At 44.1% G+C, this 576,716-nt stretch overlaps 1 protein-coding gene and 2 long non-coding RNA genes across 8 annotated transcripts; 2 read left to right on the top strand and 1 right to left on the bottom strand.

The window, feature by feature from the left end:
• The first annotated feature begins 233,250 nt into the window (after positions 1-233,250).
• Positions 233,251-506,603, top strand: RUNX1 (RUNX family transcription factor 1). 6 transcript variants are annotated; one of them, XM_061424372.1, is made up of 9 exons: positions 233,258-233,475; positions 233,617-233,733; positions 401,544-401,582; positions 407,451-407,704; positions 414,196-414,352; positions 434,352-434,456; positions 461,027-461,218; positions 495,302-495,463; positions 501,697-506,603. In XM_061424372.1, exons 2-9 carry the CDS (start codon positions 233,676-233,678, stop codon positions 502,170-502,172), a joined length of 1,443 nt encoding a protein of 480 aa, XP_061280356.1. In that variant the 5' UTR covers positions 233,258-233,475; positions 233,617-233,675; the 3' UTR covers positions 502,173-506,603. The 6 variants fall into 6 exon arrangements, with proteins under 6 accessions (XP_061280386.1, XP_061280397.1, XP_061280356.1 ...); XM_061424402.1 differs by lacking the exon at positions 495,302-495,463 and having other exon boundaries at positions 233,251-233,475; XM_061424413.1 differs by lacking the exon at positions 461,027-461,218 and having other exon boundaries at positions 233,256-233,475.
• Positions 278,725-304,196, bottom strand: LOC133251683 (uncharacterized). The gene is made up of 2 exons (XR_009737733.1): positions 303,643-304,196; positions 278,725-282,707 (listed from the first exon to the last, which is right to left on the bottom strand). It is a non-coding gene; the product is annotated as an uncharacterized LOC133251683 (long non-coding RNA).
• LOC133251678 (uncharacterized) lies at positions 414,359-428,949 on the top strand. Its single transcript, XR_009737732.1, has 2 exons — positions 414,359-425,477; positions 425,688-428,949. It is a non-coding gene; the product is annotated as an uncharacterized LOC133251678 (long non-coding RNA).
• Positions 506,604-576,716: the final 70,113 nt, after the last annotated feature.

Below are 576,716 nucleotides of genomic sequence, written 5' to 3'. Positions count from 1 at the left end.
CTGTTTTGCTTTTAATGACTCATGTGATTGGATTGGACCTGTCAGGATCATCCAGCATCCACTCCCCATCTTTTGGTCTTTAACTTCATCATAGCCCCAAAGTCCTTTTTGCCATGTTTAAGGATTGTGTGTGTGTGTGTGTGTGTGTGTGTGTAGAGAGAGAGAGAGAGAGATTGGAATATGGAAATATTTGAGGTGTCATTGTTCTGCTTGCCACAAGAGATAACAGCCTTGGTCAAATCTCCAAGAATAACCACAAAACATTCAGGGAAGTGGCTGGAAAAACCCTGGAAAACCATTTTGTCCAATCATTTGGCGGTGCTATTTACATCGAGGCGCTTCCCAGATGGCTCAAGTGGTAAAGAATCTACCTGCTGATGCAGGAGTACCAAGAGACCCAGGTTCGATCCCTGGGATGGGAAGATTCCCTGGAGGAGAGCATGGCAACCTACTCCAGTATTCTTGCTGGGATAATTTCATGAACAGGGGAGTTTAGAGGGCTCCTTGGGGTTGCAAAGAGTGAGTCACAACTGAAGCAACTGAGCATGCGCACACCAGGAATGGAGCCTGTTCGAGTGGTGTGAACCTAGCAGGGCTATCAGAGATATTAACAGAAACAGTAATTCAAAGAGAACTTTTTTTAAGCTTCAATTTAGACTTTGTAGCTTTCAAAATGAACCTTTTTTTGTTACTCTAATTAGAATTTTAAAACTCTAATAAGGCTGAGTACATCATGCAAAATGCCAGGCTAGATGAAGCACAAGCTAGAATTAAGATTTCGGGGAGAAATATTAATCGGGCAGAAAGTGAAGAGGAATTAAAGAGACTCTTGATGAAGGTGAAAGAGGAGAGTGAAAAAGCTGGCTTAAAATTCATCAATCAGAAAACTAAGATCATGGCATCCAGTCCCATCACTTCATGGCAAATAGATGGGGAAACAATGTAAACAGTGTCAGACTTTATTTTGTTGGTCTCAAGAATCACTGCAGATAATGGCTGCAGCCATGAAATTAAAAGACGCTTACTTCTTGGAAGAAAAGCTATGACAAACCTGGCAGCATATTAAAAAGCAGAGACATTACTTTGCCAACAAAGGTCCATCTAGTCAAAGCTATGGTTTTTCCAGGGGTCATGTATGGATGTGAGAGCTGGACCATAAAGAAAACTGAGCACAAAAGAATTGATGCTTTTGAACAGTGATGTTGGAGAAGACTCTTGAGTGTCCCTTGGACTGCAAGGAGATCAAACCAGTCAATCCTAAAGGAAATCAACCCTGAATATTCATTGGAAGGACGATGCTGAAGCTGAAGCTCCAATACTTTGGCCACCTGATGTGAAGAACTGACTCACTGGAAAAGACCCTGAAGCTGGGAAAGATTGAAGGCAGGAGGAGAAGGGGACGACAGAGGATGAGATGGTTGGATGGCATCACAGACTCAATGAACATGAGTTTGAGCAAACTCTGGGAGATGGTAACGGACAGGGAAGCCTGGAGTGTTGCAGTCCATGGGGTTGCAGAGTCAGACATGACTGAGAGACTGAGCAGCAACAAGTCCTGCCTTATGGATAGGAATGATAGATTTAATCAGGTGCAATCCAGAGCACTAGTTCTCAAACTATGTTCCCAGAAAGTGCTTCAGAATTTCATATTTAATTCCATTTTTATGTAAAAGTATTTCAAACACAAATTCTACAACAAACATGAGCACTCAGATATGTAGTCTATTTAGTTTTGATACACTTATTATTACTTTACCTTGTGATATTCACTGATTTGACCTCAAAACAAATTGTCTCCAGACATCTTGGTTTAGTGGGAAAGGATCCTTATCTCTACAAAGCAGATTATCAATTTTTTTTTTCCAAAAGAGAGAAAGAGAGATGATCTGTCTTGGCTATTTCTGTGTCAGGAGTCAAAATTTTTTTTCCATATTGCTCAGTAAAACAATATCAAAAAAAAAAAAAAAAAAAGGAAGCACTCAAGTATTTATCATATATCAAGCACTGTTGTAAACATGTTACTTATGCACAAATATCAACTTGTATGAACTTTGCAATAATCCTAAGAGAAAAATTCCATTTTACAGATGAGGAAAACAAGGTACGAGGAGATTTAGTGGTTTTCCTGAGATCAGATATTTGATAAATAGCAGAAAGTATGAGGTTCTACTTGTGCTTTTAACCATAGCACTGCTAATATTTACTTATTATTCTGATTTTTCAAGGCAGCCTGCATCATTCTCACAAATTGACCTTGCAGGGAGTAGATACTGCTGTTTAGGATTGGAGGAGGATGAGGAATTGTTCTTGTTTTTCCTGAGTGAAGTGAGAGATAAGAACAGGAATCAGACCTACAACAATGAAAGTGTTGCATCATTCATTACTGACGGACAAAAACGAGGTTGAAGAAGGAAGCTGAAGCGTGTGCTATAACTTAATACTGTAACCCAGTATTGGATTCTTAACACTGAACCCTGGAATCGGATTCACCCACTTATCAGAGAAAACATGGGGCCAGCCAGGGGCAGGCCTTCCTTTTGGGGCTAAAGTTGTTGACAAGGCAGAGAGCAGGCAGATTCCAAAGTCTAGACAGGATGAGGCTCCATCACACCTGTCCAGATCCATCTCCTTTGTCTCCCAACCTCACCCACTGAACATTAAGAGAGTGGAAGAGATGCTCTGAAGGGAGCCTTAGAGATATCTGTCTATAATAAAATAAGTGGAAGGGGAAGAAGAGTCTTCCAAACAATTACAAAGCAGAACTCAGTAAGTACAATTTGAATACTAAAACCGCACTTGGGTATATACACACAGACTTCTAGATGACATTTTTGTTTGAAAGAAAAACATGTTTAACACATGTGTAAACCATTCTTCTGAAAAGGTGGAAATAAGTTATATCCTATTTAAAATGCTCAGTTTAGCTTTCCCAAAGATTATTCAGAAATTTTAAAAGAACCTGGTTCTTTCTGGTAAACATAACTACTCTGACTGATTCAATGCGTCAACCGTAGAGTTTGACTTTTTTCCTGACTGTTTTTCAGCCCGTCGTATTGTCTCTGTTCCCAGGGCCAAGCAGTAACTGACACATATCTACGTTCTTAATAAATATTGGGATTACAGATGACAGATGAAAAGGATCGCTTAGTGTCAGAAAATTTCTTAAGTAAAAGACTAGGTTTTCCCATTCTTTGAGACTGAACAACAGTCAGGGGTTGTGAAACTCAGCCATCTCTGAGAATCACTGGGGCTGCTTTGTAATGAGTAAGGAAATCTAAGGCCCAACCCAGACTCATCAAATAATCAGAATTATGAATCTATAATTTCAAATACTCCTAAAAATCAAAGGAAAAGAGGTAAATTTGGATGCAAAATATAAAGACAAAATTAAATGCTTTTTAAAAAGAAAAAATTTCTACATATAATTGTCAATGACATGGTTTCAGAATTGGCTTGACATTTGAAAGACTACATGGTAATAGAATAGCATTCTATTATTAAGGGGAAATAAGCATCCTAAAACATTATTTCCTAAATTTCATAGTTATTCTACTAAATTTCCATTTTTTTAATGTGTGACTGTATTTTTTCTTACCTGTGACAAATCTTCAATACTATGCAAATAAAATGGTCTGGAAAAAATTAAAAATAAATACTTTTTAAAAAGTTTTTAGATTTAAAAAATCTCTAAGATTAAAGTAGCCTAAAGCTGTTCATGAAAACCTTTGTGTTCTAAAGAGAACAAAAACAACAAAGGCAAACAAAATTTCAGTCCCAGGGGCTGTGTCAGAGACAGGGTCCTCTGCAGATAGCCAGCTGTGAATTTCCACCTCCATCCATCCAAGCTCGGAGTAGTTAGTCTGAAGAAATAGTGCATATGTGCATGCTAAGTCACTTCAGTCGTGTCTGACTCCTTGTGATGCCATGGACCATAGCTTGCAGGCTCCTCTGTCCGTGGGATTCTCCAGGCAAGAATACTGGAGTGGGTTGCCGTGCCCTCCTCCAGGGGATCTTCCTAACCCAGGGATTGGACCCTTGTCTTAGAGCTCCTGAATTGGCAGGTGGGTTCTTTACCACTAGCGCCACCTGGAAAACCCACTGAGGGTAGAGGACCACAGTCAAATGCAAGTCAGAAAACGGCAACTGCAGCTGATTCTCTTGCCAAGCTTCCCCCAGCAAAGTCCTGTTTTTAGAGGCCACTCAGATTCCTCTCCAAAACTCTTAGTAATTAAAACATTGATTATCTGTTCTTGGATAACCAGTCACATCCTAGGGGATACAGACAGAGATTTTAGTCATTCATATTGGTATCCTGAGTGGAGGTTCCCAGGGTGGAGGAAACGAGCTGAGCACTGGGAATTCCAAGATGTAGTCCTGTTTCTTCCAGATCTCAGAATACAGTGAATAACTTTTATCCAACCGGGGAAGAAAAAGATAAGGACTTGAAAACAGAATACTTACAAAGCCACATGTAGATATATTTGTGACAACTATGCAATGGATTCTTCGGTTAACATCAAGAAGGAAAGGGATATTTCATTCACCAAAACTTTCTGTAACTATCCCATGTGAATTACGAGTTAGTGGAACATTAGTGCAGGGACTCTAGTGACTCAGATGGTCAATGATCTGCCTTCAGCACAGACCGGGGTTCAATCACTTGTTTGGGAAGATGGGCAACCCACTCCGTTATTCTTGCCTGGAGAATCCCATGGACAGAGGAGCCTGGAGAGCTACAGTCCATGGGGTCACAAAGAGTCGGACATGACTGAGCTATTAACACTCACTCAGAACATTAGAACACAAAGTAATTATTTGAAGAATAATTACTGCCCTTGAATTATTGTCTTTTGATGAATCAGAAGGTATATGTGCTTCTAAGTCATCAGTAAGACAATCATAGTGTTACAGCAGTGAAGCTCTGACAAGTTATTAATTAGTTAACAGATCAATCTAATTAATTAGTGTATTAATCTAATTAACAGACTGACAAAACAGATTTTATCAGCATGTGATCTATAGTTTGCATAGTCTGAATGATGCTAAAGCTGAAACTCCAGTACTTTGGCCACCTCATGCAAAGAGTTGACTCATTGGAAAAGACTGATGCTGGGAGGGATTGGGGTCAGGAGGAAAAGGCGACGACAGAGGATGAGATGGCTGGATGGCATCACTGACTCGATGGACGTGAGTTTTGAACTCCGGGAGATGGTGATGGACAGGGAGGCCTGGCGTGCTGCGATTCATGGGGTGGCAAAGAGTCGGACACGACTGAGCGACTGAACTGAACTGAACCATATGCTATTGGACAGGTTGCATAAAATATTTTTTTTTACTTATTTTTTTAATATAATTTTTTTTAATTTTATTTTTAAACTTTACAATATTGTATTAGTTTTGCCAAATATCGAAATGAATCTGCCACAGGTATACCTGTGTTCCCCATCCTGAACCCTCCTCCCTCCTCCCTCCCATACCCTCCCTCTGGGTCGTCCCAGTGCACCAGCCCCAAGCATCCAGTATCGTGCATCGAACCTGGACTGGCGACTCATTTCATACATGATATTATATATGTTTCACTGCTATTTTCCCAAATCTCCCTACCCTCTCCCTCTCCCACAGAGTCCATAAGACTGATCTATACATCAGTGTCTCTTTTGCTGTCTCGTACACAGGGTTATTGTTACCATCTTTCTAAATTCCATATATATCTGTTAGTATACTGTATTGGTGTTTTTCTTTCTGGCTTACTTCACTCTGTCATAAAATATTTTAAACGAATGCATTCATTAGGAAATTGAATCATAGCTCCAAGAAGTATGACAAGGCAAGGGATGAATTTCAGATGAACCTGGCAAATAATAGGAAGGATTGAGAAGGAAGAAGGATGTTTAGAGAATCACGGGGGAGCAGTCCCTTGGTACTGATCTTATTTTCTGTGTCCCAAACATCGGTCTTTCAGTGTGAATGACTCACTTGTATTCTGAGCAAACCACCAACAAGCTTTTGGGGATGGATGATTTGTATATTGGGCACACCAGGTGAGCCCACTGATGACATGTGGAAAGATAGAAAGAATCCTTAGATTTTTTGGTAAATTATTTTTGGCTCATGTAAATTTAGAGGCAGAAAATCTTGCTCAACTCATACCGAGGTAAACCAGTCAAAATCTTATGTGTCATTGGAGTGGCAATACACCCTGAGTCAGCTAATTATGGCATTTTGTTGCAACAAGTAGCACACTCAGACTAAATTTGGTAAGGTAGGAGCTACCCACATGTTTTCACCCAAACTGAGAACTAGAGTCTATTTATCTCAAAATGAAAATGTCTTTACTGGTTTTTTTTTTTTTCAGATTGCAAAAAAAAAAAAAAAGTGTAACTTATAAAATCCCAAATGATACATACATAGAGTGTACAGAAGACAACTTCTCCTGAAATAGTGCTACTTAGAGATGAGCACAGTAAAACATTGGGGAAACATGTGTCTAGGTCAATACATCTCTGCTGCTGCTGCTGCTAAGTCGCTTCAGTCATGTCTGACTCCGTGCGACCCCGTAGACGGCAGGCCACCAGGCTCCCCCATCCCTGGGATTCTCCAGGCAAGAACACTGGAGTGGGTTGCCATTTCCTCCTCCAATGCATGAAAGTGAAAAGTCAAAGTGAAGTCGCTCAGTCGTGTCTGACTCCTAGCGACCCCATGGACTGCAGCCTACCAGGCTCGTCCATCCATGGGATTTTCCAGGCAAGAGTACTGGAGTGGGATGCCATTGCCTTCTCCAGGCATGTACAACTTGAAGTAAATGGATTTATATAGTTCGTTAACTTACTTTGTTACTTAACAATATTTTGGTAATTTTTCCACATTAATAGGTGCACATTTACATTACAGTTTTTGATAACTTCTTAGTATTCCATTTTATGGCTATACCAAAATTTTATTGCCTATTCTTCAATTATTAGCTATGTAGTTGTCAATAGTACTAGCTATGTGTTAATAATCATTCATATTTATTTATCTATTTCTGAGTGTATCTGTTTATCTTCTTAGGAACAATTCTTAAAAGCAGACATGTACGTTTTTAAGGCTATTGCCAAGTTTCCTTCCTCTAGCAGAGTCTTTGAAATTTACTCCTCCACTCTCTGTGGTTGAAAACAAATGAATGTGATATCTAATCATCAGATACCGCCCACTTAACTTGAATCTTATTTTAACAAACTGAGGATTGTTTAATGCCAGCCTTCATGAAACTAAGGAGGTGCTGTGTTGAAAATAACTGAATCTGAACCCTGGAAAGAGATGTATGTATCTCCCACCATCTATAGCAGCCCAAGGGCGGGCAGCAGTTCTCCCTCTGTTGTGCAACATATCCTTGTAGCTTATTGTATACATAAGAGTTTGGATCTCTTAATCTTATTATAGAAGTAATAAAAACATTCTAGAATTAGGTAGCAGTGATAGTTACACAACATTGTGAATAGATAAAAATCACTGAATTGGACACTTTTAAGGGGTGAATTTATTACATGTGAATCATATTTCAATAAGAAAAAAAAAAAAAAACTTAAAAAAAACGTCCGAGAAGTAGCTGATATTCTTTTCCTAGGAAAATCTTTTTGAGTGCTTGTATTCATTCTTTGTTGGAGAAGGGAGTGGCAACCCACCCCAGTATCTTTGCCTGGAGAATTCCATGGACAGAGGAGCCTGGCAGGCTATAGTCTACGGGGTCACAAAGAATCAGACACGACTGAACAGCTAACACACACAGACATTTAACTCTTCTTAAATTTTTATATTTCAACTGAAGTATAGCTGGTGTACAACATTATATGTTACATCCCTGGGTCAGGAAGATGCCCTAGAGTAGGAAATGACACTTCACTCCAGTATTTTTGTTCGGAAAGTTCCATGGGTAGCGGTGCCTGGTGGGCTACAGTTCATGGGGTTGCAAAGAACTGGACATGACTGAGCAACTGAGTACATAAGTTAGAGTTGTAAAATAGAGTGATTCACCATTTGCCAAGGTCATATTTCTTTTATAGGTATTAATAAAACATTGGCTGTTTTCCCTGTGTGGTACAATATATCCTTGTAGCTCATTTTCTACACAATCTTTTCTCACTCTGAATTCCCTCCCTCATTTGTCCCTTCCCCCGTCCCTGTCCCCGCTGGTAACCCTTCTTTTCCTTCTGTTCTTTCTGCTGGAAAAAGGAACGAGCGGCAGAAGGCTTCCGCTGCCCCTGTGATGGGCAGGGGCAGTTTGGGCCTTTTGCTAAGTCATGGTACAGAATGGCAAAGCCTCCCTTCTGCCCAGGGTCTGACGTTTAACCCCTGTGATCCCGCCCCGTTGGAGACCTCTATGGCACACTGCACATTTATTTTATCAGTCCGATTTCAAGGAAGCTTGACCGCATTATTCCCTCGCCCAGGACTGTCGATTTTGCGCTGTCATAAACGGCAGGACGGCTAAGAGGAAAGCCGTGACTGTGACTGGGGCCTAATCCCTCCCATAAGCAGCTGAGCACCAGAGCCACAATTGAATAGTCAGCAGCGGAGTTGTGGAGGCCTGGCTTCTAAATCACAAGGCAAAAAAACAATCCCTATTGGCAGCTGAAGAGACAGCCCCTCCGGGGACCAATTACTCTATTTTGTGCTGTCCATACTATAGCAGACCCCTGCCAGTGCCCCCGGGAGCCGCTCTGCTGGGCTTCCTATCCGAGGCCAGGCTCCCGCTCCCGACACAAGTTGCTCTTCATGTCAAAACTGCTGCTAATGACACAATTAAGTAGCTGGGGACTACAGAGAAGCTCTTAATTAGGTAAACACGGCTCTCCGAGAAATGATCGCTCGGCTTTAGGCTAGCCATTGCTGTCAGATTGCTGGAATATGCGTGCTCTGTGGATAAATGAAGCAGCATTTTAAAGACCCAATATCTCCCTAACTATTTCTTCTTATTTAGCAGTGGAGGATCCTTAGCATTTTATTAGACATAGTGCGGGTTGCTCCCTTTTAGGTCTGCAAAAAGGAAAAGAATTGCATGAGGAAGGAAGACTCACTTAACCTTCTTCCAGGGACCAAACAATTTAACTGGGCATAACCATCTTTCCAGTGGGCCCCAACCTTTTTGGCCTCAGGGACCACGCAAATTTTCCACCAACTGGAAGGCGGGCATGGTTTGGGGATGATTCAAGCCCATTACACCTATTGTGCACTTTATTTCTATTGTTATTACATCAGCTCCACCTCAGATCACCAGGCATTAGATCTAGATTAATTTCTTGTTCACAACTGCCCTGTTCCTCTTGCCCTCACTATGAATCATAGGCTTGAATGTTTTTTTCCTAATCATTCTTTTTATGTTGTTTGTGTGTGTGTGCTCAGTTCTCAGTCATGTCCTACTCTTTGCAGCCACAGGAACTGTAGCCCGCTAGGCTTCTCTGTCCATGGAAATTTCTAGGCAAGAATACTAGAGTGGATTGCCATGCCCTTCTCCAGGGCATCTTCTTGACCCAGGGATCAAACCCGCATCTCTTGCATTTCCTGCATTGGCAGGAGGATTCTTTACCACTGATCCACTTGGGAAGCCCCTTAGGTTGTTTTTAATATCAGATTATATTTAAGGGCTGTTGAAGATAGGCGACAAATAATATTTTCACCATCTCTTGGCTCTTTCTCTGAGGTCCATTTTAACCAGGAAGCTAGAAGAGCCACAATCCTTCCACAGACCTGAGCATGATTTGCAAACTAGTACTCACACTCCCTTCCTCTCATAGTGTTTGGATTTGAGTGTTGTTTTATATATTTTTAAATTTGGAAACCACTTATCTCACCCTAAGAATCATTGTCAATGCTTTTGAAGGGCTCCATGACTCTCTCATGTTTTCTGTCCTTGATAAACAAAACTTTATCAAGTTAATTTGCTTGATTAAGTTACAAAGTTCAGTTAATTTGCTTTCTGTGTTACACCATGATAAACTAAAGCTGTTTTCTTTCAACTGTTTATTGACCCAGTTATTTATTATTGCCAAATATTTCTTGTTATGTAATAATAGTTCTAGAAACAATACACATGTCCATTTTTATCATTTTTTACCATCTTAATTCATTCATATATCAGATTGTGTGTATGTTAGTCACTCAGTCATGCGACCCCATGGATTGTAGCCCACAGGCTCTGTTGCCCATGGGCTTTGCCAAGCAAAAATACTGGAGTGAGCTGCCATTCCCTTCTCCAGGGGATCTTCCCAACCTAGGAATCGAATCCGGGTCTCCTGCACTGCAGGCGGGTTCCTTACTGACTGAGCCACCAGGGAAGCTCAGATTGGGTACATTTATTCTAAAATGGAAACTTTTTAATATTCATTTGTTTATTTAGCTACCTCTGGTCATAGTTGTGGCATGCATGATCTCCTTTGCATCAGGCAGGATCTTGCATTGGAGGGCACAGACTCTCCAGTTGCAGCAAAAGGGCTTCAGAGCACATGGGCTTCCGCCATTGTGGTGTACTGGCTTTGTTGCTCTTTGCCATGTAAGAGTCTTAGTTCCCCAACCAGGGATCAAGCCCACATCCCCTGCCTTGCAAGGTGGATTCTTAACTCTGGACCACCAGGGAAGTCCCTAAATGAAAGTTTAGCTGGTTGTATGGAATGTGTGGAAAAGTCAACGCAATTCAGTGGCATGTGGATAGAAAATGATGCAGTGAAGACCATATTCAGTGGTGAAAATGTCAGAGTGCCCATTTCATCATGGTTCTTCATGTATCATTCTCAGTTGCTCACAGTGACTTTATCCTTAGTGTTGGTTCTTTGTACTTTTACTGACCTGATCGTATATCTAGAAAGTTAAGATCATTGTTGGATAAGGGGAGAGCAACCTGCCTTTCCATTGCTTCCCACTGGTCTGTGAACCTCATTCTGTAGATGCTAAGTCACTTCAGTCGTGTCTGCCTCTAGTCTGGGCTGCAGAGTCCTCACTCCACATTCCCTCTAATATCCTTGCCATTTGGCCAGCTCTATAGATCCTCTTCCCCACTGTCACCACCTTCCACAGCCACCTTATTAGTGGCTGAAGCACAATTTTCTTTCCTATAACCCAGATGACTCCACTGATATCCAACTTTATTCACAGTCACCAACTAGTTCAGCCACCATCTCTGACATTTATGCTCTTTGTCCCAAATGGGGCCTCCAGTATCTTCCCCATTTCTGCTTCACTTCATTTTTCCCACTCACAGCTCCTAAGCCTGTTCCAGCTGATGTTCTGTGGTCAGACACTTCAACTTTGCTCTCACGCTCAACCCAGAACCTCAAGGCTCCTTTGACCTACTCTTGAGCCTGCCCAGCCAACCACAACCCAGCTCACTTCCAAAGTCCCTTTTCAGTTCTTGATTTTAGACTTCAGTGAAGACTGTCACAGGCATTTGTAGACCTCACCCTTGCATTGTGCAATCTGGGGTCCAGTCCATAAAACTTTCATTCCTTTAAGCTACAGAACTTACGTGTATTTCCAAGAAGTTTCAGATTGCCTTTTCTCTTTGGAAATCTAATTTTAATATTACCTCTTGCCTTTTACTCATTTAGCAAAGGTTTTTGCTAAGGAGATAAGGAGAGGGTTTTCTGACCCTCTCCTACATGTTCTGAAAGAGTATGCAGATGCTGAAGATCCTAGAATAAAGAAAGCAGACACTGAACTTGCCCTCAAAGAATGTGGTGGTGGTGCTAGAAGCTTGTGGAGAGGATCCATAGGCATGTAGAGTTTTCTGAGACAGTGACGGGAGAGGGCATAAAGAAAGGGAGACAATGGGACTTGGGGCCAGGACCCCTTCTTTCTTTGATGAAATGGGTAGCGTCCACTGTGAGCTTCCTTAGCTAATTTCCTCTGAATGTCAAAGAATTTCCCTCTCTCTGATTCCATCTTTAACTCCATTTCTGCCTCAGAGGAAATGCTGCTCATTCTTCATGATGTCAGCCTTTCTATCTGCCCCTTTCATTCCACCCTTTCCCCGCTACTCAGGCGCCCCACCATGTAAATCGTCATTCTTAAGAGAATAGCGAATCTCTCTTTTCCCACTGGCTTCTTTACTTTTGCCCTCAAAACTAAACAGACAACCTGGTTATGATTAACCCTGCTGCTCACCTTTATGGCTTTCTCTAGTAAGTATCTAGAAAGAATCTGTCTCCAGCTCCTTGCCCCATCTACATCTTTTTCCCTAGACTTTTGGAAAAACATGAATCATTTCAAATATACAAAAAGGGATAAAAAGGGCATAATGAAGTATATCTTATTGACTAGTCAATAAAATTAATAATAGCAGTACAATACTGACTCTTGTGCATACTATCCAATAAAGTATTTGAAATTAAACATCGCCCAAGCCCCTTAATATCATTCTCCTCCTAGCCTCATGGAAAGAACCATGCTCTGGATTTAACATTTCTCATTCCCATGCATTTATTTATAGCTTTTTCACAAGTTTTTCTAAAACACAGTGGAGTATGAATATGCACATAAACTCCAAATAAATGGCACTATACCTATGTACCATTCTTTAATTTTTTTTTTCTCATCTAAAACTTTGTGTTTGGAGATATATCCAAGTTGGTACATATATTTTGCTTCTCAATTATATTGCATTGTTTTTGCGTATCTGTCCTCTAATACTTCCTTGCTTCTTGGAAGAAAAGCTCGCTCCTTGGAAGAAAAGCTATGACAAACCTAGACAGCATATTAAAAAGCAGAGACAGTACTTTGCAGCAAAGGTCCATCTAGTCAAAGCTATGGTTTTTCCATTAATCACACATGGATGTGAGAGTTGGACCATAATAAAAGCTGAGCCCCGAAGAACTGATGCTTTTGAACTGTGGTGTTGGAGAAGACTCTTGAGAGTTTCTTGGACTGCAAGGAGATCAAACCAGTCCATCCTAAAGGAAATCAGCCCTGAATATTCACTGGAAGGACTGATGCTGAAGCTGAAGCTCCAATCCTTTGGCCACATGATGCAAAGAGTTGACTCATTAGAAAAGACCCTGATGCTGGGAAAGATTGAAGGCAGGAGGAGAAGGGGACGACAGAGGACAAGATAGTTGGATGGCATCACCGACTCAATGGAAATGAGTTTGAGCAAGCTCCGGGAGATGGTGAAGGACAGAAAAGCCTGGTGTGCTGCAGTCAATAGGGTTGCAAGAGTAAGAAGTCAAGAGTTGGACATGACTGAACGACTGAACAACAGTAACTTCTAACACAAAAATTGATATAAATAACATGGATTCCATTTATAATCCAGTCTCCTGGTGTTAAAAATTTTGGTGCTTTTTATATGTTTACAGTTTTTGGCCAAAGATATTCCTGTTTGTGCATTCTCATGCAAGAATTCCTCTAGAGTAGAAACTTGGAGTGAAATTTCTGAGTTGTTTGAATGAACGAATGGAAACAACATTATCGTTGCCATCTTCATTACACATCACCTTGGAAACATGGAGCCCATTTTATGCTCGTAAAAAAAAATGAGGCAAAAAGAAGTAACATGTCATGATGGCATAATTACAGCATGACACAAAACACAAATCTTGATTTCAAACCTCTGTGCAGGAACTGCTATAGGTGATCATCATAGGCAGGCTGAAACATCCTGAAGCCCAAAAGTTAGTCTTCAAAATTCCAGTTTCCAGCGAAGGTATTTTACATTTGAAAACATTGCTCGGGCATTAGATTTTTACATGTCTTTTCTCATTTCTCTGTCTTTTTAATTTAAAAAACCAGAGCAGTCTTTTCTTGTTGATCTAACCAAGACAAGCTTGGCCAAATAATTCCAGGAGGCATCTGTGACTCTCATGACTGAGGTCTAAGTTGGTCTAAATTAACCTGCTGTGGCAGCCTGCAAATTCCTTTCCTACCCTGAGCAGTTTTTTCCTCTGCTCAAGGATGGTAACTAACAACTGTGCGATGGTTCTGAAACTGAAGCCACAATTGCAGGGCTTAAATTTAGGCCGCAGCCTTGTGTTGCCAATTTAGAGAAGATGTGGTTAAACCAACAGTCACTTAGGTTGCTGACATTTCTGCTGTTTTGAATTAAAAATAAAAGTCACTTTTTCTTCTCTAACAAAATTAATTTTGCCCTTGACATAGGAATTAAATGACACATTCATCAAGATATTTCTCATCCACAAAATAAATCGAACATCTCAACCCAGAAGCCTCATGGGATAGTAATTTGCCAATATTTAGTACTTATTCTATTTCAGTGTTTCCAGTAAATAGAAAGAAACCTTTTCTAAGTTTTAAATTTGCTTTTTGTGACATCATTGTATATCCAGCATTAATAGATGATAGTTTCTGCATAAACTGGTGACACCCTTATCATAGAAGGAAGGTTAAAACACATTGTGATAACTGGGTGGGTGGAAGATTTCCTATGGAAAATAAGCAGCATAGATTTGCTTCTTTCTTGCCTATGAATATGTATTAAACCAATGGCCATATGAAGATATGAGCAGAAATGTTGGTACATCCGTAGACAAAGGTATTGCGTTTTCTTGTCCACAGCGGAGTAGACAGATGTGTTGTTCCACCATAGTCCTCTTGAGCCTGTCTTTCTTCTTTCCATTATGGCAGATGACCCAAATAGTTACAACTTTTGAATTATTAAGTGCAGATATAGCAAAACCTGTTGAAGACCTTAATTACCAATGAAAAATAATTAAATTGGTTGGGCCTAAGAGTGGTAGGATAAATACACACATCACTTGGTTTTCTGTTTATGCGTTTTATAAAAAGTAGGTGACATAGAAAAATACTTATTCAAACTTTCAACAGCAAACTTTCCTTAGAAGCTTAGGTCAACAGGAGTGTATTTTTTAAAGACCTAGACTTGAATGACTAAAAATAAGAGAGATGAATTTAACAAAAAGACAAATAGGGGTAAGTAATATTTCAGTTTTAGTGGTCTACAGAAGCCTTGAAAAATTAAATTAAAAGGACACAAACTAGTTAAGGGATGTTCTGATTAAATCATTGAGAAAGACTTAGTTCCCTTTAATGAAAAACATCATTATTTTTTAAGAGCTGACTGTCTGTAGAAGGATTAACAAGTTTAAACCAAAGAGTATAAACAGGTCATTCTCTGACTATCACTGAGCCACCTTGAGCAGCAATACCGTGCAAACCCGTGTCTTAAATAGACCTACCTTGGTGGGAAATGTATTTGGTTGGGAGAATAACTGATGCCTTGGTGTTCATTATTCAGTTCATGTCATTCCCTTCATCACTGCTAAAGAAGGGTCTTAAAGCAATGGCCCTTTGAAGTGGTCTTTTCTCCAGACTTAAAACTATTGACTTGACCTAGTTAAGCTGTTCAAGAAAATGCCTCAGAAACCCTACACACATAAGGAGCCCTGACACCACGTCTTGACCACTTCCTAACTCAGAAAATTACATGCTGATTATCAGTGCTGTCTCTTCTTGTGGGCTCTATTTTTAAAAGATTAACGGCTCTGGTTGGAATCTAATTTCCTTTTAGAATTAATGCTGCAAAATTAATGGGCCAGCTGGTCACGTTTCAAGGGGTAAATAAATGGCTATGCTTGTTACGGTTGGGGTCACTTTTATGACTCCTCAGTGACTCACAAACCCTGGATGTGCACAAGGGTCGAGACTTGTGGGCAGAGATGCCACCAACTATAGTGAGGGTGCCCAGCAGGGGACACTGGGGAGCATCTTCGTCACCTTTCTTCCAATCTATCCAATTGTCTGATTTTTCCAGGAATCACTAGTGTTGAAGTTGCCGCAGGAAGTAAGCACCCAAGTCTCTGTGAATCCTTTCCCTTCTTCCTCAAGACGCACATGCACACACTTATACACCCAACCCACTGTAAGTCGCATTAGGGCGGGGGCTGTGTTTCCCAAATCTAGCTCAATGCTTAGCACATGGTGTGTGTTCACTGCACACCTATGGAAGAAAGGAAGGAGGTCCTTCTGACTTTCATTCTGACTTTCGTTTCCCTTCTACCAGTGCAGTCCTGAGGGTGGTCTTGAGTCATGCATGTGTGCCAGGGGTGGAATAACCCACCAGCAAAGATCAGTGAGCTGTTCTTTGTGCATGCTCATGCTGGCTGGGACACAAACCGATGTCCACACTCACACCTTCATAAGCATGGTTATCCAGAAGCGTTTTCTACAAACAGGACACACACTGATCTCCTACACATGAAAGGACCATCCTCATCTGAAACCTCCATGACCCTCCATATGCTCAGCCGCTCAGTCATGTCCGACTCTTTGCAATCCCACGGGCTGTAGCCCACCAGGCTCCTCTGTCCACGGGATTCTCCAGGCAAGAATACTGTAGGGGGTAGCCATTCCCTTCTCCAAGGGATCTTCCAGACCTGGGGATCAAACCCGGGTCTCCTGCACTGCAGGCACATTCTTCACCATCTGAGCCACAAAGGGACCCTCTATCCTGACGTATTTCTCATGACCCTTGCACTTTCCCACGACCTCTGACTTTCCTCATGATGTGGTCACAGACCCTTGAAGGTATAGTGTCTTTGAAACTCTTTTTTTTTTACAAAATAGTTTTCAGTGATAATCATATAATAATCTATAATAACCATGATTTTCCTGACTCATCTTTAGTTTTAAACCAAATAATATTTTAAAGTAAATTAATTTGGGTTCTGCTGCTACTGCTAAGTCACTTCAGTCATGTCCGACCCTGTGCGACCCCATAGACGGCAGCCCACCAGGCTCCCCCATCCCTGGGATTCTCCAGGCAAGAACACTGGAGTGGGTTGCCATTTCCTTCTCCAATGCATGAAAGTGAAACGTGAAAGTGAAGTCCCTCAGTCGTGTCCGACTCTTAGTGACCCCATGGACTGCAGCCTACCAGGCTCCCCTGTCCATGGGATTTTCCAGGCAAGAGTACTGGAGTGGGGTTCTAAAAAATACTATTCAAATTCTATGAAATAGTACATGCAGGAAGTAAAATTTGCACTTACGGAGTAAAATCATTCTGTTTCGCAGTTTACACACTGCTTCATTATCTTAGGTTTTAAATGTGATGGACACACAGAACAAAATAATTGTAGTAACTCAGGTTTTGTTCCTTCTTCTTTACAATCAGTGTTACCATCTCTCATTTTGAATCTGCTCCTTAGAGGTGAGACTATTATAAGGTTTGGAGAGGAGAACAGAGCCCAAGCAGAGACAAACTTACTCTCAAAACAAATGCAAATAGCTTAGTCCTCAGGCTAGACTATACATAGCCTAGAAGTTGTAGAATTAACTTCCCTGTAGAATACAATGTTTATTGTTGTTGCTGTTGCTATTCAGTCGTTAAGCCTTGTGACCCCATGGACTGCAGCATGCCAGGCTTCCCTGTCCTTCACTACTTCCTGGAGTTTTCTCAGACTCATGTCCATTGAGTCAGTGATGCCATCCAACCATCTCAATCTCTGCTGCACTCTTCTCCTTTTGCCGTCAATCTTTCCCAGCGTCAGGGTCTTTTCCAATGATTCAGCCCTTTGCATCAGGTGGCCAAAATATTGGAGCTTCAGCTTCAACATCAGTCCTTCCAATGAATATTCAGGACTGATTCCCTTTAGGATGAACATTTTGGATCTCCTTGCAGTCTAAGGGAGTCTCAAGAGTCTTCTCCAACACCACAGTTCAAAAGCATCAGTTCTTCTGAACTCACCCTTCCTTATGGTCCAACTGTCACATCCATACATGACTACTAGAAAAACCATAGCTTTGACTATACAGACCTTTGTCGACAAAGTGATGTCTTTGCTTTCTAAGATGCTGTCTAGGTTGGTCATAGCTTTTGTTCCAAGGAGCAAGCGTCTTTTAATTTTATGGCTGCAGTTACTGTCTGCAGTGACTTTGGACTGCGGAAAATAAAATCTGTCACTGCTTCCACTTTTTCCCCCTCTATTTGCCATGAAGTGATGGGACCATATGCCATGATCTTAGTTTTTTGAATGTTGAGTTTTAAGCCTGCTTTTTCTCTCTCCTCTTTCACCCTCCTCAAGAGGCTCTTTTGTTCCTCTTCACTTTCTGCCATTAGAGTGGTAGCATCTGCATATCTGAGCTCGTTGACATTTCTCCCTGCAGTTTTGATTCCAGAGTCATCCAGCCCAATATGATGTACTCTGTGTATAAGTTAAATAAGCAGGGTGACAATATTCAGCCTTGTCATACTCCTTTCTCAATTTTGAGTCAGTCCATTGTTTCATGTCCAGTTCTAACTGTTGCTTCTTGACCCACATACAGGTTTCTTAGGAGATGGGTAAATGGTCTGGTATTCCTATCTCTTTAAGAATTTTCTACAGTTTGTTGTGATCCATACAGTCAAAGGTTTTGGCGTGGTCAATGAAGCAGAACTAGATGTTTTTTTCCTGGAATTCCCTTGCTTTCTCTATGATTCAGTGAATATTGGCAGTTGGTCTCTTGTTCCTTTGCCTTTTTTAAACCCAGTTTGTACATCTGGAAGTTCTCGGTTCATGTATTGCTGAAGCCTAGCTTGAAGGACAAGTAATAAAAATGCGTTAAGTGAAGTTGACATGTATAGCATCAAAACTCAATAGTAACTGCAACTGTTGTTCATAACTTAAACCAGAGGTTGGCAAACTTTTTCTGTAAGGGCCAGTTAGCAAATATTTTATTCTTTGCAGCCATCTGGTTTCCGTCACATCTACATAATTCTGCCTTTATAGCGTGAAAGCAAGGGGCCATAGATAATACGTAAATGAATGAGCATGGCTGAGTTCCAATAAACCTTTATTTACAAAACCAGGCAGTCAACTGGATTTAGCCCACAGGCTATAATTTGCCAAACCCTGACTTAAATCAACAAAAGACTTTCTTGGAAGGTGGAGCATTTTATCATTGACTTTGTTCAGAATGGCTCTTAGTCAGTTTTATTATTTTTTAAAATTCTCTATGGAAAATGCAGCCCCTTATTGCCAAATCTGGGTTGCACCCCACTGCCCACCCTTGGGCCATTATTGTTTACTTCTAACTTAAAGGCAAAATCGATGTCCAGTTCTTCTTGGTGGCCCTGGAATCTACCACAGGGCCTTGTGTTGATATTATTTGCTTAATAATTGTTTCTGAAATACAGTTGGCCCTTGAACAGTGAGGGGATGAATCTACATATAACTTATAGTTGGCAATTCTTATCCATGGTTCCTCCATAGCCTTGAATTAAACCAACCATGGGCCGTGAAGTACTGTAGTATTTACTACTGAAAAATATCCATGTACGGTGGACCCAACACAGTTCAAACTTACATTGTTTAAGGTCAATTGTAGATTGATCTTAACTATACCTTAGATTTAAACCTAGACTTACATGCTAATTACTCTCATACAAATTAGTGTGTTCCTAGCAAGATTTTTAAAAAAATAAAATATATATATGCATCAAGTATATTTATACTTTTCTTTCTACCATTAAACAGGCTTCTCCCAGCATTCCTCAGAACACAGGTCTGTAAATTCTTACAACTGTTTATTTATATACTTAGGAGTAGTTTGTTTCAATAAATGGATTTGAAATGTCATTTCTTTTTTCATCTGCTGCTTCTACTTCATCTTATGCTGAGTCGTCATCTCCCAACCCATTTCTTTCCTGTTTTATTTGCAAACCTAATCATTTGAGAATTTCTGCTACTGCTGCTGCTGCAAGCGTTTCATACCCAACCTTTGTTGTTTCGTCCTTACCTTGCCCACAGCCTGGCTTGCTGAGGCCAGAGCTTGCCCATCCTTCCGTCTTATAATCTTTGCCAACTGTCTCAAAGCCTCTGCCATGGCAGGTGAAGAGAACAGGTGTCACTGAATCACCTTTTCTCCATCACCCAGGTCCCAGCACACGGGCAGGTGCTGCATCTCCTACAGACACCTGTTGGCTTTGCCATCAGCTTGTTTTGCAAAATTTCCAGGGTGATATCTCCCCTTGGTCTGAAATCTCGGATTTTCTGAAGACAACTTTCTTTTGCCTGATTGTGTTTCCCCTCTTCCAATAGCTTCTTGTGCAGTGGGAATGGTGATGCCCTTTGGTTCTATTTATTTATTTTTGCCACGAGGGGTAGCCTGTAGGATCTTAGAGATCTTAGTTCCCGACCAGGGATTGAACCCATGCCTTTGGCAGTTGAGTCCTAACCAATAGACTACCAGGGAAGTCCCTCCCTTGGCCTTTGTTTTCCTGACTCCAGGTAGTGTGTCAGTTAGAAGCAGAGCCAGCACGGTGGAATCGGATGCCAGAGTCTCCTTATGAGCTGTATCCCCTTGAGAAAACGTCCTTTGTAAGCCTCACTTTATCTTCTCTTTAAAGTGAAGACAGTATCACCATTTCATAGAATTGATGTGGAGGTTCCATAAAGTGACAGATGCACAGCAGCTAAACTAGACTCAGGCTCCAGCTGGAGCTCCGCATGTGGTACTGAATGTTATTTTAGGGCCTCCACGTCTGGTTGCACAGTTAGGGTGCTACACAAAAATGCACACTCAGCTTGGAGGGGAGCAAGCAGGAGCTGAAAGGGCTTGCTGCCATTTGTCCTCTCAGAGTACTCTTTATGTTTGAATGTGTCTTCCTAAATGTCTGTTTTTGTTTCAACTCATCAGCCAGGAAGGTGATCAGTTCAGTTCAGTTGCTCAGACGTGTCCGACTCTTTGCAACCCCATGAATCGCAGCACGCCAGGCCTCCCTGTCCATCACCAACTCCTGGAGTTCACTCAGACTTATGTCCATTGAGTTGGTGATGCCATCCAGCCATCTCATCCTCTGTATTCACCTTCTCCTCCCACCTTCAATCTTTTCCATTCTTTGCCTCAGGTGGCCAACGTATTGGAGTTTCAGCTTCAATATCAGTCCAGTGAATATTGGACTATATTCCAATGAATATTCAGGACTGATTTCCTTTAGGGTGGACTGGTTGGATCTCCTTCCAGTCTAAGGGACTCTCAAGAGTCTTCTCCAACACCACAGTTCAAAAGCATTCATTCTTTGGTGCTCAGCTTTCTTTATAGTCCAACTCTCACATCCATACATGACTACTGGAAAAACCACAGCCTTGACTAGACAGACCTTTGCTCGTAAAGTAATGTCTCTGCTTTTTATTTTTTTATTTTATTTAATTTTTATTTTATGTCTCTGCTTTTTAATATGCTGTCTAGGTTGGTCACAGGTTTTCTTCCAAGGAGCAAGCATCTTTTAATTTCATGGCTGCAGTCACCATCCGCAGAGATTTTGGAGCCCAAGAAAACAAAGTTTGTCACTGTTTCCACTGTTTCCCCATCTAGAGGAAGGTGATGAGGTGTTCATTATACCTTGTGGGTCTTTCACCTCTGAGAGTGCTCACAGGCTGCTCTTCCTTCCCCTCTCCCTAGGCTTCTTTTGGAAGGATTTACCTTCTCTAGGGGGAACCCAAACCCTACACTAGGGCCTTGCATGGCAGTTCACATCTCCATCTCTGCTGGGCAGAGAGGAGCTCTTATTGTTCAGTGCAAGCAGGTTGGAACTATTGACTACGCCAGCTCTGTGCTGGGGAGGGGACCCTGATGCCTTTCCAGGGCTCACTGCTGAGTAGAGGAGTGAAATGTGTAAAGCAACCATGGCCATGGAAAGGGGAGGGTTGGGAAGGTTTAGGGGGGTAGGGGTGTGACTCCCAGGATTCTCAGGGCACCGGATCTTCCCAGTCTAGAGCTGGACACACCAGGCCAGGGGAAGCCATAACTGTGCCAAATCTTAAAAGATGAAGACTTGTCCAGGTATAGACAAAGGCTTTCCAAGATGAAGGAGTTCAGGGTAGAAATTCAACTTTGTATTAGCAGGGTTGTACACCTTGTCAAAGAACAGGCGTCTTGAAGTGAGAACTTTTGAACCTTCACATGCTCAATTTCTCAAGCTTCCTTGTCATCGGTGCCCCCAGGAAGTTGGCAGGAGGGTGCTGTCTGGCCTCCAAGAGGTGAGGGCAGGGGGCCCTGAGACCTGCCCCACTTGGCTGAGGATAAATGAGTTCCCGGACACTTCTCAGGCCTTGCGTGACCCTAGGCCTGGCCTCAGCCAGGCTGTAACCAGATCCCCGTGGGCACTTACAGAGGAGCCAAAACCCTATTCCCAGAAGAAGTGATGCCAGTACCCAAGGGGCAGCCTCTCTCCCTTCCCAACCTTTGACCCAGTTCACCCAGGAAAACAGCACAACTGAGATCAAGCTGCCCTGGGCTTTCTTCAAGAGCTGGGGTGGAGAAGTTATTATGTTGACACTTAAAGATTGTTTTCTTCCCTGAAAAGGAAGCCCAGGGGTTGTGTCCTTGAGACTTTGCATCACTGTATCACCAGCCAGGTACGCAGAATCACATCACCTTATTCCAGTGGGTCCTCTTTCCCCTCACTAAACTCTCTTCTTGCTCCTCTGGGGCTGTGGGAAAAAGAAAGGGGTGGGGAGCTCCAGCCTTCCTCTGTGCCCCTGATCAGTCATGTCTGACTCTTTACAGCCCCATGGACTGTAGCCCACCAGGCTCCTCTCTCCAGGGGATTTTCCAGGAAGAATACTAGAGGGGGTTACCATTTCCTACTTTTGGAGATCTTCCCAACCCAGGGATTGAACCCATATCTCTTTCATCTCCTGCATTGACAGATGGATTCTTTACCACTGAGCCACCTGAGAAGTCCCTGTCTGGGAGAAATCAAATCTCTTGGTACCCCATTCAGATACTTTCATGGTTTCCAGTAGAGCTTCTGACATAGACAACTCACCGTGGTGGGAGTCCTAGGGTGGGGGGAAGAATGTGATCTTCTTGTCTGGAGCCCCAAAACGGGTGGGTCTCTGCTCTGCTCTCACCAGCTATGCAAACTTGGGTGAGTTTGTAAGTTTTTCTGATTGCCATCGTCCTCATTTGTAAGACAAGATCAAGTCATTTCCTACCCCACAGAGCCATGGTGAGTAGCCCACGAGATTGCACATGTGTGATATTTAGCATTCTACCTAGAACACAACAAGCTCCCCAAACAAGTTGTTTATTTCTTCCTTAAAATTTTTATTGACATTTGAAGTTCTGAAAGTAGTACTTGCTCCAAGAAAAAAAAACAAAACATAAAAATACTGGATTGTGAACAAAAAGAAAAGAAGAGAAGAAAGAAGGGAGGGAGGAAGGAAGGAAAGGAAAAAAGAAAGAGGAGAAGAAAGTCTCTCCTCATTCTCTCTCCCAATACATGAAAATCATTCAAAGCTGGTATATCTCTTTCTAGTCCATTATTTATGAACATATAACCTTAAATGGGGAAACAATGGAAACAGTGACAGATTTTATTTTTGAGGGCTCCAAAATCACTGCAGATGGTAACTGCAGCCATGAAATTAAAAGACACTTGCTCCTTGGAAGAAAAATTATGACCAACCTAGACAGCATATTAAAAAGCAGAGACATTACTTTGCCAACAAAGGTCCATCTAGTCAAAGCTTTGGTTTTTCCAGTAGTCGTGTATGGACGTGAGAGTTGAACTATAAAGAAAGCTGAGAGCCGAAGAATTGATGCTTTTGAACTGTGATGTTGGAGAAGACACTTGAGAGTGACTTGGACTGCAAGGAGATCCAGCCAGTCCATCCTAAAGGAAATCAGTCCTGAATATTTATTGGAAGGACTGATGTTGAAGCAGAACTCCAATACTTGGGCCACCTGATTCAAAGAACTGACTCATTTGAAAAGACCCTGATGCTGGGAATGATTGAGGGCAGGAGGAGAAGGGGACGACAGAAGATGAGGTGGTTGGATAGCATCACCGATGGAATGGACATGAGTTTGAGTAAGCTCCAGGAGTTGATGATGGACAGGGAAGCCTGGTGTGCTGCAGTCCATGGGGTCAGAAAGAGTCGAACATGACTGAACGACTAAACTAAGCTGAAGCTCAAATATATTTTATGTATATCAATTCACTTCAGTTCAGTCACTCAGTTGTGAGCGAGAGTCGGTGATGCCATCCAGCCATCTCATCCTCTGTCGTCCCCTTCTCCTCCTGCCCCAATCCCTCCCAGTACCAGGGTCTTTTCCAGTGAGTCAACTCTTTGCATGAGGTGACCAAAGTATTGGAGTTTCAACCTCAGCATCAGTCCTTCTGATGAACACCCAGGACTGGTCACCTTTAGGACAGACTGGTTGGATCTCCTTGCAGTCCAAGGGACTCTCGAGAGTCTTCTCCAACACCACAGTTCAAAAGCATCAATTCTTAGGCGCTCAGCCTTCTTCACAGTCCAACTCTCACATCCATACATAACCACTGGAAAAACCATAGCCTTGACTAGACGGATCTTTGCTGGCAAAGTAATGTCTCTGCATTTTAATATGCTGTCTAGGTTGGTCATAACTTTACTTCCAAGGAGTAAGCGTCTTTTAATTTCATGGCTGCAGTCACCCTTTTATTTTTACTTTTTATTTGGTATCCTAACATATGGATACCGAGGGGGAGGTGGGTGGATGAACTGGGAGATTGGGATTGATGTGTATATACCACTGATACTATGTTGCTCCGCTGTGTCTGACTCTTTGTGACCCCATGGACTGTAACCCTCCAGGCTCCCTTGTCCATGGGATTTTTCAGGCAAGAATACTATAGTGGGTTGCCATTTCCTCCTTCAGTAGACCTTCCCAATCCAGGGATCAAATCCACGGCTCCTATTTTCTTGCATTGCAGGTGAATTCTTCACCTGCTGAGCCACTGGGGAAGCCCATGAACATATAATCTTAAACATATATTATGTATATATGTACTTTTACTTTTTGCAAAAAAAAAGAAACCATAGAAACCCAATATACAAACTATCCAGTAATTTGCTTTTTCTGCTTTATGCATGGTAGAGATAGATTCACAGTAGTACACAGAAGTCTATCTCTTTGTCTCTATTAACTGAATAATACTCTACTATATAACTAGATCACCACTTAACCAATGCATTGCCCATTGACTGACAGACGAGTTGTTGCTAATCGCTTACTTTTATAAATAATGCTAAGATAAGCATCATTGAGTGGACCTCTCTGTATTCATCTGGATGTATCTCTTTATGATAAACTCCTAGAGGAAGCATCGCTGGGTCAAAAAATTGGCATATTTCGCATCTTAGAGAAACTGCTAAATTTTGCTTTCCAAAACACTGAGTTGTTTTCACATCAAACAACAATGTATCAGAGGACATTTCCCTCATGGCGTGAAATGGGACACCCAAATTTTCTATTTCTTTTTATCTTTGGAACTATCACACAGATGCACCACACTGAAAGACTATTTACTTCCTGGTCCCACCAAACAATTTTTGATGTGCAAACTTCTATAGTCATAGACCATCCAGATGTGTTTACTTTTATTGCTCAACAAGATGACAAGGAGCTACTCCAGTCAGGTAAACTCTCACTTTTACAGAAGGCAATAAAGAAGGAAGAATGGGACTTCTTGGGCTTGTCAACTAGATGTTTCTTTTGTGAAGGTCACATCTGATCTTCAGTGCCAGAATTTCTCTTTTAAATCATCACCCAATTCTTGGAAGCATTTTGCTTCCAAAAGGACCCTGCCTGCTTTGCAATGGCAAAAAAAAAAAAAAAAAAAAAAAAGGAGGGGGCAGGATTTATGGTTACCAGATCAGTTTCAGGCCAACTTCTGAGTAGAGTCTTTATCTAAGTTTGGACAATGCAGTTACCTTTCCAGAACTTGATAACTGATGGATTCTCTAGCCTATGGATTGTCCCCGGAAGAATGTACAGAATTGGATTATCTACCCAAGGGACTGTGACAAATTCAACTCCTTTCCATGGCATTTCCTTATAGCTCAGAAGACATTTTTTCTTGATGTTACAACTTTCAGGGATTTCTAACTATATTAATCATGACCAACTTCACCGAGAAAGTGCGAGAATGAAGGGTGGGGATGAGAGTTGTCAATGTGTGAATTATCTGTACCCTCGTAGCAAAGCCAGGGTCAAGTCTTGATCAACAGCAGATGGGACAGAGACCTGCCATTTCACTGATGTGAAAGAAAGCCCTGATTCTTAGTCCTGCTTCCTCCCTTGACTTAGCTGTGTGACCTGAGGCAAATTACTTCATCTTTCTGAGTTTCAGGGTTTTTTTCCTATGCAATGTGGGCATAAGTCTTTGCATAACTCATACTGTGATGATGAAGAGACATTCCAAAATGGGTATAAAAATGTGCTGTCTACTGGGAAATATATCAACATGAAAGGTATGGTTAATATTTGGCTTTAAAAATCTAGTCTTCATTTTATGGTGTCTGATTTTCTTGGCATTCACCACACTTAAGAAACCAATAATAAAGCCATGCTGTCAAGAGTACAATTAAGGACAGGTTGGAAAACTGCCCAGTTCCCGAGCATTTGATCTCAGTGGAGCGCAGCACGTTTGAAAAGGCTGGCAAAGCAGGAGCCAGATTTCTGGGGAAGTCCCTCCTTGTGGTCCTATCCGTCTGACCCCTCGCACCTGCCCTCCTTCTCCCCATCCCTCAACAATTTGCTCTGCTTTGTCCCCTCCAAACTGAAGGGTCTCTGATCCCAAGACCAAGGTTTGTCCTGGGGAGGGTAGAGTCAAGGCAGACTCTACTTTCATTTCTCTCTTTCCCAGACACCTAACTCACTCATGCAAGTGAAGTCTTAGAGAAGTCTTGAAGGAGGAGAGTCAGAGGTCTGTGGTTTAGGCAGATAGGCGAGAAGGGGAGGGCTGCTTATCAGAATGTTGGATCTTTCTTGACTCTGACTGGGGGTCTACCTTGCCCCACTCCCCATCCTTCCAGAAGCTAGTAGGGAGGGCTCTCCTGGACACACTGTGACACTAAGTGAACACACTTAGTTCACCGGCTACCTTGGTCCTGGACTCCCACGGAGGTTGTATGGCTTTTATCCTCTGGTCAAATCCTGAGCCACTGAAGGAACAAACCAGAAAGGGAGACACAGTTCTGCAAATAAGTCAGCAGCTCTCAGATTCCTATCCCATCTAGAGAACTAACCCATCCTACAAAAACCAGGGTACCCATCTCCAGGTCTGCCACATCCCAGCAACCAGATAAGCTCTCCTGGAGAGGGAGGCTCAATGAGAGGTCACCCGAGAGTGGCCACCCCCTCTGCAGGGACCTGGCCACAGGCTCGCTGTCCCTGCAGCCCCTGCCTGTGGATCCAGCTGTGAGAGTCTCAGGCCCGCTCTCCCACTCCTGAGGCCCACAGAGACAGCAAGAAGTTCTGGTTAGTTCTGAAATAAAAGGACCTAGGTCAGAGTTCCGCCAGAAACAGGGCACACAGCCAGGGGGGCACAGGGTCGGGGAGGTGACACAGTCGGAGTAAACAAAAGGACTTTTCAGAAATGCTCTCTGAAACCCCTCAGGCGCCTCTCTCTTCCTGGAAGGTGGAAACAGCCGTCTAGAGGGGTCCCCAAAAGCCCAGCCCAGCCTCCGAGTCCCGCCTGACATGCCTGTCGCTTTGCCTGTCGCTTTCCCCTCTGCTGAAGGCAGATGACTTCTGTTGTCCAGTGCTTCTTCCGTTGCAGTGTCCTATTTTTTATGAACTCACACTCTTGTGACCTGCTGTGTGTGCCCAGTCGCTCAGTCATGTCTGACTCTTTGTGTCCCCGTGGACTGTAGCCCACCAGGCTCTTCTGTCCATGGGATTCTCCAGGCAAGAATACTGGAGTGGGTTGCCATTTCCACCTCCAGGGGATCTTCCCCACCCAGGGATCGAACCCACGTCTCCTGCATTAGCGGGTGGATTCTCTACCACTGCACCAGCTGGGAAGCCCTGACAGCGTGTGTGAAGTGATTTAAAATATTTCATCTGATATTCTCTCTAGAATTCTCAGATGGTGGCGTGAAAGCATTGTGGAATGTTTGCTTGTAAAGGACGTGTGCTGTGTGGTGTATGGTGTGTTTGTCTGTGTGTATGATGTGTGTGTATGGTGTGAGTGCATGTTGTGTATCCAGAGTGGTGTGTATAGGTGTGTTTGTATGTTGCGTTATGTGTTTTGGGTAGTGTGTGTGCATGTGTGATATGTGTAATATATGGTGTGTGTTGTATGGAGTGTGTGTGTAAGGTACGTGTGGGTGATGTATAGTGTGTGCTGTGTTAGACATGATGTGGTATGTGCAATACGTGAGCGTGTGATGTGTGTGTGGTGTGATATGTATAAGTGTGTAGTATGTGTTGCGTTATATGAGTTTTGTGTGTGCTATGTGTAGTATATGGTGTGTGTGGTGTGTGTGAGTGTGTGGTGTGTGCATGGGCATGCACAGATGTACATATCTTCTCAGGCACACGCGTGCTTGTGAACACCTGTCCTCTACACTGAGCAGTGGGCTGGGAACAGAGCTAAGGAAACACACAGGCCTCACAAATGCAAAACAAAAGATGTAAAACTCACATTAGTTCACTCCTCAGAGGACCGTTCATAAAGGATTCAAATACTCAGAACACGTCTTGTCTTGGCACACTCACAGGAGGACATCTGTAGGAAAACCAGGATTGCCTGGCCCATGATGCGTCGTTTCTTTATTCACTTGATGTGCATTTGCAGAATTGCTCCTATGGGCACCTTCCCCTGTGCCTGCACTGCTGGCTACACGGTGAAGAACCACATCGATGGGGACCCTGCCTTCAAGGAGGGTGCAGTCCAGGGGAGAGAAAGCCCCTGACAGTGCAGCCTGGGAAGTGCTCTGACAGAGGAAGCACAGGGAACTCTTTACCCACCTCTGCTGTGTTCCCCTTCCCGGGTTCCCCTCCACCGGACGGCAAGACTCCCTCTCACCACCCAGAGCTTCCAGCCCCCAGCCTCAAATCGGGCCTAGCGCTGGGATGCCTTGAGGAACCCTCAGAGAGAAAAGCCATGCTAGACTGCAGGGAAAGCTGCAGGGAAAGCCTTAGAAGCTGGCCACAAACTGGGCTCGAGCTTCTTTTAGACCACAGCGAAGAAGGAAACACAAGAGACCACGTGACCCAGCGATGTCCAGAAATACTCCGACAGATTGCATCATCAAATGGTAGCCTTTCTCCTGCCATTCATCTGCTACCTAATTATGGATGTCAAGAGCTTCTAGAGAGTGCTGGTTCTCTAACTGCCAAGCTCTCTCCTTTTCCCTCTTGAATCTCATCTTCCCCACTTTTGCAGAAATGAAGACATGCTAAGAACATTTTTGAAATTTTTATTCAAAATGTATTGTTATCTATAGTAACCAAGGTGTATTTGGAGGCAATATTTAAGCCTTTATGTTAAGAAATGGTTTAGGCATACCAAAGAATACATGTGCATGTACGTTACATTCAAGGTATAAAAATAAGGGCTTCGCAGGTGGCATTACGGTAAAGAACCTGCCTGCCAGTGCAGGAGACATAAGAGACATGGGTTCGATCCCTGGGTTGGGAAGCTCCCCTAGAGGAGGGCACAACATCCCACTCCAGTATTCTTGCCTGGAGAATCCCATGGACAGAGGAGCCTGGCGGGCTGTGGTCCATAAAGTTGCAAAGAGTTGAACACAACTAAGCACTCATGCACACATACATATAAAACAAGCATTTGTGTACTCACCTCAGAGCTCCAGGAACGTAAAAATACATGGAAACTCCCTTTGCTTTCTTTTTAATTAGCAAATGAAACTAAGTGTTTATTATTGCCTGTTTTTTTCTGCAGATATTCTCAGGTTTGTGCCAATTTTGAGTATTTAAACCTTTGCAACTGGCTCTCTGATGAATGAATAAACCTGTAAAAGCAACTGTGTTTGTGATGCCCACGTATTTTCCTTGCTCATTAATCCTTCATCTGTGTCTGACCATCTTCTGAGGTCATTTTCTTCCTTGCGGAGTGTATCCTCTAAAGAAGTTCCAGGGGGGAAGATCTGCTAATAGATTCTCTCATTCATTGCTGTTGGCCTGAAAAATATCTTTATTTTGCTGAAAGACATTTCCACTGGGTACACAGCTTTGGGGTGAGTTGCTTTCTCCCAGCCCTCTGAATTTGTTTTTATTTTCAATTTAAAATTTACCTATTTTTCTAATTAATGGATAATTGCTTTACAGAACTTTGCTGGTTCCTGTCAAACATCAACATGAATCAGCCCTAAGTATACATATGACCTGTGACTGCTCTTCATTTTACCTCCTACTGTTCCCATTGCAGAAGCAACTTCCTGTCTAATTGTGACTCCTTTTAGGTCATTTCTCTTTTCTCTCCTCTACTTTTCAAATCAGCTCCTTTATCCTAGGTTTTCAGCTGTTTCAGTACAATAAATATGCAATAAATCAGTACAATTTATCTTAATTGCAATTCATCAAAATTGCTAAATTTAGAAATTCACAAGTTTCATGAATACAAGAATATTGACCACCACCTGCTCAATATTACATGAATAACCCTGTATACATTTTATCATATCTTTCCACAAGACCAGCTGAATGTGGGTTAAGTTATACACCTTCTCATTTTATGTACATTTCCGACATTGTTTTCCTTGTTTCCACTTCTGTACTAAAGTCAGCAAAACTTCCCAAGATTCACTTGCTTTTCTCCATTTCTCTGCTCAGCTTTTCTAATGGAACTTCTCTGGTGGAATTTCACCAATGGAATTTGTCTAATCTGCCTTTAGTCCCTGCACTGAGTTTCAAATTTTATTCATTTTAGATTTATTTCTGGACAATGCATTGTTGCTTTTCAAATATGACTCATCAGTTTCATACTGTCTTTTTTTTTCGTGTTTTCAACTTATCCTTTTCTTATTTTAAACAAATGTGCTAAGTTGCTTCAGTCGTGTCCAACTCTGTGCAACCCTAGGAACCACAGCTCACCAGACTCCTCTGCCCACGGGATTCTCCAACAAGAATACTGGAGTGAGTTTCCATGCCCTCCTCCAGGGGATCTTTCCTATTTTAAACATAGTTACTTTATATTTTTATCTAGTGAGTTCAATATCTGATGTGCTTTGGCTTTATTCTGCTATATATTATTTCTGCAGACCCTTGTTCATTGTTCCTTGTTTACATATGTACTCTATGATCTTTTTTTAACTCAGGAATTTTGGAACTTTCTTTGAATCATTCTTGAGAAGAGTAAAGGTCCCAAGTGCCTGGGGCCACCACCAATCTGGCACCAGAAAGTCACCCTCTCAGTTTGATGTTTTGCAGACCACCTGCCTGCTAGGAATAATATCTGAAACCCATGTGCAGTTGGTAAGTTCTCAGAGAACACTTCTTTCCTCTTACCAGAATCAACACTGACACTAGATAACGTCCCTGGTCACTTATATTTTGTGGAAGGATATACTTTGGTTCATCCTTTCACGGAGGGCATGAGCCTTTGAAGATCAGTTTTCACGTGGGTTCACCTAACCCATCAGCTCACTGCCAAGTTAAATCCAAAGCTCTAGCCTCCCAGAATAGCAGGGCAACTTGGTCTACTGACAGCTTTAGTGCTCACCTCTCTGTATTTGTGCTCTTGCTTTGCTTTATTGTCCTCTGGTCAATTCTCCAAGCCCTGCACTTAAGAAGCATTTAATACTTGATCCAACATCATAACATGGTTTGAAGAGAGCAGCTTTTAGGATTTGTTGGGGTCCATATTGCCAAAGAAGCCTACCTGCCCCTTCACGAGCCTTTCTAATTGGCAGTCAATGTATGAAAATGACTTCAGTGTATGGAATAGTCTATGTTATTCCAGGGTATTGAAGAACTGAAGGGAAAATATCTTGGGAAAAGAACTGGTATTTACAGAGCATCTGCCACAGGCCACTGTTAGAAAATGGAATCCTCACCCAATGCTTTGAAGGAGATGCTTTTCTTCTCACAGGAAGCCCAGCTCGGTGTTCTGTGATGACCTAGAGGGAAGCGATGGGAGTGGAGTGGGAGAAAAGACTTAAGAGGGAGGGAATACATGGACACCCATAGCTGATTCACTCTGTTGTACAGCAGAAACTAAGACAACAGTGGAAAGCAATTATACTCCAATAATTCTTTTAAAAATCAAAGGGGAAAAAAAAAAGAAACCCATCCACAGTTACCCAGGGGCATTGCTGAGTCAGAACCCTTTTATTTGCTGCTTTATAGATTCAGTTGTTTTTCACAGCTCTTCTCCAACCATGGAAGAGTTTTTCTCTGGTGCTTAGAAGGTTATCCAGGGTTTTCTAAAATAGCAAAGACCAAAACCTCTCTTTAATCAACTGATGCCAGACAACCTCATGCAAAATCTAGAATTTTAGCCAATTTTTGAAAAACTGTTTTATCAACATGTTTATAACTTAGAGAATATATACATGCGTATAGGTACATATATGTACATGTGCATATACACGTATGTACGTATAAAGAAGGCTGAGCACTGAAAAACTGATGCTTTTTGATTTGTGGTGCTAGAGAAGACTCTTGAGAGTCCCTTGGACAACAAGGAGGTCAAACCAATCAATCCTAAAGGAAATCAATGGAAGAACTGATGCTGAAGCTGAAGCTCCAATACTTTGGCTGACTGATGTGAAGAGCCAACTCATTAGAAAAGACCCCAATGATGGGAAAGATTGAAGGAAAAAGGAGAAGGGGGCAACAGAAGACAAGATGGTTGGATGGCATCCCTGACTCAGCGGCCATGAGTTTGAGCAAACTCTTGAGAGTTGGTGATGGACAGGGAAGCCTGGCATCCTGCAGTCCTTGGGGTCGCAAAGAGTCAGACACAACTTAGCAACTGAACAACAATGTATATTATATTTATATGTGTGTGTGTGTATACACCCTTTAAAAATAATGAATAAGCCCTTTAAATAACTTTGAGACACGATTCTTGCACATCTTCACACGCTTCACAAGTCCCAGCACGGTGTCCTAACATCGTTGATATTTATTAAATACCTCTTGGATGGACACTTACCATTAGCCCTTACTGCAGAACCTAACTGCAGCCGTAGACATTAATGGCATGGTTAATTCAAAGTGTGGAAGTCTTTCAGCCTTACAAAGGCACATACCTCTAAGATTAGGGTTTGAACATTCCAGTCCACCCCGTGATGCTCTCAGCCTCATTTCTGCTCCCTGAGTCAGTGTGCATCCCCGCCTCCTACTTGGTCATTTATTTTAGCACCTCGCACCCTCCCCTGGTGTGTGGGGCAGTTTGAGTGCAGATTTCAGTGACTCTGAAGTCAGTGAACTCGATTTCTGTCTCTCGGGTGGCATCGCTGGTCTCGGGGAGCAGGCTTGTGCCCTGGTGTCCCCTTTTCCCAGCATAGGTACCTTCCCCTGAGAGCAATGATGTCCCTGGGATCCCCTCTGCTGGGCTGTTGTTATTCAAGCCCCTGTCATCCTGCAGATCTGTGATGCTTCCTGAAACATTATCATATTTTCTATTAAAGATCTCTTTAGGTTTGTTAATAGCCTATTTTCATCTGCTCACTTGAGGAGGACATCTTGCTTCTCTTCACTCGGTCAAGTCACCTGGTCTCATCCAAGATGAATCATATCCAGCTTCCATGAGTGCTTTTGAGAAAGTCCATCTCTTTCCCTAGCAAGCTTATCTTTGGAAAGAGGTTGCTGTTTAAAAAGTGAACCCCGTGTGGAGGCTCCAGCTTTCCTTCGCTAGTCTAGAGAGGCAAGAAAGCAAATAACGCTTTCAATCTCACTTTAGTAGAAGCCTAAGACTGCCTGTTTGAACTGGGAAATGTTTGTTTTTGAGTGCATGGCTCCTGGCAGGTTGGCGTCAAAAGGCTCTATGTATAGGGAAGGAGGTGGAGACAGGTTAATTGCCTTGAGAGAAACAGCTTGTAACATTAGCCTCTTTCCGTCCACCTTTCCTCCAGCAGTAGGGAGAGCTCAACTCAGAAACGGGAGTGCTTGAAAGCTTGCAAGCCTTCATCTGACTGCACATTCATGTTCTAAAGAGATTGGTCTCTTGTTTTGAATACCAAGGAGTAGTTTTTCTTAGAGCCTGTCCAAGCTCATTAAAAGATTAAAAGACAAACAATAAAGAATACATATGTATTTAACCTTCTTTTCTAGGATTTTGCTCCTAAATGTAGTGTCAAAAACCAACAGATTTAGTATTTCAGAATATTAAATCTTCTCCAAAATGTAAAATGTTTCTTAATTACAAGAAAAGTTAAACTTGTATTCTCTGAACAACAGGCAGTTTCAATAAGCTCAGATTAAAAATATAAAACATTATTTTCAAATCAGTTTTTGAGACGACTGAGAAACATCTTTCTAAATTGAAAATATTAAATGAATGCTATATATCTTCAATTAAGTGGCCAAAACCCGTGAATGCACTCTAAATAAATTCACGTTTATTATGATGAGTGAAATTAGATTTCTACTTTGGGAGGAAGAAAAGCTCAATTTTTCCAAATTTCCAGATATGATTTTAGAAAGGTAGAAGAAAACCAAGACACGTTAGGATGAAAGAATTGCCTCATCCAATTTTGTGCACTTTTCTTGACAAAAAGGCCACCATTTGCCCCTCACTTCTCAACCCCACCCTCTTCATATTAGCATCCTGGCTTGAAATTCTACTCATTCATGTTTTTTTTTTTTTAATTTTATTTTTAAACTTTACATAATTGTATTAGTTTTGCCAAATATCAAAATGAATCCACCACAGGTATACATGTGTTCCCCATCCTGAACCCTCCTCCCTCCTCCCTCCCCATACCATCCCTCTGGGTCGTCCCAGTGCACTAGCCCCAAGCATCCAGTATCGTGCATCGAACCTGGACTGGCATCTCGTTTCATATATGATATTTTACATGTTTCAATGCCATTCTCCCAAATCTTCCCACCCTCTCCCTCTCCCACAGAGTCCATAAGATTGTTCTATACATCAGTGTCTCTTTTGCTGTCTCGTACACAGGGTTATTGTTACCATCTTTCTAAATTCCATATATATGCATTAGTATACTGTATTGGTGTTTTTCTTTCTGGCTTACTTCACTCTGTATAATAGGCTCCAGTTTCATCCACCTCATTAGAACTGATTCAAATGTATTCTTTTTAATGGCTGAGTAATACTCCATTGTGTATATGTACCACCGCTTTCTTATCCATTCATCTGCTGATGGACATCTAGGTTGCTTCCATGTCCTGGCTATTATAAACAGTGCTGTGATGAACATTGGGGTACACGTGTCTCTTTCAATTCTGGTTTCCTCAGTGTGTATGCCCAGCAGTGGGATTGCTGGATCATAAGGCAGTTCTATTTCCAGTTTTTTAAGGAATCTCCACAGTGTTCTCCATAGTGGCTGTACTAGTTTGCATTCCCACCAACAGCGTAAGAGGGTTCCCTTTTCTCTACACCCTCTCCAGCATTTATTATTTGTAGACTTTTGGATCGCAGCCATTCTGACTGGTGTGAAATGGTACCTCATAGTGGTTTTGATTTGCATTTCTCTGATAATGAGTGATGTTGAGCATCTTTTCATGTGTTTGTTAGCCATCTGTATGTCTTCTTTGGAGAAATGTCTATTTAGTTCTTTGGCCCATTTTTTAAATTGGAGGCTAATTACTTTACAATATTGTGGTGGTTTTCTTGAAGGTGAATTGCAACTTTCATTTCTAGGCATCCTTTCCCATTCATTCCAGTTCAGACTGATCCTTCGTTGGCCTCTGAAGACACTTTCTGCTCTGGTTACTTGTATGGCTTCAGTTCCTTCATCAAACACAAGCCCCAGTGAGGTTCCTGGCTCTGTGCTGGGTCTTGGGGATGAGGCAGTGAACATGACCCATCCCTGATATCCAACAGGAGGAGGTAATTTAAATACAAGATGAGTTCACCACAGGGGCAAGTTCAGAGCATACCGGGAACCAAGCGCTGAACTTGGCTGGGGAAGCAATGAGAGGCACAGTCAGAGAAACAGCTCAGGACCTCGGAGCCCTGTAGCTCAGCTGCCCTGGGCCTCCTTTCTTCACCTGCAAAGAGCAATTGTTTCAAAAGTGTGTGAGGATTAAAGGAGGCAACCTATGTAGAACGTCTCTCCCAGTGGCCAGCACTTGGGCACATTCAATGCATCCCTTCTGGGAACCTCTGTTCTATGGAGCATCGACACCCAAAGAGGCTGAAGGATGACCAGCAACTCCTCAAACCAAAAGTTTTAGACATAAGATAAGCTTGGTTCACATTAAGGAACTTCTGCTGTAGACTATGTTAAAAAGTCAGCACAATACCCCAAAGCCTAAATAAGTCTACTCATGGAATGCACGTTTGCCATTTCTATTTCCACCCATTCAAGAGCTAACATCTGCCACGTCTTTCCAGAGGTGCATATATCGCTTAAATTCTATCCATTCAGCTCATTTCTCAAAAAATCTTTGAAACTGAACTGAAACATAAATAGATCCCTCTGTACACATACCACGGTTCCCGTCGGGGAAGTTATTTTTGCAGAGAACTTTTTGGTTAAGTGATAATGTGGCACCTGGCACCGAACCCAACAGACACTTCTGTTAAAGTAGGGTATAAAATAGTGATCATTTAAAGACGTTTATTTGCTATTTGGAAGTCGTCAGCTTCTGGTTTGGGAATATTTAGTAATTTTTATTTTGCACACAAATGCAGGGGGAGGGGGGAGGGATACTTTTCAAATCCAGGCATGACAAACATCTCTGTTTGTCAGGGGGGACACAAAGCTGACCCTCCCCAGCCCCCACAGTAGGGATGGGGTGGGTTTGTAGTAGGCAGAAGGGCTGGCAGACAAGCACCGGAACATCCCTAAGTCCCTAGGCCTGATAGAAGCAGAGGTTTCCCTCTTGGATCAGCTGCCATCAACCTGCCCGCTTCTCCATAATTTTCGGTTCCTGGGGTCCATTCATCCTCATTCTACAGTTCTAGCTTCATGAATAGAGGACCAGAAACCTCAAGGTTTGGATATAAAATAAATAGAATTTAAAAATCATTGCTGTACAGCAGAAGCTAACACATTTCAAATCAACTATGCTCTGATAAAAATTAATTTTTTTAAAAAAGAGACAGGCATAAAGACAGAAAATTGATGCTGATTGCAACAACAAGTAAACACAATGAATTGCATTGACAAGAAGTCCTTGTGCAGAGATAAAAGTGCAGAAAGACCTTAAGGCGCAAAAAGAACTTCATAGAATTTAGTTTGTGAGAAGCATCATTTTTTATGACATAATATATTATGCTTAAAGGCAAATAGAATAATTTTAATATCAGTCTCCAAAAGAGATCTTTCTATACTTAAGTATCAGGAGACCTCACCTGGAAATATTTTGTTTTTTCATTATTTTTATTGTTTACTATAAAGCAAATGCCAAAGCTACTTGAAAGGAATTAAAAAAAAACTAATATGTGCAATTTTCATAAAAAGTGTTTTAATAAAAATTATTTGAAGCAATTTTGAATTTTTTTACATATCTAATTGAATGTGGGACCCTTCCAAAGATTTTTTTTTAACTAAGACTAGTACTACCCTTCATGTACCATCCATCTTTTTCACAAAATCTTTAGCCATTTGCAGAGTTCCAGTCTACCCTCCAACAACCAAGGTTCAGGATATTGTATATATTTCTTTAAATTGCAACACACTCTCCAAAGCCATCAATGTAGAAGCTTATTCTTATGTAAAGAAAAAAAAAAAAAAAGGCCAAATTGGGGGGAAAAAAAAAACACATTGAAACCAAAACTAACTTAAATTTTACTCCTATTTGAATGTTTCTCTTTCCCTAAATTCAAAGTGTTTTTTGCTAGTTAATTTCCTTCCGGAGTGACTGGAAGAGTAGGTCTATTGAACAAGGAAAAGCAAACACATGCAGAAACATAAACAATGCCTCCCAATGAAAGAAGAATTAAAATTCTGGTTCATTGCATGTGTGTAGAATATCCCAAGAGAATATCAGCCGGTGCTCCCTAATGAAATAATCAATTCCAAAGCTGTAAGAGTTTTCTAGATACAACTTGAAGGGCCTCCCTAGGCTTTACACACAACTCTGCCCTCACCCTGGAATACTTTCCATCTCTTGTCTGTCTGTCTGTTTTATTCAGAGATTCATTCTTCAAATGTTACATCTGTCATTTATTCTTTCATAGACACTTTCTCAATCCCCTTAGAAGAATGAATCACTTCCTTACTCCTTTGTACTCTTATAAAAGCATCTCTTAGGGCACATGTCTGATGTTTTCTTATTAATTCTTTCCATATCTGTATCTCATTGCAGACTGAAGTTCCTATACTCTTCTTTATGTTTACAATGTTGCGCATAATAACAGAGGCATGGTGAGTGTCTCACAGATGTTTCTTGAAATGAATTGTAGTGACCTTGAACTTACATTGCTATACAGTTCATTTTCTTTCTGTTAACTCTTCCTTAGATTGAACCCAATTCTCCCTCCCTTTAACTTCTACTTACTGCTCCTATTTCACCCTTTTGAGGCAACACAGAATAAGTCTATCTCTTCCTTCAAACAAGGCCTCATGAGAATTTCCCCCTTAGGGAAACATCCTTCAGTCTTTACACACATGCCACATTTCTAGAACTCCTCATCCATGCGTGGATATGTCCACTCTTGTCTCACTGTCTCCACAGATATGGTGGTCAGGACAAGAGCCCAGAGGACAGACATAGCCTGACTGGCAAGTACCACACAGCATCATCACACACTACAGCAAACTGAAATTCTATCGGGGTCGTTTTAACACCTAACCCTCCACCACCGATTCCAACAAACCTCAGTATACTCCACGTCAGAAAGAAACTGGCGCTAACCCGGTGCAAACTGGGCTTCGCTGGTGATTCAGACGGCAAAGATTCCGCTTGCAATGAAGGAGACCCAGGTTCGATCCCTGGGTCAGGAAGAAGCTCTGGAGAAGGGAATGGTTACCTGCTCCTGGAGAATTCTATGGACAGAGGAGCCCAACAGACTACAGTCCATGGGGTCACAAAGAGTCAGACACGACTGAGCGACTAACACTTTCTTTAACTTTTTTTTTTTTTCAAATTGGCATTTATGTTATTATAATCTCTCATTTGCACATGATAACAATTTGATTACATTTTTGTAAATGATCTTAAATAATTCTCCAGATATGGGGAAAGACCATCTGGCTATTGACATAGAGGGATGTCTCTCTGACCTTGTGAATTATCCAATTGTGGGTCATCATGTGAGCAAAATTGATAAATACCTTGAGGATAGATAAACAAGGTGATTGGTCAGACTTGAGGCTGGATATTCTCCATTAGAAACAGTCTGGAGCAGATCTGCCTATTGTTAAGATGTGGAGATATGTCCTACACCAACCAGCAAAAAGCTGCTTCCTTCAGTCCCCGGTGTCTATGACAAGGATCCTTCAGGAAATTGTTCAAGCTCTGTGTCCAGTAGCCAATCCAGCTGGATAATGCTCTGGCCTCAGTCATCCGTCCATGGGATTCTCCAGGCAAGAATACTGGCATGGGTAGCCATTCCCTTCTCCAGAGGATCTGCCCCACCCAGGGATTGAACCCAGATCTCCTGCATTGCAGGCAGATTCTTTTACCATCTGAACCACCAGGGATGCCCTGTTAAATCTTACCAGTTGTTAAATATTTTGACCACTCTCTTCCCCCTGAACTGAAAGGGATATTTCACCAATGGCCTCCAAGTACACAAATGACTGTTTCAGTGAATCAGAGCAGTGAGTCTCCAAATCCACAGGGAAGAAGGCAAAAGGAGCTTCGTTCAGCCACAGCAAGGACTTGGTGTGGACTCCAAGGTATGGGGGTGACCTTGGGAGTAACCTTGGATGTGCCTGTTCTCCAACTGACCAGCCTTGTAAGCTAGATGGGTCCCCACAGGCACTGAGGATAAAAGCCCAGGTCTGCCTCATCACAGCTCTGTATGGTTCCTTTGGGGTCTAAGATCCCCTAGGCTGAAAGCCAGAAGAGAAGAGGCTTGTGTGGGAGGAACTGTTCTCTAATATTAGTCTCTCCAGGCTTATAAGAACTGAAACAAATGATCGTTTACTGGTATCTTGCACCAAACCCGCCTGGAGAAGAGAAACTATCAGATGTTTCAACTCAACAGCTGCGCATCAAAAATAGTAGTCTTTTAGACACTGGGAGCTGCGACATGAATGCCAGAAGCAGATCCAGGATGCTGGGGGTTCTGATGTTTCTTGTTCCTGGAATGAAAGGAAGCAGCATTGCTGTCACAGGTTCAATTCAATGCACTTGTGATTGCAATCACACTACTTTACGTGTTGTGTGTGTGTGTGTGTGTACGCATGCTTGTGCATAAGCACTCATTTGAACACAGGCAAACAATGGTTACGGAAAGTATATGCTAAAAAGCTAGCTTATCATATTCCAAAAATCTCTTAACGGATCCATAAGTCTCATTTTCTTCTAAATCAACCCATCAGGAAACTCACAAAAGGCAAAGAGCTGTGTCTACAGACCAGGGCATTGTGTGCACCATCTAGGCTTTCTCCCGTGTATTCTACCACAGAATACACAGAATGTGGTCGGTTCTTTAGGAAGCAGGATTTCCATATAGACTGCAGTAGGTGTCATCAAGCTGGTAAGGCATCAGTTAGCACCAGGATGGATATATTCGTTGTTCTACAGCCAGCATCTATTCTGATGGTACAGCATCTAGACTGTACAGATTGATAAATATTTTGAATATTGTTCCCAGTTATCACGGGCTTGTAATTGAGAAATAGTACCGCAAGCATAGGGGCTTCTCCAGCAGCTCAGTGGCAAAGAATCCACCTACAATGTAGGAGACACAGGTGATGCAGGTTCCATCCCTGGGTTGGGAAGATCCCCTGGAGAAGAGCGTGGCAACCCACTCCAGTCTGCTTGCCTGGAGAATCCCATGGACAGAGGAGCCTGGCGGGCTACAGTCCATGTGGGTCACAAAGAGTCAGACACGACTGAAGCAACTTAGCACACACACACACACACACACACACACACACACACACACCATGAACTTAAGAAAAAAATGGCAATGTGAGCTCTGCTTTGAAAAACAGAGCAGCTTTCTGGAGTGACTGGCTGCTCAGTAGACATTATATTCTTCTGTTCACTGACGGTAGTTGTGTAATGTTCTACTGTGTGTTTTGAATCTGGAAATTCATCGACTCTGGTCTAATATTTTGGGACATTTATAATTTATTTAGTTATGTTGTTGTTCAGTCACTAAGTTGTGTCTGACTCCTTGTGACCCCACTGACTGCAGCATGCCAGGCTTTCCTGTCCTTCACTGCCTCTGGAGTTTGCTCAAGTTCATGTCCATTGAGTCGGTGATTCTATTGAAGCTTCTCATCTTCTGCTACCTCCTTCTCCTTTTGCCTTCAATCTTTACAAGCAGCAGGGTCTTTTCCAATGAGGTGGCTGTTTGAATCAGGTGGCCAAAGTATTGGAGTGAGTATTCCAGTGAGTATTCAGGGTTGATTTCCTTTAGGATTAGCTGATTTAGCTATGTTTAAGATGTTTAAGTGCTTCCCTTATAGCTCACTTGGTAAAGAATCTGCCAGCAATGCAGGAGACCCCAGTTCGATTCCTGGGTCAGGAAGATCCCCTGGAGAAGGGATAGGCTACCAACTCCAATATACTTGGTTTTCCCTTGTGGCTCAGCTGGTAAAGAATCTGCCTGCAATGTGGGAGACCTGGATTTGATACCTGGGTTGGGAAGATCTCTTGGGGAAGGGAAAGGTTACCCACTCCAGTATTCTGGCCTGGAGAATTCCATGGACTACAGTCCACAGGGTCACAAAGAGTCAGACATGACTGAATGACTTTCACTTCACTTCACAAGATGTTTAAAAATCTTTATTTAGCATTAGTAAAATGCATTATTGCTATTAAATTTATATTATAAAAGGTCTTCAGTAAAAATAGCTTTGGAACTATTTAAGTCCTTTTCCTCCAGCTTGAATAATTATTTTTAATGCAGTTCTTGATAATAAAGAGTTCTCTTTGAATCCCAACAGTGAGTAACAGAGAAAAGTTAATAACAATATCTTAAGGAAATGAAAAAGTCAGAGAGTAAGCAGTCCAGAGCTGGTATGGTGGTTAGCTCCCTAAAATACTCAGAGACCCAAACTCCTTCCAGCTCTGCACTTAAAGGACAGCCTTGTTCCTCAAGGTCCTATATGGCTGCCAAATCTCCAGCCATCTTACCTTCATTCCAGGTATCAGAATAAAGGAAAAGGGGGAAAAGAGCATTATAGACTATATAGATCTTAATGACCCAGATAATCAGGATGGTATGATCACTCATACCATCTAGAGCCAGGCATCTTGGAGTGTGAAGTCAAGTGGGCTTTAGGAAGCATTACTGTGAACAAAGCTAGCAGAGGTAATGGAATTCCAGTTGAAGTATTTCAAATCCTAAAAGATGATGTTATTAAAGTGCTGCACTCAATATGCCAGCAAATTTGGAAAACTCAGCAGTGGCCACAGGATGGGAAAAATCAGTTTTCCTTCCAATTCCAAAGTAAGGCAGTGCAAAGAATGTTCAAACTACCCTACAATTGCACTCATTTCACATGCTAGCCAAGTAATGCTCAAAATTCTCCAAGCTAGACTTCAAGAGTATGTGGACCGAGAATGTCCAGATGTTCAAATTGGATTTAGAAAAGGCAGAGGAACCAGAGATAAAATTGCCAACATCCATAGGATCATAGAAAAAGCAAGAGAATTCCAGAAAAAAAATCCACTTCTGCTTCATTGACTGTGCTAAAACCTCTGACTCTGTGGATCATAACAAACTGTGGAAAGTTCTTTAAGAGATGGGAATACCAGATCACTTTACTCACATCCTGAGAAAACTGTATGCATGTCAAGTAGCAACAGCTAGAACTGGACATGAAACAATAGACTGGTTCAAAATCAGGAAAGGAGTACGCACTCCTTTCAACAGGAGGCTGTATGTTGTCATTCTGCTTATTTAACTTATATGCAGAGTACATCATGAGAAATACCAGGCTAGATGAAGCATAAGCTGGAATCAAGATTGTTGGGAGAAATATCAATAACCTCAGAAATGCAGGTGACACCACCCTTATGGCAGAAAGCAAAGAGGAACTAAAGAGCCTCTTGATGAAAGTGAAAGAGGAGAGTGAAAAAGCTGGCTTGAAACTCAACATGCAAACAATGAAGATCATGGCATCCAGTCCCATCACTTCACAGCAAATAAATGGGGAAACAATGGAAACAGTGACAGACTTTATTTTCTTGGGCTCTAAAATCATTGCAGATGGTGACTGCAGACATGAAATTAAAAGATGCTTGCTCCTTGGAAGAAAAGCTATGACAAAGCTAGACAGCATATTAAAATGTGGAGATATTACTTTGCTGACAAAGGTCCGTCTAGTCAAAGCTATGGTTTTTCTCAGTAGCCATGTATGGATGTGAGAGTTGGACCATAAAGCAAGCTGAGTGCCAAAGAATTGATACTTGTGAACTGTGATGTTGGAGAAGACTCTTGAAAGTCCTTTGGGCAGCAAGGAGATCAAACCAGTCAATCCTAAAGAAAGTCAACCCTGAATATTCATTGGAAGAACTGATACTGAAGGTGAAGCTCCAATACTTTGGGCACCTGATGGGAAGAACTGACTCATTGGAAAAGACCCTGATGCTGGGAAAGATTGAAGGCAGGAGCAGAAGGGGATGACAGAAGATGAAATGGTTGGATGGCATCACCGACTTAACGGACATGAGTTTGAGCAAGTTCCAGGAGATGGTGAAGGACGGAGAAGCCTGGAGTGCTAAAGTCTGTGGGGTCACGAAGAGTTGGACACAACTGAGTGACTGAACAATAACAAAGATCATTCTGTCATTCAAGGTGGATTGCCATAGGTTGTCATAGAACACACAGTTAGCACGTAGTAGGTAGTCTTATGACTTTGACTATATACTTATAACCTGGATTTTACAAAGAGAATGGAGTAAAAGGGGGCAATATTTAGCTTATATTTTATTGGTCAGAACTTATCCAAAACCTGATCACATCTGACTGCAAAGGATGTTAGGAAAGGTGTTTTTTTTTTTCTAATGACCGTGGACTCAATAAAAAGTCAGAACTTCTATTTCTATGGAAGAAGAGTAGACTACATATTTGGAGACAGCTAATCATTTCTACAGCAAATCCATTTCTTTAGAGAAAAAAAGTGATTATATCCTATTCACTTCTGCACTGATACTCACTTGGCTATTCTTATCCTACTCAGGTCTATTGACTTCTCAGTTGGAAGGAGGGTATTCATAAGTTTGAGTCCCCTGCATGGTTTTATAACTTCATTCTTTCAATGGATATTGACAGAACACCTGTTATGGGATGAGACCTCTACTAGAGTTCATGGATAGTAAGATGTCCATCATTGGCCCTGCTGTCGTGGAGCTGTCAGTCACACAGAGAAAACCAGTACTGAACAAGTGTATATAATAGAATGTTTACTCTGGGAAGCATGGTGCAAGGAGACCGCAGTCAGCGTGAAATGACTAGGGCCTGAATGACCAAGAGGCACTGATAGAGTGTTCTATGGAAAGGGAGGGCATGTCCCAGGGCCTGAAAATTAGAGAGAACATCAGATTTTTGAGGACCTGGATGATTTTCAACATCTCTGGAGCATTAGGGGAGGGGAGAATGTTGAGAGACAAGGTTGGTAAGAGGCAGGGACCCCAATATGAAGACTCACTCAGCCATATCAGACTTCATAGTGTTCTTATGGGCATTGGGCAGCCATTGAAAGGGAGACATTGTGATTGCTGTCTAAAAGCCATACCTAGCATCTATTGAGTTTTGACTTTGTGCTTGACATTGTGATAAGTGTACTTCATGCATCATCTCAGTAAATATTCACAATAAGCTCTAGGAAAGTATTAGTCACTCAGTCGTGTCCAATTCTTTGTGACCCCATGACTATAGCCTGCCAGGCTCCTATGTCCATGAGATTATCCAGGTAAGAATACCAGACTGGGTAGACATTTCCTTCTCCAGGGGATCTTCCTAATCCTGGGATTGAACCTAGGTCTCCTGCATTGCAAGCAGATTCTTTATCACCTGAGCTACCAGGGAAGCCTGGATACTATTTCATTGTCCCCACTCCATAAGTGAGAAACATGAAGCCTACAGCATGGAAGAAACTCGCTCAGAGTCACTCAGTTAATAAGGGGCTGTGCCAAGGTCAAGGCAGAAATAGTCTGAAGCCATACTCAGTCCATAGCCTAGACTCCATGAAAACTAAATGAAACTAGATGGATGTCAAGGCTGGAGGCTAACTATCAGGAGGGACTAGGTGGACAGTCACATTTTCTAAGGCTACAACCTTAGCTTCTACTGTAAATCGTTTTGGAAGTCCTACCTCCAAACTTGCATCACAGTGCTGGTTTGTGACAGTTGGACCTTTCCTGTAGACTCCACTTGTTCATTTTTAAATGGGGCTTGTTGTCTCCACTCTACCAATCAAGCAACACTCCTGTCTGCCTCTGTAGACCCGAGTTTTCTGACCTGTGGGTCACGGGGAGCTCTGACAGATTCTGAGAGCATATGGCACTCCTAACATCAGCCCCTCTTAGGCTGAGCATGTATGGTACCTAATAATCTAGAAAAGAGGGAATATGGGAAGGGGAAGGAGCCCTAATGCCGATACTTTTGTAAAAATCCTCTCTGCTCTTGTTTTAGGGTTAATTTGTTCCCTGGGCACAGTTAACGACTATAGTGGGTCAAATGTAATGACCCTCAGGATCAGTTGGCTCCGTGGATCAATACGAACTGGTTTTCTTTGCTGCAGTAGAAACTACAGCAGGGCTGACTCTTGATGCATAGACCGAGTTAAAACTCTGGGGGCGCCCTCTGCGTGCAGCCTCCACTCTGTTGGCTACTGTGCGGATAGCTAAGCCAGCACCAGGCAGCGTGGTGTCAAGATGCCAAATCCTGTTGTTACTATTTCTGACAGCAGCAGTAACTTACCACCAAACGTTGGAATCAAAGGGCCAGGAAGGCCCATGCTCTCATCCACATCTGGTACTGCTGCTAAAACCAGCTCTGTTTTGTCTGCATTGACAGCATACTGAAAATATCCAAGCCTCCACAAAACAGAAAATCTGACAAGTAAAAATACCTCAGTAATGTACAAAGAGTTGAGGTAATGGGTTTATTCATTGTAAAAGCAGCTGGTTTTCCTTGTTAATGTTTGTTTGGTTTAAAACAAGGGAAGATCCCTGTTGCCAAAGGAACGGATGGAATACACTGTAGTTTCTTCTCTTTGAGCCCTCTCACTTCTAATGGAGGCAAATTGTCAGTGAGTCTGCCAAGAGCCCTAATCTTCTTTGTCTGGATAATGTGTTAGATGGAGTTTAAAAATCTGGGATACAGCCTTTATCACATGCTTGTCTTTGTGGGAGGACCAACCCTCCACCTTCCTGACATGAATTTTATGATGGAAAAATAAAAGCTCAGAATTTATCCTGATGGAATTACTGTTTTATGCAGAATGCTGTCTTTTTTCTAGATGGAATCAGAATCATATTTTTAAATTCATAAGATGTTCACTGAACCATAAATTATTCTCAGTGAGAGTGTAGTGTTGACACTTATCTATACTACTGCATGAATCGAGAATCTGTTCTGTGGTGGGGAGGAGAAAAGAGAGTATCAATTTGGTTTTTACCACAAAACTAGTAAGAAATGAGACATTCAGTGACTTGTGTCTTTTACTTTGTGAGTTTTGTATAAGCCACAAACACACAACTATTCCCATGAAAATGCATGGTGCAATTTGAGATCTAAAGATGGAACAGAACTAAAGGGGGTTTGTGATGTCATCATTGGTGTTTTGTTTTTGGTGATGCATGTTCTTGAGGAAAAGAATAGGTAAAGAGAGATGTACAACAGAAAAGAACAAATATGACTCCATATTAGATCTGTTTCTTTAACTTTCATATTGTATTGTTTTTTATATTAATACAAGTTAATCACTAAAGGGATATTGCCTAATAGCTTAATAATGGCCCATCTCTGATATCTTCCCACGCCATAACTTTAAGTTAAGTGCCTTTGTTATGAACATTAACAAGCAGCACTATTTACAGTAGCCAGGACATAGCAGCAACCTAGATGTCCACTGATACATGAATGGATAAAGAGGTTGTGGTACATATATACAATGGAATATTACTCAGCCATAAAAAAGAAGGAATGTGAGTCCAATGAACTGAGGTAGATGGGCTTAGAGCCTGTTATACAGAGTGAAGTAAGTCAGAAAGAGAAAAACAAATACCATATATTAACGCATATATATGGAATCTAGAAAATCAGTACAGATGATTCTATTTGCAGGGCAGGAATAGAAATGCAGACGTAGAGAATGGACTTGTGGGCAAAGTGGGAGAAAGAAAGGGTGGAATGAATTGCCAGAGTTACATCAAATATATATACTGCTGCTGCTGCTGCTGCTGCTGCTAAGTCGCTTCAGTCGTGTCCGACTCTGTGCGACCCCATAGACGGCAGCCCACCAGGCTCCTCTGTCCCATATATATATACTGCTGCTGCTGCTGCTAAGTCGCTTCAGTCGTGCCCGACCCTGTGCGACCCCATAGTCGGCAGCCCACCAGGCTCCCCCGTCCCTGGGATTCTCCAGGCAAGAACACTGGAGTGGGTTGCCATTTCCTTCTCCAATGCATGAAAGTGAAAGTGAAGTTGTTCAGTCATGTCCAACTCTTAGCGACCCCATGGACTGCAGCCTACCAGGCTCCTCCATCCATGGGCTTTTCCAGGCAAGAGTACTGGAGTGGGGTGTCATTGCCTTCTCCGATATATAGACTAGCATGTGTAAAATAGCTGGTGGGAAGCTGCTGTATAGCACAAGGAGCTCATCTTGGTGCTCTGTGATGACCGAGGGGGTGGGTTGGAGTGGGGAGAGAGGCTCAAGACGGAAGAGATATGTATATAGTTATGGTTGATTCCTCTTGTTGTACACCAGAAACCAACACAGACTGTAAAAGAGCTATCCCTCAATTAAAAATAAATAAATAAATAAAAATAAGCACAAAGCTTGACATAAGGGGGAAAAAATAAATTAAATGCCTTTGTTTAGCTCACAGGAAACATCCTGAACACGTAAAAGTGGCTAATGCGGAAGAAGAAATTAACACATCCCCTTCAGAGTCTTGACTAGAACCAGGAAATATTTGCAACAACTCATCACCTTTCTCACTCTACTTTGTCATCTCTGTCTGTTTGCTCTATGAAAGAAACTAGCTTTCAAACTAGTTTGAACGTTTGGAATTTGGACTAGTTTCAGTAGCAGTCTTCAGCTCTCAAGGTACTCAGTTGAACTTGTTGCAATACCTAGGCTTAAGGGGCATCCCTTGTAGCTCAGTTGGTACAGAATCTGCCTGCAATGCAGGAATCTGCCTTCAAGGCAGGAGACCTGGGTTCAATCTGTGAGTCTGGAAGATCCCCTGGAGAAGGAATGCCATTGAAGACTGCTATTGAAACTAGCCCAAAATCCAAACTTGGGGGCATTGGATTTTTGGGACAAAGGCGATGGCACCCCACTCCAGTACTCTTGCCTGGAAAATCTCATGGATGGAGGAGCCTGGTAGGCTGCAGTCCATGAGGTCGCTAAGAGTTGGACACGACTGAGCGACTTCACTTTCACTTTTCATTTTCATGCATTGGAGAAGGAAATGGCAACCCACTCCAGTGTTCTTGCCTGGAGAATCCCAGGGACGGGGGAGCCTGGTGGGCTGCCATCTATGGGGTCGCACAGGGTCGGGCATGACTGAAGCGACTTAGCAGCAGCAGCAGCAGTATATATATATGGGACAGAGGAGCCTGGTGGGCTGCTGTCTTTGGGGTCGCACAGAGTCGGACACGACTGAAGCGACTTAGCAGCAACAGCAGTCCACCATCTTCTCAGTCTGCTGGCTTTCCCAATCAAACCCCTATTCTTTGCCCCAGTGACTCATCTCTCAACTGATTGGCCTGTTGTGCAGAGAGCAGTAGGAGCTTGGACTTGGTAACGGATGCAGTGAATACAAAGAAGAGAAGGGTCCCAAAGGCCCCAAAGCAGCAGAGATGGATCCCCCAGGATGAGGATTTCGTGATCTGGACAGCTTTTCCAAATACAACACAACTTCATTTCTCATCTACATTTCCCATATTTCCCGGAACGTGGGCTGTTTACGGAGTCAGGAGAATTTTTGCTTTGACATGAAGTAATCCTGTCCTTTGGGAGCCCCCAAAATTTAGCCAAGGTTTAAGAGAGTTCCAGAAACCACATTTTTGGTCCACTGTGGGTTTGTTTGCTTTCCTGTTGTGGGTGCTTATGTTGGAGGAAATAACAACACTGCTAGCACTTTTAAAGTTTTACTGTATGGGAATGTTTTTTTTTTTTTTCCCCTTATAAAATCAGTAGTGTTGTGAAAATCATGAAACTGCTTCAAAATGTTCTCTACTGACATCAAAATCAGCCTGGCTCAAAATGTTATGGCATTTAAAATTAATTACACATCAGCAATGTATTTCAAGATTATCTGGGACTGAAGAAAATAAGAATCGAAAAAGAACAAAACAAAAACCCTGAGATAATTCTGCAAAAAGGATCACTTTTATTAATTCACCCATTTTTATTCAAATCATCTACTCCTAGGTGGTGGTGGTGGTGGTGGCTTAGTTGCTCAGTCATGTCCTACTCTTGCGATCCCGTGGACTGTAGCCTGCCAGGCTCCTCTGTCCATGGGATTTTCCAGGTAAGAATACCGGAGTGGGTTGTCAGTTCCTTCTCCAAGGATCTACTTGACTCATGAATCAAACCCAGGTCTCCTACATCGAAGGCAGATTCCTGCTTTGCAGGTGGATTCTTTACGTATTGAGCTACAAGGGAAGCCCCTTAAGCCTAGGTAGTGCAACAATTTCTACTGAGTACCTTTATAGCTGAACCCTGCTTGGACTGAGTAAATATATTACCAACTTCTGTGCCAGCAGTTCTACAGCCTGTACAAGGTTCCGGAGAGTTCCAGAAGGCTCCTGATCTCCAGGTTGGGGAAGGAGGTCCATGGTAGAAGTAGATACAGACCTGGTCCCATAGAGGTCCAGTGAATGCATTCTTCCTCTGAGACAGAAATTAGTAATGGTTCTTCTCACATCTGGTGGCTCAGACGGTAAAGAATCTGAAAGTCAATGCAGATCTGGGTTCGATCTCTGGGTTCAGAAGACCCCCCCCACCCCCAGCCCTGGAGAAGGAAATAGTTACCCACTCCAGTATTGTTACTTGGAGAATTCCATGGATAGAGAAGCTTGGCAGGTCCCTGGGGTCTCAAAGAGTCAACACCACTGAGTAATTAACACTTTCACATCTCACAAGGTAACAGGCCAAGTCAATTAGCTAAATAGAAGCAAGCCATCAGGGGAAAGGGGTAGCTCTATCAGCAATGCCCTGAGGGTCCTGGAGAGACTTGCTAACTGCAGATGTGAATGGCTAAGCAAGCGGGAGACTGGAAAAGTGACCCTTGAGCAGATGCTCTGGGTTTCCAGGCTGTGAGATGGGAGATGATCGTGGAGATGTGCTGAGTGGGAGGTGACCATGGACAGGGGCCTGGGTATGGACCCCTGCTGGCAGAGTCTCCTCGCAGGTCCCCCTGCCCTGTTCCTGGGAGGTGAGGTGCCAACTGCAGAGTTGGGCGTGAAGCCGCACACAGGTGCAGCCCTCCCCTCCGAGGCTACAGTCAGACAGGAAGACAGGCTCACAGATGCTTAACCACAGCCCACGGATCCAGAGCACTCTGGGTGATCAGAGTGAGGCCCTAGAGGGCTCACCTCTCATTCGGGACATGTTATTTGGGTGGCGGAGCGCTTTATACACTGTTCTCCTTTTCAGTCATGGCACCACACAGGGGATGAGTTATTTCACTCATGGGGAAAAGAAAAAAAAGTACGTATGTTCACACATGTGAGTGCATTGTGGTATGAGTACCAACAGCCACTACACAGAACAACATAGGCATTCTTGTGAGCATTTTATGTTTCTCTTGAGGTTTCTAGGGGCCAGGACTCCTCGCTTTCTTTGCCTCTGTATCCCTAAAGCCTAACATTAAAAATGGAAGCACAGAAGAGAGAGTGGGGACCGGGGGAGAGAGGAAATGCAGGAGGGCCACTGGGCACAGCTGCTCCTGCCTCTGCAGGCACTGGTCAGTCTGAGCGTTTGTTCACAATCTCACGATGACCCTTTTCCATCTTTCCTTCTCCCCAGTTCCTGGAATTGCCAGTGCCTTAGCTGAGGTAGATAAATGCAGGCAGAGATGATCATTCATACTTTCCCAACAGCTCCAAATTAGATGTGGCTGAGTTTCCTGGTATCTCCCTCCTCTTACGCCCGCCAGTGTGGACACTGGTTCTCAGCCCACACATGAGGCAGTGGAGCCCTCCCCTGGTGGGGGCCCCACCTCTTCTGTGTCCCCAAGGCTCTTGGAAAGCCAGGTGTGGGTATGAATTTCCAGCAAGGCCAGGGAAGCAAGAAAGAGAGCAACCGAGATGTTGAGATTAAAAATAGGATAAACAGGAACTGAAAGGTCTGGGTTTCTATTTCTTTTCTGGTTCACTTTGTTTTCACATTTCCCCCAGCGAACTATGGTAGTCAGAAGTTCTCTCAATGAAGCAGTCAGTTGTCATCTGGGATAAGAAAATAAGATTTCTCGGACGCCCCTATGTCAAATTCCCCACGCCCTCCTCCTGAGAACCTGTTCATTCATAGCACTTAGGAGAATAATCTGCTGGACGGAAAAAGTATCAGCTTGAGGCTTTGCTCAGAAAACCCTTCAAGCTTTTCCTTTCAATATCCTTGATGGTCTCAAATTGACAATGCCATAGATGTAAGAATATCTAGAACACACAGCCAGCAAGCCTCACGCGTTGAGTTCTCACTATATATAAGGGTCAGCCCTAGCTGGGCAGCTGCGGAATAAACAAGCACAGCAGCGGCCCTGCCTAGTGACGACCAGGTTTCCACATCCAGGCACCCACATCTCCCATGTCACTTCCCTAGAATCTTTTTCAGACCAACCCAAGAGAAGAGGTTGGACTTCCCAGATTGCACAGTGGTAAGGAATCTGCCTGCCAGGGCAGGAGACGCAGATTCAATCCCTGACTCTGGAAGATCCTCTGGGGGTAAAACATGGCAAGCTACTCCACTTCTCTTGCCCGGAGAACCCCATGGACAGAGGAGCCTGGCAGGCTATAGTTCCTGGAGTCGCAAAGAGTCAGACACAACTTAGCCACCAAACTACAGCAAGAGAAGAGGTTTGCAAGCCTGTGTGTGTGGATCCCTGCAATCGACAGCCAGACCCTCATTCATCACAACTCTGCTTCCTAAAAGTATAACTCCAGGCATGTAAAATGCCTTATAAATCAAAAGACCCCAGAGCTCCACTAGCTCGAAACAGTAGACGGTGGGAGGCGCCTGTGTTGTCTGAATGAAACGCCCACTCAGCCAGCTGCAGGCTATCTAAAGCAAACATCCCCCTGTCATGGCCACTTGCCCAGAAACGAGCAGCTGAGCTAGCCTCCCAGGGCGGGAAGGAAGGGCCGACGGCTCTGAGCAGAGGGGCCCACCGATGGATGGATGGATGGATGGTGGAGGCGGGGAGATCTCAGGCCCTGTGTCCCGGTGCCGCCAATCAAAGTGGATGCTACAGTAATGACTGATACGCAACACGGACCGTCTAACTGCTAAGTCGATGTTTATTATATTCTTTGGAGCAGAGACTCTTCTGAACTTCCTGTGATCAAAAACGCTTGTTAATCGTTCTTATTTAAAGCCAGATCTCCCAACATACAACTTTGTTACACATGGACTGAATTAAAAGCAGGAGATTGTTTTTGTCTCCAGAACTCAGCTAATGCCAAAACAAATGTACATTAAAATACTAGCCTTTTTTTTTCTCTCTTTTATCTATTCCTCCCCCCACGCCCCCCACCCCCATCCCCCGCCCCCTCTACAGGAGGCAGTGAAACATAGGAAAGAAAAATGAAGATGCTGGAATAAGAAGCTCAGGGCGACTGGCAGGGAATTTCAGTTCTGTCTAGGTGGAAGTGCTAGGTTACAGTAGGAGTCATTAAATTGTTGTGTTCCCTTTACCTTTTTCCCCACTGGTTTTCTGGGTGCAGCTTTACAATATGTGTCAATGGCTGGGAAAGGTCTCTTCAGAGTGGCTATTTTCTTGCTTAAATTAAATGTTTTTGATGTATTTCCTCTAGATACCCCACTTCTTGCACAAAAATATTCAGAATGTGTTTTTGATTAAAGAGTACCCTAGAAAAGCTCATGCATCTTGAAGGGTTGCCAGATAAAATATAGGTTATTCAGCTAAAATTTAAATTTGAGATTTTTTTTTTTGATGTCCAGGTAAACTATGAATAATGAAATGTCACACAGGGTATAGATATACTAAGATGTCATCCATGTTGACCTGAAATTCAAATTTGAATGTCCTGTATTTTTATTTGTAAAATTTGGCAAGCCAGCTCATTCGACCACAGGGTCCTCTGAGCATGTACAGAGGTCAAACGTGTGCATGCTCTGTCGTGTCCAGCTGTTGGTAACCCCATGTGCGTAGCCTGCCAGGCTCCTCTGTCCATGGGATTCTCCAGGCAAGAATACTAGAGAAGCTTGCCATTTACTTCTCCAGTGGCTCTTCCCAATCCAGGGATCAAACCCACATTTCCTGTGTCTCCTTACATTGACAGGCTATTTCTTAACCAGTGAGCCACCTGGGAAGTCCCCTGAATACGTTCTAGATAGTAATTATTCTAAACACTGGGACAGCTGTTTCATTTCTATATTGCTACTCATAACAGTTACCTAGAAATGGTTGAGTCATCTAATCTAATATTGCCAATTGTCATCAGGTCATATGGCAAGTCGCAATGAGAATATGGAGACTATTCCAACATGTTTCCTAATAAGCTCAAGCCCTTTAGACTTGAAGGGGGAAAAAAAGAATTTTAGCCGAAGTGGTAAAGGCACTGGGTAATTAATTAGAATGCCTTGAGTGTGGAAGAGGGTGGTGATGCTTCTGCGTTTGAAGCTGAGTCAAAGCCAGGAGTGCCTGCTATTTGCAGGATATTTTTAATAGAAGATTTTTTTCCTTAATTAGTTCCAAATTTGCCATTTTCTGGAAGTAAAGAACTGAAGAGTATATAGGCAGTCTAGGACTTCTGACCTTCCTTTCAAATCTCAAGTGCCAAAGTCAACGGAGCCTGATCTGAGTTTGAAAACATTCCCAGGTTCTGCACACAAGGTCTAAAATTAAACTTAATTATCATCGCTTCACGATGCTCTGTTAGAGGAAAGTCTGTGAGTCAACAGGAGGCGTCCTGTTCAACCTATGCTCATCACCTTCAAAGTGGTCCAGTCAAGAAAGGCTAGTGATGCCACCACCCACGTGTGGACGAGGACAGTGCGTATGTGACCCCATAGCTTCACTTTAGACACACGTTTGCTCAAACATCAAAAGCAACAGGACGATTTTCTTGACTTACTATTGGAGGTACCTTTTTTGTATTTTAAAAACATCCTTCCTCATACTACCGGAGACCCTGCTGCTTGTTCACTCAAAACACCTCATGGGAAACTCTGAGAAAAGCTTTATTTAGAAGCAAATGAGCCTGTGAGTCATGCAACTTTTTGCTTGTGTTTTTCTTCTTCAGTTCTCTGGCTCCCATAAACATTTATATGAAGACAGGATATTTTACTGCGTTTCAAAAGTCCATCTGCCACAGCTGGTTCTTCCCTACCTGAAGTCATCAACTTTCATGAAAAGAAAATATCTGGTTTTCTTTCAAATGCTGAGAAAGACAAAAATAGAAGAAAAAAAAAAAGAAAGAAAAATGACCCTTGAGCAGACTTACCTCTCCACCGAGCGTTTCTCAGCATCCCTCTATAAAGCTTGCTTAACGCTGGAATCAGCCCAGTGTTGGGAGGTACAGTTTTATAAGATGAACATTATTCCAAGGCAAAGAAATCACCAAAGATGATGTCCCTTTCATGGAAACATCATTTCTTTTCTTTTGGAAGAGACTGAGGAGAGTGACAGGCTATGCAAAAAGCACAGATTGATTTCCTGATCACATTTTCCTTTTAAGTTTTTCAGATGCTTCATTTCAGCTTGAAAGTAGCCGCTTGCTAAGAGTAACACATTCTCCAGGTCTAGGGATCCTGCTCTGATTTTGTGTATTCCTTCTTGGCTCCAGGGTAGGTTTGTGGGTTCTTAGATATTTCATTAAAAGACAGATTTTTTTTGTGATCTAAAATATTACTTCTTTTGTATCAGCTTCAGTCCTCTTTAACAGCAGTTTTGCCAGTATTTCCTTGTTTAAAAATAAAACCAAACAATAACAAAAATTCTTTATTGTTGTTTTTCCTCCAGCACAGAATTAAACGCTTGCTTTTCAGATACTTTGCTTTCATGTTCTGATTACTCCTTTTCTCCAGTGCATACACAGGTGCTGTTGAATTTCCCCTGGATATTGCTTAGTCACTAAGAACTAGGTTTAAAGGTTACTTTCTCAACTATATCAATACCAAACAGATGTTAGTGGCAATACCTTGTTTCAGATGTAGAGAATAGACCATACACATCCTTGTACATCATTCACTGAGTCTACATCCTGAATCTAGAAAGAAAAAGAAGACAGGTGGTGCTGTGATGGAAAATAGATGCTCCAGAGCCAGGTCACATGGATTCAGATCTCAGCTCCATCACTTACGAGCTGTGCGAGCTTCAGAAATTGATCTAATTGCTTGGAACTTCAGTTTTTCCACCTGTAAAATGGGGATAAAAGTGGTACCTCCCACTTCACTTGGTTGTCATGAACATTAAAGAAACTGGCTTTGGTACTCAGAAGAGTTATTTGTCCCATAGTAGGTGCTGTGAAATATTGCTGTTGTTATTATTGAAAGGTTAGGACTATGGGGAGATACTCAAAGGGCTGGACATGGAAATTTTGGACATTGTGAATGATAAAATGAAAGAACGAATAGTATTAAAATGTATTTGTTGGAGAAATAGTTTCTGAGCACTTACTCTGTGTTGGGAACTGCGCTAGGTGCAAGGATATAAAAATCCAAAGTTACAGCAGGTGCCCTAAAGTAGTTTAGTATCGGGAGAAAGTTGAAGGAGAGCAAGGCCACTGAAATCAGAAAGCTCTGAGCTTGAGTCCAGCTCCATCAATAGAAATGGCCTTAGCAAATGACTTCTCTCACTTGTAAAATAGAGATACTATCACCCCATTAGGTTGCTGTGAATAAAAATATGGAATAAAGAGTATGTACATGGTGAAAGTTAAAGTGTTAGCCACTCAGCCGTGTCCGACTCTTTGACCCCGTGGACTGTAGCCCACTAGGCTCCTCTGTCCATGGAATTCTCCAGGCAAGAACACTGGATTGGGTAGCCATTCCCTTCTCCAAGAGATTTTCCCTACCCAGGGGTCAAACCTTGGTCTTCTGCATTGCAGGCAGATTATTTTTACCCTCTGAGCCACCAGAGAAAGTCCCTGTACATGGTGAGGCTCAATAAATAAGTGATGATGCATATTATACACGAACATGTTAGCATCTGTAGCTACGTATTTAGAGAGGGAAAGAAGATGATGGTACAAGATTACAGTCACACTGGTAGGTTTGGCCCAGGTGAGGTTGGAGGTCATATTCTGCCTGGAGAAGTCTAGTCAGGGGCTGGAGGGTGGCAGAGACAAGGACAACTGGGTCTACTTTTGCAGGAGAGCAGACATGTCCTAGGGAGGCACCAGTACTCACAGAGGCTTAGGAACCAGAGGGACCAGTGGGTCTGGGAGAGACCATGGGTTTAGTGTTGTGAAACAAAATGCAAGGTGGGGAGGTGGTGGGACTGATGACGCCCAGAGAGGCAGGGACTAGCTCATGTCTTTGTCAAAATATCAGTGTCTCAATTAGATTTCCCTGATCCCCATATTTAACTAATCCCTTCCCCATCATTTCCTAGAATCCTGCTTGGCTTTGTTGTTCTCAAAGTCATCTTCTATACCTTTTCCACAAGTCATCTTCCAAATATCCATATCCATATGTGTGTGTGTCTCTCTCTCACACAGACGCACCACACAAGACTTATTTTGTCTATATCTGTCTCTCCTTGTTAGAATGAAAATTCCATGAGAGCATGAACATTGTATCTCCAGCACCTAGATTGATAATGCTCAATAAACGGTCAATAAATAAAAGGAATGAGGGTAGTGAATGCATAGCTTTCTCTGATGGGCAAAAATGTGTGTTTGCCCTTCGGCCAGAGAAACCTTGAGAGTTCTAAGCAAGGTGCAATGCGGTCATATTTTCCTTTTGGAAAGAATAACCGTGATTATCATTGAGGGTGGACTGTTGAGAATTTCTTCCAGCAATCTGAGCTGGCTGGACCAGATCCAGACTCCAGGAGGGGAGAAGCTGGGGACAAGCAGAGAGGCTTGGAAGGCACAGCGGGCAGAAGCAGATGACAGGTAACAAGGGATGAAAGGAAGAGTGAACAAGTAAGGTCTCCTCAGGTGTCTGCCTTGAGCAAATGAGCTTTATTCACTGAGATGGTAAAAGAATATGTCAGTGAATTAAATAAAAGTAATAATAATATTCTCACTCCAAGAAGGATCAAGGATATCAGAGCTGCTCAGCGTTGATGACTGATTGCTTGAAAACAAAGAAAGAAATGAGCTGGTTAAATCCTATTATTATTAAACCCATAGTTTCCTGTTTGTGTTTCAAGCTGAAAGCACAAGCTGGAATCAACATTGCCAGGAGAACGATCAATAACCTCAGATATGCAGATGACACCACCCTTATGGCAGAAAGCAAAGAAGAACTAAAGAACCTCTTGACGAAAGTGAAAGAGGAGAGTGAAAAAGCTGGCTTAAAGCTCCACATTTAGAAAACTAAGATCATGGCATCTGGTCCCATTACTTCAAGGCAAATAAATGGGGAAATAATGACAGACTTTCTTTTCTTGGGCTCCAAAATCACTGTGGATGGTGACTGCAGCCATGAAATTAAAAGATGCTTGCTCCTTGGAAGAAAAGCTATGACAAACCTAGACAGCATATTAAAAAGCAGAGACATTTCTTTGCTGACTAATGTCTGTATAGTCAAAGCTATGGTTTTTCCAGTAGTCATGAGTGGATATGAGAGGTAGACCATAAATAAAGCTGAGCACTGAAGAATCAATGCTTTTGAATTGTGTTGTTGGAGAAGACTGTTAGAGTCCCTTGGACTGCAAGATCATATCAGTCAGTTTTAAAGGAGATCAATCCTGAATATTCACTGAAGAGACTGATGCTGAGGCTTCAATACTTTGGCCACCTTATGCAAAGAGCTGACTCATTGGAAAAGACCCTGACGCTGGGAAAGATTGAAGGCAAGAGAAGGGAATGACAGAGGATAAGATGGTTTGATGGCATCACCGATTCAATGGACATGGGTTTGAGTAAGCTCCAGGAGGTGGTGAAGAATAGGGAAGCCTAGCATGCTGTAGTTCATGGGGTCGCAAAGAGTCGGACATGACTGAGCGCCTGAACAAAATAGCTTCCTGAATTCCTTGTGGTCTCAGAAAGATGAGACTTGAGAAAATGTCTTTCTTAATAGCAATGGGAAAAATTCAGCAATGGATACCTGTAAAGAGCCAGTGACATCCTAAAAGACAATATTTCACTTGATAATATTGTTATTTACTTTAACGAATTTGCTTTGCATGCACAAAGCTTTCCTCCACAGCTATGAGCACAGTATTCAGTCTCTATTGATTGGCAGCCATGACACAAACTGAAGAATCAGTGAAGCAATGTGATAAAATCCAAAGAGTTTCCATCAGAACTTTTCTCTGAATGCCCTTCTTGGAGGCAGAGGTGGCATACAGGTGTTGTCAAACACTCATGATGATCCAGCCACACAGCTTCCATGGGTAAATCTATGGTGACATTATCATCACCCAGTCCTGGTTTGAACTAAATTCCTGGCCAGGTTGCTGAGTTACTTCTACTTTCTGAAGAGGGGTAGGATCCCAGGAGGCCATGTGTTCGGTGTGGTTGAATGTAGCCCTTCAGTGATCTTCTGAACCCTGAGATTAATTAATTCTAGTCAATGATACAGCAGTGATCCACCCCAGGCGAGCCCGACCGACACCACTGGGATGAGTCTCGTGTATTGTTCTGTCTCCTGGTGGCTGGGGCATCCTAGGAACCAGCCGGTATCTAGAGCAAAGGGGCCTTCTCCACTTTAGGGGAGAACGGATGTTTCAACCATTAGTTCTCTCACCCATAAAATGAGGATGAGAGCATTGTGTTGAGAAAGTTAAATGGAATAAGACCATCCAGCTTAGCATGATACCTGAATGGGCAGGTTGCACAATCAGTGGTTACCAAGGTTGTGGTCCTGATGGTGTTCCATCTTATCTCTACTTCAGAGATGCTGAAACATATGCAGATTCTAAAGGGAGATATGTAGAAACAGGTTCATAAGTGAGGAAAGTGGACAAAACGAAAAACCGCTTTGCTGAATACAAAGATAAATTGAATTTCCTGAAAGGACTTGGTCATTATTCAAAACTGACACCTTTAACTGAATATAAATTTCTGAATTTATATAAATAACTAAATATAAATTTGCTTATAAATGACACATATAAGCCAATTAAGCATTTTTAGGACTTAGTATCTACTATTATTGTTAATATTTGGAAAATGGTGCTTTGTTAGAACTGGTATCTTTCCAACTTCTAAGTTGTATTTTTTGAAGTTTACTGTATTTCTAAATATAATTTTTATACACACAAAAAAAGATTTTTGCAAAAAAACACATCTTTAATTTTGCAGTGGAAATGAATGAAATATCTGGTCATCTTTTTCAGAAGCTCACCTATGCAAAATTTGAGAAGTTCCAAATTTAGTGGGAGATTTCACTAAAAGACTTATCAACATCTAGTATTTCTTTGCTCTTTCTCTCAAGTCAACTTTGCTAAGACTCAATACTTTTAAAGTATTTTTAAAGCTTTTAAAAGTCTATGTTTTGTTTAAGTTATTAATTTACAACTTCCAAGGTACATTTTTCCTCCCAGAAACTCCTTGGGTTGTTTTCTTATGTGTCACTTCTCTTTTCCTTTGTATTATCATGTACCTTTTATAACTCAACCCCAAATCATGCGTCAAACATTGGCTATATATTATGTACTGTCACACCATGTAAATCCAGAATTCACTGTGGTCAGAACAGTACTTTATTCCTCTCCTTTCCTCCTTTCTCCAGTTCCCCATGGAATCCAGAAGAATGATGTGTGCCAGAAATTTTCAAATGGAGATCAAGCTGTTGGAAGACGCTCTTCTCCTCTTATTTCATTCCATTTGAATCTATGACGGTTGAAGTTTTCCACGTTCTTAAACTGACTCAACAAATGTCCCCTGGGGTATTTCCATCCTCTAACCATTAGTTCACTTTCTTTGCTTATTCATTTCCAGTTGCTTCGTGAGCTGAGCCAGGGTATCAGAGATTACTGACTCAGTGCTATTTCAGGAATCCCCAGCATTTTCCCTGTGCTGACTCACCTCACAGTTTTCTGTGCTCACCTGTTGGGCGCATGGCTGTGGCTGAGCACATGTGGCTCTGGGTGGTCAGAAGGCTCCTGAGACTTACATCCAATTGCAAAACTATGATCTGAACAAAGTTCTTTTGCCTGTTTTTCCTTTGGCATCATCTTTCCCTTAAGTGAGTTCCTTGAGAATAAGAGAGGGCTTTGTCTTAGTCATCGTTGAATCACCAGTGACTACCCATAGTACCTGGGGCACAGTAAAACATCTGTGCTCAAGAAATATTTATTGAATGATGGAATAATGTAATCTCAAGAAATCTTAAAGGCAGTTCATTTTGTGGATTCCTATGATTGTAAATATGGAAAAAATATTTTGAGATTTAAGTCAATATTTGAGAATGTATTTAAAAGTACTTAGAGGAGGGGATAAATTAGGAGTTTTGGATTAACAGATACACACTACTATATACTGAACAGGTAGTTAACAAGGATTTACTATATAGCACAGGAAACTATACTCAATATGTTCTAATGATCTAAAAGGAAAAAGGATCTGAAAAATAGATATATATGTATGTATAACTGAATCACTTTGTGGTACACCTGAAACTAACACAACATTGTAAATCAACTATATTTTAATCTTTTTTTAAAAAGTATTTCAATTCTGGGGATTTCCTATAAAGGATGAGTATGACCAGAAAGTCATAAAATACCCAAAAAAGAGTTAAACCTAGGATTTCCACACCATGGAGCCTGGTGAGCTTTCTCAAGTCCATCTTTCTTATGCCCCTCTTATTTATTCCTGCTTTTAGCACTAAATCCAACTCTTTTGTTCATTCTAACATCTTTCTCCAAATATAAGACATGAGTCCCATGAAATAAGAGTACGTGTGTATCAGGAGCCCCCAAGACCATTCCCAGAGGAGATGATTCACCAGAAAGACCCATGAGAGTCAGTGTGTAGTCATACTTGTGGCTATAACATATTACAGGGAAAGGATACCCAGAAAAATCAGCAAAGGGAAAAGATGAAAGAAGTAAAGTCCAGAGGAAACCAGGCACAAATGTCTACAAGTCTTCTCCACTGTAGTCACACAGACAGGCATAGTACCTCCATCAAACTGCGACAACACACGTGACCTGTTGTTTACCAAGGAAGATGGTTAGAGACTCAGGGCTTTTACTGGGAGTTCATCACACAGGTACTTTTTCCCCAACACCTAATAAAATTCCAGACTCTCCAAAGGGAAAGCATAAATCACATTGTGTGTGTAAATAGGTTAGGCACAGTAAACTATTCTTATAAGTTAGAGAATGGTGAAAACACTACAGAAATGCAAGCTTCCAGATGTCAGCCAAGGGCCAACCTTGCAGGAAGGCCTTTCTAAATCCTTTCTAGGTCAGGGATATTGCTTCTTTTCTGCACACATGTGTACACCAAATTCATCCTCTTTCCCAGTTTTGGAACACTGCACCCTCGTGGTGCCTGTTCTGTATGTAAATTTGAATCCCAGGGATGGCTGCTGTCTATGGGGTTGTGCAGAGTCGGACACGACTGAAGCAACTTAGCAGCAGGAGCAGCAGCAGCAATAGAGGAAAAGACTAAAGCTGTCCAAGACACCCTGTATCAGACACTTGAAAGCATAAGTGTGGCTAAGATAACCCAGGAGTGACTTCTGGGCAATAGCATCTCACTCATTGGTAAACAGAAGAAATGGTGCCTAATAAAGAAATGGGAAAGGTGGAAGGAGAACCAGGAGAGTGCAAGATCATGGAAGCAAAGGAAATAAAGAGCTTTGTGAATATGAACTTGCAGAACTTCCTCAGAATCTCAGTGAGAAGCTCCAGGCTCCTCAGGGTGCCTCACAGAGCCCTCCATCTGCTCTGGGTGGACTTCTCCAATCTCTTCTTCACTCTTCCCTAATTAGCAAAGCCAGAGCTTCAGAAAGCCTGGAAATTAAGGGCTGAACTTTTTATTAGAATTTTCAGTAAGAAGATTACTGGTTACTCACTGAGAGAGCTACTGCAGTACAGCATGATGAGAGGAGCCAGACTGCAGAGGACCAAGGAAGGAATGGATGGTAAAGGAGGAAAGGGCGTATTGGAAATACATGCTGATTGAAGATGCAGAGACAAGATCGGAGTAGACAGAACAAGTTGGTGGCTAGATGAAAGCCCAATCCAGGAAGAAGTGCTTAAATTGGGAAAATCTCAAGCCCATTAGTAGTCTGAATCCAGTAAGTCCCTTCCTTATGAACCTTCAAGTTAGAAACTTCCAAAAATACGAATGTGTGTTCCATCAACATCAGGTGTAACTGAAATTTCAGCTTGTGCTCCATCTCCTGGGCTTCCCTCACAGCTCAGTTGGTAAAGAATTTGCCTGCAGTGCAGGAGACCCCAGTTCAATTCCTTGGTCGGGAAGATCCCCTGGAGAAGAGATAGGCTACCCACTCCAGTATCCTTGGGCTTCTCTTGTGGCTCAGCTGGTAAAGAATCCGCCTGCAATGTGGGAGACTTGGGTTCAATCCTGGGTTGGGAAGATCCCCTGGAGAAGCGAAAGGCTACCCACTCCAGTATTCTGGCCTGGAGAATTCCATGGCCTTGTATAGTCCATGGGGTTGCAAAGAGTTGGACACGACTGAGCAACTTTAACTTTCACTCCATCTCCTATTGCTGATGGTCCTTCAGCTCTGCTGTCTCCTACCTCCTCTCCCTCCTCCAGTCAATAACTTTTCCTGTTTGTTCACTTGATGCCAGCCCCTGTATGCCAGCTGTTACACTACACTACTGACTTTTCAAAGTGCTGTGCTGGAAGATTGAAAATGTTCTCCTTATTTTTTGTGTTTGTGTTTATGCATTATTTGTGTGCAAAGTATTATAACCTAATACAGTACAGTCATTTATAACTGATTATGTCAGTTGTGTCCTTAGGACATTGTTGAACTTGCGAATGCACCCTTGGCACGGAATTTGTTTGTATGCAGGGGACTTACTCCACAAGATTCAACTGAGAGGACTTCAGAGATACAGGAGAGAATAAGAATGATGAATGAAAAGGACATGAGGGGAGAGGTAAGAGATGCCAATAAAGTTATAACTTGTGAACTTCAACAAGAAAAATAAGCCCCATGATTTGAAAAGGGAATCATAAATATCATAGTTGGTACACATGGATATATTTGCAATAAGGCTATGGAATAAACTGTCTATTCATCTCAATTTTTCTATTAAAGTGGCAAGTTTGGCTACCAAACTTGAGGCATCTGTATGAGAAATGATTCTTAAGAAAAGGGATGAAGGTTTTTAATGGACATTAGAAAGTATCAAAAAATGTCTTGCCAAACAATAAGTAGAACTGATTCATGATTGAAGATCTAATTGAGACATGAGATCATACATGCTCTTTGAAATCTTCCACCTCCACCTCCAGGTCCAAGAAGGTGGCTAGAAGTGTTGATTCAATATTGTAGTTTTGTTTTGGGAGGCTAGAGGGTAAGGAAACTGAGAGTACTAGTGACGTTAATGACTGGAGACAAGGGAGGGAAAATCAGGAGAAACTGATTCTGAAAGAAAGTGAAGGCGTGGGAAGTCTAAAGAGCAGAGAGCAGAGAGTGAAGAAGCAGTGATAAAATCCGACAAACTGGAGATTTTAGAGTGTATTATTGTGTTGAAGAATTCAAGGATGGAGAGATTCTATGATTTAACCTTGAGAGTACCTGAAAAGGAGTAGAGATGAAGGTCATCATAGATGTGGAAGTTAAGAAGTACAGAACAAGGAAAGCATAAGGATCCAAAATCACTGAAAAGAATGGTGGATCCGTGAGTTTAAAGGAAATAGGGAACTTTTTCTAGGCGCCCAATTCTTCAATGGATGCATAGGGTTGGCTTAGGAAATAGCAGGCAACTAAGAACAAGAAGAAGTAGAAAAGGATAATGGAGGAGAATTTAGCCTCAATGTAACAATGATCATGGCATCTGGTCCCATCACTTCATGGCAAATAGATGGGGAAACAGTGGAAACAGTGGCTGACTTTATTTTTCTGGGCTTCAAAGTCACTGCAGATGGTGATTGCAGCCATGAAATTAAAAGACGCTTACTCCTTGGAAGGAAAGTTATGACCAACGTAGATAGCATATTCAAAAGCAGAGACATTACTTTGCCAACAAAGGTCCGTTTAGTCAAGGTTTCCAAATTCAGACTTAAATTGAAGAAAGTAGGGAAAACCACTAGACCATTCAGGTACGACCTAAATCAAATCCCTTATGATTATACAGTGGAAGTGAGAAATAGATTTAAGGGCCTAGATCTGATAGATAGAGTGCCTGATGAACTATGGAATGAGGTTCGTGACATTGTACAGGAGACAGGGATCAAGACCATCCCCGTGGAAAAGAAATGCACAAAAGCAAAATGGTTGTCTGGGGAGGCCTTACAAATAGCTGTGAAAAGAAGAGAAGCGAAAAGCAAAGGAGAAAAGGAAAGATATAAGCATCTGAATGCAGAGTTCCAAAGAATAGCAAGAAGAGATAAGAAAGCCTTCCTCAGTGATCAATGCAAAGAAATAGAGGAAAACAACAGAATGGGAAAGACTAGAGATCTCTTCAAGAAAATTAGAGATACCAAGAGAACATTTCATGCAAAGATGGGCTCGATAAAGGACAGAAATGGTATGGACCTAAAAGAAGCAGAAGATATTAAGAAGAGATGGCAAGAATACACAGAAGAACTGTACAGAAAAGATCTTCACGACCCAGATAATCACGATGGTGTGATCACTGACCTAGAGCCAGACATCCTCGAATGTGAAGTCAAGTGGGCCTTGGAAAGCATCACTACAAACAAAGCTAGTGGAGGTGATGGAATTCCAGTTGAGCTATTCCAAATCCTGAAAGATGATGCTGTGAAAGTGCTGCACTCAATATGCCAGCAAATTTGGAAAACTCAGCACTGGCCACAGGACTGGAAAAGTTCAGTTTTCATTCCAATCCCAAAGAAAGGCAATGCCAAAGAATGCTCGAACTACCGCACAATTGCACTCATCTCACACGCTAGTAAAGTAATTCTAAAAATTCTCCAAGCCAGGCTTCAGCAATATGTGAACCGTGAACTTCCTGATGTTCAAGCTGGTTTTAGAAAAGGCAGAGGAACCAGAGACCAAATTGCCAACATCCGCTGCATCATGGAAAAAGCAAGAGAGTTCCACAAAAACATCTATTTCTGCTTTATTGACTATGCCAAAGCCTTTGACTGTGTGGATCACAATAAACTGTGGAAAATTCCGAAAGAGATGGAAATACCAGACCACCTGACCTGCCTCTTGAGAAATTTGTATGCAGGTCAGGAAGCAACAGTTAGAACTGGACATGGAACATCAGACTGGTTCCAAATAGGAAAAGGAGTATGTCAAGGCTGTATACTGTCACCCTGTTTATTTAACTTCTATGCATAGTACATCATGAGAAACGCTGGGCTGGAAGAAGCACAAGCTGGAATCAAGATTGCCAGGAGAATTATCAATAACCTCAGATATGCAGATGACACCACCCTTATGGCAGAAAGTGAAGAGGAACTAAAAAGCCTCTTGATGACAGTGAAAGTGGAGAGTGAAAAAGTTGGCTTAAAGCTCAACATTCACAAAACGAAGATCATGGCATCTGGTCCCATCACTTCATGGGAAATAGATGGGGAAACAGTGGAAATAGTGTCAGACTTTATTTTTTGGGCTCCAAAATGACTGCAGATGGTGACTGCAGCCATGAAATTAAAAGATGCTTACTCCTTGGAAGGAAAGTTATGACCAACGTAGATAGCATATTCAAAAGCAGAGACATTACTTTGCCAACAAAGGTCCATCTAATCAAGGCTATGGTTTTTCCTGTGGTCATGTATGAATGTGAGAGTTGGACTGTGAAGAAGGCTGAGGGCCAAAGAATTGATGCTTTTGAACTGTGGTGTTGGAGAAGACTCTTGAGAGTCCCTTGGACTGCAAGGAGATCCAACCAGTCTATTCTGAAGGAGATCAGCCCTGGGATTTCTTTGGAAGGAATAATGCTAAAGCTGAAACTCCAATACTTTGGCCACCTCATGCGAAGAGTTGACTCATTGGAAAGGACTCTGATGCTGGGAGGGATTTGGGGGCAAGAGGAGAAGGGGACAACAGAGGATGAGATGGCTGGACGGCATCACTGACTCCATGGACGTGAGTCTGAGTGAACTCCGGGAGTTGGTGATGGACAGGGAGGCCTGGCGTGCTGCGATTCATGGGGTCGCAAAGAGTTGGACACGACTAAGCCACTGATCTGATCTGATCTGATCTGATGGTTTTTCCAGTGGTCATGTATGGATGTGAGAATTAGACTATAAAGAAAGCTGAGCGCCGAAGAATTGATGCTTTTGAACTGTGGTGTTGGAGAAGACTCTTGAGAGTCCCTTGGACTGCAAGGAGATCCAACCAGTCCATCCTAAAGGAGATCAGTCCTGGGTGTTCATTGGAAAGACTGATGTTGAAGCTGAAATTCCAATACTTTGGCCACCTGATGTGAATAGTTACTCGTTGGAAAAGACCCTGATGCTGGGAAAGATTGAGGGCAGGAGGAGAAGGGGACGACAGAGGATGAGATGGTTGGATGGCATCACTGACTTGATGGACATGGGTTTGGGTGGACTCCGGGAGTTGGTGATGGACAGGGAGGCCTGGCATACTTCGGTTCCTGGGGTCGCAAAGAGTTGGACACAACTGAGCAACTGAACTGAAGCAATGATATTCTGAGGGTATTGGGATAATGGTTTAGGAGCCTCAGTGAGAAGTGAAAAGAATGTTTAACCCCATCTCTGACACCTACCATCTGAGGCACCACTGATGCTGAGGCAGAAGCTCCAATACTTTGGCCACCTGATGTGAACAGCCAACTCACTGGGAAAAAAAACCTGATGCTGGGAAAGATTGAGGGAAAGAGGAGAAGGGGATGGCAGAGGGTGAGATGGTTGGATGGCATCAGCAACTTAATGGGCATGAGTCTGGGCAGGAGATAGTGAAGGACAGGAAGCTGGGTGTGCTGCAGTCCTTAGGGTCACAAAGAATCGGACAGGACTTGGTGACAGAACAACTCCTGATAGCTACATCTTTGAAAATAATCAGCATTCTCTCTAGGAGCTGCAAAGGAGTGGTATAATGTTCAAAGAGAAAATAAACCACTCAACTAAATTGAAGTCTTATTTTACCCTTGAAATCCTTATCATTGTCTTCATTATCATATGAATGAACCATCTATAGATATCATGACCTCTCTTTAGCAGGTTTTGTAATTATGTCAGAAGCTTTCAACAACAATCGGTGTATATTTGTATTCAAGCCAACAAGGTATAGACAAGCTTACATTTATGAGATCTATTTATTTTTTAAGAATGAATCAAAAGATTCCTTTATCTAACGCTGCCAATTAATTTCAAAGAAGTTTTCAAGACTGGATTTTAGTAAAAACATACATTTCATGAAGGTTTGCCTAAGACTGTAAGTAATTGTCATGGTTTTGAGACGAGTAGTTTAGTGTGTTGGTAATTTTATTCTGGAAAAAAATTTCAGATACTATAAATAGCATAAAGTCTGTTGTTAGCAATAGCAATCTAATAAATATTAAAATCTGCTTGTCATGTAAGATTAATGAGTGATTATTTAGGACTGAACACATGTTAAAACTATTTGGCCACAAAGTAGCCCATTAAAATAGTGATGATATAAAACCAGATATAATCCAGAAGCATTTCAAACATGGAAATACTTAATATGTCCATCATTTTAAAGTTCTTATTCAATATTCATAATTCAAAATCCTCATGTTTTATGCAAAAATCAGCAATTTGGCAAATTCTATATGAGAGAACTAAATAGTTTCTGTCCCAAAATTATTCCCTGAAATATTTTTTTAAAGTGTTATTCTAGAAAAGCAGTGATTAGTATAAGAAATGTAGTAACTGACAGGTATTTTCCTCCTGAAAGCATTATTATTTCTGTTGAACATATGGAGCCATTGAGAAACTATTTCAGTCTTTCTAGAAGCTGTATGATACAGTTGTAAGAGATAATAAAAATAATCATAGTCACTAAAATCTTTTGCATTTATTATGTCCCTGGCATGATAAATGGCTTTATTTGGATTATTTAATTATGAATAAAAAGACTCCCATAAGACAAATACTATTTTTTTTCCATTTTTAAAATGAAGTAACTGAAGCTGAGAAGGTTGAGAAAACTTACTCACAAAGCTGTTGAAGGTCAGGCTGGGATTTGAACCCACGTCTGACTCTATTCTATACACCTGTCCATCTACATGAGCCCAGAAGTCTAACTGCCATGGACAGACCCTCATGCAAGGGGAGCTGCCAGACCTGCTCACCCTCCCTCTCTTTCAAGTCCATTACCCACAAACTCAAGCTGCAGGTCAACCTTCCTTGAAAGGCAGAGAGCATGAGGACATTTCTAATTCATTAATGGATTATTTTGGGGGTGGCATATTGTTAGTGATTGGTTTGTGTTTCTAAACATCAGCAATGTTAACAGTTGAAAGAAACTTAGAGTTCTGGAGCTCAGCTTCTCAGTTGATGCAGGGATCTCTTTTCCTTTCCTGGCCCTTCTTACACTTTCAGAGACCAGCTTTGGATTAAATATAGTTTCATGATAATGAAACTAGAGTGTGATAATTTCTTTCTTCAATATTTTGCTTCGTGTCCTCACTACTGATTTCTGACTTGGTCCCTTTGAGCCTTCCAGATCCTGATGCTCTTAGTTCCTTGGAACTGTTGCATTTAGTGAGCATTGAGACCATTGCTGTGGATCTATAGGCACAAGAGACTGTGAAAGGCAGAAAATTTTTTAATTGGAGCCTGTCTCAGTTAAGACACTTCACGTGCTTGTTGAGACACATTTTAAGACATTCAGAGATATGTGGGTTGAGTCAGTTTGGGGGCTCATTGATATCATCACAGACTAGGGCTCTTTCTCTTTGTCTGGTGACAGAATGGATGCAGCTATTCCAGTCATCACTACAGCAACATCTGACCATAAAAGAGGAGCATGTCCTCCTGGATAGTGCTTTGTAATTATGAAGTAAAACCTTTCTCATAAGTCCTGCAGATGCCTTCCCCTCAAATCTTAGCCTATAATTTATCCTCATGATCTAGCTATAAATCTAATATCTGATATTTTCAGGTACTCTAGAGGGGGCGAGGTCTGTGAGCAGCAGGAGTGTGGAGGGAGGAGAGAGTTGAATATAGCAACTTAGCTTGCTACTCTGATAGCTGTCCCATGCGTATACAGCCAGGAACAGAAACAAGAACTTCACGAGCACTCATATTTCCTCAGTTCAGTTGAGCTCAGTTCAGTCGCTCCGTCGTGTCCGACTCTTTGCGACCCCATGGACTGCAGCACGCCAGGCCTCCCTGTCCATCACCAGCACCCAGAGTTTACTCAAACTCCTATTTCCTAAGCCACTATTTTTAAGGCAAATAAGCAAACACTGGGCTCTAGTTTAAATGGATTAGATCTGGACAAATGAATGTATTGATGTAACTGGGCAGTCTCAGTGAATTTTAACTGAGAGATGGACCAAACTAAAAAAATATCCAGAGCAGTCAAATGTTTCTCATATTTGACAAAAGCAACTGGCACTAGGTCAGTTGCCTTTACTACCAGTAAGGTTTCTTTTCTTTACTGTCTGTCTGTCAGACTCCAGGAGTAATCCTAATAAGGCTACCACCTTACCCCCCTTCCTATAGGCCAGCTGGTCCATGATTGTCTGGTCAAAGTCTCACCTGACATAGATGAATATATCAGCAATGTTGTTAGGCTCTCCCGAACCAAACAAAATAAAAGAATCCCCCATGAGGTTAAAAACTCAGCCTAGAACATCTTTCTGTGAACTAGAACTTCATTTGACCTTTACCAGGTCGAGATAAGCATCAGCAGCCTGGAGACAATGACTCATTTCTAAATAAGCAAGGATAATTTTCACACCTGTCCTTGAAAAACTTTGCCCTGGGAATTTAGAGTCTCAGCGAAATGACAATCTGTCTAAGTCTTCGGAGGAAACAAGGTCACAATTATAGGATGACCCTGAAAGAAGGGGAGCTGCACATTATGGCTGGACTCCACAGCTACCATTGCTGGCAAGAATGTTCATGTGAACCCTCAAACACCCTCCTGATGGTAGATGACACTACCTTGAACTTTAAAAATGAAATTTTACCTGAAATATCAACATTAAGTCTATCTATCAGTCCATCCATCCATCCATCTATCTATCTATCTATCTGTCTACCTATCTGCCATCTATTATCTATCTATCAACCTATAATCTATCTAATCTATACATCTTTATAGATAGCTATATCACAACAGCTATTTGCAAAGTGTATCATACTTACAAAATATTTAACACCCAAGCTGAAAGGTATGGATAAATGTTTAAACATCTCTTTTGTCTATATTTTTACTGCTGATTTGTCTTTTGGAAAGTGTGAATGATCCCTTTTAAAGTAGTTTGGGTATTTGAAGATAGACAGCTTAGCAATCCGGAGAAGGCAATGGCACCCCACTCCAGTACTCTTGCCTAGAAAATCCCATGGATGGAGGAGCTTGGTAAGCTGCAGTCCATGGGATCGCTGAGAGTTGGACATGACTGAACTACTTCACTTTCACTTTTCACTTTCATGCATTGGAGAAGGAAATGGCAACCCACTCCAGTGTTCTTGCCTGGAGAATCCCAGGGACAGGGAAGCCTGGTGGGCTGCCGTCTATGGGGTCGCACAGAGTCGGACACGACTGAAGCGACTTAGCAGCAGCAGCTTAGCAATCTTGGGTTAATCATCAAACATCTGTTCAAACTCAAGGATGAAACAGAATTTGTGTTTGTGAGCAATTTTCCTGAAGCCACTTGAATTCCTTTTTTTTTTGGTAGTCTCTTTCACTATTAGCAAACATTTAGATGTATTCCAGCTTATGAAAATTTCAACTGTGAAATTAACCTATCCCCAGTCCCCTTTGAGTAAGACCAGGTGCTTCATGCATTTTCCTCCTACCCACAGCAAGAGTCCCTTAGGAGAGACGGGAGGAAGTAAGATTTTTGACATTTGTGTTGTGAAAAAGTGTCAATAGACAATTCAAAAATGACCAGAGGCATGCTACTAAAACCCATTGAAAATGATCTAATAAACCCTAACTTTTTACATGTAATACAAGATTCATCTCCCTCTCTTGCTTAAAACAAAAGCTCCCCCCTTTCTCCTATTTAAACAACAGCTATCAGAGATTTCATGATTGTCCCATTGGACACAGTTCAAACAATACAGGCAGGAAAGAATGCACAGCTGTCAAGGAACCAGCCCAGTCAGAAGTGCCCCCAGACAAATCGCCGTACATCATCGGCTGTTTTTAATTAACAGCAGACTCTGAGCTGTTTTTTCTCCACTTCCACCGCCCCCCCACCCCCCAACTTCGGTAACTTTAAACAAAGTGATTTGTAATGTTCTGTCTTATATAGCATCTACCCTAGTGGAAACGGAGGATGTTCATGGAAATAGCTGAGCCAAAGTTCAAAGCAGATTACAGCATCTAAAGGATACCTTGAGATTTTTATCTTGGCCCTTGAAGAAGAATGAGTTAAGTTCAGTCATTCTTACTCCTGAAAGGCTGAATCGCCTGTGACATGGAGTTACATGGTTATTATTGTACTGGATTGTTATGAATGCTGATCTAATTTTAAGGACATTTTTATCCTGTCGTTAATGAAAAAACATATTCTGCTGCAAACAGCCACAGTCAAGAGAGATCTATAGAGATTTATTTAAGGGAAGACTTCCTTTAGTGAATAAAGACCTTGAAAAGGCTACCCACTCCAGTATTGTGGCCTGGAAAATTCCATGGACCGTATAGTCCATGGGGTTGCAAAGAGTTGGACATGACTGAGCGACTTTCACTCACATCCATCAAGGAAAGAATTCCCTCAGTGACAAATACTATGGGAGTCACTCAATAACACAAATATTATTGATGGAAGATACCGTAGAGGTCACAGTCTGACCTTTGTATTATATAGATGAGAAGACTTGATTGCTCTATATTAATATGTGTAGAATAAATGAATAAGACCAGTGCTCAGAGACAGAACTTTCCCTGAAGTCCCAGACCTGGTTGAGAATGCCACAGGTTGCATGCGTATGATTCCTATGGAGGAAGGGGGCTTAAAGTGATTAGAAAATACTTAACATATAGACAGAGAAGATTGTGTTAAGAATGAAGCATATTTACGCAATAAAATTGCAAGCTTAGCTTTCAGTGCCATAGTGACCAATGAGATGATTGAGAAAAGTAGAGTTAGAAAGTGGGTCGGATGGTAAAGAGTCTGCCTGTAATGCAGGAGACCTAGGTTTGATCCCTGGGTCAGGAAGATCCCCTGGAAAAGGGAATGGCTACCCACTCCAGTATTCTTGCCTGGAGAATTTCTTGGACAGAGGAGCCTGATGGGCTACAGTCCATGGGGTCGAAAAGAGTCAAACACAACGGAGCCACTAACAGTCACTTTCTTTCACTTTCACTCCCCAGTTACCTTAAGTAACTTGGACCATTTCATTTAATGCACTTCATTCATGAATTAAACACTGTTCAGCCTAACTATTTTCAAATTCATGGACAGAGTACAATAAAGTGGCCAAGATCACGAGCTCTTAAGCCAGTCTGCCTGGATCAAATCCTAGACCTACTACTTACTCTCTGAGTAAATTCAGATGAATTATCTAGCTCTCTGTGCCTTGGTTTCCCCATCTGAAATGTAGGGGCAAAACTATGACCTCCCTTCTAGAGTGGTGAGAATTAATGTTATTATACGGGAGGCTTAGAACAGTACCCAGTAAGTTCTATAGACGCACTACCTATCATAAAACTGACCTTCATGCTTCCTAATCAGCTTTCCAAAAGTATGATGCCAAAGATCCAAGGCACAATTTGTGACCATGTTATTGCTCTATAAATTATTTGGGGTGCAATATTTTTGTGGTGGTTTTTGATGTCTTTTGAGAAAGAGGAGGCTTAGAGATAGACCTTTAAGGTCAATAAAACACACCAGTATTTTTTGATGAAGTTTTCAAGAACAACAGCATGCACGTCTACGAAGTATGACCTGGTGCCATTTTCAAGAGCAGAGTGGGGACTGAAAAGAGCATTTCCAGCTGTAAGGTGGCATTTGGAATCCTTGTGTAAACCTGACTCCACCATGAGATGACTGAAGAAAACAAGATCACAGAGAAGAGGCAGTATATATCCAAATCACCTTCCAGTTTAAATAACTTCTCACTTCTTCAAGACAGCTTTAAAAAGGGTATTCTGGCAAATCACATCATTTGCTAGAGAGCTAGCAGTCAGTATCTTACAGTGTATCAAGCTTTGAAGCATTACCAGGGATTGGTAAAAAATGGCCTGTGAGTCAAATCTGGTCCATGCCTTGTTTCTTTTTTTTTTTAATTAATTTTTATTGGAGTACAGTTGCTTTACAATGTTGTGTTAGTTTCTACCGTACAGCAAAGTGAATCAGCGATATGTATACATATATCCCCTCTTTTTCGGATTTCCTTTCCTTTTAGGTCGCCACAGAGATTGAGTAGAGTTCCCTGTGCTACACAATAGGTTCTCATTAGTTGTCTATTTTATACACAGCATCCATTTTGAACTGTTTTTTTTCTCCCCACATATTTAAAGAGTTATAAAAATAACAAAATATGCAAAAGAGGTTGTCTGTAGCCCACAGAGACTAAAATAGTTCCTGGTTCTTTAGAAAAAGTGTGTTGACCATTGAATTAGGCTATAACAAAATATACTTAACATACAAACCTCATGGAGCATAAATTATCCTTTTCTGGTTCAGAAGCCACTTCTAATGTGTAATATTCCAGGTTCAAGATTATGACCCTCAGTTATGATTGTCCTCTACTTTGGTTATAAATGTTAATTCCAAAATCAGATTACCTTGGATGGAATTAAGGCTCTACCACTTACCAAGTGTGTAATCTTTTTCAAGTTACTTAATCTTCCTAAACCTTGGTTTCCTCATCTGTAAGAAATAAACATGGTAATAGCTGCCTCATAGAGCTGATGTGAGGATCAAAGGAGATAACGCATACAGGGTGCTTTGCATGCGAGGGAACGTTCATTAAATGTGCCTGTGATGTGAGTTGCTGCTATCAGGCCTCCTAACAAAAAGCATCTGGTTCTTTGAGTTCCCTAGTTATTTACATTGTTGCATGAATGGAAACTGACAACACCTTCATCCTGGTTGGATGATCTATCAGTTTCCCGACTCTAATTTCTAGTGTATCCATTATAATACATCAGATTTAGAGGTGCAACATGTGGCTGTCACACATGACAGGCGTTTGAATGAGGAGCATGATCCCTGCCAAAATCTACACACACAATTACATCCTCCTGCCATGACTCCATTTAGCTCTGACGGCTGCACATGAAATACACACATTCCTCTTTCTTCTAGGATCCCTAGAGCCCTAAGAATCCACCTGCAATGCAGGAGGCCTGGGTTCCAAGCCCTGGGTCAGGAAGATCCCCTAGAGGAGGGCACGGCAACCCACTCCAGTACTGTTACCTGGAGAATCCATGGACAGAGGAGCCTGGTGGGCTGCAGTCCATAGGGTCGAAAAGAGTCAGACACGACTGAGAGACTAAGCACATAGAGCCCTGCTGCTGCTGCTGCGTCACTTCAGTCGTGTTCGACTCTGTGCGACCCCAGAGATGGCAGCCCACCAGGCTCCCCCGTCCCTGGGATTCTCCAGGCAAGAACATTGGAGTGGGTTGCCATTTCTTTCTCCAATGCATGAAAGTGAAAAGTGAAAGGCAAGTCACTCAGTCGTGTCCGATTCTTCGTGACCCCATGGACTGCAGCCTACCAGGCTCCTCCGTCCATGGGATTTTCCAGAAAAGAGTACTGGAGTGGGGTGTCATTGCCTTCTCCACATAGAGCCCTAGGGTGGCCTTAAGATCGTTGTCTTGTTTCTAAGAATCAGGTGAGTTGTGGTGGTCATTTCACAGATATTTTATCAAATCATCAATTTGTGTATATTAAATATAGCCCGGTTTGTGTGACTACAATTCATAAGCAGGGCTATTGGCAAAAAGTGCTCCTTTAATTCAGATGCTAGAATGGAAGGCATGTGAATATACTATACCATGAGTGAAAAATGAACTTTCATTTTTAGGAAGTTCTCGGAGAAGGTGATGGCACCCCACTCCAATACTTTTGCCTGGAAAATCCCATGGACGGAGGAGCCTGGTAGGCTGCAGTCCGTGGGGTCGCTAAGAGTCGGACACGACTGAGCGACTTCACTTTCACTTTTCACTTTCATGCACTGGAGAAGGAAATGGCAACCTATTCCAGTGTTCTTGCCTGGAGAATCCCAGGGACAGGGAAGCCTGGTGGGCTGCCGTCTATGGGGTCACACAGAGTCGGACATGACTGAAGCGACTTAGCAGCAGCAGCAGAATTGGGGGATTTTGTGTTATTACAATACAACCTTACAAAGCCAGATTCATGCAATAACGTAATAGGAAAAATCTATTTCTGTAGAGCTCTCTGATATATCTAGTTTATTCAAGTGAGGATTATCACTTGCCCATTTCTAACTACAATTTTTTTTTTTTTTTTTGCAATTTGTGATTCCAAGTCACGAGGTAGATTAAGAAAAGGCAAATTTTCAAGTTTTCAATTGTACTGAAAAGTGTTTATTCATGTTTGAATATTCTAACATGCTTTCATCTACATTTCTTTAAGGGTCAAAAAAGTCTGAATTTTCCTTTAGGCCTACATGACAAGTATTTCCTTTTAACACTTCAATAAAAAATATACAGAAATTTTCCATAGCTCCAAAAGGCTGAAGAGCAAGACAAAATTTCCACTAAATATTGCAAGTTGGCCTCCCAGATGGAGCACGCAGTCGTGGTGAGAAAAGTAGTTCTCTTTTACAAGGTTTGGAAGCCCATTAAAATTTCTCCATCTCCCCAAACATTCTCTGACCAAGGGCAAAAATGTCCCACACTATTGAAAAAAAAAAAACCGCTGCCTGTGACTTAGAGAAATATTAGAACCAACTATTTGAGCCTCATGCATCTTCAAGGACAACATCAAAGGACTTTTATACTTTTATACTTGGGAGAAGATGAAGTAACATTCCCTCATCTTGGTTTATCAAACATAACTGATGAGTTCAGTTCAGTCTCTCAGTCGTGTCCGACTCTTTGTAGCCCCATGGACTGCAGCACGCCAGGCTTCCCTGTCCATCACCAACTCCCAGAGCTTACTCAAACTCATGTCCATTGAGTCGGTGATGCCATGCAACCGTCTCATCCTCTATTTCTACCACGCAACATTAGTTAGCATGCAAAATCTGAATGGGAAATTGCTTTCAAAAAATTTCTGGTTAACCAAGAATTGTCATTTGTCATTTTTTCACCTTTGAGAACTGGCAGTCCCATGCTCTGATAACGAACAGAGGCTTTCTTAAGAGTTTGTTTCCCAATTTCTTTCTTAGCAAAATTCTCCACTAGTAGCATTTTCCTTCCTGCGGTCCCCAGAGGATGTGATGGGGGTGGGGAGTTGTTGCACATTACAAGCTGTTTAGTATGGTCCACAGCTGTAGTAAAATGCTTATTTTCCGCTTTAAGGAAGTCGCTTCAGCTTGCAACACTGCCTTATTACGGCCATTAAGAGATTTCGCTTTTGTGAATGGAATAAGTTAATAAAACAGGTCCAAATGGGTTCCGTTATTAGAAGCAACTCTCCAAACTCTACATGGAAAGCACTATTCTTGGAGATGCCTGATGGGCTGATCTCCATACATTTCATCAAATGTGTGTATCAGCATTTTACTGTTGTTTTCCTGAGAGTAGTCTTCCGTGACCCAGGAGTGGCGTACTCCCTAATCCTCATCTCCTCTATTTCATCCTTCAGCCAGGATTACAGATATGAGAAGCAATTAAGAGTGGTGGAAATATAAAATAATATTCTTTAATAATCAGGGCTGTTGTCATATAAAGAGTAGTGTAACTGGAAAGAGATTGGAGAAGGAAATGGCAACCCACTCCAGTGTTCTTGCCTGGAGAATCCCATGGACGAGAAGCCTGGTAGGCTGCAGTTCATAGGGTCGCACAGAGTCGGACATGACTGAAGCGACTTAGCAGCAGCAGCAGCACTGGAAAAGAGCTGGAAAGAGCGTTTCAAGGAACTCTGGGGTCCCTACTGTTCCATCTGTCTCATGGTGATTATTGTTAACTCATGTTTTTTGTTCATCTCCATACCCCCCAGTACGGGGATATAACCTCCTCACCCCTCTCTCCCCAGCAGGATTATTCCCAAGAAATGTCTAGGCACTGTGGTCAGTTTTCTGCTCTTCCCACTGCAGTGTCCTCCTCCACTGTCTTCTGAGAGCTCAACCAGAACAAGTTTTCATCCCAACATTAGCTGTGATCATTTTCTCCTTTCCCAACTGTAAGCCAGTCCAACAGGCTGGGCCAACAGTAAAGACTTTCTCATTCATCTTCTTTTGTTTCTTTTGGGTCTCTTTCAACCACCTGCTAGAGATTTCACATCTTTTTAAACGTATGTGATTCTCATGATGACTCCAAAGGTATGTGTTACTATTGCCATTGTTTTGCAGAGATAAGGAAGCTGAGGTTCACAGAGTTGAAGCATTTGTGTAAAGGTCATACGGGCAGGCAGAGGAGCAGCTGGAGGATTCCAAACCCATTGTAATATGTTCATTAAACACCTACATTCCACAAGGCACTCTCTGCAATGTTATTAGTCTATTAGTAAACCCAGATGTTGGCAGATGGAGGCATCCTGTTGATAGTCTCTCCAAAAACAGAGTCAATATGTCAAACTGTCAAAGAATAAAACTGTAGGCATTTCTGTAAAAGTTGAAAATTTGAAGGGCTCTGGTTTTTAACCATGTTCAGAAGTATCTGAAAGTGTAAGTCCACAATTCTCTCCATTCCGTGTTGCAGAATCTAGCATTTGCCCATTGCCCATGCATGGTTCACACCTCTAGACCATCTGTGACATGAATTTAGTGGTTTGAGGACAAAGGAATGGGGTGGATCTGCTAGGTGTAGCGATTGAATCAACCTTTAGCCTCAAAGTGATTTTTTTTTTTTTTTTTTTTTAGAAATAGCCTCTTCAAAATCATGCATTTCTTGCAATCTTGTGACCCTCAGATATCTTTCCGTGTTATCTCTTATTCATCCCCCTTTGTTTGTTTGTTGTTTGGTCACTAAGTTGTGTCTGACTAGGGACCAGCTTTTCTAACCAGATTTAGTTTGTCTTATCCTATGGGGCATACTTCAATTCTTAAAAGCAATATTTAATAATCGGATGGTGTGATGCCACTTGTATTAAAATATTCTCAACTGTATGAGAAGCCCTGGGGTCTTTCTTTTCATTTTTTTTCCAAGAATTTTTTAAAAGTTATTTTAATTTTTAATGATGTATAGTTGATTTACTATGTTGTATTGGTTTCAAGTTTATAGCAAAGTGATTCAGATATATACATATCCTGGAGGAGGAATTGGCAACCCATTCCAGCATTTTTGCCTGGGAAATCCCATGGACAGAGGAACCTCGTGGGCTATAATCCATGGGATGGCAGAGTCAGACATGACTAAAGTGACTGAGCATATACCTATATATATACATACATCTGCTGCTGCTGCTGCTAAGTCACTTCAGTCGTGTCTGACTCTGTGCAACCCCACAGACGGAAGCCCACCAGGCTTCTCCATCCCTGGGATTTCCCAGGCAAGAGTACTGGAGTGGGGTGCCATCGCCTTCTCTGATATACATACATATGTATATACATATATAGTATGTATATATATATATATAGACACATACTTTCCCTTATAGAGTATTACAAAATACTGAGGATACATTCCTGTGTCATACAATTTTGTTGGTTACCTAGTTTGTATACAGCAATAACAGAAACTTTAAAATATACAAAAACAATTGGAAGGATTGCACAGAAAATACCCACACCCACTTTTTAGCTGGATGTGATACATATGACGCATTTTAAAGCAAGTTGCTGGGCACTGATATACTTCATCTGTAAATATTTCCTTATGCATATCATTAGCGAGAGCTCAATATTTGCTTATATACATTTATTTAGAAAACAGTTCCTACAGTGAAATGCATAAATCTAAAACTTTTGACAAATGCACACAGGTATGTAATGCAACCCTTATCAAGATGGAGAATAAGACCATCACCCGATAGGTTCTCTCACACCCTTTCTCAGTCAATCCCCACCCCCTCAGAGGCAACCAGTTATTCTTTTTACTTTTAATTATGTATAAAATGAGCTTCCACGGTGGCTCACATGATAAAGAATCTGCCTGTTATTCAGGAGGCCCAGGTTTGATCCCTGGCTTGGGAAGATTCCCTGGAGCAAGGAAAAGCAACCTCCTCCAGTACTCTTGCGTGAGAAATCCCATGGACAGAGGAGTCTGGTGGGCTACGGTCCATGAGGTTGCAAAGAGTCAGACACAGCTAAGCACGTGGTACACACCCATTCCAGTATTCTTGCCTGCAGAATTCCTTGGATAGAGGGGCCTGGGGGACCATAGTCCACGGAGTTGCAAAGAGTCGAACACAACTGAGCGACTAACACATGCATGAAATGACATTTTGCAAAAGACACTGATTCAGGATTTATATCTATACCACTGTTGGTATTCGCTAACAAGTCATCTGTGACTACCGAGAGTACAGATACTCATAAGGAGGAATAACCACACACTTGCTGCTTTTCACAATTATCTCCATTTGCCCTTTCTTTAACCAAGTTTTTTTTTTTTTCCCCCACCCTTGGCCAAAGGTTCATCCACCTCTCTGTGATTTCCAAACCTGCACAAACAAACTTCAAGGAAGTTGAGACTGGCACTCTGTGCTGCCCAGTTTGGCATTCACAGCTTCCGCTTTGCAATTGAAGTTCCATTGACTTTGGACATGGTCTAGTTACGGGGCGCTGAGTATGTCCTGTGCGCTAGGATCACTTGTGACATGCTGACACTGGAGATTTTTCTGTGCTTACTCAAGGGGTTTCTTGGCACCACTGGGCATTGCTCATTCGACACGGGGTACCGTAGAGTGATGGGACCATCTGTTCCAGCTATACAGCACAATGCTCAATTCAGGGCCAATCGTTAGTCAGATGGCACATGGCTCTGACTAAGCTGATTCTGTGTGTGTGTCACAGGATGCCATGAAGTGGAGTGACCTTTTACAGCATGAGCTGGTACATTCCATTGTTGGATTTTTTTTGCTTCAGGCCTCTGCCAAAGTAAAGCTGTAGGAGGAAGAAAGGAAAATCCATAACGGAGTCCTCCCAGCTCGGTGGAAAAGAGAGCTGGCAGAAAAGCCCCAAACATGGATGCAAGCTGTACATGTGCCATTGAGATGTCCTTGGGCAAAAGCATGAAATAGGGAGAACGCTAATAACATCTCTATGATTTGCTTCAAAAGAGGTTGTAAACATTCCTTCAGTGAATAGACAAATCCTTTGAAAACTAAAATGCCTAACACAAAACAAGGTGTTCTCAGAATTCTCTGGATCCTTTGGAGCTATGTTGGCCCCGGAGATGCGCCACAGACTGAAAAGGGTAAACACGGGCTCAAAGTCTTCATTGCGTCTTCCAGAGCATGGGCCAAGGACAACATAACAGAGGTATAAATAACATGATGGAGGTAAAAATGCTCACTAATAGTTCTTGATGCTTACCATTAGACTCCTAGCAGCAAAAAAGATGCCTGCCTGCCTGCTGTGTTGCTTCAGTCGTGTCTGACTCTTAGCTACCCTTGGACTGTAACCTGCCTGGCTTTTGTGTCCGTGGGATTATCCAGGCAAGAATACTGGAGTGTGTTGTCATAGTCTCCTCCAGGAAATCTTCCCAACCCAAGGATCCAACCCACATCTCCTGCATTGCAGGCTCTTTACCAATGAGCCACTGGGGAAGCCCACAGGAAAAAGATGACCTGCCATTCAATTGTGGAAACCGGGGAGAATTTAATGAGGGTAACTGTTTACAGACATGCAGTGGTCATGTATGGATGTGAGAGTTGGACTGTGAAGAAGGCTGAGCACCGAAGAATTGATGCTTTTGAACTGTGGTGTTGGAGAAGACTCTTGAGAGTCCCTTGCAACCAGTCCATTCTGAAGATCAGCCCTGGGATTTCTTTGGAAGGAATGATGCTAAAGCTGAAACTCCAGTACTTTGGCCACCTCATGCGAAGAGTTGACTCACTGGAAAAGACCCTGATGCTGGGAGGGATTGGGGGCAAGAGGAGAAGGGGACGACAGAGGATGAGATGGCTGGATGGCATCACTGACTCCATGGACGTGAGTCTGAGTGAACTCCGGGAGTTGGTGATGGACAGGGAGGCCTGGCGTGCTGTGATTCATGGGGTGGCAAAGAGTCAGACACGACTGAGCGACTGAACTGAACTGGACTGAACTGAGCTTGGGAAGCTCATACGGAACAGTGAGGCACCCAGACCCTAGCACCTCGAAGTCAGAGGAAGCAAGGCAAAGAGGGTCTGAGACTGCAGCTGCAGAAGAAGGACCATCCAGCTGGAGCTGTGGCCACACAGCCCAGTCCCCAGAGGAGCTACAGCAAGGTGGGAAGTGGGGGACAAAAAAGTATTTTGCCCTTTCTCTCCCCTCCTCCTGCAGTCTCCTGCCAGAGGGCAAGACAGCCCAAGGAGCACAGTCATGCCCCACAGAGGTCCCCCCCAGGGGCAGGAAGCAGGGCGGAGGATTGGGGAGCATGCCTGGGGTTATAAGGGGAGCATATGGTGAATATCCAGCATCCTTATCAGAGCCTTATCCTATAGGGGGCGGGCAGCCATTCTGACATCCTGAGAAAACAGCCTTCTGGGACCATTCGCAAAGTCTAATTGGACCAATAGGCCCAGCAAGTCAACTACAGTCCACATCTCATCAGGGAACCTGATGAGAGTTGCCTAAGATCAATATAAAGATCTCCTTTATGGTTCTGAGTGCTTTGTTCTAGAATGCATGAAGGGGCTTCCCTGGCGGCTCAGCGGTAAAGACTCCGCCTGCAGTGCAGGAGGCAGGGCTTTGATCCCTGGATCGGGAAGATGCCCCAGAGGAGGGCATGGCAATCCACTTCAGTATTCTTACCTGGAGACTCCCCATGGACAGAGGAGCCTGGAGGGCTACAGTAGAGGGGGTCACAAAGAGTCAGACATGACCTAGCAACTAAACAACAGCAGTGAATTACATGAAAAATCCAGAAGAAATGTAAATCTGCTGACGCTTCGATTTTAGGTCTATAAGATCCATTTTTCTGGGAGATAGTGGAGGACAGAGGAGTCTGGTGTGCTGCAGTCCCTGGGCTCACAAAGAGTTGGAGATGACTTAGTGACTGAACAGCAACAACAAGACCTATTTTAAATTTTGGAGCTCCAGAACTGCAAGATGATTTCAATACTCTGTGATCATTTGTCACAGCACCAAAAGGGAAACAGCACAGCATACACTGAAGGCCTGTGAACATGGCTGTCCATAGAGTCATTCATGGCTTAGTTTGATGCCAGGTGGACTGGTTAGGGAGGTCAGTCAGTGCCAGACCCAGGGCATTGAGTGGCAGACAACAGATGACAGTTACACAATATCAAGGCATGATTTACCCTAAGTGTCCAAATTTAGAAGTATGCCCTGTAGACTTTCATATCTTTGCAATCACCATGAAAGTGAAAAGTGAAAGTCACTCAGTTGTGTCCAGCTCTTTTCGACCTCATGGGCTCTAGTGCACCAGGCTTCTCTGTCCATGAATTTCTCCAGGCAACAATATCGGAGTGGTTAACCGTTCCCTCCTCCAGGGGATCTTCCCAACCCAGGGATCAAACTCAGGTCTCCCACACTGCAGGCTGATTCTCTACTGTCTGAGCCACCAGGGAAGCCCATAGTCTGTGACTGCTTGCCAACTACAGAGCAATGTTGCCTTCCAACTGAAGTGGACATAAAATTACACCTAGGAGGGAAGACCTACTAAAAGCACCAACAGCCAATCAGAGCCTGCAGAACTGGTCATTTCACCGGGAACGTGGTCCACAGAGCCCGTGGGTCCATCACACCATTGTGTTCCTCACAAGCCCAGAAGGAGACAGGGCTGTAACCTGCTTAGAAGGTTCCAGCAAAATGGTTCTCAGCCGATACAGCCAAGCATGTTGCACAGTCTTACTTACTAATGAGAGGCCAAGAGAATGCTCTGAGAATAATTTATTGGAAAAAAAAAATCCTTACAGCAGAATTCTGAATACTCTCCTAGTAGTGGTTTTTTCAAATATTTGCAGTCTAGCAGCCTTTTCTGAATAAATGGTGGCTTCGACTTCCTATGACTGCTGTGACAAAGGACCACAAGCTTGGTGTCTAAGAACAAAATAAATTTACAGTTTTCTCGAAGTTCTGGAAGCAGGAAGTCCAAACTCAAGGTGTCGGTAGCACAGTACGCTCTCTGAAAGCTCCCTTGACAGAGCACTGCTTGCCTCTTCCAGCTTCTGGTTTCTTGGTTTGTGGCAGCATCGCTATCATCTCTGGCTCCGCCTTTGCGTGGCCATCTTCCCTGTGTGCCTTCACTTCGTTCATCCTCTGTATGTGTCTGTCTCTGTACCCCTTCACCTCTTGTACTGGGGCCCATGTTCACGGCTAATGATGTGAACTAGATTAGAACTGCAAAGACCCTTGTTTTAGTCTGGTTGAGCAGCTGTAGTAACACATCATAGACTGAATCACTCAAGCCACAGAAATGAACTCTCTTTCAGTTCTAGAGGCTGAGAAGTCCAAGATCAAGGTGTCAGCTGGTTTGGTATCTGGTGGAAGCTTTCTTCTTGGCTTACAGATAGTCACTTTCTTACTATGTCTTCACTGGGCTGAGAAACAGAACTGGAGAACTTTTCATATAAGACCATGCAGATCAGGAAGCAACAGTTAGAACTGGACATGGAACAACAGACTGTTTCCAAATAGGAAAAGGAGTACATTAAGGCTGTATATTGTCACCCTGCTTATTTAATTTATATGCAGTGTACATCATGAGAAACGCTGGGATGGATGAAGCACAAGCTGGAATCAAGATTCCTGGGAGGAATATCAATAACCTCAGATATGCAGATGACACCACCCTTATGGTAGAAAGTGAAGAAGAACTAAAGAGCTTTTTGATGAAAGTGAAAGTGAAGAGTGAAAAAGTTGGCTTAAAGCTCAACATTCAGAAAACAAAGATCATGGCATCCAGTCCCATCACTTCATGGCAAATAGATGGGGAAACAGTGGAAACAGTGGCTGACTTTATTTTTGAGGGCTTCAAAACCACTGCAGCCATGAAATTAAAAGATGCTTACTCATTGGAAGGAAAGTTATGACCAACCTAGACAGCATATTAAAAAGAAGAGACATTACTTTGCCAACAAAGGTCCGTCTAGTCAAGGCTATGGTTTTTCCAGTAGTCATGTATGGATGTGAGAGTTGGACTATAAAGATACCTGAGGGCCGAAGAATTGATGCTTTTGAATTGTGGTGTTGGAGAAGACTCTTAAAAGTCCCTTGGACTGCAAGGAGATCCAACCAGTCTATCCTAAAGGAGATCAGTCCTGGGTGTTCATTGGAAGGACTGATGTTGAAGCTGAAACTCCAGTACTTTGGCCACCTGATGTGAAGAGCTGACTCAGAAAAGACCCCGATGCTGGGAAAGACTGAAAGCAGGAGGAGAAGGGACAACAGAGGATGAGATGGTTGGATGGCATCATTGACTCGATGGACATGAGTTTGAGTAAACTCCGGGAGTTGGTGATGGACAGTGAAGCCTGGCGTGCTGCAGTCCATGGGATTGCAAAGAGTCGGACATGACTGAACCACTGGACAACAACTTCCTAAAGACCTTATATCCAGATATAGCCACATTGAGGGATAGCTCAATATATAGATCTGTGCATGGAGGGGCACAATTCAGTCCCAGCAACCTTCTTTCCATTTAAGGTCATATTTAAAGGCCCTGGGGGTTAAGATTTCAGCATATCTTTCTGAAGGGACACAATTCCACCTACAAAAAAAGGCAATGGCGGGAAGGTTCCAGTAAGTGTACCTGAAGTTGGCTTTGCCCCTAGATAGTGTCTAGAGGACTCACCTTTCCAGGGGAGCCCCAATGAGAACAGAGATACTAATGCTGACCTCTTGGGGGGTCCTGACAACTAGAGGAAGCTTAGAGCAGAAAGGCAGCTGTGGCTGGGATGTGCTGGGGAGAGACAGAGATGCTCCCAGCCACATCTGCACTCACAGGCCAGGACAGACCCCACACACCCAAGGCTGCAGCAGCCCATGGCTTCGGCAGGGAGGGCGCATCTTCCCATGTGGGCTCAAGCTGCTGCCTCTGGCCTGAGGCGCTGGGGGCTTTCACACCTCCTTCTTCTACTGTTCAGATACCTTCCACATGTCCCGTCCATGGGGGCTTAATCATTTCCTTCTTTTTCACTACACTGATTGGTTACGTATGCCCATTCTGGAGTTAGTGGGGGGTCTACACTCTCTGAGGTGCTCAACACACTATAGCCCGTCTTAGCCAGCTTGGCAAGGCCAGGGACCTGGCAGTCAGATGTGGGCAGAACCCTTTAGGCTCAGGGAAGCTGGAATGCCTTTCTGCTCCCTGGGAAGGAAATGCCCTCAGCAGGGAACCCTATGCTTCACTAATGATGGAACTGTGACCTGACTAGGAAACAGAAAGATCTGCTTTTCAATCTTCACATTGATATGATGCAAGGGAAGTTGCTTAAGCTCCAGAGCCTCACCTTTCTCATCTGTAAAAATGAGGCTATTACCAGTGCCTACCACAGAGGGTGTTTGTAAGGATCGAACAAGATGGTGAATTTCAAATGCGTGGTGTGTGAAACTATCACAACACTGTGAATCAGCTCTCAGTTCAGTTCAGTTCAGTCACTCAGTCGTGTCCAACTCTTTGTGACCCCATGGACTGCAGTATGCCAGGCCTCCCTGTCCATTACCAACTCCCAGAGTTGACTCAAACTCATGTCCATTGAATCAATGATGCCATCAAACCATCTCATTTTCTGTTGTCCCCTTCTCCTCCTGCCTTCAATCTTTCCCAGCATCAGGGTATTTTCCAATGAGTCAGCTCTTTGCATCAAGTGGCCCAAGTATTGGAGTTTCAGCTTCAACCTCAGCCCTTCCGATGAATATTCAGAATTGATTTCATTTAGGATGGACTGGTTGGATCTCCTTGCATCCAAGGGACTCTAAAGAGTTTTCTCCAACACCACAGTTCAAAAGCATCAATTCTTCAGCACTTAGGTTTCTTTAGAGTCCAGCTCTCACATTCATACATGACCACTGGAAAAACCATAGCCTTTGACTAGACGGATCTTTGTTGGCAAAGTAATGTCTCTGCTTTTTAATATGCTGTCTAGGTTGGTCACAGCTTTTCTTCCAAGGAGCAAGCATCTTTTAATTTCATGGCTGCAATCACCATATGCAGTGATTTTGGAGCCCCCCAAAATAAAGTCTGCCATTTTACAGCTATACTCCAATATAAAAGAAAAAGTTTAAAAAAATGTACAAGATAATAGCATTTTTGAAAATATAATATTACAGATGTTTTTAATATAAAGTTTTAAGTTAAACATATGATATAATTTATAATTACATGGTGGCTCAATGGTAAAGAATGTGCCTGCCAATGCAGGAGCTGCAAGAGACTCGGGTTTGATCCTTGCATCAGGAGGATCCCCTGGAGAAGGAAATGACAATCCATCCCAGTAGTCTTGCCTGGAAAATCCCATGGACAGAGGAGTCTGGTGGGGCTACAGTTCTGGTGGGTTGCAGAGTCAGACAGGACTGAGCATACACACACACATGACATAATTTATGTAAGCAGAGATCTTTTATGAACATTATGACCAAAATTATTACAATCTCACGTTAGTTACTGTCACCCTTAAAAATTATAATTGTGATTATCTTGATTAAATATTTCTATAGAAAAAAATAATAAATAAAATACGTTGTGTATTGTGCTGGGTCCTGATTGTTAATACATTGCTCCATCATTCATGATAATTGTCTTGTTCCGCACACATGCCTAGTAATATGTGCGCACCCAGCAATGCATCCAGGAAAGAGAAGCAAGGCCAGGGGGTATGCACGATCCACCAGTCCATCGTGTTTGAAGCTCATCTGCACAACTGCTGCCAGCTTTGTTATCCCTGACCCTAACCTGCCCCAAACCCTAACTGATTTAGTGGTGAGACGGCAACATCAGATCTTTATGTGTGCGTGCTAAGTCACTTCAGTTGCATCCAACTCTATGTGACCCCATGGACTGTAGCCTGCCAGGCTCCTCTGTCCATGGGGTTCTCCAGGCAGGAATACTGGAATGGGTTGCCATGCTCTCTGCCAGGAGATCTTCCCAACCCAGGGATCGGACCCAGTCTCTTATGTCTCCTGCATTGGCAGGCGGGTTCTTTACCACTAGTGCCACCTGGAAAGCCCTCAGATCTTTGGGGCATGTCAATTTCCCTTGCCACCCAGGCAGCCCCATCCTGAGTTGATTTAGGGAATGTCTTTAATGTGGCCTCCAGGATCTCTAAACCCTTTACAGAGCGGATTTACTCAAGTTGCTGCTCTCAAGCCTCTTTTAACTCCAAGCTCGAATTTTATTTGTTTCCCTGGAGCTGCCAACTGAGCTGTGATTGGGAAGGAAGCATTTACTGAAGTGAGCCACAAATGGTGTAAAAGGATAAATCTGTGATAGTTTATGTGTGTGATACTGCTGATCCCAGGGCTACTAGAAGGCAGAACACAGCAGTCACCTAGTACTTCATTATACAGCTGGGATCATGGTTACGGACATGGCATTCTGTTACCAGAAGGGTTAATATCACTTCTATTGCAGAAGAAAGCTTGTCTGTCCAAAACAGGTAGGTATCTTTATTTGCTTTTAATAGGTAAGAAACCGATACTCATGGAGTTTGAATGACATTGAATTGAAAAATGGGACTTTGAACACCCCATCCACCAGCCTTTTTGATGTTGTTCAATTGCCAAGTGGTTTCCACCTCTTTGTGACCCCATGGACTGCAGCACATCAGGCTCCTCTGTCCTTCACTCTCTCCCAGAGTTTGCTCAGACTCATGTCCATTGAGTCAGTGATGCCATCCAACCATCTCATCCTCTGCCACCCCCTTTTCCTTTTGCCTTCAATCTTTCCCAGCATCAGGGTCTTTTCCCATGAGTTCACATCAGGTCATTATATAATTTTGTAAAGTTCACCATTTTATCTGGACTTCTGTTTGTTGGACTGGTGAATACAGTATATATTTGCCAAGGTCACTGCCATGAAGAAATAAAGAAGCATCTATAACCACAGTGCTTGGTACATGGTAGATGATCTTACTTTAGGCAGTAAGAAGTGAGGCAGCAGAACAGTTATCCAATAAGGACCTCGGTGCTTCGCAATCCCAGGTTCTCGATGGGAGTTGACAAGTTTGTTCTATGAGCCACATAGCAGGTATTTTCATCTTTGTGACCCATTTGGACTCTGGTGCAACTACTCAGATCTGCTATTGTACCATGTGAGCAGCCATAGACATCATTCAAATGAATGATCATGACTGTGTTCCAATAAAACTTTATTAATGAAAACAGACACTGGCTTTCGTGGTGGCCCAGTGGTTAAGAATCCACCTTGCAATGCAGGGGTTGTGGGTTCAAGGTCAAGCAGCTAAGATCCCACATATCTTGGAGAAACTGAGCCTGTGTGCTGAGACTACTGAGCTCACATGCCACAACCAGGTACCTTGCACACCACGATGGAAGATTTCACACAAACTGTGAGGATCCAACACAACCAAATAAATAAATAACAGACAGCAGGCCTGGTCTGGCCCATAACCCATGTGACAATCCCTGACCTAGAATAAGAAGTTGAATATAGCATGATAAGTAACAAGATCTAGTAGATAAACTCCCATTCATCCTTTAACACTTTAGTCTCAATCTTCCCTCTTCTGTGAAACTTCCTCCCTGATGATGCTAAGCAGACTCGTGGCTCCTGTGACCTCTGCACCCTTGGGTGCATCACGTGACAGCCACCTTCCCACTGGGGGGAGAATGATGGCACCATTCCCCAGTGGTCTGAGAGGCCTTTGGCGTCGCTGGCTATGTCTCTCCATTTTTCTCAAATATTTAAAAAGTGAACAACAATATGTCTCATTTCCCCCAAAGGATAAAAAAAGTAGTGAAAGGGCTTAAACTGAAGTTGGGGAAACTTAGACTAATGAGTGGTTCTCAGCTGGGGAAACATTTTTAATGATGGGAGTTACTTTGGGGTGTCAAGATGGGAGGAGGGGTTCTATTTACATCCATTGAGTAAAGACCAGAGATGTTGCTAAATATCCTACTATGCTCAGGACAGTCTCTCACAAGAGAGAATCGTCAGGTCCCCCAAGTCAATAATATTGACGTTGAGACACCCTATACTGGCAAAAGGCAGTGTCTAAGTCATGTGCTATTTCTGCTTTATTGACTATGCCAAAGCCTTTGACTGTGTGGATCACAATAAACTGTGGGAAATTCTGAAAGAGATGGGAACACCAGACCATCTGACCTGCCTCCTGAGAAATCTGGATGCAGGTCAGGAAGCAACAGTTAGAACTGGACATGGAACAACAGACTGTTTCCAAATAGGAAAAGGAGTACATCAAGGCTGTATATTGTCACCCTGCTTATTTAACTTCTATGCAGAGTACATCATGAGAAACGCTGGACTGGAAGAAGCACAAACTGGAATCAAGATTGCCGGGAGAAATATCAATAACCTCAGATATGCAGATGACACCACCCTTATGGCAGAAAGTGAAGAGGAACTAAAAAGCTTCTTGATGAAAGTGAAAGAGGAGAGTGAAAAAGTTGGCTTAAAGCTCAACATTCAGAAAACAAAGATCATGGCATCTGGTCCCATCACTTCATGGGAAATGGATGGGGAAACAGTGTCAGACTTTATTTTTGGGGGTTCCAAAATGACTGCAGATGGTGACTGTAGCCATGAAATTAAAAGACGCTTACTCCTTGGGAGGAAAGTTATGACCAACCTAGATAGCATATTGAAAAGCAGAGACATTACTTTGCCAACAAAGGTTCGTCTAGTCAAGGCTATGGTTTTTCCTGTGGTCATGTATGGATGTGAGTTGGACTGTGAAGAAGGCTGAGTGCCGAAGAATTGATGCTTTTGAACCGTGGTGTTGGAGAAGACTCTTGAGAGTCCCTTGGACTGCAAGGAGATCCAACCAGTCCATTCTAAAGGAGATCAGCCCTGGGTGTTCTTTGGAAGGACTGATGCTAAAGCTGAAACTCCAGTACTTTGGCCACCTCATGCGAAGAGTTGATTCATTGGAAAAGACTCTGATGCTGGGAGGGATTGGAGACAGGAGGAAAAGGGGACGACAGAGGATGAGATGGCTGGATGGCATCACTGACTCTATGGACGTGAGTCTGAGTGAACTCTGGGAGTTGGTGATAGACAGGGAGGCCTGGCGTGTTGCGATTCATGGGGTCACAAAGAGTCAGACACGACTGAGCGACTGAACTGAAACTGCAGTCGTGTGCACCGCACTTTACGATTTATACTATGTTACTCATCTGTCCCCCCACCAAAGGAGAGTGGGAAGAATCAGATGAGATGACATGTATAAAAGGAATCTGCATAAATCATTACATTTGTGCAAAAGTAAAGTCTTCTGTCAGTGAACCAATCCCAGCGTGTTGACACCATGCAGGCTAATTCTGGAACATTTTCAGTTTATCCCACCTGAATCTCCCCCTTCAGTCTGAGCCTTTTTCCCATCACTGTCTTCTCAGCAGGAATAGGAGTGCCTTTGGCCACCTTTCAAATGCAGGGGAACTGGGAAGCCGCGCCTAGGTCTGCTTTCTGCAGGCAAAATTATCAAATTCCTTTTAGCTCTTTCTCTAGGTCCTATTTTTGAAGCCTTTAATTATTTCAGTTTTCACAAAGATCCCCCTGTGGATTTCTCCTAGTTTACCACACACCTCCCACGATAGTCTTCACCTAAAAGGGTTTTCAGCGAATCTTCCCCTTGGACAGAATTACCCCATGGTTTTTGCAAGCCATTCCGGCTTTCATCTTAGATACATTTATGCTTATACCTTTGGTGATAGTCTGTCTTCCTGCTGAGTTTGGCCCTCTTTTCTCTTTCCTGTGACTGAGTGAAGTTAAAAAAAAGAAAACCCCAGGGGCTGCTGTTTGGGGAACTGCTCGAAACAGCTACACCTAAGTTGACAAGGGGTACAATTCCTTGTTAGGTGTTTGCTCACTTAGGGAGACTGGGTGGGACAAAACTGGTGCTTTCTTTTCACTGAATCATGCTTTGAATTGAATTATGTCCCCTGAAGAGATATACTGAAGTCCCAATTCCCCATAAAGAATGGAACCATAGTTGGAGATAGAGTCTTTACAGAGCTAAACAAGGTAGAATGAAGTCATTATGGTGGGTCCTAATCCAATAGGAAGCTTCCCAGGTAGCTCAGTGGTAAAGAATCTGCCTCTCAATGCAAGAGACTAGGGTTCGATCCCTGTGTAGGGAAGATTCCTTGGAGGAGGAAATGGCAACCCACTCCAGTATTCTTGCCTGGGAAACCCCATGGACAGAGAGCCTGGTGGCTACATGGCATTGCAAAGAGTCAGACACAACTGAGCACGCACGAACAAACTAATCAATAGGACTTGTATCCTTATAGAAAGGGGAAACTGGACATAGACACACACATGGAGGAAAGGCCATGGAAAGATGGAGAGGGAGAAGATGCCATCTCCAAGTTAGGGACTAAGGCTGTGATGTGGATCACAACAAACTTCGGAAAATTCTTAAAGAGATGGGAACACCAGACCACCTGACCTGCCTCCTGAGAAATCTGTATGCAGGTCAGGAAGCAACAGTTAGAACTGGACATGGAACAACAGACTGGCTGCAAATAAGGAAAGCAGTATGTCAAGATTGTGTACTGTCACCCTGCTTATTTAATTTATATGCAGAGTACATCATGAGAAACGCTGGGCTGGATGAAGCGCAAGCTGGAATCAAGATTGCCGGGAGAAATATCAATAACCTCAGATATGTAGATGACACCACCCTTATGGCAGAAAACGAAGAAGAACTAAAGAGCCTCTTGATGAAAGTGAAAGAGGAGAGCGAATAAGTTGGCTTAAAACTAACTCAACATTCAGAAAACTAAGATCATGGCATCCAGTCCCATCACTTCATGGCAAATAAATGGGGAAACAATTGAAATAGTGAGAGACTTTTTTTTTTTTTTTTTTTTTGAGCTCCAAAATTACTGCAGATGGTGACTGCAGCCATGAAATTAAAAGATGCTTGTTCCTTGGAAGAAAAGTTATGCCCAACCTAGGTAGCTTATTAAAAAGCAGAGACATTACTTTGCCAACAAAGGTCAGTCTAATGAAAGCTTTGTTTTTTCCAGTAGTCATGTATGGATGTGAGAGTTGGACTATAAAGAAAGCTGAGTGCTGAAGAATTGATGCTTTTGAACTGTGGTGTTGGAGAAGACTCTTGAGAGTCCCTTGGACTGCAAGGAGATCCAACCAGTCCATCCTAAAGGAAATCAACCTTGAATATTCATTGGAAGGACTGATGCTGAAGCTGAAACTCCAATACTTTGGCCACCTGATGCGACGAACTGGCTTATTGGAAAAAAAAAACCCTGATGCTGGAAAAGATTGAGGGCAGGAGGAGAATGGGACAACAGAGGATGAGATGGTTGGATGGCATCACTGACTCAATGGACATGAGTTTGAGCAAGCTCCAGGAGTTGGTGATGGACAGGGAAGCCTGGCATGCTGCAATCCATGGGATCACAAAAGTCGGACACGGCTGAGGGACTGAACTGAACTGAAGTTGACAGGCTGGAACTGGTTCTCCTCTGGAGCCTTCAGAGGGATCATGGCCCTGCTGACACCTTGACTGTGGACTTGACCTCAAAGCTGTGAGATGATGTATTACTCAGTTTGTGGGACTTTGTAACAGCAGCCTTAAGACACGATCTGCTGTAGCTTCTGCCACTCATGCAGTTGCTGGAATTCACGATCATTTCAGAACATCTCTGCCAAGGATTGTTTAACAGCATTTCTCTATGTAACTGGTCACCAGTGGCTCACATTTTCCTACTACACATATGCACACCCCTATCCCAGAGGCTACCTTCAGCGATGCTGATGGCTTCCTGCATCTCCTGGCTAAGAGCATCCTCCTACCATGGGCATACACAACCACATACAAAATAGGCTGATGCGCCAGGAAGTTCCCAGAGTGACTGTCAACCAAGGAGAGGCAACAGTGGTGAATAAATAACCTTGATAGGATCACTTAGAGTTGAGTTCAACACAACTTTTCAAAAGGTCCCCAGCAGCTTGAGCTCAGGTTGCCCATAATGGAACCTACTAATTAAGATATCTCGTCTTGGCTTTGTGTCCTCCATTTTCTCACTTCCCCAGTCTTTCACCATGCAAATAAAATGTTGTTGCTGCTGTTCAGTGGCTAAGTCATGTGGCTAAGTCGTGGCTAAGTCCATGGACTGCAGCACACCAGGCTTCCTTGTCCTTCACTGTCTCCCGGAATTTGCTCAGATTCCTGTCCACTGAATTGGTGATGCTCTCTAACCATCTCATCCTCTGCTGCCCTCTTCTCTTTTTGCCTTCAATTTTTCCCAGCATCAGGGTCTTGTCCAGTGAATTGGCTCTTTGCATCTGGTGGCCAAATTATTGGAGCTTTGGCTTCAGCATCAGTCCTTGGCCCAGATAAAATTCTTGGCCCAAACCCTTGCGTTGGAATCTGCTTTAAAGAAACTTCACCCTAGGTCACGCTGCTTCGGAAATATGAATAACTGGAGTCTGAGTGCTAGCACCATCCCCGAGGCTCAGAATCAAAGGAGAGAGGAAAGAGGTACTAGGAGTCCAAGAAAAGACTTACTGTCCCATCAACTGGGGGCAAGGTCAAGAGTCAAAGCCAAGACCTGAAGAGGCACAGGATAAGATTCAGAGGTCCCAGCCAGAGCCACAGCAGAGAATGAATGGTCCAGGGTGGCTGTAATCCAGGCAGGTGGCCATTCCCACGTTCACTTGGAACCATCCACAGGCCAGACACCGGGCTGAGAGCTAGAAACACAGAAGGAAATAAGACACGTTACTTGAACTCAAGGAGCTCACTTTCTTGTGGGGATACCCAGGTGTAAAACAAATGTGACTTAAGTGCCATGAGATAAATCCTAAGTATTTGGGACCCTGGGGGAGAGAATGGAAGCCTTATATAATGTGCTAAGGCATTTGAATATCTCACTTGCAGGTGATAAGTGGGGCAGGGTTCATGACCATGTGATCTGGACCATCAAACAATATTTTGTGCTTAGAAAGCCCCCAACTTCAGCAAATACTCATCTGTCAGCTTCTTGTTGTTCAATCTACAAGTCGTGTCTGACTCTTTGTGACTCCATGGACTGCAGCACACCAGGCCTCCCTGTCCCTCAATGTCTACCTAAGTTCCCCCAAGTTCATGTTCATTGCATTGGTGATGCCATCCAAACATCTCATCCTCTGTTGCCCCCTTCTTCTCCTGCCTTCAATCTTGCCCAGCATGAGGGTCTTTTCCAATGATAAATGTAAATGCATGTTCATAGCAGCATTCATGTAAATGCGTGTTCATTTACAGGGTCTTTTCTAATGCTCTTCTCATCAGCTGGCCAAAATATTGGAGCTTCGGCTTCAGCATCAGTCCTTCCAATGCATATTCAGGATTGATTTCCTTTAGGATTGACTGGTTTGATCTGCATCTTGAGACTGTTAAAAACTTTTAAACAAGGGGTCTTGATTTTGCACTGGGTCCCCCAAATTATGTGTCCTGTCCTGACAGTAAGGAGCCTAGAAATGCATACCATAGAGAATGGTTTTAACCCAGGTCTAATGGTGTATGAGTTGGAGATTCTAATGAGGGAAGTAGGCTGATGGGAAACCAATGGTAGGTGCTTCACTGGGGGAATTTTTTTTTTTTTTGCATTGGGGGGATTTTGAGGAGCTCACTGGGCAATCAGAACCTCTCTTTCCAGTTAGGCATGTTAATGCTTCATTCATTCATTCATCCACCATGTTTAAACTGTTTCAAATCCTTCAATATATTGATACATGACACAGCAGTAAACAGTATCATAAAGTAAGCTGTATGTCCTTGTGGCGTGATTGTCTAAAGAATTCAGTCAATGCTTTCCGTACAACAAAAGATTATGAAGCATTTTTCCACCCTCGAGTATAATTCTTTCAAGTTCCCTATGAGGACAGTATTGCTTTCTTTGTTTCACAGATTAAACCTGAAGCTCAAGGACGTTCCAGTTCATGCAGGATAAATCCAGTCTTACTAAGAGTTCTGAGCCCAGACTCCCTCCAGGCCCTCCTGTCCAAGGGCTTCTTCCACCTCTCATCCACAGCCTCCCTGAGTCATCTCTCACTCTCGTGTCTTTTGTGGAAGTGTCTCTGAAAGTCAGGGTTTCTTAAAGCAGTCACTATTTTGCAGACAGTGGACAATATTTGGGGGCAGTTTTTTAATCTCCTCCTTGATGGTACTTTAGTTTTGTAAAGTATTTCTGAATCTCTGCAAGGGAGCTCAGCATTTCCTACAACTTAGGTTTAAATAGCAGTGGGTCGCTAGAGTCGGACACGACTGAGCGACTTCACTTTCACTTTTCACTTTCATGCATTGGAGAAGGAAATGGCAACCCACTCCAGTGTTCTTGCCTGGAGAATCCCAGGGACGGGAAGCCTCGTGGGCTGCCGTCTATGGGGTCGCACAGAGTCGGACAGGACTAAAGCGACGCAGCAGCAGCAGCAGCAGCATTGGCTTTTCAGGGCTTTCCCTGGTGGCTCAGATGGTAAAGAATCTGTCTGCAAGTCAGGAGACCTGAGTTCGATCCCTGCATCAGGAAGGTCCCCTGGAAAACAGAATGGCTACCCACTCCAGTATTCTTGCTCAAGAAATCCCATGGACAAAGAAGCCTGGCAGGCTACAGTTCACGGGGTCACAAAGAGTCAGACACGACTGAGCACACACACACGAAATCATACAGTGTGTGATCTTTTGTGTCTGGCTTCTTTCACTTAACATAATGTTTTTGAAGTAGATCCATGTTGTATCCGTAGCATGTATCTGTATTTCATTCTTTCTTGGGGGGGTGGGGGGGTAGATAATATTCCATTGTCTGTAGATATCACCATTTGTTTATTTATCCATCTATTGATGGACATTTGGGCTATTTTTACCTGTTGGCTATTATAAATAGTGCTGCTATGAACATGCATTTACAAGTATTTGTTAGAATACCTGTTTTTAATTTTTTTTTGTTATATACATCAGCATGGAATTGCTGAATCATGTGGTAATTTTAACTTTTTGCTAACCCTCCAAATTGTTTTCCATAGCAGCTGTATCATTTTACATTTCCTCCAGCAATGCCTGTACATTATCTTATGTAGCCCATGATACTGATTTGATGAGGTCAGGTTATTTTATAAAGAAAAATCCTGAGATTCAAAGACTTAAAATCACTTGTCCATCTCAGTGTTAGAATTTGATTCCATATCTTTGAAAATCCCATTTCTTTCCATTGTTTAAACTTAACTTCTCAGGTCTTTAGTGTCAGTGACTCAGACAGCAAAGAATCTTCCTGCAATGCAGGAGACCTGGGTTCAGTCCCTGAGTCAGGGAGATCCCCTGAAGAGGGAAATAGCAACCCACTCTAGTATTCTTGCCTGGAGAATTCCATGGACAGAGGGGCCTGGGGGGCTACAGTCCATGGGGTCACAAAGAGTTGGACACGACTGAGTGACTAACATTTTGGAGAGAAAAACTGCAAGTCTATAGTGTATGAACTGGTCCAGATACTGATTAAAAATTATGGGAAAATCCCAGCTCAGAATACCAGACATTTAACATTCTGTTAACACACATATATGTTTATTTTGTAAACTTATCATCTAAAATGATACCCAACCCATAGTACATGCTCAGAAAATATTTGAATGAATGAGTCTTGTGCATTCACCTGGGACCTTTTGTGTCTCTGGCAGCTAGCAACCCATATACTGCCTTTTCTTTAGCATCCTACTTTGCCCTGTAGTTCAGCCAGGAGAAAAAGAGACCAGATCCTGCAGATGTGATGGAACTCCAATGGTGACAGAATGACCCCCTGACCCTTTAAACTGAAAATATGCCCTCATCAAATATGTCAGTATCCTTCTTCAAGTTGGGTGGCCATACCTTTCTCAATGTAATTTACTATTGTCTGATTATTTAATCTACAAACAGATATATTGCTGATGTATTTTAACCAGCATGTTTGTCTTATTTATGAATTAGTTTTCCTCTTTCACAGTTTTGATGTTCTCTTGCCAAGAAGTAACCAGAACTAATTTCAAATAATGAATATCTTTTGTAGTTAATAAAAGGCTTCCCAGATCAATAAGGTTAATAAGTGATACAGTCACTTGGGCATGTTAATAAGTTAAAAAAAAAAAAAAAGAAAGAAAAAGAGGCTGAGCCAACTGAAAAGCTGGAACTGAAAATAGATTATAGCATTTTGCCCTGAGGCTTTGGCAGCAATTGAAACAAAGTGTTTTGAAACAGAGCAAATTGGCATTTCTTTGACTTCTAATGTTCAGTCTCTCCAAGCAGGACACCTGGTTCAACTACACAAAACAGCCATTCAGAATTATAGTCTGGGCTTTTGTTATGCAAAAGGTAAATGAGGGTAGCAGGAATTCTTCCAGGAAAAGCTGTTTTTACTTTTTCCCTGGGGAGAACTCTCATCAAAAAACTAAAAAAAAAAAAAAAAAAAAAATGAGAGAGTAAGAAAAAAGAAAAGCCAAAACTGCTGTTGACAGGAAATCAGGAGTCCTGAAGATGAGTGCGTTCTGAAATTATTTTCCAGAAGACTATTTATTTCACACAACGCTATGAAGTGTTTCCACCATCAGTGAATTAATGGAACTCCCAGAGTTCCCTATTCAGGAACACAAAGTTGTCAGAGAACATTTTGAAGAGTTTCTGGCTGACTCTCCTTCCCCAACTAAGGAAGTCTTCAGAGACTTACTTTGGTTTGAGTTGAATCTATGTTCTCATAGAAACAATTTGACCAACACTAATTGGTTGACTCATCAGAAGAGAATCTTGGTCCCTTATGGGGGCTTTTCTGGTGGCTCAGCCTGTAAAGAATCTGCCTGCAATGCAGGAGATCTGGGTTCAACCCCTGGGTCAGAAAGATCCTCTGGAGAAGCTACTCTAGTATTCTTGCCTGGAGAATCTCCTGGCAGGCTGCAGTCCATGGGGTCACAAAGAGTTGGACACGACTGAGTGACTCACAATTGGACTCTTATGACAACAACCCTGTGAATGTGCACACACTTATATGCAAATAAGTGGTTTATTTGACGCAATGCAAACAGTGTTGGAAATTGCACTTGAATTTGAGGTTGCTGGTCAACCTGTACAGCCCATTATTATAAAAACCTAAAGTCCAGAATAAAAGGAGAATGAAGCGAAGGTCATTTCACTAAAGCAAGCCCATCAGAGACACATGGCATTTACCTCCATGACTTTTAACCCTCTGACTCCATTGACTTTCTCTCATTATGTTGGGCGGGTGCTGTGGACTCATGGAACCAAGCAGCTCCCAAATTTAAAGGGAAGAGCTTTCGTTTGATGAGTATTGAGAGAGTGAGGGGATCACACATCCAGCAGGGGACCTCTGGAACCTTCTCTTACTCTCAGGACAGGTCTCCATTCCCTCCTTAGCTCCTTTGACAGTGATTCATTGAGTGTCCACTGTGTGCTGGCCCTTACTTTGGGGATGGGATACACAGCAAGAAAGGGGACAAAGCCCATGCTATCATAGCGGTCACCTCCGCACAAGGAGGACATACGAAGAGAGGTCAGTAGTACTTCGACTGCCCATGAGTGGAAGTTCTATGAAGAAGATTAGAGAAAGTCTTGGGAAGGGGCAAGCCCTGCAAACCAACAGGAGAGAGACGAGAAGGAGGATTGAATGCAAGTGTCCTAAGAGGACTAGGGTGTGTCTGGGAAAGCCATGACTGTACAGGAGAAGGGTGACCAAGAGGAATACCAGAAAGGTGGACAGCGTAGACAGGGCCAGAGCTTGGGGGCCTGGAGGGCCTCTCCAGTTCAGTACTCTTCACCTTTGGGGCTGCAGAGCTCTTTATCATGGTGGAAGGAGGGAGGTCAGAGCCTACGCACACCAGGATGTTTAACTTATCCCCAGGCTTTACTCAGCAGATGCTGTTAGCACCTCCAAAAGTTGTGACTACCCTAAAGTTCCCAGACATTGCCAAAGGTTCCAGCACTGGGCGGGGTGTGTGGTGTGTGTGTGTGTGTGTGGGTGTGGGTTTGGGTGTGGGTGCATGCAAAATCGCTCCTGTAGGTTATGCGAAGAATAAGTCTTGGCATATATACACTACCTACTCCAGTATTTTTGCCTAGAGAATTCCATGGACTGAGATGTCTGGCAGGCTACAGTCCATGGAGTCACAAAGAGTTGGACAGACTGAGCAACTTTCACTTTTTCACTATATACACCATCATGTGTAAAAGAGATAGTTAGGGGAAAGCTACAGCATTTAGCTAGGGAGCTCAGCTCAGTGTTCTGTGGAGACCTAGAGAGGTGGGATGGGAGGTGTGGTGGGGGGCGGGGTTCAAGAGGAAGAGGATATGTGTACATACAGCTGATTCATGTGGTTGTACAGCAGAAACTAAAACATTATAAAACAATTATATCCCAATTTTTAAAAAATGAAGAAGTTCAGTTTAGTTCAGTCACTCAGTCATGTCCAAGTCTTTGTGACCCCATGGACTGCAGCACATCAGGCTTCCCTGTCCATCACCAATTCCTAGAGCTTGTTCAAACTCATGTTCATTGAGTTGGTGATGCTATCCAACCATCTCATCCTCTGTCGTCCCCTTCTCCTTCTGCCTTCAATCTTTCCCAGCATCAGGGTCTTTTCTAATAAGTCAGCTCTTCACATTAGGTGGCCAAAGTATTGGAGCTTCAGCATTGGTCCTTCCAATGAATATTTAGGATTGATTTCCTGTTTGATCTCCTTTCAGCCCAAGGGACTCTCAAGAGACTTCTCCAGCACCACAGTTCAAAAGCATCAGTTCTTCTTTGGCGTTCAACTTTCTTTATGGTCCAACTCTCACATCCATACATGACTACTGGAAAAACCATAGCTTTGACTAGATGGACCTTTGTCCACAAAGTAACATCTCTGCTTTTTAACATATGTTCTTGGTTTGTCATAGCTTTCCTTTCAAGAAGCAAGTGTCTTAATTTCATGGCTGCAGTCACCATATGCAGTGATTTTGGAGCCCCCAAAAATAAAGTCTGTCACTGTTTCCATTGTTTCCCCATCTATTTGCCAGGAAGTGATGGGACCGAATGCCATGATCTTCATTTTTTGGTTGAGTTTTAAGCCAGCTTTTTCACTCTCCTCTTTCACTTTCATCAAGAGGCTCTTTAGTTCTTCTTCATTTTCTGCCATAAGGGTGGTGTCATCTGCATATCTGAGATTATTGATATTTTTCCTGGTGATCTTGATTCTAGCTTGTACTTCATCCAATTTGGCATTTCTCATGATGTACTCTGCATATAAATTAAATAAGCAGGGTGACAATATACAGCCTTGATGTACTCCTTTTCCTACTTGCAACCAGTCTGTAGTTCCATGTTCTAAGTGTTCTTGACCTACATACAGATTTCTCAGGAGGCAGGTCACGTGGTTTGGTATTCCTGTCTCTTGAAGAATTTTCCACAGTTTGTTGTGATCCACACACTCAAAGCCTTCAGCATAGTTAAGGAAGCAGAAGTAGATGCTTTTCTGGAATTTTCTTGCTTTTTCTATGATCCAATGGATATTGGCAATTCGATCTCTGGTTCCTCTGCCTTTTCTAAATCCAGCTTGAACATCTGGAAGTTCTTGGTTCACCTACTGTTGAAGCCTGGCTTGGAGAATTTTGAGCATTTGCTAGTGTGTAACATCTCACACTCTAGCAAAAAAAAAATAATAATAATAAATATTAGTAATGATCCTCGATAGTGATAGTGTTAGTCACTCAGTTGTGTCCAACTCTTTGCGACCCCATGAACTATATAGCCCACCAGGCTCCTCAGTCCATGGAATTCTCCTAGCAAGAATACTGGAGTGGGTTGCCATTTCCTTCTCCAGGGGATCTTCCTGGCCCAGGGATCCAATCCAGGTCTCCCGCATTGCAAGCAAAGTCTGTACCGTCTGAGCCACTGGACTTTACTCTAAATGTGATGGAAATCTGTTGGAGGATTTTAAGCTTGAGAGTAATTCAAAGTAAATTTCATTCTAAAGGGACCTCTGGATGGTGGGCAGCAGGAACTTTGGTGGCTCAGAAAGAGGTGAGAGCAGGGGCAGAAGTGCTTTCGTGGGACATCTGTCCTAGGAAGGGAGAGTGCCTCATACTCATGAGTGTCCCCAAGCATCTGACCATGGCAAGAACTGACCTTCTTAGCTGCCAAGCACCAACTCCAAAGTTGCTGAGTCAGCAGTGGTAGTGACCAGAGAAAGTAGCTTCTTAGGGGAAAGGCATCTGGAAAAGGCAGTTTCTTAGTGGCCTAAGAGCCCAGTGATATGAGGCAGAGGCTTTGGGTTGGTTCAGGCACAACCCAGTGGATTCATACTTATGGTACCTGGGTGTGTGTCCCCTCTCTTGCTCAACTATGTCATAGCCTCAGGGGGTACTCACTGGAAAAGACCCTGATGCTGGGGAATATGGAGGGCAAGAGGAAAAGGGAGTGACAAAGGATGAGATGGTTGGATGGCATCATCGACTCAGTGGACATGAGTTTGTGTCCAGGCTCCTCTGTCCATGGAATTCTCCAGGCAAGAATACTGGAGTGGTTTGCCATTTCCTTCTCCAGGGTGATTTGCTCTATAACTCTGAAATACTGGGTATTTTCAAGTTCATCCCATGTCACCATTTCCCACCACAGCTTCTGAACTGTGTCCTCTACAAATTCATCTGCTGAAGCCTCACACTCAATGCGATTGTATGAATAGGCAACACATTTAAAGAGGCAATTAAGGTTAAATGAAGTCCCAAGAATGGGGGCCTATTCCAACAGGGCTGATGCTTTTATAAGAAGAGGAAAAGGTACCAAGAGGGTCCATGCACAGAGAAAAGGGTATGCAAGGCCAGAACTAGAAGGCGGTCGTCTGCACACCAAACAGAGACCTCATCAGAGACCAGATCTGATGGCACCTTGATGTTGGACTCCAGCCTTCAGAATGGAGAGGAAATAAACTTCTGCTGTTCACGCCCCCTGGTCTGTGGCATATGCTTGTGAGCCACAGTAGACTACTGCAAGCCCTCCTCCCCCAGATGTCATCCTTATGTGGATAATGCCACTGCCCCTCTGGGACATTCATCTGTGATCTCAGTCTCGGTGGCTGCTTTGGAAATCCTTACTGAGATCCTCTCCACCCACCCCCCAAGCCTGTGTCTGCCTCATATGGTGCTTCCAGATTCTCCAAAGGAGCCTCTGACTCCTGTCCTTCGTTTCACTTCCCTGACTCATCTTTCTTGGCTCCACTCTTTCACGTTAGTGCTCCCCGGGGTTTTGTACTCAAAGCTCTTCACATCTCAAGTCTAGACACCCGCCTAGGAAGGCGCGTTTGTTCCCAGAGCTTTAACTATCACTTCCATGCACATGACTCATGCATTCATTTTCCCAGACTCTCAATATCGCTCACGAGCTCCAGAACTTTGCTTTCTGCCCCTAACTTGACCTTTCCCCAGTGAAGGATATCACCCCCACACCTCTCACCTAAGCCAGAAAGACACCTTTGGCTCTTTACTCTTTTTCTTCAGACGGTTCACAGGGTCTTTTGGACACCACTGTCTTCCTTCAATGTGTCATCTCCTGAGTCAGTTTTCTAGTGCTTACATTTGACAGTGCTATCTTCCTACTTGAAAGTTATTAACACTGCTATATAAAAAGTGGAAAATGAATAAGAACCTACTTTATAGCCCAAGGAACTTTTTTCAATACTCTCTAATGACCTACATGGGAATAGAAACTAAAAAAACAGATATACCTATACATACAACTGACTTGCTTTGCTGTACAGCAGGAACTAGAAAAACACTGTAAATCAAATATAGTCCAGTAAAAAAATTAAATTAAAAGGTTATTAACAGCTTTCAATTAACCTGTTGAGAAATCCTAAGTCCAGTTTCCATAGCATGGTGCCTTTCCAGTAACATCTTCTCCCCTTTTCCCATCCAGATAACTATGTTCCGGGCCTACAGACACCAATTATGCTCCCTAAAATCTGAGTTCCTTTACCTCTTTTGCTTCATCTGACTGTAATGGCTCCACCAGCAATCCAGTCTTTCATTATCAACTCTTCTCCTTTGTCCCTTCTCTACTATGCAAACCATACTCTTTTTTGAAAATTTTAGTTTAATTGGAGGATAATTGTTTACAATATTGTGCTGGTTTCTGCCATCTATTGACATGAATCAGCCTCTGCCATAGGTAAACATATGTACACTCCCTCTTAAAACTCCATCTGAACTCCCTCCCCATCCCACCCCTTTTTGTTGTCACAGAGCACCAACCATATTCCATTGTGTGTATGTAACACAACTTCTTTATCCACTCATCTGTCAATGGACATCTAGGTTGCTTCCAGGTCCTAGCTATTGTAAACAGTGAGGCAATGAACGTTGGAGCACATGTGCCTTTTTAAATTACAGTTCTTCAGGGTATACAACCCAGCAGTGGGAATGCTGGGCCATATGGTAGTTTTATCCCTAATTTTTTAAGAACTCTCCATACTGTTCTCCATAGTGACTGTATCCATTTGCATTCCCACCAACAGTGAAAGAGGGTTCCCTTTTCTCCACACTCTCTCCAGCATTTATTGTTTGTAGACTTTTTGATGATGGCCATTCTGAAAGGTGTGAGTTGATACCTCATTGTAGTTTTGATCTGCATTTCTCTAATAACGAGTGATACTGAGCATTCTTTCACGTGTTTATTAGCCATCTCTATGCCTTCTTTGGGAGAAGGCAATGGCACCCCACTCCAGTACTCTTGCCTGGAAAATCCGACAGATGGAGGAGCCTGGTAGGTTGCAGTCCATGGGGTCACTAGGAGTTAGACAGGACTGAGCGACTTCACATTCACTTTTCACTTTCATGAATTGGAGAAGGAAATGGCAACCCACTCCAGTGTTCTTGCCTGGAGAATCCCAGGGACAGGGGAGCCTGGTGGGCTGCCGTCTATGGGGTTGCACAGAGTCCGACACGACTAAAGTGACTTAGCAGACTTAGCATGCCTTCTTTGGAGAAATGTCTGTGTAAGTGTTCTGCCCAATTTTTGACTGAGTTGTTTTTTGGTATTGAGCTTCATGAGCTCCTTGGATATTTTGGAGATTAGGTGTTTGCCAGTTGTTTCATTTACTATTATTTTCTCCCATTCTGAGGATTGTCTTTTCACCTTGATTATAGTTTCCTTCATTGTGCAAAAGCTTTTAAGTTTAATTAGGTCTCATTTGTTTATTTTAGTTTTTATTTCCATTACTCTAAGAGGTGGGTCATAGAGGGTCTTGCTGTGGTTTATGTCAAAGTGTTCTGCCTATGTTTTCCTTTAAGAATTTTATAGTTTCTGGCCTTATGTTTAGGTCTTTAGTTCATTTTGAGTTTATTTTTGTGCGTGGGGTTAGGAAGTGTTTTAATTTCATTCTTTTACACATAGCTGTCCAGTTTTCCCAGTACCACTTATTGAAGAGACTGTCTTATCTCCACGGTATATTTTTGCCTCCTTTGTCAAAGATAACGTACCCATAGGTGTGTGGATTTTTCTCAGGGCTTTCTATCTTTTTCCATTGTCTATATTTCTACTTTTGTGCCAGTACCATACTGTCTTGATAACTAGCTCGGTAATAGTCTGAAGTAAGGAAGGTTGATTCCTCCAGCTCCATTCTTCTTTTTCAAGATTGCTTTGACTATCCAGGGTCTTTAGTGTTTCCATACAAATTGTGAAATTATTTGTTCTAGTTCTGTGAAAAATACCAGTGGTAGTTTAATAAGGTTTGCATTGCATCTATATATTACTTGACGTAGTATAGTCATTTTCACAATACTGAGTCTTCTAATCCAAGAACATGGTATATCTCTGCATCTCTGTGTGTTGTCTTTAATTTCTTTCATCATTGTCTTATAGTTTTCTGCATACAGCTCTTTTGCCTCTTTAGGTAAGTTTATTCTGAAGTATTTTATTCTTTTTGTTGAAATTGGTGAATAGGATTGTTTCCTAAATTTCTCTTTCTGATTTTTCACTCTTACAGACTGAATCTATCCCTTCACTCACAAAGCCATCTTCTCTTGTGCAGGCAGAGTCCCCAGCTCCATGTTATATGTGCCTAAAGCCTTTTGCCTGCTTGTCTGTCTTGCTCAATTAAGCTTTTTCACCATTGCAACCATGCCATAGCTATCCTTGAAGCTCTGGGATTATTCTTGACATCCAATTTGGTCTCTGAAAAACACTAGCTGAATGAAGGAACTATGAATAAATATCTTCTGTGATTATCTCTGATGGAAAGCTCTTTCTAATTTTGCCATTCCTAAAACTCTGAGATCGTAGTAAGGCTCGTGTTTGGAATGCAACAACAGAGGGCATAATTCTTTCAATTGAACTAGATTCAAAGGAACACTTAGGGGAGTAGAAACAAGAAGATACACATTTCCAGAGAAACTGTGTGCCTCAGGTCCAAAATAACTTGGGAAATGGCTGAGTGAGAGGAAAAACAAAAATAAAATAGTATCACCAGTGTCATGGAAGATTATTACAGATTGTCTATACAGAAAATACAGATGTTTCCTGACACCAAATAAGCTCTGAAGGGGATCAGGGACACAGGCACTCAGTATTATATCAAGGTTTTACTCTGTCCAATGCAATTGAAATATAAAGATAGTTATCAAAATGGTTTTTAAAAATAATAGGAATAGTAACTATTATGCTTCTTTATTAACTCATAAAATATCAAGATGAATGGTTTTAATTTCAGAGTAGTGATGAGCATACACAATATTTTGATATATTTGTAACAATTATAATGCAGTGTGAAAATATCTGTGATTTATATTGGTGAGAAAATCGTAAGTATTTCATGATTAAAGGAAACACTCTATTTGAGTGAGATATTAGAAAAGTAAAGATGTATTATAACCTAGGTCACAAAGAAAGCTCTTGAGATGCAGAGAGACTAGTTTGCTTTGACTTCTTCCTGGATAAATAACCCTTGAGAAGCTACCTTTAGAAGGACATCAGTAAATAGCCAGTGGACTCTTTGATTTTCAGGGTAGACAATACTAGATTCCTAGAGAGACTGCAGAGATTTGAAAGACACAGGGATGGTGATTCCCATAACATTCCCATTCAACTTGCTGATTTGGCCTGTGCCAAAGGCAGATGGATCTTGGACGATGACAATGGATTATTGTAAGCTTCACCAGGTGGTGACTCCAATACAGCTGCAATGCCAGCTGTGGTTTCATTGTTTAAGAAACTAACAGATAACCTGGTACCTAGTATGCATCTGTTAATCTGAAAAATGCTTTTTTTCTTGAAATATATTTATAAAGGCCAGTAGAAACAGTTTTTTTTAAGCTGGCAAAGCCGGCAATACACTTCTACTATCTTACCTCAAAGGGTGCATCAACTCTCCAACCCCATGTCATCATTTAGTTTGCAGAGAGCTGGATTGCTTTTCTAGTCTATAAGGTATTTATTATACTGGTCATTATGTAGGCAGCATTACGCTGATCGGACTTAGTGAACAAGAAGCAGCAACTACTCTGGACTTACTGGTAAGACAGTTGTTTGTCAGTGTATGGGAAATAATCCAACAAGAACTCAGGGTCCTTCTACTTCAGTGAAATTTCTAGGCATCTAGTGGGGCAAATCTGGAGGGCTTCCCTTGTGGCTCAGCTGATAAAGAATCTGCCTGCAATGTGGGAGACCTGGGTTCAATCCCTGGGTTGGGAAGATCCCTTGGAGAAGGGTAAGGCTACCCACTCCAGTATTCTAGCCTGGTGAATTCCATGGACTGTATAGTCCATGGGGTTGCAAAGAGTCGGGCCTGACTGAGCAATTTTCAGTCACAGTGGGGCAAGTCAGATTGATATATTCCTTCTAAGCAAAGGATAAATCAAGTCCATGGAATTCTCCAGGCCAGAATACTGGAGTGGGTAGCCTTTCCCTTCTCCAGGAGACCTTCCCAAGCCAGGGATCAAACCCAGGTCTCCCACGTTGCAGGTGGATTCTTTACCAGCTGAGCCACAAGGGAAGTGCAAGAATACTGGAGTGGGTAGCCTTATCCCTCCTCCAGGGGATCTTCCCAACCCAGGAATTGAACCAGAGTCTCTTGCATTGCAGGTGGATTCTTTACCAACTGAGCTATCAGGGAAGCCAGGGCCTTAGCAGAGACCGAATGCTTAACCATGAGCCACTAAGTTACCACATGACCACAAACCATAAAGTTGGTCATGCACAGCAATGCTCTGTTGTCACATGGAAGTGATACTTAGGTGAGCAGGACTGAGCAGGCCCTGAAGGCATAAATAAGGTACACAAAGAAATGACTCGAATGCCCATGGTGCCCCCGCCTCCTGCTACTCTGCATTCTCTCTCCCAGCCATACCTGTGACTCAAGAGGAGATCCCTGTAATCCTATTGACCAAGTAAGAAAAGACTAGGGCCTGGTTTACAGATGGTTCTGCATGATATGCAGGCATCACTTGCAAGTGGACAGCTGCAGCGTTGCAGACCTTGGGGACATCCCTGAAGAAGGACAAGAGTGAGGGCAAGCCTTCCAATGGGTAGAACTTTGAGCCCTGCCCTTGGCTGCGCTTTGCTTGGAAGGGAAATGGCCAGGTATGTGATTATGTATGTTTCAGGCACTGGGGCCACTGGTCTGTCAGGAGAGTCCAGAAGAGCATGTGATTGGAAAACTGGTGACAAGGAAATCTGGGGGAGAGGATGTGGACAGACCCCTCAGAATGGGGAAAAAAAAGTGGAGATATTTGTGTCCCATGTGAATGCTCACCAAAAGGATATCTCAGCAGACAGGGGGTTCAGTAGTCAAGTAAATAGGATGGCCTGTTCTGTGGGCACCAGTCAGCTGCTTTCCCCGGTCACTGCCATCACAGCCCAAAGGGCTCGTGAACAGAGAAGCCGTGGTGGCTGGGTTGGAGGTAATTCACAGGCTCAGCCACAGGGACTTTCAGTCACCAAGGTCCACATGGTCATGCCCGCCCCGAGTGCCCAGTCTACCAGACACCAAGGCCCCCGACATGGCACCATTACCAGGAATGACCACCAGCCACCTGGTGGCAGGCTGATGACGTTAGATCCTGACCGCACAGAGGCATAGCACTTTCTTCTTACTGGATAGACACTCTGAATACGCACTTGCTTACCCTACATGCAATGTTCTTGCCAAAACTACCACTCCTGGACATACAGAATGCCTTGGTATTCCACACATTGCTTCTGACCCAGGCTCTCACTTCACAGTAAATGAAGTGCAGTAACGGATCCATCTCATGGAAGTCACTGGAATTCTAAATGTATTTCTCCACCATCCTGAAGCAACTGGCTTGATAGAACAGCGAAATGGTCTTTTGAAGACTCAGTAGTGTCAGCTAGGCATTGATACCTGGTGAGGCTGGGGTAAGGTTTTCCAGAAGGCTCTATATGCTCTGAATCAGCATGCAATATATGGTGCTGTTTCTCCCAGATCCAAGACTCCCAGGTCCAGGAATCAGTGATGGAAAGGGGAGTGGTACCACCCACTACTTCCCTTAGTGACCCACTAGCAAAACTTTTGCTTCCTGTTCCCATGACCTTAAGCTCTGTCGGTCCAGAGGTCTCCGCTCCAAAGGGCACAGCGCTTCCACCCGGAGACGCAACCGTGATTCCATTGAACTGAGAGTTAAGTTAAGACAGCCACTAGGCCCCTTTGGGTTCCTCATTCTTCTGAATAAACAGGCCAAGAAGGGAGTTACTGTGCTGGCCAGGGTGATCGATTCTGACTTTCAAAGGGAAAACTGACTTCACCTGGGCCTCCAGCTTCCTGACTGAAGATCTCGGGACGTTTTAGCATCCATAATTGCCTGAGCTAATTCCTTATAGTAAATCTTCCTATAATATAGGTACACACTTAGTATTGATTCTGTTTTCTCTAGAGAATCTAGTTAATCCCAAAATAGTTATCAAACTAGTTTTTTTTAATTATAATAGAATCAGTTATGCTTCATTATCAACACATTAAAGAATAAGACCTGTACTTGCCTGGTGGCGCAGTGGATAAGAATCTGCCAGTGCAGTGATGGGGGTTTGATCCCTGGTCCAGGAAGAGTCACAGGCCTCAGAGCAACTAAGCCCATAAGCCACAACTACTGAAGCCTAGAGCCTGTGCTCCTCGACGAGAGGAAACCTCAGTGAGAAGCCACCACAAGAAGAGTAGCCCCTGTGCATCAAGGAAGACCGGAAACAGCCGAAAACAATTTTTTGACTAATTAACTAATTAAACAGCAAAAAAGAATAAGACCTATTGCCAAGCTGAATAACTAGAATTTCAAGGCAGTGATGAGCTTACACAATATTGTAATACATTTGCAATAACTATAATGTGGTTTAAAAATATCTGTGATTTCTATTGATGAGAAAATTATGTCCTTCTTTTAATTACTGCCATTTGTTCTCTATATTTGTGATTGAAGAAAATGCCACATTTGAGTTAGAGATTAGAAACACATAAAGATGAATTTTTGTCGTAACCAATCTCATAAGGATCCTCACTCTCTCAGGGTCCCTAGAGACCAAGAAAAGAAACTCTGAGATAAAAACAACCATCCCTTTATGCCTTCCTAGAATAAACTATGCTTTGAGAAACTACCTTTAAAGGGACACAGTAACACTTACTGGACTCTGATTCTCAGGATAACCAAACACCAAACATCTGAAAAATATGTGCGCCATAGACAGGGAAACTGAGGTAGACTTTGGTTTTAAAAAAAAGAGACTGGCACAGAGAGAGAGTGAAGTCTCCTTTTCCATGTATGATTGGCTTTGGGGACAAAAATCTAAATCTCTTCCACAAATTATTTTAGCCCCTCTGGGTCCCCAGCATAGTACTTCCATGTAACAGACATTCAATGTTACTGAACAATATTACTTATTAAAGATCATTGATGGATGCATTGATGAACTTACAAGAGTATCACTTAAAGTTGCAGAGAGAGAGCGGACTCACACAAGTTGTTATATTATTTGCTTTTTTCCAGTGGTCATGTATGGATGTGAGAGTTGGACCATAAAGAAGGCTGAGCCTGAAGAATTGATGCTTTTGAACTGTGGTGTTGGAGAAGGCTCTTGAGAGTCCCTTGGACTGCAAAGAGATCAAACCAGTCATCCTAAAGGAAATCAACGCTGAATATTCATTGGAATGACTGATGTTGACGTGAAACTCCAATACTTTGGCCACCTGATGTGAACAGCTGATTCATTACAAAAGACCCTGATGCTGGAAAAGATTGAAGGCAAGAGAAGAAGGGGATGACAAAGGATGAGAAGGTTGGATGGCATCACCGACTCAATGGACATGAGTCTGAGCAAACTCCAGGAGTTGGTGATGGACAGGGAAACCTGGCGTGCTGCAGTCCTTGGGGTCTCAAAGAATTGCACACAACTGAGCGACTGAACAACAGCAAAGCGTCCTCTTCCCTCCCCTCTCATGTCGTCTGAGAGGCATTCCCAGGCTCTTCCCTTAGAGCAGCTGGCTCTGGCCGCTGTCTGGCATCACCATCCAGAAGCCAGGTGGTCTTATGCCTCATTCCCTCCATGCCAAGGGCAAAGAGGGCAAGATGAATACATCCAGACCACTTGATGTTCCCGCTGTTTCCATGCATGAAAACAAGGCTACTTCCCATCAGGAGCTCTGCCCTCCTTGGTTAATGTATCCTTTCCTAATCTGCTCAAGGAGAGCGCAGTGCCCCCTCATTAGACAAGATGGGCCACTTCAGACAACCATATTTTGTGTTAATGAATTCACACATGAATTAATTAATGAATTACTTATAATGTGAGCCCCAAGGAGAAACAGAAAACACAAAGAGAGAAACAAATACGTATCCAATTCTACAGCCCAGATATGCATAGTACTAATGTTTTAGCATATTTGATTCAAGATTTTATTAGCTTTTGAATAGTTTCTTACCCCTTACCCCCTGCCTTGGGCATTTTTGTCAAGGAGCACGGAAAGGGGGATTGTATACACTTGTGGTGATTCTAGCATATGCTATCTTGTTTCTTTTCCCCATCATTTAATATAGTAGCTTGTTATTATATTTATATAAATTGTATGTGTATAATTTATATGTATATAATAAGAGTAAATTCATGTTTATAATAAAAATAAATTTGATAAAAGAACATATACATAAAAGTCTAACCCTAATACACATATGCTTTTATTTATCAATACTCTTTCAATGGTCACATATTTGCTAATCCGTTAAACATATTAATGACATAGTCACACTGTTGCACCTTTTCTCTGTCACAGATAAGGTTCCCACAAACATGTCTTTCTACCCATCTTTTCCTTTACTTAGTCTTTGGGTTGATTTCCTAGATGTGCAAATCATGCATCAAAAAATAAAACTGCTTAAGGCTCTTAATAGAAATGGTGACCAAAGTGCTTTCAATATGGTCTTTCATTTTAAGTTTTAGTATATTAGTGGCTTCATTACCTAATTCAGGAGAAATCCCTAAAATCCCAATTTTTTTTTCTTTCGTGCCCAATAATCTGGAACTTTCTCAGTGCTAGCGTGTGAGGAGTAGGGTCACACAGCACAGCACTGAGGTCAAAAGCACCAGCTTGGAGTTAAACACGTGTTCAAACCCAGCTCCGTCCCCTCCCTGCTGGACAAACTTGGCCAGTTATTCAACTCCTCTGTTCCTGAATTAACTTATTTTAAAAGTGGGGATAAACAACAATACTTACCAAATAGCAATACTTACAACACATGGATGCTATGAGGATTAAATGAGCTACTGAGTGTTAAGTGGTTTAACATATAGCATGACTTCAAAATTAGTTTTATTGTCAGTAACTGAGAACATAGTTTACAATAACTGTGGCCTTGTAAATAGTAATATATTTGAGGCAAAATTTGCTTCCTACTATTTGCTTTCTACTTGTCCTACCTTTTTTGATAATCATTTTCTCTCTGTTCTTGCATTATTTTGGTTTCATGGAGTATTTCCACTTTGTCTTGTTTTCACCTCTCAGCGTGGGGGGTTACTGTTCCTTCATAGCTGACCTAGAGATCCCTGAGACCTGCTTGACTCACAGACTGAGCTGTCACTTCATTCAAACATGAAAGAACTGCTTTCCCTTCCTTTCAACTTATTTGCTTTTGTTGTCATTTATTTTAATCACATGCATATTCATATTCTATTCAAATATTATTATTATAGATTTGAACAATCTACATTCATTTCAGTTTACAGACATAAATGCCTTTTCTTGTTCATCCTTTCTGTATCTCTAAGATCCCATCTGGGATCATTCACGTTCCTTCTGCAGAACGGTTTTTATATTTCCTGCCCTATACTGAAAGTGAAAGTCACTCAGTCATGTCTGACTCTTTGCGACTCCATGGACTATACAGTCCATGGAATTCTCCAGGCCAGAATACTGGAGTGGGTAGCCTTTCCCTTCTCCAGGGGATCTTCCCAACCCAGGGATCAAACCCAGGTCTCCCACAGTGCAGGCAGATTCTTTATCAGCTGAGCCATGAGGGAAGCCCTGTAATATTGCTCTAGTATGTGCATAGTATAAAATATGTCCTATATAAAATAAATATGCCCTGTATAAAACAGTATAAACTATGACCTGTAATATTGCTCTAGTAAGTACAAGCTTACTAGTGACAAATCCTCTCTGCTGTTTGCTTTTCTGAAAATCTCTTCATTCTTAAAGAATTTTTTCCACCCAGTGTAGATGTCTAGATTGGGAATTAGTTTTCAGTATTATGAAAATTTTTCTTTTATTACATTCTGGTTCTATTATCTATTTTACTTTATTATTGATTTTATTATCTCTACTTTCTATTTTATTTTATGTTACTTTATTAATTTATTTTTATCTTTGTTAAAATTTCTTAATTTTACTTCATTTATTTCATTTTTTCATTTCATATTTCATTTACTTCACATTTTACTTTTACTATTTTTCTTTATGTTTTAAATTTTATGTTATTTTATTATAGTTTATATTTTATTTGTGTGTTTATTTTGAAATTTCACTATTTTATTTTATTATGTTGATTTACTTTATTTTTTCAGTGACAGCGGTAATCCACTATACCTCTTCTGAAATCAATATGTCTTTCTTTCTCTGGTCATTTTTAAGATTTCTCCTTTTGTTTGATTTTCATCCATTATTTATGATCCTATTTTCTCCGGATTTATTCTGCTTTCTGAGTCTATACTAGTTTGGGAATTTGTCAATCACTGCTTCTATGTCCACACCATTCTCTTTCTTTTATTCTTCTGGAAGGAATCTCATTACATGTATGATAAATCTTATTGTATTTCCTTTGTCTCTTATCCTTTCTTCATATTTTTAATTCATTTTTTATATGACTTTTTCTGGATATTTACTTTAAATCTATCTTTCAAATCCCTTACTCTCTCTATCCTTTAATAAGCTTCACTGTTTCTAATTTCGGTGATTGCACTTTTCAATTCTAAAATTTCCCTTTGATTAACCTGACAGTTCCCAATTATTTATCACAATTCTTTATCTTTTATTGTATCTCATTGACAACTTATTTGTACTCTGTTATTTTAAATTCTGTTGTTGGTAACTCTAATCTGGAGCCCTATGGGGTCTGTTTTTTATCTTTTTTCTTATTCTCTTCTATATCTTCATATTTTTGATGGACTACTTGGTGTATATAACGGATTAGAACATTTACAGAAGGCCATAACTTACTGGGGAACTGATTTATGGCCAGAATCACCAGCATGCTATTGGAATGTGATCTGTGTGTGTGTGTGTGTGTGTGTGTGTGTGCTCAGTTGTGTCCGACTCTTTATGACCCCATGGACAGCCTGCCAGGTTCCCCAGTCCATAGAATTTTCCAGGCAAGAATACTGGAACGGGTTGCCGTTTCTTCCTTTAGGGGATTTTCACAACCCAGGGATTGAACTTGCATCTCCTGTATCGGCCAGCAGATTCTTTATCACTTGAGTCCTCTTAGCGGGTCAAGAATCCACCTACCAATGCAGGAGACACAGGAGAGTCAGGTTCGATCCCTGGGTTGGGAAAATTCAGTGGAGGAGGCAATGGCAACTCACTCCAGGCAATACTTCAGGCAAGTATTTCTTGGCTGAAAAATCCCATGGTCAGAGGAGCCTGGTGGGCTATAGTTCAAAGGGTCGCAAAGAGTCAGCCACAACAGCAATTAAGCACAGCATGCTATTGGTCAGCATCAACTTCAAGAATTGAGATGATCCTAAGACATGCTTCCAGTCCCACAGGGCTGTGCTATTTCCCACTTAACAGGCTCTTAGGATATGGGCTTGGGTGTTTCAAACCAAAGCATGAGAGGTTTTCTAAGCCCTGCTTTGTGGGGGGCCCTGAACTTCTGTTATTCTCACGCTCACCATGTGAGGTTGGCAAAAGATCAGCACATTTTGTATTTTCAAGTTCTGAGCTCCCTCTTTCAGAATGCCACTCACTTTTAGAATAAAAATGATCCCAAATGCTGGGATCATCTCTCGGTATTTCTGTCTCCTTTTGGATCTTGGCCTTGGATTTCTTCATTGCACTGACAACTCTCCAAAGATTTCAGTTACTCCAATTAGACGGTGTGCATGTGTGTATGTGCGGGGGTGGGTTTGTTTTATCTAACTTTCTCTTTGTCTTCAGCAGTTGTTTTTGTTTAATCAGTAAGTCTTGTCTGACTCTTTTGCGACAGCAAGGACTGCAGCCTGCCAGGTTCCTCTGTCCATGGAATTTTCCAGGCAAGAATACTGGAATTGCCATTTCCTTCTCTAGGGGATCTTCTTGATCCAGGGATTGAACCCACATCTTCTCCATTACAGCCAGATTCTTTACCACTGAACCACCTGGGATTGTCTTCAGCAGAGAGCTGATCCAAATTATTTGGATCACCTAGTCTACTATGTCAAGAAGTAGAAGTCCAAAGTTTCTTTTTTCAAAAGTGTGACCTTCTGAATTATTATTATGAAAAGAGACCCAGAAAAAGATATTTAATTCAGAATTCCCTAACTAATTTTACTACTGATGCCTTTGTTTTTGTGAAGCAGCCCATAGAACAAATGTTCCACGGCATCTCAACTTACAAAAGGCTTAGATTTCAAAAGGCTGTCCCTAAGAACTTTGCCTTGTAAGTTCAAAGTGATGTTCAACAAGGAGCCATTGTATTCACGTTTATGCAAAGTTAAGTTACAAGAGAAGAATTCCGTTTGATGATTTTGTTGTGACTCATCCCACTCCACGTAACAACTGTCATTCTTTCACCACTTTCTTTTGTTTTAATTATTTCTACTTTTATTTTAATTGTAATTGTACACGCAGAGAAAAAGGCACTTTGGGACAGGTATGTAAAGCCATTTTTAAACATATTTTATTTGAAATAATACATTCATCCATGCATGTGTGCTCAGTAATGTCAGACTCTTTGTGACTCCATGGATTGTATAGCCCACCAGTCTCCTCTGTCCATGGGATTTTCCAGGCAAGCAGACTGGAGTGGGTAGCCCTTTCTGCCTCCAGGGGATCTTCCTGAAACAGGGATCGAACCTTTGTCTCCTGTGTCTCCTGCATTGGCAGGCAGATTTTTTTTTTTTTTTAACCACTGAGCCACCTGGGAAGCCCTACCTTCATCTAGCTCTCCCCAGTGACGACATTTCATACAACTAACATAAAATACCAAGACCCAGAAGTTGACACCAAGTACTGACATTGATACAGTACTATCAAGTGACCTGCAAATCTTAATTAGTTTCACCACTTTTTAACACGCATTCATTTGTGTGTGTATGTAAATATGTAACTCTATACAATACTCTCTAGTGTAGAGATTCATGTAACTGCCAAACACAAGGAAGATACAAAACTGTTTTATCATCCCAAAGAAACTCCCTATTGCTACTCTTTTACAGCCATACCCACGATCCTTGTCTACTGGAAACAACCTATCTATTCTCAATTTCTATAATGTTGTTCTTTCAAGAATGGTGAATTGTACACAAAAGATCTTAATGACCCAGATAATCATGATGGTGTAATCATTCACCTAGAGCCAGACATCCTGGAATTCGAACTCAAGTGGGCCTTAGGAAGCATCACTATGAACAAAGCTAGTAGAGGTGATGGAATTTCAGTTGAGCTATTTCAAATCCTAAAAGATGATGCTGCGAAAGTGCTGCACTCAATATGCCAGCAAATTTGGAAAACTTAGCAGTAGCCACAGGACTGGAAAAGGTCAGTTTTCATTCCAATCTCAAAGAAAGGCAATGCCAAAGAATGCTCAAACTACCACACAATTGTAGTCATCTCACACACTAGCAAAATAATGCTCAAAATTCTCCAAGCCAGGCTTCAACAGTACATAAACCATGAACTTCCAGATGTTCAAGCTAGATTTAGAAAAGGCAGAGGAACCAGAGATTAAAATGCCAACATCTGCTGGATAATTGAAAAAGCAAGAGAGTTCCACAAAAATATCTATTTCTGCTTTATTGACTATGCCAAAGCCTTTGACTGAGTGTATCATAATAAACTGTGCAAAATTCTGAAAGAGATGGGAATACCAGACCACCTAACCTGCCTCTTGGGAAATCTGTATGCAGGTCAGGAAGCAACAGTTAGAACTGGACATGGAACAATAGACTGGTTCCAAATAGGAAAAGGAGTACGTCAAGGCTGTATATCGTCACCCTGCTTATTTAACTTATATGCAGAGTACATCATAAGAAATGCTGGACTGGAAGAAGCACAACCTGGAATCAAGATTGCCAGGAGAAATATCAATAACCTCAGATATGCGGATGACACCACCCTTATGACAGAAAGTGAAGAACTAAAGAGCCTCTTGATGAAAGTGAAAGAGGAGAGTGAAAAAGTTGGCTTAAAATGATATTCAGAAAACTAAGATCATGGCATCTGGTGCCATCACTTCATGGCAAATAGATGAAACAGTGACAGACTTTATCTTTCTGTCTTTATCTTTCTATCTTTCTCCAAAATCACTGCAAATGATGACTGCATCCATGAAACTAAAGGACGCTTGCTCCTTGGAAGAAAAGTTATGACCAACCTAGACAGCATATTAAAAAGCAGAGATATTACTTTGCCAACAAAGGTCCATCTAGTCAAAGCTATGGTTTTTCCAGTAGTCATGTGTGGATGTGAGAGTTGGACTATAAAGAAAGTTGAGCACTGAAGAATTGATGCTTTTGAAATGTGGTCTTGGAGAAGACTCTTGAGAATCACTTGGACTTCAAGGAGATCCAACTAGTCCATCCCAAAGGAAATCAGTCCTGAATATTCATTGGACGGACTGATGCTGAAACTGAAACTCTAATACTTTGGTCACCTGATGCGAAGAACTGACTCATAGGAAAAGACCCTGATGCTGGGAAAGATTGAAGGCAGGAGGAGAAGGGGATGACAGAGGATGAGATGGTTGGATGACATTACGGACTCAATGGACATGAGTTTGAGTAAGCTCCAGGAGTTGGTGATGGACAGGGAAGCCTGGCGTGCTGCAGTCCATGGGGTCACAAAGAGTTGAACATGGCTGAGAGGCTGAACTGAACTGAACCAAACTGAAGAATGTTGTAGAAATGGAATCAAACAGCTTGTAACTTTTAAAAAAATTTTTATTTGTTTGAAAGAAAGTATTGGTTGCTCAGTCGTGTCTGACTCTTTCCGATTGCATGAGCTGTAGTCTACTGGGATCCTCTGTCCATGGGATTTTCCAGGCAAGAGTACTGGAGTGGGGTGCCATTGCCTTCTCCGTGAGCCACCAGGGAAGCTTATAAATATTTACTTATTTCTTTTTTGGCTGTGCTTTGTGCTGGCTTTCTCTCATTGTGACCAGTGGGAGGTACTCTTTGTTGCGATATGTGGGCTTCTTACTGCAGTGGCTTCTCTAGTTAAGAATCACAGGCTCTGGACACATGGGCTTCAGTGGTTCCAGCTCACGGGCTGTAGATTGCTGACTCAGTAGCTGTGGTGCATGGGCTTAGTCGCACCCAAGCATGTGGAACCTTCCCGGACCAGGGATTGAACCCATGTCCCCTGCACTGGCAGGCAGATTTTCATCCCACTGAGCCACCAGCGAAGTCCAATAAGTAACTTTTTGAGGTTTACTTTTTTCACTAAGCACAATATCCTTGAGGGGTCTACCCAGTAATCACATTTTTACTTGACTCAACATCGATGCTCTGTTACTATTTCCTTTGCCTGTTTTGTTTTTTTTTTTTTTTTTTACGAAGAAGACAAGAAACTGTCTAAAAGTCATGAGTGAATTAATGACAAAATTCTTGACCGTCTAGTTCAGACTTACATATAACAGACCTTGTTTCTCCTAAGACCAATCCTTCTTGCTTCCTGACTGGTTTGGAACAACAGGTCAGCTGAAGGTCATGATGGATAAACAAATCCACTGAGTGTTTAATCAGAAGTTTGTTGTATGAAAATCAAATTGTTCTTGACTTTGCCTGCAGCAACTGCTGCATGATCCCACTAAGTACAAACTACAGAGTGGGTCACTTGGAAATCATTCACATACTTATTGTTGAAAGAATGTCTAAATAGAATTTCTAATGCCTGAGTAGAATTTCTAAACTCTTAGCTCAAGAGTTGTTGACTTCAAAAACAAGAAATGAATGCAGTGACTGTGTCTACGACATTTCCTAGTTTTCTTCTTTATCTTCTCTCATCTTTGGGGGTTTGCCTAAAAGGTCACCAAGTTTAGGAATGAAACTAATAAGTATTCCACAGCTTTCTGCAGTGGTGGAGAATGTTTCTGGCAAGGGCAAGAATATTTCATGAAGGAAGTCCAAGAGCAGACATTAGCAATCTGAGGTTTGTACCATCCCATAAGAACTCTTGAAGTATCTTTTCTAGAGTACCGATTAAGTGTGTGCAGGCATGCTAAGTTGCTTCATTACTGTCCAACTCTTTGCAATCCCATGGACTGTAGCCTGCCAGGCTCCTCTGTCCATGGGATTCTCCAGGCAAGAATACTGGAGTGCCCTCCTCCAGGGGATCTTCTCAACCTAGCAATCGAACTCGCTTCTCTTATGTCTCATGCATTGGCAGGTGGGTTCTTTACCTCTAGCTCCACCTGGGAAACCCATTGTTGTTGCTCAGCTTCTCAGTCGTGTCCAACTCTCTGTGACCCCATGGACTACAGCAAACCAGGTCTCCCTGTCCATCACCAACTCCTGGACCTTGCTCAAACTCATGTCCATGAGTCGGTGATGCCATCCAACCAGCTCATCCTCTGTCATCCCCTTCTCCTCCTGCCTTCAATCTTTCCCAGCAGCAGGGTCTTTTCCAATGAGTCAGCTCTTCACATCAGGTGGCCCAAGTATTGGAGCTTCAGCTTCAGCATCAGTCTTTCCAATGAATATTCAGAATTGATGTCCTTTAGGATGGACTGGTTGGGTGTCCTTGCAGTCCAAGGGACTTTCAAGAGCCTTCTCCAACCCACAGTTCAAAAGCATCAATTCTTCTGCGCTCAGCTTTCCTTGTAGTACAACTCTCACATCTGTGCATGACTACGGGAAAAACTATGGCTTTGACTATATAGGCATTTGTCAGCAAAGTAATGTCTCTGCTTTTTAATATGCTGTTTGCTGCTGCTGCTGCTGCTAAGTCACTTCAGTCATGTCCGATTCTGTGTGACCCCATAGATGGCAGCCCACCAGGCTCCCCCATCCCTGGGATTCTCCAGTGAAGAACACTGGAGTGGGTTGCCATTTCCTTCTCCAGTGCATGAAAATGAAGTCACTCAGTCATGTCCGACTGTAGCCCACCAGGCTCCTCCATCCAGGTTTGTCAAAACTTTTCTTCCAAGGAGCAAATGTCTTTTAATTTCATGGCTGCCATCACCATCTTCAGTGATTTTGGAACCCAAGAAAATAAAGACTGTCATTGTTTCCACTGTTTCCCCATCTATTTGCCATGAAGTGATAGGAGAAGTTGCCATGATCTTAGTTTTTTGAATGTTGGGTTTTAAGCCAGCTTTTTCACTTTCCTCTTTTATGTTCATCAAGAGGCTCTTTAGTTCCTCTTCACTTTCTGCCATAAGGGTGGTATCATATGCATAGCTGAGGTTATTGATGTTTCTCCTGGCAGTCTTGATTCCAGCTTGTGCTTCATCCAGCCCAGGGTTTCCCATGAGGTACTCTGCATATAAGTTAAATAAGTGGGGTGGTGATATACAGCCTTGACATACTCCTTTCCCCATTTGGAACCAGTCCATTGTTCCATGTCTGGTTCTAGCTGTTGCTCTTTGACCTGCATACAGATTTCTCAGGAGGCAGGTAAGGTGATCTTTTATTCCCATCTCTTGAAGAATTTTCCACAGTTTGTTGTGATCCACACAGTGAAAGGCTTTAGTGTAGTCAACGAAGCAGAAGTAGATATTTTTCAGTGATCCAACAGATGTTGGCAATTTGATTTCTGGTTCCTCTGCCATTTCTAAAACCAGCTTGTACATCTGGAAGTTCTCAATTCACAAACTATTGAAGCTCGCTTGGAGAATTTTGAGCATAATTCTGCTAGTGTGTGAGATGAGTGCAATTGTGAGGTAATTTGAGCATTCTTTGGCATTGCCTTTCTTTGGGATTGGAATGAAAATTGACCTTTTCCAGTCCTGTGGCCACCGCTGAGTTTTCCAAATTTGCTGGCATATTGAGTGCAGCACTTTCACAGCATAATCTTTTAGGATTTGAAATAGCTCAACTGGAATTCCATCACCTCTACTAGCTTTGTTCATAGTGATGTTTCCTAAGGCTCACTTGACTTCATACTCTAGGATGTCTGGCTCTAGGTGAGCGATTACACCATTGTGGTTATCTAGATCATGAAGATCTTTTTTGTATAGCTCTTCTGTGTATTCTTGCCACCTCTTCTTTATAGCTTCTGCTTCTTTTAGGTCCATACCATTTCTGTCCTTTATTGAGCCCATCTTTGCATGAAATGCTCCCTTGGTATCTCTACTTTTCTTGAAGAGACCTCTAGTCTTTCCCATTCTATTGTTTTCCTCTATCTCTTTGCATTGTTCACTTCAGAAGGCTTTCTTATCTCTCTTTGCTATTCTATGGACCTCTGCATTCATATGGCTATGTCTTTCCTTTTCACCTTTTGCCTTTTACTTCTCTTCTTTGATCAGCTATTCATAAGGCTTCCTCAGACAACCATTTTGCCTGAAGCCCATACTGACTACTGCTACTAAGTCACTTCAGTCGTGTCCGACTCTGTGGGACCCCAGAGATGGCAGCCCACCAGGCTCCCCCATCCCTGGGATCCTCCAGGCAAGAACACTGGAGTAGGTTGCCATTTCCTTCTCCAATGTATGAAAGTGAAAAGTGAAAGTGAAGTTGCTCAGTCATGTCTGACTCTTCGCAACCCCATGGACTGCAGCCTACCAGGCTCCTCCATCCATGGGATTTTCCAGGCAAGAGTACTGGAATGGGGTGCCATAGCCTTCTCCATACTTACTGCTAAGGGACCTAATATATCTCTGCAATCACGTTTTTTCAAATTACCTCCCAAGGCCATCCAGTGTAGATCAAGGAAGCTTTTCATGCCAATCCCTACCATCTGCTGAGTTTCTTAGTATGAGGTGCAGGAGAACATCCAAGGTCCAGGAGGCTTTATTAAGCTCCACTTGAGTGCTGGTTAGTCTAAGTGTAGAGACACTTGGAATGGGTAGAGTTTGGGGATGATAAGGGTAGTGCATCACTGCACAGTATCTTATATGACTGACTTCCTCTTGATCAAATCTCCCAGTGGAGTTATGTTGTTTAGGAGAGTATGAAACACTCTATTTGGCATAGCAAATGTAGCCAACTAATTTTAACCTAAGGAACCACAGCCAGGATTGGAAAAAAAAAAAAAAAAAGCACTTACTCAGGCACATTCCCTCCAAAACCACCTTTGTATACATCTTTAAAAATGGGTTGGATACTGATGCTGGGGTCAAACTTTAATTAGCGATCTCTCCTATAGATACAAGGCTGATCTTGTATTTCAGAAAATTAACTCATGTAATTTATTCACATCTGTAATAACAGGTGAGCTGTTCTCCCTTTAAAATTCACTGAGTCCTTTTCCTCTGATGTTTTATCATCATAACAGCATTTTTAAAATGTTGGCTCACAGGCGATTTGCCTTGTAAGGTATTTTTATCAGTTTTAAACATGGTAAACATTATAGTAGCTTAGAGCAGATTTGGAAGTTGGAAGGTGCTTATCTAAACAGAGGAAGACTTTGAAGACCTTGCCATTCTTCCATTAGTGCTTAATGATGGGTTTTTCCATCAAATGGGGGAGACCTGTAAGCTTCCTAAGCAAGAAGACTCTACTACTAAGAAAAAGAAGTCCTCCCTAACCCTACCAACTTGTAGCTTGGAGAACTGAGACCATTTAAGATGTGGAAACTTTAAGTTGCAGAAAATAGACTGAAATGTTGGATATTGAGGATAATGTACCCTTGGCCAAAGGTAATATCCTTTTTCTAGGAAAAGAGCTTTAACAAAACTTATTTAAAAAAAATAAAATAAAAACAAGGGGTATATTGGGCACCAAATACCTCTTAAACAAGTAACATTTGGGTGAGTTAACTATAAAGGTACCCGCTGTGTATTAAATTTTCCTCTAAATAAGAAACTCATGGGTATGAAAAAATAAGGTGGAAAATTCACAGCTTTTTTCCTCACACTATAGGTTAGAGGCCACCCACCCAGTTTGGGGTCCTGCACCTTTCATATTTGAAGCAGATCAAAGAATTTGTAAACCAAAATCTAACAACCTTGGCATATTTTTATAACCCAAAAGGGGGAAAATGTCTTGCAGTTTCCATTACACAGAGAAAAGTGATTAATTATATCGAGAGGGAGAAACTTACAATATTCAAAGAAACCATATTGAGTGCATATATTCCTCCTCATTTTATACTGGTGTAAAAGTCAAGGCTCTATGGCAATGTATGGAAGTCCCATGGGAAATGAACATTTCCAATAATCTATTATTGAAGTTTATAATTTATAGAACTCTGACTTTCCAAAGGTAAAAAAAAACCTCTAAAGGTAAATCAGTGTTGTTATTTACACCAAATGATCATCCGTGTATTTCTGAAAGACCATGAGATAAAATATAAAACATTGCATTAAAAGACCATCAACAATGAGTCTATTTTGCAAAAACCCCACCCATCTAACAATGCAATAATTTTATCAACTTTTCCCTTGGAATATGCCTTCCAAAGATGGGGCTGTCCTGACTTGTAGAAATAATAAACAATCTTGAGAGATTAAAATAAATGACTTCAGGCTTCTTTTAATTTTCTGCAAACCTTTTGTGAGAATAAAAGAATCACTATCCTTAAATAACTGGAGAATTACATCATTGATCAACTATGTCCTCAGTGGATAAGAGCTCAAGGTGAGACATGGTGTATGTGAAAGAAATTGCTTCTTTGGTGAAAACCCCTCAGCAATTAAACACTTCAGACAAAGGGCCTTCTCTCTCTATCCTTTCACCATCCTCCCCCACCCTTCCCCACCCCAGTGGGGAAAAAGATCAGAAGTTTGGATGTGGGAATGTGACATAGTTCTGGTTATACTTTTTCCTCTCTCTAAGGTTAATCATGAAAACATTATGAGTTGTGGGTTGGAAGTGGTTTTACAGAAAATGTTTTCAAGCATTACAAATGTTGAAGATTTTGAGAAAACCATACTGTATTGAATTGAAATTTCATTCAAGTGACATCTTTTTTTCTTGTCTTTCTATGAGTTTTGGTTCATCTTGGAGATACTTCCAGCCTTGGTATTATGGTGAGATTCTTGCAAATCACCAGAGTCACCATTATGATGGAAAAGAAACCAGACTTTTAAAGGAATCTTCTGTTTGTGAAAGTGGAAGTCGCTCAGTAGTTTCTGACTCTTTGCGACCTCATAGACTATACAGTCCATGGAATTCTCCAGGCCAGAATACTAGAGTGGGGAGCCTTTCCCTTCTCCAGGGGATCTTCCCAACCCAGAGACTGAACCCAGATCTCCCACACCACAAGCAGATTCTTTACCAGCCGAGCCACAAGGGAAGCCCATCTTCTGTTCATTGGCTAATATCTTCATGGGCATCAGAGGTCGGGGGGCCTAAACAGCTTTTCTCTGAAGAGTGAGATGTGCGACGCAACCAATCAACAGGATTCTTTAAGGTTTGCTTTGAGAAAAAAGTATTTAAATTTGTGCTTATAATTTATTAAATATATCAGTTTGGGGGTTGATAAGACTACTTGCAAGTCTTTATCCTTCTGTTAACTAGCTTGGAAATGATAATTATGGTGGTGATGATGATGGCGATGATAGTAATAGTGGCTGAAAGTGAGAACCGACTATGCCTCAGTTCCCTTTCCAAGCATTGTATGTGCAAATTCCAAGTTAAATTAGTCAATGATCATCTGAGATAAATACAATTATTCCCACAAAATAACAGGTCATAAAATGTTACAGTATGTGTTTATGGTCACATAACCAAAAAGGGATACAGTAGAGAAGGGAGTCTAGATATCTCTTGAGTCTTTACTCATTCTGTGATGGTCTTCCTCATTAGCAATGCTTTGCAGCTATTATAAGGCTTTTGTGCCAAATCTTCCCATCCAAAAAGCAAGAAACATTCAGACTCTACCAGCTCTCCCAAAGGGAATAGTCCATCTTCACTTATTTAATCAGTTAAGCCTGGACTGACCTGTGTCCTTCCCGAAAATCCTGTGTTGAAGATTTAATGCCCATGTAACTGTAACTCAGGGATGGGGTCTATAAGGAGGAAATTAAGATTGTTAGGTCATAAGGGTGGGGTCCTCATCCTACAGGATGAGTGTCTTACAGGAGACACCACAGTGTATCCTCCTCTCTGTTTCACTCTATCTGTCTCTCTGCCATGTGAGGACATAGTGAGAAGAACAGCTTTGTAAGCCAAGAAGAAAGCCTCATCAGGAACCAGATCTGCTAGCACCTTGACCTTGAACTTTCCAGCCTCCAGAACTTTGAGAAATAAATTTCTATGGTTTCAGTCACATAGCCTGTGGGCTTTGTTATGGCAGCCTAAGCAGACTAATCAATTGTCTATTAAAAAAAAAAAGAAAGAATAAAGATAAGAAAAGAATAAAAATGAAGCAAAAGAAGAAATCAAGTCATGCATAAACACATAGATTGTTAGAAAAATGACTCTTGAAGTCCACTGTCCACTGCAGTCAGTTGGCAACAGACCAAAGACCATGATTGAAATCAAATTTAATCAACTTTGCTATTTAAAAGATTTGGTTGATTTTTGTAAAGTAATTAGCTTCCAATTAAAATAAATAAATTAACTTTAAAAGAAAAAAAAAGATTTGGTTGAAAAAGGACTAGAGGGTTCATCTTTGTGTTTTTTTGGACATAGCTATAGTTTGGTAATCTAAGGTGGTAATACAGTCGAATGAGTTCAAAGTTTTCAATAAGCATTCTATTCAGTGTTTTATTCCCAAACCATCATAATTCCATAGAAGTATTTCAGGACGTGGCATTTGGATTAGCTTCCCTGGTGGCTCAGTGGTAAAGAACCTGCCTGCCAATGCAGGAGACTTGGGTTCAATCCCTGGATGAGGAAGATCCCCTGGAGAAGGAAATGGCAACCCACTCCAGTATTCTTGCCTGGGAAATCTCATGGACAGAGAAGCCTGGCGGACTACAGACCACAGGGTCACAAAGGGTCAGGCACGACTAAGCTGCCAAACATCAAAAGTTGGATTAGCACGTGTTTTTCCAAAGCATCCAGAGAAAATATACACAGTATTTTAATTGTCCATATTCAGAAACTCAGTTTGTGTTTTCATCTTTCTGGGTTAAAAAGGTATTTCAGAAAGAAAGGGTCTGGAACTGCGCATTAACCATGGACAGTTGTGCTTCCAGCAACCCTGCCTGGGATCTGAGGCTGCTGCCAAGCAGGCTCTCTGCCAGGGAGGACAGGATTGTAAATCTGGAGAGAGAAATTCAGAGAGGAAAACCTGTTTTTGCTTAATTAAAATAAATTTGGGGAAATAGACAGACAAGGGGAAATTCACTGCTTAATAGGATCACTAAGTCTCATCCTTTACCCCAAATGACTTGTCAAACTGCCGCAGGAATCCTCGTGTGAAAACTTGTCAGGAATCCTGACCAGTGAATCAAACCATGCGCTCTCATCAGACTTTCTCATCAAAAGTCATGAAGGATGTTTTGGAATCCAGGTGTGATTTCCAGACACAGAAGGAAGTGAAGGTGTTTACAAAGGCAGAACTGTCAGTGATTTGGGGACTGTCTCTGCTTTTTTCCTGAAATGGAGAACAGAGCACAAAGACTACAATGTTAGGAAGGAAATTTCAAAAGTTGTAACATGCAAAAATGCATCCGGTATTTAGGTGAGAGTTTCGGGGCATGCTTAGGGGTTCTGCTGGAGAGATGGGAGCCAAGTATATGGAGGGCACAACCTCTTAATTCACTTGCTTTTTTCAGGCTCCGCCAGCTTCTACAGATGCCGCATGACAGGTGAGAAATTACCGAGGATGCTTGCCCTAGGGGGAGTTAGGACTCAGTTCAGTTCAGTTCAGTCGCTCAGTCGTATCCGACTCTTTGCAACCCCATGAATCGCAGCACGCCAGGCCTCCCTGTCCATCACCAACTCCCGAAGTTCACCCAGACTCACGTCCATCAAGTCAGTGATGCCATCCAGCCATCTCATCCTCTGTCGTCCCCTTCTCCTCCTGCCCCCAATCCCTCCCAGCATCAGGGTCTTTTCCAATGAGTCAACTCTTCGCATGAGGTGGCCAAGTACTGGAGTTTCAGCTTTAGCATCATTCCTTCCAAAGAAATCCCAGGGCGGATCTCCTTCAGAATGCACTGGTTGGATCTCCTTGCAGTCCAAGGGACTCTCAAGAGTCTTCTCCAACACCACAGTTCAAAAGCATCAATTCTTCAGCACTCTGCTTTCTTCACAGTCCAACTCTCACATCCATACATGACCACAGGAAAAACCATAGTCTTGACTAGATGGACCTTTGTTGGCAAAGTAATGTCTCTGCTTTTCAATATGCTATCTAGGTTGGTCATAACTTTCCTTCCAAGGAGTAAGCGTCTTTTAATTTCATGGCTGCAGTCACCATCTGTAGTGATTTTGGAGCCCCAAAAAATAAAGTCTGACACTGTTTCTGCTGTTTCCCCATCTATTTCCCATGAAGTGATGGGACCGGATGCCATGATCTTCGTTTTCTGAATGTTGAGCATTAAACCAACTTTTTCACTCTCCTCTTTCACTTTCATCAAGAGGCTTTTTAGTTCCTCTTCACTTTCTGCCATAAGGGTGGTGTCATCTGCATATCTGAGGTTATTGATATTTCTCCCAGCAATCTTGATTCCAGCTTGTGTTTCTTCCAGTCCAGCATTTCTCATGATGTACTCTGCATACAAGTTAAATAAGCAGAGTGCATATATACAGCCTTGATGTAACCTGTAGCTAGGACTACAGGTGTGTTAAAGCCACCATAAAGAGCCTTCCGTTCCATGCATGCCAAAACATACAATTCTGACATTTCTAAGAAAAGTGTGTTTTATTCCTACACACCTTCCAGGCTGTGGTTCATACCTTTGGACACGTGGCAACTTCTTGCCCAGCACCATCACTAACTAAAACCAGCCACTTGTAGGCTTCACCTAAACCAAAGCTTTTTCTGGGAAACTTCCTTCTAAAGACCCTCTAGACTTCATGTGTTACCAGGACTCTTCTCTTGGTAAGCTAATACCATCAACACAAGACTCTTTGAAAGATATCATTACTTAGCCTTACCAAAGCTATGTAAAAATTATTGATGTTGAAACTTTCAAGGTGAATGTTTTAAAAAAAATGTACTCCCTTTGAAAATTGATTCATAAGCTGCATTTTTTTTTATCTGGGAGCCAAAATAACTAAATCATTCTAGATTCAAATCTAATATCTATACTGACTCCATACAGGATGTTTGCTGCTATTTCCGTAAAACAAAAAGTAAATTTTTGTTTATTCAATTTTCATGTCCAGTCTAAGGTATTGTGGTCATACAGGGAGATACTGTCTGTGACCCAGCCCTGTTCTTGAACTTCTTGGCTTTAGCTCTTATTCTGCAGTAAATGCCTATGATTGACATTCTACAGAATCACTTTACAATTTTAAGCGCCATTTCCTTGGTACTGGAAACAGATGCCAGTTAACACATGGGATATTTCTAGTAGAAATGACTTTGTTGGTTTTTTGTTTTATGAACATGATAGATAGGTACTCTAAAGAAATATAGAAGAAGGAACCTTAAAATGTTTCTGTGTCAATAAAAACATTTGCATATATTGTGCAATATAATTTTTAATAGTTGTATATTATTCCATCATATGGGTCTATCAAGATTTATTTCACCAGTTCTCTATTGATGGATACTTTGGATTATTGCCAAATGTCTGATGTCCTAAGAAACCCTATGATGGAAAATATCCTTATATGTACATCTTACTACACTTTTCTCCTAGGACAATTTGTTTAAAATAGAATTATCAGGTCAAAGAGTGTGCACATACTTTAAGACTTTTTCCAAACTGCTCTGCAGAAAGGTTATGCCAATTTACGTCATCAACAGCCATCACATCCTCACCAGTAACAGATATTATCAATCATTTAATGATCCTTAATTTGGTAAGTGGATATCAGTGTTCACTAACATTTTCATTTATAGGAACAACTTTAATGATTAAGGTGATCCAAGCCATTATTACGCTTTGATCGGATATTTAAATCTCCTGTTGTGTACTTTTCTATTCCCAAGTTTTCCTCATTGTTCTATTGGATTACTCATCTTACTGATTTCAAAACCTTCCTATAACCCTTCGTCACCTATGCTGCAGGTATTTTTGCAAGTTAATGTTTGTCTTTTAACTATCTTCACCACCGATAGGTGGTGGTGATGGAGGCTGTACAGAAAATTTTGATTTCTGAATAGACAAATGTTTTATGAAATCCCAAGTTTTCCATTTTCGATATGTTTTTCTTCAACTGCTATAACTAAAATCTTTTTGTATTTTAAACAAAAAATTTGCTTTCAGGTATTATGGGCATCCATATAATGCATGAATGATGAGAGGCAGGGTCAGAAAACTGGGATTCAGTGTCCAGCCTTCTATTGTCACCAATCAGTGAGCAGCTTTGGACTCTGTTTTCCCAAGTGTGAGGTTAGTCTCTTCAAGCCCCTTCATTTTACTTGCACGACAACATACTTGGTTTTCAACCTTGGCTGCCCCTGTCATCACCTGGGGAGAGGTTAGCACACCTGACACTCAGGACATATCCCAAACCATGTAAATCAAAATCTCTAGGGTGGGGACCTGACATCCCATTTTTCTAAGCTTCCTGGTACTTCCAATGTGCAGCCAAGCTTGAGACCACAGATCTGGATGCATATGTACTAAGTCACTTCAGTCGTGTCCAATTCTTTGTGACCCTATGAACTGTAGCCCACCAGGCTCCTCTGTCCATGGGATTCTCCAGGCATGAATACTGGAGTGGGTTGCCACACCATCCTCTAGAGGATCTTCCCGACCCAGGAATTGAACCTGAGTCTCCTGTGGCTCCTGCACTGCAGGTGGATTCTTTACCGCTGAGCCACCAGGAAGCTCACAGATCTGGACAGATGCTGTGTTTTCCAAACTTGCCTAATGATTTCTTTAATGGTTTACCAGGCTCCGACTTGGGATTATTTCTACTAGAAATGACTTTTTCTTTTGTATTATGAATATGATGGATAGATACGCTAAAGAAATATTGAAGAAGAAACCTTAAAAGTAGGGTTTAGTGGCTATAGTAAGTCTGCCTTGGCTCCCAAGAATCAGTGTGATTAGCAAGTTTTTCCACAATTCTTCTTTTTAATAACATTCAGTTATTCTAACAATCTTTCTGGATAGTCTCTTTGCAGAGATGTTATTTCAAAGCTGAAGTTATCAGTGAAGACTTAAATTATATCCTGGAAATGAGCACTCTGACACTTGTCCATTTGTTTGATGCCATCACAGATGATTAATGTTGTGTGAGACATTGGCGATTTTCCATTCCAAAGCCCTAAAAAACCTGAGCGAAGGCACACAAAGTCATTCAGATATTGAGTGAAAAAACCAGAGGTAGGACTCAGGCACCCGGGGCCCTGATCTCACCTCCTGTTGCCTCAGTCTCTTCATCTGTGAAATGGGGGCGAGAGTGTCTCTGTACCTGCTTTGAGGAGTGTTCTGAAGGCGGGTGAGGTAATGTCTGTGGGACTCGGCAGTGACGTAGATGAAAGGCACTGTAATGAGTACAAAGTACTATTTTTCATATTACACTTTAAAGCTCTGTAAATGTTGAAAGGCCTTTTTTATATAAACATGCAGAAACAACAGTAAAAAGGAAGGACCCCCTTTATTCCACTTTTTATATTCCTGGATTCCTTTTACCCATTAACTTTTCTTCAGTGTTGCCTCAACAGTGCATTTCCCCGGTTGGGAGCCAGAGGAGAGTGTGGAGATGACAAAGCCATATTCTAAACCACCTTTGCCTATTTCACCTACCATGCCACTGGGCACCCTGATTTAACAATGCTGATCAGAACGTGTGCTAAAATGCTTACCTGCCTGAGGATTTGCTGTGTGTCCACCTACCCCACAGAACCGTGGGCTGCCATGAGGACTGCACCAGGTCCAATGGATGTCTCATATTCCCCAGAGCCTAGGATGCTGTGTACCCTGGGGATTTATTTTTTAAAGAAATAAATGTGTGAGTTGTGAATTAAAGATCTTGGTCAAAATGCAAGGCTAATCACTGAGTGAAGCCAACAAGGTCACTTTTATAAGCACAAAATAGTTTGTACTTGAGATTTGCACCCTTTCCTCCAGGAACTTCAGGTTTTTCTGGGCATATTATTATTTTTCCATTCCCAACTCTATCTACTTCTACCTTGCAAAATGTATGTGATGCCAGCGTTAATACTAGTCACTGCGGTATACAGGAGGTAAGGACTGGAGGCTGGAGTACTCAGTGTTTTTAGTTGTTTTGACTAAATTTTAAATTTTAGCCAAAATATCCCCTTTTTCTTAAGAGTTAATATTAATAAGAAGAACTGTACAAAAAAGATCTTCACAACCAAGATAATCACGATGGTATGATCACTCACCTAGAGCCAGACATCCTGGAATGTGAAGTCAAGTGGGCCTTAGGAACCATCACTATGAACAAAGCTAGTGGAGGTGATGGAATTCCAGTTGAGCTATTTCAAATCCTGAAAGATGATGCTGTGAAAGTGCTGCACTCAATATGCCAGCAAATTTGGAAAACTCAGCAGTGGCCACAGGACTGGAAAAGGTCAGTTTTCATTCCAATCCCAAAGAACAGCAATGCCAAAGAATGCTCAAACTACTGCACAATTACACTCATCTCACACGCTAGTAAGGTAATGCTCAAAATTCTCCAAGCCAGGCTTCAGCAATACGTGAACCGTGAAATTCCTGATGTTCAAGCTGGTTTTAGAAAAGGCAGAGGAACCAGAGATCAAATTGCTAACATCCACTGGATCATGGAAAAAGCAAGAGAGTTCCAGAAAAACATCTATTTCTGCTTTTTTGACTATGCCAAAGCCTTTGACTGTGTGAATCACAATAAAATGTGGGAAATTCTTCAAGAGATGGGAATACCAGACCACCTGACCTGCCTCTTGAGAAACCTATATGCAGGTCAGGAAGCAGCAGTTAGAACTGGACATGGAACAACACACTGGTTCCAAATAGGAGAAGAAGTACATCAAGGCTGTATATTGTCACCCTGCTTATTTAACTTCTATGCAGAGTACATCATGAGAAACGCTGGGCTGGAAGAAGCACAAGCTAGAATCAAGATTGCCGGGAGAAATATGAGTAACCTCAGATATGCAGAAGACACCACCCTTATGGCAGAAAGTGAAGAGGAACTCAAAAGCCTCTTGATGAAAGAGAAAGAGGAGAGTGAAAAAGTTGGTTTAATGCTCAACATTCAGAAAACGAAGATCATGGCATCCGGTCCCATCACTTCATGGGAAATAGATGGGGAAACAGTGGACACAGTGTCAGACTTTATTTTTTGGGGTTCCAAAATCACTACAGATGGTGACTGCAGCCATGAAATTAAAAGATGCTTACTCCTTGGAAGGAAAGTTATGATCAAACTAGATAGCATATTGAAAAGCAGAGACATTACTTTGCCAACAAAGGTCCATCTAGTCAAGGCTATGGTTTTTCCACTGGTCACATATGGATGTGAGAGTTGGACTGTGAAGAAGGCTGAGCACCGAAGAATTGATGCTTTTGAACTGTGGTGTTGGAGAAGACTCTTGAGAGTCCCTTGGACTGCAAGGAGATCCAACCAGTCCATTCTGAAGGAGATCAGCCCTGGGTGTTCTTTGGAAGGAATGATGCTACAGCTGAAACTCCAGTACTTTGGCCACCTCATGCGAAGAGTTGACTCATTGGAAAAGACTCTGATGCTGGGAGGGATTGGGGGCAGGAGGAGAAGGGGATGACAGAGGATGAGATGGCTGGATGGCATCACCGACTCAATGGATGTGTTTGAGTGAACTCCGGGAGTTGGTGATGGACAGGGAGGCCTGGTGTGCTGCGATTCATGGGGTCGCAAAGAGTCAGACACGACTGAGCGACTGAACTGAACTTAACTGAATATTAATAATAGATAATATACATTCTGTCATTCATCATCACTAAAACTCTGGGAAGTAGATATGATTAGCCCCTTTTTGAAGATCAGCAGTCAAGGCTGAGAGAGGTTAAGTAACTAACACAAAGTCATATAGCTGAGACTCGACTCAAGTCAGGTCAGGTTCCCAAGTCACTTCTTTCTGAGATATCACACTGTCTTCTGGCCCCATGAACTTAAGAGGACGTTCTTCTAGATCATTTCTTTAGTTATAAATAAAAAATCTTCTTGAATGCAAAGTGCCTTGATGTTTTTGCAGGGGGCTGATGGTCAAAACATTTAACAGCTCACAGGCACAGACCAACCAGTAGACATAAATGCTGCCCGTAAAACCACCAGTTCTCTGCACAGGTTTCCCAGATAAAATACAGGACCTCAAGGTAACTTTGAATTTCAGATAAAGAACAAGTCATTTTTCACTATAAGCAATACTTGGAACAAACATACACCAAAAAAAAAAAAAAAGGTTATGTATGGAGCTGAAACACCTGGTCTTTCAGCATGACCTCACACACATAACAAGCACAGGACACTCAGCAGTTCACCCAACCTTCATTAGTGAACTTTCAGTTCACTAGTCTTGGCGGCTGGTTTCCGGGGACAATGTAAGAGTTGGTTTAATGGAACAGTGTCAACGTTGTTCTTAAAAAGGAGTTGTTTCAGTGTCAAAGCTGGAGCCATCACGATTGGGGCAGAATCTCACCTCTAACCTCCACCTTGACCTGTATGCTACTGTGATCCCTGTGTACTCTGTTCTGATTTCAGTTTTATGATGGATAAATTTGCAGCCCTATTTAAACTGCCCTCTTTGCTGAAGGGCAAAGCAATGAAAGTCTGAAAAATAAAGCAATAGCATTTTAAAAATATATTTTAACTTCAAAACTAATCCTGCTCTATGATTATCAAAGCATTATTTGTATCCAATACTAATAGAATATTAACTTTTAATAATAAATACCTATGAAAACCATCAAATGCTCAATGAAAAAGACGGGTTAAATAAATCTGATGCTACTTTTTCCTGTCTTGTGGGCCTGTAGCTGGTTTTTCTTTTCTTCATCCATATCTCCATTTTGAAATGTGCTGTGTGAGCTTGAATTACTTTTCTAATCAGAAAAAATAAAAAGAAATGACTTTTAAGGTTTCATCATGACCCAAGAACTGGACAATCTAGATCAAGATCAGACAGACAGAAGATGAGGGGCAATAAGGTTAAAAATGAACCTTCTTCATGAGGGAACAGTTTTATTCATGGAAAAACGTGGCAGTTAAATTCAGAGTGAAAATGGCAGTGATGGCTCACTATACAATGGAAATAATCAGTCAACCCACCCAATGTTTTGTCTACATGACATAAATAACTGTTTGAGCTTTTTTTTTTTTTCCACTCCATCGGCCAATTTAAGAGTCCTGCAAACAGAAGATTTGATTACTGTTTCCAAAACTCCAGTTTAGTGCAGAGTGTAGCTTAACACTGACTGAGAATATTCTCGAACCCCGAGGGGTCATGGTCCCACAGGAGCACACAGGCCACCTCCTTCACCGTCCCTCCTAAGTAGCTCGTGCGCTTGCAGGGCAGACCCAGGAGATAAAACGCTCGTGTGTTTTCCTTCTGACAGCCAGGGCGTGTTGTCTCCCCCTGGAGAACATTTGTTTATAAAGGAGTAAGAGTTTTTAATATATATGCAAAGGATGATAATGAAATGTGTCTGGCCAGAACATAGTCAGGCGAGATTTCATCTAGTTTCAACAGCGCCGTGTGCCAGGGCTGAAGCCATTTTTACCGTAACTCACATTTTCAGGCCTGTGAAGTTGCCGCCCACACAGGAAATGACTTGGAACAGGTGGTCCTCAGAGCTTGCTGGTCTTGTCTGGCTCCTGGGTAATGCTTGTGGGCTACTGAGTCACTGACTAATTATGAGCCCGAACAAAAGGCTCTCAGATAAGCTTGAAGTCAAGACGAGGGAGAAGGCAAGGTGTAGCCAGGGACTGTCTGAGCGTGCTGTGCTGGCTGTCCAAACGGAGTTGATGAATGAGGTTCCTTGGGAAACAATGCCCCCTCGGTCTGGGCTCCTCTCCACTCCCCAGGCACCTAGTGGCATTGGGACAAGAAAGAGCAGGTGAGGCAAGAAGCCGTTGCTCATCTCATATTCTAACGGCTGTAAATGCATCAGAAAACATCCTTCTTGGAGTCACTGCTCTCAGCAACAGGAAAGATCATTTCTCCACCACCTGAGCTATCAAGCCCATCCATGGATGTGTGTGCGGGGCATGTGGGTGCTTTCGTCTCTTTAATCTCTTCCTAGACTGGGAAGAGGTGACGTAACACTTCTCATTCCCCGGGTGAAGAAACTGAGACTTTGGCAGCCCACGTGCTTGGCTCTTGTCCTCAAAAAGACGATGGTGTCAGAGATGGAACAGTATCTGTGTAGAAAAGAGATTCTCACGTCCTGACTGCCAGTACCAGGAATGTGACCTTATTTGGAGATGGGGTCATTGCAGAGGTAATTAATTAAGATGAGGTCATAATGGATGTGGTTGGGGCCCTAATCCAATACTATTCATGGACAGAAGTCCACGTGAAGAGACAGAGACACAGGAAGAAACTCACATGAAATGGAGGAGTGAGGTGATAGAGCTACAAGCCAAGGGATGCTGAGCTGCTGCTGCTGCTGCTAAGTCGCTTCAGTCATGTCCAACTCTGTGCGACCCCATAGATGGCAACCCACCAGGCTCCGCCGTCCCTGGGATTCTCCAGGCAAGAACACTGGAGTGGGTTGCCATTTCCTTCTCCAATGCATGAAAGTGAAAAGTGAAAGTGAAGTCGCTCAGTTGTGTCCGACTCTTCATGGCCTCATGGATTGAAGTAACCAGCAGAAGCTCGAAGAGGCTGGAAGTCTTTCCCTACACGGTTCAAAGCAGGGCACGGTCCTACTGAGCCTTTATTAATAATTACAAACTTCCAGTCCCCATAACTAAGAGACAATGAATTTCTATTGATTTCAGCCACCCAGTTTACGATACTTCATTAAGGCAGGGCAGGGAAACCCTGTGTTGGGAAGATCCCCTGGAGTAGGAAGTGGCAACCCACTCTTGTATTTTTGCCAGGAAGAAAATTCCACAGAGAGAGGAGCCTGGCAAGGCTATAATATCCATAGGATCGCAGAGTCAGACACGACTGAGTAACTGAGCTCGTGCCTGTGCACACTCACATGCACACACACACACACACACACACAGGAAATCCATGTGGGTGGGAACTGGGATTTATTGAGAGGCTATTTTGTGTCATTCGGTCTAAGTTTCACCATCCCCAGTGAATCCATACATCGTATTGAGCCTGCAGATTTGGAGAGGGAGTCCTTGAATTCTTCCAAGAGTAATTTTCCTTTCACCTGGATATGTAAGCCTCGATGGCATCACTTTAAAAAACTCTATCAGCTGAATACTAGAAGTAATTGCTAGTTTGATGACAAGTGACTCAAATGAAAATACTGCAGGTGGATAAAATGAGATCAAGAAGAGGGAAGGAGAGTAAGTGGCTGTTAAGAAGTGGAAAAGTGAGAAGTTTCTAGAAGGCTCAGCGTGCACACCCTCAGGTCCTCACTTCAGAAGAAAGACCCCTGGTGAGAGAGAGAAGGCTCTTGCTTACCACAGACCTGTAATTTCCAGATGGCAAATGTAAAGGGAGTGATGGAGTTGAAAAATTGCCATTAGGTATATTTAATTTTTTCCATTATATACAAAAATATAAATAAGGAGAATGTAAAAAAATAAAAAGGAAAAGGACCCCAAGTGAGAGCTCCCACCAACTGTCCAGTTAGAGGGAGGGTGTCTGGAAGATCACCACCTTCACTTTCGACACCAAATACAGGTTCAGGCGTTCTGAAAGCACCCTCAGTTTCAATAATTCACTAGAAAGACATGCAGAGCTCGCTGGAACCTGTTATCCTCCACTTGCGTTTGTTCAAGGCAAAGAACACTGCCCTCAGGACAGTTATCCTCCTGGGAGTAAAGGGGGATGTACACAGAGCATTGCCAGCCAGCAAGTCACAGAGCCTCAGGGTCCAGGCTTTCCTGGGGTCCATCATGCAGATGGGGTTGAGGGGCAGAGCTGACACCAGGAGACCGAGCCCCCATTCTAAAGCAAGCGGCTCTGTCTCACAGTCCCCACCCGAAGTCGTCTGGCCCAAGGCCCGGAGGCAAACAAAGACACTACTATCAGGCCTGACATACCAAGGGCTTAGCGATTACCTCCCAGAAACTGAGTGCAGAGTCCGCATCTCTCTTCCGGCAATTTTATATCTTCAGTACCCCCTCAACTGGACTGCAAGGAAATCAAACCAGTCAGTCCTAAAGGAAATCAACCCTGAATATTCCTTGGAAGAACTGATGCTGAAGCTGAAGCTCCAATACTTTGGCCACCTGATGACGAAGCACCGACTCATTGGAAAAGACCCTGCTGCTGGGAAAGACTGAAGGCGGGAGGAGAAGGGGGTGCCAGAGGATGAGATGGTTTAATAGCATCGCTGACTCAGTGGACATGAATTTCAGCAAACTCTGGGAGACAGTGGAGGACAGAGGAGCTTGGGGTGCTGCAGTCCATGAGGTTGCAGAGTCAGACACGCCTTAGCGATTGAACATCAACACCCCCTAAATTAGACCCAGACCTCCATTTCTTCATCTACCCCCACCCCAGGGAAACGCTGCTGCACTCCCAACTCCGAGCAAGCTTTCCTCCCTGTCGACCCTCCGGACGGGAAGACACAGGGCCATCCCTCCCTCCCACGGCTCCATTGTGGGCTGAAGGCAGATGTTGCTCTGAGCCTTCTCACAGGCCCGGGTCTTTTGTGCAGCTGGGTTCTGGGGATCCTCAGTCTGCTGTGCTTACAGGGCCTGTGTGCCTGGGAATGAGACAGAGCTGAGCGCTGGAAGGAAGGCTCAATCAATCAACAGGGATAGGGTGTGGGGCAGTGGGCCACGGGGCTAGGAGAGGAAGAAAACCCTGCAGCGCCGGGGGTCCCCAAGGTCAAGGTCAGAGTCTGCCATTCTCTGTGGGTGTCCTGTGCCAGACATACAGGGAAGACAAGGTGTTCCCTCAGCTCAGACCGGTGGTGTGCGGTGGAAAGAAAGTGAAAGTGGGAGTCGTGTCTGACTCAGCGACCCCATGGACTGCAGCCCGCCAGGCTCCTCTGTCCATGGGATTCTCCAGGCAAGAATACTGGAGTGGGTTGCCATGCCCTTCTCCAGGGGATCATCGTGACCCAGGAATTGAATCTGGGTCTCCCGCATTGCTGGCAGATTCTTCACCGTCTGAGCCACAAATTTTCATTTTCATCATAATTTCGTTTTACTCCAAAATACATATGCGTGTGACCCTTTTCAGAAGCTGAACCAAATTAACCAAAAGGAGCAGCAAGAAGAGGTGCTGCTGACTATATTCTTCCTTCTGCTTCTAGCATCGGCCTCTCCCACTTTTTGGGAAGTTCAGGGTGTCTTTAGAAAACAATCACCTCTCCTTTGCTCACCAGCGCTTTCATGCTTCTGTCTAATCTCTTAAAATTCCTCACCAAACGGCATTTTGTTATTTCCACATTTTCATTTAGCACGCCAACCTTTGTTGAGCATTTGAAACATTTTTACGATTTGGACAAAAATTACAGAGTGAGGAACCAAGTTGCCTGTGCGAAGGCCCATCCCAGCTGCTGCCTTAATGTAGGTCTTCTGTCCCCTCCACATTTTTGATGTAAAATATGCCACAGGAGAAAGGGACGATTTTAAAAGGCAAAGGAGAAAAGAAATGAAAAGAAAACAGAAAATTCGTGTAATCATTTACAGCCTATTTGAACTTTTTTCCATGATTTTACGGGCTTGAGAAAGTCATTGCATGGTAAATGACTGAAATGAAGAGACTGGGGAGGGGGGTATCTAGAAGTCTATGAACAGATACCTGCAACTGACAATGAAATTAAAGTTATAAAAATCATTTCCATGGATGCAGGAGACCTACAGGATGGAGGAAGTGTGTTTCAAATCTTGAGTTTTGACCCATCATTTGAAATTCATTTTCTCTAACTTTTCCATAAGCCATGCCAAAGAAAATAAAGGAGCCAGCTCTTGCCCCATCACGGGGCTCCCCCCTCGCCCACCAGGCCCACAAGGTTTCCCGTAGCACCATGTGGCAACTCAGAGTCTCGAGGACTCAGATAAATACAGAGCAAGTCATCCTGAAGTCTGGTTTTCATTGACCAGAGCAGAAATTAGCATCACCTTAGGGCAGATTCTGCATTGTATTCCATAATGCATTAGGAGCCCCTTTTCTGATTCTGTTTTGTATCCTGGCTTGATAGCACAGTTTCTCTTAACTTCAAAGGTTATTCTCTGCCCGAGTAACTCCTCCAAGTTTAGGGGGTAAAAAACAAAAAAAAAATGAACCTTTATCCTAAATAGGAATTTACCTCCCAAACCAAGGAGGGATCCAAAAAGGAAAAAAAAAGAAAAAGTCCTTGATAATGAAGTAAAATAAAATAAAACCTTAACAAGACCTTAGATGAGAACATGCTTCCTTTGATTTAGAAAAATCCAGATTTGGCCACGTCCTTAGATGGGGATTAATTGTCAGCATCCTGACACCAGCCACTGCAAATACTTGAAACGAGCTGTGATCTGTTGCTTCTAATCCATTAGGGGCATTAGTGGGGCTCAGGCTTTGCATGGCGTGCTTGTGCTTTTCCAGTTTTCCACGGATCCTTTATCATATATTAATATCATACGTAATGTCAACATTTGGAAACGGTTTGTGACTGACGGGGCTGAAAAGACATATTTCTCCATCAGCCTGTTTCTATAATAGAAGTCATTCTTCTTTAAGACTCAGACCACCATATGCTTCCACTTTTTTTTTTTTTTCCTGTTTTTATCAGGAGACCTCAGCACATTGGATTTCAGTATAAATTTCAAATATATTAAGACAGTTCCAAAAAATTCAAGCCAGCACAGCGCAGGCTCCTCTTGGCACCCCCTCATGAGGATTTATTGAGGCCTCAGAAGCCTCTCATCTATGCTCGGGGTCAGCCCTAATAATAGTAATAGCTGATGTTTATTGAGTGTTTACTATACGCCGGGCTCTGTGCTAAGTGTTTTATGTGTGTTGAGATAGTTAGTCCTTCCAAGAACTCTATGAAGGACAGATGAGAAAAGTGTAGCACTGAGATTTGTTAAAGAAATTGCCCCAAGGCACAGAGCTGGTGCAAGAAGCCAGCCATCCAACGTTCAAACATAAGTGCTGCTGTTTCACCATATTGGCCTATATTGACTAGTGCCTGCTCACAACACACACTCACAGAGACACAACCACACAAGTCCCAACAGCCCTTCTTTAGGAGCTCTCAGTTCTACCAATAAGGAAACAGTTCCTTTTTTTAATCTCCTCTCTCTATTCAGTCCTTCAGTCATATCTGACTCTTTGCAACCCCATGGACTGTAGCCTCCTCTGTCCATGGGATTCTCCAGGCAAGAATACTGGAGTGGGTTGCCATTTCCTTCTCCAGGGGATCTTCCCAACCCAGGGATCGAACCCAGGTCTCCTGCTTTGCAGGCATACTCCTTATCATCTGAGCCACCAGGGAAGTCAAAGCTATGGGTTTTCCAGTAATTATGTATTAATGTCAGAATTGGACCATAATGAAGGCTGAGCACCAAAGAATTGATGCTTTTGAACTGTGGTGCTAGAGAAGACTCTTGAGAGCCCCTTGGACCACAAGGAGATCAAACCAGTTGATCCTAAAGGAAATCAACACAGAATATTCGTTGGAAAGGCTGATCTTGAAGATGAAGCTCCAATACTTTGGCCATGTAATTCAAAGAGCCAACTCATTGGAAAAGACCTTGATGCTGGGAAAGATTGGCAGAAGGAGAAAGGAGCGACAGAAGATGAGATGGTTAGATAGTATCACCAACTCAATGGGCATGAAGTAGAGCAAACTCTGGGAGACAGTGGAGGACAGAGGAGCCTGATGGGCTATAGCCCATGGAGTTGCAAAGAATCACATACAACTTAGCCACTGAAAAACAGCACTTCACTCTAAGGCCTCATGGAGGGTGGGAGGGTGCAAGTCCCTGCCCTGAACTGGGAGCCATCATAACAAAATGCATTTGACCCAAGACTAATTTCTTCCCAGGGCCACCCATCCATGTGATAGAGAAATAATCCAAAGCAATATATATTTAGTAAGCACATATTTACAATACTTATATCATTATGATGAGTAATCACACAGATTCTTGCCTTCAAACCCCTTTGCACACACCCACTTCCATCAACATACACACGTACACACCCACTTCCACCAACACTCACACACGCACACACACAATTTAAAAGTTTGGTATTATGGACTCACGAGCTTTGTGGAGTGTTGAGGGATCATGCAGAGAAAAGGACTCTGTGTATTTCACAAGAGATGAGGACAAATCACAGGAGATCTTCCAGACTGTGAAGGAGAGATAGAGGTGGGCTGCAGGGATGGAAGAGGGGCGTGTCTAAGCTGGAGACTGACAGCCATTCACTCTTTCCACAGAGCACCATCCCTCCATTCTGCCTCTTTAGGGGACCCCGCTAAGGACTGACCTTACTCCCCCATCTCTCACAGTCCACACTGCATCTCTTCCAGATGTGGAAATTTGAAGGTGACAGTTGAGAGGGGCAGGCAGTTAGACCAGGTACTAAGTAGGAAAAGCAACGATCTGCAGTCTCAGACAATTTCCCCCCAGGGATGCTGCTTAAAAAGTAAATGCCCTGAAACTCTAGGAACACATGTATACCTGTGGTGGATTCATTTTGATATTTGGCAAAACTAATACAATTATGTAAAGTTTAAAAATTAAATAAAATTTAAAAAAAATAAAAATAAAATCAAAAAAAAAAAGTAAATGCCCTGAAACTCTAATGCAGAATAGACACACTGCAGTACCAGGTTGCAAGAGCAATGAAAAGAGACCAAAACTCATGTAAGTCATGGAAAACCTGAAGATAACTTCTGTGTGGTCCTGAGAGATGGGGTGGGGGCGTGAGCAGTGTTTGGAGGGGTGCTGCTTGTGACTGAGGAGGGGGGCGGCCTGACACCCTCTCTGGCAATAATTCCTGTCTCAGTGACACCGTGTCCTGGGAAACCCATTTGTCTTGGACACACCAGGAGTTTGGTCAACTGTCATCTATCAGTCACCAAGATCTACAGGCCCCGCCTCTTATGACATTCTCTGATCCCCATTCTCACTCCCTCACTCTGCCACCACCACCAGGGAAGGCTTCCAAAGTTCCCTTTCCTAAGTGATACAGCAGAAGACCTAACCCAAAGAGGAATTCCAGAAGAACATCTTATCTGTGGAGGGAACATTTTAAAGAAATGGGGGGAACATAAGAGCGTGAAGTATCTCTGTGAAGCTAAAGAAGTGAATTGGCTTGTCTATAGTCGATCTCATTTGCCTGGATTTGGAGGTTGTCATTCCCTGGTGGCTCAGATGGTAAAGAATCAGCCTGCAATGTGGGAGACCTGGGTTCGATCCCTGGGCTGGAAAGAACCCCTGGAGGAGGGCATGGCAATCCACTCCAATATTCTTGCCTAGAGGATCCCATGGACAGATGAGCCTGGTGGGCTATTGTCCATGGGGTCACAAAGAGTCGGACATGACTAAGCAACTGAGCACATAAGGAATTATGATTTCGTTCTTGATGCAAAGGTATGTTGGCACCCCAGTGGGTAGAAAACAGAGCTTCCCCTGGCCAGAAGGGCCATTTCTGGCTTCAGTTCCCAGGGAATGATGACAGCTTACAACGAACAATGTCGGATTCATGATCTCCAAAGAAGATTTAGCTTTGAGACCAGGGACCAGGCTTGATCACTCAAGAGCTTTTGTGTAGCAGAGTTTTATTAAAGTAAGAAAAGCGACAGAGAAAGCTTCTGACATAGACATCAGAAGGGGGACGGAGAATGCCTCCCTAGCTAGTCTTATCAAGGCCTTATATACTTTTTTCAGACGCACTCCCACAACATACATTTTTTTTTCTTTTTCTTTTCTTTTATTTTTTAACTTTACAATATTGTATTGGTTTTGCCATATATCAAAATGAATCCACCATAGGTATACATGTGTTCCCCATCCTGAACCCTCCTCCACAATATACATTTTAAATTGATAAGATTAGAATGAACAATAGAAAGATCTTACCAGACCCACCCAAAGAAAGCTGAGCATCAAAGAACTGATGCTTTTGAACTGTGGTGTTGGAGAAGACTCTTGAGAGTGCCTTGGACTTGCAAGGAGATCCAACCAGTCCATCCTAAAGGATATCAGTCCTGAATAATCATTGGAAGGACTGATGTTGAATCTGAAACGCCAATACTTTAGCCACCTGATGGGAAGAGCTGACTCATTGGAAAAGACCCTGATGCTGGAAAAGATTGAAGGCAGGAGGAGAAGGGGATGACAGAGGATGAGATGGTTGGAGGGCATCACCAACTCAACGGACATGCATTTGAGTAAACTCTGGGAGTTGGTAATGGACAGGGAGGCCTGGTGAGCTGCAGTCCATGGGGTCGCAGAGAATCAGACCTGTTTGAGCAACTGAACTGAACTGACCAGACCCACTCCCATAATATAAATTTTAAGATGACAGGATTAGTCAGAAGGTTCTTGTTAAGGAGAAGCATGTCCTCGAGCAAGATATATTGCTATATTGACTAAGACAAAGCAATGTAGAAAAGAAGGTTTATCCTTTTCTCTTTGAGAGCCCCAGACCCCTTTCTGCTTCTAGAGGGCTCCAGAACCCTTTCTCCTCCTTGGGAACCCTGGGCTTCTTATCAAGCTACCTAGGAACTGACTCTCTCAATGACATGGAGGCAGATAGAAGGCAGGCTCCATGGAAGTGGGAGATGGTGCCATCTCTCTTACACGGAATGGTGTCTAGGGGAACCACATGGGGGTAAATCCCTTCCTGTGCTGCAGTGTAAGGACACAGTAGGTGAACTCTGAGACAGGAAAGTAGCAAACGAGCTGGAGGTTTGCTGGGCTTCAGGCACAGGGATTGGACCCTGTCACTCACGTTCCCGCTGTTTGTGACATTCTGTTTCTCTTTTTCTTATCTAGTCTCACAGCCGTTAGTAAAGCCATCTTGAGTATTGCAAATTTATCTTCAGAATAGTTCAGCGGGGTACCAGCAGGATCTTGGGTCAACAAAGACAAGGCAGAAACAATCAGGAACTTTCCCATCACCAACCCCAGGCCAAGTAGCTGCAAAATTGCAATAGCCAGATCTCCCCAAAAAGGAGAGTCTTGGTTTGGAGTCTAACTGTGTGATTCTGCATTTAATTTTTCACTAAAGAAATTATTTCCTTTTATGTTTTGCCAAATGCTGCCCAGTTTCTGGATAACATATCTTCGGATATGTATTTCCTCTGTGGCAGGTATTTGACAAATTGGCTTACCTTTGACAAATTGGCTTACCTTAAGCCACTGCATTTGGAAAAGGACTTGGGAAGATCGTTCACTAAGGCAGATGTGGGTCACCTGTTTATGGCTCATCCATCTCCCCTTTCTGAGGACAGCCAGCAGCCCTTGGTAGCCTGACCCGCTGCTGTCTGTAACTACATTGAGCCAGACTTCTGATCTTGGCCAGAGCCAATAATGACAGACCCCCTTGAATGAGAATAACTTGAGAATGGACAATGCAAAGGCTCACTCAAGAAATCATGGCATCCGGTCCCATCACTTCATGGCAAATAAACAGGGTAACAATGGAAACAGTTATAGACTTTATTTTAGGGGACTCCAAAATCACTGCAGACCGTGACTGGGGCCATGACATTAAAAGACGTTTGCTCCTTGGAAGAAAAGTTATGACTGACTTAGCTTATTAAAACACAGAGACATTACTTTGCCAACAAAGGTCTGTCTAGTCAAAGCTATGTTTTTTCCAGTAGTCATGTATGGATGTGAGAGTTGAACTATAAAGAAAGCTGAGTGCCAAAGAATTGATGCTTTTAAACTGTGGTGTTGGAGAAGACTCTAGAGACTCCCTTGGACTACAAGGAGATCCAACCAGTCCATCCTAAAGGAGATCAGTCTTGAATATTCATTGGGAGGACTGATGGTGCAACTGAAACTCCAATACTTTGGCCACCTGATGCAAAAAGCTGACTCTTTGGAAAAGACCCTGATGCTGGGAAAGATTGAAGGCAGGAGGATAAGGAGATGACAGAGGATGAGATGGTTGGATGGCATCACTGATTCAATGGACATGAGTTTGAGTAAGCTCCGGGAGTTGGTGATGGACAGGGAAGCCTGGCGTGCTGCAGTCCATGGGGTCACAAAGGATTGGACATGACTGGGCGACTGAACTGAATTGAACCAAGCTGTCTGGTTTGCATGGACTTTGCCCATGTTGAGGCCTGCCCTCCTTCCACTTCCCAACTAGGCACCCACAACATAATCACTAGTGTCATGCTTAGCCCATGATTCAAGGGGATGAAAAGTGAAAAAGTCAAACATATGACTTGGATTTTGTTACTTGGACCTCTAGAGGTTTGATATCATGAGGGTGAAGACACTGGTATCTCTAAGGCATACAATTATTTTGTGCTTTGTCTTATAAGCATTGGGCTTCCCAGATTGTGTTAGTGGTAAAGAACCCATCTACCAATGCAGGAGACATAAGAGATGTGGGTTTGACCCTGGGTCAGGAAGATTCCCTGGAGGAGAGCATGGCAACCCACTCCAGTACTTTTGTCTGGAGAATCCCATGGACAGAGGAGCCTGGTGGACTACATTCCATAGGGTCACACGGAGTCAGACGCAACTGAAGCGGCTTTAGCACAGGGGCACATAAGCATCTTCAAACTTTATCTCAAAGAATAGTCTCACAATTTGTGTCTTGTACCTCTGGAGCCATTGAGTGTTCCAGAACAATCTGAATGGACCTCCTGATAGAACCACAAGGTGCTACCTTATGCAGAAGAATCAACAAAGCTCCAACTTTCTCCAGGTCTCTTTTTCCCTGCCTTGTTAAGGAACCCTAACTGATATCTTGAGACAAAGTTTCAAGAAGAGTTTGGAATTCCTTGGCCAATACATATGTAGAAGTGCCATAGCTTCGGTTCACTGCCCTGTTTTCCTTGGAAGCCTGGAGACCTGAGACCATCAGTCCTGCTGGTGTGAAGACCAAGAGGACATTTTTCCTTTGTAGATCAGTACAGATCAGAGCATTGACCAGAGCCTCTTCTAGCATTTGGAGAAGTTTTCATCATTCTGCCATAAATTCAGGGCACCAATCTTGAGCTGCAGGGAATCTTGGTGAATGCCATTTCAAGTGTAGATAGCACTCCTTGCTTGTACTGTCAGGGTTCCTGTGAAAATGTCAAGACTGGAATTAAATCATTCCAGAAGGATTTGAGTTGAACATTTTGTCCAGGGGTACTTTACACCTTGAAGACTTGTTCAACTCTTCAACTGGAAGTTTGATAAATTGGAAGGTTTGATAGGTTTTCTCTAGGAAAGAAACATAACAAAAAATTGTTTCATCTAATTAGACCAAAAAAAAAAAAAAAGAAGATTACCATCAATAATGATAAATCTTTCTGAAATTTTAGAAATCAGACTTTAGCCTCTCCAGCTGTTCATTTTCCCAGCCCTCTTAAGATTTATACCCATAGTTTTATTGTAATCATTAATCTAGATGATCTAAGATTATGTTATTGCCTTAAAGGCTAACGTGATGAAAAGATCAGGACATTTAATGAAGTGCAAAATTCATCCCACTTAAGAAAAGCAAGGCTTTGCTCCCAGGAGAAAGCCAGACAGAAAACGAGGCGTTTTTCATGAAAGTTATTTGTTTTTGTTTAAAATTCTGGATGGCAGGATAAATCTGTGTCATTTTCACACAATAAATAGCAACAAGTGGCAATGAAGCAATTGAATTCCTTGGCACCGGGCCTCTTGCTCCAGCTGAATACCTCCCCCACTTAATGAGATCCATCAGTAAAAGGTTACTTACATTAGCAAGTGGCTCAGCTGGTAAAGAATCTGCCTGCAAGGCAGGAGCCCTGGGTGTGATCCCTGGGTTGGGAAGATCCCCTGGAGAAGGGAAAGGCTACCCACTCCAGTATTCTGGCCTGGAGAATTCCATGGACCATATAGGCCATGGGGTCGCAAAGTGTTGGACACAACTGAGTGACTTTGATATACATAGGTAGAGAATTTTAAGAGCCACCCCCAATACAACTTCCAGGAAGTAAAACACCTATTAAGAACGGAGAAGCTCAGATCCACCATGATTCCAGCTCAACTTATTTTCATCATAAGTTTACATTTTACCTGCATCTAAAATTATGGTTATTTTTTAAAATATCATTTTTTCCTTTCTAAAATCATGTATTTCTTTTTTATTGTGTTCAGATATACAGAACATAAAATTTACCATTTTAACCATGTTTAGGGGTTAGGTGGAGTTAAGTCCATTCACACATTCCTTTCTTGTCTTCATGATAAAGATTTGGCTAAGTGTTAAGAAAGGAAATAGGATGGATGATACAGAAGACTCCAGTCACAGGCTACATCACCACGGGTGACAGATGACCCATGGAGAGAGAGGAGATGGCACAGAAGGTGCTCAAGAAGGAGTTGTTCTTTTCATTGTTTTTTTAGAATGACTTCAATTACATTTTAAAAAATGCATCAAAAGAGAGAAATACATTAACATCAGTAGCAGCTCTTTCATGCATTGGAGAAGGAAATGGCAACCCACTCCAGTGTTCTTGCCTGGAGAATCCCAGGGATTGGGGAGCCTGGTGGGCTGCCGTCTATGGGGTCGCACAGAGTCGGACACGACTGAAACCACTTAGCAGCAGCAGCAGCTACCTCAAGGTGGCATGCAAATAGATGGTTTTCAATTTTGTCACTATGGAAGTCCCTCATTACTGATACCAATATCAATAAGTAATATTTCAATAATAAAAAGCAGTAGTTTGATATATATTCTTACATTTGAAAAACAGATTGAATGATTAGTAAATTCTTCTTCCCACTCTATAGATACGAGAAACATGCAGAGAAAATAAATGGATTATTCACAGTGCCTGTAATCGGCAGAACTAGCATTAAAGTTCACTTTTCCTGACAGTTATTCTTTTAAAATGAAGCCAATTAAGAATATTAGATGGACCCTCCCGAGGCCCTGAAATTCAACATTTTCTATGAATTAGCACCCAATGTTCTCTGCAAATAAATGCACACACTACTTTCACAACCCACTGTTGCTTTAATAGTTCTATTTACTCATTCTTACATCTTTTCAGACATGCCAGTGTTTTTTCATCTTTCTCATTTATTAGCTCACGGAAGGCAAGATTTAGGCTGTGTTCACACTCATGAGTGTCAAAAGTAGAAACAACTGACTAATCTCTAAAACTCTGCAGGCTTGGAAAAACCACAATGGTGTGTTTCTTGCAATCACCATGGACAACTAAGCTGAGGTTAGGAAAGATGGTCACAAAGAAAGGGAGTTGGGTGGGCTCTGCCTGCCTGTCTAGCTATAAACATGGACTGGAGAAGAGGAGCCTGAGAATTAATTTTTGTCCATTTCCCCAGGAGCAAATTGAGAAGAGAATCTCAGTTAACCCTCGCTTGGTGTTAACAATATTGAAAGTCCACGTGGACTGAGACAGCATTTGGAAACACTGCATGAGGTTTGAGTTAAAGAAAAGTCGGAAATGAAGACTTGCTGGTACCAAGTGAAAAATGACAATGCATGCCAGTTTCCAGAGAGTAACTGATGCTGAAACATGTCACTTCACTCTTAAAGCACGAATGTTTCACAGCAGATGTCTTTACAGGAAGGGACCCACCCAGCGTGGCGGAAGGAGCCCACAAGTAAGAACCACCAGTCCTGTGATCAGGGCTGGCCTCAGACACAGATCGGTGGAAGCTCGGACAAGGATGTAAATTCAGCGGCTCTCAACTCCTCTTAAAAGAAAACCACGTGGGCAGTGAAGGTCAACCCCAGCTCCTAGCATTGTGGTGTAAATCACAAAGGAAAAACCAGCTCCATGTCTTGTGCATATTGGTATCAGCCTAAGGACTTCCTGATTGAAAACCTTCTTGCCAAGTTCATAAGGATGAGAGAGGTACCAGGGGTCATTTGTGATTTCGTGCCCAGAGCTGTCCCTTTTCAACAAAGACCCTGATATTCACGAGTGTCCTGAGCGCTATGAATCTCAGTGGGAAGTAAGAACTTGCAGCTGTCTTAAATCACCTATCTGACTCTATGCCATTCTCTATTCCATATTCACTTTCTAGATATCCAGTTTAATCAAGCCAAAACTAGCAGTAAAAGTCATCACACACAATCAAGGGTCCAGTGTTCAACTTGGTCAACCAAATCTACCTTGTACCTTTACAATAAGTAGAATCACAGCAGAAAACCTCATGGAAGGGGGAAAAAAAAAAGTTCAGCAAGGAAACACAAAACTTTTCTTATTCTGGCATGCTTTAGTGAGACAGTTGGTGAAATGTGTAACTACCTCTATGCATATTAAAGACTACTTCATAAAGACTACTTCCCTTGTGCATGTTTATCCTTTAGCAGACATTAAAAAAAAGTCTCAGCTTGTTTCATTTTCTCTCATTTTTAATATTTTAGATACAAGATGCAGTGGCATTGCCATGTTTGGGGTGCAGAGATGTGATCTGTGGGCCTTTTGATAACTTGCCCTGTGCAAGACACGGTAGCTCTCTACTGCGTTGAGGTAGTTCACACCCCCTCTGTTGTAAATCCGCACTCTGATGACCTGCAATTTTTGTAATGTTTGGGAAGCAAAACATTGCTTAAGGGTACACAGATGCAAAGAGTAGTAAATGAGACAGAGATCTGATGTACAACATAACATAGACAACAATATTGTACTATAATGATACAGTGTGATAGAGGCGATAAATATGGCTACAATGGCAATTGCATTACAATATATAAATGTATCAAATTAACATGTGGTACACCTTAAAGGTGCACAGTGCTATATGTTGAATATATTCAATAAAATTAAAAAAAATAATTTTGGCAGATGTTTTTATATCCCTAAAGGAAAGTATCCTCTCCATGTTACGCCAGGGCTGCCTTACCCATGAAACAGCCCAACCAGCATCCCTCTTCATGTTAGTCCCTGCAAAGAAGATGTGACTGACCCTAAATCTCACAGCCCTGGCCATCTGGGATCAGTGAGGAAAGAACAACAGAGGCTAAGAACTTAGTTTTCTCCCATTCTGTCTCTGTCTCTCTCACCTTCCCAGTTTCAATTTTATGAGGCTGAATTTTGGAAGATGGAAAATAAAAGTTTATTTATTTTGAGACATGAAGGGAAGCAGGTGTCACCAAGAGTCCTTGGTGTTACAAATAACATCTCACTTAACTCTCGTTATTTCTCTGAGATGAGTGTCCTTTTATTGTGTCCACTTTACAGATGAGAAAACTGAGGCACAGAGAGATCAAGTGGATTGCCAAAAACCAACTCAGCCAGCAAAGTGGTAGAGGGAGGTTACTAATACCCAGGCAGGGTAGCTGGAAAGCAGATGCTCTTTGCCACCAAGGTCTGTTCCCTGCAGGAGAGCCTGTGCACAAAGAGGAGAGGATGTTTGGAGGCCAAGAGAAAGCCCCTGAAATGGGTCTTCTGTGCGAGTTTCCACATGTTCCCTCTCTGGGTTTTCAAGGGTCTGTGCCTTTGCTTCATTACCCTCCCTTTTAGCTTTTCCTAATGGGTCCTCAGATGACACCCCATATTTTAGCATGGCCCCCAACCCTGAGTCTTTCTTGCCCGAGGTGGGGGCTACATCCTCACGCTCTTCTCCCTCCATTGAGTTTGGTGGATCTTGGTAAGAAGCACCCCCAGACCCAGCCTTCGAATACAACCTCCTCATCAGCAGTGGGCTCCTGCCAGTCACCTCCCTTTTCCTGCCTGTTGGGCCAAGCCTGCAGCCCTCGGCGGTGGCTCCCAGGCTCTGTGTTGCCCCCAGCCCAGTTCCCACCGCTCTAAAACCTCCCCACCTACACACACTCGGCTCCCCCTCTAAGCTCTCTTCCTCCAATCTTTGCCGTCCCAGTCTACAATCCTCCACACTCCTGGCTGTGGGCACATGTGTGTGTGTGTGTGCTTGTGCGTGCTCAGTCACTTCAGTTGTGTCTAACTCTTTGCAACCTTTTGGACCATAGCCCACCACACTCCTCTATCCATGGAGATTCTTTAGGCAAGAATACTGCCATGGGTTCCCACGCCCTCCTCCAGGGTATCTTAGGTCTCCTGCATTGGCAGGTGGGTTCTTTACCACTAGCACCACCTGGGAAGCCAGTGTGAGTGTGTGTGTGTGTGTGTGTGTGTGTGTGTGTACACATAAATACATATACATGGTTGACTGATATTGGGCATGTAGGATTTTATCAGCACCCTTGACCTCTACCCTGGTGGCTCAGACAGTAAAGAATCCACCTACAATGCAAGGAGAAAGTAGGGAAAACCACTAGACCATTCAGGTATGACCTAAATCAAATTCCTTATTATTAAACAGAGATCACTCATCTAGAGCCAGACATCCTGGAATGTGAAGTCAAGTGGGCCTTAGAAAGCATCACTACGAACAAAGCTAGTGGAGGTGATGGAATTCCAGTTGAGGTATTTCAAATCCTGAAAGATGATGCTGTGAAAGTGCTGTACTCAATATGCCAGCAAATTTGGAAAACTCAGCAGTGGCCACAGGACTGGAAAAGGTCAGTTTTCATTCCAATCCCAAAGAAAGGCAATGCCAAAGAAAGCTCAAACTACCACACAATTGCACTCATCTCATACGCTAGTAAAGTAATGCTCAAAATTCTCCAAGCCAGGCTTCAGCAATATGTGAACCATGAACTTCCAGATGTTCAAGCTGGTTTTAGAAAAGGCAGAGGAACCAGAGATCAAATTGCCAACATCTACTGGATCATGGAAAAAGCAAGAGAGTTCCAGAAAAACATCTATTTCTGCTTTATTGACTATGCCAAAGCCTTTGACTGTGCGGATCACAATCAACTGTGGAAAATTTCTGAAAGACATGGGAATACCAGACCACCTGACCTGCCTCTTGAGAAACCTATATGCAGGTCAGGAAGAAACAGTTAGAACTGGACATGGAACATCAGACTGGTTCCAAATAGGAAAAGGAGTACGTCAAGGCTGTATATGTCACCCTGCTTAGTTAACTTCTATGCAGAGTACATCATGAGAAACGCTGGGCTGGAAGACGCACAAGCTGGAATCAAGATTGCCAGGAGAAATATCAATAACCTCAGATATGCAGATGACACCACCCTTATGGCAGAAAGTGAAGAGGAACTAAAAAGCCTCTTGATGAAAGTGAAAGTGGAGAGTGAAAAAGTTGGCTTAAAGCTCAACATTCAGAAAACGAAGATCATGGCATCTGGTCCCATCACTTCATGGGAAATAAATGGGGAAACAGTGGAAACAGTGTCAGACTTTATTTTTGGGCTCCAAAATGACTGCAGATGGTGACTGCAGCCATGAAATTAAAAGATGCTTACTCTTTGGAAGAAAATTATGACCAATCTAGATAGCATATTGAAAAGCAGAGACATTACTTTGCCAACAAAGGTCCATCTAGTCAAGGCTATGGTTTTTCCTGTGGTCATGTATGGATGTGAGAGTTGGACTGTGAAGAAAGCTGAGCACCGAAGAATTGATGCTTTTGAACTGTGGTGTTGGAGAAGACTCTTGAGAGTCCCTTGGACTGCAAGGAGATCCAACCAGTCCATTCTGAAGGAGATCAGAGCTGGGATTTCTTTGGAAGGACTGATGCTAAAGCTGAAACTCCAATACTTTGGCCACCTCATGCGAAGAGTTGACTCATTGGAAAAGACTCTGATGCTGGGAGGGATTGGGGGCAGGAGGAGAAGGGGACAACAGAAGATGAGATGGCTGGATGGCATTACCGACTTGATGGACGTGAGTTTGAGTGAACTCTGGGAGTTGGTGATGGACAGGGAGGCCTTGCGTGCTGCAATTCATGGGGTCGCAAAGAGTTGGACACTACTGAGCGACTGAACTGAGCTGAACTGACAATGCAAGGACCTGGGTTCGATCCCTGGGTTGGGAAGATACCCTAGAGAAGGAAATAGAAACCCACTCCAGTATTCCTACCTGGAGATTCCCCACGGATAGAGGAGCCTGGCGGGCTTCAGTCCAGAGGGTTGCAAAGAGTTGGACATGACTGAGCAACTAAGCACCTGATCTCTACCCACTAGATGCCAGTAGCCCCCTCTCTACAATACAATGCCCCCAAATGTCTCCAGACATTGCAAAATCATTTTGAGAACCTCTGGGCTGGATGTGGACCTCAATTCTGCCATAACGCATCTGAGCCCTTCCCCTGCCCCCTGCACCACTTGTCTTGCTCCCTCTCCCCCTTGGACCCAATTGTCCATGAATAGGTGTCCCTAGTGACCACAGCCCCACACTCCAGTCCTGAGTCCTATTTGATCCCCCATGTCTTCAATCTACCCCCTGATTGGGAAACCAACACTGCCCAGTTTCCAAGTTGACAAGGCCCTAGGCCTCCTTGGATACTGGATCTGTCCTCTCTCCAAGCATCTCTGGAGTCCTGCTTCAAAGCACATGCACTTCTCCTAGCCCCTGAGTGCAGTGTCATTCCTGGTCCCAATTCTACCTTGAGAGAGTCACTCTTTTTCCTGAGCTAGGGTGTGAGTGCAAGCATGCTCAGTCATGTCCACCTCTTTGCAAATCTACAGACTGTAGCCCGCCAGGCTCCTCTGTCTATGGGATTCTCCAACCAAGAATACTGGAGTGGGTTGCCATGTCTTCCTCAAGGAAATCTTCCTGACCCAGAGAGCAAACCTGAGTCTCTTGCAGTCGTAGGTGGATTCTTTACCACTTGGACCACCTGGGTAGAACCATGCATTCAGGGACAAACTAGGAAAGCTGTACCATGGCCTTTAGTTTTGGCACCAAAATTGCCAGGAGCACCTAAGGGAGACTAGGTAAATGACTCCACCACTCAGCTTCTGAGACCATGAATCTGAGGGGAACGCCAGTGTGGGGCGGCCAACCAGATGGTGACAACAGTCACCAAACCTCATCAAACCACAGAACGGCTGATAACGTACTTCTTAAGGGTCAGGGAAGAATTTAAGCCATGCATTTTCTAATGTGAATCATTTGGATCCGATGGTGTACATCTGCTGCACACAGTTTTTAATTCAAATCAAATACGTAGAAGTACATTCCAATAACTAAGTCATGGTCTTCCATATTGTCAAGGTCTACTATGGGGTGATCCCAAGAGAGAAAGCCAGCCCAGGGGACCTAGACTCTAGACGACACGTGGTAACAGCACCTTCGGGTGTGTGGGCTCCGTGGCTTCTGCCAGTGGAGACACATTTGTATGTTAGATGATGTGATGGCTAATTTTATATCTCAACTTGGACCAGGCACTGAGGTGCCCAGACATTGGGCCAAGCATTATTCTGGGTGTGTCTGTGAGAATCTTTCTGGGTGAGATGAGCATTTGCATTGGTAGGTTGAAGGAAGCATATTGCCCTCCCTTATGTGAATGGCCATCATCTAATCTGCCATAAACCAAATTCTTGAGTTCTCCCTTAAATTCATGTGCTGGAGTCATGATCTTCAGTGTGATGATATTAGAAGGGGGAGCCCTTGGAGGTGATTCATTCATGAGGATGTAGACCCTGTGATGGAATTAGTGCCCTTATCAAAGAAACCATAGAGATCTCATTTGTCCCTCCACCACCTGAGGACACAGCAAGATGATAACTGTCTAAGAACTTCCGCTTCACTGACTATGCTAAAGCCTTTGATTGTGTGGATCACAACAAACTGGAAAATTCTTAAAGACATGAGAATACCAGATCACCTTGCCTGCCTCCTGAGAATTCTTTACACAGGTCAAGAAGCAACAGTTAGAACTAGAAATGAAACAACGGACTGGTTCCAAATTGGGAAAGGAGTATGTCAAGGCTGTATATTATCACCCTGCTTATTTAACTTATATGCAGAGTACATCATGTGAAATGCTGAGTTGGATGGACACAGGCTGGAATCAAGATTGCTGGGAGAAATATCAATAACTTCAGATATGCAGATGACACCACTCTTATGGCAGAAAGCAAAGAGGAACCAAAGAGCCTCTTGGTGATGGAGGAGAGTGAAAAAGTTGGCTTAAAACTCAACATTCAAAAAATGAAGATCATGACATCTGGTCCAATTATTTCATGGCAAATAGATGGGGAAACAATGGAAACAGTGACTGATTTTATTTTCAAGGGCTCCAAAATCACTGCAGGTGGTGACTGCAGCCATAAAATTAAAAAATATTTGATCCTTGGAAGGAAAGTTATGACAAACCTAGGCAACATATTAAAAAGCAAAGATATTACTTTGCACATGAAGATGCAGGTCCATATGGTCAAAATTATAGTTTTTCCAGTAGTCATGTATGGATTAGAGAGTTGGACCATTAAGAAGACTGAGCACCAAAGAATTGAAGCTTTCAAATTGTGGTGCTGGAGAGGACTCTTGAGAGTCTCTTGGACTACAGGGAGATCAAGCCAGTGAATCCTAAAGGATATCAACCCTGAATATTCACTGGAAGTACTGTTGCCGAAGCTGAAGCTCCAGTGCTTTGCCTACCTGATTCGAAGAGCCAACTTACTGAAAAAGACCCTCATGCTGGGAAAGAGTGAAGGCAAACCAAGAAGAGGGTGGCAGAGGATGAGATGGTTAGATAGCATCACCAACTCAATGGACATGAGGTTGAGCAAACTCCAGGAGACAGTGAAGGACAGGAAAGCCTGGAGTGCCACAGTCAATGGGGTTGCAAACAATCAGACACGACTTAGCAACTGAACAACAACGACAACATATATGTGTATATCTGGGATCAGGTTATATATCCTACTAGTGTGCATATTGGAGAAGGCAATGGCACCCCACTCCAGTACTCTTGCCTGGAAAATCTCATGGACAGAAGAGCCTGGTGGGCTGCTGTCCATGGGGTCGCTAAAAGTTGGACACAACTGAGCAACTTCACTTTCACTTTTCACTTTCATGCATTGGAGAAGGAAATGGCAGCCCACTCCAGTGTTCTTGCCTGGAGAATCCCAAGGACAGGGGAGCCTGGTGGGCTGCCGTCTATGGGGTCGCACAGAGTCAGATATGACTGAAGAGACTTAGCAGCAGCAGTGTGTATATGCTTCTTTTATTTTTAGTTAAGCTATGTCATGGACATCTTTGCATGTTTTTAGGTATACACATTATCACAACAACTTTCACCATGATTGTATGATAAGCAGTGCCTGGTCTGAGCCCTCAATGTTAGCGCCCAGGTTATCAAGTTTCCCACGAGACAATGTCTACTATTCCCCCTCCAAAGCGGTAGCCTAAGCTGCTCAGAACGTTTTCATACACACATTTTCTCCCATCTTCGACAGGACAGGATAAACTCCTAGAAGTAGAATTATGGGGTTAAAGATGATAGAGGTCTTTGAGATGTGCTACCAAATTGCTGTCCAGGAGTTTATACCAACCAGAAGCCCCTCCAGCACCACGTTCGCTCTTCTGTCCTCATTGTGAGGGCAGTAAATGTCTGTCTTCATGCATTAAAAGGTGGTCCCCCAGCTGTGCATTTACCAGTTTGGAACCAATTAGGGGTATTTTACTCAGAATTTCTTTTTTTTTTTCCCCTGAGAGATCTGTGCCTTCCTTCATCTTGCAGTTTTGGCAGCTATGATCATCTTTTCAGCCAACTTGGGCTGAAGAGGCAAGCAAATGAGATACGCTGATAAAGCAAGCGTTCTTGCCATATTTTCTCTGTTCAAGTACAACTGCCCATAGAGTCAGCCCTAACTTTCCTTGCTTAGAGTGTTTACGTAAGTTCCCAGAACAGCTACCTTAACTTTTGTGATCCCTATTTTTTTTTAATTCAACTTAAAGCTGATTTGCAATGTTGTGTTAGTTTAAGTGCATAGTAAGGTGATTCAATTTTATACACATATATAATACATATTCTTTTTCAGATTCTTTCCCCTTACAGTTTATTACAAAATATTGAGCACTGTTCCCTGGCTATACAGTCAGTCCCTGTTGATTATTTGTTTTATGGTAGCAACTTATCAGCAGAGCGTATATGTTTATCGCAAACTCTTCATTTATCCCTCCCCCTCCCCTTTCCCCTTTGGTAATCCTAAATTTGCTTTCTATGTCTCTGGGTCTGTTTTGTTAATAACTTCATTTGTATCATTCTTTTAGATTCCGCATATAAGCAATATCTTATGATGTTTGCCTTGCTCTTTCTGACTTACTTCACTTAGTATGATCGTCTCTAGGTGCATCAATGTTGCTGCAGATGGCATCCTTTCATTCTGTTTTATGACTGAATAGTATTTCATTGTACAAATATATGATCCCTATTTTTCTAAAGCATGGATTTGCTGATAATAACTATAAAGTGAGTTCTTATCATCCTTCACAGGGGAGCATGGAGAAGTTAGAACATGAATGTTGGAAGCAGGCCATATCTTTGTGACCCAAAACTGTCCCACAACAGTGGGTGACTCGTCTAGTCCCACCTGAGCCCATCTTTCCTCATCTTAAAATGGGGTGAGTGTCTAACCACCCAGAGACTAGGAGAATGATCCTCATCTCACACAACAGCCAGGATTCAGTAAGATTAGGATATGACAGCATTGACAAATATGTCATTCATTAGTATTAAATTTGCAATGATGTAATTAAACAGAGTAGAGTCATAGAACACTGTATGGTTTGCTAAGGCTGCCAGAACAAGGTACCACAGGCTGGGAGGCTGAAACAACAGAAGTGTACAGGGTCACGGATCTGAAGGCCAGATGTCAGAAATCAAGGTGTCGTCAACAGCACTGGTTCCTTCTAAGGCCAGTATCCTTGGCTTGCAGATGACGGTTTGTTCTCTGCATCTTCACATGCTATTCCTTCTTTGCATTTCTTTGTGTCCAAATATCCTCTTTTCACAGGGACATGAGTCATACTGGATTAGGATCCAGCTTCATGTTCTCATGAAAGATCTCTGTAAAGATCCTATCTTCAGAGATGATCACATTCTGAAGTTTCAGGGGTTAGGATTTCAACGTATGAGTTTTGAGGGGACATAATTCAGCCAACAACCATCTCTATAGCTGGAAAAGAAACCTAGAGATTCTCCACTGTAATAATCTTGAATCCACCATAATAACTGGAGGACGGATTCAGAAGGGTGACATGCTCCACCAGGGACCCCAAGGAGAGCGGTAGCAAATACAAGAATCAATCTTCCTAGATGATAAAATGAATTATTAACTCACTTCCTCAGATTTAAGTTCACTTTTATTTCCTTGCACACTAGAGTTCACAAAGTTTTTAAACACAGATTCAAATTTTTCTCAGGGAATGAAGGTGAGAAGGCTGAGCTCATGCCCTTCCTCACACACAGATCGCCAACAATCAGAGAAGGGAAGGAGGTTCACAGCAGCTCAGGAGAGGAGAAAATCATTTCTAGCTCAGATGATAGTGTCACATGACTGTGTTTAAACTCCAATGTGTGAAAGTTCTGCATCTAAATATTAATACAAAAATCTGCACTTAGGTCATGATTGGGAAGCTATTGTTCAGTCACTCAGTCGTGTCCAGCTCTTTGCGACCCCATGGACTGCAGCACTCCAGGCTTCCCTGTCCTTCACCATCTCCTGCAGATTGTTCACACTCAAGTCCATTGAGTTGATGATGTCATCCAATCATCTCATCCTCTGTTGCCCCCTTCTCCTCCTGCCTTCAATCTTTCCCAGCATCATGGTCTTTTCCAGTGAGTCGACTCTGCGTCAGGTGGCCAAAGTATTGGCACCTCATCTTCAGCATCAGTCCTTCCAATGAATATTCAGGGTTGATTTCCCTTTAGGATGGACTGGTTGGATCTCCTTGCAGTCAAGAGTCTTCTCCAACACCATAGTTCAAAAGCATCGATAATTTGGCGCTCAGCCTTTTTTTATGGACAAACTCTCACATCCATACATAACTACTGAAAAAACCATAGCTTTGACTATAGGGATTGGGAGGTAGAAAGTTAAATTTTATAGTATTAATAGATCATGTTCTACATGGCAGATATGCATTCAGTGTTTTCAGATAACATATTTCAATTCTATGTATGTGCATTTTAAATCAGTTAACTTCTTAAAATAATTTTATCTATGCATTTATTTATTGCACTGGGTCTTCCTAGCCGCCCGTGGGCTTTTCTCTAGTTGTGGTGAGTGGGGGCTACTCTCTAATTGTGGTGCCCCGGCTCCTCACTGTAGTGGTTTCTCTCGCTGTGGAGCCCTGGCTCTAGAGCACAGGCTCAGTAGTTGTGGCTCATGGGCTTAGTTGCTCAGAAGAATGTGAGACCTTCCTGGACCAGGGATCCAACTAACCCATGTCTCCAGCATTGGCAGGTGTATTCTTTACCACTGAGCCACCAGGGAAGCCCCTAAATTGGTTAACATTTTGAATTATCTTCCTCAAGGCCTATGTCCACCCACAGGAAAGCTAACGGCTGTCCCTTCATTTCAAAGAGTGGAAGAGTGGGTAAATTATCCCCCAGACTGCACGCCAAAAATTGGGCAACCCCGTCAAGTTTTCAGATTCCTTTGTCTAAAATGCAGTCTTTGTATGTGAAAAATGGGGATAATCGGCCCTGTGTTCTTTTATCTTCTACTAAGGTGGTGCTGGAGAAGTCTCTTGAGAGTCCCTTGGACTGCAAGGAGATCCAACCAGTCCATCCTAAAGGAAATCAGTCCTGAATATTCATTGGAAGGACTGATGCTGAAACTGAAGCTCCAATGCTTTGGCCACCTGATGCCAAGAGCTGACTCATCGGAAAAGACTCTGATGCTGGGAAAGATTGAGGGTAGGCAGAGAAGGGGGTGACAGAAGATGAGATGGTTGGAAGGCATCATCAACTCAATGGACATGAGTTTGAGCAAACTCAGGGAGATATGTGCTCCCTTCAGCAGCACATATACTAAAAACGTTCTGGGAGATGGTGAAGGACAGAGAAGCCTGGCATGCTGCAGTCCATGGGGTCGCAAAGAGTCAGACATGGCTTAGCAACTGAACAGTAAGGACATAAGGCTACTAAGGCCTCTGAGTCAACTCGAGAATTTCTGACAAACAAGGCCAGTAAAATGAGTTAGGTCACCATGTACTGCTTCCTCCAGATCAAGTCTCAAGGAAAACTTTGTAGAAAGTTCAGTGTGGATGAAACATTCAGGAAGAGAACAAGAGGTCAAAAAGAAAAAAAAAAGAAGGAAATGGAGTTACATAGACCATTTCTCGGTGCTAATATAAAATCTACAATATGTTTTAAATGAAAGACTTGGAAAGTTTTTCCTTCAACTTCATATAAGCTGTCATGATGGGGATTTGAGAACGAAATAGATGAGGAACTAATTTACCAACCTTGACTTTCTGGAAATGAATGTGCTGGTTTCCAAGTGTGCAGACTCTCCAGCCAGGTTACCAGAATCCAAGGGATGACTTCAGCTTCCAACATCGTCCTTACTCCTTCCAACTGGAGGCCAACCAAGTCAGTGAGTAACAGAAAGACCCAGAGTGTACATTTCATCACAGCCACTCAGGTAGATGGGGATAGGGCCTTAGGCATGGTCACAGAATGATGTCCAAATACAGTCAAGACAAGAACGCGGCAGTTCCCCCCGTTGTTTCTCAGGCACTTTTGATGTTCATCCCCCAAACAAAAGCACCACATCATCCAGAAACCTTCCAGTCCCTGTGGCATGTGCTGCGTATCTTCCTAAAGAGCTGCTCTTGCCAGGCATTTGTTGAAGCTGGAAATACACTTCCCACTTTGGGCTGATGAATGGGTATGGGGGACTGGAGATGGAGGTTACAAATAAAGGAAAGAGAAGTTTGGCTTCATTGGTGCCCACATCTCTCCATAGCTTGGTTGAAAGGTGTGAAAGTGTTAGTCACTCAGTTCTGTCCACTTTTTGTGACCTCATGGGCTATAGCCTGCCAGGCTCCTTTGTCCATGGACGTCTCCAGGCAAGAATACTGAAGTGGGTAGCCATTAGCTTCTTCAGGGGGATCTTTCTGACCCAGGGATCGAACCCGGGTCTCCTGCATTGCAGGCAGATTCTTTATGGTCTGAGCCACCAGGGAAGCCCATAGCTTGGTTATTACTCACCTTTTCCAAATCACCCTTTACTCACTCAATGTCAAGTTCACAGAGTCTCTTGTATTCCAGAGTCTGGGTTGCTCTTATCCTTGCACATGGATTCTCTTGTGCTTGTAATTGTAGTTTCCAGGAAGTATTGAATCCATCACTGCATACGTTGCTCATATATTATGCCTCTTTTTTAAGTTCAGTCCCTTGTCTCTCATTATATATAGCTTCCCAACTTGTCTCCTTATATAATAGACCCTGGAAGACCCACTTCTCTTTCCTTTGTTATTTTAATTCAGATTTTTATTAGGTATCAACCAGAAAGCTGTTGATATCCATAGAAGAAGTGTATACCCCTGGTGAAGGATGGGTCTGTGACCCAGAACTGGCCACAAGATGTGAAGAGTTGCCTGCTGGGCACTTCTGAGAAAAATATTTTGATCCCTGGATTATGATGAGTTGAATTGTCTCCCTCAAAAATTTATATTCAAGTCCTAACATCAGTATGTGTGAATGTGACCTCATTTGGAGATACAGTCTTTGCGGATTATCAAGTTAAGATGAGGTTACTTTAGGTCAGAGAGGGTCCTAAATCCAGTGATGGGTGCCTTTATAAAGAGAAAGGAGAGGGGGATTCTGACATACAGACACAGAGGAGAGACCCTCAGGGAAGAAGGGCACGTGACGACAGAGGCAGAGATTGGAGTGAGGTAGCTACAAGCGAAGGAGTGCTGAGGATTGCTGTCAACCTCCAGAAGTTAGGAAGAGGGAAGAAGGCACGCTCTCCAGAGCCTTCAGAGAGAGCATGGCTTTACCAAAGCCTTGTTTTCAGACTTCTCTGAACTGTAAGAGAGCACATTGCTGTTATTTTAAGCCACCAGTTTGTGGCACTCTCTTAGGGCAGCCCTGGCAAATTAACAGACCGATTAAAGGTGAGAGCAACACAAGGAGAAGTTTCCCTTTGCCCTAATTACACCCTTGATTTCTGCTCTCATTTGAGGTTATGATATGTGAAGCTGGCAGTCACATTGTGGCTGTGAAGCTTAAAGCCCATAATGTGTGCTAAGCGGGGCAGAGCAAAGCAACAGAAAGAGTTGGAGTCCTTTGTAGGTATAATGATGGTTTCCCTGGTGGCTCAGCAGGTAAAGAATCTGCCTGCAATGCAGGAGACACAGGTTCCATCCCTGGGAAGGGAAGATCCTCTGGAGGAGGATGAACATCTGACCCCAACCAGCACAGCTTGAGCTATGTGACAAACACAACCTCGCTTTTATCAGCTCCTTTGAGAAGTATCCTGATTGTAGCTGAAAGCATTCCTGATATAACACCACTAGTGTCTCCCCACTAAATCTAACTTCCACATTGCTCTAACTCAACTACAGATCTGATCAAAAACTTCTCAACCGTCTTTCCAATAATGCCCAAACTCCACATCCTGTCATTCAGATCCTGCCATGATAAGGTCCAGCCTTATCTACTATTCCATGAACTGGTTCCAACATAATTCTGGACACAAAGCTTATACTTCATTTCATTACTAATTCTCCCTGCCTCCACTTTCTCAACTCATCCAATTCCACCTCCATTTCATTATCAATTTTCTTTCTAAGGAGCTCTTCATATTAGTACTCTACTGAGTTCAGTTCTCTTTTTACTGCTACTTGTTTGGAAGATAGATATTCAATTTTTATACTTTCTTTTTTAAATTCCAAACTAATTAGAATTTTTAATAGCAATTACTTTTTAAAATATTAATCAATATTTCCTCCTCCTCCTGAATAATTAAGAGAAAATCAATATTGCTCTAATTCTTATCACCCTACATCCTGTCTTGTATATTATGGTTTTCCTGTACTGAGTTTTAATTCTTCAGTGTTCTTTATGCTGTAAGTCATCATAATTACACTTGTTGGTCTATGCAGTCAAAGTATGTTTGATTTTATTCCCACAGTTCTCAGTTTCTCTTTGCTAACATTCCTTAGCACATCTGAGATCCAAGATATTGCTTTTATGTTGATGTTCTATTTTTCTGAAGTACAGTCTGCCCTTGAACAACATAGGTCTGAATTGAAGAGGTCCATTTATACACAGATTTTTTTCTCAGTAAATATATTGGAAAAAAATGTTGGAGATGTACAGAAATTTGAAAAACCTCGTGGGTGAATCACATAGCCTAGAAATATTAAGAAATTAAGAAAAATTAGGTATACTGGGAATGCATAAGATACCTGTCTATCTTTACATAGGCATAAGATGAGGGATACTGCATATAAAATTAATAATGTGTTAGTTTTCTTATTATTTTATAACTTCATCTTAAAAAATGCATTCTTGTATAGAGCATGCATGTGTGTTAAGTCACTTCAATTGTTTCCTGACTCTGTGCAATCCTATGGACTGTAGCCTGCCAGGCTCCTCTGTCCATGGGATTATCCAGGCAATACTGGAGTGGGTTGTCATGCCCTCCTCCAAAGGACTTTCCCAACCCACAGATGGAACCTGTGTTTCTCATCCTGCCTAGGCAGTCAGGTTCTTTACCGCTAGTGCCATATGGGAGGCCCTCTCAGTACATGAGTACCTGTAAATAAATATAAACTTCTTTTTCACACTGTATTTTCATGTTTTATTCCTAGTGTTAGTAATAATATAACATTTATTGTGTTTTGTATCATATAAAACAACATTGATATAGGTACTGACAGAATTTTTCTTCTAGACAATGTAAAGAGCTTATGGTATCAATAAATACAGTTCAGTACTGGAAATGTATTTTCTCTTCCTTATGATTTTATAATAATATTTTCTTTTCTCTAGTTTACTGTAAGAACACAGTATAAATAATGTCCAAAATTATATTGATTGTTTATGTTATCAGCATGGCTTCGGGTCAACAACACGTTGTGCTAAAATGGCACCCCACTCCAGTACTCTTGCCTGGAAAATCCCATGGACTGAGGAGCCTGGTAGGCTATAGTCCATGGTATCGAAAAGAGCTGGACGTGACTAAGCAACTTCAGTTTCAGTTTCAGTTCTAGTCCATAGGCAGAGAAGGCAATAGCACCCCACTCCAGTACTCTTGCCTGGAAAATCCCATGGACTGAGGAGCCTGGAAGGCTGCAATCCATGGGGTCACTGAGGGTCGGACACTGAGCGACTTCACTTTCACTTTTCACTTTCATGCATTGGAGAAGGAAATGGCAACCCGCTCTAGTGTTCTTGCCTGGAGAATCCCAGGGATGGGGGAGCCTAGTGGGATGCCGTCTATGGGGTCGCACAGAGTCGGACACGACTGAAGCGACTTAGCAGCAGCATGTCACTTCAGTTGTGTCTGACTCTTTGTGACCCCATGGACTGAAGCCCGCCAGGCTCCTCTGTCCATGGGATTTTTCAGGCAAGAATACCAGAGCGGGTTGCCTTGCCCTCCTCCAGGGGATCTTCTCAACCCAGATATCAAAACCACATCTTTAACATCTTCTGCATTGGCAGACAGGTTCTTTACTACTAGTGACTTCTGGGAAGTCCAACAATAGACTATTAATGGTTAAGCTCTGGAAGAGTCAAAAATTATATGTAGATTTTTGACTGCATGGGGTTGATGATCATAACACCTGCTGGTCAAGTGTCAATCGTATATCTTTTAAAACCTGTTTATGTGAGGCTTCCTTAGAAGTAAGACTCCTTGTATCTTGTATGAAAATGTGCTTACCCTCATTCTTGAAAGATAGTTTAGCTGGGTAAAGTTCTGTTTGAATTTATTTCCCTGTCTTTGGATATTCATTATTGTTGAGAATTCTGCTGTTGATCTGATTACTGCTTGTTGAAATAACTGCCTTCTCTCTATGGCAACTTTGAAATATTTGGGTCAAAGTTTCATTTTGAAGTTCTATACGATCACTGTAATGTTGCCTACATACCAATTTCCTTTTTTTAATTCCACTTGCTCTTTAAATCTAAGAATCCTATCTTTCATGATGTCTGAAAAATCATCAGCCTTGATATCTTCAACATTTCTTTTCTCTCAAGTATTTCCTTGAGATTTTGATGAGTCCTTATTTCAATTTCCCTTTCACATTTTCCATTTTCTCTCTGTGGGCAGAATTCCACATTTCTTCAAATCTATATTCTAATTTGCTATTTTGACATTAACTGCTCCAGGAAAGTAGGAACAATGTCTCTCTTCTTTCTTCTGTGCTGTGCATGGAACCTAGGAGGGGTCCCCAACCATCTCTTGACTTAATAAATTAATTTCACATTTTGTAAGACACTGAGGTTTAGTAATACCAGATACTTGCCCAACAGTACCCATCAAGTGCAAACTGCAGTGAGTTTGCCCTGACCTGTCTGACTCCAAAGTCTTTGAATGAATTAATGAGTCAGGAAACACAGTGAAGAAAACTTGGTCCAGAGACTGAAAACAAAAGTCCTGACACTTCTCCACACCTTTCCCTGATTATCAAAATGGAAGATTTATCTCAGAGTTTATCTCTCTGTCTCCAGTCTCAACATTTGCATATTTAGTCCCTCAAAATAGCTCTATAAATGTCTCCAGGACATCTATGGGAAGCACTATAGAATTACTCTCAAACATTTATGACTGGATGACAAGAAGTGGTGGAATTTTATATCTTCATTCACTTTAACAGTTTCTTTTTTTCTTTTTCTTTTTTGGATACTGACTGTACTGGGCATGCTGGCAACTTGGAGAGTCACAAAGAAATTGTGATGGCACCCATCTTTGCAGAGCTAAAAGTGCAAAGTGGAATACTCCATCTGCTTCAAATTAGGAATCTAATATACCAGAATTAAAATGTCCTACAGAACTTTAAGGCCCCTTCTAGATAGTGAAAAGGCCATGTGTATATTGACACTTTAAAAGGGATAAGCAAAAAATGGAAGAAACAAACTGCGTGTTTTAGTCTGCTTGATTTTTTCTTTTTGCTTTTTAAAAATTGATTTTCAACCATTTTTTAAAATTGAAGTATAGTTAATTTACTAGATTGTGTTTATTTCAGGTGTAAAGCAAAGTGATTCCATTACATATATGTGTGTGCGTGTGTGTGTGTGAGGCTATATATGTATATATTTCCATTATAGGTTTTTACAATATATTGAATATAGTTCCCTGTGTTGTACAATAAGTCCTTGTTATTTATGTATTTTACATATAGTAGTGTGCATGCTAAGTCGCTTCAGTCGTATCTGACTCTGTGCGACCCCATAGACGGCAGCCCACCAGGCTCTGCCGTCCCTGGGATTCTCCAGGCAAGAACACTGGAGTGGGTTGCCATTTCCTTCTCCAATGCATGAAAGTGAAAAGTGAAAGTGAAGTCGCTCAGTTGTGTCCAACTTTTAGCGACCCCATGGATTGCAGCCCACCCGCCTCCTCCATCCATGGGATTTTCCAGGAAAGAGTACTGGAGTGGGGTGCCATTGCCTTTTCCAAGTAGTGTGTATATGTTAATTCCAAACTCCTGGTGTATCTCTCCCCCTACCTTCACTATCCCCTTGGTAACCATGTTTTCCATGTCTGTGAGTCTATCTCTGTTTCATAAATAAGTTTATTTGCACAATTTTTTTAGATTCTACATATGTTTGGGTGGGGGGCTTCCCTGGTGGCTCAGATAGTAAAAAATCTGCCCACAACGCAGGAGACTGGGGTTCAATCCCTGGGTCAGGATCTTTGCAACCCAGGCTCGTCTGTCCATGGAATTCCCCAGGCAAGAATACTGGAGTGGGTAACCATTTCCTTCTCCAGGGGATCTTCCCCACCCAGGGATCAAACCTGGGTCCCCCGCATGGTAAGAAAATTCTTTACCACCACCAAGGAAGCCCCAAAGTGAAAGCATTAGTCTCTCAATTGTGTCTGACTCTTCGTGATCCCATGCATGGTAGCCCCCTAGGCTCCTCTGTCCATAGAATTCTCCAGATAAGTGATATTATATGACATTTGTCTTTCTCTGATTTAATATTTATTTTCTATTAAAGTATAGTTGATTTACAATATTATATGAGTTTCAGCCACACATCGTAGTGATTCACTGTTTTTAAAAGCTGTACTCCATTTAGAGACACTATAAAACACTGACTACATCCCTGTGCCATACGCTACATCTTTGTATCTTACACATTTTATACCTAGTGGTTTATTCCTCTTACTTTCTCCCTGTAGCATCCCACTAGACATAACACACCTCTGAGAGGCTTGCTATAGGTTTTTTCAAAAGCCTCGGCTGCTGCCCCTTGCCTGGCCCACTAGGCAGGGTTGGGCTGGCTCCAGGCAGTGGCAATCTAGGGACAGGCGCCTTTCTGCTGTGCTGACAACACTGGGAACGGCTTGGAGAGCCACGAGCCACACTAATCACTGCTAGTTGGTCTGGGGATGGTTTCTTCCCTGGCAAATAATTCAGGGTTCAAAGAACCAACATGTTGAAAACTCCAAGGAAAGCTTTTAATATGTGCAAACGATGCTGATGATAACAGCCCTTTTTTTTTCTCAGAAGACCACTTAGAAAAGCATTGTCCACATTTGCACAAGGCTGCTGAGGTCTTATCTTGCACTCCCCATGTGATCCCACTTATCTGCCAGCAATTACTCCACTGAAGGCTATGCTCAAGTCCAACTCAGTACAGATGACCAACAAATGAGGATCAGGTGGCAGAAAAGAACTTTTTCTCTCCCATATGTATCCTCCACAGAATTGCATATTTCAATTTACAGCAGTAAGAAAAGTATCTTTCTAAAATCATCACAGTTGGGTTTGTATTGAGATTTTTAGTGTCCTCGGGTATCAAAAATAGCATGAGGATCCTGTTTGCAGGAGCAGCTGAAGTTATGAGATGAGATATCACAGATTCCTTTGAAAACTGGGACCATGTAATCTGAATAGTCATGATCATCTGACTAACCTATGGCTGAGTTAGTTTTTCAAGAGAAATTAAGTACAAACTGGTAATATAAAATAAATAAGATACAAAGATATAGTGTAGTGCACAGGGACTGTAGCCAGTATTTTATAATAACTTTAAATGGAGTATAATCCATTTCCCAATCTATGCATTTGATCAACTGGTGTCAATAGCCAATAAATGAAGATGTCCACTGAGTTTATCCTATAGGGTAAGGAGGAAGGATTGGATTTGCAGTATTAAGTTAAAGGACTGGTGTTGATCTAAGTAAGATAATGGACTTCTGTACACACACAGACACACATGGACACGTAGACATACACAGAGACACACACATATACACAGACACATACACTTTTAGGTACATGTAAATGTCTTACATTTACACACATAGATCAGACATACATACACATGTACAATAATGGAGATCTTTATACAGAAACCCCAGTGAGTGATTAAAAGCATTGACTTTGAAGCTAGACTGACCAGATTTGTAACCCAATTCTTCTCTTAAGAGGTACATGACCTTTAAATATTCAACTGTATAGGAGGAGAATAATAGTCTGTACCCTAAAAGGGTTCAAAATCAGCCTGTATGTGTAAGGGACTAGAAGAGTGGCTAGCACTCAGGGAGTATTACATAAGTGCTTAGTAAATAGAAGACTCTCTTTATTAGAAGGAGGATGTGGTCTCCTTGTCTCTGTCTGGGCACCCGTGAGACTGGCTAACTCAGACATTCCATCACCAAAGGTCAAGAGAGAAGTTAGATGATGGTTGGTGATCAGTAGTCCCTGTCGTTCCTGCATTTGGGGGCTGATTTTTATTTGTGTGAATATTTGGTTATCATTTCTAGACAGCAGTGTCCATGGGCCCAGGGATAGTTTGAGACTGTCTCACAATTTTGTTCTCATTTATAGCATGTTGCTTGGCACATAGTAGGTGCTTAATAAATACTTGTTGACTGAATGGTAACTGTTACTTCTACTCCTAGTATAACTACTAATATAATTATTATCAGACTTTGGTTTTGGAATTATAATAAAATATGAATTCTTGGTTAGAAATTGTATCTTATGAAGATAAGTCCAAACAGTTTAAATAAATACACTTATTTAAACTTGGACTTTAAATAAATAAATAGTAATGAAAATCAATGTTGTTCTATACAAAATGAAATGGGAGTTAAATATTTTTAAGTCAAAACTAAAAAAATTAAAGAAGAAAAATAATCAAGGCTTTGTTCTACAAAAAGAGCTCAGTTCAGTTCAGTTGCTCAGTTATGTCCAACTCTTTGCATCCCCATGGACTGCAGCTTGCCAGGCTTCCCTGTCCATCACCAACTCCCAGAGCTTGCTCAAACTCATGTCCATCAAGTCGGTGATGCCATCCAACAATCTCATCCTCTTTTGTCCCCTTCTCCTCCTGCCTTCAATCTTTTTCCAGTATCAGGGTCTTTTCCAATGAGTCAGTTCTTTCCAACAGTTTGCCAAAGTATTGGAGTTTCAGCTTCAGCATCAGCCCTTCCAATGAACATTCAGGACTAACTTCTTTTAGGACTGAGTGGTTTGATCTCCTTACAGTCAAGGGACTCTCAAGAGTCTTCTCCAACACCACAGTTCAAAAGCATCAGTTCTTTGGCACTCAGCTTTCTTTATGGTCCAACTCTCACAACCATACATGACTACTGGAAAAACTTTGACTAGATGGATCTTTGTTGGCAAAGTAATGTTTCTGCTTTTTAATATGCTGCCCAGCTTTGTCAGAGCCTTTAAGGAGCAAGTATCCTTTAATTTCATGGCTGCCGTTACCATCTTCAGTGATTTTGGAACCCAAGATAATAAAGTCTGTCACTGTTTCCTTTGTTTCCCCATCTATTTGCCATGATGGGACTGGATGCCATGATCTTAGTTTTTTGAATGTTGAGTTTTAAGCCAGCTTTTTCACTCTCCTCTTTCACTTTCATCAAGAGGCTCTTCAGTTCCTCTTCACTTTCTGCCATAAGGGTGGTATCATCTGCATATCTGAGGTTATTGATGTTTCTCCTGGCAATCTTGATTCTAGCTTGTGCTTCACCCAGCTCGGCATTTCACAAGATGTACTCCTGTACATCTTGTACAAGATAATGTACAGCCTTGACATACTCCTTTCCCAATTTGGAACCAGTCCTTTGTTTCATGTCTGCTGCTGCTGCTGCTGCTGCTAAGTCACTTCAGTCGTGTCTGACTCTGTGTGACCCCATAGAAGTCAGCCCACCAGGCTCTCCCGCCCCTGGGATTTTCCAGGCAAGAACACTGGAGTGGGTTGCCATTTCCTTCTCCAATGCATGAAAGTGAAAAGTGAAAGTGAAGTCGCTTAGTCGTGTCCAACTCTTAGCGACCCCATGGACTGCAGCCCACCAGGTTCCTCCATCCATGGGATTCTCCAGGCAAGAGTACTGGAGTGGGGTGCCATTGCCTTCTCCATTGTTCCATGTTTGGTTCTAACTATTGCTTCCTGACCTGCATACAGATTTCTCAGGAGGCTGGTAAGGTGATCTGGTATTCCTATCTCTTTAAGAATTTTCCACAGTTTGCTGTGATCCACATAATCAAAGGCTTTGGCATAGTCAATATAATTTGAAATAGCTCAACTGGAATTATTGAGTAGTGATGCTTCCTAAGGCCCACTTGACTTCACATTCCAGGATGTCTGGCTCTAGGTGAGTGATCACACCATCCTGGTTATCTGGGCAACAAGAGTAACATCAAATATATACTGGGAAAATTTATGTGAAAACAGGGAAAATAATATCATATAATAATATGACTGAGAGAGTAATAATTTCAAGAATCATTTGCCAGAAGCCTCGAATTAGTGCTTATGTTCACATCCCAATTGGGTAGGCATAAAGTATAGTTTAACAAATAAAAGGTAAAATGGATTTGAGCAAGGGAAGATAAGCATCACTACTTGCCATCCCCAGGATGTAAAGAAGCAGACCCTTGACTGTCTGAAGACACTGTAGTTTATGAGATGTCTGTTCAAGAGAAATCAGTTTCAATGTTAAGCCAGTCAGGGTCATGAACACCTGAGATGAAATGTGTGACTGGGATGATGGGATCATGCAGGACAGAGTTTGGTTGAAGATTAAAGGAAAGAAGCAGAGTGGGAATACGCTGAGACCACCCACCCAGATGGCGGAAGCGATGATGTTTTCCAGGCATGGATCAAACAACAGACACAGATGCAGTGAGAGGAGTTGGGTGATGGCAGAGGGAGGGGACGGGGTAGGAGGAACCGTGGGGGACATCTGCTAGAAATCGACTTGCCAGAAGGGGAAGCAACGCAGAGCTGCTTCTTTGGGTCTCTTCTAACCAACACGGAAGTGGAGGGGCCCTGGGAAAAAAAAAAAAAAGCAGGTTACTCCAGAGACAGCCAACAATGAGTGAGCTGGGTATTGTCAGATGGACGGCCTGGTTTCAAGAAGGCAGGGTTCTAAAAGTTGAGAGCAAAGACTAGTGGGACTCTAAACCTTGATGTAATAGCAGGTTGCTTTTAAAAGAATAAAAATCTCTTGTTAATAGCATAATCCTGCCCAGGAAAAAATGAGGAAGCAGTTAAAGAGGAGACCAAACAAGAAATTGTTTGTAAAGTCAGATGTAAAAACATTTGTTTAAAAAAAATGAATATCAATGAGAGTAAGGAATAGTGTCAAGAAGTCTTTTGTTTTGAAGAGGTTTGAAAAAAATATGCTAAGTTTAAAATGAGGGTCAATAAAAAGAACAAGGACAGGGTAGACCTTCTGGAAGGGCAGCTGGTAATATAAACAGACAACAGAGAAGAAGGTTAACAAATTAGTTCAATTAAACAAGCATTTACTGTTTTCTATGTAAAAAGCCACTACCAGGAGCTCACAGACCGGAAAAAGAAAGTATACAAATCACTAGATTATACATCAGGATGGTAAGTTTCCATAGTGTTAGGGCTTCAGTTAGGAAATACTACACCAAGGAGAGGAATGGAAAGGTGGGTTCTAAAGGACGCTGGTAGGGACTGTGAGTTGGGAAATGCTAATACTTTAAGGGAAAGCAGAGGAGGAGGAATCTGAAGAAGACAGTGAAAAGAAATGGTCAGAAAACTACAGAGAACCCGAACAGGGCTATCAGAGCAATCTGGACTGGAGAGAATTTCCAACCACAAAGTCCCAACAGAGACTGAATGATATGAAACGGTAGTGCCCACTGGTGGGAAGGTCCTAGTGATTTAAGCACACTTTTGGTGGCATGGTAGGACAGAAGCAAGGTCCCTAGAAGGTCTGTGAGATGACACAGAGGGTGCCACTCTTTCCAAAAGTTTGCCTGTTACGACAGTAAAAAAAGAAAGTGTTCACCATAGGAAGATATAAGATCAAAGATGAATTTATGCTTCATACTCATTTTAAATTTTTGTCTGTTTATACATGGGGGAACACTTCAACATAACCACGTGTTCAGAGAGAAGAGAAAGTAGGACAAAAGTCACTGGAAATTGAAGATAGAGAGGAGGTAATTGATAAAGAAAGACCCTGGAGGAAGCAGATAGGGTGTAGGAGTTGAAGGCCGTGTGAGGACATTAACTGTAAGATGAGGACATCAGCTTCTCCATGGAAATTTTGGGGCCCTAAAAGCAGATCCACTTACCCTCACTGCTTGCGGCAGAACACAAAGGTATTATATCTTTTGGTCTCCATTTTTAGAGAATTAAGAAAGATGGCATCCTCTAAGAGGGGGAAGGGAGACGGTCCCAGGGTATGTAAAGACTGGAGGGAAGTAGCAGTCTCCTCTTTGGAGAATGAAAGAGAGAACTAGGGATTCGTGGAAAGAGAATTTGGTAGAGTTGAGATCCCAACTCAAGCTGGAGACTATGGATGTATAGGACCTCAATCTACATGGTATCCAAGTTTTACCAGTAGTCCAGGTGCATAAAAGTAGATGGTCACATGGATCCAGGGGTGGGGCCTGTCAAGCAAGTGTATTGGAGGGATAGGAATACCTAGAAATGGAAGATGAAGACAAGAGAGGGGTTGAAGTGGCGGGTCATGAGATCTAGGTTGCTTAGTGCTCAAATTGAGACTAGTAAGAGATGAAGAGCCAACAGATCAGCCCAGAGACAAAAGAACAAATGCAGTAAGTATATAGCAGTATGAAAGAAAAAATAATACAATATTGTGGGCAGAGGAAGGGAGGAATGGGTGTAAGTCTTTGCAGAAGAAAGAATTGCAGGTTATAAGAGGATCCAGGGCACAGCCCTGGAAGTGTGTCTGGAGTGAGGGAAGGTGAAAATCAATGACACTGAGAATGTCAAGAAAAGAGTTAAATGGAAAAAAAAAAAAACCACAAAACTCATTGCTATGTTGGTTTGCTGTTATACAAGGGAACAACTTAAGCATGTTTCTGTGCTTAGGAGAAGGATCTGGAAGAGAGGGAGATGGAAGCAGGCAGCTGAGAGGGGAGATGGTCTAGTGGTCAAGGTCTGCAGGAGATGAGAGAGTGCGAACCAGAGCCCAGCTGCTGGGACTGGCTGCAAAGAGCTGAAAGAAGGGCCAGGAGTTAAAGGTGAGTCTGTGCACACGATACATTCCTCTAGGCCTGTGAGGCAAGAATTAAGGGGCTGGTTGTCCTCAGAGGCCAGGCCATCTGCTATGATAGAAGAAGTTAGTCAGGCAAAGGCATGGAGAAAGGAGGTGAAGGTTTGGAATAGCCACACTAGCTTCCTGGTGTGACTGGTCCAAGAATCTTAGTGATTTTCTCCATCTGTGTGCTGCCTCCCAGGCTTGAGAACAGAGAAAATCCGTGAAGGAGGGATAGTTGGCATTCTGTCAGGTCTGGATGACAAGAAGACAGAGTGAACGGGGATTACCAGTGGAGTGAAAAGTTTGGCTTAAAGCTCAACATTCAGAAAACCAAGATCATGGCGTCCGGTCCCATCACTTCATGGCAAATAGATGGGGAAACAGTGGAAACAGTGGCTGACTTTGTTTTTGGGGGGCTCCAAAATCACTGCAGATGGTGACTGCAGCCATGAAATTAAAAGACGCTTACTCCTTGGAAGAAACGTTATGACCAACCTAGATAGCATATTCAAAAGCAGAGACATTAATTACTTTGCCAACAAAGGTCCATCTAGTCAAGGCTATGGTTTTTGCAGTGGTCAGGTATGGATGTGAGAGTTGGACTAAAGAAAGCTGAGCACTGAAAAATTGATGCTTTTGAACTGTGGTGTTGGAGAAGACTCTTGAGAGTCCCTTGGACTGCAAGGAGATCCAACAAGTCCATCCTAAGGGAGATCAGTCCTGGGTGTTCATTGGAAGGACTGATGTTGAAACTGAAACTCCAATACTTTGGCCACCTCATGCGAAGAACTGACTCATTTGAAAAGACCCTGATGCAGAGAAAGATTGAAGGCATGAGGAGAAGGGTATGACAGAGGATGAGATGGTTGGATGGCATCACCGACTCAATGGACATGAGTTTAAGTAAACTCCAGGAGTCGGTGATGGACAGGGAGGCCAGGTGTGCTGTGGTTCATGGGGTCGCAAAGAGTCAGACACGACTGAGTGACTGAACTGAACTGAACTGACAACCATTTCCAGTAAACCAAGGAGCTTGAACTAGAGAAGGAGAGAAGTCAAGTCTGATAGATCCTAATGGTGGAAGGAAAATGGAGGAACCAAGGTCTGGAGGGACTTTAGGAAATTGAGAGTGAGAAGATTGAGCATAATACTTTGAGGGAGTATAAAGTACAATGGGGAGCTGTGGCTTAATGGGATTTGTTTGGACTTGACGGGAAGCATCTGTGAATCAATACTGAGATGAAATATCTGTGATAAGAGGTGACTTCATTGCACTCGAACCAAGACATGGTGAGCATCTTTCTCTTACTTAGCAAAGCTAGAGGACTGGATGAACACTTGGTTCCACATCAACTCCGAGAATCTGTGTGAAACTCCAGCCAACATACACTGAAGCACATAAACATATTTTGTATCAATTTACACATAACTCATTGACCCCTTGGGGACATGTGGCATAATTCTTTTCATGCTCTGCATGCTATCCATGTATGTGATGCTCTTTTAGACACAAATTGTGTTTGGAGGAAAGGAGGAGCTAGTCTACATCATCTGCTCTTAAGATTTAAGACGTAGAGATTAAAGGGCATTGATGTGATCTCATTAAATTCTCCACAATATTTCTGGGGCATGCCCTTTGCTAGGTCCAGAGACTCAAAGATGAGGGCTGCCCATGTACTAAGGAATTTGGCTTTTATGTTATGTGGTTGTGGCCAAACTGTGTTGCCTTCTGTGTAAGAATCCAACTTTTGATTAGTTCTGTTCTTGTGACACCTGATAAAATTTAAAATGTCAACTATGTGCCTAGGCAGCATTTGTTATGGTGAAAGGGAGCCTGGTGCAGCTCACATCTGGACTGAGAGGAACCATCAATGAACCCAGTTAGGGTGCCCCATAACTCTTGAGCCTGGTAACTCTTATAATTAGCCATGGCCTTTAAGGAGAGCCTGGCAGCTCCACCTCTGCAGTTGTTACAAGATATCCTGCATCAGGAAGATCCCCTGGAGAAGGAAATGGCAACCCACTCTAATATACTTGCCTGGGAAATCCCATGGAGAGAAGAGCCTGGCCGGCTACAGTCCACAGTATTGTGAAAGAGTTGGACACGACTGAGCAACTAATACTTTCATGCTGGTGAACTTTGAGAGTAGGAGGCTTTGAAACTAGGGCAGCTTCCCTACGTGTACAATGTGGATCCATCTCGCTGCTGCGTAGACAACTATCATAAGAATGCTTACGAGTATTGGACATTTGTTGGCAAACTGTAATTCCCACCCCACATCCTCTGAATAAGTGGATGTCAAGGGTATCCTATGATAACTTGTGAGTCTGAGGATTTAGTTGAACCTAAGGAAGAACTCTTGATGGGTGTTGCAATGGGTAACAAAAACCCAAAAGAAGCAGTTAAGTGAAACAGTAAAACAGAAAAGTCTAATCATATTATTCAGAATTATTTTTATTGTACCTATGGGGAAGAATTTTCCAGAACATGGAATTTCTAGATTAAAGCATTTTTAGATGACTGCATAAAGTTCTCGAAAAAATTTTTCCTCAAAATAAAACTTGGAGGGTGGCGATCACAACATGTAGATGTGTAAGGGTTGAGAAGGTTCATATGACTAATGGAAACAGTAGAGCAAGCCACAGACAGTTGGGAAATTATCTCCTTGGTCCAAAAGACGAGCTGAATTGGGACACTATGCCCGGGTTCACCTCACACTTCCACTACAGCTGGATAGTAGCCAGCAGAGAACCGAGTTCAGATGCTAATCTCTTATTTCTTTTTTTCACCACAACATCTCTACGTGAAAAGTATAGCAAACTGAAAGGAACGGCGTTTACTGACTCAACAAGTGTGTGCTAAGAGTCCTCTGTGCCAGACTGTGGGCCAGTCTTGAACAAAACTGACTATCTGGTGAGGGAGACAGATATACAAACACTTAATTACACTCAATGTGCTAAGTGCTTGTAAGAAATATGCCTGGATTCTTAGAAGAACCCAGGAGAAGGACCCATTGATTTCGTTTGGGTGGACTTTCCAGAAAAAAAATAACCTAAAGACTGAATTTTTAGGAGTTTAAGTAGGATTTTCTAGGCAGAAAAGAGTGTGTGTGGGGGTGGGTTGTGTGGGTGTGTAAAGGGTGAATGGAGATATAGGGAGGAAGATGCTGAATAAAGCAAGAGTAGTAAAGAAGTTCCACATCTCATACACATCAAGTGCCCGATGCTCAGAGCACTGAAGCTCTTCGTGATGTTTCTGCCAGCATCAGGATCCCTGCACTCTGAAGAGGCAAAGACTATTCTAACCTCCTTCTGGAAGAACCACTGGCTGCCTGAGGCCTCATTTCAGACTGCATTCTCCACCAGGTGGACCTTGATGTTTCTGATGCTGTCATCACCAAGCAGTCTTCTACTGAGTGACCCAAATCCCATGTACTTGGCTTCGAGCTGCTATTTGGTGATAAAATCCACAAGCAGCAAATGGCCCCTGCCTTCATGGAACCAACTCACAGTCTAGGAGAGGGGGGATGAGCATGTAGTCAAGTAACAGTGGGAAATACACTAAAAATACAAGTACCTCTGGTCAGAGGAGGTGAGCAGATTAGTGATCCCTCAGTTTATCTAGAGTCAGATTAAGAGCCTTTTATTTATTCTTTTATTGTGGAGTCAATAAAAGATTTCAGACAGTGTGAAATAGCAATAGAGAGGCACTGTAAATGTTTTAAGATGGCATGTCTAACACCAATGCTGTTTCAGCCAGGATGCAGTGAGAAAAAATAGAGCCCACCACCAGGTAGTTTTAATAGGGGGATTTAGCTACAAAGACTTTGAAAGAGGTGAACATTCCAAGTGATGACAGGGCTACCCAGAGATGAGCAAAAAGAAGGGTTGAAGGAAGAAAGGGAAGCAGTGGAGTTGCCAGAGCTAGGAGCCACAGTCACAGGGGAGATGCAGCCACTGCTAGAATTGCCACAGAATTTAGAGAGAGGGAGAAATATCCCTCATTTCTCAGCCAGAATCCTCACCTCCAAAGAGAATTAAAAACATTCATATTTCTGTACCCCTAGGAAACCATAATTGATAAAGACACATGTACCCCAATGTTCATTGCAGCACTATTTAGAGTAGCTAGGACATGGAAGCAAACTAGATGTCCATTGACTGATGAATGGATAAAGAACTGTGGTACATATATATAATGGAATACTATTCAGCCTTGAAAAGGAACACATTTGAGTCAGTTCTAATGAAGTGGATAAATCTAGAGCCTATTGTACAGAGTGAAGTAGGCCAGAAAGAGAAAAACAAATATATATCAACACATATATATGGAATCTAGAAAGATGGTACTGATGGTCCTGTTTGCAGAACAGCTTGGAGATGCAGACATATAGAACAGACTTGTGGAAACAGTTGGGGGAAGGAGAGGAAGGGACGAATTGAAAGAGTAGCATGGAAACATATATGTTACCGTATGTAAAATAGATAGCCAGTGGGAGTTTGCTGTGTGACTCAGGGAGCTCAAACCCAGTGCTCTGTGATGACCTAGAGGGGTGGGGTGGGGTGGGGTGGGGTGGGGTGGGAGGTGAGAAGGAGGTTCGAGAGGGAGGGGGCATATGTATGCCTGTGGCTAATTCATGTTGATATATGGCAGAAACCAACACAATATTGCAAAGCAATTCTCTTCCAATTAAAACTAAATATATTTTTAAAAGAAATGCAAAAATCTTTCACACTTAAGATACTACAATGAAAACAGAAAGACATGCTACACAGATTGCCTGAATGTATTTGCAAATCACATATGTAATAAAAGACTTGAAACCAAAATATATAACAAACTCATGAAAGTTATAACTTGAATACTAAAAGCTCAGTTTAAAACTGGGCAAGAGATTTAAATAGACATTTCACCAAAGCTGATACACAAATGATTAACAAGTACATAAAAAAGATGCTCGACATCATTAGAGAAATGCAAAACAAAGCCACAATAAAATAACATCCACTAGGATGCTTGTAATAAAAAAGAAAGACAAATACAAATGTAAGCAAAAAGAAACTGTAATCCTCATGTTTGATGGTAGGAATGTAAATTAGACTCTCCAATTTTCAAACAGTTTGGCATTTTCTTATTTTTATTGGAGTATAGCAAATTGACAATGTGATAGTTTCAGATGGACAACAAAGGGACTCAGCCATATATATACATGTATCCATTCTCCCCTGAAGCAAACCATAACCTTACCAAATGACCCAGCATCATTACTAGTTACTAAGGGAGATGAAAATATTTGCCAACACCAAGACTTGTTCATAAATGTTCATAGCAGCATTATTCGTAACAGCCAAGAACTGGAAACAATACAAATGTTCATCAGCTAGTGAATGGACAAACTGCGGTACATACATTCAAGAAAATACTATTCAACAGTAAAAAATACTCCCAAACTACTGATACCTGCAACAACATGGATATATCTCACAAGCACTAAACAAAGTGGGAGAATACATTTGCTGAATTATTTCATTTACATGAAATTATAAAAAAGGCAAAACTATGGGAAGAGAGATCACACTAGTGGTTTCCAAGGGCTGGGGTATCTGGAGAGGAACTGGTTGCAAAGAAGCAAGATGGGGCAAAAGGAGACTGCTGAGTCTGATGAAAGTGAAAGTGTTAGTTGCTCAGTCGTGTCTGACTCTTTGCAACCCCATGGACTGTAGCCCGCCAAGCTGTTCCATCCATGGGATTTTCCAGACAAGAATACTGGAGTGGGTTGCCATTTCCTTTTCCAGGGTATCTTCCCAACCCAGGGATCAACCCGGGTTTCCCTCATTGTAGGAAGACTCTTACCATCTGAGTTACCAGGGAAGCCACAATCTAGTTTGTGGTGGTGATTGCAGTTTTTTGGGGCAAAACTCATTAAATTGCACACTGAAAAAATGGTGAATTTCAATAATACATTTGAATTATACATCAACACACCTGACCTTTAAAAAATGAGAAACATTAGACTAGTGTCAGGGAGAACACAGCCAACAGGGAAGAGCAGTGAAGAAAGGGAAAGGAGTTGATGAGGGGAAACCTGCTTAAGAAAAAGGAACATGATAGAGACAAGCTTCCTGGAAGTCAGACAGTAAAGAATTATAGAGAAGGCGGAATGATAAAATGCAAGACCAGTCATGACAATGGAACTCAAAGTAGCCTCTTTGTAGAGACAAATACTAGGATAAAGAAGAAGGTTCTGGTAAGTCTTCCATGAATAAGAAGAAAGGGATGCACACAATCACTCACTCATTCATTCACTAATGTTCATTCCTTCATGCATGATGCATGCATGCTTTGTATGTTCATTTTGTACTAGCTGTGGGCAGTGGTCAAGACAAAGGAGAAGACAGAGTTGAATTACCCTCTAGCAGCAGACTTCTGCATGCAAAGCCCAACTTCAGACTGAGTCCGAACTTTACTCAGTAGCTTCTTCCTCCCAAATTTGTTTCAAAATGTTGAACAGAGGTAACTTCATCCCCAGGAAGTGAGGCCATTTCTCAATTTAGCATGAATCTTTATTAGCCTAGACCAATTATGAGAATTCTAATCCCCTTCACCAGTGATCAACAAGAGATGGGAACATGCCTTTGTTCTTCACCTTGAGACACAAGGAGAAATACACTGGAGGACCTTCATGTTCTGAATCAAAACACAGCTTCTTGAGGAGAATACTTTTTGCGTTAATACCTTCCTTCTGCTTGGCTAACTGGAACAATATTGCATCATCTGGAGCTATAGCAGCCATCTTATGACCATGAGATGATAGGTCTGAAGACAAAAAGCCAACTGGCCAAAGTTCTCAGTGAAGGCAGGAGAGAAAGAATCTGAGTCCTTGAGGACACAAACCATCTGCTACACCAAAGAAATAATCATCTACCTCCAAATGTTATGAAAGATAATAAAGTGACTGTATTTCTGAGCCACCATTCATTTCTTTCTGTTCCTTGCCATCACAATTCAGATAACACCAGTTCCAGTGAGATGTTTCAGAGTAAGGACTTAGCAATGATCTACATGGTTGTACATGTAACCCTCATTCCTAGGGCTTATCAGAGAAGTGGTGAGAAGACAGGAAATCTCAAGAATGTGGAGGAAGGAAAGACCCCTCTGGGCTGTAGGGAATGATCCCATCTCTGGGCTGGGAAGTAGTAGGGAAAAGGAGGTTTACAGAGATGGAATATAAGATCAATTCTAGTCTCTGGAGCCAATGAGTGATGATGAGAATCAGAGATTAGAGACAGGAAGAACTCATTGGGGAGGGAGGGAGCTAAAGGAGGTCCAACCAGTCAAAGTGTTTTTCTCACCCATGGAGAATGAACTCAGAGTATCTCAGCAATGATCCCAGAGTACCCCAACTCGTTCATTCTGTGTTCATCAAGTCAGTGGATTCAAGGAAGATATGTGATTAACTGTCACATCATTTCCTAGCCCAGCCCATTAAAGTGTAGGCAAAGGGCAATGAAATGGAGAGAGAGAGGAAATTATGAGTTCAGATCTGTGCCGTCAAGGCACTTTGAGGGTAGTCACCAGGATCAGGCATTTGATAGTCTGAGGGGTCTTCGCTGACTCTCTTGGATTTCAGTGCAGAGTTGAAGTTGCCTTCACATGATCCTTTTCCTCCAGCTACTACACAAAATGTTCACAGTGCAACTCTGCAAGTAATTTCCCAGAGAAACAGGACTAGAAGGGAAGCAGGGATATGTTAGAAGATTATCAGTTTTGGTTTCATAAAAGAGTGGAAATTTTAAGAAACAGATGTGTTCTCTTGAGACTGCATTTTCAATAGCTTGTTCTATATTTCTTTCATATCATGTTTTTTTTTTTTTTTTATCAATAACAACTAAGGTACAATGACTATCCACCTTCAGTTTCTTGGCTTATAGTTTGGTTCTGGAAATTGAAGCCCAATCTTGCCTCTATCCAGCTCTCCAGCCGTGTCAGCTTGACTTTGTCCCATTACACAACTCTTTTTATTAGTGTTCTTTCTCTGCCAGGCCTGACCCGAAACTGATGATCCTAAGCTTTCTAAATCCAATTCAAGACAGAGAGGAAGAAGATGAAGTTAGTGGGAAATACCAGCATCAATGTCACAATATTTTCTTCTCAGCCCTGGTCTGTACTTTCCTAGATATGTGATAACCGACAAGTAGGTTAATGCCCCCTGCATCACAGTTTTCTCATCTCTTAACAGGAAGTAGAGTCAGTCTTTCCAGTCCTACTTTACAGAGTTATTGTGAGAACAGATCAACATTGAATTGCCTCATTTTTTTTCTTAATGTAAGGGGCAAAATTAAACTGAGACCATGTGCTTTGAGCACTAATGTGTCATGGAATTGTAAAGAATTAGCATTATTAGTTACTGTTGTCATTGTTATTATTTAGTATATAAAGTACATAATAAATATTGTACAGAAAGTACATAACAAGTATTGTACAGAAAATACATAATAAATATTTTTATTTAGTACAGAAACCTGCAATGAAAAAGCATTTCAAAAAATTGATGACATTGTTCAAACAAAAGTTTTTCTTTAAAGCCCCTAAATTAATCTTTTCTAGTTTCTATATTTATACTCAACAAAGAGACAAATCAAAATAAAGATATAAACGTATCAGAAGTATTTTTTCTTACTTTACAGCTTACCACATTCTGACAGGTTATTCCACTGAATGTGCTTTTCTGTGTTTTTTTCTTTTCTTTCTTTTTTTTTTTTTTTTTTGCTATTCATCTATTTTCCAAGAGACTGTACTAATTCAGACTGTGTAACTTCTTTTTTTGCACTGATACATATTGTCTCAGTAACTGTAGCTTTATAATAAGTTTTGAAATCTAACCATGTAAGCCCACTATTTTTGTTCTTCTTGAATATAAAACTTGGCTAATCTTGAACTTTTGTATTTCTACATACATTTTAATGTCAACTTGTCAATGTCTACATATCTAAATACAAATTTGCTGTGATTTTCATTTAGATTATATCAAACTAAAAGTTCAACTTGGGGTGAATTGTCTTTTTTTTGTGATAGTGAGACTTCTACTTCCTGAACATCATCTGTTGTTTTGTATTTACTTTCATTTGTTTATGTTCATTTTAATTTATCACAAACCACTTGTTTATAGTCTTCTCCCTGCTCTAGTCTGGCTATTATCTGCCAACATATTCCCAATAACTAAACTGTCCTTCAGCTGTATAATGAATGTCAGAATCTCTTCAATTAGTGTCCTTTTCTACAAGATATTAGACCCTCAGATCAAGTTCATTTTAGTAACTCTTTACTCAGAGTTACACTCTGGGTGTGTGCACACACATGTGCACAAGCGTGTACACAGGCCAACATAATCCAGCTTTTCTTGGTTCTTGATGGTAGTACTGGTCTGTTTCAAGCTGTCCTTTCAGAGTAACTGGCTGAAGCCCTGCTCTAAAGATTAAAAAAACAAAAACTCAAATAACCTTTCCATTAAATACTTTTTCCTTTCCCTTTAGGAGATCCCGGATGAAGGGATTTGGAGACAATCTTGAAATTACCACATTTCTCAATAGAATTCCATGACACTGATAAAGCAATGACACATGTCAGACATAAAATGTTCTCTGGTTTTAAAGTTCTACCATATATTAGACTATGAATTCTTACATTACTGTAAATGTGGTAGTCATCAGTGCCGGTTTCCAAATATTCTAATTCTTCCTCCTTCTCAGCAATTCCAGCTTCTGGAGGATTGCCCATCCTGGCTCCTCTGTGGTGGGATATGACTAGCTCTGGCCAATATGCTGTGAATATATGTGTATATCACTTTCTGGCTAGAGAAATTCCTCAACCTAGTGAGACCCTGCTGCTAAATCACTTCAGTTGTGTCCGACTCTATGCAACCCCATAGACGGCAGCCCACCAGGCTCCCCCGTCCCTGGGATTCTCCAGGCAAGAACACTGGAGTGGGTTGCCATTTTATAGAGCTCTTGTTTTCTTCTTCCACAGTGACCATAAATGTTCTGGTGTGTCCCAAAGTGAAAATGATGACAACATGGAACAGAGCCCTTACACCAGCCTCATGGGATGAAAGTGCATAGTCAGCCAGTCAGCTATGTCTGATTCTTTGCAACCCTATGGATTGTAGACCGCCAGGCAAGAATACTGCAGTGGATTGCCATTTCCTCCTCCAGTGGATGAACATCTTGGGTGATAAATTAACTTTGCTTTAAATCACTGATTTGTGGGATTATTTGTTACTGCAGCATAACCCAGACTATGCTGACTGATACATTAAGGAAGGAAAAAAAAAAGTATATATTTATCTACAGTCCCATTTCATGGATAAAATTAAAAATGACTCAAATTCTTGTCCAGAAAAATCCTTCTAAATGTTAAGAATGTCCTATTTATTTCTCCTGGCCTTTTACCTTGTATGGTTTATACAAACTATTCAATACAGAAGATATTTGAAAAATGTTTGACATGACTGGATAGATGACCAAATTAATCCCTTTGAATGAGTCCATATACAAGAAGACAAGAAGGCAAGATATTATGATCTTATTGATTTGGAATTAGATAAATATGAACTCAAGCCCTGATTTTATCACTAATGTGCAACCCTGAGCAAGTTTCTGAATTTCCCTAACTCTCTGCTTCCTGAACAGTAAAATGAGAAAAATAATATCAACCTCTTGGGGTTATTCCAAGAATTAAATGAGATAACATATGTTACCTCATTAGTGTAGTTTCTGGAATTAAGACTCAAAAATGGAAGCTATCATTATTATTACCCTTCAAACATCATCAAAAAAAAAGAAAGAAAAATATAGGAAGCAATGTAGATAAGAATGTCAATATTTTAGAAGTTACTCATATATTCCCTCCAGACTTACATCAAAGTCCAAAAAAATAAATCTAGAAGACAAAGCAAGGCTAGCCTGTAGGAAGATAAATCAAAATCTAAAATAATTAAATTCCTTAATCCATTCAAGGTACTATGAAATTAAAATATAAAGTGTTGGTGAATAAGATGGCGGAGGAGTAGGTGGACGTGTACATCTCTCTCCACCACTCGGAATACACCTTCAGACTCAGAAGGTCATGCAGAACACCAGCTAAGAGCGGACAGGACTACCTGCCCAGAGGAAAAGAATATAGCGAACCAAGTAAAACTCAGTAAGATGAAGGAACTAGGGGGAAAAACAGGAGTGTTAGTAGGACTGGACCTGACCTCGGTGGGAATAAAATCACAATTGAAACTCAGGGGTGGCTAAGGAAGAAGACCCAAAACCTTCCCGCCAGCTTTACAAGATACGGATTAAATCCACATGATCAACTAGGCAGACTCTGCGTCTATGGAATATATAAAAGGTCATTGAGAGCTCCCACAAAAGAAAACGCGCTAGTTCTGATAGCTGTGGGCATTGGAGGCAAGAACACACAGGAGTAGGACCAGGTTAGAATCTGAGCCGTCCCCACAGTAGGTCAAGAGATCAGCACAGTGTTGGAGGGCATCCTAGGGAGGTGAGGTGAACTGTGATTCCCAGTGAGGGAAAGGACTCTGACAGCAGTGACTTAAGAAAAACATTTATTATTCTTATGTTTTGACTTGTTCTGTTGATTCTTTTGGATTTCCCCCCCGCCCCCGCCCACCACCCCTCTGTTGTAGTTGTCGATTTTATTGGTACTATGAAATCTAATTAAGCTTTTGAGATTTTTTTTCCTCATTCGCATTTTTTTATTCTTGTTATAAACCTCTGCCTCTATGTTGGGCTTTTGCAGTTCTGTGGAGTTTCCTTTTTTTTCTTTTCTCTTTTTTAATTTTTTAAACCTATTATTATTTTTTCTACATTTATTCCTTTGTTTGCTTTTCCTATTGTTCTTTTCCCCTTGCAGTTAATCTTTAATGTATATAAATCTTCTTCCTCTACCTCTATTTAACTTTGCATATCTATTCTTCCTTTATTTTCTTTCTTTCCTTTCCTCTCAATGTATTTGTTACTTTTATTTTCATAGCTTAATTCCCCAACTGGCACCTTGCTCTAGCTTTGTTTTCCAGTTTGTGCTTTAGTTAGTCCTGGTCTGGTAGATATAATTTTTGGTTTCCTTTGCTCATCTGAATGATCTATTATAATTTATTTTTGTTGGACTGTTTGATTATGAAAGATGATTGCTTCCTGGAAGAAAAGTTATGACCAATTTAGACAGCTTATTAAAAACCAGAGACATTACTTTACCAACAAAGGTCCATCTAGTCAAAGCTATAGTTTTCCCAGTAATCATGTATGGATGTGAGAGTTGGACTATAAAGAAAGCTGAGTGCTGAAGAATTGATGCTTTTGAACTGTGGTATTAGAGAAGACTTTTGAGAGTCCCTTGGAAAGCAAGGAGACCCAACCAGTCCATCCTAAAGGAAATCAGTCCTGGGTGTTCATTGAAAGGACTGATGCTGAAGCTGAAACTCCAGTACTTTGGGCACCTGATGCAAAGAGCCAATTCATTGGAAAAGACATGATGCTGGGAAAGATTGAAGACGAGAGGAGAAGGGGATGACAGAGGATGAGATGATTGGATGGCATCACTGACTCAATGGACATGAGTTTGAGTAAACTCTGGGAGTTGGTGATGAACGAAGAGGCTTGGTGTGCTGCAGTCCATGGGGTCACAAAGAATTGGACATAACTGAGTGACTGAACTGAACTGAACTGATGGGTGTATATACATATGTGTATATTCAGTAACACTTTTTATTGTTGCTATAAACCTCTGCCTCTACATTGGGTTTTGCCATTCTGTGGAGTTTTCCTTTTTTCTTTCTTCTCCCTTTTTTCTTTCTTCTTCCTTTTTTTCTTTCTTTACTCTTTTTTATAATTTTAATTAAAAAATCTATTGTATTTTTTCTACATTTATTCCTTTGTTTGCCTTTCCTACTGTTCTTTTCCCCTTGCAGTTAATTTTTAATGCATATAAATCTTCTTCATCTACCTATATTTAAATTTGTGTATCTGTTCTTTCATTCTTTCCTTTCCTTTCCTCTCAACCTATTTGTTAATTTTGTTTTCATTGCTTTATTCCCCACTTGGCACCTTGCTTTAGTTTTGTTTTCCACTTTGTGCTTTAGTTAGTTTTGTTCTTAACTGATAAATATAATTTTTGATTTACTTTATTCACTAGGACAATCTACTGCACTTTATTTTTGTTGGACTGTTTTCACTTTGCTCATGGGTGAATATGTATATGTGTATATTCCAATATTTTAATTATTATTTGCCTGATTTTGTAACTGCAATTTGTCTGGGGTTCATCTTTGGTTTCTCATTTTTAGATATTTGTTTTAATTTCACTTAATGCCACAACAAACCACTTGTGGAATCTTCATTCCTGACCAGAGATCAAGCCCCGAGCCTTTGGAGTGGGAGCACTGACTCCAAGACCCTAGACTACCAGAGAACTAACCATGCTGCTGCTAAGTCACTTCAGTCGTGTCTGACTCTATGCGACCCCATAGACAGCAGAGATTCTCCAGGCAAGAACACTGGAGTGGGTTGCCATTTCCTTCTCCAATGTATGAAAGTGAAAAGTGAAAGTGAAGTCGCTCAGTTGTGTCTGACTCTCAGTGACCCCATGGACTGCAGCCTACCAGGCTCCTCCATCCATGGGATTTTCCAGGCAAGAGTACTGGAATGGGGTGCCATTGCCTTCTCTGAGAGAACTAACCATAGAGAGTATCAAATAGTGAAAACTCACACAATGGAAACCAGCTGAATACAAGACCCAGCATCACCCAACTACCAGTATGCCTCATCTAAACAGCAAACAAAACAAAAATACAAACCCAATCATCAGCAAACAAGATTACCACTTCACTCAGCCTTGCCCATCAGAGGAAAAACAAACAAACAAAAACTCAGCACAAATCTCACCCAATAGGAAGCTTACACAAACCACTGGACCAAGCTTAGGAGGGCAGAAGCCAAAGGGAAGAAAGAATTCAACCCTGAAGCCTGGGAAAAGGAGACATCAAACACAATTAGTTAAAAAAAAATAATGAAAAGGCAAAGAAATACTACACAAATGAAGGAACAAACCAGAAACACAGAAGTCCAAATAAATGAAGAGGAAATAGGCAAGCTACCTGAAAACGAATTCAGAATAATGATAGTAAAGATGTTAAAAAAAAAATCTTGAACACAAAATGGAGAAAATACAAGGATCAATTAACAAAGACCTAGAAGAACTAAAGAATAAACATACAGAGACAAACAACATAATTACTGAAATTAAAAATACTCTAGAAGGAATCAAGAGCAGAATAGCTGAAGTAGAAGAATGAATCAATGAGCTGGAAGATAAAATGATGGGAATAACTTCTGAAGAGCAGAATAAAGTAAAAAGAATGAAAAGAACTGAGGATAGTCTCAGAGAGCTCTGGGACAATATCAAATGCACCAACATTCGAATTATAGGGGTCCCAGAAGAAAAGAAAAAGAAAGGGTATGAGAAAATTTTTAAAGAGATTATAGCTGAAAATTTCCCCAACATGCAAAAGGAAATAGTCAATCAAGTCCAAGAGGCACAAAGGGTCCCATACAGGATAAACCCAAGGAGAAACATGCCGAGACACATACTAATCAAACTAACAAAGACTAAACACAAATAAAGAATATTAAAAGCAACAAGGGAAAAGAAAGAAGTAACATACAATGGAAACCCCATATGCTTAACAGCTGATCTTTCAGCAGAAACTCTGCAGGTCAGAAGGAAATGGCAGGATATATTTAAAGCATTGAAAGGGAAAAATCTACAATCAAGATTACAGTACCCAGCAAGGATCTCATTCAAAATTGATGGAGAAATAAATTTTTCAGCAAAAGCTTCTTTCAGCAAAAGAAGCAAAAGTTAAGAGAATTCAGCACCACCAAACCAGCTATACAACAAATGTTAAAAGGATGTGTTTAGTCAAGAAATAAAATAGAAGAAAAAAGATCTACAAAATCAACCCCAAACTATTAAGAAAATGGCTATAGGAACATATGTATCAATAATTACTTTAAATGTAAATGGATTAAATGCTCCAACCAAAAGACACAGACTGGCTGAATGGATACAAAAACAAGACCCATATATATGCTGTCTGCAAGAAACCCACTTCAGACCTCAAGATACCTATAGACTGAAAGTGAGAGGATGGAAAAATATATTCCATGCAAATGGGAATCAAAAGAAAACTGAGGTAGCAATCCTCATATCAGACAAAATAGACCTTAAAATAAAGAAGTTAAGAAGAGATAAGGAAGGACACTACATAATGATCAAGGGATCAATCCAAGAGGAAGATATACAATTGCAAATATCTATGTACCCAATATAGGAGCACCTTAATGCATAAGACAAACACTAACAGACATAAAAGGAGAAATTGACATTAACGCAATAATGGTAGGAGACTTTAACACCCCACTCACAGCAGAGGACAGATCATCAAAACAGAAAATTAATAAGGAAACACAGGTCTTAAATGATACATTAGATGAGACAGATCTCATTGATATTTTCAGGACATTCCATCCAAATACAGAAGAATACATCTTCTTCTCAAGTGCACATGGAACATTCTCCAGGATAGACCACATCTTGGCTCACAAATCAAACCTCAGGAAATTTAAGAAAATTGAAATCATATCAAGCATCTTCTCTGAGCACAATGGTATGAGACCAGATATCAATTACAAGGAAAAAAAAAACTGTAAGAAACACAAACACATGGATATTAAACAATACATTTATAAATAACAAAGAGGTTACTGAAGAAATCAAAAAGGAAATCAAAAAAATTCTAGAAACAAATGACAACGAAAGGATGACAACTCAAAACCTATGGGATGCAGCACAAGCAGCTCTAAGAGGAAAGTTTATAGCAATATAATCCTACCTCAAGAAATAAGAAAATCATCAAATAGACAACCTAACTTTACACCTAAAACAACTGGAAGAAAAAGAACAAAACATCTCCAGAATTAGAAGGAAAGAAATCATAAGGATCAGAGCAGAAAGAAATGAAAAAGAAATGAAAGAAACAATAGTAAAGATTAATAAAACTAAAAGCTGGTTCCTTGAGAAGATAAACAAAATTGACAAGACTTTAGCTAGACTCATCAAGAAAAAAAGAGAGAAGAATCAAATCAACAAAATTAGAGATGAAAAAGGAGAGGTTGCAACAGACAGTGCAGAAATACAGAGGATAATATGAGACTATTATGAACAACTATATGGCAATAAAATGGATAGCCTGAAAGTAATGGAAGATTCTTAGGAAAGTTCAGTCTTCCAAGACCAGGAAGAAATAGAAATTATGAATAACACAATCAATTACAAGCACTGAAATTGAAGCTGTGATCAAAAATCTCCCAAAAAACAAAATCCCAGGACCAGATGGCTTCACAGGAGAATTCTATCAAACATTTAGAGAAAAGTTAATGCCTATCCTTTTAAAACTCTTTCAAAATAGTAAAGTTGCAGGATATAAAATCAACACACAGAAATCCCTTGCATTCCTATACACTAATAATAAGAAAATAGAAAGAGAAATTAAGGAAACAATTCCATTCACCATTGCAACGAAAAGAATAAAATACTTAGGAATATATCTACATAAAGAAACTAAAGACCTATATATAGAAAACTATAAAACACTGGTGAAAGAAATCAAAGAGGACACTAATAGATGGAGAAATATACCATGTTCATGGATTGGAAGAATCAATATAGTGAAAATGAGTATACTACCCAAAGCAATCTATAGATTCAGTGCAATCCCTATCAAGCTACCAACAGTATTTTTCACAGAGCTAGAACAAGTAATTTCACAATTTGTATGGAAATACAAAAAATCTCAAATAGCCAAATCAATCTTGAGAAAGAAAAATGGAACTGGAGGAATCAGCCTGCCTGACTTCAAGCTCTACTACAAAGCCGCAGTCATCAAGACAGTATGGTACTGGCACAGAGACAGAAATATAGATCAATGGAACAAAATAGAAAGCCCAGAGATAAATCCATGCACCTATGAACACCTCATCTTTGACAAAGGAGGCAAGAATATACAATGGAGAAAAGACAATCTCTTTAACAAGTGGTGCTGGGAAAACTGGTCAACCACTTGTAAAAGAATTAAACTAGAACACTTTCTAACATCATACACAAAAATAAACTCAAAATGAATTAAAGATCTAAATGTAAGACCAGAAACTATAAAACTCCTAGAGGTGAACATAGGCAAAACACTCTGACATATATCACAGCAGGATCCTCTATGACCCACCTCCCAGAATATTGGAAATAAAAGCAAAAATAAACAAATGGGACCTAATTAAAATTAAAAAGCTTCTGCACAACAAAAGAAACTATAAGCAAGGTGAAAAGACAGCCTTCAGAATGGGAGAAAATAATAGCAAATGAAGCAACTGAGAAACAACTAATCTCAAAAATATACAAGCAACTCCTGCAGCTCAATTCCAGAAAAATAAACGACCCAATCAAAAAATGGGCCAAAGAACTAAATAGACATTCTCCAAAGAATACATACAGATGGCTAACAAACACATGAAAAGATGCTCAGCATCACTCATTATCAGAGAAATGCAAATCAAAACCACAATGAGGTACCATTGCAGTCAGAATGGTTGCAATCCAAAAGTCTAGAAGCAATAAATGCTGGAGAGGGAGTGGAGAAAAGGGAACCCTCTTACACTGTTGGTGGGAATGCAAACTAGTACAGCCACTATGGAGAACAGTGTGGAGATTCCTTAGAAAACTGGAAATAGACCTGCCATATGACCCAGCAATCCCACTGCTGGGCATACACACTGAGGAAACCAGAATTGAAAGAGATACGTGTACCCCAATGTTCATCACAGCACTGTTTATAATAGCAGGGACATGGAAGCAACCTAGATGTCCATCAGCAGACGAATGGATAAGAAAGCTGTGGTACATATACACAATGCAGTATTACTCAGCCATTAAAAAGAATATACTTGAATCAGTTCTAATGAGGTGGATGAAACTGGAACCTATTACACAGAGTGAAGTAAGCCAGGAAGAAAAACACCAATACAGTATACTAATGCATATATATGGAATTTAGAAAGACGGTAACAATAACCCTGTATGTGAGAAAACAAAAGAGACACAGATGTATAGAACAGTCTTTTGGACTCTGTGGGAGAGGGAGAGAGTGGGATGATTTGGGAGAATGGCATTGAAACATGTATAATATCATATAAGAAATGAATCGCCAGTCCAGGTTCGATGCAGGATACAGGATGCTTGGGGCTGGTGCACTGGCATGACCTAGAGGGATGGTACGGGGAGGGAGGTAGGAGGGGGATTCAGGATGGGGAACACATGTACACCCGTGGCAGATTCATGTTGATGTATGGCAAAACCAACACAATATTGTAAAGTAAAAAAAAAAAAAAAAAAAGAAATCTTAATAAAAAGCCCTTTTCTCATGGCTGCCTTAAAAAAAAAAAAAGACAGAAAAAAAAATTGCAGAGGAAGGAACACTTCCAAACTCATTCTACAAGGCCACCATCAACCTGATACCAATACCAGACAAAGACAACACAAAAAAAGAAAACTACAGGCCAATATCAAACACTGACGAAAATAGATGCAAAAATTCTCAACAAAATTTTAGCAAACAGAATTCAGCAACACATCAAAAAGCTCATACACCATGATCAAGTTGTGTTTATTCCAGGAATGCAAGGATTCTTCAATATATGCAAATCAATCAATGTGATACACTATATTAACAAATTGAAAGATTAAAAAGCATATGATAATCTAAATAGATGCAGAAAAAGCCTTTGACAAAATTCAGCACCTATTTATGATCAAAACTCTTCAAAAAATGGGCACAGAAGGAACCTACCTCAACATAGTAAAGGCCATATATGATAAGCCAAAGCAAACATTATTCTCAATGGTAAAAACTGAAAGCATTCCCCCTAAGATCAGGAACAAGACAAGGGTGTCCACTTTCACCACTATTATTCAACACAGTTCTGGAAGTCTTAGCTACAGCAATCAGAGAAGAAAAAGAAATAAAAGGAATCCAGATAGGAAAAGTGGAGAAGGCAACGGCCCCCCACTCCAGTACTCTTTCCTGGAAAATCCCATGGATGGAGGAGCCTGGTAGGCTGCAGTCCATGGGGTCGCTAAGAGTTGGACACAACTGAGCAGCTTCACTTTCCCTTTTCATTTTCATGCATTGGAGAAGGAAATGGTAACCCACTCCAGTGTTCTTGCCTGGAGAATCCCAGGGATGAGGGAGCCTGGTGGGCTGCCGTCTATGGAGTCACACAGAGTTGGACACAACTGAAGCAACTTAGCAGCAGCAGCAGCAGAGAGAAAAAGAAGAAGTAAAGCTCTCACTGTTTGCAGATGACATGATACAGTACATAGAAAAACCTAAAGATACTATCAGAAAATTACTAGAGCTAATCAGTAAATTTAGCAAAGTTGCAGGATACAAAATCAATACACAGAAATCACTTGCATTTCTATATACTGAAAATGAAAAATCAGAAAGAGAAGTTAAGGAATCAACCCCATACCATTGCAACAAAAAGAATTAAATATCTAGGAATAAACTTACCTAAGAAGACAAAAGAACTGTACACAGAAAATTATAAGACACTAATGAAAGAAATCAAAGACAACATAAATAGATGGAGAGATATGCCATGTTCCTGGGTAGGAAGCATCAATATTGTGAAAATGTCTATACTACCAAATGCAATCTACAGATTCAATGCAACCCCTATCAAATCACCGATGGCATTTTTCATAGAACTAGAACAAAAAATTTCACAATTCATATGGAAACACAAAAGATCCCAAATAATCAAAGCAGTCTTGAGAAAGAATAGAGCTGGAGGAATCAACCTTCCTGACTTCAGATTACACTACAAAGCTACAGTCATCAAGACCGTATGGTACTGGCACAAAAACAGAAATATAGACCAATGGAACAAGATAGAAAGCCCAGAAACAAACCCATGCACATATGGGTACCTTATTTTTGACAAAGAGGCAAGAATATACAATGCGGCAAAGGCAGCCTCTTCAATAAATGGAGATGGGAAAACTGGACAGCTACATGTAAAAGAATTAAATTAGAACACTTCCTAACACCATACACAAAGATAAACTCAAAATGGATTAAAGACCTAAATGTAAGACCAGAGACTATAAAACTCTTAGAGGAAAACAGGCAGAACTCTCAATCAAAGCAAGATCCTCTATGACCCACTTCCTAGAGTAATGGAAATAACAACAAAAGTAAACAAGTGAGACCTGATTAAACTTAAAAGCTTTTGCACAGCAAAGGAAACTATAAGCAAGGTGAAAAGACAATCCTCAGAATGGGACAAAATAATAGCAAATGAAACAACTGACAAAGGGTTAATTTCCAAAATATACAAGAAGCTCATACAACTCAATGCCAGAAAAACAAACAACCCAATCAAAAAGTGGGAAAAAGACTTAGACAGTTCTCCAAAGAAAACATACAAATACATGAAAAGATGCTCAACATTGCTCATTATTAGAGAAATACAAATCAGAACTACAATGAGATATCACCCCACACTGGTCAGAATGGCCATCATCAAAAAGTCTACAAACAATAAATGCTGGAGAGCATGTGGAGAAAATGGAACACTCTTGCACTGTTGGTGGGAATGTAAATTGATACAGCCACTATGATAGATGGTATGGAGATTCCTTAAAAAACTGGGAGCAAAACCACTATATGACCCAGCAATCCTACTCCTAGGCCTATAGCCTGAGGAAACCAAAATTGAAAAGAAACATGAATCCCATTGTTCATTGCAGCACTATTTGCAATAGCTAGAACATGGAAGCAACTTAGATGTCCATCGACAGATGAATAGATAAAGAACCTGTGGTACATATACACAATGGAATATTAGTTATAAAAAGGAATGCATTTGGGTCAGTCCTAATGAGGTAGATGAGTCTAGAATCTATTATACAGAGTGAAGTATGTCAGAAAGAGAAAGCTAAATATCGCATTCTAACACACATATACGGAATCTAGAAAATGGTACTGAGGAATTTATTTACAAGGCAGCAAGGGAGAAACAGACAGAGAATAGACTTATGGGCATGTGGGGAGTGGAGGAGAGGGTGAGATGTATGGAAAGAGTTACATGGAAACTTACGTTCAGTTCAGTTCAGTTCAGCCGTGTCCTACTCTTTGTGACCCCATGGATAGCCAACAGGAATTCGCTGTATGGCTCAGGAAACTCAAACAGGGCCTCCGTATCAATCTAGAGGGGTGGGATAGGGCAGGATGTGGGAGGGAGGTTCAAAAGGGAAGGGATATATGTATATGTATACCTATGGCTGATTCATGTTGATGTTTGGCATAAAACAACAAAATTCTGTAAAGCAATTATCCTTCAATAAAAAATAAATTAAAAAATATAAAGTGTTAATGTGTGTGTATATATTGTATGTGTGAGACATATTTAGAATTTGACATTTAAGATGCATGGGTAGATAAACAGTAGCCAGTAGACAGTAACTAGATACTGAATACAAGGGTCATACTCATAGAAACTGGCAAAGATCTCTTGAATAGAGTCACTGTGGTGCAAATGGGAAAGGATTCTAGGAAGGCAATGATTATTACTTGGACATGAAGTCATTAAAAGGAAAACATTCATAACCTGGAAAAACATATGTCATTTATTCATGCCAGTGATGGTATGAAATTTTTAAGGATTCATCTTAAAGACACCATGTAGTGTAAGTAAACACTCCTGACAGCTAGTGTTAACAAAAGTTTTTTTAGAAAAAGAACTTTTTGGCTCTAAACATGGAGCTGATGAAATGGTGATGCAATCTTCATATCCGAAGGCTTGCGTGGGCTGGGAGTCCAGGATGGCACACTCACAAAGCTCACTGTTGATGCTGGCGGTCATCTGGGAGCACGTGTAGGGCTGTTCACTGGGTCTATACATGGCTTCAGCGTGGTGGCTGGCCCTAGAGGCCAAGGCAGCAGGTGTCACTGCTCGTAAAGGCTAGGTCCAGGACTGCCTTAGCATCACTTTTGCAAAGTCGCATTGGTCAAAGAAGCTTCAGGCCACCTCGTCATCAAGTGGAGAAGCAATATGCCTGCCTCTTGATGGGGAGGTGCCAAAGAATGTGCACCATCTATTTTGCCGCACTCCAGTACACAGAAGGCACTACATATATAAATATCTTTTTAACAAGTGGACGATTAGTTGGCTGCCTTAATCTGTTTCTGTTATACATATTTTCTCTTCCTTTACCTCAGAATATATTGATTTTCCATATGTTCCAAAATTTTAAATTCTTCCCTTCCTTTGTATCTTCCTTCCTTTTCCTCCTTATCAATTTCTTTCTAAATCATTCTTCCTTCATTTACCTCCCTGCCCTCCCTCCACCACACACACACACACACACACACACATACATATACTTCGCCCATGATGGGGACTAGTTATAAAAGATGGAGACTTATCCATGCAGTTTCTGTAGATGCTTCTGGAAGTCATATGTTTGCAAGTTGGCAATGTCCCCTTTGAAATTTGGGAGAGGAAAGAAGGAAAACAGCAGACACACATATTTCTTCATTGTACAAATTTGTGGTCGCAAGTCTACACTTTGCAAAATATGATTTTCCCTCTTTTTCAAATTAAAAAAAAACTGAAAGGATCTGTAAATCACAGAAGCATCGTTGAGCAACATCTTGATGGTTTAAGTGTAAATGGATAAGAAACATATGGATTCCATTGCGCACAAGCACACACATTGGAAATGAGTGGGGAAAGCAGCTGGCAAAATGTGTTTCTGGTTTGGTAGAATCTGGACCACTCGGGAGGTGTGGTTCAGGACATCAGCAACCCAAATGCCAACTACAAGTTGAGTTCATTTCCTCCTGCTGCCAAGGCAGAGCAGGGGTTTCATTCATGTTCAAACGCACTTCACCTAGACTTTTTTTTTTTTCTCCACATTATAAACTTGGCAAAATTTGAAGATTCCTTCCATTTTGGGTTACATGAGCTCTATGTCCTAGCATGAGGAAAGTAATCTAATACAAAATGACATAAAGTTTGGGAAAAGTGACAATTTGATCTCATGTTCACTTTAATATGGAAAGGTTGAATAACATTTGATTACAATTCATTCCAATTTTCATCTTCTCAATGAAGGGCAAGGGGCTGCCAAAGAGAGGTAACCTGGGACCATTTCAGCATCTGGTGTGGAGGGGGAGGAGTTGGGAAGGGGTTCTGCTGAGGGTATGCACAGTCCTGCAAAGATTTAAGGACGGAGCACTTTTCACGCTGACACGATCATCTGTTCCTTTGACGATAAGTTAATTCACAGCTTAAAAAAAAAGCACGTTACTCTGACTTAGACATCAAACATTTGAGAAACGAAGATAGTACCTGATTCTAATCTCAAGAATTAAGGCTGGGGAGGGGAGCGGAAAGGCTGGTAGAAAGATAATCAGAGATGAGATGATAAACTACTTGTAAGGCTGTTAAATTCCATCCCCACGTGAGATAACAAATTTGAAAGTATATTTCTGCCTGATGAGCCACCCCAGCCCCAACAGTGGTCTGTAAAGGTATCTGTAAATACGTCAACCACTGGTTGACTTGTCCTCTTGTCAGTACTTTGTGCTGTCCACCCCCTCTCATGCCCTAACTGGCCATTGTCACATCTCATTGGGATGCTTCAACCACCCAGACCCGGACCCCCACCTCCAATCCACTTGCACACAGCAGTCAGAGCTCTCTTCTCAAAGGGGATCTGATCACTCCAGCCCCCAGCTCAGCACCCTTCAGTGGCTCCTCAATGCTCTGAAGCTAAGCTGTGACTTCTACAGCATTTCAGAGGAGGAGCAGAATGGTCGGTCCCCATGCTCACTCACCCCTGTAACCTCATCATGTCTCCAGGACTATGAGTCTCACATTCTTTTCCTCTTAATGATTTTTTTTTCAGGTTCTCAAACTTCTTATGCTTTTCTTTCACTGTTTCATCTCTGCTTGTGTTTTCTCTCCTTCTTTTACCTTCCTCACCTCTCTTGACTCGCATCTATTGTCCTCCAAGTCAGGAGAAAATCTTCCCAATCCCCACAGCAGTCAATCAAGACCCCTCAAGGTATTCTCGTGATGCCTCCAGATGTTATAACCCCTGCCTAGTTTGACCTAGATTGATGGGTCAATGGTAAACTCTGGCAGCAGAGGCCACAGCTGGCCTGACCGCAATGCCTGACACTTACTAGGTGTTCAGGAGTACTGAAGAACATGTTGGAATCTCAAGTCCACATGCTTCAGTGTGTAAATGTGATAGTTAATTTATGTGTCAACTTGACTAGGCTACAGTGCAATGTCATTGAGTCAAACACCAGTCGTTGTTCTGTTACTCAGTCATGTCAGACTCTTTGTGACCCCATGGACTGTAGCACGCCAGGCTTCCCTGTCCTTCCCCATCTCCAAGAGTTTACTCAAACTCATGTCCATTCAATTGGTAATGCCAACCAACCATCTCATCCTCTATCACCCCCTTCTCCTCCTGCCCTCAATCTTTCCCAGAATCAGAGTCTTTTCCAAAGAGTCAGCTCTTCACATGAGGTGGCCAAAGTATTGGAGTTTTGGCTTCAGCATCAGTCCTTCCAGTGAATATTCAGAGTTGATTTCCTTTAGGATGGACTGGTTTGGTCTCCTTGTTGTGTCGAGAGTGTTCTCCTGTACCACAATTTGAAAGCATCAATTCTTTGGTAGATGTAGTTGGAGAGGTATTGTCTTAGAAGTGATTAACAAGCAGATTATCCTCTATAATGTACATGAGCCCCATTCAACAAGCTGATCTTAGGAGCTAAAACTGAGGTTCCCCAAAGACAAAGGAGCTCTTAAGACTACAGCATAGAAACACTGCCTGAGTTTCTGGCCTGCTGACCTGTGGAATGAGAGGACTTAAGACAATCACCTCAACTTTGACCTGAATTTCCAGTCTGGTGGCCTGCCCTGATTCCAGACACACCAGGTTCACAATCCCATAAGTTAATTCCTTAAAATAAACCTTCCTTCTCTAACAGTTCTGTTTTTCTGAAGAACCATGACTAATACAGTAAGGAAAGTACAACTTCGATTTCTATTTTGACTCTCCTTGCAGTCACTGGGTCCAGACACTCATCTTCTCCAATTCAGTAGCATCCTGTTGGCCAAAGGCAAAGTTCTAGGCTCTGCTGTGTCCACTCAGGGTAGGAAAGTAGGCCTTGGGTCTTTGGTAATCTTCTGTCTCTAGGCTTGAAGCTGATGAAGTGATCATCACCCCACCTGGTCAAACATTTCCTTTGCCACTCGGGTGGGTGGTGCCTTCAGGCATGGCTTCCTCTTTTTCAACTGTCTCCATGCCTCCCTGGGGTGCACAGACGTGATTTTACTGAATCTAGAACTTGGGAGCTCAGAGACAGCCAGAGATCTGTCTGCCTGGGTAACCCAAATAACTCTTCGGCTCTGAGCATTTCCTTCCTTGCCAGAGCTGTGTCCAGGGAAGAAGTCCCTATCGAGGGCTCAGCAGCTCTCTCTCAGGGACACATCAGCATTTAAGTTTTGGCACTGGAGAGGGATTAATGGTGGCTCCAAAAATGTACCTCCATGAGCTAACTCCCAGAATCATGAACATAAGTTTACTTGGAAAAACTATTTTCCCAGGTTGCGCTAGTGATAAAGAACCCTCCTGCCAATGCAGGAGATGTAAAAGATGTGAGTTCGATTCCTGGACTGGGGAGATTGCCTGAAGGAGGGCATGGCAACCCACTCCAGTATTCTTGCTGGGAGAATCTCATAGACAGAGGAGCCTGGAGGGCTACAGTTCATAGTATAGCATAGAGCCAGACAAGACTGAAGTGACTTAGCACATACACAATAATTAAGGATCTCCAGATGAGATCATCCTGGATTATCCAGGCCCTGAATCCAATTACAAGTCTTCTTAAAAGAGCTCAAAGAGGAAAAGACATAGGGCAACTTCCCTGGTGGTCCAATGGTTAAGAATCTGCCTCGCAATGCAGCAAACATGGGTTAGATCCCTGGTTAGGGAACTAAGATCCCACATGCTGCAACCAAGACTCAACACCAGCCAAATAAATAATTTTTTAAAAAAGTGGAAAAGATACAGATGAGAAGAAGGCACAGACATGAGAAGGCCATGTAAGATGGAGGCAGAGACTGGAATGGATTAGTCATGAGCTGAGGGACACCTAGAGCTGCCAGAGGCTGGGAGAAGCAGGATGCATCTTCCCATAGGACTATCAGAGGGAATATGGCTCCATCAGTACCTTGATTTCAGATTCCCAGCCCCCAGAAGAGGAAGGAGAGGACATTTCTATTGTTATAACCCACTCTGTCTGTGGTACATGGTTATAGAAGACACAGGAAGCTTTACCCACTAATCTCCTTCACTTTGTGGAGAGATTTTGTAGTCAAGGCAAGGTGGGTAATAGACTCTTCTTGTTTGTTGTTGCTTTTAGTCACTAAGTCTTGTCTGACTCTTTGCACCCCCTGGACTGTAGCCTGCGAGGCTCCTCTGTCCATGGGATTTCCCAAGCAAGAATACTGGAGTGGGTTGCCATTTCCTACCACAGGCGATCTTCCCCACCCAGGGATCAAACCCGAGTTTGATCTGTTTCAACTGATTTTGATTACCCTGCATTGGCAGGCAGATTCTTTACCACTGAGCCACCAGAAAAGCCCAGGCCATTCTTACTCATCATCAGGTTTTTTGGATCTCATGTACGTGCTAAGAATCATTTCCATTCCCCACTGGGAGTAAGCTCCTGGAACTAAGAACGTCAGTGAGAAACTAGTTGACTAAGCCTGGCCGGGGTGGGGGCGAGTGAGACAGGCAAACAGTATTACATCAGGGAAATCACTTTCAAGTGATCTCTTCTGAGAACTTTTAGGAACACAATTTTTTTTTTTTTTTCTGAAATTGTCCTGAATTCTCACTTAGAGGGTAAACACCCAGTTCAACAGACACGTGACTTGGGGATTAATTCTAAATGCCACTTTCTTAACATGGAAACCTATCGCCCCTATCTCTATTCCTAGTTTTGTTCTTCATGAGCATACAACCTTCATTGCTAGGCTCTCCTAGTGTGTAAACATGACTGCCTTTTGACCCCCAAAATTCCCATTAACCAGCAAAAAATTTCTGCAGTGATAGGTCTTTAGCCCAGAGGTTGTTCTTGGTCATTATTTGTCAGTATCTCCATCTGGAGATACTCTCTGTTCCATGGACTTGTCTGGCTTTTTTTTGCAAATAGCAGAAAACCTGCCACACCTCAAGCATATTTAGGGCTCTAAATTTTAATGTGTTGACCCAGGGACCTTTCGTGAGAATAGAATAATAAATTGTATATCACTGTTATTGCAGAATGATTTGAACATAGGCTTACCTTCAGGCAATCCTGGGTCCAACTTTGCCCTAATAAATGTGTGTGACTTGTAGCTAGTTATTTAAATCCTTGGTATCTTAGTTTACTTATCTGTGAATTACAGACAGTAACATCTAGCTTATAAGACAATTGTGAAGTGTAATAGTCATAATGTGAAAAAGAATTAGCATTAATTGTGTCATCTTTGCTCTGTTTGCTATTTCTCATTCATACCTAAATGGATTCTTTATCAACCATGATGGAAAACTAGGTAGTTGTTAAAAATTATTCTTCGTAAGAGTGTTTAATAATGTGAGGAAGGCCTGGGTCATATTACTGACTCAAAAAGGTTATTAGGCCATAAAGATGATATGATCTCCACTGGTACTGGAAAGTATACCAGAACCTCAAAAAATTCTGACATTAGAAATTATACAAAAATAGAAGCATACACACCACAACTTTCAGTTCAGTCACTCAGTTGTGTCCGACTCTTTGCGACCCCGTGAACCGCAGCACGCTGGGCCTCTCTGTCTATCACCAACTCCTGGACTCCACCCAAACCACGTCCATTGAGTCAGTGATGCCATCCAACCATCTCATCCTCTGTCATCCCCTTCTCCTCCTGCCCCCAATCCCTCCCAGCATCAGAGTCTTTTCCAATGAGTCAGCTCTTCTCATCAGGTGGCCAAAGTATCAGAGTTTCAGCTTCAGCATCAGTCCTTCCAATGAATACTCAAGACTGATTTCCTTTAAGATAAATTGGTTGAATCTCCTTGTAGTCCAAGGGACTCTCAAGAGTCTTCTCCAACACCACAGTTCAAAAGTATCAATTCTTCTGTGCTCAGCTTTATTTATAGTCCAACTCTCACATCCATACAACACCACTGGAAAAATCATAGCCTTGACTAGACGGACCTTTGTCGGCAAAGTAATGTCTCTGCTTTTGAATATGCTATCTAGGTTGATCATAACTTTCCTTCCAAGGAGTAAGTGTCTTTTAATTTCATGGCTGCAATCACCATCTGCAGTGATTTTGGAGCCCAGAAAAATAAAGTCAGCCACTGTTTCCTAATCTATTTGCCATGAAGTGATGGCAAATAGAATAACAGGCAAATTTGGCCTTGGAATACGGAATGAAGCAGGGCAAAGACTAATAGAGTTTTGCCAATAAAATGCACTGGTCATAGCAAGCACCCTCTTCCAACAACACAAGAGAAGACTCCACACATGGAAATCACCAGATGGTCAACACTGAAATCAAATTGATTATATTCTTTGCAGCCAAAGATGGAGAAGCTCTATACAGTCAGCAAAAACAAGACCAGGAGCTGACTGTGGCTCAGACCATGAACTCCTTATTGCCAAATTCAGACTTAAATTGAAGAAAGTAGGGAAAACCACTAGACCATTCAGGTATGACCTAAATCAAATCCCTTATGATTATACAGTGGAAGTGAGAAATAGATTTAAGGGCCTAGATCTGATAGATAAAGTGCCTGATGACCTATGGAATGAGGTTCGTGACATTGTACAGGAGACAGGGATCAAGACCATCCCCATGGAAAAGAAATGCAAAAAAGCAAAATGGCTGTCTGGGGAGGGCTTACAAATAGCTGTGAAAAGAAGAGAAGTGAAAAGCAAAGGAGAAAAGGAAAGATATAAGCATCTGAATGCAGAGTTCCAAAGAATAGCAAGAAGAGATAAGAAAGCCTTCCTCAGCAACCAATGCAAAGAAATAGAAGAAAACAATAGAATGGGAAAGACTAGAGATCTCTTCAAGAAAATTAGAGATACCAAGGGAACACATCATGCAAAGATGGGCTCAATAAAGGACAGAAATGGTATGGACCTAACAGAAGCAGAAGATATCAAGAAGAGATGGCAAGAACACACAGAAGAACTCTACAAAAAAGAGCTTCACATCCCAGATAATCATGATGGTGTGATCACTGACCTAGAGCCAGACATCCTGGAATGTGAAGTCAAGCGGGCCTTAGAAAGTATCACTATGAACAAAGCTAGTGGAGGTGATGGAATTCCAGTTGAGCTATTTCAAATCCTGAAAGATGATGCTGTGAAAGTGCTACACTCAATATGCCAGCAAATTTGGAAAACTCAGCAGTGGCCACAGGACTGGAAAAGGTCAGTTTTCATTCCAATTCCAAAGAAAGGCAATACCAAAGAATGCTCAAACTACCACACAATTGCACTCATCTCACATACTAGTAAAGTAATGCTCAAAATTCTCCAAGCCAGGCTTCAGCAATATGTGAACCGTGAACTTCCAGATGTTCAAGCTGGTTTTAGAAAAGGCAGAGGAACCAGAGATCAAATTGCCAACATCTACTGGATCATGGAAAAAGCAAGAGAGTTCCAGAAAAACATCTATTTCTGCTTTATTGACTATGCCAAAGCTTTTGACTGTGTGGATCACAATAAACTGTGGGAAATTCTGAAAGACATGGGAATACCAGACCACCTGACCTGCCTCTTGAGAAATCTGTATGCAGGTCAGGAAGCAACAGTTAGAACTGGACATGGAACAACAGACTGGTTCCAAATTGGAAAAGGAGTATGTCAAGGCTGTATATTGTCACCCTGCTTATTTAACTTCTATGCAGAGTACATCATGAGAAACGCTGGACTGGAAGAAACACAAGCTGGAATCAAGATTGCCGGGAGAAATATCAATAACCTCAGATAGGCAGATGACACCACCCTTATGGCAGAAAGTGAAGAGGAACTAAAAGGCCTCTTAATGAAAGTGAAAGTGGAGAGTGAAAAAGTTGGCTTAAAGCTCAACATTCAGAAAATTAAGATCATGGCATCCGGTCCCATCACTTCATGGCAAATAGATGGGAAAACAGTGCAAACAGTGCCAGACTTTATTTTTGCGGGCTCCAAAATGACTGCAGATGATGACTGCAGCCATGAAATTAAAAGACGCTTACTCCTTGGAAGGAAAGTTATGACCAACCTAGATAGCATATTCAAAAGCAGAGACATTACTTTGCCAACAAAGGTTCGTCTAGTCAAGGCTATGGTTTTTCCTGTGGTCATGTATGGATGTGAGAGTTGGACTGAGAAGAAGGCTGAGCGCTGAAGAGTTGATGCTTTTGAATTGTGGTGTTGGAGAAGACTCTGAAGAGTCCCTTGGACTGCAAGGAGATCCAACCAGTCCATTCTGAAGGAGATCAGCCCTGGCATTTTTTGGAAGAAATGATGCTAAAGCTGAAACTCCAATACTTTGGCCACCTCATGCGAAGAGTTGACTCATTGGAAAAGACTCTGATGCTGGGAGGGATTGAGGGTAGGAGGAGAAGGGGATGACAGAGGATGAGATGGCTGGATGGCATCACTGACTCGATGGACATGAGTCTGAGTGAACTCCGGGAGTTGGTGATGGACAGGGAGGCCTGGTGTGCTGCGATTCATGGGGTCGAAAAGAGTTGGACACGACTGAGCGACTGAACTGAACTGAACTGATGGGACCAGATGCCATGATCTTAATTTTCTGAATGTTGAGCTTTAAGCCAACTTTTTCACTCTTCTCTTTCACTTTCATCAAGAGGCCTTTTAGTTCCTCTTTACTTTCTGCCATAAGGTTGGTGTCTTCTGCATATCTCAGGTTATTGATATTTCTCCAGGCAATCTTGATTCCAGCTTGTGCTTCCTCCAGCCCAGTGTTTCTCATGATGTACTCTGCATAGAAGTTAAATAAGCAGGGTGACAATATACAGCCTTGACGTACTCCTTTTCCAATTTGGAACCAGTCTGTTGTTCCATGTCCAGTTCTAACTGTTGCTTCCTGACCTGCATATAGGTTTCTCAAGAGGCAGGTCAGGTGGTCTGGTATTCCCATGTCTTTCAGAATTTCCCACAGTTTATTGTGATCCACACAGTCAAAGGCTTTGGCATAGTCAGTAAAGCAGAAATAGATGTTTTTCTGGAACTCTCTTGCTTTTTCCACGATCCAGTAGATGTTGGCAATTTGATCTCTGGTTCCTCTGCCTTTTCTAAAACCAGCTTGAGCATCTGGAAGTTCACGGTTCACGTAGTGCTGAAGCCTGGCTTGGAGACTTTTGAGCATTACTTTACTAGCGTGTGAGATGAGTGCAATTGTGCGGTAGTTTGAGCATTCTTTGGCCTTGGAATTGGAATTGGAATTGGAATTTGGCATTGGGATTGGAATGAAAACTGACCTTTTCTAGTCCTGTGGTCACTGCTGAGTTTTCCAAATTTGCTGGCATATTGAGTGCAGCACTTTCACAGCATCATCTTTCAGGATTTGAAATAGCTCAACTGGAATTCCATCACCTACACTAGCTTTGTTTGTAGTGATGCTTCCTAAGGCCCGCTTGACTTCACATTCCAGGATGTCTGGCTCTAGGTCAGTGATCATACCATCGTGATTATCTGGGTAGTGAAGATCACCAAAACTTTAATAGTGGCTATCTCTAATTGACTGTACATTATGAGTTTTAAATCCACACAGTTTTAAAATGTTCTCTAGAATACACTTATAATCAGAAAAAAATATTGAGTGTGGCCTTGAGTAAGGGACTTTGCCTGTTTGCATATTGGCACAGTGGGCTTAGTAACTCCTGAAGATGGAAGGGAAAAATAGAGATAAATGTCCTAGAAATCTTAATGTAAGAAATCAAAGTTTTTGTTCCTCACATAAGAATTGAGTTTTGGGTAATTGGTGTTGGGCTGAAAGGAAAGCTTTACCAGAAAGTAAAAATTTGTTGTTGCATGCATGTTCTTTGCTATGCACTTGTAAGGAGATGCGTGTGTGTGAATGTTGGGGCTGGTGTCATAGGCTGGCAACCCATAAAGACTCATCTCAGAAGGGCCTCCCTCACTCCTGGTTTAATGCTCTTGAAATTCTGTTGTCGCCATTTTAAAATTCTTAATAAGTTCATGGCCATCTTGAAATTCTTTATACCAAAGGACCCATATTTTCACTTTGAACTGGGCCTCACAAATCATATAGCCTCTCCTGAATATAAGTGACAGCTTGTATGAGGCCTTGTGTATATTTAAAGAAATTGAGTCTTTTACAGTAAGAATGATTGCTGGTGAATGGGAGAAGGAAGTACATTTGGCTAAACCTGGAAGAAGCTACAGGCAGAAATGAAGGGATTAGAACCCACTGGGAACTAACCAAGTGGGAGTGTTGGCAGCCAGTTTTCTTTGTGAAATATGCAATCTGTTGGCAAACAAAACCAGTTAGTTAAACTCTGATTAAGGGGTTCTTTCCTCTCAGTTCGAGTAAAACATTTGAGGGTTTGTTCACACTTCAGATAAATTTCTAAGTAAAATGGAAAAAAAAATCTATAAAAATAGAAAATGCTTATTTTCTATAAATCAGTGGGCTCTGTCCAGGAAGGAAACATATTACCTAAAAAAGACATCAAAGCTGTACATTCTATAGGATCCATTTCTGCCATAGAAATCCTTAACATGATCTATTCATCCAGAGATAAAGGCATCTCAGGGATTTGTTTAAGACTTGGCTGGATGCCCCTGGTTTTGCTCACTCTGATGCTTCCTGAAGGCTGAGGTCATGGGGCTGGACGATGAAGGATGAGCAGTGGTGGTTGGCTGTGGACACCTCATCTCAGCTGATGTGATTGGCTATTTTGAAATTGTATTTAGCATACCCTCGGACCTTGGGGGTGAGATCATTGCAACTCACTGGGAGGAAGTTGGTTGCTACCAGTTTCTGAATTAATCAGTTCCTCTCTTAGTGAAGTAACAGATTTCATATCAAGTAATTGAAGAGCTAAACATTTGAAATCAGGGTTGACGCCCTATGCATTTTTCAAACCACCTCTTTCTGAGCCAGAGTTTCCTCACACCTTCTTTTATAAGTATTACCAAGGTATTTTTTAACCATAGTGGTTAATTCTTAATTATGGAAAGATAAGATGAAAGAGAAAACCTTCTGCCACTCCTGTATCTGTCTTTTTCAAACTGCTCCAAAATTCCAGAAGTAATTTTAAATATCTCCAATAATGCACTCTGTTATTTGAGATTTATGCTGGCTTACTTTTAGAAATTGGGCACCTCCAAAGTTTATACCTAAACATGGGAATGTATGAAAACAATAGGAAGGAATATTGGTTATTCAGTGGTCACTTTTCCCCTTGCTCCCCACAGAAAAGATGTCTGCATATCAGATAGAGGAATTTAAAAAAATATATTTTTGATGTGGACCTTTTTCAAAGTCTTTATTGACTTTGTTACAATATTGCTTCATTTTATGTTTTGGTTCTTTTGGCCTGGAGGCATATAGGATTTTAGCTCCCTGACCAGAGACTGAACCCATCCCCCATGCATTGGAAGGCAAATGCTTAACCACTGAACCCCCAGGGAAATTTTTAATTTTATAATTTTTATTCAGATTTCATATGTAAAAAATGCCAACTTCATGCCCTGGCATGGCACAAAGGTCAAATCTTTGCTTCCTTATAGGTCAAGTTTATCAAATAATTATCCTCTCTTACATGAAGAATCTGGGAACTCGTCAGAATTTTAAAAGTCCTAGGAGAGGTCACTCATTTCCTGTAGCTAACGACTATAGAATAAATACAATCTGTTTATCTAGGACAGTGGTTTCTACACTGTAACTGAAATCATATATTTTTTTAAACTAGATATAGGCTTCCCAGGTGGGCCTAGTTTTAAAGAACTGGCCTGCCAATGCAGGAATATCAAGTGGCTCAGGTCCAATCCCTGGGTCAGGAAGATCCCCTGGAGGAAGGCACGGCAACCCACTCCAGTATTCTTGCCTGGAAAATCCCCATGGACAGAAGAGCCTGGCGGGCTACAGTCCAAGAGTCGCAAAGAATCAAACATGACTGAAGCGACTTAGCACACACAGATAAGTTCTGAAAAGACTCTCTCCAAATCCTTCTTCATCTTGTAACTTTGAAGCCAACACATGAAGAGTCATGCTTTTCTGAGCCTGCTTTGAAAGGATCACTCAGGACTCTGCCTGTTTTAATTATATATATACATACACACACACACACACACACACACACTCTAAAGAGATTTTCTTTAATTCACTTTAAAAAATCCTCACATCTATTCGAGAAATGAAAGTCTCTTCCTTGCTCTAGTATTCAAATGATTTTCTTGAAAGGTGATGATGATTTGAAACCAGGGAAATTGTGTTTTCTTTACCCACTGAGGATCTTAGCCCTCTTGCTTCTCAACTGGCCTGTATCACAACCCATAAAGCAGAGACAGAGCCAGAAGTTAGCAAAACCCTTCTGTGGTTTAGGCTGGATAAACTCACCGAAACAGTGGCCTTTCCACAGGAACGTCGGTTTTGCAAAACAAAGAACCAAGTTCCTTAGCTGTCCAAGGAGCCCCATCCAAAGAAGGAATCAGGCCTCTGCTTCCTGTATTTTTTCTCCCTAGCAGGTCAACCCCACTTCCCCACCTAATCCCCCTTGCCTGTCTTTGCAGGATCATTGCGAGCTTAGAATAGAAATCGTTTTGTCTGCGTGTAGTGGAAAACACCAGTTTAAACAGGATGTCGGAGATCAGGACGGCTGACCCAGAACACAGGCCAGGGCAGACTTGAAAGCACGAGAGTTTCATTCAGAAAGTTTCCTGGGACCAGCTCTTTCTCAGCCTAAACAGAGTCACGCACAGGCTGGCCCTGGAGCTCCCACACGGCTCCCAGAGAGGAGGCGACGGCTTTGAACGTCCTGCAGAGCCGCAGCCTCTGTGGAAGGCAGCCCTGAACGCGACTGGGAGTAATTACCAGTCGGAGAGGGTACTCCTTGCGAAGCCAGCGCTTCTGCCAGCTACTGCCCTTGCAGAGCAGGAGGCAAGGAGCATGGGCTGTCCCACGCCTCCTTGTTTCCTTTCCCTTCAGTGGGACAGTTTCAACTGATTTTGATTACCCTGGCGCCAAATAAATGAAAACATTTCATAGACATATAATCATCCATCACTGTGAAGAAAGGAAGAATGTTTCATGTTCGGTATGTTTATAAATACACTTAATGAAAAAAGGACAGTGCTGTCTTTCCTCCACAACTTCGCTGCTGCTGTTGGCCAGAGGCTCCAGCAGCTCCAGGGTCCGCCCCCAACCACCCCCAGAGACCCCGCCGCCCTCCCCTCCCACCGTTCGCCTTGACAGCACAGCACGATGGCGCTCAAAGGAAGTCAAGAGAATGACCTGTTCCTCCAAGGCCATCTTCTGACCTCTAGCCCCTCTGCCAAGACAGCACAGGGACAGGGAGCCAGGAAAAGGTAAGTGTTGGCTTGTGTATTAGGAAGTCAAAAGCCAGCCGGCTTTTTTTCCCCATCTGCCTTCAGGCAGCCCCAGTGAAAGAAGCAGCTCCATTTCAAAGGAATTAACAATTGTCTGTGCAGAACTGGTACAGCCCCTGTCTTGGGTTTGGTTAATAAATGAATGGCAGGTTGAACTTCCCGGAGTGTGTGGGTTGTGTCAATGCCAGGAAGACTGGAGGAAAAATAAAAGCATGTCGTGGGCTTGCATGTCCCACTGGTTTACGTACAATGTGTACTGCCATTTAAGGTAATTTGGGATCTAGGATTTTTACAGGCTGTGGTAAATCTTTTGGGGAATCCAGAGCAACAGATTCTCTCTAGCCTCTCTCTCTTGCTGGCAAGGTCTTTTAATTTGGGGTCCCGTAGACACTTGGGCTTCCCAGGTGGCTGAGTAGTAAAGAACCTGCCTGCCAATGCAGGAGACATAAGAGACGTTGGATCGATCCCTGGGTTGGGAAGATCCCCTGGAGGAGAGTGTGGCAACCCACTCCAGTATCCTTGCCTGGAGAATCCTCCTGGACAGAGGAGCCTGGTGGGCTATGGTCCATAGGTTTGCAAAGAGTCGGACACGACTGAAGCAACTTAGCACACACGCGCCCACACACACACACACACACACACACACACTCTCGGAAGTTGGTGATGGACAGGGAAGCCTGGCATGCTACAGTCCATGGGGTTGCAGAGTCAGACACAACTGAGCAACTGAACTGAATTGACACATGCTCTCAGGCACCATAAACACCCCCATGGAGCCTCTCAGAGGCCTCAGTTGCTGACTAGTGTCCTGAATGTGGGGGAAAAACGGTGAGGGCAGTTCCCTACACATATGAAATCAGTGCTGGGCCTATTTCCCCTAAATGTCATTTCTAGCAATGTGTTAAATATTTGCATTCACACTTGGCTCCTAAACAGGGTCAGATGCCCCAGGGCGGTGGAGGGGGGCGGGTATGTAAAAGACTCCCTAAGAGTCTTTCATGCAAAATGCATCTCGATTTTAATCACAAGGGCTGTCACAAGAGGGGGAAATCCACCCATTCAATCCAATCTAAATACAATCCACTCGCCCTCTGTATCTGTATCCTCAGATTTTGCATCCCGCATATGGATGGCTGAGTATATTCATTGAATTGGGCAATTAAATAAGAGACTTGAGCACCCGTGGATTTTGGTATCTGTTGGAGGTTCTGACCCTGGGTCGGGAAGATCCCTTGGAGAAGGAAATGGCGATCCACTCCAGGATTCTTGCCTGGGAATTCCCATGGACAGAGGAGCCTGGAAGGCTACAGTCCATGGAGTCGCACAGAGTTTGAAATGACTTAGTGACTGAACACGCACACACGGGGGCTCCTGGAACTAATCCTCTATGGATACCAAGGGAGAACTGTTTTCAATATCACCAGAGACTATTTCTCACTTCAACAAGGGCCGTAAAAATCATCCTAGACAGCAGTAAAGAGGGATATGGCCTCACCAAATCTGGAAGAGGAGAAGCTGTGACTTTCTTTTCTTACTGAGCTTGTTAATCCTTCAAGCAGAAAGAAATAGAGAAGCCGGATATTCTGCGTGCCTCTGTCCTTTGGTGTGGGAGTCACCCAGGGCAGGAGCATACGTCTGTGCTCTGAGAGGTGAGCATGACAGCTTTCGGAAGGGGTCCTGTGATGCCCCCTACATGAGGCAGGACCATCCCTGATTCTCAGGAGGAAAGTGAAAAAAAGGCGGCTTAAGGAGATTTACATATTTTTTGCGGGTGCTATTCAGCATCTGTCAATAATGTGGTTCTTTCGGGTTGTTGAGAGGCTGCTCAACCTTAAATAAAATAACAGCACTGATGATTCACACGTGCATTGAGGTTTATAATTTACAAAGCAATTCAGGATGCTTTTCCGTTAGATTCCCCCAACAACCTTGAGGAGATGGGGGAATGACATGACATAGCATGGCAAGATATGACATGTTCATGATCCAGCATCTATGGAAAGGCAAAGATCTTAACCAGCTGCTCCACCCTTTCCTTTTTTCCCCATTTCATGACACCATTCATTTTTATTTATTCTAGTGGTGGCAGATTGATTTTAAAGATGGCCACAGCTCTTCACCCCTCCTGGTGGACATGTCCTTTATAATGGGATTCTGCTGCTCTTCCCATTGAGATATGCAGCTTACTCCCCTACCCCTTCAACGGTGCGTGGCCTGCTCACTTGCTTCAGCCGATAGAATGCAGTAGAAACGATAACTTGTCAGTTCCCAGGTAGGTGTGTTTCTGCGGGCTCTCTATCACTGCCGTCTCCATGAGAACCTCCCTAGGTTGGTGGCCTGGTGGACAGGGGACCACGTGGAAGAGAGCCTGGCTATCCTAGCTGAGGCTCTCCTAGACTAGCCATCTCCCAACCAGAAAGAGAGTCCCGCCAAGATGAGTAAAGCTGCCCACTCAACCTGCAGCTGATAGAAGATGCATGAGTGAGTGCCACTGACTTACAGACCCAAGAACAAAGATAAACATTCATTGCTAAAGGCACTCAGGATGGAAGGATATTTTTAATTCAGCCTGATTGTGGACATGCTGCTGCTGCTAAGTCACTTCAGTCGTGTCCGACCCTGTGTGACCCCAGAGACAGCAGCCCACCAGGCTCCTCTGTCCCTGGGATTTTCTAGGCTAGAACACTGGAGTGGGTTGCCATTTTCTTCTCCAATGCATGAAAGTGAAAAGTGAAAATGAAGTCGCTCAGTCGTATCCAACTCTTCGCGACCCCATGGACTGTAGTCTGTCTGCCAGGCTTCTCCGTTCATGGGATTTGCCAGGCAAGAGTAGTGGAGTGGGTTGCCATTTCCCATACTGGTCAACAAAAAAGTGATGGGACCCTATGACTTTCTAAGACCTAAAAGTACTATAACAATGATTGAGACAGGCCCTTTGTAAGTCTCATATTACAGTCTGTCAGGGAAGATAAGGTGTGGGCATGGGTAGCCAGGGTGGTACACAATATTCATTGCATGAATGGTTAAAAAGTGCCCACATAATCTGGAGGAAGGAAAAATTTCATTTTGAATTACTTAACAGACAATCTAGTTAACTGCTAAATCATCCTCTTTCCTTGTTGAACAAGATCTAAAATGACCTGAATTCATCCTATGTTTTATAAAGACAAGGACACATGCAGGCCTGGGCATGGTCAACCCATATTATCCCTGAAAAATGCTATTTAAATCTCCAAAGGGAACATATGACCCCTTTGTAGTATAATTGAACATCTTGTAAATAATGCATATTGTGGAGACAAGAAAGACAATAAAATTTGGGAACTACCTCCTACTAACCCTCTGAACTTGAGTGAAAATATTTCTATTAATCTCAAGCAAATGATCCCAGTGCTGATCCACAAAGCATGTGAAGTCTGAATTCCTGTTGAAACAAATCTTCTCTTTCCTAATCTTAGCTGATTCTTGGATTGAGAATAAAAGCAGAGTAAGGATGAAGGCTTGGAATACTCTGAGCACTATTTTATGGTGGAGGGTTGCATGGAATTTGAAGCCAGACTACCTAGGTTTGCAACTCTGGCTCCCCCACTTTCTATCTGTGTGGTCTTATAAATTGCTTAGTCTCTTTATGCTTCAGTTTTCCCATCTATAAAATGGGGATAAATACGGGGTTGTGAGAATTAAATTAGTGTAAAGCACTTAGCAGGGGTCAAACAGTGATCGTTGCTATTACAGACTTCCCTGGTGGCTCAGACGGTAAAGAATCCACCTGCAATGCAGGACACCCCAGTTTGATCCCTGGGTCGGTTCTGGAAGATGCCCTGGAGAAGATAATGGAAACCCACTGCAGTATTCTTGCCTAGAGAATTCCATGAACAGACCATGGTGTTCCAAAGAGTCGGACACGACTGAGCGACTTTCCCTCACTCACTCAGTCTAATTATTAAACATAATGGATTCCATTGTTGATGAAATCAAGATGTCACCTGTCACATATCATATGTAATGATGTGTCAAAGACATGTCAAGTGCTTTCTTATCATTTCATTTTTAATTTTTTATAAAGGAAGAGTTTTTAAATTATCAAAGGTTATTAATTTGACAGTGGAAATAAACGCGATCATTCTTCTCCTTCTCCGTTCATAGAAGAAAATATTCCTGGTAAAAAAATGGCCACCAGAGGAAGAAAAATTACTTCTTGTTATCATCATCATATTTTTAGTCTAACTCCTTACTCTGATTGAGATGCAAACTTCATTTGCCCATATTTACATGAAATATTACATATATTTGTTTTAGACTTTTGTGTTAAGTCACTTCAGTCGTGTCTGACTCTTTGTAACCTTATCGACTATAGCCTGCCAGGCTCCTCTGTCCATGGCATTCTCAAGGCGAGAATACTGGAGTGGGTTGCCATTTCCTTCTCCAGTTTAAGAGTTTAGACTTATTAAAAGCATAGTCATTTGGCAATTAATATGTAATATACCCAGGTTCCTGGAAATTTTACCTTAAAAGTGAAGGAATTTTACTCCCCTACTTCTGGAACCCAATGTGTATAGCATCTCAAGTGCAAGTGGATGATGAGGGAAAAGAAATAGAAGACTGACCCTGTTATCTGGAAAGTTCTAGACAGACATTAATGGCACTCAGAAATATGTCTTCAGTGTTTATTACTTGGATGTTTTTTGGAAGGAAAACAGCAGGAAAAAAAAATTATCTTCTTTTCCAAAAAAAGTAATAGAGTGTCAAAACCTGGAAAAATTTTGGTTACTTTAGATATCTTCCCAGAAGAGAAAAGTTACTGAGGAGTAAATAGCCAATAAGAGGTAACTAACAGTATTGACAAGATAGAGAGGACACTGGGGAAAGATTATTTTAATTAAAGGCACCTGATTATCATGGAAAGCTAAGGAGGGAGGGATGTGATTTAAGTTGTAGCCCTTATAAAGGTTACTAGTTAGGGTAACCACTAAGTCAATGAAAGTGAAAGTGAAGTCACTCAGTCTTGTCCGACTCTGCGACCCTTGTGGACTGTAGCCTACCAGGCTCTTTCATCCATGGGATTTTCCAGGCAAGAGTACTGGAGAGGGTTGCCATTTCCTTCTCCAGGGGACTTTCTCAACCCAGGGATTGAATCCAGATCTCCTGCACTGTATGCCGACATTTTACCTTCTGAGCGACCAGGGAAGTTAATATCACCTTATAAAATATTATAAGTCAATAGCACCTTATGAAATATTATAACTAGGGGCCAGGGCTTGAAGTGGAGAGTAGATGGTAAAAGCTAAGCAAAATGCTACCTTACACAGCACATAATGAATGTCTAGAATTTTCTGTGTCTTAAAACAAATGTTTTCTGCTGTCTTGATAAGCTTTGGAAGACAGGAACCCTGACTTGTACGCATTTCTGAACTGCCTCTCTGCTTCCCCTAGCACTCAGCCCAGAAAGTACTATAGACTGGGTGTTATTCAAAGGTCTGTCCAGTGAATGAGCGAAAGAATGGTGAACTTAGATCAATGCATGAGTGTTGGATCCATAATCATTTAGTAAGGGGACAAGTGTTGTTCTAGACACAACTCTTTTTAGTACATGAAACTTACACTCTGTATTATAACCAACTAACACAAAAGGAAGAGTTGACCTCAGAGAAAGAGAGAAAACCACGAGTTAGGTGGGTATTGGTTGTAGCCACTATATCAGACAGAATGGGCTAGGTTATGGCCACAAACTACCCAAATCTCAAGGTTTATGACCACAGCAATTGAGTTCTTCCCCACATTGCCAGCTACACGTTGGCTGTGGTTCTGCTCCTTGTCTGCTGAAAAGCAGCCCCATTGCTGCCAAGCTCAGGGCAGACCGAGCAAAGAAGGATTTTACATGTGATTGTGAGGCCCAGAGGACCTCAGAGAATATTCTGGACAAGAATCCAGTCTAACCACCTAATACGATAATTTTGATTTCTAGTTCAGGATGGTAAATGTGCTTTCTACAGATTCTGAAAGCTGGCTCATATCATTGATGTCATTCTGATAATTTTTAAAGAATTACTTAAAGGAAGAACTTCTTTTTATTGCATAGCCCAGAAAACTATCCTCAGTATCTTGTAATAACCTGTAGTGGAAAAGAATCGGAAAAATGTGTGTGTGTGTGTGCATGTGTGTGTGTGCACATGCGTGCTCAGTCATGTCTGACTCTGCAACTCCATGGACTGTACCCCACCAGACTCTTCTGTCCATGGGATTTCCCAGGCAAGAATACTGGAGTGGGTTGCCATTTCCTTCACCAGGGAAACTCCTCGACCCCAGGATAGAACCCACATCTCTTGCATCTCCTGCATTGGCAGGTGGATTCTTTACCACTGAGCCACCTGGGAAACCATATGTACATATATACACACACATCTGTAACCTCTATTCTAGGCTGCCTTGCCCCGGAACAGGCAGTTTTGTCTATCTTGCTCACCACAGCAGTGCCAGACATACAGAATATGCTGAATAAATGCTTGTTGAATGCGTGGAAGTTTCAGTCCCTGAGCTGTGAAAAGGAGGTGATGTTTTCAAGTGTGTCTCCCCATCCCCCCTCCCCCTCCAGTTCCTAATGCCCCTTTGGGATTTTTCTGTCAAAGCCATATCTGGGGAGAAAAAAGAGATCTATTTTTCCTTTTAACAGTTTCTCAAGGAAGCATTTCATAAATGACAAACTAGTTATGTCCTGCTGCTTTCCCTTTATTAAATCTTTTTCCCAGCACTGTGCATGATCTGTACCCGGTGTTTACCCAAAATAAATCAGGAGAGAAAGTTCCTAAATTCTGCATCTTTGGGCAGCACTGAAGTCAGCTGTCCCAGGACAGAAGTGGGAGGGAGCCTTAGACTCAGATCCGGAACCTGGCCCCCAAGAGGGGCGCCCAAGGCCACGGGGCAGGTCAGAAGCCAGCAGCAGCCCATCCTCCGGTGCCTGGTGTCTTGTTGCTTGAGCGTTTGCCTCCTGCCCATAGTGGTTGGTAATTGCTGGGTTCATTGTGTGCCTTTGGTCTCTCAGGTGTATTTTCTAAACCAACATAAAAGGAAAATGATAAGGGCAAGCGCACGAGGGTGTTTATGTTTTCAGCGCTAGCCAATTGCTTGAGACCAAAAACAAAAGTTAGTGCAGATGGAGGGGTGCAAGATTATGACTTGACTACAATGGAAACCCAAACCTCTCCTTCTAGAACGTGCCTTACTCCCAGCTGTCGTCCACCTCCGTTTAGCGGAGCTGCCACCCGGCAATTACCACGCCTGGGTTCTCCTTTGGAAAAGGAGCACAGGAGAACAATGCCGCAGCCAGTCCTCCTGGACAAGAAGGCAGGTGAGTCCAGCATGGAAAAAAAAATAAGGTAAATGATCCCTTTGGCCATTGTTTCTTTACCGACGGACAAATCGCTAGCAAGGTGAGCCTGGTTTTAAGTGCTCCTCCCAGATCTTGAATGGGCTGCAAGAAAAAGGGTAAACAACAGCAACAACAAAATCCATGCCAGCCTGCTGTGATTGAGTCCACTGGCACATCCTATTATCTTCTCCTATATGCTTAAATTTACTCCCAGAGTGCTCCTTAGGTTATATGTGTATAGATCCGTATCTCACATCTTGACCATCAGTGAGAACTGCCAGGTGAAATACAGGTCACTCAGATAAATCTGAATGTGGGTTAAACAGTGAAGAGCCCTTTACTAGAAGTGTGTCCCATGCAGTATTTGAGACAAATACTCATTTCTTGTCTACAATTCAAAGATAACAATGCATCTTTTTTTCGTTTGTTTATTTTGTATTGCTATATCTATCATCCCTACCAGAATGGATGATAGAAGCAGAGAGGTAAACTTGAAAGTAAGTGATATGTTACTCCAGTATGGTTAGAGCTTTAAGAAAGTACAGTGAAATTATTAATAATTGTTCCAAATGTTTCCAGTCCATCCTAAAAGGGAGAACGAGCTAAAATTTATTTACTCATTGGGTGAAGGATATGAATAATGATGGAAATCTTAGAGTTAAAAGGTGTGTATTTCAATAGGTGAGAGTTTCTGAATCGAAAAGAAGTCATCGCCTCCTTCTCATCACCTTAATAACCAGGCCCTAGATAGTCCAGGGACAGCGCAGCGCAGGGGACTTAATAGTCAGCACAGAGTCATCCCTCCTTCCCTGATTGTCGGTTTCCATGGCACCTCTGCAAAAGGTTCACTGGAGTCAGGTCAGTCCAAAGAGGATAAAACAATGTAGTCAGCATGTTTTCATGGGTTCACCTGATTGACCTGAGAACTGAAAACAAAGGAGGCTGATGGTGAATCCTTGACTAGATCCATGGAAAAAACAGGTATTGTTAGGATTAATCACAAGTGGAAATGTATTTACAGTTCAGGCATCAAACAAGAGACTGTCTGCATATTAAGATGATGCAGCAAGAGGATTAAGCATTGGCTTGTCATTAAAATGGCTCTCTCCTCCAGGTCTGCCCTCTGTGTGGTCTGCTAGCTACAGGAATGAGGAACACCAAAAGATAATGTTTGGGCTTGCTCCCACATTGATGGCCAAGCAAAGGTAGATCGTAAAGTGAAATCCGTATCCTGAATTCAGGGGTTGGTGTGTGTGTATGTGTGTGTGTACTTGTATGCATCTGAGTGTGTGGATCTCTCTATTTTATCTACCTAGTTTTTGAAGCAAAATTTAGTACAAACTACCATATTCTGGAAAAAATCTTAAATTTCATTTTTCTCAAGATAGAGCTCTAGATTTTTCTATCAGCAAGGGAAAAGTCTATACCATGTAAGATGCAGTCAAAGTCAGAAACTTTCTGAAGAAGCATTTTTCTGGGAAGTCTTCTGATTTCTTCCAGTTATCAGAGAAATAATAAAAATTCAGTAAGTGCCTATCAGATAATCAGTACTCTCTCAGTTGTGTTGCGCATGGAGTTAAAGGAAACTTCTGAAGAGACTCAAGCCGTAAGATATACTGCCCTGACAGACCCAACTACCTAAAGGCACTATTTATTCAGGCAGAACTCGGAGGTTCTGTGGATTCAGCTCCTGACCATTATGATAAATTAAATACTGAGTAAAGTGAGTCACATGACTTTTTTGGTTTCCCAGTGCATATATAAAAGCTATGCTTACACTATACTGTAGTCTATATGTCTAAAAAATAAATGTACATACACTCAATAAAAATACTTTATTCCTAAAAAATGCTAGCCATCATCTGAGCCTCAGAGCACAGTAACTCTTTGCAACAGTAACATCAAGATCCTAATCACAGATTCATATCACAAATATAGTAATAATGAAAAGGTTTGAAAGATGGTGATAACTTGGTAATAATAATTACCAAAATGCAACTCAGAGACACAAAGTGAGCAAATGCTTTTAGAAAGCTGGCACTGTTAGATTTGCTTGACACAGTCTCAAACCTTTGATTCTCAAAAAACTGAAATATTTGCTTAGTGCAATAAATGGAAGCACTGTAAAATGAGGTATGACTGTTCCAGTCTGGGCTGTATCTGTTCTAAGCTGGCTGACCCATCATTGCTAAGGGGAATAAACAATGATAAACACAGAAATCTCACTGCTCCTTACCCTGGAGCTTTGTGAACAAATATACAAGAGTCCTGAGCTTTGCTGGTGGCTGAGTGGTAAAGAACCTGCCTGCCAATGCAGGAGGTACAAGAGACGAGGGTTCAATCCCTGGCCTGGGAAGATCTCCTTGAGAAGGAAATGGCCACCCACTTCAGTGTTCTTGCCTGGAAAATCCCGTGGATAGAGGAGCCTGGCAGGGTACAATCCATAGGGTCTCAAATAGTCAGACACAACTTAGTGCCTAAACGACAACCACCTTCCTCCTTAGGAAAAGTGACCACACCTCCCAGGCTTCCTTGCGATAAGCTGCGGCCAGATGACCAGCCAGGGACTAACCACCACACACATACAAATGTCCCACCATGAATATATAGTTGTTTTGGACACAAGGAATTCATTGGGTCCAATCATAAAAACCACTGGATTTTTCTTTATTGAGACAAAATATATGATTTTGTTCTTTTCACTGAAGGATAGTTGATTTACTATATTGTGTTAGTTTCAGATGTACAGCAAGGTGACTCGATTATACACCCGCATACATCTACATATTATTTTACCATTCTTTCCCTTTATAGTTGATTACAGGATATTGAATATAGTTCTCTATGCTATACGGGCTCCCTCATAGCTCAGCTGGTAAAGAATCCGCCTGCATTCCTGGGTCGGGAAGATCCCCTGGAAAAGGGATAGGCTACCCACTCCAGTATTTTTGGGCTTCCCTTGTGGCTCAGCTGGTAAAGAATCCGCCTGCAATGCAGGAGGTTTAGGTTCGATCCCTGCGTTGGGTAGATTCTCTGGAGAAGGAAAGGCTACCCACTCCAGTATCCTGGCCCTGAGAATTCCAAGGACTATACAGTCCGTGGGGTTGCAAAGAGTCGGACACGACTGAGCGACTTTCACTCTGCTATGCAGTGATCCCTTGCTGTTTATCTGTTTTATATGTGGTAGTGTGCATCTCTAACTCTCATACTCTCAATTTATACCTCTCACCCACTTCCCCTTTGGTAACCATAAGTTTGTTTTCTATGTCTGTGAGTCGTTCTGTTTTGTAAATAAGTTCATTTCTACTGTCTTTTAGATTCCACCTAAAAGTGGGATCACATAATATTTGTCTTTTTGTGTCTGACTCACTTCACTTAGTATGATAATCTCTATTTCCATCCATGTTGTTGCCACTGTATATATATATACACACACACACCACACGTTGTTTATCTGTTCATCCGTGAAGTATGCTTAGGTTGCTTTCATGCCTTGGCTATTGCGAAATGCTGCTTTGAACACTGGGATGTAAGTGTCTTTTCAAATTAGAGTTTTTTGTCTTTTCAGGATCTATGTCCAGAAATAGGATTGCAGGATCATATGGTAACACTCTTTTCAGTTTTTTAAGAAACCTCCGTATCTTTTCCATAGTGTCTGCACCAATTTACATTCTGACCAACCGCATAGGAGTATTCCCTTTCTCCATACCCTCTCTAGCATTTATTATTTGTAGACTTTTTGATGATGGCTCATGTGAGGTGGTACCGCATTGTAGTTTTTATTTGCACTTCTCTAATAGTTCGAATGTTGAACATTTTTCATGGGCCCGTTCTCCATGTATATGTCTTCTTTGGAGAAACGTCTATTTAGTTCTATCCATTCTTTGATTGGGTTGTGTGCTTTTTTGTCACTGAGTTGTGTGAGCTCTTTGTCTGTTCTGGAAATCAAGCCTTGTCAGTTGCATCATTTGCAAATATTTTCTCCCAGTCTGTGGGTCATCCTTTCATTTTGCTTACATAGTTATCACTTTAACTGTAAATGTGTAATTTGGTGGCATTCACAATTACACTCATAATATTGTGCAATCATCACCACTGTCCATCTCCGGATTTTTCATTTTCCCAAACTGAAACTCTGTACCCATTAAACAATGACTCCCCAACCCCCGTTCCTCTCAGCATCCCTTAACTAGTATTCTATTTGATGTCTCTGAATTTGACTACTCCTAGTACTTCACGTAAGTGAAATCACACAATGTATGTCTTTTTTTGTCTGGCTTATTTCAGTTAGCATGATATTTTCAAGGTCTGTACATATCATAACATATATCAAAGGTCATTCCCTTTTATGGCAAAATAATATTCCATTGTCTGGATAGTCCACAGTTTATCCATTCATTCCTCAATGGACCCCTGGGATTGTTTCTACCTTTTAAAAAGCAAATTGAGTTTTGTCGTTCACTGTCCTTCTAAAGCTATTTAGTGTGACTCCTTCCCTGCCACTCCCCCTCACGTAGATACGGAAAGTCACAGCAACATTCTTCATTGTACAGAGTCCCAAGTAACCAAGACTGCAAACTTGATTGGATGCTCATGGCTGCAGGTGGAGACCTTTGGGTTTGGGCTGACTGCTGGGGTGATTAACAGAGTGTGGTCCAGCAGCTTTCTCACTACAGCCTAGCCTTTGTCTGTCCACCCCCAGCTTTTGATAACAGAGACTCCTTACAGGTAAGTGCTGGAGAGGATGAAGGGAGAGAGAGGGAGAGCCATCAGGAGATGCTTATTTGTCAGTAGCTGTTGTAAGTGGCTTGGCTCTCTGGTCCTAGCAGATGTCCCATGGAGGTGTTCCATTGGTCTCTCCTGTGTACATTTGTGGGTTCTACATGGGCTGTCTCATCAGGTTCCTTAGGCTGTGCCCCTCTCTAGGCTCTTGGCCCCCAAACCCACGTCAATCCTTTGTCCCACGTGTGCACACCATAACCTCTTTGGGGTTGAAATCTTTTTACTTGGGCAGCCCACCCTCTGTGCAGAATTCCTTTTCCTTTTTCTCTAGCCTCTTCCCCTTGCCCCCTTCCTTGGCTCCTGGCTCCTCCCACTCCCTTCTTGTATGGATGTCCCACCTTCCATTTTCTTTCACTTTCAACACTTCCTGATTCTGCCTGATTGGCTCAGCCAGCAGCCTAGCACTGCTCTTTCTGCATTTCTCTCTCTTCTACAACAAAAACTATTGCCACAAGCATGCAATGTTACAAACCATCCCAAAACCATGGCTTCTAACAACCCCCATGCATTACTGCTCATGCATCTGTGGGGAGGTTGGCCAGTTGTGCTGGTCGTGGCTGGGTTTGGTTGGTGTGTTCTTTGGCTTTAGGCTGGAGCTCATTAAGTGGCTGATGGTCAGCTGGCTACTGACTGACGTAGGAAGACCTCAACTGGGACAATGGCGCTCTTCCATGTGTTTCGCCTTGCAGTACACGAGTTCAGGTGTATTGGAACATGCAAGCACCTTCCCAAACTGTGCTTCCTTCAAGTTTGTTACTGTCCCATTGACCAAAGCAAGTTATAAGGTTGAGCTCAGGGTTGGAGTGGGAGGGAACACGTCACGTGGCATTCCCCAGCATCTTGTCTTAATATGGTCTCATCTATCCATCTATCTGTCCGTCTGTCTATCCATCCATCCATTCAAAAAGTTTCCACATATCAAGCATAGCGATAGATACTGGAGATATAATAGTGATCAAAAATAGTCAAGACCCTACTCTCAAGAGTCAACAGATGAACTAAATAACCAGAGGTACCACCCCCAGATCAGTTTGCCAAAAGCGCCAACTGCTCTCCATCACTTTCGTGGCCCAAAGCTTTTTACAGGGCCCCATTATTACAGAATAAAAGCAGTTTTCCTTATCCTGGCCTTGAGCTTTTCCTTTACGTGTCCCAGGAATTTTCTTTCAATATGAGTCCTTCTCTGGTCCCCATCATTTTCCTCTCTCATTGACAGGCTGGGCTCCTCACTATCTCCCAAGCAGGCTGAGTTTACTTCTGATCTGCCTTCAGCCTCATAACTCTGCTTCATTTGTCCTTTTACCTATCAAAAATGGATGTATCTAGTGAAACAGAATGAAACCCGTTATCTGCCAATGTCCAGCTCAGGACTCTGCTATTCTGTGGCTACAGGCTTTTCGGTCACACAGTTTCTTCCTGACTCAAACACCACCTTCACCCCAGCCCACGGTCCCTGCTCAGTTTTCTGAGGCAGATCCAGGGTCCTGGCTGGGGTAAGACAAATGAGGTGCCTAGGGGGCAGTGTTTAAGGAAGCGCTCACTCACGGGGTCATGCACTATCAGTTCAGAGTTAGCGCCACCACAGTACAGTCAGTGCTTCCTTAAACATTGCATCCTGGGAGCCTCACTCACCTCTCCCAAGTCCCCACATTGGCCATACCTGTCATTTTAATATCTTCTATTCATTTCCTTTCTTAAGGTCAATGGTTCATAAGACTATACATCTTCTAACAGTACCAAGTCTGCCTCACCCAAGGTCAGGAAATACCCAGTGGAATATTACAACTAAAGTTTCAGGGAAAGTATAGTGTTCCTGATATTTGGTAAGGGCTTCCCTGGTGGTTCAGATAGTAAAGAATCTGCCTGTAATGCATAAAGCTCAGGAAAAAGACTGGAAGAGACAAAGAATGAAGGGATAAAGGGGGGATTGGATAATTCTGCCAAAGACAAAGACAGTCAATTCATTTTGTCATAGGAATTAAAGGAAAGCAACCTTGAGAGGTGTGATACTTGCTGGATGAAGAGAAGCATAAAAATCGTGAGCCTGAGCAGGAGAGAGGGAGGGCCCAGATGTAAATTCATACAGATGGAAAAAACCCACAGACGCAGGGAGACCTTGAGTTTTTGAATGAGTAGTAGTAGCATTAGCTGCTTGGTTATGCCCAACTCTGTGACCCCAGGGACTGCAGCCCACCAGGCTCCTCTGTCCATAGGATTCTCCAGGCATAAAGTGGGTTGTCATTCCCTTCTCCAGAGGATAAAGCTAAATACATTCATGACTATGGCCATAGCCAAGACAGGGGGTCAAGAGAAGGGAAGCCCACGACATCATGGAAATGTGATTCAGAAAGGACCAATCAGAAGGGCAACGATGGATTCCTGTTTAACAAAGACAAAGGCACAGCAGGAAAACATCTGCAAAATTTGGTAGAGTGCATGTTTCCTGTCAGGCTTTTCATTGACAATGACACCAATGTAGACATAAGAACCAATATTCTTAAGGAACTCAGGATTTTTAAGAGCCCCAGATGATTTAGATACAAGTCCAGGCCTTTCCCTTGTGGCTCAGCTGGTAAAGAATCCCCCTGCAATGTGGGAGACCTGGGTTCGATCCCTGGGTTGGGAAGATCCCCTGGAGAAGGGAATGGCTATCCACTCCAGTATTCTGGCCTGGAGAATTCCATGGACTATATAGTCCATGGGGTCGCAAAGAGTTGGACATGACTGGGCAACTTTCACTTCACTTCCAGGCCTTCCAACATTAGATTGACTTTCTGAAACCCCTTAACGTCTGTTGGACAGCTACTTCAGTAAGTTCTGGAGTTACAGTTCGTACCATACAGACCACATGGGCAAAAGCTAATGTCTTGAGTCTTCATTTTCAATGTTAATTTGATAATTGTAAACAAACATTAGTAAAATCTGGAAAAGCACAGGGAAACCAACCAAGGGTAATACCTCCCTGATAATTGAAAGTCATTAAAGCTCTGATGTGTCCTGCTAGGAAAGATCATTGATTGCCCTCATGATGGAAACCCAGATGAACGTGCCTCTGTTTTACTTCTCTGTAATCCTTTAGTTCTGCTAACGCTTGCCAGTCCTGGAAATGTCCTTAAACTGCAAGGAATATTATCCCAGATATAAATCCTATGTGAGAAACAGTATCTTCAATAAAATCTCTGTGTGTATATGTATCTCTAAAGACCCCAGGTTCCAGTAATGATGTAATATGACCCCGCCTTTCACAGGCAGCCCCAGAGGCTGAGGGAGTCATGGTCTGTTGGTTGGATGTAGCTGGAGTAGCATAAAGTGATACCTTGGTTTCTTCTTTCTGCTTTTGAATAAACTCAAAACTTAAGAAGAAGATGAAATGAGAACCAGAACATGAACAAGATTTTGCTTCCTGCCCTCCTCCCAGAAATCCAGCCAGTGTCTGAACTGGCAGCAGGAGGGGAAGGGAATTTAAGGAGGAGGAAATTAAAGCACACACCACAAATTGTAAGTGTGATATTCTGTTTTCTCAGTAAAGTTGATATTTTTTCATTTTGACATTTTGAGGTTCTGTAAGAATTTGCAGCCTGCATCTGTAAGTCTGAATGATACTCTTCCAAAAGAACATTGAATTCAATAATTAAGTGATGAACACCAAGGGTTTCTTTCTGCAGAGGAGATTTGCGACTCATTCTTACCCAGACCTATAATTTAGGGGCCCAATGCCATGTCTTTAGGACACTGGCAAGTGCAAGCATTAAAATTCACATATTGCATTTTTCCATATTGAAACATCAACCACAGATCTCGCTTATTCCATTCAAAACCACTTTGCATAGTCCAGAAATTAGTGATCCTCACAGCACCCTAGTGAAAAAGGCAGTATTATGCTTCATGCTTCTAAAGAGTCATGTGGAGGTTTGTGAATTTGCCTATCACCAGGAAAACGAGTAGCAATTACAATAAAAGTCCAAAGTTCCTGGAGCCAGGTGCTCTGCTCAGGCCGGGCATATGCATCATTCTTTGCCAGCCAAACTGAATCATTGAATCCTCCGCCATCTCACCAATGTGAATTCTGGCATCTCTCACTCAGAATAGTTTTAGTTTGCTCATTCCCCTTAGCTTTCTCTGCCTGGATCTCTTGCTAAAATTAACCTCAAGGTTGGAGGAGCTGGAAAGTTCAGGACCAACCCAAAATGTTTTCCATCTTTTGACCAAACCTCGAATACTGAACATTTCTAACATTCAAAGAGGGTTTGTTGAAGTTTCCCAACTTTACCCCTCCTGGTTTCAAATGGCACCCGAAGCAGAAGAGCCAAAATGCTGTAAGGAGAAGCTATTCCAAACAAGATTCTTGGCCCAAGGCAGGCCTGAAAGGCTCCAGATGCATCTGATTGAAGTCGCCAAGCTCCTGGGTGCCTGTGTAAAAGGGGCCTGTGGATTCTGGAAGGTCTGGCTGTTATGAGCGGGTACAGTATAAGGCTGGATCCCTTTTTCTGGAACAGAGTGTTGGGTGTGACATTGGCAAGGCTGTGACTGGACAGCAGAGGCAGGTAACCAGTGGGGAGGGGGACAGCCCCTCCTGGGACTCCTTAAGCCACCTGCAGTGCTGTGGCTCCATGAACTTGTGCTGCGCGGCTGTGGGGTCACAGGCAAGGCTTCCCTTGGAGCAGGAATGTGCTTCCAAAGTGTGAACAAGGTGGAAACTGACACTCTGATGCCCCTGGAGGAAAAAAATATACGCCTTCTGTTTACATGCATGTGACTGCCAGTCTGACAGAGGGAGCACACGGGAGTCTCCTACGCTGTGGGTCAAGCCTCAGAAACGTGACCCAAATAGCGCTTGAGAAGTTCGAGTAGCCATTCAAGAAAGCTCCATCTTGGAGGACACAAGCCATGCCTCTTGGGGGTTTCTGCTGTCTAGAAACATCCAGGGCTTACCAAATTATGCCAAGGTTGATGCTTTCAAATTGTGGTGCTGGAGAAGACTCTTGAGAGTCCTTTGGACAGCAAGGAGATGCAACCAGTCCATCTTAAAGGAAATCAACCCTGAATATTCATTGGAAGGACTGAGGCTGAAGCCGAAGTTCCAATACTTTGGCCACCTGATGTGAAGAGCCAACTCACTGAAAAAGACCCTGATGCTGAGAAAGATTGAGGGCAGGAGGAGAAGGGAATGACAGAGGATGAGATGGTTTGATAGCATCATCAACTCAATGGATATGAGTTTGAGCAGGCTCTGGGAGATGGGGAAGAACAGGGAAGCCTGGTATGCTGCAGTCTGTGGGGTTGCAAAGAGTCGGACATACCTGAGCAACTCAACAACAAGAATCGAGGAAGAAAAAGACCTTTCAGAAAGTGCTAAGGAAAAAACTGATCTCAAAGTATGTGAGAAATTAAAACATTCTTTCTTTACCGAATTCCTACACAGGCAAGGCTTCCCTCTGAGCCACGCTTCTCCAACTTGACTGGGTGGAGGAATTCCCCATGGGATCTTATGAAACTCTGGACTCTGGCTCTGTCGGCCTGGGGGGTGCGGGAAACACGTGATTCTGAATCCTAACAAATTCCTGTGTGATGTTAGTGCTCCTGGTTCACGGGCCACTCTGAGTAGCTCAGTAGCTTAACGTCTTGTATTTGAAACAAGGGTCATTAAATAGCTCTTTAGACCATTAGACAGCTTTCATTTGATGGGTTAGTTTCAATGCCTTTAAAAAAAAAATTCCTATTTCCCCATTGAGCAATATGTCTTCATCTCAGGAAGGTTAAGAAATAAACACTGAAACTCTTGCCTGTCTATAATACTAAGTTTTGGGACTTCCCTGGTGTTCCAGTAGCTGGGATGCTGTGCTCCAGATGTGGGGGACCTGGGTTCAGTCCCTGGTCGGGGAACTAGATCCCACACGCCACAGTGAGGATCCAGTGCAGCCAAATAAATAAAATAAATAATTAAAAAAAACAACTATCCTCTTAAATTTGAATTGTACACTTATCCTGAGGGCCTTGTGCGCAAGACAGATGTCTCCACTCTGGACCCCACCACCAGAGTCCAGGAGACAAAACCATTAATGTTCAGGCCTGCAGAACTCTCCAGTTGTTTTAAATTTTTGGATTTGCCAAAGAGCAGGTTATAATCCTTCCATGAAGCTCTGTCATCCATGTCCCAGTTTAAAAATCATCACTCATCCCTTATATGTGGAATCTAAAAAAAAAAATGATACAAATGAACTTACAAAACAAAAAGAGACTCACAGACTTAGAAAATGAACTCAAGCTTGCTGAGGGAGGGGAAGGGGCAGTTAGGGACTTTGGGAAGGTCATGTACACACTGCTATATTTTGAAAGGATAACCAACAAAAACCTACTGTATAGCACAGGGAACTCTGCTCAGGGTTATGTGCCAGCGTGGTTGGGAGCGGGGTTTAAGAGAGAATGGATACATGCAGGCTTAGTCCCTTCACTGTTCAACCGAAACCTTCACAACATTGTTAATCAGCTACACCACAACACCACATTCTTTTGGTGTTACAATAATATTTAATTTTTAAAAAATCATCACTGAGGTCATTGTCAGCATGGCATGGAAGTTTTTGGATAGTACCTCTGTTGGAACACAAAGACTTAGAAAATAATGGAAAATGTGTGCTAGGGAGAGCTCATTTGTCCTCCTGAGATTTTAGACTGTACACAGACTACATAAAGACTATAGGAAGGCTATACACAGACTACATAAAGACCAGATACAGACTATATACTGACTACAGAGAGGCTATATACAGCCTACGCACAGTCCATATATATCAACTCTGTACAGACTATGTAGAGACTATACACAGACCACGCACAGACCATATAAAGACTATATATAAACTATATAAAGACGCTATACAGTTTAGGGGGGATCTTCTTTGCCTCCATTTTCTGGCCAGAGAATCTTCTTAACGATAAGCACGTTCAGAGACGATGTACAGTAATCATGAAACGAGAAAGTCTCACAGGATGTTTGGATTGCATTGCACTGCACACAGAAGTATATACGTTAATTATAGGATTATGCAAATACACATCTTTCCACCTTTGCTATTATTTTTAGAGAGCCACTAAAAATAACACCTGAGCGTATCTGTCCCCCAGTAGAAGCTGTAGCCAATCTGAGAGAGGATGAAAACTGCCATCCAATGACTTGGCAAAGCCACGTTCGCTGCAGCCACTTGGGTTCAAGTCCAGAGCCGGCAGCCCAGAGCCTGAGTCACTTGGAGGAAGCAGGACAGAGGGGTGGTTAGTGCACAGACTTAAAGAATCCTGAACAGTGCTAGCTGAGAGATGGTCAAAGGTGTCCCCCTAGGCACTTCATGGATGGCACACGTGTCCTTTGGTCTCGGACTCCTAAGGGAGTGGTAAGGCCAAGTTCACCAGCAGCCAGCTGAGTCTTTATTATTGTCATGACTTGGAGGATACCCAGAAACACTCCAACTGTGGCCTCGGGGAGTTATCTGCTGTTACGGCAGATAACCTGGAGCAAGGCAGCTCCAGGCCAGCGTGCAGGCCTTCAGACTGCCCACTGCTGCTCCGTGGCAGCTCCAGCTCCAAGGGTCACATATGACCACAACAAACCGTGTGTGCTCAGCCGTGTCTGACTCTTTGAGACCCCATGGACTGTAGCCCACTAGGCTCCTCTAGCAGAATTCTCTAGGCAAGAATACTGGAGTGGCTTTGCCATTACCTTCTCCAGGGGATCTTGACGGATTCTTTACCACTGAGCCAACTAGGAACCCCACAACAAACCATGAGACCTCTGCAAATTCCAGCCTTACTTTCATCTTTAAACATGACCTGCCCTAGGAAGGTCCCACTGGGAAAGATCCATACTCGGCTCCAACTAGGCCCACAGAGAAAAGCCAAGAAATTGGGCATTTAATGGGCACATCCAAACTCTCCCATTGAGCATCTGGACACTTCAGGCTAAAATTTTCTGGGAAGTTTCTGGAATAGAATACCCAAAGGACTAGTTGCATCACCACTTAAATTTCTAAGTCATTATGAAGTCTCAACCGACTCTGATGTGGCAGCTGCATGTTCCAGCGCTGAGCTTGTAGGGTCCGTCCGGGGAGTACTCAGTGTAGCAGAGAGAAAAGACCCTGGTATGGGGTTTAACCAGCCTCAACTTTATCAGGGAGCCCAGAAACACACTGGTAATTATCTTAACAGAGGATTTCCATGGAGAGCTCTAGGCAACTTGCATGACATTGAGATCTTCATAAATTTGAAGAAATGCACACATTGTTATCCTTCTAAGTACTAATAAGGTGTCAAGCTTTGGCAAGCTAACTTCACACCCATCTGGGAGAAAGCAGTCTCTCTCTGGAGTTTCAATTCCTGCTTTAGTCAAAACAGGAGTAAGAAAGAATCATGTCTATTGCTTTTAAAAGCCCTGTGCCCTCATCTCTTACTGTGTTATCCCTGGTGTGTGGGGTGAAATTGAGAGAATGGGAGGGGAAAACCCAGGGGGTTATTCTAATAGTACAGACTTTATTACAAAGTGTCTTTGTTGGCTATCACTGGCCAGCTTGGAATCCACAGTTAGCAGTTCAAAACCCCTTGTCTCGGGCTTCCCTGGTGGCTCAGTGGTAAAGAATCTGCCTACTAAGGCAGGAGACTCGGGTTTGAGCCCCGATCCGGGAGGATCCCACATGCAGCAGAGCAACTTAACTCATGCACCATAACTGCTGAGCCTGTGCTCTAGAGAGTAGCCCTTGCTGTTCACAACTAGAGAAAAATCCGAGCAGCAACCAAGACCCAGCAGAGCACCCACAACCTCACAAAAAAAAAAAAACAAACCCTTATCTCATAGTGTCTCTTAACCATGTGCATTGAAGTTATGAACAGATACTCATCCTGGAACAGCAGTCCCCAAACATTTTGGCACCAGGGACATTTTGTGGAAGACAATTTCTCCAAGGACTGGGGGGCAGGGGATGGTTCAGGTGGTAATGTGAGTGATGGGGAGCGGTGGGAAGTGGGGGGCAGCAGGGGAAGCTTTTCTTGCTCACCTGCCTCTCACCTCCTGCTGTGAGGCCCGAGGAAGGGGGTTGGCGATCCTGCCCTGGAGGATGTATACAGAACAGAGCAAAAGAAATAAAGTTATTAATGGGGAAAGGAGATGTTTACTTTGGAACTTCAAAATGAACAACATTTGATTAGTGAGCTGGTAAAGCCAGTGGGCTGGGGCTTCCCAGGTGGCTCAGTGGTGAAGAATCTACCTGCCAATGCAAGAGATGTGGGTTCAATCCCTGGGTTGGGACAATCTCCTGGAGAAGGGAATGGCAACCCACTCCAGTATTCTTGCCTGGGAGAATCCCATAGACAGAGGAACCTGAGGGGCCACAGTTCATGGGGTCGCAAAGAGGAGGATAGAACAACAACAACAAAACCAATGGGCAGGAAAAATAAATAAATATGCATGCCCCAAATGGCCGGCCCATGTGCAAGATTAGCCGGTTTTCAGCACTTCCAAGTAGGCGTGCTTCTTCCTAAGCTACAGAATGAGCTGTCTAGTATTCTTTTGTCAGTTCTTGTTCTGGAGGACCATCCCCTCTGCCCTCCCTATATTTTGTGAAGTCTTCTTAATGCTCTCAAAGTGCAATTGCCACAGTGCTGGGCTGAGTTTTACCTACAGGTGTGAATTAGCCTACTAATTTGAATTGTACTTGAAAAAGGCAATACAGGGATCGTTCATGGGTGAAAGCAAAAAGTGAACAGTGTTAAGGCAGCCACTGCTTCAACCCCAAGTACAGAATTTCGCTTTTCTTTGTTTTCCTTTAGCTTCCTGAGTTCAGTGTGTACGTATGTGTGTAAGAGATAAACGTAGTTTTATCCCTTTACTGAAAAGATGTCCACTTAGGAGGAAGAAAACCACATACTTTTGGTTTTATTAAAATGGTCTTTTAGTCACAAAATTAAAATGTTTTCTTCTTCGCAGGCTTTAAAATACCGGTAAGTTGCTAGACCCTCTTAGGGGTCAGATTCTCATCCAAATATTTCCTTTTATTATTTTTTCCTTTTATAGTTTCACTTATGCTGTGATCATCTTTACCAGGGGCTGAGTTCTGCTGATCTGATGCCCAGCATCTGAAATGATGGGCTCCATATCCTGTCTGCACAGCAGCCCGATGCCAGGGTTGAATTACTATTGAATAAGCAGCAGTGAAATCTTTATCAAAATAATCAGGGGTTCCCAAAACCACAAATAACAACAACCGGACTCAAGTTGTACTAAATCAGCAAAGATCATTGATATAATAAGATTCTGAGTCACTTTTTTTCTGCAGTCTCTCTCTCTTTCTCTTGCAAAGTCTCCTCGGCTATTTTCTTGCACCGCCTGGGGGAGGGCAGGTGGAGGGAAGGAAGGGCATTGCTCAGAAAGTAAAAAAAAAAAAAAAAAAATTGACATCACTGAAGTCACATGATTGGCAAGAACCAATTAAGATGGGCTGTGGAAAGGGGAACAGTTAAATTTGTAATTTGGGTTGTGTGAAAACTTCTTTGGGCCTCATAAACAACCACAGAACCACAAGTTGGGTAGCCTGGCAGTGTCAGAAGTCTGAGCCCAGCATAGTGGTCAGCAGGCAAGACGGATCACTCTGACTGGAAACCACAGGGCTTTGCAGAGTTCTGAACATCATCAACCCACAGCCAAGACGCCGCTTTTTTTTTTTTTTAATCTTTACCAATTTGAATATTTGTCTTTGCAAAGGTACATTTCTTTTTTTTTTCCTTAGGACTCAGGGAGCCCCAGAGGTGTCGAGGGAAAAACAAAAAACAAAAAGGACCTGTAGGGAACCATGGTTGGGGGTGAGGTTAAAACGGTGACCTTTCTTGGTTTCTCGCTCTTAAGGTAAAAGAACTCATTGAATCCCCCGCCTTCAGAAGAGGGTGCCTTTTCAGGAGGAAGCGATGGCTTCAGACAGCATGTTTGAGTCATTTCCTTCATATCCACAGTGCTTCATGAGAGGTGAGTACACTCTGAGATTTTAATATCTACTTTTGCTCGGCTCTGTAGATAATAAAGTGGCTGCCTGTTGTAACTGGGTGCAGAGAGCCCCTGCCGCTCTCCCGTCTGTTTGGGGGGAGGAATTCAAACACCTCCTCGGGTGTAAGATTTCAAGGCTATTGGATTACTTATTCATCAGATGGACGCTCTTGAGAAATGTTTTCATAAATACTTAGTTAAGCTGTCGAGGGGTTCCGTTGGTGGGTGAGAACTTTGTCCGGGGCAAGTCAGTTGGGCTGTTCCTGATTAAAATCCTAGAGATCATAAAGCTTGCAGGAAGCTGTCTGGGTTTTCACTGGTTGCCCCCCGGCCCGAGATGGCTGTGGCTGGGTTGTCCCGCGCTGGGCAGGCAGTGTGGCCCACATGCCAGCCTGCCCTAGGCTTTAGCAGACTCCAGCATCACCGGCCAAGAAGGCTGGTGCCAGTGTGGGGCGGAGGCAGAGATCTGCTCACCGCCCAGGCGGGGACACCGCAGTGACAAAGTAGCAAGTCAGTTGTCTCCGAAAGGTGGATAGTAGAGGAGCCGGGCAGACTGGTCTAGGTTGAAAGCCCCAGAATGGGGCCTTGCTGGGTTATTCCTTGCAGCCTCAATGCAAAAGAGGCTGCCGGCATCTTCTGAGAGAGAGTGAAAGCGAAGCATACACAAGTCTCTCCCGCCAAGAGCAACGAAGAAGTTGCCTAAGTCAAGCGTCTGAAGTGGCAGCTGAAGTCATTGAGATTGTGTGCTTCCTAACAGAAGCAGCTAGTGCGGGGTACCTGCCTGCATGTTGGCAATGAGCCTCTTGAAACGCACCGAGCTGTGGTTGAGCTCTGAGTGTGTGAGTATGTGTGTGGTGTGCATGGGCGTCTGGGGTTATCTTTGTTGGGAAAAAAGAGGGCCGTGCCTAAACAAACACAAAGAGGAACGCAGAAATGTCACCGAGACATTGCCGTGTGCGTTGGGGCGAGCCCTTTGACCAGCGCCTGCACAGCCTGTGGCTTAATGGCTTGGCAGAGCTGGGATGGAGTGGGATGGATAGGGGGTGGGGATCATTCATTTTCTAGCTACCAACGTTCGCGCGCACCCAAATAGTGTCTGTGACTCATTATTTATTCATCGAGCCAAGTGAGCCGAAGAATGCAGAGGGCTGCCAGCCACTTTGTCACAACAAACGCTATTGTGGATGCCACAGAGCCTCTGTGTTTCCGGGTCCCTGAAATTTAAACACTTGACAAAGATGTGTGTGTGTGTGTGTGTCTGTGTGTGTGTGTGTGTGTTGTAGGGAGAGCAGGATTTCAGGAGAAGGGGAAGAAAGCAAGTCATTAACCGATTCAAAGCTTCAAATTAAAGGGTTTTCAAGTGCTTCTTTACTGGCAGCTGAGGACATTTTAGTGAAGTTGAGTCATGCGCTGGGTATGAGTCACACATCCTCACGGCACTGAGCTCCTGAGGCAGAAGCGCCGGCCGCTGGGGGTGAGAAGCCGTGAAGGGCCTTCTCGCTGCATTTCCTCTGGGCCTCTGACAAGCAAAGGAAGCAATATCTGTAGAATAACAGAAAGGGAAAAAAAAATCTTCCTGCCTCAACTCTGCTTTCAATGCTCTCTCCAAACGATGATTGTTTCCTATTCTATCAACTCAGGAAGGCAGATTCAGGAAATTTTTCAACATCCCCCTGGGTAATAAATGGGATTTCGGTGTGCAGTGCTGGCCTGCCTTCCTGTCCTTACTGGTGAGACAGCAGAGCTAAGTGAGGGGGGCCCTGGTGACCTGCTCAGACACCGGCAAAGACGAGGAGCTCAGCCCCTAAACCAGCCCACAGTCCCTGTGTCCCCAGGACGGAAACCGACCGGACCTGCCCCCAGGTTTAGGAACTGGTGGCAGCCTAGCTGTCAAGAGGAACTGTGTGCAGGGGACCCTAGCACCCCAACCAAGACTCAGAAGGGCTCATGGGAAAAGGTCTTTTCATTCCTTCCGGTCATTAAAAGGAACTCAGGGATGATTACAATCACTCACTCAAGAATATAATACGAGACTGAATTTCAGAGAATCAAAGTGAAATCTGGGCCATTTTTCACGGCTCAGTTTATCAAGGTGATTCGTCAGGCTGAGGGTTTGCATCATCTGGGTTCGCGGTCCACACCACTCATTTGAGTCTGGAGAGGTAGCAAAACAAACACTGCATTTGGTACGATGTGGGCCCTGCCTTAGAGCGCGACGCTAGAAGAATTGCCCTACTCCCTATTAAAGTCCGTATTCTCCTCGCAGCCGGTACCCTGTTCCCCGAGCCTGGCCATGAGCAGCGCCCCGCACTGTGGCCATTTCTTGTCGCCTGTAATTTATAGCATGTGTGCCCTCCCCAACTGCAGCTCCAAGCGAGCGGGGAAAATATCTTGTTTTCTTCCTGGGATGGCCCTTTATCAGTGCGTGCAATTCTCACAGGAGGAAACCCATAACTCATTTTTCGAGCAAGATACCCATGTGGAAATGGAGGCGAAAGAGAGGTGTGGGACCAAGCCAACCATTGTTCCCTTCTGGGTGACAGGCAAGCGAGAGTCTGAGAGGCTGGCATGCAAAACAAATGTGGTCTACCACAGAGAAGGCTGCTGCTGTGCCTTCTCACTGAATGTGCTCAGGCAAGAAGATGAGGCATGACTGCAATTCCCTGGCAGGATCCCCCGTGGTTCATGGCACGCTGTCCCTGCAGGACCCAAACTCGGGTCCCCTGATGGGGTACCGCGTGCGGGCCCGCAGAGTGGGGAAGGAATGCGGAGGAAGAACGTCAGTACGTATGTGTTTTTGTAAAATGCCTCAGGTAGCCGTGTTCTTAGAAGTGGCTTAGTGGTCTATGCAAAGCCTGAATGCTAATATGCCTCCGAGTTCCTAGAACCACAGGTAAAAATCTCGGCGGGGCTGACGCACCGCTGTCTTCTCGAGGTTATCTCAAAGGGAATTGCAGGAGCGGAGGCTGAATGTGTGAAGCATGCCTCTCCATGGGCCTCAGTTTGCCACTTCTTTGCAGAGAAATATTTATGAAGACATCTCTGGCTCTGCTGGAGGTTTAAGATCACATAAAGCTGTTGATTCAACTGGGTATCAGACACCGTGTGAATTCCGTGTCCGTTTGCCAAGGCTGCCATAACAAACAAGCATAGACTGAGTAGCTTAAACAACAGAAATGGATTGTCTCGTGATTCTGGAGGCCAGAATCTCATGGAGAATCCTGGTGTAGCTTTGGTCTTGGGAAGGCTTCAAGGCCTCGGGAAGTTGGTTTCCTCTGAGGCCTCTTTCTTTGTCTTGTAGACGGCTGTCTTCTCCCTGTGGCCTCACGTAGTCTTCCTTCATAATGATCTATGTCATAATTTCATCTTACAAGGATACTAGTCGTATTGCATTAGATCCCACCATGAGGACCTCATTTACTCTTAATGATCTCTGCAAAACTTCACTCTCCAAATACAGTCACCTTCTGAAGCACTGGGAGTTAGTACTTCCAAGTATGAACTTGGGGAGAACACGCTTCAGTCCCTGACAGTGTGTCTTAGCCAGTCTGACTCCCCCAGACCCACAGGGAACCTGTACTTTTCCTAAGTACCCTCCTGGATGTGGAGGAATCAGATCCCAGCTCCCTCTATGTGAGATGCAACTCTTGCGTTCTGAAACTGCCCACACATTTTGAAACTGAGAAAAAAAAAAAAAGGTGTTAAAATCTATCTAAACTCACAATCAGACCCTTTGCTATTTAGTTCCTTTGCATGCTAAGAGACCTGTGAAAATGACAAGGCAATTTTGAAATGTTAAAGCTTTAAAAGAGCAAAGAGCAGTCCCCCAAGAGATGCCACCTCCTTGGCTCTGCCTCCTCCACAGGGATCGTCCCTGTAATTCCAGACCTTCCCAAGGCACACCCCACCCCTGGGGGTGGGAGACAGGCCACAGGAGGCCCCACACCTGCTCAGACTCCAAGGGCTGGCCCGGTGAGCTGCCAGGAGCAGAAGCAACTTTAGAAGGAACAGCTGAGCCTGGGGCTAACCGGCAAGCAAGCAGCCTGGGAGAGCTTTTGGACGCCAAGAGGTTTCTCTCTTCTCTTGAAACAGGTCTGAATTGTGGACTTTGAAAAGATCTGCCCTTTTCCTGAGAAAGCGAGTGATGTTGGGCCATGGCACACACAGAATCTAAGAGAGACAGGCTTGGGGATGTTGGTCTAAAGCACAGAGCCCAAGAGCTTGTAAGCCAGGACGAAAAAAGAGAAGGGGCCAGGGCTGAAGAAGGACCAGGCAGACTTAGTACAGTGATGCCCTTTTCCTTTCTTTTCAGTTTTTCCAGCTTTTTGCCAAAATAGCATGAGACAGCTTTTTTCTTGATCTTTGGTTTCCTCATCTCTAAAGTGAGGATGGTATCAGATTAGCCAAAAAGTTCATTTGGGTTTTTCCGTATGGTAAAACCCGAATGAACTCTCTGGCCAACCCGATAGTAGGGCCTGTTGTTAAAGTGGCTGCAAGGACTAAATTAAACAACCCAAGTACAGTGCTTGGTAAAGTCATGAAAACCAGGCAGTTAATGTCGGCCACGGCAACTGCGGTTCAGCTTTCCAGATGATGCTTAGTCAAGGCCGTCTACTCTCGAAAGGAGAGGTCACGGGGGACCCCGGGAGAGGCCTCCCGAAGACAGAGACTCAGGGTGGGGAGGAGACGGTGTGGAGGGTCAGAACCAAGACGAGAGGGAGGGGGTCTGTCGTGGGGGTCCAGCCTAGGCCGAGGTGGGGTAGCAGGAGCCCAGTGGGGTGTGGAATTTGGTGAGTAAATTAGCCATCCCTTCAACACCATGTCTCTCTTGCTCTATGAGAAAGAGGACAGAGAAAGGCTGAGGGCACTTTGTGTCACTTGGTGGGCTTAGCTTTTCAACGTCGTAGCTAGTTGGGACATGTTGAGACAGGAATCCCGATGGAAGTTTCTCCTCTTTGAGATCCTGGTATCACTTTATTTTCCTGAAGTCCCTTCTTAATGGAACAGCCACCTCCTTGCCTGGTGACCCTCCACAGGTCCCCCCGGGTCCATGCTTCTGGGGATATTTCTGTGTATTTGTCAAAGTCCTGGAGAATCCAGTGGATAGAGGAGCCTGGCAGGCTATATATGGGGTCGCAAGAGTCAGACATGGCTTAGTGACTTCACCACCACCACCACCAGTGAAGGCACCTTGGTTGCTTGGCAGGTTGGGGGTGGGAGTGAAGGCCGCACAGGAAACTCAAGTGAATTTTCTGTTTCTCAGGTAACTTCCTAGTGACCTAGATGAGTCATCAGATGTCTCCGTGTCTCGTCTGAGTTCTGCAAAAGGGACTAATAATGTTCTAGATGAGCTTGCCTCCGAATGGCCGAGTTCCTGTTCAAAATCTTTGAACATGTCAGAGAGAGGTACCATAAAATGCATCACAGTGTCTCAGTGTAACAACATGAAGCATTTTTTTAAAAAAAAATATTTTATTTCGTAGTGGAAAACAGTGATCCTACCATTTCAGATATGGCAAGCATTTTTCCCAAATTCTCTTAAAAATTTTCTTTTCCAGCTCCCATTCTTAAGAGAGCTCCCCGGAAGCTACTCTGGTACCTGAAAAGTGTTCCTCTCTCAGTCCTGTCTGACTCTTTGCAACCCCATGGACTGTAGCCTGCCAGACTCTGTCCGTTGAATTCTCCAGGCAAGAATACTGCAGTGGGTTGCCATTTCCTTTACCTAGTCCTTAAAGTTCGCAAAATAATCTTTTTCCAAAAATTTTGTTCCTTGAGCTCCCCTGCTCCTTCTCCTCAAGGCCACCAATCCCGTCCTTCAGCCTCTTTGCTGAGAAAAAAAGCCTCAAGTAATGTGTTGTACTTGGCCTACTTATGCCTGCCCCAAAATATCTAGATGATGCCCCAGGGTGGTAGAAAGGGAGGGAGCGTCTCCTTCAAGAGCTTTGCAGACCACGCACATAATCAGGGAGTGCTTTCAGAGAACTATGGGTGGTTCCTGGACATGAGTTCAGTTCAGTTTAGTCCCTCAGTCATGTCCAACTCTTTGCAACCCCATGGACTGCAGCACGCCAGGCTTCCTTGTCCATCACCAACTTCCAGAGTTTACTCAAACTCATGTCCATCAAGTCAGTGATGCCATCCAACCATTTCATCCTCTGTCATCCCCTTCTCCTCCACCTTCAATCTTCCCCAGCATTGGGGTCTTTTCCAATGGGTCAGTTCTTCACATCAGGAGTTTCAGCTTCAGCATCAGTCCTTCCAGTGAATATTCAGGACTGATTTCCTTTAGGATAGACTGGTTGGACCTCCTTGCAGTCCAAGGGACTCTCAACAGTCTTCTCCAACACCACAGTTCAAAAGCATCAATTCTTCAGCACTCAACTTTCTTTATAGTCCAACTCTCACATCGATACATGACCACTGGAAAAACCATAGCTTTGACTAGATGAACCTTTGTTGGCAAAGTAATGTCTCTGTTTTGTAGTATACTGTCTAGGTTGGTCATAGCTTTTCTTTCAAGGAGCAAGTGTCTTTTAATTTCATGGCTGCAATCACCATCTGCAGTGATTTTGAAACCCAGAAAAATAAAATCTCTTACTCTTTCCATTGTTAGCCCATCTATTTGCCATGAAGTGATGGGACCAGATGCCATGATCTTAGTTTTCTGAATGTTGAGCTTTAAGCCAACTTTTTCACTCTCCTCTTTCACTTTCATCAAGAGGCTCTTTAGTTCTTATTCACTTTCTGCCATAAAGGGTGGTGTCATCTGCATCTGAGGTTATTGATATTTCTCCCAGCAATCTTGATTCCAGCTTGAACTTCATCCAGCCCGGCATTTCGCAAGATGTACTCTGCATATAAGTTAAATAAGCAAGGTGACAATATACAGCCTTGACATACTCCTTTCCTGATTTGGAACCAGGACACGAAACAGAGTCTGAAGCCTCATGTAAGCTTTCACCTGCTGGACAAGTAAGCTGGATGCTCCCCTGGATCACACAACCTTCTCTTTTCATCGAAGGGACATCCGTTCATCCTCTCTTAGCTCCTTGAATCTCTTCCTTCCTCCTCCCCTTTACTGTCCTGACAACACTGAATGATTCCAGAGAAAGAAAAGAACAATTCAGGTAGAGTTTTATGCATCCCAAAGACGACTGAAATGATGCATTTTCTTACAGTGACATAAAGAGCTTGAAACTCTTGCTAGGGTTTACCAGTAAGAAGTATGTTAAGCTGTACATTAAGGGGAACTTGACTACAGTGGTTCAAGCAGCCAGGCCTTGGTCCAGCACGGGCGAATGTGGTTCAGGAGTAATTGTTCCATTTCTGGTACAGCAGGATGCTCTTGTGTTCTGGTTCCACCATGAGATGCCTGCACCTCAGATCTGTCCAGGCAGGAAGGAGATGGGGGCCTCAAACCCTTCTTCTTGGAGCTCTGTCTTTTTACGCAAGAAAGGAAGCCCCTCTCTGCCAGCTCCCTCTTATGTATCTCATAGGCCAGAACCATGTCACAGGGTCTCTGGCTGCAAGGTGCCCAGGGCAGCAGACGTGGCACTTATCAGCTCACAGAGCAGAGGAAAGCAGAGGGGAAGGTGGGTGGGAATGATGTCAGGGAGCCCAGGGCAACATCTGCCAGGCCACATTGTTCCCTGGCAGGTACCCTGGCATTCCTGGTGATATCTCTTCTCCTATGTCCTCCATGTGGGCTGTGCTTTGAAAATACACACAGAGGCGGAGTGAACTGGGAGACTGGGATTGAAATACACACACTATTGATACATGTCTGCTTTCTCAGTCATCTCTGACTCTGAGACCCCATGGACTGTAGCCCACCAGGCTCCTCTGTCCATGGGATTCTCCAGGCAAGACTACTGGAGTGGGTTGCCATTTCCTCCTCCAGGGGATCTTCCTGACCCAGGGAACGAACCCATATCTCCTGAGTTTCCTGCACTGGCAGGCAGATTCTTTACCACTGAGCCACCTATGTAGCCCGGATACTATGTCTGAAATAGATACCTAATGAGAACCTGCTATAATAGCTTAGGGAACTCCAGTTGGTGCTCTGTGGTGACCTAAATGGGAAGGAAATCCGTAAAAGAGGGGATAGGTGTACACATATAGCTGATTCACTTTGCTGTACAGTAGAAATCACCAACATTGTAAAGAAACTGTACTCCAATAAAACTTTTTTAAAAAGAAGAAGAAAATACACTCAGAGAAGCTCTGAGTTATTCCTTCAGTCCTTGGAAGTTGCCAGTGGATCCTGGGGGTGGGGAGGATGGTATTTTTTCTTTTTTTGCTTTATGAAAGAAAATGAAAGCACCTTTAAGTAAAGGTCTTGAATTTTTTTTTACTAAAGTATAATTGACTTACAATGTGTTGATTCCAGGTATCCAACAAAGTGATTCAGTTATATACATACATATATATATATATATATCAGATATATAGAGAATATATATATATATATACATCCTTTTCAGATTTTTTCCATCATAGGTTGTTATAAGGTATTGAATACAGTTCCCAGTGCTATACAGTAGACACTCATTGTTTATCTGTTTCATATATAGTGGTGTCAGTCTGTTAATCCAAGCTCCTAATTTATCCCTCTCCACTTTTTGTATTTTTTATTGGAATATAATTTCTTTACAATGTTGTGTTCATTTCTGCTATACAACAAAGTGAATCATCTATATGTATACATGTATCCCTACCCCTCTCTCTTGAGGCTCTCTCCCACCATCCCATCCCACTCCTCTAGGTCACCATAGAGCACAGAGCTGAGCTCCCTGGGGTATAGAGCAGCTTCCCACTAGCTAGCTGTTTTACACATGATTGTGTACCTATGTAGTGCTGCTCTTCCAATTTGTCCCACATTCTCCTTACCCTCCTTGTCCACAAGGCTATTCGCTACATCTGCATTTAGAGCCTGTCATACAGAGTGACGAAGTCAGAGAGAAAAACAAATATTGTGTATTAATGCATATACATGGAATCTAGAAAAATGGTACTGATGAATGCTCTTTCATTTTTTGATTTACTGAAAGCAAAATAGGCAAGAGATGGGATGAGTGGGACAGGGGGCCTGTCAAAAGGGAGTCAGGGTCACACCTACCTTCAGGGTCGAAACCCAGAAGCACACTTGACTCTCACAGTGTTACAAAAACAACCAGCTTTGTATAGACAGGAGTGTTGCTTATATAAAAGCCACCACACCTGGCCCCTGGGTTGATGTTTCTACTAGTAACTGGAAATAGTTTCCTTTTTTCTCTTCCTCGCTCTTTTGAATTCTCAAAACCCCACGACCTAACCCTCTACACCTTTATTTTTTTTTTTTAAGAGAATTCTTTTCTGCAGAATTTCTGGAGGGAAATTGTCTTTTAAGTCACCCTCCTTAAATTTACCCAAGGGTGTTTTATCTCTGACTGAAAGACAACAACCAGATAATACCCCTCTATCTGGGAGATAGAACACTATTCATACCTCGTATTTCCGCAAGTTACAGATTATTTTTGCTTCGTAATTACTGGCCTGTCTACTTCCTGAGTCTGGATGCAAATCTACTTCCCTGAAAGTCAATGCCTTAAAATAAAAAAAAAAAAAAGCCTTTATTCAGTTTTTCCCTGAAATAAGAAATAGTGTAAATCTTTCATCCTGCTTTGCTGCAAGATGAGTGAACATGGAGAATCGTTGATTTTGTGGAAGACACTGCCCTCCCTGCCCTTGGCCCTTCTGTGTCTACTCTCAGATGGACGGCTCTTTAAAGAGTGGGCTCTCCCAGACAGTTCGGGGGCCCCAAGGTAAAAGGTCACCCAAAGTAGAAATCACAGTTGGCTAGTTGGGCTTGTTCAATGGCTCTGCTGCTTTCAAGACTGATGCTTCTTTGTGTAAATTTGCCACCTGTGCTAAACTGATTCAAAGCTAAGGACTCAACTTGTTAAGTCTTGAAGCCATGTCTATTGGAAGAAATATGTCACTGACATTTTGCAAAACTTCTGCCCACCTTCCTTGCCTACCATCTGATTTTTACTCCTGGTCTTTTGGATGTCCTCTGTGAAGACTAGGGCTCCTAAAAATAAACCCTTTCTGATAGAGAACAAAATTATAAGATATGAGCCGTAAATCAAATACAGCATTGGACCTCGAAGCAAGCCTCTGTTTCCTCTTCTCTTTGAGAGCCATATTGGGCCTGAACAGCACGTAGGTTTTTCTGAAAATGTGTAAGAATTCAGATTTTTTTTATTAGTAGGATGTCTTAAAGAAAGACCTAGAAAATATTCCAGTGGTCAATTTGCCAGATAGAGATATATTAAAAAGAGCAAACAAAAGTCCGAACCCTGGGATTAACAGATACACACTAGTGTATCTAACATAGACAGACAATAAGGATGTACTGTATAGCACAGGAAACCACCTTCACTGTCTTGTAATAAGCTATGATGAGGGTCTGAAAGACCTATGATGGGAAAGAGTCTATGTATACACACACACACACACACACACACACATATAGCTGAATCACTTTGCAGTACACTTGAAACTACACAACATTGTAAAACAACTATACTTCAGTAAAAATAAAGTTAGAACCCTGAGTACATGGCTCACTGTTCGGTGGTCACAGGCTGTTGTGAGTGGAGTGTTTTCAAGGAAGCTAAGCACGGTGTCAGAAAATCTTTCATTGCTCAGTGAAGGAACAATCTCCATCTTCTACACACACACACACACGAAGAGATCACATATAACCTTTGATGTTAATTTTTATTACACTTCAAAACGTGCAAAAGAGAATAGACAAAAATACATTCGTTTGGGCGCCATTTTTCCAGGAGCAGTTTCAACGCCAACCACGGTTTGCTGTTTTATTACACAGCTTCTGTTTGCACTTTGAACTACGTGCTTGAGGCCGCTTACTCCACACCATCTGCAAGCTGCATCTGTGCAGCCCCATCCACCTCGCTAACAGTCACAGCTGAACTTGACATTAACCCACTTTGAAAGTATGCAATCTGTAAACTCTGAAACTGCATATAGATGTATACACACACGCACATGGGCTTGTGCACACACACACACACACAGCCCATGCAAAAGTCTGGAGGAATTAGGAGGAAGGGGAAAATTAGCCATATCTTTTATGAGTTTGCTGTCGTGTCTTTGCCTTTTGCAGCCTGGGGTTAGTAACACAGAGGGACTGAGTGATGACGAAGCGATCTAGGCACTGGTGGGAATGAACGGAAACTCCCACTGCTGTTTTATTATTATTGACTGACTCCACCGTTCAGAAAAATCAGGATGGCTATGACTCCCGAAGTCCAAGAGGAAAGGAACAGTTACCAAACAGTTTTAAACAAATATTAGGGCTGCTAAAGGGGTGGGGTTGTATAAAGAAGTACAAACACCAACAATGGAAATTCTGTTCAACTGCCAATCATCCTGCATCATTCAGTTCAGTTCAGTCGCTCAGTCGTGTCTGACTCTTCACGACCCCATGAATCGAGACAGGCACGCCAGGCCTCCCTGTCCATCACCAACTCCCGCAGTTCACCCAAACTCATGTCCATTGAGTCGGTGATGCCATCCAGCCATCGCATCCTCTGTCATCCCCTTCTCCTCCTGCCCACAATCCCTCCCAGCATCAGAGTCTTTTCCAATGAGTCAACTCTTCAAATGAGGTGGCCAAAGTACTGGAGATCAGTCCTTCCAAAGAACACCCAGGGCTGATCTCCTTCAGAATGGACTGGGTGGATCTCCTTGCAGTCCAAGGGACTCTCAAGAGTCTTCTCCAACACCACAGTTCAAAAGCATCAATTCTTTGGTGCTCAGCTTTCTTCACACTCCAACTCTCACATCCATACACGACCACTGGAAAAACCATAGCCTTGCCTGCATCGTTACTTCATTAAAAAAAAAAACAAAAAAACTACACTTCCAACATGCTTCCCACTAGATTGTGTTCAAAACAAAGAAGTAATTGTATCCTAGAGGTGGATGAATCTGTTTAAAAACAAATGAACTATGAGACATATAAACTATGAGATATTATCACATGTGATACATTCTAAGGTGTGTGTGTGTGTTTTCTATATATAGTTCTATCTAGTTTCAACTGGCATCTGAAATTATATAACTGTTATATATAAAACTACATAACTATAAAAATATTTTAAAAACTATATTTTTTGGCTGGAATCATGTTAGACACCTCTGTGCTTTACGGCACCGGAGACATTCCCTTGTCGGAGGTCCTATCGTGGGTTCAGTGCCTGAGTCAGAACTGGAAATTGGCTTGGCTCTGCTCCTGACCCTAGAGTTTTGCAGACACTGGACTTCAGGGGCTGATTCCACTCTGGGGCCTAAATACTCAGCAGACTCTTCTCCTCATCACTGTTCATTCCATCACCTTGGTCAGACGCCACAGCTCTTGTCAGGCTAAACCCCTTGCTCTGTGTGGAAACATCAAGTAGACAATTTCTGTGGAGCCCACAGGCCCGAAGACCCACCACAGGTGCGTACAGGAGGTGGAGCCACCCCACCAGTGCAGCCTGGATGCTCTCTCCTGCCCAGGGGTTCTAGGTCTCATCTCTTACCCAGAAACCCAGCACCACCCAAGCCAAGCATCCAACTGTACCCAACCGCCCCCACCCCCGAGGCAACTTTACAGTCAAGCAGGTTGGTTCTGATGAGCATCTCTTGTGAAATCTGGACGACCAACAGAAGGACAAGTGCCTGTGTCCACACAGAGGGACAGAAGGTGTAGGCGGTGTCCCGCTGAGGCTGCCAGCCTCCCGTTCTCCAAGGGCCCCCGGGAAGTGGCAGATGCTCTCTTCTGACCAAATTGGAACCCAGCTATGAGTCCCATTGAGGACATATGTTCTCGTGGCCCTCTGCATTCAAAGCTCTTACTCTCAAAGGTGGCCTCCCTCAGGAGAAACATCAGTCTGTCTCTCTGTCTCTCTGTCTCCCTCTGTCTCCCTCTCTCTCTGTCTCTCTCCCTCTGTCTCTGTCTCCCTCTGTCTCCCTCTCTCTCTCTCTCCCTCTCTCTCTCTCTCTCTCTCCCTCTGTCTCTGTCTCCCTCTCTCTCTCTCTCTGTCTCTGTCTCTCTTCCTCTCTCTCTGTCTCTGTCTCTCTGTCTCCCTCTGTCTCTCACTCTCACTCTCTTTCTCTGTCTCTATCTCTGTCTCTTGTGCACACACACACACGCGCACACACACACACACACACACACAGAGGCAGGTATTCAAGTCCCATGCTTTCAGGATTCTAGTGGCTCCTCTTCGTCTGAAGCACTCAGTTCAGCAAAGCTGCTTCTGAGTGGACCAATAACCACTGAACAGCAAGGCAGTCACTTCCAAACACTTTTGATCACATCAAATAGAAGTAAAGCTTATTTTAGCATGCCCCCTAAACCTATGCATATTTATTTATTTAGAAACCACATGCCTGTGCTACTGTACTCACACTACTGTACTGTATAATTATAGTACGCTCCGTGTACAACACACCCCCAAAATAGAAATTAAAATAAGATGAAAACTCAAAAGGCAAATTATGACGGTTTTCCTTCCCCTCCCTTGCTCCTGCATGAATACCTCAGTTTAAATCAGGAGGTCCCCAGGTAATATATATTTCATGACCACTGAGACTCATTTTATATCAGCATCCTTGAGTCCATCAGCTGGAAGTTCCAATAGGTGTGTTTGGCTTGGTTTGGGTTTTTTTTTTTGGTTTGGTTTTTTATTGACATACAGTTGGTTTGCAATGCTAATTTCTGATGTATAGCAAAGTGATTCAGTTATACACACACACACACACACATACACACACACACACATATATATATATATTCTTTTTGTCTTCTTTTCCATTATGTTTCATCATAGGATAATCAATATATATAGGTCCCTGTTCTCTACATTTGGACTTTGTTGTTCATCCCTTCCACAGATAATAGCTTATATCTGTTAACCCCAATCTCCCGCTCCATCCCTCCCCCAACCTCCCAGTGGTGTTGAAGTATCAACTCTACTCCAGAAGGAACTGTGTATTCTTGAGCCCCAGGCTCTTGTCTATGAAATGTCATTGGTGTAGAAACCACAAGGTGGGCAGACCTGACCAGCCAGTAGATCAGGGAGCAGGGAGCCCAGAGCTTGGGGCCAGGAGATTGGTTTCTATCCCCTATGTGAACTTGACCTGCTACCCCAACTTTGCAGAGCCTGGGTTTCTCATCTGTAAGTGGGTGCAATGATCCAGATGATTGTCTAAAGGATAGGAGATAATATATAAAAAGTAATGGACACAGAGAAGTCAATAAGGAAAGGTAACCATAGGAAATGCCACTGAAGGTATCTATAATGGAGGCAGGGAAGGAGCCTCTGCTGAGCCCAGAATATGGCCTGGCAGCTGTGCCAGGAAGAGCACCACATTGCAGAATGGAGAATTGGGTCTCTTCCTCTCTCCACGCAGCCGTGCAGAAGTGGTCTTAGTGCTCCATGGCAGAGGGCTGAGCTTACAGATATTAATGCTGACCACATGCGTGCTAAGTCGCTTCAGTCATGTCTGACTCTTTGCAACCCTATAGACTGTAGCCCACCCGGCTCCTTTGTCTGTGGGATTTCCCCCACAAGAATACCGGAGTGGGTGAAACCATGACTAAGCCTCTCTTCCCAACCAGATAGTTGTCAGTTTACCGGCCTGGCCATTCGTCTGGAATAAGACTAGTTTGATTCAATGAGGCACTTCCTGAAAAAACCTTTAGGAGGCGCTCTTTCTGAGAATCATGAAAAGCTGACCCTGAACTGGGAAGACTTGGAGACATAGCACCTTTTTTAAATGCTGGGTGTAAGGTGACTCTCTTGCCCCATCCTAGTCCACGTCCTGGGACCCAAGTATGGAAGAACCCACCAAACGACACTCCCACCCCCCGCAATCAGGAACCTCAGAACCCAGTCCATCCTTCAGGAAGCCAGGGAGCCTCTGGGAGCCCGCCTGTCAAAACCCTCACCCTGGCCAGGGTTTTCAGTGATGCTCCCAGTAATTATTCACATCCAGCTATTCCCATGGTTGGGATAAAAACTCCACCCAGAAGCAGGTGATTAGCAAAAATGGCCTCACACCATCCTGACGACAGACCTCCCCCAACCCCCCAACAACCCTCGTTACAAAGCCAGAGACCCACTCCCTAATGGGCCTTTGGGAATCATCTCTCTGTCCTTCTGCAAATATCTGCCATCTCAAAAGCCCACATCTCCAGCCCTCTGACATCATTACAAATCCTTCTCTCAAGCAGGTGGGTTTGAGGTTTTCTTTTTTCTTTTTTCTCTCTGACCTTATTCGTACAAAAGGCACGTCTCATCTGATTATTCTCCAGCGAGTTACCACAGGGTCGCACGAAGTTCCTTCCCTTTCTCCTAGGGCTCCACGTGGCAAAGGACACAATAATTAATTACATGCCCCCCCCCCCCGCCCCGACCTCTTCACACAAGCCAGCTCCCAGCCAGCCAGCGAGAGTCGTCTGCTTGCCTAGAAGCAGGGAGCCTGGCCAGCTTCTAATTGTTGTTATGCAAACATCGTAATGGGAACAAATTAAAAGGCACTCAGGCTAATTATTCTTCACAATAAAAAAATAATAATAAACTAATAAAGCTCCTTTGGAAAGGTGACTCTGTGTTACACTCGATTTCCTTATACAGAGTAGGAAGGGAAATAAAGATTTCATGGTGTGAACAGAAAGATTATCACTGAGGAATTCTTGTGACTCAGAAAATGCCCTGCCATGCTTAGAGCCAGCTGCCTACACCCCAGGGCCTGGCCTGACCCCCAGCTCCACTTCCCTTCCTCCTTCTTCTTCCATCTTCCCTCTGTGAGTTCCACTTGACCTTTTTGTGGGTGAGTTCTTTCTGGGGAGTCCTGGCCTCAGGTCCAAGCTGACCCCCTCTCCCCACAGTGGTCTCCCTCTGAGGCCGAGTGCCCCCCTGCCCCCGCACCACCGTCGTTTCGTGTGACAGATTTTACCCCCCTCCCACATCAGTTTCCAGATGGCTCAGCTGGTAAAGAATCTGCCTGCCCAATCCAGGAGACATGGGTTTGATCCCTGGGTCGGGAAGATCCCTTGGAGGAGGAAATGGCAACCCACTCCAGTAGTCTTGCTGGGAAAACCCCATGGACAGAGGAGCCTGGTGGGCTATAGTCCATGGGGTCGCAAAGAATTGGACATGACTGTGCGACTGAGCGTGCAAGCACACACGCACGTCTGGTTAGAACCCAAAAGGTCATTGACGCAGAAGCAGTCATTTCAACACAGCCTCTTCCCTCTAAGTCAGCTTTTCTATAAGAACCTCACAACCTGAAGGAGTGAAGAACTGAGGGACCTTGACCCCATAGCTTCACGTCAGCCTGGACCACCCCTGTGGCCTGGGCCTGAGGACAGGTTCTGGAAAAGTCCGCCATGGGGGAGTGAAGAGAGGGAGTCCTCCATCTCCTTGGGGAATCTGTCCCACTCTCCCACCTCCCTACCTCCCCACGCCCCCAGCCCCGACTCCCCACGGCCCCCAGGCTGAGTTACATCCTGCTTCTGTCACACTCCTGTTGGGAAAGCTTCCGGTCTTCACATGGGATAATTAAGTGACACTGTTGCTTATAAATGATGACAAGCACAGCTAACATTCGCCAATAGTTTATAATGTGTCAGGCACGATTCCTCCTTCATCTCTTTTAATCAAAAAACTTGTATGTAAGTACAACTCTTTTTTTTTGAAAGTGACTGTTGTGGGTTTTTTAATTAATTGGTGTTGGAATCCAGAAAAATAATATAGAAGATCTTGTTTGCAAAACAGAAATAGAGACACAGATGTAGAGATAAGCACAGTTCTTAATCCCCAGTTGATTAAGATTTTGAAAGGAGGATGTAGCAGAGATGGGTGAAGAAAGCCGCCCCACACAGCTAGTAGGAGGCCGAGCTGGGCAGGGAGCACAGACCCTGTGCCTTATTCACTCACTCCCACCTTTCAACGTGGGGCAGAGCCTGTGTGTAAAGCCAGCTCTGTTTCCTGCTGTGCTGCCTTGGGCGGATGGCCTCACCTCTGTGGGCCCCCGTTTGCTTCATCTGCACAGAGTAGCGGTGATGACGCTCACCTCGTAGACAGTCATGAGACCTGTGTTAGGAATGGCACAGGATACCTCGAGTTGATCTTACCGCTTGTAAAGCGCTTTTTCTTCTATCTGATTTGCCCTTGTGCATTAGACACCATTCAGTTTGATGTTCCCCTTTCCCTTTTTACACAGCAAGGCCCTCCAAAGTCCCTAAAGTGAACCCTGATCCCATCATTCATGTCACCGTGTGTGGGTATCTGATGCCTCCTGGCTGCTGGCCGCAAAGGACTGATGTGTGGGGTGAGGTGTGCAGTGCAGTGACAGGAGCCTGGGGCTGACGCGGGGTCTCTCCTGGGGCAGTGTGCGCCCTTGCACCCTGGTCAACCCCTCCCTGGAAAACTAAGAGCAGCTGCCTGCGATCTCTCAGTCCTGGTATTCTTTTTTTTTTTTTTTTTTTTGAGGTCTTTGTTTATATATATATATATATTTATATATCCAGTCTTTGTCACCATAGAGCACTGAGTTGAGTTCCCTATGCTACACATTAGCTTCTCATTAGTTATCTATTTTATATATAATATCTATAGTGTATATACGTCACCCAATTCATCCCACCTAGCCCCCTTCCTCCCTTGGTGTCCATACGGTTGTTCCCTATATCTGTCTCTATTTCTGCTTTGCCAATAGGTTCATCTCTACAATTTTTCTAGATTCCACATATACACATTAATATACAATATTTGTTTTTCTCATTCTGACTTACTTCACTCTGGATGACAGTCTCTAGGTTCATCCACATCTCTGCAAAGGACACAGTCCCTTTTCTTGGCTGCGTATTATTCCATGGTACATATGTGTCACATCTTCTTTATCCATCCCTCTGTTGATGGACCTTTAGGTTGCTTCCATGTCCTGACTATAGTAAATAGTACAAAAGAAACATGCCCCCACTGCAGCTCTGGTTTTCTAAGGAAGGCATCTGGCATCATGCAGCCTGACACTTTGCCCTCTGTTAACTTCACCAGTGTTGACATGGGGGGTGGACTCTTTCTTTGTTGAGGGGACCTGTGTGTCACAAGAAGTGTAGCTGTGATCTGGGTCCACACCCAGTAGATGCCAGTAACTCCACCTCTCCAAAATGTGACAACAAAAGCTGCACACAGGCTCCAGTGTCCCTGAGGGCTACAGTTGCCCTGTTTGAGAACTACTGGTCCAGAGATCTCTTAGGAACCAGTGTACTATGGTCACTTCCTATTTATTTATGGGCCAAAGAAATAAAAAATGTAGAGGAGACTGAGCATGTTTTAACTCAACATTCAGAAAACTAAGATCATGGCATCCGGTCACATCACTTCATGGCAAATAGAGGAGGAAACAATGGAAACAGTAGCAGACTTTATTTTCTTGGGCTTCAAAATTTAAAAGACATTTTTTCCTCAGAAGAAAAGCTATCACAAACTTAGACAGAGTGTTAAAAAGCAAAGACATTACTTTGCCTACAAAGATCTGTCTAGTCAAAGCTATGGTTTTTCCAGTAGTCATGTATGGATGTGAAAGTTGGACCATAAAGAAAGCTGAACATTGAATAATTGATGCTATTGAAATGTGGTGTTGGAGAAGACCCTTGAGAGTTCCTTGGACTGCAAGGAGGTCAAACCAGTCAACCACAGAGGAAATCAATCCTGAATATTCATTGGAAGGACAGATGCTGAAGTTGAAGCTCCAATACTTTGGCCACCTGGTGCAAAGAACTGACTCACCGGAAAAGACCCTGATGCTGGGAAAGATTGAAGGCAGGAGGAGAAGGGGATGACAGAGGATGAGATGGTTGGATCGCCGACTCAATGGACATGAGTTTGACCAAGCTCTGGGAGATGGTGAAAGACAGGGAAGCCTGGTGTGCTGCATTCCATGGGGTCGTAAAGAGTCAAATATGACTGAGTGACTGAACAAGGAACCACAACAGTGATTTGATCCTCCACAGCATGGTTGTGCTCCTACACCAAGCTTGAACCCTGGTCCCACCCCATCCCTTACTGTTGATTCAAGCTGTCTGTAACAGCTAGCAGTCTATGAGCAGAAAGCTTGAGAGCAGAGTGATCCATATTCCCCATAATTAAAAGCAGAAACTAAAACCATCCATGATCCCAGTCTACTGAGGACAAACCAAAAAGAACTAATATGCTAGGATTACTTTCCATCGGAAGCCGGGCCTGTTAACTCAATCTTTAATAGTGTTTCTACTGAAAAAACCAGGGCAAGGGAGAGGAAATTAGGTCCTCCTAGAACAACGCCTCTAGTTTGCTTTGGTTAACGTGCACGTGTGTGTGTTCAGTCGCATCCAACTCTTTGACGCTATGGACTGTAACCCACCAGGCTCCTCTGTGCATGGGATTCTCCAGGCAAGAATACTGGAGTGGGTTGCCATTTCCTCCTCCAGGGGAACTTCCAAACCCAGTGATCAAACCCAAGTCTCCTGAGCCTCCTGTATTGGCAGGCAGATTCTTTACAACTGAGCCACCTGGGTTAATGTACATAATGATTAAATTCAGAAAACAGAAGTAAGCTGATAAGAAGTGCTAAGAAAGCACTGACGGAACCTCAAGTTTTATTGAACAAGCACTATTGTGTAGCATTTTCCATGTGCTGGGCCCTGCTGTAAGTGCCTTATTACACACAGAAACTCATGTCATCATCGTCATCTAGACACCAGAGACAATTAGCCTCCTTTTTGACACATGAGTGGCTAGGGCACAGAGTGGTCAAGTGATCTGTCCAAGGCCACACAGCTGAGAAGTGGCAAGGCTGATTTCACCTGTAGTCTGGTTTTGGATCTTGAGCACTTAACTATTGAACTGTGCCTCTTTCCATGACATAGTCTTCTAGAGAGGGTATAACCTGGACACTCATATCATCTGGAATAAACTCAAAATGAGTAATCTGAGTCTTTAATTACAGACATCGCGGGATGGTAGACTATGGTTTGATGATGAAAGAGCTCTTAACTGTTGACACTCCTAACAGTGTGTAAAGAGTTTGAAGCACATGGTACTGTCAGTCTGAATCTTTCCAGTGCCTGATTTTGAATAATCCATTTTCCTTCCTTTTTTGTAAAGGGATTGTTAGCAGGTCTTTGATGAGGCTCTTGAAATCTAGAAAATAGATAATCAAAAAGACCAGCTAATAACTGATCCAAGGACCTACAAATCACTGACGATTTGGTCAAACGTTTCAAAACTCCCAAAGCACATTCAGTTTCACTTTTGTACACTCTATTTTCAAGTCCCTTCTAGAAGGATATTTCTTCATGCTGCTCTACACAATTTCCATCACACCCCAAATTTCTGGTAGCAGGATCATTAACCTAACTGGGCTGTTGATCAGTGGAGGGAAATAATTGTGCATGTTATGAGTGCTGGGACATGTACCCACGGTGGGTACTGGGTATTAGAGCAGGTCTCCCCATATCCCCACACAGACATGAATGGACATGATCTGTGTTTGCTCCCTGAAGCAACAGGGATACCAGAGTGATGCTCTGATGACCAAGTCTTCTAGGATACCCATTGAAGGATCATGCAAAAGACCACATTCTAGTTCTGGCTGGTGTTTATTCAGTCCATGGAGCTACTGTAGCACCCACTTAAATGTTATCAATAATTCAAAACTTTCTGTTCATGGAAGCATTCTCCTAGAGACTAAATTCTTGGAGACAGAAGCTTTTCTCATTCTTATTTTTCTCTTTATTCCCAATACATGGCAGTGTGCAGGCACTCAACAAATGTTGGATGGATGGATAGATGAACTGAGGGGTGGACCGATGGATGAATAGATGGATGGACAGATGAGTAGATAGAACATTGGAGCTCCATCAGCCTTGTACTTACTGCTGAGCTGTAGAAGCCCCAGTGGGTGTAACAAAAGAGTCCACAAGTGACCATTTAACCCTCAACAGCATATTTGTACTCCTACACCTGATTCTGTACCCTGGTCACATGCTCTGTACAACCACGGCAGGGAGCAAGTAACTAGGACCTCCACCCAGACTTGGTTCCCCCTTAAGACTTGTGATCAGCTAAGAACAGGAAGGAGTGTGTGGGCATATTGGAGCAAAGAAGAGCAGGTGGCAGGGGCTGGTTCCACTTCTGTTCAAAGAGTGTCGAGCTAGAAGTCCTATGGATGTTCCTCGTGGGAGGCTAGGCAAGTGTAAGAAGAAGCATTAAAAAATGCTATGTAGCCAAGGAGTTTGTTTCTGTTCCTGTGCTTTAAATAGGATACATATGTGTAAAGAAGAATGCCCATGACCAAGAGAGTCATAATCACAGGACTGAAAATGAGGTCCAGTCCATTTCCCACTGTGTTACCTCTACAACAACAAAGATCAGAAAAGATGCTCTGTATTCCTGTCATCTGCTCAAAGAAACTTTTAAATGGGAAATCTTAACTATCTCTTTTCCTGTTCGGAAGAGGGAAGTATTGGAACATCAGAAACAGCGGGGGATAACACACAGTAGATTTTGTCTGAAGTTCTAGGGCTTGGCTGTCTTGGTGAAGTCAGGGATTGGGCATGCATGTGGACTGTCCTGCTGGACCTCAGACCCATTGTGCCCAGCACCACGTCTTATATCCTTCAACTGATTATTGTTGTGTAGTTGCTCAGTCGTGTCCGATTCTTTGCGACCCACCAAGACTGTAGCCAGTCAGGCTCCTCTGTCTATGGGATTTTCCAGGCAATAATATAGAGTAGGTTGCCATTTCCTTCTCCAGGGGATCCTCCTGACCAAGGGATCAGACCAGAATCTCCTGCATTAGCAGGTGGATTCTTTACCATCTGAGCCAAAAGGAAAACCCATCTGTCAATTTAGGGGAGCATTATCTTCAGGGAAATGTTGGGTAGCTGATGTTGTATTATGTGGCTTCCCCTTCCATTCCAAGACTTTGGGCACCTGTTGAATTGTAGGGCCTGGTACTGCAAATCACCCCTAACCATTCCCCAAAAGTCCCTCTGTACATAAATCCCCTTTAGCCAAGCCTGAACTTTGGGCACGTGGAAACACCCAACTTTGTCCATATGCCATGTCTGTGCAGGAGAGGAATTCCCTGAAGGTTAGACCTCATTCTTTGTTCCATTCAAGAATGTTCCTTAGTGGATCTTCTGTTCAAATAAATGCCTTCTTATCTTCGTAATTGGCATACTTTTCTTTAACGTTTGGTCTCCTGGTTCCTTCCTCATGGGTTTGTTTGTTCAGATCCTTTCTTTTATTGAGATCATATGTAGGGAACTTCTTGGCAGAGTAGTCCCTCCTCCTTACTTTTCCTATTTTCTTCTCTATGCCTGTCACCTTTGAATATCTTAAATCAGTGGTTCTTAACTGGAGAGAGAGGGTGAGAGGTGTGGGGGTAGTTTAGTCCCCAGGACACATTTGGCAATGTCTAGAGACATTTTGGGGCTTCCCTGTTTGCTCAGCTGGTAAAGAATCTGCCTGCAATGCAGGAGACCTAAGTTCCATCCCTGTGTGGTCATGGCTGGTGGGGAGTAGCAGAAGTAGAATCCATGGGGTAGAGACCAGAGGAGCTACTGAACATCCTTGACGGCACAGAATATCCTCGCCATCAACAAAGAATTTGCTTCTGTTGTTTAGTCACTAAGCTAAGTTGTGTCCAACTCCTTAGCGACCCCACGGACTACAACATGCCAGGCTCCTCTATCTTCCAGTATCTCCGAAAGTTTGCTCAAATTTATGTCCATTGAGTTCGTGATGCTACTGAATCATTTCATCCTCTGTCGCCCCCTTCTCCTCTTGCCTTCAATCTTTCCCAGAATCAGGGTCTTTTTCAATGAGTCAACTTTTAAGATCAGGTGGCCCAAGTATTGGATAATCAGGTCCCACATATGAATAGTTGAGAAATCCAACCACCAAAATGATGGTTGTAAAGACATATTTCTGCCCTTTATTCCCTTTTAGCATTTTACTTTCTAAAAAGTGCAACCCTCCTTGCTTTTTGAAATTGGGAAAATGACTGTGCCTTTAGAACAGGTATGTGTCAAAGGGTAAATGGGGAACCTGTGAGGCCTTAGAAATTATGTCACTTTGGGATCTCCAAGGACTTTCTTGGTTCAGGATCCACTGTAGGCATCTTAATATTATAAAAAGGAATTCTAATATGTTTTCTATGTGGAGGGAGGAGTTATTACTGTAAAGAGATGATCTGGAGACTATCATAAGGACTTTGAGTATCTAAGGAAAAGGAAGAAGACAGAAGAGAACTGAGTATGAAGAGTCATACTGAAGGGACATTGAACGTGAAAGTGTTAGTTGCTCAGTCATGTCCGACTCTTCACGACCCCATGGCCTGTAGCCCGCCAAGCTCCTCTGTCCATGGGATTCTCCAGGCAAGAATACTGGAGTCAGTAGCTACTCCCTTTGCTGGGAGATCTTTCTAACCCAGGAATCGAACTCAGGTCTCCCACATAGAATGCAGATTCTTTGCCATCTGAGCCACCAGGGAAGAACCCAAAAACATATAAGCTGCCATTTGTGACAGCATAAGTGTTAGTCACTTAGACAGGTCTGACTCTTTATGATCCCATGGACGACAGCCCAACAGGCTCCTCTGTCCATGGGATTCTCCAGGTAAGAATACTGGAGTGGAAGAATACTGAAGCCCCTTTCCAGGGCTTCCCAACCCAGGGATCAAACCCAAGTCTCCAGCACTGCAGGCAGATTCTTAACCATCCGAGCCACCAGGGAAGCACTGAGAGACCCCAGAGCAGAGGCTGGAAAGAGGAAACCAGGAGAAGGAGTTCTCGGAGCAGAGTCAGGGGCACTATCACCCTGAGGTTGACCAGATGCTGACAGGGCTGTGTCTGAAGCCTGAGAAGCAAGGTTTTCCTACAGAGGTTAGGAGATTCCCTTAAGAGAGACGCTATGGACTGGAGGGCAGCAGCAGGGTGGGCCAGGAAAAGCAGTGGGTCTGAGGCTAAGATGATGGTAAAGGTGTGGGAAGCAAGGAATGGCCTAGAACACGAGGAGACATTCACTCACACTTAGGCTAGGGAGCAGGGAACCAGGGGTTACTGGAAGCTGCTGGGGGCTAGAACCTCTCAGCAGTCTCTGCACATCGTTGCAGTGCCTTGTGAACTATTATTGTTAGGCTGACTTTGAAGATGAAAACATGGAGGCTCAGGATTTAGATAATGAAAACCAGCATTACGGAGCTTAGAAAGGTTAAGAAAGAAAAACCAGATTTCATGACCAGGAATAACCCTGGCCATGTCAGGATTAAAACAGAGGTATGCTTACAGCTTTCAGCTAAATCATTAAATTACTACCATTCTCTCAATCTATATGTCATACACTGCAATCTCTTCCAGCTTGAGCTTGGAGTTGGGCTATTGGCCACCACCAACAGGACAAAATAAAAAGATCAAGAGACAGTGGGGAGAGGCCACCTAAGAAATCTAGCAATGGGGAGTGGGAGTGAAAAGCAAACAGCCACCCCTTGGATCATAGATTTAATAGTCTAGATTTCAAGTAGAACAGAAACTATATTAACAAAAGGAAATTCCTTCCACAAGTCACACAGCAGACAGATGAGCAAGGGCCCACATTCCCTTTTTCTCACTTCCTCTGTGTCTTTTGTGACCATAAAACCAGATTCTCGATGCTCTCATCACCCTTTCCCTTCCCAGCTCCTTTGATCCTGGGTCCTAGGGGGCCAGGTTTATCACACACGGTAAAACCTGTCAGTAATGACCCATCAGTAAATTTACTGAACACGTGAGGGGTGTGGGTGACCATGTTGACAAAATGGCCTGGAATGCAAAGATCGTATGGCATGAAACATCTCTCCAGAAGCTTAGTGTCCAGAGAGCGGTGCAAAGCCAAGCATCAGAAATAGGCAGTGAACAAAAGGAGGAGGGAACAACCCAGCCCAACCCAAGAGTCATCACAGAGCAGGAAAAGAACTGATTGCTGAGTGAGAAATAGCGATCTGAGGAGGGCTCAGAGAGGAAGAATTTTCTTCTCATTTTATACAGAGCTGGGAAGATGGAGGAGATGAAAAGAAGGAGACAGCCGTTAGAGAGGGTCAAGGAGCGCTCACGGGCAACGAAGAGGCCACTTCAGTGCACAGGTGAACAGGGAAACTGAAGGCAGAACTTTGAACGCTGCCGTAAGACTGTTGGACTTGAACTTGCAGACCAGGCAGTACATCAGAATCCCCTGGAATGTCTGTTAAAATGCAGATTCCTGGATGCCGTGAGAAATAAGATTCAAGGACCCAAGAGTCTGCATTTTAACCGCCCTGTAATCTTAGTCATACTTTGAAAAATACTCGGCAACAGGGAGCCCTTGACTGGTTTTGATGAAGTCAAAATGGAATCTTCATGAAATTTCAGGGCTTAGCAAAATTTAGCAGAAATTTTTTTCCACATCTGACAGCACCGCCTTTGGCAGGACCTACACATTCTAGATTGTGAGCCCTCTCTTGCCATCTTATGCACATACTGTGGATTTCCTAGTCCAGTCTCTCAAAATCCAAGTCTTAGTGCTAATTCAATGTGACTCAAAAATATACTTTATAGAGCATACCGCAAGATCCTAAAGGAAGTCTGAGATCAAGTTGGGTCTAGAATATTCAAATATGGGCTCCAAATTCTTACTACTACCCAAAAGTACACAGCTTCTGGAAAATGTGGACATTCGTTGAATTCCAACTGTGACATGTAAATGTTTCCATCAATAGGAAACCTTGACTAAGTTGGGTTGGGAGGTTGTGTTTTTGCATCTCACCCTCGGGCTTTCTCGATAGCTCAGTTGGTAAAGAATCTGCCCGCAAAGCAGGAGACCCTGGTTCAATTCCTGGGTCGGGAAGATCCACTGGAGAAGGTATAGGCTACCCACTCCAGTATTCTTGGGCTTCCCTTGTGGCTCAGCTGGTAAAGAATCCGCCTGCAATGTGGGAGGCCTGGGTTTGATCCCCTGGAGAAGGGAAAGGCTACCCACTCCAGTATTCTGGCCTGGAGAATTCCACAGACTGTATAGTCCATGGTGTTGCAGAGTCGGACACGACTGAGCAACTTTCACTTCACTTTCATCCCCCCTCTAACTCTAGGCTCAGAACATCATCTTTCCTAAATCCCTGAAGGTGTTGCCTATTAGGACTGAAGAAATCTCTTGGCTCATTCAAGCTTCCCTTCCCTCTGGAACACAAAGGAAGTTTCTTCTCCATTAGCATGGTGGCCAGTGTTAAACCCAAGCCACAGTAATAAATACAGCTGGGCTGAAACTGGATGACCTGCATTAGGGTTCTTTCTAAATGCAGACTCCTCTGTATGTAACTTGTAGCCTATACAGAGACTGGCGACAAGAAATGCACGGAGAGTGACAAGATAGCAATCTCCCAGAGCCTGGCCATTCGAAGTGTGGTCTTTGGACCAGCATCACTGGGAGCGGGGTTTAAAAGTGCAGACTCTCAGATGGGGGCCCCAGACCCGCAGCCACCAGAGTCTGCAGGTTTCACAAGAGCTGCAGGTGACTGGCGTGCACTTTCCAGTTGGCTTGCAAATGAAAATTTTCCTGCAGAGTACAGTTTAAGTAACACCATCTTTTCTGTCTCCAACCTATGCCCCCCCCATTTGGGCTTCTCTGCCTCTGGGTGCTTGCAGAGCAAGACTGGGCAGTGGAATCAGTTGCAGGGAGGGGCGGGGTGGCGGAGGGAAGGTGGGTTGCACTTGCTCCAGCCTCCTGGTCCTCCTTGAAGTCCTCCCAGCCGCTGCACCTGCAGGGCCGTCGCCTCTCTGGGAAGCCCCTTGAAGCAGAGACACTCCACCCCCACCCCCCACCCCGCCCCAGGCCTTGCCTGTAGGGTGGGGTTGGACTACCTCTTTTCTCTCAAAGAGCCTGGGATGCTGACAGCCTCAGATGGAGGCATCCTGTTTGTCGAAAAATAAACCGGCAGTTAAAGCAGGGTTGCGAGAGCGAGAAAACCACAGGCCTGCGCGCCGCTGATAACGCGCGGGCGGGCAGCTTTTGCAGAAGTTCCGTCGCTGCAGCGCGCAGCGCGCCAGGGCCCGCGCCACCGCCTCCTTTCCTGTCTCTGCCGCTCGCGTCCTCGCCGTTTCTGGCTGTTACCTCTGCTCCCGCTCTTTCAGTTACTTCACTCGTTTTTTTTTTTTTTCTAAAGGATCCCCTCGCTGCCGCGCGACGAGGGATGGAGGGACTACTCTCCCGGCGGAGGGGTGTGCAGATTCACACGGGGGCCCGAAATGTACAAGCTGTCGTGCAAAAGACAGTTTTAGGAGAGACGGAAGTTTCTCTTTCCCCTGCAGTGTGGCATGCTTTGACCTGGCTTTTAAAAAGCAGGACAAAGAAAAGGCGATCCAGATAAGACCCAAAGACCTAAATCTTGTATAAAAGAGGAATAACAGAAGCAAATTTGAAAATTTTCACCCAAGTCCAACATCCAGATTGTTCTCTTGCTTGGAGCAGGCTAACCTGGCCTGATTCCCTGCGGTGAATAGCTAATTACCAATCTTCCCCTTTTGGGGGATATTAAAAGCTCTTTCCCCCTTCGCCTGTTATCAGATAAGCAAAGCAGATGAGAAGTCGGTGGGTAACCACAGGTACAACCACAGGATTCGCTGGAAACCAAACGACTTGACCCTCCAAGGCAAGGGTGTAATTGAGAAGTAACCTGAAAAGAGGTTCGCACAAGCTGTAAAACTCACTGTTCTCAAGTCAGTCACTGGGACTTCTCTGAGCTTCAAAAGGACAACCCCTCCCCGCTCACACACACACACACACACACACACACACACACACACACACACAGAAGAACATTACCAGCCACAGAAGACAGCTCCTACTGGGGCTAACTGAGAATCCAGCAGAAGGAGACCACAGTGCTTTCAAGGGGTCTTGATTATCCGCTGGGGCAGCTAGCTACCGTGAAGTTTCAAATTTACTTCTGCTATTCTTCTTTGTCCCAAAAGGCAGGCTAGAAACAGACCACACCCGTTCATTAATGTTGCAGTGTTCCTGATGAGTAACTATGCTGGGTGAATAAGAATCTACCTATTTTTAAGGATTTCCAGAGAGGTCTGTCATTTTCCATTTCCTCCCCTATAAGCTTCTTCCAGTTTTCTTCTGTTGAGCAGTTCTCCACAGGAAATCAGTCCTCTGACCTCTTATTAGGGAGCTCCTGTTCCCATTTCTGTGACCTTTGTTCTTTAATCTCAGGTGTGGCCTCCTGTGGTTGAAGCTCTTTTATTTTTTTTGTTTTTTGGTTTTCCTTTATTTATTTAGTTATTGACTATCAAAGAAGAAAACAAATATTTTTTTGAGTACCGTTTACTTTTGCTTTTGTTTTTTTTTGGGGGGGGGGGGACTCACTCTTAATATATCTTTTTAAAAAATTGATAAAGTTTTAATTGGAGTATAATTGCTTTACAGTGCTGTGTTAGTTTCTGCTGTACAACAGTGTAGATCAGCTATATGTATAATATATCCCCTCCCTCTTGAGCCTGCCTCCCGCCCCACTAGGTCCTCACAGAGCAGAGCTAAGTTCTTTGTGCTATACAGCAGCTTCCACTAGCTGTTTCATCTTTTATTTGATCCAGATAAATAGAAGGCCCTATACATTCTGGCCGATCTAGGTATAGACAATTAACTCAACTGGTACGATGAAATAAAGGAGTGAAAACTCAAGTCAAAGGATGGTTGATTCTTAGGGATAAAGAAGAGGTTGAGATGGGCTGACGTGAGCCAGGTAAGATTGATGAGATACAGTCTGATGGGGATCATTGGCTGTCTCCTAAGACTGATTTAGGTCATAGGAGGAGCTGGGGGGAGGGGGTAATACTGCTGCTCACGTGGGAATGGCCAATGGAGAGCTCTGAATACACTTAAGGAGGAACTTTCTTTTGTGGGCAACTGCCCAAATTGATGCGTGATTACTTTTGTTACTTTGCAGACCTCAGTGATAGCCTAAATGGGCTTTCTATCTCATTTTAAAATGATCATAAACAGATGAATACAAAGATGGTGACTAGAAAATAATAGATCTGATTTTAACTATGTATTCTGGAATTTGCACATCTATAATTGCAGTGTCCTTCAAAGTAGTCCCCTGGGGGAAGTATACCATCATTCCAACAGCTGCCTTATTATTTTAAGCCTTTCGGAAGCTACTTTTATGAAATGATTTTCAGGGCAGTTTATTGGTAAAAGCAAGTAAGATAATCTCATGACTTTTAGATCCACCTCATTTTTGACCCAGACAAGCATTACCAGGCTTCATTAGCTACCTGATTTATCACTAGTTTCTGGATTAAATGGCTTCTGGGTGTTTCTAAAGATCAAATCCATTGCTGGTGTTCCAGACATTGTGGTCAATCCAGAAAGTATGCTCCATTCTCCTCTGAAAAAAAGAGTTCTACTGGATGCTGAGAATTTCAGCATCACCAAAATATAATGTAAAATTGAACGAGGCAATATTAAAAAGTCAGCTTTAACTTACAGCCACACCTAATTAAAAAAGAAAACAGAAACCAAAAAATAACCACTCTGATGCACTAATGGCATGATGTAGTTCCTTTACTCTTAGGTTTCTTGCACTGGTAAGGAACTTTACCGTATAACTGATCATCCCTATTTAAAAAGTTAAAAGAACAAGATGCAGAAAGTGCATTGAAATTCTGTAGTCTTTGGGGGGAATGCTAAGCAATCAACTATTACCCAAGACATGTTCTACTTATTAATAGGAAGCTGATGACTACATTGTGCTGTATCAGGGTATTGGTTTGGCTGCTGTAACAGAGAGATTCCAAATTACTGGGCTTCAACAAGATAGAAGTGTGCTTCTCTCTCTGTTATAGAAGTCTCGGTACATTGGTATGGGATCTTCATAATCACAAGAAACAAGGTCTCTTCCCCTCTAACATGTGGTTCTTAACTTATGGCTCAAAATGGCTTCTCTAGTCCCCAATATCACATCCACATCCCAGCCAGAAGGAAGAAAGAATATGGAAGGAAAAGATCTATCCTTTCCCTTTAAGACCAGGTTCAGAAATTTGCCACAACACTCCTGCTCACAATCCACCATCTAAGCAAACACCCAGGGGCCACCTTGCTGTAAGGGAAGCTGGGAAATGTGGTCTTTTGCTGGGCAGCTATATGCCAAGCTAAATATATGTTTGTATCTATTCACATTTAGTATGTTAATGCATATTTATATTTTGTAAAACACAGTTAATTTAAGTATATAATATATAATAACATAATAAAATATTTAATATGTAGCTATATTACTATATTATTATATAAAATATAATTGTTTATGTTTAGTCACTAAGTTATGTCGCCTGTTTTGTGACCCCGTGGACAGTTTCCTCTGTCCATGGGATTTCCCAGGCAAGAATTCTGGAGTGGGTTGCTATTTCCTTCTCCAGGGGATCTTCCCGACCCAGGGATAGCACCCACGTCTCCTGCATTGGCAGAAGGATTCTTTAGACTTCAGGAGCCACCAGGGAAGCTGTATAACTGTATTAACTCGACCCCATGAACTATACAGTCCATGGAATTCTCTAGACCAGAATACTGGAGTGGGTAGCCTTTCCCTTCTCCAGGGGATCTTCCCAATCCAGGGATCGAACCCAGGTCTCCCGCATTGCAGGTGGATTCTTTACCAGCTGAACCACAAGGGAAGCCTAATAATATAATAGAAATAGTTTAATGCATAGATTTTAAATATGTTAACATATGATTTTAATATGATCATTGTAATAATGTATCTTATTAATATAACATTAACATAATAATACATATCAGCATCTACTATATAAAGATGTAGCTAGTATATTTATATTTTGGATGTCATCTATATATTATCTACATGTACAAAAGGAGCAGTCTGACATCCCAGAGCTTCTGACACCCATGGGTGCTCCCCTAGTTCTCTCTCCAGCACTCTCAGCAGTCCCCCACTGTGGACCAAGCGATTCTGGCCTAATTCTGGAGCATCACCCCCTCTACCTTTTTGCCATCCGCAAGCTTCTGTCCCATTGACATCTAGATGAGTTTGCGTGTGGGGAGCACCTAAGAGATAAAGTAGCAGTGCTCAACCAGGACACAAAGTTCAGGAAAAGCCTGTCTGGCCCCCAGGACCCTCGGCCTCGCTGTGGGAAGGCAAGCCAGGTCACTGGCAGCTCACTACTTACCATGTAGCGTTAGATTCAGCCCATCTGCCCACCACACTGGACGGGCAGGACCAAGAATCCCAGAAGGAGAAGGGAAACCTCTGTGGGTGAAGACAGACCTCGTCTTCCTACAGCAAGGACGGATGGGTTTCAAACCTGTCACGCCTGACATATCTCACAAAAGTAGCTTGCAAATAATCAGGAATTTTGCCTGCTGGGAGTGTAAACACAGCCCTCATTCAAAATGAACTTACATAAGCTTGGAGTTCAACCACTTCTAGGATGACATATATAATACAATGCTCAAAATTTGTGGCTGCCAGATTATTTTACTATGGTTTACGGTCGTCTGCATTTGAGGTCATTTACACCTGTGATCTCTGAATGGTGGAAACATGATGTCACGGACGCTGCTATAGTAGGGAGATGGTGCTGATGGGTGATTGCTGACATCTACAAAAACCCTGCAGGCATTTTGTCCTGGGGAGCTGCTGTTGTATGTAAAATGTAAATAATTTACCTATTGTATATGCATGTTTTCTATTTATAGTAAACCAGCTGCAGGCTGTCCTTGACATCAAATGCATTTCAGGCCATTCTGGGTGGGTCTGAGAGGACCACAGACTCCATCAAAAGCAAGGCCAAGAAGGAATCTCTTTGTTCCTAATTCTCTAATTCTCAACCATCTAATTCACAACCCCAATTCTCACCATCCCTTGATTGCACACACCCAGTACACACCCCTCCACTCCATTTATCCTATTCAAAGACCAGCCACGCTTCTATCTTCAGTGCTGTGCACAAACCACAGGACTGCCAGGCAGCTCCCTCAGGAAAGTTGCTATTACCCACAGGTCACCTCTGCCACCCCTGAATCTGTGCCCAGTACAAATTAGACAAATGATGATCCCTCAGCAAATTGCTTTTGATACTTAAGTTGTTGTTGTTCAGTTGCTCAGTTGTGTCTGACTCTTTGCAACCCTGTGGACTGCAGCACCCCAGGCTTCCCTGTGCTTCTGTATCTCCCAGAGTTTGCTCAAACTCATGGCCTTGGAATTGGTGGTGCCATCCAACCATCTCCTAGCATCAGGGTCTTTTCCAATGAGTTGGCTCTTCTATACTTTGGTAGAAGACACCCAAAAATAAAAACATGCATTTTTCACTGAGTCCCATGTTAGTGTTAGGGTTTTGTTGCTGCTGTTCAGTCGCTAAGCCATGTCCCGCTCTTTGTGACTCCCATGGACTGCAGCACGCCAGGCTCCTCTGTCCTCCACTATCTCTTGAAATTTGCTCAAATTCATGTCCACTGAGCTGGTGATGCCATCTAACCGTCTCATCCTCTGCCACCACCTTCTCCTTTTGCCTTCAACCTTTCCCAACATCAGGGTCTTTTCCAGGGAAAGGGGGTTAGGAGACCATTCTTCACCTGCTCCTGGAGCTCTTTGGGCTTCCCAGGTGGCTCGGATGGTAAAGTGTCTGCCTGCAATGTGGGAGACCCGGGTTTGATCTCTGGGTCGGGAAGATCCCCTGGAGAAGGAAATGGCAATCCACTCCAGTACTCTTGCCTGGAAAATTCTATGGATGGAGGAGCCTAGTAGGCTACAGTCCATGGGGTCGCAAAGAGTTGGACATGGCTGAGCATTTCACTTTCTTTTCCTTCTGGAGCTCTTGCCAGCCTGTAACATGAGCACTTCCATTCTCTTGGAAACATGGAGATAATGGCTCTGACCTTCCTATTCCCTCCATTCCCCCTCCCCTGTGGGAGGAGAGGTGCATTGGATGAGAGCCCTTGGGACCAGGCTGCCTGGAATGGGTACTTGTCCTTTGGCTTTGGTCTCCTGGGATGCTGCCCCAAGCGGGCCAGCCTTCCGGAACACCTACTCCTTGTCTAACTACCGCTCACTTCAGGGCTCAGCAGGGATGAGGAATTCAGGCCCCCATGGCTGGCTTCCTGGGTCCTTAGGGGTGCTTTCCCATGATCCACACTCGGGCACAGACCACAGGAAAGCCCGCTGGACTCCTGGTCTCAGCAACAAGCCCCATCCTCCAACCCATCTCCACAAGCAAAATGATAACACCCCTGATGTTTCCACTGGATTTTACGGTCTATTTCTCAGGGACTTTAGAGTTTGAAGTGGGGAGGGCAGTACTGATTGAGTTGGCATATTTCTATCATTCTGTGTGCTCAGTCACTTCAGTCGTGTCTGACTCTTTGCAACACACTGGACCGTAGCCCACCAAGCTCCTCTCTTCAAGGGATTTCTCCAGGCAAGAATACTGGAGTGGATTGCCATGCCCTCCTCCAGGGGATCTTTCTGACCTAGGGATCAAACCCTTGTCTCTTGCATCTCCTGCATTGAAGGTGGATTCTTCATTACTGAGCCGCAAGGAGGTACACCCACAAATACACAGAATATCCCTTAGTGCCCCATTTACATGACTGTGTTTTGGGGTTTCTGTGGTTGTTGCTTACCTCACAAATAGCAAACAAACAAAATTTCCCCAGTATTACTGCCTAGAAGGTTAGGACCATCTCATTTAGTTACTTCAGTTCCTAAATGTTATGTAGTGCTTGTAATATGCCAGGCCTTGTTCTAATGACTGCAAATGAGAACTCATGTCATCCTCAGAGCAATCCACATGGTAGATAATATTGTGAACCCTGTTTTACAGATGAGGAAATTGAGGCACCGATTAGTGCCCAGGGTTTTGAGTTCCAACTCACACAGGCTGTCCCCTGGGTTCGAGTTCACCTGCCTAAGTGTAGCCCTAACCCCAAGGACAAGGTACCCAGGGGGTTCTGCCAGCCATGGAGCTGTCTCTCGAGAAAAGCCACATACGTTCCCAACTCCCCCACGGTTGTTCCCCAGGTGACAGAGTCAGCCGGCATGGAGGTAAGCTGGGAATACATGAGACCTCAAAGTCCTCTGTGCACCTCATTCCCCACCTCCATCTGGATCTAGGGAGGGTTTCTGATGAGCCACAAAGCAGCTGGAGTCCCTTCATATGGGGAAGAAATAAAGGCCTTCCCATCACCTTCTCAAAGGCCATGACAGACCCTTTTGTGAGACTCCATAGAAGCAAAGTCCTCTTTTAAAAGTTGTAGATTACACTACTATATATAAAATAGATGACTAATAAGGACTTGCTCTATATCACAAGAACTCTACTCAGCATTCTGTAATGGTCTATATGAGAAGAGAATCTAAAGAGTTGACAGATGTATGTGTAGAACCAATTCGCTTTGCTGTTCATCTGAAACTAACACAACATCGTAAATCAACCATACTCCAATACAAATTATAAAAAATAGAAGTGAAAGTGGGAGTTTAATTGTATTTCTGCTACTATTTAAGGGCAGGTTCAAGGCATCCTCAGTCTCAATTAATTTAGTCACTTATTTTTTTTTAAATCAAGATTTTTACCCACACCTTGGCCTAGCCCACAGAGAATGAGTCCTGGCTTAATTCTAAAACAGAGATGGACATTTGCTTCCTCTTCTTCATCATCAGGATGACAGTGAGACTAAGAAGGCATTTCGCTGGGGTACATGGAAATGCTCTTGCATAACGAAACCCATTCAAGTCTCGTCGCCTTTAACTTTCTCTTCCCAGTCCTCAACTCAGCGAAGACCTCAAGAAAGCCCCTCGGGAACATCCCTCAGAAATCTAAATGAGGGCAAACCCAACCCAACCATGAAATCACTGTGTTTTCTACCAGGCACTGCCACAGCTCAGGATTCCTGGGTGCTGGTAAATGGATACTTCTGTGATGACTCGTGAACAAGAGACCGTCCTATGTGATTCCAGGCTCTCTGGAGAATAACGTCTAGGAGAAAATGACAAAAGCTTTCAAAGAGAGTTTGAAATAAAAATCACACTATTTCTGTTTCAAAACCACCTATGAATGCAAAGGATTTAGGGAGTGATACTTTTTCAGTCCTTTCTTTGCCGTATGTCTGGGATTGAATCATAGAGGGGGAGGGCATGACTGTGTTGATGTTTTGTATGTTTGGAAAATCTAAGATTGGGAAACCCCAGGACCCCGGGACGGCTCAAAGTGTGCAAACAGCCCATTGTCTGCTTACAGGGGCCTTGCCATGAAAATGGCATCCAACTGATAAGCAGCCCTCTGCTAGAACATTTCAGGGGCAGGAGAAAGTTGGTGCTCTGTGTCAATCAAGCAGTAAATGGGTTTCCCAGTGAGTCCAAAGGCAATATTAACTGTCCTTTGTTCTGGTGATGATCTTGGCATCTGTAGGTTTGGGCTTATGATTAACCAGGCGAGAGGCTGGCTGGGCAGGTTGTCTATCAATCCCGTTTTCTGGATGGTTGCTGAGAACAGCATCTCACTCATCTTTCTGGGGCAGGGGTGTGCCATATGACTCCACATGACCTACAAAACGCTGGGATCTCAAGGAATTTTACCTCATTCACTGACTGCGATCCCAGAACATTTTGCCCAAGTGTAGGTGATCTCAATAATTTCCCAAAGAACTTTAGGACTTTTAAAAACACATGCTAGATTACTTTTATTGCTCTGCATGAGCATTTTATCTCAGTCTGTGGCTAACTTGCTGTGCACGTTGACAACAGTGTACCAAGCTTCTTGTAAACACACAGGAGGCCTGTGCAGCGTCTGCCTCCAGCAGTTGGCCCATCGTTGGGGATGAAAGACACAGGCATGTGGAATAGCTGGGTGACATCATAAAACTGCAAGGGGCTGAATGGTACCCGCTGTGATGCAATGGCAGCTCAAAGAACTGGCAGGTCACAGTGTGGCTGGCACCATCACAGAGCCTCCAGCCAAGTCAGGATTTTAAACATTCAGAGGAGAGTAGGGGAAAGTTATCCAGGAAAGTGGACCGGCGTAGGCAAGGCAGGAACTGCTGAGTAGATCACTTTGACTCAAGGGCAATGTGGTGTAGAGAGGTCAGGACAGGTTGGTGGGACCAGGTTAAACTAGTTCAGGTCGGTCCAAGCCAGGGGGTAGGACTTCATCCCCAAGACAGTGGAGAGAGCTATGGAAATGGGAGCTGAAGGTGTCCAGGCAAAATTAGTGCCTGTGTTCCTCCAAACCTGAAAGCCATTCAAATTGCTTTTTAATTTATTTTTTAATGGAAATATAGTTGATTTTACAATGTTTCAGGTATACAGCAAAGTGACTCATCTCTCTCTCTCTTTGTGTGTGTGTGTGTGTGTGTGTATATATATGCAATTCAGCTGTATATATAGAATAAAGAATATGTATCTATATAGAATGAAGAATCTGGAAAAGAATATATTCATATGCATATATAATAATATTTCTTTTAAAATAAAATATTTATTGTGTGATGTATAAACATTTAAATAAGTATATGTAAATATGTACATAAGTAAATATATATGTATATGTATATATTCTTTTCCGGGTTGTTTTCTATTATCAGTTCAGTTCAGTCATTCAGTCATGTCTGACTCTTTGTGACCCCATGAATTGCAGCACGCCAGGCCTCCCTGTCCATCACCAACTCCCGGAATTCATTCAAATTCATGTCCATCAAGAAGGTGATGCCATCCAGCCATCTCATCCTCTGTCGTCCCCTTCTCCTCCTGCCCCCAATCCCTCCCAGCATCAGAGTCTTTTCCAATGAGTCCACTCTTCGCATGAGGTGGCCAGAGTACTGGAGTTTCAGCTTTAGCATCAGTCCTTCCAATGAACACCCAGGACTGATCTCCTTTAGAAAGGACTGTTTGGATCTCCTTGAAGTCCAAAGGACTCTCAAGAGTCTTCTCCAACACCACAGTTCAAAAACATCAATTTTTTGGTGCTCAGCTTTCTTCACAGTCCAACTCTCACATTCATACATGACCACAGGAAAAACCATAGCCTTGACTAGACGGACCTTTGTTGGCAAAGTAATGTCTCTGCTTTTGAATATGCTATCTAGGTTGGTCATAACTTTCCTTCCAAGGAATAAGTGTCTTTTAATTTCATGGCTGCAGTCACCATCTACAGTGATTTTGGAGCCCAGAAAAATAAAGTCTGACACTGTTTCCCCATCTATTTGCCGTGAAGTGATGGGACCAGATGCCATGATCTTACTTTTCTGAATGTTGAGCTTTAAGCCAGCTTCTTCACTCTCCTCTTTCACTTTCATCAAGAGGCTCTTTAGTTCCTCTTCACTTTCTGCCATAAGGGTGGTGTCATCTGCCTATCTGAGGTTATTGATATTTCTCCCGGCAATCTTGATTCCAGCTTGTGCTTCTTCCAGCCCAGCGTTTCTCATGATGTACTCTGCATAGAAGTTAAATAAGCAGGGTGACAATATACAGCCTTGATGTACTCCTTTTCCTATTTGGAACCAGTCTGTTGTTCCATGTCCAGTTCTAACTATTGCTTCCTGACCTGCATATAGGTTTCTCAAGAGGCAGGTCAGGTGGTCTGGTATTTCCATCTCTTTCAGAATTTTCCACAGTTTATTATGATCCACACAGTCAAAGGCTTTGGCATAGTCAATACAGCAGAAATAGATGTCTTTCTGGAACTCTCTTGCTTTTTCGATGATCCAGCAGATGTTGTCAATTTGATCTCTGGTTCCTCTGTCTTTTCTAAAACCAGCTTGAACATCTGGAAGTTCATGGTTCACATATTGCTGAAGCCTGGCTTGGAGAATTTTAAGCATTACTGTACTAGCGTGTGAGGATTGTGCGGTAGTTTGAGCATTCTTTGGCATTGCTCAAACATAGACAAAAATGGAGCCTAGTTACCTACCCAAGGGTGATGCACCGACCATCTGCAAAGTGGTGATTTCTAGATCCTGAAATCCATCCTCCCCTCCTTTCACCTGCTCTGTCACTCAGGCTTTTCTGAGCTTCTCTACTCCCCACTCTGTCTCAAGGCCACAGAGATGCTGCGTCCACCACCATCCCCCAACCTCAGACAGACAGAGAGACCGTCCACATGGCTTAAGCCCCAGAGATCCTGTGGTAAGAGCCTTGCAGGCTTCTCACTCACAGCCCTTGGGTGGGGGTACAAGAAAGTGATCTGGATGCACGGGCGCTCTGGGATTGGGGGGCACTGGGAGGCCCTCGGGCTCCTAGTTTGGGCTTTTGATTGCTGGATCCTCCTGGCCCCAGAAATGAAGTTCTGAAATGACCACCCTGGCCCTTGATTCGTGGGCCTGGAAGGACTAGGGCTGCTTTATTAAGACTCTCCACCCCACCCTAGGTAGAAAGAACTTGATGGTCTAACTGGTAATGAGATACACAGAGGCTAATGGAGGCAGTGGTAGCCCAGGTTTGAATGTCAAATATTGTCCTCATAACAAGTGTGAGAAAACTGATGGCAGGGTTTACCTAGACAGATGTCGATGGCCTACCAGGTGTGACTGATGGCCATACAGGGAGGAGGAAGCATAGCAGCATCTCTTGGGCCTCTACTGTACTCTAAACCCTGCATGACAGGAGTGTTCCACTTGTATCATCTTCCATTCATCTCACCGGAACCTGATGGGGTGCGTGTTGTCCTCATTTTAGGGATGATGAAACCGAGGTTCAGAGAGGTGAAGAGATCACCCAAGATTGAGAGCTATTTCATGACCCAGCAGAGACTTAAGCTTGGGTCTTTTTGACTCCAGCCCATTAGCTGCTTCACTCCACACCACGCAACCCAAGAGCAATTACAGAAACCATTGTGTGTGTGTTCAGCTGACTTTGTTGTGAGTTTTATTTGATGACTGAGGGTAACCTCGATGGTGGTTCAGGCTTCAGAACAGCTCAAGTAGCCTGATCCCCAAATGACAGCATCAGAAGCCTGCAAAGAGCCATTCAGTGGGAAGGAGACAGAACTGGGGGGCTAGGCAAGTGGAAACAGTGTCTGTTAGGTGAGTTTGCAAGGGCAGGCCTGTTGTAGTTAACTGTATCCTGCTTGCTCTCAATGTGGCATTGTCTTCCAAGACCCCATCCCATTCATGTGGGGGATGGCCACAAGATGAAGGGCTGATCTGCAGCAAAGGTTGTGGGATGTCCATCTCTTCTTGCAAACAGTTTCTTCTCTCCTAAAGAGCAGTGATGAGTCAGTCATTTGGAGCCTGAGTCAGGTTTTCTATTAAAATAAATGAGGTTATACATTTCTATTAAAATAAGATTATACATGGGAATCAGGTTTATGGAATGGTCCCCAACATACACCAAGTGCAGAAATCCCTGAAGATCTGGGTCCTAAGATAAAGTTTCCATGTGCTGGAGGAGGAAGGGGTGGCAACATCCCCTTTCTAGAACAGGGGCAAAGTGTATAATAGGGTGGTTTGCTTCTCTCCTCCTCTTTCTTCTCCTGTACTAGCCTCTCTGGCTCCCCTCCCTGGGGCCTTCTGAGTGTCCCAATACCCATCCTGGGACAAACTTCTCAGATCAAACAAAGGACGCCACCTCTCAAATGTCCTACCGCCTTTTCTGTTGTCCAATCAAGAGGCTGCTTGTAGCCCAGATAGACAGACAGGTAGGGACAAGCCTCCGTAAACACAGGGATATTTTCTCACTCAAAGTGGGCCCTTAGAAAAGGTACCCTTTCCTCCCAGGGACAAAATCTTTAGGGCAATGGGAAGCACACCTCACAGTGGTTTTGCATCAGTCCAGGTTCTGCAACTCACTTGCTCTGTGAGTCCAGCAAAGTCACCTTGCCTTCTTGGGCACGTTCCTCATCTAGACGATGCAAGGGGCATCACCAAAGGGACGTTTCCCAAAGAAGTGTGCTCAGAACCTTGTTCCTAAAGACGCTTATGCCAGACATGTTTCTGTGGCCTGCAAAGCCCCCTCTGAAAGAGTCACAAGACCTATTGGTATTGGGTTGGCCAAGAAGTTCATTTAGATTTTCTGTACAATGTTATGTAAAAACTGAATGAAATTCTTGGTCAATCAAATATATTACAGGCTCCAGAAGGTCTGTAGGAATGAATGCTTTCTCTGTTTTAACTCTGTTCCCCAAACCGATGTAACAATAAACCCTCCTTTTATTAGTACTCCAAGACACACACACACATGTTGGGATTAGCTGAACAGATCATACGTAAGGAGATCTGTTTTGTGACCCTCTCATTTGAAAATGAATTCATGGTGAACATCTCCAGAGAGATGGGGAAGAAAATCTTCTTCCTTCGAGTGGTGAATGGCTTCTAAATGGTATCACAATTTATGGGGATCTGTGCGTCTGTGCACGCTAAGTCACTTCAGAAGTGTTGGGCTGTTTGCAACCCCATGGACTGTAGACCACCAGGCTCCTCTGTCCGGGGGATTCTCCAGGCAGGAATACTGGAGTGGGTTGCCATTTCCAACTCCAGGGAATCTTCTCCACCCAAGGATCAAACCCGAATCTCCTGCATCTCCTGCATTGGCAGGTGGGTTCTTTACCCCTAGTACCACCTGGGAAGCCCTTATGGGGATCTGTGAATGGATAAGAAAATGTATTTTGTTTAAAAATGGAGAAATACCGTTAATGATGCTAATTCCCATGTAACAAACAAGCTGCCTCTAAGAGAGGGAAGTGTCTCAAAAGGTTTGAGTGGCAGTGACAAGGCTAGTCACATGTGGAGCCTCACTCTATAACACACCCCCCCCCCACCTACACACATGCAGGACTTCCCTGAAGGGAAACCATTCAGATGCTGGTGTGTTGGAGCAGATCCAAGCTCACATCAGTCAGCGGGTTTTAGAATCCACCCCAGAAGGAAACATGAGGGGCAATGAGGCAAATGAGACCCTGACCTCACATGGTCATCTGTTCAGAAAGAAGTAGAGGATGGAAGGCAAGGTCACTGGGGAAGGTCAAGGTCAGCTTGGGGGTCCTCAGTTGAGTCTCTGCTCTGACCCACGCTCCCCCATTAGTTTTCTCTCCTTCTCCAAAGCTGTGATGAGTTGCATCCTCTCTCACCCTCACTGTTCCCACACGCAGGTCAGCTGTGTGGGTTGCCCAGTGTTGGCTCTCCCACCCAGACCTGGAGAGAAGCTTGTAGGAAATCTCAAGGTGGGGGGTCAGCCCAGCTCTGAGCAGAGGCAGCCCCGTGTAGCTGTGGAGACACACACAGTTGTTGCTGCTCAGTCTCTCAGTCATGTCCGACTCTTTGCAACCCCATGGACTGCAGCACGCCAGGCCTCCCTGTCCATCACCATCTCCCGGAGCTTACTCAGACTCATGTCCGTGGAGTCAGTAATGCCCTCCAACCATCTCATCCTCTACACACAGTATCCAAGACAATGCAACATCCCAGGTGCTCTGAGGGTCCACAGAAGCAGCCAAGGGCCTTGCAGGTCATGCCAGAGTGTTTCCTCCCCTCTGCACAGAGGTCTTGAGCCCACCCATGGGTGGTGGGCAGAGTCCCAGGGATGCACCGACCCACAGAGAGGCTCTGGCTGGCTACAGTGGATTGCTATTCACCAAAGCAGGGATCCTCAAAACTGCTAGACGCGTGGTTTCCTTCCTCGACTCTGGAGGAAACCTTGACAAACTATGGTTCTGGGCCTTCCACACCCTGATGAACCTGGCTTGTCTTCAGTGTCCCTGGGATCATGAATATTATTGGGCTGGGGGAGCACGCATGCACACACTCGATCTAGCAGACAGGTTAGGAAGTCGGTCAGGAACCTTGAGGTGACAACACAAAAGGACACACCCAGAGACCTGACTCCCTCAGACGTGTTTCGGAGAGCAGCGAGCTAGGCTGACCACGATCCATCCCTTCCTCACCACGGCCAAGGCTCTCAGCCTGCAGGGTCTCCCCTCCCGCTCTCCCACTTGTCTTCGTGTTCTCTTGTGGTGAAATTTTAGGCAGGTTCTAATTAGCAAGGCTGGAATCTGACCATGAGATGGAGTTAAACATTTTCACCTTTGCAGATGGGTTTGAAGACAGTATAATGTCAGTTCCTGGAAGGGAGCTCTGGTTTCCCATTTTCCTTCCTCCACGGTAGAAACTGCAGGAAAAGAAGGCAAATTGGATTGTATGGTTGACTTGAACTTGACCAGAAAACTTTTGTTTCTACCTGTTCCTACCATCATTCTAAAATCTTTAACTTCAATTTCCTGCCTAAATGCTACCTATAGTATTGAGTAACTATTGTTTGAGGTAGAGGACGCTGTTTTTTTTTCCATTCTATGTCTTTTTTTCATGTTTACATACCGACTCTTTGGAGGTAAACTGAGCACAGCTGATCAGCTCCTCTTTATAGGTGTAGAAGCTGAGATAATGATCCATGAAATGTGCTTAAAGCCAAGACTTGATCCTGGACCAGAAGGAAAGCTGTCTGATTCCTAATCCAGTCTGTATGGCATCAGTGGAACAAGACTCACCACGATGTAATTCAGTAGCTGCAGAGGATTGAAACATTAGACTGATTCTGTGTGGTCCTCAATGTGAAAACTGTACTTTTAAATGCCTGAAAAGGTGGTCCATTTCTTTTTAAAAAACATCCAGTTAATTAGAATTCAGTTGAATCTGGTTTTTAAATAAAGTTTATTTTCTTTTTTATTTCAAAAGCTGATTGGAATCTAAAAAGAGTGGATATATGTGTACATGTAACTGATTCACTTTGCTGTATACCTGAAACTAACACAACACGGTAAATCAACCATACTTCAATAAATTTTTTTAAGAGTTAATTGGAGAAATTGTGAAAAATCAGAAAAGTATAAAGGAGAAGTTTGCTTTGTCTGTAAACCTAATAATTATTTGTGCCCCTTGTTGACATTTTGGTGTCCTTTAAAGTGTATTTTAGCTGACATCACATTTGAAGTATTACTTTATAAACTACCTTCTTAAAAATATATTTATTTTATATTGGAGTTTACTTGGTTTACAATATTGTGTTAGTTTCAGGTGTACAGCAAAGTGATGTATATACACGCAGTCTTTTTCAGATCCTTTTCCCATATAGGTTACAGTAAGTTCCCTACATGTGAGCCTTCAAGCTGCAAACTTTCAAAGATGCGAGTGTGCATCTGATTCCAGCAAGGAGCCAGAACCTGTGCCATCGATGTCAGACATGAGTGACACTGCAGCTTGCCCTCCGTCTCCTATCCCTGACGACCCTTCAGCTCTGCCATCTCCCACCTCCTCTCCCTCCTCCAGTCAGTAACTCTTCTTGCCTGTTCACTCCATGCCAGCTCCTGTGTACCAGCTGTTGAACTATCAGTTCAGTTCAGTCACTCAGTCATGTCCGACTCTTTTCGACCCCGTGCACTGCAGCAGGCCAGGCCTCCCTGTCCATCACCAACTCCTGGAGTTTCTCAAACTCATGTTCATCAAGTCAGTGATGCCATCCAACCATCTCATCCTCTGTCATCCCCTTATCCTCCTGCCTTCAATCTTTCCCAGCATCGGGGTCTTTTCCAATGAGTCAGCTCTTCACATCAGGTGGCCAAAGTATTGGAGTTTCAGCTATAGCATCAGTCCTTCCAGTGAATATTCAGGACTGATTTCCTTTAGGATGGACTGGTTGGATCTCCTTGCAGTCCAAGGGACTCTCAAGAGTCTTCTCCAACACCACAGTTCAAAAGCATCAATTCTTTGATGCTCAGCTTTCTTTATAGTCCAACTCTCACATCCATACATGACCACTGGAAAAACCATAGCTTTAACTAGACAGACTTTTGTTGGCAATGTCTCTGCTTTTTAATATACTTTAATGTATTTTTCAAGATACTGTAAGATTGAAGTGTCTTCTTAATTTTTATATTTGTTATGTATTATTTGTGTTAAAACTATTATAAACCTATTACAGTATAGTACTATATAGCCAATTACGTTAGTTGGGTGCCTAAGCTAACTTTGTTGGATTTATGAACAAATTGGACCTCTGAACATGCTCTTGGAATGGAATTCATTTGAATGTAGGACCCTTACTGTATTAATAGAATATTAAGTAGCTTTCTCTTTGCTACGCAGTGGGACCTTGTTATAAACTAACTTTTATGTCTTAAACAGTAGTATGAGCTTTTCTGTGCCATTAAAGATGACTCAAAAAGTTATTTTATTTATTGCCTGACACATAATCTATCTAACCAGCCTTAAATCTTTGGTAATTCAGATTGTTTCCAGTATGTCACTATAATGACTGATGCTAGAGTGAACATTCCTGAACATAATCTTTGGGTACATTTCTGATTATTTCTTAGGATAAATTCCTAGAAATGGACATTGTTTCAGAGGCTCCTAGTACTTTTTAAGGGTTTTGATACTGACATGTTACCCTCTGGAAAGGGTACACCAATGAACATTCCAACCCATAGTGCATTCCAATCCATTTCCCATCTCTGGACACCAGCTTCACTTTGTTTTATTCTTTTTGATTATAGCCCACCTCCAGCTTGAGGGTGAGGCCCTCTAATAACTCAGCTCTGATACTCTTTCCCTCTCATTTCAGCTTCTCAGAGTTTCTCTTTTACGTGGCAGCCTTTCCTTCCTCTTTACGGATCCATGAATAAGTATCTAATGAACAAAATAGTTGATATTCAGTTAGAAGTTAGATTTATAGGAATACTTAAAGATGTCTATGAATTAGTTGTCTCTAGATAAGACTTCATAACATGCAAGTATCAGCTCTCAAATGCTTTGCCTCAGCCTAGCTTTCTGCCCTGGAGCACCAAGGTGAAAATTCAACTGTACCTGTAGACTTCCATTCAATTTCATTCACTTACAAACACAGGTGGACAGGAAAAGGACAGGACATCTTTAATGAGCAGAAATGATGCTGAAATGTACATTATGATTGGGATAATCCATTTGCAGACATGCTGTACTGTGGACACTTATGTTGTACAATCACAATAAGAATTATGATTTATATCAGGGATCGGCAAACTATAACCCGTGGGGCACGCATGACCACCTCTTGATTTTGTGAATAGGTGTTTATTGGCACGTTGTCTGTGGCTGCTCCCTTGCTAAAATTTCACAGTTGAGTCATTTTGGTACAGACCTCATCCACAAAGCCTAGAATATTTGTTGTCTGGCACTTTACCAAAAGAAAGTGTCCCACGCCTGATTTATATTCTACTTAAAAGCATACAAAGAGTTTCACTCTTCATTCCTCACTGTTTCAGGACAGAGAGCTGGCATTATTACTCATCTCTGTGTATGGATGTGTAAATGGATCTCTTCAAGGTTAGAGTTTTGTTCAAGGTCAGGCTTAGTTTCTGTGAGGAGGAACTTAAGTTTGAATTTAGAACTTTAGATCTGCAATCTGATGCTTTCTACTTTCTAGAGGGAAGAAGCTTCTCTATTTTGCCCCTTCTCTTGTGCCTCTTTACCAACCACTGTGTGTCAGTTCCTTCCCAGAGTCTCTTTATAAGATCCTTCCCTTGGGAAATTGAATGATGTGTTGGTGGTGGTGACATATACAAGCAGATTCTAGCCTGTATCTTATATATATGCATATAAAATAAGCGGATATAAAATCGGAGTCCTAAGTATATTGACAGAGTTGGCATGTAAGTTAATCTTTCTTCCATGACTCAGAAACCTGAGCCACCTTCAGAAATACCTGAGAGTTATCATATGAAAATTTATTAGTTTATCATGGCCCAGAATTATAGATGTGGGTGACTGAATCTCCACAGACCTTATCATATCCCTTAAAAGTGACTTTAGCCTTCCTGCCGCCTCACTGTAAATTCATTCATATTCCAGCTGGTTTTCTCTCATTATGGCAGAAAAGGAAAAAGTATGTGGATATTTGAGCTTTGGGGATGCTTGGATCCTGATAAATAGAAATGTACTACATATTTCATCATTAACACTTGAACTCTTAGAGAAAAGCACAGAGATCTATAAACAAATAATAGATGCACACAGCAACCAATGTTTTTAAGCCTCACTATTAAATGTGAACCTCATGTTTGATATGTTAGATATGGGAGATTAAGCTAATGATCGTATTTACTTTAGTAAACTCTTTAAAAAAAAACAAAAACCTAATTCAGAGTTTGTTTCTGAGCAACTACCTCCTTAATCCCATAGCACCTGCCAGAAGACATCCAATAACCCACTCTTTAGGTTAAAGAGAAACATACAAAAGAGAAAGCCTTGGCTGGAATGACTCATGTTACAAGCCAGCTGCTTTCCAGAATTCGTTAAGCTGTAGGGTCCAGATCTCCTTTTGTGGCTTTCTACAGACTTTATTTGAACAGAGAAATTACAGCAACCCTGCCCACATAAAAGCCAAGGAAAGAAACTAGCTGGGGTAGCGAGAGTGCCCAAAATTTTACTATACTTTGAAACAAAATGGCAGGGGTGTTAGCAAGCCTTCTCTTTGCTTTCTGGTAATAAACGCTTCTTTGCTTTCATTCACTATTAAAACAATTAAAATGTGAACATGCTAGATTCTATTTGACAATCAGCAGAAATATTTTTGACAGTCACTGAGACAGTGACTGTCAGAGGCACTAAAACCTCCTCTGGCATTTTGGTTAATGTAGGTTTATCACCAATTATCCTCTGCTTCCTTTGACCAACATCAAGTTGTTCTGAGTTCTTTTCCATTTCAACTCATTGAGCGATCTACCTTAACCCAACACATGAACATATCCTGGGCCAGTGAGAAGCAACGTCTGGTTTATATATTTATTTTCTTCCAAGTGACAACTCATGAATGAGTGGTGGTCTTCCCTGTGCCTCGGAGCTGAGGAAGGAGACAGATTTTCAGCAGAGTTGCCAAGATCAATTGTTTTGTGTGTAGAGCTCTGTGTATGTGTGTACGTATTTTCTACTCAGGATGGTACATTCATCTATTGATTCCTTTAACAAACTTTTGTTGACCATCCTTCTTTACCAGGAAGTATTCCAGAGACTAGGAATGGGAGGAACTCCAAGATACAAACAGATAAAGACATTCTCATAAACAAAGACTGTGCCTTTATATGATAAGTAGAGTAGGAATGTTCTAAGTACAGGAATTGTTAGTGCTTTGGGCCTCTGCTTATTCAAACATTATGATGGAAAAGATAATGAAAAGGAGATGAATGAACAGATTACATTTCCAGCAGTGGTTATCAGTCTCCCCAAATCTATGGTATGGGGTGTTTTTAAAAAGTATTTTCCTGAAGTTTATGGAGCAATAATCCCTTGCTATTGGCCTAAATGTAGAGGGGAAAATAAAACCCTGAAAGCAGACCATGCAATATGGTTTTCATATGCCCTAAAGACAGAGTTGAAAGAAACTCCAACTTCATATCACCAAGCAATATTCCAGCTATTACGGACTAAAATGCTTTCCCTGAACTATTCTAATGTAGGCTCTCATTCTCAAAATCAGCTCTTTATGAACCTCTGTGTGAACACTCAGGGGAGATTTTCATCTAGAATATTTATACATGGGTGTGGTTTGTCTAACAAACCACCGATAGTTCTTCAGTATCCACGGATAGAACTTTTACGTTTGGGAGCAGCATACGCTCAGATGCTCATTTTTTTGCATAGGAGGAAATGAAACATAGAAATGTTAAACTATTTGGCCACGGTTTGCATTTAGTTAGTGTCAAGATTTTAATCCAACCTGGAAAATAGGAGCCTAGAAACAGCCATTCTTGAAGCATTTATCTTCCATTTTCTTCCTCAATAAGCTTCATTTCATCTACTTCAGCAGAAGTTGATTCAGGCTGGAAACAGAGGTGAACAAAGCCATCTCTAATCAGCTCAGGTGGCTCTGCATTAACTGAATGTCCATTACCCTCCAGCTGGCCTGGTTCAAGGAAGGGTTTGAACGACCCTGGTATCCCTTATTTTTCAAAGATGTCTGTTCATTGCCTTGTGTGCTTGTAGGTCAATGTACCATTTCCCAGAAATATAATAGTATGATGAAGTATGCTCTTGCTGTTTAGTTTTAAGCTGTGTTGGACTCTTTGCGAACCCACAGACTATAGCCTGCCAGGCTCCTCTGTCCATGGGATTCTCCAGGCAAGATGATGTATAATTAATACTAAAGCTGCATTGACCAGGGTGTAATTTTCTTTGAAGCATCAGACCAAACTGCATGGTCTTTCATCCCAACTTCATGGTGGTGAGCAACACACGGTTAATTTATGCAAAAACATTACTTTCTCCCTTGTTGATTGACTGCCGGATGGCAGAGAGCACACCAAGCTGGATTAATTTCAGAATCACTCAGCAATGTCACAGACCCAGTTTGTATTGTTCAAACACATGGTCTATGAGAGATATTTATCCTCACATTGCCTTTCACTAGCAACTATTTGTGAGACTTCAAGAACAAAACATAGCATGGAAATAAAATGCATCATCAAAAATAAAATACATCATCAACTCAGCAGAGCTGGCCCAGGGTTAAAAGATGCAGTAGGATTTCCCTTCTGGTCGATCATGTTTCCCTTTGACATTGTTCAAAATTCTTTAGTGACCACTGATAACTGCCTGTAATTCAACACACACACGACCAGCTCTCCTGAAAGTCAAGCATCAGCTTCTCTATTACAGTGCAGGGAAGGGCCTCAAGTTTGCATTTGTTTTTGCTTTTCTTTATTTTTTTTTTCCCTTTAGATCCATGGCTCTTTTTAAGCAAAGTCCAGTTTGGCATCCTAATATAAGTGTAATTTCATCTTTATCCAGAAGCCTTCCTTTTCCACACCCATCATCAGTGCAGTTACAACTGAGTCCAACTCTAGGCACGTGTCATACCTGTAATGAAGGAAAAGAAGGTGTAAGTGGTGGAATAAACAGTGTTTGAAGCACATCCTTGGCTCACTACTCCTGAAGATTGACCCTGATAGTCTCGTAGTTCACATTCAGCAAATATTTTGGTATAGCATAATTAGAAAATCTGCTTAGAAAGATGTGCACAATCTAATTTTTTCCCTTTTTCTCCTTAAATGTTTCCCTGATCTGGCTCTTCCTCTTCTGTCCTCAAGGAATTCTCTCAGGGCAGAGCTGAGACAAACCTGGTCTCTGATTCCCTCCAAAGAATATGCTAAGTAGACACTTGTCATTGATCCAACTCACCCTAGGTTTTTGAGCACCTTTCAAATGATTGTTGGAAACTGGGGCTAGTGGTCATGGGGAAGGGAGGGTCAGAAGATGAATAAACTAAATATTAAAGAAGTACACCTCTAGTTGGTTGGGAAGGGGAAAAACTTACATACGTGATGCTAACATGGAACCAGTGTGAATGTGCTATCATGAAACCATGATGAAAGGAGGAGGATACATCAATTCTCACTTCGGGAGGAGCTGGGCAAGTTTTTGATGAACGTGGTTTTAACTGCTGCTGCTAAGTTGCTTCAGTCGTGTCCGACTCTGTGCGACCCCATAGACGGCAGCCCACCAGGCTCCCCCGTCCCTGGGATTCTCCAGGCAAGAACACTGGAGTGGGTTGCCATTTCCTTCTCCAATGCATGAAAGAAAAAGTGAAAGTGAAGTCGCTCAGTCGTGTCTGACTCTTAGCGACCCCATGGACTGCAGCCCACCAGGCTCCTCCGTCCATGGGATTTTCCAGGCAAGAGTACTCGAGTGGGGTGCCATTGCCTTCTCCAGGTTTTAACTGCACTCTTGAGTTAAATTGAACTCTCTCAAGCGAATGAGGCAGTGACAGGGACATTGGAGGTAAGAAGCAGCACCAATTAAAGACTTAGAGGTGGAAGAGCATGTTCATATAAAATAGTGTGGTCTAGCAATGGTAGGGAGAGGGTAGGCAGGAAAGGCAGGGAAAATAATAGGGAATTAAGCTGAATTCATAAAACAGGGTTGGGTTCTCAAGGGCTTTCAATGTTAGGATGAAGAGCTTAGACACAATGAAGGTCAGAAACATGTTTTAAGTTGAAGTATGAAGTAGTTCTGGATTGTATATAGATCTTGCTGACATTGCTTGGAAAATGTTTGGGATGGTGGTTATGAGAGAGGCCAGAGGATCCGTTTGAAGAATATTGAAACAACATATTATTTATCATTATATTTTTATAAATAGTAACACTTATTATTAAAAAATACAGGTGCCTGACAGTGGAGGGTAGTAGCAAGAATAGAGAAAGAGGTGTGACAGGGAAGTGACCCAGGATATTGGCAATTGACTTAGCCTCTGGAGGGAAGAACTTGAGGTCAGAGAGATGGTCATGTGAAAGTCTAGAGTCCGGCAAACCAAAGAGTAGTTAGTTATCCAGGGTGCGAAGCAAGACCAAGGTGGAATGTGGAGCCCAGTGGGGTCTGTTTTGGACTTATTGAATTTGGGTCCCTTTCAAATATCTGTGTGATGACATGTGACCAAGGAGCAAAGGAGAGAAGTCTGGTCTGGAGTCAAGGATTTAGGAGTGGAGATGCAGACAGTCAAGGGCATTAGGACACAGTTCTGCGGGGAAGACAATGGCCCCTAAAGCTCAAGAGAAAATTCAGGGGCAGGCACAGCATATGTTCAAGGAGCATTATATGTGTACAGTCCACACATCACTCTAGAAGAGCACTGTCCAATAGAACATAACGAAAGACCACATATTCAACATTCTGGTTGTTGTTGTTCAGTCACTCAGTCATGTCCAACTCTTTGTGACCCATGGACTCCAGCACGCCAGGCTTCCCTGTCCTTCACCATCTCCTGGAGCTGGCGGAAGCTCAAATTTTCTAGTGGCCTCTATCAAATAAGTAAAAAGAAACTTGCAAAAGTAAATTCTGCCTATATTTTTATTGAGCCCATATAGCCAAATAATGTCATTTCAACTTGTATTGTGAAAATCATTCATGTGATAATTTACATTTTTTAAGTCTTTGCCGTCCAGTGGGTATTTTACACTTGCTGTTCATCTCAATTCAGACCAGCTATGTTTCAAGGGTTTTTTGGCCACATTTGCGAGTGGCTATCCCAGGTGGCACAGTGGTAAAGAATCTGCCTACCATTATAGGAGATGCAGTTTTGATCCGGGTTGAGAAGATCCCTTGGAGTAAGAAATACTGACCTACTCCAGTATTCTTGCCTGGAAAATTCCTTGGACAGAGGAACCTGGTGATCTACAGTCCCTGGGGTAGCAAAGAGTTGGACATGACTGAGCAACTGAGCGTGCACACACACACACACACACAACTATAGACGGCACAGTTCTGGAAGCTACCTAAGGTAGTTCGAGGATAGGGTGACCACATCATTTGTCCTCCAAACTGAGGCACTTTCAGGAGGGGAGAGGGATGAGGCAGGAGTTGGGGACCATCCTGGTGAACCAGGAAGGGTGGTATCCTACACGAGACTCCAGGTAAGACCTCTTGTTTTCTCCCCTGTTACCCCAGCACCTTCAGTTTGGCAGAGAAAGGGAATGGTCTGTGTCCAAGCATTGATTCAGATCTTAGTGGCAGCCTGTCTAAAGCACCAAGCTGAGCCCTGGCGTCAAAGCTTTGGCTGACATGACGCCTCCACTGTGCACCTTGTTCCCACCCCACAAAAAGAAAATGTTACACAAACTGAACATGTATGGGTCCTGTCCTGGGCTGAGCCCTTCATATGTGACATCCTTGACACTGGTATCTGTTATCTTTATGAGGTTCAGAGGGAATACCTAACTTACCACTGGACAGGGATTCAGATTCAGGTCTGGCTGACTCTAGTTGCCAGGCTCTCAGCATCTGAGCTACATGGATAATTTTCTTCCATATTGGCTAGAGAGAGGGGGTTATATGAAAGATGCTGGAAGACTTGAAAGAGAGTAATGTGGCCTTCTTTTGCTAACCAGACGGACTGTCCTTCTCATTGTGCTTTCTGAGAAAAATACCGAGTTTGGTTTGCCTTCTTGAGCCTTGTATGGAAGTGAAGCAGATTTTCTCTAAAAATATTATGTGTATGTGTGCATGCTTAGTCACTCAGTTATGTCCAACTCTTTGTGACCCCATGGACTGCAGTCCTCCAGGCTCCTCTGTCCATGGAATTCTCCAAGCAGAATACTGGAGTGGGTTGCCATTTCCTTCTCTAGGGGATCTGCCCGACCCAAGGATGGAACCTGCATCTCTTATATCTCCTGCACTGGCAGGGGAATTCTTTACCACTTGTGCCACCTGGGAAGCCCATAAAAATATTGGACACTGAATTTGTAAATCTCCAGTCTCTAGCGTGTGTGTGTTTTCACCTCCCCCGGTAATCCTGTCTCTCAGCTTCAGTGCACCCGATCCCTGGCTACGAAGTGACATGTTAGTTCCTCAGTCCCTGAAGAAGTTCTGGCAATGATGGATCACACTTGTTGTCAGTCTTGTCTTGGAGGATGACTTTATGCTTGGGATGAGCCTGCCAAGGATGATGTGAGAAACTTACTCATTGTCGGAGACCCTGGGAAGATGTTCCCAGCTGTGAAGAGGCAGCTGCAGTCAAGTACAATCCCAGGCATTCCAGCTGGGGGTGGGAGCACTGGCAGCCACGTGGTCCAGTTGGGCAGGGAGTAAACGTGTCAAAGCCCTGTAGTGATCCTGCCAGGGCAGCAGGAAATTCACAAAATAGTGCCATCCCACACTCCAGGTCCTGGTATGAAGTTCAAAGGGAGCTCAAAGGTATGCGGTGAGGAAGAGGTCCTGGCTGAGCCAAACGCCAAAGTTTTCTTCCTTGTGCAACGTCTTCCACGGCGAGAAAAGTTGCCCTGCTGACAAGTGCTGCTGGAGGATTTAGAGACCCACTCACTAGTAGCTCAGATGGTAAAGAATCCATCTGCAGTGCATGAGGCCTGGGTTCGATCCCTGGGTTGGGAAGATCCCCTGGAGGAAGTCACGGCAACTCACTCCAGTATTCTTGCCTGGAGAATCCCCATGGGGAGCCTGGCAGGCTATAGTCCATGGAGTCGAGAAGAGTCAGACATGTCTGAGCATCTAAGCACATAGCACATACCCACGGGAGACAGAGCTTCAAGAAGGAAGCTTGGGGGCCAGCAGGACCAATTTGTGTCCTTTGTAGGAATGGAGCTTAGATGCCAGGGACAAGAGTGGAATTATGGAGACAGTCTGTTAAGTAGTATAGCACGTTTGGAAAACAGAGAGTTTCTAGGCTTAAAAATAGAGACAGTGTAATGTGAAGTTTCATAGCATTTATTAATTAAATAATTGTTGAGGTCTGGGGGGTAGAGGGGAACAGAAGTCTAATCTGACTCCAATTAGACTTAAGTCTAGAATTTAAAATGTGGTGCTTTGGAAGGCAAAAGAGGCTATTTCCTGGGATAAAAAATGAGTCACACAGAATCCAAATGGTGTTTATAGACTGTAGACAGCCTTGGGGAAGGAGGGGGTCTTTAAAAAGCAAAATATAGTCTCTATCCCTGTCTGTCTGTCTGTCTCTCTTCCTCTGTCTCTCCCCCACCTGTCTCTGTCTCTCTCTCCTCCCTCATCTCATTTCTGTTTGTCCTATTTCCCCATCACTCTGTCAAAGGGGATGCGTATGTTGGTAAAAGTGCTACTCTAATAAAGGACATGCTTTCTACCTCTGTGTAGATCAACAAAATCTGCCCAGGACTTCAGTGACTGAAAAAGAAGAGACATCAGGTTTTGAGGCTTTTGCTGTTAAAGGAAAAAGGAATGAGATCGTCTTAAAACCCTGAAGCACAGAAATTTTAACCAAAACTAAGGATTTCCCAATCCCATTTTAGAAGAGGCAAACCAAAGTCCCTTGATGATGAACAAGTGATGTGAATTTGAATTATGGGTATCATGGCCAAGTTGTGCCCTTGAGGGCCTTGGTCTTGACCCCAGCTGCGGATGAGCACAAGAAAGTCACCTTTCCAGGAGGCAGGCAACTGACAAGGGCTGGGCTTCAAGCTGCCTGCCGTTGTGAACCTGAAAGCTGAATGTTTCCATTTCCCTGGGACACAACCCAATCACATGGTGAGATCCACAGCTGTAGAAGCAATAGGATAAATTGGAGGTGGGGTGGGACCATGTCAGGCTCCATTTCAAAGAATCCCTGGTCCATTCAGAAAAATTAAGTGGCCAGTTCTACAATGGACAGGGTGATAAGAACCGGGTCAAAACTTCTGGGTTCTGGTCTGAACTTTATCTGACTTGACTCGTGACACGCTCTTAGCTGCGGCCTGTAATTGCTGTCTTATTCTTCAGGCAGCATAAAAAGAGAGCAGTTTTCACTCAGGGTCCTTTGAGATTTGCCCTGATGCTAAGGTCTGTATCTTATATGCTGTCACCAGAGCTGCCGTTGCAAAACAAGGGAGGTTTTCGTTATTCATAATAAGGGGCTGTCCTAGTTATAGTTTCTAGGCCTTTTGGGTTTTGAGAATCGTTTGATACAGCAAGCATCGGCTGCAACCAAAGACGCTGGGCTGCCTGTGGAGTCTCACCACCATGGGTGTGACTGATTCTACATGATGGCTAGCAGAGCGCAGGATGAGCACAGTTCTGTATTTTCAAGTTCTTCCTTCTTTGACTCGACCATTTCCTGAAGGCGGCTACCATGGCAACCTCATACCTTCATTTTCTCAACGGCAAATGGTAGTGAAAATGGTTTAATGCTTTAAAGAAACCTTAGACGGATGGGATTCATGAGTGTAAACGGATTATTTTGAAAATCTGTAGACAGATACATAGATAAATGCAGAGTTGTAAGGTCCACACTCGTGCTGTACATAAAGAACACATTTAAAAGAAAATTTCTAAAGCATATTTGCTCTAGTTTCATTGATTTTACCTCACGAGTGTTCTAAATATTCTGTTCCACTGATGGAATGATCGCTTCAGGAACATCAGCCCCGTCAATGTCAGGATAGGAAGAGCTCATCCGTGATCTCAGGGAGGCAGCAGGCTTCTCCTTCTCAGGACAGTAGCTGCCCCCCTGAGAACGGAAATGCAGGAATTGAGCCTTGCAGGGAGCAGGGGTTTTCCCAATGCATCGACCCTGTCACTGAAACTGGAGTTCTGTGCTGTTCTCTTGGAAATATCCCGGACTCATTAGGTCAGTGACGTCATTCAGGAGAACGCTCCCAAGATGGATGCAAAATAAGGCATAGATGAGTCATCTCTTTTAACAGACAGCTTTCCTCCTTCTTGTTCGCTCATCATCATCAAAGTGAAAATCATAACTCAAGTATGTGAAATTGCAAATTTGTTTGGCATGTAGTTGTGTCTACACGTACTGCGTTTCCCACTCACGGGAGTCTCTCGTTACCATCCAGCTCTCTTTTACTCGCGTGCATTCCCGTTATCTTCCTACCAGCTGTCTGCCTGCTCCCTTGGTATCGAGACTTGCTCTCACCCAGCCAAAGTCAAGTTCTTGGCCTCTCACGTATAGTCATAACTGACTCTTGACGCACTCAGGTCCTCTGCCATGGAAGATTAAGATGCATTAAGATACCCTGATGACTTTTTCAGACCGGGAAGTGATTTCAAATATATTGAGATTCGTGGAGCAGTACATTGGAAAGAGAACCGATTGTCTGAAAACGGCCCAAAGTGAATATGACATTCAAATAGGAGGAAATATATGAACTCACCACTTATTTGGCTGTTTAATGAAGCTGTATTGTTCTTTTACCAACATGTTTCACTTTAATGCTAAATTCTGTTAGGAGGACATGAGGCAAAAATCCCATTAGTAGTCACTGGTTGCTCTTGTTTCAGGATAAAAGCAATAGACTCGAATGTATTTATTGTTCTTGTGTGTTTTACATTCCTGTACTCAATCTATCTTTAGAGCCTACTATGGCCTGACGTGTTCTAGGTGCTAGGAATGTAGCACTGAACCAACTGAAAAAAAACAAAATTCCCTGACCTCATGAACTTTATATTCAAAAAGGGAAGTCAAACAATAAGTAAAGTATACCATGTGGGCAGCTGATATTAAGAAAAATGAAGAAAAATAAGGCAAATAAGAGGCGATTGGGAGTGCGAGGGTGGGAAGGGAGGGCCTTGATAAGAAGATGGCTGATGACATGTGACCTGGGTATTGACACCATCATAGTGGCCTGAAGGAGCTGAGACAGGGAGCCAGGCAGATAACAGGTGCCAGGACATGTCAAGCAGAGGACACAGCACATGAAAGGCGAAAGGCCCATCAGAGTTCTGGGGTGCATTCTTCTACTTCTCTGAAAAAGCACCCTTGGGGTTTTGATAGGTTGTCTTGAATCTCTAGTTTGCTTTGGGTAATATCATCATCATTTTAACATTATCAGGTCTTCTGGCCCATGAACATGGAATGTCTTTCCATTTATCTAAATCTCCTCTAATTTTTTTGGAGTAATGTTTTGTAGTTTTCAGTGTACAAGTCTTTTGCCTTCTTGGTTAAACTTACCCTTAAGTATTTTGTTCTTTTTGATAGTTTTGTAAATGGAATTGACTTTTAATTTCCTTTGGATTGTTCATTGAGCGTATGTAACAACACAACTAATTTGATATGTTGATTTTATATCCTGCAACTTTGCTAAAACTATGTATTAGATTTAACAAGGGCTTTGCGGATTTTTTGAGGGTTGTAACATCACCTAAGAACAGAGATCTTTTTTTCTTGTCTAATTGCTCTGGCCAGAATTTCCAGTACTATGTTACATAGAAATGGCAAAAGTGGGCTTCCTTATCTTGTTCCTGATTGCAGAGGGAAACCTTTCAGTTTTTCATTGTTGAGTATGATATTAACTGTAGGTGTTTCATAAATGGTCTTTATCATGTTGAAGAAGTCCCTTTCTATCCCCAGTTTACAGAGTGTTTGTTTAGAGGTGATTAAACAGTTTTGATAAGAGATAGTTATAATGGTCACACAACAACCATTGTGAATATAATTCATGACACTGAATTATTTACTTAAAAACAGTTAAAATGGAAACCATGTTGCATATATTTTACAACTCAAAAAATAATAATGTAGTATACAAAAAATTGAATTTTGTACTTTAATTTGGTGAATTTTATGTGTATTATGTCTCAAATAAAGATTAAAACAGAAAAGTTTTTAAAAAGCCAAATAGGAGAATATTGCAAACGGAAGCAAGAAATTATGGTAATTCATGGGAATGATAAAGTGGCTGATTTAAAGGTTAAAAACATTATTTGATGATAGTTTGGATAGAGGGCATGAGCAAAAAATAAACAGGCATGTAAGAATCAAATGTTCTTCTAAACCATTTGGAAGTTACAGTTGGTGTAGAAGCAAGGAGGACTATGGGAGGACTGGATTTTGGAGGAAACGATTCACAGTTCAGGCTCAGACACACTGGAGGCTGCCCTTTGCTTTCTACTGCCTTATTCCCAGCTCCTCCTGACACTGGAAGAAGTGGCTCCACCGCTAGTAACTAACAATTGTTCCTTGTATGTGCAAGGCTATCATCAAGAGTTGCCCCAAACTCCAGCTCCCCCAGAACAGAACTCAAGTTAGGAGGCCACTTCAGAATACATGGATGTGAGACACAGTTGAGAGAGAGAACAAAGAATTCCCAAATACTGAGAATGCTACTGCTGCATCGCTTTAGTCGTGTCCGACTCTGTGCGACCCCATAGACGGCAGCCCACCAGGCTCCCCCATCCCTGGGATTCTCCAGGCAAGAACACTGGAGTGGGTTGCCATTTCCTTCTCCAATGCGTGAAAGTGAAAAGTGAAAAAGTGAAGTCACTCAGTCCTGTCCGACTCTAGCGACCCCATGGACTGCAGCCAACCAGGCTCCTCTGTCCATGGGATTTTCTAGGCAAAAGTACTGGAGTGGGGTGCCATTGCCTTCTCCGAAATACTGAGAATAGTTATTGCCAATTATAGAAGGGCAAAGAACAGGAACCACTGGATCATGGAAAACTGCATGAAATCTTTGTGCCCACAGAACCTTACACACAGTAGGCATATGGTAAATGTTTGCTGGTTGGTTGGTTAAGTACTAATTTCCAGTGAAAATTCTGGGCTCATCTTCCTTATAGATTTGAAAAAGTCAGTAGACTTAATTTGCCTTTTTGGAATTGATTATGGCCTCACGCTGAGTAAGAAACACTTAGTCATGTCCACCTCTTTCCGACCCATGGACTGCCCAGGTGCCGCAGCAGTAAAGAATCCTCCTGCCAGTGCAGGAGACACAGGAGACTCAGGTTCGATCTCTTGGTTGGGAAGATCCCCTGGAGACAGAAAACGGCAACCTGCTCCAGTATTCTTGCCTGGAAAATCCCATGGACAGAGGAGCCTGTCAGGCTACAGTCCATAGCGTCACAAAGAGTCAGACACAACTGAGCGCACACACAGCTTATTATACTGCCCTGAGTAAAGGTCCCTTAGACATCTTTCAGCCTATTGGTTTGAGATGTCTTGGTGTCTTACCTTTTAGTTCCTAACTCTAGTGATCACTTAAATTTCAATGAAAGAATAATTTGTGTAAGATTCAAATATTGTAAATATGGCTCTGAGGTCTTAGGAGGGAAGGTTATCTTGTTTTGCCCAATGAAGGTGAAGCTCCACATGAGCAGAGACAGCTAAAATAAAACAGAGCCAGTTGGAAAATTTCACTTAATATTAGACTAGCAGGTTCCTCTTTCTGTTGACTGGTGTCAGTCGTGAGTTCCTAAGAAAATCGAGTCTTATAGGATGGTCACATTTTGCAAAAGGGCTTCCCAGGTGGTCCTAGAAGTAAAGAACCCACCTGCCTATGCAGAAGATTCAAGAGACACAGATCCGATTCCTGGGTCAGGAAGATCCCCTGGAGGAGGGCATGGCAACCCACTCCAGTATTCTTGACTGGAGAATCCCATGGACAGAGGAGCCTGGTGGGCTATAGTCCACGGGGTCACAGAGAGCTGGACACCAGTGAAGTGACTTGATACACACATTTTGTACAGGAGAAAGACCAAAATCTGCATGGTCTTATGCTTCACAGGAAAGAAGGAGCCAGGCCTTCTGTTCATTTCCACATGCTTCCTGGGGCATGAAGGCCTCAGCACGTGTGGTCACAAAGCCCAGTACTGAAGCAGCCGACCCCTTTCATCCAGGTCCACACATGGCGAACACTGGCTTGGGTGTGTATGTTTTTAATACCACTCTCTCTTCCAGGGAGTTTGGAACACACGTGTTCCTTTTAACTCCCACCAGTCCTTGAGATCTGCCAGCCAGGAAGACCATTCTGGAAGAACTTTGGAGAGGATGAGGGAGCTGTTTTTGCAACTGCCTGAGACTCAGGAAGCACAGGTCTCCCCAGGTCAGCCCCTCAGCACTCACCCTCACATAGCAGAGCTCAAAGGCCTTGCTGTATCTTGGTTTTGTTGCCCATAAAACACAGATAGTAACACTTGCAAAACAGACACTAAATGGAATGCATTTTGTGATCTTTGGAGGACAGGCTGCCTGTTAACATATGCTGACAGTGTGTTTTTCTGGGGCAGGCCTGGAGCCACGGCCCCACATTGCCACCAGAGTTGTTTCTGGAACCCGTGCCAAGAGCAGCCCGAAGCAATCCAGCCTCCCAGGCCTGTCTCTGGGTCCAGCTGGCAGAAGATTAAGGGCTGCTCTTGCCCAGCTGTGTGTGCCCTGCTCACCCACAGGCCTGAATTCAAGGCCCCCAATGCTTGACAGCCACCACAAGTCACTGATTCAACCCTGTAATAGACCTGCTTACTCCCATATGCCTGCCTCAGGGTCAAGTCTATTAAACCTACCATTTGGAGGGCAGAAGCAGTAAAGGCTGGCCCCTTCAAAGAGAAAGGTTTTGCTTTGGAATACAGATCCCCTGTTTGTGCTTCATGGGTGGATATTTCAGGGGATAAGAGGGTTTGTGGTTTGTTTGGGTCTTGAGAAGAAAGAAATTGACAAGATGGGCTGCAGACTGGACTCACGAGGATCTGGCTCCGTCTCCGCTCAGCAGAGTTGAGGTTCGTGGTGCCCCAAGCCAAAGAGAGATTCTCTGGGGAGGAAGACGGATGATGGAGGGGGGAGGATGGAGCGGATGTTGCCAGGAACTGCCTTTGTTATCTCTACAAGTCACACAGTGGCCTCTGGACATTGTGTGGTCCTGCTGAGGAAGCCACAGGGGACATTCTCAGGGAAGTGAGCCTGATCGATGTGGTCCCCACTCAGGTCCCCTTTTCCTAAGTCCCTTTTCTCTCCTCCCCATCCCCTCTCCCAGCCCATGTTGTTGCCCTAAATATTTCCTAGAGAGGAAATCAGGGCAGCAAAGATATTAATTTTAAGGGACTTAACCCTTTCCTGGCAGACCCAAAGTTTTGAAGAAAAACATAGAAGGAGAGGCAATGCTTATCCCTGAGCTTAAATCTCGAGTGACAAACGTTTCAGATACTGTCACCAGGGCAAGGCAAGGCGGGTAGAGAGGGAGATAAGGAGAAGATAAAGATGCTGAGTGCCAAAGAATCGATGCTTTCAAATAGTGATGCTGGAGAAGACTCTTGAGAGTCCCTTGGACAGCAAAGTGATCAAACCAGTCAGTCCTAAAGGAAATCAACCCTGAACGTTCATTGGAAGGACTGACACTGATGCTGAAACTCCAGTACTTTGGCCACCTGATGGGAAGAACTGACTCCTTGGAAAACACCCTGATGCTGGGGAAGATTGAGGGCAGGAGAAGGGGGAGACAGAGGATGAGATGGTTGGATGGCATCACCAATTCAATGGACATGAGTTTGAGCAAATTCCAGGAGATAGTGAAGGACAGGGAAGCCTGGCGTGCTGCAGTCCATGGGGCCGGACACGACTTAGAGACAGAACAATAACAACAAAGATGCTGCTGGGCACGTGACCACTCGCTCACTCAGCCCCAGTGTGAGTCTGGCCCTGACCTTTCCAGTCCTCCTTGCAGGATTTCACATGCATCCCAAATGCACCCAGAAACCAAAATAAAGACCACAGGACAGCATCCCAGATGAAGGGGGAAGGCCAAATCATGGTCTCAGATTATAAAGAAAAACCGTCTTAGAAAGCCCAGAGGAAAATGCAGGGCCTGGCTGCCCGCCATCTGCACTGAGCCCCGAAGCAAGAGGAAATTGACTTGAATATCAGCATGAAGAGCTTAAGATAGAGGGAGGGAAGAATCTCCAACAGAAAGACATTCCTGCCGGTTGCATAAGCCCTTCTCTTTGAAGGTCTGGAAGGTCTGACGGGTTCTATCATCGATGGAAGCAGATGATCAGCAAGATGCCTTCCAGCGCTGGGACTACCTCACCATCTAATTTTAGCAATTCCTCTTGGCAGAGGATGGGTCCTCCCCCTTCCCAGGGCTATCTGGGGTTCCACACACCAGCTCCTACAGCTTCCTTTGATGTTGACGGGGGGCTCTGTGGACTCAAGGCCAGATATGCTGCAGGAAGAGACATGCTCAAAGCCATTACACTGCCCTATCTCACGGCAACCATAAGAGGCCTGCAAATTTTTTTCTTTTTTCTTTTTTTTTAATTATGAAGTTGCATCACTTGATTTGAAGTTAAATGTGGGCTGTCAGGTTTGGGATCAATCCTCAGAAATGATCGTTAGGTCAATTGCCATCCAATATCCTCTCTTTCTTTGCAGGGGAGGATGTTTAAGGCATGACGTTATTTTGACTAATTTAAAGATTTCATTCATATTTTTAACTCATTATAACTGAACGCAAGTTAAGCCCATCACGTAATGACAGAAAGTGGCCAGAAGCCATGGGAATGTGTTTCTCATTGTGGAAACTACAAGTTAGTCATTTTCTTCTCCCAAGTAAATGTCTTCGGTTTGGTTAAGGGAATTTTTTTCAAAGAAATCATAAGTTCCAAATTAGTTTTTTGTCTCAAAAGTGAACCCTATGGAAAATGTAGCAATATTTCTGTAATTTTGCAAAATGTTTTGATAGTATCTATGTCCTATTTCTCAAGATCTAAAATCTTACTTTTGGGGTCTTTTTGTTTGTTGGTTTTTTTGGTTGTTTCTTTTTTTTTTCTGTTTTAGTTTTAACCTCCTGGCCTCAGAATGTAAAGACAAGTGATAAATTCCGGCGAAAGCGGTAAAGCAGAAATACTCAAATTACTAGATAATTTACAGCCACACTTTCTATAACAGGGATCTTTGCGAAACTAGCTTTTTTTTTTTCCACTTACAGTTTTAATAGAGACGAGATGGGTTGTGAAGTCAAGTAGGGGAGGAGGGAGAGAGAGGAGGAGCTTGGTATTCTTTTTCAAGCTAATTGTTATTTGTGTCGATATTGTTCCGAGAAGTCTGCTTTTAGGCCAAAGTTTCCATCTACAAGTTCCTTGCACACCCAGAAACTTCTAGAGGTGTGTGATGGGCTGACTTGATAGATTCATCTTTGGGGTCTGAGAAGGAGGAGCCATGGGCCAGAGGCAGGTGAGGTAGCATTTGGGGAACCACCTCTCCAGCCTGCTAGGCTGGGAGCCCCCCAGTCTCTGACTGCAGCCCTGCAGGCGAAACCTCTCCTAAGATCTCTCTTGATGTCAACTCCTCTCCTGCACCAGACTGTAGGCTTTTCTCACTTTGCCCTCAGTTTAACTGCCTCCTCATCCCCTCTGCAGCAGAGTTATACATCTGGGCTCCCCAGCTGGGCGGAAAGGCAGAAGCAGAGATGGAACCTGGTGAAGTGGGGTCAAACGCCAGGGGTGTGGTACTCGGGTGAATCCCTGCCCTGTAAGATGGAGGCTCCCCTGGTTCCATGGTTCTACCAAGTCTGAGTTTCTATTACTCTGCACTCCTGGGGGCAGGTTGCAGATACATCAGGTTCAAGGTGTTTAAAAAAAAAAAAAAACAGACCAAGAGCCTCAAATAATTCTCAGTGTCCAAGCCGATGCTGAAGGTGGGGCAGCAATATTCTAGAAGGGAGGAGTGATAGAAGAAATCAAGAATACAAAGACATACCTACACATGTGTGCTGAGAGGCAGAGAGGAGGCGGGAAGAACTAAGAGACGCTTAGTTCCTGGAAGTCTTTTCTGGAAATCGTGCCCCATGTCAGCTCAGGACAATGAGTCAGTTAGGTCATTTGCATATTTAATCTCAAATTATCGCCCAGAAAGTTATACTCTGTATTCCAAAGACATCAAGTCTCCAACAGAATTGTAATGCTTTTTTAAAAAAAATTTTTTTCAATTAGGAAAAAGATGATTTTAATGCATTACTCATTCTATCAATTTTAGTTTACCAAAACCAGCAAGAAATTAGTTCCCAGGTCATTAAATTCCACCCTTTGTGGTCAGAGCCGAAAGGGCTGGACCGACTCTGCTGGGAAGGGTGGAGTATGATTGTGTGGGGATCATGGGGACACCCTGGCAGGCCCTCCCCGGCCCTTGCTCACGAGCCAGCTGCCTGCCCCCCACCTCCCTGCATCTGCACGGCTTGCTTGACGCCCTGTGTTGACTTCGGCTACTGGTCAAGTTTCCCCTGGAGCCCCAGTGCCGAGGGTGCCAAGCCCGAGCTGACTCATGCTTTCCCGGACTTCCTGACACCCTGTTCACGGGCTTGTCGGCAGCTACAAGACACTCTGCCCCATCGGTGTTGCAATTCCAGCCAGGAAACCAAACTAACCGCCCCAGAATTTGGCTGAAGTCTCTGAGGGTGGACAAGAACAGAGGTTCTCAGTCAATATTTAGGCTGGGAGTGAAGGCCATTTTTTGTTTGTTTCTTTCTTTTCTTCCATTCTTTTCTGCCCTGGTTTACTGAGATATAGTCGATATACATCACTGTGTAAGTCTGAGATGTACAGCATAATGATTTACACATATTGTGAAATGATTATCACAATAAGATTAGCTAACATCCACCATCTCATATAGATATAACACACCAATGCTGATTTTTCTTTTTAGGTCAACTTACATCTATTGAGCAATTTCTCTATGAGCATAAAAATGTTGATATATATGTGTATGAGTTTAAAATAGGAAAACTTTCATTCTATACTCACCAGTGGAAAAAGATAAAGCATCATTTTATTTAGACAGTTTACATCTTGAGTAAATATCCTATCTTCAAGTTTATAAAATTTCTTCAAAGATTTGTTTTAATTGAACTGTGGTTAATTAGGCTTCCCTGGTAGCCCAGATGGTAAAGCGTCTGCTTACAATGCAGGAGACTTGGGTTCGATCCCTGGGTCGGGAAGATCCCCTGGAGAAGGAAATGGCAACCCACTCCAGTATTCTTGCCTGGAACAGTATTGTATTAGTTCAGGTGTATGACATGGTGAGTCAATATTTTTACAGGTTACATTCCATTTAAAGTTATTTTAAAATATTGGCTATATTTTTAATTTAAGAAAAATTTGAATGTCAATGGTCAAGAAAACCCTGTTCTTCCTGGTTGCTCTGGAAGCATTTAGTGATCCAATGATTGTCAAAACAAGTTACATATTTATTAGTTAGAATCACAGTCTTTATTTTCTCCATTCATAAAGGGAGCTCTCTTCTGTTGCTGAAGTGGCTCTTGAGGTAACTTGACATGTTAACAGCCACCTCAGAGGGAATATGTGAGTGTGTGTGTGTGTGTTCAGTCCCATTCTGTTCTCTGTTCTCTGCGACCTCACTGACCGTAGCCCACCAGGCTCCTCTGTCCATGGGATTCTCCAGGCAGGAATACCGGAGCAGATTGTCATTTCCTTCTCCAGGAGATCTTCCCAGTGATCGAACTCGAGTCTCCTGTGTCTGCTTCATTGGCAGGAGGATTCTTTACCACTGAGCCACCTGGGATGCCCCTCAGAGGAAATATGACTTTCCCCAAATCCACCTGAATTCAAAATATAAGAGAAAATAGCTTTTAGGAAAATCAGAGAGTGGGGAATTTCAATGAGTGACGTGGAAGAAATTAGACTAGTGCCTTTATTCCATGTTTTCACCCCTACACTCCTCAGTCATGTGTGTGTGTGTGTGTCTAGTAATAAGCAAACAGGCCAGTTTCCTCCTCCAGTCCCACAATGGTACAGATGTTTGACCTGAGAAGACAAACTGGGTGGAAAGTCACTGAGGACGCGGGAGCCCGGAAGCAGCTTTTACATGCTCCTCTCTCCAGAACAGTTCTTTTTCTCTCATTGCTTCTGTTAGCCATGACTAAAGGCACCCTGTCTTTTCTAGTGTCCTATTCTATAGCTACATCGCTGTGCTTGCAAAGCCATCCTTGTTCATGTTCACGATCATGTTCATTTGATTTGGAAAGTTTGCCTTCTGTTCTTCCTGAACTTGGCTCTATGTGCCTTTCTCAAACCGGCCACCCCACTGCACCCCCGGGGGGTGAAATCTACAGACAAGAGGCGTGTCCAGTACCGGCACCTCTCATAGGCGTGTCCCCAGGGCCTGCAGATGCTCTTCCTGGCAGGGAAGGAGCGTGGCCCTTTCGGGGAACAGTCAGCCTTTCTGCCAGTTCAGCCTGGAGAACGGGCCCAGGGTATGTACTCTCCCTCCTGCGAGGTCTGGGCAGGCTGCCTGCCCAGTCATCTCTTTTATTGCTGGCCCCAAAATGGAGAAACTAGACTTGGATGGGCCACATTCTGGCTGCACCTTAGGCTGGCCTTTGGCATAAATCTAGCGGGGCCAACCCGAGGCCCTTCTGAGTCAGAGCTTGCAGGCTCCTGCCTGGACCACCAGGCAGACATTTGTCCGATCGTTATCACTGGCAAACCATTCAACTCAGGTTTTGTTTTTATTTAGAATGTTTAATTTTGTGAAGCCTCGTTATCTTTTGAGATGGGAATTTTTCTTCTTCCTATCCCTTGTCGTTCTCTGAAATCACTTGTTTACTGATGTAGTCATAGCCTGTCTCTTCTAGAATGTAAATTTCACGAGGACAGTGCATGCATGCTGAATTGCTTCAGTCGTGTCCCACACTGCGAATCATGGACCATAGCCTGCCGGATTCCCTTGTTCATGGGATTTTCCAGGCAAGAATACTGGAGTGGATTGTTGTGCTCTCCTCCAGGGGATTTTCCCAACCCAGGTATTGAACCCACATCTCTTATGTCGTCTCCTGCATTGGCATTTGGGTTCTCCACCATTCGCGCCACCTGGCTATAAAAAGTTAGCTAGAAAAGAATTTCAAAAGCATACCTTAAAGAACCATTTTTATATTAAATCTCATTCAATGTTTCCTCTGGTCTGAGGAGCCTGAATAAATAGAGCAGCATGCTTAAAGTATAAAGATTCTGCATAAACTCTTATCATCGGTTCCCTCAAAGATTGAGACCTGATCAATTTCACTGTCTATTGCAATCTCCCACTGCCTATAACCATGCCTAGCTAGTTCACTCGTGGGCTCCACTTTGTAAAACATAAAAATTGAGGCACCAGGTGGCTGCCTCCAATCTTCCTGAAGTCCAGCTGCTGGGAATGTGCCCCCAGGCTTCTGCCTGTGTCTCTCCCAAAATGCCATCTCATGAAAGGACAGGCAGGCCCCCCCCCCCGAGAAACCTTTTGCTTTTCTATCTGAGAGGTAGTTTATTACTTTTTTGTGTCTGCCATAACAACTGATCATAGGGCAGAGGACTGGAAACAACGGAAGTGTTTTCTCTCATAGTTTTTGATGCCAGAAGTCTGAAATTGAGGCAGAGCCACCCTGCTTCTGAAGGCTTCCTTCCTGGCATCCTTCTCACTCCTGCTCGTTGCCAGAAATAGGTGTTGCTAGGTGTCCGGCCACATCACCTCAGTCTCTGTCTCCATCATCATCTTCTTCATCTCTCTTTCTTCTGTGGGATGCTGTTCTCTCATCTTACAAGGATATTGGTCATTGGATTTATGGAAGACAGAGGATGAGATGGTTGGATGGTATCACCGACTCGATGGACGTGAGTTTGACCAAACTCCAGGAGATGGTGAAGGACAGGAAGCCTGGCATGCTGCAGTCCATGGGGTACCGAAGATTCAGATATGACTGAGCGACTGAACAGCAACAGCAGCTAATCCAATAACCTCATTTTAGCTAGTTACTCCTGCAAGACCCTATATCCAAAAAACGTTGTGCTCTGAGGCTATCGGTGGGCATGCATTTTGAAGACACTATTCAACCGAGATTGGGCAAGTGGACCCCACGCACTTACTTGTTGTAAGTCATATGCCCTCTCTGTGCTCTGTGTCCTCAGCTGTAAAATAGGAATGCCAGTCATCCCTGCCTCTCTGGGTTATCATCATGTGCTTAGTAGGGTGACTGGCACACCTGGAGAGCTGTGTAGGGTAAGATGCAGTCAGCCAAGTGCCTGTAGATGCTTCACAGAGGTGAACTGGACATCCATGTCATCCAGGACCCCTCCGGGGATGGCAGATAAAGGAAACAGACTCACAGGGCCAGCCAGGAAGCACAGAGCAAGACACCCAACCAGGTAGAGGCCATGGTACATGGGAATCTTCTTTATCTAGAAGAATTGAGCCAAGGGAAGAGAGGAGAAAGGGGGCATCTCATCTGGAGAGAGGGGTGGTGGGAGTAGGAAGGGGGAGGAGGCAGGAGGACCTGGCAGGTTCAGAAATCGCCGTTGGTCGAGATGGTTAGCAAGAAAGGCAGAGGAGGAGAGTCAAGGGGGTAGGCCCCTGGAGTTCTCCAAGGTCACTTCTGGCTTTCAGCCATCTTAATCTGTTCAGGCTGTGTTATCAAAAGTACCATACACTGGGCAACCTTTAAGCAGCAGACATTTACTTCTCACAGTCTTGGAAGCTGGGAAATCCAAGACCAAGTTTCTGGAGGACTCAGTGGTGAGGGCTGGCTTCCTGGTTCACAGGTGGTTATCGTCTCCGTTGTGTCCTCACATGGTGGAAGGGTCAGGGGCTCTCTGGGGTCTCTTTTGCGAGAACCCTAATCCCGTCCTCGAGGGCTTCACCTTCTCACCTTCCAGTGACCCCACTTTCAAATACCATCACCTGCGGCATCAGGATTTAACATGAGTTTGCGGGGCACATGTCCATTCAGTCTATAGCATCAGTAGTTCTCTAAGCTGTGGGTTGGTCAGAATAAACCAGTATTCCCTGAACTACCCAGCTCTCAGGACCGATACGCGGGTTGCCGCTGTCTTTGTGACCACAAAGGAAGCCCAGAGGGGAGGTTTCCTATGAAAGAGTTGCTGAGCTTTCATCTAGTTTTATGAAAAATGTTAGCAAGAAATTCAGTGTGTCTCCCAGTGTTGTATCTATTAAAGGAGGCATCCCAGATGTGTGTGTGTGTGTGTGTGTGTGTGTGTGAGCTGACTCATGATACGGCCACAGTAGGGCAATGAGGCTCACTGTCTTGAAGTCTTGCAACTAAAACCCATCCTTCTGATCTACCTTTTATAAAAATAATTTTATTTATTTATTTATGACCATGCTGGGTCTTCAGTGCTGCGCAGACTCTTCTCTAGCTGCAGTAAGCAAAGGCTACTCTTCGTGGTAGTGTTCAGGCTTTTCATTGTGGTGGCTCCTCTTGTTGTGATGCACCGGATCTAGGGCATGCAGGCTTCGGTAGTTGTAGCTCACGGGTTCAGTCGCTCTGAGGCATGTGGGATCTTCCTGGACCAGGAATGGAACCCATGTCTCCTGCATTGACAGGCAGATTCTTTACCACTGAGCCACAGGGAAGCGCCTCTGATCTACTTTCATGACCCATCACATCTGCTCATGTCCCTCACTGAGGCGAAGATGCACACCTGATTCTCTTTGGAATGCGAGATCTAGACACATGGGCACCACACGGTCACACATGCAGCTCTGCCTTCTCAAGGACCCTGGCTTCTACATGGGGAGCCTCTGGAAGCAATCGCCATGGTTAGTAGGGTCCAGACCTTACTTGCATCACCAGCAAACTAGAAGTAAGAGTCCTGACCCTTCTGCCACGTGAGGACACAAGCTTCCAAATCTTTGTGATTTGCCCGGGGCCATGTGGGCACTCACGATGGGGGTCGTTCTTCAGCCAGGCTATCTTGGCATCAGCTGGGACCCTTCTCCCCTGGAGTGAGCCTCCCCACCAAGGCAGCATCCTCCGGACCCATTGAAAAACACCTGTCTTTTTCTTTTCTCTTCCTGGGCATCTTCTGGTTCCACTGAATCCCTGTTTCAGCAGAGCTGTAACCGTATCTCATCCCTGTATTCCTTGGTGTCTAGAGTGCTCCTGGGCAGGATGAGATGCTTTTATTTTTTTCTTTTTGGTTTTATGAGGATTTTGTGAGTGTGTGTGTGATGTCAGACTTCAAAGGAAGCCTCCCACCGTAAAGATCACGAGCAGACTCACATTAGTGATTCTTTCTCATTCCTGCGGGGGAAAGGACGGTGGTGCTAACACATGTCTCATCTCCCCCTTGACATGCAGTCTCTTTCAAGTGATTTCACAAAGCCCCCTCACTTTCTCTTTCAGGTCCTAAAATAGTATGTCAGGAATCAACAGCTGCCTACGCAGCCAAGAAGCTGAGCTCCCGGTGACTTCATTCGTCACTGCACCCCCCCCAAGCCCCCTAATCTTCGTGTTCCCAGCCTCGTGTCAGCACTCGGCTCCCCTCTCATGTCTGGCTTTCCTCAGTAAATCCCTAAGTGCCCCTGTTTTCACTAAGTCCCCGAAACCCTGGCCACAAGGCGGGCAAAGCGAGATTTAATTGAATCTCTTGGCGATGATTCACAGAAGAAAAGCCCGACCGTCTGACCTGGAAACCACACAGTGGGGAGTTTAGAAACCGTCAGCATAGTCAAAACAATGTTCCTGGTTCAGCCATTGAGTGAAGTTCAAAGGAACAAAGACATCAGTGAGAACGGTATCATGCCAAGGGCGGCCTGAAGAAATACACTTACCTGGGCATGAAGGCCTCCGGGACTTTCAGTCGTGTTAGTAACAGGAGTCCTGGCTCCAGGGAGGAGCTTCCCAGCTGGGCAGTGAAAAGTCAGCAGGGTGAGGGGATGTATCAGGATCCAAGGCTGCTGTAACAGGTAACCACAAATGAGCTGGTTTAAAACTATAGAAAGGGACTGTTTCACAGCTATAGGGGCTGGATGTTCAAAATCAAGGTGTCAGCAAGGGCATGTTCCCTCCTAAGGCTCTAGGGAAGAATCCTTTCTTGTCCCTGGTGTCTCCTAGTACTCCCTGACATTCCTCAAATTGTAATTGCATCTCCCAGTCTCTGCCCCTGTCTTCACAAGCATTCTGTTGTGTGTGTGTGTCTCTTCTCACAAAGACACCCATTGTTAGATTCAGAGCCTGCCCTAATCTGGCATGACCGCACCCTAACTTAAACCAATCACATCTACAAAGATCTCATTTCCAAACAGAATCACATCCTAAGGTTCCAGGTAGACATGCATATTCGGAGACAAAACCATGGCTCACTGGCTGTATTCCCCACATCATCCCCTGCCCATCTTGCAGAGTTAGTTGTTCCTGGTCTTGATTTTGGAGCCTCCTGGACTAGAACCTAGGCTACCCTCATAGATCAGTTGGTAAAGAATCCCTCTGCAATGCAGGAGACTGTGGTTCAATTCCTGGGTCAGGAAGATCTGCTGGAGAAGGGATAGGCTACCCACTCCAGTATTCTTGGGCTTCCCTTGTGGCTCAGCTGGTAAAGAATTCACCTGTAATGCAGGAAACATGGGTTCGATCCCTGCGTTGTGAAGGTCCCCTGGAGAAGGGAAAGGCTACCCACTCCAGTATTCTGGCCTGGAGAATTCCACAGACTATACAGTCCATGGGGTTGCAAAGAGTCGGACACAACTGAGCGACTTGGTGCATAATGTTGAATCCTGACCTTTTGACTTTCATGTTTGAGGGAACAGTGTCAGCCTGTGACACACGACTGGTGTGGTTTGATGGAAAGAGCACTGAGTGTTACTGTGGGGAAACCTAGAAGATGGAAGAGTAGGCAGTGCCCAGTCGGCAGAGTCTGGTCAAAGAGTTATGTCCTGATAGACCAGCAGACACATTTCCTTAGAACTGTTAGTTACATCTGATGTGCCCTCACTGAAGAAGGAAATGTTGATTGCATTAAAACAACAATTGTAATAGAGGATAGTAGAATGATTGAATAAGATACTCATCTACCCCATACATTATAGTCTTTGTCCACATATGAGAAAGGAAGGTACTCCCACTAAGGAATGTGGCAGGAACTCCCATAAGGTGTCCCAGGGATTCCCTCTAACTTTTGGAGCAGGGAATCAGGATGGAGGTTAGATAGACCATGGCTTTGGAATGTTTTAATGTTCACCATAGGCTATTAGCATTCAGAGTGAAAAAATGGTACCGTTTCCAAGATCTTACATTCTGGAACGTTCCTCCATCTGTAGCCTCCACTCTTTCCCATCTACCAGGTTCACTCCGTCATGGTGACCCCAGAGGCCTCTGGTCAACCCTTTTCTCAAGCCAGTCAGCACCTTGATAATCACTGTCCAGACACGATAGGCTGGACCCTGCAGTCGGTCATTCCCTGGAGGTCTCACCAGCGCCTACACCCCATCACACTACTGCAAGACACTGCCGTTGCACCATGAGCACTTTCAACCCAACATTCAAATGAATTCCCTTCTACCTCTCAGCAGAGTTCTGAAGTCCTCCCCCTCATTCTTCAGTCACAAAGAAGGGCTGTGGCAAACTTCAGAAACTTTATGGAGAAAGTTTATAGAGCTCTGCCATGGTTGGATGTGGACTGAAGGATGGGCATTCAAATAAGTCAAGTCTGAAATTTTAGCCCTGGTGACTAAGGGCTACTAGTAAAAACTCCACAAAGTCCTTTATCTACTCTCACTCTTAAGTCTCCTAAGTATTGGTGGAATTACCAAACCACCAGACACAATCTTTTTAAAACTTTTTATTTTGTATGGGGGTATAGCCAATGAATAGCTGGTCCATTCTAAAGGAGATCAGTCCTGGGTGTTCTTTGGAAGGAATGATGCTGAAGCTGAAACTCCAGTACTTTGGCCACCTCATGCGAAGAGTTGACTCATTGGAAAAGACTCTGATGCTGGGAGGGATTGGGGGCAGGAGGAGAAGGGGACGACAGAGGATGAGATGGCTGGATGGCATCACCGACTCTATGGACATGAGTTTGAGTGAACTCCGGGAGTTGGTGATGGACAGGGAGGCCTGGCATGCTGCTATTCATGGGGTCACAAAGAGTCAGACACGACTGAGCGACTGAACTGAACTGATAGCCAATTAACAAAGAATGTTGTGATATTTTCAGGTGAACAGTGAAGGGACTCAGCCATGTATACATGTATCCATTCTTTCCCCCAAACTCTCCTTCCATCCAGGTTGCTACGTAATATGGAGCAGTAGGTCCATTTTAAATATAGCAGTCTGTACATGTCCATCGCAAACTCCCTAACTATTCCTCTCCACTGACCATCCCCCCACCAGCAACCATAAGTTGGTTCTCTAAGCCAGGGACACAATTTTATTATTATTATTCTAAATTGTGCATCATTTTCTCACACTTTCCAATTTCCCTCTTTCTAGAAAGTAGCCCGTGGTTGCCAGGGCTGAAATTTCAGACTTGACTTACTTGAATGCCCATCCTTCACTCCACACCCAACCATGGCAGAGCTCTATACACTCCAACTCCATAAAGTTTCTAAAACTCTTCCCTCCCATCTGAGAACCAAGTGTGCTGTAGGTCCAAAACACAAGAGAGAGACCATGTAGGACAACACAGTAACAAGACTGTATCATTACACTTACTGTAATTAACCGTTACATTACTCCCAGAAGGCATGTGGCATGTTATTAGATGTGTGAGTGAGCAAAGAATCCAACATGTTGATAACTTATCAAAGAGCGAAGGCCATTTAGTAGTAGTCATAAATTTATTTATTTTTAATAAATAAAAGTCAATTTATTTTAGCATGTATTAGTAATAGTCACAATTAAATAGTCATAATTAAATATAACAGGCTTTTCTTTTACCCTGATTAATAAAAGTCTTTCAAGAGTTTTAGAGAAATAAAGGCCATTGTTTCTGGAAAGAATGACTCACTCAGTATTTTAGCTTTTCGCTTCCTGTGATTCACATTGCCTTTAGAGCTTCTGATGTTTAACCTTCCTAGAAGTCATATTGAAAGACAAGAGAGATGCTTGGGGCATAATTTGGGATGTCCCGTAGGCCTGAATCTTCCCAAGATTCAGATTCACACACTTGCTGGTTGACAACATGGACATTCAGTGCCTTCTCCCCATGTAGTCTGCTGGATGTGGAGAAGAGCCACAGAGAACAGAGAGCTAGGTGCTTGGGACATTCCCAAAGATTCACTTGGTTAGAAGCATGATGGAGCAGACACCGGCACGTGCCAACCTGGCTTCAAATCTGGGTTCTATTACCGCCTGGTTGTGAGATCTTGGGGGATGGCTTAAGTCTTTTGAGTTTATTTCCTTTTTTACAAAGTGGAGATAATATCACAGTTTTATTCATGAGGGTAAATTTTTAAATTGTAAAGGAGAAAAATTGACAACGAAGCTAAGAGTCTAGTGGATGATAGCTTTCCCAACCAACCCATCTGTCTCTCTCTTAGGCACACATGAGCGTGTGTGCACACACACACACACACACATTTATACTAGTATCTTCTGATTTCATTACTGAGTCTTGGGCTGACCCTGGAACCCTCGTAAGAGCTACACTTTCACCAACAGCAAATCTTCCTTTTACTTAACTTCTGGTATCAGTGGTAGTTGCATGGGTAGATTGGAATTAGAAATCTGTCCCAGGACTTCCCTGGTGGTAAAATGGATAAGACTCTGTCTGCCAATGCAAGGGGCTTTGATCCCTGGTCCAGGAAGATGTCACATGCTGCAGAGCAGCTACAGCCCGTGCACCACAGCAAAGAGAAGCCGCAACGAGAGAAAGCCCTCGAGCAGCAGTGGAGACCCAGCGCAACCAAACACCAATCGGTTAACTAATTTAAAAAAAAAGCAACTCTGAAAGAAACTCTGTCCCTGAAAGAGCTCTCTATACCTTGTACGTGGCAAAAGAGACCTTAAATCTTCAATGGGAAGGGGAAGGACAATGTATAGTTGCAATGATTCCATGAGATAAGCACTGATGTACTTGTGACAAAGGGAAATGGAGCCGGGGGCTCAGTGAATGTTGGGCAAAAGGAAGCCCCTTCTGTCTCCACGAAGCCCTCAACCTCCACACGTCCTAATGAGCATGCCCAGCCAACTGCCAGCAAGGCGCACTGCATTCTCCCTTTAGAGAAGCACGTTTAACAGCTGTTTGTTCTAAGACCCATCCTTTTGGACTTTTGTTCAAACAATAGCCCCATATTAACAAGAGCAGTCTGAAATGGGGGCTCCCACTGCAGTGATGGCAATGACCTACAAATAATGAGAAAACAGGTCTCGGGACATTTTCACTAAGGAAATAGACACAGCCATTGTGAAACTTAAAGCTGTATCATCATGGTGAATGGAAACTTTAAAAACTAGGTCATTGTTTAATAGTTTGGAACATCTAAATGATCAAACTAAATGGATCAGATTCATGATCAAGTGAAACACACCAGGAAAACTCAGTTCTCAATGTAAGCAGAAATAATATTCTTCTGAATTCCATGGCTGTGTGGATCCACATCTTTGTAAAGTGTAGCCATGACTAAACTACCCAATGATAGGTAGCAAATTAACGATTAAACCTTTTTCAGACTCTCAGATAAACTTCCAGGAAAAAAAATTCATTCTTGGACGAGCTAAGACGATCCACACAGAATCTATTCTTGGTGCCAGATCAAAGAACCCTGTATTTTTACTGGTTTATTGCTTTTTTAAAGATTTCCTTTGATGTGGACCATTTTTAAAAGTCTTTATGGAATTTTTTGCCATATGGCCTCTGTTTTATGCTTTGTTTTTTTGGCCACGATGTATGTAGGATCTCAGCTCCCCGACCAGGGATCAAACCCGCACTGCCTGCATTGGAAGGTGACATCTTAACTCTTGGCCCTCCAGGGAAGTCCCTATTGCTTATTTTTATTAGGAAGTTCGAATAGTACTGTTATAGACTTTTCACATCTAATTTTCAGTGGGAAATCAGAAGAGTATTACCACATCTCAGTTATCCTAAACAACAATAGATCGGTCATTTTATCATCACCAGAATTAAATGTGTGACTCCAGGGCTGTGTGGCCACAACGGAGCCTTCAAGAGGAAGCACTTATGTTTCTTTCACATCAGACTAATGTACAAATCAAGAAGTTCAAAATTCACTTCCCAAGGAATGTTAGTAAAACAACTCTCTACTATTTAGACCCTCAGCTGCTGTTGATCTTAACAGGGGCCTTTCCACAAACTTCATCTCCCTCTTTGATATTTTAGCCTCTTAATCATTTTAAGTCAACAATCCATAGCTGACAGTTCTGCTGATAAAGTACCTTTATAATGATAGACTTGGTGTTTAAATTTCCGCCTACGTCTTCTCTAAGCTGGTGACCTAATTGTAGCTGATGCTTCCAGTAGAAATACTCACTTGTTAACCTCAAGTTATTTCTGGGCACAGCTGAAATAAAATAAATTGCTTTTAAAGCTTACAGGTCCAGATTCTGTGTCTTATTTTCCATTTCTCCTTGTCCATTTTTCCATGTAGGTTTTATCTGCTACCTATAAACCATGAAAAACAAATTATTCCATTCAAATCTTTGGAAAAGGCTGTTCGCTGGCACAAAATCACATTGTCTGGTACTTTTTCTCTCGTTTTGAATTTCTGGAAGGGAAATCCTCCTTATGAGAAGACTTAACTTTCCATCAGTAATGGGGAAAATGGTTTCCCTCGGGAGGGTAGAGGTAGATTTATAAGAGAAAACTCAGCAGAAATAAAAATCAGCACAGCTGATTTTTAATCTGCGTCTGTTTTTTTTTTTTTTTTTTAGTGATGTTGATCCTTATTCTGCCAGTGACCTGGAAATAAATGAAGAGGGAAATTGAAAAACGTGGGAGGCTAAACAGTACAGCACGTTTTGGAAACTGTTGTCTCAGTTGCGTGCTGTTTAAATGCCACCTTTACAACCTGCAACAGAAAAAGCACTCTTCATATCTTCAAAGCAGAACCCCCTGTCCCCAGTCTATGTATGGCTCATGACGTCCGCTGTAGGTGGGGGACCACACTGGTTTGGCTTATACCCATTGTTCTAGAGTCTTGGGTTGGCCAAAAAACTCACTGGGGTTTTTCCATACCATGTTATGGAAAAATATGAATTAGCTTTTTGACCAACCCAATAGTTCTTAATTAGTAACAGCACCGCCTTCCCACATGGCGCTAGTGGTAAAGAACTTACTTGCCAGTGCAGGAGACACAAGAGACGCAGGTTCGATTCCTGGGTCAGGAAGATCCTATGGAGGAAGGCAAGGCAATCCACTCCAGTATTCTTGCCTGGAGAATCCCATGGACAGAGGAGCCTGGCGGGCTATATGGTCCACAGGGTAGCAAAGAGTTGGACATGACTGAAGCAACTTAGCACAGCACGCATATCTCCAGTCAAGCTGAAAAATATTCTATTTTGATGATAAGTTTCCCGCCAGGCTCCTCTGTCCTTGGGATTTCCCAGGCAAGGATACTGGAGTGGGTTGTCATTTCCTTCTCCAAAGAACTTTCCAAGACTTGCCCCTAGGTGTTTGCGAGATGCCTTATTTAGACAGAAAACAATAAGATGAAATGGTTTCAGAGAACTTAGTCTGTTGTTCGTATGGAGAGATGGAGACCCAGAGGGGTCTACACCCTGCTCCTCAGTGACAAAGCAGGATCAGAATAATGAGAGCAGATCTTTATATGGTGCCTTTTGTCAAGCCAGGCGCTGCTGTGAGCCCTCTGAGTACATTGACTCATTTAATCCTGACAATAACCTGCAGGGTAGGTCCAACTGTTACCCTGTCTGACTACAAGCAGCTTATCCCAGGCTGTGAACCAGTGGAGGGCAAGGCTGTGCTAGGAGCCAGGCCGCCTGGTTCTAGAGTCTGATGAGTTCCACACCTCACTCCTCCATCCAGAGCCAACCCTTCTGACTCTTGCTCCTACCTTCTTCTCTGTAGTATGTTGCTTTTGGACCAAGGAGAGAAAAGATTGTTAGTGAAAACTTAGCCTGCTTTTTCCAAGCTGATATTTTTATATTACTCTGACTATCATCCAAGTACTACCAAAGTCACTTAAAAACAGAGAAGGTTTAAAAATAGATATGACATAGACTTACCAGACAACTTACCCAGTAGCTCAGTTGGTAAAGAATCCTCCTGCAATACGGGAGACCTGGGTTCGATCCCTGGGTTGGGAAGGTTCCCTGGAGAAGGAAAAGGCTTACCCACTCCAGTATTCCAGCCTGGAGAATTCCATGGACTGTTTAGTCCATGGGGTTGCAAAGAGTCAGAGACGGCTGAGCAACTTTCACTACCCAATGATAAATACGTTTTCAGAGAAGATAATCAAAATGTTGAACCACAGGTAGTCACTGGTACAACCACTTAGAAGGAAGGCAGCAGTAAGATGACCACCCCAGAGGGACTGGCTAAAAATCAGCCTTGTGATGTTTTTCTTTTTAAATACAACTTTATTTTATTTTTTGGCCATGCTGTGCAGCATGCGGGATTATAGTTCCCTGACCTGGGATCGAACTCATGCCCCCTGCAATGGAAGTACAGAGCCTTAGAGGAAGGCTCTTGTAAGAGCCTTCTAAGAGCCTTCTCCTCCTGGAGAAGTCCCAGCCCTGTGCTTTTCATGTTAGCATTTGTTTGTCAAGGTCTGCTGAATGATACCTTAAGCCCCTGAACAAATCATGTACACACGTACAAAATTCTCTTTGCAGAGCAGCTGGTAAAGCACCCATGGAAAGGTTTCTGTTAATAAATACTGTGTGATAGTGATAATATTCAGTACTTGCCTCTGAGGTGCCAACATATGCACACACACACAAAAAAAAGTATTGGCCATAGAACTTATAGGAAAAAATGAAGAGGGTTTACAGCATATAAAGCTTGGAGCATAGGTTTAAGAGCACGGCCAAATCCAGAAAGCATCTTTCTCTCATCCCACAGACTGTGTGAGTCACAGCTGGGACCCTAGAACTTGGACATGGGAATATGCAGAGCATCCTTGAGCCTTCATGGCTCCCAGTTAGCCTTGAAAGTGAAAATGAAAGTTGCTTAGTCATATCCAACTCTTTGCAACCCCATAGACTGTAGCCCACCAGGCTCTTCTGTCCATGGGATTCTCCAGGCAAGACTATTGTAGTGGGTAGCCATTTCCTTCTCCAGGGGATCTTCCTGACCCAGTGATCAAACCTGGGTCTCCTGCATTGCAGGCAGATTCCTTACTGTCTGAGCCACCAATGGCTGGAAACTTCAGTGCTCACAGCCTACTGATGAGAGTGGGAATCTCAATGGAGTTAGTAAAGAGTAACTTTCCAGCTTCCAAAAGAACATCCATCTCCTAAAAGACAGGAAGAGCTTACCTGGTCCAGCATGAATAAAGGAGTTATTTTTGTCTGAGAACTCTGGCCAGGGAGACTCCATGGCCACCTAAAAACTCCTTTTTGAATCCAGGTGGCTTAGGAAAACATGCTTCAGTATCAGAAAAGGGAGACTTGAAGCATGTAGAGGTTTAAATGATAAGGCAGCCCACGCTTTATCAGCAGAACTGGCAGAAACATCAGACAATCCCTTAATTACCCTCTACAGCTGTTCTTAAATATTGGAATCCCTTAGCGCTGATCTGGTTCACAAAAGGAGCAGCAAATGTTGTAAAGTTTAGTGCTTTTTAACCAATAAACACACAGTGATGAAATATGTGACGCTGCAGTAGACAAGTAAGATAAATAAATAAATAAAAACTTTCCAATAAAGTAATGTTCTCCCAGTGACATCTTGTTATTCCAGTAAAAACTAGAATCCTCAAGTTTGGCAATAGTTTTTTCTTCCTGTGAAAGTACAAATAACAACACAATAAAACTAGGCTTTTTGACATATACTTGAAGGTGGTTAAAAGGGAAGATGTGTCCATTTCTTTTTTTACTGTGTGGAATAGTATTCCCATTGATTTCCCCCGTGAGGACCACTGAATTTTGAGTTCAGTAGAAAACTAACCTAGAAGCAGCACCGTCATACTCACCCATGTAAAGTAAGTCATTGTGGTAGACCTTTTGGACAGATCATTCACTGGGCATAATTCGGTGTTTTCTTGGTGAAGATTCTGAACATTCCAAACAATAGCCATAGTCAAATAAAAAACAGACAAATAACTAGACGTTCAACCTCTCTCAAACTTTAAATTAACAATTTGGTTTTATTTAGTTAGGTTTTTTTTTAATTTGTATTTTATGGAAATATTTTTTAATTTACTTTTTATTGAAGCAGAGTTGCTTTCCAGTGTTGTGTTACTCTCAGGTGCACAGCAGAGTGATTTGGTGATTCTTTTTCATATAGTTTTTCCTTACAGATTGTTACAAAATATTTAGTATAGTTCCCTTTGCTATACAGAAGGTCCCTGCTGGGGGCTCCCCCATTGGCCCAGCAATAAAGAATTCATCTGCAATGCAGGAGACTCGCAGGAGACATGGGTTCAATCCCTGGATCAGGAAGATTCCCTGGAGGAGAGCATGGCAACCCACTTCAATATTCTTGCCTGGGAAATCCCCTGGACAGAGGAACCCCATGGGGTTGCAAAGAGTTGGATACAACTGAATGACTAACACACACACACACACACACACACACACACACACACACACAGCAACATGGTATCATGAAAAGAGCTAGACAAAAACTTGATGATGGTGGTTTAGTCACTAAGTCGTGTCTGACTCTTGTGACCCGATGGACTGTAGCCCGCCAGGGCTCTGTCCATGGGATTCTCCAAGCAAGAATACTGGAGTGGGTTGCCATTTCCTTCTCCAGGGGATTTTCCCGACCCAGGAATTGAACCCAGGTCTCCTGCATTGCAGACAGATGCTTTACCGACTGAGCTATGAAGGAAGCCCATTAAGGAGGAACATTTTCTTCTACTGCTTGCTGGTTGGGTCTACCTAGTGTTACACTTGCGCTATGGTCCAGTTGCCTGATCACTCTGAGCCTTGTTTTCACTTCTATAAACTATTGTGATACAGTGTGAGAATTTAACAAGATATCCAACACAAAGTAGAAGCTTAAAGCATGACACACGTATGTAGTGTCACAATCTGTTGCTTAAAATGTTTACCCCCAGTATTTCAATGGCTGACCCCAAATAACAACATTTTTAATGGACCTATAGAAAAGACAAGTGAGATAGGCTTTGCTTTTTTGCAGTGTTGATAATCCTGCTCCTTAAAAGAAAATCCCAAGGAACTAGTTAGTGTGCAGATAATTCTTTTCAGGAAGAATGTTGAAACAAAACAGGAGCAGACAGCAACCCAGGAGAGTGGGGTGGCCCTTGCAGACCTGGTGCCGTCTTTATCTGCCCCAGACTTCATTCCACTTTCATGTTCTTCTGTTTGCACCCCTCATCTGAACCCCAGATTTCAGGTTTGGGAAACAAAACCAAATGACCCATGAAACATAAAACAAGATCCAACTACACACAGTGATCTCTCTCTGGCTTCAAGTCAAAACGTGGCTGAACCACAAAGCATCACCTGGTTTTGAGTAAAAACCACACTGAACCACCATTTTTTTTTTATGGTTTCGATTTGAAAACGGGGTTTCATGCAAAGCTTGCCCTAGTTTCAGAAGAGTTCCTTGGCAGAGTACAGGCAAGGCTTCAGCTGGTATGGACTCTGCGACATTGGCAGCTTCAGTCGGCCTGTGTGGAGGCAATTTCTTCTCATTCTGCCCTTCAAACACTGCCCAGGTTTTGCGCAATCTTAATCACATGATCATTAAGATGACTGAAAATCATAAGATGTATTAATAAGAAATACAATTGATCAGTTCATCTCTTTGTACTTAGCTTTTACAAAAACAGAGAAGAAAATTTTTGAAAAGCGATGAATCAAAGAGTTGGGAAAGTCTAAAGATTTATCTATGTATGGAGGCAAAGAGGAGATTTGAAGAAATTCTTAGAGTAATCAGGGCCAAAATTTCACTTTCATGGGAAATAGTAAGATAATAAATGCAAAGTGGCCTATATGCGTATATGGAGTGATGAAACCACTCAGTTGTTCCCTCCTTGTGTGTGTGTGTTTGTGTGTGTGTGTGTGTTTGTGTGTGTGTGTACGTGTGCGCTCAGTAGTGTCAGACTCTTTGCAACCCCATGGATTATAGCCCGCCAGGCTCCTCTGTCCATGGGATTTCCCAGGCAAGAATACTGGAGTGGGTTGCCATTTCCTACTCCAAGGGATCTTCCTGACCCAGGGGTTGAACCTGTGTCTCCTGTGTCCTGCATTGGCCAAAGAATTATTTTCCACTGAGCCACCTGGGAAGCCCTTTCCTCTCCTTAGAAGGAGATTAAAGCCCTTCTTAGAAGCCAAGAGTGTCAGATGAGCCATTTTCTCTGGGAGATGACGACATTTGGAGAAGGATTAATATGAAGACACTCTAAGCAGAGTGCTCCATGACTTTAAAGGAGCCCACCATTGTTCTCTCTGTAAATTAAATGAGTGCTTGCGATTTATAAGAGGATTATAATCGTGAACACATGGGAAAATGGATTGAATCTATAAATAAGCATTTTTACATCAATAAATGCAAAATTTAAAAGATTAACAATAAGAGAAAATAAATGGCCTGCTAAAAAAGAGCTTATATCTGTGTAATACTATAAAATTCACACACAAAACTTCCCATATTGACATACTGGATCCTTCACCCCCTCTCCCCCCACAAAAAAATCCATGAGGTAATCAGTGCAGGCCCTGGAAAGATGATGTATTTGTCCAATCCAGGTCAAGAGGTTAGTAAACTGCAGGAATTTGACCTTCTATCATTTACCTCCATCCACAGACAGTAATGGACTTCCCAGGTAGCTCACTGCAAAAAAGAATCTTCCTGCCATGCAGGAGAAGTGGGTCAGCAAGATCCCCTGGAGGAGGGCATGGCAACCCACTTCAGTATTCTTGCCTGAAGAATCCCATGGACCGAGGAGCCTGGCAGGCCAGAGTCCAGAGTCAGAAACAACTCAGCACACACGCAGCACGCAGAGACAATAATACATCCTTGGCAGGATTACCGGGCAGCAAAAGGAGACAGTCAGACGCACTAATCATTGCAATATAATGTCCCAGGAACCAGGGTGGGAATATCTTATAAGGAGTTAAGGGGCAGGAATTAAAGATCCCTGCGCTTGCCTCCTCTCTTTCTGCATAATGGAATGCAGGACAGAAAACTAGATACTCTCTGGGAGACAGAGCTGTAGGAAAAGAGACTTGTAACATGGTGCCATTCTGTGAGCTGCAGAAAGCCATCCAAGTGGGAGGCTTGGTTTTGAACATACTGGTTTTGAGGGTCTCGTGAAATATACAAGATAAGCTCTCAAGATCCTCTAGAAAGTTAGGTATAGGTGTTCAGGGAAAGAGTTCCGGGCTGGAGACATGGATTTGGGAATGGGCTTCCCAGGTGGCATAGTGGCAAAGAATATAACATCTGGCTGCCAATGCTGGAGACTCAAGAGACATGGGTTCAATCTCTGGGTTGGGAAGATCCCCTGGAAAAGGAAATGGCAACCCACTCCAGTATGCTTTCTTTCATGGGAAATCCCATGGACAGAGGAGCCTGGTGGACTACAGTCCATTGGGTCACAAAGAGCACAGGCACAATGTCGAGGTGGTGGTCAGTAATACCCCCCAGGACAGTCTGTTGAAGAAGGAAGCAGCGGGGGTTTTGACCCCCAAGTCCTATACATGCAACTGGATGACACAGGCCACCTGAGAGAACAGGCTTAGTAAATGATGACTGCTAGCCAAGGCCACAGGCCACCAACTGAAAGGGCCATTCTCATTGTCATCCTTCAGAGCTGATCATGCAAAATCCCAAACCACTTTTGCCTTTAAGTACAATAGTAAGTCACATCCCACCACCCACTACAGGAGGCATTTATGTGCGCATGCTCAGTCACTTCAGTCGTGTCCGACCCTTTGTGATCCCACGGACTGTAGCCCACCAGCTCCTCTGTCCATGGGATTCTCCAGGCAAGAATACTGAAGTGGGTTGCCATGCCTTCCTCCTCCAGGGGATCTTCCCAACTCAGAGATCAAACCCAAGTCTCTGGTAACTCATGCATTGCAGATAGATTCTTTATCTGCTGAGCCACCAGGGAATCACATTCACTATAGGATAGTCCATCGTAAAAATACCAAACCTAAGGTATAAATACCTTATTTACATAAAAGATCAATCAAGGGTGATCACATATTTTATGATAGGGTTCACAGTGGAATTCTATCAAATGGCAAATGTCTCTGGTGATGGTAGCAGCTGCCTCACCTCTCAAATTGCAAAATGAAAATTATATTTTGCCCACACTTTGGGGGAACAGGTTGGCTTTTGCATTTTCATATATTTGCTTTTTTTTTTTAACACAGTGCATATTATAAATGGATAAATGGGGCCAGCAGATATCAATTTCTCCTTCCAGAAGTTCTTTGGCACAGAACCTAGTAAAGTCTTCTGTTTGTTTAATCACCATGGATTTGAAGATATTTTGCTATAGAATATTGATATGGAGGCAGAAACCAAATGGACATTTCCCTAGATTAAAAGTATTAATTCCATGCCCCAGAGATCATGGTTGAGCTCTCTAGTTCAATGTTTCATTAATCATTTGGAAGCTGGAGCAGTGGGCAACGAAATCTCTGGGTTTTTTCCCTAGTGAAAAATGAGCTTATCCTTGTGTCATATAAATGGAATAAAGTAAGTAAAGATCTGGGTAGTGGATATGATAGTATCACATCAATTTAAGTTGTTGGCCTGTTATTTTAGGAAAAAAATTTTTGAATCATATTTAGAAAATTATGGTCTCTAAGTTACAACTCTACAAAAGATCATTAAAATTTTCCCAGAAAATGTTCTTCCAGTAGAGACATCAGTGCAATGTACTGTTCCATCCAGTACAGGCCACAGAAATCCTTTAAAAGGGGCTGGTGAACCACACAACATGTTGTTATGCTTGTTCTGTGCAATATGTGGTGCTTGAGGTTTGATTGCTGCAATTCATGGGCCTCGTAGAAGAATCATTTCTCCCTCCTCTAAGTTGCTGGAGTTTCCCTCCCTCTTTGTGTCTGGTTGTACATGCATCTTCTTCAATTCAGTGAAGGCAAAATATGCACATTCCCTTTTACAAAGACCTTGTTCGTAGTACATACGCCATCAGTCAGTCAGTCAGTTCCATCGCTCAGTCGTGTCCGACTCTTTGCGACCCCATGAATCGCAGCACGCCAGGCCTCCCTGTCCATCACCAACTCCCGGAGTTCACTCAGACTCATGTCCATCAAGTCGGTGATGCCATCCAGCCATCTCATACTCTGTTGTCCCCTTTTCCTCCTGCCCCCTATCCTTCCCAGCATCAGGGTCTTTTTCAATGAGTCGACTCTTCTCATGAGGTGGCCAAAATACTGGAGTTTCAGCTTTAGCATCATTCCTTCCAAAGAACACCCAGTTTGGGATTGGAATGAAAACTGACCTTTTCCAGTCCTGTGACCACTGCTGAGTTTTCCAAATTTGCTGACATATTGAGTGCAGCACTTTCACAGCATCATCTTTCAGAATTTGAAATAGCTCAACTGGAATTCTATCACCTCCACTAGCTTTGTTCATAGTGATGCTTTCTAAGGCCCACTTGACTTCACATTCCAGGATGTCTGGCTCTAGGTGAGTGATCATGCCATCATGATTATCTTGGTCAAGAAGATATTTTTTGTACTGTTCTTCTGTGTATTCTTGCCACCTTTTCTTAACATACACTATACATTCCATCATAATAGATGGTGGAATGATGGGTGGATAAATGAGTGGTTAGATGGATGGATGGATGAATGGATAAGTTGGTGGATAAATGAGTAGATGGATGAATAAGTTGGTGGATGGATAAGTGGATGGATGGATGGATGGATAAGTTGGTGGATGGATGATTGTTGAATGGATGGATAGATGGGTCAGTTGCGGGTGGAAGGAAGGAAGTATAACAAAAATTTTAAATGTGCCTAGAAAGCAATTAAGGCTATTAAAATGATAAAGTGTTTCTTAAGATAAGGTAAAAAAAATATTATTCTTTAAACTGTAATGAATAAAAAAAAGGATAAAATTAACAAAATTCCAAATGTTTAGCCTTTCCTGAAGTGATGTGTTAGTTGTGTTGTGTCTGAGTTTTTGCGACCCCACGGACTGTAGCTCACCAAGCTCCTCTGTCCACAGAGTTCTGCAGGCAAGAGTACTGGAGTGGGTTGCCATGCTCTTGTCCAGGGGATCTTCCCAACCCAGGGACTGAACCTGGGTCTCCCGCATTTCAGGCAGTTTCTTTGCTGTCTGAGCCACCAGGGAAGCCTTTCCTGGATTCTCCTTATTGCTGTACTATCTAAAAATGAATTAAGAAAAGGACTTTCAAGTTACACACCCCATTTCTTAAGGTCAGAGTCTTGCTTGAAACCTATTATGTGTTCCATAAGATTTCTTTAGTGAAAGGAATTGACCCAACATTGTATTTCTTTTTTTCCCAGAGCTCTATGGAGCTTAACAGTGTTAATAAGTCAATTAAAACTGCACAACCAGCGTGATGCACATAAGCACTGGCCTTTTTGACATGTTCTTCAGCCTCTAGGGGCCTCAGTTTCCTCATGTGTAGAGTTGGGATAAATATATAATGCTTACCTCACCTTCTGGGGTTATCTATGTAAAACTCTTAGTTTATAAACAGCTGGTAAGTGGTGGCGCCAGTGTTGAAATTCAGAATTGCCTAACTCCTGAGGCTTTTTTTTTTTTTCTTTTTACTTTTTATTTTGAAATGAGTTGAACATACAGGAAAGTTGCAAGAGTAATACAAAGAACTTCTGTATACTTTTCACCTAGATTGACCAATTGTTCACTTCTTGCTCCACGAGCTGATGTTTTTCATCAGGGTGTGATGGGGTCTAGAAGAGTTTGTAAAGTAGGTGCGATCATTGTGCTGACCTCAGAGGGCCATTGTGTGATTTGGATGAGTTTACAGGTGTGAAAAAGAAGACCCATAAACATAAAAACTGCAGCAAAGCCTCAAGGGACCTCCAACCAATGGGCAGCCCACCACACAGGAGGTGACCCCTGAGGTCAGTCTTTGAACACCCAGCCGTCCAGGATCAGAACAAATACAGTGATTTCCATGCACCACTCCTTGTCTTCACCCAGAGAAAGGGTTGGATTGGCAAAATCTCTACAACAGGGGTCTCCAACCTCAGAGCCATGGACCAGTACCACTGGTGAGACCAGCAGTGGTATTAGATTAGAAATAAGGAGCCCAATCAATGTAATGGGCTCAAATCATCCTGAAACCATCCCTGCCCTCCAGTCTATGGAAAAACTGTCTTCCATGAAACTGGTCCCTGTGCCAAAAAGGTTGGAGACTGATGCTTTCTAAAGAATATTGTGCTCAGTCACTCAGTCATGTCTGACTCTTTGTAACCCCATGGACTATAGCCCACCAGGCTCCTCTGTCTATGGAATTTTCCAGGCAAGAATACTGGAGTGGCTTGCCATTTCCTCCTGCAGGGGCTAAAGGCTATTCGCGGAGTATTAATTTGGAGAAGTGAGTGAGTGCTGCTAAATCCACCGCATCCGTGGAGTAGAGGTCATCTGCGGCGCTTCCAAAGGGTTACTGTGAAGACTAGAACACCCTCTGGCCCATCTCCTTGCAAACTCCAGCCCTGGAATAGAATCACGATTTCCCAGTACTGAACACCGTTCTCAGAAGTGAGACATAGCCTTTCCAAAGAGTCTATTCATCTAGCTGCAAGAAGACAAATCCTTGTCCAAAGGTATGAAAACCACTTAAATACCATGTGCAGCCCACAGAACCATCTCCATATACAATCAAAGATGTGCTTTGACAAATTCTCTCAAGAGGCAGAGCATGAGGGCTGGGAGACGTTAACGTCTGCCATCCAGGCCTTCATGGAGAATGCACACGGCCAGCACCAGCCATGTCCAAATACCCGGAAAAGATATGACCCATAACTTCTAAAAAGTTCTGTATCACATAAAAACAAGCCTGGAGATGATCAATTTTGCAGAGTAAGCATGACCCTCTCCTTTTGTCTCTCTTTCATTCTCATTCTACTTTTGACTTATTTGTGGAAAGTTATAATTAGATCGTGATTTGCCTTTTTTTTCCTTGAGCTGATAAAGTGCCGTGAATCCTGGACAACATCCATGAGTGCAGTCACTTATGAATTTTGCTATTTTTCTGCACATAGCACCATATGCAGGCCCGACAGAGAGGCATGGCTCCGTATTGCTGGCATGCAGGAGAGCCACTGAAAGATATCATATGGTCTCCTGGCAGAAGTACAAAGTGCCTCTTGCTGTTTGATCTACTGTCTTAAACTTAAATGCAAAATCTGATAATTGGGTCAGGCAGGAGAAGAAACTGAGCAGTAAAGTTCTTTTCATTTCCTTTTGCTATTTCATCTTTTCTTCCCCCCCCCTTTTTTTTTTTGCCTGCTTTTTCTCCGGACTCCCTCTCCCTTTTTTTTCTCAGCCCCTGAAGGGGACAGATTGCCTTGTGAATAGGATGGATTCAAAGAGGAGGTGGGTTTATGGCCAGAAACCCGTCAGAGGGTCTCCAGGCACCTCCGTCAGGTCCTTGCTAGACGTGCGTTAGATTTTTGCTCCGTTAGCAACAGTCTGGATAACCATCTTGAGCTTTGCAGAAGCCAAAGTCATGGCTGGGTTTGCTTGTTTAGAAATATTACTGCCCTTCCAGACTTGGATTTGTTTAATGTAAAAGGAATTCATCGGAGTCTCACTGGCTTAGGGCATTAAGCAGACAGAGGCTTGTACTTCAAAGGGCACACAGGAGATAAATGAAAACTGAACCTCATCCTCAGACAGAAGACTCTGATACAAAAGGCCTGACTTAGACCTCTCTGCTCAATTGTTCTAAACAGGGAAAGAGAACTTTTCGTTCTCGATTTCGCCACTCTAAGACCTATTGCCGAATTGACTGTGCGGAAACGGAATTGTTTTAGCTGGATGTAAACCCAAATACGACCTCTTCCTAATGTATACAAATTTAGCCCTCACTAAGGAGGGGACAAATTTGGAAGTGACAAAAGTATCAGCCCTACTTTTGCAAATCACAAAAGGCAGTTTTTGTTTCTTGGGTGAGTCACTAAAGGTTTCCCCAGGTCAGGCCACCCTCTCACTGGGGTCCATGCTTCATGGACATCTTGCAGCAATGTAAGAATGTTCCAGAAACTTCCTCCCCGAAAGACCACCTGGGATTTGGTGAGAGGGGAGCCTGGAAGCAAGTCATATATCTCTCTTCATGTGTGTGTGTTCAGTCATGTCTGAATCTTTATGACCCTATGGACTGTCACCCGCCAGGCTCCTCTGTCCCTGGGATTCTCCAGGCAAGAGTACTTGAGTGGGTTGCCATTGCCTACTGCAGGGGATCTTCCCCAAAAGGGATTGAACCCATGTCTCCTGGATATGTTTCCTGCATAGCCTGCATTGGCTGGCAGATTCTCTACCACTCGGCCACCTGGGAAATGTGTCTCTCCTCATAAGCACCCCATACTGATGCTTTCAGTTGGACTAAGCAAGAAAGAACATTCTAGAAAAGAGTGTCTTGACTTTGAATAGAAAGTGGAGTCCCTGGGAGGCCGCCTGAATGGATTTTGCATCTGTGAGGACGTGGAGTGTAAGTCCTCCTCCCAAGGTGAGCCTGTCCCACTAATGGCTCCACAAGCCACTGCCTTCAGAGGGCCCTGTCCCAGCCTCAAACCCTTCAGAGGGTAAGGCAAAAGGGTCCTTTTAACCAGGACTTTAATTTCTAAAGCTTCCCAGGGTCCCTCCTGCTTGTCTCCTCCTACCTGGGCTTAAGGGTCCCTGTGGAGGGTTGTATTTTTGTAGAAGAGTGTCCAAAGCAGCAAGCCACCCAGAGTCGTGCTGAGACCTTAGAATCAACTCTCTTGCTCAGATATGACAGGCAGGCCAGGACACAGCCCTAGATGCCCCTGCAGTCGGCCTTCTGAGGCTGTCTGGGACCTGGAAAGATGGCACAGAGCTGCATCCAGGGTGTAGGGCTGGAGAGGGAAATTCAGCAGCCCACCAAGGCTGATCGGTATTTTTCCCCCCGGGTGTTCAGGCCCTGGGAAGAGAGGGCTTGGAACAGAGGAGCCGTCCATTTATTCTCTGGCTTGTTCAGACTCAGCAGCTGCATTTTGGAGGCCTCCCAGTCTATTCTGATCTGAATGGAAAAGAGCCTGTTTCTCCAGAACAAGCGTGACACAGTGAGTTTGCAGCTCTCTTGAACGGAAGCTGCCTTAGAAACAAATGCCTGCAGTCCTAGGGCTTCCCTGGTGACTCAGCGGTAAAGAATCCACCTACCCATGCAGGAGGCGAGGGTTCTATCCCTGGGGAGGCAAGATCCCCTGGAGGAGGGCATGACAACCCACTCCAGTAATCCGGGCCTGGGAAAGCCCATGGGCAGAGGAGTCTGGCAGGCTGCAGTCCGTGGGGTTGTGAAAGAATCAGACACAACTTAGTGACTAAATAACAACGAAGTGGGAGAGTGCAGCCTGGTTCTGGCGGCCTCCAAATGCAGCCTTTCAATCCAATATTTAGGATGCTCCCAGGGTCTCAGAGGACACCAGTACTAGCATCAGTTAGTCACCTTGCTGTCACAAGGACATCACGCCCTGTCGTTTTACTTAACATGACTGCGTGTCACTTCTCACCATAATGGGGCTGGAGAATCTTTTTGTCTAAAACATTAAATTAGACCTGCTCAACATAACACCAGAAGCGACTGTTACGTGCCCCCATGCACACCTACAAAAGGGTGGATTTGCAACAACACAGAGCCCCCGTGGTTCAGGGGCTTTTGGAGGGAGTCAGCTACCCCGGCTCATTCCAACACATTTGTGGGAGAGAGAGATGGGTTACTATACTCACAGTGGCCCAGTGAGAGGGGTCCACCAACCACTCCTTCCGTCCAACCCAAAGCTCAATGCAAAAGTAAAACACAATTTTTAAAAATTGAGGATTTGTAAATTCACTTTCATTATACCCGTAAGATTTTTTTTTTCTAGTTACTGAAGAAATGAGATGATTGTCTGAATATATTTGTAAATGGGCCCCTGCTTTCTCAGGCTCCCGATCCTCCTCTTCCTCACCTCGTCCAAGTGCTTCAGGGACGAGAACCATTTCCCGTAATCGCAGTTTTCTTGTTGGTAGCCTCCATCACCACGAAAAGTGAAAATCGAAAACTCTTAGGTGGAAATTAATTTAGAAACAACATTACCACAATCCTGTATGGTGTGTGTAACCATAATAGCCATTTCAGCGGGGAAAGTAAAAATAAATAGAAGGTCAAATGACATTAATTTCCATTTGCAGCAAACCCATAATTGGATCAATTATCATATCCTCGGGGAGAAAGTGGGTTGTCATTGATTGGTGGGTGAAGCCCACATGGGATAGAAGGAAACGCATGTGATGATGTCCACTGAAACTGGAAGGAGTGGGGAACCCAGTGGGACTGGTAGTGACTGCCCCCCACCCACCCAGGGCTTCCTCTAGACTGCAGAATGGTCTTTAGGCTAAGGTGTCCACTTCTCCATTCATTGATAGGTGGCTTTGGGCAAGTTTCTTGACCCTTTGGGGCTTGATTTTCTCATCTGCTCATTGAAGATTCTAAAAGTACCTACCTGGTGAGTTGTAATGATTAAATAAGGATTAAATATGGTTGTAAGGATTAAATCTTAGGCAAAATCTGGGAGATGGTGAGGGACAGGGAGTCCTGGCCTGCTGTAGTCCGTGAGGTTGCCAGGAGTCGGACACGACTTGGCGACTGAACAATAACAAATGATGCACTTAAAGAGGTACCAGGTAATTGGCTAACTGAAAATGCTAGCTAATCATTATTATTATATCTTTTTATTATTATTTATTATCCATGAATCAATGGTAAAAGGAGTAGATTTGGGCTGAAAAGTTGCAAATCCAAGTTTAAACTCTCCTGTTTTCTAACCGTATTGTTTTGGGCCAGTAAACCGAAGCCTCAGTTTCCTTATCTGTAAAATGGGCCTCTATCAGTTTGCCTAATGTGTTGACCGACGACATTGAATAAGAAATGGGAAAGCAGTTTGTCTCTGAACCTGAGTCCTCAGAATTTGCCTTTCTCCTGGGGACACTGGAATTGCCACAGGGGAGAGGATTCCAGCAAGGCTCCCTGGGACGTGACTGGCCAGTCCCTGCCCTGGTGTGCAAGAGCGGGTTTGCCCCATTTTTGCATGGATTTCCTGAGCTGCTACCCACAGGACACATGGACGTCTCCAGGTGTGACCCCCGCAAGGATGTTCTTCCGCTCTTCTCTGCAGCCTGAGGTCAGGTCAGAGAGCGGTGAGGAGCAAGGTAGACACTTCATGCAGAAATGCCCCAGATCTCAGAGAGCAGACCCAGACCCGCGGGACGCCCCTGCCCCACTGCGTGTATGCATTCTCTGTGCCTCGGGCTTTCATCTGAAGAGGCCGTGGCTGGTGACTCTGACCACCAGGAGTTCTAGGGAGGAAATAGGGCTCCACGGAAAGTAAACAAGAACATGCAGTTCTTTATACAAATATTCTCGAAGAACACACCAGAAATCCTTCCTCCCCTCCCCCTTCGGATGCGGGTGGAGAGCTTTTTCCTTTTGCACCCTTATAAATATCAATGCCTTTGCTCTCTTCTAATGTCTTGTTGCCCTGAAAGTGGGGCCTACCTAAAATCAGAAGTACCGGGCCCTCTGCAGTGGAGAAAGGCTAAACCAGAGGCAGAAGCGCATCGGAATCCAATGAAAACACACCAGATGATTTTTATTTTAGTTTCCTAATGGGTTTGTTACCATTTTCTGAAAATTTGGAGATGCATCATGGAATCTAGACTCAGATTGGTTTGCATGGATGTGTTTGTGTGCACAAGAGGGTGTGTGCGTGGGTCAAAGTACCTGTCAAGGAGTATGTGCATGCATCTGTGTGTGTGTATGAGTACAGCTGTGTGGGTGTTGCATGTGTGTGGAAGTGTGCATGTCTATAAGCCAGTATGTGTGTGTGTGTATGTGTGCGTGTGTGTGCATGCATGTGAAAGTGCATTGTTCAATCACTAAGTCGTATCTGACTTTTTGCGACCCCATGGACTGCAGCACGACAGGCCTCCCTGTCCCTCACTATCTCCCAGAGTTCATCCAAGTTCATGTCTATTGAATCGGTGATGCCATTCAGTCATCTCATCCTCTGCCGCCCTCTTCTCCTTTTGGCTTCAGTCTTTCCCAGCACTCATGCCCACAAAAACTGTGAGTGGGAGTATATCTGTGTGTGCATGTGTGTGTGTGCAGTGAGAGCACTCTGGGTGTGGACTCTGTTCCATCTGTCCATCACACCTTCAGGATGTTCTTCCAGAAGAGACTCGAGACCACCTGGCATCAATCGTTGACATCACGTCAGGAGAGGGCTGGAGACCGCCTGATGGCAGAGCTGCTTTGAGGCAGAGGCCTGATCTGAGAGCAGTTTCCTCTTCCACCTCCCTTCCCATGGCGCTCCTTTTCCTTCTTTGCTGACCTCTGAGACGCCACCACCTCTGGGCTATTTTTTCAACTCCCCCCATGTTAATGGTGTATTTCTCAAGCCCTTGCTCTGGGGGACATGCATCTGGGTCTAGAGGGTTGTCTGTAGTCCAGGGTGGGCACTGAAACACCCTGATGCCGTGAGGGCCACAGCCTCCCCACCTGGGTCTTCACGGCTCCCAGGCTGCTCATGGTGGCCCCAGGATCCTGAGCCCCGTCGGTTGGCTCTTCTCTGTGTTTCTCCCCAGTCCAAGTGCAGAGACCCTCTGCCATCAGCCATGTAAGCACAGGATTTGGAGTTGGCTCTTCTCTGTTTCTCCCCAGTCCAAGTGCAGAGACCCTCTGCCATCAGCCGTGTAAGCACAGGATCTGGAGGGAATGAATGAATGAATAGCAGCCTGGCCTTCCATCTTCATAACTAAATTTTATTGATTTGAGCTAGAGGGAAGAAGGTTCTGAGAATATTTGGAGACTGAGGGCACAGCTCGAGGTGCCAGGCTCTGCAGGAATATGGGTGTGCTTTCAGTGCAGGGGCTTTGTGAGAGTTCCTGCCATGATGCTCTGGATCACGTGACCGAGATACTAATGCCATGAGACACGGCCCTGCCCTCAAGGGGTCCACAGTCTTACAGATGCCAAACGCACTGTCATCTGGACTCTCAACCTTGACTCCATGTGACAATCCTTTGGGGAGCTTTTCAGAAACACTGAAAGCCAAGTGCTGGTGTCAATAGGAACGTTTGTTTCTTTCCTCCGTTTGCCAGGGCCTCTCCCGAGGACTGTGGGGCAGGCACGAGTTTTGACTGGCAAAGCACAAGAACCTATATTCAAATATCATCCCCACAGCCGTGCCGTCCAAGGGTGTAGGGAAAATGACAACTGTGGGTGGATTTCATTTGCTTCTCAAAAGAAACGCCCCACTCTTGACTCTTAATCACCCTCTTATTGATGGTTGCAGTAGGAATGTGTATGTCTGGGGCTGAGGACATGGAAAGTTACCTGGTGCTTAAATCTGGATTGGGGCCATTTGGCCAAAATCCTTTGGCTTGGTTGTCTGAACTCAAGCATAGCCTCCAATCATAGTCACCATGCAATGGACATGAACTTGGGCAGACTCCGGGAGATGGTGAGGGACAAGGAAGCCTGGCGTGCTGCAGTCCATGGGGCTGTGAAGAGCTAGACACAACTGAGCGACTGAATGACAACAACATAGCCTCCAAGTGCCAGAGAGAAGCAGTAAAGAAATAAACACAGAACAGCACTAATAGAGCCATAGAGAGATGTCAACTCTTTGTAGTTAAAAGAACGTGGGAGTGGGATATTTACCTCATTTGTGCAAATTTCTGTAAGCTCTCTCTTTACCAGCTGCCTGATGACATTTGTCCCAAATCTCATCAAAAAGGAAGAGCTAATAAGAGCACTAAAAGCAGAGAAAGAAATTTCTTTTGGTCAAACAGAACATCCTGTTTTGAGTCCCAAGCAAGCTCTTAAGTCAAAAAGGGTGCTCAGCCTTTTGCCTTTGGCAAAACACAGCCTCTTCTTTCTAAATGTTTAAAAATGTTTAGTGGGAGCAGAAAGTGCAATGAACTTCTTAAGACATCAAAAAACTATAAATTAATAAAACACATAAACAGAACTTCCATTAAACTGGGCAAGAACTTTGAAACACAGAAAGAGGCTTACTTAGAGAAGGACCCTGATTCAGAAAGATAATTTGCTGAGAAAAGACCAAGTATGCCTGCCCACCTCTTCCCCCATTTCTCACAGAAGGTTTACTTGGGAAAGATTATCATCTGTGCGTCGTGACAAAAGTCATTGCTCACTGCAGAGATGGAAATAAAAGAGTGATGTAGGTTCACACCGTTACCAAAAAAACCCAAGAGTTACCTTGAAATCAGCTATTTCACCCACTAGTACCATTGTCAAGGAAAGTTTCATAGTCAGAGTTTCAGGATAGCTAAATATCAAGATGAATTGCTGAAATGTCACCCAAATTTGTCATCATATATCATTTATGACTCTCTTGAGTGGGCAGTCAAAACATAGAAGAAGCATGTGAATTTCCTTGTTTCTGTTTTGTTTTGTTTTTTTTTTCCTACTTTATTACAAAAATTGCTCTCAGGTATAGTTGATTTATATTATTATACTGGCTTCAGGTGTACAACGTACTGATTCCATATTGTTATAGATTATGTTCCATTTAAGTTACTATAAAATGTTGGCTGTATTCCCTGTGCTGCACAATATATCCTCATAGCTTGTTTCTTTTATACAGTAGTCTGTATCTCTTAATCTTCTACCCCATGCCCCTTACTCCTTCCCTCTCCCCGCTGGCAACCACTGATTTGTTCTCTGTATCTGTGAGTCTGTTTTTGTTTTGTTACATACAACTGTTTGTTTTTTAGATTCCATATGTAAGTGATAACAGACAGTATTTGTCTTTCTCTGTCTGACTTATTTTACTAAGCATAATACCCTGTAAGTTCATTCATGTTTTTGCAAATAGCAAACTTTTATTCTTCTTTATGGCTGAATAATATTCCACTGTGTGTGTGTGTCTGTACATATTCCATCTTTATTCATTCATTTGATGATGAATACTTAGGTTGCTTCTGTATCTTGGCCATTGTAAATAATGCTTCTATGAACACGGGAGCGCATGTATCTTTTTGAATTAGTCTTTTTGTTTTCTTTGTATGTATACGCAGAAGTCCAACTGCTGGATCATATGGTAATTCTACTTTTAGTTTTTTCTGTAACCTCCATACTGTTTTCCACAGCCATTGCATCAAATTAAATTCCCACCAGCAGTGTCCTGGGGTTCCTTTTTCTCCACATCCTAACCAGCATCTGTGATCTTTTTGATGATAGCCATTCTGACAGGTTTGGAGTGATATCTTATTGAGATTTTGATGTGCATTTCTCTGATGATTAGGAATATGGAGCATCTTTTCATCCATACTTGGCCATCTGTATGTCTTCTTTAGAAAATACCTATTCAGGTCTTCTGCCCATTTTTTATTCATGTTTTTTTATATATTCCATTGTATGAGCTATTTATATATTTTGGATATTAACCCCTTATAAGTCATATCACTTGTAAATATTTTCTGCCATTCAGTAGCTTGTCTTTTCATTTTGTTGGTGGTTTCCTTTGCAGCACAAAAAGCTTTTAAGTTTAATTAGGTCCCATGTGTTCATTTTGGGCTTTGTTTCCTTTGCCTTAGGAAACAGATCCAAAAAAGTACGGCTATGATTTATTTTTGTATTTGGTGTGAAAATTTTTCTAATTCTATTCTTTTACATATAGCTGTCCAGTTTTCCCAACACCACTTATTGACGGGATTGTCTTTTTCCATTATATGTTCTTACCTCCTTTGTTGCAGATTAACTGCCCATAAGTACAGGGGTTGCTTTCTAAGCTTTTGATCCTGCCCCGTTGATCTGTGTGTCCAGATTTTGTGTCAAGTCATGCTGCTTTGGTTACTGTAGTTTTGTAGTGCCTTCTGAAGTTCGGGAGCATAAGATTTCTAACTTTCTTCTTTTTTCTCAAGATTGCTTTTGCTTTTCAGGTCTTTTATGGTTCCATACAAATTTTAGCATTATTTTTCTAGTCCTCTGAAAAATATCATGGATACTTAGATAGTGTTAGTCACTCAGTAATGCCCAACTCTTTACAACACCATGGACCCATCAGGTTCCTCTCTCCATTGAATTTTCCAGGCAAGAACACTGGAGTGGGTAGTCATTTCCTTCTCCAGGGGATCTTCCCAACCCAGGGGTTGAACCCGGGTCTCCTGCATTGCAGACAGATTCTTTACCATCTGAGCCACCAGGCAAGCCATAGGAATTGCACCGTCTGTAGATGGCTTTGAATAACACAGAAATTTTAACAATATTAATTTTTTCAATCCATGGATATGGACTATCTATACTTAGTTCTTAAAACTCATTAGGTTTGGGGTTTCCCTGATAGCTCAGTTGGTAAAGAATCCACCTGCAATGCAAGAGACCCTAGTTTGATTCCTGGGTTGGGAAGATGGGCTGGAGAAGGGATAGGCTACCTACTCCAGTATTCTTAGGCTTCCCGGGTGGCTCAGCTGGTAAAGAATCTGCCTGCAGCGTGGGAGACCTGGGTTCGATCCCTGGGTTGGGAAGATCTCCTGGAGAAGGGAAAGGCTACCCACTCCAGTATTCTGGCCTAGAGAATTCCATGGACTATATAGTCCATGGACACCACTGAGTGACTTTCACTTTCAATTTCTTTCAATTTCTTGTGACTGCTGTGTCATCTTATGCCACAAGGATAGTTTTCCTTTACAGTTATCTGCTAATTCAGAAAGGATATGGTTCCTGAATCCTAGAGGAACTTTCCCTTCTCCTCTCATCCTTCCTCACCCAAAGACATTTATGATACCCCCTTCTCCATGCTTCACTCAGGGCCACTTCTCCCACCTTCTCCAATGTGTCCACAGACACGCTTGTTTTTTTTTAGTACATTCAGAGAGGGAATTGGGTGAAGGTAGTCAAAAGGTACAAACTTTCCATGATAGGATAAATAAATTCAGGAGTGTCATGTACAGCTTGATGACTGTAGCTAATTATCAGATCAGATCAGATCAGTCGCTCAGTCGTGTCCGACTCTTTGCGACCCCATGAATCGCAGCACGCCAGGCCTCGCTGTCCATCACCAACTCCCGGAGTTCACTGAGACTCACGTCCATCGAGTCAGTGATGCCATCCAGCCATCTCATCCTCTGTCGTCCCCTTCTCCTGCCCCCAATCCCTCCCATACTATTTGGTATATTAGAAAGTAGCTAACAGAGTGGATCTTATAAGTTCTTCTGACAAGGAAAAAAATATGTAACTATGTGAGGCGATGGTTGACTTATTAACCATGAGTTACTGCCATTATCATTCAGAATATATACACGTATCAAATCATTATGCTGGATGCTTTAAGCTTATACAGGCTTACACGTCAACTATATCTCAATAAAACTGAGAGAAATAAACTTTAGAGATGTAAGACCGGCAAAGTCTTCTATCCACCATCTTATAAAAAAGGGTTGAGGAGAAAGTGCAGACCAAACTCTAAACAGGGCGTTCCTTTCACAGCACCCAGGGGGAGGCAGCAAGCTTAAGAGCTGCTTCCTCTCGGGAAGTAAGAGGCGCAGGTAGGTGCACAGTCGCTCAGGATGCCTTGGGTGCCTAAGACAGGTCTCCTCTTCTCTGAGCTCCCAATATATTACTACTTCAGCTCAAGGAAGTGTTGACTTTCCAAAGACAAGTGAGTCCCTGGCTGGCTCCAGGTAATGACACTATGCTGAGTTCCTCCCATTTTACAAGCCACCCTGGCTCTACGCTTCCTGTCACAAGCATTTATATTTCCTGCCCATTCATCCCTAATTTTCCAGGGAGTTGTGTGAGGGTTTATAATTGATCACGATCATACTCAGTGCCCCATAACACTTTTCGTCTTCAAAGCAAACGTGAGTCAACTCTCGTAACACCCATATTGGCCAAGCTGGTGTTTTTCTCCCTGTTTGGCACCTGGAGGCACATAGCGTCCCGAAGTCCAGGTGCACAAAGAGCCAGCTTCTTTCTGGCGTCACTTCTTCCAGCATCCCCTTCCAGAACACCGTCTTTTCAAACAAGAAAAGATGTGGAGACCTGTCCTGGTGCCCACCTGTGCTCTGTAACCTATCATCCTGCCATGTCGGAACACTTTCTTCTTCAACGTAAGGCTGGTGGGCAAACTCAAAGCTGAAGAAAAAGAGAACATTGACCTCATGAATTTAGTTTCGTCAGCTGAGAGGGATGAGCTGTATGCGGTCTTGGTACACCCTGTGTGTTACTGTTGTAAATGGCAGAGAAAAAGGAGAAATTGGAGACCATGAGGTCAAAAGTTCTAGCAACTCGGACCCACCATGCTCAGCTTCCAGGGGCCTTGGAACCATAGCCCACGAGTGAGGTGGCCACCCACCCTGGTAGGAGAACATGTAAACTCACAGCATCGCATCTGGTGTGTGTCGTAAAAACAATACCCATCATCGGCAAGTGGGTGACAAGCAGGACTGGCCAAGAATTTGACACTATGTGAACAAAACGGCCAGGTAACTCCTTTCTTGCTCAGTGGCCATAGGTTTAAGAAAGTGTAGACATAAAGCGGGCAAAGACTTGAAGTTGCATAATATCAGGGTCACCAAAAACTGACCATTTTTCCGGTCACTTCCTTTACTGTTCTGTGTGCTTGTGATTTTCCCTCAGTTGATTTTTCAAATGAGAAACTTGTTGGACTTTGTATTTTGAGGAAAATGCTGCCAATGGAAACCATCCTAACTAGAAAATCTCTCTCTCTGCACTTGGGTCGTGGCAAAGCGTACAGTGACTCTCCCTGCTGTTCAGGCTCCTCCCAAAGCTGCCCCTCTTAAGTCACTGGAGATCCTTCTCACCCCAGCCCTGCAGCTGCTCTTTCCAGGGATTTCTACTGTGTCCAAAATCACCCCTCATCTCCCCTCCAAATAGAAGGGAAAAAACACTTTTTTTTGCTAAATTTCATTTCACAAACATGCAAGGACTTACTACAAATGTGCTGTTGTGTTTTGAGTATTAGTTCACTTCGTTTTTCTATTTTTGTTTGCATATGCATGAGGAAAAAAAATATGTTATTTGAACTAAAAGAAATTTGAGCCAAACTCCTCTTGACAGTTAACCTGGTTGAAGCGCAGTTGACTTCTTGCCTATTCCGGAAAAGCAACCCAATGTTCCCAGTAGCTCCTTAATGCAATTACTTGATGAGAGAAAGGCATTTCATTTCCTAACCACTACAGGAATAAGCAATATAGCTGTCAATAATTTCTCAACAGGGCTTCGGGCATGGTGGGCACCAGACAACCACATTTGTATATGCTCATTAACGCATTTCCATCAATGCTTAAAAATTCACTTTCCTAAAGCCTAGGGGTCTTCGGGGATTTTGCTGATAGGGGAATGACCTTCTCCTTCTTCTGTTTTCAGGTTGTTACTTGTGTCTGAATATGCACCACATCACAGCAATTTGCCTCAACTCTCCATTTAAGTCAAATCAGGTTACATTCAGTGTGCCTGCCCTCCTGGCTTCCTTTGAGGCCAGAGTGATGAGCCTGAGAAAACACAAAGTCTGCTCCCTCTTTACTTTTCCTGAACTTGCCCACTTTCCTGAGAAGAGTTTTATACCACTGTGATTTCTAATGATGAAAGTAATTACTCCCATTTATGAAGCCCTTGCCATATGCCAGATATTGTGCTGTGCATTTGTTCATACGATCTCATCTAATCCTCAAAACCCCTGAGAACAGACATTTTTAAACTTTAGTAAGTATAAGAATATCACCTGGGATCGCTTATTCCAAACAAGACTTCCAGCTCTCCCACCACTGCAAATATTTCAGTGGAGTAGGGTCCGGATAGGGAGTCTATGAGATTACATTTTGCAAAATATTGCCCTAGAAAGCAGGTTCAACTATTATTACCGTTGTACTGGTAAAAATCTTTGGCAGACAGTAGGAAACTTGCTCAAGCTGACTCAGAAATCAAACCAAGCCTATACGAAGCCAACTCCGAATTCCATGCTCCTACCCAAAGGTGCACCAGTCCTCGCTTTATGAAGGACTGATAGTGACTTCCATAATGTCAGAGTAGTTAACTCTAGGTGACATTGCTAACAGTTCCAAGTTCCAATGTCTTCTCACAACCAAGGCTTATTTCTTGCTTTGGCAAAGACTAATGTTTTGAGGGTAACTCATCCATAAGGATCTCCTCTAGCCTGTGCCCCGGGGCTCCAGGCTGCCTCCACCTGGTAGCTATGCCACCTGGAATACAAGATCCAGTGTCATCCCAATGGAGAGAGAGAATGCTGGATGATCACCCAGGATACTAATGGATCCCCCCTGCCAAGGGTTAAATCGTTTCTACCTACATCACATTGGTGGCCAGGTGGCCCCAGTCTAACTGTGAGAGGGGCTGAGGAAATGGTAGGATCACATGTACATTTAGTGAACACCCAAGTGAGAGATCTGAGACTAGGTATCAGTGCCCAAAGCTCCTCAGGTTTCATTAACTGGACCTTGTTGCTTCATCCTCTGCTTTCTGCTCCTTTTGCCTCCCGCCTTTCGGGCTCACCTCCAGTGTGGCTCCTGCAATGAAACTGTCTGCAAAGTACTTTCCCCATAGGTTGTAAGGTATAAAAGACATTCGTATTAGCCATTTTGAGGTGTTGTAACAAAATCTTATAGGCCGTGTTGCTTAAGCAACAGGCATTTTTTTCTTACAGATTTGGAGGCTGAGACATTCAAGATTAGGGTGCTAGCATGATCATATTCCGGTGAAGACTCTCCTCCTAGGTTGTAGACAGCTGTCTTCTTGCTGTGTCCTCGTGTAGCCAAAGGGCTTCCCAAGTGGCACAGTGGTAAAGAACCCACCTGCCAATGCAGGAGATGTGAGAGATGCAGCTTTGATCCCTGTGTCCAGAAGGTCCCCTGAAGGAGGGCAAGGCAACCCACTCCAGTATTTTTGCCTGGAGAATCCCATGGACAGAGGAGCCTGGCCAGCTGTAGCCCATGGGATCATAAAGAGTCAGACACCAGCTGAAGTGATTTAGCATGCATGCATGCAGGGGAGAGGACAAACTCTCAGGTCTGTTCTTATAAGGGCACTAATCCTATCATGAGTCCCCTAAACCTAAATAAAAAGACTCCACCTCCTAATAGTTACATACTCGGGCTTAGGACGTCAACATACGAATTTGGTAGGGGAAAGGGACACAGGCATCTAGTCCTACTCCTTAGCACCGTCCCAGATGGGATCCCCTATAAATGGCATTTCCTCTCTCATTTTCTCCTCCCACCTCAAAAACAGCTACTTGACTCAGACCTAAAAATGTGAACTGTGTCTTATGCTCCTAGCTGACTTGGAAAATTCACTATGGTATGTCTTGAAAACGTCTGAACCACCTGTATGAAGTCCCTTTGGGAAGATTAGTTGATGAAACAGCCCTGCCTGCTAGGGGATACCTAACAGGTGTCAACACTGTAAAACATAAATACCTGGTCAGTCAATAGGGGCCGTGGACAAATTTCTTCTAATGTCTTTTCTAGAAAACTTCATAATGAGCTATTACAGAGCAGGGCAGCATGCAGTCCTGTAATCATGGACTACGTGTCAATAAAGGCTTCATAAACAGAACCTTACTTATACTTTCTAGACTTCATCAGAATGTCAGTGCTTCCCCTAAATCATGCTGGAAGTTAGCACAAAGAGGGACACCTGTGGGATTGGGCTGGAAAATCAAAGTGAACGTGAAAGTCACTCAGTCATGTCCAACTCTTTGCAACCCCGTGGACTATACAGTCCATGGAATTCTCCAGGCCAGAATACTGGAGTGGGTAAGCCTTTCCCTTCTCCAGGGGATCTTCCCAACCAAGGGATTGAACCCAGGTCTTCCACATTGTGGGTGGATCCTTTACCAGCTGATCCATAAGGAAAATCTTAGGGGGCTGTCTTAAGATTTTGCCTACCATAGATACTCTATAAAATGCAACTAAATCTTTGCATAATTATATGCATAATCAAGTATTACTTAAACTCATACATACATGTTTTAAATTTTTTGCAGAACAAAATTGCATTTCAGTTATTTCCTCAATGCAATTTTTTCCCTTCATCTCTATGCACCTATATATAATTTCTATTATTCATAGTATGAAAGTGTTAGTAGCTCAGTCATGTCTGACTCTTTGTGACCCCATAGACTGTAGCCCACCAGGCTCCTCTGTCCATGGAATTCTCCAGCCAAGAATACTTGAGTGGGTAGCCATTTCATTCTCCTGGGGATCTTCCTGACCCAGGGATTGAACCCAGGTCTCTTGCATTGTTGCATTGCAGGCAAATTCTTCACTGTCTGAGCCATCAGGTAAGCCCAATTCACAGTATAGTTTTAAAAATAAGATATTGGTTTTGAATACTAAACAAGAAATAGTGTGAGTTGTGATTTTTAATTCAGATGTAATGAGGTGGTTATAAGACCTTGGACAATCACTTAACTTTGTGTCCATCTTTCACCTTCATAAACTGTGTGGCTTATACCAGATAATAATGTTTGTTTCAGTTCAGTTCAGTCACTCAGTAGTGTCTGACTCTTTGCGACCCCATGAACCGCAGCACACCAGGCCTCCCTGTCCATCACCAACTCCCGGAGTCCACCCAAACCCATGTCCATTGAGTCGGTGATGCCATCCAACCATCTCATCCTCTGCCGTCCCCTTCTCCTCCTACCCTCAATCTTTCCCAGCATCAGGGTCTTTTCCAATGAGTTAGCTCTTCGCATCAGGTGCCCGAAGTATTGGAGTTTCAGCTTCAACATCAGTCCTTCCGATGAACACCCAGGACTGATCTCCTTTAAATGTTTGTTTAGCTCTGGGTAGATTACAAGCAACTATAAGAATAATTTGATTTTGCCTCAGTTTGCTACAAGATCTTTAAGATCCTTTAGACTTAGAACATTCCACAGTCCTACGATGGCTATTGAGCAGTGATTCTGTAACGCTGAGTGCAGTATGTCGCAACATTCACTGGTGTCCAGCCCGTTCAGAAGGACCCTAACTTGGTTAGCCTGGAAGAACTCTAAACTCCTTGAAGGAGGTCTCCATGTATTATTCATCTTTGTGCCTCCAGGGCCTAGCTCAATACTTGCCAGAAGGGATATGACCAATAAATATTAGCTATCGGTTGGCTGAACAGGGCTGGGTGACAGCCTGGAGATATCCCCTCATCACCCCCTGTAGGGCTGTGACAGAGCACACATCTCAGGACGGGCCTGCCAGCCTTTTTTCTCACTGGTGTGGTAGTCTTGTCCGCTGTGGTTGTCTGCAGCCTTGGGGCTGCCTTCATGACCTTGCCCTTAATGCATGAGCGCAACTGCAGAAGGGCAGCCTGGTCCTCTTTCCTCATTGGCTTGTGACAATTTCACAATGTCCCCTTCCTCGGTCTCTGGCCAAAGCTTTCAACTTAGCCTCTTTGGGATGAAGATTATATGTCTGTTTTTATTATGGAATAAAAAACACACACCATTTACTTTGTATAAATTCACTCTATGGTTCTGCAGCTGGAGGGCATATCTTCAAGAAGACAAAGGTTGATTGGGCGGGAAGGGGTGTTGCTTGTTTTACTTTGTTTTAATATTTATTTTTTATTTGACTGTGTTGGGTCTTAGTTGTGGCACATAGAGTCATGCAAATCTTTCGTCGCGGTACACAGATTCTCTGGTTGCGTCACTCAGGCTCAGCAGTTGCCGTGCGCTGACTTAGTTGCTCTGCACCATGCGGGATATTAGTTCCCTGACCAGGGATTGAAACTGTGTCCCCTGTATTGCAAGGCACGTCCTTAACCACTGGCCCATGGGGAAGTCCCCATGTTGCTGTCTTTACGTCCTGCCAGTAAACCCCAAAAGTAGCTTAATGGAAATATTCAAACTGATTGCCATCCTAGTAGTTGATGAATGGAAAGGATTTTGATGTGTTGTATGGCTCATGCCGGGCTTCCCATGCGATGTTAGTGGTAAAGAAGCGGCTTGCTAATGCAGACATAAGAGACACGGGTTCAGTCTCGGGGTTGGCAAGATCCCCTGGAGGAGGGCATGGCAACCCACTCCAGTATTCTTGCCCACAGAATCCCATGAGCAGAGGAGAGGAGCCTGGCGGGCTACAGTCTGCAGGGTCACAAAGAGTCGGACATGACTGAAGCGACTTAGCATGCGAGCATCCACGGTTCACGCCTCCACTTTTAGGCCAAACTGAACTGAAACCTCACACACATCTGTTCATTACAGTCTTCCAGCTCTCTAGGCGATTGAGCTGTTTAGGGGATGGATCAGAAAAGTAGTATATAAATAAATGATCATCTCTAGGCCAGATTCTGCACTTCCCTTGGTTTCTGCACCACGGAGACCCACAAGAAGTGGGCTGTGGTCTGCTCTCCACTGCTTCAGATGCCCAGGCAGCCCAGCCTTGGCAATGGGTCATTCCCAAATCAGGGTGTAATCACTGTGCCCACAAGGCCACCTCAGTCCCCTTCACAGGCTCATAGCCCAGACACTCTGGGCCCTGGGAAACCTAAGTAGAATGCTTGAGACTTCCTCTGAGAAATTCTCCTCCCAAAGCCCATTCCTTTCTAGAACAGAGTCTTCTAAAACTCTTCTTGTGACAGGAAACACTGAGAGGTGCGTTCAGATGAATGAAATGAAAGGTTCTCTCGGATGAAGTGGAGCCCAGCCTTTCGAGGGAAAAAGAGGTCACATCAGTTGTATCTGAAGCCATTGGGGTCATAATGAATACAATTCAGTCTCCCATTCAAAAATCTCATATTTTCTTTGGAAAGATGTTGTTGTTCAATTGCTGAGTCACGTCTGACTCTTGGCAGCCCCAAGGACTGCAGCACGTCAGGCCTTCCTGTCCATCACCAACTCGCAGAGTTTACTCAAACTCATGTCCATTGAGTCGGTGATGCCATCCAACCATCTCATCCTCTGTCATCCCCTTCTTCTCCTGCCTTCAATCTTTCCCAGTGTCAGTGTCTTTTCAAATGAGTCAGCTCTCCTCATCAGGTGGCCAAAGCTTGGCCAAGGTGGCAATAAATAATTGATTACAGACCACGATAGGACCAAGTGCAGTGCATACGGGTGAATCTGAAGGTGGAAGAGCTTGTCTCTCCTCTTAGCTCAGGAGACATGTGATACCCACACGTTAGAGTCCTGTAGGGCTCACCAGTCACTTTCAAGATGATTAGCAGGGCCTGGAGACAGCTGGGATGTCACCGCTCAAACTCATTTCAGACTGCCATCTGTGTCTGCTCATCAGTCACCAGATGATCCTGGCCAGATGTGTTCTCATACCCTCTCTTTGCAGAGCTGTAGCCTTTGCTAAATTAACCTCCACTCTCCTCCACCACTTCCAATGTTGACTTGTCCTCGAATCTTGCTGTGTGATGTGATGTTCCCGACCAACTTTGTATCTGTAGAGCATTCAGCAAGCCTGGCTATGGAAAGGCGCAAAGCTTTATTCTAATTTTCAGAGCATCACCACAAGCTTTGCGGAAAGTGTGACTGGGACTGGAAGGATGACAAGAGCAGGGACGTGAGAAGGAGGGTATTTCAAGCAGCTGGAACAGCAGAGACAAAGGGGCAGAGAGGGGAATGTCATGGGTGATTCAGACCATCACCAAATCCACTGGGTTTGAAGGACATGGTTACTTGTTTGAGGAAGAGCAGATATAAGGCTCCTAAACCTGAGTTTAGGAGTCAGAACACAACAAAGCATTTGAGAAGACAGCAGTGTCACAGTGATATAATTTCTTTGAAAAGATTAGCCTAGAAACCTTGTGAGACAGGAGGACATTGGATGGTGGGAAGGCATTAGAACTGGAGAGACCAGTTCAGAGAGAGAATCCAGGAGGGACTGCATGGAGGGGATGTCAGGGCAAATCAGGAAGTGAAACATATCACTAGACACGGTGAGAGGAGGATCAAGAGAACTGGACAACCAGCAGCTGGGGACGATGCCCATCCATGACCACAGGGGCAACTGGGAGAAGAGGGTGCCCCGTCCAAACCAGAAATCCTGGAAAAGGAGACTACCAGGAAGAAGGAGTCAATGGGTTTCTCATGGGATAAGTTGAGTTCCAAAGTTCATCAAGAGACAGGTATACACACTTAGATATTTTTGCCTGGCTCAAAGCTGGGCACGGGAGTATCATAAGGCTCACAGTTTGAGGAACTTCTGAATGATCACTTGGTGGATTATAATCTTTTAATTTCTATGTGTTTTCAATAGTTGATTTGCAGTAAGAGAATAACTTGTTCCATCCAAACTTACGTATTTTTTTAATCTAAAATAGCTCAAGGCAGTTTGGGTTTGTCAATAACTAAAAGAAAAAAAAAAAAACAGGTGATCAGTTTTCTGGTTTTCTAAGTGTGCCAACAATGCACCTGTTAATATTCTTTCTGAGGGGCTGAAAGCTGGGAAGTGGTATTACTGCACCCCCAGAGCCTTGCTACTTTTCATGCAGACCTCATGTGTTAATGTTGCTAATGAAACTTAGTAGCATGTAAGGCTGAGTACATTTGTAAAAGGAGCAAAGGAATAAGTTCTATTTCTTCATATGTTTATACAAAAAAAAAAGAGAGAGAAAGAGAGATGAGGTATTCAGCTAAAAAGCAGTGACAGAGGGCTGGAGTTGAAGAAGGCAAGTCTGGAGGCAAGGATCGAAAGGGCTTCCCTGGTGGCTCAGATGGTAAGGAATCTGCCTGCAGTGCAGGAGACCTGGATTCAATCCCTGGGTTGGGCAGATCCCCTGGAGAAGGGAATGGCTACCCACTCCAGCATTCTTGCCTGGAGAATTCCGTGGACAGAGGAGCCTGGGGGGATCAAGCAAAGAATCAGACACGACTGAGTAACTAACACTTTCACTTTCACATATATAGTAGTCAGAGTTCAGGAAACACCCAAGATCTACAAGAAAGGGTGTACAGACAGAGAAAAGAAAACCTTAAAGAAGGCTTCCATCGGGGCATGAGAGCAAAGAAGATGGAAGGAGGTGGACAAACCCCCACCCGCTACAGAGTCAAGGACACACCAAGGGTAGAGGATATTTCAAGGAGAGCATGCTCAAGGATGTTGCAGAGAAATCTAGAAGGGAAGAATTGAATCAGCAGCTGTTGACACTGGTGACATTTGAGAAAGCAATTTCAGGAGAGCAGTGGGAGTAAAAAGCAGGATGCTGGGCTGCATAATGAGGAGATGGTGAGAATGTGGAGGTGGAAGGTGGGAGCACTTTTGTGGAGGATCTAGCAGAGAAGTGGAGAAAGGAAAGTGCACTCAAAGGAGGGAGGGATCGAGCTCAAGCAAAAGTGGATGACATGCCCACCAGGCAGGCCCCAATTTGTTTCTTTGTTGTTATCATTCAGTTGCTCAGTCGTGTCTGACTCTTTGCGACCCATGATCTAGCACGCCAGGCTTCCGTGTCCTTCACCATCTCCTGGAGCTTGCTCAAACCCATGTCTATTGAGTCAGTGATGCCATCCAACCATCTCATCCTCTGTCATCCCCTTCTCCTCCTGCCCTCAATCTTTCCCAGCATCAGGGTCTTTTCCAATGAGTCAGTTCTTCGCATCAGGTGGCCAAAGTATTGGAGTTTCAGCTTCAACATCAGTCCTTCCAATGAACACCCAGGACTGATCTCCTTTAGGATGGACTGATTGGATCTCCAAGAGACTCTCAAGAGTCTTCTCCAACACCACAGTTCAAAAACATCAATTCTTCGGCGCTCAGCTTTCTTCACAGTCCAACTCTCACATCCATACATGACCACTGGAAAAACCATAGCCTTGACTAGACGGACCTTTGTTGGCAAAGTAATGTCTCTGGTTTTTAATATGCTATCTAGGTTGGTCATAACTTTCCTTCCAAGGAATAAGCATCTTTTAATTTCATGGCTGCAGTCACCATCTACAGTGATTTTGGAGCCCAGAAAAATGAAGTCAGCCATTGTCTCCACTGTTTCCCCATCTATTTCCCATGAAGTGATGGGACCAGATGCCATTATCTTCGTTTTCTGAATGTTGAACTTTAAGCCAACTTTTTCACTCTCCTCTTTCACTTTCATCAAGAGGCTCTTTAGTTCTTCACTTTCTGCCATAAGGGTGGTGTCATCTGCATATCTGAGGCTATTGATATTTCTCCTGGCAGTTTTGATTCCAGCTTGTGCTTCCTCCAGCCCAGCGTTTCTCATAATATACTCTGCATATAAGTTAAATAAGCAGGATGACAATATACAGCCTTGACATACTCCTTTTCCTACTTGGAACCAGTCTGTTGTTCCATGTCCAGTTCTAACTGTTGCTTCCTGACCTGCATACAAATTTCTCAAGAGGCATATCAGGTGGCTGGTATTCCCATCCATTTCAGAATTTTCCACAGTTTATTGTGATCCACACAGACAAAAGCTTTGGCATAGTCAATAAAGCAGAAATAGATGTTTTTCTGGAACTCTCTTGCTTTTTCGATGATCCAGCAGATATTGGAAATTTGATCACTGGTTCCTCTGCCTTTTCTAAAACCAGCTTGAACATCTGGAAGTTCATGGTTCACATATTGCTGAAGCCTGGCTTGAAGAATTTTAAGCATTACTTTACTAACGTGTGAGATGAGTGCAATTGTGCAATAATTTGAGCATTCTTTGGCATTGCCTTTCTTTGGGATTGGAATGAAAACTGACCTTTTCCAGTCCTGTGGCCACTGCTGAGTTTTCCAAATTTGCCGGCATATTGAGTGGAGCACTTTCACAGTGTTGTCTTTCAGGATTTGAAATAGCTCAACTGGAATTCCATCACCTCCACGAGCTTTGTTCGTAGTGATGCTTCCTAAGGCCCACTTGACTTCACATTCCAGGATGTCTGGCTCTAGGTGAGTGATCACGGAGAAGGGAATGGCAAACCACTTCAGTATTCTTGCCTTGAGAACCCCATGAACAGTATGAAAAGGCAAAAAGATAGGATACTGAAAGATGAACTCCCCAGGTTGGTAGGTGCCCAATATGCTACTGGAGATCAGTGGAGAAATAACTTCAGAAAGAATGAAGGGATGGAGCCAAGGCAAAAACAACACCCAGTTGTGAATGGGACTAGTGATGGAAGCAGGGTCCGATGCTGTAAAGAGCAATATTGCACAGGAACCTGGAATGTCAGGTCCATGAATCAAGGCAAACTGGAAGTGGTCAAACAGGAGATGACAAGCGTGAACAACGTCATTCTAGGAATCAGCGAACTGAAATGGACTGGAATGGGTGAATTTAACTCAGATGACCATTATATCTACTTCTGTGGGCAGGAATCCCTTAGAAGAAATGGAGTAGCCATCATAGTCAACAAAAGAGTCTGAAATGCAGTACTTGGATGCAATCTCAAAAACGACAGAATGATCTCTCTTCATTTCCAAGGCAAACCATTCAATATCACAATAATCCAAGTCTATGCCACAACCAGTAACGCTGAAGAAGCTGAAGTTGAATGGTTCTATGAAGACCTACAAGACCTTCTAGAACTAACACCCAGAAAAGATGTCCTTTTCATTATAGGGGACTGGAATGCAAAAGTAGGAAGTCAAGAAACATCTGGAGTAACAGGCAAATTTGGCCTTGGAGTACAGAATGAAGCAGGGCAAAGGCTAATAGAGTTCTTCCAAGAGAACACAATGGTCATAGCAAACACCCTCTTCCAACAACACAAGAGAAGACTCTACACATGGACTTCACCAAATGGTCAACACCAAAATCAGATTGATTAAATTCTTTGCAGCCAAAGATGGTGAAGCTCTTTACAGTCAGCAAAAACAAGCCTTTACTGTGGCTAGGGTCATGAACTCCTTATTGCCAAATTCAGACCGAAATTGAAGAAAATGGAAAAAACCCCTAGACCATTCAGGTATGATCTAAATCAAATCCCTCATGACTATACAGTGGAAGTGAGAAATAGATTTAAGGGACTAGATCTGATAGACAGAGTGCCTGATAAACTATGGACAGAGGTTCATGACATTGTACAGGAGACAGGGATCAAGACCATCCCCAAGAAAAAGAAATTATTTATTATGTTGCTAATATAATTAGTTCTTAGCTGATTGATGAACATTAGCCGGGGAAGATATTCGAGTTATAGACTTATTCTCAAAATCCTTACTTAGCCACTGATACTACCGAAAATAAAATACTTCTCTTACTCACAGACACAACCTAATTATGATGGTTAATATATCCTCTAGTCATGTAAATACAAACACAATTCTCCTTAGATCTAATATTCCCAGTGCAACATGGACCTTCTAACACTCTCCATCCATATAGGCCATTTGAACTTGGAGGATCAAGTTAGCCGAATGAGCTTCATGCTAGAAGAAGCACTCATCTTAGATGAAGCACCCAAAGCACCATAATATTTCACCACATTTTCATGTACTGGCATGCTTGTGCACCCCAATACTAATCAATCCAGAGGAATACTTGCCTGCCTAAACTCTCAGAAGAACTTCTCAAGAAAAGAACTATAATTTGATCTTGTTTTACACAGCTTTTCCCTCATCACTATGTAGCTTAAGGAAACTTTATCCAATAAGGTTGACACACTCAAAGAATAAGAAAATTGTTGGGGAATATAGTAAGCACATGAAATAATTTCCTAACTCTCCTATCTTTCCTCCCACCTGATTACAAAAAGAAAGAAAAGGAAGTATTTGGGGAAAAGAAAAAATTATTATGTAAGCAAATACTCTATTTAGGCAAATCTACCAGCAGCATCCTTATCAAATGACTGTTATCATTTAGTCTCTAAGTCGTGTCCGACTCCTCTGTGACCCCATGGACTGCAGCCCACCAGACTCCTCTGTCCATGGGATTTCCCAGGCAAGAATACTGGAGTGGGTTGCCATTGGTTGCCTTCTCCAGGAGATCTTCCCTTCCCAGGGATAGAGCCTGCATCTCCTGCATTGGCGGGCAGGTTCTATACCACTGAGCCACCAGGAAAGCCCCTATCAAGGGACTAGAAGTGAAGACATTTGACTCAAACACATTTGTATACAATGGACTTGGGAAGGTCAGAAGTTTTACCACACCCAGCTGATGTACGGGATTTTTGTTTGAGTTCATTAGAACAAGCCCCAAAGCACAATCTTATAAATCTGTGAGCCTTCTTAGAGAAGTGGGAAAACACCATGATAAGTAACGTAAGGCAAATGATGGGATCTAATACTTGGACCAACTCGGGGACCTATTCTCTCCCCACTGGCCTTCTACAATCATTTTTCTCTTTCATATTAAGTAAAATAGGGTTTGAATAGGTGGTCCCCTGATCATTCTTTGGTGTAACAACTGGCAAACTGGCAATTCAAGTGAAGCACTCTGCCAAACAGACATTAAAGATGCTTTTCAGGCTTTAAGAATCTACAATTTTAGGTACTGTGCGCTGGACTGGACCTAAGCTCCATTGTGGGATTCCTTTTGGAACCCATGGACTAAGTCTCGTCAGTACAGCAGAGAAGTCAAGGGGGGAAATTGTCCTCAAAACAGATTCTTTTCTGTGTTTAGTTCCTGGGCAGGTGTTGGTATTTTTCCACCCACTGTGAAAAACACGGTCATAAAACCAAGAACAGTAGAAGAGTCGGGGAGAAATTAGTTTATTTTCACTTGCACGTTTGCGGTTGTTTTCTTCAGAATCTGATCTTGACGACATGAACTGAGGGCCCCTGTGGAGCTTTTCCATTTTTGCTTCCCGGTTACTTGGAGACTTAGAGTGTGCCGGCACAGCCTGAGGAAAGAGGGCCAAAAGCTGACCGGACTCACCTGGGGCACTGAACTCAGGGCAGCGGGCAGTCATGACAGCTTTGAGAAGCTTCAGGGTCCAAGCCTGACGTGACCATCCATTCGGGGAGGAGGGAAACTTTCCTCCAACCTGACCCAAGGCTTCAAGCCCACTTGCTGCCCCGCTTTTTCAGTGCATCAACTCAGAGTTGTACCACTGATGAATGGAGCCTCTTGGGTCCAAAAGAATGCGATCTACTACACAGAAAAACCCAAACATAAGTGTGCACTGACTGCCAGCAACAGAAAGGCGTCTGGCATCATCTCATCCCTGGAAAGGGGACATGAACCCCACTAATTAAAACCCTGCTCACCCTCCCATGTGGATGCAAAGGATGTCTTGTCCTCAATTTGTGGCCACTTGCAGCATTTATCACCATCTGTCTTCATAAGACTACTGGAAATATCAATTAAGCACAATCAAGAAGAGCTCTTGCAGCCATAATGGACATTTACCTGAGCTTGAAGGAAAGAAGCTCCTTAAGGCATCTGTTGAGTGATTGTCAAGTGACTATAAAATCTGCTCAGTGGGCCAATGGACTGTGAAAACTCTGCGCGATGATGCTTGTAGACAATCTTACCAGACAGCCATCAGTGTGTAAATAATTGAACCTGAAACTTTTACTTGGTTTCATTAGTGCAAATCCAAAGATGGTACAGTCTTACAAATCTTGGAAAACTGCAATATAAGTAACCTATAGAAGATCACCTAGCCTAATGATCAAACCACCGGGGCCTGGTTCCACATTCCATTCCCAGGAACCCAGCAGTCCAACCCAACATAGGTTGGTGCCTCAAGGGAATGACTTCTAAACAACCCATTATCGTAACATCTCTGGTATTTGAATCTTATTCATTCAATCCTGGATTGGGTTACAAGGACCAGGGGGGTGACGAACTCATAAGCGTTGAAGGTACTTTTTCTTCATTGTTTTGTCATTCTCCTTGAGAAATCAGACCCCATTTGCATGATTCAGAGTGCCCTCTGAAAGAAAATCCACCATTTAAGGAGTTTTATGCATTGCTGAGATGAAGTAAGCTTGCAAGCTTTAACTTGCTGCATATGTCTTTCATTAAATAATCCACTGAACTTCAAAAAAAGAAAGAAAAGAGAGAAAAAGAAAATCAAGTCATCATCTATAGCTAAACATCAAACAATAAAACTATTATTAGCCCTCCATACCATTAAGAAATTAGATTTTATACCTTCATCTTTCAGATGTCTAGCTTTAGTAAAATGACCTTCAAAAAGAATGTGGGTGAATAGAGGTAAAATATTTTCTGCAGAGTATCTGGGCTGACATTTAATAGAGGTTTTTTAGTAAGAGTCTTAACATGTCATACATGAAAAGACAAGAGTTTTGAAAGATTGATTGGTAGATTATGTTAAGAATCACAAAGTAAAGCATGTGCCTTTGGACTTATGTGTGGGTCGATATTTGTGTCTCATTCTCAGACACTTTCTGTGTAGTATCGTCAGATACCTCACTCAGAATGGGTTGAACTGAGCACGAATCTGAGCCCATGTGGAAGAGGAGTAACTATTCACACAGGGTATTTGGGAGAAGCCCTGGGAGTTTCTGAAAGAACAGAGAAGCTGAAATTCCAAGATGAGGGGAGGGCAGATTGGTACTGGTGTCTGAGAATACAGTCAGCAGCAGAGAGAAATCTCCAGGAGCTCTTTCTTCTCCCACGATAGGCACCATCCACAGTCAACCTCAGTTTTCTCCCTCAACACGCGCGCGCCATTGTGTTCCGCTTACCTGTTTCTCTAAAACACACAGGGCCGCAAAACAATGCATTGCACATGATTATTCTGCAAGTGTGTTGTGCTTAGTCTCTCCATCTTTGTGACCCCATGGACTGTAGTCCAGCAGGCTCCTCTGTCCACGGGGACTCTCCAGGCAAGAATGCTGGAGTGGGTCGTCATGCCCCTCCCCCAGGGGATCTTCCTGACCCAGGGATCGAACCCAGGTCTCCCACATTGCAGGCGATTTCTTTACCGTCTGAGCCACCAGGGGAGCCCAGAGAAGGGGTTCATACAGATGGTCCACAGTTCCAGTTCGTGGACGTGACTAGATAGCCTCCATTTTAAAGACACAGAAACTGAGTCCCAAAGTGGAAACTGCCCCATATCTCACTCCTAGTGGCAAAGCCAGGAGGAGAAAAGTGGCCCCTAACTCCCGGCTCAGCAGTCATTCTCTCTCTCCATCTTATTTAGAGCCATGTCCCATGAATAGACCCATGCCTCCCGCAGAGGCAGAACAGTGCCAGCTTGCCAATCTTGTCTGGGGCTCCCTGGAGGCACAGAGGCTAAAGGGAGCCAGGTTGCCTCCTGGGCACCAGAGCGAGCATAGGCATTATCCTAATTCTGGATAAAGGTTTGTCACAAGCATCCTTCAGCTGTTCATATGTTGATCAGATGATTAAGGTTAGAGAAAGGCACTGAAAAACCCTCAGCCAGGATCCTTAGGATAGAGAGAGCCGAGGAAGGACTATTTCTGGGCATCTCCAGGGCACTAGTAAGCCACAGCCATCCCTCCAGACCTCTTCAGCTCTCTGCCATTTGAGTAGTGCTGGGTCATTGCTCTTACCAAGAAGGAAAGCTAGGTTTGCATTCATCTGATTTCAAGTTGAAGAAGGCAAATACATTTTGGAGGAGCCAAAATCACAAATCAAAGATTTCTGAGCCCAGTGGAAGAGATAACTACTCATTATCAGTCTTTAGAGCACCAGAAAGCTCCTACACTTCCCTGTGAAAGGTTTAGGTGAAGCATTGTCTTGCTTCATTTGAAAAGGAGAACAGTTCAGGGCTAAGTGGGTTTGACTACTGGTGAGGCTTCCAAAGGGCTCACGAGCTTCTTGCTCCTAACGCAAAACTAAATGTAGTCAACTCATCTCTTTCCTGCACTCTATAGGAACATGGGCAATGTGCTATCAAAAGACTGAGCTTTAAAATCCTGAGGATAATTATTCCTTTCATGTGTCATTTTTTATTTTCTGTGTGTTTAGAACTTGGCTTGAGAAATTCCAGATTTTGATGACTAACAGAAACCATGTCACTGGGACACTAAAGAACCAATGAGTCCTTAACCACTTGAGGAACCACAAGCAACGCTTTACTTCTGGCTCAAGAACTCAAGGCTGTGGCTTATGTGGGTGCTGCCATTATTAATTTGCCTCATTAAGTCATTAGTGTCTCTCTATCCCATTGGCAAGTTCCGTTCCTGAGATTCTCAGGAGCCAATTTCTGGCATTATTTCTCAAGTCTAGCACCCACTGGACATCCAAAGCAAAAGCAGTAAGGGTTGACTGTGCACCAGAAGAAACCAACATTGTTTTTTAACATGGGAAAGAATCCAGGAAAGTTATAACTATGAAACATCCCAATCTCTTTGTTGCAGATCAATAAATGGGTGGTTGGCTGTTTATTCCCCATTTTAAATGAAAAACAAAAGCAAATATGAATGAGAGAGGCATATCTGGTTATAGATTGCACAATTGTTAGGCTAACCTGAAAGATCTTGTCCCAGAGCGAGGCGAGGCGGGGGTGGGGGGAACCTGGCAACAAAGTGATACAGAGATTACAGAACTTGAAATGTACCTGAGTTCTCCAAACCCCTCAGGGCAGCAGCTGGTGGGGTTCTAGCATCCCAACTAAGCCTGCAGCTATGTCTCCACAGCTCTCATTTTTGTAGATATGTTTCAATTTTCTGGGTAGGAAGATTTAGGAAATCTCTAGTAGCCCTTGTCTTAGAGAAATGATGCTTACATTGGATACTTTCCTGGGAGGCTGGACCCTGGACCCCAAGTTCTGATGTTTCTTTAAGGTACTCAAGACTGAGACTAAGGCACCCCTGTTTCTCCTCTCCTTCTGACTTTGGCTTGCCAGGGTCAATTCTTTGATATGTGTGTGAGTGTGTGTCCTAGCTATAGATCACTCTTGATCATACGTTCTTATTTTTTAGCAATAAAGTCCACTGATGGACAATATGGTAGCAAACAGATACTATTGACAATTGCCAAACAAATGTGGCCATTTCTGCTGTGAAATCACATGTGTTCATCTTTTATGGCTGCCCACAGAAACAGATGTTGGAATAAGAAAATATACCTATTGAGCCTAGCAAAGTATTAAATCATGTTTCTTGGATTTTTTTGTTCCCTGGGATAAATTTTTTAATGAAAAATTCATTAGAAATCTAATACAGAAAGCATCTACCCATTATATTAATCATTTTCTTGTACTTTAAAGTATCAAATGCTGACACAGTATGACCATTAATTAATCATCCAATTTGTTTAAAAATTTCATCCATAAAACCTTTGTGAAGAAAACATTTAAACTATGAAATTTGCCTTCATATGAACTGAATCTAGAAAAATAGTGATAAATACAAATTTTATTTAGAATCATTTTTACCAGTAAAATGCATAAGTCCCTTTGGTCTCAACACTTTGCCAAATAAGTAACAAAACCAAGATTAAACTTTGTCATCAGAATATTCTCAGGAATCTATCTGATAAAGAGTTTCATCAGAGGCTTATTCCTTTTTATTACTCTATATAACTGACATAGAAAAGACATAGGCAGACACATAACAAAATTTATTACAAATGATAATATCAAATACAAAAAGGTATTGGTAAATTGGGAGACTGGAATTGATATCTATGCACTACTATATATAAAATAGATAACTAAATAAATAAAATAGATAATAAGAACCTACTGTATAGCCCAAGGAGCTCCACTCAAATGGTCAGAGAAGTCCCAGTGGTCTGTAAGAGAATAGAATCTAAAAAAGAGTGTCTTTGTGTATATGTTTAATGGAATCACTTTTTCATACAGCAGAAAGTAACACAACACTATAAATCAGCTATACTCCAATAAAATTAATTTAAAAATTAAGTATTGCGATAAAAGAGAATGGCATTTGTTACATAGATTTTAATGAAGGCCAAGTTTCTAGCCTTTTTTATTATTATTGGTTTATAATCATCTTCTCTAATTAAGACTCTTTTAGAGCCCTTTTGGGTTCACAGCAAAATTGAAGGGGAAGGTACAAGGTTTCCCCATATCCTGTCTGCCCACATACACTCACAGCCTTCCGCATTATCAACATCCCCCACCAACATTTGTTACAACTGATGAGCCTACATTGATACTACATTATGACCCAAAGTCCTTGGTTTACAATAAGGTTCACCTTGGTCTTGCATGGGTTTGGGAAAATATCTAATACTGTATATCCATTATGGTATCATTTAGAATGTTTTTACTGCCCTAAAAATCCATGTGTCCTCCCTATTTAATCCCTCCTTTCTGCCTGCAACCCCTGGCAACCTCTCATCTTTTTACTCTGTCTATAGGTTTACCTTTTCTAGAATGAGATAGAGTTGGAATCATACAGCATGTAGCCTTTTCAGATTGGCTTCCTTTCACTTAGTAAAATGCATTTAAGAGTCTTTTTGTAGATCAATAGCTCACTTCTTTTTAGTATTGAGTAATATTCCATTGTCTGAGGTACTGCAGTTTATTCATTTACCTACTGAGGGATATCTTGGTTGCTTTCCAGTTTAGGCCATTATGGAAAAATAAAAAGCTGCTATAAGCATTATTGTGCATGGTTTTGTGCAGACATAAGTTTTCACCTCTTTGGGGTAAATACCAAGGAGTGAGATGGCTGGATCATGTGATAAGAGTATGTTCAGCTTTGTAACAACAACAACAAAAAATTACTGCCGAACTGCCTTCCAAAGTTAACTGTATCGTTTTGCAATCTCACCAGCAGTGAATGAGAGCTCCTGCTGCTCACCATTCGGTGTTATCAGTGTTCTGTGTTTTGGCAGCTCTAATGGGAGCGTAGTGATATCTCACTGTTGTCAGTCTACATTTCCCTGATGATATATGATGTGGAGCATCTTATTTGCCATCTGTATCTTCTTTGGTGTGGTATCTGTTGAAGTCTTTGGCCCATTTCTTAATTGGGTTGCTTCTTATTTTTGAGTTGTAAGAGTTCTTTTTTTCAGATAACAGTCTTTTGTCAGGTGTGCCTTTTGCAAAGATTTTTCCCATTTGGTGGCTTCTCTTCTCATTCTCACAAAAGCACACGTTTTTAATTTGAATGAAGGCCAGCATATCAATTATTTCTTTCCTGGATTGTGCCTTTGGCATTGTCACTAAACCAACCCAAGCTCATCTGGATTTTCTACTGCATTACCTTCTAGGAGTGTTACAGTTCTGTGTTTTACATTTAGGCCTATGATTTAGTTTGAGTTCATTTTTGTGAAGGATGTAAGGTCTGTGTCTAGATCGCCCCCGCTCCCCGCCACCACCACTTTTTTTTGGCATGTGGATGTCCAGTAGTCCCAGCACCATTGGTCAAATCCATCCTTATTTTTAAACAGTGTGTGTTCAGCACTTTGGCAGATGTGGCCAGAAGGATCTCACAGATACACAAGAATGAAGTTCTAAGAGAAAAAGGAAGGGCAAATGCAGAGCAGGACGAAAATGGAAAGGAACAGGGAAACAAACAAAACCTGTCTGCACAGACCCTCAGCAAGATGTTGGACTAAGAGGCTGTATCCAAGCTCGACAGAGAAGATCATTCCTGTGAGAATTAATTTAGTTATAAATTAGAGAGAATAGTTTAGGTACATATCAAGTACTGAGAGAATTCACTTCCTTTTGGCTTTGAAAGAGATTCCTCCTCAATGAAAAAAGAATATAACAACTTTAGTTCTCCTGGAAATGCAATTGGCATGAGACTACTTGAAAGAATTCGTGTATGATACATACAGGCATTTAATATCTCAGTCTCTTCTTGGACACAGAGGGTCTTTTCACTATGAGTATTATATAACTCATAGTTTATTAATTTCTCCAATTAATCAAAGTATAAACTTAGAAGCCATAAACTAGCACTCTGTAGATGGGGGCTTGGGCAGAAGGCTCAGAGGGAGGGGATGTGGGTATACTTATAGTTGACTCATGTTGTTGTACAGCAGAAACCAACACAACATTGTAAAGCAATTACCCTCCAATTAAAAATAAATTTAAAAGAAAAAAATTAGCCCTATGCAAGTTCTGAAACGCAAGATTGCCTGCACAATAAAAGCCCTTAAAAGCTTGCATAATAAGGTTTGGCATCTTTGGGGAGAATTATGTTTTAAAAAAATAGTAAATTTAATGTCTCATATCTTTGGAGCTAGGAGGCCTTTTGCATTACCTGAGTTGAAGAGAAAATACTTTTAGAGACAGGAAGGTCCATCTCACCTGGCATTTTTTTTTTTTAAAGATTATCTTCACTTTAAAAAAATAAAGTTGATTGACTTTAAAAAATAAAAACTCCAAATACGGAAGGTCGGCTCACTGATGCAGAAGGGGATGCTCCCTCACCATTCCCGTATCCAGGGGACAGAGTACTTTTTCTTTATGCTTTTTCACTGTGAGTCTGCTTTACTTCATGGAATGAGGGATGACACAAAAGGTGAATCCCAGAACCCCACCCTGAGCCTCAAATCATTTTAGGATCCAGGGTTTTAGATTTTTCCAACTGAAGAAAACCATTCCTGGAAGGTTTAGTCATGGTGGTGTAGTTGCTAAGTCACTCCGACTCTTGTGCCCCTATGGTCTGTAGCCCTCAAGCGCCTCAGTCTGTGGAATTCTCCAGGCAAGAATACTGCAGTGGATTGCCATTTCCTTCTCTGGGGGATCTTCCTGATCCAGGGATCGAACCCTGGTTTTCCTGCACTGCAGGCAGATTCTTTACCGACTAAGCCACCAGGGAAGCCCCATGGAATGTTTAGAGGGACTTCAAGTTAAAAGTGATCGTTAATGAGTTCATCTTACAAGGTGCTTATGGGTTATGCCATTTGTTTTAAATCTATTTCATATGTTATTAATGTATTTTTAAATTAATTATTATTCATTTTATTTATTCATTTCAAAGGAGATAAAATGCAGAGACTGAGGAATATAAGCAGAACTAGTCGATGAACTTGTTGGGATCAGTGCAGACGCATTACCCCAGAGCCTCTGCGAGTCACCCAAGGCATTCCAGTTCTCAACAATAGATGACTATATTTTTTTGGCTCAGAGCCATCATGTCACAATGGCACTCTCCCAGGTCCATCGGCGTCTTAAAAATATTACAGTACCAACAATAATAATAATAGTGATAATTGTTTGAGTATTAAGAAAAGACTGCATGAAAGAGAGAATGTTGCATTAGTCAGTCAGGCAGAATAAATGATAACCTGGCCTTTGATTTAATGAGTCTTTATTAGGTGACAAAGATTGGACCCATCTGTGCATAATCGTTTGTGCTTTGGGCCAAACCTTCTGTCTGTACATGGAGGAAAAAGACAGGGCGCGCCTAGGTCAGGGGACAATAGAATCCTTTGTCTCTCTCTGTTCTACGGAGAATTTTTAAAATACCTTTTTTGAAGCCAAACAGAGAATCATTTTTAGCTTTTAAATCAAATTAACCCCTTTTCCTAGTGAACAGTCATAAATAGTAGTCTGGATAGGGAGAAAAAAACTTGTTCAACTCGCAAGTATTTACATAGAAATTACAGGAGATGGTATATGTTCTGCTAAAATCAGAGACAAATGCTTCCAGAGGCTTAAAATAGAACGCGTGATCTTCCACATGGGCTGGCAATTATTAGCAAGCAAGCAGTTACTAAGGGGGCAACCTGCTTGCCAGGGCTCTCAGAGCATCTGTCTCCCGAGGTTTCTGACCACGCTGAGATAGTTTTTCCTCTGTCCACTCCAGTGTTCTTGAGAACCCATCTCTGGGCAATTAGAGCTGAAACACCACACTTGTAGCGGACTCCTACGTGTATGCAGTTACCAGCTTTTTTATCACCAACGCCCTCTACACGGATGCCCATCCTGTTTCCATTTAAATTCGTGAACATCTGTTACACAGGAGATGGGTTAGCTACCAAACACTACTGTTAGATTTCTCGCCAGCAAGTCTCATGCCTTCATGTGGTTTTTGTTTTCTTCTTTAAACAGTTAATTATGTTTTATTCGTTCTTCTATAAAAGCTAAATTTAGCCAAGTTTTATACTAATTTAAAACATTTTCTGGAAATGACAGAGGGCTATTGTAAAAAAAAAAAAAAAAACAAACAGAGAGGCTGAATTTTCAATGGTTATCAGAAATGAATCTAAAGGGGTGAATGAACACTTTGGCTTGGGTCTTTAAGTTTCAGGTTTTATTTGATGGATGGGGACAAACAGCATTTGGGTTACAAATCAATTCACAGTCGGTGCTCACACAGGCATTCTGATCTGGAAGGGGGCTTCTGGACCTCTTCTAAGTGTGGTCTCTTAAGTATAGGTCTCTTCTAAGTGTGGTTGTTGTTCAGTTGCTCAGTTGTGTTTGACTCTTTGCAACCCCATGGACTGTAGAACTCCAGGCTTCCCTGTCCTTCACCATCTCCTGGACCTTGCTCAAACTCATGTCCACTGAGTCAGTGATACCATCCAACCATCTCATCCTCTGTCATCCCCTTCTCTTTCTGCCTTCAATATTTCTCAGCATCAGGGTCTTTTCTAATGAGTTGGCTCTTTGCATCAGGTGGCCAAAGTATTGGAGTTTCAGCTTCAGCATCAGTCCTTCCAATGATTATTCAGTATTGATTTCCTTTAGGATGGACTGGTTTGATCTCCTTGCTATCCAAGAGACTTTCAAGAGTCTTCTTCAGCACCACAGTTCAAAAGGATCAATTCTTCAGCACTCAGCTTTCTTTATAGTCCAACTCTCACATCTGTATGATTACCACCAATACCAAATCCCTGAATCCAGAGTGCTGTTGAAAAATGTTCAAAGTCACATTTATCAGACATTTGATTTATCCTTCTTAAACTTCCATTTTGTGTATGTTTTTGAAGGTATTATCTGAGTAGCAAAGGAGAAGCTAAGAAAACATGTACTTCACTCAAGGTCATATAATGTTGAGTTTTTGGAGTCAGGATTTAAGCCCAGGTTTCAGTCCAACTTCCATCCTGATGAGAAATGACCCACGATTTCTGTAAAGGGAAAGGGTGGTGTGGAAGGAGAGCCCACAACTGTGGGATCCATTTCTTGGTTCTCTTTATGTTCCTCAAGAGCAGTCAACTAGAATCAGTGGACATGTGAGGAACACATTACTTTAATTATAGAAGTATATTTTGGTTTCCTCTCTAATCCTTTTTATTAATTTCACTCTTTTAAATGTCATTGGCTTAAGAATTCATTAGCTGTAAAGAGATCGTATTTTAAATCGTCAAACATTGAAGACAGAAACAAAAGTGTGAAAGAGAAAGGCAGTGAGAGAGAGTAAATGAATAAAGTTGGGGGGAGTCGGGGAGAAAGGAAAGAGGGGGGAAATAGACAAGGACTTCTGTTTCCTGGTGGGCGGCTGAACGTCTTTGACATGTGAGACCTCCGTGGAACACTTGGGTCATGGGCCTATTCTCCAACCCAGCTCCCACCCCTGACTTCACAACCCTTGCCATGATTCACAGCCACACAGCCACCTTCTCTGAGTCCATCACACCCTCCACCCTCACTGCTAGACCTTCAGAGTCAGCAGCCACAAAGCATGGCCCTGCACACTGCCCTTCTGCTTCTCTGACATGGCCTTCATGACCCCTAAAACACCAGCACATGAGACAGCCTATGCATTCACATTTTGGAGTCCTTTTAATTCTTTAGTGCCTCCAGGGTCAAGGTTCCCAACACCTGGCAAGACAAAGCAAGCCAGACCAAGATATAGGTAGTCAGTTGGGCATGACATGAAGGTCAAAACCACGCTGAACTGAGAGAGCCTTGTCCGCTTTGGTACACTCCCTTTGGCAGTGTATTGCATGCCAAGTCAAACCAAAGACTAAGGCAAGACATAGGAATTTTTTATTTAAAATGGAACCTAGGCCTTGACAATTTTCTACATTCACCTCGGTACACATTGAATGTAGTAAAACAATGGAATCGGTTTCCTTTTCCGGTAATAAATCTTAATGACTCCAACTTGTCAGAAGTCGGTTTTCCAAAAAGCACACCAAAACTTGGTGACGGATGGATAACATCCCACCACTTCTAAAATATCCCATGGCAAGTGTATCATTAGTACCTTACTGTGTTAGAGTCACTGAAACAAATCAATGTAAACAGCATCACCTCATCACAGCCCAGCTCCGGATGTCCTCTGACATAGTCATGTGGGTTTGGGAATGTGGACTCCTACCTGCAGGGCTATTTGTAGCATGTAACAAGCATGGGTCTCATGGTACTGAGTGTAAAAGGCAAGCGGCCTATAGGTTAGAAAAAGGTGTTTAGTTCTAAACAACTTCACCATCAAGATGGTCTCAACCAATAATTTTCCAAAATAAAGTCAGTGTCTTATGCATAAGCCTCTGTGATCCCTGGTAAAAGCCAGCAGCTTTGAACCCACACCACAATGCACCCATGTCTGTCCCATGTTTTCTTACACAGATTATCTTGGATTGCTCCAAAGATGTGTGATCATTATGCACATAGATGCATCTGTACCAATGAGAGAAATATCAGAAAGTGAGAACATAAAAGAGAACCCAGACGCAATGAGGACCCAGATGGGTTTGGCAAACAGGGAAGAACCGCTAAGTGGTCACAGAAGTAGGGATGAGGCAAATTAACAAGTAAGAAAGCATAGAAAATGCAAAGGGTGATGCACCGTTATCTATACACGATCAGATGACATGAAATTAACAGCCTGGGATGAGCACTTTTTTAGAATAGGTCACCTGGTAATGAGAGGCAGTATGAGAAAATGAAATAGGCCTGGGGTCTAATTCTGGGCTCTGCTACTTGAGTTAGTAACCAACTCTGTGGGCTTTGGCAGGTGGCTCGACCTCTCCAAGGCTTGGTCTCTGTTTCTGCAGAAAGTGGAAATAAACTCTCCCCATCTGCTGGACAAGGAAATGACAACCCACTCCAGTATTCTTGCCTGGAAAATTCCATGGACAGAGAGCCTGGCAGTCTACAGTCCATGGGGTCTGAAGAGTTGGATACAACTAAGTGACGGAGCATGCATGAAATATTAGGTAGTCATAAAGGTTTAATGACATACTGGATCACACAAAATATGTAGTTTGAGTCCTCAATAAATAGTCATTGTTTTAGATGGGTAAAGACATCTGGCATGGTTTCCTAAAGGACCATCTTGGCCCAGCTATAGGGGAAAGTGATGCCTTGAAAATAGTTGCTAAGAGAAAGGAATCTACAATCTTTCAATGGTGTCATGATTAGAGAAACTTTGGGGAGCTACATCTGGCCTGGGCACGTTTCCTCCATAGAGGCTCTACCAACACCCCAAACTCAGAATATAGTAAAAACTATCAAAATCAGCTCCTCCTCCTAACTTTCATTCACTAACTCATTCATTCCTTCATCCCCTCATATATACACAATTCATCATCCAGTTTTATAATGTCTATGGTATATAAAACATTCTATTTGGGAAGTGATACAGAGAAGAGCAAGACTCTCTCTTTGGATGAATAAATCATCCAAAATGGAAATTTCATGGTTTTCATTGGCTCCTGGGAAATTCTAATGTTTCTTACACTTGCCTTTTCCTTGTCTCTTTTTATGAACTCCCAGTCCTTTGGGTACACTGTCCCACTTCAGTTCATCTTACAGATATGGCCAAGCTGTACCTATAAACTCAAATCTGATCATATTTCCATCATGTTCAAGACTCTTCCATGACTCTCCACTGTCTACAGAAAGAGATACAAATTTCAACATGAACCCAACCTTCCTCTACTGCCTTATCTTCCACTGTCTTCTCCAAATTCCTTAGTCTGGAGATGGGAAGTATCTGGCGTGCATACCACCACACCTTCCCCTCACCCCTTGCCTATTGCAGACATAAATAATTGATCACAGCACCCTTTTCTCCTGAGTCTGAGTCATGGTTTCAGAATCCTCAGATTGTACCAGTTGATCAGAACTGAGACTCCAGCTGAACCTTATTTGGCCATCCCTGCTGCAGTTCCTCTGGTCAGAAAAAAAAAATAATAATCTAGAATCTACCTTAGGTTCAGACTGTTTGATTGCTACTGTTAGTTGTTTTTTTTAACGGCAAGATATGTTGATTAACCTGTTTTCAATTATAAAAAAATCCCTAGTAAACAAAGACTCTATCTTCCAGACACTTAGAAAAATAATAATATTATTGGAGACATTTTTTAAGGAGTCAGTCATCTCTTGGCATAGGTGTGTAAGAATAACTACCACAAACCACTTCAAAATCCCCTGTATACATTCATCAGGATTTTAGGCTCCAAGAATCACAAAGAAAAACTCAGAGATAAATTAGACAATCCTTATGCTGTGCTGTGCTCAGCTTAATCAATCAGTCATGTCCAACTCTTTGTGACCCCATGGACCACAGCCCACCAGGTTTCTCTGTCTATGGGATTCTCCAGGCAAGAATACTGGAATGGGTTGTCATGCCCTCCTCTAGGGAATCTTCCCAACCCAGGGATCAAACCGAGGTCTCCCACAGTGGGGGTGGATTTTTTACCAGCTGAGCTACCAGGGAAGCCCGAGTTTGTAGGTTAGTAAATATGAAATACCCAGCAGAACCAACCATGAAATTCCTGGGAGATGAACTATCATCATCTTTCTACAAATCGAGAAAAAAATGGGTATGACCTTAGAATTGAGTTACTGGCTCTAGATATGGGGCATCCTTTATCCTTAAAGAACAAAGACTTGTGTGATACTTCTTTGTATCTGCTACAGTGTATATATGAATACTCAAATATTAGAAAATTTCCAAGACAGTTCAAAGAATACATAGATAGCCCCATTCAGAGGTCTCAGGGGGCCACTGTGAGGAATCTCCTACACACATGCTCGTGTGTGTGTGTTGTGTGTGTGTGTGTTTGGTGAAGGGGAATAGAAAAGGACAGCAGAAAAGTGACTTAAGTAAAAATTACTATAGTTGGACCCTACCGAAGGGCTCAAGACGGGTCTTAGTTTTATCTCTTGAAGAACCAGTGTTCTTGTTCATGTCACTTGTTCTCCTTACAGGAATCATATATTGAGTATTTTTAAAAATTGTCCTCATCAGTATTTTATCAAAACCAGCACTAGTTTTTCCCTTGGCAATTATGTTGTTCAGTCAAAACCCCTTTCCACTGAAGGACGGATCTGGGCACCTTGGTAAGCTCCATAAAAAGTCAAAAATTTGAGAATCTACCTTAGGTAAAGAGCAAAGAGATCAGTATCTTCCCTGGATACCTATTTTCTGTTGTCTCCTGTCCCTCTCCCCACCAAAAAAAAAAAAAAATTTCTGGGGATAAATCTATTTCCATTAGTTTAAATGGAGTGAATTTATCAAAGTGATGCTATTTCCAAGTTGACTACTGGATTCCATTTTGCTTTTTCCCCTAAGATCAATAGTGTTGCTATAGGAGTGTTTTATAATCAAACCCCTAAATAAATACACCCTTCTTCTTGGGACTTCCCTGGTGGCTCAGTGGTAAAGAATCCACCTGCAATTCTAGATACCCTGATCCCTGGGTCAAGAAGATCCCCTGGACAAGGAAACAGCAACCCACTGTTGAATTCAGGAGTTTTTTGAAAGTTCTGACTTATATACCTGATTTTTCCAAATAAGGACTGCATTTAATAAGTTGCATTATTAACTTTGAGGATAAATCTGCTTCTAACCTTCTAGTTTTTGGTGGCAAGTTGCTTCAGGTGATCCAGAGTTGTCATAAAGGGGGGCATGCCTAGATGCTTCCTTACAGATTCCAGAATTGGGGGCAGAATAAGAACAGTTCTAAAGAAGATTTTATCCACAAAGTGAAATCCCAAGGAGATCTAGAGAAAGAAACTTACAAGGTTCTATGGACCTTTCTAGCCCCAGAATTCATCAATGCATTCTGGAAGGAGTGCCTCTTCTACAGGGCTTGACAACCACCATGGACCCCAACCACTACTATGATTCAAGAAAGCACACTACTGCTTTGGCCTGTACATCAGATCCCCTTCTCCCAAGAAGGATGTAGCTTTGTCCAGAAAATCTTAAATTGTTTTAATTACCTTTCTAATTTACTTAAAATTCTTATCAATTATGTGGTTGTTTGGTATTCATTTAAAGTGAAGAACTAGACATAAATCTAGAACTCTGGACTGTAGAGTAATGCTGTCCAGTGGAAATGTCTACCATGATGAGCACTTTCTACAATCTACTCTGTCCCTTATGGTAGCCACCATGTGGCTAGTAAGTGCTTAAGAATTGGTTATTGCAACTGAGGAATTCATTTTAAATGATACCAAATTCAAATTACCGCATAAGACTAGTAGCTACTTTTAGATAGTCTAGCTCTAGTCTGGAGTAATAAATAGTCCTCAAATTGTGCTTCTTAATGAAATTAACTGGGGAGTTTTTCAAAAATTCCAGTGGCTGGGTCCCACTCCCAGGCATTCTGATTTCATTTGGTCTGGGCAGTAGCCTTGGCATCATGATTTTTAAAACCTCTTCGGATAATCATTAATGTATGGTCAAAGTTGAGAATCACTGTTCTAGAAGAGACATTATGTTACTAGAGTTATTATAGCACACTAGACGATACATTTGGAGAAGGCAATGGCAACCTACTCCAGTACTCTTGCCTGGCAAATCCCATGGACGGAGGGGCCTGGTGGGCTGCAGTCCATGGGGTTGCTGGGAGTCAGACACAACTGAGAGACTTCACTTTCACTTTTCACTTTCCTGCATTGGAGAAGGAAATGGCAACCCACTCCAGTGTTCTTGCCTGGAGAATCCCAGGGACGGGGGAGCCTGGTGGGCTGCCGTGTCTGGGGTCGCACAGAGTTGGACACAAATGAAGCGACTCAGCAGCAGCAGCAGCAGTAGATGTTACATTAACGGATGCATTCAAACCTCTGAATATCATCAGTGCAACAGGTAGTGTGATGGTGTCCCTAAAGCAAACTCTTTTCAGACAACCTGTTTCAAGTATATACTATGCAGCAGACACTACGTCTAATCGGTTCTAGTAGCATCCTTACCATGCTCCAACATAGCCAGTGTACAATGCAACAATGCTCAAAAATGGTGCTTCTGCAAATTACCAAGTCAATGCAAGGGAAATGTACAGAATTCAGAGTCCAAACGTACAAGCAAGTCTTCTATAAACAAAGGAAAAGCCTTGAGAGGAAGGAGTTGCCCCATCCACCCAATGTACAGAAGAGAAGAGGGACCAACTTTGGAACAGGGCTTTTGCATACCACCCACTGACTTCTATCATAAACAGAGCATCTCTGGAAAAGTAATTGCCTCATAGGTGAAAAGTGAAAGTGAAAGTCGCTCAGTCATGTCCGACTCTTTGCGACCTCATGGACTGCACAGTCCATGCAATTCTCCAGGCCAGAATACTGGAATGGGTAGCTTTCCCTCCTCCAGGGCATCTTCCCAACCCAGGGATGGAACCCAGGTCTCCCGAATTGCAGGCAGATTCTTTACCCGCTGAGCCACCAGGGAAGCCCCAAAACACTGGAGTGGTTAGCCTATCCCTTCTCCAGTAGATCTTCACGACCCAGAAGTCGAACCGGGGTCTCCTGCATTGTAGGCAGATTCTTTACCAACTGAGCCATCCAGTCAGCAAATGGGAAACTGATTACCGATTGAATATCAAGTTACCCTACAATTGTGCACCAGAAGAAACCACACACGTGGCTGAGTGTCCATGCATCCTGCGTTGCAGGGAGCGTGGCAAGGGAAAAGAAAGGTGAAGTCCAGGCTACTGTTGTTTGTTCTTGAGTGCTGCTTTCCAAGATTGAGTTCTCTCCCTGGATCAGCACCCTCTAAATGCTCTTCTTTAATGCACTCATTTTCTTCATCAAATTTCTCCCTGCTCCAAACTTTCTGAAATGTTTGAGTTCGCCGTTTTTGTTTTCTTGTCCACTCCTGGCTCAGCAACTCACTGTGCAGGCAACTGGTTCCGACAGCTCATCCTTTGTCAGCACTTTGCTGTTGTCGTTTTTTATGCCCACCTCTTTGTGACCCCATGGACTGTAGCCCACCAGGCTCCTCTGTCTATGGGATTCTCCAGACAAGAATACCGGAGTGTGTGGCCATGCCCTTCTCCAGGGGATCTTCCCAACCCAGGGATCAAACCTGTGTCTCCTACAGTGCAGGAGGATTCTTTACCACTGAGCCACCTGGGAAGCCCTTGACAGCACTTTTGCCAAGTGGAAAAGCCCAGGACATCTGGGGAAAGAGATGCAGGGGGAAGGAAAAAAATCACAGGGCCACTGAGCCACTGATTATAGACAGTGTCTGCCTCTCTCACTATCCTTGTGTTTTTCTGTTGAGAAATTTTGATTCTCTATGGAAGGTGTGATGTCTTCAAGGAACATTTGTTTTATCTGTCTGCCCAAGAGAAAAACTGAAATGCTGCATACAAAGAATGATAAACAACTACCTACTTCTTCCTATGCTTAGGGAAAAAATCCCCCTATTCAATCTTCAGTTTTTATTGCATTATTAAAAAATCCCACTTGAAACGACTCTTTCACATACCTTAACCTGATCTGTTCAAAACGTTGCTTATGAGAAGCCCCAAAGAGCTTTAGAAAAACCCAAGTTTGTGTTTGCTGTGGATCCAAATGCTGACAGATTTAATCAATCAAGAATAAAAATGTGCTGTCTTTTCATGTTGGGCACACAAGACATTTGCCTTAAAAAAGACAATACATGCCTTTTTATTATGAAAGTAATACCTGTTCATTTTTTTAAAAAGTAGAAATTATAACCAAGCAAAAACTGGATCAAAGTTACTCGAAGTTTCACATTCTAGAACAATTGTGTGCATGTTCTACCCTTAGTGTTGTCTTTCATTGCCATGGAAGAGGGTAAATTTAATGGGGAGAAACCCAGCTTTCCCATGGCTAAATGAGATGCCCAGGAAGGCCCACCACAGCACTGGCACTTGGGTAACACACAAAACTCTCTGCCCTTCCGAACATTGTAAACCCCACCCCCACTCCAAGCACTCGGGCAGTAAATGAGGTTTCCTGAACACGTTTCTGAGCTACGCTGTAATGATGCTAAAATATACCATCTATTTTCAGCCTCTAAGGAACTTATGATTTAGTTGGATATTAGTTTCCTGCAGCTGCCTTAACAAAGTACCACAAACGGCAAGGCTTAAAACAACAGAAATGTATCGTCTTGCAGTTCCCAAAGTCCAAAATCAAGGTGTCAGCAAGGCCATACTCCCTCTGAAATCTTTAGGGGACAGCTCTTCCTTCTTCATAGCTTCTGGTGGTTGCTGGCAATCCTTGGGGTTCCTTGACTTCTGGCTACATCACTCTAATCTCTACTCCTGACATTATGTAGCCTTTAGAGTGTCTGTGTCATCCTATGGAATTTCCTCTTCTTATAAGGACCTTAGTCATATTGGATTAGGGCCCACACTAATGACCCTCCTCTTAACTTCATTATAACTGCAATGGCCCTATTTCCAAAAAGGTCACCTTCACAGATAAACTAGGAGTTAGAACTTCAACATATTTGATCCAAAGCACCGAGGAAGCAAAAAGTCTCCCGGGATCCAGTTAGAGAACAATAAAAGACTTGTAAAATTAAGTGTTCAACTACATGACCCAAACTACCAATGCTATGGAAATTCATAGAATTATTCTAGAAGGACGAGACAGTTTCAAAAGGGTTGATGGATTTCATTGCACTTGGGTGGATCTTGGTAGGAAAGATGGAGAAGCAGACACTCCAGGGAAGGGGACACAATTTTAACTTTAAAAATTAAATTTTAAATTAAATTTTAATTTTGGCATAGTAAACAAGGTACTTTTCCAGCTAGCTCTTGCTGTCCTCTTGAGTCTCAGGCCCTAGGAGACTTGCTCGGCGATGCTAAACCACACAGGAGCCCCTCAGACGCCTTCTTCTTTTGCACCATCACACCTGTTCACATATTGCTCATTCTAACCAGAATGCCTCCTCACCAGTTCCTACCATCACCACCACCCCCATCCAATTTCCGATTCATCCTTCCACAAGCCCAACCTTGACATCATAGCTCCGGGAATCTGGACCCCCGGAGAGAATTAGTCACCACTCTCCCAGGGCCACCAGCACACCTTGTGGGTGTTGACTCAGAGCCTGGTGTCCCTTAAGTATGAGAACCATGCCCCAGGAGTCTCTGTATTCCCAGCACAGAGCACAGAGCCTAGCACTGTCAGTGGTCACCAAAGGTTTACTGAAATCTAGTTGAACTGAATTCTTCGTGGGCAGGAAATGAGGGGATGAGCCTCACTGCAGCCTAGCCATGGGCCAGGATCTGCAGATGGACTGATGACTGAGCCATGGTGAAGAGGAGCAAGTAAGTCATCACTGGGGAAGGATCAAAACATACCATGGGTATTGGAGGGGGTCACTATGTGAGTGAGTGAAGGCCTGATGTGCTAGGAAAACACAAAAGAGTCAGTACAACTAGAGCATGAGACTCAAGAGGAGGAAGGCAGGAGACACAGAGATCCAGTGAGCGGGGCCTCTGTGATGAGTGGCTGCAGAATTTTTTCTGGCATGGAAATCCATTTGGGCCTGAATATAGGAGATGCTACAGTAGCAACATGGAAGCTGATGGCAACCTGGGGTCAAAGCCAGATGCAGGGAAAGAAACTAATCAACTCTAGAGAGAACAGGGCAGGCCAAAGAAACACTGGGGGTGGGAAGGAGTCAAGGACTGTGCACCACCATGAGGAGGCAAAATTCACAGGGTCGCAAGGTTGAGAGAGAAAGAAGTGAGCATCTCCCTTGAGGGACGGGTGACAGAATTTCTGCTCAGAGAAATGGGGACAACAGGAAGGTGTGGGGTCAGCCCCAAGTTCCGTTTTGCTCATGCGTACTTTGAATTCCCACGGGACATCTAGGTTTTATAAAATTAGCAATTAAGTGGTAGGGGTTGTGGAGGTCGTGTGGGTTTTTTGTTTTTTGTTTTTTTTTAGTAATAACTATAATTAGAATCGTGTTGGAGATCAAGTTCTGACTCTGGAGAAGTGTGCCTCAAGTTTTCATAACATCGTGACTTAAAAAATGAACACAGCTGCCAGTTCAGGGCGAGAGGGACCCAGGTCATCCCCGCTCGGTTGTTTCAGGAGTCCAATTGTAACCTGGAAAGAAATGGAAACCACAAAGCTAACGGCCAGTGACAGCCTGCCCCTTGAAGAGGTCCACTTAAATACAGATGGTTCGTCTCTGCTGCTGCACAGGATGAAAGGGGTTCAACAGCCCTCAAGTGCTCAGTATCTCCACTTGGCATTCTGGGCTCCCTGAGCTGTGTAGACACCTGTCCTAACGGCCAGGGATCGGCAGTCTCAGAGAGGGTGGACCAAGAACCTCACTGCATAACTCCAGGGAGAGAAAGTTGACCTTGAGAATCTGACACAAAAGGAGGACGTTGGCAAAGTCCATCTGCAATTTGGGGGACCTCTGTATGCTCCAAATCATGGCCCTGCCCATTCCTTGCTGTGTTAGCAGAAACAAGTTGCTTATTTTACTCTGTAAAAGAGAACCATCTTGGGACCTACCTCTAAGGCTGGCTGTGAAGATTTAGAATGATAATACATGAGAAGTACTTGGAAGAGTGTCTGGCTTAGAAAAAACCATCAGTCCATGGTAGATACATATTTATTCAGTAAAAATGATTTTTATATTTTCCGTATGTTTATACCAGAAGCTTGCAAGCGGCAGGGACCCAAATCAGGCAGAAAATATCATGGTTTCCTACTGTTTGGGTTCTCCAGAGGTCACAGTTGCGACCCTACCCAGAAGGAAAATGAGGGACGGATCCAGAAACCAGGGGCTCCCCTCCAAGCCTAAACACTGAGGGTTTCAGGAGGCAATTGTTTTTAATGTCTACAATTTATTTTAAACTTTTTATTTTGTATTGGGGTATAATGGCTTCCCTGGTGGCTCAGACGGTAGTCTACAATTTATTTTAAACTTATTATTTTGTATTGGGGTATAATGGCTTCCCTGGTGGCTCAGACGGTAAAGTGTCTCCCTGCAGTGCTAGAGACCCGGGTTTAATCCCTGGGTCGAGAAGATCCCCTGGAGAAGGAAATGGCAACCCACTCCAGTATTCTTGACCTGGAGAATTCCATGGACTGAGGAGCCTGGTAGGCTACAGTCCATGGGGTCGCAAAGAGTCAGACACAACTGAGCGACTTACTTTCACTTTCTTCAGTGTTTCAAATGGTAAAGGATTCGCCTGTAATGCAGGAGACCTGGGTTTGATTCCTGGGTCGGGAAGATGGGTATAGAATGGCTACCCACTCCAGTATTCTTGCCTGGAGAATTCCATGGACAGAGGAACCTGGTGGGTTACAGTCCATGGGGTGGACTGAGAAAGTAACACTAACTAACTAACTATAGCCAATTAACCATGCTGTGTTAGTGTCAGGTGAATAGCAAAGGGACTCAGCCATACATATACATGTATCCATTCTCCCCCATCTCCCCTCCTATCCAGGCTACCACATGACATTACGCAGAGTTCCCTGTGCTATACAGTAGGTCCTGGTTGGTTATCCATTTTAAATATAGCAGTGTGTACAGGCAACCATAAGTTCATTCTCTTAAGTCTGCGAGTCTCTTTCTGTTTTGTAAGTGCATTTGTATCATTTCTTTTTAGATTCCACATATAAGGGGATGTCATACAGTATTTCTCCTTCTCTGTCTGACTTACTTCACTCAGGATGACGATCTCTAGGTCCATCCATATTGCTGAAGATGGCCATTGCTTTTTAAGTCACTTAGGATGCTTTGACTTTCTCTAATTCCTCCTTATGCCTTCCTTAGTCCATGCATCCAGCTTACTGTTTCCTCTTCCAGGAATGCCCTTCCTCCCACCCTACCCTCCACATTCCTTTGTGAGTTCTGGTTTGGAACACCCGAATAACAGAGTAGTTAAGAACTGTAATGTGCTGTGCTTCTTACTAGGTGTGTGACATTGGATAAATTACTTATTCTCTCCAAGCCTTGGTTCTTTATCTATATTGTAGGGGCAAATAAAGCACCTACCTCGTAAAACTATTGAGAGATCTGCACCAAGCAGTATCCATCAAGGACCACACATCTCAGGGGCTCCTCCCTTAGATCTGATATTACTGCCGCTCAGAGCCTCCACTGACCATTCAGAACAGATGAAACGCAGCTGCATTCCCCCTCTTTTTAGCCAGCACACACCTTTCTGAAGGCACACAGGGTGTTAGCCTAACCCGTTAGTTAGAGATCTGTCTCCTTTAAAAGCCAGAACCATATCTACTGTTCCCCAAATCTCATAGAGTGCTTAGTACCTGGTGGGCCCTCGTCTGTCCCACAGATGAATGAATCTACCTAAAGGGTACAAAGTGTCCTAGAAAAGTTCAGTTCACCTTATTCTGTTACAGGTTTTCAGGAGTGTGTTCACAGTTGAGCCTACCACATTTTTAAAAATCCGTTTGTCAAGAGAGTGAATAAGAACATTTATATTTGTTCAAGCATGTTCAGAGCAGCATTAATAAAAGTTGGAAGCGGCCCCAGTGTCCATCGAACACTGAATAGGTTAAAAAAAAAAATACAGTCTAACCACACAATAGGATATTATTCAGCCTTAAAAAGGAAAGAAATTCTGACACAAGTTACAACACAGATGAACTTTGAAGATGTCATTCTATGAAAGAAGCCCATCACAAAAGGGCAACTACTGCATGATTACCCTTATACGAGGTGCCTAGTAGGGCAGTCAAAGCTACAGACACAGAGCACACAATATTGGTGACAGGGGTTAGGAGCAAGGAGGAATGGGAAGTTAGTGTTTGTGGGTACAGAGTTTCAGTTTGGGAAGGTGAAAATTTCCTGGAGTTGGATGGTTGTACAACAAAGTAAGCGTACTTCATCCCACGGATGAAGTACTTAAAGGCACACTTAAGATGGTTTAAATGGTGAATTATGTACAGTTTACTACAATACATGGGCTTCCCTTATAGCTCAATCGGTAAAGATTGTACCTGCAGTGCAGAAGACCCGGGTTCGATCCCTGGGTTGGGAAGATCCCCTGGAGAAGGAAATGGCAACCCACTCCAGTATCCTTTCCTGGAAAATCTCATGTACAAAGGAGCCTGGTGGGCTGCTGTCCATGGGGTCACAAAGAGTCGGGCACAACTGAGGGACTAACACTTTGCTATGCTATGCTAAGTCACTTCAGTCGTGTCCGACTCTGTGCGACCCCATAGATGGCAGCCCACCAGGCTCCCCGTCCCTGGGATTCTCCAGGCAAGAACACTGGAGTGGGCTGCCATTTCCTTCTCCAATGCATGAAAGTGAAAAGTGAAAGTGAAGTCGCTCAGTCGTGTCCGACTCTTGGCGACCCCATGGATTGCAGCCTAACAGGCTCCTCCATCCATGGGATTTTCCAAGCAAGAGCACTGGAGTGGGGTGCCATTGCCTTACAATTCAAAAGGGGGAAAGCATGTTTAAGAGGCTCCTGGTAGTTGCACAAAGGGCTTATTTAGAGCATATGTGATTTGTCCATGTGGACACGTCTATTAACTGTTCCAGCCTCTGCAGTATCATCAGAGGATCGGGGCAGCCTGAGAACCCAAGCTTTTAATTCTAGATTTTAGATGAGGAACAGGATACTGCCTTTACTCTGCAAAGAGTTAAGACCTTCTCTGGAGATTCACTCTGAAAAATGCTTTCCAGTGTCTTCCGGAATGTAATTGTGTGTGGCATAAACGACAGGAACACAGGTGGGACTGCTCATGTAGATTTATTACTCACTGTCCCATTTGCTTACAAATTGGAAAAATTCTTGGTGTGTTTCTGATTGAGAGTCATCCCCTTAAGATGGTACTAAGAGCTTCAAGTGCTTTTATGTCTACTTCATCTTTTTTTGGCCAGAAACTGGGGACTATCACCATCTATGATGACTTGCCCATAAGTAGCTTGGAAAGGTGGGAAACCTGGGGTTTTGGGGAAGCCTTTGGTTGTGGAATCAGAATAGACATTTTGCTAGAATAGTAACAGACAGTTTTGGAAGGGGGTTTGGGGGTGAGGCCATAAAATGTGCTAAGATGCTAAAATATATCCTTGGAAGAAAATAGCTGAGAATCCCCAACAAAACGAGGCAAATAGTGTGACGGTGAGGATGAAAAATGAAGAGCATTTTTTATTTTGAAAGCAGTTATTTGCTTTGTCCACGTGCATAACATGGACCTTGAATCTGTTCAGCTTTCCCCTTCTGAGTCGAGAAGGTCGGCTTTCCGGAGGAAGAGGTTTTTGCTCTTTGGTTCACGGGCTCTTATCCAGGTTCCTAAAATAGTGCCTGGCCAGGAGGACTGGCTCAAAACAATGAATTGCCTGAATGATGCCTAAAGCTAGATCTCAAAGATGTTTCAAAACTACAGCACTAATGCAGAATAGGGTGTGCCTGTTCTGTTTACTATTTGCTTCACCCCTAAAAGTGTTCATCTGAAATGAAAAGTGTTTAGTCGTGTCTGACTCTTTGTGATTCCATGCACTGTAGTCTACCAGGCTTCTCTATCCATGGGATTTTCCAGGCAAGAGTACTGGAGGGGGTTGCCATTTCCTTCTCCAGAGGATCTTCCTGACCCAGGAATCGAACCAAGGTCTCCTTCATTACAGGCAGACGCTTTACCCTCTGAGCCACCAGGGAAGCACCGACATCTGAAATAGTCTTTCCTAAAAAAAAAATCTCCAAAGTTTGCCTGGGGCAAAAACCTAAATCTAATAATACTCAAGTATCAGTTTCCAAAATACCTGCCACTTCCTGTATCTATTTTTGTTTCAGTTCTATAAGTAGACCACCCAATCAAAGAAGGAAGTATTTTTATCTCCACACTAATTTGGTCAATCACTTTTCCCCAGAAGAGTCAAGCTCTGCTGGGCACATGCAGATAGGGGGTGGGGAAAAAGCCCCAGAGGAATGAGGGCAGACCACCAGACCCACTGAAGCAAAGGACAGGCCATGGTGCTGGGGAAACCTTATACAGCAGGGACTTCCATGCAAAGCTGGTAAAATAGAGTGCTGGGTCAATAGGTCAAGAAGTCAAGGAACTGGGGAGGTCCTTGATCTGGTCTCCAGCAAAAGAGTGCAGATGTTAAATACAGTCGTAAATGAATTTAGTCATCGGGTTCTCAGTGGTTCCCCAGAGAAGAAAATGTCAACTTACTCCACTACCTTGCCTAGAAAATTCCATGGACAGAGGAGCCTGGCAAGCTACAGTCCATGGGGTCTCAAAAGAGTCAGACACGACTGAGAACACACAGTCATCTCATTGATTACTAGATCAGACCTTCTTTCTCCCCTCTGTCTTGTCTCGGTGGTCATCACTTTTCAAAAACTGTACTTCGGAATCCACACCAAGGGTTAAGGTTTGGTATCAAGAGTGGGCACTTTAAGAAACAGATTAAGAGTGTGCGCTCTGGAGCCAAACTGAGTTCAATTCCCAGCCCTGCTAGCTATATGAACTTAAGCAAGTTAATCAATACCTCTGTGGCTCAGTTTCTTCATCTGTAAAATATGGATAATGATAATAATACCTACCTCATAGCACTGATGTGAAAGGGATTGGTATATTAGTTTGTAACGAATTGATATACTGCAATAGCATCTGGCATTAAATATTATGCTATATCTCAAAAATTGGGCTTCCCTTATAGCTCAGTTGGTAAATAATCTGCCTGTAATGCAAGAGACTCCAGTTCGATTCCTGGGTCAGGAAGATCCCCTGGAGAAGGGATAGGCTACCCACTCCAGTATCCTTGGGCTTCCCTTGTGGCTCAACTGGTAAAGAATCCGCTTGCAACGTGAGAGATCTGGGTTCGATCCCTGGGTTGGGAAGATCCCCTGGAGAAGGGAAAGGCTACCCACTCCAGTATTCTGGCCTGGAAAATTCCATGGACTGTATAGTCTATGAACTCACAAAGAGTTGGACACAACTAAGCAACTTTCACTTTCATCTCAAAATACACTGTGTTATGATTTTACATCTATTTTATGAATTTTTACTTTACGCAATTTATTAAATTTGTGAAAGATTGACAATACAGCCTTCATGATTATAAAACCATATTTCTTCCCAACAAAGAAAAAAATCAGATCATCTATAAGACAGCAGAGTACATAAAATAAGCAAAAAGTTTGAAAATAATCTGATAAAAGTAGATCTTTCCACATACCTGTTGCATCTGGGGATAGCTACTTCACTGAATGAAATGTTAATCTCTAAGTGCTAATGACAGGCCAGACTTTTTCAACTCGTAGCCAAAGGACAACTGTCATAGGCCTATGTTGAGAAATGTTCCCAAGAGGTTTTCAAGGTGAGAAGTGTCACCATCCACTGAGCGCCCATAGGGGAAAAACTCAGTTTATTGCAGAGTGATTCTTAGGTCAAGCTGTTCTTACCACAGCTTCATAAGTTGGACAAGATCCAAGGATTTATAACCATCTCTTATTCTCCCGTTTATGTGTCTGGGGTTCTGTTGAGCCATCTCACACATTGCTTCCAAGTTCCAGTGGTGATAATTGGCTTGCCTTTCATACCTGCCAGACTCCACATTCATTTCAGCACTTACATGAGGGCTAAACATAGCAGACTTTCTCTCTCATTTTCTCTGTGTCTGTCTACCTTTCCATCTGTCTATCACCTTTGAGATATTTCTTCCAAGGAAAGAATACCAAGGGATACCATTATTTCATTCTATTTCTTATATAGAAATATATGAAGTATATTTCTATATGAGAAATATATAGTGTATATATATACTATCTACTATACTATATATAGTATATATATAAATATATAGTATATATAGCAGTATAAAGGCACCCTAGGTTCGACTTAGCATTATGACTCTGCCCAACATCTTTTACTGCCTAAGAATCAAATACTCATGCATTCAGAAGTGGAAGGTAGAATGCTCATATATTAATAGAATTCTAATGCTTTGAGTTCAACCAAAAGCCACTTAGTGATTCGTTATGTGGGTTTGTTCTGTCTCCCAGCCATCCAGACTAAAATCCTGGACATCTCTTCCTGTGCCTGAGCCCCACCCCAGCGTTCCGTTCCAAGTTCTGACTCTTCTTTGCCCTGCCTCTTCTCCATCTGCCTTCCCTTTCCATGGCTGCCACAAGCCCCTCACCAAGTCCACCTTCTTATCTCCTAAATGGTCTATGGGCTTCCAATCCCAGCCCACTCAAACTTGTCCTTCCTGTGGATCCCTGATGCTCTCCCTGAAGCAAGGGTGTGCTCAGGACTATTTGTGGTTGTTGCTCAGTCTCTAAGTCGCATTCAGCTCTTCATGACCCCATAACCTGCAGCACTTCTGGCTTTTCTGTCCCTCACTATCTGCCAGAGCTTGCTCAAACTCATGTCCATCGAGTCGGTGATACCATCCGACCATCTCATCCTCTGTCATCCCCTTCTGCTCCTGCCTTCAATCTTTCCCAGCATCAGGGTCTTTTCCAGTGAGTCAGCTCTTCGTGTCAAATGGCCAGTGTATTAGAGATTCAGCTTCAGCATCAGTCTTGTGGTGCCTCCATAATGGCTGCCTGTTCTTGGGAAACAAGTCTCCTGTGACATTGTGATTTATAATAATAAATCATATATTTGCTCTTTGTCCCATTTCTGACACAGAGCACCTAAAACCATTGGAATTTCCGGTGATGAGAGTGATAAAGAAGTCTTTTGAAGTATAATAAGATGACTTTGGGACTGCACCCCAGGATGGGGGCTGTTTGCCAGGAGAACCAACCATGTGATTGGAGGTTTAGAACTATGAGTCCCACTCCAACCACCAACCTCTGGACAGAGCGGGGCGGGGGTGGGGGGGGGGTGAGGGGGGAGGACTAGAAGTTAAGTTCAAGTCCCAATGGCTAATGATTTAATCAGCGTGTCTATTGAATGAAGTCTTCTGCTACTGCTGCTAAGTCGCTTCAGTCGTGTCTGACTCTGTGCAACCCCATAGACGGCAGCCCATCAGGCTCCCCTGTCCCTGGGATTCTCCAGGCAAGAACACTGGAGTGGGTTGCCATTTCCTTCTCCAATGCATGAAAGTGAAAAGTGAAAGTGAAGTCGCTCAGTCGTGTCTGACTCTCAGTGACCCCATGGACTGCAGCCTAACAGGCTCCTCCATCCATGGGATTTTCCAGGCAAGAGTACTGGAGTGGGATGCCATTGCCTTCTAAACTCCAAAAGGTCGAGGTTGGGAGAACTTCCGGGGTGGTAACACACAGAGGTGAGGAGAGCTGCATGCTGAAAAAGGAGCAGGCAAGCTCTGGGCCCTTTTCCCATACCTTGCTCTAGGCATCTCTTCTATCCGGCTTTTCCAATGAACCAGTGATCTAGTAGGTAAAATGTTGCTCTGAGTTCTCTGACCCACTCTAGCAAATTAATCAAACCCAAGAAAGGAGGTCTTTGGAACCTCCAATTCATAACTGATGACACCCTGGACTTGCATTTGACATCTGTCTTGTGGGAGGGGTGTGGGCAGTCTTATAGGACTAAGCCCTTAACTGGTGAAATCTGACATTGTCTCCAGGTAGGTAGTGTCAGAATTGAGTTGACTTGTAGGATACCAGCTGGTGTCAGAGAATTCCTTGGGATTCTTACTGTACTTATATACTTACTGTATAACAGGGTCTTACACTTAATATGTTGTAGTAACCTATAAGGGAAAAGAATCTAAATAAAAGAAAGACATACATATATATCTGTAACTGAATCACTCTGTTGTACACCTGAAACTAACACAACACTGTAAATAAACTGTATTTCAGTCAGAAAGAGAGAAAAATGTAGTACATATATACAATGGAGTATTATTTGGGCATAAAAAGGAATGCATTTGACTCAGTTTTAATGAGGTGGATGAACCTAGAACCTATTATACAGAGTGAAGTAAGTCAGAAAGAGAAAAACAAATATTATGTATTAACACTTATACATGGAATTTAGAAAGATAGTACCAATGAACCGGTCTCCAGGGCAGCAGTGGAGATGCAGACACAGAGAACAGACTTCTGGACACAGGGGAAGGAAGGAGAGGGTGGGACGAATTGAGAGTTCAAAGCATTGAAATATATACATTACCAAATGTAAAATTAGATAGCTAGTAGATATTTGCTGTATGATGTAGGGAGCTCAAATCCAGTGCTAACAGTCTAGAGGAGTGCGATGGGGTGGGAGGTATGCGGGAGGTTTCAGAAGGAGGGGACATATGTGTACCTATGGCTGATTCATGTTCAATCATGTATTGAATCATAACCATCCATATATGGCAGAAGCAACACAATATTGTAAAGCAATATCCTCCAATCAAAATAAATTTAAATAAAAATTTTAAAAAATAAAAAGGGAAAGAATTCCTTGAGAGTCTACGGAAGCCCCCCAGACCCATACATACTTTGGAATTGGAGTCAGAACTTTAATCTCCAAACCCCTTAGGGACAAACTTGGTTATAGGACTTCACATTATATAGGGAGAAGAATGCATTCAGGGCAGGGGCTTAGCCAATGGCAGACAGAACAGAGTCCAGGTTCTGTCTCTACACGTGTGGTCTCAGTGGAATTGGAGACATTACTGATGCTCTTTGAAAGAAAGTGAAAGTGAAAGCCATTCAGTAGTGTCTGACTCTTTGCAACCCCATGGACTATCCAGTCCATGGAATTATCCAGGCCAGAATACTGGAGTGGGTAGCCTATCCCTTCTCCAGGGGATCTTCCTGACCCAGGAATCAAACCAGAGTCTCCTGCATTGCAGGAGGATTCTTTACCAGCTGAGCTACTAGGGAAGACTCTCTATAAATCTGCTGTTTAACTGAAGGGTTATTATGAGCATTAAACTAGATAATATCCATACAGGACTGACTTAGTGCCTGGCAGCCCACAGTAAGCACCCAGTAAGTGTGACCCCTTGATGTGGCTGGCCTCCCTGCAGCCTCCAATCCCTCCTGGACCTTCTGTTCCCCAGGCCAACATGTGCTGCAGCTGCGTCCTGCATCCATCACATCCCCTGTGAGTCCTTGCTCCCTTGCTCACGTCCTGTGAGCTATCTTAAAGTCTCTTCCCAAAGCCTACACTCTCTCCAGGCTCACACCTCCCTCCATCTCTTTCTCAAAGCGTCCCCAGCCCTCTTCCAGATGGAGCTCGTTTCTCCCCTTTCCTAAGCTCCCTTGACACTGTGTTTATTCCTCCATCATCACATTCATTATAATCTACATTAAACAGTATATGGCGATCAAACAGCCACTCCTTCTGGACTGTGCATCGGATAAGGGTTGGGGCCGTGCCTTTAGGAGATATTACTCCTTGAGAATATCCAGGCCAGGTCTTTGTATATGGCTGCAAAGTGCTTGCGTGACTATGGAATTCATATTTTATTGATTGCATCAAGAACTTTAAAGGTATTCATTTTTTGTTTTATTATCTGTCTATTTTATTATTTTTGGCTGTGGTGGATCTTCGTAGCTGCACGCGGGCTTTCTCTCGGTGCATAAGCATTGGCTGCTCTCTAGCTGCTTCTCTTGTTGCAGCATGCAGACTCTAGAGCACCGGCTCAGTAGTTGTGGCACACGGGCTTAGTTGCTCCACGGCACGTGGAATCTTCCAGGACTAGGGATCAAACCCGTGTCCCCTGCATCGGCAGGTGGATTCTTAAACCACTGGACCATCAGGGAAGTCTGGCTATAATCACTTTAAGGCATCAGAGACCACCAGCCTTTCCTCTGCCCTGGAACACAAACTTCTAGAACCTGAAATGCAGCTGTGCACTGAACAGGGGGTGGTGTGTCAGACGTGTAAAACCAACAAGCCACTGGAGTTTCATTTCCCTTGTTGGGTCAGAAAATCAATCAGTGACTTCAGCAAAATCTTGAGACCATCTTCCATCTCCAGGGCCATGGTAAATAATTGATGTCCCTTTCCCTACTCCCTCTACCCAAAAGTCTTCTATTCTTAAACCTGAGTAACTTTCAGAATATGCATTATTGAATCTGCTTGGATCTCCTACTATCATACTTAAAGAATAAAGAAGACACCTTCCATCTCAAGGTAAAAAGCTTTTCACTTTCCAAGCAAAGAACGTGAAGAGGCTCTTGATATTCAACACTTGGAACCCTTGAGCATACTTTTTTTTCATACATTTAAAATGTTATGGTTTGTTCTCCACGTCAGCAAAATAACGCTGACTTAGAAAAAAGATGGAATTTGCCAAGCATTAAAATTTGAAGATAATTCTGTAATGAGTCATCCAAACATTCTGGATCTCTTGCCCTTATTTCTTTAGTCTGACAACACCTTGCACTTTGCCAAGAAGCAACAAACTCGGTAACAGATGCCATCAAACTAGAGTGGCATATACATATCAATAAGAACCTTTTACATTTGCATATAACTCTTCTTCAATAAGTTTAAAATGCTTTTTTCCTTTGTGGTTCACCACGGGGCAACCCTTCTATGAAATCAAAGCAAGTGCTATGAGCTTGTGTCTTTACACCCACTTGGGTTGAGCTCAACAAGGAGGAAGGAATGATAATTTGAATAATCACTAAATATGAATGTCAAGTCCAAGTCCGTTCTCAGCAGTATCAGACCGGTGATGAGCTGAAATTTACCTGCGTGGTGTTTCTTACTGCTCTCCCACCTCTTAAAAGGTCCACTCCCTTTTTTCCACCTGGCTTTTCATTCTTCCATTACATTTTCCTCCTTGTAAGACTCAGAGCTTAAAATGTTCTCAAATTAGTAAAAGGTAAAGTAGCACAATTGGGAAAGATTGAAGGCAGCAGGAGAAAAGGGCAACAGAGGATGAGATGGTTGGATGGCATCACGGATGCAATGGACATGAATTTGGGCAAATATTGGGAGACGGTGAGAAACAGGGAAGCCTGGCATGTTGCAGTCCATGGGGTTGCAAAGAGTCGGACAAGACTTCGCGACTAAACAGAAAGCAGCACGCTGTAGAAATGTTTTAAGGTTTTTAAATACTTTTATATGTCCTTCTTCTGATAGTTTGCAATAGAAATAGTTCAAGTTCAATATGTCCAAGCCATAATAAGGCAACAGATTGGCTAAATACAGTCTAAGATTAGTCTTATAGGATATTTCATCAGATCTTCATAACAGGGCTATAAGGGAAGAACTGTTCCCATTCCATGATTCAGGAAAGTGATTCACTGACCAATCCAAGAGAAGTAACAGAGCCAGGAAGCCAGACTCAGCTCTCTGAGTTGAGTATATCAAGTTCACGTGGGCTTGTTCTCCTATGAGCCTGTATCCCAGCTTCATGTTCAGATGCTTTATACTCCGTGAACACTGAAGATTGAAGCACGTCCAATCAATGACAGCCTTCCTGAATCCTGAATCAAGAATGTGACAGACAGAAAGGAGTGGCATAGACGCAGGTCCAAAGGCCAGCTGTACCACTGCTCAAAGCCAGGCTGCAGAACGAAGCTTAGACCTGGGAGAGCAAAGCTAATGCCCGACCTCCCCCACAACAATGCACTCAGTATCCAATAGACTCACTCTCGGCCTCAGGCACCTTGCACCAGTGCTGGGCTTGAAAAACACACCACACAAAGACACAGACCAGAGTGTTCCTCCTGCAGTCACCAGCCCCCGGAGGAGAAAGGGAGCAGACCAAGTTCCCACACGCATCAGTCCCTTCTCCCAAACCCACCAACTCACCAAGTGAGGGGAAGAGACGAGAGCCCGTCTCCCTGTGTGTGTGTGTGTGTGTCTGTCGGAGGGGGTGCCTCCAAGTAGCAGCCGGCTTCGGGAATGGGGAAAAAACCCTGGTTCCTTGAAAGTTTATTCTAAAGAGTTTTACATCACAGGCATCATCAATGCTCAAATATACACGACAACTTCCTGGCAGGCATAACACTTTAATATCGCCCGTATCCTCCTTGCAAAATTCTGTCACATGAATCCCTACAGAGAATTCGATGTCAGAAGACCTTGTTCTGACTCACTGCATGACCCAGGGCAAGCCACTTAACTAGTCTGTGTCTTCATGTCCCCATTAATAAAGTCTGCACCGTGGATGGGAATCCTCTCTATGCAGAATGCCTCCATCATGGGCAGCCGTAAAGGATCCTCCAAACTCAGCTACAGAAAGACCCGGTCTGCCAGGAGATGGGTGACCACCCCCAGTAGACAATTGGTCTGCCTTCTTCTAAGAGTCCTGAGCAAACTGTGTTTTGATGGCGTTCCTCCTGTCAGACATCGACTGAGAGAGTGAATTCCCCCCAGAGACCCCGGACGAATGTTCGTCCAGAATGTTGACCATATTGAGTAACAGTAGGTTATTTCATGCTTCTTGAATGTTCGACATCTGAGCAGCTACACACACTGGAACCTATATTTTAGGCCATTGACAGGCCCGGAAAGTACATATGGTTTAGATTTTTAGACAACACTCCATGTGAAAAAAAGAAAAAAGAAAAAAAACCTTTCCTTTTATAGATGCATATTTTTAGAGTCTCTGAAGCTAAACTCTGTGCTGAATTTAAGCCACATTATTCTTCAACCCAATCAAGAACCTCAATGCAACTTCGTGTCAGTGGAATACATGGTTAACTGATATGTCAGAAAATCAATTAATTACTTTCAAGAAGCAGTTAAGAGTATCCTTACAAAGCTGCCATGTGAATTATTAAAGAATATAACCTAAAGGTCCCCACTGCCTGCCCCTACCTAAAGCCCTGTGTCAGAGGGCGGTTCAAAAGATGCCCTGAATTCCAAACAAAAATCGTACAAAGTTGAAGGGACCAAAAAGAAGAGAGGGAGAAGGGGAGAGAGAAAGTGACAAAGCTTCGGAGGCGTGGAACAGAAAAGTAGGAATTTGCTGATGCTGCTAAAGGCTACCCCATGATGCTAGCTAACTCTGGGTTTGCCAACACATGTCCCTAAGCCTTCAGACAAGACTGTAGAAGGTCACCTCTGGTCTGTTCATCTCCATTCATTGATAGATGGGCAGCTCTATGCAAAGCCCTATAGGCTTCTTTCTTTGCTGGAGTCTCACTCGCCCCAGAGACAAGCTCCTGCAAGGCCCACCACTCTCCCTGCTCCTGCAGTTCTAGGCCTGTCCCCAGCCTGGCCTGGGCCCATGGAGCCACCTGGGTGGAAAGGCCGGAGCTTCTCCCAGGCCCTGGTTTGTATTAACTCAGACTATTTAGCTCAGATGCAAAGATGCTCATCCATCTGAGTCCTGCATATCCAGGAACAATGCTAAGACCGGCCTGGCACTTCAGATACCCATCGGATGTGGGTTCCCCAAATGTAGAGAGAATCCCTCCCACGTCAATTGAGCCTGCACCCCAAAGACAGAGAAAACAATGGTCTGTAGGTGTAGGATGAGGGCCTAGGCTGAAGCACTGGGATGTGGGGAGGTCTAGACGGATGAGTCTCCCTTACTGTGTTTCTTTGGTTTTGATTTAACCAGAAACATTTACCATCCAAGTGAGAAAAAAAAACAAACCATACATTTGCATAACCAAAGCATCCACTGCTCTTGTTAGTAGGATGCCTCCTCCTCTGGCTGTGGGCCAGCTGTGATTATCACTGTGTCTGAAACTCACAGACCATCTGAGGTGCTTCTTCGGGTTGCTGACCATGTCAACCTCCAAAACCCTCAAGGCAACAAGAGTCAGAAACAGGGGCACAGTTCCCCGGGCTCCCAGACTGAGACCTGGAAATTAAAAGAAGCAAGTCATAAAGGGAGATGCTTTTTCACCACTCCACACCTGCAATCAGTTCTCTCCTCAATATGAGACCTGGGTTGCCTCAGGGCACAGCAGGCTGGAGGGGAGGTGGCTGCCACTGGTCCTCATCATTCATTGGTCCATTCATTCATTCATTCATTCATAAAAAGTACTTAATGAGAGTCCCTGGATCAGGAAAATCCCCTGGAGGAGGGCATGGCAACCAACGTGCCAACATGCTTATTAGGAGTCCTAACTGGCGTGTGATTCACTCACAAGCCCACCCGTAGTGCCCTGTGCTGACGAGTAAGGATGACACCCACTGGGAAGGGTTCTGTCCCGTGTGCCCAGGGGTAGGCGGGGAGGCTTCTGTCTGGTGCTGGGTTTCAGTGTGGGACGGGGAGCTTTAGTGCCACATTGAGGACTCATGATGGACAGGACGACGCACAAGGGAGCTTTCCGCCTCCACGTGTTGCTTTCATTATGCGGTTCTTGACTTCAGAAAGAACCAGTTCATTTGTTCTTAGTTCCCAGAAGCCCAAATGAATTCCCCACTAGAAAAAGTAGGTACGTCTTGAAAACGATCTTCATCACTGACGATTGGATCAGGAAAGGAGAAAAACTAGGACCTGGGAGAGCCCAGAACCTCCAGCTAGCGGGGAGGGGGGAAGGTGAGGCAGCAACAGAAGCCAAGTTCTTCGCTCACTTGCCAGACACCAGGGAGCCATGAGGCATGACTCAGGACCCCACCCAGAAGCTTTGGTTTTCCAGGATGGCTGGCCTAGGATGGGAGAAGTCTGTGAGTCCCTGGGGAAGGGAGAGCTAAGCCAGGAGTCCAGCTGTTGGTAGAAGCTGATTCCAGGGTCAGTTGGTGCACATTTCAATTTCTTTAAAACTGAATCCGTTGGCTTGTTTCACTGTCCATACTGGCCTGGTGGTGTTCTTTCAGCCATAAAACACTGCAGAGTGGCCCAAGTGCAAGCCGGCAGGGAAGCGTTCCAAAGGAGGAGAAAAAAGAAAAAGAGAAAGAGCCGATGAGAAGTGAGGACATTTGGTGAGAGGACCCAGAACTCAAAAGAGCAGGTTTGAATCTTGAAGAGGCATATCTGCTTCTCTTCCAAACCCTGAAAGAAGCTCACCTTCCCGCCAGTGAAGAAAGGATGGTCTGGCTGGCTCCAGAGAGCCACGATCCCTCCTGACTCATCTCAGCACTCACCATCCTCTGCATCTCCCTCCGGGGACATGCAGGATATGAGATACGTCATCTATGTTTGTTTGTTTTTGTTGTTGTTGTTCAGTCACTAAGTCATGTCTGACTCTGTGACCCCATGGATTGCAGCACGCCAGGCTTGCCTGTCCATCACCAACTCCCAGAGTTTGCTCAAACTCATGTCCATTGAGTCAGTGATGCTATCTAATCTCATCCTCTATCGTCCCCTTCTTCTCCTCCTGCCTTCAATCTTTCCCATCATCTGGGTCTTTTCCAATGAGTCGGCTCTTTGCATCAGGTGGCCAAAGTATTGGAGCCTCAGCATCAGCGTTCCAATGAATATTCAGGCTGGATTTCCTTTAGGATTGACTGATTTGATCTCCTTTCTGTCCAAGGAACTCTCAAGAGTCTTCTCCAACACCACAGTTCAAAAGCATCAATTCTTTGGTGCTCCACCTCCTTTATGGTTCAACTCTCACAACTGTGCATGACTACTGGAAAAACCATAGCTTTTACTAGATGGAATTTTGTTGGAATTTTGATGTCTCTGCTTTTTAATACACTGTCTAGGTTTGTCATAGGTTTTCTTCCAAGGAGCGAGTGTCTTTTAATTTTGTGCCTGCAGTTGCTGTCCACAGTAATTTTTGAGCCCATGAAAATGAAATCTAACACCATTTCCACTTTCCCCCATTGATTTGCCATGAAGTGATAGGACCAGATGCCATGATCTTCGTCTATTTTTTAAAGAAGTGTAATATTGTCCCCATAAGCACTCAACCTTCTCTGTGTTGGGTACAGTGCATGAGCTGCCTGGCACAGCCAAATAAATAAATAAACAAAAAATATATTTTTTTTAAAAAGAAGTTGCCTCTGTGTCCCAGAAGGGGACAGCGCACCCTCATCTGGCCCCACCTCTCCTTTTCTGGTTGATTTTCACAGAGCAGTGTTGAGATTTTGCGTAAAGCAAATGAGAAGGGAGGGACAGAGTTATAAACCTTTCTGGTGTGATCCAAATGAACTCCATCTGCTTGCCGTGTAAAGGAGACATAAATGATGTGATGGACTGTAGCCCGCCAGGCTCCTCTGTCCATGGGATTCTCCAGGCAAGGATACTAGAGTAGGTGGCCATGCCCTCCTCTAGGGGATCATCCTAACCCAGGGATTGAACCCAGGTCTCCCACATTGTAGGCCGGGAGCCACCAGGGAAGCCCATAAATGATGTGAAAGAGCATCAGTCCCTCTTGTGAGGATGGGTGCCCATATCAAATGAGAGGAGAGCAAGAATCTTATTTTTTTGTGTGCACAAACTGCACACAAAAGGAACACGGAGTTGTCCTGGTGTGCTGTCCATGCAGGGGGTCCTGGGAACAAGACCCTCGAGGTCAGCCCCATCTTTTAGCACCATCCAAAACAGGCTGATAGCAATTTTTGTGCTGCCTTAATGTTTAGGTTTAATAAGCAGGGTGACAATATACAGGCTTGACATACTCCTTCTCCCATTTGGAACCAGTCTGTTGTTCCATGTCCAGTTCTAACTGTTGCTTCCTGACCTGCATATAGGTTTCTCAAGAGGCAGGTCAGGTGGTCTGGTATTCCCATCTCTTTCAGAATTTTCCACAGTTTCTTGTGATCCACACAGTCAAAGGCTTTGGCATAGTCAATAAAGCAGAAATAGATGTTTTTCTGGAACTCTCTTGCTTTTTCGATGATCCAGCAGATGTGGGCAATTTGATCTCTGGTTCCTCTGCCTTTCCTAAAACCAGCTTGAACATCAGGAAGTTCACAGTTCACGTATTGCTGAAGTCTGGCTTGGAGACTTTTGAGCATTACTTTACTAGCGTGTGAGATGAGTGCAATTGTGTGGTAGTTTGAGCATTCTTTGGCATTACCTTTCTTTGGGATTGGGATGAAAACTGACTTTTTCCAGTCCTGTGGCCACTGCTGAGTTTTCCAAATTTGCTGGCATATCGAGTGGCATATTGTACTTATATGCAGAGTACATCATGAGAAATGCTGGGATGGAAGAAGCATAAGCTGGAATCAAGATTGCCGGGAGAAATATCAATAACCTCAGATACGCAGATGACACCACCTTATGGCAGAGAGTGAAGAGGAACTAAAAAGCCTCTTGATGAAAGTGAAAGAGGAGAGTGAAAAAGTTGACTTAAAGCTCAGCATTCAGAAAATGAAGATAATGGCATCTGGTCCCATCACTTTATGGGAAATAGATGGGGAAACAGTGGAAACAGTGTCAGACTTTATTTTTTTGGGCTCCAAAATCACTGCAGATGGTGACTGCAGCCATGAAATTAAAAGACGCTTACTCCTTGGAAGGAAAGTTATGACCAACCTAGACAGCATATTCAAAAGCAGAGACATTACTTTGCCAACAAAGGTCCATCTAGCCAAGGCTATGGTTTTTCCTGTGGTCATGTTTGGATGCGAGCGTTGAACTGTGAATAAGGCTGAGCGCCGAAGAATTGATGCTTTTGATCTGTGGTGTTGGAGAAGACTCTTGAGAGTCCCTGGGACTGCAAGGAGATCCAACCAGTCCATTCTGAAGGAGATCAGCCCTGGGATTTCATTGGAAGGAATGATGCTAAAGCTGAAACTCCAGTACTTTGGCCACCTCATGTGAAGAGTTGACTCATTGGAAAAGACTGTGATGCCGGGAGGGATTGGGAGCAGGAGGAGAAGGGGACGACAGAGGATGAGATGGCTGGATGGCATCACTGACTCAATGGACATGAGTCTGGGTGAACTCCGGGAGTTGGTGATTGTCAGGGAGGCCTGGCGTGCTGCGATTCATGGGGTCGCAAAGAGTCCGACACGACTGAGCGACTGAACTGAACTGAATGTTTAGGTTTAATTTGTTCAGAAGCCAAAAGACAAACGATTTGCTTTGAGTAATCTGTTGCATAATATCTAAAAAGATAGATAACAAAATTATACCTCCTGTCCCTGCAGCACCCGTGCCCACTTGTGCAAACACACACACACACACACACACTGGCCCCTCAAAAGTCTATTATAGCAGAAAGATCAATGACTCTGTTCCTCTTTCTTTAGAATTAGAAGATAAGCCTTTACATATACTGCATCATTGGTCACATTCGACGTATATGCAAAAGAAGTTCAAAGGCTGACTTTGACAAAGGGCGTTTGGAGAAGGATGATAAAATGTGTCTGATAAAACACACACAAAAGACTTTAGCAATAAAAACTTACAAATTGGGAAAGCAGGACTTGGGCAGCGGGTGTGAAACTGCGTTATCTACAGCCTCAGCACTGAGAGATAGTGGCCCAGAGCACAAGGCTTTATCTGGCCTCCACAAGAATAGCTTGCACCGCCCCTGAGCAACCCTGTCTGCAAAGCCCAGGAAACACCTTGCCGAGGAGTTGATGCAATATTTGCCATCCTGGCCCTCAGTGACAGTTAAAGTAGTGTTACAACATAGCATTGAGCAACGACCTTGCTGTATCATCCAAGTCTTTTGTTCTATAGCACATTTTCCCCCTGCTGGAAAGACAAATGGGACATTTTGGGGTGACATGTTTTTGGTTCACTACTTTCAGTTTAGACGAGCAAAGAGAGAAAAGAGACGTTCTCTCATCTGCCTTTCCAATGCAATTTTAAAAATCCCTTCCTGATTGACATTTCAGGTAGGAGTTGAGTCATATTCCTTTTTTGCATCTTATTTCATTATTTCTTGAGATTTCCCAAAGATTCTCAGTATCTCACCTTGGAGATTTATTACTCAGTCCCTTCAATTTCTCCAGGAACTGGAGTTTAGTTTATGTGATTGCAATCAGGAAACCACTTCGAAAGGGAAGAAATCAATTTACTTTCTCGTGAGCTGTAAATTTTCTGTAAATAAAATTTCACAAGACTATCCCTGTTTTAAAAGGAGTAAGAGCAAGGCTATTGAAACAGTAGCAGGTTTGGGGACAGGACATTAATTCACAGGTTCAGAGGTCCCAGATGGGTCACTATTAGGGGATTTGGGAAAAAGCACTCATTGTTTGGAGCCTTTTTTCTCTATATAGAATGAATTGTTCTTTGTTGTTCAGTCACTAAGTTGTGTTGGACTCTTTGCGACCCCATAAACCATAGCACACCAGGCTTCCCTGTACTTCACTATCTCTCCCAGTTTGCTCAAACCCATGTTCACTGTGTTGATGATGCCATCCAACTGTCTCATCCTCTGTCACCCCTTTCTCCTTCTACCCTCAATCTTTCCCAGTATCGGGGTCCTTTCCAATGAGTCAGCTCTTTGCATCACGTGACCAAGGTATTGGAGCTTCAGCTTCAGCCTCGGTCCTTCCAGTGAATAGCTGGATTGATTTCCTCTAGGATTGACTGGTTGGATCTCCTTGAAGTCCAAGGGACTCTCAAGAGTCTTCTCCAGCACTACAGTTCAATGAATAGATTGTACAAAATATTTGCTCAGACTCTCTTCACCTCTCAAAATGATCAGAGGCCATTCCATGGAAAAGTGGCCTTCAAAACAGTTTCCCTCTGATTTGTTTTATAATAATCTTTGACTTCTGATGATCATGTCTGGTTTTTCCAAGTGCTTCAGTAGTGATGGTTGAGAGGGATCTTCTCTATAAACCTTCTGCCAGTGGCAGACGCTCTAGACTTGGCCAGGGTGGTAACAGAGGCACAGCCAGGTTAGGGGACCCACAGAGACTCATACAGGCTCCCCCTCTGAGTCACTTTAACAAAATAAGTATCAAGGAAAAAAGACATTTTAGGCCAGAAGCTTTCAAACAGTTTTGAATTGCAAGTGACCATAGGAAGTAGGTTGCAGGTAAAAATTCCATGGACAGAGGAGCTACACATTCTATTGGGTTGCAAAGAGTTGGACACAACTTGAAGACTAAACCACCACCACATGACTCAAGAGATGGTTCTAGCAATTGAAAAAAGGGCCAGGAAACAATACTTGTTCTGACTACTTGTGAAGTGCTCTTTATCTCCTTCTATTTCTTTTGCTTCCCTTTCTTGCATATGTATAATAGTAACAGTAGTTATTAGAGTTGTGTCCGACTCTTTGTGACTCCATGGACTGTAGCCCACCAGGCTCCTCTGTCCATGAAATTCTCCAGGCAAGAATACTGGAGTGGGTTGCCATTTCTTTCTCCAGGGGATCTTCCTGACCCAAGGATTTTTCACCTTGCAGGCAGATTCTTGACCATCTGAGCCACCAGGGAAGCCTTTTGTGGTTGTTATTATTATTGTTTCATTTGAAATCATCGAATGGGTCACAATCTATGACTTTGAAGTCACGGTTAAGAAGCTTTTCAGAAGGCAATGTCTTTCTGCTGCTTTCTAAGTCAGAGATGTACAGCTGAGTTCCTGACCCCTCCCCGGTGGTGCTGTGAGTTTTCCTCCTGTTCTGATTTTCTTGCTCTGTCGAGAGTGCCCCCACCCCCCAAGCCTGTACACCAGGGAAGCACTGTCCTTAGGGTCAAGCCTTCCACTGCAGGCAGATCATGACCCTCCAGGCTATGAGTACACCATCAAGTCCTAATAAATAATGAATACTAATGACAACCCTGAGACACCTATTTGCTTTGTACTCCCAACAAAGTCAGAAGGAGAACCGGGGCTGCTCCCTAAAAATGGCATCCGGCTGTCTAAATAAAGGGTTTTAATGCATTTTATATTTAAACCGTAAGGCCCTGGGCTCAAACCCAAATTGAGATGGGCTCTCATCCTTAAGTACCATTCTAGAATAAGCCGTTGAAATATTAATCCATCTCTCTGGGTTCAGGGCTTCGGAAGCAGCTCAGTTCTTGGTGTCACATTCCTCGAGGGGACCTGCTTCCACACGCCCTTGAACTGGGGATAGGCAGCCTGGCGGAAGCAAAGGCTGTCCTTCTGGAAAGTCCCTGTCTACGAAACTTCTTCGGTGAGAAACACGAAGAGGAAAAGGTTATTAAAAACACACACAATTCAAAGACTGATTTCTCAGTTCAGCCAGTCAAGTTCTTGCTTAGGCTGAGAGCACGCTCTTTAACCTCTTTAGACTTAAGGAGATAAGAGTTCCAAACTTAGTAAGATCAGGGAGAAAATTAAATGAGATAACGCATCAATGGACACACACGCGTGCTAAGTCATTTCAGTCGTGTCCAACTCTTTACGACCCTATGGGCTGTAGCCCACCAGGCTCCTCTGTCCATGGGGATTCTCCAGGCAAGAATACTGGAGTGGGTTTCCATATCCTCCTCCAGGGGACCTTCCAGACCCAAGGATTGAACCTGCATCTCTTATGTCTCCTGCGTTGTCAGGAGGGTTCTTTACCACTAACGCCACCTGGGAAGCCCCGAAGGATATGAGTTTGAGCAAACTCTAGGAGAAAGTGAGGGAGAGGGAAGCCTGGTGTCCTGCAGTAGTCCACAGGGTCACACAGAGTCAGATATAACTTAGCGACTGAACAACAGCAACAAGGCCTGGGTAGCCCTTGTCCCATTGCCTGGGCCTCAGAGCAGCTCCAGCTCTGAATGAACATTACCGATCATTCTTATTCGTCCACTAGCGTAAAGAAAGCTTTCAGATTTGATGAATCAATTCTACAGCTTTCTCTGTTCTCAGAGACAAGTAACACGAGGGATCCCCAGAGGTCAAGTCATCTAGTCTCTAGTCTTCAGGTAAATGAATCCCCCAAACCTGTTAAAACCTAGCATAGCCAAAATCCAATGTCATTGTGTGTTCTGAGCTACTGCAGGTTGTTCCCGATATGATCAATTATTTATTTGACCTACTAAGTCAATATAAACACTTATATATTAGTTTTCCTTAAAAAAATAAAAAAAATTATATTTGCTTTTAAAGATCCAAAAATTTGTCCCATGGGGAGTTCGCTTTTTGAGGGATTGCTGATTTATAATACACATCAGAAATGCTCCTTTATCTTCTGTTGAAAGTGAAACAAACAGACATTCAGCAGAGAAAAGACTTTTGTTTCATAGGTTTCTGCTGAGGAGTTATTTGAGGTCTATGTACTTTGGATTTCAACATGCCAAAATTTTAAAGATCAACAAAGAGAAGATATTTTTCTGTAGAAGTTTTTATTCTTAGATTTGTGAAGGGGAGAGATTACCTAATAAGTTTCAGGTATCTTATATGCTTCTAGATATTTATCCACACTTTTCTTGTTTAGCTCCAGATATTTCAACCTTAGGATAAACAAACAAAAAAATATTCCACTTTTACTGTATCTATTCTCTGTAATACAGGGAAGAAGTGTGCATTTATTGCTATAACTTCCTAGGGTGTATCCGAATTTATATCTAGTTTTATTCATAAGAATTCTAGAACACATAAAGATGATAAATAACAATAACATTCTCATAAAAGAAGTTTAGGTTTTGTTTTGGGGTCTTTTGTTTTGTTTGGGTTTTTTTTTTCCTGCTTTACCTTAAGGCATTATCACATTTTTGCTAAAGGAGTGTCTTTGGGAGATAGTATGATTAATTGAACCATCATTTACCATAATTAGAAAAATAAATCATATACAAAAGTGAAAAGAAAGCTTCCATGTGAGTTCCCGTCTCATTCCTGGTAAGCAAGGGGTTAACCTGATGTCTTCATCCATTTCCACTCTAATTGGGAAGGATGGGGGAAAATCATTTCAGTAACAGAATAAAAATCGCTAGCCTACAGATGCCTGAGGCAAAAAGAAAAGAAATGAATTCTCCTGCGAGCGTGGTTAGTGAGGGGGAAAACCTGACTTCATGTCATTGTTTAATGTGCCAGTATCGAATCGTGATCTCTAGAACGGTGTGTGGATCCAGAGGAGGGGTCTGTCTGCTCAGGTCTCCTGCACTGAGGTCACTAGGCAGCTTCTGGACACTCTCCCTTCAGGCTGTGCTAAACCTGGAGTCAGCGCAGGTGACAACTCATCGTGGTGTCTGCAGGCGCAAAGGAGACCCCTCACTGGTACACTGGGTAAAGGTTCTACTTTCCTCCTTAGAAGTCCATGTCATTACCTCATGTCTTCAGCAAAAGAGAGTTCTTAGCTTAATAAATATTTCCCATTCCATAAGTGGTAAGGAAATAGCCTTGATCTGGGATAGTTTTCCTCAAAAAAAAAAAAAAAAGTGAGATGCTTCCTAAATGGAGAACTTGACAATTAAAGAACGTCTTATAATTGAATGCTTTAAAAAAATTATTCAAATCCACTTTTATATAAATACTTACTACATGCCCCTTTTCAAAACTTACCCTGGAGTACTTTATTTCCCAATAATTCTTGTGAAATTCCCCTTAGGCTGAGTATATTCATGGAATTGGCATTGTTAACGTGTCAGGAGAAATAAGAATTACTTGTTTTGTAGTTGTGAAACATTAGTGAACTTCCAAATCAGTAGTTCAACTAGAAAAGAACCTGAGTTCATTCGGGGGTTTATTTGTCGTCATATTTGGACTGTCATCTGTTCCTTTGCTCTTGCTATTTAAAAAAACAAAAACAAAACTACCAATTCTGCAAAAATACATGACAAAAAAGTCTTGGAGTTTATGTATGTAATCAGTTCTAATAAGTTTTGGATGATCTCTGTAGATTGCTTTCATTGAACATAGAAGTACAAATTGGCAATTAGCTAACAGATAATAGCTATTTTTCAGCTGTAATTTCATTAAAGATTATTTTATTCTTCCACTCTACCTTTTAAGAAGAGGTGAACTCTCTAGAATTACCACCATTATTATTTTAAAAAAGATAGCAAAATTTGTTTCATTTTTTTGAGCAGGTTTAAATTATAGCATTTTTCAGGCTTCCCAGGTAGCTCAGTGGTAAAGAATCTGCCTGTCAATGCAGGGAACCCAAGGGGCGCAAAAGTCTTGGGTTCAATCCCTGGTTGAGACGATCCCCTGGAATAGGAAATGGCAACCCACTCCAGGAATCTTGCCTGGGAAATCCCATGGACAGAGGAGCCTGGTGGGCTACGGTCCATGGAGTCACAAAGAGTTGGACATGACTGAGCGTGCGTGCATAGCATTTTTCTAAGGAAGTCCAAGACAATCCTATCCTTAAGTTTAAATCTGACTTGACCATTGTTTGATTGAGAAATAGACAATATGTTTCCTAAAAAATCTTCCCCAAAATTGTTTTCTTTAATTAAAACAAATTTTTAATTGACATACAGTTGCTGTATAATATATATGTTACAGGTGTACAATCCAGTTATTTACAGTTTTTAAAAGGTTATATTCCATTTATAGTTATTATAAAATACTGACTGTGTTCCATGTGTCATACAATATGTCCTTATCAGTTGTTAACAGAATTGTTATTATCTTACTTCAATCATTGGAGCATTATCCATAGAAATGTGATTATTACTCGAACATCGATTACATAATATTATTTAATAGTATTACCGTAATCTAAAAAATGTAAACATTACAATGCAGATCTTAAGATTTTTATGAAACTTAGAAAATGTAGTTTCGTAGAATGATTGCTTTCATTGTTGCTGATTCTTTTAGGTCTTTTTTATTTCGTACTACAACATGAAATTTTCAAGTTTTTTTGTGGCATATAATTCCATGACCTCACAGCAAGTAGGATAATGATAGTTTTTTAATCCCTTATTCTATTCAAAATTCTGTTTTTCAAATCTGAAGGATTAATACAAAAAGATTCATTTTGAGCTCCTGGAAAAACAGTCTAAAATCAACATTTGGCAATTTAGAATTTAATTGATCAATAAAATGAATCTATCACAGCTATCTCAGCAATTCCTTCACTCTTTTTATAAAGAATATTATTTATTTTTAATTATAAAATGATATTTCATTGGGAAAACATAATTAAAAACAACTTAATACACCTGGAACTAATAGAATAAATCAACTATGAAGTGAAAGTGAAGTGAAAGTCTCTCAGTCGTGTCCGACTCTTTGCGACACTCTTTGGACTGTACAGTCCATGGAATTCTTCAGAATACGGGGTAGCCTTTCCCTTCTCCAGGGGATCTTCCCAACCCAGGGATCAAATTGCAGGCAATTCTTTACCAACTGAGCTATCAGGGAAGCCTCAAAAATCAACTATACTTCAATTAAAAAAAAAAAAAAACTTTATAAAGAAGGAAAAAAATTCTTAAACTTAGAAAAAAAAACTTTTGTATTGGGGTATAGTTGATTAACAAACAATGCTGTGATAGTTTCAGGTGACCAGTGAAGGGACTCAGCCATACATATACGTGTATCCTTTCTCCCCCAACTCCCCTCCCATCCAGACTGGCACACAGCATTAGGCAGAATTTCCCGTACTAAACAGTAGGTCCTTGTTGGTTATCCATTTTAAATATCACTGCTTACTCTCGATTCTTAGGTAGATTTCCATGTTTAGGATAGATTGGGAGTCAGCACCCACGGTTTATTTCAGGCCTTTACATTCTCTTCTTAGAAAGTTCTGCTATATTTGGAGAAATTTCTCTGCAGTCTACATGGGATAACAGATAGAAAAATTTTTATTTCAATTGGAAAAAAGCTCCAATTTGATGCACAGTTGTAATAATAATGATGAGGAACTTTGTAGTTATTTATTCTAAACGAATTAAAGTATGTTATATATGCATATTATGTTTTATAGAGTGAAACCTCACTAGTTGGGTTGACATAGAGAAACAGAACTAGTAAAAAGGATGAATTTTAATATTTTTAAATAATTGTGGTAATAAATTATAGGTAATATTTACGAGTAAATATCTACTTCTCTCTAATCTCATGCTGCATTGCTTTCAGTTCAGTTCAGTTCAGTTCAGTTCAGTCGCTCTTTGCGACCCCATGAATCGCAGCACGCCAGGCCTCCCTGTCCATCACCAACTCCCAGAGTTCACTCAGACTCACATCCATCGAGTCAGCGATGCCATCCAGCCATCTCATCCTCTGTTGTCTCCTTCTCCTCCTGCCCCCAATCCCTCCCAGCATCAGAGTCTTTTCCAATGAGTCAACTCTTCACATGAGGTGGCCAAAGTACTGCAGTTTCAGCTATAGCATCATTCCTTCCAAAGAAATCCCAGGGCTGATCTCCTTCAGAATGGACTGGTTGGATCTCCTTGCAGTCCAAGGGACTCTCAAGAGTCTTCTCCAACACCACAGTTGAAAAGCATCAATTCTTCAGCGCTCAGCTTTCTTCACAGTCCAACTCTCACATCCATACATGACCACTGGAAAAGCCATAGCCTTGACTAGATGGACCTTTGTTGGCAAAGTAATGTCTCTGCTTTTGAATATGCTATCTAGGTTGGTCATAACTTTGCTTCCAAGGAGTAAGCGTCTTTTAATTTATCCAATTCTTTGAGACCCCCATCGACTGTAGCCTACCAGGCTCCTCTGTCCATGGGATTCTCCAGGCAAGAGTCCTGGGTTGCCATGCCCTCTTCCAGGGGATCTTCCCAAACCAGGGATTGAATTCTAGTCTCTTGTGTCTCCTGAATTGGCAGGAGGGTTCTTTACTGCTAGTGCCTCTCTGATCTCAGCCCTATGTAAAATATAGTACAGAACAGCAATGTATTTCTGTTATTTTCCAGAAAATGCAGAATCTCAAAGTTATTTGTGTGTGTATTTAAATCACAGCTTCTCAGGCCTGCTTGCATGAATAGAAAAGACATATGTGCAGTTGGAGGAACCCTATGTAAACTGGTAACATTCTTAAAATGTCTTGTCTTGAGTTGATCCTATGTTTTCCTTTTTCTTTTCTTTCCCCTCCCCACTCAACATCCAAGTTCACTCCAGCCATATGCTGACCTCATTCAGTATCAGACCAGGTCAATTCCTCACAGTTCCAAGTGGCATTTAAATACAAAACTGGAAAAGCTTGTCCACGGCTCTCATTTTTCAGAGGAGGAAACTGAGGCCAGCACAAAGGGACTAATCAAACAGACCTACAGTTAACCCCCAACCCTCCTCCCTGTGTCGAGCAGTTCAAGAACCAAACTGACTCACCTAGCTATTTTTAAACATAGATGATGCAGAAGGAAAAGAGTCAGACCTTCCCTTGTCATATCTGCCCCAGTGAGAGAGTAAAGATAAATGATAAACACAAAGAATAAAATAAAGTGCATGCTTTGGGGAGGAGAGTTCCCTGTTGAAGGAACCCTAGGAAATGATAACTGAAATTCCTAAATATTCATTCAGACCTTCTCATTTATTTTTCTTTCCTCAACTTGGGAAACTTGTGCTTTGTTTCTTTTTAGTTTCTTTGGGGGTTCTTTTTTTTTGTTTTTATTTTACTTTTATTGGAGTATAGTTGATTTATAATGTGTTAGTTTCAGGTATACAGAAAACTGAATCAGGTATTTTTAAAAAATCCACTCTTTTTTTAGATTCTTTTCCAGTATAGGTCATTACAGAGTATTGAGTAGAGTTTCCTGTGCGATACAACAAGTTATTTAATATTTAGTAATGTGTATATATCAATCCCAATCTCCAATTTATTCCTTCCCCTACCCCTTCCCCTAGTAACCATAAATTTGTAGAAAATTTGTATTTTGTTTCTAATTCATAGTGGCAGAAATGGTTTTAAATATATTAATTAAAATATCTAAAGCAGACTCTAGAAGCAATGTATTTTTTAATAGAAGCTACTTCTGTGATCTGCTAGAAAACTTGGCTGCTGTAACATTTCCCAGTTAGGGGACTCGAAGCCATAGAAAAGTGTGTACACTCAAGTGTGTTTCTCAAGAGCAGCGGACTTTGAGAAGCTCCTAGACACTTGGGTACTTTCCATAGTGCTTGGATGGGGGAAATCACTCTGAAAACTAATTTTATGTGTCACAACTGGTTTCTCAGCCTTTCATTAAAAGAGCCAAAGAAAATGATAGTGAAGGACAGGGAAGCCTGGCGTGCAGCAGTCCGCAGGGTCAACAAAGAATGGAACACGACTGAGCGACTGAACAGCAAGAGCAAAGAGAGTGTGGGAGACTGAGGTCCCGTCCAACCCGCAACACCACGGGGTGGAAACCAGGGGTGCTGGCTCTTAAGAGATGCTTAGACCTTCAGAGATTCCAACAGCCCCCAAGGAACCAAAGCAACGAGGCAAGACCTGTATTTTCTGTTACAAACCTGGCTCCATATTTCTTCTTTGTTGTTGCTCCTGAGAACTAGAAGAAAAACATAACTGAGGCCAGGAACTTACTCACCACTGATGGGAACTCATTATTTAAACTGGAAGATGGCTTCCAAATTGATATCTTGGGTGGTTTTGTTTTGTTTTAAAATCTATATGCAGTATTTCAAAATAAACCTGTTTATTTGCTGTTGTTCAGTCACAAAGTCATGTCTAACTCTTTGCGACCCCACGGACTGTAGCACGCCAAGCTTCCCTGTCCTCCACTATCTCCCAGAGTTTGCTCAAACTCATGTCCATTGAGTTGGTGATGCCATCTAACCATCTCATTCTTTGTGGCTCCCTTCTCCTTTTGCCTTCAATCTTTCCCAGCATCAGGGTCTTTTCCAATGAGTCAGCTCTTCCCATCATGTGGCCAAAACATTGGAGCTTCAGCTTCAGCGTCAGTCCTTCCAATGAATATTCAGGGTTGATTTCCTTTAGGATTGACTGGTTGGATCTCCTTGCAGTCCAAGGGACTCTCAAGAGTCTTCTCCAGCACTACATTTTGAAAGCATTGATTCTTCAGCACTCAGCCACTATTTGAGAATATCCCTCAATCACTTTGCAGTTCTGTTTTGAAGTCATGGGCTGGTAAACATAAAACCTCTTGTTCTAATACATGTTGCCTGTACGAATTTCATAGAATACAAGGGTGTTGGAAAAGAAAGGGTCAAGAGATTCTTTAGTAGTATTCTTTCAGAGTCGAAGAAGCCAAAGCATATTGTATAGGCTGTGCCATCAGTGGCTGCTAAACTTTAAGTGGAAACGAGCAGTGCGTGTGAGGTAGACCTGTAGCTCATCCATGGCTGTGAAAATGCATTAGTGGCGATGACAGCGGCCCTTAACCTTCGCAGCTTAGTAGTTTTCACCGTGTATGTGTGTGTCCTTATGATACAGCCAATCAAGTGATGCTGTAATAAAATCCTGAACTTCACTTCAGGACAGCTCAGAGGGAAAATACGAGTCCAGAAAGATGCATTACTTAATGGCTTTTGCTAATAGCAGGTTATAAACAGGGCTCGCTTGAGCACAAGCTGAATAGCAGCAAAACTGCTCTTCAGAGGGAATTGTGTTTTGAGTGGTCACCCTTGAACTGCACAGTCTAACACAGTAGCCACTAGCCTTGTGACATTTGAGGGCTTTAAATACAGCTAGACTGGACTGAGATACACTGTGAATGCAAAATACATAGAGGAATTTGAAAACTTACTAAAAGAAAAATAATGTAAAACATGAACGACATTAATATTGATTACATGTTGAAATTGTTTGGGCTATACTAAGTTAAATTTATTATTAAAATTAATTTCACCCATTTCTCTTTACTGTCTTCATGTGGTTATTAGAACATGTTACATTACATATATGGCTCATATTACATTTCTAGTGGACAGTGCTGCTCTAGAATAAGAGAGATGCCCACAGAGTGTAAAGGCAAATTGTCCACAGAGTGTAAAGGCAAATTGTCAAGAGCTAGTAAAGAAGTTTGAGTGACAACGACATCATGATGTGAATCTTGCAAGGTGGTTGAATTGGCTGGCTATGACTGACAATCTAGGGGCAAACTGGCCAATAACTGCATCTCAGTTTCTTCATCTGTAAAATGAAGCGAATAGTGGTGGATTGTTTACTGCTAGAAAGCTAAATGGAATAATGCACGTAAAGACTTTAGTGTGAGGTTTGATGCCCTGATCAAAGGGAGCTTCAATAATTATGATTGCCTTGGGCAACTCCAGCTGCTGTAACAAAATACTGTCGACTGGGCGGCTTACATGACAGAAAATTATTTCTTACAGTTCTGGCAGCTGGAGGTCCGTGATCAGAATGCCAGCATGGTTGGATTCTGGTGAGAACTTTGTTCCTGGCTTGTATTAATACTTGGCTGCCTTCTTGCTGTGTGCTTATATGACAGGGAGAGGGAGAGAGAAAGGCTCCAGTCTCTGCTTACAAGGGCATTAAGTCCATCGTGAGCACCCCACCCACATGACCTCGTTTAAACCCGATGACCTCCTAAAGGCCTCACCTGTTAAGACCATCACATTAGGGTTTAGGGCTTCAACATATGAGTTTGGAGGCAGGGTGGACACAGACATTCAGTCCATCACATTCATTTCAAAAGTCCAATCCGAGAGAGATTTCATGTCGATTTGCAATTTGTTTACAAACACCTTTTCGACACTGCAGTCTAGTGGGTGCTGGGCACCGTTTTTGCTGGATACTGAGCAGCTGGCCTTGCCAGCTCTGAGTGGGGTCCTTGAACCAGGAGCAGCGGCATCACAGAGAGCCTGCTGGGAATACAGGACCTCAGTCACCACCCCACCCCCAAACCTATTGAATCAGGATCTGCACTTGACCTGGTCCCCAGAGGCTTGGGGTGCACATTGCTTACACAGGGCTGTCTAGGATTTGAAGAGGAGGGAATCTCCCTGGCAAAGTGTTCAGACCCTAGTGGTTATGTGTTTGTGTGGGGCTGAGGATGAAATCAGAAGAGAATGAGACAGTTACAGGGTTGGCTTGACGGAGGCCAATACAAGACACCCTTGTCCTCCCGTGATCCAGAACCAACTGTGAGGCAAGCAAACAAGCGGAGCAGACAGAGGTCAAACTATCAGCCTTATCACAGACAGGACTTTTGGAGAACAGGGACTTAGGTATGTGGCTTCCTGCCCCTGAACCCCAGAAACAGAGACTCATAAGGACGCAGGCGGTGTCTCCCCAAAACAATAAGAGGAGGGGAAGGCGTGCTTGGTGTGCTACTTTCCTATTGCGGCCAAACTAGCAAATTATCACCAACTTTGCAGCTTATACAACACTGGTTCCTCCTGTTTATTCTACCAGCATCTTGTCCTGTCCATTCCAAGCTGATTGCTGATGTCCACCTCCAACCCATCATCATTGGTCCTGACTGCTCCTAATGGCACGTGGGCGGGAAATGAGGGAAGATCCCTCCCTCTCCCTCACTTCAGTCCCTCCTTTTGTGTCCCCATTTTTTTCACCTAAATGCTCATGAGTCTTGCTTGGCAAGGTTATAGCTCATCTGCTCCTTCTTTACTCTAATTCACCTATCCACCTCTGATAGATTTATTCTCCTAAAATACGTCTCCATTGTGTTATTTCCCAGATTTCCAGGCTCTGAGAGAACCTGCTGCCTTCACACTGAAGTTCAGGTTGCTTTAGCTTGTGTAAGCTGCCTCTGACCTGTCTGTGTTTGTGTCTGCCAGCACTGTGTCACCTACGAACTGCCACACCCCAACCTGATCCCCAACTTACGCCCCAACTATTCTGTGAGTCTGTGTCATAACTTCATCCGTGCCTCTCTCATGCTCATCCTTCTGCTTGGAAAGGCTTCTCTCCCAACCCCCCAGGCACCCCCAAGCTTTACTGACCACCTGGTGAAAATCTACATGACCTCCAAGAGTCAAATCAATATCATCTCTAACCAAGAATCAGGTCTTTTCAAAGCCCACCAGCTGGTGTCAATCCCTGTGCGTCCTTCCTTCAGCTTCCTGGACTTTACACACGTGTTCATCAGCTGCTTGATACTCCACAGCTTCCACTTCTTGGCCAAAGAGACCTTGACCCGCTCTCAAACTTTGTAGATGGCCGGAAATAACCTCGGAATATGAATCCTAAATACTTGGTGATTCTGCTCAGCAAAGAATTTCAGGGCTATTTTCTGATAGAGACCTTGAGACAAGGGAGGATAAAAGTCAAAGATGAGATCAGAGTTTAATCATTCAGAAGGCTAAAAAGGACACTGATAAAAATACATAGTTGTGGTCAAAAAGAAACATAGCTCATCACGTATGTAGACCCAGATGTGGGGATGAGAATGTGCGCGTGTCCACGGAGATCAAGAGCGAAGTAACTTTAGGCAGATTTCCTAAACTCTCCAAGTGTAAGGTTTCTAGTCTTTAAAATGGGAATGGGAATGGTGGTGTTGCAAGGAATAAATCGGGCAAGGTAAGCTTTTTGGCCGTGGCCTGGCATACAGCAGCCATGGCGAGACTGAAAGCGAACACTGGCCAAAGTCAGCTCTCACTGTTGTGAATACCCAGGACCTGTCTTCTCTTACAGTTCAGGTTCTAGCATCATTAACAACTCCTTGGGCAAATAATTTCAAATTCCTACAGGTGTGACTTCAGGTATAGACACTCGCCTCCTCTCTCTCCCCTCTTACCCCCCAACTTAATGATGCATGCTGTCTCCTTGAAGCTACTGACACAGGACAAACAAAAAAAGCTCTCAACAGACCACTGCACACCTTTCAAAATCCTCTCACTTCTGCCAATCAAAAAAATCTTCTGCCAAAAAAAAATCTTGGCTCTTCTCTCAGAATCACTGAAATATTAGGTGTGTAGACAAAACACTTGCCTTTCCACTCTGCTTCTCCTATTTCTCAGTCTCAGACATGGAAAGGCTTCTCAGGGTCTCAGGAGAGAATTTCCAGGGTGGTTAATTCTGTTAAGTCTCTTTAGCATAAACTCAGCTGTCTGCTCAATCTTACTGCTGTGAATTTCCCCTGACCCCCATGCCTATTAAAACTAAATTTGCTAACTTCAGGGTGTATTTGTTATTTTCTGCCTTAGCATTCACTATTAGTGCAAATAACACTTTCTCTGCTCTGTTTTTAAAAAAAATTTATGGAGTCATTTTATGTACTTGTAAAACACAATTCAGTGTGTATGTGTCTTTAAGAAGGCTCTTTTGAGAATTTTTTTGTTGTTTAGTTGCTAAGTCGTGTCCAACTCTTTGCAACCCTATGGACCTAGCTGTCAGGCCCTTCTGTCCACGGGATTTCCCAGGCAAGACTACTTTAGTGGGTTACAATTTCCTTCTCCAGGGGATCTTCCTAACCCAGGGATCGAACCCACGTCTCCTGCATTGGCAGGTGGATTCTTTAACACTGAGCCACCAGGGAAGCCTCCTTTGAGACTATACATACTTAATTCCTTTCATTTTTCAGCACAGGGCAGTCCTTCAGAACCCCTTATTATTTAAGTTGCCCTTTTTGCTTAGCAAAACCATAAAACTAAGGAGCTGAAAATCTTGTTCTCCTGCCTATTTAAACAGCATCTGGAAATCTGAAATAATTACCTCCTTTCTTAAAGGTTTTATTTAAGCAATATTATACTAATATTGTGCAGTGGAGTTGAAAGCTCTAGGTCTGCAGTATTTGAAATGTTCAGATCTTAAGGCTTTGAAAAAATGCTGTTTCCTCCATGTTAATCATTCAGTTCTGACCATTATCCATAACAAGGCTGATGAAATCATTTCAAATTCAGAACATTATACATAGATATTCAAGGGAAAGAGAAATAGCTTCATATGGCTTTACTTAATGGATTTACCTGTGACTTTACCTGTAACTGTACATGCAAGAGTATATAGTAAGTGATCCATATGTGGAAATTATCATGACAATTATTTTAACAATTTATATCATCTGTCACTTTAAGAATGAAAGCTTTCAGTATAAGCAATCTGCCCTCCTAGCAAAGGGAAAGAAAGGAAATCAAGTGGGAAGAAAATATTTCTAAAATATCTCATCATTGGAAGTAAATGATTATAATGTTTGTCTATTCGTTTCTTTTAGAAGATATGTTCCAAATTGTTGTTTTTATCACTTTGAAAACTATTCATATTTTTACTTTTTTGCATTTAGCTTCTAGTATGTCCCAGATTTTTTAATGTTTTTGTATTAAGTTAGGGTTTGGGAGCTTTTGTTGTTGTTTGTTTTTCCTTACCTATCAACAATTATTTTTTTTACTTTAATTTTTATTCTACATTGGTGTATAGTTGATTTACAATGTTGTGTTAGTTTCAGGTGTACAGCAAAGTGATTCAGTTACACATTCGCATATATCCATTCTTTTTCAGATTCTTTTCCCATATTGGTTATTACAGAATATTGACTAGAGTTCCATACGCTATACAGTAGGTCCCTATTGATTATCTATTTTGTATCTTATAGTGTGTATATGTTAATCCCAAACTCCTAATTTATACCCCCCCACCTTTCCCCTTTGGGTTTGGTTTTCACTTTGAATTGTGATCCATCCCTACATTATCCAAATGTATTTTTAACATTCATGAAATAAATCACATTTGCATCCCATACAGAGCTTAAAAGAGGTGATTCTATGAATGATAAAGACCTTAGTATTAGCTAGCGATGGGAGACACTGGTAGAAGGTACATAAAAACCATGCACATGTAACAGTTCATTTTTTATATGATGATTTACTGTTTTAAGTTATTTTTGACCCAAAGCTGGACAATATGCTACAAAAATCTCCAGTGCTAAAAAGTGTGAGAGGCAACAAGCTCCCCAGAAAATGAGAGAGGGGATTTAGTTTCCACACTGGCATTGGTTCCATTACAATTAATCAACTTCAGTAAATTTGGTGTTTGCTGTCAATATATTCACACAATTATTTTTATTTTCCTATTTTCTACTCTTTCAGAATGTGTTCACGGAATGAATCCATCTAGAGACGTTCACGGTATGTTAGATTCCAAATTATATTTTTTATATGCATATTCATATACGCATATATATGACATTTTATCCATGTATCTCTATTAACCCAAATAAAATCAAGACATTTTTTTTTGCTGATTCAAAAATATTTAAAAGCTGTTTTCCATATTGTAAATGTCAAACATATAAAACATTCCAATGAAATCTTAAATGATACCCTCGGTTCTACAGCGTTTACCACAGGTGCATTGTGCTGTTATTAAATGACTCTATATGACTCTCTCTAAAAAAAAAAAAAAAAGCTTGGCTTCTATGTATTATAACTTTATTACTTTTGCTATAGCAGTGCTAATGTAAAATTTATATGAGCAAAATGCTTACTAAGCATCCCTAACTTTTAAAAAGATTAATTTAAATTCTTTCTCAGTTTGTTACTTGTGAGTTGTAAATTGATTTACAAAGTTAGTGAAATAGTCATATTTCAGCCACAGAATCCCATGGAAACATTCACACAGAGGAAGGATGTATTGAAAAAACGAAGGAATCTGTTCCCCCAAAGTAATTATATTTCAAAAGTGAAATCATCTCAAATCTACTGGGAGAAAGGGATGTTTAATTATTTAAATTCCAATGTTAAAAACCCGGACAATCTGTATTATACATACATTTACATGTATGTTAGTCTCCATCAAAATTGTTCTCATTTCCTGTGCCATTAGTACCAACTAATGTGATCCACCTCTAGAAAAATACATTCTCTGCTTTTTATTTTCATTAAAATGGTCACTGAAAACAGAAATAATTATTTTAGAAATGTTACATTTTTAGGAATGTAATTTTAGAAATATATTACAGAGGGGATTCTAAGAGAATGGTTGAGATTCTTATTTTTGAGAGCGTTTTGAAAGAGTAAAAAATGTGTAATATTTAAATGTTTTCTGAGACTCCCATCATTATTTACCTAAAGTTGTAGAAAAAAACATGTCAACAAGCTGTTTTCCAGTGAAATTGTTTTATTTTCCCCTTCCAGCTAAGCAAATACTGATTTTTCAATTCACTGTGAAAACTCATGTTTCATTCAATCAACTAGGAGCCTTTTGGAAAATTCCCCCATGCAGCAAATTTGGAAGAAGCTGTCACACAGCATCCATCCGCCCAACATATTGCTTCGTTGTAATTTTTGCACTGTATTATGACAAAAGCAAATATTAGTATTATTCCAGGGGAACACTACGAGTGTATACAGAAATGTTTCCTTTCCTTTTCTGTTAGAGAAGCAAGGGAAGGGAAATTCTATATCGCCGCTTAAATGAGCGCTCCTGGTGGAAAAAGAGTACATTCAACTCCATACTCTATATGTACAAAGCCCTTTAGATTAAGGGGTTCGGGATACCCCCTTAGTTGAGTCCCAGGCTGCCAGCTTTCCATTCATTTTAGTTCCTCGATAAGGAGGGGCGGTGTGTTTTATTGCTGGGTTTCAAGCCTGCACCCCGTTAGCGCAGTTACAGCCTGCGCAAGGTCGTGAGAACCCCAAATGCCCGGCGGCCCCACTCAAATAAAATCAGCAGCAGCTTTCCTTCCTGCTACTGTCCTTGTCGGAGTTCGAACTCGGGATTTACTGGTTGAGATTCTGAGCTAAACAGCGTCTGAACCGGGTGCATCTATCGCTAATCCTCTTCTCTTACTAAGGAAACCTGATTGCCACCTGGAAGACCGCGTTGCGTGGGGCGCCCGCGGCCCCTCGCAGGGTTGAGGGTTTCAGGCAAACGGTCGCAGCCCCAGACGAGCTTTCTCTGAGCTTTCCGAGCAGGCGGCTTATCCCCCACCCCTCGACCGCTACATCCTTGAAGGCAAAGCCCATTTTTGCCTCCACCACACTCTTTAGTCCCCCCAGACCCGGTCCTAGGGGGTCTATGGGGATGCACTCGATCGGCTCCTGAGGAAATACACTCGAGCCCAAGCAGAAAGATTTCACTCGGCCCGAACTCGCCTCTAGAGCGGGCAGCGTCGAGCTCGGGCGCAGAAGAGAGACTGTGTGGCCCCGGGGCTCCGGCGCAAACGGTGTGTGTGTGTGGCGGGGCGGGGGTGGGGGGGATTGTCTGGGGACTGCTCGGTATTTGGGATCGCTCGGCCCGGGTGGAGAGAAGACGGTTAGGGGAGGGGGTCTTTACACCTGCAATGTCTGAAATGAGGCTTCTTCACAAATCACTTTTAAAGAAAAGTACAAGGGCGTTTTCTGAGACTCCCCTCAACTCCCAGACCCATTAAACAAAATACAGCTGAATACTGGAAGTTCCGGAATGTCCCAGGTTTTTTGGAGCGAGAGGAGCGAGGGGATGGACGCACCAGGCGAGATGCGGGGCCGGAAGGAGGGGGCCTGGCCGCAGGGCGCCCGGGTCGCCCGCAGCCCCTACGGCTTGGGACCAGCAGATGGTGGGACGGCCAAGGGATTTCGGGAAAAAAAGACCCCGATACGCGCGGGTCGGGACAGCCGGGACCTCTGCCCGAAGGTTCCCCTGCTGCCCTCCCGGCCGTTGGGATAGCGGGGCGGGGGCGGAACCGGGCCGCGCAGGCAGGATCCGGCTGCCGTTTCTCCTTTCGCTTACCCCAGCTGAAGTTCCTACCGGAGACCCAAAGGCCTCCAGAAGGACTGAGCAACAGCCGCGCCGTCGGGGGCGTTCCCCCGGCGCGCGGGCCGGCCGCCGGGCGCCTGCTGCCCCCTGGCGCCCGCGCCGAGCCGCCCGGCCTCTCCGGGCCTGGGGCGAGGGAAGCGGCCGCGGCGCCCGGAAAGGCCTCCGCGGGCTGGCCCGCCACGGCCCCCGCCTCTGGCAGGCCCCTTGGCGCTGGAGCCCTGGGGAAGCCGGAGCGGCGGCGGCGGCAGTGCTCCGGCACCCCCCAAATCGCGCGTCGGCAGGGGGAACCAAGGCGGGGGGTGGGAAGGGAGAGTCCCCCACCAGGGGGCGGGGGCGGGGGCGGGCGAAGGACCCCCGCCCAGGGCGAAGTCGACGTGGAGGGCTCCGTGCCAGGCGACGGGGGTAGTGGATGAGCGCCCTCCCCCCGAGGGAGGGACCCGGTGGGCTCCGCGTGGAGTGTGTGTGCCCGCGGCCGGGCGGTGGCGCGGAGGAGGGGGGGTGACCCGGGGCCCCTCTAAGCTCCGCGAAAATGCCCGCGGCGCCGCTGGGACGGGAGCGGGGGGCATGTTCCTGCCCGCGCGCAGAGCTGGGGTGGCTTCAGCTCCCGGGGCGGCTGGCGCGCGCGCGCGCGCGGGCGGGGAACGGAGCCCGGGGGCCGTTTCCGGGGAGCCGGAGGTGGGTGCGGGGCACGAACGACCTGGGCCCCGCGGGGGAACCCCGCCCGGAGGCTTTCCACTTTCTTTCCAATCGCTTGTTCTTTGGGGGGGTCTTTTCTGAACTACGGAACTCCTTCGCTGGCCGCTAAGCTCAACTCCACCTGAGCGAGGCGCGCCGCGTCAAGACGCAGCGAAAAACACCAAAAAAACAAACCCAGAGAGAAAACTCTACACACAAAAGGCAGGTCGTGGAGACCGACCACCGTCTGGCCTCAGTAAATGAATCAGCGCCACTTCGCCGCGGCTGCCAAGCGGCGCCAAGCGGCTCCCCGGGCTGGGCCCTCAGCCCTTCCCGGCCCCCTCGCGGCCGAATCCCATCCACGTCGGGAAAGCGGAGGTCTTGGGGCCGCCCAGACCCCAGGTCTCGGGAGCCTAGCGGCGGCCGCTTCATCTATCTCCATGGCTCGCGGGACGCTTCCCTCCGACAGATCTCTGAGACCGGACCATTCCGGGCTCAGCGCGCGGCCTCAGTCCCTCCAGGCCGACCGGCCTTCTGCTCCACCTCCTGGGTCTCCGAACCACGGCAGCCCCCCGCGGCGGGCGGGCGGACTACCGGTCGCGCAAGCCCGCGGGTGTGCAAAGCCGCCGCCGTCCGCACCGGGATGGCGGTCTCAAGCGAGCGTGGGAGAGTGTGAGTGCGGGTCTGTGGATGCGAGGAGCGCGGCGTGGCCACCGCACTGGCGGTGGACTCTCCACCCCGGCCGCGTACAGTAGCGCGCGGCGGCGGCGGGGGCGCGCGGGCCAATTCCAGGAGCCCGCGGCACCGAGCCGCGCCCTGCCTGATACCGGAAAGGCCTGTGATTGGCCGGCAGCCGCCCCTATGCAAACGAGCTGAGGGAATGGAATTCCTCGGGCCGGGCTTACAGTAAAAGCACGTTCATTTCCAGGCACTCTCATTCATAGAGCCAGCGGGCGCAGGCGGGACGAGCGCCCCGCGGCCGGACCCAGCCAGGGCACCACGCTGCCCGGCCCTGAGCCGGCAGGCACCTCTTGTTGGGGATACTGGGGACGCCACAGGAAAGTCAATCTTTGCCGTTTTTTCTAGAACCGCGTTGGAACTTCGATTTTGATTTTTGTGTGTGGGGTTTTTTGTTGTTGTTTTTGCGTTTTCCTACTTTTGAATGAACTGGTTTCTTGGCTGGATGGTTCCATTTCTTTGCTGGGTGTGAACTTTTCTCCGGTTGTGTCCTTTGACAACAGCGGGAGAGAGTGCGCCGGGCTTCGTGGCGAGTGGTGAAGTGGCGCGTGTGCGTGGCAGGGTGTGCGTGCTTGTGTAACTCGAGCCGCCCCGTCTGTTGAGATCTGCGCTGCGGAGCGTTTCTCGCCAGGGCCCGCTCCACCTGCTGCGGTTCCGCGGTGAGTGTGGGTAAATTGGCGCGTCCGGGCAGTTCACCCGGCCGGCGCTGGGGCGACGTTGAAGGAAGCTCGTCTCGCTACTGCCCAAGTCGGGGCTGACTCACCGGAGTCGATGTAGACGGCGGCTGGCTTCCGAAGAGTGCGTGCCTGCGTGCGTCTGACTCTGCTGCAGCTCACCTCCCACCAAACCACAGGATCAGCCACAAACTTAACCAACATCCCCAAACCCGAGTTTTCAGATGTGGAGAGCTGAACCCTGAGTGTCATCGACTTGGATTTTTTTTTTTTTTTAAGATCAGCTTTTTCTTTGATAAAGCTTGAATTTTCTGAACTGAGCATTTTGCCAGAATGTATTGAAAACATGACAAGTCCTTCTCGCCCAGCCCTTCTTCAACTACTGAAGCTGATTCTCAAAGCTACTTAGAGAAGAAGAAAAAAAAAAAAAACCTGCAGCGAACATTAATGGGTTTCTGTTGTGTTTAAATTCTCTACAGATTGTATTGTAAATATTTTATAAAGTAGAGCATATGTATATGTTTATATATATGTGCACATACATTAGAAGCAGGACCTTTTGGAAGTCTCAGCTCTCGCTTTTGAGGACCGAAGCCAGTTTTGCATGAATAAAAAGTGGCGCCGTATTTGAAAACACTCGTATATTTTCTGTTGTGTTTGGACTTTAGACAAAACTCACCTGGGGGGGGAAAAAAAAAAAAAGAAGAACTGACAGGCAATTAACTACTGGAACTTCCAAATCCTGTATTTGCTGGTCCTTCTGCTCTCCGCATAAACAGTTTAGGAAGTGTATGGGGATTTTTACCTCCGGGTACTTCTGTAACAGCCAAAGACTGAAACTTCCAACTCTCAAAGCAAGACTCAGAAGATAGGGTCCCTTGGCACTTGACTTTGGATTCTGGTCGCCCACTTTTAAAGCACTAAGTGGTCGGTGCCCAGGTCTGAGCTGAGGCCGATCGTCAGAACTAGAACTTTTTCCGCCTACCTGGACTGTTCGTAACTTAGTCTCCCCCCTCTCCCCCAGCCACCTTGCAGCAATAAAGGCCCCTGAACTTGTATGTTGGTCTCCCGGGAGCTGCTTGCTGAAGATCCGCGCCCCTGTCGCCGTCTGGTAGGAGCTGTTTGCAGGGTCCTAACTCAATCGGCTTGTTGTGATGCGTATCCCCGTAGATGCCAGCACGAGCCGCCGCTTCACGCCGCCTTCCACCGCGCTGAGCCCGGGCAAGATGAGCGAGGCGCTGCCGCTGGGCGCCCCGGACGCCGGCGCCGCCCTAGCCGGCAAGCTGAGGAGCGGCGACCGCAGCATGGTGGACGTGCTGGCCGACCACCCGGGCGAGCTGGTGCGCACCGACAGCCCCAACTTCCTCTGCTCCGTGCTGCCCACGCACTGGCGCTGCAACAAGACCCTGCCCATCGCTTTCAAGGTAACTCGGGCCGGAGCGGGTGGCGGGAGGACAGGCAGAGGCCGGTCGATCGCCGGGGCGATCAGGGAAGGGCCGTGGCCAGGCAGGCGGGGCTGGGTTCTAGAAAGGGGCCGGCGCGGAGGCCCGTGGTCCACCCCTCTGCGCTCCGCACTCGGGGGATGCTGCGTTGCCGTGGCGACCCTCGGTGGGGCCGGGGGTGGGGCCGATGGTGGAGGGGTCCCGCTTCAGTAGGCCGCCGAGGCCTCCGGGGGACGGTTGAAAAAATTAAGGGTGCCCTCCCCCAAAGACGTCCACGGAGGGCCGGCGGGACCTCCTCCCCGGGCAGCGGTCCTTCGCTTTGATCCAAAGTAGGAAAAGTACCCGGCCGGAACCCAGCCCTTCTGAGGAAAGCATCAGGAAATAAAATTGAGATACTTTGATATACCTTTGGATCCAGGAAAAGAAACTTGACAAGGAAAACTCTCAGGGCTTTTCCCCTCATCCACCCCCTCTTTAACAGCACTGTAGGAATTAGCAAGTTCAAAGTCCACGGCGGACTCTGTTAAATTTGCAAAAGTTTTCGGAGGAGTGTTTTTTCTGTTGTTTTGTTTTGAGCTTCTAGCCTATTCCTGACAGAAGCCGCAAGTAGCGAATCCTGTTTCTTTTCCGGGAACCCTCTTGAATGTTATCGCCGGCTCACCTAGCTTGAAGCCCCGGGTCAGCGAAAGGAGGCATAGCGGGCTGCCGTGAGCCTGGGGGTCTCATCCGCCTGCTTTGCTGTTTGAGGGGAGGGGGACCGTGACGTGGACCAGGAAACTTCAGCCTTTTAGTTTCAGAGGTCCGCGTTCACTTTTCACCCCTCATCTTGCGCTAGCTTTCAGCTGTCTTGAAAAACCTTGGCCTTCAAAGGGGCTATATAAACAACCCCGGGCGTTTTTAAACAACCGTCCCACCACCCCTGGCAGCAAACAGAAGACGTTTCATTTCGGCGGTAGGGATTCAGTTCTTCTGTCTTGGGTGGGTTGAAGAAGGGGCAGCTTTTTAAATACAATCAGTGCTGTCATTTCCTGTTCTTTTAAAGGGGCTAAGGTAGGCAAGGGGTGGGGGTGGAAGCTATAAAGATCATCTACTCTTTTTATTCTAAAAAAAAAAAAAATAAAATCTGGCTACATAATTGTCCTCTTTAAGGGGAGATTAAAGTTTTTTATGGTTCCAAGCCTGGGATGGATTTCTAGCTAGTTACAATGAATAAATGTTCACTTTTTAAAACACAAGTTAACTATCGGAGTTCTTTATTTTTACGCTTTAGACACCTTCCAAACTTAGATTATGGTTTTTAAAACAAACAAAAAGTGCAGTTGGCTGCCTGTATAGAGTTGCCTCAATTTTCTGAAAGAAGGAGTTTTTGAGGAGGATAGAAAGGACGATGAGTCTGAGCAGCTGCTGGACTCTTTCCTGTCTCTTCCTCCACCTCTACAGATTTGGGTTGGGAGCTCATTTCAATTTTAAATCACTCTAATCCCTGTATATAAAAGGACTCAGCAGGCAGACCTCCTCGGCTCTGACGGGGATGGGCCCCGGGTCACTTGCAGATAAGTGCAGAGGGGAGGAGACAGGCTGATAATCAACCCGAGGGTCCTTTAAACCAGGTGCTACAGACACACCACGGGAGTGTGGGTTCTCAGAGATCTGTGGCTTCCTTTGGGCGAAGTCATAGTCTCTTCGGCTAGGGAACCCACACCCCAAATACTAACTGATTAAGAATCTGAAGGAGTTAGGGCCAGGTCATTTCTCAAGCCACCCCATGAAAGTATTTCCTTCTAAAAAGAATGGAAAAAAGGGGGGAAAAAATCACGTAAATTGCTTTCCTGAGCCGTCAGGGAATTCCCTTTAGCAGAAATCTTAATAACCCTAGAGGTTTCCTTTTTAAAATGACTTCTGACAATTCACTGTTTTAAAAAGATCTGTTTTACTGAGTGATCATTTCTAGGTTCAAGATCAAGGTATAAACCTCTTGAAAAAAGTTAAAGTGGATCTTGACAACTTTGGGGGCAAAGGAAAGTACAGTAGAGGAATCAGGCCGCTTGGTGAACAATCTGTCGCCACTCCAGTCCCCAGGAAGAGGGGCCTCTTTCTAAAGGAGACCTGCTCACCGCCTAACGGAAGAAGCAGACAAAACTGCCAGTGAGGGAACAAGCACAAAGATTAGGAATAAAGCAAGCTAAACTTTTGTGTCCCTGACTCCACTCTGTACTCATCTTGTACTACTTACCTCCCAAGCACTTGCTATAGAAATTAGTACTTTAGAATTTGGATTTTATGTAAGCCCCAGACAACCTCTTTAAGAAGGTAAGCACTAAAGAATTACTACAATCCCCCATACTAAGGAGGAGAAAATGTAAAACCATGATAAAGTCTGATGGTATTGATGAGAAGGAGCACTGAAATGATTCTTTAGGCATCTTCTGAATATGTGTAAATCCTCTGCTTTAATCTTTGAAACTAAAGGGAGATTTTAAGGTGTGAGTTTTCCTTAAAATAGATGAAAACCATCCTAATTGCTTATCCTGGGCCCTAAAATATCCCCCACGCCCCCATGTCTCTGGTGAAATTGCCTTTATTTTTTAGCTTAGAAGAGAGCCCTATTTTACTACAGAGAAAAGTCTTAAATTTGCTACCTGTTACTCATTAATTACCGAAGCAGTCAAAAAAAGCTGTTCGGATGACTTAGGATGTGTTTTTTAAGACTGTAATATTAAAGTTTATTTAGGCCCTGGTACACCAGAGTCCGAAGGCATAAACATGCCTTCAGCAAGTTGAGAGGCCTTGGACGCTGATAGTAATATTCTTTTCATAAGAAAGAAAGAAGTAACGTTTCAGTTGGTGAGATCATGGTCTCCTAGCTATGCAGTAAATGTCATCTCAGCTGAATGCTAAGTTCCACCCCTCAACTTTCTTTAAAACACTGGAAATTTAAGGGATTTGAAATAAATGAATTGTGACTATAATTTCAGCCTAACTAGAGTTGGTTTAAAATGCCAGTTTCAGCCGTGAACAGGCTGACCAAGAGCAGTGTGGGGAGGTTCTGTAATATAGAAGAGGCTTGATATTTTGCCCAACTTCCTGATACTTTAAAAACAGAGAAGTTAAAAAAAAAAAAAAGAGAGATATCCTTTGGCCAGCAAGTCTCTTCTTGTCTGTTTGGTCTGTGTTAAAATGTAAACGTTTGTGTTTCCTTACCTATTGTTTATAGCTTTTCATTCCAGTTGTTTCTTTTATTCTGTTTGAAGTTAGATTAAAAAAAAAATTCTCTGCATATTGCCTATCAGTGATAAAATCTATATCAAATTAACAGAAATGTTAGTTTTTAAGTTAAAAATATTTTTCTAGTCTAAGAATGCTTGCTAACAATTAGATGATATTCTTTATTAGTGTAGTTTTCCTGGATTTAATTCTTTCCCTCCTCCTCACCAAGAAAAATCTATAAAAGGCCAAGTAAATGATCTTTGAGCCCCGAAATATCTTTGACTCCTGCTTCAGTTTGAAAAAGGGGAAAAGAAGATAAACTCCTAATTTCTTTAGTCTTAAATTCCAGCATCAACAACTTTTTCTTGTTTAGCCACCATGATTATTTTACTCTGTATTTTTGTTTGGTGACTGCCTCATGAATTTGCCACATTACTGATGAGGATAGTTTGGAAAGATGAGTGAGGCACAGACATGGAGCACTATGAGAGGGGCCAGTGGGAGGAAGGTGATTTAGAATACATTTTGGTAGTTATAAAACAAGATTGATTTATTTTAAGCTCTTTAACCAACAATGAGTTATTCAGTTTGAAAACCATGCAGTTGATCCGGTCCCTGTATACTTACTTACTGAATGTGGAATTAAAACAGAGACGCCAGGTCATCACAGGGAGATGGGGATGAGGAAGTAAAAATATGTTTTCAAGGAGGACATTTCAACATTGTGCGCTAATTTTACAGAGGGAAGTGAAAACAGTTGGGGGGGGAAAACAGACTGGGGGTGGATTTTTAAGAGACTGAAAAGAGCAGAATAAAGCAAGTCTACTTCACGGCAATAGAAAAAACGGTAACAAGAACTACATAACTGATCAAGGAGATTTATTTCAATAATGGTTTTGAAACAAAAGGGAATTGTCATATTACTGCTCCTAATTTAACAGCAACAAACGTACTTATAATGGGCTCTAACTACCTAATTAGAGGGTGCTTGGGGAAGAAATAGCTGTGCTTTTAAATTTCCTTTATAGAAAACATGTCCAACATTTGGATGGAAAGGACTGGAAAGAAAGATAAGAGTGCAAGTTGGATAAAATAGGTGAGGTACATGCCTGCCTATTGCTATAAGAATTGAGTCTCCTGGTACAGTCCTGGGGTCAGAAAGATGCCTACCTCTTATAGTGAGTTGGTTCAATTTCCCTGTCATAGTCCTTAGAATCCAACAGCTGAAGCGCCCTAGGAAATAAAAGGAATAAACGGTCAACTGGATGACATGAGAAAGGGTGATGACTAAGCAGGCAATGAAGATGAGAATTTAGAGAAACATGGCTTTTCTGTCATAGAAGGGGGCCTATGGCAGCCTTATATGCAGACAGAAAAAGAGGACTGAAATATAGGTGTTACCCCTGCAAAAATTATGTATCAAATATTAGGTAAAAATGGGGAAGTGGAAAACAGGAGGAGGAATAACCACTGTGGAATGCTTTACTAACACAACTCAAAAATAAAACCCTATACCCACTAGCAATCACTCCTGATTCCTCTCTCCCTCAGCCCCCGACAACCCGTCATCTAGTTTCTATGTCTGTGGATGTGCATATTTTAGATTATTCATATAAATGCAATCGTACAATACGTGAACCTCTTGTGAATGGCTTCTTTCTCTTAGTGTACTGTTTCAAAGGTTCATCTATGTGGTAGCATGTATCAGAACTTTATTCCCTTTTGTGATGAGATAATATCAATTGTATGGATCTATCACAGTTTTAAAATCCATTATCAGTTTATGGACATTGGGTTATGGAATACTTTATCTTTGTAATAAATTTATTGTAATAAGTTTAAAAAATATAAAATGAAATAACCCCCCCTATCGATTATAAAATTGGAATGATGAGCACACATTTCACTAGTCACTGAGAAAATACCAATCAGGGGTATTGCAAGTGATAGGAGATCGTGATCACGAGTAGAACTGATTTTGATTTGAAATTCTACGACCACTTTAGAAAACACAAACAATGGAATTTAGAAGGATCAAATGTCCATTTCCCAAGAAATGGATATTCCTACATGAAGCATCGTTGGCCATGCGTTTTGCCTTAAAATTCCTGTTTTTTTAAAAAATTACCTAAGTGTCAAAATATTTATTTACTAATTTACTTTACTAGTCCTGATAGGAAATCCATTTCCATTCAGGTACATTGAAGGAATTCTTCTTCAACATCATCTGGGTTTGGAAAAAAATCTCAGTTATCTATCAGGTCCATGTTAAGACATCTCTGGGACTCACAGAATAAAAATGTGTTGAAATTTTGCTCCTGAAATCAGAGCAGCACATCAAAGTGAGCACCCCTCTTCTCTGAGGTCTATTGATTTTGTAGTTAGTATTATGTTTCTGATGTTTTTCTCTTGCATACTGCAATTCAGTGCTAATGAAAAGCAAAATCATAGAATCAAGTAGGGACAATAAGGATGAACTAATTGTGAAGGGAGAGTGTAAGTCATTTACGAATATTCAGCAATTCAGTGGAAGCAATCAGATTTAATTTTAGCAGAAGTTTAAACACCTCAAAGGCAAAATCAACCCTCTTAGGCCTATTGGTAGAGGTCTGGACAAATGAAAAATGGGTTAGGCTATAAACTTACAAAAAAACAAGACATTGTGTTTCTCAAATATGGAGAATTAAGAAGTGATGATTGTATTCATAAGAAGCCATAGCTTTTCAAAGTCCTTGCTATAGTGAGCCTTATTCCAGCCATGTCCTGTGACCTTATGTGGCTTTATTAGGTGAATGTTTTATGATTTAAATATCTATAATTTTACATGTGTGTGTGTGTACGTGCGTGTGTGTTCTTAGTCACTCAGTCGTGTCCAACTCTTTGCGACCCCACAGACTATAGCCCATCAGGCTCCTATGTCTGTGGAATTCTGCAGGCAAGAATACTGGAGTGTGTTGCCATTCCCTTCTCCAGGGGATCTTCCCCACTCAGAGATCAAACCTGGGACTCCCGCACTGCAGGCAGATTCTTTACTGTCTGAGCCACCAAGGAAGCCCATAATTTTACATAGTGGAATTTAAAGTAAATCTTCCCATTAATAGCTTTTCTGTTGTTTTAATTTATGATATAAGTTATGATTTAGTTTGCTATTCCTTTGCAAACTAAAAAGCATCACAATATCCGTTCAGTTTTAGAACAGTTACACAAATGACGTCAAAGTTTCTAACATACCTGATGTCTGTGTTTGTCCCTTGATGGGTGTTTAGGTGGTGGCTCTGGGGGACGTTCCGGATGGCACTCTGGTGACCGTGATGGCAGGCAATGATGAAAACTACTCAGCTGAACTGAGAAATGCAACTGCGGCCATGAAAAACCAAGTTGCGAGATTCAATGACCTCAGGTTTGTCGGTCGGAGTGGAAGAGGTATGTATCTGTCAGAACTGAACTTGAAACACCCAGTATTTACATGGCAACAAACCCAGATTTCAAAACATCTAGAAGTTTCTGTGATGGGATTCCCTAGAAGCATAGTCATTTCTTCCCATTATTGTTGCTATGTCAACCTTGTTATTTAATATATAATGTTTCTAACAGAATCTGGCTTTACATTATTGTTTTCTGTTATTGAATTGGTTTAAGACTGATTTGAAGCAGATAAGACATGAATCGCAAATTCCAAGAAAACCTCTCAGATCTTTACTAAAATGTAAAAATATAAAACGTGCCATCATGGGAGCTAAGATCATACAACTGGGGTTCTCTCTTTGATAATTTTCAGAAATCTCTTTACTGGAAGCCTTTAACTTCTGGTCCATGTGCTATAAGTGACCGAGTTTCACATGATCACTTCTAGTAATTTTAAGGGTTATATAGTAGATGATTATTCCATATGTTTCAAAGAAGCACTTTTTATGGTGAAATATGAAGAAATAGTGTTAGTAACATTCTGATTTGGTGATTCTGATGGTAACGTGACTTTCCTATATATAATTTGGATGGCTTATTATTATCTGTAGGGAGGGACTGGGCCCAGTTAATATTTTAGGTACTAATAATACCAAAGATTGAACTCTCCCGAGAAATTGTTATATCAATGTGCTTCTATGTGTAGTTTTCTTTCTCCATACATGTTATCAAAGTATTCAACCGGAAAGAGAAATCTTGGCTTGTAATCTCCTCTGGCTTCCAGTCATTTTCAAATATTGTGTTTTCTTTATATTGTAAGAACCTTGGTCCTGTTTTATAAATAGCAGTAAGTACTGTTTGTTTAACTGAAGGAGGTAAGATAGTTTGTTTTGAAAATTGCATTTTTGTGATGCAGTGTTGAATAAGCTTATGAATAAAAGTTATTTTGAGTATGATAAAAAATGACATAGAAAATACCTAAATAACAGTAGATGACTCGTTTTGAAAAAAAGTAAAAGTACAACCAACAGACAGTTAAACAGAAGAGTAATCATTAGTCTTTATAAAGGCATTTGAAAATCTGTGTTCTTGGGGAATTTGATTAGTCAGAGAGGAAAGGGAGTAAAGGCATGTTGCTTTTTTTGGCTGTTGTGTTTGTGTTATCCTGGCTGTCTGGGGAATTTTAAAAACAGAATCATAGGTGGAGAAAAATTTTTTAAACTTATAACATGGTTGAAAATGTTTGTTTATAGCACTATGTTAATAGTAGGCTAAGGCCAAGAAAATTATATCCACTTATTGAAAGCATGAATGATGTTATAAGGTATAAAGGCACAAGGTCGTCTATGGGTTCACTGGTTATATTAAAAGTCCTTGCCTTTCAGTAAATGGAGTTCCCATTGTGGTTCAGAGATACATGTTTAGAAAACATCTCGGAGGTTTCAGATGAGTAGCTGGCAGAGTGGGTGAGAAGCCAATAAAACACAAAGGCCCGACCGTCTGGTCCAGTAACCATCTCAATTCAATTCCTGTGGATTTCTGTTCCTGAGAAACCATAGCTGAGGATCTCTGGGTTGTGTTTCCAGAGGAAGTAGTATTACATCGTGTGCATCTGTGTAGGTCTATGAGTTGGGTTTTGGTTATGCAAGTTCTGGGAACTCTTCAGTGGTTCATGCCATTTTCCCCTAAGAAGTGCAATAAGTGGCCTTCCCGCAAGGGCCAGGAGGCTGGTGATGATAAAGAAGGACATGCTGAAAGCAGCCTGCTTTCTGTGCTGGCGTTTCTCATCCCTCACTGGCCGTGTCTGTTTTGAGTGGGTGACTAAGAGGAGCTTGTGTTGACTTGGGGAACAGTGAACTGTTTCCCCAAGGTGTGGATTGTTTGCGTTCGGCTGCCTGATTAGTGCCAGGATGCCTTTGAGTCTGCAAAGTGGAATAGCTGCAACCAAGGCTGGGCTGTCTTCTGATGGTGTGGAATGAGACACTTAACTGAAATGCTGCAAATATGAACAGTATCTGTTTTGACCAGGCTCTGCTTCCCATGTGTGCTAATAAGCGATCCAAAACAGAGGAACCCCAAAATAAATGTTGTACCCAATTAGTTACCCTGTATGTTGTCAGTCTTGACTGATTTTTTTTTTTTTTTTTGGTTAAGTACTACAAGACAAAATGAGCTGTCGAAAGGCCCAGTTTGACTCTGACTGGTAATTTCTCTCCATAATCGTAAAATACAACTTTATTTTACTCTTTCAAGTCTTGAGTGTCAACATCAGCGCCTGCCAGGTTTTTTCTTTTTCGTTTTTTGCAATTTGCTTCTCATTATGAAGGGAGCGGATGACTTTCCCTCATTTTAACAATTAGCCTTAATCTCCCTTGCGGAATCTCATCCTTTTAAAAGTTTCATAATGTTTTATTAAGTGATCTTAAGACTATCCCCTATTTTGTTTTCTGGTTTTGAAAATGTGTCTGAAAATACAACACTGGCATCACCACACCACGCTGGGGCCGGGAAGGTCCTGGCCGCTGGCTCATCCGAACATTTCAACGCCAGTTTCCCATTCTGTGTAAAGCCAGTGGTCTGATGAGTTTTCTCAAAGCGGCCTGGTACTCCCTTCTAAATAAAGGGTAGAAAAAGAAACTCCCTTTTCTTTTCTCAGCCTTCAGTCCCTAGGGATTGTAAAAGCTCCTAGAAATTGTCAGAGGTGGAACATGGAAGGGTTTTTCTCTGTTCCACAAAACCAATCTGCCTGGGTGCTGGCTCGGGTCCAGGATCGCGGTTCCTAACCTCGGGTTCAGCCTGCAACTGGGAAAACCTGCCCATCCGGCTTTGAAGGCCTCACTGACAACCCTGGCCCCTAAAAAATACTGGTGAAGGCTGTAGCCGTCTGGGCTTTCCTCCTTCCTTTCTTTTCTGTCCCTGACAACTTAAATCTCTCCTTCAGGGCTATCTCACCCTGGGAATTTTCTCCCTTTGATTCAGTATCACCATGTAGATCCACCATTCCTTTACAATGGAAGGCGAGATAGTAGATCCCAGGAGAGGGGGTTGTTGTTCAGAACTGTTCACACCTAAACACGCGCCCTGGGGACTATCCCTTACCTCCAGAAAAATCCAAGTTCAGGATCAGGGGGAGCTCTTCTTTGGTGACGTTCATTAGTGGCAGCTCACATAGCTTCCATCCGCCGTTGAAGCAGGTGCTATGGATATTTTCAGTTATAAGAAATTGTATCACGGCTGCAGTCGAGAGACGTTGGAGACATTTTAGCGATGAAATCCATGAGTGGTTTCTCCCCTGTTGGAATACTTAATCAGTTGGAAAGGAATAGATCAGTCAGGGAATACGGCCTTAGTTAATTCATTTTAGAACCAAAGAGGAAATCTACCAGACGTATTATCTATCGTATCGTAAATGGGGGAAGAGAATCCACTGCAGATTTCCTTCTGGTTTTTCTAAGATTGAGATTTTTAATTTTCGGAACATCCAGGAATCATTTTGAAAATCCTTGAAAGCCTTCTCCCCAGGGGTGGGGGAATGCATGTATGCACTCACACACCCAGTTTCTTGTACAGGCTGCTGAAGCTCCTTTATGGAACTTCTGGGGATCGCATGGACCTGCTCTCCCCCAAGGCAAGAATCTGTGAATCTGGAACTTTTCCTTGACCGTGGAGGGCCAGCCTAGCATGGTGCTGCACGCTATAGATAACCAGAAAATGAGGAAATAAATGAACACATGAGTTAGACATTCTTGCTCCCTGTGCTGTTTTGGTTACACCTGCTTTTATTGTATCCAAGGCCTGGTTTGCATAATTAGGAAAGGAGATCCCATTCAAACTACTGGTCCAGACCTTTAAGACGCCCGCAGGTATACACACAGATGGTCCCTTGCAAAGGAGAAGGGCTTATTTTGTCATTGAAGGGGCAACCTCCTCTCTAGTGAGTGCCTGGCCACCTGGCTACAGACCTGCAATTCGAATTCCCAACCAGCCCAGCAAGGCCACAGGGTTCCCCCACCGTCCATTAGGACCGGGTTTAATTTCTTGGTGGAAATTTCTGTTTATGTTGACCTCCATGGCAATTTTAATCTTGCCCACTTTCCAAATAGTACCCTTCTCAACCCTTTTATAAAATGAAATTCCTTCCTCATGTTCTTGCTGTGGACGACTTCCCAGACATAATATTTACCCTGCCACAATCAGGGCGGTTGTACATTTGTGTAATGTTCGTTACTGAAGGATTTTCATTCTTAAGGTATTTGACTATATTCGCAGAACAGGATGGGGAGGCTGCCTTTCAGATGAGTGAAAGACTGGTTGAAGCAAAGGTACATGCAGGAAAGGCTAGAGTGTACCGGTATTCTAAACAAAGCGAGACGTGTCCTTATGGAGTGGTTATTACTAAGAAATGGTCTGGATGACTCACAATATCATCATCAGATCCCAGTCCTTCTCTGTTTTATCACAGACTCATATAATAGGGGGAGGAAAATTGATCTGACAATCCCAGCGTTGTTTCGTGGATAACATTCAAGATAATCAGTTGGCAGTCAGACCTCTTGGAGAGAATACAAGGAAAAGACATGGGTTGTATTAAAATCACCTCTCCCATTACCACCCCCGTCCCCTGGGTTTTTTTGGATTGCTACAGATCTACCTTTTAAAATGATAATATATACACTGAGATCTGTTTTCACACTTCCAGGTGGGCAAACACGGATAGGAAAAGACTCAGCCTCTGATACGTGCAGCCTCAGGCAGCCCAAGCAAATAACACCTTTTGATGGCAGGTGGAAAGCTGGTGTCCATGATCTGATGCAGAGTTTGTCTCTAGAGATCAGTTTTCTCATTCTGTTTCACATTTGCCCAAGAAAGAGTAACATTTCTTCAAAGCAAGTTGCTGCCTACCACCCAGCAGTTCCTGTCCTGCTTGGTGTCGTGGCAAAGACCAAGGAGGAGAGCTTTCTTGAAAAATGCTTGTGCCTGGAACACGTAGCTTTGCGACTGATCTCTTCATGGTTTTCTTGCTGATTTTATGAAGTGCCAGGTATTGTTGATAGTGTTAGACAGCTTTTTTAAGTTGAGGTTATTTGTATGAACAATATTTAAGAGTTGATGGGCAGAAGCTGGACTCCGTCCACCACTCCCATCCCCCACACCTCCCATCCCACCCCTGCAAACCCCTTCCTTGTCAGCCCACTCGCTTTAGGTTGAAGCAGCTCTTTTTGGTGGGGACAGAAGACTATCAGTCAGAAAGTGCTTCCGAAAGAAATAATGGTTGAGTGATTTTTAGAGCTTCCTGTTTCAGCAGCAAGCATTATAGACATAAACAGTGATCCAGCCAATGGCTCCAGTGCTGCACTGGTTCTAATAAATCAGTTTTGTATTTTCTTTTGTGCTGGTTGGAGAGGGGCGAGAGAAGGTGGAGAAGACTGGTCATGGAAGAACATGTTCTGTTTCCTTTTCTTTATTATTTTTAAAGAAAAATGACTTGCTGAAAAGAGAGATGGTATACTGCCTGATGACTGTTTTCTTTCTGTTGGTGGTTATAAAACATTGTCAAATCAGAAAGGGGTTGTTTATGAATAACCATGTACTGTTAGTATGGAAGGGTTATGTAGTTTTGAAGGATCTATTGGACTTTGAGTCACAAGGGGGGTGTGTGTGTGTTGTATGTGTGTGTGTGTACTTCCACTGAAAAGACTTCCTGGACCAAATTATCTTTGAGGACTAAATCCACACTAATAACATCTCATCTGAAGCCCCCAAAAAGCAATGAACAGAAATTAATAAGTGAGCAGTGTAGCTTTAATGAGCTGCCTATGAATGAATACTTTCAAAGGTTTCTGGTTGTATCAATTCCGTCTCAGGGCGTGGGGGATGAATCGCTGCTCTTTAAGATTTTTATGTTTATGAACGTGCATTAGTGGACTTCCAGCAACACTTAGCCTCTGTCATTGGTCCTGATGCAAGTACTGTATTCAACAGAGATGTATTATTTTGTCCACGTTGAGAACAAAGCTTTCCATGGCATTCCTGTTGGCACTGATTTGAGATTCTAGCACATTCTCGTCTCTATTAGGCTATATCAGGCAGTGTATCCCATTTAGAAACTCTATTTTGTCACTGAACTTCTTCCATCACCAAGGGTTTCAGGTTGTTGAAGACCTAAAAATCGTAAGGTGATCCCAGCAACCTCCTTCAGGAGACCCTGTGGCCATCCTGTCAGTGGACACAGAATGCATTTCCTCTGGTTTCCTTGATGAGTAAGCTTTCATGTAGGAACCACTTACACTGTTTTTCTTGAAGATGGAAGTATATTTCCTGTCTATTTCTCAACTTGAGTGAATCCCTACTTTTACCTTGAGATTTCAGAGCATCATTAAGGCCGTCAGTTCAGTTCAGTCGCTCAGTGGTGTCCAACTTTTGGCAACCCCTTGGACTGCAACACATCAGGCTTCCCTACCCATCACCATCTCCCAGAGCTTGCTCAAACTCGTGTCCATCAAGTCGGTGATGCCATCCAACCATCTCATCCTCTGTGGTCTCCTTCTCCTCCTGTCTTCAATCTTTCCCAGCATCAGGGTCTTTTCCAATGAGTCAGTTCTTCGCAAGAGGTGGCCAAAGTATTGGAGCTTCAGCATCAGTCCTTCCAATGAATATTCAGGACTGATTTCCTTTAGGATGGACTGGTTTGATCTCCTGCAGTCCAAGGGACTCTCAAGAGTCTTCTCCAACACCACAGTTAAAAAGAATGTAGGTGCAGCCTAGTCTGCAGAGCTGTGCCTCCTCCACCCCCAGCCCCACCCCCAGCCTCTCATCCAAGGACTCTCCTGGATCTGGTGAATGGGAGGTCTGGCCAGCACCCTCCTGCTGGTGGTGTGTGGCCTTAACTGAGTCACCTTGTGCAAACAAAGGAGACTTCCTTGGTGCAAACAAAGGCAGTGCACAGGAATATGGGCGTTTGAGCACAGTTGGTGATCTGTGTGCTTATCAGATCTCAGCGGAGGAGGCAAGGTGGGATAGGCCTGTTTGGAGGTGGAAGTGCTCCAGGTTGCTCCAGGCATTGATTTGGGGTTTTTAGAGATGTTTTTCCTTGATTCCATTTGAAATCACTGTACAGAGTATAGTCACTGTCTGTCTATCTGTCTATAATGAATGAGAAACAGTTTAAACTCATATCCTAACACAGCTTTCACCTCTTTAAATGGTGTGTTTCCAGTACCTACGACCCGGGGTCAGTCCAGACATTTTTCTGCTTTCCCCATCTCGTTTGAAACCTCAGGGCTGGTTAGAGCTGGTAGATCTTATCTGTGTATCTGCTTATCAATTTTCATGGTGGTCTCCCACAGTGGGTCCCCACATTTGGCAATATCTTCAAACATTTTTGGTTGTATCCCACCCCGGGGTGGGAGAGCAGAGGCCATTCCTCAGTGCGTAGGACAGCCTTACCGTGCAGAGCATTAGTCACGCCGTCAAGACTGAGAAACCCTGCGCTGGCCTCTCACACTGATCATGATCAGTGGTAATGTGTCCTCTTTTTTTCCTAGCACTTTCTGCCTCTTTACAAAATTTATGAATTAATCAGAAGGTTCACACAGAATTTTAAAAAGTAGAGGACATCACTAAATATGAAAGTCTTTTTCTAAATATCAAAATATACTAGAGTTCTGTATACACAGAACTGCACCATCTCCACATTTCCTGGATTGGGGGGGGTGTGTGGCTTCCAGAAAAAGAGACTGCAGGTGGAGGGGGGTCTCTCCATTGCAGGTGGAGGAGGGAGGCAGGAAAATCTCTTCCTGGAGGACTGCCCCCCTCCTTTCAGTCTCTCCCTTAGGAATGTCATGCAGGTGCAGGTCTGTGGGGACTGTCAAAAGCTGTGAAAGTGCACAGCTGGCTTCTCAGTGCCTGTGCCTATCCATCAGGCACCAGTCAGGGGCAGAGAGCCACTCATCCAGAAACGTGAATTGATGTGAGTGCACAGCGTCCACGTGAACTACAAGGCGCTGAAAGCAAGGTCCTGGTGTGCGTCGCTGACTGATACCTTACAGAGACGGAAAAGGAGTCGGTTTGCACACCTTGTGGAGATGCAGGGACGGATAGAGGCTGACTTGCCATCCATCCCTGGGAAGCCCTGGTTAGCTGCCAAAAGGCTATCTTCACAGGGACCACAGGCAGACAGAAAGCTGGGTTCTTCCGGAGCTTTCTCCTGCCAGCTCCATGTTGGTTCTGCCATCACTTGTTTGCTAAAAGAAGATTCAGCGAAAGGTGGCTTAAAAAAAGGTCTGGGGAAAAAAAAAAAAAAGAGTCCTCTGGCATTCTCATTGAAATCATGTTGGTGTCTTCTACGGGAGGAATTTTCTCTTTTTTTAAATTTATTTTTAACTGGAGGATAATTGCTTTACAATGTTGTATTGGTTTCTGCTATGCAACCGTGAGAATAGGCCATCAATATACATATGTCCCCTCTGTCTTGAGCTTCCCTCCCGCCCGCTTACGCTGCCCCTCTAGGTTTTCCCGGAGCACGGGGTTGAGCTCCCTGTGTTATACAGCAGCCTCCTGCTAGCTATCTGTTTCATGCCTGGTGATGCATATGTTTCAGTGCTACCATTTCAGTCCATCCCACCCTCTCCTTCCCCCGCTGTGTCCACAAGGGCGTTCTTTATGTCTGCATCTCTATTCCTGCCCTGCAAATAGGATCATCAAGGACCGTTTTTCTCAATTCCATATGTATGCGTTCATGTATACTGTTTTTCTGACTTGACTTCACTCCATGTAGCAGGCTGTAGGTTCATCCATACAGCTGGAATTTCTTGAATATGCTTTGCTGTGACTGTGGACCTGGTGGGTTGGTTGCATGTACTCTGCCTGGGGACCCTCACTCTGACCTTGCCTGCCCCATCCGCTTCCTGTGCGTTTCCCTCAGTAAAGTCATCAGCTCCCACATCTGGCGTGGAGGTCAGTTTTGTGTCACATCCTCTGAGACTGGTAAGGGTTAACTCTCCACGTGGGAGTTCCTGGGTGGCTGCTGGTGTGAAGGACCAGCTATGGCAGGCAGGCACACACGAGAGCATGGTGATGCTGAGACCCCAGCACCCGGGAAAGGATGAACGTGGGCCCCAGAGTCCCCAGGAGACTGCCTTCCAAGAATGTACAAAACACAGGAGATTCCACCCTGAACTAGAGAAGCCCTGTGAGGTACCAATGGACTGGTGCCCGATACAGAGTGGGGACTCATTAAACACCCAAACGAGTGACCACCCCGGCAGTAGAGCCTAGCGGTTACTGCGTGGACAGTCCTACATTCGCCGCTGGGAGGACAGCGTCTCATCCTGGGCACCAGCAACGTTTCGGGTTGATTATTCTTTGTGGTGGGGGCCATGCTCTGCATTTAGGGATGGTTAGTGGCATCTCTGGCCTCTACCCAGTAGAGGAGCATTCTCCCTCCCGGTCCTGGGTGCTCACAACAAGAAATGTCAGCAGAATTTGCCAAATGTCCCTCCCTGGGGGAGAGGTGGAGGCAGGGAGCACTGGATCAGAGCTGTGTGTCCGTGGGCAAGTTCCTTGACCTATCTGAGACAGATTCAAACTTTGTCCAAAGCGGACGGAGTGCAGTGAAGATTGCCTGAGATAAGACAGTCTTTAGGGGTTATTACTTGTCATGGCAAGGTCAATTGCTATGACCCTAATTCTGCAGAGTCGCTGATGGCAGCTCTGTGAGCTCCTAACAAACAATACAACCAGGACCTGCTTTTTTTATTTGTTTAAATGAGTGACTTTTCTGAGACATCAGGCCCTTATCCTGATTCTTTGGCCCTCGTAGAGCTAGCTCTCGGGTCACGAAACAGTTATGTGTGACAGGCACAGCAATTTCAGATCAGCAATGGAAGGGATGAAATTAAATATGTACTGTAATCCGAGGCACTGTTTTTCATGGGAAAAGAAGTCCTCCCAACTTAGCCCTTGCAACTCCTTTGTCCAGACATTAACGGCATGCAAATATTTATGATTCATACATGCCCCTTTAGTTCCCGATCGTATTTTAACAATAAACACTGCCATTTTCACAGTGAGGCAGAATAATCCCTTTGTCCTGTTGCCGGCTCCCCAGGCTGGCACCCAGCGGCATCGCATTCTTCCTGCTCTGTAATTGCTGACTCCACCCAAGTGGAGGGGGGTTTATAGTTGCTCCACGGCGGCACCCTGGACCACACATTTGAGGACCTTCTGGCTGTTCCCCTGCAGGCCATCTTAAGGTTGTATCTCAGCCTGTTGAGAAAACACAAGCCAACATCCACGCGTGTTTTTCTTTTTTGGCCACATCTTAGCAGAGAATCGATACACCTGGCTGTTGGCTTGAAGAGGTGTCTTGCATTCTGCCAAAATCCATGGACTCAAGAGGCCCCCACAGCCATCATGTCCCAATTGATAGTCCTCCGTTTCCTGATAACTACACATGCATCTGTTTGTGCCGATTCTGCAGCTCTTTGGAAGGTAGTGTGACAAAGTATGAGCCGGTGGCCTGCTTGCTGCTTGCACACTTAGATGTGTGGCCTCACTCTCCTCATCTGTACAATAGGTATACCAGCGCCCTTCATACATACCGCAAAAGGTTTTTAGAGTGATTCAAAGATGATGTCTGTGTAACAAGACTTAGGAAGAAAGAGGTACGACTCACCTCCATGTCATCTTTCTTTCTGCAGGAGACTCTCTAAGGGAGGGGGGCAGAGATCAGGCAGGTGTTAGGCTGTGTCCCGCTGAATCAGCAAGGCAAGAACGATACCATTTCCACTTTCCACTCCTTATTGGCACGGAATTTATGTTCCTTTATCTTCCAAGGAAGCTTGTAAAATGAGAATGCCTGTCAGACACAGCAGGAATTTCGTTAATATTCATAAATAACACAGGAATAATAATAATATAATCATCCCAGGCATTTGCTGTATATTTCTGTACATAAACACGGAATAATAATAATAATAATATAGTCATCTCAGGTATAGTCATACCCTGTGATCGACCTGATGTTCTCTGTTTTCACTGGTGAATTGCTCACAGGCTTTGGATCGTCTTTGATCAAAGAAGTATAGTGCCTGTGGCTACTTTATTAGAACTGTCCTCCACCCACAGAGGTCATTTCATGAGGGTATTTCATTCATTGATTCATCAGATGAACAGTGTGCATCTGCCATGTGCCAGGCATTGTGCTAGCCCCGGGGACACAAAAGTCAGCCAGAGAGAAGCCACAGCCTGCAGGGGTCAGTGAGGGGGGCCCCCAGTTAACAGATGTTGCTGTTCTGAGGGACCAGTGCCAGGCTGAAAGGACAGTAGTGACCGAGGCAAAATGCACCACCAGGTGCCTCACCTACCACAAGCTCAGGGGCTTTCTGGACCACTTGTCATCTCAGTGGTGACGTCTCAGCATGACGAGGTGGTTGTCCAGGTGAACGTCAGGAAGGATGTCCAAGCAGAGAAAACTCAGTGGGAGAGGAGCATCCAGCCAGCAGAGAGGGCCTTGACATCCCATGCTGGGAATCTGGTCTGATACCAGTGAAACGGAGGTTTTAATCAGGGAATTGACATCACCATATACAAATGGTGGGAAGAGGCTAGGGCTGCAGGCTGAAGAGCAGACAGGGCTTTGGGAGCGTAGCTGGGAGCTCAGAGGTGGGATCCAAGGTTGTTTTGGGGTTGAATTTGCAGGGGCTGAACCCGAGGATATGGAGGTAAATGTCACCGTTTCTAGAAATCAGCTCCCTGTAAGCCCCGCCCACCAGGCCCTACAGTCTTGCCTGGAGCTTCCCTCTTCTTCCTGCTCAGCTACTGCCCCCCCACCCGCCCTCCTAGCCTCCTGGAGCAGAGCTGTGGGTGCCAACAGGCTGGCGAGCAGGCCCTGAGGACCCTGATGCCGGTTTCCCTGCAGAATGTCCACCCCTGGGCTTCTCTGTTGCAGCGCCAGGTGGCCTTAGGCTCTGTGTTTCAGGCACTGGGCTGTGGGCACCATCGGTCAGGGCCAGGACTAGGCCAGCCACAGGAGGTCACCATGGTCACCTGTCCCGTGTGGCATTTGGCCTGATGGGTAGAGAGTAGGGAATTGGAGTGCGCCAACCAGAGGGCTCCCCAGGGTGGAAATACGGAGCAGAAGGCGTGGCCTTGGCCTAAAGAAGCTGTGACTCCAAGGCCCTGGAGGTGTTTGGGCTGCAAGGATTAACCTTGGTTGCTCATCCGAGACATGCAGGCACTGGGACACCAAAAGGAAAAAGGAACATCAGAGAGGGACTGTGATATCTATGGGTATGTTGTGCTTAGTCACTCAGTCTTGTCCGACTCTTGGAGATCCCATGAACTATAGCCCGCCAGCCTCCTCTGGAAGAAATGCAAAAATCATGTGAGAGCATCATGGTTCTTTGGGCTTTGGTTAATGCTTCTCATGAAGAGAAGGACTTGTCCAACCATCCCTCTTACTAAAGCAGAGCTCACACCCAGGCCACTGAAAAGGAGAGTCAAACCTTCCAAGTGAAGTCAGACATCATAAAGAACCAGCTGTCAAGCTGCAACTTTACAGAATAATTCACTGATCCATTTATCAAACATTTTTCTATTGCTTCAGAACAGAAGACGCAAAGATTAATAAAAGACCGTCCCTGTCCTCAAACAACTCATTTTTCTAGAACAGCTCCAGAGAAAACACTTGGCATGTTTTGGCTTTTCTCCAAGCAAACTGCTGTTTTTCAAATGCTCCATCATATCCAATGCATGCTGATTTTTTCTGGAAAACTTAGTTCTGTATTTTAAACACTTGGACTTTAGGCAACTTTGAGGGGGTTGTCCTTGTGCCAATAGCTGGAGACGCCCCCTTGCATTCTTCCTGCATGGCTGCAGGTGCGATGGGAAAAGGACATCTTAAACACGGGCACTTTGCCTCCAAGTGGACACACACTGACATCACCACCTCAGTTCAATTCAGAGAAACCAGGAAATTCTGTGCCACTTGAAGAATCTGTCTTCTATTCAGAAATCCCCAAATAAATAATTATACAGCCCCAGTGTCGAAAATAGTGGTATGTGTTTGGGCAAGGAAATGGTTGAGGAGCAAAAGCATGCATTTTGGCCATTAGCTTGTTCCAGTGGAAAAGTAAAAAACATAAATTAAGATACTTTGTGAAAAACATCCCCGATTCAGATTTCTCCCAGAATCTCTGAGGATTTGTTCATTTTAATACTTAGTTACTGGGTGATCAAAATTAGACCAAGCACAAACCACGTAGGAAGAGGAGAAATTTTCATGCCACATCTCAAAATCTTGTGGCATTTCCAGAATTTGCAAAGAGCAAAACTTGAGCCTTCTCTGGCTTTCTTCGTTTTCCAAAGTTGCGTTTTTGTTTTTTGACTTTTCCTTTCTCACTCTCTTGGTTGCTTAAAGTGTGTGAACTCAACCAGTCTCCCGGCAAAGATGCACAGATGAGTGGAAAATGTCATGCTTGCGTTTCCTTAGCTATGTGACCCCTTTCAGCAGACGGTCCTCGGTGCACACAGCCTGCCCTTGCGTGACAAAGGGCAAGTTTCACATCCCAACCGAAACTGGCCCCAAAAAGGAGAAGATGACTCACAGGGTCCAAACCTTCACCAAGGAGAGTGACCGAAACAGTGAGCCCAGTGCGGGCGGCTTGGTTGCCCATGAACGAAATGATCACAAGAGTTCGGACGGAGGGAGACATGCCCGTGGCCATAGGAGCTCATTGCCATGACCTGATGAACTTCTAAGGACCTACTTCCACTCTCGGGCCCCAGATAATCTTGAGTCACCTTTTCACCTTCTGCTCCTCTCCCCACACTTGCCCTTGGAGGGGGAGCAGGGCACCCATTTGCAGCAATCCTGAGGTTTCGCCACTTCCAGATGTGGTGAGGAAGTGGCGTGGTGCCTCGGGGCCCTGGCGGAACTGCAGTGTCCAGCCGTGGCTTTATGAGACCACAGCCGGCTGCCCGAGTCCACCAGCCCTGTGGCTGGTAAACGTGGAGCCGGAGAAAGCAGAGACTTGGAGCCTTATCCCTGCCTCACCTTGGAAAGCATGTCCGTGGCAGCCGACGTCCAGGAAGACGCGCCCCGTGACCTTCTTCCCAACTAAATAAAGCACTTAGTTATTCTGTGTTGGCATTTGGATGAACACAGTGGCGTCGAGGGGAATGACACATGCTCTGGGGTGGGGGGTGAGGGGTGGGGGATGGGGGGAACGTTTGGCTGGCTAGTTGTCAAGTGGCTTAGCCAGTTGCAATTGTGCCTTACGAAGGTGGCCAGCTGGCAGGGCAGGAGTGACCTTGAACTTGAAGTTCCAGTTGAATGTGCAGTTTTCCTGATGGGTCTTTAGGCCCCATCCTTGCCTGCCTGTTGGTCCTGTGCACTCCACGTGGATCTGCTGGAACTTTCTAGAAAAGAGAGGATGAACCTGAAAGAGCTCCATTGGCACCACCTGCCAAACACTAAGGCTCCCCTCACTGCCCACCATCAGACCTCGATGCCGAATTGCCACCAGCCCCGCCTCACGGACTGCCTCCAGCTGTGATCTTTGTGGAATCGTGTTTGTCACATCTTTAATGATAATTAAACTGATATTTGCTAATGCCTTATTTCATGTAATTTGCATAACAGCACTGGGAGATGGAAGGACCATGATCACCCCTGTTATACAGATGATGAAGCCCCTCAGAGAGGTTAAGTCACTTGCCCAGGGTCGCACAGCTAGTGAGTGGCAGAGCTGGCATTCGAGCCCAGGCAGCCCGCATTGTTAACTGCTAGCACCCCGTGCCTTGGCACTACCACAGGGTTGTGTAATCAAGTTCTCATCTTGTGCTGCTTCCAGGCTTCATAAGTCAAGACAGCCCTTCTCTCCTTCGTGGTTTCTTCCACCTTCTTAATTCAGTCCTACTGTGGGTGCTTCTAAATAGAATTCCTCCTGGACCCAACCACTGGCCAGAACTCAGGGTGCTGTCTGGGTGAGGTTTGTGGGCAGGAGAAGGCAGGTCTGAGTGCTCCCCTTTTCTTGGCTCCCTCCGCTGCAAACCCACAGAGGGCCACCCCCGTGACCCTGCAGTTCGTCCCCTCAGGAGGCCGGGGCCGCAGTCTTTCAGCAACACAGCTGGGGGCACCTCGGGTCCCACCATGGGCTGCAAGGAGCCACCCAGCCTGTCCATGAAAGAACCCACACAGGCTACACATGGGAGCAGTTCTCTCTATGGCAGCCCCGTCTCCCAGCCCTGTGTTTGATCCCGAAAAGCCAATTTCCGGGCAGTGGTTATGGAACTGAAATGTCTTTTCTTTGCTCTCCTCTGCCTTCCTACTAGTCTACCCACAGCTTGCTGAGAAAAACACTTTGAGAGGCTTTCACTCTCCACACCTACGCACTTAAAATACCAGGCCCATAGGTCATTTTGATGAGGGAATTTGGCTAATAACATATTAGGCCGTGGCTGCATCTACCATCGTGGCAGGTGCTGGCCAAGAAGGGCTGTGTCTCGGCAGGAATGAGCTGGGGCGTGGCTAGGTGTGATGGGGTGTGGTCAGGGTGTGGTGGGGCGTGGCCATGGTGTGGTGGGGGTGTGGGCAGGGCAGAGGGCGGGGCTCCAAGGGTCTGACGTGCCCACTGGCAGCCCCGTCCCCAGGTGTCAAGTTCAGTGCCAGGTCTGCACAGAAGAATACAAGGAAGTGGAAGGCAGAGCTTTCTTAGAGTGGAAAAATGTCACACACACCTGTGAGCCAAATGTCATCACTTACTGCCGCTGTCTATGAGGTCATGGGCAGATGTCGTGGTGTTCAAAGCTGTACACAAGGGCTCTGTTGTGAGCCGGAATACCTCCGCCTTCATGAGCCATGGTTACTGGGGCCAAAACGCCCCACCTAGTAGCTTTTGCCGGACAGACACTTCTTGACTGCACATAAAATGATGGGCATAAAATAGTAGAATTTTAATTATAATTACAAGCAGCGATTTCGCAAATATTCACTTTGGTTGAATTTCCTTCCCAATTCAGTAGGGCAGTCTCTGTGGTTAACCAGGGGGCTGGCATTAAGCACCAGGAGCCTAAATTCAGCTCAGGAAGAAAGTAGTTTCGAACTATAACCCAGGCTCTCAATTAGCTGTTGAGTACGGTTTGGAGCCATTATCATCCCCAGGACTGTGTTCTCTTTTGAGGGCAGTGGCAGAGCATAGCAAAGGGACCACAAGTCTGGATTCCTGGTTCTGGTGCCACTGAGTTTGAAGGTAGAGCTTGGGGACTTCATGAGAATAATATGAAACACAAAGCTGGGAGATCTGGGTTTCCTGTGTATCCAAGCTGTGTGACTTTGGACAAAGCACTCACTCTCTGAGTCTTAGCTTTGTTGTCTGTTAACCAAAGGCAATGAAATCTGTCTTGTTTATTTCATGAGAGTGCTGGAAGGACCAGATAAAACAGTATATAGGAAAGTGCTTGAAAACTTGTAAGTTCTACATAGTCCTGAAAATGCCAACATTAGGAAGACAGTGATCTTTGTTGTCATTTAGGAAATCAAGGATAGGATGGTTGTTAACTTGGTCGCTCAGCCGTGTCCGACTCTTTGCGACCCCATGGACTATACAGTCCATGGAGTTCTCCAGGTCAGAATACTGGAGTGAGTAGCCTTTCCCTTCTCCAGGGGATCTTCCCAACCCAGGGATTGAACCCAGGTCTCCTGCACTGCAGATTCTTTACCAGCTGAGCCACTAAGGAAGCCCAAGAATACTGGAGTGGGTAGCTATTCCTTCTCCAGCGGACCGTCCCAACCCAGGAACTGAACCGGGGTCTCTTGCTTTGCAGGCAGATTCTTTACTAACTATATATATATATATAAATATCTGCAGAAGATTATATATGTATGTATATGAATCACTTGGCTATGCACCTGAAAGACACAACATTGTAAAGCAACTATACTTCAATACAAATTTTTAGAAAACAAAAAACAGGATGGTTATAGGAGGGTCACCATAGGAGTAAGACTGTTTGCAGGGGTAAAACCCACAGGTAAAACCTAGAAAATAGTGGTCACATGTAGTGCTGCAACTGGAACTCTTTTGACATTTAGTGTTTGTACTGAGTTGAATGTTGCTGTCTTTCAGTCACTCAGTCATGTCTGACTCTTTGCCACCCCATGGACTGTATCCCATCGGGTTCCTCTGTCCAGGGATTGCCCAGGCAAGAATACTGGAGTGGGTTGCCATTTCCGTCTCCAGGGGATCTTCCCGACCCAGGGGTTGACCTTACATCTCCTGCATTGACAGGTGGATTCTTTACCACTGAGCCACCAGGGAAACCCACTGAGTTGATTAGCATTCCCTAAAAAGTCATGTCCATGGGTAACCTCAGAATGTGACCTTATCTAGAAATAGGGGCTTGCAGATATAGTCAAGTTAAGGGAAAGTCCTACTGGAGTAGGGTATGCCCTAAATCCAGTGACAGGTGTCCTTATAAGGAGAGGGAGATTTGAAGACAGAGGACACGGAGGGAGAGAGGCCATGTGAGGAAGGAGGCAGAGATTGGAGTGGTGCAGCCACAAGCCAAGGAGAGCCAAGGATTGCTAGTAACACCAGAAGCTGGGGCAAGACCAAGAAGAATTCTTTCCTGGTAGGGGACGGCCCACTCAGCACCTCAGTTTTGGACTTCTGGCCTCCAGAACTGGGAGACTATAAGTTTCAGTTGTTTTAAGCCACCTGCATGCACGCATGCCAAGTTGCTTCAGTCATGTCCAAGTCTTTGCAACTCTGTAAATGGTAGCCTGCCAGGTTCCTCTGTCCATGGGATTCTCTAGGCAAGAATACTGCAGTGGTATTACTGGAGTTGCCATTTCCTCCTCCAGGGGATCTTTCTGACCCAAAGATCAGACCCATGTCTCTTGCATCTCCTGCATTGGCAGGCGGGTTCTTTACCACTAGTGCCCCCTGGGAAGCCCTTAAGCCACCTGTGCTGTGCTTTAGTCTCTCAATTGAGTCTGACTCTTTACGACCCCATGGACTGTAACCTGCCACGCTCCTTTGTTCATGGGGATTCTCCAGGCAAGAATACTGGAGTGGGTTGTCATGCCCTCCTCCAAGGGATTGTCCCAACCTAGGAACCAAACCAGGGTCTCCTGCATTGCAATCAAGTTCTTAACCAGCTGAGCTACCAGAGAAGCCCTTAAGCCACCTGCTGCTGCTGCTGCTGCTGCTGCTGCTAAGTCACTTCAGTCGTGTCCAACTCTGCAACCCCATAGACAGCAGCCCAGCAGTCTCCCTGTCCCTGGGATTCTCCAGGCAAGAACACTGGAGTGGGCTGCCATTTCCTTCTCCAATGCATGAAAGTGAAAGTGAAGTCACTCAGTCCTATCCGACTCTTAGTGACCCCAGGGACTACAGCCTACCAGGCTCCTCCATCCATGGGATTTTCCAGGCAAGAGTACTGGAGTGGGGTGCCATTGCCTTCTCTGCTTAAGCCACCTAGTTTGTGATAATTTGTTACAGCAGCCCTAGGAAGGAAAGACAGTGTTTTAATGGAATCTGAAATGCTGGGGTTTCAGGCAGCAGGGGAAACACCCTGGGTGCAGGCACATGCCTACCTGTGGAGATGGACAATGGGATTTATCTCAAAGATAAAACCAGAGTGAACAGTGACACTGCATGTATCCCATGAACGCCTTCGTTTTGCAAACCAGGAACCTGAGATCTGGAGAAGTTAAAGATGTGTACAGGAACCTAAATCTTCTGTCTTGCAGGGAGAGCTCTGCCTCTCTCTTTCTCTCTCTCTACACACACAGACACAAACACACACCCCCCTTTAAATACCATATGCCGGATGCTGTTTTAATGATTTTACTCGTATTAACTCATTTAACCTCCTCCACAATTCTATGGGCTTCCCAAATAGAATCCGCCTGCCAATGCAGGAGCTATAAGAGACACAGATTCGATCCCTGGGTCTGGAAGATCCCTTGGAGGAGGGCACGGTAACCCACTCCAGTATTCTTGCCTGGAAAATCCCATGAACAGACGAGCCTGGAAGGCTATAGTCCATAGGGTCATACAGAGTCAGACACGACTGAAATGATTTAGCACACACACAGGCACAATTCTATAAGGTAGGAGAAGTTACGTGTACCCATCTTCAAGGTGAGGACACAGGCACAGGGAAGACTAGTGACTTGTTTAAGGTCAGTTAGCCGGAATTCAAACCCAGAGGACATTCTCTGAACCACTTTGCCAAGAAGAAATGCTTTTAAATAACTAATGTATTTATATATTAATAGTTTTATTATAAATTATGTTTTAAACAATTTTTTAATTATTAAAAACACTGCATGACATGTATGCAATGAGTACATACTCACATTTTGTGAGTATGTATAAGACACTTAGATGGAAATCCACATGCATATTTATGCTCCGAATTGTCACTGAATCTCAGTCTGTCAATTACATATCCTTCTGTCTGGCCAACCCTGTGTGTGCCTATGGCATAATCAAAATAATATTTTAAATCACCAACAATTAGTATTTTCAAAATACAGAGAGAATCATTCCAATTAAGCCTATCCTCAGAAATTCTCTCTCTCCTAATCCTTGGAGGTACAAAGAACATTAGAGGGGAAAGACAAAAATGGGTTCTCTTACTCCTTTTGCTCTGAGCTTATTGAAAGGGACGACATGGGGGTTTCTAGCTGCCAATCTGCCTATATGTTCCTGGGCTCTCGACCTAGAAGTAAACACATCTGAATCTCTCTTGATCCTGTGTTATTAATGACCAAATGAAAGCCATGTGACTACCAGACATGCCACATCTAGACAGCATAGTTGTACTTTCCAGAATGTCAGCAAAGCCAAACTAAAAGGAGTATTGGAAGAACCAACAATGTGCGCTCAAGCCCTGCCCCCTTTCCAGGACGAGGGCTGGAAAGCATACATTAATTTTGAATTACCCAGCAAATATAATCAGGCCATCGCCTCATCCTTCTTTGCTCTCTTTTGTGTTCCAACAGGGAAAAGCTTCACTCTGACCATCACCGTCTTCACAAACCCACCGCAAGTCGCCACCTACCACAGAGCCATCAAAATCACAGTGGATGGACCCCGAGAACCTCGAAGTAAGTGGGCCCCCTTTGGGGCTGGCACCCCCCCCCAACCCCGCCCCAGTTGGTACACTCAGGCATCAGGGACCATGTCTTCGAAGCCTTGTGTTCAATCAGCATCATCCAGATGTGGCTGAAACCTCTGCCTGAGGGGAATGTCAGGCCCCTGTAGAGAGAGAGAGAATTTTACTTTTGACATTCTCACTTGTCAAAGGCTGTCTCTGGGCTCCAGGCTCTTTTTTTCGAAGCATCCTTTTAGAGGGCAGAAGGAAATCAAACTGACTCAAGTGCATGTTAGAATCATTTGGGGACAGCACGGGCCTAAGGACCAAATACATGGTAAAGGTCCATGGAAGACTGGCCAGGCACAGAGGTGGCCCCAAAAAGGCCAGAGGGTCAGAGTGGACCACAGGGGGCTGATTACCATCCATGCCGGTCTTTTATTCATTTGGAGGCTGGAGATGAAATCTATCCAAATGACCCTTTTCTTTCTGTGCCACAGATTGAAATCTTATGACAGGATTGTTTAAAATAGAGAATGGGAGGTGGGAGGAATGCCTGGGGGAAAACCAGCAAATATAGAAAGATGGTACCAGAAAAATAGCTCCTGCGAGAAAAGTTTTTTTTAAAAAGGAGTGGGGTTGTTTAGTCTGCAGAAAAATGTCTTCACGGTGACTTAATGACTATCTTTGAGTAAACACAAGAGTAGCACTCTTTTCCAGAACCACACCCTTCCCTTGGATGGAGGCTGGGTTACACTTGCAGATCGCTGGAGCTGCCTGGAGCCCCAGCCCGGCATCTGCATGCCTTCTAACCATGTCAGGCCCCCAGTGGAAAATTAATATCCTCTATTCTCAGGGTGGGGGTAAGGGGTGAAAAACTGGGCTTCCTGCTAGGCCAGGAAGTTGAGATGCAGGCGTGTCAGGTTGTAAAGCGAAGTGGTTAAGAATTTTGAGTGCTGGGCTAAACAAGTGGAGTGCGGGGCTGAGGTGCTTAAGCTTTCAGGAAGTTATGGAGCCTCTCTGAACCTCAGTTTCTTCATCTGTAAAATGGGGATGTTAATGAGAGCTTCTCTGTAACTTGAAGGAGACAGTGCTGTGTGCCTGGCAGGGAGAATGAAATCAGGAAATGCCGGCGATCCCCAGTTGTGCCTCCCTGTCTGTGTCTCAGGGTGCCCCTCCACCCCCTGCCCCCCAGTCCAAGAGGACCTGCCCTGTGGTGGTGTTGGTGCCCCCGGGCACGGCTGTCTATAGGTCATCCTGTGAGCATTACAACTCGTGGCAGTCTTCCCTGGAGTCCCGGCCACAGCCTCATGGTACGTTGATCACCCCGGGCGCTGTGGCAGTCAACCACACCACCAGGGACCACCCGTCAGGACAAGCTGTCCGTTCACCATCTCTTTGGTGCCCTTCGCCTGTTCTCTTTCTGACCTTATTTCCCCCGCCCTGCAGATTGTTCTCTTTAAGTACCTGGAGATGTTCTGGCCACACCCAGACTCAGGAAACTCCAGGACTTGGTAACCACCCCCGATTCCCATTTCTGTGTGAAAAGAAAACCGCAGGCGCAGAACCACACAGTTCCAACCAAACCCAACTTGGGAGCTTTCCAAAGTAGGAACGGCAAGTTGAAGACTCCTAGTGACCCTGCGTTAAACACGCCAGACGCACCACACAGGCGCCCTGGCGTTCTGCAGAGGACCAAAGAGGAAGCAGGCTCAGATTACAGCAGGCGCGGGATGGGGGGCAGGCTGCTGTGAGGTTTAAGGCGGTTGACCTTGAGGATACTTAAACTTCCAGAAAGGCTCACTCAGGAGACTGTAGAATCCCTTTCTTGAAAAATAGAAGCAGGTGGACTTCCCTGGTGGTCCAGTGGTTAAGACTTCTCCTTCCAGCGCAGCAGGTGTGAGTTCCATCCTTGCTCATGGAGCTGAGATCCCACATCCCTTGTGACCAAAACACTGAAACATAAAACAGAAACAATCTTGTAACAAATTCAATGAAGACTTAAAAAAAAAATAAGCACACAAAATTTAAAAAATAAAAATGGAAGCAGGAGGTTAAGAGATACAAATGATGATGTATAAAATAAATAAGATACAAGGATATATAGTTGGAGGAGGGGATGGCAACTCACTCCATGGATAGAGGAGTCTGGTGACTACAGTCCATGGCATCACAAGGAGTCAAAAATGACTGAGCGACCAACACACACGCACACAAGGATATATAGTACTACAGGGAGTATGACCGATATTTTATAATAACTATAAATGGAATATAACCTTTAAAGCTTGTGCATCACTATGTTGTACACCTGAAACTTATTAATATATAATACTGTACATCAGCTATGAAAAGTGAAAGTGAAAGTCACATCTGACTCTTCGTGACCCCATGATATAGCCTGTGGAATTTTCCAGGCCAGAATGCTGAAGTGGGTAGCCTTTCCCTTCTCCAGGGGAATCTTCCCAACCCGGGGATTGAGCCCAGGTCTCCCTCATTGCAGGCAGATTCTTTACCAGCTGAGCCACACAGGAAGCCCAAGAATACTGGAGTGGATATCCCTTCTCCAGCAGATCTTTCCAACCCAGGAATCAAACCGGGGTCTCCGAGGTCTCCTGCACTGCAGGCAGATTCTTTACTGAGCTATCTGGGAAACCCTGTACCTCAGTTTAAAAAAAAAAACATTTAAGTACACGTAGAAAAAACAGCCACCTCTGGGAGAGTTCAAAGGTAAACCCACCAGCAGGAAAAAACTTAAATCAAGAGATCCCTCCATATGCCTTCCACTGTCCCTCTTCATTGATGCATAAAAAAAGACAGTTTTTGCTGTATAGCCAGTATTTTCCTGTAACATTCAAAGAACTAACAGTGATTGAACTTCAAAGAATAAATGATGAGCGCTTGAATTTTTAAGAACTGGCAGTCAGAGGGGAAAAATATGTGATTGTAATGCGCCGCCTGTATATACAGTGGACTCTACTTCCTGCTGCTTTATGACTTAAGAAAACAGTCATTATTGAGAAGTGTTTTAGAGTAGGCAGAAGGGATTGGCTCCAAAGAGGCACCCATTTTTACGGAGTCTTTCCTGCCAAATGGAATTTGGGGTCTGGGGAAAAATTGACTTAAAAAGCAAATTAAATTATATATATATATATTTATAAGTATATATAAGAATATATGTAAGTATGATCTAAAGAGGTATTACAGGCTTAAGTAGAGAGTGTCTATTTCACAAGGGACTTCTAGAAAAAAGTCAAACGCACAGTCTCCCAGGGTGACTGTGGTAATGTTGCCTTTTCACTCTTGGAAGCTCAGCAGGCCTTCAGCATACGTTTTTCTTATTATCCTTTGGATGTCTTGATTCAAGGTGGGAACTACTTTTTGACGAAACTGTGTTCACAGCCACTTTTTTTTTTTTTTTAAGAGAAGTTAACCAGAATTCCCCCGCCCCCGCAACTTTATTGAGATATCGTTGGCTTATTGTGTCAGTTTAAGGTTTACAACATGATTATTTGATATATGTCTATATTGAGAAATGATTACTGCAGTGAGATCAGTTAACACATCCTTCAGGTCATATAGTGACAGTTTGTCTGTTGAGAACTTTTAAGATCCACCCTCTTAGCAGTTTTCTAATATATAATGTGGTGCTGTTAACTACAGTTCCAGACATGGCAACGGCACCCCACTCCAGTACTCTCACCTGGAAAATCCCATGGACGGAGGAGCCTGGTGGGCTGCAGTCCATGGGGTCGCTAAGAGTCGGACACGACTGAGCAACTTTACTTTCACTTTTCACTTTCCTGCATTGGAGAAGGAAATGGCAACCCACTCCAGTGTTCTTGCCTGGAGAATCCCAGGGATGGGGGAGCCTGGTGGGCTGCCGTCTATGGGGTCACACAGAGTCGGGCACGACTGAAGTGACTTAGCAGCAGCAGTTACTATAGTTCACGATATACATTAGGTCCCCAGAACTTTTTCATCTTCTAACTGAAAGTTTGTACCCTATAATCCCTTTCCCCATCCCCTACCCCTAGCCACCACCAATCTACTCTCTGTTTCTGTGAGTTTGTGGGTTTTTTTCTCCCCGTCTCCTACCCCTAGCCACCACCAATCTACTCTCTGTTTCTGTGAGTTTGTGGTTTTTTGTTTTTGTTTTTTTTCCATAAGATTCCACATATAAGTGAGGTGATATAGTATTTGTCTTTCTCTGTGTGACTTATTTCACTTAGCGCAACACTCTCAAAGCCCATCCATGTTGCAAATGGTAAATAGCAGGGTATCTTTTATACGCTTGAATAATGTTCCTCTGCGTGTGTGTGTATGTAACACATCTTCTGATTGTTATCATGTTTTGAGTATTGTGAATTATTCTTTCCAATGCAGTTTGAGGGCTTCTACACTAGTAGCTGGTAAAGAATCTACTGGCAATGCAGGAGACCCCAGTTTGATTCCTGGGACAGGTAGATCCCCTGGAGAAGGGATAGGCCACCCACTCCAGTATTCTTGGACTTCCCTGGTGGCTCAGAATTTCTGGTAAACAATCTGCCTGCAGTAGCAGGAGACCTGGGTTCTATCCCTGGGTTGAGAAGATCCCTGGAGAAGGGAATGGCTACCCACTCCAGTATTCTGGCCTGGAGAATTCTGTGGACAGAGGAGCCTGGCAGGCTACAACCCATGGGGTCACTAAGAGTCAGACACAACTGAGCGACTTTCACTTTCAGTGCAGTTTTAAGAGAGGTCATTGCATGTAAATTAGAATGCCCAGGCAGTGTCAAATCTATAGTAACATCTCCCAAGTCCCTTCCATCATTATTATGGTGCTGTGAATTCTGGGTGATTCTGGCAACATGGTTCCAGCATAGCCAAGTTGAATCGTTTTGAAAAGTTCTTTTGTTTCGTGAAATTAATGACTATGAGAGCTCAAAGGGACCTGAGAGAGCCTTCAGGGCTAATTGCCTCGTTGATAAGGGAAAGCAGCCACAGAGAAATGAAATGATCTGCTTAGGCTGGAAAGAAAGAGTTGGTGATGAAGCCAGAATTACAATGAGGAGCTCCTGATGCCTCATACTAATCCACTCTATCCATCCATTCCTCTGTCCGTCCATGCATTTACCTCTCCATCCCGCACCATACTATCTGCACATGACCTATTCTAGACTCTCTGACCTGGCCCCAGTACTCTCATTTTTGAAACTAGTTGTTAGCTTGTATGATCTCTCACATTTGTCCCAGCTCCAAGATTGTCTAGATAGGGCAATTCCCAGTGCCTGAGGGCAGGCATGGAGCCTTCAACTTAAAGCATTTCTGCAAAAACCGGAAGGAAAGCTTATCTCATTCAGCCTTCCAGTAAGATAATTAAGAAAAGGACAAAGAATTAGGGAACATGCCGCTGCTAGTCTGCTGGCTAGGCTGATGGAATCACTTGATGTTTCCCAACCAATTTCTTGGTTTTCAGTGGCGAAGTTGTAGCAAAAAGTGTCTTCCAAAGAAAAAGGAAAATTTTTTTTCCCATTTCAGGTGATCACTTGCCTTTTTCCATAACTGACCTGCCCCTTAGTAAGTCAAAAACTTGTGTTTCCCACATCTTGTGGGGTTATTTGTATATCTCAGGTGAATAGAGAAATGATTAATTGTTGAAAAATTAAAATTATTATGGGGAAAGAACGCCAGCAGAAGGTAGCTTCTGCTGGAATAGTACTTGTAACTGCAAGGTGGGCCCTGTTTTCAGTTTGTAAGTAGAACATTTAGAAGCTTGTCAACATATTAAAAAATGGTCTTCTCTTTAAGCATGAAAGATTGAGTGAAAAGAGTTTTCAAGGAAAGGATATTTGAAATTGCTTTTATGTATTTTTTTAATATTTCAGGGAACCTAATGGGAAATTCCAGCACTCAGCCCATGTGTCTGTAATTTAGCCCATGTGTCTGTAATATGATAATGTTGAGATATCAAAGTGTATTCTCTGCAGATATTTCACTAAGTAATTTGAATGCGTGACTTAGTGCCATAGAGGAAGATACTTTGCTAAGGAGGGGTTGAGGGGCAGGGCAGGGGTGGGAGTGTCCCAATGGGGTGGACTCAGGATTGGACAGTCACTGTGAGGGCATGACCCACCACCTGGCTGGCCAGGTGTCCGTTACATCTAGAACACTGAGTAACTAAAAATTTAAAAGGTTCATAAAACAAATATTCACCGTTTGTAGGACAACTTCTGCCCTCGAGTTAATGGAGCCCTTCTTGGTACCTGCTGTGTTTGAACTCTTGAGATTCAGAGTAACAGGATAGCTAGGTGGAGCTGTGACTTAAAAACTTTTGAATATGCTACTTTCTGGGGCATTAGCCTTCTTGCCAACTAACAACATTTTTATGGAGAGTTATAGTTGAAATTGGTCGATTTAAAATAGACTTCATTCCTCATCACTCAGTTGCTTTTGTTAAGGACTTTACTGAGACTATATCACACGAATATAACTTTTTTCTATGATGTTGAATGCAAATAGCAAAGCTATAAAATATATATATATTATATATATATATAGAGAGAGAGAGAGATAGAGAGAGAGAAACAGAATCTTTGTTTATGGCGAGTATGTTTCAAATAAAAAAGAAATGCATGAAAGATGCCTATAAACTTATGGTGATCATGGACCGAAAAATATTTGAAATCAAGTTTACCCAGAGAAGTATGGGATGAGCAGAAATGCTTATGGATTGCTCTGGTGATTGACTAATGTACAATTTTCTTTTAAAATGTTGTTTTCTCTTAATAATAAAAATACCTGATAATAATAATAATAATAATGGGCTTCCTTAGTGGCTCAGATGGTAAAGAATGTGCCTGCAATGCAGGAGACCCAGGTTCCATCCCCTGGAGAAGGGAATGGCTACCCAGTATTCTTGCCTGGACAATTCCATGGACAGAGGAGCCTGGAGGACTGTACAGTCCATGGGATCGCAGAGTCAGACATGACTAAGCGACTAACTCTGTCACTTTCACTTTCAATAATAACAATATGAAACACTCTGATAGTGCTGACTATTTGCTCAGCACTGTACAAAGAGCCACACGTACCTTAATTGACATAATTTTTGCAAGATCAGGTAAGGATAGATCCTTACACAAAGAGAAATCCAGTCCCTTACCCAAGGTCACACTGTTAGTTCGTAAGCCAGAACTGAAACACAGCCATCCAGACACTGCCATCCACAGACGCCAAAGTCTTATTTTTAAGAACTACACCAACTGCTACTTGAGCTTTATTGTATTGAAATTTTCTATGCAGAATTTTTTTTATTAGAGTTTATCAATAAAAATTCTGGTTCAGTTTTCTTCAAGGAAGCAGAGCCTCATAGTCTTGACATTCATCATTTTTGTACCAACGGGATGGAACCAGCATTTTCCCTGGGGTGAGGATGCTGTTGAATGTACCACCCACACTGCCATACAGGCTGACAGTGGGTTCCATGTCTGTCACCAGGGTCTGCTTAGGGGCCTGGCATCTGGGGACCTGAAACAAGGGTGGTGCCCAACGTAAACCTCTCCCTCCAGCAGAGGCAGGCAGGAAAAGTGAGTAATGTGACAAAAATGACCACAAACCAGCTGTCCAAGTCCAGTTCCCCCTTCAGCAAAGAGATTCCCAGAGGTCCCACGTGCACAGTGCTTCTTACTGTTTAGTCAGTTGTGTCCAACTCTCTTGCGACCCCATGGACTGTAGCCCACCAGACTTCTCTGCCCATGGGATTTCCCAGGCAAGAATACTGGAGCAGGTTGCCATTTCCTTCTCCAGGGGATCTTCCCAAGGTAGGGATCGAACCTGCATCTCCCACATTGACAGGAGGATTCATTACCACTGAGCCACCAGGAAGCCCATGCAGCCTGCTAGGAGGATGCAAATTTTTTCATTTTTCGCCCCTGACTGGTTAGTGGAATGCCAGATGGTTTTCCAGATCTGTGATCTCAGGATTGTAATTATCAATCCCTAATCACCTGGGATTAATCATCTGTTCTCTGGGAATTGCTTTAAGCACGTCCTCTACGTAATGAACGATCATCACTTAATCCCCCTTTCCCTGGATTCTTCAGATGCTGGATTTGGACTTTCATTCTTTCTAGATGAAATCGTGATCCCCAAAAGAAAAAAAAAAAAAGAAGAAGAATTCTTTCTTTCCTCTCACTCAAATATAAAGGAGACAGAGGGTCAGAGAGGTAGAATGTTCTGCTTAGATTCCTCCCTCCCACTGTGACGGCACTTTGGTGCTAAGATGGACATTCTGGGGTGACTTCCACTGGAGCTATAATCCCCGCTGTGCTAAGCTCCTCAATTACCTGATGACTGGGCAAAAGCAGTTTTTAAAGCACTAATAATCCTGCCTAAATGTTCCCAATGAATTTTAGAATGTCTTTCTGTTTGTTATTCTTAGTAGCATCAAACTAGACCAAGAAGTATTCAATATAGATAAAGACTCCCACAGGCTTCCCAGATGGCTCAGTGGTAAAGAACCCGCCTCACAATGCCAAAGATGCAGGCTCAATCCCTGGGTCAGGAAGATCCCCTGGAGGAGGAAATGGCAACTCACTGCTGTATTCTTGCCTAGACAATCCCACAGACAAAGAACCTGGTGGGCTACACAGTCGACAGGGTCTCAAAAGAGTGGAATACAACTTAGCAACTAAACAACAAAGACTTCCATGATTCTTGAGTTTTTAGTGAACTTATCTCGACTTCCCTGATAGCTCAGTTGGTAAAGAATCCACCTGCAATGCAGGAGACCCTGGTTTGATTCCTGGGTCGGGAAGATCCGCTAGAGAAGAGATAGGCTACCCAATCCAGTATATTCTTGGGCTTCCCTGGTGGCTCAGCTGATAAAGAATCCAGCTGCAATGCAGGAGACCTGGGTTTGATCCCTGGGTTGGGAAGATCTCCCAGAGAAGCAAAAGGCTACCCAGTCCAGTATTCTGGCTTGGAGAATTCCATGGACTGTATAGTCCATGGGGTTGCAAAAAATCAGACATGACTGAGCGACTTTTCCTTTACATTCCCTTCACATCCAGGCTAAGGTCTGAAAGAGCCCTTCGGATGAGAGGGATGTAAGAGGACCCTGGAGGGAGTAAGCTTCTGCCCCTGGAAGCAGTGATAAGCCACTTCATTAGCTCACCAGGACCTGGGCAGGCCTGTGATCTCTTGGTAACTAGCCCTGTATTATACAGAAGTCCCGAGATGTTCTGTGTTGCTGCAGAAAGGAAGGAAAAAATGGTTCCTTCCAGGTACCAGTGAAAACATAAAGAAATGATCTAGGTAGCATCTCAATCTAATGTAGGGGAGCAGGGGGTAGAGAAGGAACATGGACTGAATCTTAAACCATGACTCAATATCTCTATCCCTCTGGACCATTGGAAACCCACATCACTATTTTAAATGCCACCCTAGTGAAGTCGAGATATAAGCTAACATCCCAGTCCTTGTTAGAATTTAGTATATGAAGTGCTAAAAAAAAAATCCTGTCTGCATTTAGGCTTCAGTTTCTTAATCATTTGAAAAGGTTTCTAGATGGAGGACCTGGGTTTCAGACTGGCGCCACCAGGCCAGTGGGTGTGAACTCATGCAGTTATCTTAAGTACTTTCTCCTAACTGTCCTCTTCTGTCCAACCAGGCAACAGGACCAGTGATAATCTCTAAATTAGTTCCTGCTGAAAGGATGATAGCAAAATACCATCAGAAAAACAGAAGCCCTGAGCTCCCCTCAAACAGCGCCCCCTAGAGGTCTAGCCTTGGCAGCCTCCTCTATAGGGTGGGGGTTGCGGGGGGAATATATCCTTCGTCACATCACGCATATAGGTATACACCAGATCCTAAGTTAGATGTGTTTTTTTGCTGTAAATTTTTGAATGGCTTTTATCACTTGGTGTTGAAATTAATCTGGCTATGAGTAACGCATTTAATTTCCTGCAGCCCTGATGTCATTACCATCAGCATAGTGATTACCACTGGATTGCAATCCCCCTCTTGGCATCTGCTGACTGTGTGGGTGACCGTGGGGTGGGCGGAAAGAGTGCTGGCCTGACCCAGCCTCCAGAAAACAAGGACAGTGGCCGTGTGAACCTCACAGGGCAGGGAACCTGAATGCGACAGCCTTGGTCAAACATTTTGAACCAATGCCTGGCACACAGTCAGTGTTCAGGAGACGCAGCAGTTATTTGCATTGAATCTTGGTATCCTTTGGAAATGAGAGGACTTGAAACCAAAATGATCTGTGATTCCTAAGTTTAAAAATTCATGAAGTTGCCGTAATGTTTCATTTTTTTTTGGACACTTAATTAAACATTTATAAATTTTGATTTTTTTTTCAGTTTTTTTTTTTTTTCCTTTTGTATTTAGACACAGTAAAATTTCTTTTCTTACATTTTTATGGACCCTTGAAACACTCTGGGCACCATTCCTAAGTCCCTCAATGGGCATATTGGTTTGCCCCCAAAGGTTGAGATTGGTGGAAAAACTCAGAGGAGCCTGGCAGGTTACAGTCCACAGAGTCTTGAAGACTCAGATGCAACTGAAGCGACTTAGCAGCAGCGGGGAAACTTCTGTCTGAGTAAAAAGTGGGTGTTTGAGGTCTCACCTGTGGGTTCTTTCAGATATATGCATGACACAGCTTGGGAGAGGCTCCTCTGCTTTAGAAAACTGACATGAATGTGCGAAACTCTCCTTGGGGTCTCAAGCCTCACACCAGATGCACAGAGCTCACCTCCTGGGGTGCCTGGACCCCCCGTTAGCCACAACCAAGCTTCATGGGCACGACACTCAGCCACTCTCTGAATTCCCTAAACCAACGTGTCTCTCTAGACTTGTCTTGGATTTTTCTCTTCTGGAATGTGTTTGGTAGGGGTTTCCTTCATTTCCCCCAGAGACACGCAGAGATGTGTTTCAGTGACCGCGCGTCCACCTTTCACCATCAGAGACCCTTCTGGGCATCGCAGTGCCTGCGTTGGCTGCCCGTACACCTTGTGACCTGATGGAGCGAAGCACTGCAGTTAGCACAGTGTTTTATAATGCATCCTTTTGTCGGCTTTGGTATGGACTTAGAAATTTTTTATATTCTACCCACTTTCCATTTTTCATGAAAACTCTCCTTGAGCTTTTGTGAAGGCTTGGATTTTTTTTTTTCTTCCTGTAAGCCATATAGTTAAGAAAAGCATTAGGAAGAATTGGACCCAGTGGGTCTGATAGAACTCACTGACACCGCCAAAAAAAGAGAGGTTCAGTTTAAGAAAAGTAGAATTAACCCCCCTTGCTCTAGATCTGTGTTTAAGTTCGTTTGAGCTAGCTTGCAGTTTCTGTGTTCTCCCATTCTTCCCATTTTCTTTTCCTTTATAAACAATTTATTTTAAAGGTTTGCTTTTTTTTGCTGTGAACAGTTGACTCTCAAGAAGGGGTGAGTTAGGTATAGCCTATTACTGAGCATTACAGCTGTATTATCAGACAGGTCACAGACACTGACATTGGCTGTGAAATGCCTTTCTCAGTTACACGTGATGTATTTACAGTGAGTTCTTTGTGCAACTAAGTTATGCATTGTCATTGGGAAAATTCCTGATAGCCAAGCCAAATATTCTGGCTATATATTTGTAGATGAAAGCCAAGGTAACATTGAAGTACCCAAAGCAAAGTTCTTTTCTGTTTGCCTTTTTCTAAGGAATATAGTTGAATTAATCTGCCAACTCCCTAGACCCCTATAAAGTAAGTTAATGGCAATACATTACTTTGGTGCTTCCACGATTTACATATACTCAGGTTCCATTAAAGCAAGTATTGACTAAAACTCAGCCAGTTATTGAGTCTCTCAGAGTGCTTTCCTACACTGAAATGGCGAACATTTGAGATTCCATTTGTTTGTGTTTGTTTTTGTTCACCATGGCTTAGAAGTCAGGCTTCTGGTCATTTGAGATAAAAAGTAAATATTTGAAATATCTAAGCTCTTAAGAACTATATACATTTATGGCCCTTTTTGGATGTGTTCCTGGTATCACCTTATTTTTACTTACCTCTGAAGTGGTTTTATGATATTTCTAATTCACTCATTTTAAAATGCTCCAGAGAAATACCCATAGTCACATCTTTCTGTTTCTGGCATTGCTAAAGGGCACAGCCCCAAGCTTCAGAAATGAAGCTCTGAGCCGGGGGAATGAGAGAGGAGTTTGGAGGCGGACCAGTATGGCCTCCTGTCTGAGCCCTGATACTTCCCATACCTGGGCGTCAGTTTCCCCATCTGTAGAATGGGCGTGCGACACCGACCTTGCTAAGACATGTGAGGATTAGAGGCGGTCTGAGCCACAGGCTGGAGCAGTGGTTGGCAGCCCGGCTGGAGAGCTGATGGCCTGATTCAAGGTCACCTGTGCCCTGTGGTCAGATCAATCTCCCTGAGCTTAGCCTCCTCACATGCAAGCCCGGGAAGATGATATTCTGATGCTTGTTGAAGAAAGGAGCATGTGATGACACATGGTGCCTGGCACAGAGGTGCTCCTTAAATATTAGCTGTTATTATTAAAGCACATGCCCTGGACACAGGGGGACCCCCTTCCCGAATCCCATACCCCTCACCAGGGAATCAGCTAGAATTCTGCCTAAGTGGAGGCCAGATACTTGCCATTGCCAAGTTTTTTGTTTTTTGTTTTTTTTTAATCATTGCAGATTGAAGTCTCAGGATACAAGACAGTAAGGGCTTTTTTTACCTTTTTCGTTCCAGCCCAAATACTGCAATAAAATACTATTTTAACCCCAAATACTGCAGAAATACTGCATTACTTCACCAATTTTCTCCTCACTGAAGCCAAACCATGTTCACCATATTTCCCTGCTTCCTTTGTTTCTTTTCCCAAACAAAGATTTTATCAAAATGTAGTTGTTTCTTAACTGAACATGCTGCTGTGTATCTGCCAAGACACTTAGCATCTAGAAGCTTCCATTGAGTCATCTATAAGGTAGAGATAATTATAATAGCTCTAATGCAGAAGATTGCTTTGCATGAATTGGGATGATAAATAACGAAGTGCTTTGTAAACAGTCTGTCAGGTAATCTATCAGTCTATCAGAAATCTATAAATACGTAATTAGATAACAGAAAAGCATAGGAAATCTTATTATTGCTGTGTATATTATACAAAAATCTCAGGGATCTAAAATAAAACTTGGCTTCTTGAAGGTACATTTCATCTCATCCTGTCTTCTAGGATTGATGAGAAGAAAAACCATAGGGGAAAAAATAAAGGCATTTAAACCAGCCCCACTGTGAATCCATACTTTTAGAAGCTTTACTTTTTGCCCTCAGAATATCTTAATATTTCCTTTCCTACTGTTACACACCCTGTAGGCATTTTGGAAACAAACAAAAGGCAAACTTCACAGTTAAGAGAACTGAGTTTAATTTTAATATCTATTTCTTTTCCAAAACCAAATGCAGTTCTTCCTCTCTGGCTGTGTTATTTCATTTTCTGTCCATGAAAGGCTTAGGAAGAGTTGCAGAGATTGTAGTGTAGCTTGCTGAGTCCTTGTTCCTTTTTTTTTTTTTTCCACCCGTGGCTTTTTATATATGCTGCTTGCCTGAGATTTGGGGATTAGATTGCAGGGAGGTGAAACATTACACCCTTGAGCCTTCCTGCCAGTTTCCCAGGAGGAGTCAAAACCTGCAGCTGCTCTGAGGTGAGAACCTTGCAAGGCTCCAAGGCTGGCTTGCTGTCCTGTTCCTTCATTCACATGCTGTCAGAGCCGGTTGGGAGGAGAAACTTGCTCTATTCCGTGGGTGATTCAGCCGATCTCAAAATAAATAAGTAGCTGAGGGCAGGGAGAAAGAAACCAGGAACTGCTGAAATTTGAGTCTCATAGGCTGGGCCATTCTTGGAGCCGTTCTGTTGAGCCCTAAGAGCAATCCTGAACCCTGGGCAAGGGAGAGGCGGCTACGTGGAAAGATCGCAGATCCCGGCCCGGTTGGCTCTGCAGAGCTCAGCAGCCCCCATCCCCTCTCAGAGCCTCCATTTCCTCACCTGCCTAACAAGAGAGAGAGGATGGATGGTTTGAAGATCCTTATCAGCTTCTAAAAGGAAGAGTTGATGTCTGTAGGAGCAAGTGCATCCCCCTGGGGGGTCACTTGGCCTGGAGGAGAACCCAGGTTTGCAGCCAGCCCACCAACTTGGGGAGCCAGGTTCAGGGCTGAGAAGATGGGCAAGGACCAGGTGGAGAGCACAGCCACTCACAGCCCAAGTAGGGGGAAGAAATGGATAAAGGTCCACCCAGAGGGACATGCCCTAAGGAAGGGAAATAATCCTAACTTGATTTCCTATGACTTTGGCATCATTTAAAAAAAAAAAAAAAAAAGAAAGAAAAGGGGAAAAAAAAAAGTCATCCTTCTACCCACAAAGTGCTCGATTGTGAGCTACAGAGCCCCAACCTGGCCAAATTCCGGAAGCTGGCCGGCCAGAGACCTCGGGGTTCATTCCTCAGCCAACTTAAAAAAAGATGGGTAGAGTCCTGTTGACCGAATTGTTGGATGTTTCTGAGCGAGGCTGCCTTCCCCTCCTTTGCCTCTTCCCAGCCTTATGGGCTGTTCTTCACTACCTGCCTTACCTATCTGCACCATCTAGCCGCAAACAGCTTGGGTTGACCACACCACTTCCCTATTGAAAGTTAATACTGTTTGACTCATTCTGTGTTACTAACCTGAAGCCAAAGAAAACAAGCCAGAGAATAACCGGCTTGTACGGGGCTTGGAAGGCTCTCAGAGGCCCTGCTTTCAAAATCCTATACAGTAGCTTTACTATATCTCTCCGCCACAGCTGCAGAGAAAATGAAGGAAGCAGAAGTGGTTTCAGAAAAAGAAAAAAAAAAAAAAAAAATTGGAGGTGGGGAAGAGACCCAGAAGGGAGTGAGATGGGGGCCGCCCCCTCCGGCTGAGAAAAGGCGGGGAGTAACCTGCACTTTATGAGGGCACCCTCACCCACTGGAGGCTGTGCTTTCACACACCAGAGTGTTTGCACAGAAGAGGGAACTGTGGATGGAGTTAAAAGGAGAGAAGGTTCAAAACACCCGTCGCAAAGTCGGTTCTCTTGTTGGCGTTGGTAGCAGAGGTGAGCGGGGAAGCTGGTCCCACCAGAGTCAGCCTTGCAGAGACAAGAGTCCCCAGGTGAAGATGAAAGGAGGAAGGCCTGCTGTTTGCTGCTCTCCAGTCTGGAAAGGATTCGGATGGGAGAACGGTGCAGGGGTTTTGGAGGGGAGTATCGATACCCTTCTTGTCCTTCCCTCCAGCACTGGCTCAGATGGGGTCATCAGGGTGAATAGGGGGCACTTGGGTCTTGACATAAATAGAACTTTCCCTCCCAAGATTGCCTGGCAAGCACAGGACCAGCGTTTCTGTCATCGTGCAACGCCTCTTGGGGAGTCCCGGACAAAGAGCCACTGCCCTTTCAAGTAGCTGAGGGGGGAGGACGCCCACCAATGCTGTTTCTCAGCTGTGTGTGGGCAACAGTGGATAATAAGTTAGCCTGAGTGAGGCCAGTATCCCCAAAATAACCTGCCAGCTTTTTCTTTAGATGGTGTGAGGTAGGGATAAGGACAGGTTGCAAACGACTGCTGGTTACTATTGGCTTTCTTACGAGCATGTGCTCAGTGAGTGGTCAGAGGGCCACTGTCCTTCAGCACCTGCTTGGCTATCTATTAAAGGACTTGGGCGAGGGCTTTGAGTTGGCCTTTTGGCCTCCTGCTGCTGTGAGGCCAGCCCAGAAGTCAGTGGGCATTTGTGACCTGAGAGAAGACGGGATCAGGTGCTGTTCGCTCTTGCCGCTCCCCTGCTTCTGGGAAAGACCCCACCCACCCCACATTCACCAGGGACCAACAGGAGAGCTTTTAGCAATGAGAGGCAATTTTTCCTTACCCCTTGAATTTTCCTCACCGCTGTAGGATGTACGACCCTGAGTAGGTCTAGCCTAGGAAGGGGGCTGGACATCTATTTATTTATTCTTGAATGCATTCATTCATTCATTCGTTCACCCGACATTGACTGAGGCACACCATCCAACCTCCAGGGCCCTTAGATTACCGCATCCCTGTCTGAACAGCCCTGTCTGAACGGGCCTCTGTCTTCTGTGCATAGTGTGTGCAGGTCTTGGAGGGGAGTGGAGACCCGCAGGGGTGTCAGAAGGCTTGTGGGAGACCGGCATCACCCAGGCAGCTGGAGGGAGCAGGTGGAGCCTATGGACATCTGGGACAGTGTTCTTCCTCCAAGCCTGTCTTCCCCAGGGCTAATACTACTGAGGCTTGGACTCCACAGCCAGGTTAACACCTCTCAACTCGACCCCTGCTTCACCACCAAAAACACATCCTACCAAAGCCACCTGCCACTCACAGAGCCTGTCGTTGTCGGGAGGAGCCCCTCAGATTAATGGATCCACAGACTCCCAGGTACCACCCTGGGGTTACTTTTTCCTACCAGTTCATGGCATTTTCTGCAGACTGCCCCTTCCCCAAGGACAGGCTGACAGTACTTGCAATCACAAGCTTGCAGAGGAGAAAGAATCTCCAACTTGTGAGCTGTCTGCACCCATCCATGACAGTTGCTTCGCCTGCCCCCTCAGAGGGCTACCTCTGGTCAGGAGCGCAAAGAAACCAGGCGGGTCCCCTGCCCTAAGCTGCAATTACCTCCTTAGTCACCAGACAGAAACAGGGGGTAACCATGGTGACTGATGACTACCCGTTCTGACTCCTCTGCTTTCAGGGGGCCTTGGGTCTCTGAAAGCTCGTGGGGATGAGCTAAGAACCCCACTGCCTGTCACCGTGAGCCGGCACTTCAGGGAACCCCATTTTGCTTCGTGTTTTTGTCCCACGAATTTTGAGGGCACAGTTTAGCAGGGGATGGTGGGGGCAGACCCTGTGCAGCCCTTTGGCCTCAAGTCTGGGTTAGTTGTTCTCGTCGTGGTCCCAGCCAGCTTCACTCTCCACTTTCTACACCTTTCCTTTCAGGCTTTGCTCTACCAGTTGTGTCTTAGCCTGTGTCTAGGGACATGAGATGCTGTGTGTGAGTGTGTGAGTGTGTATGTGGGGGGATACTCTCTCCAAAAACACAAGCAAGCTCTAGCAGTGCCTTGCTTATGTGAGGGTACTGCACTCAGCTCCACACAAAAGGCCTTTTATCCATTCTTTTTATCTTTTTGTGTAATGAAGGAAAAAAAATAGAGAGGACCAGTTTTGCGGACTGTTCAACTTCCCATAAGACAGCTCTCCACACAAAACTCTCTATGTTCCATGATGATATTTTTCCTCCCTAAGTAGTTTTTCTGAGCCCTCCACAGTTTTATTTCAGCTAAAAACTGTTGTTCAAATTTCCTTTGCCCTGAATAATCCTGCTTCCCCGCAATCTAATGGAGGACAGTTGGTTGGCACCAGCATTCAGCTGGTCAGTCAGTCAGTCAGTGAATGTTCAGTGAGCTTGCTGTGCCAGGTCCTCTTCTCTGCACTGGGGATACGGGTGTGAAGAAAAGGGACAAAGTCCCTGGCTCATACAGCTTGCAGCCTAGTGGGCAGAGACAAACCATAAATAACATTAATAAATGCTATGGAGAAAACCAGCGATAAAGGGCTTGGAACTGGCCAGGTTGGAGAAGGTGTGGCTTAACCTAGGGTGTTGAGAAATTCCTCAGGGAGAAGATGAAACTTAAGTGTATCTGGAGACTACATGTCCTGGGAAGAGGAAACAGCAGGTACAAAGGCCCTGAGGCAGGCATATAGGAGCAGTCGTAAGGTGGCCGGTATGGCTGGAGCAAAGCAGGGAATTCAGGCTGTCTGCCTTCTAGTCTAGAAAGTAGGCTTAGCAAAAGCCAGCCTGACCTTTAAAGTATGTACGTTATGCCCTGTGAGGAGCCAGTGTAGGACCATGGATGGGAAGACCCAGGATAGACAAGCCCCCAACACACACAGACTCAAGTCTCACTCACTTACCTGGAAACAATAACAGACTTTATTTTCTTGAGCCCCCACATCACTGCGGAAGATGACTGCAGCCATGTAATTAAAAGACGCTTGTTCCTTGGAAGAAAAGCTATGACCAACCTAGACAGCATATTAAAAAGCAGAGACACTTTGCCGACAAAGGCTCATCTAGTCAAAGCCATGGTTTTTGCAGTAGTACAGATGTGAGAGTTAAACCATAAAGAAAGCTGAGTGCCAAAGAATTGATGCTTTCGAACTGTGGTGTTGGAGAAGACTCTTGAAAGTCCCTTGGACTGCAAGGAGCTCAAGCCAGTCAGTCCTAAAGGAAATCGACCCTGAATACTCATTGGAAGGACTGATGTTGAAGCTGAAACTCCAATGCTTTGGCCACCTGATGCAAAGAACTGACTCATAGGAAAAGACCCTAATGCTGGGAAGGATTGAAGGCAGGAGGAGAAGGAGACAACAGAGGATGAGATGGTTGGATGGCATCATCGACTCAATGGACATGAGTTTGAGCAAACTCCGGGAGATGCTGATGGACAGGGAGCCCTGGCATGCTGCAGTCCATGGGGTTGCAAAGAGTCAGACACAACTGAGCAACTGAACAGCAACCTGCAAGAGAACCTAAGCTCCTCTCAACCATACCCATCGCAGTCCCTGTTGGTGATTCTCCGGGGGTAAACGTCACATCTATAGAATCAATCAGTTGAAACTTATGGCCTAGGAAGCGTTGGCACCCTGGTGGCTTCTCCCCACCGGCTCCATATGACTTAGAAGGCTCACGCACGGAGGGAAGAGAAGCTGTGTACCAGGCGTGTGGGTGAGGGAGCAGGACAGCTGCACACGTGGGACGATGGGTGTTGATCTCAGCCTACATTCCTCTGACCGCTGACGGGAGGGCGTGGCCAGGGAACTGAAAAGTACCATTGTTTTCTAACCAATGAGGGAAGCAGGAAGATGATACCCTGGATTAAGGTTCTGCACAGTGGTCTTCCCTACCCCCACCCCCCGCCCCCCAACTGCCGCCCTTGACAACCTGTTAGCAGGTTTTTAAGGTGACTTGAACGGCCCATTCCCTCCAGATGCAGCCTTTGGGCCGTCGTGGGGAAGGGGCAGAAACAGAAAGGGATGATCTGGCTGGTAGGTCCCAGGAAATGCTCAGTGAAGGCTCCAGGGGAAAGGGGGAAAGGATCTGTGAAAACTGACGTCCAAGGTTGCTCGCAACTGTTCAGAGGGCCATGGCTGAAACAGCAGGAGACACGGGGTAGGGAGTGAGTTTTAAGGATGCCTTGTGCAAAGCTGCCAACCATCAGTGCACCCAAGATAGGGCAGGCGGGAGAAATTCCCGTTTTTGAATTAGAATTCTGAAGACCAGCCTGATGGCTCCTAAAGGCCTGGGATCTGCCTGAAAAAGAGGCAGAAAGCAAACTCTTGAGAGTCCTAACGTCACGTGAAGTTGTTCAAGAGAGCCCCTGCTTAGAGTCGTCGAACAGGATCCGGTTGAGTTGAATCCCTGCAGATGTAATTGCTGTGAATGCTTTCAGAGTCCCTTGCAGTAATCCGTCTTAGTCCTTTAATTCCAGGCTTCCAGATAAGGAGGCTGAGCGATGAAGAGACTTGCTCTTGTCCACAGGAAAGTTGGGTAGAAAAGCAGATTTAGGATGGAGAGTTATTAACATCCAGACTGGCAGTCCCATTTCGATGGTGCCATGCTGTTTCTCTCAGGGAGAGGGATTAAAGCATCCGTATGAACACCCCCAGGCTTCTCTGGTAGCTCAGCTGGTAAAAAAAAAAGTCCGTCTGCAATGCAGGATTCCCAGTTCAATTCCTGGATCGGGAAGATCTCCTGGAGAAGGGATAGCCTTCTCCACTGAAGCTCACTCCAGTGTTCTTGGGCTTCCCTCGTGGCTCAGACAGTAAAGAATCTGCCTGCAATGCAGGAGACTTGGGTTCGGTCCCTGGGTTGGGAAGATCCCCTGGAGGAGGGCACTGGCAACCCACTCCAGTATTCTTGCCTGGAGAATCCCATGGACAGAGGAGCCTGGTGGGCTACAGTCCATGAGTCGCACAGAGTGAGACACGACTGAGCGACCAAGCACAGCACAGCCCATGAACACCCTCATCCTTTCAGGGGCTCCGAGGTCATAACCCCTGCATTTCTGGGAAGGACTCGTAGGATCCACGTAACCCTTTTCTGCTATTCCCTGAAGCCTCTCCTTAGGCAACAGGGCAGAAGTCATTTCCTATTTGAGAATTCTGGGTTCCCCTCCCTGACCCTCCTGATGATTGCAGCAGTGACTCACAGGGTCCTCTCCAAGATGGTGGGAGAGAGACAGTCACAGCTGTCTTCAGGCAGAGTTTTCCCATTTTCAGGCACTCTGTACACTGAAGTATCTTAAAAAAAAAAAAAAAAGTTTTTAAAGACCACAAAATAGTTATCACCAAAACAAGGCCATCACTCAGTGTCCATGGGCACGTAGTCTAAACATGGTTCTGGTAGATTTGGTGTTTTAGTTTCCAGCCCACAACAGACGAGCAGTAGGTTGGAAACACGTGCACGGCAGGGAGGAGTGGCTGACACTCACCATCACACTCCCCGGGAACCCCAGCAGCCTCTGCGTCACCCGGATCTTCTTCTGAACTTGGCGGTCCTGCCCCCAGACCTGCCAGGACATTAGGAGACTCTGATGCCCATGCAGATGTGTGAGACCCAGCTCTCTGGGAGGGGTCCCCCTCACAGCTCTGGCTATCTTCTGTTCTAAGGCAAGCCGGGAACGGAAGTGGGATGGTCAAGGCAGAGGGTGCATGTCGTGCAAGTGTCCAGGGTCCGTGTGATGGGCAGCCAAGGGACACTGTGGCTCTGATCATGTGGGAGTCAGGGAAATGGGTATTTCTAAGTGCATGGAGCGTGAGGGGTGGGGTGTTGAGGGAGTGGGTGTGTTTTCAGACCTGCTGTTCGTCTAGTTGGCTGTGTGAGACTGGGTAAATGACATAATCTCTCTGAACTTCACTGCCGTGTAGGAGTTTAAAAATGAAGCTAATTCCTCTAGCCTTTCAGTTCGGAAGGACTTCAGCCTTTCGCTGTTCTCTAAGCTAAATGGTATGGGAGGAGGTGGAGGGAAAGTTGGGCTAGCTGTTGTTCAGTCACTCAGTTGCGTCTGACTCCTGCGACCACGTGAACCGCAGCACTCCAAAGTTAGGCTACCCGTGTATACATACCATCGGGTGATACAGAAACATGTATTATAGTATGACTCATGTGAAAAGACCCTGATGCTGGGAAGGATTGAAGGCAGGAGGAGAAGGGGATGACAGAGGATGAGATGGTTGGATGGCGTCACCGACTCCATGGACATGAGTTTGCGTAAACTAAGGGAGCTGGGGATGGACAGGGAGGCCTGGCGTGCTGCAGTCCATGGGGTTGCAACTAGGCAGACACGACTGAGCGACTGAACTGAACTGAACTGATAGTATGTATTCCAGTTTAGTAACATATCTCAGCATATGTTTTTATGTATTGTGTATATAATGTATATACAATCTATGCATTATTATATAATTATATATATATAAATCTGTGTATATATAACCTATACACAATATGGGACAGTATTTCCCAGTGTTCATTAGCCAGCAGATGGATAGGTTTGCAGTTAGAAAGGTTTACTTCACCACCTGCAACGGGCTTTGAGGAAGGATCACATCCACATTCAGAATCATTACTTTAAAGTCCCAATGACTTTGTTGACTCTGGAGCCCAGAAGTTAGAATATTATACCAGGAAAAATGAGCTATCTTCTAGACTCGTCAGTTTATTTTCCCTAGTCCATAAAGGATAGCATATTAAAGAAAGAAATATTGATGTTTTTATATCCAGATGTTGTCGTTAGCATCAGATTGATTGGCAAACATCTTTTGAAAAAGATACACCTTTTTGAAAGAATCACAGTGAGATAGATGGATGGATGGATGGAGGAAGACAGAGATACACATGGGTGGTTTTACTCACTAAGTTGTGTCCTGCTCTTTTGAACCCGTGGACTGTAGCCCACCATGCTCCTCTGTCCATGGAATTTCTCAGGCAAGAATACTGAAGTGGTTTACCATTTGCTTTTCCAGGGGATCTTCCCAACCCAGGGATCAAACCCACATCTCCTGCATTGTAGGCTGATTCTTTACTGCTGAGCCACGAGGGAAGCCAGAGATGTGTATACACACACGTATATAGATAGATGTCTTTTTGGTCTTTTCATTTTGCATCAGTTTTTCTCAGCTGCTCATGTTGACAATGCTTTGAGTACATGCCTTTTCTAATTTTTCTGCTGAGAATCTATCAAGAAAATCAGTAAACTTACATCAGAAACATGGACTTACATGTTTGCTGTCAGAAAATGATTCTCTCTACACAAAACTTGACAAGGAAAGGTGACAACCTAGTCTTATCCATTTTCTTTCATAGATGATCGTATACAGACTGTCCCTGACTTAGAATGGTTCTACTTGGATTTTTTTTTGCTTTACAATGACATGAACGTGGTGCATACTCAGTAGAAACTATACTTTGAATTGTGAACTTTGATCTTTTCCTGGGCTCGCGATGCGTGGTGAGCTGCTTGTGTGATCAGCCGTGACCTCTTAGGGATCAACAACAGATAAACATGCAACCGCCTGTATTCAGATGACAGTTCTGTTTTTCAGTTTCATTATGCACAGTATTCAATAAATGCCTTGAGATGGTCAACATGTGATTATGAAATAGGTTTTGTATTAGATGATTTTGCCCAACTCTAGGCTAATGTGCTGACAACATTTAAGGTAGGCTAAGATGTTTGATGGGTTAGGTGTTTTAAATGCATTTTCAGCCTGTGATATTTTCAGTGTAGGATGGATTTATTGGGACAGTAGCCATTATAATTCGAGAATGATTTATATTGTATTTCAGTTACTTTGAACCACAGATCAACAATGGTTTCCTGAAAAGGGGACTTCAGTTGTCAGTGAAATATGCATACCCACTCAGCCTTGTTTTCAGTAGCAGAAAACTAAAAGCTGGTCTCATTAACCATCACAAATATCCTAACATTTAGGGATGCCCAGTGGGCACCCATTCCAGAAGACTGCAGCACGTACGTCTTTGGAATGAAGTAAAATTTAGCAGATGGGATGAATTAGTTTTTATTCTTTTTGGTGGTGGTTCTTTTGGCTTTGTATAGTTTTGCATAAATATAAAATTCTAATCAAGTACTTTTTAAAAAAATATGAGAATAGTAATAGAGAAACATAATTTAGGATCAGATGTCCCTGTGTGACATCGTGAGGTTGTGACTGTGTTCAAGACAACCTTGTAAACATGCACAGTTGACTGCCAACGTGTCCAAAAACTCCAGGCTGCCAACATACATGTGTTTGAGGCTTCACATAATTTCCACCAGAAGGTTTGATCCAGGGTTGAATTCCCTGTTGCCCTCGAAAGCCCAGTAGTCAGTAAGAAAGAAGAAAAATGAATTTGATAGTGGACATTCTCCATACTCCTGTATTTAAAATTCAGGGAGCAAACTGACATCTTAATTGCACACAGATACAGGAAACTGGAGACAGAAAAAGCATTCATTTTCCCCAGCTTGAAAGTTTGTATCGGAAGCTTCTATATTTCATGCAAAAAATATATATATATTGCTCTTTGGCACACGAAATCTGATGGTTTCAGAAAAGAAGAATTAGGTCTTCCTTTGATCTAGCTTCTGAATGCATCAGAACCACACCTTTAATATAATGCTTTTTATCTCCCCCGTGTCTCGGTGTTCCAGCTCTCCAGCTCAAGTGGGGAGGAGGGTCTCAGGGTCCCCGGGAGAGTAATACCGCTCTGACTTACTCCAGGATCACATGCAGGGAGGGTGTGGGGTGAACTCTCACCCCTCCTCCGGCATTAAACTCAGCCCTGAGACTCTCAGGGCTTAGAACAGAGCTTAGAGTGAAGAATTGTTTTCTCTGAGAGCTATGCCCAAACATTCCTGCTGAAGCAGACAGTCATCAGTTAATCTCTGTAAATGACTACGATTTTGGCAGGTGTCAGCTGGTGCAAAAACTGCTCACACGTTGAAACTTTGTTTTCAAGCCTAGAGTGATGAGAAGGGGTCTCGTTAAAAAATATACATATATCTTGCATTGTGCCCAGCCAGAGTAGTGGCTTCCCTGAAATGACTTATTCCTGTTTAGTTTCTTGGTGGTACGTGTTCCCCAAGCTTGGGGACTGAGGTAGACACAACCAAAGGCCTCTCTTCAAAGGCTGGCCGGAGGCTCCAAAACACCAAATGCATGTGTTCGGAATGATCTGGTACACATCATTCTCCTGGATCACCTACTGTCCTTGACACCCTGTCCTTAGAAAAATCACCACTGGGTGCCCAAGGAGTGTGCAGTTTTGAAATGCGTACAAAACCTGCTAGAAGCCTCTGCACCACTCCCTATGCCAACTGGCATTCTTTCTGAGGTGGTAGAACTTTCCAGAAGTATGTGTCCTGCCTTCTCTCCTTGACTTCTAACTCCAGGTGCTAGGTGGTGATAGGCATGGAAAGGGCCATACTAATGTGCTTGGGATGACCTTTGAGTTGGTATCGTTTGCTCCTCTGCAAGAAAGCTTCAGATTTTTCAGTCTGACCGTCAGGAAGCGAGAATGTGTCTCAGAGATAAGAGGAGGGAGGAGTCTCCGAGACGCTCCATGCGGAGACCACGAACGACTCCATGATGGACTGACATAGAATGTTCTAGAAAAAGATTGTTTTCGTCCCTCTGAGGAAAAGGCGTGGCAGGGGTTGTTCTGGGAGCTGGCCCTGTGGCCTTTCACCCACAAGGCCGGTGCTTAAAATACTCAGCGGGTAGGAGGCCTTGCATGTGTGCTGGGCCCACGTGACACGGTCTGCCTGGTTCAGGCAGAGGGCTGTGGGCTGCAGGGGCTGAACCAGAGACCAGATTTGCCTTGGTGACACATGAAAAGAGGGAGCATTGCATTTGAACTACACAAATATTATGCTTAAGTATTTTTCCTCATCTCGGAGCCAAACAGGTCTTGCTCGTGATAAAATCGCTGCAGTATAGTGGGTCCTTTTTCTGGTCTGGAATTTGAGACAGCATCAGCTGTGCCAAGGGGCCTGGCAGCAGGAAGAAACGGCAAACCACGGAGATTTGGAACCATAATACAAGTTATAAAATTTAATTTTATAATTGTAGCCATTGGGAGCTGGGCTAAAATGTACTTCTCCCAACTCCCTTCCCACCCCAGGCTGGGGGTGGCAGCGGGGGTGCTGGAATCCAGGGATCATCTTTCTCACTGAGGAGGGGGTCGGGCATGGGGAAGGCCACTGGAGTGTGCTGCCAAGGGGGCTGCTTCCCCAGTCTTGTTTTAAGGTCCCTTGACGACAGAGGCGGGGTGGGAGGTGAGTTGTGAAATTGGTCAGTGGCTCTTTCTTCCAATGAATTGGCCAAGCCCAGCCCCACCCCTCTAACCCACATGGCTACGTGGGTACCTGGGATCCTCAGCTCTGCTCGACGGGCCTAAATCTCTGCTTTAAAGACATTGTGGGGACTCCCCTGGCCTTCCATCGGTTAAGACTCTGCCTTTCCACTGCAGGGGGCACAGGTTCAATCCCTAGTCGGGGAACTAGGATCCCATAAGCCCCGAAGTGCAGTCAGAAAGTAAATACATTTTTTTAAAAGACATTTTGATGAAGAACTAAGGGAGGAAAGAGGAAACCCAACCCTCCTGGCCCTTTTCTAGTGCAGGGTTTCTGCTTGCATCCTGGTGACAGTGACTTTGACAAGGAGCCAGGCAGGCGAGGACACTTGCTGGCTCCCGAGGTGCTGAGGGCCCCCTCCCCGCCTTGGATTTCCAGACGCCCCCCGGGGAAGCACCTCCACTCTGCTGGCAGCCCGCTCTGGGCTCCAGGGGCCCCGGCTGCTGCGAATCTCCGACCCATGGAGGCCGAGCCCAGGGAAGTCGGCTCCAGGGAGGAGAGGATGCTCTCAGAGAGCTGGTGAGGAGCGGAGAAGGGGCCCTTGCCCCGCACTTAACAGGAAATCTGACCTCTCAGGGCTGTGGTTGGTAGCCACACCTCATTTCCTGTTGGCAGGGACCTGCTGCTAAGCTCCAGGGCCCACTTCGCTGCTCTGAAACCAGCCGGGCTTGGGTGTGTGTTGGGGGGCAAGCTGTTGGGGCTCCTTCTCCAGCCCACAGCTCAGGGCCAAACAACTGCCCCTTCCCCCCTTCTCCCGCCATCCACCACCTCTGCCACCAAGCCCAGCGTACCCTCTGCCTTCCGCCCCGTGCAGATGGGTGCAGAAGGTTGAGGTGGGCGCCCGGGGCCAGATCGAAGGAGCGCTTCATGAGCAATGTGATGAAAGGGGTCCCCCATGTGCCAGCCCCGAATCCCCAGGGGTGCCTGTGAATGAGCAGGTCTCCAGCAGGTCCACATGGGGCATGGGGAGGCGGTGAGGGGAGAGGGAGGGGAGACCCAGAAACACCCGACTTCTAGCAAATCCTCAGTGTACATTTTCTGATCTCTTGCCTCCCTCCTTCCTTGCCTCCCTCTCCCCCTCCCCACCCCCTCCCCACAATAGGACATCGTCAGAAACTAGATGATCAGACCAAGCCTGGGAGCTTGTCCTTTTCCGAGCGGCTCAGTGAACTGGAGCAGCTGCGGCGAACGGCCATGAGGGTCAGCCCACACCACCCAGCCCCCACACCCAACCCTCGGGCCTCCTTGAACCACTCCACTGCCTTTAACCCTCAGCCTCAGAGTCAGATGCAGGGTAAGTACCCGGACGGAGCCTCGCCCTTGGGCAGAACCCACCCAGACCCATCGTGGCTTCTCCTCCCCACTTCCCTGGACCAGCAAGCAGCCTGAGAGCTTGATAACAGCAGAGTGTCCCCCCACTCCACCCTACCCCCGGCCAACCCCAGAGCTACTGAGTCAGAGTTGCTTTGTGACAAGGCCCCCAGACTGAAAGGCCCTGCTACAGAGGATATAGAGAGGGTGTTGCTGAGTCGCTCAGTCCTGTCTGTCTCTTTGCGACCCCCTGGACCGTCGCCTGCCAGGCTCCTCTGTCCATGAGGATTTCTTTAGGCAAGAATCCTGGAGTGGCGTGGCCATCTCCTCCTCCAGGGGATCTTCCCGACTCAGGGATCGAACCCACGTTTCCTGCATTGGCAGGCAGATTCTTTACCACTGAGCCACCAGGGAAGTCCTGTATATCCAGTTATGTATATATCCCTATGTAGATCATGTCTGGAATTTCTTACGCAGGAGCTCTGGCCATGCCATTTTCTCACTTAACTTGGCTTGAAGATACACGTGGCACGCATCAAGCCAGGTGATGGTTAAGATGTTTCATGTCCTTCCTGATTATTTGTGGGGTTTGTATTTTATGCACGTCCTTTTGAAAATATAAGGAAATATGAGTGTCTGGACGCCATCCTATTCAGGGTATTCATTGCAACTAATGAATTTGCAGTCAGTCCAGAAGGTGGACTCTCCCTGCTCCCACCACCGTAGGGGTTAGCTGGCAATGGCAAAAACACTGTAAAATACAGTAATTGCATAAAACCCACTGTGCCAAATGAGATAATACCCAGAGTTCATTTACACTGCAGAAAGCACTGACGTCAGTGATTATTTGCTCTGTGATACCATTTCAAATTTCCGAAATGCAGTGGTTTTTCTCAGAGTGTGCGGGACACAGCTGTGTATGGTAGGGTTGCAGTAAGATTCCTTTCTCAAAGGGGCAGGCTTGCTTGACTCACAGGAAAAGATAAGGGGCCCATCTGGGGCAGGTGGCCAGCAGGGGATGTGCACCTGACCTTCTGGGACAGCAGAACTTAGATTTCCTGGGCGTTCTCTGTGTTCTGAGCTGTTATTGTGAGATGCTAAGAATCCCAAGTCCTTGAGGGTTTCCAGCCCATAGCTTTCTTTTGGGATTAGCACATATGGGGCTCTCAAAAGGGAATTCCATCGTCTTCCCCAGAGCCTGATGGCCCATGCTGTTCACTCTCACGTCTCTGGGGAAGGTTCTCTTATTTGCATGAAAAATTCCCAGAGATTCCCCCTCATGTAAGATCCTATGCGGACAGCTGTCAAAGGGTCTTTCTGTAGATGAGCCCTTTGGTGGACAGCAGAAACCCAAGCTTGGCTTTGGGAGGGCTGCCTCTCATCTCCAGTTGCCTCTGATCTGTATTTAAGAAGAGGTCCCATGAAACCATTGGTTTCCTGGTGCTTCATCATCACATACTCATGCAAAATATGCATATTGATTTTTTGAAATTCCAAAATGCAAGCGTGTATGAGAAATTAGAGCAAATGGCACATTAAGTGAGATGGGCTTGGCGGGGCGGGGGAATTGCTGCTTTTCTTCTAAATAGAATAAAATTCTTTAGGAGATGGCTGGATCTTGTGTTTAGGGCCATTTACATGCGTGTCATCTGCAGGATTTCACTTGTAACATTCAAAGGGAGACTTCAGTTTTCTTATCCTCTCACTGCGTCACTGACCATTTCTACTTCTGGGCTGATAAAGGGATTTGCCTTTTTCTACTGCTTGAAACCAAAATTATGAAGCATTTTGAAAGGCAATGGAAACTTGAACCACATGGGGGCTGGTGGAAATCATCACCAGGAGTCTGGCTTGGTTTCGGTTTTGATGAAGAGTGAACCAGATCTGATTTCTCTTCCTGATCAGATACACTCTCTTTACCGAAAAGAAAATGGTGGGCCTGGGGGTGGGGTGTTGAATTCTTATCCTCAGCCGTCAGCAGCTCTTGGTCTGAGGCATTGCCACTGACAGGCATTCCTCAGCTCATTGGAATACTGTATGCTTAGCACAGTATCAGGTTTAACCCCCTTTCTTGTTCCTTTTAAAAACTTTTTTACTTCTGCAACCTCTAAGTAATAGTAACCTCTAAGTAATAATAACTTGCTTTCAGAGTGCCCTGGAGTCTTAGTTGCTACTCTATAGAGAATGTGTTAACTATGTCACCAATGTCCTTTCTTTTCAAAATATGATTTGCCGTTCAGGACATCACTTGTAAAACTGTAGGAACAGCTTTTAAAAAATAAGTATCTGGGAGAGTTTTATGTAAAACGACTTTTCCTTTTCCTTTCTTTTTTCCCATTAGAAATCTAATGCTTTTTTACTTTCTTCCTGTTTCGAGTAGACCCTTGGGATTTTTTTTTTTCCCCTGAAATTAGAAAGTTAACAGGAATCACAGTAAAGTCTCTTTCAGCCAAAACTTTCATTTTGTTCTTGATGGATATGAAAATGGTTATTTTCCCAGCTTAGCACTAGAGCTTCTATATTATATTTAAGAAGATGCTTTGTATAAAAATTCAGCATGTGTTTATGGCTCTCTTTGAAATGGCTGCAGTAGTTGGAAGAAAAACATCCCCATAGTATTAACAAGAGCAGTTTTACAGCCGTGCCGAACCAATGGGTGGATGTTTTCAGCCTGGTGGAATCGTCAGCAGTTAGGGGCTCCGAAAGATCCCGGGTCGATAGGCTGATGGACCCAGTCTTTCTCGGGCTTCATCGGAGGGTCGTGCCTGGTCTTTTAACTCCTTCAGTACGAAATCACAGATCTAGGATACTGCCTCTATTTATCTAGAATCAGATGTGCTTACGAAGCACTCAAAATAGACACCTCAAATGATCTGAAGCAGGGTACAGATGGAAAAGGGGGGCTAGGTTGCCATGCCACCAAACCACTGTTTATTTGTTGAGGTTTCAGCTATAAAAGGGCTGAGGTTAATTTCAACTTCCTACTTTACCAGGTCTTAAAATCAAACAGAAAGCCATTTGGTCATGGCTGCACGTTTAAGCAAGTCAGGACATCATCACGCACTTGTACGGCCGAGTTTTAGATTTCTTTCCCAGTCACAGGAAAGAAAACTCGACACGCGTTCTTTTGAAAGATGGACCAGGCAGAGTCTAGACAAAAAGGGAGCCGCTGCCACCGCGTCAGCCACACCTCCCCTTAGAGATGGCTTCAGGCAACCCGAGCAATAGGTTTAAGAATCTGACTCCTGATTTACCAAAAATGACGAACCACATTTAAGCCATGTATGTAACTCCCTCCTTTCGGGGAAAGCAGAGACAGGGTGAAATCTACTGGTGCAGAAAACTGTCAAAACCAGAGAAACTTAAGAAGCCAAGTTTTGTTTTTGGTCTGTCTTGCCGTCAGCATCAAGGCACAAGGCTTAACCCTTTAATGGGAACAGTTATCTTTTGGTACAAGTCAGACCTTTTTTATACATTGTGTTATTCCTACAATCCTGTAGATGTGGTTTATAGGCAGAGAAACTGAACCTCAGAGGTTAACGATTGCCAGAATTCTCCAAGATTGGAAGTGAACTCAAACGGAGACCCTTTCTGGCTCCAAAACCAGTGCTGGGGGGTGGCAGGTTCTCCCAGGCTCCCACCCTGGGATCAAGGACTTAGGCACAGGGCTGGTCAGTGTCAAGTAAAACCCCCGTCGCCCATGGGGAGATGGGAGCGGTGCTGGGCTGGTCATTCCCTCGGCAGTCCTGATTAGACTGGGTTCTATTATCGTGAGGTATTGATAATAATGAACCGTTAGGGCCAGACTCGGGGGTGGGCACCTGAATACATTTCCTGCTTTGGAGACGTGTGTTTTTAAAGAGAGAAGGCAATGGCACCCCACTCCAGTACTCTTGCCTGGAAAATCCCATGGATGGAGGAGCCTGGTGGGCTGCAGTCCATGGGGTCGCTAAGAGTCGGACACGACTGAGCGACTTCACTTTCACTTTCCACTTTCATGCATTGGAGAAGGAAATGGCAACCCACTCCAGTGTTCTTGCCTGGAGAATCCCAGGGACGGGGGGGCCAGGGGGCTGCCATCTATGGGGTCGCACAGAGTCAGACATGACTGAAGTAACTTAGCAGCAGCAGCAGCAGCAGTGTTTTTAAAGATGGGGGAAAGAAGGCTGAACTCAGAATAATGACTCTCTGAGCACTGCACGCGTGAAGGGAAAGATGTGTGGGTAGGCAGAGGGCTTCTTAGCCGTCCATTCACTTTATTGGGGCAACCCTTCCTTCCTGCGTGGAAGGCTCTCTCTGTGGGTTTCTGTGGCACCAAGGCCTTCTTAACCTCTAAACCCCAGCAACGTCTGATCAGCCTGCAGGAGTGTGGGTGCTCTAAGACTTTCATATGGCTGACGGGGTTTGACCTCTTAAGACAAGAGAGAGAGAAGGGATTCCCTGGTGGCTCAGAAATCATCTCCTAAATTTTAGTATTCCAAGTTATTTTGTTTTGCTAGTGATTTACCCAAAGTTACTTTGGAAACACCACTTTCTGGCACTTATTATCTGGGTAGCTTTTTGAGATACTGAGTTGACTTTGTTTCTCAGCCATACTGGGTTACTTATGTCAACCTTTGTCAGCTGGATTGACCAAAGAAAAAAGAAAAAAAAAATCTTTTCACTTTCAGTAGGAGGAGAGAGAAATTCCCTTTCCAGCCTTGGGGGTAAAATAAAATGCACAATATCTCTTCCCTTCCCTGTCCTCTCTCTCTCTCTCTGTTTCTCTCTCTTGTAGCAATTCTAGAAGTTCAAAAACAAAGTAGGGAGCCAGGAACGGTTGCATTACCTTGGAGGTTGCAGTCAGTCATTCTCCTGTGTCAATCTACAAATGGTCATGGTTACACAAAGCAAAATATGGAGGGTGCTAGAAATCAACTTACAAGACATGCTATGAACATGAAAAGGGAGTGATCTAAACACAGCTCTCTTATCTAGGTGGAGTAGAGTTTGAGAGCCTGGCGAGGTCTATAACAGCAGAATCTTACACGGAAAACAAGCCTGGATCAGGTGTTTCCATGAATAAATAAACATAAGTAAATGTAAGAAGGAAGTGGGGAAAGAAGGGGAGGGAAGGAAGGAGAAACAGTGAAATGGACACAGAATGAAGAGCTCTCCTGGGCTCCTGGTGGGCGATGCTGGCCCATCTTCTCACCCGTGGGCAGAGAGGTTACAAGGTGTTAGAACTAGATGACTGGAGAGAGTTAGAGGAACTCAGAACTCAGGTCCTATTTTCCGTCTTCTTAGCTGATACAATGTATCAGTATTAAGGAAAGCTTGAAAAGTTCATGCCCATCAGTTGCATCATAGACATTTAAAAACTTTGGGGATGAAGGATGGAGAAAAAGCTAAGTTTTTGTATTGTTTTTCCTTTTAAAAAGGCCCTAAGGCCTTGACTTCCTAGTCCGCCTATGGTTTCAGCAGTGCGGGCTGCCCTTGCTTTCCATCCGAGACCTGGGGCGTGACTTACAGAGCAGTGCTCAGTGGCGGCCCACCTTACTTTTTCTCCGCACTCTATTTAGGGACCTCGTGGTCACCAACACAGAACCCCCTTGAAGAGTGCTGCACCAGTGCCTGTGATGTATTTACAAGCACCTCTCAGCTAAGCACTTAATAAACCAGCCCTTCAAAGGAGCCGCCAATCTGGCGAGCTGTCAGCACCCTAGTCATCATAAACCACATTTTAGCGGGACCGCGTTCTCAGACCGAGCATTTTCATGGATGTCATTCAAGGCGATCAGGCCATGCTTTCCGGAACACGTTGTTAATGCCTGTGGACATCTTTCCTAATTAGAGGAAAGAAGGGTTCATTTTAGGTCTTGATCCTAATATTCCTTCTGTGAATTTGATACATTCTGAAATGTTCCCTTATTCTTGTGATCTCTAGGCCAGTTCTCACACACACCCAAAGGTTTTTGTTCAGAAAAGCAAGTTTTTAACACAGCTGTAGTTGGAACACTTACTTCCCATTGCTGGTGAAACAGTAGGCAGGTTAAGCTGAAAATCTCATGGCCAAGAAAGATAGCAGAGCCTGGTGGCTAAGAATGAGCTCAACAGGCAGACTGCCTTGGCCCCAAATTGGCCTCCACCACGTATCACTGTAGGACTTTTGGCAAGTTACCTAACCTCTGAAAGCCTCAGTTTCCCTGTCTGCAAAATGGGAGTAAAAATTACTTTTGGTGATCCTGGAACCACTGCGAAAGGTGAAACAGCAGCCATGAGAGCCAGCCCATGGGTAAGGCTTGGTAATTGTGGGCTATTCGGATCAGCATCACCAAACCAAGCATATTAATTTCCTACGGCTGGTATAACAAATTGCCACAAACTTACTGGCTTAAAACAATAGACATTTATCCTCTTCCATTTCTGGAGGCCAGGGTCCACCATCAAGGTGCCACACCCCCTTTGAAGTTCCTAGAGGAGGAACCTTTCTCGCCTCTTCCAGCCTTCAGTGGCTCCTTGCCTCCCTGAGCTTGTGGCTGCATCGTTTTCCACCTCTGCCTCCCTCTTCACATAGCCTCGTCCTCTGTGTCACCTCCTCTTCTATCTCTAAAGACATTTGTGATGGGATTAGACACCCATCTCCCCCTAGATAACCCAGATGACCTCACCTCGAGATCCTCCACTTCATTACACCTGCAAAGACCCTTTTTTAAAAAAAAATAAGGTCATGTTCATAGTCCCGTAGATCAGAACATGGACACAGCTTTTCTGGGACACCATTCAACCCATTACACCAAGGTAGAAAGGATGGGAGCATCAGGTTGAGTTCAGAGGCAACTTTCCCTTGTCTGTTTCCCCAGAACAGACGTGATGGGCAGGTAGGTGTGAACTCAGCGTCTTATGCCACACTTCCATCTTCCAGCTACTCTCATTCAGGCCCTCACTTGCTGGAACTCATATCAGGGTCCTTTTATTTCCAACCACAAAAACGCATGATTTTTTTTTCCCTGGATGATATCAGATAGTTCTTAACATTTCCTAGGCCACCTATGTTGATGGAACCAGAGGACCCAGCGGTCGTAGAGAAAAGGCATTTTCCCTGGAATATGGAGGCGATGAAAAGCAGGAGACAGGAGGCCTGGGTGCCTTTTTCGCCCTGGCCCCCAAAAGCTCATGACATAGTTAGTGGTTGGGAGTAAGCGTAGGGACAGAAGATGACACGGAGACCACAGCCGGCCAGCTGGGATGGACTCAAGAATGTGACCGCCCGGAGCCCGGCATATCACTTGTTTTGAAACAAGCTGCCTTGTTAAAAATGGCTTTAATGGTCAGGCGCTGTGGACCAGAAACCCATTGCGAAAGGCTGGTGATTCACTTTGCATATGTCATAATCCCACATTTACAAATCACCCCAAGATAGCCTTTCACATTTGGATATTTAAAAATGAAACTTTGACTGTGGCCGTGAAGTAGTATCAGAGTTTACCAAAAGTCTGTACCCAGAGAGGGGGCAAACAGAAGAAGCCGATAGGAACAAAAAGGCTCTGGGGAGGGAAAAAAAGACTTGTGTTTGCTTGTTGGTTGTAGTTCTCCAAACGGGGCTGATCGTCCTCATTTGCATTGTCCCCTTCCCCCCACCCCCCATCATGGAAGAGAACTACAGGTCCACTGTCATTCAGTTCCTTGCGTGCTCTTTAAAGTTCAGCGTGTATGATTGAAACAATGCTGAGGAACGGTCATTACTTCTGTCTTCCCTCCCTTCCCTCTGGCCCTCTGAGCACCAGAGCTTGGGGAAAATGTAAAGAGGCAGGGGAATGCGCAACTCTTCCCAGCCACTTCAGGGTGTATTTGTATTTTCACATTTTACTTGCAAAGCCTTTAGCCCCACATGAGCTTTCTTATTATTGAACAATTGCTTTCAAAGCCCTAGAGCAGCCCAATTGTTAACGGAGATTAAAGATCCGGATTGCAAAACTCCTCCGGTAAATAAAATCTTCACTGACGAACCCAGTTTTTTACCTGTACACTTTTCTTCCGTAATCTCTTTCTGGCAGAACATGTGATGTTTTGCTACTAGAGATTCAGTTACCAGCCACAGTAAATAAAAAATAATGATAATAATGGTATAGAACTCACCCTAAAAACAAACACTGGCCAATCATATTTATTTCCTGTTTCTTTGGGCACTTCTAATAATTTATGGGGGTGGGGGGCAGGGAATGGAATGTACCACTTCTTATCCAGTTGATTTTTAATGATCAAGCTTTGGAGCATCTTGAGTTTGAGTGTCTAATTCAGGCTCTTCCAAGCGGCATGGAATGTAAACATGTACTGTTCAAAAGAAATAAGTGTTTTTCCAGGGAAAACAGAACCATGGCACCAGGCCCCTGAATGAGCCGTGAGTAGGAAAGACAGTCATTGGGCGGAAAAGACAGTCCTTCCCTCCAGACACAAGCTCAAGTACCAACACTTTGGGGCCCAGCGTGATTTCACACCAGCTCAGGGTTAGCTTTGGGGTCAAGAACATTCCAAGTATCATTTCAAGATGGTGGGAAAGAACCTCCAATTGTAAGCAGTAGCAAGAAGGTCATCCTTCTAAAAATGGGACCCTGCCCCCCTTGCTTTCCCACCTGGAAAAAATGTGGACAAACAGGCGGAGGAGGCAATGGGGGACCCAAGCGTTTCCTCAGGTCACTTATCGGCTGGTGAAACTTGAGCGTTAAAACACACACCACGATGGGCTGCAAGAGGACTTATTTCTGCACCCTGCTGGTCCTCCCACCCAGCGTCGCTGGAGCCGAGCCCCCATAAGTCAGTGTCACTGGGTCTGGTTAACGATAGATTTGGGTCCTCGCAGTGGTGAGCTCAGTCCTTTGGGGATCTTGAAGGAGGATGAGTTATGGTCCTTCGGATCTGACACTTGGGTATGACCACACAGGGGTCAGAAGACCAGAGCATCCCTAGAGCAGAGGGCAAGGAAGGTCCCTGAGGAGCCCCAGGGAGTCAGCACAACCCTGGTTGGCAGCAGCTCACCTGTCTTAAGGCATGAAGTCTCCGGACCTCAGTTCTCGCTGATTCCTACTGCGGACGAAGTTCTCTCTGTCCTTCAGCCTTATGGGCTCAACGCAAGTCATTCCAAGGCCAGATCAGCATCTTGGGAAGGGCTGCACACATACACTTGCTGGGTAGGTTTTTAAACAGTATCTCGGGGTACAAAGGGAGGAAGAAATAATCTGACAAGCACTTCTTGGAGTTGTAGGTCATCTGAGGAAGCGAACCTCATTGTTCTGTTTCATCTCCTGGGGGTTATCCCACTGTTTCGGCCATTAGTGCATCTCTCTGTACGTATCAGATGGCAGATTATATAATGATAAAGTTATTAAAATATCTGCAAAAGTCAGCACAAGCTCAAGGGCTCAACTTTGCATTTCTGCCCATTAAGCGGTTTATTGGGATCGTTCCTCTCGGGGTCTGTTAATCTTCATCCGTCCTTGGTTGTAAACCGCCTGAGTTTTAAGCTGTGCTTCAGTGGGCCCTCCAGCGGGTCATCCAGTGGGACTGGGATCTTTAGGATGAGCGTGGAAACTTTTGAAATGTGCGGTTCTTTCCCCCGCCTGCCACCCAGGTTTGAAACTGCAGCGTGTGTCTGTGATGGGGTCTACACCTGGCTTGTTTTTGGAGCCAGGAGCTCCCGAAGCAAGACGAGGACATTGCCTGGTTCACACACTGACTGAAGGCAATCACAAAGTGGCTGCGGTTCACACTTCTGGAGTGACTGACGCTGTTGGTTGCTGTAGTCCCCACCACCAGCCACCCACAGTGTGTATGGCATGATCCTGGGGGCCTTGCCTGTTGTGCCACTCAGGGGCTGTCAGCCACGTGAGTCCCCACCCTCACCCATCATGAAGGCCATTAAGGAGGTGGCCCTAAACTCTAATAGGTTGTAATTCTGGGCAGATTCTGGGGCTTTTGAGGATTAACCCCCCACAGTTCTCAGGAAGCCAGCAAGGATGGCCCAAGGCCCCCTTCCCCCCACTCTGCTCCCTTGATTAAGAGGCTCTTTTTTTCACAATATTTTTGCTATGTGATTGGGCTTTCTGAGCCACCATATGTTGCTAAATGGGAAAAGCCATTGCCCAGACGTGGTTCTGTTTAATATGATTCTCCACAAATTACAAAGCTTGACTTTACAATTGAATTTGTGCAGAATTACAGACTGCCAATTCAGGTGGAAGGGAGAGGAAATCTTGTTATTCTTATTCCAGAATCTCTTCCCGATTTCCTCATTTGGTTCTTTCACGCCTTGGGGGAGGGTGGGGGTGGGGAGACGCCTTAGAGCCTCTGTAAGGAATTTCTCTTATTTTTCAAACTTCCTGCCTGGCCGTTCATGGGAGAACACAGTGGCCTGTGGACGTCAAAGTGGGATGCCAGTTCTTCTGTTCATCCACCCCATCAGTCAGCTGTTCCTCCCACCTTTTCATCAGAGGGACTCCGAAAACACATGGAAACCCCCCGAGTGCAGTATATGAGGAAAGCAGAATCTGGACCCATAGGTGTGGATACGGATAATGGGAATTCAGATGCCAGGTTGGCCACTTCCTGATTAGGTAACCTTGCAAGAATTACCTCAGTTCTCTGCCCTGTGATCCCCATCTGTGAAATGGGCACAGTAATGATGGTGCTTAGATCACTGGAGAGTTGTGAGGATGAACTCAGTTAATACACAAAAGCACTGGATGCCGGGCATGTGGTATTGACTCTCATTTCCTCGTGAACAGGGACTGAGATATGTTTTTGTCCTGTGTTTAGCATAGAGCCTGGTACACGTTAAACACTCCTCTGTGGTCAGCGGTCTTTTTACCATGATTGCGATCACCGTGCTCTTGGTCATGTGGCTGCGTGACCAGGGCATTGCACATCGGTTCTCTCCTGGGAGCCACACAGCTGCTCTGTGATAATGACCTTGTGTGTCTCCTTACTTCCAGGAGCGATGAGAGCCCTGGGGTGGACAAGGAGTGGTCCTGGTGTCAGCTTTGTTCATGTTCACTTTCCTTGGGTAAACCAACAAGATGGCCCAGACCCACTGCTCCACAGGGTCAAATGGAACCGAAACGGTTACAGTTGAAAGCAAAAGTCGCTCAGTCGTGTCCGACTCTTTGTGACCCCATGACTATACAGTCCATGAAATTCTCCAGGCCAGAATACTGGAGTGGGTAGCCTTTCCCTTCTCCAGGGGATCTTCCCAACCCAGGGATCGAACCCAGGTCTCCCGCATTGCAGGCAGATTCTTTACCAGCTGAGCCACCAGGGAAGCCCAAGAATACTGGAGTGGGGAGCCTATCCCTTCTCCAGAGGATCTTCCTGACCTAGGAATGGAACCAGAGTCTCCTGCATTGCAGGTGGATTCTTTACCAATTGAGCTATCAGGTTACAATTGAAAGGGACCTTACATGTCTTAGCGTGTGTGTGCACGCTAAGTTGTGTCCTACTCTTTGTGATGCCACAGACTGTAGCCCACCAGGCTCCTCTGTCCATGGGATTCTCCAGGCTAGAATACTGGAGGGGGTTGCCATTCCATTCTCCAGGGGACCTTCCCGACCCAGGGATCGAACCTGCATCTCTTAAGTCTCCTTCATTGGCAGTCGGGTTCTTTACCACTAGCACCACCTGGGAAGCCCCAAAAATGTCTTTCTGGAAGTCCTTCATTTCATGCATGAGGCATCAAGGCCCAGGAGTGCCAGTGACACTTGGAGACAGACTTGAACTCTTGAGTCTTGGGGCTTAGTCCAGGGGCCGTCACTGGCCTGCCATCCTTCTATTGGGATGGGGCGGGCGGGAAGGGGCACAGCTCGTGGGCTCCACTGTCAGTACAGAGGGTACCCCAGGACATTTACTCCTGCTCTGCCCCTCCATCTCATCTCATCTCCTGAGATGAGATGATAAGATGGTGATGGATCCCCTGGTTCAATTCTGTATCATGGCTTCTTTGTGTCTCCATCTTTTCAATGCTGAATTTCCTACTGAAGGAGTAGGGATCTTGTTAAAAAGTAAGAACACCCATCTCAAGGCCACCCGCTGCCCTCCTCAGTCCCACCGAGTGTCCCCAAGCCCTGCTTAGGGGTGCAGACATGGGTACAGCTGCAGGGACGCTTCTGACCACCGGGCCCACGTAGGCAGCAGCCAGGGGCAAGGGGGGACCCTAACCTGTCTCCTTACGTGCCCATCCCCTTATGAATCGGACGCATTCCGAGAATGTGAATGGTCAGCCTCTTCTGCATTTTGGATGAACCACCTACAAAAGGTTTCTCTGAACCGCGTTTCACCTTCCTGTGTGAGTCTCCCCACCAGCCTGGGCCTTGAAAGCCTTTCTTGTGGCCTGTGCCGCCTCCAGGCCAGAAGGAGGCCAGGAAACAGGTGTGAAGGGTGATGGGCTGGGGGTCGCAGCCATGGGAGTGCATTGAGGGGGGACCTGGGCATGCCAGGGCTCAGAATGAGCGACGGTCCCCTCGACCCCTGCCAGGATGCTGCCAACTCCCATGCTATTCACTCCCTGAATGGTGTCCGGCAGGGACAGCCAGGCTGCCTGGCCAGGCCCCAGCATCCCTGCCATAGCCATGCCCTTGGTGGTGAATTCAGAGTCAAGGGCATGAATGGTTCGGCCAGTGCCACTGGGACCGTCACAGGAATCCCAGGAGTGCAGCCCAGATGCCTCTCGCCCTAAGGCACTGTACCAAGGCAGGGCTTCCAGGCTCCTTCCTAGGTTGAGATGCTGTGACTCTTTAGTCGTCTCTCCGAAGTGATACCTCATTCAGAGGCGAAAAACAGGGACTTGGAGGCTCTGCTCAAACCAGCAGCACAGACCTGTCGTCTCCTCCTTGCCTCCCGAAGTCTGTCCTGACCACCTGCCCCAGGGTCTGGAGCTCTGGGCTCTGCGGATCCCAGGTTCCTAAGGACCAGACACGAGGAGGAATCCTGTGATGGGTGTTTGCTTGCTCCAAGAATCCCATCCACTCAGAAACAGAGCATTCAGAGGGTTTGCAAGTTTTCTGCCAAAGATGATGGTTCCCTCCTTTAGGCAGTTCTTACAGAGGTTTCCACTGGGGCTCAGATGGTAAAGAATCTGCCTGCAATGCAGGAGACCCGGGTTCAATCCCTGGGTCAAGAAAATCCCCTGGAGGAGGGCATGGCAACCCATCCCGGTATTCTTGCCTGGAGAATTCCATGGACAGAGGAGCCTGGGGGGCTACAGTCCATGCGGTCACAAAGAGTCGGGCATGACTGAGCGATTAATGCTTTCACTTTCAGGCAGTTCTTATATAGTGACTTTGAACTTCTGAGCACTGGAGATGAGTGAGTCAGAGAAAGCTAAACCAGCATGAGATGGTTCCCCCACCCCATCAGATAGAGGAGACATTGGAAGCCCAGCGAGGTGGAATGACTACATGAAGGTCACATGGACAGCATCTGTATTGGAGCGCTCGGCTTCCCTCTGCCTGTCCTGCCCAGCTCGAACACAGTCTGAGTCTTTGGTTAAGAGTGAAAATGAAGCTTCCTGAGCAGTCCCTTCAAAACAGCACTTAGGAAGAAGCAGGGGCCGTTGGAACAAGAAAGGGCAACCTCTGTGCCTCTGTGCGCTGCTCCACCCAGTTTCTCATCTTTATATTACCACCCCCCCCCAAAAAAAAGGTCTCAAATAACCCAAACAGGCAGGGTCTGATCTGCAGACAGTCTGCAGGCATCCGCCCAAGAAACTGCCGGTCGGCCGGTCCATCCTCCTCTGATTTATGTTGTGTGTGTTAAGCCTTAAATTGTTGAGACTCTGGCTGGCTGCAGTGGTATTACTGGAGGGTTGGTGCATGTTTTCGGCTCACAGAGCTGGCTCCGGGGACTGGAGGTGTTGGCCCCGAATCAAGTCCAATCTCACACCTGTCTGAGACAATGAGGGCCTTGTTAGACGCATCTCCAGCCCAGGCGGCTCGGCCTGCTTACTTCTCGACATTCAGAACAGGAAGGGGGGGCACCTGGGCAGAGGGCGGGGGCTAGGAGAAGCCGAGCTGAGCCTGGGACATGCTGGGGTCGCCGCCTCCCTGGCCATCTCCTTCCTCCCCGCCCCCCCACCCCATTTTATAAACCTTTCCTTAATTTTGGAAATTAAAAAAAAAAAAATACAAATAAACAATACCAACATAGCACCCTTATGAAGGAGAATTTCCTACTGCAAAACAAGCAGCCCGGGGCCTGCTGGAGACTAAATTCAGTCGCGGCCCCGGGGTGGGGGTGGGGGGCGGCGAAGAAGTGGGTTAGCGGGATGCCTTAGCAGGGGTGGAACACCGCCCCCCCCGCGCCACCCCAACCAGGGCTGATGCTTGAGCTCCTCCCATGCTGACAGGGGTCTTTTCCTGGTTTCCCCTTCCATTGCTGACATCCCAGTGATGGGAGCGGAAGGGAGCTTCCTGCTCAGCTTTGTATCACGATACTCACGACACGGCAGACAGTGCTGTTGCGGTTCCACCTTCCTGTACCTTGTCGTAAGCAGAGAGGACGCAGCCGGCCGCCGGCACTTTAGTCTGTGGACTCTTTGCGAGTCCGCTTTTTCCCCGAGACCCCTGACTCTAGGCAGCCACTTGGGTGGGACCTTCTCTGGGTCCAGGCTGGTGCCCCTCAAGGCCAATGGCTCTGAGTGGTCTTTATTCAGTCAAAGCCACCCTGGGATGACTTTGTCTTCATAGGGATGGGTGGTGTGGAGGCCAGTGGGAGAACCATCCTGAAGGGAGTTCCCCAGAGTTAGGAAAACCGCCTCTTGGTGCCGGACTCCCCGGTAGGGAGCCCACCTTGGGGTTCCTCTCCCGCGGAGCTGCTGTGTTTTGGCAGCCAACACCTCCCAGCCCCACTTCTCTTAAGGTAAGCGAGGCTCTTACCCTGAGCTGGGAGGCATCTGGGCACCGGCGGTCACTCCGTTCTGCAAGAAACAGGTGGCCCCGTCCTACTCGCTGGCAGACAACTACATAAGCCATTAAAGGTCCCTGCAGGTCTCATGACCCCAGCCTCGGAGACACGGCACAGGACACCCAAAGCCTAGGACTTACCCGGGGGGAAGTGGAGCCTGGCGTTTTCTTAGCACAAATCACCTTTTTAAAAAAAAAATTATTTATTTACAGCTAGTGCTGCCTGGGCTTTTCTCTAGCTGTGCTGCTCGGGCTTCTCACCACCATGGCTTTTCTCTTGTTGTAGATCACAGGCTCTGGGGTGCTCGGCCTTCAGCAGCTGTGACACGTGGGCTCCTGGGCTCGAGAGCGTGAGATCTGTAGTCGTGGCGCTTGGGCTTAATTGCTCCACGGCTCGTGGGCTCTTCCCAGATCGGGGATGACACCCCGTGTCTCTTGCACTGGCAGGCGGATTCTTTACCACTGAGCACACCAGGGAAGCCCCGCATAGATTGCCTGGAACAGGTATCTCTATGTGAATATCAGCCAAAGTCCCCAAGGGACAAGAGGCTCACTTTCCAGGGGCAGCAGAGTGAGGCACATAAACAGCAAGGGACAGAAAAACCTGGGGACTCACTCTGGCTCCCCTCCAACCTGGCCGTGGTTCCCTTCTCTGTGACCTTAGGTGTGACCTTGACCACACAGGTGAAGACCCCATGCGGTGGGAGGTCTTGTCGCCAGCCTCCGCTGCAAGGTTCCTCCTCCTGTCTAGACACGTCACCCGGCCAGGATCTGATGACCACAGAGGGCTGGTCTGGAAATAACAGGGCACCTTCCCCACTGACCTCATAGCTCTCCATCCGTCGGAGGTCCGGCCTGTCTCTGGGCCGTGAGATGGTCCACGGTGAGCCCACCCATGCTCCAAAATGACCGAAGAGGCAAACAGATAAGCCGGAAGGAGGCTGGGGCACTGAGGCTGTGAGCAGTTGTCTTTCTCCCTGCCTTCTCTTCTGGCCTCTGAACACCAATCACCAGCCCTGCCCACCTATTTTGGCCCATGCTGGGGCCCACCTGGAAAGCCCTGACCCCTCACCCCCTCCAGCTCCCCTGTCCTGCCCCTTCTCCTTGAGGACATCTTTGTCCCCACCAATGACCACATTTCCCTCCTCCTGGACCTGTTGGTCGAGACCTCTCTCCCCACCTTCTTCCCTCCTTCTGCACTGTCCATTGAGACCCAGGGAAGGTACAAATTGGTACAAACTTTTCGAATGGTCCTGGGCTTCTGGGAGCGAGCATGTGAGGTTTTTCCCCTCCATGCTGCGACCTCGTCGAAACCTCAGAACCCACCCCGGGGCTGCCTCTTGGATGGTCAACACAGAACCCCGCCCACCTGTGCCGTCTTTCCCATCTGAGTACAAGTTTTTTCCTAGAAGTCCCAGGCCAGGGGGGAGCTCTCTCCGGGATGTCTCCAGACCCCATGACCCTGACCCAGATGCCTGGGGTTGGGGAGGGGGGCGGGTAGGGAAGGGGGTCAGTGGGCATCATCAAGCAAGCATTCTCCCTGCTTTTGAGAGTTGCAGGATTTAATCCCAACTTCAGAATTTCCCGCCCCTAATGATTTCCTTCCTCCCCAAGCACCTGCCGCCTTGGTGCTTTTCTTTCTTGCTTTCGCGATCTGCCCTTTCTGTGATTCGCAGAGCCTAGCTGGGATGGGGGGGCCTGGATGGGCCCACCTGGGTGACCCGCTACCCCTCCCTGGTCCTTTCCCTCCACTTTTGTGACAAGGAGGGAACCCGGAAGTCCCTCCGCTTCTTCATCTCCTGCCGCCATCACCTTGCACAGCTCCTGTTAACTCGAGTGCTGCCCCTTCCCCTTGGCTGAGCCGCCTACCTAAGCCAGTGTGTCTTCCTTCCCTCCGTCCAGATCCCAGACAGCTCACCCGAGCCTGTCATTCAGATGCCTGAACCTGGCTTCCCAGATTTAATGACAGCTCGGAACCCCAAAAGTTGACACGAGGTTGCCCACGGCTTCCTCATAGCACCGTCCCCCCTGACCTCACTGCCACCCCCTCGGCACCTGCGTTCTGTCCCCTTGCCCACCCCCTGTTCAGAGGTCCCCGTGTCCACTCCTTCTCCAGCAGTATCCATACATAGATCCCTCTGGGTTCCAGCATTTTTCAAATCCATCCTTCCAAGTTTCACTTTTTTATCTTGCTAGTGAATCTTACCTTCCCACCCCTGATCGCAGCTTCTTGCCCAAACTGACCCACTGACCGACCTCAGGGGCCCGGGTCCCCAGATACTGAAACCTTTTCACTACCGTCCCCTGGAGTGCCTCCCTCTGTGTCTGATAGGACTACAGAAGTCCGGTTAACCCCCCTGCCCCCAGACCCTGTTTTCACGGTCACATTATCATTTTCAGCTGGTGGACGGAGGACCATTCCAACACATCTGTCTGGTCTCTGTCTGAAAAAAAGTCCTGAAATGTGGACCAGCAGCTGGAAAGGCGTTTGCCACCCGCCTTATCAATCTTGCTTTTCACTTCTGTCTCCTCTCCTTCGGTCCCTCAGTTCCAATCAAGGGGAAAGCACTTTGGACGTGCTGTTAAGACTGGTTTGCTGGGGTTTTGTTTTTTTTTTTTTCAGTGCCGGCAGGAAGTTCCTGTTTATTGCAAAGGTGGTTCGTTTCCAAAGACATTACAGAGCAAAGCAGCTAGCTCTAGGATGATTTCTTGCTGCCTTTTTTTTCGGGGTGGTACACAATACCAAAAAAAAATAAACCAATGGGAGAGAATCAGCGAACACAAAGGGAGATGTTATAATAGGCTTTTGTTGGTACTTGCAATTTCTTGTTGAAAAACAGAGCAAAGACCCTGAGGTGCTGAGGTGCGGACAGAAGCCTGATGTTATCGGGCCCCTAGAAATCCTGCCTGGAGTCCAGTGGCAGGCAGGATCCAGAACTCAAAAAGACAGAGGCAACTGGTCTTGCTCAGTACAAACGGTGCTTTTAGTCTGTCGTAAACAGCCTGTGCCCCAGGGCTCAAATCCTTCAAAAGTTTGCCTAGGTAATTGCGTTTCATTGCCGTCTGGCATGTGCTTGTCTGTCTAATCTGGAGGTTCAGACAGCCAGGCCAAAGCTTGTGAGACTGCAGGAGAACGAGCCCGTGAATTTAATCCACTTGAAAGACAGACTAATACAAGTGCGCCTAACTCATTATTTTAAGTGATGGGAGCAGAAGAGGGTATGGCACTTTCCATAAAGGGGTTTAAAGTCAGCACGTTGGTCGCAGCCACTTGGCAGTGGAAGGCTATTAGGAGAAAAGGCAGAACCCGGGTGACCACGTGAGCTTTACTGCAGACTCCTGGCTTCTGGAAGCCTGCCTCTCCTGCGACCACCCCCAAAACACCGCAGGGGGCGAGGGACGGGGAACTTGGGAGGGGGAATGGCATCCTCCCTACCTAATTTTGAGTTGCATTATTCATGAATTCACAGCAGCAGCAACAGATTTCCACTTCCACTTGAGATCTGGGGTTGTCTGGACTTCGTTTCAGAATGGAAAGGAGATGTAAATGGAATCAGGACTTCCCAGCCAGCCCCACAAAGCTCAGATCTCAGATCCGTAAGCAGGAAATGTACCCCTCCCCAGCATCCAAAGAGCACTGTACTTGGGGACTACTTCCGTGTGTGTGTGTATATATTTGTTTGTTTGTTAAGCTTAGACCAGCTTCTTCGTTTTGTCAGTATCTGGTAACTAGGTGCAGGGTAGGGGCAGCTGGCTGCAACCATCATACAGTAGCAACAGCCCTCCACCAGCACCCAGCAAATCTGTCCCCACCCTGCCACTAACCTGCTGTGGGGGACAGAGGGGGCCATCTCACCTCGCCACGCCTTGGTTTTCTCTGACGGCAGAGGGTTGGGGGCTGGCTCACAAAGGCTCGAGGTTGCTTTCTGCTCTGTCACCCCCTGAGATGTTGGAATGAAACCACAGACATGCAGACAGAGATCTGCATCGTTATCTGGTTACGTGTGACTCATGCCCAGGGAGCCCGGGGGAGGCAAGTGCCAGCCTGTCCCCTTCCTCAGGTGGCACGGCTGACCGTCAGCTCGGGAGGAGTGGTCTTGTCGGTCGTGCACACCAGCGGCTCACCCGAGGCTCGGCACGCCAGACATCCGAGACCGGGTGCCAGACCGTGAGACTGTGGGCAAAGTGGCCGTCCCCAACCCTGGCACCCTGGCCACAGCATGATGGCGGACGAATGGCCTCCAGCCACCCCTGGGTTCCCAGAAGGGCTCCAGACGGTGCCTTGTTGCTTCACACCCCTCAGTTCCACTTGTACTCAGCTCAGGGCTTGTGCTGCATTAAAATTCTCTTTTGAGTCTGGGGGCATTCTGGAAGGCACAGCGTTCTGGTTTGTGATCATGGTTGGACACTGGGGAGGTGCGTGCCTACCCTGGGCTGGGTTTTCCTGAAGCACCGCTGGCATTTGGGGCCGGGTCATCCCCTGCTGTGGGGGGTGGGGTGGGGTGAGGGGCATCCTGTGCCCTGGGGGATGTTACATACAACCCCCTGGCCTTCACCCATGCAATGCAAAGAGCATCCCCCTTACCCGAGTGGCAACAACCAAAAACATCTCCAGACGCTGTCCGGTGTCCCCTGGAGGAGACACCACCCCTGTTGAGGCCCCTCTGGGAAACTCACAAGAGTTCAGTTGTTCCACCAGGATGTCAAGGTCAGTGTCGACCACAGATGGCAGCTGCTTGGACCTCAGGAGTAAATCCATGCTGACCCTTGACTTTTGCAGGCCAGGGTCATCCCCGTACTCTAGGGTCAACCCTGCTCTCCGGGGTCATCCTTGTTGCTGAGCAAGAACGTCTAATCGTCTGCTCTCTCAGACTTGGCTTTTAATTTTTTCTAAAAAAAAAAAAAAAATCTTCATTTTAGTCCAAGTCACTAAAAACCTGCTGCTTCTCCGAGGAAGCCTTCCTTGACCTTGAAAATCAAAGCGGTTCTCTGGAGGGAGGTTTCCCGCTGCCGGGCCCCACGGTATCATCTTTCTCAGGGTGACCTCATCTATCAAAGTATGAAGGTTGTATTTGAAATGCCATTTACTTTCTCTAAGTCAATACGTGAAGCTGTGGCTTTTTAGATCATCAGAGGTCTGCTTATTACCAAGAGTTTCTGTGCGTGTGGATGTGTCAGTTTTTAAATCCAGGCCCACGCCGCAGTTTAAAAGGAATTCCGGCGGATTTCTGTTTGCCTTTCTGAATCAGAGTTTGGGGTGATGGTCCTCTGTGAGCGCAGATTGCCCCCAGATGAGTCTGACTTTATTAGTCTGCGTCCTTTGTTCAGAGCACCAGGGATGAGCTTGTGAAAACGCTGGCAGCGCTTATCTTCAAAGGCCTCCTCCCTGCTGCAGAACTCCACCTCGGCAACCTGTGCTATTCATCTGTTGCCGTCCCAATTAGTTCACGTCAAGGTCAGTTCTGTGGGGTGTGCGCAAACGGCTGCAGGCTTAAGTGAGCCAGTTCCTCTCCTGCGGGTCTCGCGGCCGGTAGGGTGGGATGGGGAGACGGCAGGGTGGGGGGCGGAGGCAGGGGGAGCCATGGGCTCCCACAGAGGAAGCCGACAGGGATGCCCCCGGCTCACGAGCTGAAGACATCTAGATATATTCTGGCTCACGGAACTGCCACCAGGTGACCAGACAGCTCAGCTTCTTCCTTCCCACTTGCTGCTCTGCTGGAAAATGTCTTGAGTAGTGAGCAATTTTCAAAAAACCACGAGAAGCATAAAAGGAGCCATTTCTTGGCGGGGAGGGGGTGGTAGGGTTCTTTGTGTATAGAGAGACCTCGTGTTTTAAGACGTCTAATAAAACATTCCTCCTCCCGAAAGATGTTTACGGATGGGGAACCGGAGCTGGTGGGTCTGGAAGGGCGTCCTGTTCCAGGGATGAAAGCAGGATGCTGGGGTCAGGATGGCTGGTCCTGCGGTTGCCCCGAGGTTAGCAAACGAAAAGGTGGGAGTCTGGGAATTGCAGTGCCTTCTGTCTCCAGTGTGGAGAGGACAGGCTGCCTCCATGTGCCATCGCTGCAGGCACAGCAGGGCGGAGGGAGGAGGGTCAGGGGTTGGCAGTGCCCTGGAAGTGGGGAGAAATGCATAGTTCTGTACATCCAGAGACTTTCCCAGCATGTAGTGGACCGGCAGTGTTGGAGGAGATGGGATGGCCAGGAACCATACAGTGCCGGGCTGGTCCTCAGGCAGGTGTGGGGTGTCCCCCACAAAAGGATGCTAGAGGGGTGCAGACGGGGCGGTGCCCCGAGTGGTCCAACCCCCCTAGTCCTACAGCTGGGATTCCCAGGAGCCTGGGCTGATGTGTGGGAAAGGGAAAGGCTTGAGTGTGTGGGGTCGCTGGGGCTGGCTGGTGGGGACAGGAGGGGAGGACAGGAGAATGCTAGGCAGGGGCGCTGCTGCCTTGGCCGGTGAGCAGACGTGGGAGGGGTGAGGCCCCCCACTGCTCAGGGCTTCCCCGCACTTCCCTTGTCTTCTGTGGGGACATTTTTCTGGCTGGGAGCATGGAATGGAAGCTCTTAAAGAGCCATTGCCATAAGCCCGAGTCCCAGCCCCCTCTAAGGGGAAGAACCATGCATCCTTAATGTGCATCCTCTGCTTTCTGGATTCTGTACGGCGATGGGTACCCTCAGCAGCGTGGCTGGGGGATAGGCTGGTGCTCCGGGGGGAGGCAGCCCATGTAAGTGAGACCCTACTTCCCGGCGGAGGGGCTGGGAGCATTTTTCACCTGGGACCTCGGGGCCAAAGCCGAGGCAGGTTTCACCCCCCTCCTCCCTCCAGTGGGACCACGCAGGTCCTCTCTGGACGCGGAATCTTCCTCTGAAGGGACAGGGAGTAAAGACTTCAGTTCAGTCGCTCAGTCGTGTCCAACTCTTTCCAACCCCATGGACTGCAGCACGCCAGGCCTCCCTGTCCATCACCAACTCCTGGAGCTTGCTCAAACTCACGTCCATTGAGTCGGTGATGCCATCCAACCATCTCATCCTCTGTTGTCCCCTTCTCCTCCTGCCTTTAATCTTTCCCAGCATCAGGGTCTTTTCCGATGAGTCAGTTCTTCGCATCAGGTGGCCAGAGTACTGGGGTTTCAGCTTCCTTACTGGGAGCCAGATACTGCATGAGCAACGATGAGGTTGGAATACCGTCTCCTCTTTCCGGAATGCCCACCACCCCCCACCCCCGCCGCCCACAGGTGGGGGGGCGGCACTGAGTCTCCCGTGGCTTAAGCTGCTTGCCTCAGCACACGGGGAGTGAGTAGCGAGCCAGGGGCTCAGCCCTCATCTCGCAGAACCTCCCTCCAAGCCCTGCCCTTGCTGCAGGCCCTTTCTCCCCAAGGGGCGGCTTGGGGACAGGGTCCCAACCCCGGAAATGTCTGGAGCCACTCGGACCAAAGGCAAGTTCAGCGTCTTTCGTGCTGTGGTTCGCCCTTCTCTAGATGGTCTTCACTGTGCTCTTTTTTTTTTCCCTATACATGTGAGTTCTTCTGGTTTTATTGGGATGCTGTGATACTGCTTCAAGTCAGAGTGTCTGGTGTCAAATTCATTCGGGATGCGTCACGTCACCTGAGAGCACAAGACGCAGAGGATGCCTGAACAGGCTTCGAGCCACTCTTAGAATGCGTGTGAGGACAGCCCAGAGCAGGCGTGTGTGTAGCAAGATGGGTTTTTATTGTGACTTTACAACAGCTTCCCTGGTGGCTCAGCTGGTAAGGAATCAGCCTGCCATGCGGGAAACCTGGGTTCGATCCCTGGGTTTGGGAAGACCCCCTGGAGAAGGGAGAGGCAACCCACTCCAGAATTCTTGGGCTTCCCTGGTGGGTCAGCTGGTAAAGAATCTGCCTGCTGTGCGGGAGACCTGGGTTCGATCCCTGGGTTTGGGAAGATCCCCCAGAGAAGGGAAAGGCTACCCACTCCAGTATTCTGGCCTGGAGAATTCCATGGGCTGTATAGTCCATGGTGTCACAAAGAGTCAGACACGACTGAGCAGCTTTCACCTACAACAAATACATAAATCTCATGATAATAGTAAAATTCGTCAAAAGGGTCTAACTTTTTACAAAGCTGTAGGAGTGCTAAAAGTGAAAAGTTCACCGTGGAGCAGGATGGGGCTGGGACCTCAGAGGCAGCCAGCCTGCAAACTGGCCTCCCGGGGACCTGCTGTGCACTGCGTCTCCTGAGCCTTAAGCGCATCCTCCGGTACCGAAAATTCACGGTCCCATTGACAACATCACTCTTTTTTTTTTCTTGCCTGCTGCCACCTTGAGGCATTTCAAGGACCCTGGATCTGCCCAGAGGACGCCTGTTACTGTATCTACTTCGTGGGAGAGGCCCTGCTGCCTCCCTGCAAGTCCTGTAGGTCGCCTCTCCCCACCATCCACAAGGGACTGCAGCTCGGTTCTGACAGCCTCACGCCCTGAGCCTCCGAACGAAAGACTGTCAAACCTGCACAGTCCTCTTTATAGCATGTGCTGCCCTCAGTGGAATGATCCGTCATCAAATTCTGTTTCTTTAGCGGCCCTGGGGGTTCCCTAGGGGCCCAGCAGTGAAGAATCCGCCTGCAGTGCAGAAGATATGGGTTCGATCCCTGGGTCTGGAAAGTCCCTTGGAGGAGGGCATGGCTACCCACTCCAGTATTCTTGCCTGGAGAATCCCATGGATAGAGGAGCCTGGCGGGCTACAGTCCATGGAGTTGCAAAGAGTTGGACACAATTGAGCGACTGAACAGTCCTGGGGGGTGCTGTGTGTCTCCTGCACGTTAGGTGTCAGGAACTTGGCCCCTACAAGGGAGGGTCTTCATTTACCCACCGGGGCGGGGGGTGGACACTCAGCCCCAAGCTAGAAGCTGCCTGAGATCTCCCAGCCTCCCCTCTGGCCCATCCCTTTTAGGACCAGTGAAGGGGGCGAAGTTGCTGGAGATGAGTAGTTGGGAACAGAGAGATACCTTTATCCTCCACATTCTGAGACTTTTTTTTGTTGGAAGAGACAAGACATGGAGGAGTGGACAGAAATTAGCAGGGCGGTTGTGGAGTAATTTAAATGTGCCTGCGATGGCCTGGCCTTACCGGAATTTACCAGCCCATCTACACAATCAGTTCAGGCCTGGAAAGTGTGTTCTGTGGGGAGTTGGTGGCGGCGGGGGAGGCGCGGCAGAGGTTTAGAAAGTGAGGGTGCAGAAAAATCTTTGGTGAGAAAAATCTGGTGAGATGTCTGCAACGGATGCTTGTCTGGCAGTGTCCAGGGAAAGAATTTGTCTGCCAGGCTGGGGAACATGGCTGAGGGCAGAAGGTGCCTTCCTTTCCTTGGGTCCAAGGTTCCTCCGTCCGTGCGACCTGAAGGCCACCGTCCCTCCGATGCAGGGGACAGTGCTGGCAGAGAATCGAGTGTTATCCGGACCCTTGTCTCTTCTAGAAGCCAGTGACTTATCCCTGAGCCCTGCCTCGGAGACGACGGTGCCTGTGTCCAGAGCCTTTTTCCAGACGTGGCTCAGACTCTGATCTGGCCGAGGGGAGCGGCCTCGTGGCAAAGGCTTGGACGGTTTCCCCTGGGAACTGTCTGGCAGGTCTAATGAGGAATGGCTCTTTGCGTTTATAGAGCGCCTTTCATCTGCGGCACTCAAAGCTGCTCCACAAACAGTAATTAACTCTCAACACCTGTGAGGCAGGTGAGTCTGGTCAGCCCCATTTGCAAAGATGAGGAAACAAGAGGTTTGAGAGGCTGTGCTGAGCCACAGGAGGAGCTGGGGGTAGCTCTGGGTAAGGACCAGCATGCTAGACTCCCAGTGCCCTGACCACAACGTCGGGAAGCCTCTCCCTGCTGGGGAGACACCCCACCTCCTGAGTCTGGGACCCCAAGGCAACGAGGGGGTAGGGATGAGACCACAACATGGCTCCCTTCTGCCCTCCAGAAGGCAGCCTGCCACCTCCTGGGACCGCCAGTCAGCTACGAGGATGGGTCCTGGCCTTTAAAATGCAGCATCCTCAGGTGGGTCTCTGCCCCAACTTGGGGCCGTGTGCGTCCCTTCGGAGTAATTGCTGGAACCAAGGATGCTGCGCTGTACATGACTAACCAAGGAGTCTGTGGCCAGAGGAGGCAAATAAATTGCGGGCAGATCCTCGGAGCTGTTCCATAGCTTCTTATTCCAGCACCCAGAGCTGGCGGGGACCGATTCACGTTACCAGGGGCTTTCACTGCCGGCAGCGCCAGGCCGGTGTCTCTGCCTGGGCGCACGTGAAGGGGCCGCCATGCCTGCTTGCTGTGTTACTGTGCCACCTGCACCACAGAGGCCAGATTAAACAGGGCTTCAGACGGACGGCTGGACGTTTCAGGAAATGCCTCTTTCGTAGCAGAGCCTGACCCGGCTCTGAGGGTGGCACTGGAGCCTCTGGGAGTGCCCTGTTTTGTTCCCAGGGGAGCCTGCATCTACTGTCCAGGGGTCCCAGACAGGGAGAATGCCAGTGAGCCATCACTGGGGCTCGCCCTGACACATCGCCCTGGAAACTGACTCACATCTCTGAGTCCTGAGTCACATCCTGTTGTGTGTGCTGAGGCACCCAGGAGGGCATTACAGCAGCTGCCCGTGGCTGAGGTGAACTTGGAGGGCACCCTGGGAACTGCCCTTCTGCCTCTCAAGCCGAAAAGGGGGTGCGGCGGTGGGGGGAGATCCTCTAGGGAAAAACCCGGCACTGCCCTGAGGGTTTATATGTTCACCACGTTGGCTTGGCTCTTTTAAAAATAGACACTGGGGCCCTGGCATGTACACAACTGTCTGGTCTTTGTTTTCAAGTGGCTCTGAAAGGTGACTGAAAGATCACATCTTTAAAGAGGCCAGCAAGATAGCCAAGGAAACGGCCTTCTAACTCTAACTAGCAACAGGGCCTCCATCAACTCTCTCCTGGCCCATTGGGAAGCCAGGTTTTGAGGGTGCCCATAGACAGACTGAGTGTTCAGAGACCCAGGAGGCATCTCTGGCCATCCTCTCCTGTGGCCCTCCAGGAACATGAGGACAAACTAGGACTTTTTTTTTTCCTCTTCTTCACAAGAGAATAAGAGTTTTATTTTTAGTTGGAATATAGCTGCTTACAGAGCTGTGTCAGTTTCTGCTGCTCAGTAAAGTGAATCAGCTATACTTAAATCCCCCACCCCCCTTCCCATCTGACTGCAAGGACATCAAAGCAGTCTATCCTAAAGGAATCAGTCCTGAATATTCATTGGAAGGACTGCTGCTGAAGCTGAAGCTCCAATACTTTGGCCACCTGATGGGAAGAGCTGACTCACTTGGAAAAGACCCTGATGCTGGGAAAGATTGAAGGCGGGAGGAGAAGGGGATGACAGAGGATGAGATGGTTGGATGGCATCACTGACTCGATGGACATGAATTTGAGTAAACTCTGGGAGTCGGTGATGGACAGGGAGGCCTGGCGTGCTACAGTCCATGGGGTCGCAGAGTCGGACACGAATGAGCGACTGAACTGAACTAAACTTCCCCTTTAGGTCACACAGAGCACGGAGTACAGTTCCCTACAGTAGGTTCCCACCAGCTATTTTGTACACAGTGTCAATAGTGTCGATATACACAGTATATATATGCCAACCCCAATCTCCAGTTCATCCCAGCCAGCCCCCCCTCCCCCTTTGGTGTCCATACAGTTGTTCTCTACATCTCTGTCTCTGTTTCTGCTTTGCAAGTAAGATCATCTATACCATTTTTCTAGATTCCACATATATGCGTTAACATCCGTTATTTGTTTTTCTCTTTCTGACGCATGCACTCTGCTGTGTATGACAGCCTACAGGTTTAAACTCTTCAAAAATCTTCTCTAGTTTCCTAAGGTGGAAGCTTATTGGTTCTGAATCATTCTTCTTTTCTAATAAATGCATTAAGATGGGATAAATTTCCCTCTAAGCACTGCTGTCGCTGCATCACAAATTGTGATGTTGGATTTTCATTTAGTTTGAAATATTTCTCTTGAGATTAAATAACCCATGGGTTATTTAGAAGTGTGTTGTTGAAACTCCAAGTATTTGGGGGATTTTCTAGCTGTCTTCATGTCACTGACATTTTAGTTTAAATCTCTGTGGCCTGAGAGTGGACCCTCTATGATTTCCATTCTTTTCTATTTGTTTAAGGTGTGTTTTATGGTATATCTTGTGGGGCACGTTCCCTGTGAGCTTGAAAAGAATGTGTATTCTGCTACTGTCAGATGAAGTTTTCAAAAGATGTTGATCGATAGAACTCTTTGCATCAACTGTACCCCAACTCTCTGCCTGCTTGATCTATCAGTTACTGAAAGAGGGCTGTGAGGATTTCGGCTGTAACTGTCTTTTTCTCTTTCTTGCTGTAGTCTTATCAGTTTGAATCTCATGTCTTTGGACATTCTGTTATTAGGTACATATATACTAAGGATTCTTATGTTGTCTTAGACATAACATTTTTTCATCATGTAATTCCCCTTTATTGAATTATAGTTGATTTACAATGTTAATTTGTGCTGTCCAGAAAAGTGATTCAGTATATAACTTTTTCATGCAATTCTCCTCTTTCTCTCTCGAAATTTTCCTTCTTCTGAGGTCAGTTTTATACAAAATTAATACAGATGCTCTGGCTTTGATCAGTAGTAGCCCAGTCTTTTCCCTATCCCTTTACTTTCAACCTGAGGCTTTATGTTTAGTTTCCTTGTAGACAACACATAGTTGAGTTTTGTCTACTCTGTCTCCTTCAGTTGACACATGCATTAGACCATTCATATTTAAAGGGATCGCTGGTATCACTGAATTAACGTGGACCATGTTTGGAATTGTTTTATATTTGTTGCACCTGTTCTTTTTTTGCCTCTTTTTAGGCCTTCTCTGGCTTTACCTGAGCATTTTATATGATTCCATTCCATTTTATCTCTACTTTTGGTATATCAGTTATACTTTAAAAATGTTTTTAGTGATTGTCCTAGAGTCTGAAAAATACATGGTAGGCTGCAGTCCATGGGGTTGCTAAGAGTCAGACACGACTTAGCGACTTCACTTTCATGCATTGGAGAAGGAAATGGCAATCCACTCCAGTGTTCTTGCCTGGAGAATCCCAGGGACGGCAGAGCCTGGTGGGCTGTCATCTATAGGGTCGCAGAGTCAGACACGACTGAAGCGACTTAGCAACAGCAGCAGCAGCAGCAGTAGCAGCAGCAGTGAATGTAAGTCACCATCAAATAACACAAGACCACTTCTTCCTTTCCATTTCTGTAATTCATGTCACTTATCTGTATCTTACAACCACCTGACACATTACTATTATCACTTTAAACAGTTATCTTTTGGATCAGTTAAGAATACAAAAAGTAAGACTTCATTTATTCTTCCATTCTTTATGTAGATCCAAGTTTCTGATGTTATCTTCCTTTTCCCTGAAGAACTTTTTTTTAACATTATCTGCAAGGCCACTCCAGTTTTCTTGCCTGGAGAATCCCAGGGATGGGGCTGCCTGATGGGCTGCCGTCTATGGGGTTGCACAGAGTTGGACATGACTGAAGCGACTTAGTAGCAGCAGCAGCAGCAAGGCAGTTCTGCTAGATGTTAGCTCAGTTTTTGTTTGTCAGAGAATGGCTTTATTTCTCCTTCATTTTTGAAGGAAATTTTGTTGAATATAGAATTCTAGGTTGGTAGCTTTTTTCTTTCAACACTTTATTTACAACACACTTTTTGCTTGCATGGTTTCTGGAGCAAAGTCTGCAGTAATTCTTACCAATGTTCGACCCTGGGTAAAGTGTTCCCACTCACCTTTTCTTTTTGGTTTCTTTCAAGATTTTCTCTTTGTCTTTTTTTTTTTGTAGTTTCAATATATGCCTAGATGTAAATTATTTGGTATTTATTTTGCTTAATTGGTGTTCCCTGAGTTACCTGGATCTGTGGTTTGGTGGCTGTCATTAATTCTGGCAGGTTCACAAATATCCCTTCCACTCTGCTTTCTTCTCATTTTCCTTCTGATATTTCTATTACACATATATTACACATATTTGAAAATTTTCCCAAAGTTTGTGGATATTCTGATTTTTATTTCTGTTTTTCTGTCTTTATAGTTTGGTAGATAGGGCTTCCCTTGTGGCTTAGTTGGTAAAGAATCCACCTACAATGTGGGAGACCTGGGTTCAATCCCTGGGTTGGGAAGATCCCCTGGAGAAGGGAAAGGCTACCCACTCCAGTGTTCTGGCCTAGAGAATTCCATGGACTGTATAGTCCATGGGGCTGCAAAGAGTCGGACAGAACTGAGTGACTTTCACACTTTCACTTTCCCAATAGTTTGGGAAGATTCTATTGACATATTTTCAATTTCATTGAAATTCTTTTCTCACGCATGTCCAGGCTGTTGAAGAGGCCATCAAAGGTACTTCTCATTTCTGTTACAGTGCTTTTCATTCCTGGAACTTCCTTTTGCATCTTACAATTTCTTCCCTGCTTACATTACCCATCTGTTTTTGCATGCTGTCTTCTTCAATGAAACTGAAAATATGTCAATAGAAACAGTGGCCATAATCAAGCAAAAATGTTCACTGGCAACATGAATGAATGAGGAAGTGAGGAACGTCATGAACCTAAGAGTGAATGAATGAAGTAACTCAGCATGAGGATTAATACAATAAGAAAGAGACTCTCTAGGCATCATACAGGTCTGGGACCGTCACTAATATCAGACTCTAAGTTCCAATGGGGCAGTGACATAACTGGTCCTACTCACAAATTAATACATGTATTAATAGTAAGTTTCAAAAAACTTGTTCATTTTGGTGGATTGACCTATCAAAGGCATTCCCTTTGAGAACAAGCAGCACTTCTCTGAAGATTGGCAGACAGTAGTTCTCTTTCTTGGCCTATGACTTTCTTTTCTCTGTAACTACCATCTTACCCCCATCCCACTTCCCCTTCCTGGAATACACATATTTATTATTACAAGCACTGTTCTTCACCTCACATACCCACCTTATTCTCCCCTAACTCTGATTAACATACAAGCAGAGAGGTACTGCATGCATGTGTGCACGCTGAGTCATTTCAGTCATGTCCAACTCTTTGCAACCCTTTGGACTGTGGCCCATCAGGCTCCTGTCCATGGGTTTCTCCAGGCAGAATTCTGCAGTGTGTTGCCATGCCCTCCTCCAGGGGATCTTCCCCAGCCAGGAATCAAACCTGCATCTCTTGAGTCTCCTGCATTGGCAGGCGGGTTCTTTACCATTGGCATTGGAGAAGGCAGTGGCACCCCACTCCAGTACTCTTGCCTGGAAAATCCCATGGATGGCGGAGCCTGGTAGGCTGCAGTCCATGGGGTCACTAAGAGTCGGACATGACTGAATGACTTCACTTTCACTTTTCCTTTTCACGCACTGGAGAAGGAAATGGCGGCCCACTCCAGTGTTCTTGCCTAGAGAATCCCAGGGACGGCGGAGCCTGGTGGGCTTCCGTCTATGGGGTCGCACAGAGTCGGACACAACTGAAGCGACTTAGCAGCAGCAGCAGCAGGAAGCTCCAGGGAGGTACTGTTTGGGGGGCCTGTTTGAATTAAGATCCTGCACTGTCACCATCGGAGAAGGCAATGGCACCCCACTCCAGTGCTCTTGCCTGGAAACTCCCATGGATGGAGGAGCCATGGGCTGCAGTACATGGGGTCACTAAGAGTCGAACACGACTGAGCGACTTCACTTTCACTTTTCACTTTCATGCATTAGAGAAGGAAATGGCAACCCACTCCAGTGTTCTTGGCTGGAGAATCCCAGGGACGGCGGAGCCTGGTGGGCTGCCGTCTATGGGGTGGCACAGAGTCGGACACGACTGAAGCCACTTAGCAGCAGCAGCAGCAACTGTCACCATTGGAAGGGGCTTAGCGATCATCTCCTTTCAGAGATGAGAATAAGAAAGAGTAAGCATGTGATCCAGGGCCATCACACAAACAGGCTAGAGGTCACTTCTCCTGCCTCCAGCCCAGTGCTCAGGTGCCCAGAGCACTGTCATTTCCATAGTTGTCTTCATGTATTCATGTTGGCCCCATCATAGCAAGAATGTGAACTCAATGGTAAACTCACCATAAACCATATTATTGGCCCTTCCTTTTGTTTTGTTTTCATTACTAGTCCATGTAACATTTAGAAGAAAACACGCAAAACTCCCGCCATGAGAAGCTCGCCATCACCACCTTCTGGCCCACCGCTGCCAATGAAGCCAAACACAGTTCACTGTGGTCGCAGATGTGAAAACTGATCGGGGGCCACTGGGCTTCTAGTACCACCCATCCATTCCCCACTCCCACCCCACTCCCAGCTCTGAAAAGTTGAGTTGTGGTGTGAACTCAGAAGATGTTGAATTTGAAACCCTGTGTTAAAAAAAAAAAAAATCACAGAACCTGGACTTTAATCATAAAGATTATTTTACCAAAGCATATTTTTAAAAGGCTGTGAAACATTATGCAACGTTTGCATGGTTTAATTATGAGTTTAGAAAAGCCTAGCACAACTTTTTCACTACAGTAAAACATGACAGAGCATGAATCATGGCATAATACTTATGCTTACTGTGGTTTTAGACATGGGGTTAGGGGTGCTGGGCTGTCTACACAGCAGGGCATGAATTACTGTACCGCAATTCACACCCAGAGGGCTTTATGACAATTATAAAACCTCTTTTGTTTGCTTTTTAAATGATTAAAATATTTGAGTACCATATATATTCACTTAGTAAATACATATATATCCAGGACATAGACACAGCTTAATAGAAAATATCTGAGGGTATAATTTTTATTTTCACTTGAAGCAAAATCCTTGTAGCAATATGGGAATATCAAACAATCTGCTGTTGCTATTTGCTTTCAATTACTGGAAGCACTGTTTGCTCTAAGATTATGCAGGATCTTCGACTGTGGTTGAGCACTTATTTTCCACTGAGTCTGGAGTGGACCAGTACTTTATCCCTTGCCATCCCCTCAGATTCTCTCAAATTCAGATGGAAATAAAGACCTTTATTTAACACTAGGTTTCAAAGATTCTAAATTATTTCCCCAGGTTTTTCAACATTCAAAATTAAAAGGTCAGGATTTTTTTTTTTTAATTTTAATCGGAAGACAATTGCCTTACAGTGTCATGTTGGTTTCTGCCATAAGACAATGTGGATCAGTCCTAAGGATACTGTCTCCCACCCTCCGCCCCATCACACTCCACTCAGTTGTTACAGAGCACTTAGCTCAGCTCCTTGTGTTGCACACCAACTTCGCACTGGCTGTGTGTTTTACACGTGGTAATGGACGTGTTTCAACGCTCCTTTCTCAGTCCATCCCACCCTCTCCTCCCCCACTGTGTCCATAGACCCGTTCTCTGTGTGTCTCTATTCCTACCCCACCAATAGGGTTCATCAGTGCCTTTTTCTGGATCCCATATATATGCGTTATTAATACAGTGGTTCTGACTTCCTTCACTCTGTGTAACAGGCTCTAGCTTCATCCACCTCGCGGGAACTGATCAGATTCGTTCTAAGCCAGTTACGTCAAAGAAAAGAAAGAAGTCGATCAGTATGAGAGGAACTGGGGCGAGGACTGTCAGGAGAAGAGTAAGGATAACAAGGCAGACGCGAGTCCCCAGATGCCTCATTCTGTCCTCCACTGTGGCGGTTTCAAAGGCATTAAAGATGAGGGAAAAGTTAACCGCTGCAAGTGAAGAGCCCCAGCATTCTGCCCCCTCAGCAAGTGAGGGAGCAGAGGCAGACACTGTTTAACGAGAAGGACTAACTCATTTCTTTATGTCACGACGCACACAGAACTTAACAGCTGGCATTTCCCTCAGGAACTTAGCTTTTTCTGTGTTTACTCCCAGCAGCCTGAACCCGCGGCTGCAAAGACCCCTGGGAGTTAGTGCTGTTTGTTGTCGCCTTTGTCCACAAAGAAGGTGGGACACAGAAAACTAATCCTAAGACAGAAATGTAAAGCCCTCCCATGGTGGGACAGTGGGCAGTTTTTTAATTTTCTTACACAGTTGATCTAAGAATGGAAAGGATTTTTTTTCTTCCTCCTTTTCATCTGCAAACAGTACGATGCTTTTGAAAACCAAGATGTCTATGAGTGCTGGAGTCAAATTTACAAAATCCTTTTTACCTAACCCTTCTGAAGTCAGATTTTTGTCTCTTCTCTATCCCAGGAAGGCCTCTTTTAATGGCAGTCTATACAATACTTGCTCAACATTTTGCCCTTTAAAAGTTGCAAACTTGAGGTCTTAACAACAACAAAAAAAACCCAAGACATCTCTGTTAGTCTGGGATGACAGAACCAGCTCTGCACTGCTGGGTTTGTAAGCAGTCATCAGGCCTTGCTGCCAGTTTCTCAGCCAGACTTTCTTATCAGTTATCCCTGGGACAGAGATCACCTGTACGGAAAATATTAAACAGCCATCGAATAGTCTTGTCCAAGGTACCAAAAAAAGACCCAAACCCTTGCATTCTTTTCTGCTTACTGAGTATAGAGATGGGTGATGACCTGATAATGATGACTGTAATTATTGGTAAACCGGGGCAGTCAGTATGTACAGCAGGTCAACAGTTTGAATATTAACACTTCCACCTGGAAAGCGTAACCAGCTCCTCTCATCGGTGCGTGTGTGTGCTCAGTTACTCAGTCGTGTTTGACTCTTAGTGACCCCGTGGACTGTAGCCCGCCAGGCTCCTCTGTCCATGGGATTCTCCGGGCAAGAATACTGGAGTGGGTTGCCATGCCATTCTCCAGAGGATCTTCCTGACCCAGGGGTGGAACCCACGTCTCCTGCATCTCCAGCACTGGCTGGCGGATTCTTTACCACTGAGCCACCTGGGCTGGTGAGGTTACATAAAACCTTTGAAGGAATAATTAGCAGAAGAAAATCTTCAAAAGTTAAACATAAATTATGTATCAGTATCATTTCTTTTGGGGGGATATCATCACAAAAGCAAATACTTGGGACTTAAGGAAGCTTACTAAACACTGGTAAGTAGGCCACAAACACGTCTAAGAGTTCAACAAAGGTAGCTGGTTTTTTTTTACTAAATGCATTCGTTTTTCAAATCCTGCCCCCCTCACGCATCACTGACCTCCCCGATTCTCTGCAGATACGAGGCAGATCCAGCCATCCCCACCGTGGTCCTATGATCAGTCCTACCAGTACCTGGGATCCATCGCCTCTCCCTCCGTCCACCCAGCCACACCCATCTCGCCTGGGCGGGCCAGCGGCATGACGACCCTCTCAGCCGAGCTTTCCAGTCGACTTTCAAGTAAGATGCTTGAAAATATACTCTTTGAAGTCTGGCTGCTGTGGAAGTTTCTGGAGGCCAGACAAGATGCATGAAGGGGGTGGGGAGGGGACAGTCATTTTTAACTGGACATGATGCAGTTAGAGACAACGCTATCTGTCTCTTAAGTCTCACACCCATGCACTGATTTTCCTTGACATTCAGAGGCAGAGATTATGGATATGGAGGTAGAAGTGGCTTGTAAAAAGTGGATTCCTTGGGCCTTTTGGGGTGCTCACCTTTATTTGGCAAGCGAGGGTGGGAGCTGAAGGATCAATAATAGAAAAGGCCCAAGTAGTCAGCTTCTGGAGTTCAGACAGGATGATCCGTGTTGCAGTGGCGAGCTCACACAGATCACGTGAACGGCGTGCTGGGGCACACATGCAAAGGGACACAGACCTACCCCAGTGGGACACTTCCAACTAAGAGCTGCTCACACCAGGCCAGAGGAACAGCCTGGAGAGCTCAGGTGTCATAGCTGGCATAATTGTTGTTAATACGAGCTCATTAAATATTAGTCATTTAACCTATGGGACCTTTGGGCTTGGCACTCACCTTTGCTCGTGGGCAGGGAAACTGGAGTTACAGAGAAAAATTCCTTTGTTGAAAGCAAAAAGAAGCAACTCCCTATTTGGGGCTTTGAAATTGGAGCTGGACCAAACTGTGAAAACACTTCAGAGAACTTCAGCTTTAGGAGGCCTGCGAACACACTCCTTGTGTGTTGGGGGTAGGGCGGCTGTCCTTGCTTTTCAATTCTTGGGATCAGATTATATCAGATTAAGGGGGCAGGCAAAGGGGCAAAGGCGTCACGTCTGTCATTTTCCAGTGCTGTGGGATGTTGTGTTCTGCGGACAATTGTGATTACCTGAGGTTTCCACCAAATGCTTTAGCTTCTTCTCAGAGCTTCACAGAATACCTCTCCGGGTCTCAACAGCAGCACTGCTGACACTTGGGGCAGGATAATTCTTCTCCGTTGTGGGGGGCAGTGCTGTGTGATGCCGGGCCTTCATCAGTGTCTCTGGCCTCTAGATGCCAGCAGTACCCCCCTGCCCCCAGTCATGACAACCAAAAATGACCAGATGCTGCCAGATGTCCCGAGGGCCGACACCATCCTCCAGTTGAGCACTGTCTTCACTTGTTCTTGGGCGTGATAGTGAAGTAGGGAAGCCAACTTACTTGCCCAGTTTCCACATTATTTTCAGCCACTGCTGCCAAGAATTTCATGGCACCTGCTGGGCCCAGGAATTAAGGGAATGGAGTAGGAATCATGAAGTCCGCTCAACTTGTTGCTTCAGCAGCTCTGTTCCCTTGGGACTGGCTATCTTTTACTGTTTCTTCTTCTTGGTGGCACTGTTCTGCCTGCTGGCTGTGGCCTACATCTGAAGCAATGACTCTTTTCCTTAGAAGTGTCCCTGCTGTGGGTCCTGTCCCTTGGAATGTATGTCACAAGTCTTTTGACTTGGTCAGCACCCAGGATCTCCAGAAACTTATCCCTTGGGGCCAGCTGCTCTGCTGACCAGTTCAGAGGGGAGGGTGACTTCTTTTTTTTTTTTTTTAAATAGGAATGAGTTAACATGTGCCCTCCCCTGTCCCGTCTCACAGTTATACTTCTGAATAGCCTGGACTTCAATTAGCCAGGGAGTCATGGAAGGGCATTTTACGGCCCCAGGGCGTGAAGGAGATAAAAGCCAGGTCCCATTTCGGCACTCAAGCCTAACCCTGCTGCTGTCTTGGAGGGTGGACCCAGGAGAATTCCAGGGGGAGCTTTCACCAGTGGCAGCAGAGAAAAGCATGGGAGGCTGCTCTTCAACTTGGCAGATCTCCCTTTGAGAAATGGAGCCCGGAGTCCAGGCCTGAAGAGTGTCATCTTCCGCCTGGAGGCAGGAGGGGGTTGGGATACTTAGAAGAGGCTGCTTCTGCTTTTTTTTTTATGCCTAATCAAGTGAAGTTTTATTCTTTTCTTTTTCTGTTTGTTCTTACTTTTGTCACTCTGTTTTTTTAATTGAAGGGTAATTGCTTTACCAAATTTTGTGGTTTTTCTGTCGTACATCAAGAATCAGCCATAGGTCTACCCATCAATGCTTTGAGAGCCTGTCATGGTTCAGAGCCCACTTTCCTTGAACCCTTCCCCCAGCTAGTTTGGAGCACCCCAGCCTCACCTGAGCTTCCTTCTGCAGGAGGGACCTGCGCTCTGTGTCTTTCTTTGCTTTGCAGACAGACTCCACACCTTGTCTGAAAAGAGTTGTCATCTGGAGGTTTTTTTCTTTTCTTTTCTTTTTAAATAATGTTTAGCTGCCAACCTGGGCGACAGACAGCAAGCATTAATCTGAGTCATGCGAAAGATCCTTTTAAGGCAGCCATTATCTGCTCAGGCTGTTTAATCCTTTGGGGGCAGTGGGAGGGGCCCGGCATAAGGCAGCTTTCATCCACGTCAAGCGGCAGAAGGAAGACTTTTAGCTGTCATGGCAAATATTTAGCCCCATCGGTGGGGCAACATTTCCAACTAAAATACCTATACTACCTAATCCCCAGATATCCTCCTCTTTTAAAAGCTCCCTGTGAATGTCAGGGGTCCCCACTTCTGCCCACACTGCTCTTAAATAAGGGGGCACCAGGCCACCTGAAAGGACAAATGAGTTAAGGCCGGGGGCACGGTGAACTGTCCGTGACTGGTGGGGCTTGCTTGGGTAGGGGTGTCAGGCTGGACATAAAAATGAGAACAACTATATGAATAGGTCATTTGAATCTGAGCCTAACTCATGGGCCGAAGTTGTTTCATCATCACAATGTGTGTTGTAAAGGATAAACTGGCAAGTTGGATGGTCTTTCGTAGTGTGACACTGGTACTCTGTGGGCAGAAGAAGAATCGCAAGCAGCATCTAAGATCTTTCAGACATTCTGCCCACCAGGGAAAGAACTGTTTTCCCCTGACAGCTGAGACTGTAACATCATTCCATTACTTATGTCTGTGACAAATCACGGGCTCACTCGGGATTCCGGTAACTTGCTGCCATCACCAGGTTACCACATAGCAGTTGGAACAGACTGGCAGAGCATGTCCAGACACCGTCGTGAAACAGGGTGACCTTTCATTCATTTTCCAGTGGATTCACCTTTTTGTCTCAGGGCAAATGAAGCAAGAGGAATCATGGGTGGAGTCATTTATTTGTGTCCGGAGTATTGCATCAGATGACAACAAATTGATTGTGTTTGCCTAATGCTTCTCCCTGACTATAGAAATCTAACTGGAAAAATGGAGTAAAGCTTCCTGTTAACTCTCAAGCATGTCACGGCTCTCTGTCCGAACACAAACAAGTGACACAGGGCTTGCTCACAGATGGCCCCAGCGGGCAGGACAAACCCTGTGGAATGGGGTGCGGCCTGGCTTCAGGACGAGCGAGAGTGTCCGTGGAAGGGCGGCCCTAGAGCCGCTGTCAGTTTACAGCTTTGTCCCTGCCCACATGTCTGACTCGCTTTGAAAAGATTAACAGGACTGTTTGTTTGAACGTCAGACTCCTGGTTTCCTCATTAGTGGAGAGATTTGCTGCAGACTTCGGTTGTTTCTATAAACTTTAATTACCTCTCTGATGAGGAGTACATCCCCTCATCACAGGCACCCCAAAGTTAGAGAGTGCATTAGGAGGGAGGGGGGAGGGGGAGAGAGAGAGAACGAGAACACTAGCTCTCCCTGCTGGAATAATAGGCTTGAAATATGAGGAAGTTGATCAACAGCTGAAGCTGTCCAAAAACAGATTAATCCACCCTGGTAGCTTTCCTTTCAGAGCGAGCTTTTGGCTCTGCCAGGTTTCTCTGTGGGCCTAAACACAAAAGGACCCAGGCCACATGCCATCCTGAGCCTGGAGTTATTTTGTATGTTGATTTGAGAACTTACAAATTTTAAAACATTCAGTTCTTGCTTCTCCTCTGTTTTGTTGCTGCTTTTTGGGTTTGCTGACATAAAGACTACAGTCTTGGCCTGGTCATTTAATGAATAATTCTGAGGAACAGAAACTCCCCGAGGACACCATCCTACATCGACAGTAGGAATGTTGTCTCAGCGGAAGGGCACTTTTGCCGCCATCCCCTGGCCTCACCCCTACCCCCAGGGCATTTGGAAGGTCAGGACCTTGTTGGTTGACCCAGTAGGGGGAGTGAGGGCACTACCAACATCTGGTGGGCATCGGCCAAGGATGCTGCCAGACATGCTACCACGAACAGAACAGGCCTGCACAGGACAGACCCACAGCACCCCACAGAGCTGGCCCCCAGTGTCAGTAGTGCCACTGCTGGGAAGCTGATCTATGGGATACAGGAAACCTGTCCTGGCACCCAAACCACCACCCCACCACCCCCGAAAAGTTCCCAAAGGCAGCCTGTGATTAAGAGAAAGGCAGAAGGATGTAATGAGAGACTGCCAAGTCCGTCTGTGAAAGGGTAAATGCATAATCCTAACAAAATGAGTTTTACAGACCAAGCTTTGCCATTGCTAGTAGAACTTCAACATGTATAAAAATGGAGTAGGTAAGTCAAGGCCCTGTGGCCATTCCTGTTAACAAACAAGTGATGCATATTAGAGAAAAGCATGTGAAATCGAGGCTGTACTGTTTCTAAAAATGTAGAACTAGTCTGAAGGTGGAGAAGGCAATGGCACCCCACTCCAGTACTCTTGCCTAGAAAATCCCATGGACGGAGGAGCCTGGTAGGCTGCAGTCCATGGGGTCGCTAAGAGTTGGGCAGGACTGAGCGACTTCATTTTCACTTTTCACTTTCATGCATTGGAGAAGGAAATGGCAACCCACTCCAGTGTTCTTGCCTGGAGGATCCCAGGGACGGGGGAGCCTAGTGGGCTTCTGTCTATGGGGTCGCACAGAGTCAGACACGACTGAAGCGACTTAGCAGCAGCGGCAGCAGTCTGAAGGTAGATGTGGAAAAGAAAGAGATTGGTGGTTCATGCACATCCACTCCCAGCCACTACTATGGCATGCATTAGCTTCAATAGGAAACTGCCTATTTTTAACTATTGCAGGCCTATAGAAATGGCAAATTTCTAGGATTCAACCTAAATATTATGTATAACATATTAAAATGTTATTACATATTACGACAGTATCGTATTATGTATATGTGCATGCTAAGTCTCTTCAGTCGTGTCTGACTCTTTGTGACCCTACAGACTGTAGCCCTGCCAGGCCCCTCTGTCCATGGAATTCTCCAGGCAAGAATACTGGAGTGGATTGCCATGCCTTTTCCCAGGGGATCTTCCCAACCCAGGGATTGAACCCATGTCTCTTACATCTCCTGCACTGGCAGGCAGGTTCTTTACCACTAGTACCACCTGGGAAGCTCTCTTTGGGGGTTATATATATTTATACATATTGTATTAATATCAATCTATTAATGCATCTATTATATTAATAGTTCTTCAAGTGTTGTTTTGTCATATAGTTATAATAAGACATTAATACTGACATATTAATATGTTGATTATACAGAGAGGTGGCAAACTTTTTTCTACAAAGGGCCAGATACTAAATATTGCAGACTTTCTGAGCCCTACAGTCTGGCCCTCCAGTCTCTGCCATGACCACTCTGAACTGGTGACTTAAAAAGTAGTCATAGTTAATACATAAAAGAACAAGCGAGGCTCCTTTCAATAAAACTTTATTTATGAACACTGAAATTTAAATTTCATATTTTCAAGTCAGGAAAAAGTCTTTTGATTTTTTTGTTCCCCCAACCATTTAGAAAAGTAAACACATTCTTAAGACTGTGGGCATACAAAAACTGGTAGCAGGTGAATCTGGCAGGTGGGTGTGCCAACCTCAGAGTTACAGCAATATTTGTTTATACTAAATCAGTTATATCTAATATGTTTATATTAAGCAAGTATGACTACATATTACATTATATTACAACCTTATTACATTGCATGAGATCATATATTACCTTGGAGAAGGAAATGGCGGCCACTCCGGTGTTCTTGCCTGAATAATTCTATGGACGGAGGAGCCTGGAGGGCTGCAGTCCATGCAGTCGCAAAGAGTCGGACACGACTGAGCAACTAACTCACTCACTCATATATGCCCATCTTCATCATACCCACTCCCTGGACGGCAGCAGCATTGTGGGAAATTCTCCTTGGCGCCGGTTGGGTGAGGGAAAGGGCGTGGCCTCCCTGAACCCTAATCTCACGATGTTTCTCACCCACCACACAGCTGCGTCCGACCTGACGGCCTTCGGCGACCCGCGCCAGTTCCCTGCGCTGCCCTCCATCTCCGACCCCCGCATGCACTACCCCGGCGCCTTCACCTACTCCCCAACGCCCGTCACGTCAGGCATCGGCATCGGCATGTCAGCCATGAGCTCGGCCACGCGCTACCACACGTACCTGCCGCCGCCCTACCCCGGCTCGTCGCAGGCACAGGGCGGCCCGTTCCAGGCCAGCTCGCCATCCTACCACCTGTACTACGGCGCGTCGGCCGGCTCCTACCAGTTCTCCATGGTGAGTGGCGAGCGCTCGCCACCACGCATCCTGCCGCCCTGCACCAACGCGTCCACCGGCTCGGCGCTGCTCAACCCCAGCCTCCCGAACCAGAGCGACGTGGTGGAGGCTGAGGGCAGCCACAGCAACTCCCCCACCAACATGGCGCCCGCCGCGCGCCTCGAGGAGGCCGTGTGGCGGCCCTACTGAGTGAGGCTGCGCACGCGCGCTCCGTGCGGCCGGACGTCGTCCCGTAAGCGCCCGTCGGGGGCCCAGCGTCGCGTGGTGGAGAAGCCCGCGCGGGCCCCGCGGGGGATGCTCGCCACCTGCCAATTGCCACCTGCCAACTGCCTGCGGTCGCCATCTCTCGCTTCTGAAGTCCGCGCAGTTCGCCGCCGCTGTGGGCCCGTCTCAGATTTTTTTTCTTCTAACCTGGCGCAACTTGAGCGTGTCCGGTTCACCGCCCTGTGGGCACTTCATTAAGGCAAACAGGAAGATTCCCGGAGGGAAACTGTGAATGCTTCTGATTTAGCAATGCTGTGAATAAAAGAAAGATTTTATAACCTTGACTTCACTTTTTAACCAAGTTGTTTATTCCAAAGAGTATGGAACTTGGGGTTTTCTTTGTGGGGGAGGGCGGGGCAGGCAGAGATGCAACTCATTCTGTTTGGCATCTAATTCATATTTTTAATTTTCTTTTCCAGCACCTTATAAATTGCAAAATGTGTATTTGCATTTGGGGTGGTTTTTTTATTTTTATATATATATATATAAATTTGAGCTTTGCTTCTTTCTTGCTTTGACAAATGAAAGAAATATGATTCCTTTTTCTCTAAGTTTTATTTAACTTTTCTTTTGGACTTTTGGTGTAGTTGTTTTTTTGAGAAACAGCTGCAGCTTTGGGTCATTTTCAACTACTGTATTCCCACAAGGAATCCCTAGATATTTATGTATCTTGATGTTTAGACACTTACTTAATGTGTTGATACTTTTTTATTATTTAAATGTGCTTATATTAAGAAAGATATCAAGTACTACATTTTTTGTTTTTGATAGTAGCCAGAGTTAATTGTATCACATTGAAGAAGGTTGGAAAAAAAAAAAAGGATGGGTAATGTGATCACTTGGTTATCTAAATATTGTTTACATTAAACTCCCTTTAATGTTAATCAAATGAGTTGGTAGCTAATGCAGCCATGTTTTTATTAGGCTTTTTAGATACTGAGGATCACTCCAAAGATCTGAAGTATGGAATTTTCTGCTAAGCTCAACAAAGGGTCTGATACCTGACTCCCTCCCTTCAAATCTGGTTCCAGAGGGTTGGGGTAGATGCCAATGATTGCACACTCCATGGCCTCTTAATAATGTTAGACATGCTTTGTAACAGAATGAGTCCAAAGTAAGCTGTGTGGAGGAATGGTATCCACATGGAAACCAAATGAATGAATTTAGGGGTTCCTTAATTGCTCCATTCTGGGGTAGGAAGGAGTCATCTGAACCCAGAGTTCAGATGTTTGTTTAGCTCCAAGGAGATATTCCTCTTTGATACTATACCTGTTGGTTGATGCAGAAGAAAGCTTGTGGCTGTCCCCCAAGGCTGGGAGTGGAAGGGACCAGACGCCTTTGACAGCCGAGGTGTCCAGGTCAGTTTTCATAGGGTGGGCCCAGAAGCAGGCCCGAACAAGCCCAGTTCCCTCCACCTGCCTCAGTGAAGTCGTGTGGGGAGGGTGCCATCCCACCTGTGCAGGACCCATCCCATGCTGCTCCTTCCCCACCCAGCTTTGTGTTGCTCTCACCAGGCCAAGACCCTACCCTGTAGGGTGTGTGCACTTTGGCGGTGCATCAGCGTGACAGGAAAAGATTCATGTCACTGCCCATGGCTACAATTCAAACATATCCAATGTCACTGTAAATTTTATGGCACTATTTTTATTGGAGGATTTGGTCACAAGGCAGTTATTGTACAACTCATAAATACTGCTGATTTTAACATATGTATGCTCAAAATGATCTGGTGGTTATTTAATGTACCTCTTAAATTAGTTGAAATGATTTCAGGTCAACTCTGAAGAGTATTTGAAAGCAGGACTTCAGAACAGTGTTTGATTTTTTATTTTATAAATTTAAGGATTCAAATTAGAAAGATCTTTGGCTGCAGGCAGCAAAACAGCTGGTCTTATTTAAAACAACTTGTTTTTGAGTTTTCTTATATATATATATATATGTATGTATTGATTATTTGTTTTACACAGATGCAGTAGCACTTTGGTAAGAATTAAAGAGTAAAGCAGTTTGTGTTGTCAGATAGTTCTTATCTAGAAAAGAGCTAAAGCAGATCTTAGAGAAACTCAGAATATTCTATTTATTTTCATTTTAGACATAATTCTCCCTCCATAAATCATTTTCATGTTTTATTCTGTGTACATTTTTTTGCAGCAAAATTACCCTTAAATGTCAGTAGATTTCAATTATTTTTATATCTGAAAAGGACCATTAGCCCATTCACTCCAAATTGAACTTGTGTTCTTTTCAGCACATTGCCTTATCTGACCTGAAAAAATGTTGATTAAAAAATGAAGGAAAAGTATATTTTTCAGTTTAGTTCTGGTACCTGAAGATATTCCAACTCAAAATCAATGTAATGCCCTGTTTGGGAAATCATATAAATCTCTCACATTGAATCTTCACTTTCAAAGCCATGTGTGAGGAGAGCTTGTCACTTTCTTGTAGACCCACGGGTTTGGCCATTCAGAGATTCACAGACCATTACCAGCATATATAGTACTTAATCTCTCCAGAAAGAAAAACTTAAACTTTAGTTGTTTTAGAGATAAGCCTCATACTTAAAGCATTCCCCCCATCCCCGCCCCCTGAGGAATTCCATTCTACTGCCTTCAGGTAAATTAAGGTGGTCCTTTCATCAAGTAGACCCTTAAGCCAATAAAGTAATAACGATGTATCTGGGAGCATTGGTCCAGAAGAAGAAAGATTAAATAAGCCATCTCTACTGCTTGTAAATGCCCTTATTTATAAGTTCATCATTGACACATATTTCTGTTCTTTTTGTTTTTCTAACTCTCTAAAAATACTTATATTTTTCTTCCTCTCTGCCCCCACTAAACATCTCCGTCTTTCTCCTTGTACCTCCTCTGTTCTCCAACTTTATATAGGGAAACAGCACGCACACCCATCCTGACACCAAACAGGACTGGAGGAGCTGCACTTTCCCTCCCTTTACATAAAAGAGCGTAGTGTAGTGAGTCAGCCTTTCTCCTGCGTATGGGTTTCTTCCAGCAGAACAGAGACCTTGCCAACATTTTGGATCTACTTGCTGTCCGAGTGCAGCAATAGAAGCCTTCCTGGGCAAATTACAATCAGTGAGTTAAGAGACAGACTTTCTGCTGCCTAGGGTTTCTGTGCAGATAAACAGAAATGCTCTGATTAGAAAGGAAATGAATGGTTTCACTCAAATGTCCTGCAATTTAGGATTGCCGATTTCTCTCTTGAAATACCTGTTTCCTTAGGACATTCCGTCCTGGTAATTTTTGATGTTTTTTGTTTTCTGGGGGATGACATGTTTGGAGTCTTTTATACATGAAAACTCGGTTTAACAATGATATCAGAAAATATTTTTCACGTCTGAACAAAATGCTTTTTTGTTTACCTGCAGTATACAATCTTTTGGGATTTTTTTTTTTTTTTTGTCTATTTCTTTCTTTGGGGTTTTCCCCTCCCTTTAGCCAGATCAGTATTGACCCTGATCATTTGGCTTTTTTTTTTCCCCTTCCAGAAGAGTTGCATCAACAAAGTTAATTGTATTTATGTATGTAAATAGATTTTAAGCTTTCATTATAAAATATTGTTAATACCTGTAATAATTTTTTTCCAATTTTTTGTGTGTGTTTCTAAGAACATTTTCTTATGTTTGCTAAATACTGTAGACAAAAAAAAATGCTTCTTTCTTTATTTTAGACTTAAAAACGAGCTACTTTTTATTCACTTTTGTAAAGAGCTAATAGCATGGTTCCAATTTTTTTTAAGAATTTCATTTTCTGTTATGGGTAAATGAATGTGCAAAAAAAAAAAAAACTTGGTTATTTGTGATATTCTGGATGTATAAAAATCAATGGAAAAAAAAAATAAACTTCCAAATTGAAGTGACAGTATATAACACATGTGTTGAAAACGTCATAATGAGAAATGGTTACTACCTGCCTAGGCCCCACCTTGTGTCTATTTGTGTAGCAGTTTCTGGATCCATTCACAAAGCATCCTGGAAATTGTGTGGTTTCTTTCTTCCTGGTACTGACCCATGAACACTTTCTGCAAGGGAACTGTCAATCTTGAATTTTAAACGAGATGCGTTATGAGTGAACACCCCAGAAGCCCTTCTCCAAGGTGTTTCTAGGTAGTGCAGGAAAACAGACACCCCATCATGCGTGGTCCACTCACTGCACGAAATCTGAGTGGCTGTCTCCTCTGCCAGGAACATCCCCTTGCCCAGACTGTGCAGGGCAGCCAGACTGCCATTGCCTAGGAAGCAATGGAACCTTACTTTCTTTGCACCCCAGTTTATTGTGTAAATCCAATATTATAATTGGCAAATGGCAAATAAACCATTTGGCAAGTATGCATACCATATCACATTGGTTTCGTCTTTCTCTGAGAAGCAGAGCGGGGAAGTGAAAGCTCCTTGCAAGTCTGGAAGCCAAGGTCTGTACCTCCTCCCATAGCATCCTACTCCTGAAAACACCATGGCCTTGGTACAGCCCAGGCTCCCAGGGTTGCTACTTTGGGTACAAAGGAACAAGGAAGCAGGCAGAAATGTCTGTTCTAAAAAAAAAACATACAAGATAAAAGGGTATATGTTCAACCTGAGGCCAGGCACCCTTGCATGCCTGCGTGCTAAGTCACATAAGTCATGTCCCACTGTATGCAACCCTGTGGACTGTAGCCCACCAGGCTCCTCTGTCCATGGCATTCTCCAGGCAAGAATAGTGGAGTGGGTTGCCATGCCCTCCTCCAGGGGATCTTCCCAACCCATAGGTTGAACCCATGTCTCATGTCTCCAGCACTGGCAGGCAGGTTCTTTACCACCACCTGGGAAGCTTCCCAGGTACCCTTGCTGCTGCTGCTGCTGCTGCTAAGTTGCTTCAGTCGTGTCTGACTCTGTGCGACCCCATAGACGGCAGCCCATCAGGCTCCCCTGTCCCTGGGATTCTCCAGGCAAGAATACTGGAGTGGGTTGCCATTTCCTTCTCCAATGCATGAAAGTGAAAAGTGAAAGTGAACTCGCTCAGTCGTGTCCAACTCTTTGCAACCCCATGGACTGCAGCCCACCAGGCTCCTCCGTCCATGGGATTGTCCAGGCAAGAGTACTGGAGTGGGGTGCCATCGCCTTCTCCGCCAGGTACCCTTACCTGTCTCCTTTTCTGTAAATTACACAAGTCAGCCTGGATGACTGTGATGAGGAGTTGCTTCTAAGGATTCCACTTACCACCACCCCTGCGCAAAAAGGCATATAAGGATTTCAGTCTCTAGACTGTTCTCCAAGGCGACCCCTGGCCAAGAATTGGGCCAAAGGTCCTTTGCAGTTCTCATCACTGCCACCTCACCATCTTAAGTGAACTGCAAGATGGCCACAAAGAATGTCAGGAACCAAAGCTGCTGCTGCTAAGTCACTTCAGTCGTGCTGACACTGTGGGACCCCATAGACGGCAGCCCACCAGGCTCCTCTGTCCCTGGGATTCTCTAGGCAAGAATACTGGAGTGGGTTGCCATTGCCTTCTCCGAGGAACCAAAGCAAGTGGGATCAAAAGAAATGACAGGTGCAGGAGGTAAATGGCTAATGAATAGAGGCAGGAAATTGGTGGAAGAATCAGATCATGTACATTCAGAAAGGGAGCCTAGAAAGTAGAGCCACCGGGATCACGTACTCGGGAGTCAGACTGCCTGGGTTTGAGTTCCAATTCTTTCTCACACAGAACAAGTTAACATGGCCTAGTTTTTCTCACCTGTAAGATAGAGTTAATACTGCTTAAAGTTATGTAATTTAAATAAGTTAGTATGTATCAGACACTTTCAAGAGTGGTTGGCACGTAGTACATGTTCAATAAAAGTTAAATACACAAAGTGACGTCACACAGTATTAAACACGTACAAACGTGCTACGTCGCTTCAGCCGTGTCTGACTTGCAACCCTGTGGACTGTAGTCTACCAGGCTCCTCTATCCATGGTGTTCTGCAGGCAAGAATACTGGACTGGGTTGCCTTTCCCTTCTCCATTATTAAACATGTAAACCATATCAAATGAAAGGTTTAAATGCTTTCTATTCTGCCCAATCCATGCCTTGCTATTACTATTCACTGTTTTGTGTTCACTATTCCAGACTTTTTTTATATCAATAATATATACCACATAGTTAATCTATACCTATGCAGAAAGGCAGATGATTAATATCATCTGATATTATGATATTATCATCTGATATTATCATCTGATATGATATGCATATCACCGCATAAGATTTTTCACTTTGGTATACAACATGCATCCTTCTACATCAACCCACTTAGATCTATGTCATTCTTTGTAAAAACTGAACTGCATAACATTTCATGGTTTTACTCAATTTACCCCTTTCTTTATTAACGGACATTTAGGTTGCTCCCACCGTCTTGCTATGAGAATAGTTCCCTGTAGTTCAGTTGCTCAGTTGTGTCCGACTCTCTGCAACCCCATGAATTGCAGCATGCCAGGCCTCCTCGTCCATCATCAATTCCCAGAGTTCACTCAGACTCACGTCCATCGAGTCAGTGATGCCATCCAGCCATCTCATCCTTTGCCATCCCCTTCTCCTCCTGCCCCCAATCCCTCCCAGCATCAGAGTCTTCCAGTGAGTCAACTCTTCGCATGAGGTGGCCAAAGTACTGGAGTTTCAGCTTTAGCGTCATTCCTTCCAAAGAAATCCCAGGGCTGATCTCCTTCAGAATGGACTGGTTGGATCTCCTTGCAGTCCAAGGGACTCTCAAGAGTCTTCTCCAATACCACAGTTCAAAAGCATCAATTCTTCGGTGCTCAGCTTTCTTCACAGTCCAACTATCACATCCATACATGACCACTGGAAAAACCATAGAGGCAAGAATTAATTTTTGTGCACTGAAAAAAAAAACCTGCCAATTCAAAACAATTTTACATTTTGGCATGTATTTCTAGATACCTCTTTCAGAAGGTATTATTAGATTTCTAGGGTCAGGGCCCTGTGCTTGGAAATAGAAAAACAGAAACTTGCCAGATAGATGTTTGATTCGTGTCTATAGCAAGTTTTTAATCCAAACCTTAGTGTCTGATCCTCCAAAGTGCTCAAAGCTTTCCAGAGGAGGAGTGTCAGCCTGAAGAAAAAGTTACATTTTTCAGGAGCCTAATGCCACTCCAGTATCCTCGCCTGAAGAATTCCATGGACAGAGGAGCCTGGTGGGCTACAGTCCATGGGGTTGCAAAGAGTCAGACATGACAGCAACTAATGCTCACTGCAAGCTGGGCTCTGGTTTAACTGCTTTAGGTATGCTAGCTTATGCAGTTCTGACAATGGCTGCATGGAAGACATCCTATTGTTGTCCCCATTTTACAGACAAGGAGACTGAGATCCATGAGGCTAAGCCATTCGCATGGTCCCATGGCTATTGGAGGAGCAGTGATAGGAACCCCGGCGATCCAGCTCAGGACCCCTTGCTCTTAATCTGTCTCCTCTACTGAAGCTCTGAGCAATGCTGGACACTCCTTGATGAAAAAGGAGCTGTCTAAACCTTCAAGGGTGGCTTGTCCCTTCATATAATGCCTCCTTCTTGCAACCATGAAAAGCGGAAGGGGAAAAATGACCTTGGAAGAGTTTCTGGTTAAAGGAGGTGGAGCATGGAGTCAAAAGGACTTCCATGGAGATCGTTCATCTCTGCTCAGTGTTCGAGACAGAGGAGAGGCTTAAGGTGAAAAATTTCTTCTCTGCAGGACTGTGTCAGTCTTCTGAGGGGGAGTCTCATCTGGAGTCCTCCACACCTTCCTATAAATTGGTACAGGCCCTGTGGAGAATAATATAGAGCCTGCCCTCCATTTATCTATTTTTTTTTAATTGGAGGATAATTACTTTACAACATTGCCTTAGTTTCTGCTGTACAATGAAATGAATTGGCTATATGTACACGTATATCCCTTACCTCTTGAATCTCCCTTCCACCCCATCACACCTCTCTAGGTCATCAGAGAGCATGAGCTGGGCTCCCACTAGCTATTTTACACAAGATCATGTGTATATGTCAATCCTAATCTCCCAATTTGTTGCCATCTCCCCTTTTCCCTCCGTGTGCTCATGCCCATTCTCCACATCTGTGTCTCTATTCCTGCCCTGCAAATAGATTCATCTGTACCATTTTTCTAGATTCTATGTATATGCGTTAATGCACAACATATTTGTTTTTCTCTTTCTGACTTACTTCACTATGTATAGCAGACTGTAGGTCCATCCATGTCTCTATAAATGACCCAGTTTTGTTCCTTTTGATGACTCGGGAATATTCTGTTGTATATGTGTACCACATCTTCTTTATACATTCATTTATTGATTGAGATTTAGCTTGGATTGATAAACTTGATTTGGGGGATGGTTTTAGATTCACAGAGACATTGAGCAGATAGCACAGAGAGCTCCCATCCCCCCACCCCAACACATCCCCCTCCCCCACACCTGCACACCGTTTCCCAGATTATTAACATCTTCAACATGAAGACGGTGCACTTGCAGCAGTGAATGAACCAATATTGATTCCTCATTATTAACTAAAGTCCGTAGTTCATTCCGATGTCCTCAGTATTCACCTAATGTCCTTTTTGTGTTCCAGGATCTCACATAACATGTCCTTGTCATGGTTTCTAGGCTCCTCCGGGCCAGGACATCTTCACAGACTTCCCTCATTCATGAGGGTCTTGACCATTTTAAAGAGTACTAGTCAGGTATGTCATGGAATGCACCTCTATCAGGATGTTTTGCTGTTTTCTCTCGTGATTTGACTGGGGTTATGGGTCTGGGGAGGAAGACCACAGAGGTACCCTGCTATTTTTACCATACCATATCAAGGGTATATGCTATCCACATGATTGATGACTATTTATGTAGACCTCAATTGGCTGATGGGAAGTGGTGTTTGCCAGGTTCTCCTCTGTAAAGTTACCCTTTAATTTCCCCACTTCCGTACTGTACTCCTTGGAGAAAAAAAAAACTCGCTACACAGAAGCCTAATTGAAGAAATGGGGAAACATGTTATCCCTCCCTTGGCTGGGGCAGGCCCAACAGCAGGTGGCAGGCCCTGTGGGATGCAGGGGCCACGTGGCCCCTCGGCATGAAGCAGTCTGTGTGCCCCAGAGGGGATGGGCCTATCTCCCCCTCCGGACTGAGTGCATGTGACCCCACTGATCCCTCTGGAGAATCCCAAGCTTCCAGGTTCTAGAAGCACACCACGTTGCCTCTCTTTTTGGACTCAATTTGTTCACAGCCACGTTTTCCCTTCATCCCCACCCCCAGCCACATGATGGTGATAAAATCCTCACCAAAGGGACTTCCCTGGTGGTCTAGTGGTTAAGAGTTCACCTTCCAATGCAGGGAGTGTGGGTTCATGTTCCTGGTCAGGGAACTGCGATCCCACTTGCCTTGTGGCCAAAAAATCAAAACATAAAACAGAAGCAATACTGTGACAAATTCAATAAAGGTGTTCAAAATGATCCGCATCTAAAATAAACATCGTTTTAATCCTCACCGAAGTATCAAGTGTCCTAGGACGGCGAGAGGTCACCAACAATTTTTCTTTTTCTTTTCCCTTTTTTTTTTTTCTGGACTGGCCATCATTGGCTGAGCTTTGTCTGAGGCCTAATAGGATTCGCCACATCTTTGTTCAAAACCAGCCCACCTATTTCTTATCCTCTTAGGAAGGATCTCAGAATCCTGGATTCCAGGGTCCTGAGGGAACTCAGAACCTACCCCTCTCTTTGATGCACGAATCCACCTCCCCATCCCTTGATGTTTCTCAGGAAGAGCTGCACCTCCATCCTGATGTATTACAGAACTAAGTTCATAGCTCAGTTGGTAAAGAACCTGCCTACAATGCAGGAGACCCCGGTTCAATTCCTAGGTTTGGAAGATCTCCTGGAGAATACCCACTCCAGTATTCTTGGACTTCCCTTGTGGCTCAGCTGGTTAAAAATCCACCTGCAATGCGGGAGACCTGGGTTCAATCTCTTTGTTGGGAAGATCCCCTGGAGAAGGGAAAATCTACCCACTCCTGTATTCTGGCCTGGAGAATTCAATGGACTATATAGTCCATGGGGTCACAAAAAGTCAGACAAGACTGAATGGCTTTCACTTTCACCTTTTTGTTCACTTTCAAGTTTCCTGCTCGTTTTTCCAAAGGGAGAGGAGATGGCATGGGATGTGTTTACTGCCCAGCCAAGAGGAGTGTTAGTTTCGTGCCAAATGTTCAGTTCAGTTCATTTCAGTCGCTTAGTCATGTCCGACTCTTTGCGATCCCATGAATCGCAGCATGCCAGGCCTCCCTGTCCATCACCAACTCCTGGAGTTCACTCAGACTCACGTCCATCGAGTTGGTGATGCCATCCAGCCATCTCATCCTCTGTCATCCCCTTCTCCTCCTGCCCCCCATCCCTCCCAGCATCAGAGTCTTTTCCAGTGAGTCAACTCTTCACATGGGGTGGTTAAAGTACTGGAGTTTCAGCTTTAACATCATTCCTTCCAAAGAAATCCCAGGGCTGATCTCCTTCAGAATGGACTGCTTGGATCTCCTTGTTGTCCAAGGGACTCTCAAGAGTCTTCTCCAACACCACAGTTCAAAAGCATCGATTCTTCGGCGCTCAGCTTTCTTCACAGTCTTCACATTCATACATGACCACTGGAAAAACCATAGCCTTGACTAATGGACCTTTGTTGACAAAGTAATGTCTTTGCTTTTGAATATGCTCTCTAGGTTGGTCATAACTTTCCTTCCAAGGAGTAAGCGTCTTTTAATTTCATGGCTGCAGTCACCATCTGCAGTGATTTGGGAGCCCCCAAAAATAAAGTCTGACACTGTTTCCACTGTTTCCCCATCTATTTCCCATTAAGTGATGGGACCAGATGCCATGATCTTTGTTTTCTGAATGTTGAGCTTTAAGCCAACTTTTTCACTCTCCACTTTTACTTTCATCAAGAGGCTTTTTAGTTCCTCTTCACTTTCTGCCATAAGGGTGGTGGCATCTGCATATCTGAGGTTATTGATATTTCTCCTGGCGATCTTGATTCCAGCTTGTGTTTCTTCCAGCCCAGCATTTCTCATGATGTACTCTGCATATAAGTTAAATAAGCAGGGTGTCAAATGTTAGCATTAGTAATTAAATTTTGCATGCTTTAAATTTTCCCTCATTTCCATTTCACTAATGCTGTGGTAAGGATTAATTAATGTTTTGAAAATGTTTTGAAGATAGAAAATCTTATGCGCGCAGAAAGTACGATTATTCGTCACTGCAAATAACTGTATGTGAAGACTTTCTTCCTTGATGACGTGAGGGTTTCAGCAGGCAGTTTAAAACAGGCAGTGTTACTCTTAAAGAATGCCTGTCTTGGACTTCCCTGGTGGTCCAAAGGTTAGGAGTCCACCTGCCAATGCAGGGGATATGGGTTCGATCCCTGGTCCGGGAAGATTCCACATGCCATGGAGCAATTCACCCAGCTGCCACAACTGTAGAACCCCATGCTCCACAGGAAGAAAAAAAAAACACCACTGCAATGAGAAGCGGGAACTCCTAAAAGAAGCTGAGCTCTCACTCACCAAAACTAAAGAGAGCCTGAGAGTGACAGTGAAGACCAAACACCCCCAAAATAAATAAATAAATAAATAAAATTTTTAAAAAGGACAGCTTCCTTCATCAAAAACTGTATTCTATTCTAGTGAAGCACCGAGTCCTTTCCTTCCTTCTATGCTGCGCTCCATGGGGTCGCAAAGAGTAGGACATGACTGAGCTGAGTGACTGAACCGAACTGAATTGATATGCCGTGTAATATTTTCCTCTTGCACTGGTTTAGAAGCTGCTGTTTCCTTGCTGTATGTTCTCTATATTGTTCTGTGGTCGATTTGTAACTGCATCTTGCTATCAAGTGAGAGGGGGTGGCCGATCCCAAACCAAGGAAGGAGAAACACACCACTGTGTGTTAGAGGGCATAACCACTGCCTAGAGCTGCTGTAACCATGCACTGCAAACTGGACGGCTTCACACAACAGACATGTGCTGTCTGAGCTAACACTTAGGGCACTGCTGAGGGACAGTGCCGACTTTTATTGTCCCCCAGTTCAGGAAGCCAGGTGTCCAAGATCAGGATGTTGGCGAGGTTGATTCTGTCTCTAGACTCAGAGGGAGAATCTGATGCTCACTCACCGTTTGATGTTCCTTGCTGTATGTGTATCACTACCCTCTCTGCCTCCTTCATTAGGCATTAGACATTCTCTACCGTCTGTTCTGTGTGCAAAATTCCCTTTCTTTTTCATATTTTTCATTTTGTACTGGGGTATATAATTGATTCACCTCATTGTGATAGTTTCAGGTGTACAGAGAAGGGACTCAGCCACACAGATACGTGCATCCATTCTCCCCCCGACTCCCCTCCCATCCAGGCTGCCACATAACGTGGAGCAGAGTTCCCCATGCTATACAGTAGGTCCTTGTTGGTTATCCATTTTAAATATAGCAGTGGGTACAGGTCCATCCCAAACTCCCTAACTATCCCTTCCCCAGCTGTTCTCCCCTGGCAACCATAAGTTCATTTTCGAAGTCTGTGTCTCTTTCTATTTTGTAAGTATGTTCATTTGTATCATTTCTTTCTAGATTCCTCTTATAAGGGTTGCTATGCTATGCTAAGTCACTTCAGTCATGTCCGACTCTGTGTGACCCCATAGGTGGCAGCCCACCAGGCTCCCCCGTCCCTGGGATTCTCCAGACAAGAACACTAGAGTGGGTTGCCATTTCCTTCTCCAATGCATGAAAGTGAAACGTGAAAGTGAAGTCTCTCAGTTGTATCCAACTCTTAGCGACCCCATGGATTGCAGCTTAACAGGCTCCTCCATCCATGGTATTTTCCAGGCAAGAGTACTGGAGTGGGGTGCCATTGCCTTCTCAGCATATAAGGGATGTCATACGATATTTCTCCTCTGTCTGACTTCACTCAGTATGACAATCTCTAGGTCCATTCGTGTTGCTGCAAATGAATGGCATTATTTCATTCTTTTTAACGGCTGAATAATATTCCATTGTATATGTGTACCACATCTTCTTTATCCATTCCCCTGTCAATGGATATTTAGGTTGCTTCCATGTCTTGGGTGTTGTAAACAGTGCTTCAATGAACATTGGGGTGCATACCTCCTTTATGATCATGTTTTTTTCCAGATATATGCCCAGGAGTGGGGATGCAGGGTCATATGATAGCTCTATTTTTAGTTTTTTCAGTTCAGTTCAGTTCAGTCACTCAGTTGTGTCCGACTCTTTTCGACCCCACGAATCGCAGCACAGCAGGCCTCCCTGTCCATCACCAACTCCTGGAGTTCACTCAGACTCATGTCCATCGAGTCAGTGATGCCATCCAGCCATCTCATCCTCTGTCACCCCCTTCTCTTCCTGCCCCCAATCCCTCCCAGCATCAGAGTCTTTTCCAGTGAGTCAACTCTTCGCATGAGGTGGCCAAAGTACTGGAGTTTCAGCTTTAGCATCATTCCTTCCAAAGAAATCCCAGGGCTGATCTCCTTCAGAATGGACTGGTTGGATCTCCTTGCAGTCCAAGGGACTCTCAAGAGTCTTCTCCAACACCACAGTTCAAAAGCATCAATTCTTTGATGCTCAGCTTTCTTTATAGTCCAACTCTCACATCCATACATGACCACTGGAAAAACCATAGCCTTGACTAGACGGACCTTTGTTGGCAAAGTAATGTCTCTGCTTTTCAATATGCTATCTAGGTTGGTTTTAGTTTTTTAGGGAACCTCTATACTGTTTTCCATAGTGGCTGTACCAGTTTACATTCCCACCAACTGTGTAGGACAAAGTTCCCTCTTCTTATACAGATTTCTCTCTTCTTGTCTGTGGATCCACTGTGATCCAGTATGACCTCATCCAGTATGATCCAACTTGACAGCATCTCCAAAGACCCAGTTTCCAAATAAGATCACATTCACGGGTGATGAGGGTTAGCACTTGAACATATCTTCTGGGGGAGTAGAGTGCAGCCCACAACAAATGGGGATATAACTACCGAGGATGAGGAAGATGGGGGCACCCCAAAGATGGAACACTAGGTGTCAGGGAAGGAGTCACTGTGAAGAGACTTGAAGGATGAGAAGGGAATGGGCCATCTTAGGGACTTTAAGCAAAGAGATGGGAATACCAGACCACCTGACCTGCTTCTTGAGAAATTTGTATGCAGGTCAGGAAGCAACAGTTAGAACTGGACATGGAAAAACAGACTGGTTCCAAATAGGAAAAGGAGTACGTCAAGGCTGTATATTGTCACCCTGCTTATTTAACTTATATGCAGAGTGCTGCTAAGTCACTTCAGTCGTGTCCAACTCTGTGCGACCCCACAGATGGCAGCCCACCAGGCTCCCCGTCCCTGGGATTCTCCAGGCAAGGACACTGGAGTGGGTTGCCATACATCATGAGAAACGCTGGGCTGGAAGAAGCACAAGCTGGAATCAAGATTGCTGGGAGAAATATCAATAACCTCAGATATGCAGATGACACCACCCTTATGGCAGAAAGTGAAGGGGAACTCAAAAGCCTCTTGATGAAAGTGAAAGAGGAGAATGAAAAAGTTGGCTTAAAACTCAACATTCAGAAAACGAAGATCATGGCATCTGGTCCCATCACTTCATGGGATATAGATGGGGAAACAGTGGAAACAGTGTCAGACTTTATTTTTTGGGGCTCCAAAATCACTGCAGATGGTGACTGCAGCCATGAAATTAAAAGACGCTTACTCCTTGGAAGAAAAGTTATGACCAACCTAGATAGCATATTGAAAAGCAGACATTCCTTTGCCAACAAAGGTCCATCTAGTCAAGGCTATGATTTTTCCTGTGGTCATGTATGGATGTGAGAGCTGGACTGGAAAGAAAAGTGAACACTGAAGAATTGATGCTTTTGAACTGTGGTGTTGGAGAAGACTCTTGAGAGTCCCTGGGACTGCAAGGAGATCCAACCAGTCCATTCTGAAGGAGATCAGCCCTGGGATTTCTTTGGAAGGAATGATGCTAAAGCTGAAACTCCAGTACTTTGGTCACCTCATGCAAAGAGTTGACTCATTGGAAAAGACTCTGATGCTGGGAGGGATTGGGGGCAGGAGGATAAGGGGACGACAGAGGATGAGATGGCTGGATGGCATCACTGACTCTATGGACATGAGTCTGGGTGAACTCCGGGAGTTGGTGATGGACAGGGAGGCCTGGCGTGCTGTGATTCATGGGGTTGCAAAGAGTCGGACACGACTGAGCGACTGAACTGAACTGAACTGAGTTTGTCTAAGACCCCAGTTTCATGGTGGAGCAGGGGAAGGAGAGACTGGACAGTGTGCTCTTCACGATTTCTCCCAACAATGAAGCATCTGTCCAGGTGGAAACAAAAGCTATGAAAAAAAGTTGACCCACCTCGCTTGTTAGGAATGCCACTTGAGTGTCACACAGGTGTGATAAGAAAGCAGAATTCTGTTTTCTGATATGTACTCCATGATCTAGATCTGACTCTTTGCAAATCCTTGAACTCTCCTCTGCACGTTCTCATGGTCCACTTTGATAAGTGAGGAATTTCCTCTTCCTTTGGCCTTACTGCCCATGGGCAGGCAGCCGCACTGCAGGGCCCTAAGTGTTAGCTCACCTTCCTCTTATACCAACCAGCTGGCATCCAAGGATGGAGGAGGATTTCATGAAATTTGTGTGTACCTTATTTTGGTGGCCTAACAGAATGCCCTTCATATTAAAACTCACAAAAATAGGATTCATAGAGCTGAAATTCTCTGAATCTTTCTTGTGATATTGAAAAAAGCCCAAACCACAATATAAGATGCTTTTCAAAAAAAGAGAGAAAGAGAGAAGGAAGGAAGGAAGGAAAGGTTTACCCCGTGTTTGCCTCTAGAGTAGGGTCAGGTCAATGATGGCTGAGTATAGGGGCAACAGCTTGGTTCTGTTTCCTTCCATGGTAGGTTTCAAACTTGGGCTCTGGCAAAGTGGCATGAGCCCTTGGCATCTGATAGTGTCTTCCCTGTGGCTTCCCTGGTGGCTCCCTGGTGGTAAAGAATCTGCCTGTGATGCAGGAGATACAGGTTCAGTCCCTGGGCCAGGAAGATCCCCTGGAGACGGAAATGGCAACCCACTCCAGTATACTTGCCTGGGAAATCCCATAGACAGAGGAACCTGATGGGCTGCGGTCCGTGGGTTTGCAAAAGAGTTAGACATGACTTAGTGACTAAACAACAACAGAGCTGAAATATACCTGTATCTTCCTTCCATTAATGAATTCAAGAGAGTGGAAACCTGCTAGTTGCCTACCCTAGTATCCATTTTCCTTAGCAATGGATTCCCCTGGGCACGTGACTGCCTAGATGAAAGACCACATCTCCCAGCCTCCCTTGCTGTTTGCTGGCCCATGTGATGAATTTTGGGCCAAGATTATGTAAATGGAGGTTGGATGTGGCAGCTTCTAAAAAATCTTCTTAAAGGAGAACTGGTGTGTGTACCTTGCCCCTTCTTTATCCCTTCCCCAGCCTTGCTGCCTAGAATAAGGAGGTGATCCTCAGAGGGAGACAGCCACATCCCATTAGAAGGAGCTTAATGCCTTTGTGGAACCCTCATCCCAGCCCCGGGCTGCCTACCTCTGATTGCATTGACATGAAAAAAACAAAAAACAAAAAACACTGAATATTTATCTCTCACTTAAGCTACTCATCTGTGGGGGTTTCTGTCACTGGAGGCAAACTTATTCCTAATTAACACACACATGAATGGTTTCCATGGGGTCACCTCTGGCAGGAGCACTGGAAAAGAGAAGTATTTTCTTTTCTCCCAAATTCTGGTTCCTTCCATGTGACTCAGGGTCTAAGAATTAATGAGGAAATGAGACAGGGTGGTATGGTGATTCCAGAATCTACATAAGATGGGCAGCCTTGTGTCCTCATGGATAGCTCAACCCTAACTCTGCCCTTGGGTTTGGAAAACTCAAAAATGTCTTCAGTTCAGTTCAGTTGCCCAGTCATGTCCGACTCTTTGCGACCCCATGGACTGCAGCACACCAGGCCTCCCTGTCCATCACCAACTCCTGGAACTTACTCAAACTCATGTCCATTGAGTCAGTGATGCCATTCAACCATCTCATCCTCTGTCTATGTCATTTAATTAAAAACTACTTGGCCTGTGATCCATTTGCCTGAGAGAGTGAAGTCACCTTAAAATTTAACCCAATTTCAAAGGTTTTGGCATTTTTCCCCAATGTCCCATCCTCATTTGCCATCCTGGTTTTTGAATTAAATATGTCTAACAACAATTCTGACTTTTTTTCATCTTTGATAAGCAGTGTGCAAATTTGCAGTGTTTTATGGGTAATGTTCACCTTCCTGTATGTAACACATTTTCAGAATCTATGCTCCTTAAACCTAATCAAATGACTTGAAACCTCCAAGCCTCAGCTTCCACAAAGATGCAATACCGATAAAAGTGTCCATTTAACTATTTTGAATAATAAACATGTTTGACAAAAAAAATCAAAAGGAAGACTATAGAAAATATTGGAGGGGATGAGGAGCAACCACAACTCTGACACTTCACCACTGGGAATATAAATTAATTTTATCGCTTTTGGAAAACAAGTTGATGTTAACTCTCAAAAACCTGAATGCATACTTACTGAAAGTCCCAATATTTCTACTACTAAAAAAAAAATACTCCATAAATCCTCTTCACACACAACAGGAGATGTGTACAAATGCTAATACCAGCACCAACTGTGATAGCAAAAACTGGAAACACCTCAAGTGTCCACTACAGAAGAATGGATAAATTGGATAAATAAGTTATGTTTTATTCTTATAATGGGGTATTTGGATATGAAAGTGAATGAACTGTCATTGTGTATAACAAGGTAAACCATAGGGGAAAAAACCAAAAGAATATATAGAGTATAATTCCATTTTGGAGGAGGAAATGGCAACCCACTCCAGTATTCTTGCCTAGAGAATCCTGTGGACAGAGGAGCCTGGTGGGCCACTGTCCATAGTGTTGCACAAAGTCAGGCACAACTGAAGTGACTTAGCATGCATGCATGCATTGGAGAAGGAAATAGCAACCCACTCCAGTGTTCTTGCCTGGAGAATCCCAGGGATAGAAGAGCCTGGTGAGCTGCCATCTATGGGGTCGCACAGAGTCAGACATGACTAAAGCAACTTAGCAGCAGCAGTATAATTCCATTTATATAAAGTTTCAAAACAAGAAAAACTAAATAACTTTTTTAGAGACTCATACATAGGTGTTGTAAAAAAATTGTTGTTGCTCAGTCACTAAGTCGAGTTTGACTCTTTGTGACCCCTCAGAATGTAGCGCATCAGGCTCCTCTGGCCATGAGGATTTCTAGGCAAGAATACTGGAGTGAGCTGCCATTTCCCTTCTCCAGGGGATCTTCCCAGATCAGGGATCAAACTCAGGTCTCCTACGTCTCCTGCACTGGCAGGCAGATTCTTTAACAGCTGAGCCACCAGGGAAGCCCTATAAGAAACTTAGGAAGTGATGAGTACAAAATTCAGGATACTGGTACATTTGGTGAGTAAGAGGAGGGACACTCGGAGAAGGCAATGGCACCCCACTCTAGTACTCTTGCCTGGAAAATCCCATGGATGGAGGAGCCTGGTAGGCTGCAGTCCATGGGGTCGCTAAGAGTCAGACACGACTGAGTGACTTCACTTTCACTGTTCACTTTCATGTATTGGAGAAGGAAATGGTAACCCACTCCGGTGTTCTTGCCTGGAGAATCCCAGGGACAAGGGAGCCTGGTGGGCTGCTGTCTATGGGGTCACACAGAGTCGGACACGACTGAAGTGACTTAGCAGCAGCAGCAGCAGCAGGGACACTTGGGAGATTCTAGGATACAGCTGTGTTCTCTTTCTTTGCTTAGGTGGTAAATATGTATATTTATTTTATTATTATTCATAGAACTTAGTTCAAGTAGACAGTTAATGAGATCAAAACTCACTCAGTAGAGTTTGCTCTGGCCCAAAGTCCCCTTGGATCTCAAGAACCAAACTGTCATGTGACAAATACCTACCTGTGGTCACCACGGAAACCAGGTAAAAGAGTTAACCACAACTCACATTCCCCTTTCCAGTGCCTGTGGCTCTTATATGCAAGGTAGAATTTATTGCTTCTCAGGGATGAACCATCGGGGTCAAGGGAAGAGAAAAACCAGCATGCTGTTGGGACCAAGAGTAGTCATGAGTGTTGAGTTCCAGAGTTATTTGACTTCCTTTGAATGTCTCCCAACAACCACCAACCTCAACACCCTGACATGGCCCTGCAGTTATTTATGACCCCTCTCTAGTGGTTCCATGAAACAGAGGAAATAGGCCTGTTGTCCATGGATTAACTCTCCAGATGTAGTTAATGAGTTCAATACCAAAGAAGGTGTATGTATATATATATACATACACACATATAGCGGTGGCACTGAGGGTTAGGAGATACTTGGAGACCCTTCATCGAAGTAAAAGAAGGTGGCAAAAACAGATTTAATTCAGAAACAAAACATCCTTTCTTTTGGCTTTAATTGCCTCTTTCTTTCTTCAGAAATACCTCATGTCTGTGTAATGATTGGTTCAAGCCTCACTTAAAAAACAAGCCCTTAGAAAGATTCCAGTTCATTGGTTAACAGGAAAGGAAGAAAGCTTGTTCCATGCTGTAAGAAGTTTGATGTAATTGCCCTCCTCTTGGCCTCTTTTTGTCTAAACTGCATACTCCTGCAGTCCTGAGACTCTGCTTGGATTTTCTCCCAATATTTGAATACATAAATATAGGTCTGCAAGTGCTCTGCCCCTGTTTATGAGCCTTTTAAAGATCAAAGAGTCATTTTCGGCTCTTGGGCTTGTCACTTTAAAACATACTTTACCTTTCAACGGGTGGTTCTTTCAGAAAGGTCCATTAGGCTCTTCCCATCTTGTCTTAACACTGAGTCCCACAGTTTGTGGAAAGAAATGCCTTTAATGGACAATCCAACGCTATTCCCAATGTGTTAAGAGGCCCAGCACCTCCCTTTAATGAAGTTGAATTTTAAAAAGCGCAGGTCTGAGCCTCCATGTATATCATTCTGAAGATGCCATAATGCTAACTCAAAATTGGCTGGTCACGCTGACTACAGAAACCATCACAAAGTCAGGAAAAAGATAAAACTTACAAAACACCATTTCACTAGGTGCTGCCAGAACTTGAAGTGTAAGAACGGCTCAGAGTCATGCGCAGCCTGGGGACCTGGTCACATTGCCTAACAGTCATGGTCCTACACTTTACCCTGCGCTTCATTGGCAACAGTTTTACATCCAGCACTGAGCTCACACCTGAACGTTGGGACTGCTGAAGTATTTCTCACACAGACTACAAGATGGTCAGCCAAAACCGAAGGACAAACAAATGCCAGAAACTTTGGAGTTTTATGCATTCCATGACATCATAAACATAATCTAGGTTTTCAAAGACTTGATTCTCAGACGTGTACCAAGCTGCCTGTCTTGATTTATGCATCTGGTAGGTGAAGAGTAGATTTTGAAAGATTCCTGCCTCCAGTAATGACAGACTAGTGTGTTGCAAACACTCCTACAGATAAGAACTAAAAAAAAAGACTTCAAAGGGTGTATGTGTGTGTCTGAGGACATTAAACCAAGGGAAAAGGGACTTAAGGAACCAATATATTAAAAGCATAGAGAGCCTCAAATTATCTCATAAAATGTTTATACATGAGGCTTAGGGCTCAATTGGATAGCACTTGGTGCACCAAAAGATGTGACCAAATAACTGAAAACCAAGAGAAATCACCAATAAAAGAAATGGTCCCACAGGAACTATCAGCTCTGAACTTCAAAACGTGATTAATAAATGCAAAAAAGTTAGATGGTTATGACGTTGATCCTTAGCAAAAGAAAAAGTGGACATTCTACAGCTGAAAATACTTGAACTGAAATGTATATTACAATGAATGTAATAGTAAATGAGAGATAGCTGAAGAGAGGATTAGTGAACTGGAATACAGGTCAAAAGCAATACCCAGACTGAAATACAGAGTTAAGAAAGAAAGCAGTATGTACAGAGCAGAGCACGGGAGATGTAAGGTACATGGTAACAGGTCTGACACACGTGTAACCAAAATTTCAGGGGAACTCTAGCAGAAACTAACACAACAGTGTAAAGCAATTATACTCCAACTAAGTTTTAATTTTTTTTTAATTCCAGGGGAAAAAAATAAAATAGGCAGATACAATATTCAAAGAGATGACACCCAAGAAACTTCCACAACTAATGGCATCAAACCACAGATTTTAAAGTATTTAACAAAAAAAAGCTTACAAGCAGTGTAAATACTAAGAAAAATACACTAGGTACATCCTAGTAAAATTCTTGAAAACCAAAAACAAAAGGTAAGAAACTTACTATCAGCCAGAGAGAGAAGTAAAGACATATTACCTTCAAAAGAACAACTATAAGCCTGACAGATAACGTTTAAACAGAAAAACAAATGATAGGGAATAATGGAGTGGTGTTCCAAGTGCTGGAAGTTGCAAGTGCTGAGAGAAAGTATGCAAGCTTGGAGCGCCTTACTCTTACACTCCTGACTCCTACATGTCAAAATATTATTCTACATGATAGAATAAAGACAGTTTTAGACAAACAAAAACAGAAAATTTGTCCCTAAATAACACTGAAATACAAAGAAAGTGCAAACAGAATTCTCTGGGAAGAATGAAAATGATTCCATACGGAAGCATACAATGGAATGCAAAGCAATGGAAATGGTAACCGTATGGGTGTGAAACGACTTGCGATAATAAAGTCTCGTGAGGCTTAAAAAATATAGAGATGATTAAAATATGTCATGATAATACTAAATACAGAAAGAAACTTAAGGTATCTTAGGATCCTTGCTGTGGATCACAACAAAATGTGGAAAATTCTTAAAGAGATGGGAATACCAGACCACCTGACCTGCCTCTTGAGAAACCTGTGTGCAGGTCAAGAAGCAAAAGTTAGAACCGGACATGGAACAACAGACTGGTTCCAAACTGGGAAAGCAGTATGTCAAGGCTATATATTTTCACCCTGCTTATTTTATTTATATGCAGAGCACATCATGAGAAATGCTGGGCTGGATGAAGCACAGCTGGAATCAAAATTGCCAGGAGAAATATCAATAACCTCAGATATGCAGATGACACCACCCTAATGGCAGAAAGTAAAGAGGAACTAAAGAGCCTCTTGATGAAAGTGAAAGAGGAGAGTGAAAAAGCTGGCTTAAAACTCAACATTCAGAAAATTAAGATCATGACATCCAGTCCCAAAACTTCATGGAAAATAGATGGGGAAACAGTGGAAACAGTCAGAGACTTTATTTTCTTGGGCTCCCAAATCACTGCAGATGGTGACTGCAGCCATGAAATTAAAAGACTCTTGCTCCTTGGGAGACAAGCTATGACCAACCTAGACAGCATATTTGAAAGCAGAGACATTATTTTGCCAACAAAATTTCATCTAGTCAAAGCTATGGTTTCTCCAGTAGTCATGTATGGATGTGAGAGTTGGACTATAAACAAAGCTAAGCACCAAAGAATTGATGCTTTTGAACTGTGGTGTTGGAAAAGACTCTTGAGAGTCCTTTGGACTGCAAGGAGATCAAAGTAGTCAATCCTAAAGGAGGTAAGTCCTGAATATTCAATGAAAGGACTGATGCTGAAGCTGAAAGTAATACTTTGGACACCTGATGCAAAGAACTGACCTCTTGGAAAAGACCCTGATGCTGGGAAAGATTGAAGGCAGGAGGAGAAGGAGATGACAGAGGATGAAATGGTTGGATGGCATCACTAACTGGATGGACCTGAGTTTGAGCAAGCCCCGGGAGTTAGTGATAGACAGAGAAGCCTGGCGTGCTGCAAACCATGGGGTCACAAAGAGCTGGACACAACTAAGTGACTGAACAGAACTGAGAATCCTTGCATCATTCATGAGTGAGTAAAAATTCTAATTTAAAGTAAGTTTTAATATCACTGGTTCCAAATAGGAAAAGGAGTACGTCAAGGCTGTATATTGCCACCCTGCTTATTTAACTTCTATGCAGAGTATATCATGAGAAACGCTGGGCTCGAAGAAGCATGAGCTGGAATCAAGATTGCAGGGAGAAATATCAATAACCTCAGACATGCAGATGACACCACCCTTATGGCAGAAAGTGAAGAGGAACTAAAGAGCCTCTTGATGAAAGTGAAAGAGGAGAGTAAAAAGGTTGCTTAAAGCTCAACATTCAGAAAATGAAGATCATGGCATCCGGTCCCATCACTTCATGGCAAATAGATGGGGAAACAATGGAAACAGTGTCAGACTTTATTTTTTGGGGCTCCAAAATCACTGCAGATGGTGACTGCAGCCATGAAATTAAAAGACGCTTACTCCTTGGAAGGAAAATTATGACCAACCTAGAGAGCATCTTCAAAAGCAGAGACATTACTTTGTCAACAAAGGTCCATCTAGTCAAGGCTCTGGTTTTTCCAGTGGTCATGTATGGATGTGAGAGTTGGACTGTGAAGAAAACTGAGCGCTGAAGAATTGATGCTTTTGAACTGTGGTGTTGGACAAGATTCTTGAGAGTCCCTTGGACTGCAAGGAGATCCAGCCAGTCCATCCTAAAGGATATTAGTCCTGGGTGTTCATTGGAAGGACTGATGTTGTAGCTGAAACTCCAATACTTTAGCCACCTGATGCGAAGAACTGACTCATTTGAAAAGACCCTGATACTGGGAAAGATTGAGGGCAGGAGGAGAAGGGGATGACAGAGCATGAGATGATTGGATGGCATCACCGACTCGATGGACATGAGTTTGGGTAAACTCTGGGAGTTGGTGATGGACAGGGAGGCCTGGCGTGTTGTGGTTCCTCGGGCGGCAAAGAGTCAGACACAACTGAGCAACTGAACTGAACTGAATGTCAAAGATGCATGTTGTAAGCTAGGATTCCTCAATGGCTCAGCAGGAAAAGAATCCACCTGCAATGCAAGAGACCCAGGTTCCATCCCTGGGTTGGGAAGATCCCCTGGAGGAGGGCTTGGCAACCCACTCGCATATTCTCGCCTGGAGAGGTCCATGGACAGAGGAGCCTGGAGGGCTACAGTCCCAAGGGTAGCAAAGAGTTGACGGGACTGAGCAACTGAGCGTGCCTGCACACAACCACATAATATAAGGCCTGACAGTTGGGGTTTTATTTTTTCACTATTGTCATGCGAGCGTCCTACTTAAGTTTTTGATTGTTGAGGCATCTACTTCAAAGATAGCTATCTCAAATAAACAAATTGCCAGCCAGGGACTAGATAAAGAGTCAGGCCGCCCTCCCCCAGAAGTTTCTTTTGTCTTCAAGATCTCTGGTTCACTTGGATAACTATTTGTTGTAATTGTTTTTCCCTTCCTATGCTTTAATTCTCACTCTTAGTTTTTGAATTCACCAATAAGGAATGAACCTGCAAAACCCTAAGCCCCCAATCTTGACTCCAATAAAAGCCAGGCCTGCTTGCTCATTCTCTCTCCTCCTCCCTCATACCCACCTCACTGTGTAGCCCCAGGCATGCCATGTACCCTCCAAGAGTTGGGACTGATAGATCTTACCTCTTTTTTCAAAGTTTCCAAATGGTTGCTGCTGAGGGCATCTTGCAGTCATAATGAGAAGAACTGGTCCAGCTACATCATTGGTTCTGAAAGGGAAGATGTCTGCAGGGGGCTGGACATGGACCCAGGTGAGTGTCCTCAGGAATTTCTAGCTGGTATTATCACTACCATAAGCTGTGCTCTGCTCAGTACTTTCAGCTGTTTCAGACTCTTTGCAACCCCATGGACTGTAGCCCTCAAGCCCTCCTCTGTCCATGGGATTCTCCAAGCAAGAATACTGGAGTGGGTTGCCGTGCCCTCCTCCAGGGCATCTTCCCCACCCAGGGATCAACTCCATATCTCTTTCATCTCCTGCATTGCAGGCAGTTTCTTTACCCTCTGAGCCACCTGGGAAGCCCATCCATAAGCTGAGTCAGGTGCAAATAACCAGAGTAAAAAGAGCAAAAAAAGGTATAACCAACAGAGTAAAAGAATAATAAGAAATAATTATTCCAAATAAAGTAGGAAATGTAGCTGCTTAAGGAAAACTTAGCAGCTTAAAACAACAAAGCATCTGATGTCTCACAGTTGCTGTGGGTCAGGAATTTGGAAGCAGCTTAGCTAAATGGCTCTAGTTCAGAACCTCTCATGAGGTTGCCATCAGGATGTCAGCCAAAGATGCTTCATGGTAACTCATGCCTGAAGCTATAGGCAGGAGGCCTCAGTTCTTTAAAAGGATAGAAGTAGATATACCGCATGAAAACACTAACCAAAAGGAAGAACATGTAGCCATATTAACATCAAAATTTGTTTGAAGGCAAGAAGCATTACCAGGTTAAAAGGAACATTTCATAATGATACTAGCATTCTGTAGTGAAATGGTTTATCCTCCAAGAAATATATGCATGTGTGAGGTTAGTGGCTCAGTTGTGTCCGACTCTTTGCACCCCCTTGGACTATAGCCTGCCAGGCTCCTCTGTCCATGGGATTCTCCAGGCAAGAATACAGGAGTGGGTTGCCATTTCCTCCTCAAGGAAATCTTCCCGATCAGGGATCAAACCAGCATTTCCCACATCTACTGCAGGCAAGTAGATGCTTTTACACCTGGGATATTAAGTAGATGAAAGATATTAAGAACAAATCTATGCTAATTAATGTGAAAATTTCAATAAATGAAAAAATTCCTAGAAAAATCAGTTCAGTTCAGTCACTCAGTTGTGTCCGACTCTTTGCGACCCCATGAACCTCAGCACGCCAGGCCTCCCTGTCCATCACCAACTCCCGGAGTTCACTCAGACTCACGTCCATCAACTCAGTGATGCCATCCAGCCGTCTCATCCTCTGTCGTCCCCTTCTCCTCCTGCCCCCAATCCCTCCCAGCATCAGAGTCTTTTCCAGTGAGTCAGCTCTTTGCATGAGGTGGCCAAAGTACTGGAGTTTCAGCTTTAGCATCATTCCTTTCAAAGAAATTCCAGGGCTGATTTCCTTCAGAATGGACTGCTTGGATCTCCTTGTAGTCCAAAGACTCTCAAGAGTCTTCTCCAACACCACAGTTCAAAAACATCAATTCATCGGCGCTCAGCTTTCTTCACAGTCCAACTCTCACATCCATACATGACCACTGGAAAAACCATAGCCTTGACTAGACGGACCTTTGTTGGCAAAGTAACGTCTCTGCTTTTGAATATGCTATCTAGGTTGGTCATAACTTTCCTTCCAAGGAGTAAGTGTCTTTTAATTTCATGGCTGCATTCACCATCTGCAGTGATTTGGGAGCCCAAAAAAATAAAGTCTGACACTGTTTCCACTGTTTCCCCATCTATTTCCCATGAAGTGATGGGACCAGATGCCATGATCTTCGTTTTCTGAATGTTGAGCTTTAAGCCAACTTTTTCACTCTCCTCTTTCACTTTCATCAAGAGGCTTTTTAGGTCCTCTTCACTTTCTGCCATAAGGGTGGTGGCATCTGCATGTCTGAGGTTATTGATATTTCTCCCAGCAATCTTGATTCCAGCTTGTGCTTCTTCCAGCCCAGCATTTCTCATGATGTACTCTGCATAGAAGTTAAATAAGCAGGGTGGCAATATACAGCCTTGACGTACTCCTTTTCCTATTTGGAACCAGTCTGTTGTTCCATGTCCAGTTCTAACTGTTGCTTCCTGACCTGCACACAGGTTTCTCAAGAGGCAGGTCAGGTGGTCTGGTATTCCCATCTCTTTCAGAATTTTCCACAGTTTCTTGTGATCCACACAGTCAAAGGCTTTGGCATAGTCAATAAAGCAGAAATAGATGTTTTTCTGGAACTCTCTTGCTTTTTTGATGATCCAGCAGATGTTGGCAATTTGGTCTCTGGTTCCTCTGCCTTTTCTAAAACCAGCTTGAACATCTGGAGTTCACAGTTCACATATTGCTGAAGCCTGGCTTGGAGAATTTTGAGCATTACTTTACTAGTGTGTGAGATGAGTGCAATTGTGCAGTAGTTTGAGCATTCTTTGGCATTGCCTTTCTTTGGGACTGGAATGAAAACTGACCTTTTCCAGTCCTGTGGCCACTGCTGAGTTTTCCAAATTTGCTGGTATATTGAGTGCAGTACTTTCACAGCATCATCTTTCAGGATTTGGAATAGCTCAACTGGAATTCCATCACCTCCACTAGCTTTGTTTGTAGTGATGCTTTCTAAGGCCCACTTGATTTCACATTCCAGGGTGTCTGGCTCTAGGTCAGTGATCACACCATTGTCATTATCTGGGTTGTGAAGCTCTTTTTTGTACAGTTCTTCTGTGTATTCTTGCCACCTCTTCTTAATATCTTCTGCTTCTGTTAGGTCCATACCATTTCTGTCCTTTATCAAGCCCATCTTTGCATGAAATATTCCTTTGGTATCTCTAATTTTCTTGAAGAGATCTCTAGTCTTTCCCATTCTGTTGTTTTCCTCTATTTCTTTGCATTGATCGCTGAGGAAGGCTTTCTTATCTCTCCTTGCTTTGGAACTCTGCATTCAGATGTTTATATCTTTCCTTTTCTCCTTTGCTTTTCGCTTCTCTTCTTTTCACAGCTATTTGTAAGGCCTCCTCAGACAGCCATTTTGCTTTTTTGCATTTCTTTTCCGTGGGGATGGTCAAATACAGCCTACCAAAACTGACATAAGAAAAAATGAAAACTCTAAATAGATCTCATGTCTAATTAAGTAATTGGCTCCATGATTTAAAAGCTTCCCATAAACAAAACTCCAAGCCCATATATTTCATTGGTAAAAAATTTGTACATAATGTTGCTATTAATTCCTTAAGATTAATAGCACCAACTATACACAGACTTTTTCAGAGGGAAAAAGAAAACACGTTTCCCACCTCATTTTATGAAACCAGCATGACCTTGACACCAAAACCCAACAAGAACATTGCAAAAAAAAAAAAAAAGGCAAATTACAAACCAATTTTACTCACAAGCCCAGAGGCAGAAAAGTTTAGCAAATAGTATAAAATTGAATTCAGCAATATAGAAAAGGATAATATATCAGATAAAGTTGGGTTTGCTCCAAAAATCCAATCTGGCTTACCATTCAATAATCAGTTGATCTATTAGATTAGTATGATGCATGGTTTATTTATGCAATAGTACACTAGACTTCCCTGGTGGCTCAGACGGTAAAGTGTCTGTCTATCAATGTAGGAAATCTGGGTTCGATCCCTGGGTCGGGAAGATTCCCTGGAGAAGGAAATGGCAGCCCGCTCCAGTATTCTTGCCTAGAAAATCCCATGGATGGAGGAGCCTGGTGGGCTGCAGTCCATGGGGTCGCAAAGAGTTGGACACGACTGAGCGACTTCACTTCACTTCACTTCATACTATGCAGTAGTGAAAACCAATAAACATCTGCTTCTTCCTCACAAACATAAGGTTAAGAAGCTAAAAAACATACTGGATGATTTCATCTACATAAAGTCCAAAAATAAGTAAAAAGGTCAGGATAACTGTTCCCGAGAGTGGGGTCCAGCTGTTTGTTGCCCAAAAGCCAATAAAGAGCAAGGTTGGTGGAAAGGAAAGTTCGATTTATTTTGGAGCCCAGCAATGAGGGATTCAGAGGTGAATGGGAGCAAATTCTCATTCAAAGGCCAACAAATCTCCTCAGACAATCAGGGGCAAGAGCTTTAAAATGAGAATTTCTGGGGTAATTGTTGGAGGGAAGCCGCTACATGCAGAAACAGCACAGTCAGCTCTGACAGTGTTCTTGAAATTGGTCATTGGTGGTCTGACCAGCATCGTCTTGATTGTTTTCAGTACAGTTACCCTTCAGTCTTACTGTCAATTTGTTCCCATATCTTTGAGTCCAGTTCTCGGAACTGTTGCAGCTTATGTTATGGCTACCATCTTGTTACTACATAACTATCTACTTCCACCTGGCAAAGGTTTCAGTATCTATAAAACAGCCCATGGGTTATGGCTCAAAATATTATCTATAGCCCTTGAGAAGGAACTAAAAGTCCTTGACTTTGCTTAATGACTAAACTATTTTTTTTTTCCTGTTTGACTGCTTTCCTTTGCTTCTGCTTTTTCTCACTTCTCTGATTAAACTTATTCTTTAGCTAAAGGTTTTGCACAGACAAAAGGCAGGCTGAGGACATGGCCCACCATGTCCTCAGGGGTCGGAGGGAGGACCATAGCATCTGGATCTTTCTTATGACTACCTCTAGGAAAAAAGAAGGGCAGGGTGAGTGGGTGGGGGCATAGGAGAGGCATCTTGAATATTGAATAATGTTCAATTTCTGATGTGGATAATTACATTAAAATGTTTCATTTTGTAATAATTCATCAAGTTGATTCACAAATTATGATTTGTCTATCTTTTTCTGTATCTGTGTGTGTGTGTCCTCAGGCACTCCCAACTCTTTGCAACCCTGTGGACTGTAGCCCTCCAGGCTCCTCTGTCCAGGGGGATTCTCCAGGCAAGGATACTGGAGTGGGTTTCCATGCCCTCCTCCAGGGGATCTTCCAGACCCAGGGATCAAACCCATGTCTCTTATGTCTCCTGCACTGGCAGGCAGGTTCTTTACCACTAGAGCCACCCAGGAAGCCTGTACTTCAATGTAAAAAAAAGTCTAAATGGATTTGAATGCCAGAACCAAAAGCTAACATTTGGATACCCCAAACCTAATAAACCAAGTTTGACCAAACCAAAACTGCATAAGAGTTTAAAATTCAAAAACATGTATTTATACTTAGTTGATCTTCACTGGATTCAGTCATCAGAGGTAGTATAGGGTATGGAAGAGGACACTACTATTATCCCGGGTAGACAGATGAGGAAACTGAAATATTGAAAAGCTCAGTGACTCATCCAAGATGATACAGCTGCAATCACAATGCCAAGTCATCCAGAGCCATCCAAAATTGACCATATTTTCCTCTTGGAGTCTAATTTAACTAAACTTATTTAATGATATTCATGAACATGGCTACACAGATCCCATTGCTTTTAAAAGCTGGATCATCCTGTGTGGAATCATGGATGGAGTACATAGATTTTGAGTACCCTGTTATAAATTAACTGTGTAAACTTCATTGCCCTAAGCACTGATTTCCTAATCTACAAAGTGGAATTAATAATATGCGTCTCAATAGGATTTGGGGGAAGAGTAAATTTGTTGTTGTTGTTCAGTCACTCGGTCATGTCAGACTCTTTGTGACCACGTGGATTACAGCAAGTCAGGCTTCCTTATCCTTCACTCTCTCCTGGAATTTGCTCAAACTCATGTCCATTGAGTTGGTGATGCTATTCAACCGTCTCATCCTCTGTCTTCCCCTTCTCTTCCTGCCCTCAAGCTTTCCCAGCATCAGAGTCTTTTCCAATGAGTCTGCTCTTTGCCTTAAGTGGCCAAAGTATCAGAGCTTCAGCTTTAGCAATTAGATGACACAGAAAATTGCCTAGCATGTGCCTGAACGCAGCTGGTGCACAGTTAGGTTCTTTCTACGCCTCCCTCCCCACCGCCAACTTCGTAAGGGGAGTGAGTCATCTGCCTCAAGGAGATCAATCCTAAAAGCTCTCAAACAACTGTGGGATAAGGCATAGAGGGACACCCGAGTTTATCTAATCCTGCAGAAGCCCTTGCAGATAAACCAGCTTATTCAAGGCCATTACTTAGTCAGGCACAAGCTAGCCTTAACAGCTAAGTCTAAAATCTACCGAGGCTCCCCAAACTCAGATAAATCTATCCCCACCCCACCCCTACCATTATGACCAACCTTTTTTTCCCTCTGTTTCTGCTTTTATCCCAGCTTTTCTCAGGCAAGGGTGAGACATGCAACCTCTATAGAAATCCCTCCAGATCAGCCTGTGGGAATAGAGGGTCAATCCCAGGCAGAAGCAATCCCTCCCTCCCCTTTTCTTCCATCGCCTCCTACCTTTAATCTTTCTGTATGCACGGTCGCATGTCACTGTGATCACTTGCTAGTTTACTCACCGTCTTCTCTTGGGAGGGTGTCCCAGGTGGTTCAGTGGTAAAAGAATCCGCCTGCCCATGTAGTAGACACAGGAGAAGCGGGTTCAACCTGGGTCGGGAAGATCTCCTGGAGGATAAAATGGCAATCCCACCCCAGTACTCTTGCCTGGAGAATCCCATGGACATAGGAGCCTGGTGGGCTACAGTCCATGGGGTCGCAGCATTAGACAAGACTGAGCCACTGAGGGTACACACTTTTCTTGGGAAATGAGAGAGGACAAGTTCTGCGTGGTATTTATTTTTACAGGCCTACTACCAAAAACACACAGTAAGCCTCAAAAAAAAAAATTATAGGAAGAAGAAAGGAAAGAAGGAAGGAAGGGAGGGAAGTGAAGGAAGGAATAGAGGGAGGGAGAAAGGAATATAAATTAATTTGGGGGCAAAGGAAGCAAGGTTTCTCTTTAAACACTCTAGCCTCTTTCCCTGCTACCCTGTCTTTCTCCTCCCACTGCCTCTCTCACCCCACTGCAGCTCCCAAGTTGGGCAGTACTTTTTCCATTTTCCAGTGTTCTCTTATCCTATCTCACTCTCAGGAAAAGGCCCAAGGCCAGTGATTTACCTGCTAGTGTGTTAGAAGTCAGTCTGGTTTTATTTTTCCTGCTGTGGTGTGGGATATACATTTCAAGTATCCCATGGGATTACCAGAGGCATGTTCCCTGGCTAAGGGAAGGAAGGTGAAGAGCATATGGGGTTGGGGACCAGGACCCTTCCCAATGAACTTAACCCTTGTGTAAGTCACAAGGAAAACGAGACCCGAGGGGCTGACTTAACCTCAAAGCCCTTGAACTTCATTTCCTGTTTGTCTTCTCAGACCTTCCTCCTCCTCCCACACAGTTTCCTCCCAGGCCACCTGTTCCTTGGAGACTCTGCTCAGATGCCTCCATCTCTCCCCACAGGTGTCACTGTGTGTCGGGTGAGTAGTCAGCTCACTTGGGTTCTGCCGCTGAACACAGCCATGTGGTCCAGCCATCTTCCAGCCTCACAGTTGAGTCAGTCTGGATGGTATGATGACGCCATCATCACTGTGCACATTTGCTGCGCGTGGGCTGTTCTGTGGTTTTTGTGGCATTGTCTTCCCAGTCTCTGCCATCAGAGCCTGGGGCCAAGTAATCAGTTCAACTCTGGCTAGTCCTGGGCTTCACGATTGCTTCTTTGTCCGGTGCGTGTCTGTGTCCTTACCCTTCAGCAAAAGGTGGATGTTTTGGAACCATTTTCTGGCATCCTACCATGGGGAGAGAGTCTGGGGGCACTTACTGAAACACAAAAGCAGCTGAAGCCCACCCAGCTGTGGCTTAGGGCCACCCACGATCACAGGGCCATTTGAGGTAGATGTTGAGGCTCCGTTCACTGAAGTGGGAAGGATTCAGGTACAGGCTTTTCACCAATGGATCTACAGGGAAGTGATAAGCAGGGCTCACATTTTCCCTTCAAGGCTCAAGTCTACCCAGTGGACACTACTGCCCATGGGTGATTTAATTAAAAGGGGCACACCACACACACACACACGTTTTTGGTAAGGGGATGGGCACTCACCAAAAAGAGGCAGCGTAACTTCTCTGACCCAAGGGCAAGGCTATATTCATTCGTGCATCCCTGTGGCTCAGTTACTTCAGTCGTGTCTGACTCTTTTGCGGCCCCATAGACTGTAGCCCATCAGGCTCCTCTTTCCATGGAATTCTCCAGGCAAGCATACTGGGGTGGGTTGCCATTCCCTTCTCCAGGGGATCTTTCCAACCCAGAGATCGAACACACATCTCCTGCACTGGCAGGCGGGTTTTTTTTTACCACTGAACCACCTGGGAAGCCCTCTCTTTGTCCATCCCATATTTTATACCAAGTGTACGCTTCCAAGAGGGCAAAGACTATGTCCTCTATGTCTTTGAGTTACAAGATAAAGATTTTAGATATGTATTAATTTTTAGAGATGCACTGTTAGCACATTGACAATATGCCAACCAAAAAGACAACTGAGACAAAACAGACCAAAAATCCCTTCCATGGTGGATGCTCTCTTCTCCATTGCTGCCTTGTCCTCCCCACGATTCTCTTCCTTTGTTCCCATAGAAACTAAAGAGAGGTGTTACACAGAGTACAGAGATCAGAGTCCAATGTTCTAAAGTAATCCCGAAAGAAGGCCAAGCCCAAGTCAGGCATGATGGGTTGAGAAGAGCACAGATAAGAGCTAGATGACCATTTCCCTAGAGGTTGGCGAGGGCCTGCCCCAGCTAGGGAATGAAAATGTAAGGGAGAATGTTGTGGGTGTTTAGGGAGGTCTCCTGTGGCCTACCCATGGTGAGCCTGGAACCCACTCATTCCAGCAGCCAACTGTTTCATTTTCAGGAATTTTGTGAATGGCTTGACCTTGGTAGCTTGAAACTGGTCAGGGTGGGAGTTTTCACACCCCTGAAAACAACAATTGATACAAATGGGTTCCTCTCTGCATGCCCTTCCCCCCCAGATAAGAGCCAGTTGTTAGACATTAACCAACACAGTGGAGCCTGCAACCTCACAGGCTCCCACCACCCTCCAAAGCAGTTGAGTAGAAGAGGCAGCAGAGCCAATGTGGGGGCTAGGGTAGGGGTAGCTAAATAGAAGCCAAAAGGCTCAGAGAGCATCAGAGGAGTGTCACAGGGCCTCAGTCAGGACAAGAGGAAACAGAGTCATGTGCTGATGTCTAGAGACCTGAGTGGGGCCACAGACTCATAAAATGACTAATCGTTTTAATCATTATTTGAAATAACTTACCCCAAAAATGGGCCATAATGCCTTCCCTGATGGCTCAGATAAAAGAATCTGCCTGCAATGCAGGAGGTGCAGGAGACATGGGTTCGATCCCTGGGCCAGGAAGATTCCCAAAGGAGGAAATAGAAACCCACTTCAGTATTCTTGCCTGGAGAATCCTATGGACAGAGGTGCCTGGCAGGCTATAGTCCATGGGGTCGCAAGAATCGGACACGACTTAATGACTAAACCACCACCACCAGTATTCTTGCCTGGAAAATCCATGGACAGAGGAGTCTGGTAGGCTACAGTCTATGGGGTCGTGAAGAGTCAGACATGAATGAGCAACTGAGTGCAATGGTATGGCGTGAACCAAAGGTTATGATTAATCCAATTCTGCACACCTGAGACCCAGAAGAAGAAAAAGAAGGAGGTGAATAAAGACACGGCTTGTGCTGGTTGCCTGGGGGCAGCCATTTGGGGCCCACAGACCTCTCAGTGGAAGCCATGGAGGGCAGGGAAGTGACAAGATGCTATGATTCTAGCCAGAGGCTGCCCAGGAAGGGAAGGAAAGGCAGACTTCCCAAGCACGGTCCCCAAACAATCAAGTTACAGCTTTTTAATATATTTTTTGCTTTGCTATATTATTATCATGTGATCTATTGAAAAAGAAGAAAAAAAAATACAGTTTCATTTCTGCACACCTGAGTTTGAGGCTTGTTAAAAATTCCTACCTCCTCCACCTGTGTCCTCCACATTGAGATGCTCAGGGAGTGTTTTCCGATTGACTGATTCTGATCTACTGAGTCATGAGCATGACATTCTTCCATTGAATAAGAATGTGATGAGAATCTAAGCTGTGCCCGACCCCGCCTGAGAAGCATGAGCTGATCTATTGATGAATACATGATGCAGATACCCATCCCTCTGGTGGTGGCTTCAGTTCTTAAGGTAGAAAGAAAAAAATTATTTCAGTAAATACTTGTTGGGAAGGTGACTCCCAATCTGGAGACTCAAGGCTGCCTGAAATTCAGAGGCTGTCCTCAGGACCCTTGTGGACTGCTTGAACGAAGCAGCCAAGACAAGGATAAGCGCAACAGTGTGGCAAGAGATGTGTCCAGGGGTGCTCGGGGGGCCCGGAAGAAGGCTGTCCTTCACTGGAGTGTCCAGGGAAGACTTCCTGCAGGAGAGGGGTGATGGGAGAAGGGGTCCCAGGCAGAGAGGAGCTGGATCAGCCATGTGGCTCAGGGAGGAGTGGCGGGTGGACCCGTGTCCTTCCTGGGGTCCCACCCACGCTGATCCTCTGGGAGGCCATGGCCCTCCAGGGGACTGTAGGGAAGATATCCTCAACCTCGGTGATCGGGGCCCAGGCCAAGTCAGGGGCAGTGAAAGCAAAACGGGGCTCCACCAGGACCAGGGCCAAAGAAAGGTCCCCTTGCACCCAGTAAGAGCCTAGGCCAGGTAGGCAGGCACCCCTCAACCCCAGGCCCAGCAGCTCTGCCAAGCTCCCTGGGAGCTGCCGGCCCTGCTGCAGAGGGTTTAGGGAGATGGTCCCCGGCATCTGCAGACTCCTGCCCCCAGAGCCTCCTCTCCTCAGTGCCCATGGGAAATGTGCCCACCCTAGATCTCGTCCCTCTCCCCATTCCCAGGGTCAACACTGCTTGTAGCCGCCGGCACGACTGGCTGCTCAGTGGCTTTGTAGGAACAGCCCCTGAGCTTGTGTTATGTGGCGTCCTTCTCATCTCATTTGAATCCCACGACAATCTGCGAGGTCGTCACCCTCTATTCTTTGCACAGATGAGACACTGAAACTCGAAAGGGTTAACTGGCTCCTGGTCTCAGGGACACTGAGTGGCAAAGCCAGGGTTCAGTTCTAGGGCCTTTATTTCCAAGCCAGGGAACTCAGCCTAGAAGGGAAGGTCTGTCTGTCCCTTCACTTGCCCAACGGGTGGGCCATCCAAGCTTAATCCCAACCACTTGGGGCGAGCTCCTCCCATGCCCACGCATCCCCCCTCCCTAATCCAAGGCCAGCCCCACCCTCTCCCCTGAGCTTGGCTGGATCAGATTAGCAAAAGCAACAGCCCTCACAAGATTGCCCCAGTTGGCTCCAGCAATTAATTAAGAGCCGTCTGGGAGCCTCCAAAGGGCCTGCAAGCTCCAGCAAGACATGGCACACATAGCTGAATCCAAAATATTTGCTGTGTTTTTCCCCTTGCTGGGGAACCAGTCCTTACCTGTTACCTGAACCTGATTAAATTTTAAGCCGTTCATTCTCCGTGCCAACTGTGAACCAGCCGGTCGGTCACATGGAAGATGGGGGAGACGGCTGGAAACTTGACAGTGATAATACCTGATGGATCAATACATGGTTGTTCACTGGCTATACCTTGAAGCACCCAGGACCCGCCTCAGGCACTGCCCATTCTGGTCAGCAGTGCGGCCTGAACATTAGAGCCCCAGCCACACAAGAGCCCACAGGTGCTGCCCAGAGGGGTCTACGGGCAGGGCCGCTTTGTGGCCAAGATGGCAGCCCCCTTGATCCTACTGGCTATTGTCCCACTGGCCTCCCACTGTCTTAGAAAGTTCTCAGAAATCAGACAGCCCCATGCCCCTGCCTCATATTCTATGCCCTGCCAGCATTAAAGCTCTTCCTCCAAAACTGATCTGAATCCACCCATTTTCTGCCCCTCAGTGCCAACAGCTACACCAGGGGTCAGCAAACCTTTTCTGTAAAGATCCAGATCGTAAAGATTTTAGAGGCTGGAAACAAAAAGGCCAAATGGACACCTTTATGCATGTTTTCATATAACAAGGGAGAAAACATATTTCTACACATTTTTATGGAATGTGTTAGTCGCTCAGTGGTGTCCCACTCTTTTGCCATTCTATGGACGGTAGCCCACCAGGCTCCTCTGTCCATGGGATTCTCCAGGCAAGGATACTGGAGTGGGTTGCCAAGCCATTTTCCAAGGGATCCTCCCGACCCAGGAATCGAACCCGGGTCTCCCACATTGCAGGCAGATTTTTGACTGTCTGAACCACGAGGGAAGCCTACACATTTTTATTGATGAAGTTTAAAATAGACCAATATGAATCACTGAGCACAGTTCTAAAAATAGACACCAATCAATGAGAAGAATGGATTTCTTTCTTTTAAAAATTTTTTATTGTATTTATTCACGGAACTCTTTTCTTGAAGGGGAGAACTTTCCCCTTCACTGGGATTCAAAGCTAGTGCTCTTTATTATCGGATCAGTTGAGAACATTGGCCAGTCTTATTCACAGGACAGGAGAAAACAGGGGCCAGCCAGACTTGGCCTTGGCTGCAATTAGCAGATTTCTACTCTCCATCAAGGTACCGGAACAGCCTCCCTTAGGACCTACACTTCTCCTGCGTCCATTCTTGCTCCTGACAGTCTGTCCCCCATAGCAACAGGCAGAGGTGTGTAAAGCCGTGGATCATCACCCCTCTGCTTCGGACCTCCCATCACCCTCCATGGCCATTTTGGCTGGGATGTTGGACTTTGATTCAGACATCAAGCCTACTGGGAGAAAGACAGTCTCCGGCACTATGATACCCCCGCCCCTGCCTTGGGGAAGCTCAGAGTGGGACACAGAGGGTGGGCCTGGGAGAGCCCGAGGGTGGGACACTGGAGAGAGAGGACATGTCTCTGGGCAGCATAGCTCCATCTGGTACTCGGGGAGGCATGGAGGAGTCATAGATCGAACCAGTCTGGTGACCCAAATACCTGCCTGTTGTGATCTTTTAGGGGGCTCAGTTATGAGTGGGGTGCTAAGCACAGTGTCCCCCATGGCTTATTGTCCCCCATGGCTGCATTGGGAGAGCCAGGCCTGGTTTTCTGCTCCGCCTCTAACCGCAGGGACCTTAGCCCCATTTCCAGGTTTGTCGTGAGTGAAAAGTGAGAGGGAGGTCATCCCTGAAGCTGCTGATAATCAGAATTAAGGTAGTACTTAAAATAGATTCCTGGGCTCCACCAAGATTTAGAATCAGAAGGTAGGAGGCTGTGGGTTTGTATACATAGACACATTTGTATTAATGTATACACATTCAGTTCATTTCAGTTCAGTCGCTCAGTCGTGTCCGACTCTTTGCAACCCCATCAATCAGAGCACGCCAGGCCTCCCTGTCCATCACCAACTCCCGGAGTTCACTCAAACTCATGTCCATCAAGTCGGTGATGCCATCCAGCCATCTCATCCTCTGTCGTCCCTTTCTTCTCCTGCCCCCAATCCCTCCCAGCATCAGAGTCTTTTCCAATGAGTCAACTCTTCACATGAGTGGCCAAAGTACTGGAGTTTCATTAGGTTGCACGAAATACAGAATTTGTAGGCATTCCTTTATTATCACAAAAACACATCAACTCCAGTACTTTGGCCACCTCATGTGAACAGTTGACTCATTGGAAAAGACTCTGATGCTGGGAGGGATTGGGGGCAGGAGGAGAAGGGGACAACAGAGGATGAGATGGCTGGATGGCATCACTGACTTGATGGACATGAGTTTGAGTGAACTCCGGGAGTTGGTGATGGACAGGGAGGCCTGACGTGCTGTGATTCATGGGGTTGCAAAGAGTCGGACATGACTGAGCAACTGAACTGAACTGAACTGAATGGTAAGCATGCGTGCCTGCATGCTCAGTTGCTCAGTCATGTCTGACTCTGCGACCCCTTGGACTGTAGCCTACCAGGTTCCTCTGCCCATGGGGTTCTCCAGGCAAGAGTACTGGAGTGGGTTGCCATGACCTTCTCCAGGGGATCTTCCCACCCAAGGACTGAACCTGTGTCTCTTACATCTCCCGCATGGTAGGCAGGTTCTTTACAACTAGCACCACTTGGGAAGCCCATTGGTAAACCTATTTGTAAATTATTGCTAAGCCCAGAAGTTGAAGCCCCATGAAGGAATCTGACATCTCTTGAGTTTAAGAAAGCTACGCATGAACAACTAGATTTGCATGATAAAAAAAAGACTAGACAAGTTATGAAGCACTCTACAATTTGCCATATTGTTTCATCATGTTTAAGCTCACAACTAACTGGGGATTATTACTGATTTTACAGAATAGACTCACATACTTTTCCAGTGTTACTTAGCCAATAAGTTGTCAATCTAGGATTTTATCCTAGGTTTTCAAACTTTGGATTCAGTCAAAAGCTTAGCTGGTAAGTACAAGTTTTTTTCCACGAGAGAACAAATTATTTTGAACATTTTTTCATGGAGATTTAGATGGACTAGTACATTACTGCAGATTGCAAATTCACAGGATCCAAATTAATGATGTTACTATTGTATCAGTGACTTGTACATAAGAAATTATAGTTCTTTAAAAGCTCCTGGTCCCTACAAATTTTTATTGAGAGAACTTTTCACTTGCTCAGGGTTATGAGGTTCCTATTTATTTATACAAGCAAAGTAGAATTTTACAGCTAGATCTCTTTTGACGATTATGTTAGAAGGAAGAACAGCCCCTGGACTCAATTAATTCCCCTTGATCCCCTGTGGGCAGATAGAAATTCCATTCCCGCATTGGGCTGCTCATTCATTCCCCAGACATCTGAGTGTTTGAAGCACTGCTCTCCCGTGGATATCTTTCATTCTCTCATCTCCCATGACCCTATCAAGCCAAGAAGTGAGGAGATTGGTAGGGCCCCTGTCACCAAGGCAGCAACTGAGGGGACAGGAGATTGACCTGCTCAGAAATTGTCAATGCAGCTTGAATCTCTCTAGGACTTCGACTTCTGTGACTGACGCCTGTCCACAGGTTCCCATTAATACTAAGCCCTGTCCAGAGGACTGACAACTGAAGACCGTGGTCTCAGATGCTGATGTGCATGAGGCAGTTGTTGGAACTACTTCCCAAGGCATCTTAGTTTCATTGCAAACATTACTTTAAAAAAGACCCATATCTGTATTCTGAGTCTTTTTTTTTTTTTTTAACTGAAGTAAGGCTTCCCTGGTGGCTCAGACAGTAAAGAATCTGCTTGCAATGCAAGAGACCCTGGTTTGATCCCTGGGTCTGGGAGATCACCTGAGAAAGGAATGGCTACTCACTCCAGTATTCTTGCTTGAAGAATCCCATGGACAGAGGAGCCTGACAGGCTACAGTCCATGAGGTCACAAAGAGTCAGACGCAACTGAGTGACGAATACTTTGCATAATTTACAAACTTGTATTAGTTTCAAGTGTATAGCTGAGTGATTCAGTTATACTTATACTTTTTTAGATTATTTTCCCTTGCTGCTGCTGCTGCTAAGTTGCTTCAGTCGTGTCCGACTCTGTGCGACCCTGTGGACTACAGCCTACCAGGCTTCTCCGTCCATGGGATTCTCCAGGCAAGAACACTGGAGTGGGTTGTCATTTCCTTCTCCAATGCATGAAAGTGGAAAGTGAAAGTGAAGTCGCTCAGTCATGTCCGACTCTTAGCGACCCCATGGACTGCAGCCTACCAGGCTCCTCCATCCATGGGATTTTCCCTTATAAGTTATTATAAGATATTGCATATAATTCCCAGTGCAATAAATGTACAGTAGATTTTTTACCTATTTTATATATAATAGTGTGTTATCTCTTAATCTCAAACTTCTAGTTCATCTCTCCCACCCCCTACCCTGCCACTATCCCCATAAGATTGTTTTCCATGTCTATTTCTGTTTCATAAATAAATTCATTTGTGTCATTATTTTTAGAATCCATATATCAGTTCAGTTCAGTCACTCAGTCATGTCCCACATGAACCACAGCACGCCAGGGCTCCCTGTCCATCACCAACTCCCAGAGTTTACCCAAACCCATGTCCATTAAGTCAGTGATGCCATCCAACCATCTTATCCTCTGTCGTCCCCTTCTCCTTCTGCCCTCAATCTTTCCCAGCATCAGGGTCTTTTCCAATGAGTCAGCTCTTCGCATCAGGTGCCCAAAGTATTGGAGTTTCAGCTTCAACATCAGTCCTTCCAATGAACACCCAGGGCTGATCTCCTTTAGGATGGACTGGTTGGATCTCCTTGCAGTCCAAGGGATTCTCAAGAGTTTTCTCCAACACCACAGTTCAAAAGCATCAGTTCTTCGGTGCTCAGCTTTCTCTATAGTCCAACTCTCACATCCATACATGACCACAGGAAAAACCACAGCCTTGACTAGACAGACCTTTGTTGACAAAGTAATGTCTCTGCTTTTGAAGATGCTCTCTAGGTTGGTCATAATTTTCCTTCCAAGGAGTAAGCATCTTTTAATTTCATGGCTGCAATCACCATCTGCAGTGATTTTGGAGCCCAGAAAAATAAAGTCTGACACTGTTTCCACTGTTTCCCCATCTATTTCCCATGAAGTGATGGGACCGGATGCCATGATCTTCGTTTTCTGAATGTTGAGCTTTAAGCAACCTTTTCACTCTCCTCTTTCACTTTCATCAAGAGGCTCTTTAGTTCTTCTTTACTTTCTGCCATAAGGGTGGTGTCATCTGCATATCTGAGGTTATTGATAAGTGATATCATATGATATTTTCTTTCTCTGTCTCCTTTCACTTAATATGATAATCTCTAGGTCCGTCGATGTTGCTGCAAATGGCATAATTCCATTCCTTTTTATGCCGTGGAGTCTTGAATCACCTCCACATCTTTCCCCACTTCTGTGTCTACCTGTGCAGCCCATGTGCAGAAGGCAGGCCTGCTCGATGCCCCCAGAGGGTCTTTGGGTCTGCTCCTTGGGTCCCTTGAAAGCATTAGTTCTTAATCTTGGCTGCACCAGAACCACCGGGGGAGCTGCACAAAATACTAATACCTACTGGCCCTCCCCCAGATTCTCACTTACATGCAGTCTGCCCATCAGGACTTCTAGAAGTTTCCCAGGGGTGCCAAGAGGCAGCCAGGATCTAAACCTTCTCTGACGCAAAGACTTACGATTTTGGAGGCTCCAGCTCCACATAAAGGAACAGTTAAACTTTTATTGATGTGAAAGCATTCGTCACTCAGTCATGCTCAACTCTTTGTGACCCCGTGGACTGTAGTCCACTAGGCTCCTGTATCCCTGGAATTCTCCAGGCAACAAATGGGTTGCCATGCCTTTCTCCAGGGGATCTTCCCTACCTAGGTATTAAACCTAGGTCTCCACATTGCAAACAGATTCTTTACTGTCTGAACCACTAGGGAAGAGGTATCTATACTTCCAGCTCTCCAGATGGTCACCGATTTTCATAGCTCTCTAGAGCTTAGGAGGCTTCCCTGGTGGCTCAGATGGTAAATTGTCTGCCTATAATGCAGGAGACCCAGGTTTGATCCAGTGGAAACAGTGGCAGATTTTATTTTCTTGGGCTCCAAAATTACTGTTGATGGTAACTGCAGCCATGAAATTAAAAGACATGTACTCCTTGAAAAAAAAGCTATGACAAACCTAGGCAGCATATTAAAAATCAGAGACATCACTTTGCTGACAAAGACGTGTCTAGTCAAAGCTTTGGCTTTTCCAGTAGTCATGTACAGATGTGAGAACTGACCCATAAAAAAGGCTGAGTGCTGAAGAATTGATGCTTTTGAACTGTGGTGCTGGAGAAGACATTTGAGAGTTCCTTGGACTGCAAGGAGATCAAACAAGTCAATCCTAAAGGAAATCAGTCCTGAATATTCATTGGAAGGGCAGATGCTGAAGCTGAAGCTCCACTATGATGGCCACTTGATGCGAAGAGCCGACTCATTAGAACAGACCCTGATGCTGGGCAAAATTGAGGGCAGGAGGAGAAGGGGATGACAGAGGATAAGATGGTTGGATGGCATCACCAACTCAATGGACATGAGTCTGAGCAAACTCCGGGAGATGGTGAAGGACAGGAAAGCCTGGTGTGCTGCAGTCCATGGGGCTGCAAAGAATCCAATATGACTTAGCAGCCGAACAACACCAGCAACTGAAGCTTAGGCTACTTCAAGTTTTCCTGTGTAATGTGGATTTTGTGGTGATACACTCACACAAACATTCCAAACTAATTTTAAAATAATGAAAACTCCTCAACTGAGTTCAAAGAATAGCTATTTAACACGTGTATACCCGTGGCAGATTCATGTTAATGTACGGCAAAACCAATACAGTACTGTAAGTAATTAGCCTCCAATTAAGTAAATTTATATTTAAAAAAACCCATAATAGTCGTCTTCTTGACCCACAAGACAGATTATCAGGGTGGATGTTTTCAAATATACATATAATACAGAGGCTGTCTGAAAATGAAGTATTCATTGCATGCATACCAAAGAGTTTTAAGTCTTTTGAATAGATTTTCAAGAGCTGTCTGTCTATGTTTGGTTTGTAAGGCTGCTGTAACAAATGATCACAGACTTAGAGGTTTTAGAAAACATAAATTTATTCTCTTACAGTTCTGTCAGTCGGAAGTCTGAATGGGTCTCATTGGGCTCAAATCAAGGTATCAGCAGGGCTGCGTGCCTTTCCAGAGGTTTCAGGGGGAAATCCATTTCTGGCTTTTTCTAGCTCCTAGATCAGATCAGATCAGTCACTCAGTCGTGTCCAACTCTTTTCGACCCCATGAATCGCAGCACGCCAGGCCTACCTGTCCATCACCAACTCCCAGAGTTCACTCACTCAAGTCCATCAGGTCAGTGATGCCATCCAGCCATCTCATCCTCTGTCATCCCCTTCTCCTCCTGCCTCCAATCCCTCCCAGCATCAGAGTCTTTTCCAATGAGTCAACTCTTTGCATGAGGTGGCCAAAGTACTAGAGTTTCAGCTTTAGCATCATTCCTTCCAAAGAAATCCCAGGGCTGATCTCCTTTAGGATGGACTGGTTGGATCTCCTTGTAGTCCAAGGGACTCTCAAGAGTCTTCTCCAACACCACAGTTCAAAAACATCAATTCATCGGCGCTCAGCTTTCTTCACAGTCCAACTCTCACATCCATACATGACCACTGGAAAAACCATAGCCTTGACTAGACGGACCTTTGTTAGCAAAGTAATGTCTCTGCTTTTGAATATGCTATCTAGGTTGGTCATAACTTTCCTTCCAAGGAGTAAGCATCTTTTAATTTCATGGCTGCAATCACCATCTGCAGTGATTTTGGAGCCCAAAAAAATAAAGTCTGACACTGTTTCCACTGTTTCCCCATCTATTTCCCATGAAGTGATGGGACCAGATGCCATGATCTTCGTTTTCTGAATGTTGAGCTTTAAGCAACTTTTTCACTCTCCACTTTCACCTTCATCAAGAGGCTTTTTAGTTCCTCTTCACTTTCTGCCATAAGGGTGGTGTCATCTGCATATCTGAGGTTATTGATATTTTTCCCAGCAATCTTGATTCCAGCTTGTGTTTCTTCCAGTCCAGCATTTCTCATGATGTACTCTGCACAGAAGTTAAATGAACAGGGTGACAATATACAGACTTTGATGTACTCCTTTTCCTATTTGGAACCAGTCTGTTGTTCCATGTCCAGTTCTAACTGTTGCTTCCTGACCTGCATACAAATTTCTCAAGAGGCAGGTCAGGTGGTCTGGTATTCCCATCTCTTTCAGAATTTTCCACAGTTTATTGTGATCCACACAGTCAAAGGCTTTGGCATAGTCAATAAAGCAGAAATATATCTTTTTCTGGAACTCTCTTGCTTTTTCCATGATCCAGCGGATGTTGGCAATTTGATCTCTGGTTCCTCTGCCTTTTCTAAAACCAGCTTGAACATCTGGAAGTTCACAGTCACGTATTGCTGAAGCCTGGCTTGGAGAATTTTAAGCATTACTTTACTAGCGTGTGAGATGAGTGCAATTGTGCAGTAGTTTGAGCATTCTTTGGCATTGCCTTTCTTTGGGACTGGAATGAAAACTGACCTTTTCCAGTCCTGTGGCCACTGCTGAGTTTTCCAAATTTGCTGGCATATTGAGGGCAGCACTTTCACAGCATCACCTTTCAGGATTTGGAATAGCTCAACTGGAATTCCATCACCTCCACTAGATTTGTTCGTAGTGATGTTTTCTAAGGCCCGCTTAGAAATGAGGTCGCTTGACTTCACATTCCAGAATGTCTAGCTCTAGGTCAGTGATCACACCATCATGATTATCTGGGTCGTGAAGATCTTTTTTGTACAGTTCTTCTGTGTATTCTTGCCATCTCTTCTTAATATCTTCTGCTTCTGTTAGATCCATACCATTTCTGTCCTTTATCGAGCCCATCTTTGCATGAAATGTTCCTTTGGTATCTCTGATTTTCTTGAAGAGATCTCTAGTCTTTCCCATTCTGTTGTTTTCCTCTATTTCTTTGCATTGATCACTGAAGAAGGCTTTCTTATCTCTCCTTGCTATTCTTTGGAACTCTGCATTCAGATGTTTATATTTTTCCTTTTCTCCTTTGCTTTTCACTTCGCTTCTTTTCACAGCTATTTGTAAGGCCTCCCCAGACAGCCATTTTGCTTTTTTGCATTTCTTTTCCATTGGGATGGTCTTGATCCCTGTCTCCTGTACAGTGTCACGAACCTCATTCCATAGCTCATCAGGCACTCTATCTATCAGATCTAGGCCCTTAAATCTATCTCTCACTTCCACTGTATAATCATAAGGGATTTGATTTAGGTCATACCTGAATGGTCTAGTGGTTTTCCCTACTTTTCTAGAGGCAGCCACATTCCACGGCTCATGGCCCCTTCCTCCATCCTATCTCTAGCAATGGCAGTTGGAGTCTTTCTCCAGATGCTGTCTCTCTACTCCTAACTCTTCTGTGTCCCCATTCAGGAACTCTGTGTTTACACCAGGTCCCCCATATGATCCAGGACTATCTCTTTATTTAAACAACAACCTATTAGTAACCTTCGTTCAATCTGTAACCTTAATTTCCCTTTAATGTGTAACATAATCTAGTCACAGTTTCTGAAGATTAAGACCTGGACACCTTTAAGGGGCCATTACCCCCATCTTATGTCCAAATGAATTGATGACAAATTATTCCTAGGGCACAAACGCTGCTTGAAAATCTGTCTTCACTGAAGAGGAAAACTAGAGAAAAGCTCATCACCAAAGGGGACCATATGTCATCTGAATCATTCAGGAGTAGTGATGGTCACCCTGATGTCTGACCTCTAGCTTAATGCCATCTGGTCATGGTGGAAGCAGTCTTTACCCGTGTTGCAGATGTGAAAAAGAAGCATGATTTTTTGTGTGTTTTATGGACCACTGTAAATGGCAACCCACTCCAGTGTTCCTGCCTGGAGAATCCCAGGGATGGGGGAGCCTGGTGGGCTGCCGTCTATGGGGTTGCACAGAGTTGGACATGACTGAAGCAACTTAGCAGCAGCAGCAGCAGCAGTAAAGACCCCAGCTTGAAACCATTTTTTTCCTGATCCAGCCTTTGCGCTCACCTGTGTATGTAGGGGCACCCCCCCCAACATGGGTATCTTTTTCCTTTCGTCTCTGAGGGTCTCTTTCTGTGTGCATCTATGTGTTTTATACAGAATATTTGTCTCATTTTCCCTCTCAGTCAATCATCTTTCTCTTTCTCTATTCCTTCATTTTCCTTCTCTTCCTCATTCTTTTCTGCCTCTCTTCATCTTTCTTTCCTTTTAAAGAAAATATTTATTGGCTGCCTTGACACACAGGATCTTCACTGCATCTTGTCGGGCAGATCTATGTTGGGGCACGGGGACTGTCTAGTTGTGGCACGGGTTTAGTTGCCCCACAGTACATGGGATCCTAGTTCCCCGACCAGGGATCAAACCTCTGTCTTCTGCATTGGAAGGTGGAGTTGGATTCTTAACCACTGGACCCCCAGGAAGTCCCTCCATCTTTCTGATTTCCATCTACCCTCACTTTCCTCCTCTTTCTGTCTCCTTCTCTTAACTAGCTTCAACATTAAGCCAATGTATGTATGTATTACTTTTGCTAAAATCAAAGAGAATTCTCTGTCCTATGTTGTTTACCAAAAAAAAGATGACATTGCATGTATTCCCCTCTCTCAAAATAAAACCCATTATTAAATTGTTTTCTATGATGTAGCCCACAAGTGATTTTTTTTTTCTCCTGGTAGCTCAAGGACCCTCCCTAGGAGAAACATGTTATAAGTCAAGAGAGGGCATTTGGAACTGGAGCACAGAGGGTTCTTTTCACCTCATCCTCCAAAGTCTTATTGTCAATGACACAACAAGCCAGTTTAGGGAACTGAGGGAAAGGCCTTCTGGTGGACCTTTGCATCTGGTTTTGTATTCTTAACCTCTCTTTGCTTTTCAGAGCCTGGTGTGTCCAAGGCAGGTGTGCACCAGACCCTGATGTAGGTGTTCAGGGCCACACCCTGAAGGCACTTAGGGATTTGAAAGCCTCCAGAACCTTCCATGGTCTTGCTTGACATCAGCCTCCTCCCACTCCAAGGATGGGCAGGACCACAGCTCTAGGGAATTTGAGGGGACGATGCCCACTCAACTGCAGAGCAATACCTCACCCTGGGAGGCTGCGACTTGAGCCAGGCCCTGGAGGGTCACCTGCACCCCAAAGCCGCAGAGAATGAGTACTCTTGTCCATACCCACTTAGCTGGGTCAGCAAGCAACTGGTGATGCTGTTAGGATTATAGCTCCTCATTCATTAAAAACATCTGCCCAATCCCTCTCCTTTTTTGAGTTAAATATTTATTTACAGTTTTTTCTTTTGGTGTAAGATTTACATGCAAGGAAATGTACAGTCCTTAAATGTACATTTGTGATCATAAGTGTCTGCACCCACCCATGTAACCTAACTGCTTATCAAGATACAGAATCGAACATTATCAAAACCCCATAAATTTCCCTCATTTCCCTTCTCAGCCAATCTTTGCACCCTGGAGCATTTCTCTCATTTATTTTAAATAAACAATGTTATGGGATGTCTAGTATGAAGCTTGGAATTCATTTATACTTTAAAAATATGCAATAAGGGACTCCCTTGGTGGCCCAGGGGCTAAGACTCCAAGTTCCCAATGCAGGGGACCCAGGTTCCAGCCCTGGTCAAGGAACTAGATCTTTCATGCTTCAACTAAAAATACAGCATGCTGCAACCAAGTTAAAGGTCCCTGCTGCTGCCACTAAGGCCCAGCACAGCCAAGTAAGTAAATAAATAAACATTTTAAAAATATGCAATAAAATTTAGTCTATATACCAAATGCAAACTACTGGTTGAATGTCAAATGGGAGCTTGATCAAATGGGGATATATGGGAACTTTTTAAATAGTGCTTTTGATTGTGGCAAGATACAGATGACATAAAATTGACCATCTTAACCACTTGCAGAGTCCCTGGTGGCTCAGAGGGTAAAGAATCTGTCAGCCATGCAGGAGACCTGGGTTGGATCCCTGGGTTGGGAAGATCCCCTGGAGTAGCAAACAGCAAGCCACTACAGTATTCTTGCCTAGAGAATCCCCTGGACAGAGGAGGCTGGTGGGCTACAGTCCATGGGGTCGCAGAAGAGTTGGACACAACCGAGCGACTGAACTGAACTGAACTGAGTGACTAACATTAACCACTTGCAGATGTACAGCTCAGTGGTATTAAATGCATGTATAATGTTGTGCAACCATCACCACCACCCATCTCCATGATTCTTCTCATCTTGTAGAGTCGAAACTCTGTGCACCTTGATCTCTTTTCATCTAAGACAGGAATCCTGAATCACAGTTCTCACTTTTTGCCTTCACCTCGTCTCATTCTCTGTTTTGTTTTTCCTGGGGAAAACAATGTCTGGTCAAATTTGTAGAATTTTTTTTCTTTTCCTTTTACTGCCCTTTTATTTATTTTCTCCTCTTCTTATTTTTCCTCTTCTCACCTCTTTCTTCCCCTGTTTACATTTTTCTTTTTTTTTTCTCCCTCTCTCCCCCTTTGCCATCTGTCTTCCTCTCTACATTTCCCCATCTGCCTTCTCACCTTTCTCATCTCCTTTTCCTTCCATGTCTCTTCCTTTCCTCTCCTCCCCTATTCTCTTGTCTCCTCCCTTTGTTTACACTTTCCTGATAAGAATCCATTAAGATGTTCCAAACAATGCATGGGACCCACTTACTCTGGGATAAACCAAGAGGAAGGCAGAGCCGAGGAGGCTGGGCAGCTAGAGGAGGCGGGGAGAAGGAGGTGTCACCCACAAGTGGTTACAGAGAGAGGAGACTCCCTGCTCAGCCTGGGAGCAAACAGAGGGAAGCTGGGGACACAGGTCTGTGCTCCAAGGCTTGGCATCGAGTTGGGGAGATAAAGATATACTCACATAGAAACAGGGTGAGCCAGGGCAGTACAGGAGGTGCTAATCCAAGGACAGGCAGAGTTCCAAAAGTTGTTTGTAGGTCAGTGGTGTAGAGCCTCATGCGATGTAATGTATTTTCCTGTAAAAACAATGTTCTGAGTGGAAGCTAGGTTGTTTGGCTAGCTTTATGAAAGTCTATATCACCGTCTTTAAGCACAGCACGCAAAACGTTTGTTCAGGTGTACCTGCCTATATAGCGTTGTTTACCTCAGCAGGAAAATCGGTTTCTGGTTCCAACATGTTACCAAAACATTCTGATTTCCTCACCATTACCACAGGCATTCTGAAAGCAGAGGCTGTGGGAAAGAAGCGTTGGGTATTCTGGGCCACCAGTAACTTGCTGGGGGTGGTGGGGTGGGGCTTCCCTGGTGGCTCAGACGGTAAAGAATCTGCCTGCCATGCAGGAGACCTGAGTTTGATCCCTGGGTCGGGAAGATCCCCCGGAGGAGGGAATGGCAACCCACTCCAGTATTCTTGTCTGGAGAATCACAAGGACAGAAGAGCCTGGTGGGCTACAGTCTCAGTCCACGGGGTCACAAGGAGTCGGACACGACTGAGTGACTAACATTTTTACTTTCAGTAACTTGCTGACGTGCTAAGTGTTCTACTTCTGGGCAAGCATTTCTCCATGGTTTGAACTGGCAAAGAAACCTAGATATGGTGGGTTATTCATAAATTAAGCATCATGAAAGCAGAGCCCATTCTCCTGATCTAGGTGCCAGGTGTATAGGGCAGAAAACCAGAGAGGGGGATTGTGGTCAGGGACCCTTCAGGAAGGAGGAAGAAACTGAGCTGGGCTCACAGGACCAGCAGGATAAAGAAGAGAATGAGACACACCAAGACAGCCAGAGAAGAGCCTTGAGCATCAGGAAATGCTACAATGGGCCAGTTTGGGGAAATAAAGCCAAGAGTTCTACATGGAGTGCTGAAGAAAAAAGCTGATAGGATGATAGACGGTGGGTGGTAGGAGTGGGGAATCTGGGGCTAGCCAGTTCACAAAAACCTTGCAAAGAAGTCTAAAAATTTTGAACTTTCCCTCGGAGTCAAAGTATGGGGACAACCCATTAAGGGGTCATGAAATAAAGGCATTGGGGCACCAGCAACATTCATTTTAATAAAGTGGAATCAAATTAAATGAATGGAATAGAATAAAATGGAACAGAATAGAATAGAAGATGCCAGAGAGGTTATCACATATGAAATTCACATTGCATGAACCTTTTTAAAATTTAATTAATTAGACTTCTTCAGGTTTTAGTTGAGGCACTCTCAGAATCTTCCTCGCTTCATTTGGGACCTTTTCAGCGCAGTTCAAGGGCTCACCAGTTGTGGTGCATGAGCTCAGAGTTGTGGCACGTAGGGTTCGTTGTCCCATAGCATGTGGAATCTTAGTTCCCCAACCAGGGATCAAACTAGTATCCCCTGCATTGTAAGACAGATTCTTTACCACTGGGCCACCAGGGAGGTTCCTCATGAATCTTGTCTCGAGTTTTTGTACCTGTTGAATGTATATACGTATGCATGAAAAGTGAAAGTGAAAGTCATTCAGTTGTGTCTGACTCTTTGCAACCCCATGGACTCCATGGAATTCTCCAGGCCAGAACACTGGAGTGGGTATCCTTTCCCTTCTCCAGGGGATGTTCCCAACCCAGGGATCGAACCCAGGTCTCCCTGACCTGGCAGGTGGATTCTTTACCAGCTGAGCCACAAGGGAAGCCCATATGTATTCATACAAATGTGTATGTGCCCACACACGTAGCTGGGGGGTCACATTCTAAAATGCATTTCTTTACTGTGGGCTTTTGAGAAATGACCTGTTGATATAGATGGTTTGAGATGAATCCAGAAATGCTTTGAGGATTGGCTTGGGGGACAGTGTCTGGCAGGGAGTGACTGAGAGGGGAGGCCATCAGAGTCACTGAAGGGGGGAAGCCTGAGATTAGAGTGACGACAGCAGAAGTGGGATGAGCGGCCACCAGCCCCGCTTAGAGGAAGAGGACCCACTTCACAGGGTCTAGATCATCAGAGCCGAGAATTCCACAGCTGCAAGGAATTTAGTAGCCAGTACCCAAGGCAGCATCGGAGTGTCCAGTGCCCAGCCCAGGCACTGCCCCCAAGGCCGCTGTAGTTCCCAAGACAAGGAAGTGTTCTTGTCTGTGCATGTGTATGTATGTGCTTTTCCAAAACCTTTATTTTTGCAAACTCCCACTGTTTCATGTTCCATCATAATTTCCCTTTTGGATTGTTGAACTTAGTTTTAAAAACATTTAAATTTTGAATACCACATTTTAATAATTCATACTTCCACTTTATATCCCTGTGGGCAGGTAAGTGGTAGGTATGACTGTTATTCCAAGAAAACATTCGAGAATTAAATGACCTACCTATATGTGCTGTACACAAAGTACTTGGAATGAACAGAAGCAGAGTGGACTGCCAGTATTATTTCAAGCATCACTTCTCAGCATGGGAACATAGGCGTCTCGGGTGTGAGAGGAGAACGATACTGAAAGAACTAACTGCACCTCTGTCTCTAATAGCAATTCAGGCTTGCACGTACAAGATTGAGCTAGAGAGCCCTGAACCCAAGCAGTGGGCAGGAGACACCAAGAAGCATGGTCTGCCAGGGGCCAAAGGTACCAGCTGGGAGGAGGGTTGGGGAGACAGGGTCCCGGACTAATGGATGACCACGAAAGGGATCTCAACTGCTTATTGCCCAATGGTGTCAGAAATCCTGATCACACTACGTCTCTCTTCCGATGTAAATCAGGATAAGCACACAAACAGAATAGAACAGAATCAGTCACGTCATGGAATGAAATCATCACTCCGAGACGATTATAAAGGAAGACTCCACAGTTCCTGCCAGTAACTTTGACAATCAGTGCTCCAGTTGAAAACTCATGAGATGGTAGACTATCGTGATCTGGTGAGCAATGGTGTACTATGAATCCCACCCCAACGATTATTCACAGTATGATTTTAGGCAAGCTCTTTAACCTTTCCATTTCTTCTTCTGTGGACTATAAGGATTGATATGCACATGCACGCTCAGTCGTATCTGACTCTTCACAACCCTTTGGACTGTAGCCCGCTAGGCTCCTCTGCCCATGGGATTTCCCACGCAAGAATACTGCAGTGGGTTGCCATTTCCTCCTCCAGGGGATCTTTCTGACCCAGGGATTGAACCCAAGTCTCCTGTATCTCCTACATTGCAGGAAGATTTTTTTTTTTACCAGTTGCGCCATCAGGGAAACCATAAGAATTGATGAGATTATTTATAAAACCCTGAGAGCAGTGCCTGGTCCATAGTAAGGCTTCAATACATGTTTGCTTTCAGCTCCATTTTATTTAAACAAAAGCATATATCTCTTGGCAACATATATTACCAAGTGTGACAATAATATTAATAATAATAAACAAAGGACTCAAAATCAGTAAGAAACAGTCTCTCCAATACAAAAGAAGGATAGAAGTCTTCTTGAACAAGCAATTAAAAAAGCCAGAAATCTGAATCATCAATACACACACACCAAAAATAATAAACTTCATCTCTAATAATAAAAATATAGGTTAAACCAGAATGTCTGAAATTAAAAGGACCAAAATGCTGCGTGTTGGCAAGGATGTGGAGCAACTGGAATTCTCATGCATGTCTGGTGGGAAATTAAATTGATATAACCACCTGGAAATCTTTGGATCTACTAAAACTAAATATATGAATGCTGTCTGACTTGACATTTCAGTCTTGGGCATACACTCCAGGGATGTGAGTGCTTAGGTTCAAAAGATATTATAAGAATGTTCACAGCAGAGTCAAAGAAACCAGATCACTAACAATCCATATTGTATGATTCTATAAACTTCTAGAAAGGACAAGGTACAGCTGACCCTTGAACAACTCAGAGTTTAGGGGTGCCAAGCCCCCTACACAGCTGAGTATCATATTAACAATCCGACCTCGGTTATCCAAAGTTCTGCATCCTCAGGTTTAACTAACTGTGGATCATGAAGTACTCTCAGTATGCATTTACTGAAAAAAAATCCTCCTATAAGTGGACCTCCACAGTTCAAACATGTGTAGTTCAAGGGTCAACTATAATAGTAATAAGAGTGGGAAGGCAAGGGAATGCAAAGCATCAGAAGGAAACCTCCAAGGATGGTAGATATGGTCCCCACCTTAACTGTAGAGACGGTTTCATGAGTGTGTTTACGTATTTCAAAATTCATGCATTTTAAATATGTGGTTTATTTTATGTCAATTGTATATTAATAAAATTGTTTTTAAGAAAAAAAAAAAGAATGAGTTTTACTCATTGTAAGTCAAAACTGAAAACAACCAAAATGTACTTCCACGGAGAAATGGATAAGTAAAGTGTGGTTTATTCATATAATAGAACAGACTCAGCAGTGAGAAAAAGCAAGGTACAGGTGCAGAAATTGACATGGGTGAATTTCAGGGACAGAGTAGTTACTTATATTTCAATTTATATGAGAGTCACAAACAGACACACTGTTCTAAAGTGGAAAAGGCAAAATAGTGGTTATCTTCTAGCCAGGGGTGAGGTGGAGGTGAGAGTGATCTGGGAAGGGGCACAGAGGGCCTCCTGGAGTGGTGCAGATGTCTACACCCTGACCTGGACTGTGGAAACACAGACATTTCTATACATAAAAATTCATTGCATTGTCCTCTTAAGATGTGTGCATTTACATGTTACACCTCAATAATAATTATTTATAAACTATTAAAAAATTAAGACACAATGAAATGTCACTGTCTTCTGTAAAATGGCTCAGTGCTACAGTAGTAAAGAACACACCTGCCGATGCAGGAGACGTGGGTTATATCCCTGGATCGAGAAGATCCCTGGAGAGGGCAATGGCAACTCACTTTACTATTCTTGCCAGGATAATCCCATGGACAGAGGAGCCTGGCAGGCTACAGTCCATGGGGTCGCAAAGAGATAGGACTGAGTGACTGAGCACAAACCTGTAAAATAGGAAACTATTTTGCAAATGAATAACACTCAGAGTCACTATCTTATTTAGCACAGAGGGAGAACTTGGTACAACACTTCAGGAGGGCATTTGATCCTACTTATCAAAACACCTTAAAAATACCTTTAACACAACATTGGTACTCACAGAAATTTATCCTAAGGAAATAATCAGAGGGTGTACAAAGACGCTTCTTCAATGACATTTATTACCTCATTGCTTATAACAGGAAAGAATTGGAAGCACCTTAATGTCCAAAAATGGAGAAGTAAATTAACTACATGTATGTGATAGTTACACCCATTTAAAATAATGAAACAGGCTAATTAATGGAGTGGGAAATTCAGCAAATGAAAAGAAAGATCACCAAAAAATGTGCTCATTATTTGCATATACATTATAATACATGTCCATTTTTATTATATATGTTATATATGATATCTACCAAAGGAGACAATTGTTCTCTGTGAATGGCAGGATCATTGCTGTTGTTGTTGTTGCTGTTATTCAGTTGCTAAGTTGTGTCTGACTCTTTGCAACCCCATGGACTGCAGCATGCCAGGCTTCCCTGTCCTTTACTGTCTCCCGGAGTTTGCTCAAAGTCATGTCCATTGAGTCAACGATGTCATCAATCCTCTGTCATCCCCTTCTCTTCTTGCCCTTAATCTTTCCCATCATCAGGGTCTTTTCTAATGAGTCGGCTCTTCACATCAGGTGGCCAAAGTATTGGAGCTTTAGCATCAGTCCTTCCAATGAATATTCAGGGTAGATTTCCTATGGGATTGACTGGTTTGATGTCCTTGCTGTCTAAGGGACTCTCAAGAGCTTCTACCACAATTTGAAAACATCAATTCTTTAGCACTTGGCCTTCTTTATGGTCCAAATCTCACATCAGTCCATGACTACTAGAAATACCATAGCTTTGACCACGTGGATCTTTGTCAGCAAAGTGATGTCTCTAATTTTTAATATACCATCTAGGTTTGCCATAGCGTTTCTTCCAAGGAGCGAGTGTCTTTTAATTCCATGGCTGCAATCACTGTCCTCAGTGATTTTGGAGCCTAAGGAAAAAAGAATCTGTCACTACTTCCACTTTTTCCCATTCTATTTGCCATGAAGTGATGGGACTGGATGCCATGATCTTAGTTTTTTTGAATTTTGAGTTTTAAGCCAGCTTTTCACTCTCCTCTTTCACTTTCATCAAGAGGGTCTTTAGTTCCTCTTTACTTTCTGCCATAAAGGTAGTATCATCCGCATATCTAAGGTTGTTGATATTTCTCCTGGCAATCTTGATTCCACCTTGTGATTCATCCAACCCAGCATTTCTTGTGATGTACTCTGCATATAAGTTAAATAAGCAAGGTGACAATATACAGCCTTGACATACTCCTTTTCCAATTTTGAACCAGTCAGTTGTTCCATGTCCAGTTCTGACTGTTGCTTCTTGACCTACATACAGTTTCTCAGAAGACAAGTAAGGTGGTCTGGTATGCCCATCACTTTAAGATTTTTCCACAGCTTGTTGTGATCCACACAGTCAAAGACTTTAGTGTAGTCAATGAAGCAGAAGTAGATGTTTTTCTATAATTCCCTTGATGTTGGCAAATTGCTTTCTGGTTCCTCTGCCTTTTCTAAATCCAACTTGTACATCTGAAAGTTCTTGGTTCAGGAACTGCTGAAGCCTAGATTAAAAGATTTTGAGCATTATTACCTTGCTAGCATGTGAAATGAATCCAATTGTATGGTAGTTTGAACATTCTTTGCCAATTGCTTTTCTTTGCAATTGGAATGAAAACTCACCTTTCCCAGTCCTGTGGCCACTGCTGAGTTTTCCAAATTTGCTGACCTATTGAGTGCAGCACTTTGACAGCATTACCTTTTTGGATTAGAAATAGCTCAGCGGGAGTTCTATCACCTCCACTAACTTTGTCCATAGTAATGCTTCCTAAGGCCCACTTAACTTCATACTCCAGGATGTCTGGCTCTATGTGAGTGACCACACCATCGTGCTTATCCAGGTCATTTAAGACCTTTAAGGGATGGTGAGCTACATCAATTTTTTTCTTGGTACTTTGCTCTGCTCTCTAAACTTTCTATCAGCAGAAAACTTGATGACCCCTAAAGAAAATATGCTATCTTGTAGGAAATATGTACAGAACTAAGTGAAGGAAATTCTAGAGATTAGTGCTCTTTCCTGCTGAGTTTAATGTTGGATATGAAAAAATGATCCTTCCCACTCCCCACCCCAGTAGGGTTATGGCAAGGGTTTCACACAAAATAATGCATGAAAATATATGACATGAAATACACAACCTGGAGAAGCTACTGGTTTCCTAAGGTCTCACACATGCACACATATACCCACACACCTACACACATATGCTCACCCCCTGCACACACACACACACACACACTGACCCACTAGCCATATACGCCACTGATCTAAGCAGATCAAGGCTCCTGGGAGTTGGAGGTTCAGCCAACAAGACCCAGACACCAAAGTTGCAGAGGCCGTGTCAAGGGCATCACTGTGCTCTCCTGGGAAGAGACAGCTGACAAGGAGGGGCAACTGAACAGGCTAACACACTCTGAGCCTTGACACCACAGCCTTCCTCCAGCACACCCCCAGTCTTAATTACGCTTTGATTAAGCTGATAAGCCAAGAGCCACTTCTGTGATCCTGGTAACCCAAAGGACCTCAAGGCCCACAGGGATGTGTTATGAACTGGCCCTTCTCCTCCGGTGTCCCCGCCCCGCCCCCCAGGTGCCCCTCTGCACGCACAGCACACATGCGTGGAAGACCCGGGTAGGTGAACCGATGCTGCATGCCTCCTGCACTTGCCAAGTAAAGCAGGTCCAGGTCTCGCCCTTGAGGCCGCCGTCATCCAGCCAAGTTAGGGTTCCCCCAAAACTAAGTGAAGCAGCGCCATTCGAGGCCCTGGGCTGCAGTGAAAGGCCACCTGCCCTGCGGAAGAAGACAGGACACCCCCGCTAGGGAAGAAAACACGCTCCCCCCGCGGGGCAGGACCACGCCCTGGAACCGGTGCTTCTTTCCCCTCCAGTCCTGGGCAGTGATTCTGGACTTTTTAGTTTCTTCGGTGGTTTTTCCTTCCCTTCAGTGTAAATGCAAAGGAGGACTATTTACAACATGCACAAGAATTACTTTATTAAGAGCAGCAGAGTGTGTACAGGCCCCACTTTACAGGGATTAATTTTAATTCTGTTCTCACGAAGGCTCCCATCTTAGCTGAGGTCAGAGTTTGGGGATATTTAGTTGCCTTTAGAATTCCGCCTTTTTTTTTTTTTTTTTTGGATTGTGATAAAAGTCACATAATACAAAACATACTATTTTAGCCATAGTTAACTGTACATTTCCGGAGAAGGCAATGGCACCCCACTCCAGTACTCTTGCCTGGAAAATCCCATGGACAGAGGAGCCTGGTAGGCTACAGTCCATGGGGTCGCGAAGAGTCGGACAGGACTGAGCAACTCCACTTTCACTTTTCCCTTTCATGCATTGGAGAAGGAAATGGCAACCCACTCCAGTGTTCTTGCCTAGAGAATCCCAGGGACGGGGAGCCTGGTGGGCTGCCGTCTATGGGTCGCACAGAGTCGGACATGACTGAAGCGACTTAGCAGCAGCGGGAACTGTACATTTCAGTGACACGAAGTACGTTCACACCGTTGTGCAACTCTCAGCATCTCCTTCCTCAACTGAAACTGTCCCCATTAAACACTACGTCCCCATTCCCCCTCCCACCCCTAACCCCCCAGCCCCAGCCTGAAGTATCTACCAATGTACTTCCTGACTCTATGAATTTGACTATTCTAGGCACGTCTTAGAAGTAGGTTTCACCTTTCTAACCACATCAGTGGTCCCATCTAACTGGAAAGGGGAAGTCGGGGCGGGGGGCCATAGCAGGGCTTTCAAAGAAGAGGTTCTGCACGTCGGCCTCACCTCCCACTGGCATCTCTGCTCCTTCCGCTCCTCTGTGCTCCTCCCACGCACATCCTCAACTTCACAGAGCCTTCCCAGAATCTTCCCCTGACTCCCACGAGATAAGGTCGGCCGAGAAAGTTCTTTGTAAACTAAGCATCAGCTCCACGTTCGAGGGGTTCCATCGTTACCTGTGTTTTGGTTGCACCTGTGCAGGTGACGCCCTGGTTCCCCTCCTCTCCCGCCCTCCTCCCCCTGGTAGATGGCCTCAGGCTGAGCTGGTCCTGGCGCCTGGAGGCAGGGCCACAGAGTCACCAGGGCTCCAGCCCAGCAGAGAGTCAGCCAGGAGCCAACACCCCCTGCAGCTTTTCAGCCACCCCTGGGGGCCGCGGACTCCACCAGGGCAGAGTGTGAATAAGCCCTTTTCTGGGACTCCGTGGGCAGCCTGCTGCGTGGCTCTAAGCTCAAGGAAGTGTTTGCAAGTGGCTTCACCCAGGAGGCACTTCCTTGACCCGTAGGGGCTGGGGCAGGTGGTCCTTGTCACCGGAGAAAGTCACCGGAGTGAAGCTGGTAACTTGAAAGAGTTCCCCAGGCTGGAGACAGCAAAACTCGCCACTTACACAGCTTTTTCATCTTCAAAGCCCCAGAACCGCAATTAAGTAATTAATAGGTCTGGTCATGTTCGCCGTGCTCTAAAAATGAGACAAGGGGAGCTCTGGCTTTCCCCTCCAGGAGATGCGCTTTCCTGTCAAGCCCCGAGAAATGCCTGAGAAGGCGACCAGTAATCCAATAACCATCCCCCTCCTCTGGAGACCAGCTTGAAATGGGCTCTTGTGGGTTCAGGGGCTGCCAGGGCCCCGGAAACGCGGCCAGACCGTTGGGGTTTGCTGCCCCCTCGAGGATGCTCTGAGGATAGCGGGCGAGTGGAACACAATTCATCCAGGAAGGGAAGAAAAGTCCAAAACGGCTGTTTTCCTCTGAGAGGGAATATTGGCATGCCCAAGTCTTCTTTAAGATAGGAAAATATTAACCCAGAGCCCAGTGCGTGCTCTCTCTTTTTATTCAAAATCTGGAAGAACTGTGTTGATACTGAGTTAACAAGTTCCATGGGCCAACGTGGAACGAAAGGAGAGGTTTCTTGAACTTACAGATCCTTCACGCATGAGAGGGCCAAGGGATGGTAACTGCCCTCAATATTTATTTTTGATTTGGAAAATTAAAAGCAAGAAGGCTTTGAAGAAGTCAGGAACTGCTTATAATTCTAGGCTTGGTGCCAATGGGATAAACTGTCTGGTGACTTTTTGCACATTTATTAACTCTGTTTGCATCTGATGCCAACTGCCCCAGCATGGCATAAAACCTCAAAGCGCTCAGGAAAGAGCATCATTCCCACATCACTGACAAGATGTAGAGTGCGGGAGCTTTGGAATTGCCACCACCACCCCCCACCCCCTCCCCAGCACGGATCATAACCCAGTCACCTCAGGGGGCTGCTGGCAGCTCAGTCCACTAGAAAACCAGTGACTGGTTTAGTCCTGGAAAAGTCTCCGGTTTCTGTATGTTCTGAAGGCTGTCTAGCTTCTCATCATTCAGGACTCTGGGCTGGTATGTCTAAGGGATTCTTGCCCTAGATAAAAATTTTTAAATAAATAGAAAGTTCCTTTTTGCACAGCAAGGAAATCATTAAAAACAAAAAGACAACCTACCCAATGGGAGAAAATATTTGCAAATGGTGCAACTGACAAGGGCTGGGATGCAGTCTCCAAAATAAAACACCAGCTCATACAACTCATCAACAACATCAAAAAACAACAACCCAATTGAAAAATGGGCAGAAGACCATAATAGACATATCTCCAAAGAAGACATACAGATGGCCAGTTCAGTTCAGTCCAGTCGCTAGGTCAGGTCCGGCTCTTTGCGAGCCCATGGACTGCAACACGCCAGGCTTCCTTGTCCATCACCAACTCCTGGAGCTTGCTCAAACAGATGGCCAGTAGGCACATGAAAAGATGCTCATCACTAATTATTAGAGAAATGCAAATCAGAATGATGTGAGGTATCATCCCACACTGGTCAGACATTAAAAAGTTTACAAGTAACAAATGCCCAAGAGGGTGTGGAACAAAGGGAACCCTCCTACACTGTTGGTGGGAATGTAAGTTGGTGCAGCCACTGTGGAAAACAGTATGAAAGTTCCTCAGAAAGCTAAAAATAGAATTTCTATATGATCCAGCAATCCCACTCCTGGATATATATCCAGACAAAACTATAATTCTGAAATATACATGCAACTCTATGTTCACAGAACACTGTTCACAACAGCCAAGACGTGGACACCACCTAAATGTCCATCAACAGATGAATGGATAAAGAAGATGTGGTATGTATATACAATGGAATACTGCTCAGCCATAAAAAGAACAAAACATCCTCTATCTATCTGTCCAATATCCATCCACTTGCAGCAACATGGATGCAACTAGAGATTATCATGCTAAGTGAAGTAAGTCAGAAAGAGAAAGACAAATACCGTATGATGTCACTTACATGTAGAATCTAAAATATGGCACAGATGAACCTATCTACAAAACAGAAGTGAAAGAGGAGAGTGAAAAAGTGGGCTTAAAGCTCAACATTCAGAAAATGAAGATCATGGCATCTGGTCCCATCACTTCATGGCAAATAGATGGGGAAACAGTGGAAACAGACTTTATTTTTGGGGGCTCCAAAATCACTGCAGATGGTGATTGCAGCCATGAAATTAAAAGATGCTTACTCCTTGGAAGGAAAGTTATGACCAACCTAGATAGCATATTCAAAAGCAGAGACATTACTTTGCCAACAAAGGTCCATCTAGTCAAGGCTATGGTTTTTCCAGTGGTCATGTATGGATGTGAGAGTTGGACTGTGAAGAAGGCTGAGCACTGAAGAATGGATGCTTTTGAACTGTGGTGTTGGAGAAGACTCTTGAGAGTCCCTTGGACTGCAAGGAGATCCAACCAGTCCATTCTGAAGGAGATCAGTCCTGGGTGTTCATTGGAAGGAATGATGCTAAAGCTGAAACTCCAGTACTTTGGCCACCTCATGCGAAGAGTTGACTCATTGGAAAAGACTCTGATGCTGGGAGGGATTGGGGGCAAGAGGAGAAGGGGCCTACAGAGGATGAGATGGCTGGATGGCATCACCGACCCGATGGACGTGAGTTTGAGTGAACTCCGGGAGTTGGTGATGGACAGGGAGGCCTGGCGTGCTGCAATTCATGGGGTTGCAAAGAGTCGGACACGACTGAACGACTGAACGGAACTGAACTGAACAAAACAGAAATATACTCACAGACACAGAGAATAGACTTTTGGTTGCCAAGCGGAAGGGGTGGCGGTGGGGATGGGAAGGGCTAGGAGTTTGGGATTCATAGATGTAAACTTCTATATATAGGATGGATAAACAAGTTCCTGCTGTACAGCACGGGGAACTGTATTCAGTAGCCTGTGATAAACCGTAATGGAAAAGGAAAAATGGAAAGACAAAAACAATTAAAAAAAGCCCCCAACACGTATGCACAACCTTGTGCCCCAAGCTAAACGCTCTTATTCAAGTGCTTGTTTGTTTGTTTTTAATATTTATTTGGCTGCATCAGGTCTTAGTTACAGCCGGCGAGATCTTTTGCTGTAGCTCCAGGGCTTCTCTCTGGTTGCTGCACGCAGGCTCTGGAGTGCAGGCTCAGAAGTTGCTATATGCAGGCTTAGTTGTCCCTAGGCATGTGGAATCTTAGGTCCCCAACCAGGGATTGATCAAGCTCTCGTCTCCTGCTTTGGAAGGCAGATTCTTAATCCCTAGACCAGCAGGGAAATCCCCTCATTCAAATTTTAGATTCACAGAATTTTCAGTGTTCAACCTGGCCTGGTGTCATAGGCAGAGGGAACCATCTATCTGCAGAGGTCATTAAAAGATGAATCCCCAGTCAGCCTACTTTGGGACAGTTTTTGATAGTAGCCCTGGGCTTCCCTGACAGCTCAGTTGGTAAAGAATCTGCCTGCAATGCAGGAGACCCTGGTTCAATTCCTGGTTTGGGAAGATACTCTGGAGAAAGGATAGGCTACCCACTCTTCTATTCTTGGGCTTCCCTGGTGGCTCAGCTGATAAAGAATCTGCCCACAATGCAGGAGACCTGGGTTCGATCCCTGGTTTAGGAAGATCTCCCAGAGAAAGGAAAGGCTACCCACTCCAGTATTCTGGCCTGGAGAATTCCATAAACTGTATACTCCAAGGGGTTGCAAAGAGTCGGACATGACTGAGTGGCTTTCACTTTCACTGCTGACCGAATCCCGCCAGGGGAAGACACCTCTAGGTGGGGGGTTGGCAGGAAAGATGGTTGGGGCAGGGGGATGGCTGGCTGGGGTTCCCCACCTCTGCATTCCCCAGCGCTCTGGTGAGTGAGGTGTCAGGGGGCCGGAGAAGGGCCTTATGGCTAGGGAAGCACAGAGACAATCACGAAGAAGTCCATGACTTCCGGATGGAAAAGACAAAGTCACTCAGTCGTGTCTGACCCTTGGCGACCCTATGGACTATAGCCCACCAGGCTCCTATGTCCATGGGATTCTCCAGGCAGGAATACTGGAGTGGATTGTCATTTCCTTCTCCAGGGGATCTTCCCGGCTCAGGGATCAAACCCGGGTTTTCAGCATTGCAGGCAGATTTTTGACCATCTGAGCCACCAGACTTTTGCCTGCATGGAAAGGGCAACCCCACGCCACAGAGCAAGTCACCAGGGTCTGGAGGTCCCCCCGACTTGGGATGGCTGAGGGGCCACCGGTCAAAAGAAGGCAGCTCCCGCACGGCTGATGACCCAGTGTGTCTGAGAGCAGGCCTTTCCAGCAACACATAGAGTGACCCAAATGCCCTCTGGCAAAGTCCAGTCTTAAGGCCACTGCCCGTCACGGAGCAGGCTGCCCAAAACCACAGGAGGGGGGATAAATACCCAACAGCCCAACCCTGGTGACCCCACCCTGTCTGCAGTTACTCAGAGCTGGCCGGCGAGGTCCAGGGAGCAGACCGGTCAGGCTGAAGTCTATCCAAATTCAATTTTTCAATTGAAAATGGAAACAGGTCAGGCCAAGACAAACCCAGGGTCTGACTTTAGTAACTGCTGTGGCAAAGCCATTGTCATACAGGGAAGGGGAGGGAGGGTCAAAGGTCGGCTTCCACCCACAGCATTTCTTATGGAAACTCACTGACCTGCACAGCTACTCTGTGACATGGTTGCTGTTAAGGTCCTCGTTGTACAGGCCAGGGAAACTGAGGCACAAGAGATTGCCTCTGGTGGGGGGGTGGGGGGTGGGCTGAACCCCTGGGTCTGACCCCAGACCAGCCTCCTGGGGCAGGGAGTTCCCTGCCCCCCGCTGGGGCACCCTCCTCCAGCTGCAGACCCCCAGGGTGGGAGGGGGGGTCGAGTGGGAACTTGGCATCAGAGAGGCCTCAGGTCCCCATGTCTCCTCAGAGATTAAGACGGTCGCAGTCCACAGGCTCTTGGGGGTGAGGCCTCACTCCCAGCGTTCGGGTCCTGAAGACTTGAGGTGGTGTCTTGAGGGCAACTCCTGTCCGTTTCCTCAGGCTCACTTCCAACAGGGAGACATACATTCCCCCATGGCTACCCGACCCCCGACTCACTGCCTGAGGAACCCACCCCTTCCCCAGGAGGGGTCTTGGGGACAGGTCAGCTCTCAGCCTCTGGGCAGAGGCCCCTGTGTGAGATGCTTGATTCCTCTGAGCATTTATTTCATCCTCTGGAGGAGGCCCTCGTGAGTCTGGGTGCCCGTGTGGAATTTTAAAAGACTGTTAGAAAAAAAAAAATACGTAATAACATACATACAGCAAATTATATCTGTTTCCTGTGAGATTTGGGGCTTCCCTGGTGGCTCAGCTGGTAAAGAATCTGCCCACAATGCGGGAGACCTGGGTTTGATCCCTGGGTGGGGAAGACCCCCTGGAGAAGGGAAAGGCAGCCCACTCCAGTATTCTTGCCTGGAGAATCCCATGGACACAGGAATTGCAAGAGTGACACGACTTAGGGACTGAACCAGCACCTGTGAGATTTACCGGCCTCTTCCATCTACAGAATAGCTGTCTGTCTCCTATCTACCTATTATCGTCCATCATTGATCTATCTTTCCATCACTCTGTGTTACCTATTTATTAATCAATCATCTATCATCTCTTTATCATCTATTATTTATCTTTCTATATCTTCTATCATCCATCTACTCAGTCATCTATTCTCTATCCATTTATCTACCTTTTTACCTTTCTTTCCATCAAGCTGTCTAAATTATCTGAAAGTGAAAAGTGAAAGTTGTACTGTCACGTCTGACTCTTGGCGATCCCATGCACTGTAGCCTGCCCGGCTCCTCTGTCCATGGGATCTATATTATCTACCTATCATCTATTTATGTCATCTGTTATCTACCTATTAGCTATCACCTTTCTGTTTCTCTAACATCTGTCTGTCATCCATCTACACACCCACATGCTCACAGTTGCAGGCCTTCAAGCTGCTCTGTGAAATTTTGACTATGAGCTCTCTGGGTCAGAGTCCAGTTTTTGAAAATTACTAGCTATGTGATCTTGGCTAAGTTACTTGACGTCTCTGTGCCTCTTTTTTTGTTGTATGCATCTGTAAAATGGGAAGCATAACAGTGCTTATCTAACTGGATGGTTGTCAGGACGACATTAGCAAATCTTTGTAAGAGGCTAGCTTGACAGCCTGGAGCTTTCTGGGTCTGGCTAAATGGGAGGGAAGGTACCCTGGGTTGTGGCAGGTAGCCTGGTCCTGGGCAGTTTACCATGCCCTAAAGGAGGAAGTGGTAAACCCGAAAGCTTTTAAAGCATTGGTTTTGCAGAGAGCCCTGGCCTGGGCCAGCTGAGCTCAGCTGATTTTTACAGTTTTCCTGGAGGGAGGTAAGACCAAGAGAAAAGTCAGATTTGGCTACCAGAAAACAGAAACAGAATTGAGGTTGACACGCAGTTCTGCAGAAAGATTAAGTCCCGTAAACAGAGAGCATGGGAGGACCAGGGCCTGGGAGCTGTAAAGCCATCCTCAGTTTGGTCAGCTGACCAACATGTCACGTGACCAACAGTGACATGATGCACACCAAGGAGGAGCCCTTGCTGGGCCCCAGGACCCCGACAAGAGCCTCTCCTTGTGACTCACAGTCACTGCCCCAGGCCAGATGATGAGGCCTAAGTCTGGAACATTTCTGGGAACACAGGCAGAAGCCATAACCTCTACAAGTCCTTGAGGATTAGAGGACACCAGGGCCATCCAGCTTCCCCCCACTGCACTAGCCAGCCTCGGACCACTGAGGAGGTCAGAATCCCCTGCAGGGTAGATGGGGGCGTCTGTCCTGGGGTCTGATTTGGGGCTGCCTCTGGGTTTCAGGGAGAGAGTGAGCTTTGGGGAATGTGTCACTCTTGGGGCATTAGAAGGGCACAGCCGGCAGAGACCAGCTGTCCTAAAGCTTGGGCCCAGAGGTGCCCCTGAAAGTCTATGCAGCAGTGTGAAGCAGGTGGATGGATGGACCACTTCTGCCTCTTGGGCACCCACCTTGGTGGCTGATGCTTGTGGTATTTGCTGAATTGTGCTAAAGCTCAAGCTCCAATACTCTGGCCACCTGATGCCAAGAGCCAACTCATTGGAAAAGCCCCTGATGCTGGGAAAGATTGAAGGCAGGAGGAGAAGAGCAGGGCAGAGGATGAGATGGTTGGATGGCATCATTGACTTGATGGACATGAGTCTGCACAAGCTCCGGGAGTTGGTGAAGGACAGGGAAGCCTGGCGTGCTGAAGTCCATGGGATTGCAAAGAGTCAGACATGACTTAGCAACTGAACAACAGCAACAGATCAGACCCAGAGACAACAAGAAGGCCGAACATAGCAGAGAGCTGAGCATCCCCAGTCCCAAGTAGAAGCCTTGCTTGGACACCTATCAGCCTGGAAACTTCAGGCCAGTTTCCTCACTTCCCATCTGCAAAGTAGGGATGACGTTATGAATATCTTCTTCAGAAGTTTCTCACTGGCTTTGTTCTTTTCTGGACAGCCTTGGTGTCAGGACCCTGGATGGACAGACAGTTGTTTGGGGAAGAGGAAGCATCCAGACCCAGAGGCACCCATCGCAGCCTCATGGTCTGCAAGCTGGAGGGTGCACGAGACTCTTCAGCTCAGTGGTTTTCAGCTATTTTGACACACTAATCACCTGAGACACTTCCTGTATTCATTTCCTAGGGCTGTAGTCTCACAGTCACACAAGCTGGGTGGCTCAAATTAGCAGAAATGTGTTTTCTCACAGTCCTGGAGGCCAGACATCAAAGACCAAGGTGTCAGCGGGGTGGGCTCCTCTGGGACTCCATGGGAAATCCTTCCTTGCCTCTTCCCATCTTCCCAGAGAGACTGGCTCTCCTTGGCATCCCTTGGCTTGTGGGAGCATCCGTCCCATCTCTGCCTGTGCATTGCATGGTCTTCTCCCTGCATCTCTCCTTTTTCATGCAGTGATCTTGCCTGTGGGTCTGTGTCCCTTCTCCTTTTCTCATGAGGACATCAGTAACACCAGATTGTGGCCCATGGTACTCCAGCATGACCTGGTCTTAGCCAATTACATGTGCAACAAACCTATTTTATTATGAGATACTGGGGATTAGGATTTGTTATGACCAACCTAGATAGCGTATTCAAAAGCAGAGACATTACTTTGCCAACAAAGGTTCGTCTAGTCAAGGCTATGGTTTTTCCTGTGGTCATGTATGGATGTGAGAGTTGGACTGTGAAGAAGGCTGAGCGCCGAAGAATTGATGCTTTTGAACTGTGGTGTTGGAGAAGACTCTTGAGAGTCCCTTGGACTGCAAAGAGATCCAACCAGTCCATTCTAAAGGAGATCAGCCCTGGGATTTCTTTGGAAGGAATGATGCTAAAGCTGAAACTCCAGTACTTTGGCCACCTCATGCAAAGAGTTGACTCATTGGAAAAGACTCTGATACTGGGAGGGATTGGAGGCAAGAGGAGAAGGGGACGATAGAGGATGAGATGGCTGGATGGCATCACTGACTCACTGGACATGAGTCTGAGTGAACTCCAGGAGTTGGTGATGGACAGGGAGGCCTGGCGTGTATAAAACATATATATATATATATATATATATATATATATATATATGTTTTAAAGAGCACAATTCAACCCACAACCCCTGCCCAGAGAAACAGATTCCTGGTTTTCATCTGTGGGTTTCTTTTTTCTTTTTTTTTTTTTTGAGTTATTGACAAAAGATTCCCATCATTTGTTTTTAGCAAAATGCAGACCCATCCAAACGAGGAAGGCAACAATCAATGAATTTTAGAAATAGCACGTTTTTATTTTCTCTTCCCCAAAGAAGCCAGCGGAGAGTCAGATACATTCTGATTGCAGTATATCTCTGGGGAAGCTGTTAGTCGTTCAGTCGTGTCCGACCCTTTGTGACCCCATGGACTGTAGCCTGCCAGTCTCCCCTGGTCATGGAATTCTCCAAGCAAAAATACTGGAGTGGGTTGCCATTTCCACTCCAAAATACTAAAGTGGTGTCTACTGAACTGGGGCCTTCACATAGCAGGCACATTCTTTACCATCTGAGCTACCAGGGAAAATTCTTTTCAGGAAGGTTCCATATGTAAATCAACACAAGAGAATTTCTGTCTACATGCTAACATGACCTTGTGTAGTTTAAGACACTATGTCTTATCTCGTTTGTGTTTTTAACAAGGTTGCACGCCTCCCCCCCACAACCATTCCCCCCAAAGTGGTTCTGATAGAGCCCCAAGGACCACCCTCTGAGAAATTTTCACCTGTCAGGTTAGACCCACACCGGTCACATCTCTGAGTTCCCTATCAGGTGCTCCTTGATATTTGAGGCCAGAGTCACCTTGAAATGAGCTTCCTCACTGGCTCAGTGGAAAAGAATTCACCTAAGATGCAGAAGGCATGGGAGATGTGGGTTCGATCCCTGAGTCAGGAAGATCCCTGGAGGAGGGCATGGCAACCCACTCCACTATTCTTGCCTGGAGAATCCCACAGATAGAGGAACCTGGCAGGCTACAGTCCACGGGGTCACAAAGAGTCAGACATGACTGAGCATGCACAGGCAATTAACCTTGCAACAACTCTGCAAACTGACTCACTCCCAGGATTTTTAGACAAGATGCAAGGCCCTCACCCATTATTTTACCCAAATAAAATGGCTATTTTGGCTACTTTTACCCAAAGCTGATGTGATAGGTTGAGTCTCATCTGCCACTCCCTCCTTAAAAAGATGTGTTGCAGTCCTAACACCCAGGACCTCAAATGTGAGCGTATTTGGAAGGAGAGTGGCTGCAGATGTAATTAGTGAAGATGAGATCCTACTGAAATAGAGAGGCCCCCAACCTAACATGACTCATGCCCTTATTTTTCACAATACCACGTAAAGAGTCAGAGACAGTAAAAGTCCACGTGAAGATGGAACTTCACAGCATGATGCTGCCTCCAGCCTAGGAACACCCAGGACTACCGACCATCCCCCGAAGCTGGGAGGGAGACTTGGGCCAGATTCTTTCTTATAGCCTTTGTGGGGGAACCAGCCCTCAGGATACCTCAAGGTCAGATGTAAGTTTCCAGAACTGGGAGAGGGAGAATTTCTGTTGTTTTTGACCCTCTGTGTTACTAGGGCAAACTCACATGCTAGTAAAGTAATGCTCAAAATTCTCCAAGCTAGGCTTCAGCAATATGTGAACCATGAACGTCCAGATGTTCAAGCTGGTTTTTAGAAAAGGCAGAGGAACCAGAGAACAAATTGCCAACATCCGCTGGATCATCGAAATAGCAAGAGAGTTCCAGAAAAACATCTATTTCTGCTTTATTGACTATGCCAAAGCCTTTGACTGTGTGGATCACAATAAACTGTGGAAAATTCTGAAAGAGATGGGAATACCAGACCATCTGACCTGCCTCTTGAGAAACCTATATGCAGGTCAGGAAGCAACAGTTAGAACTGGACATGGAACAACAGACTTGTTCCAAATAGGAAAAGGAGTACGTCAAGGCTGTATATTGTCACCCTGCTTATTTAACTTCTGTGCAGAGTACATCATGAGAAATGCTGGGCTGGAAGAAGCACAAGCTGGAATCAAGATTGCTCAGAGAAATATCAGTAACCTCAGATATGCAGATGCCACCACCCTTATGGCAGAAAGTGAAGAGGAACTAAAAAGCCTCTTGATGAAAGTGAAAGAAGAGTGAAAAAGTTGGTTTAAAGCTCAACATTCAGAAAACGAAGATCATGGCATCTGGTCCCATCACTTCATGGCAAATAGATGGGGAAACAGTGGAAACAGTGGCTGACTTTATTTTTTTGGGCTCCAAAATCACTGCAGATGGTGACTACAGCCATGAAATTAAAAAATGCTTACTCCTTGGAAGGAAAGCTATGACCAACCCAGATAGCATATTCAAAAGCAGAGACATTACTTGGCCAACAAAGGTCCATCTAGTCAAGACTATGGTTTTTTCTGTGGTCATGTATGGATGTGAGAGTTGGACTGTGAAGAAAGCTGAGTGCCAAAGAATGGATGCTTTTGAACTGTGGTGTTGAAGAAGACTCTTGAGAGTCCCTTGGACTACAAGGAGATCCAACCAGTCCATTCTAAAGGAGATCAGCCCTGGGATTTCTTTGGAAGGAATGATGCTAAAGCTGAAACTCCAGTACTTTGGCCACCTCATGCAATGAGTTGACTCATTGGAAAAGACTCTGATGCTGGGAGGGATTGAGGGCAGGAAGAGGAGGGGACGACAGAGGATGAGATGGCTGGATGGCATCACTGACTCAATGGACGTGAGTTTGAGTGAACTCCAGGAGTTGGTGATGGACAGGGAGGCCTGGCATGCTGCGATTCATGGGGTTGCAAATAGACGGACCTGACTGAGTGACGAACTGAACTGAACTGAGGGCAGTTAGCTCAGCTGCTCATTTGTGTTGGACTGTGCGATCCCATAGACTGCAGCACCCCAGGTCTTCCTGTCCTTCACTAACTCCCGAAGTTTACTCAAACTCATGACCATTGAGTTGGTGATGCCATCCAAGCATCTCATCCTCTGTTGCCCCCTTCTCCTCCCACCTTCAATCTTTCCCAGCATCAGGGTTTTTTTTCCAAGGAGTCAGTTCTTTGCATCAGGTGGCCAAAGGATTGAAGTTTCAGCTTCAGCATCAGTCCTTCCAATGAATATTCAGGAATGATTTCCTTTAGGATGGACTAGGCCAGCTGGTGACTAATTTATCCGAGATGCCCAAACTCAGACATGGGGCCTGGGGGAAATGCCAGGGCTGGGTGTGGGTGCTGCCTGAGCAGAGGGCAGGGGCCAGTGAGCCCTCAGCTTATCCCTTCCGAAAGCTTGCGGGATGTCGCAGGTGGGGATGAGCCCAGCACTGGGTGTTCTCTCTGGGGAGCAAGCCAGCAGGGCAGGCTCCTCAGGCTGTTCCCCAGGCCCCTTCCAGCACCCAACAGTTGCAACTGATGGTGGCTCAGAGCCAGGCAAGGACCACCAGTCGGGGTTCAAATTCTTGCTGTACCAACTCCTCTGCGTCACTGGGACAAGTCCTTTCCAGTTTCTTCCTCTGTAAGACAAGGATTCCCATAGACCAATGCCCAGGGGTGTGGAGAGGACTAGACAAGAGAGGACACATCAGTTGCAGATGATACTGAGTAAGCAGGTGTCCACAGGGTGGGTCAGTTCCCAAGGCTCCTCCAAGGCTGTGACATGGGATGATAGGCTTATCATCTTCTTGGTGTGGACCCCCAGGGAAGCATCGTGCCCCTCCATCCCCAGAGCAGAATCCCGGAATCCACTTTCACTGTTTGCTCCCTCTCCTAGGGAGTTGCCCTAACGACACTCTGTCATCATAAAGATAATGAATGTGCGGAAAACTCTCAATGAATCACTTCCACAGAAATGACCTTCTGCCGTCGACATAACTACCCTGTGACGTCTGTGTGACTGTGACCTTCGATTTCCAATTAGAAAACTGAGTCTTCTCAGTGACTTGCTGAGATCTCTTGGCAGCTAATTGAAGGACACCAGTGATCATCGTGTTTTGGGAGGCTGGAGGATTAAGAGGGGAGATGAGGCTGGGGGTGGGGGTGGGGAGAGGGCAGTTATGTACGTCTGCAGGTTCCTGCGTGTGGAGATCGGGGCTCCAGGGCCGACAGCCTGCTCCTCTGCCTGGGTCCCCAGCCCAATCCTAAGTAAGTGCAAACTCTGCAACCTCCCCCGAGGTCTGTAGGCTCATGCTGCTGGAAACAGGCTGTTGACACAGGAATGTTGGCGAGAGCCAGGACCTTGCTTGGCCAGTGTACCAGAGGGCACAGCATGTTTTCACGAGATAGCTTGGGGAACCCTTTGTGTCTGGAGATGAAGGATGGCCAACACTATCTTGGCATCTCTCCTGATGTCCATGCTTTACAGCTCTAGAGTGCTCAGAGGCTGTAGGAGTTGTCCTCAAGCCTCATGATGGATATTACCCAGGGATCAGCCAGTTCTGCTCCTACCGGGATGTAGAGAAACTTGGGCCCCAGGCCAAGGAAGGGTTTTGCCTGAAGTCATGCAGAAGGTGAAGGGCAAACCTGGGGGGTGGGCCCAGCTCTCCCAACTCTCATCCTAGATCCAACACTTCCCCACCCCACCCCGAACATCCAGCCCCTGACCAAATGGCAAAGAAGAGTGGCAATGATTTTAGGAGAGGCAGACAGACGAGAAGTTCCTCCTTTGGGACCCATAGTTCCTGCCCGGGATGTTTGCTTTCTTCATTATCTGTAACACAAATATAGCCATTTGGAGTCATGGATTCCAAAGAACTAGGTGCCTCCCATCCCGGGGTTGAGGGAGCTGTGTGCATGCATGGGTAAAAGAGAAAAAGGTGAAAGATGATAAATTCCAGCCACAGAGCCGTGTTTTCTCTGTTTACCCTCCATGCACTGTTGGAGCTGGGCCGTGATCAGCAAACACACAAGGATTCACCTTGCTCTCTCTTCTCTGTTGGGAACAAAATCAAGCAGAATGCAGAGCTGCCAGTAGCTCATGGTCCCAAGATTATTTTTTTTTTCACCTTTCAATCAGAGGTGACCCCCAAATCTTGAAAGGTCTGGATATCACAGCTTAGGGCAGGCCAGACCCCAGGGCACCAGCTCGACATAGGGGCCAGTTCCACATAAGTCAGCCTGGAAAGGTTCTATGCATGCTGCATTCCTGCCTCTAAGGCAGAGCTTCTTTTTTTATTTTTTATTTTTATTTTTATTTTAAGGCAGAGCTTCTTAACCTGCATCCTTGGTGACACTTTCAGGGGTTCATGTGCACTTGAGTGTGTTTGTGCATATTTATGTGTGTGTGTGTGTGTGTGTGTGTGTATTTGTGCATATTTTTGAGGAGAGCCTTTCATGTCCTGGAACCTGAAGAGGGGCTAAGCATCACTTTTCTGAAAGCAGCTCATCCCTCAAAGACCATTACAAACAGGAAGTACCAACTGCATTCTGGTAGCTGAGGGTGGTGGTTTTTGTGGTTTTGTGACAACATGCCAAGGGCCACGTTTATTGGTGATACCCATAACAAGTTTCTCTGTGTCTTCAGTTCAGTCACTCAGTTGTGTCAGATTCTTTGCAACCCCATGGACTGCAGCACCGCAGGCTTCCGTGTCCATCACCAACTCCTGGAGCTTGCTCAAACTCATGACCATCGAGTCAGTGATGCCATCCAACCATCTCATCCTTTGTCGTCCCCTTCTCCTGTCTTCAATCTTTCTCAGTATCAAGGGCTTTTCCAACGTGTCAGTTCTTCATATCAGGTGGCCAAAGTATTGGAGTTTCAGCTTTAGCATCAGTCCTTCCAATGAATATTCGGGATTGATTTCCTTTAGGATTGACTTGTTTGATCCTGCAGTCCAAGGGACTCAAGAGTCTTCTTCAGCACCACAGTTCAAAAGCATTAATTCTTTGGTGCTCAGCTTTCTTTATGGTCCAACTCTCACATCTGTACATGACTACTGGAAAAACCATAGCTTTGACTAGATGGACCTTTGTCGGCAGTCGCTGTGTCTTATAGTATCCCTACAATGGGGTCATACAGGAATTGCTATGGATCCCTGCTTTGCAGGTGAAAGTCCTGACATTCAAAGATTTTGGTGACCTGTCCAAGACTGCTCAGCTGGTAGACTTGCTGGTGGATGTCAAGGACAGCCCTGGGGGATAACAATGAAGGACAAGTTTTCATGGCTGCCACGGTGCTTTCAATGCAGCTGGGCACTTTTTAAATGTCTCTGTTAACCCTCATCCCTTGCTGTTGGAGTGCAGAATTGTCAGCCCATTTTACAGGTGGAAACACTGATTTAGGAAAGTACTCCCGGGTGCTTCTCAGGTGGCACTAGTGGTAAAGAATCCACCCGCCAAGGCAGGAGACTCCAGAGTCACAGGTTTGATCCCTGGGTTATGAAGATTTCCTGGAGGAGGAAATGGCAACCCACTCCAGTATTCTTGCCTGGAAAAATTCCAGGGACAGAGGAGTCTGGAGGGCTACAGACTATAAGCGAATGAGCACACACACAAAGTACTCCACGACTGTCAATGACCAAGGCAGGATTTGACCCTCTGTCATTGACTCCCAAGGCCTTCCTGCAGCTTGGAGAGGACGGGGGAGCGAGGTTGGGGTATTGGATTTGGGGGAGAAGAAGCAGAATGTATTATGGGAAACAGGGGTCAGGGGACTGAGTTGATACACCTACCAGCAGACGCAGGGAGCAAAGGAGTACATGCCTCACAGTTTGTGAGGGTAAAGCCTCCAGTTGGCTCCTGATTCAACACTTACCTAAGGAGCATTCAGCACTGGGAGGAACGTGGCAGGGAGAGGTGCTCTGAGGTGCGGTGTGTTGGGAAGCCATGCAGGAATCCACCTGAGAACGCAAATCCACGTGAGGTTGCTCTTTGCTTGCACTGAATTTATTTCGCTGCATTTGGAATGAAGGTTGGAAGCAAACCGCCCCTTCAGCTGTCCCCCCAACCCCCCAACCCAGGCAATGGAATGTAAACATGGCTTCAGGGCAGGGTCAGAGTGCGCTCCCGGACTCGGAGAAGGAAACAGGAAACAAACGCAACAGGAAGAGATCGTCCTCCACTTCCTTCATCCAAGCACAGAGATGTCCATACCGAGGCTGGGACCTGAGAAAGCCACACGTTCTCAGTGGATTCTCTGACTTCCCAACTAAGGAGAAATAAAACTCTTCAGAGACTGAAACAAGCTGAAAGTCACTTTTCCCAGACACTTTTAAATAATTTTGAGGAACCATCAAAGGTTATGAGCACTGTGATTCTTGT

This window comes from Bos javanicus, chromosome 1 (genome assembly GCF_032452875.1).
Source record: "Bos javanicus breed banteng chromosome 1, ARS-OSU_banteng_1.0, whole genome shotgun sequence".
NCBI classification, from domain to species: domain Eukaryota; kingdom Metazoa; phylum Chordata; class Mammalia; order Artiodactyla; family Bovidae; genus Bos; species Bos javanicus.
The sequence above is the reverse complement of the archived record's forward strand: the minus strand, read 5'-3'. Positions and strand labels throughout refer to the sequence as shown.

Bases quoted from the DNA above. Each gene is read 5' to 3' on its own strand.
- RUNX1 (XM_061424372.1), top strand. From the start codon at position 233,676: ATGGCTTCAGACAGCATGTTTGAGTCATTTCCTTCATATCCACAGTGC. The intron at 414,353-434,351 runs GTATGTATCTGT...GTGTTCCAACAG, and splicing joins TGTCGGTCGGAGTGGAAGAG to GGAAAAGCTTCACTCTGACC. The intron at 495,464-501,696 runs GTAAGATGCTTG...CCCACCACACAG, and splicing joins GCTTTCCAGTCGACTTTCAA to CTGCGTCCGACCTGACGGCC.